We start from the raw sequence: 455,226 nt of genomic DNA on the forward strand, positions 1-455,226 counted from the left end.
CCATTGAAATAGGAGGAATTTAATCTCTTGCTTGAATACACCATATTCCCAATTCGTTTTCATGTCTTGGGTGATGGTATTCATTCCATGAAAACACTTCTGGTGAAGGTTTGTTTCAGAATGTATATGTTCTTGAAGATTGGGTGTTCTGGACTCATGGTGTTAGTGACTCACAGGTTTCAGGGAATGTGAGGACGAAGTTCCAGAATGCAGAGCTTCATGTACTTTGCAGGTCAGCTTAAAGTGGCACCTGACTTCTATAAGAAGCTAGTAGAAGGTGATCAAAATTGGTATGATGACCTTGGTCCCCAATTTCTAGCATATGTTCAACTACTTTATTCTGACCTCTCGGCCTCGGTGCAGGTGGCGGGACATAGATCCTACCCCTTTCCCATTCATAGAGGCACACTGCAGGGTTGTTGTCTGTCCCCATTGTTATTTGCCCTAGCCATAGAGCCCTTGGCCATCTGGATGCGAGAAGACCCGTTGATTCGAGGGTTTGAATGGTCACATGAGTATTCCGATAGAATTGCACTGTATGCTGATGATGTCCTGTTGTTTATGACAGACCCTTGGTTCTCCGGTCCTCGTATGCTTCAGATACTTCGGGTGTTCGAGGAGACGTCCAGCCTGGGCGGCAACCCTTCTACATCTGTGCTCTACATAGTTTGTGGTGACCAGGGCCCTAGGGCCTGGGTCGCACAGCTCACCCACGTCATGGAGGGACTTAAATATCAATCAATTAGAGGTTTATAAAGTGCGCTATTCAGCTGTGAAGGTCTCAAGGTGCTGGGGGGAGGGGCAGGTGGGGGAGCAGCTGCTGATAGTCGATATCTAGGGATCCTCATTTAATCAAGTCCTACGATACAATAGTTGCACAACATTACCCCACTTCTTCCTGCAGTTCGGGAGGAAACAAACATCTGGTCACACCTTCCCTTGTCAATATATGGCCGGTCAGCCATTTTCAAGATGGTTTCATTGCCTCGAATATTGTATCGGCTGCAGAACTTCCCTCATACTGTTCCCCGCTCTTGGTTCAGCCAAATAAAGGCCATTCTTAATAAGTTCTTATGGTCGGACGGTGCGATCCGCGTTGCATTAACCACATGCACACAGTCAACCTATTGTGGAGGCATTGCTGCTGCAGATATACACGCATACTCCTCTGCACCCCAGCTCTTAGTTATCAATGAGTGGTGGTACAGTTCACAAGTTGACCCAGCCTATGCTGTAGAATTGCTTGCCATGGAGGGTACTCCCTTACAAAAACTTTTGTATAGAAAAACCAATTTAGATACCCTCTCTCCAGCCAGCAAAACAGCCATACAACTATGGCGCTCCACGGTTAAAGCCATAGGATGGATGGGAGACCTGACACAGACGACCCCTTTGTGGCAAGGCACATACATACGCGCTGTTTCTTCACTTAAAGGCTTTCATAAATGTGTCCTTCTTGGAATCTCCACATTAGTTGACATCATGCAGGGATGCACGCTGAAATCCTTTCAACAAATCTAGTCAGAGTTTTAGTTACATAGATCACAGTTCCACAAATATCTCCAACTGCGACATGCTCTAACACCCCACATTCGTTTATTGGAAGAACTACCTGAGTTCCATCCCCTAGAGGGACGTTTGGTAATAGGAGATCAGGGAGTGCACAAGATTAGACACATTTATCAAACCCTGTTCACACACACACGAAATACACTACATAAGACCAGAGAGGCTTGGGAGATCAACATCCCTACAATTACTGATGATGACTGGGCGAGGCCCTAGCCAGCCCCCGGAATGCAGCAGTCTCCACAAGATACAGTCTCATCCAGTTTAAATATCTCCACCGTGCATACTATACCCGATTTCGTTTGTGGAAAATGAGGGTCATTCAGTCCCCTCATTGCCTCCGCTGCGGAGACGCCAAAGGCACATTCTTACACACGGTTTGGTGCTGTGTAGTGCTGCAGCCATTCTGGCGGAGGATTGCGTCCTGCCTCGGTGAGGTCTTGGCCTGGACCATTCCACACAACCCCAAGCTATTATTACTCCATAGTACAGAAGAAATTGGCGACAATCGCCATAAGCAACATTTGCTGTTCCCAGGCCTAACCCTGGCCAAAAGGGACATTGCCCAGCTGTGGAAGGCAGTGACTCCACCAAGTATTGAGAATTGGAAAAAAGCCATGCATAAATGCATGGGCGCTGAAATCGTAGGCTTCCAGGCATGGGGTTGCCTGCAAAAACATAGAAAGATTTTGTCCGGCTGGGTGTCATACAGAAGGATAGACCTACCCCGTTATTACGCCATGATCCCCCATAGATCCCCCAATATAACATACGATTCATTAATGAGCTACATACTAGTAATTGCAAGCATCTCTACATGAATATCAAACTGCAAGCGGTGGTGGGTACTTGGTGGGCCTGGTGTTCTATTTGTAGGCCAGATGTTTGACTGGCTGAATTGTTAATATTATTTCAGAATTGGTACTTTCTGCATCGATTGTCATATGTATTAGCATCAGGCCCTGACCCATTTGTACCTTTAAAATCAAATAAAATTTGTTATGAAAATTAAATTGGTATGATGTGTTCATTTCATCTAGTTCCTGAGACTAATGTTAGAGCTTTCGTGGGTGGGGCAGCTATAGTTTAGGGATGCTATCCAGTAGAACCATAATTGATTCAAGATCGTAGAACAGATCATGCCACAGATTTGAGATATACTTGAGAAATTAAGGGCTTGATTCCTTTGAGGAATTTGTTCTAGTATTGTGTGGCTTTGTACAGGAGTTTGTGAACTCAGAAGTTTTACGTTTTTTTGGGAGTCATCCAAAGACATTTGGCAATTCGATGTTGGATGGTTTGTAGTCGAACGGGTCGACATTATTAAGCCAAGTTTGGACTATAATGGGCCTGTGTTTGGGAAGATCAAGAGGAATCCTTTTTTGACAGAATTTACTCTTACATCATAGATGGACATCCAAGAATAGATTTTGTTCTGAGTTGTGGCAAAGAGGGCTGTGTTTCATGGGATTAGACTTTGTAGGTAGACATGGATGTCAGTACAGAGGTGGGAGAAGAGTTTCCAATGCACCAAGCAGTTTGATGTTAAGGTTCAAGAGAGTGGGGGAAAGGCTATATCCCGATGGAACTCATTTTAGAATATGGTAGGGGAGAGAGAGCTGAATATTTTTATTTATTTGAAGAGCTGCGTTAGATAAGAGAAGAACCACCGAGAACTTGTTCACACAGTCCTTTTTTGGATGCAGGACTCTCCTTTGTCCAGGAGGCCGAATATATCATCAACGACTAGAAGGATAATCGATTCTGTGCTGTAGGTGGCCCTTAAACCTGACTGGGATTTGTCTGTAAGGTCAATTTCAATCATGTCTTTCTTGAGTTTGGAGTCTCTAGGACTTTGGCAAGAAGGAGTAGGTTGGATATGTTTCAAATATGTTTAGGTCCTCTGGGCCAGGACCCTGTATTTTCAGAAAAGATGCCTGACCCTGTTTGGGGGGCCATAGGGAAAGCAGAAGCTACTAGGGCCTAACTGCTGTGGTTTCAGTCGTTGCCTCTGGTGTCCTGGTGTCTGTCCTACTATAGGTCTGCAACTGGGCCAAGTATACACTTTCTGCACTTGACTGTCATGGTAGCAAAGGCTTCTCAGGTAGGGAGTTTAAGTGGTAGGGACTCAGAATGCTAACTATCAAACACCAGACACAATCATTAATTATCCAGCCAGTGCTTTTCTTTTAGAAACAAGACCAAACAACCAAAACAAGCTAATACAGATAAAAATAAAATCTCACCACAAGATTGTACTCTACATGTGCTACTGGAGTTATCTACAAGGAAATCAGTGGATTTGATTAAATAGCAGGAGCAAGATCACTATGAGTGAAGAAGAACAACTTCCCTGGTATGTCAGTTTTTGTTTCCTTTACTCTCTTTAAGCAAGTCTATTGTTAAAGCATGGAATCCAAATAAGTCTGTAGTAAAGCTCATAGTCAATGTTCAGTTGAGGCAATTGTTTTACCTGAAAAGTTGGGCGCTTGTTCGTCCTATGTGTACGCATGCAGGAAGAGTCACATATGTTAGCAGACATGGTTACTGCGTGCCTCTGTCTCTTCATGCTGTGCTGGGGAAGTTGGCTCCAGTCAGCTGGGTCCTGGCACACCCAAAGGTTGGCACCCATCCTGTGGTCCCCGGTGCAGGTCCTCAGACTTAGGGCCTTATTACAACTACGGTGGTCCATAGGACCACTGTAGTTGTGGTGGTGGTCAGATAACCACTGCACTGTGGGACCATCTGCAGTATTATAACTGCAGCAGTTGTACCGCCACAACACACCGGATCAAGGATCAAGGATACCACTGGGCTGGCAGTCTTTCACTGGAAAGAATATGTGGGTGGTGCCACAGCCGGCCCCGCCGAGCATATTTTGAGTTTCCTCACCATCCTCCTTTTTATGGCAGTGAGATCACCATGAAAAGTGTGTCAGGAAACTTGCCTCTGTGCACCGGGGTGCATGCAGGGGGGAACATGGTTCACCCCCATATGTCTGCCGCCCCAGTTCTAACAAGAAAAGAAATGCACGCCATGGTGCATTTCTTTCTACACTGGAATGTGCTTCCATGGTCCCACAACGCTGCTTTTCTAAGGCTCGCATATGAGCCTTCGAAAGGCACTGCCGTGGGATCCGCCAAAGCACTGCCTGCCAGACCAGGAAGTAAGTCCTATTCTAATGGGTGGAGTGACAACTTGTTTGGCAGTCTCGCAGTGGGGCGCTGGCATGGCAGCCCGCTTTGAGAGCGCCAAACTCGTGATTAGGCCCTTAGTGTGTAGAAGGTAGAGTCAGTACAACTTTGTTGGCCTCCTCTGTTGGCGGTAAAAACACTTGTGGAGGCCAAAAGACCTTCTGGCAGATTCTGGTTAATGTCCCACAAACACCCCATTCTCTTGTTACACCTATTCCAGGCTGAGAAGCTGTACTAAGGCTTCTTTAGAGAGTCAACTCCTGTGGGAACAGACACCCTTCTGCTCCTTCTCAGTAGGTCAGAGAGGCTCCCATGTCACAGGCGGACCTACAGCTCTTTCTGCAAGATGCCAAGACTTCATATGATAGCACCTTACCGCTGGTAGACTAGCTGACAGACACCAACCATGGTTCTCAGCAGTTCTTCCAGTAGTGTTCAGAGCACTCCCTTGCTTGGCTTGAATAACGTAGAACTAGATCCAAATGGGGTAAATTGGGTACCGCCTTAGGAACTGGTCTGGAGTGGTTCCTTTTCATATTTCATGTTTTATGTATCTCCCTGTCATAACAGGTGGTGACAATGCTGGCTCTGTTCAGAAGGGCCCACTAAATGAGCAGAATAATGTGAGAAACCCCAGCACATGGTTGTTATCAGACTTCCTGAAGTAGCAGTCAGGGAGAGGCAAAAGGGACAGGCCCTGTCTAGGAATGTCCATCTTAACAATGGAGGGGCATATTCTTAAGGATCTATCGCCAAGTTATCGGCACTTTATTGCAGCCAAAGTCACGATAAATGTATCGCCCCATTCACAAGCTGGTGCCAACAGCCCATATCACCAGTTTACCTGCGATGGCAGTCACAAAAAACATTGCCACAGATGACCCCGGCATGTAATGCTAATAATATGCAGTGTAGACGTTCCCGTTCAAAAAGCCGCGACAACACCACTCCACAACGTTCTCAATGACCAGCCAGATCGGCGCTAAGATCACAAAACATGCTAAAAGGCGCGTTAGCAGCAGGATTTTAACACCTGCTCTTACCTGGTGTAAAGTCAGATGACAACCGGCACCAGACAAGGGAGCACAGCCCATAGCCACACATGAAGAACAACAGATGCCCTGGAGCAACTGATCATGCAGCCCGGAGTCCCAATAGGGCAACAACACCTACCGCCACCACCCCCAGGACCTCCTCCCCCCCAGGGCCCTACCTCGGGCACCCTCCCCCTTTGGACAAAGATATTGCACATCAACTCTACGAAATCATGAACCAAACAATTTGCCTGAAGTCGCACAATCGCAACACCTAACATACATGTGTGGTCAGAAAAAGGGAAATTATACATTAATCTCATAATATCCAAAAAATATGTTTATTACCGAATAAATCCCAAAAAACTATTCTGAAGAGTGATTGCGGGTCTTCTCAGGACATTCTGTAAGTCACAGCCTGTAAGACAGAAATCTAAATAAGAAGTCGTGAGAGAGAGAGAGAGAGAGAGGGAGGGAGAGAGGGAGAGAGAGAGAGAGAGAGTGAGAGAGGGAGCGAGAAAGAGAGGGTGAGAGGGAGAAAGAAAGAGAGAGAGATAGAGGGAGAGAGAGTGAGAGAAAGAGAGGGAGAGAGAGAAAGAGAGAGTGAGAGAGGGAGAGAGTAAGACAGGGAGAGAGAAAGAGAGAGAGAGAGAGGGAGAGAGAGAGGGAGAGAGAGAGGGGGAGAGAACCAGCGGACCCAGGCTTCACTGCTCACCTGCTGCCACCGGTGTGTCTCCAACCACTTGCCGGTATACACTGCAGTCCCCCAAGTCCCTTATCTGAAACAGTTTCCAGAGACATGAATGGCAGAGTCCATACAGTTGCACACGCCATCATCGCCTGCCCGCCCCTGCGCAACCAGGCCTCACTGCTCACCTTCCGCCACCGGCGTGTCTCCAACAGGGCACACCACGTGCCGGTGGGAGCTCCATGCCCGGGGCCCGGGACCATGGCACCCTCCACATGCACACCCGTTCAGCTCTTGAGGTGCCACTAACTCAGTGAACCGCGAGGCAACGCCATGTGGCAGGAGGCCCTCACTGCCCTCTGGCTCAGGCCTACACTGCGGTCCAGCAGGGCTCACACTAATCCTTACCAGTCCGGGCCACCAGGACGGCACATCATCGCAAGATGCACACCTGCTCAGCACTTTAGGTGCTCCTACCTCAGTGCACCGCAAGACACCGTCCCGTGGCGGTGTGCCTGTGCCTGCTGCAGTGTGTCCGGTGCCACCAAGTCTGTGCACCGCTATCCATGGACCCTTCATGATTGAGTCTCGTGGTCTGGACGCCATCATGTCACTCCCAGCACTGGACAATGTGAGGTGGCAGGGCCCTAGGCCTTCATGAATAAATGATAACCACACGGAGACACCCAATTAGAGAGTGGAAATGGCGTCCAGCACATGCACCAGACCCTTTTTATTGGCAGGGTCACATGTCCTGTGACGCCTATGCTGGATGGGTGTGGTGTGGGTGTAAACCAGCCGTGAGGGAGTGGCTGTAGCATGCTGACAACTAGCCTGTTAGCAGCAGATCCCTACAGGGAAGACCTGGGACATGTAGCGTTGTCGTCCACCCCGTGAGCGTTAGCGGAGTGGGCTGTCCCGGAGTATGCCAGTCCAGCGTAAGGGTGTGAACAATGACCCCAGGGCTCTGGGTGTGGTTCCGTCCAGGGCTGGACAAGGAAGTAACTAATGCGTGTGTCTCCGTGGTAGTGTCGGCGCCACCCGGACCGCAATCGGCAATGTGTCACTCTGTGACCCAAGTCCCACAACATGAGCAACATGGACGTAAGGGGGAATCACTGACCTTACATTCATCCATACTTTCCCACTTGAAAGATCATAGACATGACACATCTGTGTGAATATGAATGTTTATTGCACATTCAGTGGAGTGTTGCAGCTGGAGCAGTACAGGGCCATGCAAACCCCACTTTACATTGTTGGCCTGTGGAGGGCCAGCCAGAGTCCTTAAGGGAATGACAAGTACATCAGAAGAGGAGGAGTTCAGTCCGCTGTCTGATAGGTTTGTCATTGGTGACCAAACAGAATATGGCAGTCCATGTCGAGGTCCAAGGTAAGTGTCGCAGAGTGCATCGGGGGTCAGTGGAAAGTGATGATGCAGAGGGCAGAACCAAGCAGAAACAGGACGCATTGCGGAGATAAATGCTACGCGTCCTTCTGACCACGAAGGCAGATTCATCCGCATTTTTGTCCTCTGCTGTTACATGTGCCTCACATGTGGGTGGTGGTGTTCTGTCTCCAGCACTGTGTGGCAGTGACATCTCAGGGGCCGGAGATGTAGATGGGGTGGTAGCAGCAGCATGCATCAGCGCCAGGCCTTGTGGCAGCATTGCCATGAGGAGGGTCTTTAGGGCATTGAGGGACCCAGCTACCTCTCGCTGGTGTGCAGCCGTGGCAGCCGCTCTTTCCGCCTGCGTCCGCTCCATGTTCTCCATGATCCTCCGCATGTGTCCCAACTCCCAGGCGAGATCGCTGGAGGCACTCTGACTAGACAGTCATTCTTGTCGCAGAGTCAGGACTCTAGCGATGCCAGCCATGGTTTGTTCGGAGAGCATGGAGCGGACTCTGGGTGTCCATGTTGGGACTTAGACACCCACGTATGGTGTCTAGTTTGGCTGCCATGTGGTCGAACTCCACCTGCACCTGCACCTGTTCAGCCAGCTTCTCCTGTTACCCCAACACACGACGTTGAAAGGCCATGTAGTCGTCGTGAAGGTCCTGGGACGCAGCCGTGGTGGTGGGTGCTGCCTGCTGTGTGTTCTGTGCACGGGGTGGGTTCTCCTCGTAGCAGCTGGGCTGCCCTGCTCCTGGAAGTGGGCTGCGGAGGCACTCCACGAGCTGTTGGAGGGTGTCAGAGTCAAAGGCGTGGTGGTCCTCTTCGTCATCAGAGAAGAGAGGTTCGGCCTGCTCTGCAGGATGTGTTGGATTTCCCCCTGCAATGTGAAGGGGAGATGCAGTTTAACATTGTGTTCACATGTATGTTGACGTTTTGTACATGTTTACATTCAGACTGCATGACAGTGTACATTGTGACTGTTTGAGGGGAGCTGCCTATTTGATGCGGGACAGTGGACATTCCGACAACATCCCAGATGTATGTTTGTACTTGTACATTGTCAACTCACATTTCCCTGCAATGCCAAATGTGATTGGCCAGTTTCTACGCACTTGTGGCACCAGTTGTGTCCTCTGTTCTGTTGTGGACATGTTGCAGATTGTACCACATCATTGTCAATGTTGATGTGCTCTGCATGTAATGTGTGTGCCGTATTTTGGGGGAGTCGCCCCTGCAGCTCTGATTTAGCTGCCCCTTATCCCTTACATGCGTTGTGCCTCTGACTTCTGTGCTTATACAGTGCTTGGTGGGAGTTGGGGGTCTGGGGCATGGTTTGTCCGCAGATGTGCAATGCATAATTGTGCATGTGTGCCATTGTGCCCATCTCTCCCCGTCCCCCCAGTCCCTGGTCGTTACTCACCCTGTTGCTGTTGTGTCCGGTCATGTTGAGCAGTGTCCGGGCCCCCAACTCCTGCCACCGTCTCCCCACTGATGACTGTGGACACCATTTTCTCCATCTCGTCCAGCTCCTCCTGTGGCGCTGGACTCCCACCTCTAGTCTGCATTGCTGCCTTCCGGTTGTTTGCGAGTTTCTGCTTGGTTTTGACCTCTTCCATTGTCCTCTTCACCACTCCGACTGCATTCAGCTTGTCCACGATGGTCTGCCATATTCAATTTTTAGTTGCCAGTGACACAGTGGAGGTGACGAACAGTAGTTGATGGTGTTCCACCACCTCCGTTATCAGGATCCTGTTTTCCTGCGGACTGAACTGCTTCTTCCTACTCTTCTTGTTCTTGCCCTTCCCTGACCCCGAGGTCCCAGCCTGGTCCTCCGGGGGGCTTGTGGGGTTCTGGTTGTCCTCTGTACTTGCTCTGGCTACCTTCATTGTGCTTCCCTTTTGTTTGGCTTTTGTCTGTATGTTTTTTTTCTACTTTTATAGTGCATTTTCCCGCATGACGCGTGGGAATTGCAGGCCTGTGACTGGTTTTCGCTGATTTTTGTATCGCGATTGGCGTCATCAACTACTATTTTTCACATTTCTGAATCGCGTTTTTGCGGTGTCGTGTTGATTTTAACGCGTTCATTTGACGTGTTATTGTGAGACTATCGCATGGTACCGCTGTGTTGGGAATGCCACGTTAACACAGGGTTATTTTCCCACGATGTACACAGCTGCGTTAAGCTAATTTTGCGGTAGTTATCACACGTTCTTGAGAATATGCCCCAGAATCTGCTAAGTCACCTCGATTCCCCCATCCCTAACCCAATAGGCAGTGCTCAGGAAGGACTAATCATCAGTCGTCTGCTAAAAGTCTACATGAAATCTCTAAAGGCAACCCTATCTCTATCCTCTCACACTTCATTGTCTAGGGTAACACTCACCAGTCCAGAAATACAGGCAATACACTTCCACTATCTGGAGAGACTGTACCACAACCTCCATCCTGTGCCATGTTAAATCAAGAGCAACACCTGTTAGTCATGCAGGGGATATCCCTGCCCCACCTGTTTAACATGCAGGGTTTATTCCCGCCCAAACAAGGGGTGTGAACTGACCAATTTTGAGGCAGACAGGAAACGTTGTAAGGTACTCACTGATATGTTTGGTCCCACAGAGGGCTATGGAGCTACAGGTAGTTTTGAGGAGATGTGCAGACATGGATTTGTTGGACTTGGCCCCTTTCTGCAGAGTCATCCCCAGACTTTTTGCCTTCACTAATCCATTTTTGCTGAATTCGTTTTTGTTGGATTTAGGACTATGGGCACTTTAACACTACTAACCAGTGCTAAAGTGCTTGTGCTCTATACTGAAACCATGGTAGAATTGGCATATTTAATATTACTTGTAAGTCCCTAGTGAAGTGCCACTACCTGTGCCCAGGGCCTGTCAATTAAATGCTACTTGTGAGCCTGCAGCACTGATTGTGCCACCCACTTAAGTAGTACTTTAAACATTGCATAGCCTGTGTGTGCAGTTTTAAGCTGTCCTTTCAACCTAGCAAAATAAACCTTTTGCCAGGCCCAAACCTTCTTTTTTAATACATAGAAGTTACCCTTTGGGTAGGCCCTGAACAGCCGCAAAGGCAGGGTGCAGTGTATTTAGAAAGTTGAACATATACTTTTAAGTTTTACATGTCCTGGTAGTGAAAAACGCTTACATTTGTTTTTCACTACTGCAAGGCCAACCTCTCCAATAGAATAACATTGGAATTACCTTATTATATTTTATAAGTGTAATTTCCAAATAGGAATAGGTAACTCTTTCATGTTTAGTGACTCTGGAATTGCAACTTAAAATCCTAACTTATGGTTAAGTTGGATTTTAAATTTCAGTTCTGAAAATGCCACTTTTAGAACATTTTTGAACAAGAAAGGCTTGGGTCCTTACACTACCTGGCCTAGACCACTATAATATCATGTAACAATCACAGTGTCCAGATAGGCTCTTTTTGCTGAATCATTCAAACAAGACTTTGGACTTGTATTCCAGAGCCCGAGTGTTTTATTTCACTTCTTTTTCACTCCTTTATGAACCAAGATTACACATTATTCTCATGTCATCTTGTCATCTTGTCGGGCAACACTGTTTTTTTGTAAACGTCACATTTCATGGATAACAATTTCATATTTCAAAAAATATATATACATAACTACTTAAAATGCAACACAAAAAGGTGCAATACACAATAGAGAATACAGTACATAAGTGAACTTCAAAATGCAAATACTAGTAACCAGTCCTTATTTACATCTACACTTGGCAGACACTCAAAGTTTCTCATAAAGGCTTCTGCCTTTGGTCCTGCCCGTTTCTAGTGCTTAGGAAATGATAATTTCAAAGTGTGTAGTCCTTACGGGGAAAGGGGAAGATGTAGGTTATTCCCACGTGGCACACCCAATTGTCTTATCCCAAATTGGATAAGACAATTAGATGTGCCACGACAAAAGGCAGAAGCCTTCATGAGAAATGTTGAGTGTCCGCCAAGTGTAGATGTAAATAAGGACTGGTTAATTGAATTTGTATTTGTATTTTTTTGAAATAGCTAATCTGGTAGACTGCTGCTCTGAATGAACTGCTGCCCTGCTGTGCTGATCTGCTGCCTGCTGCCCTCTTTCCTGGGTGAGGAGGACTGGACCTGCATCTCTTGAACCCAAAGTGACTCCAAGGGCTAGTTGGCTGGTCTACTGATCTGAAACCTCAGGGGCACAACTGGCTTCCATCAACCTTGCACCTGCACCTGGACTCTGCCATCTGTGAGTACACCATGCCAAGTGGTGCTACCCCAGGCCTGGCTTCTTGGAAGTGGTCCTAAGGTGCTTTGCCAGCCTCTGTGGATCCAGGGGAACCTCCGCATCTCCTATGCTACACGGCGCAACCCTGCCCAGAACTGACGCATCTCTGTCCCTGCGTGGATTAAAGCTGTATTAAAGACCTGCTTTGCCGCCACAGTCCATCAGAATCAGCACTGCAAAACACATCCCCAGTGCAGGCCCTCGCATCCCGCCATCGATGGCAGCCTTGAGGACAAAGCAGGACTCCGCATTGGGGCCTTGCACCTCTTCAGAACAGACACATCGCCCTGACTACTCACCTCATCCTTGTGCCGGACTTCGCAATGCAATCACCGTCAATAGGATCCTCAACGATGACAGAGGCTCTCACATTGTATCCTTGCTGCATCTCGAACCCCTGCATCACTTCAGCTGCGCAACAAATCTTTGACATGGATCCTCGCAACTCTCTGCAAACCAGGATTTAAAGCAGTCTGTTCAGGAGGCCTAACTGTGTCCCTGTAGCTGGTCCATACTCCATCTCAGTCAACCAGAAGTTGTGAATTTGTCTCGGTCAGGAACGACAAGATATTCACTGTGGTCGCTTCACGCCTTTTGGCGCTATTTTCACTAACATCTTTAACATTGAATATCTCAGGTGCTACTAATTGGACCTTTGCCATTTTTCTCTTGTTTTATTTATAAAAAATTACTCTATTTTTCTAAACCTGTTATGAGATCCTTTTGAGTGGTGGTTTCACTTTATTGTTGTTTGAAGTGTTAAACAGATATTTACACATTGCCTCTAAGTTAAGCCTGACTGTTCTGTGCCGATCTACAAGAGTGTTGAGCACAGGTTAATTTAGGGTTGGCTTGTGCCTCACCCTGACAAGGATTGTGGTTTCTGCTAGGCCAGGGTTTCACCCCTGTCAACCAGTAACTCAAAGATTCTTGAGCGGAAGCCTCAGTACCTATGGCTGATTTGTGTGTGTCCTATTGAGCTCTTGGTACCAAGTTGACTTTACTACTCTGATTTGATAATCTTCCCTTCTGTTATTTCCCTGAGCTTTTCAGCAGTGTTGTCAGTAAGTTCAAGGGGTTCAGCTTATGAAATCACACATCCCCCTACCAATAATACATTACTTCACCCAACTGTGATCCATTGCACATGTGCTGCCAGGTAATATAACTCAAAGTCTAAGGCTGCCATGCCCCCTTCTTTCTCCAGCAGATGCAATTTTGTTAAAGCAAGATGGCACCATCCTGTACCCCCAGACAAGGTTAATCAACATTCGCCAGAACAGCCAATCCCTATTGTTACTGTGAGTGTGTGAAAATAGTATAGTAATCATGGTAAACTGAAACTTTGTGACAGTGCAACCATACAAACACTGTAAAAGCTGGCTTTTCCAAACATTTGTGCTGCTTCTCATGGCTCGGAGTGCAGATCAGGTGTTTCCCTATATTAGGTCTTATTCAGTTCTGTATATTTGGACTCCATTTTTGTATCATGGTGTCTCTTTCTCATTTCAACTCTGCTGGTTATGATAGGGCACTCAATTTCTGCACCTCACTGTCACTCTGGGAAGATTTTTGTCTTGCTCCAGTTCACTTTTAACCCCGACACTTCCCCTAACTCTCGCAGAATTTCAATTGCCCCCTCTAGGTTCTGCTTGCCTAACCTGTATACACATCAGTGTGGCAGCTGCACACAGTGAAATATGTGTTTTGCCTCCTGTCATAATACCTCTGTAAATTCCTCTAGTTCTAACTCTTACTGCCAGCAGTTCTACTACAACTGAAAAAAGTAGTGGGGATAGTGGGCATCCCTGCCTACTACTCTTGCCAATATTCTACTGCCTGCATATCATTTAGCCAGTGCCGACTATGGCTTTCGGGTGTGTGTAAAGTAAATGAGTTCATCCAAATATCCATCTCTTAGAGCTATTTGTTCCATTACTTCTTATAAAAATTCCCCAATGACTTGTGGCTACAGCGTCATGTTAAATAAGTGTTTTGGCAATTCGTCCTGGTATGCATCTTGGTCAGTGTTAGAGACATAAGCATTTATCAGTGCTATATCTTTGTCTTCAAGTGTGCCACACATAAATAAATATCACCCCTTTACAATCTTTGATTGAACTGAAAAGGAACCCCCTGGTCTGACCCAAGTCAACATTTCCATAGCAGAGGTCAAACACTGTGTGAAGTGCACCAACTTTTTATCTGCCATAACCTGCCTCCCTACAAGGGCCAAGTCAACCCCAACCACTGTTCCAATCCTGTCATGTCTCTCAGCATGTATGCCTTCCTTATCAAATGTGATATCTGCTAACTTACAACTTTTTACCAACTTACTACTGCCCAAACTGTTGAGCAACTGCTCTCTGTCCAAACTTTGGAAACCATTAACATTGCACTCATATCCCATTCTCATTTCTGGCTACCTCTGGGATAAGGTTGGGGTGCCTTGTGCCAGTGGTGTCCGCCGAACCTCAAATTTTATCACTTCTGGGCCCCAACAGCACCTTTGAAGGGTTTTGTACGTATCGCTAACCACAAGAAAGTATGGTGCCAATAAAAATATATGTGCGCAGGACCAGGAGTCGGGTCGAGTACTACCTACTACAGGTCCCGTGGGACCGTTCAAACCAGGGAGGCCATCCTTAATGGAAGAGGATGCCTCCCATACATAATAGATTCATGCTTCATCATCGGCATCCTCTTCCCACCCTGATATGATGGCGCTACCCGAGCAGACTCAACCTCCACGAAAACTTGGTGGTAGGAGGGAGTTCTTACATAAAACTACAGGACAACACCAGGATCCAGTTGAATTAAAAATACCTATGGGTTCCTCGGTTGTCAACCTTTAATCGTGCGGACCCTAAGTATACTAAAAACCGATCGAGTGATGGAAATCATAGAGTACAATGACTTAAGTCCATCTCAAACGGGTTTTGTACGTATGGCAATCACATGACAAGACCCTCTTTGTCTATGCAGGGAACCTCCTCTGTCTCTCCACATTCATATCAGTTCGTCGTCGATGCCAGGGATGTCTGTTTGCCAGAGGATATCCTATTCCGAGTTCCCTGATACTGCTGTTGCAGGAACCTGCAGTTGATGCATTTCTTGACCTTACTCGGCCTTCCCTTCCTGTGGTCCGCTTAGCATTGCTGCAGTCATGACTGCCTGGTCCTTTTCCCGTTTGAATTGAGTTTTCCATAGTCTGCTTCTTTCCCCTCGTCACCATTTCCAGGCCTCTATGCTGGAGTGAGCATTGTTTTTTTTTCTGCCCGGTGTGGAGTTCTATCCAGTACCAGCCCGCTTTCTTGATCCAATAACATCTGCCCCTCCTGCAGCCATAACTGTGCCAGATGCCATCATTTGGGTTACCAGTTGTAAAATGTAGGTCCGCCAGGAGGTTGGCACTCCTTTCCTGTCAGGATTGATACATTGGCAGGGCCCAGTTGTCCTGGAGCTCAGTGTTAAGTGGCTGCCACCATGCTTGTCGTGGTCCCTCCCCACGTGGCACCCACTATGAGCTAAACCTTTGCAACTGTCCCCTCTAAGATGAGGACCAGATGGTGAGAAACAGGATCTTAATTGGGACTTCCGATATTGACCCTACAGTGAAAGTTTGTTCCTATATCACTAGCAACTTCTGTAGATTGTGAGGGAATCTTCCTTATTGTTGGCCTATATATTCATGCATTGGTTTGGCCTCCTATATTACTTGGTGTGTTTTATGTACCTCGGCTTGGGGCTCCCGTAAAAAATAACCTGTCTGCAAAGTTTTAACACCGTGTAATGATAGTCCTCCCCTAAAGGCTCTTGGCTTTTACACATGCTTTTCACACTAAAGAAGTCTAGCCTACTGTCTTTGTCGTAACTTTGGCAATGTTAATCCGGACTTAAAAATGCACCATGTGCCAAAACGTACAGATTCTTGGCTGCTGATCTCTACAGTACACACCCTCGAGATGTGTTCAGACCTAACTGTTCTACCCGAGGAGGAAGTGTTTGTTGATCTTTGCACTTTAGAGCCACTGCAGGCCGGTAGCTGTGTTTACGTGACAACACACCGCGCGTCTTAAACGGCCACAATTCAATTAAGAAATGGGTCTCAGGGAAAAAAAACTATTCACTGAATTTTCATAAAAGGAAGGATCGAACATCTGTAACTCTGAGAGAGCTGCCAATGCGGGTAAGAATTGCAAACGCTGATTGATATCTATAACGCGCATTGCCCGTGGAGGCCAGTATAAAGTGAACGTGTGTAGGAGATTTAGAAATTTACGTAAACGCATAGCGCAGAATGGGCATTCCTCTACATGGCAGAACCACATTTAAGATACATTTCGGCGTATTTCTTTGTAAAGCTTTAGATAAACCTCACAGGTCACAGCACACCAAGGGGCTGATTTATAAAGATGAACAACTTCTGTGATGAGTCTCCCGTTTTATTTCGCGCGACAGTTTTTCCTGCCTTAAACCGAGAGATTGGCTTTTTATTGCTTTTGTATTCAGTAGCCTCCTAGGACAACACAGTCTCCAGGGGTTTGCTCGTGCTGCGGAGCCCCAGCATTTTACTGTAATACTTTTAGAAGATAGCTCTGCTGTCCTTCTGATGGACACACGCCAGGATATGAGTTGTGTCTGTTCACCACAGGCAGGAACCTTTTATGAAGTGTGGCTTCTTTTGCATTTACATTTGCATCGTCAATAGTACTTGTATTCATTTTATACTTAAAGATAATTGTATATAAAGTCCCTGTTTTAATGGACATGTTGTTGTGATATTATGCAAACACAGGAGAACATCTTCTTAGATATCCTGCTTGTAAAACTCGTCTCGCAGATGCACAATCCTCCCACTGTAAAGACCCACCCTTGGCAGCAACAGACGCTGAGATCCCCCAACGCCTTAGAAAACTCGACCAGAAAGTGTTTTACCTCATTCATGGAGAAAATATGCTAATTCCCAAAAAGTGAATGTACATTGTGTATAATCGAAGGTAATTCGCCTGCATTTATGCCCCGATGTCTAACCAAATGACGATTCGCGCCACAGTCACACTCTTTAGAACATTTTCTTTAATCTCTACTCCAGGTAAAATGAAGTTCAATTGGAGACGATCTAGTTCACTTTCCAAGTCTTTTTGGAAATACCTTAATTTGGGTCTCTCCTAATGCTTGCATTCAATGCATGTGGCATCCTGGGCTGCTGACCCCCACAGCCATTCCTCTGTTTCAGACAATTGACAGGCATGTTGCATAACGAGATTCGGTTGCCCCGGGTGAACTCCATATTTTATTACTGGTGGTTTATCAGTGACTTTATGGATAGAGCGTGTGTTGATACTGGTGTACTTATGCAGGATTGATGGTGCCTTAACTATTGTGTCACCCGAGAGGACGCCTTACAGTATTACTGCTGACCTAACAGTACAATTAATAGAACAATTGATGGACAGAATGCAGAACAATTTCGTACATTCACCCCAGTACAGAGATCTGAGCCTAAATCCTTTGTTTTTTTGCTCCCCATGCCATTTCAGTTTGACCCCAGCCATATGCAAATCAGTTTTGACTTTGCTCCCTATGGTAACAGTCCAGCCTGAATTGCCAAGGTCAGGTCCTCCACGGAGTGGAAACAAGCATCCTAGAACCGGTTTCGGGGTTTCACCCCTCATCAGTCAGGCTAGCTTTACTCCAGTGGCATGGAGAGCACAGGACCCACGACTGGGCATACCCGTCCCACTCGGAGTGACAAATGCAAAAGGAACATTTGATGGACAGAATGCAGAACAATGTCATACATTCACCCCAGTACAACGATCTGGGCCTAAATCCATCGTTTTTTTGCAAGCCACGCCATTGCAGTTTAAACCCAGCCATATGCAAATCAGTCTTGACCCTGCTCCCTATGAGAACAATCCAACCCGAACTGCCAGGCCAGGTCCTCCCTGGACTGGAAACAAGCATCCTGGGACTGGTTTTGGGGGTAACACCAAAAGCATGGCAGACCTGGTCTAGAAAAACAAACAATAGCCCTTGCATAGAGCAATAAGACTCATTGAATGTCAAGGCCATAGTACTGTCGCTTTGGGGATTACTTGCGATAAAACAAGAAATTAATACAGTGCATGTGAAACAAACATGGCTCCTGCTCAGCATTCATCTCTGCCTTTAGTACATTAACCTCACTGGCAGGAGCACTGAAGGCACATGCAAGGCAGACGGGTATCTGTAAATGAGGTATGCAGAACTCCACCCATGGCGCATAGGCTAGAGGCTCCACTGACCTGACCAGCTGGCAGGCTGTCCAACAGGCTGTCCACCACACTTGAAATGGGCCCATTAGTCATTAGAAAGATGTATTCTTGCTGTCGGTCTTAATACATAATGAATACATAACTAGTACATGTGCAGGACATTGTCATAACCGAAATATATGTGTTACCTTCTCCATGCCTATTTGGGTTATGAGATTTGATTTCACAGTGTATGTTGAAAATGTGGCTAACAGTGTCAGTCAAAGTCAAAGTACTTTTATTTCGATAAATGAATATCATAAAAAGACATAGGAACAATACAATACAAATTCATAAAGAAACATTATTTCATTAAGACGACTCAATCATTAAAAATGTTAAAAAAGAGGTCAGTCAAAATAAAACCATCTATTTACATTCACCTAAAAATTTCATTTATATACAACAATCCCCCAAGACACGAGATCCTGCTAACAATATTAGTGATGTCACCATTATAAATTGATATTTGTCTGATTATTGGGTAACTTACTTTTCTTGATCCTAACAGCCCCGACCAGGAAGCTAGCTACAGGGTACATAATCCTAGGTGTCTGTAAAAGCTGTAAAAACATGATTGCAGGTTTAACTTGAATAAACCCTGCCTCCCTTAAAATGGGAAGCAAATATTTCTTTCTCGGCGCTGTGTAATGGTCACAGAACATCAAAAAATGCGTAGTGTCCTGTATCGAAAAATTATCACATTTACACGGGCTAGCGTTTTCTGGGATACACCAGGTTGGAAAATGTCCGAGTATTAGATGGATCATGTTAAACCTGAAACGGGTTAAAAGGAACCGGTGAAAAGGTAGGTTTACTGTAATTAAATAGGGTTCGGTACCTATGTGAGTACTCAAAATAATGCTACTCCGAACCGAGGGTTTCTCCAATTCAACTCTTTCCCTTTCTGAGCTTAATAACTCGCCCATCATCCCCTTAATAAGACCAATATCTTTAGCAGTAATCCGTTCCGGAGAAGAAAAAAGTTCCAATCTCCCTAACTTAACAAAACAATTTTTAATGTAAGCTAGCCACGGTATATTTATAGCTCTATCCAACTGCAAACAGTCTTTTAAAATGATGTGGTTGAGGGGAATTTCTTGATTCAGCCAGGTTTTTAACCAGGCCACCACCGGAGCTACTCTAATCAGGTCTAATCAGGTCTGTGATGTAACCTATTCCAAGTTCTGTATGGACAATATATGTGGGAGAGGACTGCGGTACAGAGAGTACCGATCTCAAAAATTTATTTTCAGTAATCTGTATACTCTCAGAGTTGCAATTGCCCCATATAGCACTTCCATATGTGGCAACATCAAGACCCTGCTCCCTATGAGAACAATCCAACCCGAACTGCCAGGCCAGGTCCTCCCTGGACTGGAAACAAGCATCCTGGGACTGGTTTTGGGGGTAACACCAAAAGCATGGCAGACCTGGTCTAGAAAAACAAACAATAGCCCTTGCATACAGCAATAAGACTCATTGAATGTCAAGGCCATAGTACTGTCGCTTTGGGGATTACTTGCGATAAAACAAGAAATTAATACAGTGCATGTGAAACAAACATGGCTCCTGCTCAGCATTCATCTCTGCCTTTAGTACATTAACCTCACTGGCAGGAGCACTGAAGGCACATGCAAGGCAGACGGGTGTCTCTAAATGAGGTATGCAGAACTCCACCCATGGCGCATAGGCTAGAGGCTCCACTGACCTGACCAGCTGGCAGGCTGTCCAACAGGCTGTCCACCACTCTTGAAATGGGCCCATTAGTCATTAGAAAGATGTATTCTTGCTGTCGGTCTTAATACATAATGAATACATAACTAGTACATGTGCAGGACATTGTCATAACCGAAATATATGTGTTACCTTCTCCATGCCTATTTGGGTTATGAGATTTGATTTCACAGTGTATGTTGAAAATGTGGCTAACAGTGTTCCCATTAGTTTTCCAAACCCACACATAGTTCATAATAAGCAATTCTTTCATGACATGCAATTTAGTTTTCCGATTTCTTCTTACTGTGTTTAAGAAGCTTTATTAAAATGAATTAAAGGCAAGGTACAATATCAAAATAGAAGATTAGAGAAAAAACTACAAAAAGGAAAAATAGCAATTATATATGAAAAAACACACAATGAAAAAACTTTATACTGTAGGTGTCAATACAGAGATAGACAAATGAGTACCATATTACAATAGCATTTTTGGGATTTTATATAAAATAAGGAAGGAAAAAGGAGAGAAAGAGATAGAAATAAAGAGTGAGAGAGGGAGAAGAGGAAGATATTGAGGATCAGCAAACTTATCAGTTACTCTAATAAAATCTATCTGACAAGCACCAGAATGAAGATTTGAAACACAATATATCAACAATAAATATATACATTACAAGAACAGTTAAAACAAAATTTCATGGTGGTTGAAAGATAAAATTACAGTCCTTAGTATGTGCTGCAGATGATGAAAGGTAATTAGTGAGTGGAGACCAAAAGGCTTCTTTTCGAATTAATTGGCGAAGTGTTGACAGAAGCACTATCAAGCCTGTGGTGATAACATATGAGATTCCACCAAGCAGAAAAGGAAACTTTGGAGGAGTCCTTCCAATTAGATGTAATTACTTGAAAAGCAATGGCAATTAACAAATCAAAAAATAAACTCAACTTACGAGCACCCAACCAGTGTATGGAGTTACTACCCAAAAATATAGAATATACGTCAAAGGGGAAGTTTGTGTCGCAAATGTCAGATATTGATTTTCAAACATTAGTCCAAAAGGTGAAAATATTTGGACAAAGGAAGAATGAATGCATATATGAGCCAAGAGAGTTTCTGCAAGACCAACAATTAGGAGATAGGTCAGAACCAAATTTGGAGACAGATATGGGGGTAAGGAATAGTCTTCGATAGAAATAATACAGAGTTTGTGTAATACTAGCATTAGCAGAAGTATGATGCAGTCTCTCCCAGATGCAATGCCATGTAAGTGTAGAAAAAATACTTTGACGGTCCCTTTCCCATGGAAGTTAAATTTTACACTTGGGACGGGTGGGAGGAGAGAAATGTAGGTGCTTATATATTTGGGAAGCTCGGACAGACATGGAGGTAGGCAACGGCACACACGGGGGATCCAGAGAGGAAGAGGGAGCTACATGGATGAGAGAAAACTGCTGATCTAGAATCATTCTTAGGGATTCAAATTTAAGGCGGGAGGTAGCAGGTAAACCAAACTTAGATTGAAATTCAAAACCAGAGAAACATTGCATATTCTGCATGAGGTGTTTGACTTGTAAAATTCCCTTAGCGACCCAATCCTTCCACAAAATAGTCCGATTAGAGATCTCAATGGACCTATTGTGCCATAAAGAAGAGTCCAGGAATATTTGGAGAGGAGATAAAAAAATTTTTACGAACCGGGTAAAAAGTCGATATAAGCTGCGAAATAGTGGGAAGGCTAAATGATCGAGGAGAACGAGAAAAATTGTCTAGTGAGGAAAAAGGAATTGGATGAATGGCGGACTCTTCCAATTTTTACCAAACCGAAACAGGGGGATCGTCTATGGAGGAAAAATATGGCAGAGCTTGACGAATTAAAAAAGAAGCGAAAGTTTGGAAAATTAACTCCTCCCCTATCCTTAGGAGCAGACAAAGCAGATAAAGATATGCGAGCCTTCCGATTGTTCCAAAGAAATTTACTCAGAATGCCGTTAAGAGATTTAAAAAATGTCAATGGGAGATGAACTGATGAAATAGACAGATAGAAGTTAATAACTGGAAGCATCATCATTTTGGATGTGTCTAACCTGCCCCACCAAGACAAGAATAAAGGAGACCATTTTTCTGCCATGCTAGAGACCTTTAATATAACATCATCTATATTAAGCTGAACAGTTCTAGCAATTGAAGAGGAATATTTGATTCCCAAACATGTAATATAATTGGTGTTCCATTTAAATTCAGTCCCATCAAACATACTTCGTAAACAATACTTGTTAAGTGGAAGGACCTCGGATTTAGAGAAATTTAACTTATATCCAGACTAGCTAGCATATGACAATAAAAGATCAGTGAAGGCAGGTAGAGAAGTGGCGGGATCGGATAAATATATTAAAATATCATCTGCGTAGGCCGTGAACTTGATTTCCAATGATTTAAGAGTAAATCCTCAAACAGTAGGGGAATGTCTAAGGGAGTGGAGAAAAGGTTCAAGAGAAGGAATACAAAGCAAAGGTGAAAGTGGACAGCCTTGGCGGGTGCCTCTCTGAAGAGTAAAGTAAGGTGATTGAAAACAAAGACTGACGTAGTGGGAGATGAATATAACAGATTAATAAGGGATATGATACCAGGGTCAAAACCATGCCATTTGAGTGCACGCATGATAAAAAGCCAATGAATACGGTCAAAAGCCTTCTCCGCGTCCAGAGTAATCATCGCAACAGGGGAGAAGCACTAAGAGGCAAGGTGAATAATATCTAAAAAAATTATGTTATTATCCTCTAGCATTCTGCCTTTGACAGAGCCTGTCTGCTCATAACCAATCAAGTCAGGAATAACTTTATTAATATGGATAGCCAGAACCTTCGCAAAGATCTTGCAATCTAAATTAATTAAAGCAATAGGGCCATAATTAGCACAAGAAGAAGGGTCCTTGTCCTTTTTAGGAATAAGGTAGATCATGGCTTCAAAAAAAGAGCCACATGCCTCTTTACGCAAAATGAAATTTTGGAATAAAGATAGAAAATGAGGAAGGAGAAGTGGAGAGTAGCAAGAGTAAAACTCGGCCGTGAATCCAGGGGGATTTCTCTTTAGGCAGTAGAGCTAGAGCTGCTTTAATTTCAGAAAGAGACAAGTCTTTGTCTAATATAGAGCAATCAGGAGCAGGAGAAGAGCGAGGGGGTAAAGCTTCAAAAAAGAATCCAGGGCCTCTTCGGAGGGAGAAGATTCAGGGGTGTACAAATTCTTACAAAAATCTGTTAAACAATTTAATATATCCTTGTCTAGCAAGTGGTTGACACCTTGATCATCAATGATGTTAGTTATTTTGGAACTATGAGATTTCACCTTCAGGTAGTTCGCAAGCATTTTGCCAGCCCTATTTCGGCCACCATAAAATTTGAATTGACTTTAAGTAGACCCCAGAAGCCTCCTCTGTCAATTTTTTATTAAAACACAGTTTGGCTCGAATTAGTTTTTTAAGTTAATCCTCAGTGTTAGAGGAGAAATAAGCATGTTCCAATTGCTTAATAGAGGCTAACAAGGAAGCTGAATCTAATGCTTTGTTTCTTTTTTGCTGCAACAAAATCAATAATGAAACCTCTGGCAGCAGCCATGAAGGCTTCCCAAACAATGTGAAAAGAGATATCCGGGGTAATGTTCCTAGGAAAGAAGTCCAGCAAAATTCCATGAAACACTCCAAGAAGCTGGGATCTTTAAGTAGGAAATAGTTAAAACACCATCTGCGAGGTTTAGATGATTCAGAAGGAAGGTCAAGATTAATGAGGACAGGGGCATGATCAGAAATGAGAATGGACCCAATTTCTGCATTAATTAGGTTAGGAAGAAGTGGGGGACTTAAAAAGATGTAGTCAATTCTTGATGAGGAGTTATGAGTAGGGGAGAAGAAAGTGAATTCTAAGGCATCTGGTTGAAATATCCTGCTAGCATCTACCAATCCCCTCGATTGAATCGTGTGTAGGAATGTTTTTTGCATTTTATTGGGAATATACCTAGCAGTAGATTTTCTGTCCGTGAAAGGATCCATGACCTGATTACAGTTCACAGCCACTAATAAGTTAGCATCAGATCAGGAACGAAGTGTGTGGGACATGGATTGCCAAAATTGGGAATCAACACCAGTAGGGCCATATATGTTAAGAAGAGAGATAGGGGAACCATTTATGGTGAGATGCAAAAGAAGCCATCTACCATCAGCATCCCTCTCCTCCCCCCCTTAGAATGAGAGAAAGGGACCTATGAAATAAAGTCACGACTCCATTCCTCCTATCCCTAGCTGGGCAACAGTATACCTGGCCTATCAATTGCTTTTTGAGAGAGTTGATATCAGTTTCGTTAAGGTGAGTCTCTTGAAGCATTGCAATCTTACAGTTTAGCCTAGATAAATGTGTAAGTACTCTCTGCTTCTTAATATGATTACGTAGACCCTTCACAGTGCATGAAACTATACAAACATTATCCGTCATATGAGCAAGAGAAGAGCATTAAATGTAACAAATACATTATAAAACATTGGTAAGTATTAATAAAATGAATGAAAGCATGCAATAACTGATACAATAATAGATAAAGTGATTTGCAAGAAGCTAAATAATGTAAGCCAATAGGAAAGAAGATTACAAATTAGTGCTGTGTCAGATAAACAAGAAAAATGAAAATATCCCAAAATGCTGACAGAGATGAGAAAACTCAGATAAGGGAAAACAAAAGGAGGAAAAAGAGAGAAGAAGAGGTAAAGAAAAGAAAAGAAAGAAGAAAGAGTAAAAGATACCCAAAGAGAAGTTGACAAAGAGTCGAGAGACTTCAGTAAAAAAAAATGAAAGGCCTAATCAAAGGAAAAGAAATGACATGTGGAGGTGGGGAGCAGCAAGAGGAGATGGACGACGAGGTCCGCTAAGGCATCCAGCGCAACTAGGACCATAACATGGATAATAAAGAAAACACGGAGCAAGGAGCTAAATAAGAAATAGCACAGGCGGGGAGGGGACAATGACAAAACACTGGAAAAACTGATGAAGAAACAGGGAAAGCAATCCAGTGACTGAACCAGAGTATCCGTGGAGAGACTGACACTTACCAAACATCATGAGAATCGCAAACAGGAGGAACAGGATGGGAAGGAATGAGGAAAGGAAACATCAGGAAAGATGCTTGGTTCGGGGAGGGAGATATCTGTAAGAAACACATAAACATTGGTAAGACTTAGCAACCATAGAAAGTGAACTCATTCCAGCAACCTGCAAGAGAAACAACAAGACTGTAACAACAACAAAAAGAGGGTAACAAACACCGTCAGAACATTAGAGTAAACAAAGAGAATCATAAATAATTAATACAGATGATTCTTCAGGAGCCACCAAAGTCCATCTCATCACCTTTATGCCGGGAGCTAAACTGACGCAGATCCTCAGGGCGATCAAAGGAGAAAGAATGCTCCTCATAAGTAACCTTGAAAAAGCAGGGACGCATCAGGCCATATCTAGCATTCATAGATCGGAAAGCAGGGCGAAGAGACAAGAACTCCGTACTGGGGGCAGCAGTTGCCCGTGCCACATCTTGAGAGAATAAGACTTTTTGAGCCCGGACCACAGCATCTGCTTTCTGAGCTTAGCAGCTGAGAGGACCATTAAGAGTTCAGTATATTCTAGGAATAAAACAATTATTCCCCTAGGACGGGCAGCTGTTGAGGTGGAGGATTGACCCCTGGAGCTTGGGCCATTGCTGTGTGCACATTGCAAATTAAGGGTGGTGCCATCTTTGAGACCAACAATTTTAGGAATGTGTGTGTTCTCAGAAAAGCGAGAATATCCGTACCCTCCTCACCCTCAAGAATTCCATAAATTCTAAGATTATTTCTCCCGTTACGATTCTCCAAGTCCTCTGTCTGCGTTTTAAGAAGAGCGATTTCCTTGGACATAGCTGCAACTTGAGGAATTACATCCTGAGTGTCACTGATTCTCTGCTCCACCTCAGACATCCAAGCCTCTAAATTGGACCATTTCTCCTCTAATCTTTGAATAGTAGCATTAGTGTCAATCACAAAAGGCTTGATGAGCTTAAGCTCTTCCATGAGATCCTCCATAGTGATGGGTAGAGGAGATTTGGTAAGAGAGTTGGGGTCCTTCTTGTGTCATTTGGAAGAAGCAACAATATTTGAATCTTTTCGGGTAGACGACATACTCGCTGAAATGCCTCTCAAAGCAATGGGGGAGGAAAACTCCATAATACAAAAAAAAAAGAAAAAAAAAAGGATGCTGTCCAGGGGCAGCCCAGGAGCACAGAAGATGAAGTAGAGGACTTCTCGCAAGATCCAGCGCCAATAGATAGTATACGACACGTCAGAAGAGCACCCACTGAGTAACGCCAAACAGAGAAGCAACCACCACCTGACTGAAGGCATGCCAACTCAGTTAGAGGACCTCTAAGAAGGAAAAACCTGCGTGATAATGAGCCGACCAGCTAATAATCCAAGGCCAAGAACCTTCCATATACAATCGCGAAGAGCATAACACAGGTCACAGATGGCCTCTATCAGGAAATAACTGGCGGAGACTGTTGGAAAAAATAGCTGGCAGAGACTGTTGGAATAAATAATGGAAACCATATTTAAGCAGCTGCAAAATCTTCAGTGGCAATATATTCCCCAGACACAAATATTTCCTCACCAAGATGAATGTGGAGTGTATTTAGAAGCTTTTAGGAAGTGCAGTATGCCATCCCCTCCACAGGAATCCGTCAACCTCTCCAGCCTCTCCAGCATAAGACCTCACTCCAACATCCAGCATCCATCAGGAAAGGAGAGCAGCGTTGCAAAAAACAGCATTGAAGCCCCCACACCGCTCCAACTGCGACACATAATAAAGCGGCAGCAGCCCGCTGCACACAAAATGGCGGGCACTACCGGCACTGCTGACAGGAGCGGGTCGCAGAGGAAAACAGGCGAAAGGCAGCAAAAAATGAAAAAACAGAAAAAGCTACCTGTGTCCCGCGCCCGCTCCGCTAAGGCATTCGGTTCTTAGCCCTCGAGGCTCGGCATGTTGGCTCCGTAACGAAAAAAGGTCCGCTCGCGGCACGAAGCCTCAGCCGGTCGCGGCCATCTTGTGGCTGCTCAAGCCATGCCCCCCGATTTCTTCTTACTGAACCTCTATTCTTGCTATATAGTCTTTTGCCAAAATCCATTTTCTGCTTTCAGATAGGCTGTGACTTTGAAATTAGTGTACATAAATTGTAACACTGGAATCTTAAACAAGGCTTGAATTGTTGTATCATACATTTTGTTAAAAAAGCTAATCACTCATTAAATGAGTCAAATTTCAGTTGTTTCGGATTGAAAAGACAAGGTAAATGCTCACAGCAATCATTTTGATGAATTAAATTGGTCAAAAATCTACATAGTTTAGTTTAAACAAAATGCATTAGAAGTGATTCCTGGTAAATCCATCACAACTATGTAATGATTCCAGACGTTTTCAGTCATTATAAATAATTTTTTGTACTGGAAATTGTACCTGAATTAATTTATTTTGGAAATCTTCAGTGACTTCTTCACTCACCATATACCAACATTTTTAAATGTAGAATATTGCCAGGAATACATGAAAGAAAACTAAATTTCAGTTTGCTGTGAGCATTCACACAAACATTTATCCGATAAGGGGATCTGTTTCACCTGCTCACATTGTTGCAGGGATTCTGCTCAAGAACAGAACTATGCTTGGGACCATAGAACATCAGAATGTAGGGACTGAGCTCCATATCACCTCAGCATCCATAATCCTGAGTCCGACTAGCTATAGTGCCTCACTTGCCCTCCTAACCGTACCAGAAAAACAATTGAATTGGCACCCCAGAAAACAACACTCTCGACCCACTCAGGGATCGTGGTAACAGGACACACCCTTTCGCTCTCTCACATGTACTTGTCCACAAAAAGATAAACAGGAGACACGAAGGAAGTTTAGAATATTAATTGAAACTATCATGAGCTGAAATGTAGTATTCATGCCACAAATAACATACAAATGCATACTAAAAATACTGGTAGCATGGTTAATAAACCGTATACCATGAAAAGCCATGTCATTATATAGGACAAAGTAACCAAGTTTGACCTTGTCTGTGGTGTTCAGACCAAATCCCAGGAAAGAACAGAGCGAAAAAACATATGCAGGTTCCGTGTGAAAGCCTGCACTTTTATATGGTAAAGTGTGCAAAGAAAATGAGGACTATAACGCGCACAGTTAGTCTGACATAGGGAAAACTACAGTTGGCAATGCGGGAAATACATGACAACATAGCATGCCAAGTATGACACTTCCTAACTGAATTTTGTTCAAAGTGATTGTAAGAGAACTGTATGGGCAGTATCCGAACTAAGTCATCTAAAGACAAATATATTGTGCTCTAAATATGTGATCACCAAAAGACTCATTCTGCCAAAGTCAATTCACATTCATAAGGTTTTTGAATACGACCCTGATTGGGTTTTATTATGTTCCCTGCAGACTGGGACCCATTGGGTAAATCTCCCTAAGCCCAAAAGTAAACAATATATATGGTACCCTTTGCTGAGAAAATGTGAACTTTCAGATGACTTTCACTGTTTTCTCCAATGAGTTAGGCTCTTTTACGCAGGGAGTGTTATGAGTCAGACAAAACCTTTCAGAGAATTTCTCCTCTGCAGGGGTTTTATAGGTGAAACCCCATCCTTGTTCCAGGAGAGAGATAACTCACACAATGAGTGGGTATTTATTATGCATAATTATTTGCAAAGTAAATGTATCAGAATAATGATAATTATTATAAATATCTCAGCAGTCATAACTTAAGTCAGAGCCAACACTAGAAAAGTGCCAAACATATTTCATCACACATTCCTACTTTGTTAGTTTAAACTTTGCTTCATTTTAATAGGCACTATCAGCCATACTGTTGCCTGTATTGTCTAGCTATCTGTCATAACCTTTAATATGGCCTGCACTGAGTTGCCACTATCCCTGCAAGATCACTAGGGGTCCAATGAAACATTGTAGTCATGCACAACACTGTGTAGTCACGGACAGTAGGATCATCTGCCCACATACTTCACCACCACTCAGTTTTGGCCCACCTCCACTAGGTTACCTACCTTAAGAACCTCTGGAACCTGTTTGGTGGCCATTTTGAATCCGAAACCTTCTAGAACCTTCCAGGGGGCCATTTTGAATTCGGAGCATATGAAAGCCTATGAAAGGCATGTCCGCCTGACACGCCCTGCCCGTCAATTGGTAACTCAGCACCAGCAGAAGAAAGCCCCTGTTCGGTTGTCAGACTTACCTGCACAATCCTGTCCAGCTTCCTGGAACAAATCCAGTCTTGATTGTCCAGTCTTCCCAGTTGACAGCATACCAGCATCCATGGTCTTCACTGATTCTGGCACTGCGAAACCTGCAAAAGAATAGACTTAAATCTCTCTTAACTTTTTAAGTACGGGTGTCAGCAAATGGCCGACACTCGCCCTACCTCCCCAGTGCAGGTGCCGGCCATTGGCGGACACTGGGGATGTAAATAAAGGCCCCTGTGGTGCGCGGCAGAGCTTCCTGAGCAGTCTGATTTTTTTTTTTTACTGCAATGATGATTGGCTCACAGGGCACGCTGACGTATTCGCAGTGAAAGTGAAAGTAAAATGAGCCGATAGACTTGTTTTACTTTCACTGAATCAGCAGGGTGATATCTCAACTCCGAGCACTGATTCTAACTGGAGAGGTATCATTGAAGAGGGGAGAATCTTCCCTTTCCAATGGTACCTCTGCGCAATGGATCCTTGCTTAGGGATCATCAGAGGAGAGCAATACCCAAGCAGGGATCCACCCATGACACACCAGGGATGGGGGAGCGGCCTTAGGGCAACGGCTTGTGCTTGCCCTTGATTACTTTTTATTTAAGCCTTTTTACATTCCCTGGGGGGCAGATGGGGGCAATGACAACCGATCTACCGCCTTGGGGGGCAGAAAGTCTACTAGACTCCAGGGAATATTAATTTTATAGGCTTTTAGGGGTGGGAGCTGCCCAATGAGGGCATAGCTATGCCCCCACCCCTTCAAGAAATAGGAAACAGTTTTTTTGCAACCCCCCCCCCCCCGGGGCAGATGGGGCAAAAACCCTGATCTGCTCCCTAGGGGGGGGGGGGGGGTCCGAAAACTCATTAGACATCAGGGATTATTGAAACCATAGGTTTGTGGGGGTGGTGGCTACCCAGCATGGGCATGGCCATGCCCCCACCCCAAATAAATTGGGAAACAGTCTTTCTGGCCCCCTAGGGGAGATGATGGGGTAATTATCCCTTGATCTGCTCCCCCTGGGGTGGGGCAGAAAACCCACTAGACAGCAAGGAATAAAAATAAAAATATATGGGGTGGGGCTGTCCACATTGACATGGCCATGTCCCCACCCTAACTAAATGGGGCAACAGTCTTACTGCTCCCTTGGAGAGACAGATTTGGATAATTGTCCCTGATCTGCTTCCCAGGAAGTAGAAATCCCACTAGAAGCCAGGGATTTCATTTTTAAATGTAGGGGTTGCCCAGCATAGGTATTGCTATGCCCCCAACCCAAGTAAATGGGCCAATAGTCTTTTTGTCCCCCTGGAGGGCAGATGGGGGTAATTACCCCTGATCTGCCCCCGTGGTGGGAGAAAGCCAACTAGACTACATGGAAAGGTTTTCTAATTTTAATATAGGGGTGGTGGCCATGCCCCCACACCAACTAAATGAAGCAGCGGTCTTTCTGACCCCCTGGTAGGGAGATTGGGGTAATTACCCTAATCTGCCCCCTGGGGGAATTTAAAAAAATGATATATAGGGGTGGGGGCTGCCCACATGGGCATGGCTATAACCCCACCCAAATAAATGGTACATCAGTCTCTATGACCCACTGGAGCACATTGTAGTAATTACCCCAATCTGCCACCCTAGGGGGCAGAAAGCCCACTAGATGCAAGCAAGTGTTACTAAATAAAACATATAGAGGTGAGGCTGTCCTGCATGGGCCTGACCATGCTCACCCAAGTAAATGGTACAACAGTCTTTCTGCCCCCCTCCCTCCCAGGGAGGGCAGATGGGGAAATTACCCCAGATCTGCCTCGGGGTTGGGCGGGAGAATGTCCATTGTATGGCAGTTATATATACTTTTATAAAATAATGGGGTGGGTCTTTCCCATTCTAACATCAAGCCTCACCCTCACTCCTAGAGCCTCAGCTCATCTCCCAGGGTCTCAACACCTGCAGACTGGGGCTCCGGCAGGCAGCCTCTTGGTGCTACTGACTGATTATCTCATTGGGATGGCTTGGCCCGTCACATCTGCTAGAGGATCCAAGCTCCCCTGATAGAGGCGATTTGTTCATGCTGTGGGTTTGTCAATTTCCTCTGGGCCTCAGGGCCTCAGGGCCTTTTCTCCTCCAAAGTGGGCCTCCGAGTACCCTGTCTGCCGACTGCTCTCCCTAAGTGAATACTAATCTTGTCTGGTTGCTTCCTGGCCTGTTCACTATGGAGAGCACCTTATCTTCTTTCAGTGACTGGGACTCTTCATGCTGCTACTGGTTGGCTCTCTCCAGCACCATAGTCTCACTTTGGGCAGGGGGTCTGTCCCGTTCTCAACCAGCACGGCCCTCCCCGCCAGTGGCCAACTTGCTACAATTCACCTACCACCTTAAATCAGAGGTCGCCTTTGCAAGTTCTAAGCCTGCTGCCAGTGTTTTCCCCATAAGTAGAGGGCATCCCCCCTTGTCCCTGAATCAGGCTTTTGAGCTGGCTGCACTGGGCATCAGGATGCCTTAGGATTGCTAATATGGCCCGGCGGAGAGCTCACAGCACCATTCTGTCATCTTAATCAAGCCCCTGGATGGTGTACTTTTCAGGTGATCATTTAAACCTCTTAAAAATTATTTGAAAAAGTTATGGCAATGGCATAGCCCTTGCCGACGGCTTTGGATACTGTAAAAGAATGAGTACAGGTGCTTACAGCTCTGCTCAGAAGCCCACAGCCGGTACAGCTGCATAGTCTTGAATTCACCTCAGACCTCTTTAATTCAGTAATGAGAACAAAAAATTGATAAGGGCACTATCCGTGTTGAGCGTTGTGGTTGGCTGTGGCGTGCTGCTGGGGTATCACTCTCTTTTCTAGATTGTCAGAATTCAAATATGGCAAGCGTCTTCTGAAGTAGGGGACGTCCCCCTGCGCACAGCAAAAACCCCTAAAGTGTTTAAGAAGTTCGATGATCAGTACACGGTGATTTGAAAAAATAGTCGCAGACTATGTTTGGATGGTTAATTTGCTGATATTTAGTTGATCATATCACAAAAAATTCATCCATGAATATTCAAGGTATCAATCTATTAGTTATAGTGAACTTTGCCCAATGCATTTCGGTCCTATCAAGACCTTCATCAGGGGACATATCTACAAGAAAAGTTTAAAGCAAAGATCCAGGAAGTAACCAAAAACATAACAGTTTGTGTCAGTGTTGGTATCATAATGACAAATCATAAAAAAGCAACTCATCAAATCCGATGTAACAGTAATACACATCCTGAAGGGAAGGAACTGGTGGTGTGGCTCACCAAGATAGAAAAGCAATAAAGGAAGTGCAATGTATCCTTGAAGAAATATCGAGGCAGAATGGCAAACCAGCATAAAACCAGTAGCGTGCAGAAAAATAGACGAGTGATAGCTATCTCGTGAAGAGTAGTGAAACGTGGCCATACAAGAAAGAAAAAAGTGTTTTAGCCAATAGAAAGCAACTAATGTTTAATAAAGTTTCCTCGTGCAAATGAGAACAAAGGTGGTAAAATTGCCGCAAATCAGGAAATGCGAAGGTTAAAAAACGTGTTGCAGCCGGTAGAAAACAACTCGTGCTCAATGTGGTATCCTCACAAATAAAAACTGAGGTGGTAAAGTTACCGTGAATCAAAGATAAACCCACGAAAAAAAGCGTTCACCGCGTGCAATGAGTTAACAACGATAAAGTGAACGATAACCAGGTGACCGGGTAGAGGATTAAACAAATATACTAAACGGTACAACTTACAATGGACAGCGTGTCACCAAGGTTAGCCCGAGTTCCCCATGTTTAGCAATTGGAGACGCGAAGAGTTTTGCGGTTATTTGAGCATAGCGTGATAAGTTAAATAGAAAGAAGGCTAGTGCTGAAAACAGTGGGCGCCATGTTAGAATGTCTTCAGTGTAATGGAATATTAAAGAAGGATAAAAGGTTACAATGACGATGAAAATAAACAATACAAGGAGTCTGAAAAGATAGGAATTATGAGAAAGCGAGGAGACACGAAAAGTTAGTATAAAAACACAGTATTGAAATATAAGGTTGAGAATAGTGATTGAGAAGTTTAAAATGTAACAATAACACAGTCAGCAAGAAATAAACAAAACTCAAAGGCCAAAAAATAAATGGAAATTTAAAATAAATAAAACAATCTCACGAAGAGGAAAAAGGTTCAGGAAATGTAAAGTATGAACAGAGATCTTTCACAAATAATACGAAAATTCCATGCGATCGTTGAGTCCATAAGGCTTCATGGAGTTCAGAAGCTTAATCCAGTGTTTTTCCCTTTGGAGAAGAAGATTGTGAACGTCTCTTCCTTCGGCTGTTTCAACGGTCTCCAGGACCATGATTTTAAGTTGGCTGACTATTATCAACCACTATTCTCATTATCTTCTATTTACAACTCTGACTCTTAATTTACTTATATTTCAATACTATGTTTTTATACTAACTTTTCGTGTATCCTTGCTTTCTCATATCCTATCTATTCAGACTCCTTGTATTGTTTATTTTCATCGTCATTGTAACCTTTTATCCATCTTTAATATTCCATTACACTGAAGACATTCTAACATGGCGCCCACTGTTTTCAGCACTAGTCTTCTTTCTATTTCACTTGTCACGCTATGCTCATATAACCCCAAAACTCTTCGCGTCTCCAATTGCCAAAAATGGGGAACTCGGGCTAACCTTGGTGACACGCTGTCCATTGTAAGTTGTACCGTTTAGTATATTTGTTTAATCCTATACCCGGTCACCTGGTTATCATTGACTTTATCGTTGTTAACTCATTGCACTCAGTGAACGCTTTTGTTTTCAACCACCGCTTTTTTTCGTGGGTTTATCTTTGATTCACGGTAACTTTACCACCTCAGTTTTTATTTGCATGAGGATACCACATTGAGCACGAGTTGTTTTCTACCGACTGCAACACGTTTTTTAACCTTCGCATTTCCTGATTTGCGGCAATTTTACCACCTTTGTTCTCATTTGCACGAGGAAACTTTATTAAACATTAGTTGCTTTCTATTGGCTAAAACACTTTTTTATGTCTTGTATGGCCACGTTTCGCTACTCTTCACGAGATAGCTATCACTCGTCTATTTTTCTGCACGCTACTGGTTTTATGCTGGTTTGCCATTCTGGCTCGATTTTTCTTTAAGGATACATTGCACTTTCTTTATTGCTTTCCTATCTTGGTGAGCCACACCACCAGTTCCTTCCCTTCAGGATGTGTATTACTGTTACATCGGATTTGATGAGTTGCTTTTTTATGCTTTGTCATTATGATACCAACACTGAAACAAACTGTTATGTTTTTGGTTACTTCCTGATTCTTTGCTGGGGTGGGGCAGAAAACCCACTAGACAGCAAGGAATAAAAATAAAAATATATGGGGTGGGGCTGTCCACATTGACATGGCCATGTCCCCACCCTAACTAAATGGGGCAACAGTCTTACTGCTCCCTTGGAGAGACAGATTTGGATAATTGTCCCTGATCTGCTTCCCAGGAAGCAGAAATCCCACTAGAAGCCAGGGATTTCATTTTTAAATGTAGGGGTTGCCCAGCATAGGTATTGCTATGCCCCCAACCCAAGTAAATGGGCCAATAGTCTTTTTGTCCCCCTGGAGGGCAGATGGGGGTAATTACCCCTGATCTGCCCCCGTGGTGGGAGAAAGCCAACTAGACTACATGGAAAGGTTTTCTAATTTTAATATAGGGGTGGTGGCCATGCCCCCACACCAACTAAATGAAGCAGCGGTCTTTCTGACCCCCTGGTAGGGAGATTGGGGTAATTACCCTAATCTGCCCCCTGGGGGAATTAAAAAAAATGATATATAGGGGTGGGGGCTGCCCACATGGGCATGGCTATAACCCCACCCAAATAAATGGTACATCAGTCTCTATGACCCACTGGAGCACATTGTAGTAATTACCCCAATCTGCCACCCTGGGGGGCAGAAAGCCCACTAGATGCAAGCGAGTGTTACTAAATAAAACATATAGAGGTGAGGCTGCCCTGCATGGGCCTGACCATGCTCACCCAAGTAAATGGTACAACAGTCTTTCTGCCCCCCTCCCTCCCAGGGAGGGCAGATGGGGAAATTACCCCAGATCTGCCTCGGGGTTGGGCGGGAGAATGTCCATTGTATGGCAGTTATATATACTTTTATAAAATAATGGGGTGGGTCTTTCCCATTCTAACATCAAGCCTCACCCTCACTCCTAGAGCCTCAGCTCATCTCCCAGGGTCTCAACACCTGCAGACTGGGGCTCCGGCAGGCAGCCTCTTGGTGCTACTGACTGATTATCTCATTGGGATGGCTTGGCCCGTCACATCTGCTAGAGGATCCAAGCTCCCCTGATAGAGGCGATTTGTTCATGCTGTGGGTTTGTCAATTTCCTCTGGGCCTCAGGGCCTCAGGGCCTTTTCTCCTCCAAAGTGGGCCTCCGAGTACCCTGTCTGCCGACTGCTCTCCCTAAGTGAATACTAATCTTGTCTGGTTGCTTCCTGGCCTGTTCACTATGGAGAGCACCTTATCTTCTTTCAGTGACTGGGACTCTTCATGCTGCTACTGGTTGGCTCTCTCCAGCACCATAGTCTCACTTTGGGCAGGGGGTCTGTCCCGTTCTCAACCAGCACGGCCCTCCCCGCCAGTGGCCAACTTGCTACAATTCACCTACCACCTTAAATCAGAGGTCGCCTCTGCAAGTTCTAAGCCTGCTGCCAGTGTTTTCCCCATAAGTAGAGGGCATCCCCCCTTGTCCCTGAATCAGGCTTTTGAGCTGGCTGCACTGGGCATCAGGATGCCTTAGGATTGCTAATATGGCCCGGCGGAGAGCTCACAGCACCATTCTGTCATCTTAATCAAGCCCCTGGATGGTGTACTTTTCAGGTGATCATTTAAACCTCTTAAAAATTATTTGAAAACGTTATGGCAATGGCATAGCCCTTGCCGACGGCTTTGGATACTGTAAAAGAATGAGTACAGGTGCTTACAGCTCTGCTCAGAAGCCCACAGCCGGTACAGCTGCATAGTCTTGAATTCACATCAGACCTCTTTAATTCAGTAATGAGAACAAAAAATTGATAAGGGCACTATCCGTGTTGAGCGTTGTGGTTGGCTGTGGCGTGCTGTTGTTTTCTACCGACTGCAACACGTTTTTTAACCTTCGCATTTCCTGATTTGCGGCAATTTTACCACCTTTGTTCTCATTTGCACGAGGAAACTTTATTAAACATTAGTTGCTTTCTATTGGCTAAAACACTTTTTTATTTCTTGTATGGCCACGTTTCGCTACTCTTCACGAGATAGCTATCACTCGTCTATTTTTCTGCACGCTACTGGTTTTATGCTGGTTTGCCATTCTGGCTCGATTTTTCTTTAAGGATACATTGCACTTTCTTTATTGCTTTCCTATCTTGGTGAGCCACACCACCAGTTCCTTCCCTTCAGGATGTGTATTACTGTTACATCGGATTTGATGAGTTGCTTTTTTATGCTTTGTCATTATGATACCAACACTGAAACAAACTTATGTTTTTGGTTACTTCCTGATTCTTTGCTTTAAACTTTTCTTGTAGATATGCCCCTGATGAAGGTCTTGATAGGACCGAAATGCATTGGGCAAGGTTCACTATAACTAATGGATTGAGACCTTGAATATTCATGGATTAATCTTTTGTGATATGATTAACTAAATATCAGCAAATTAACCATCCAAACATAGTCTCCGACTATTTTTTCAAATAACCGTGTACTGATCATCGAACTTCTTAAACCCTTTAGGGGTTTTTGCTTTGCGCAGGGGGACGTCCCCTACTTCAGGAGACGCTTGCCATATTTGAACTCTTTAATTCAGTACCAGGCACTTCCTGCCTATCTCACTCTTGCAGGCTCCTGCTTTCTCCATCTTCCTCTGTCAATCCGCTTTGTTTGTTTACCCCTCTTTGGCTCTCAGTAAATGTCTCACGCAGAAAAATAAGTACTGGTCCTTAAAAACGAATGCCAGTGGCCTGCACCAACAAGCACCAGCTCATATTAAGCACTTAGGTTACCATTGAATCCAAAGAATTAAAAAAAATAGGATTCCATAAGACCCAGATGTACGACGTACGACATAAAAACCTGACCTAAGAACCCAGTGTTGAATGGTGCATTGAATAGTTTCTTTGGAACCACTTAGATAATGAATTCAGATAGAAAACTTTCTTAAAAAAAGGACCTTCCATGAAAACAGTTTTTAAAATGAATTACCTGCACCTTAAAGCACTGTTGGGGCTGGATCACGAAACATTTTTGACTGGCGCTATTTGATATCCTCAGTGGTAAGTTAAGGTACTGTTTGCTTCAAACACCTTTTATCACTTTATTTGATAAGAGGATTCTGGAGGTGGTAAGGTGTGACAATAATGTTGTGGTGGTGACATGTTCTCTTGTTTTTTTGAGCTGTTCTGTTTATATGCTGCAATTTTGCAATGTGTTTTGCTGTGTTATACTGTGGTTGTTGTCTTCCGTTCTGTTTAGACTGCTTTTGTGATGTGCCATCTTACGTTTTAATTGTGTCGTTAAGTTGTTTTTTCAATGTTGTTGTGCTCTGTTCAGATGTTTACTTAAGCTACATCAACAAATGTCCCTATATATTTCAAACCCAAAAGCAACACATGCTTTGAAAGTTGGTGTGGCAAGCAATCATTTACCTCTCTTCAAAAACTTATGACACTAGTAAGCCCAATACTGTGGCAAAGACTGGTACTTAACTAAACCCTCCTAATGCTCACTTGCTGTAACATGGACCAAGGTCAGCAACAGCATTAAAAAACCTAGCTCTGTAAGAGTTATAATCTTTGCAGTTTCTGTATAGTATAAGATGGTTAATAATCGCTTCATCAAATGTTTGGAAGGTAACACTAAGGGGATGATTATGATATGGCCTGTAAAGGCTCCGACCTGAGGACGGAACTTTTAGGGCCGCATCGTAATGGGCCGGTCGGTTTCTTTTCTGACCTCCTCATTATGATGGAGGCAGTCAAAAAAAAAAAAAGCCGGTCATTCCGGCTGGCTTCAGACGGGCTCGGAGAACCCGTCCGCCAGTCGGAATCCGGCCTGTAATCTCAAGGACGGCTCTTTCCGCCCTTGAGATTACAATCACGCTTTCCAACATGGTTTCCATGCTGAGCTGTCCAACATGGAAACCATGTCAGAAAGTGTGTTTGAGGGCCCCCAGCAGGGCCCCCATTGGTGCACGGCCTCTGGTTGGAGGCCGAGGGTGCACCTATGGTGCCCCCCTGTTGATCCCTGCACCTTGTGGCAGGCACCTTGAGGTGCCAGCCATGGGGTGCAGGGATGAACCGCATCTCCCATTTCACTATGGGAGCAATCATTACGGCCGGGTTATGGCCGTGATGCATGCTCCCATAGTGAAATATGGGAATGCGACCGAACAGTGTTTGGTTGCATCCTAATGAGGCGGTCAGTACCGACGACCGGGTATCGGTCAGTCCCTTGACCAAGTCGGTGTCGGGCAGAAGTGATTATGCCAGACATCATAATGAGCCCCTGAGTAGGGGGCTACATACAATGCCCTCATATGGACAGGTACTATTTATTCCAGCTGATGTTTGAATGAACAATGAACATTACCCAGTACCTTGTGCTGCATCCTTTTCTTATTACAGTGTCAGTTTTAATGATATATTGGCAGCTTAAATCAGATAGCTGACTGTTAATTTTAGCTTTTCTATTTTTTTCCATTGCAGATGTTTTCAAAGTATACCAAAAACAGCAACATAAAACCATGAAAATACAAGATAAAATAACAATCCTGAGATATTTGTTTAATCTCTTAAACGGAGTATTTCTGGTAAGCAATTCCACAACCTGTTCTTGAGTCAAAGCTTTAAAAGAGGTAATGTAATGATACTGCCCTTGTTTACTTCTTGTAGCTGCTGGGTCTCATACTTCTTGGATGTAGCCTGTGGATTTTATATGATCAGAATAACTTTTTCACTGCTTTGGGTAAGTATATGCTTGACCTCATATGTTTATTTCAACTATTGGATTAAAAATGGAGGTAATACAAGGAGGCAATCGGTGGATAGTGGTGTAAAGTTAGCCCACAGGGTACTCACTGTGGATTAATACTCACAAATGGAGGAAAATCTAGATATTAAGAAAAGTAAAATGGTACTGTGCCACATGACCTCGAAGAAGAACATATTCCACTTGAGTAAGATGTGACACTCCTCTGGAGTTAAGAGCACTTGCGTGGTGTTTCGATAATAAAGATGGGAACCCAGTTATCACATGGAAGCTCCCTGTTTATTTCTCAGACACTCTTTATGAACATTTCGTAAGAAGCATCAAACTGCCTTCCTCTCTTCTTAGCTATGGACATTTCATATAAGCACATGTGGAGCACATCAGTACATCTGTGGCAGAATATCCCTCCAATGCGAGTTGAAAATGTACCCTTGGGAGTCTTATTAAAGGTACACTTTAATGGACAAGAAATACAGGAGTATGTAAATACTCAAACAATGAAAATATGAATCTGTTTTTATACGTTAGGGTTTTCCTTGTTAGGTAAAAATGCAATTTAAGTGCAGAGAATTTGTACATATACATTAGCCAATACTTGATTCTTTTCCTTTCCTTAAAACGGATCACGACTTTAGCAGGTGATATCTGTCTGTGAGTAATAGAACAGTCAGAAACATAAAGGAGACAAACCATATGTATTCACATCATATTTTAGTAATGTCTGGATACATTCAGCCTGATGATTATGACCAATGTGAGTGGGCATCGAAGTCCTGATCCATAACTGAGTGACTTCTTAAGAGATCATGCAAACATTCTCTGATGATTGCATATTAGTTAGTAGAATACCTTAGAATCATGCTGGCACCATTCAGAAGTGCAACGAGGTATATATTGAAAGCACAATCAATTGTGTCATCAGCTAAAAAACAAAATGTGTTTATTTTGCATACTAAAAAAAGAATAGTGATCAATCTCCCCTACTGGATTCATACAGAGTGTCAATTAAAAAATAGAAAATAAAAAGTAATACATGATAGTACTTTAGGAAAAAGCTGAATAGAAATATCTTTGTTAGGTAGAGTCCTCAAATATTTTCATAGGCACCAAATAGATAAATAATAAATAGCATGACATTTGCAACATATTGTAAGGAGAACAAATATCACATGATTTGAGGGTAAGTTAATATACGTTAAACGGCGGAAGGCTTGGACAGTGTAGTGAAGGTAATAGAGAGATAAGGTCTATATGGTTCTGCATTTTAGTAAAAATCTTTCTAATGATTAACATTGTCTGGACAGTAGTTTTCTCTAAGGAGGGGTAAGAAAAGGTAGGAGCAAATGATTTATGGGTTGGTCACTTAGAGAAGTACCAATGTGAAAACTATTGGAGATTACAATTGACTTTCCTTTATAAGAATACTCTGTGTAATAAGCTTTTTTAGCTTCTGTGGAACCTTGAATATCGGTACAATGGCGCATCTTAAGCTCTAGGTAAAAATAAAGCCTCCCCCTTGTTTAAGTGATGTAGACTGCTATGAAGTCCACATAGCAAAATGTTCAGCTGTAAGGTAGAAATAGGGGTGCAGTATTAAAAATTTGAAGCTAAAATATGCGCACAAGGTTGTGTAAGTAATTGATGTGGTCCAATAAATGACAGAAGATGTTAAGTGCCAGGTTAGACAGGTAATACAAGTGATAATATCTATAAATGTAAACTTCTTTAAATTAATTGTTATAATGTATATTTAAAGTGTATCATCAATCATAAAAAATTGTGTGTTAAGAATACCGGAGAATGGAGTACAAATTCAAAGTGTTGAAACCAATATCCACCCAAGTTTACATTACTAGTGTGTATAGATATTATTACAGGAGAAACCCAAGTACAAAAAGGAAGCAGTGTCTGAAAGCTGAGTCGTAACTCGTTAAGTTAACCTTAAAACATTAATTAACCCAAAAATGGAAGCTCCAAGAGTACATGCCTGTTCTTAACCACTGTAGGATGGTACCGTTGCATCATTCTAGTTTCAGTGCCTCAAAGGCATAGTTAGTTTGAACTAAGTAGCAAATGCCATTTAACTCTAGCATGTAAACCTGGAACTTGATGTTGTGTCAATGTGTATTCATAGTGATAGTAGCTTCCAATTTGACATGAGTAGTGGACAATATCTCCTTATGAAGAACTTACTTGGAACAATTCTTAAAGATAGTCTGCATTTTGATTAAAGTAAAAAAAGTTGAGACATTCTGTAACATGTTTATCTCTGTATGGTAGAAAACATTATTTATTGCCTACTAGTAAGGTAAGTGCAGTGTGGGGTATCCATTCAGTAAACATGCTAGCAAGTTCATGAGCTCATGATGGTCGCGTAGTTTCTTAGTTTGCATGCAAATCACAAAGTTTTTGTAATGCTTTTTCTTTTAGTCTGCTGATATATATTGAAACTCATGAGTGGAGATGTGACCTTCTGTCTAGAACAACTAGCTCTGGAACAGGGAGGGCTAGGTTTGAATCCTGGCCTTGGCTAAACATTCTGTGATTCTGGGCAAGTAATGTATCGTCCTTTGCATGAAAAAGAAAAACAAATATTTAAAATAGTATGAGTTTCTATATAAAGTACTTGAACGCCCTTGTGCCAGGTTTGCACTATATAAAAATGCAATAAAAGAAATTCAGTCAGTGGGATGACCCATGTCCTCAGCCTGGACTTACCTGATTCCACACACACTCTATACAGCGAAATTTAAGTTTTCTATAGCCTCCAGTTGGGTCTTGTTTCACATTTAGTAGGGTGTGTAGTCTTACCGTAATGGCCGTGTCCCCATCATGATATTGTGCACAACGCTTAGCTAGGGTTTATCAGGTGTCAGCTTCTCAATCCTTTTAACTTAGGGGACTGATTCTAATTCTCACATTAATGAGCTACCAGCCACAAAGTAAAAACATATGTTAGTAACTTAAAAAACAGATAACGTAGTCCCTGATATAAAATCCCTAGTAGTGGTGAACATGAATTTTTTGCACTTGTCAATTGTAAATATTCAGGAACTACATTGGGTACATTTGTGAAATCATGGTTTGCTCTCTGTTAACCATTTTGTAAGTAGGAAACATTACATTCCTATTTGTACGTTCTTATGTTTTCTTAATGAGAAATGTACTGATGGTTGAATCTTTAGCTAGCAGATTCCCTTGTTTAGTCAATATCCTACCAATTCTCCGGATTTCACTTGGCGAATAAACTGACAGGTTTTAAAAAAATACATTTTTGAGTCAATGCTGTGATTCTGTTTTATTTTTTTGTCACCACATCAGTTTAGGAAAATAACCAATCTGTATCTTAACCAACCAAGATCAAAATGACAACAATCCAACATACATACGCAAAGCTATCACTTTTTTAAGGTTTCAGCAAGTTTGTCCATAGAACTCCATTTGTGCCTTGATTTTAGCACAAAGTACCTTTGATGCGGCAGAATCCAAGATGAAAAACAGCTGCAGAAGAGGAAAGCGTCGGAAAACACAAGCGATACGGCAATTCTTGAGTCCCAAGGGAATGGAGGCGTCAGTTCTGCTGCACACAGGAGAAGTGTAGCTTCGATTCCTTACTGCGAGGATAAGCGATGTGTCGAATTCGGAACACGCAGCCTCACCTCCTTACGGCATCACTTGAGATTTGGTGCTCTGGTGCGATATGTGAAAAATCAAGGTGCGCTCGGTCAATGTGGTGACGAAACAGGCGCTGCGTCGATTTTCACAATTGTGGACAGGTTGTTAAATGGTAGCGGCAGTTTCAGTCGATAACCCTTCAAGTATTGCCCGGCGGTAATCGCCTCTCATACCATTCGATAATTTACCAATGAAAGAGGCAGGCGCCGGAGACTGGAAGGCAGGAAACAAAGTTTTTATTCCGTCGGAGCAGAACACATCAGATCAGACAGCAAGGTATCGTCACGAGATGCTCTAACTGTATCTCTGAGGCCTGGCCTCTTATACACAGGTTTATGACTTTATTGCAGGTTTATCATACATGGCACATTCTTGAGATTGTCTTGGAACATGAAAGAACATCCTCGGAATCCCCACTTCGAGCTCGTTCCCACACATATCTACAGTGGAAGTTCCCACCCCATCCACAGTAGGAGATGGCTATCACACAGCTGGACATTCCGCCAATTCCCGGGGGTGTGTGCGACCGGCCGGGTCTTAGGGGGTAGGGGCTTTGATCTACTGTAATCCCTTTGATGTGGGGTGTTTCCCTTACAGTAGGGGCAATAAACTGCATCCGCAGGGCTAGGTGATGGCCTGGGATCGATTCGGACAATGGGGCGCAGAGGAAGGGGGTTATCAAAAGAGATGCATGACCATGTATGGGATGTCGGTCAGGCGTGGGATGTGGTTCCATGGCAGGGTCGCGCAGAAGGAGAGGGTTTATGGCCCGTGTATGAGAGAGCGGGGGTGGCCGGCGCGCGGGGGATGCTTGCAGCGCCAGGGGAACGCGCTGGCGATCGACAATGAGCAGGGGAGAGAGTGGGGTGCCTAAAAATGGCGGCCGTGCGTTCGCTGTGCGTGGCGCTGGGGAGAGGCAAGATGGCGCAGATAATGTTCAGTTACAAGCTAAATTTCCACAGTCCTCCCTTTTAACATATCTCGCCAGCTTGTCTAGTTCGGATCTATCCCCATAATACTACGAACTTCCACCTCATAAAGAGCTTTCATTCGCTCTGCTTCAAAGTTCAAAGTCTTAGGGCAGATGCAGTTCATAAAAAGCGAACATAAAGGTGGCAGACACTGAATCCCCAAGCAACATCCACATAGTATCACAATCGGTATTAGGATAAATGAAAATAGCCTCCATCCCCAACTTTTAATAGTGTCCCAAAACCATCTTCCAAGGGACCATCCTTCTTGCTCCTGATGAACCTCTGCGGAAAGTCTGTGGAGGTATTCAATTGCTTTGTAGACTGAGGGTGAGTTATCCGGTATGTAGGTACAACAGCTGGACCCAATGATGCGGCATGCTCCTCCACGATCAGCCAGAACCACATCTAGAACGAGGCGGTTCTGAAGAGCCACCAGGCGGACGGCCTGAAGCTCGGCAGTGTTGTTGGCGAGGATGCCAGCCGTAATGTTCATCGCCGTCTCGACTGCCTGGGTTAAGTGGCGGATGGCACGGCTGTTTGCCATTGGGCCCCAGAGTGGAACAAGTCCCTTTACTGCATCCATGAACTGTGCCCCGGTGGAGTCGGCTTGTACAAGGTCTTTGGCACGTTTCTGTCGGTGATGGTTTGCTGGAGCCACATATGTCGGTGGAAGGACAAAAGCGATGTAGCAGGTGCCTCCCCAACCTTTCGGGAGCCAGGTGTAGGCCTTAGTACCACAGATGAAGTACATATTCGGGGAGGCAACAAAGGAGGGTGGGTCGACTGAGTCCAATGTTTGGGTGATGAGGCAGGAGCTGTGGCCCACCAGCTGCGCCCCCAGGCCTTCGAGGCACACAAATCCAGTGATGTTGATGACGGATAGGGCCACTGTCAGGGTGGCGGACGTTCGTTTCCGGAGGTAAGAGAAGGTAGGTCTGGCTGGGTTGTTGAACACTTGCATTTCAACTCGTTCTTTGGCAGGGATGTCCATGTGAAAGGAAGTGTTTGATCTCAGAGGGCAGAAGTTTTTCCAGTTTTGTTCAGCCAGAACCCATGGTAGAAGTGTGACACAGTTTTGCCGGAAGTGGCATTGTCCTTGTAGCTTTCCTGCAGGAGGATTAGCCAGGCGAGGCAGGAACCATGGACAGAAAAAGGTGAAGGGATGAAAGGGATTGAGTGTCCAGTGGCATGTGGTAGCAATCCACAGATCCAGCAGTTAGTGGCGTTGGCGGCAAGATTGTGTTGGTGGAGCAACTGCACAAAAGAGTTATTCCAGAACTCCTTACGTCTTTCTCGGAGTTGGGGTGAAAGTGAGATCAAATGGTGTTCTTTCATGGTGATAGGTTGAACGGTGGTCAGCAATGTCTTATGAGCGGGTGTGCTCTCCTCCATGATCCAGAAGGTGACCATGAGGAGAAGGCAAAAGAGAAGGGTAATGAAAAGTGTAATAGTCTTTGAGCTGTGCATTCTGTCAGTCTTTGGGTTTTTGTAGTGGATCTTCGGACGTCCGGTTGCTTCCATCATCTTCATATCGGGCGCTTCCATCACCTTCAAGGAACTCGGTAGCGGGCAGAACCACAGACTTTGTTTAGTTTCTCTCCTGGTGGCCTTTGAGGTGGCTAGGCTACCGCTCTGAGATTTCCACTTAGTTTGTGGTCTGCTTAGCCGAAGTTCTCTCCTTTCGTCGCAAGTTATACCCTTCCTTGGATGGCACGGTGGGATCGGGATATTTCACTAACTCAAGTGTTTCTGTATCTGGGCAGTGGCGCAGGGATGGTCGGTCCTTGTCCAGAAGTTCTTCTTGGGCGGTGATGTTGTCCGTGGTCGTCAGGGTCGGTGATACCTTCTTGCAGTGGTGTGCATGCAGCCAATTACGTTTCCCCTCCACTCGAAGAGCTGTTCGGGTGGTGATCAGGACTTGCAGGGGGCCTGTCCACCGGGGCTCCAGACTCTTGGTGCGCTGGAAGTTACGCACTAAGACGAAGTCACCGGGTTGGATGTCGTGTCCGGGGCCCCTGGAAACATCGGGAATGGCGTGCAGCACCTGCTGATGGATAACAGACAACGTTTTAGTTAGGTTATACAAATAGTCAGACATGAGGACGTCCGGGACGTCGTGGATGGATGTTGGCTTTGGCGCAGTCCAAAGGTTCATGGGCCGCCCGAAAACGACCTCGTAGGGTGTCAAGTGGTGTTTAGTGGGGGTGGAACGCATTGATAGCAATGCTAGCGGGAGGGCGTCTGGCCATTTCAGTCCTGTAGTTGCGACTATTTTTGCTATCTTAAGCTTCAATGTGGCATTATGTCGCTCAACCAAGCCTGCAGACTGGGGATGGAAGACCGCATGGAACTTCTGTTTTACACCCAGCCCCTTTAAGATGAGTTGGATAACCTCGGCTACATAGTGGGGGCCGTTGTCGCTCCACAAAATTCGACAAAGGCCGTATCGGGGGAAGAATTCTTTCAGTAGTACTTTTGCGGTAGTCATAGCGGTGTTGTCGTGGGTTGGATAGGCTTCCACCCACTTGCTGAAGGCACACACAACGACAAGTACGTACTTCAAACCTTGGCGCCTTTCTAACTGGATGTAGTCCATTTGCAGGACTTCAAAGGGGTGATTGGGGACCCCAAACCCTCCCCGGGGTACAGCAGTTCCTTTCCCAGGGTTGTGTTGGAGGCATACCAGGCATTGTTGGACCAGACGTTTGGCTGAGTCTGGGATTTTGTCGTTGTGCCAGACTTTGGAGATGAGTTCGATCATGGGAGCAGACCCTATGTGTGCGGGGGAGTGTGCCATGGTCAGCATGGGGATCAAGTATGAGTCGGGTAGCAACCATTTGTTCGAGTCTTTAGTTCGCCAGCAACCGTCATCGTCCTTCAATCCCACCCGGGCCCATTCAGTTAATTCGTGTGGTGTGCTGGCTAGTTGGATATCCCTAATCGTTTCCCTAGCATCCTTCCATTTCTCAGTTTGTGACCTGGCCACGTACATATGGGTCGTGGACCTATTCTCGGCTGTGGTTCGGGCAGTAATGTCAGCTAGTGCATTTCCCTGTCCTATAATGTCTGTCACCTTCTTGTGTGCCTGGCATTTGATCACAGCCAGCCGTGTGGGGAGGAGGACTGCTTCGGTCAGGGCAGAGACTAGATCTCCATGCAGGATGGGTGTGCCATGGGAAGTCAAGAATCCCCTCTCTTTCCATAAGAGCCCAAAGTGGTGAACTACCCCGAAGGCATACTGACTCTCTGTGTAAATGTTTGCGGTCGTCCCTGCTGCCAGGATGCAGGCTCGTGTGAGAGCAATTAGTTCCGCCGCCTGTGCGGATCGCTGCGTGATGCGGGCTGTCTCAACAACTGTTCGGGCTGTGGTGACTGCATAGGCAGCTGAGGTGGTGCCATCGGGGAGCTTGATGCATGAGCCATCCACCCACAGTTCTCCGTCAGGGTCCGGGAAGGCAGTGTCCCGGAGGTCAACCCTACTCTTGGTCTGTTCGTCGGTGAGGGTCACGCAGTCATGTATAGGGGACGCATTGGGGTCAGCGTCAGGGAGAGGTAGTAGAGTAGCTGGATTCAGAGTGGTGCATCGTTTCAATGTGATGTGGGGTGCGAGTAAAGTCAGTTCGTAACCAGTCAGTCGTGCGCTAGTCAGGTGTTGAGTCTTGGTTTGGTTCAGGAGGGTGTCAACCGCATGGGGTACCAATACTTTGAGGGGGTTCGAGAGCACGATCCCCTCACTTTGTCGGATGGAGACAGCAGCGGCGGCTACTGCTCGAAGGCAGGCGGGCAAAGCTCTGGCTACGGGGTCAAGAGTGGCAGAGAAGTAGGCACAAGGGCGTTGTTTAGGGCCTATGGACTGGGTTAGGACAGACAGTGCACATCCCTCCCTTTCGTGGGTGTAGAGGGAGAAAGGTTTAGTGTAGTCTGGGGTTCCTAGGACTGGGGCCGAGCAGAGGGCTTCTCGTAATTCTTTGAAGGAGGATTGGCATTCGGTTGTCCAGGGGAGGGGGAAGGGGACATCTTTAGCCAGCAGGGAAAGCAGAGGTTTTACGATGAGACTGAAGTTTGGCAACCATTGTCGACAAAAGGAGGTGAGGCCTACTAGGGACCGCACTTGTTTCTGAGTTTTGGGAACAGGGGTTTCTAGGATGGTCTGAATTCGGTCAGGGGTAAGTTTTCTCCCGTCTTTGGATAGTAGGTGGCCTAGATACGTTACTTGGGGTTGGCAGAATTGCAATTTCTTCCTGGAGACCTTGTGACCGTTCTCCGTGAGGAAGTGGAGGAGGTGAATCGTGGCTGTGACGGCAAGTGAAGTGGTGTCGGCCGCCAAAAGAATGTCATCGACGTACTGTATTAACACCACTCCATCGGGTAGTTGGACTGCATCTAGTTGCCTCTTGAGGGCTTGGCTATAAATGCTGGGACTCTCAGTGTAGCCTTGGGGTGCCCTACAGAATCTGTACGAACGGGCTTTTAAAGTGAAGCCGAACAGGTAGCGGCTGTCTGGGTGGATGGGGATGGAAAAGAATGCGTTCTTGAGATCAATAACGGTAAAGGTGGTGGCAGTGGATGGAATCAGGGTGAGGATGGTGGTGATGTCTGAGACCACGGGGTACTGAGGTATGACTACTTTGTTAACTTCTCGTAAGTCAACAATAAAGCGGTATGCTTTCTCATCTCCCTCGCCTTGCTTCTTTACAATGGGTAGGATAGGGCTGTTGCAAACATTACTGATTACTTCTTCTACCACTCCTGCATCGACTAGGGACTCGATGATTTCCACCAATGCCTTCTCGCCTTCGGGCGATATCCGATACTGTGGAAGCTTTGGGAGCACTGCGTCCGGTCGGACGGTTATGTGTACTGGGTCGATCACCATGCGCCCTACATCTGAGTCGGTTTTAGCCCATAGATGTGAAGGTAATGTGTCGAGTAGGGATAGGTCAGCATCGGTTATAGAGAGCATACGCCGTGTGTGACAGGGTCTGAACAGATCTGGGTTATCGTGCAGGATGACTCGAACTCCGTCTGGGGAGCATCTGATGGTAGCTCGAAAATGTTTTAGCAAATCAAGTCCCATAATAGCATCGGGGGTGTTGGAGGAGAGCAGAAAGGTCGTGTCAGTGGCGTTATCTTCTACGTCAAAGGAGATTGGTGCTGATAAGGGGTTAGTGGAGGGCGTTCCATCGAAGCCTATTGAGGTTACGTGTGAGCCAGACAAGGGTGCCCTAGGAATCAGTCGTTTAGATAACGCACTACGTGTCGCCCCAGTATCTACCAGGAATGGAGATTTTGTGCCCAAGACCTTAGCGGTGACGTAAGGACCTTGCTGGTCAACACGGAGTTCGACTGGATCCCTCCCTTGCCCCTGGCGGTCCTATGCGAAGTCATGGGTGCTTTCGTAGTCGGACTGCTGACACTGGTTTTGCCGGGGGCGATCAAAGGTGTTTGGTCTGCCTGGCCTGTCGTTGATGGCGTCGTTCGTGTACCCTCGTCCCTGTCCTCTATTTCTGGGGTCATATGCTGTGTCTTTGGGGTCCCTATTTTTGTTCAATTCCAGAAGGACCGGGCACTGGGATTTCCAGTGCCCGAACCCTCTACAGAACGCACATTGGTTCCCATCTAAGTCTCTCCGTCCGTTGTAGGGTGCCTAGGGGGTAGCTTTCTAGGGGCGGTTGGTTGGTAATTCCCTTTCGGTGGTTCCCTTCCTATAGTCACCCCTTGCAACTGTGCTATCATTACCCTCTCCTTCAGTTCCTTTTTCTTCCTCTCTGACGCCCTATCGTTCTCATTCTTTTGGTTTTCGTAGTATTGGGCCATCTGGAGGATAGCTGCGGGTTTGGAGGCTGCCCAACTACTCTCGCTGGTCTGTAGCTTCTGGGAGACTTCTTGTGACAGACCCTTCACGTAATTCTGGACAAAGAGGTGATGTCCGGTTGCAGTAGTCATGTCCTGGCCACTATAATCGGAAAACACAGTCTCGAATCGGGAGAAGTATTCAGACACATCCTCCTGGGGTTTCTGGCGACAAGCCGTCACTATCGACCAGTCTACCTTTCTTTCTGGGATTAGAGTCTTCAACTTCTGTACAATCTTGTCTGGGAGCTCCAATATGGCTTTCGGGGGTTTCTGTCCCGGTTCTCGCTGTTTATCTATGGTATCGAGTTGTACCCAGGTATATCCAAACGGCTCAGCATGGTCAACTTTCCGGATTTGTTTCCACACATCAGCCGGCAGACATAGCCCGAAGAACAAGTCGATATCTGCTAAAGTCATTATTGTTGAACCTAAGGCTGTACCCAGTTCGGTGTAGAAGGCAGTCGGGTTCTTTCTTAAGTCGGGTAGAGTTTTTCTAAAGGTCAAAATATCTTGTCGGTCCCATGGCTGGTAGACCCAATTATATACAACCCTTCCCTTCGCATCTTGGTGGTTGATGTCGTCATGTGTTCCCTGACCTCGTGGGGGGACCCAGTAGGGGGCGGCCTCTTTGATGGGCATCATGGTATCAGTCCTTCCTTCCTGGGGCTTAGTCGCTATGGGGGTTTCTGCTTTGGTGGTCTGCCTGTGTTCTCTAAGGTGTCGATAGACCTCGAGTGTACGAGTGAAGAGGTTCGTTACATCGCCCTCTCCTTCTTCCCCAATGTCTACCTTCCTATATAGGGCCGCTAAGCCTTCGGGACCTTTATCGTGGTACCTATCCTCATATGTATTCAGAGTGTGATAACAAAGTCGTACGACAAAGTGTCGTCTGCGGCTGTCGGCATACGAGTTATACACGTCTGTTATATACTCCTCACTTTCCTTTCGCTCCACCAGTGTCCCTACTATCTTGTCGATTCCTGCTCGTTCATCCTTTGTTAGTCGATTCATTCTGGTGGAATCTTTCTTTCTCATCTCAGGGTCATCCAACGTTATTGCCGACGTTGTGTTCAGTACAAGAGGCTCGGCCGGCGCGGAGGCCGTGAGGACCGAGGCCCCTGTACTGCTTTCGCTCGTGTTTGGGGGTTGTGGGTGTTGCACTACCGATTGGGAGGGTGCATATGGAGGGGGCATGTAAATGATCGGGGGACCTAATAGTAATTCGTCATTCGTTCGTTGCTTAGAGGACAACTCAGGGTAGAGCATAGAGGGGGTCCTAACAGCGTACTGGCCTGATGTTTCGGGCTCCTGTCTTAGTTTAGTTTCCCTTCTCTCCTTTATGTCTTCTTCTAACTTTCTAGCGGCAAGGTGAGCTGCCTTTCGTAATTCCTTTTCTGCTTTTACTTCTTCCCTCTTTTTCCGTTGTGTTGCTTCTTTGCGCCACATGCCGATACTGTCAAGCATAGTAGGCGTCGTCTTATTGCTACGCAGAGCTATTTCTAGCACTTCTATCTTATGGTCGTCGAAGGATCCCATCAGTGGCCACTGACTCTCGGGGTCCTTCCTTGTATATTTATGCCATAGCTTGCTATAAGCTACGGCGACTAGTCCATATTTAGTGAACATGTCCTTATTAGGGGTGCCTTCCAGAGGAGCCGGATGGTTCACCTCTAATAAGCGGTCCGGGCAGAACCAACTACCAATCAGTGGGGAGAAGATAGGCATGACGGGTTTCAACTGTGACAAAAGTCAGCACTACCTATCTTTTCACTGCTTGCAAAGACTAGACAGAATATCTCTATTCCTCGTTATTTGTAAGCAGAGAATACCTCCAAAGAACCAATATCGAACAACTAGTGTTCGGACAATCAATCAATCAATCAATGGGGAGATAAAGATAGGCACGACGGGTTACAACTGGGACAAAAGTCTGCGTTACCTACCCTTCACTATTTGCAAAGACTAGACAGAATATTTCTATTCTACGTTATTTGCAAACAAAGAATATCTCAAAGAGCACTATTCTTCAAAACAATCAATGTTCGGACAATCAATCAGTGGGGAGATAAAGATAGGCACGGCGGGTTACAACGGGGACAAAAGTCTGCGTTACCTACCCTTCACTATCTGCAAAGGGAGAGAGAGAGAGTATTTCTACTCCTCCCCGTTTGTAGACAGCGAATATCTCAAAGAGAACAATCAATGAGCAATACTAGTATTTCAAACAATCAATCAATTATTTCGCAATTTGTCGTGCTTCACGACCTTACCCGGACCGCGTGGACAGTTTCTCGTCTTCCGCCTCCAGCGCCCGATCGTCCTCTACTCTCCGTATTTGCCGCGGCACTCCTGATGGTTCCCAGTCAGGACCGTAGATCACTCGAGAGAGGTCTGCTCGGAACCAGTGAAGTTCGGATGATCGGCTGCCAGACGAGGGTCTATCGGGCAGGAGCTCTCCCGATCGTTGCAGTCGTTCACTCTGTCGTCAGGACCTCTCCCACTGGATCCACGTGTCGCTGATGGGCCCCACGCTTGGGACGCCAATTGTTAAATGGTAGCGGCAATTTCAGTCGATAACCCTTCAAGTATTGCCCGGCGGTAATCGCCTCTCATACCATTCGATAATTTACCAATGAAAGAGGCAGGCGCCGGAGACTGGAAGGCAGGAAACAAAGTTTTTATTCCGTCGGAGCAGAACACATCAGATCAGACAGCAAGGTATCGTCACGAGATGCTCTAACTGTATCTCTGAGGCCTGGCCTCTTATACACAGGTTTATGACTTTATTGCAGGTTTATCATACATGGCACATTCTTGAGATTGTCTTGGAACATGAAAGAACATCCTCGGAATCCCCACTTCGAGCTCGTTCCCACACATATCTACAGTGGAAGTTCCCACCCCATCCACAATAGGAGATGACTATCACACAGCTGGACATTCCGCCAATTCCCGGGGTGTGTGCGACCGGCCGGGTCTTAGGGGGTAGGGGCTTTGATCTACTGTAATCCCTTTGATGTGGGGTGTTTCCCTTACAGTAGGGGCAATAAACTGCATCCGCAGGGCTAGGTGATGGCCTGGGATCGATTCGGACAATGGGGCGCAGAGGAAGGGGGTTATCAAAAGAGATGCATGACCATGTATGGGATGTCGGTCAGGCGTGGGATGTGGTTCCATGGCAGGGTCGCGCAGAAGGAGAGGGTTTATGGCCCGTGTATGAGAGAGCGGGGGTGGCCGGCGCGCGGGGGATGCTTGCAGCGCCAGGGGAACGCGCTGGCGATCGACAATGAGCAGGGGAGAGAGTGGGGTGCCTAAAAATGGCGGCCGTGCGTTCGCTGTGCGTGGCGCTGGGGAGAGGCAAGATGGCGCAGATAATGTTCAGTTACAAGCTAAATTTCCACAAGGTGATGCACTGATTAATTCAGCTGCACAGCACGGCCTATCTTGAAGTCAGAGTGGGGGTCTCAGAGACACAATGCTTTGGGATTTGGGCTGAGGCGATCTTGGAGCTGCGCAATGGGCGCTGCATCGATTCATCGGTGGCAATGATGCATTGGTTTTTCAACCACACAGGAAGTTTGCAGTGGAAAAAACAGGTGCTGAACTGCGATGCTTGGAATTTCAGTACGTGAAGCAGCAAAACCACCTCCAAGGGCCCAGAACTGGAATTGTCACCACTTAGCAGGTAAGAAATCCCAGCAGAGGAATTCAGGGGAGCTGCAGATGAAGTCGTTGATGGCCCTGAGACTTCCAACAGGAAGCAAGTACACACAAGCCCTTGGAGAACCTTGATAAACAGGATAAGAAAGTACAATCCAGTCCTTCATTTGCCCAAGACAGAAGCAGCAAGCAGCTGGTCAGCACAACACATCAACATGCACAGTGGCAGTTCTCCTCCAGTAGCTTTTCCAGCTCTTCTTCTTGGCAGAATATCCTCTTGATCCAGAAGTGCTCTAAAAATAGTGGTGTTACAGGTCCAATACTTAAACCCCTTCCCCCCTTTGAAGTAAGCATACTTCAACTGATAGTCTTTGTAGTCCACAGATCCTGCCATGCCCTGAACTGGCTCCAGACACAACAAGGGGAGGGTGGGGGTTGAGACAGCATTTTGAGAGGACAGGCACAGCCCTATTCAGGTGTCAGTGACAACTCCTCCTACCACTCTAGCTGAGGAAGGCCCATCCGCCTGGTGATGGGCAGTCAGGACATGCAGGGCACACCTCAGCTCCCTTTGTGTTACTGTCTAGAGTAAATGCACGAACAGCCCAATTATCTGTCTAAACCAGACGTGGATTCCATAGGCAGGCAGAGGCACAGGGTGGTAAAGCAAGAAAATGTCCACGTTCTAAAAGTGTCATTTTCAAACCACCTTTACAGAAAGATGTGCCTTTAAATCCTGAGTTCAAGGAACCCAAATAATCTCCTGAAATTGTAATTGTATTTATATAGCGCTTATTACCCCTGAGGAGGCATTGAAACACTTTTCGGTGGGAGGCACTCTACTCTGGAACCCAAAGGTGGATTAGTGGGAGTTTAGTAGAGGGAAATATAAATTGATATTGGGAGCGGTGGATGTGTTAGAAAGACAGAATGGGGAGTAATTTAAAAGAAGCACTCTTTTCTGTATTTATCCACATTTAAAGATAAATGCAGTCAGAAAACACATTGTTTTTTTACTGTATCTATCTGTAAAAATCCGTAAAAACGGAAAACAGGGAGCCTTAGTCATAAAGAGGGGGCTGGGTAAATCAAACTAAGCTCAAAGAGAGAGCATACCTGTAAGGAATGCTAGGAGTACCTACCCCCACATCCTTTGTCCCCAGTCAGATGCAGGCTTAGGGCAGGAATTTGCAGAGGTCAGGGGGAGGAGAGCTAATGGAAATGAGCCACACTCTGGGTTGGTTTAGACAGCTCTTACTCATCTGGAGAGAAATCAGCCATGTTGGATTTTGGAAGTGCAGTGCTTTGTGGGATAAGAAGATGCCATACTCTGGAGGTGGTTGTCATGCTTTTGGGTGGCACTCAGCATCTCATTGGACAGAGGTGCCCCCATCCTTGTCGCCTCATAACACTGAATAAATATGTGGGAGCTTCATAGTCTCTCAGATCTGCTGCCTGAAACTACAAGAAGAAGGACTGCCCAGCTGAATTTGCACCTAAGGCCTGCACTCTGACTGACTGCCCGATGTACAATCTGGTGCTACAGCTTTGGGGACTGTACCTTGCTTCAAGAAGCATTAAGGGGGGGACTCCCTGCAAGCTACAGGTTAACAGAGCCACCTGCATCATCTCCACTAAGAGTCCCCATTCTAGAGTGCATCAAGTGGACTTTCTAGGTGCATCGTGGGAATTATAGACCAGACATCCCAGTGACCATCTAGGATATTTCAGAAAGTTGGATTGGTGTTTTGGACACTTGGGACTAAAAGGATACCTTCAGGAAGCACCTCCTGAAGTTTTGAGGCCTTTGGAGAACTTTTGAGAAAAAGCTCCAGGAGGTGACCAACCTGATGTTGCGAGTCAAGGCGCCTTCCTTCAATCATGACCCAGCCAGGATTTCAGGTTCATCCCACTGAAAGTTCTGGTGATCCAGACTTCCAGGATTTCATCGGGACCTCGCAGAAAGTCAAACCGGTGAACCCTCACTGAATCCGGCCTGCTGTGGAGGGTCGATCGACGTCAGAAGAAAAAGCTCCAGCAAAGTTTCTAAGTGTGAAGGTAACATTTTTGCCGGGCCTCCCGCTTAGTGTATCCAACCAGGGCACCATTGTGGTTGGCCTCAAACTTTCACGTTGACTTTCATGTTGAACTGGTCAAGCGCAACCAGATGTCCCAGACTGGTGCTTTATGTCTTTAAGCACTATAGCGTGGTTAATCTTTAAAAATTCAGATCTCCGGTTCCATACATTGGATTTCTAAAGATACAAATATTTCGTATTTTTATAAATTGGTTTGGGATTTGTTGTGTGTTATGTCTCACTTATTTGATTTATTAGTGTTTTTACATTCTTTACATACCCATCTCCTAAGTTAGGCCTGATTCTTTGTTGTCAGCTACCAAGGGTTGGAAAGGGACTAATTTACTAAGACCGTTACTGGACCTTTGCTAGACCTTATACTGGTGATGGTGTCTTTGAAAAAGGCACCGCAATGGGAACGTCACACAAGGTTCCTGCATGGCATGATTAAGTCCATGCTGTGCAGGAACTGGTGTTCGTCCAGTGTGCATCCACATGGCATGAGGGCCTGCTTTGTTTTCTCTCCACCTATGGTTTTTGTGGCTGTGGAACCGTAATATGCTTGGCAGGGCCACTGTGGTCCCACCAACCATATTACGACCTCAGGACCGCTTTGCCACCTCTAGGGAACAGCGGTTCTATGGCTGCGTTTGCTGTATCAAGGCGGGCCAACCACTCAAATCATAATGGGGTGATCGGACCGCCAGTGTGGCAGTGGCTGGTCCGTCACCACTGTGCCACCACGAGTCTGGCGATTCTCAGACCGCCAGACTTGTAAGTGGGCCCTAAGTGAGTACGGTCCAGAATTATGCCACACTTTACTGAAGCTTGAGGAATATGGCAGAACAGGTTTTGGAAATGGTTCTTGAGTTCAGTATTTGTGGCTCCTTTGAATGCAAACATTGTAGCAGCCGCACCGTTTTTCATCATCATTTTTGTCCAGCATCGACTTATGTTTCTGTTCAAGCATTGTGGCAAGCCCAGATTGTATTGGCCTGTTTGTCTGAACTTGCTACAACATGATCTAGATGCACCACCACTTCTTGCAACAACTTCACAAAAAAATTGATAAAAGGACAATGAAAATTTGTGCAGAAGTAATGGAGTTTTCTGTGACTTTGGTGTGCCGAACTTCCTATTTGACCTAAATTCCCATCCATATAAGTTCCTTGTGAATGGTGCCTAAAAGACAGCTTTGACATGGAAGGTTACATGTCATATGTATTATCTACACTACCTACTATATGACCAAAGTATATGTCTGCCAGGACACCAATATGCTCTGGATGGGATGTGTGTAAGTGCACTGCAGTAACGCACGGCAACGAAAAGTACGTATGACATGTAGGAACAGCCTCTTTTTATATATTCGAAAGTCACCCACACTGTATGACCCACCTAGACAGTCTGACTCCAATCATAGGTGGAGGGAGAATCAGTTTGGACCCTCTCAGGTGGGAGGAAATCTCATCTAAATACAGGAGTGTTCAAGAAGTTGAGGACAGGCCTGCTGTTTGGTTGAAGAATAGTTCTGCCTTTTGAAACTGGAAATCCTGCATAATTTTACAAAAAGACAAAGAGCTAGTTTTGCAAAAGGAGGTGGGAGCTGTGAGAAAATAGATAGAATTGGGTGGCAGAATTAAATCAATCACTGTTGATTGCCCAGGATAAATCTTGCCCTTTACCCATCCCCTCTTCACAATATTCATGCACCTGGGCAGACTTCACCTGAAGAACACAGTCCTGCTGTAAGAAAGAAGAATCCTAACTCCTACTGGAAGAAAATAACTCACTCAGGTCTCCAGGAATCTTGACTTCTGCTTGCACCCAAGGACTGGAACTGCTCACTAAGGGCAAGGTAGTTGGCTTCCTGTTTGCTCGCTTGAGAAAAACAAAAAGTAGAATGATTCCTAACTCTAACAGCACCTAGCCTACAACAGAAGATTTGACCCTGTAGGACTCTCTGGATGGAGAGAGACATTTACTACTCTAACCGTACTGGACCTTTTACGATTAGACAGTTTACAGCACTCCCATTTACCAAAGAGGCGCAGGGCCCGATTCACAAAACTAACTTAAGACAAAATCCTAAACTTACTACCATTTTGGAATTCACAGAAGGCACTTACTCATTTTGGTATTCACAGAAGGCACTTACTCATTTCGGTATTCACAGAAGTTAGGAGTCCTAACTTTAGGACTCCTAAATGCCTTCTGTGAATACCGAAAGCCTTAAAATTAGGATTTTTTTCAGTTTAGTAGTAGTATAGTTAGGACTCCTAACTTTAGGACTCTTAAATGCCTTCTGTGAATACCGAAAGTCTTAAAATTAGGATTTTTTTCAATTTAGTAGTAGTAAAGTTAGGACTCCTAACTTTAGGACTCCTAAATGCCTTCTGTGAATACCGAAAGCCTTACAATTAGGATTTTTCTCAGTTTAGGAGTAGTAAAGTTAGGACTCCTAACTTTAGGACTCCTAAACTGAGAAAAATCCTGACTTTAAGGCTTTCGGTATTCACAGAAGGTATTTAGGAGTCCTAAAGTTAGGACTCCTAACTTCTGTGAATACCAAAATGAGTAAGTGCCTTCTGTGAATACCAAAATGAGTAAGTGCCTTCTGTGAATACCAAAATGGTAGTAAGTTTAGGATTTTGTCTTAAGTTAGTTCTGTGAATCGGGCCCAATGATCCTCTGACGAATCGCTATCCGCTGATAGGAGGGGTGGAAATTAGGGTAATCAAACACCACGTTAGCTGTTAAATGAGGACCATTAATTGACTGCCAACTCACGAATTAGAGATCAAATTTAGTTACACGACTCTTAAAACCATGCTGTAGAAATAAAGGATAGCAACAGAAAAACCCAACCTCCTAAAGAAGTTAAGTCAAGGTTGGATTATGATAAACAAATGCTTTTCAACAGCAACACAAAGCAAAAAAAATAACACATGATCTGTCTGAGCTGGATGATTCACCCTACAACAAAATAAGTCATAATGAAACAACACTGTTTGAATGGAAGAACCCATAGGACTCAATAACAGACTCAGACAAATATTTGATTTATTTGCTTATTGTATTAAAGATTCAAAGTTCATTGTCACTAGTAAATTCTTGAGAAGTTCTGTTAAGAATAGCACAGCTTGTCTAACAATGCCAAATATTTAAGCAGGCTTTCTCAGATGGTTCTAATCAGAATCAACTACAGAGTTACAGAGTCATACCACCATTAAGGCAGAAGGATAGTTCGCTGTCTAACAGCGCAAGTCCAATGGTAGATGGAAAAAGTGTTCAAACTTAAAATCCATTAAGGGTGAGTCCATTAGCATAAACAAATAAATAAAAGAATGAAAAATAGAAATGGTTCAGCGAATAAGGTTCCTCAACCAGGCAGTCCAAAGGCAAACGATAGTTCAAATATCGATCAGCATAGCATTCAGGTTTCAAGTAGAAAAATCAGAATGGTGTCGCCCCTCCTTTGGGGTTTCTTCTTTTATAAAGTCTCTAACGATTTCCAGTGATGTGGCATCACACCATCATCGAAAGACCATTGTATGGTCGGAATCACATACTGTCACATGAAAAACTTGAACATTGAGATGCTTTCCCATGGTATTCATGAGAGATTCAGAAGTTTACATAGGCTTAACATTGGTCGAAAAGAGATACAAAGCTGCTTTTAATAGCGACAGCTGAAATCTTGTTCCCACAGGAATATTTCACGGTGAAAGTTGAAGAAACATTCAGAAATGTCAGGGTGTACACATGTACAGGACAAATGTAGCAACATTTCACTAGTAAAAAAAATAACCATTGTATTAAGTCAGGGGAAAGGGCAGCATTAAAAAAACATTTCCTAAAGGCCTTTAACTTAGCAACACACGTTTTAATGAATATAAATTCTAAACCAATGTCACATATAGTGAAATTAGATCAGTCATTAATACGTAAAAATAGCTAAAGTTAGAAATCCCCTACTACCACAAATTTTCACAATATTCATAGAAGTGCATATTTTTCTAAACTCATATTGCAAAAATCGTTTTTATATTTTTATACACTTTAGAAGCTCTACTATTATTATGTAAAGTTTCAAGCAATTATCTATTTTCTACACGATTTTACACCAACTTTTCTAACTGGTGCATTCTGACAGATACCATCAAAACCCTAGGCCTCTTCAGTTAATATAAAAATTCCATCAATACACGTTAATAAGCAACATGTGCATTAGAAATCCATTAGTATAACTTGTTTATATGTATTAGCATTGTCTTATTTCTTTATAATATTTTATTTATATAGTTTTATAAAGCACAAACATGACCATCACTGGTATCAGAACACTGTACAATGGGAAAATAGCAGAGGATATACACACTGTAATAAATATACGTGATACAACAGTAAAAAGGTAGGGTGACACATGGGGAGTAAAGGGATAAAATCAGGAATGCTTAGATTCACAGTGGTAAAGGTAAGAGGTATGGCATCAGTGGGGCAGAAAGCTGTTCAGTGGAAGCCTTTTTTACTTCTTATTTGAAGGTGGGTATGGAAGGGCTGGTCCATGTCTCCAGAGTAAGAGAGTTCCACATTTTTGGGGTTATTCCAGAGAAGGCTCTCTTGTGTGTGTTTTTTTTTTATAGAATTTTTGTGGTTTTAACAGCAGAGGGATTGTGCTTTGAGATCTATTCCCACCAGATAGAATCAGTTTCTGGGCCAGGTAGCAAGGAGTGTTGTGCTGGATGGCTTTATGTGTCATGCAAGCGAATTTCATAGGAATTGTTGCTTCATAAGGATGCCATTTTATAGAGTGTAGGACGGGGGTGATGTGATCGCTTGTTTTTTCGTGCCAGTGATGAGCCGGGCAGCAGCATGCAGGGTGGCCCTAAGTGGTGCTAGTTTTGTTTTTGGTAGGCCCACCAGCGTAGCATTCCCATAGTCAAGTCTGGATATTACAAGTGCGTGAACCGTTGTTTTGAGATCTGCAATGGGAAGAAAGGTTTTAAGTTTCTTTAATACTTGGAGATGGTGGCAGAGCTGATATGGTTCTGCATGGAACGTTTGTTGTCAAATATAATTCTGAGAGTTTTTAATGAATCGATGACACGTGGGGTATGGTTCAAGGCTGTAAGCTGTGGGAGCCCGTCTTTGATGATTGAGGTGGGATTGGGTGAAGAAATTAAGAGAAATTCGGTTTTGAGTGCGTTGAGTGTAAAGTGGTTATGAGTCAGCCATTGATGTGCTTTCATTAATGTGTTATTGAGGGTGCTGCTGTCTTTGGGAGTGGTAATTTTCATATAAAGTTGCGTATCATCAGCATACACTTTATAGGAGATGTTCTAGAGATTGACGATTTCAGTCAGCGGTTCCATATACAGATTGAATAGGGTGGGGTAAAGCGATGAACCTTGGGGTACGCCAGTCGTGACTGGCATCTGGTCAGATGGGGAGTGGTTCATTAGGACTCTCTGATCTATTTTGTAGGAGTGGGGTGAACCATTTTAACACAGCACCTGAGAGACTCATCCTGAGTTGCAAGTTTTCTTCATTTCGCATTTTAAAGCATGCTTATATGGTGCTTCTACTACACTTGACTCCTCTTCATGTGTCACTGTGTCTAACGTGTGCGAATTGTACCCTCAGCTTTTCATTTCCTTAATTTGTGAATGTGTCATTCTCTATGATTTTTATAAATCATGCTGCTTAACCTGTTTTAATAGTATTTTTGCTCTTTAAATATTTTTCCATCTTTCTAAGTTGATTTGGGGATTTTATTGTATTGTTTTATTTACTTTAACACCCACTTCTCTAGGGATTACCTTCTGCTTGTCTCATAGCTGCAAGATGTTGAGGAGAGATTATGACTTTACCAGATTGTGTTTATTAAGTTGGTAGGTGTCTCTCGCACTTGCAAATTACTAATAGAAGGGATGTAGTGTTGTGTATGTGCAACACATTGGAAGGTGGGACATTCTTACAGTGGCCCATTTGTAGTTTTTCGTTATGATCTCTTCCTGTGGTTAAATAAAAGGCTCTGCCCCTCGTGCCAGCCACTTGGCTTAAGGAGACCAGACTGGTAACCAGTCTAACTGCGATCATTACTCGCACTGCGCCATCCACCCTACCAAGAACACAGCAGCCATCTTAACTTATAGCACTCAGTTTCTCTCAACCATGTTTTTCACTATGGGGAATTATCTTAAACTATGTACTGTACAGATGCATTTAAAACTAAATATTTGAACAACGATTTTGAATAGACAAAATAAATACTATGCATATTACATTATATAAAAAAAGCAGAACTATAACAATGACGTTAATAAAGAAAAATGTAATAGTGAAAAAGACAACGTTGAAAACTTAGATACCTAATGGTGTAATAGATACAACAGTGTAACAGTGTTGTGGCAGGAAAATAAATATTTTTCTCAGAAAACGGAAAGCCGATGAGAATGTTAAAAATAATCGTGTGCCAGTATATGAGCTAATGCAAAAACAATCAGATCCATATTTAACGAATTAACTAGTTACTCTATTATTGTTTGTTTGCTACAGTATCCATAGATGCAGAAGACTCGTTGACCATTGGTGTCGCCTATGGTCTGCTCGGTGTTGGAGCTGCTGTTTCTATCATTTCTCTTTTGGGCTTTCTGGGGTCACTGAGAGAAGTAAGATGTTTACTAATCCTGGTAAGTAGAGACTTTAAAGTCGCTCATGTTCTTGATCAGTGCTGGTAAATTTACAAGCTGAATTTATGAGCCTGATATTGCTGCCTCCCTTACTTCAAAGCTCACAGTAATAACATAAAGATAACTTGAATGGAGCATGCAACAATATTAGCAACATTGGATATCCTGTTTTATTGCCAAATGGAAAAGAAAGTTTAGTCATGGAGTCTGTGTAGGAGAGATCTGTTGATTCCGGCATATAGGGCGTTGCTGTAGTCCAGTCTGCTGGTTATGAGCGCGTGGGTGACGGTCTTTCTGCAGTCGGGGGATCCATTTGAAGGTCTTGCGGAGGATGCGCAGGCAGTTGCAGCTAGTGGAAGCGATGGCGTTGACCTGGCGGTTCATAAGTGGTTCACCAAGATTTTATTGTATCTCTTCTGAATATGTATGTTGACCCCCTGAGGCAATTACTTTGAGTTCATCAGCTATGATTTCCTGTCAATTCTGATAACACACAAACCACAGGAGTCTCAAGACAACAGGCTAAACTTTCCATTTTATCAAATGAGCTACTGGGTCTAAAATATTGAAAATGTAAGAGTAATCAAAACCCTAAACGCATCAAAGGTGAGATCTTGGCTCTTGGTCTCAGCTACCGATGTAATTAGTATTACCATTGTTCTATTTGTTACTTGATTAAAAAAAAAAAAAGAATCTGAGAACTTGGATAACTGCTATCTTAAGCTGAATGGTGATTGCCTGTATGACAGCTCCTGGACAGTCAATCATACTGATAAAGGGTGCTGTAGCATTTTCTGGGCCCCAATACTAAAATGGATGGGAATTTCAAGCATGAATTAACCACTGTCTTGGATATCCGATGGACCTTGCTGGATGCAGAGAGAGGTTGGATGTAAGGGTCTCAGCAGTCATCCAATGAGGACCAGGAATTGGACAACTAAATTACAAAGTTGAGATCATGCTCATATAGATTACTTTCAAGACGATGCTATAAAGGTAAAGAATTATCAATGGAAGCCTAAAACTCCTGGAGAAATGTAGGTGAGCCAAAATTATACATACCAAGGTGCCGATTACGATCCTGTAAAAAAAATCCCCGTACGACTCGTATCCGGTCTTTTTACCGTACGAATCGTACAAGTGCCGTACAAACTGCCAACTACGATTCGCGTGGGAAAAAGACCATACGAATCGCATTGGGAATTATTCCCCACACGTCCTCGGGTCGGAAAATGTGTCCGACACATCCTCTGACGATTTACCGTACAAATGTGAAAAGTGAAGTCCGACCGCGCTAGTACGATCCATCCCGTGCGTCCAATGTTACAACCGGATGGAAAAAACACCGTCCGCACCGAACTCCCATAGCAACCATGGAGACATGTGCCCGCATACGCGCCCAACACTCCCCCCAGCCCTCCTATGTACGAGTCGAATCCCCACCCGTGTATGTACACCCGTGTATGTACGAGACGCACCCCCACCCGTGAATGTACACCCGTGTATGTACACCCGTGTATGTACACCCGTGTATGTACGAGACGTACCCCCACCCGTGTATGTACACCCTCGTACGTACGGCCCGTACCCCCACCCGCGTATGTATGGAGTATACACCCACCCCAACCGTGTATGTACGGACCGTACCCCCACCCCAACCATGAATGTATGACCCGTACCCTCACCCGCGTATGTATGGAGCGTACCCCCACCACAACTGTGTATGTACGACCCGTACCCCCACCCCAACCGTGTATGTACGACCCGTACCCTCACCCGCATATGTATGGAGCGTACCCCCACCCCAACCGTGTATGTATGGACCGTACCCCCACCCCAACCGTGTATGTACGACCCGTACCCTCACCCGCGTATGTATGGAGCATACCCCCACCCCAACCGTGTATGTACGACCCGTACCCTCACCCGCGTATGTATGGAGCGTACCCCCACCCCAACCGTGTATGTACGACCCGTACCCCCACCCCAACCGTGTATGTACGACCCGTACCCTCACCCGTCATGTATGGAGCGTACCCCCACCCCAACTGTGTATGTACAGACCGTACCCCCACCCCAACCGTGTATGTACGACCCGTACCCTCACCCGCGTATGTATGGAGCGTACCCCCACCACAACAGTGTATGTACGGACCGTACCCTCACCCGCGTATGTATGGAGCGTACCCCCACCCCAACCGTGTATGTACGGACCGTACCCCCACCCCAACCGTGTATGTACGACCCGTACCCTCACCCGCGTATGTATGGAGCGTACCCCCACCCCAACCGTGTATGTACGACCCGTACCCTCACCCGCGTATGTATGGAGCGTACCCCCACCCCAACCGTGTATGTACGACCCGTACCCTCACCCGCGTATGTATGGAGCGTACCCCCACCACAACAGTGTATGTATGGACCGTACCCTCACCCGCGTATGTATGGAGCGTACCCCCACCCCAACCGTGTATGTACGGACCGTACCCCCACCCCAACCGTGTATGTACGACCCGTACCCTCACCCGCGTATGTATGGAGCGTACCCCCACCCCAACTGTGTATGTACAGACCGTACCCCCACCCCAACCGTGTATGTACGACCCGTACCCTCACCCGCGTATGTATGGAGCGTACCCCCACCCCAACCGTGTATGTACGGACCGTACCCCCACCCCAACCGTGTATGTACGACCCGTACCCTCAACCGCGTATGTATGGAGCGTACCCCCACCCCAACATTCTAAGTACGGAGCGCACCCCAGGCCCCAACACCAGCACCTTCACCCAACATCGCGCATGTACGAGTCGTACCAAGCCAGACACAAGGACAGCACTGTACAACAAAATTGCCGAAGTACACACCGTACACACGCTAAAAACGCACGTACACAACCAGGACAAAGCACAACAACACAAGAATACACTATTCGAATGGCACAAAGCCACAAAACATGTCCAACAAGCACAAATACAACACATTCACTGACCTGCAACTGCCAAAATCCCAAACAGAGGCCCAAAACACAACCACTCCTTATAACACACCCACCCAAAGTTCAAACACAGCAACACCCACCAATGGACCAATACAAAGGGCCCACACACACAAACCATGAGCCTTTGCAACAGACTCACTGCTACCAGACCCCACAGACAACCTACAGCACCATACTTGAACCTTTACTACACCTTACACTTGCACACCTTCACACACACCCCCTCATCACATTCACACACACCTGCACAACCACATCCACACACCCACAACCATCCACACCCACACCCCCCACAACCATCCACACCCACACCCCTCACCATGCCCACTAACAAGAATCCAAATTTCACTAGCCAAGAGTTGGAGGTCCTTGTCGACGAAATCCTCAGAGTCGAGCCACACCTCTTTGGAACATTGGTCAGACAGACCAGCATTTCCGAAAAAACAGCCATGTGGCAGAGGATTGTCGATGCTGTCAATGCTGTTGCGTCCACCAGAAGGACCAGGCATGAATGCCAAGCCAGGTGGTACGATCTGCGGAGGAGGGTCCGAGCCAAAATGACGACGACCACAACCAGGCCAACATCGCCGGAGGAGGGCCGCCCCGCAGACCCGAACAATACCATCCCTGGGAGGAGAGGGTGATGGCCATACTGCCGGTGGTGGCAGTGGACGGATTAGAAGGACTCCGAGACCCGGGTGAGTACACAAACAACTCACTTCACATGGAGGGAACGTCATCCACAACCAAACTCACAATCAGTCACGCAACCACCCCAAGCTCAACCACACTCCATGAACACGCACATGCCACTCGCGCCACCATGCCCCATGCACCCAGCTGGACAAGGCCAAGTCACAGGCCACAGAAAACACCAACACAAGACACGGTAAGCCGGATGGCGGGAGTGTGGGCCCCAAAAATCACATAGTGCAACTCAGAAGCAGACAACAATCCCCTCTGCCCATATGGCCTAGGTCACAGCCAGACAAACAGTGTGTCCCCACACAGGAAAGACTTGCCAGCAAATGGCGCACGCCTTGCATTAAGACATGGGGGTGAAGGCACCTTTTTGCACATGACAGCAGCTAATGAACAGCCAACACTGTGAAAGAGTGGCAGCACACACCACCACAGCAGCAGCGCAGACACAGATACTACACCCAATGGGTGCCTGGAGATCAGAAACAAACTCACATCAACAAGCCAAGGGCCATTCAAAGATCTGCTAAAAGTGTGTGCCTAGGAAGCTGGGCTGAGGTGACAGAGGGTGACACACAGAGGGAGGGAGAGGGGGAGAGAGAGGGAGGGAGACACAGGGAGACGGACAGAGGGAGGAGGCTGACACAGGGAGGGAGGGAGAGGGGGACAGAGAGGGAGTGAGAAAGGGACACACAGGGAGACCAATTCAGCCATGTGGGGTGTGGGAATCTTTTCGTCAGGAGGTGGACTGCGTGCATGTAGACAAGGGTGGCCAGTGCCTCAATCCCCCTCTCTTCTCCATGGCCAAACACAGGGCCATGTCTCAACCTGTGCACGAGCACAACGCCAGCTACCTGCATTATATAAGTGTGTGGAACAACTCCATGTGCCCACGTACAGTGCAACACGGAAGGCGCCAATGCATGGCTCGCCACACCTGCTCACTCCACTGCTGACTGCAGTCACAATTGACAAAGCAAGTAAGACTGTGCCACACATAGGTAAAGTCTCAAAAGCTGTGGCCAAGGGACATACCCATGCACAAGTGCACTGTGAATGGAATGCAAGACATATCCAAATTCCCAGAGGAAATGTGCCAACTTTGAAACAAATGAAACATGGATGTTGCATTGCACAAAAATAACATTGTCTCTCTCACACACAGGTCAACGCCGTGGATCACCCCCCAACACTGGGGGGGGAAGACACACAGGACCCGGCTCTGCGTGATGCCGATCCCACCGGCAGCGACGACTCTCACCACTCTGTGGACGACCCCGACCAACCTGGCCCCTCTGGTGTCCAACCACCTGCAGCACCTGCGTCAGGTACAACTGGGCCAACCACCACCCCCACTCCTGCCACATCCCAGGAGACACCCAGGATCCCTGCCCCACCACCACAATGCAGCCAGGCTCACCAGGAGGGACACGGTGTACCGGGCACCCAGGAGGAGGCAGGCGACAACGCTAATGCCACCCCTCAGGGGTCCCGGAGACCCGATGTGCCCACAAGGGCAGGCCAGGTGCAAGTGGGCAGGGGTGGTGGGAGTGGAGGACGGCGGAGGCGCGAGCCTGACCAGTTGGCTGCGGAACCGGTATATGCCCATGTCAGAAACATCCTGGACACATACCGGCAGGACACCACGGGCATGGCCCAGGTTGTGTCCATCCTCGAGGAGATCAAGACCCAGCAGGCCCAGCAACATGCGGAGCAACATGCCTGTCTACTGCGACACCAAGGGCGGATGGAGGACAGACAGGCTGAGCTCGTGACGGTGTTCAGCGGAATTCACAGTACACTCCGTCGGATGGCCGACAACATGGGCAACCCTCCCTGTGCCGCCAGGCGTAGAACATCACCACCCACAGGGAGGGATCAGGAGGAGGAGGAGACATCCGACGGAGCATCCCAAACATCGTCACGGCCTGCTTCTGAGGGTTCCCGCAGGAGGGCGGGTCGTCCACGGAAAAGACCGTGAGGGTCGGCGCAACAGCACCATCTCCCAGGACACCTGGCCTGGCACCTGGCCCACTGGACCAACAGCAGCACATCAGCAAAAGACATCCTCTGCCACATGGACTTGCTGGTCACTGTCTGACCAATGTTGACAAAGACTGTGGCATGGACTCTGAGGATTTCCAATGGCAAGGACACCAACTCCCCTAGTGAACTTTGGATTCCACACACCCGGAAAGCCCCTCATGTCATACCCCCCCCCGTACCCCAACAAAAATAAACACGATAAAGAGATGATGCCTACATTTTGCATTATTACCTTACATGTGTCTTGTTAAGTCTAACCATGCCTGAGTTCTCATATGACTCCAACCATCCACACCCTGGGGCCTGAGTCTGGCACAGGACACACATGGGTCACAATGTATTAGGCAAGACACACATGGAGCACCATACACACCCGTGATGGGCCCAACCAGCTGAGGGGGTGGCCGCACAACCGTGCCGACAGACATATTGAGTACAGCGACAGCCATGCGCAGAGGTCAGGGATCGTGTGGAGTGTCCTGGGGGGCACCCAGGTACGTGTGGACAGGTGGCAGAACCATGTCCTGCAAGCTTGAGTCAGGTGGATGCAGAGAATGGTGGCCTGGCCAACGTTGGATGCATGGGGATGGCACATGTCACAATACCCACACAGTCATGGACATCATGCACAATACACAGTCTAATCCCACACAAACAGCTTGCATCTTGCTACTCGACACATAGACACATAGCCGCTATCACGGAAAACCATGCCAGACATGCTGTATGCACCGTGGCAACACCCCAGCATTGACTGAGAATAGGCACCTTGGAGGCATAGGGACACCTTTATTAGTCATGTATTCGGGAATGCAGAGGCAACTCGGAGTACACATAAACAGGTCATGTGGAGTAACATGTGGGTCCAACACTGGAACCCCCTTCTGCTGCACAAATGCGTGATAGCCATGGAACAGGCACATAAGTGTCGGGTAACAGCTAAACCCCCCCTGTTGCTCACGGAGAGGCTGCCATACACCATTGATCCTCTGATGTGGAAGTCCCACACCATGTCAAGCCAATGCAAACCGTATGTGTCCGAGGGCAGTGTTACACACATTGATGCCATCATCACAATCCACTATCCCATCACAGATGACTGTCAACAAGTCTGACCATCTATTCAGGTGTACCCAGCTACATATCATGTGTACCATGGTGATGCGACATGTCTGCAGAGGAACCAAACATCGACTGGGGCAGTGTGCACACATCAGAAACAACACCCACACCCAATACACCCCTGATGCATCCCTTACCCTAAGGAGACTTCCAAACTCGTCCGTGCGTGTAACGCTGAGTCAGCACACGATGACGTGTCCATGAGGAATAGCAGTGCCACAACAATGCAACCAGCAGACGGCATGCGCAAGTACCTGGGGATGAGAGACACACAAGAAGTCAGCCACATAAAGCACAGCCACTTGCATGTGCATGTACTCGACACATGTAAGGATGACAACATGCTAGGTCACAATTATGACTGGGGAAATACACTCTTCACTGGCACCATCACTCGAGTGACACATCCACACACACCTCTGACTCACGTGGCATACATACAGATGGACACACACATCGCAACACATGCAACACGGGGACCAATGCGTGCACACACAGACACTGGTACTCACCACTAAGCAAAGAAGTCGCGTATGAGCCGACTCCGGATGTCCTCTTGAGGAACCACATCCTCCACATCACTAGCCCCATTGCCAAGCCCTTCGTCCTCCACGGGTGGATGGTCCTGATCATCTTGATCCAGCTTTCTCAACTGCCATGTTGTGCAGCATGCAGCAGACCATGAAGATTTTGCAGACCTTCGCCGGGGCATATGAGAGGGCGCCGCCGGTCTTGTGGAGGCACTGGAATCGGCTCTTCAGGAGGCCAAATGTCCTCTCTGCACAGCAGAAGTCAGTTTGAATTAATCTACTTTGTTGCAATGTGGTTCTGGAGTTGACATCATGCTCAAGAAAAAAACACAATCAGAACCCACTGACTGTGCTAGGTTTGAAGAGATTGGAGGAAACATAGGATGCAAATGTGAGTGACCAATCACTCTGTAGTCCTGTGCATGAAACAGGCCAGCAAGGCAGATATAAGGCAGCCAGGTCCCAGGAGGGAACACTTGCCTGCACATCTTTGGATTCTACGACCCAGCTGCTGCTACTGATTCCCTGGAACCATGTCAAGGTCTGTGGAGAGGTCACAGCCTTTCACCCTGGAGGAGAACCTGGCATTGCTGGATGTGATCCTCCCACAGTACCCCCTGCTGTATGGGCGACCAGGGTATCAGGTGAGTGCAGAGTCTACTAGCACAGACTGAGTCCCTTGTTTGTGACTGTGACTTCTGGCATTGTGTCCAGGTGTGACACACATGCTATGTACTGTAGGGGGGGTCCCAGGGGGGGGGGGAATGCCTGATGTCTCCCAGCCAGAGCATGCTGTGGTGCATGTCTGCCGTCCTCACTTGCATTGTGTTTACTGTGACAATCACTGCATGGTGCATGCCACATTCTGCCTGTCTTGTCCTCCTGGGAATGTAGCCTCTACAGTCCTCATGTGATTATGTGGTCAGCCCAGTGTGACAGGTGACTGTACCCACAGATGTGTGTTAGTTCTGTGTACCTGTGCTGAGAGTGTCCACATGATGTGTTCGTACCCTGGACATCGGTGTGTGTGTAAGTCCCCTGTCATGTGGGTGGGTGCATATGTGGAGTGTGGCACCCGGGCTGCATGAGGGATGGATATACCCTGCCCATGTGATGTGAGCAGGGAGCAGTGCTGTGTGTCTGACGTGCAGAGCCAGCCCCACACCTGTGAGCCCCCCCCCGTCTAGTGGCACATGTGCAGAGTGAGGTTTGTCGCTGCATTTGGCAATGGCAGGTGAATGTCCTGTGCCTGTGTGTGTCTGTGTACTCTGCTGAGGTAGCATCAGTGGCCTGTGGCATGTGACTGCTTAGAGGTGCTGCACATTATCCTGGTGTAGCTTGTGATGCACAGTGTGAGCCTGGATCATTGATTGTGTCGTTGCCCTCATTCCACCTGTGTACTTTCAATGGCACGTACTGCTTTTGCCCTTCCCCAGAGGATCATGTCTCTATGACAAAGGTGCAATGCGTTGGATGCATACTATGCCTTGGTGTAAACAGCAAATTTGTTCTAATATGTGTCTCTGTGACATGTGCCAGGTGTATTGATGTAGTGTCACTTGTTCTTCCTCACAGGTAGGCACCTCTGCCAAAAAGCAGATCTGGATGAACGCCGTCAGTGCCGTGAGGAGGACGGACGGTCGCAAGCGGCGCCTGGCCCAGGTGAGGAAACGCTGGCAGGATATCCGGTGCTAAACGCGGAGGATCGCACGGGTACTGCTGGGGGACTCACCTGAGACCCATAAGAACCGCGGGCGCCGCCGTCTGACCCACATCCACAAGCGTGTGCTGGCGGTGGTATTTCCAGACTTGGTCAGGCACTTACAGGAGAAGCAGCAGCAGGAAGGGGGTAGGTACATGTGTGTTTGTTGTGTGTCACCAGCATTTGTAAGTGCACAGTTGCATGGATACACTGCCAGGGTTTAAAGGTGCTGTGCAGATCCTGTTACCCACAGTATAGCGGTGCTCTCCTGCCTCCCTTCCCCTCCTTGCAATGTGTTCCCTGGTCTGTGTGTAGTCACTCCTTCACAAGGTTATTTAGGCTGGCACTTTCTCCACGTGAACTATGCCTGTAGCATCATGTGTGGGGGTAGTGTGTAACAGGTTTTGGGACCTTGCCTGTGCCCTGTCCAGTTCAGTACTTGTGGGTTCCATGTCAGTTGGCACTGATGCTGAGTCCAGACATGGGAGTTAGTCTCTCAAGTGTCATGCCTTACAGCACGCATGTCCTATGTTGTGGCCTGTGACATGATGTGCATGAGTGTGCGATACGCATAGTGCAGGGATGGTGGCGTGTGTTGCAGTCATTCCCATTTAGGACCATGGAGTTGTGTGGCCACTACTGTCCCCTGGGGCATATTTTCATAGGTGTCATGTGTGTCATCACAAAATGTGGACACTCTCAGTGTCTACAGCATAGGTTGTGCTCTGTGCCATTGTCCCCTGGCACCATGTATATTGACGTAATATGTAGTACAAGTGTCCACTGTACAGCCTGACCTGATTTTCCTTGTTCATACTCACGGTGGCCAGTGCCTGTGTGTCTTGTTACAATCATCTGATGATGACCATTTGTACATGATTATTTGGACAGGCGCACCTTGGGTATTTGGTGTCCAATCTTGCATTTATGCAGCCCATGTGTATTTCACCCAGACTAAGAGATGTAAGTGCTTCCTGTGTCTCAACAAATTGTCTCATGTAGGGGGTGGTTGGTGCGGGCAAAGCCTACATGTCAAAATCTGATGTCTCCTTGCTAGGTCTGGCCAGTGTGTGATGTTTGTCTGGACATACACTCAAGGTGCAGTGAGCCAGTAATGGTGGGCATGTTTTCAGTATTACCTATGTGCCTCAAGTTCATGGATATGGTCCCTGCTCATCCCTATTTTCGGCAACGCTGTGTGGTGCAGATGCAGTGCTGGATTGTCCCCAGGGCCTGGCTCCTCTGTCAAACTCCGTTTCATGTCATTTGCTATTGTGTCATGCTCTCCATGGTTTTTCAGTGGCATGGTGGGTCAACCAACTGTGTGTTGCATGCCCTACATCTGTACCTTGTTTTGTAGATGTTACTGATCTTTCTTTTCAGGCTATGCACTGTAACCTATGTAGATTGGACTCATGTGACATATGTATACAGGTGTATGATTAATTGCTGTCTCTTCACCTTGCCCACAGCATCGTCGGGGGACACGGAGGTAGACATGAGCACAGACGGAGCGGAGGGACCGAGCACCAGTGCCAGCGTTGACATCGTGGCTGGCACATCGAGTGGAACTGAGGCGGAGGAGAGTGAGGTCGAGGACCTGTCCACAGGCACGACAGAATATGAAGCTGACGGGTCCGAGGATGATCTCTCCGAGTGGGCAGAGGCTGCACCAGCAGCTGACAGCGGCACAACATCTCTCCCCGCCCCCTCCATTGCCATCAGCCGCCTCCCACTTGCTTGTGTCCCTTCCCAGCGTGCCCGGTCACCACATGTCTCCTTCCTGCCAGGCACCGCACCCCCTGCCCCTGTTTCCACTGCTGCCGCCAATGCCGAGTCTGTGGACATCCAGCGGCAGTTGCAGGTTGGTCAGGCTGCGATGCTTAATGTCCTCCATGGCCACAGCCAAGTGCTGAACAACATGGAGGCATACTTGGAGGGCATTTTCTCATCGCAGGCTGACCAACGCAACTTGCTGAGGTCCATTGACTCGACACTGACTGCAGCAGTGGGTCTCCTGCAGCGCTACGTCCAACCCCCTACCCCTGACCCATCCACACTTCCCACTCCCATGCTTGTCCCACGTACACCCAGAAGTCAGCATGCACCCACCACAACAGACACAGGCACCAGACCAGCAGGGAAGGTCATACGCACACCTCCTGGCACGCACACACAGGGTGAAGTAGGCACACCCACTGGGTCGGGGGGCAAACGTAAGACACGCAGCCAGAGTGGGAGTCCGCATTCCACCAAATCCACTCCCTCCAAATCCCCTCCCCTCAGCTCTCCTGGCCACATATCCGGCAAAGACTCCTTCATGGCCGCTCTGTCCCTGAGCCCCACTGTGACACCACCCCGCAAGCGGTCAAGGGAATCCCCGGTCAGGGTGGTTGAGTCCCCCCCCCCTGTCCACACCCTCCCCCAGTGGCGCTGCGACCCATCCCTCCGCACCCCCCCCTCCTTGGGGCCTGTGGTTCCTTCGGGTGCAGGGGAGTCGCTGGAGGACCTTGCTAAGGTGTGCAGCGCCATCCTGGCCTCCGCCTTTGGCCCTGCCCCACCCCCTGTGGTGGAGTCCTCCATCCCTGCACCCACGACGCCTACCCTTCGCCCTCATGTCCCTGCGGTGCCTGGTCCTTCCCCCCCACATGATGCCCTCCCCGCTCTGGAAGACGAAGGAGTCTGACTGTGCAGGCAAGCTAGGGGACACGCGTCCCACTGTGTCCCCCAACTGTATTTGAACTTTGGATTGCCCTATGGGCATTGTACATTTTGAACTTTCAAGGGACAAACAGATTTTCGGATGCTGAATAAAGCAATTTATTTTTCCTTAGTACACTACTGTCTGTCTGGTATTGCTGTTGGTGGACCTGCCCCATTATTTTGGGTGGTGATTATGTGTTGGGTGTGTGGGAATTGTAGTCTTGTGCTGGTCATAGGGTGGATCCTGGTATCTGTGTGCCATCACAAGCTGTTGGCTACATAACTTTGTTCATGTAAGCAGTTACTGCATGGTGACATTGTCCCAAGGTGTGTTCCTTCCTATGTGTAACCTGACATCTTCCCTGCAGGGTCTTTCCAATATGTGGTGCTGAGCTGTGTCTACATTGGGTGTGTGTGTGACGGACTCGTTAGACTTGGGCCATGCATGCTGAGCGATGTCTCCACCTGCATCATTCGTGGCGTCCTTGGTGGTCACTGTACTTGTGTATGTAGACTGTTGTCATGACTTCATGTGTACATGTTTTCTTTTTGGCGCTATGCATGTGTATACTCCCAGCCTCGCACACATGTGGTACATGTACTGCAGGATCTTTGTGCACCTGACTGACATTTGTGGGCATTGGATCTGTGGGTACTCCACCCTTTTCTTTGCAGGGGCACTGCTGTGAGTGTTAGGCACCCACCCCTCCTGTGTCTGGGCACTGCTGGGAGGACTCTGCACACACCCCTCCTGTGTCTGGGCACTGCTGGGAGGACTCTGCACACACCCCGTCTGTGTCTGGGCACTGCTGGGAGGACTCTGCACACACCCCTCTTATGACTGGGCACTGCTGGGAGGACTCTGCACCCACCCCGCCTGTGTCTGGGCACTGCTGGGAGGACTCTGCACACACCCTTCTTATGACTGGGCACTGCTGGGAGGACTCTGCACCCACCCCTCCTGTGTCTGGGCACTGCTGGGAGGACTCTGCACACACCCCTCCTGTGACTGGGCACTGCTGGGAGTGTTAGGCACCCACCCCTCCTGTGACTGGGCACTGCTGGGAGTGTTAGGCACCCACCCCTCCTGTGTCTGGGCACTGCTGGGAGGACTCTGCACACACCCCTCTTATGACTGGGCACTGCTGGGAGGACTCTGCACCCACCCCTCCTGTGTCTGGGCACTGCTGGGAGGACTCTGCACACACCCCTCCTGTGTCTGGGCACTGCTGGGAGGACTCTGCACACACCCCTCTCATGACTGGGCACTGCTGGGAGGACTCTGCACCCACCCCTCCTGTGTCTGGGTACTGCTGGGAGGACTCTGCACACACCCCTCCTGTGACTGGGCACTGCTGGGAGGACTCTGCACACACCCCTCCTGCGTCTGGGCACTGCTGGGAGGACTCTGCACACACCCCTCCTGTGACTGGGCACTGCTGGGAGGACTCTGCACCCAGCCCTCCTGTGTCTGGGCACTGCTGGGAGGACTCTGCACACACCCCTCCTGTGACTGGGCACTGCTGGGAGTGTTAGGCACCCACCCCTCCTGTGACTGGGCACTGCTGGGAGTGTTAGGCACCCACCCCTCCTGTGTCTGGGCACTGCTGGGAGGACTCTGCACACACCCCTCTTATGACTGGGCACTGCTGGGAGGACTCTGCACCCACCCCTCCTGTGTCTGCGCACTGCTAGGAGGACTCTGCACACACCCCTCCTGTGTCTGGGCACTGCTGGGAGGACTCTGCACACACCCCTCTTATGACTGGGCACTGCTGGGAGGACTCTGCACCCACCCCGCCTGTGTCTGGGCACTGCTGGGAGGACTCTGCACACACCCCTCCTGCGTCTGGGCACTGCTGGGAGGACTCTGCACACACCCCTCCTGTGACTGGGCACTGCTGGGAGGACTCTGCACCCACCCCTCCTGTGTCTGGGCACTGCTGGGAGGACTCTGCACACACCCCTCCTGTGACTGGGCACTGCTGGGAGTGTTAGGCACCCACCCCTCCTGTGTCTGGGCACTGCTGGGAGGACTCTACACACACCACTCCTGCGTCTGGGCACTGCTGGGAGGACTCTGCACACACCCCTCCTGTGACTGGGCACTGCTGGGAGTGTTAGGCACCAACCCCTCCTGTGTCTGGGCACTGCTGGGAGGACTCTGCACACACCCCTCCTGTGACTGGGCACTGCTGGGAGGACTCTGCACACACCCCTCCTGTGACTGGGCACTGCTGGGAGGACTCTGCACCCACCCCTCCTGTGTCTGGGCACTGCTGGGAGGACTCTGCACACACCCCTCCTGTGACTGGGCACTGCTGGGAGTGTTAGGCACCCACCCCTCCTGTGACTGGGCACTGCTGGGAGTGTTAGGCACCCACCCCTCCTGTGTCTGGGCACTGCTGGGAGGACTCTGCACACACCCCTCCTGTGTCTGTGCACTGCTGGGAGGACTCGGCACCCAACCCTCCTATATCAGGATATGTACGCTTGGAACATACACGGGTGTGGGTTCGCTCCATGCATACGAGGTGGGGGTACGGTCCGTACGTACACTGTTGGCATGGGGGGTACGCTCCATGCATACGCGGGTGAGGGTACGGGTCGTACATACATGGTTGGGGTGGAGGTACGCTCCATGCATACACGGGTGAGGGTACGGGTCGTACTTACACTGTTGGGGAGGGGGGTACGCTCCATACGTACGCGGGTGAGGGTACGGGTCGTACTTACACTGTTGGGGTGGGGGGTACGCTCCATACGTACGCGGGTGAGGGTACGGGTCGTACTTACACTGTTGGGGTGGGGGGTACGCTCCATACGTATGCGGGTGGGGGTACGGGTCATACTTACACTGTTGGGGTGGGGGGTACGCTCCATACGTACGCGGGTGGGTGTACGGGTCGTACTTACACTGTTGGGGTGGGGGGTACGCTCCATACGTACGCGGGTGGGGGTATGGGTCGTACTTACACTGTTGGGGTGGGGGGTACGCTCCATACGTACGTGGGTGGGGGTACGGGTCGTACTTACACTGTTGGGGTGGGGGGTACGCTCCATACGTATGCGGGTGGGGGTACGGGTCGTACTTACACTGTTGGGGTGGGGGGTACGCTCCATACGTACGTGGGTGAGGGTCCGGGTCGTACTTACACTGTTGGGGTGGGGGGTACGCTCCATACATACGCGGGTGAGGGTACGGGTCGTACTTACACTGTTGGGGTGGGGGGTACGCTCCATGCATACGGGGGTGGGGGTACGGTCCGTACATATCCGTACCCACGCTATGGAATGCTTGTGCGGGCCGTACCCAGGCCTTTGCCACGTGGGTACAGCCGTCCCGCCATTGTTGGGGTGACGTAGGTGTGGGCGTGGTACGACTCGTACCCACGCTCTTAAGGCGTGGGTACGGGACGTTCCTGTATTGTTGTGTTGCCGGTTCGCGTCGTCAAGCACTTCCGTTGTGGCGGACGCTGGCTTTGCTGGACACGCCCCCACCCCCTCGTAGTGACCAGGGCCTGGGGGTCAGGTATGTCCAGGGCATGTGTGCTGTGTGACTTTGGTGGGGGTTTTGTGGCCTGCCCCTGCTCCTGCCCCCCCCCTTTCCCCCCTCCCTTTGTTGTTCTGACCTTCTGCGGCGTCTCCGTCGTAACCTGTAGAGAAGGTCGACTGCTATGAGGGCCGGGAAGACACGTAGGTTCGGGTCCATGTCTGTCCGTCGCGTGCAGGTACTCCTTGTTCGCGTTGTCCTTATTTCCCGGCAGTTTTTGGCTGCCGGAAAATATTCTCCGTGCGGGATGACGTCGGTGCGAATCGTACTTCCTGGTTCGTGAATGGCAGGCTGCGTGCGTCCCGACGTCACGTCGGCGCTTTCCCGGATCACATTTGTATGTTTATTTTTGTCGGTCGGGGTTTTGTACGATTCGTACGGAAATAGTATTTCCGTGCGCATCGTACTTCCATGTTTGTATATTGTTACGACCGGGTACGCGTCGGACGGAGAATATGCTCCGTCCGACGGCTCGTACCCGGTTTTTACAGGATCGTGATCGGCACCCAAGTGTTCAGTTAAAGCTATACAGAATAATAACATTAGAATTTGATGCTCTGCGATCTCTCTAATATGATCTCCCCTAGTCATTAGTAAACCCAAACGTGAAATGCACACTCACCTATATAAGGATAACTCATGACAACTGAGTCAGAATAATAAATTTAGGATAGTTTATCAAAATGTAGAAAGGCAAGTGCATCAATAGTCCGCATAGGGTAATAAGACAAATAAAGAAAGGTCAAAATAAGTAGCAACAGCTCAAGAGTTCAGGAAAAGAAAAATTGTGCCCGTTCGAGTAGTCCCTGAAGGAAGAGACCACAGCACATAAAGCCTATGCGTCATTGCGGTAAAAAAGCCAGATTAATCCACATCAGGCAAGATCATTTGCCAGGAAAGTTTTGCAATTCTACGTTCATAGTTCGTGATCAGCAGGCAAAGTAGAGCAGCAAATCGTCTGTCACCATCACCATTGCCATAAAATGTTCTAGAGAGTGAGCCGATGAGCCATCAAATCAGACAATGTTATATTCTTAATGTTTCCAGGGGTGACAGCTCCTGGAGTCACCTCATCTGGTCAGACCACTCAGTCGATTGGTCAGTTCATATGGAGTGTGTTTCCGGCCACATAAAGAAGACACAAAATGCAGAGAAGTAGGTGGAACAATTACACAGTACTTAAGCCAACCAGGATTTGAAACGTTAAAACAATACTCCTTTAGCTAGAGCAGAGGAGAAAGTTCAAGAGGACAGTTTCCAGACAGATGTCCTGAGATGGTAAGATTATTGTAGCAAAATCTTCCCTTCAATACAAGTAAACTCAGTAAGGGAAAACACTGTTGCACATAATTTGTTATATTGGAGAAACTTCTCATAGACAGTGAGCTTAGCAAGTCAGAAAACTGTGAATGTATTCAGGCCCTTATTAAGTTAGGCTAATATACTTAATTCATTAAGGAATATGAAGATGTCTTGTTTTCAGTATAACTCCTGATGCACCTAGGAACGTATAGTGGGATTACAAATAATATGTGTCAATATAGGATACTTATAAATCTTTGTATTCACCAACATGCAAATAGATTACAAATCCTATCATTTTAAATTTATTTTGGACATAATATATTGTTATATAGGTGAAGTACTTTTCTTTTGTCATTTTTGGTGGACACGGCTACACACAAAGAAGTAGATTATAGTAAAATGTACTATCATAATCAGAATCAATCATACCATTTGATAACTCTCATTAGTTATTCTCTCATACAAATGATGTTCAGAAATTATTAAAGGTAAAATTCATAACGTGAGAGTTCATCAATTGCACATTTTTTTTATCACGTTAATAAAATATAGTTTTTTTACGCTAGTGAATCACAACCTATGTTACTTATATGAATGATACCATCTATACTACTCATTTTCTGCATGTTTTTACAATGCAGTACCTAAAATTCTTTGTTTTTATTATGTTTTCTGCAATGTGCATTTAATACACGTTTATTAATTGTTCTCTCAAAAAGTGTCATGTTCGATTTTTCTTGTCATTAATGGTCAATATGATTTTCCTCTCCAACAAGGGCCTGTCAATTGATTTGGAACACTTTCAAACAGTACTCTGTGACCTGTAATTTTAGACCATAAGTATCTAGTGTTATGCGTGATGCATCAAGTAATACTTTTATTTTCTTGCAGCAATCATGTTCCTTCCTTGTGTAATGGGTCAATAAAGAATTAGAACTGGCTTTGCATACTCTTGTGATCACCATCCTTGTTTTGAAATTGGTTCTGCTTCTTGCAAGGATATTAACTATAGTCATCTGTTGGGGAAAAACATGTTCTACAGCATTCTTTAGTGGTCTTGGACATTTATAGTCTTTGCTGGGAGCCAATTCCAATGCAGTGCTCTTTGGACAATGAAGGGGTTCCTTGCATGTGTCACTTATTGAAGAGCGAGTTAGTAAGTAGAGGTGGCAGCACATGGATGCTTTTGGATTGTCTAATACATTGTTTTCAATTCCCACAGATATGTGACAGGGTATCAAATCCCAAGTTATGTCTGGGGAAGATAGCTCTATGAAGCCAATTGAAAGATGTCAGAAATTATGCTGTGTCATATCTAACTACATTGCTTGGAAAATATAATACACCACCTAGTCACATGTTATAAAGGCTTAGAAATATGACCTTGCAAAAAAAATATTTTGTAGGAATCCTAGTCACACATATGCATGCTAATAGAGGGATCCCCATCTTGTATACAATGTCCGGTATTTCTCCCTTATGACCAGAGAGGTACAATGTTGCACATATAGTGGAGTTACTCTGTCATTCAACTATTTTGCATTATCAAAGATGCATAATGAGAGACAAGAATGCTTTCTGAAATTGAAAGGCACATGTTTCATTTACTAGCCATTTACCAAAAAGCATTCAGAGAGAGCTAGCAACTAAGTTATATTGGTTAAAAACTTGAAAAAGTACATACTTGAAAAAACAACATTCTCCATTCCTGATCAATATTTTCCCCTGGTTAATAAAGCAACACCCTACGTAATTTATTCATTCATTTTCAGCTTTATTTCGGCCACTTGGGCCATAAAAGAATAAAACAGATAAACATACAATATAAAAGACGTATTATACACCACATGTTAAAATGCATCATTTAGAATTAGCAGCATGGCAACATTAGGAAAGTCCATTCTCAATTTTTAGATTTTGCGTAACGATTGCGGCTGATCCACATAGCTGTTAGGAATTTCGCAACAGCAAATACTATGGGTGCTGATAAGTCAGTTTTTAAAATTCTGTAAGCTGGAATGTAGTGCTTAAAACCCAAATTTTTTAGAAGTGGAAGGAGCCAATATCTTCGTGGTCTGTGGTAGGCTCGACAAAAGAAGATTATATGCAGGTCAGACTCTGATGGGTGGCCACATGCTGGGCATTGAGTTGCTGAGTTGGATGACCAGCTGACAGTGTGGGCTCCAAGAGGCAAAGTACCGTAGCGCCATTGCAGGTAAAGTTTCCTGGTTAGTGTTGGTTGGATGTCATCTAGGACTGATTCCCGGGTATATGTATCTTTGAATCCCAGGAACTGTTCAGTTAGGGACCCAGCCCTGGCCTTCATGGATAGAACACGTAAATTGTGCTCATAGTAGGCCAGAGAGATAGTTTTACGGGAAGTCCTTTGGCATGTATTAGCTGGGTCAGTCCACAAATCGGGTCTTCCTATTGACTCACAGGAATGTTTAATATGTACAAGCCATGGTACTTGATCAGTTCTTATAAGGCGCAGAATGTCTTGTAGTTCCATTCTATAATTCTCAAGCTCTGGGGTGCGCCATAATTTATGCCAGAAGATTAGTGGTTTGAGGCCTAGTTCCACCGCAATGGGTCTTAAGCCCATATCTAATCTTAAAGGTAGTAAGGGGGTACTTGATGGTAAGGCTGTCAGCTGCCTCAAAAAATTATTCTCGACAACCTGTAATTTCTGGATGGGTATATGTCCCCAAATTTCACCCCCATATAATCCAGCCGCCCTGGCCTGGGTTTTATAGATATGAAGACGTGGGCCTAGTGGTTTATAGTTCAGCCCACTCAACATCCTAGAGATAGCACCCGTCATCTGGGTTAACTTCAGATTCACTTTTGTCTGATGTAAATCCCACTTCATTAGTGGATTAAAAATGACCCCCAAGTATTCAAAGGTATATACCCTCTCAAGAATGGAAGTCCCTATCCGTGGGCTGGGTCGGGTAGAGGCGGGCGGGTTGAAGATCATATATTTTGTTTTTGTGGTATTGATCTCCAGACCATGCGACTTGCAAAAGTCGACAAAACCATCGAGGACCCTTTGTATACCCATAGGCGATTTGGAGAGCAACAGGGTATCATCGGCAAACATAATTGCCGGTACCCTGTTGCCCGCCAACCTAGGGGCATCGATGTTACTAATCCCATTAAGATGATTGAAGATCCCATTGACAAAGAGGCAAAAAAGGGTGGGTGCAAGCACACAACCCTGTCTAACCCCCCTGTCAACGGGAAAAGGTTCTGAAAGGGTACCTCCTCTGCCGCATCTTACCCTTGCATAGTTACCCCGATGTAGTTTTTTCAGGATGAAAAGTAGATCAGCGGGAACCCCTGAAGCTGTCAAGACTGCCCAAAGTTTGTCCCTGGGGACTAAATCAAATGCCGCCCGCAGGTCGACGAATATCGTATATAAACTGCCCCCCTCAATTGTTACTGATTTCCAGTAAAGAAGGTTCAAACGGAAGATCTGGTCCACCGTTGAAACCCCCCTTCTGAACCCTGCTTGAAAGGGACTCAAGATGTTGTTGTCGTCAATCCGGACCTGGAGTCGGTTCAGGATTAGTCTACCAAAGATCTTTTGTGGGACATCTATGAGACTTATGGGTCTATAGTTGGCTGGGAGCAGAGGAGAGCCCTTTTTGAAAACAGGAACAATCTCTGCGCCCAGCCAAGTAGCAGGGATCTCCATGCCACGGAGAATGTGATTAAATAATAAAACTAAGTATGGAGTCCAGACATCCGGCTCCTGCTTGAAGAGGTCACCTGGGATACCATCCAGCCCGGGGGCCTTGCCTGAAGCTAGTCCGGCTATGGCCACCCTAACCTCCTTGATTGTAAACAGGGGGATTTCTTTGGGATCCTCAGACCATGGGAGGTAGAAGGCAACCTGTTCCCCATCTGGTAGTTGGTACAGCAATTTAAAATGATCTGACCATGCACTAGGTGAGATGTTCGGCTCCAGTGCTGGGGCCAGTTCCAGTGAACCAGTATTCACTGTTCGCCAGAATGTGCGTGAATCCCCCCTGGCCAGAGATACAGAGAGGGATTCCCATTTCTGGTGTTCCCATTCTTTTTTTGCATTACAGATTAAGATTTTATAAGCGGATCTCTTGGCTCTAATTATCTCGCTTCCCAGACCCGCCTTAATAGAGGTCAGGAGGCTTGATTTGGCATTGCGACAGGTCTTATTATACCAAATTGGACCAGCAACGCATCCATTTGGCCTCTTTAGTGTGCGGGTGAGTATTGCGGATACTGTCTCAGAGAGGATTCTATGGCACTGCCCTACTTGTTTTTGATTACTCTGAATTATATCATAGGCCGTAAGTGCCTGAGCCTTTTCAAGTATAGGGACAACCCTTAAGTAGAGCATAGGTATCTTCTCTGGGTTAGAGATGAATCTCTCCCACTTTACTCTACGTCTGTTTTGTGTCAGGCCGAGGCCGGGATCCAGGGATTCCCTCGATCTCAATCTAGAATCTAAGCCAGGATGGGCAAGTTCCAGTTTCAACGCATTGTGGTCACTGTCTTCCCTAGGCAGTACCCAGAAGTCAATGATGCATGACCACATTGGTAGGGGAGCCAGTATATAATCCAGTCTTGACTCCCTGCCCTTGCTATTAAAAGTAAAGCTAGCTGGGTTATCTGAGGTTGTCCTACCATTGCATGCCCGCAGACCATATTTCATGGTTAGAGCGGTGATTTGTGTAGCAAGAGGGGTCCAACCTCTGGGGGCTGTTGCTTGCATGGGAGGTATGGACCACTCCATGTCCTCTTCCACGGCTAGATCCAGCAGTAGTCCCGGAAGGGGCTCGTAGTGGGAATTAAGATCTCCTCCTATCAGGAAAAAAGTGCCCTGCGGGATATCATCTAAGACTCCTGCGAGCTCCTCTATCGTATTTGAAGTCTGGGAGATCTTAGTTGGTCTGGAGTATACATTAATCAACAGAAGGCTATTTGTATTCGGCCAATCAAGCCGGACCACAATGATGTTCGGCGAATTTTGTGGGTATACAACAGCCTTACATCCCAGGTCAGTGGCTACCCAGGTAGCCAGTCCTCCTGAGGGGCGTCCAATGCCAGCCCATGTTGCCTGCGCAGAGAATGAAGCGAAACCTATTTGAGTAAGATGTTCTCTCGCCCAGGTTTCTTGAAAGAGGCAGATATCTTGGGCCTGGATAAGTGCACTCCATTCTGGGCAGTTGACTTTGTTAGCCAAACCTGCCACATTCCAGGACAGGATCTTGAGGAAGGGACGGTTGGATATTTCCGTTGCAATAGTTGCAGAGGCATCATTCTCCCTCATATCCTGCCTTGTGGGCTCAGGAGCCCGTGACTTCACCACTTGGAGTGCAGATTCCTCGTGTGGGCTAGGCGTTGGGAAGGGGAAACCCGAATTTTTTTCCCTTGACTTGGTGTACTCCAATTGTTATGGTATTTTCAGAAGGAGTAGTTAACCTGGTCAATGTGTTAGTAGAGTCATTGAGCCCTGATGTTACCGCCCCTAGTGACTTTGTTGGTCAATCGACCATGTCGAGGCTGCTAAATCTGTTGTAGGTGGATAAGCAGTCGAAACGTGGGGGCTTGAGATGTGGAATTGCTCTAAATGCTCTAGGGGCCTGATTTCTAGTCCTTCTGGACACTAGTTCCCAACAATCTTCTCCCCATTCGGGATTGGCAGTTGGATAAAAAAAGGAAAGGGGGAGGGGGTAAATCTGTGATCCTTGGGGCTGGTAGGGCCAACTACATATGTGCGAGACAGTAAGGGGGTCTCTAAAATTGATCAGAGCACAATCTCCCTTGATTGACTTCCTGGTATTTCCTATCCAGGGGATTCGCCTTACCATCAAGATCTCACTGTATATTCCTTCTGGCAGCGGCCTATTTATAGAGAGCCAGTGAATTACCTTGTTCTTCAAGGCATCCGCTGGCTCTCTGGTAGAGGGATTTAGTTTGGGGATGCCAGCTAGAATTACAGTGTAAGGCATTGCTTCTGGCGGTAAATCAATGGTTCTATAATTTTGGTCAATGCCGTTGGTGCTCGTAGAGGGTATGACTGTCTTCAGTTGGTCACTTGAGCCATAGACTTTTGTTATGGGGATATGGTTCGGGGGAACTACAGGGGTGATGGTAAGCTGCTGCGATTGTATGGGGTGTGAGGTCGAACTGCCCGCCTCCCCTCGAATCTCAGGTGTAGGAGTATTGGTGGTAAATAGAGATTTATTGCGTGGGATCTGATTGAGTAAATCAGAGCCCTCGTCTACACAAGTGAGATCCTTCTGGCGCTGCACTAAGGCTTTTTCTATCTTTACTAGACAGCTTAAGATGGGGTTGAGTAAGTCCCTCAAAAGTGTGCCAATGTTCAATAATGTAAGGCCCTCTTCTCCTAGAGCATCAGTTGTAATTAGTTTATTTTTGGGCTGTGTGCTGGTGAATGAGAGGCCTTGTTTTTGAGATCTCATCGTGGCTTTTTTGGCTATACTAGCTGTATTGTTGTCACGAGAAGGAGTACGTTTAATATTCTTAGTTTTGACTCCTCTTGCACTTTGTGCCCCTTTTTTTGTCTTAGGAATTGCTCCTTCCCTCTCATGTACGGTAATTGGTTCGTGCTGAACTGTGGAAGTTGGGATTAATTCTTTGTCAGGGAAACTAGGTTCAGTGATAGTGGGTAATGTAGACAAAGTGGGTAGAGGAAGGGGTAATAGGCTAGATTCAGAGTTAGTAGAGAAGTCGTGGATGGTTAATGAGTCATTTGGAGTACCAAGTAGCGAATGTTCAGATATGTTGTACACTTTTCCGTTTACCCCCCCCTCTTCCAACGTTGTGCCCCTAACTAGAGGGGCCGGAGATGTTGCATGTTGTATGGGACCCAGGGAGGATCTTCTAGCCCATTCTATCTCTTGGGAAATTCGCCTTTCTAATATAGAAATTTCATCTATGAGGAGAGATCCCGCTTTCACAAAGTATGTGTCCAATATACCTGAGGGGGCCCCCGTGGCCAGCGAGGTTTTGCTCCTGGTTGTCCTTGGCGACATCCTCAGCCTCCCAAGTGTACGAGACGTATCAGTAGAAATCAGCACTAGATGGTAGTCCTTCCCCTTCCTCGTCCGTCCTCGAACGGCCTCAAACGGCCCGCTCTTTGCCCGGTCTTCGCCCCGGGCTACGACCCGCGCGCGTCCCGCTAGCGCGTTTGGGCGGGGCTTTGTTGTTATAGAGTACGGGGACAGGAGTAGGGGGAGGAGTCGGGAAGAGGACCAGGTGCAGCTGATGAATGCTGCGCTCAGCACCCTGGTCCTCGCAGTCCCGAGTGCTGGGTAATCCGATTTCAGGCAGCAAAGTCTCTCCTTGTCAAAGCACAGCGTGGCGGCCTTCTCAGCGTAACAACAGGTGAAGAATAGGAGCCCAAGGGTTCTGTGCGTGAATCCAAGCCTGCGAGCAATTTATTCACTCTTAGAAATAGTAATTGGGATTTTGTCAAATTCACTAGATTCTGACTTTGGCTTTTAGTTTCAAAGATGTATTTAATGTGGTATCCAGCATATAACCTCAATACTTCTGTTACAATATGTATAACCTGCTCTGTCCTCGCATATGTTACTATGTCTTTCACTACATTTAGGTTCACCAACTTGAGTTCTGTTGTGTTCCTACACGTTATTGTGTATGTTTTCGTTTAATTAAGTATATTTTTAGATAAATACATTAGGTTTGGCCCCCATTGTCTAAAGATTTAGGGCCAGATGTATGACCGTTTTTTGCGGTTGCAAACGGGAAATCGTCCCGCTTGCGACTGCAAAATTGGTGTGCTCCATGTACAAACACTATTTTGTGGGTCAGTAACCTATTACCGACTCAGAAAATAGGGTTTGCGACTTGCTATTGGGAAGGGACATGCCAAGGGTGTCCCTTCCTAATAGCGACTCACACTTCAATGTATTTATTGGTTTGCAACCGCAATTGCAGTCGCAAACAATTCACAGTTTGCCACCTACTTCAAGTACTCACAAACAGAAAGGAGTCCCCAGGTGGCCCCTTCTCCTTTGTGAAAGGATGCGAAAATATTTTTTAAGAGCGGGCAGTGGTCCCAGGGACCACTGCTTGCTCTTAAAAAATGAAACAGAAACGTTACATTTTTCTTTTTCAAAGGCATCCCATTTTCCTTTAAGGAAAATGGGCTGCATTTAAAAAAACTAAAAAAAAACTGCTTTATTTAAAAAGCAGTCACAGACATGGTGGTCTGCTGACCCCAGCAGGCCATCATCCCTGGGAGTGCTATCCATTCCTAATGGGGTCTCAAATTGCACCTGCCTCATGAATATTATAAAGTTAAGTAACAATGGGGCAATAAGATAATGTCCCAGTGGAAAGCAATTTAAGAAAGATAGATGTGTACAAGAGTTAATCCATTGTATCTGAACAAAGTCAAGCACCTCTATACAATATAACAACCAAACGAGTGTGATTTTATTTCATCACAACATTGAAGTTAATCAGTTTACATACAGTAGAATACAATTCATAAGTGGGTATTTCTCGAGCAAAAAAAAGGTGCACAGAAAAGTGAGGTAGTAAGTGCATGGGAGGGATTGTGATGAAAGACAGTAGTGCGCATATATATACATCAATAAATTGATAAACAACTATCCAGACAGTTTCCTGCCAAATGCATTAAATGACAAATCATAACATAATTACAGATATAAATTCTCTGTTATATATGTCTGACAATACAAACAAAGGAGAAATGTCGACGTTTCGACCCCTAAACGAAACGACCAATTTTGCGCATTGTGAACGGGGTCTTCATCAGGACCAAGGTGAAAGTAGGGGAGTGGGCACCTAAGGACAATAGGATGAGGTTACTTGGGTGGTGCGTAGAGGTAAAGAAATTCATCAAAAGATCAAAAATATATATAAATTACCAGTAAAAACACCTATATCGCTTCTGGCTGTGGATATAAAAACGGGGCTGTGTACGCTCCTGTAAAAGAAAGAGAGGAGACAAGAACACTAGGACCTCTGTTCCTAAGGTAACTGTGGAGTCATGTTTATGAAAATGTTTTGAATCTGCAGAGAGATTCGAAAGACAAACTTACTCAGATATCTTCAACGATGTTCGTGTTGAACAGGAAGTTAAGGCCCAGGTTGCTCAGTAACCTGTGGCTGAAGAAGGTGATCCATTGTGTCACAATTTGAATTTGTGCACCAGCTTCAAATTTGGTTCAAAAAGTCGAAACAAATGGACAACGTGCCATGGGAAAGTGCGTTGGGCATGCTACTAGAGTATTCAGGATGCCAAACGGTGACCTTGCTATTAGTATGATTAAACACAAGGTGCACTAATTAACCCATCTCCATGGTGCTTGGGATGATCCATGCATTATGCATTGCGGCATAATAAGACATCGCCAGTCGGGGATGCGCTTATTACCAAAATTCGTGGGCAAACAGTCAAAAGAAAAAGCACATCGTGCTATGTATTGTTGTACAACACCATTCAGAAATAGACCTTTATCTAATGCAAGCGTTAAAAAGAAAACCTTTGGTGAAACTAGCCAAGAAACCTCTGCAGCGTTAGACAAAAGTAAAACTTGCAGAGCCCTACGTGTGAAAAGGAACAGTCTGCGCTAAACCAATGCCTGGGGGGGTGCTTGTGCATTTGAGCTAGAAAAGGCTTCATTTCGCTAAAGGGCAGCTTGCGCATGGCAGCCACCAGTCACAACGGACCTCTGTCATTTGCGTGCGCTTAAGGGAAACATTATTTACGTCTTGCCCATACTGTGCAGAGTGTCAGATACATGGAAAATTTTATGAAACATGCCATGTGTACAAAAGGAAAGAAAGCGCTTAATAAATACAGGCCCAAGGGAAATGCCTGCACGTTTAAACTGAAAAGGGCCTCATTACGTTATCGCAATGTATTTTCCAAAATGGGCCACTTAGCTGAAAACTTCATACTTTATAGTGGGACCTCGCTGGGGCAGAGAGGCAGAACATACCTGGGGGCTGCTGGCAGGATCGATGAACAGCTAACTCATCTGTCCTGTCAGCTGCATGGTTTAAATATCCATTAAGGACGTGCACGTTTAAGCACATTCAGTCATGACTGGCCGTTTTACGACCTTAATTCATTTGGGGCACTTTTAAGAGAGAAAGGGAAGACATCCTTCTTCATGAAAAGGGACATGACTGTCTATAATTTTGAGGCACACATTATTGGGAAAATTCAACTTTATCACAGGGAATGTTAGACACAGAAAAACGCATTAAAAGGAAAATGTATTCTTGGTGTTAAAAAAGGCATGCCTGCAGTTGGAAGTTTATAGGTTAGAAATCATCTCTGTCTGCAGAGTGCAGCGCACAGTATTGGGTGGAAGAATGGTATTTTTGTAATTAGTTTATTAGTATACTACAACTTTGCAGACCTAGAGAGCAGTTTAAACAAAATACATTAAAGTTAATTTAACTCATGGAGGCATCAGTAACAGCAGTTGGAAGTTTTCAGGTTAGAAATTATCTCAGTCTGCAGAGCACATTATTGGATGTAAGAATGGTATTCTTGTAAATAGTTTGTTCATGTACTAAAACTTTACGAACCCAAAAAGCAGTTCAAACAGAATACATTGAGGTCAATTCTATTCGTGGACGCCTAGATGCCGTTTTTTTTTGGTAGACATCAGTTGGAGTACTTTTGAGCGTCCTATGTATAAATATGATGGACCAGCATATGGCGGCCATACAAACTGACAGTCCATCTCAGCCAAAATGGCGCACATTCTTAGAGAAATACCACACCCTTTTGGTTAATAAATCAATTTGAATTCAGAAAACACACAATTCCTCACCCTTTGTGTTAATAAATCAATGTGGATCAGGAAAATACCATTGTGGCAACGTTTCATATTAGTCAGTGTCTGTGAATTTAAAAGATGTCACCCAGAAGCATCCAAGCAGGATAATAGTATGTTCCTATAGTATGTCTGACTCAAGAGGACTCACGAGGACGCTCAAATGTACTCCAACTGATGTCTACCCAAAAAAAAAAAAAAAACGGCATCTTGGCGTCCATTCGGTAAATGTTTAATGTGCTAACTTGGCAAAATATTTTGTTCAGCAAGAACAAACTCACAAAGTTCTTTTAGAACAAAATATCTTTGGACCCGGAATGCGGGGTACTTCCCCCAGCTCTAGGGGGCTATTGTATGATTTCCATACCCTAGACAGCCATTTCTTGCATGGTCCAAGTAGGTAAAACAAGTGGCATCAACCCATGGTGAGAAAGTCAGGGTGAGTGTCACTGTGACCTGATGGCCCAGTGGCAGTCAGGCTGTCAATTCAAAGTATTACGCCGGTGTCAACTGAGCGCTTCTCTGGCTATACATAGAGCAGGGGAAGTGTGAATTTGGTGGGGTGCGACTAAAACCGGAAGTCAGAGGACAGCTGCTTGTACTATGAGCTATTACTGGGGACTTGACTCCCACAAAAAGTTGTAATCTGCATCCACAGGTTTCTGACCTTGCCTGGATGCCGATTGCAGATGTATGACTTGTTGTTTTCGCAAATGCTTTCAAGGCTACATCTAGGAACCTGTCAGTTTCGATAAGAATGCCTGAAAAACTGTTGTGAATTCCGTTTTCTTATGTCAAAATGTATACCTACAAATTTTTCATGAGAATGTCGTTAGAACCATCACTTAGGATCATACAAACTTAATTCTGGGAAAAAGGGTTTTTATTTCAATGGAGATAACGCCTTCCACCACATCCACTCCAATATTGAGGGTTTAGGCGATTAGCCTTGCACTGCTTAGATTGGAAAAATATGTGCTCTTCCCCTTGGTAGGAGTAAATAACTAAACTTTCCTAGGGTTAGAAGTGGTCAGAGAGGAGGTTGCCAAAGGCCACAAATGCGTACAGCCATACCCACCCTGTAACTCCCTTACTCTACCCCAGCTCATAGATTTACTCACACACATTCTCCCCATTGAAAAAAGCCAAAAGCAACTTTTTTGAATTATAAACGCCGATTTGCACTCATAAAAAAGGCTATCTGTCTGATTATCACATACAAATAGCTTTGAGGAATGACCCTAAAACTTTTATGAAAAACACATTAATGCACCCTGAGTGGCATATTTATCAAAGGTTTTGTATCGCCCTTAGGCCATGCAAAGGGACGCAGAGTGACACAAAACCTAGAATCGGATGTACCAAGCCATGCAAGGCCATCTTGCGTGACCCTGTATGGCTTGTTTACTTGCGTTACTTTGTTCTAAGGAAGAGTTCAATGGGTGGAGCGGGGGTGTTCCTACGAATTGGCCCATGGATTTTGGCACATTCTCAGATTTACCATGAGTGATAGACCTGGGAATGCATCAAAATGCAAGCCCTTCCCAGGGGAGGTGTAACAAAGAGAAATATGTTTGTTACTCCCCTTTTTTTGTTTTCTGTGCATGCTGCACTTATTGAACATGGCAATGGGAATTTGTTTTTTAGCAAACGACGAATATATTGTCATCGAATTTCTCATAGCTTTGGTATCAATTTGAACTGAATGTGTCTCATAGTAAACCCCATTCAGTCCAACCATTCAAAAATCATTAATAGGGACACATTGTTTCCAACATTGTGCATGTGTGTTTCTCTTTGTTGAAGATTTACCAAGAATGTAGCACATTTACCAAGAGATTCTTGGTCAATTCATCACTGCTCTGGCTAAACGGTGTCTAAACTTAAACTCACGCCATAGTTATATAGATGGAACAGTTATGCAAAGTAATGTGAGCATGAATTATTTAATTATAGTGCTTGCAAATTCTTTCTCAAGTGTCCTTAAGACTGAGTCATTCTAAGTTAAAATACCCAATATTCTCGAGTTTACTTTGTGATTTGTTTTGAGGTACATTAATATGAACTGTCATCGAAAGAGTAGAAAGATAACTAGTCACAGAAGATTTAAGGGAAAGCGGTCATCATAGTGTTTAGCCAGGGTCTTTGTCACAGGACTACACATATATATATATATGATAGTGTAATGTGCATTTTTTATTCTAAGTATTCCATTGTTAAAGAATAAATGTACCACACACTTTGTCCTTTTAGGATAGGATAGGATGAGGATTTATAAAGCGTACTAATACACATAGGTGCCAAGGTGCTGGGCGGTTGAGAAGAGAAAGGAGGATGCAGAGCTGCTGACTATATTGAGAAAAGCCAAGTCTTCAGAAGCTTTTTAACACCGGGAGTGATTCCGCATGGGAGATAGAGGAGGGCAGGGTATTCCAGAGCTTTGTGGCTACCACAGAGAAGGAGCATCCGCCCCATCTGGCCTTGCGGAATTTAAGAGAGATCAGTTTTCTCTGGGAGGAAGATCTCAGAGTCCTCCCAGGCATGTACCATTGAAATATAGTTTTCAGCTTCTGTGAGCCTTTGTTATGCAAGGCCTTGTAAACCGAACACAGGACTTTGAAAGAAATTTGCTTCCTAATAGGGAGCCAATGCAGGGTACGAAGACCCTCCTTTGCTGACTACCGTTTAGGGATATTAAGGATCAGTCTGGCAGCCACGTTTTGGACAACCTGAAGCCTGTTCAGGGAGGCCGTGCTGAGAGTTTTTAGAATATAGGAGCAGGTGCTAACAGTGCGGCTGACCTGAGACTCGAAGGTCAGGCCCACATCAAAAATGACCCCCAGGTTTTTGACTGTACTAGCCGGAACAGGGAGGGGACCGCAATCTGCTGGCCACCAGGTGTTCAACCAGATTGAGGTCTGTGGACCAAAAACTAGGACCTCCGTTTTCTCCACATTGATCTTAAGGAGTTTTTCTGCAACCTTCTGATAGTGCTGGCCATGCACTGGTTACATTTTCCTGCTACCGACTGCAGATCATTGGAGATAGAAACAATGATCTGCGTGTTGTCTGCATAGGAGATCACCTGGAACCGAAAGGCTCTTACCAGCTTGGCCAGCGGGGTCACATACACATTAAAGAGGGTAGGGCTAAGAGATGATCCCTGAGGAATGCCACAGGGTAGGCTGAAGGCCTTAGATCTGAAACCCCCGCAGCTAACGATATTTGTTCTCTCTGTCAGGAAGGAGTGGAGGAGCTGCAGGGCCTTACCCGATATTCCCACCTCTTGTAGGCGTTGGACCATCCAAGTAGAGGAAACGGTGTCAAAAGCAGCCGACAAATCGAGCATAATCAGCACTACTGAGCCACCCTGGTCGACCTGCATGCGGATGTGATCAGTGGCAGCAATAAGGGCGGGAACGGTGCTGTGGTCAGCACGTAAACCATTTTGAGACTGATCTAAGATCTCATGAGAATCAAAATAGTTCATCAACTCAGTGTTGATAATTTTCTCTAGGATTTTTGCGGGGGCAGGAATCTTCGGTTAAGACTATACTCAATTTCAAAAAGCGAATTAAAAGGCTTGTTGCCTCTAGAGCAAAGCAGAAACTGCTTGACAAAGGACATCAAAAAAGCTCTCAGGCCGGTTGTGTGATGGGTGAACTAAAAAAAAAATTCTGCATGGCACCATCTATATTTAAAAAAAACTGGTATGTTAAGTGGAAGAGAATGTTTACAGTGCATTAAGCTTTATTACTAAGGGGTGTATGGTGTCCACGTAGTAGTGATGCCACCATGAAATTCAGCCATTCTCGACTAAGACAAGTGTGCTATTGTGGTCTGGGGGTCATGTATCACCAAGAGCACCATATTGAGTTATCTTCATGAAGCTTGTTCTTCATAAATCTAAGCTTTGAATGCTATATTATGGCTAACATATAAAATGCCATTATTTATTGTGTTATCTTTTGGGCACTGTGGAACATCAGGCTAGACTTTCTGTGTGCTTAGAAGCATGAAGCGGAGATGTATGTACAGTTTTTTTCATATGCCTCACCAACATAAGTAGATAGTCATGAGATTGCAAAAAGATACAGAAGCAAAACCTGTTCCCTAACATTGCGTTTGATACATTAATCACAATTAAATTACTTAAAGAAAAAAGGCAACAATCAAGTGATCAATAATTTGCCTTACGTTTCTAGATCACCTCCATTCTATTTGTTAGTCCAAATTAGACTGCCTGGGAGCCATGGAAACGCAATTCATGGTGTTGGTATTTTGGGGGACAGAAACCATGGAGTATAAATGGCCTTAGCCACGTTTTCATGTGAGCCGAGGATTCGACAAAAACACTTAATCGACTGACTCTAATAGAGACATTTAAGAGGAATGTCACAACGATGTGAAATACAAAGACAGAACAACTCTTTAACTGCCTTGACAGGGCACAGTAGTAAATTGTCTTGACAGAGAAGCCCAGGGAAACTTACACATCACACATTGCTGTTCCAACAGTGAGGTCACCTCCACCCTGGTAGGTGCTGCAGAGCTATAAAACCTCTTCAGTCCACAGTGAGAGCAACTTCTAGTGCATGCTGAGGGTACGTTCTGATATGTATGAAGCACATCAGTCAACTCTAATTATACGTATATTGTCAATGTAAATATATATGGAGTTTTTTTTAACATATTTTGTATTCATTTTCTATACAGTACATCTTATACATATTCCCGTATACATATCTGTGAGTCTTCAATAAACATCAGTGCTGTGCAGTAATAGATATAAATCCCACTTCTTAGTGCGCTAAATGTAAAAATCTAATATGCAGTTTCAATAATTAAACGCTCGTAATGCAATACAAGTCAGTGACGTCCAATGTGCATTAGATCTGTTCACATATCCAACTATAGTTAACAATAAAACTACACACCCTGTTTTGCTCGTCAGAAAATCTTAACATAACATTCCGGAGACCCCCACCCTTCCCCCTAGACTCAGTTACAAGTACATGTGCTTGTAGTGGTCAACAGTCCCACATTTGCCGTTTAGCAGCAGTGACACAGCCTTAGCCGATAAATCCTACAATCAGTTTTAATTGTACAACACCCCGTACTGTCCAACAGTGCCATATATCCATGATATCCGATGGGTCCCGCTATTCAACTTACAGGGCTAAACCTCTGTCGCAATGAATTCTTCTAACTTCTCATTCCAGTCCAGTGATATAGGTAAATAGATATGGAGTTAAAAGGAATAATAAATCTATTCCTCCCTATATAATACACCTTTATCACAAGTACATCTGAATTAGGGATAGTAGATCTATACTTTCCTATATATTCTTACCCGAACAGTACAGCGGTATCTGAGACTCTAGAATCAATATTATTGCACATCAATAAACAGGTTTCTCATATTTTGCTTCAGCACCATTCGTGAAGGTGATGAATGCTTTTGTAACATTGCCTACAGGAGGTTTATAGCTCGGCAATGTGGACAAAGCAGCTTTCTCTCACCATCATTTCCGTCCCCATCACAGTCATAGCTGCTATTGGATACTGTAGTGTCCTGGAAGTGGACACTAGGACCTGGGGATGGGTGATGGCCAGGGAGGTCATCGGGGACCACATCCGGTCGGGGGGCGTGGACACACACACACGGGCACAACGAGGGCAGTGGGACAACAGGAAGGTCAGCGGACACGCGAGCTGTATCACCAAGTAAATATTAAAGAAGTATGAAACTTACCGGTGTCGTGATCCTTTATTGTGGGGAGACACGACAACTGGCCGACGAAGGCGGGATCGGCGTCGCGGCGACTGACGGAGCCCACCCGGTCGAGACGAGTGATTCGGAGCCAGGAGCCCACCCTGGTCTGGAGTGCCGGCTGTAAAACATCGATGCCACCCGGTCGCGAGTCGCGACGACGAACTCGGAGCCAGGAACCCACCCTGGTCTGGAGTGCCAGCGGAGAGATGAATAGATGCGGGAGCCCACCCAGGCGCTAAGAAACTGAAGTAAGCGGAGCGCGCGAGGCGGTTGAAGAAGCTGAGGGAGATAAAAATCTCATGCGCGTGAGTTAGACGAACTCTCGTGAGAAGAGGTGGCCATCTTGAAGTCAGGCAAAACGCGCCAATAGGCTTTCAAGATAGACAGCGGCCATTTTTAAGTCAGGCAATAGTGAAAAAGCCTGAAAAACGAAGAAAAGAAAAGGAAAAAAGAGGAAAAAAGGGCAAAGAAGGTACAATAAATGAAAAATAACAAAGAGAAGCACATAAAATGAATTTGAAGACAAAAAACAGAAAAAACCAAAGAAATAAATAAATAAATAAAAAGAAAAGCGATGAGTGACGAAGATTCAAAGAGCACACAAGCTGTGTTCCGCAGTCCGCTACCATTCAGCACATCGGAACCTCAAGCAGGCATCAGATGGGAGAGATGGATAAGGAAACTGGAATGCTACATGCGCGCAACAGATGTCGTAGAAAGCAAACAGCTAGATCTGCTTATAAACCTTGCGGGGGACGAAATAGAAGACCTGCTCCTCCCATTCCCGAGTGACAGAACGACAGACAACAAAGGCGCAAAAGCATGCCTCACAGAGAAATTTGACCCCCAACGCAATATCGACTTCGAGAGGTACACGTTCAACATGGCGTGCCAACAAACAGAAGAAAGCATGGATGATTTTGCGACAAGACTGCGGAAATTGGTAACGTATTGCAAATTCAAAAAGTTCGACAACGAAGAAGCAATACGTCTACGCCTCATCGAAGGGTGTCAGTCGGTAGACTTCAGAGCACGCATTCTAAAGGAACCGACAACACGAGAAAATATTGACGATGGCTCGCACAGAAGCACGGGCCACGGAACATGCCAAGCAAATACAGATAGGTAAAGAGAAAGGAATAGCAATGGCGCATCGTGTCACGGAAAAATTCAAAAGAAATGACAACAAGGAGCAGCCACCTACAAGAAAAACTAACAACACGTGCTACAGGTGTGGCCTTGAGTTTCCGCACATCGGTACTTGCCCAGCCATGGGCCAGAAATGCAGAAAATGCAATAGAGACAACCATTTTGCAAGTACGTGCATGAGCAGGCAGTTCAGGAGTGAGAAGGGAAGAACAGCCAGACCAAGGATGACAAGCACAAGACACGCCTGACACATGGAGACGGCGGAGAGAGGATCGTCCGAGGAGTCAGATGGAATGACAGCGTCAGGGAGAGAAGAGAGGCTATACCTCATGTCCGACGCGCCCAAAGAAGGAAGACAACAAGAACACATCCAGCTGGTGGAAAAACAGCAAATAAAAAAGACAGCCACAGTAGACATTGAGGTCGGACGCCATAGAGCGAAATTCGTGCTCAACAGTGGAGCAACATGCAACATAATTTGCATGTCAGAATACATGAAAATGGAAACAAAGCCAACACTGTCGCCATCGACTGTAGATGTGTTCACGTGGGGATCAAAGAAACCGGACGAAAACATGGGAAAATTCACCGAGACTCTCACATATAAAAATATGGCATACAAAGAAGACATACACGTGCTGAAAGAGGACATTCCAGAACCGCGCTTGCTGAGCAATGTCACAGCACAGGTCATGGGGCTACTGGCCATGACGTATCACGTGATGGGAAAAGGAAACATACTACAAGATTATCAAGGAATACTTAAAGGTCTGGGAAAACTAAAAGGCAAGCAAATCACGCTACACATAAATGAAGCAGTCAGACCTGTGGCACAGCACCACAGGAGAGTGCAAATTCATCTACAGCCGCAAGTGGAGGAAGAGATAAACAACCTACTACAGCAAGATATCATAGAGCCTGCAGACGGTCCGACGCTGTGGGTGTCACCGATAGTGGCGGTTCCGAAAAAGAACACCTCCAAAATACGGATTTGTGTGGACATGAGAATACCGAACAGCGCCATCTCGAGAGAACGTCACCCAGGGCCACATCTGAACGACATGATAAGCCGTCTGACAGGGGCGTGCAGGTTCTCAGAGCTAGACCAGTGCAAAGGCTATCACCAACTAGAACTGGATCCCCAGTCAAGATACATAACAACTTTCTCCACATACCTAGGACTGTTCAGGTACAAAAGACTAAGTTTTGGTATCTCGTCAGCGGCTGAAATATTCCAAGAAACAATAAGACAGGTGATACGGCCAGTACACAACAATTTTAACTACAGCGATGACATCTTAGTATTCGGGAAGTCTGACGAAGAACATGATGGTGCCTTAAGGCAAGTGTGCAAACAGCTCGAGCAGGCAGGGCTGACACTGAACGGAGAAAAGTGCGAAATTGGGAGAAAAGAACTTGTATTCTTCGGACACATATTTTCAAAAAAAGGGATGAGGCCAGATCCCAGCAAAGTAGAGACACTACAAAACACAAAGCCACCGACAGATGTAGCAGAAATAAGATCATTCCTGGGCCTGGCAACCTACTGTGCCCGATACATACAAGACTTTGCCACGGTGAGCACACCGCTAAGAGAACTAACAAACCAAGGACAGACGTTCATCTGGTCTCAACAATGCAATGAAGCGTTCGCGGAAATCAGGAATGCAGTGATGACGGTGGAGCACCTCGCATACTTCGACCCTCTGCTCTGCACCGAACTGACGGTTGATGCAAGCCCAGTAGGGCTAGGAGCGATACTAGCACAACACCTGCCAGGAAAAGAGTCACCAAGAAAAATTGTTGCCTACGCTAGCAAAAGCCTGACAGACATCGAGAAGGCGTACTCACAGCCAGAGAAAGAAAGCTTAGCGGTGGTATGGGCATGTGAGCACTACCACATGTTCGTGTGCGGGAAGCAGTTTACCATCATTACGGACCACCAAGCATTGGTAACAATATATGGCAACCCAGCGGCAAAGATGCCGCCAAGGATTGAGCGCTGGGGCATCAGACTAATGGACTACGATTTCACAATTGTCCACAATCCAGGGAAAGAACATAATCCGGCAGACTACATGTCGAGACATCCACTACCACATGCCGAGGAAAAGGCCTCAGTGGCAGAGGAATACCTAAACTTCGTGCTCAAACAAAATACACCGGCACCAATAACATTAGCAGAGATAGAGAGAGGAACTGAGGAAGATGCCACTCTCCAAGTGGCCAGAGAAACAATGAGACAACAAAGGTGGAGACATGTCAACAACAACTGCACGTGGAAAGGAGGAGTAAACAAAGAAGAGATTCTGGCACTGCAGAAGATAAGTGGGGAACTGTCAGAGACAAATAATGGAATAATAATGCGAGGCACCAGGATAGTGATGCCAAGTTCACTACGGCGCCAAGTAGTTAGTATCGCACATGAATCGCACAGGGGCATCGTCGCAACAAAGAAGCTGCTGAGAGAGAAGGTGTGGTTCCCTGGACTAGATCGTCTAGTAGAAAACACGATTGCAGCCTGCCACCTCTGTCAAACAACAGGCCAGCCAGCAAGACAAGAGCCTCTGCACATGTCAGAGCTGCCAAGGGCTGTATGGACGACATTAGCAGCTGACTTCTTTGGACCGCTAGACACAGGAACTTACTTACTGGTGATAATGGACGAGTACTCCAGGTTCCCAATTGTGATGCCAGTATCATCAACGTCAGCAGCAGCTACTCTGCCAATAATAGACAAGATATTTGCGGCGTGGGGCTCACCAGAAACGTTGAAGACAGACAATGGTCCTCCATTCGCAGGAGACGAATTCCGCAAGTTCATGGCCTACCTTGGAATACAGCACAGGAAGATAACGCCACTGTGGCCACAGGCAAATGGCATGGTCGAACGGTTCATGAGAAATATAAAGAAGGCAGTTCAGAGAGCGAAGCTGTCACAGATATCGTTGGGCCAAGCGCTATGCCAAATGCTGAGAGACTACAGAAACACGTCACATGGGTCCACAGGAAAATGCCCAGCGGAGCTGGTACTGGGGAGGAGAAGCAGCATGAGGCTGCCGCAAGTAGAAGGACAGACAGCATCAGTGCACGAGAACATAGCAGACAAAGACAAGGAGGCAAAGAGAAAAATGAAGGAATATGCGGACAGCAAACGACACGCCACCAGGTCGCAACTACAAGAAGTAGACACTGTAGTAGTGCGACAGAAACAGCAATGGAAATCTGACAGCATGTTCACCCAAGAACCATTGACGATAACAAAGAAAAAGGGAACAATGATTACAGCAGAATCGGAGAACAAACGAATAACGAGAAACAGTTCATACTTCAAAGGTCTAAAGGAAGAACTGGACGAAGAGCAAGCATCAGGCACCGAAGAGACGAAGAAACTGGAGCGCTATGGAATGGGTCCAGCAGGCAACACAGGGCCAAAAGAAGAGACAGAACTGGAGACAAGGCCGAGAAGAGACATAACGAGACCAAAGAGACTGATAGAAGAAATGTGATACATCTCTATGGGTACCATTCCATGGGTCACATCTGTACATATCACTTTACATTACGAATAACTATAGCTCGTCAAAGTGGCGCATGTCTGAGAGTTGGCTAGTATTTGTCATCACATTTTTGTGACAAAGGGGGGAGATGTAGTGTCCTGGAAGTGGACACTAGGACCTGGGGATGGGCGATGGCTAGGGAGGTCATCGGGGACCACATCCGGTCGGCGGGCGTGGACACACACACACACACGGACACAACGAGGGCAGTGGGACAACAGGAAGGTCAGTGGACACGTGAGCTGTATCACCAAGTAAATAATAAAGAAGTACGAAACTTACCGGTGTCGTGATCCTTTATTGTGGGGAGACACGACAGATACAAAGGCCAAGGTTTACTAATATTTCACACAAGGTAGCACGGCATTCACACCTGCTGCACTGCTTAACATGATGGGGAAGCACATTACAGGCACCTTTCTACTTTGCCTTCTGCTGATGACACCCCCTGCTCTTGTGCTGAAGCAAGGCTACCTTGTGTGATGCAAAGTCTCGCACCATGGTGCAGGGGCAAGTGTGTGTAGTTTTACATGAGGTATACTCTTCCAGTATAAATTCCCAAGAGAAGCCAAACTCATAAGACTCCCATGCTGTGGATGTGTGCTGTGCACTACAGCACACACCCAATGTGTCTGCTTTTTTGAGAATTGCATACATTTGCCCTTGTTCATGCCTGCTTCAAGTATAAATTGGTTTTTGATCCAAATGCTGGTCTGGCTACCATAGAAGTTAGGGCATCGTGTCAAATCCTATGGGTGTTTACCTGTTCCACTCGAGTAACACCCTCTGGAGGTCAAGTGGCTCTAAGTGGAACAAAGCGTAGGTTGACCTTTGGAAAGTGCAGATTTCCAGCGTAAAACAAAACATCTTTAACAGTGAATAGCTTCTACCACTTTGCATTGCAAGAGTGATGGTGAAAAGCATTCGTAAATTTCGGCCCTAAACAGACTAAAGTTATTCAGAGCACAAAACAATAAACATTTGGATGTATACGAAAAGTATTCAGTTCTATTGATGTGACAATATTATCAGTGTCTTCTAAGTGTTTGTGTTTGCAATATCTGGTGATGTAATCAATTTAATTGGGTAAAATGTCTCTCTTTCCCTTGTAGTATATGTCCTTGCTAATTCTAATTTGTGTGGCTCAAATAGCTGTCCAGTTGGTACTATTTACACAACAAGGAGAGGTATGTGTACATTTCATATAATGTCAAACTATTATTATGCAGTTCATGTATGCACATAAATAACATTTTAAATGACCAACTGCTAAAAAAACAGAAAAATCCTTATTTCGTTCTGTCATGCATTTTTGTTACTTGCATCGTATTTCATCCTCAGCCCAAGTTATGTGTCGCTTGATCTAAGGTTGTTGGAGGTGCCGCAACATCTCCAGCCTCAGAGAAATTGAGATCAGTCATTGCTGGTTTAAATTGTATTGTGTACCATCATTAAATATTAATATCCCTTCTTTGAAAATGATTCCAGCCCTGATGCCCAGTTTCGACGAAATCCTTCCCGAAGATCCTTCTGTTATAAAATAAAACATATAAAAAAATCCTTAAAATACTATTTAATGAGGTATGGGCAACTGGTATGTCCGGGATATTGGTCTACTCTAGACAATGTTTTACCTTTAGCACATTAATTCACTCTGTACCGTTAAGAATAACTCTGACTCTTCTGCAAAGCTTTGGAATGTTTAAATAATATTACAAGTTCCATGAATTAAATTGAATACATTTGATAATTAACAATGTATGTTTTATTTATACAAAAATGTGAACATCTGATCCTGCTATTTCTTCCGTGATTATTGAACATATTTTGACATGGCAGACAGATGTGACTGAAATGTAATATTCTATTTTGCAAAAGGAAGTATTTCTACTATTTTAATTTCGCAATGAATGGGAAGAGTGGGTGGGGCACTAAGTGAAAAAAAATGTGGTCCAATTTCTTTTTATCCGGCCTGTCCGCTAGTTTCATTCCACGTAATATACTTCTTACCCCTTACAATACAGATGATACTCAAGATTTGTATAGCTCTACAGAGAGTATATCAGTCCATCTTTAAGATGGAGGGTGATTTAACAAAATAGGATAGGAGCAGAGTTGAGATGGGACGGGCTGCTGCTGAGTAGGACGGTGCCACCTTGCAGTGGGACAGGAACACTGTGGCCATGATAATGCTACTCGTAGAGACCTCTGCTGTGGCTGTCCTAACCCTGGTCATAGGGCCTCCATTTGAGGTTCCCAGTCACTTGTCCCTGTGATCACTGTGGCAATCCTAGTCCTTCGGCTGGCCCATTCTTGCAGGCCGTTGGCACCAGTTCCCAGTTGCAGCTCACTATCCTCTCGTTTCCCCCTTGTTGCCATAGGTCAGACATCTACCAATGTCATGTTTAGTGTTCTGCGAGATGACAAATTCTCCTGCGTCACAAAGAAGTGGATGCCAGCATGGACATGGTTCAGTATTTAAATAGTGTCTCTGAGTTCCTGAGCCAGAAGGACCTCAATATTCAGGCTTTACTTTAGCACTGGTGTTTTTTACAGCTCCACTTCACTGCTGGCATTTCTTCTTTGTAGTGACTGCATGTTGAAGATTCTGGACCTTATAAAATAAAATGAAAAATGTATGAAGAATATTGGCTCAACACAAAGGTACTGCGTAATGCACATAGAGTAGCACTTCCAATCATATCTGCGGCTTGCTGTCTATGTCCCCTAACTTATTCTACTTTGTGTCTTCATTCAACAGATACACACACCTTTGAGGTATGCTTCACGCTGTAAGCGTATCATCAAATACTTTTACATGCACTGCATTATCTGTAGAACTGGTTATATGCACACCTTTTGGAAATACTGTGCATTGTAAGCATGTCATCACAGTTTCATTATCTATGGTGAGGTGCACACCAATCTGCCCTAAATCTACTTCACTTAGTAGAGTTATGGCTGTTGTCATATGTTTATGGGATTGGGTGCACCTCATCAAATGCTCTCTGTTTCTCTAAATGTACTTTCTCAATACATGCTTGTGTGAAACAGTTGATCAATATTAGGGTAAATGTGAGAATTCTATTGTGTTTCTATTCTTATTCAATGAAATAAAAAATGTCCCCTGACGTTTCTTATATAATAGCAGCTGCTGGCATATTCCAACCTCCTCTATTCTTAAATTAATGTGGGGAACCGATGCTTTCTTGGTGGTTTGCTCCCTCCCCCTTCTGCTGTGCTGGGCAGAAGGGGTGGTTATTCAGGTAATGACAGCTGCGCTGACTCCTGAGGAGACCGTGGAGATACCAGCTTCTCTGGCACTGTCAATGGCGAACAAAGCTCATCAAACTTTACCTTGACCAGTATATTTCCTCTTTACAACAATCTAACAGCACCTCTCTAAAATCTTAGTACTGACTAATCCCATGTATGATTTCCCAAATCATCTCTCACTGGGAATCCATTGGATTATTTTGAGTGGGATTATTAGGAGTCCTTCCTTTAAAGGCAAGCTGATTTGTGCTCCTAACATTTAGGAATGTTTTTTATGTGGACTTTTTTTTTTAGAAATATTTACTATGATACTCCAATTCTACTGTTTGGTGCCAATTTCCTAACTAACTATCTTAATTTGAGACTTTCTTTGCTTACGAGCAAACGCAAGTAAGCTACATTTTTGTGGTTTCTAAACACACCAACGCTGCTTTGTCACTACTGGGGTCCCACCTCCTTTCATCTCTCATTAACAGGGATGCTACCCAGTGGTGCATTTGTACCATAATGAGTGGCGAGCCCAAAACACTGCTCAACAGTCCGGCCAGCACTATTAAATGTCAGTGCTCTGAATAGCAAGGCTGGGTTGTCCCGAATTCACCTCACGCCTCTTTAATTCACTGCCAGACACTCCATTCCCCTTTATCTCACTCTTGCAGGTTCCTGCTTTCTCCCTTTGTGACGTTTTTTCAGTCTTTCTCCTCCTCCAGCTTTCTGCTTTGTTTGTTTGTCTCTCTCTCTTGACATTGCGGAAGAATAAATGATGGTCCCCAAAAAGAGTGCAGGTTTGTCAACCCCTCTGCGGTCAAAAAGTTGGCTTTTCAGTGGTGCAGTTGCAAAGTAATTACTTTTCAATGTTTCCCACTCTTTCGTATTCCTCCCAGTTCCCTTTTTTATCTGTGAAACAGACAAACACTTGTCTTATTTCCTGTGATGTGAATTACAGACGTGATCGTCTACATAACCTATTCAAAACAGGCATGTCACGTCAGTAAGATGTTGCTAAACATTATGATGTTTCACTGTCTTGGGCTGTTTCTGGCGGTTTTTAATTGCCAGGAAATTATGTGTACAGTTCTCAAGCACAAGGTCTGATTGCATTTATCTTCAGAACTAATCTTGTTAAGAGCTTTTTTATATGATTAGCTCTAGTTGCTTTTGTATCCTTGCCAATAATTGCAACATGACAGAGGGCCTGCAAATGAACGAGTATTGTAAGCCACTTCAAAGAAAGCTACTCAACTCTGCCACATTTGGGACTCTATTATTCGAAAAGCAGAATTCCCCAATACAGAGAATCCATGCCGAGCAAACATAGCACGTTGTCTCTGTTGTTTTCTTAATAAAAGGAAAGAACCACTTCTCACCAAAGAGACTAAGGTTTGAAACATGTCCAGTCCTGACTTTCACTTTGAAAATTATTGCACATTTTACAGTATTATAACATTCGAAATCAAGCAACGATGTCTATTCTGATGGATGCTAATATCGGGATGCTTGCGTCAACAGATTCTCAAAATACTAAATGAAAAATTTGATGAAGTTATTGCACATTATGGCAACAGAAGTTTCCTGCATCAGGAGCATGAATGGGAACTCTTGAATACTATACAGAAAAGTGTAAGTATGATTTGTTGTCTATAAACATACACATTAACATGCATTTTGCAACAAACAGGCACCTAAAAGCTCAGTAAATGAAATTGAGCTCAACCACTTGCATTGAAAAATGTAGTTTGAGCGAGGCCTGCGGGCTGCTATAATTGTCACTTGTTTCGAATTAGCAAAGCATTGTCTGTTAGTAAGTTTGTCTTATTGTGGTTTTAGGTGTGACTTAACCCTGATTTAAGTGGAGTAAGGCCTTTCTCTCTGGGGTACTTGCTTTGAGATTGTTTTAAGTCTGACAGCGTGGCATCACTCCACAGGCTTGGCTAAAGACTAGAATGATGCCTGGTGCTGCTTGGAAATCAGGCCCTCCTTTCAATTTCAGTGCTGCCATTGAAATGCTTGTAAGGAGGTATTCACAGCATGATGAGTTACTGCAAGTGGGAGTAGTGGTAAGTGTGGGACACATAATGGAATTCCAGAGGGATTAGGGGGTGGGATGGGAGGTGACTGTAGACTATGGAGCAAAAGACGAAGAACAAATTGGAGAATAGGCTGGAAAGGAACGTCCAATGTAAGCCGGCACTGGGCACAGTAGAGAATACAATGTATTGAAGCGAACTGGGACTGATCTGTCAGCCCACTTGATCGGGGCGGGGGAGGCACAAGGATGTACCCGGTATTCCAATAAAGGTACCTTTTACTTTATTTATGCACTATAGCCTTCTGGGAAAAACTAACCTACAAAGGGATATGGATGGAAAGTGTGGTACAACGATGCAACAAAACACAGCAAACAAAACTACATTTATGAATCAATGACCGTTAAAGGCTATACCAAATAAATGTGAAATCGAAAATACACATACACCATACTGCAAGGGTGCCTGCGTTGCAGGGGAATATTGTTTGTGTGCAGGGAGGTGTCCCTTCCTGCACATAAACAATCTGAAATGCAGTTTTGTAACTTCTGTGTGTGCAGATTAATGCAGCACACATAGAAGTTACAAAACACCATTTTCTTTAATGATTGTTTATGTGCAGGAAGGGACACCTTCCTGTACATAAACAATCAATGGCCATTTGTCGTTTCTATGTTTGCTGGACAACGCAGCACAAATGGAAACAGCAAAAACGAGGAGAAATCAAAAATGTCTCCTCGTTGCGCCATGTTAAGTTCAGGTCTTAATTCTGGCATGGTCCCATATTTATGCCACCCTTGTAAATATGGGGCAGCATAAAAATCAATGGGTGTTGCGGTGGAACACCTGCCACAACACACATTGCCCGCCCCTTTCACGCTAAGCATAGCGTGAAAGGGTGCCTTATGTACAAAGTAGCGTTAAATCACGTTAAGTGGTGTTACATCCTGCTTTTCCTCTTTCTCTGTCCTTCTTTAGTGTTTGTTCTAAGATGCTCAGCCTTTATCTATGACATCATTTAGAGTTCCTTTGTGTATGTTTGATTCTATGGTCAGTTATATCTGAGGCTGAGCAGCAGGACAGCTGCTCCCGGTGGGGCCTTGACTGGGGCCTTTACTGAATTACATTCTTGCTTGTATCCTGTACATTAATTCTTGATTACTAAGAATAAACTTACATCTGGAAGCAGCAACCAAGGAATCACCATCATTATTTTTATGAAATGTTACAAGTGGCTTTACGGTGCCTTGTAAATAAGGCAAAGTCTCTCTCGTCACCACAACGTCAGAGAAAGTAATGTTGTGGTGGCGATAGGGGCTTGTAAATATGCCCCACAGTGTCTTCAGTCCTCCTAATGGCAAACAAAATGAATTCTTTCAAGTGGACAGCAGTCTCCTCTGTCAAGGATCTTTCAGATTCAAAGCACCTCAAGCCTGAGAAGGCAGGTTCCACAATCAGCAAAGACTCTGCTGAAGCTCAGAGTCCTTCTTAGGTCTGATACAATATCTTCCATGAAGAAGATGGAGGCCCAAGTCAAAAAATGCTGTTTCCTTGGTAAGGAAAGCAGGTATTCACATTCTCTTTTCTTAAGTGAGGCACATGAGTCCATCATGGGGTTATGCAGAGAACAGTCTGTAGTAACATTATTGAGCAGCCCGTCAACCTTTCCTTAAATGCTTCCAAAGTTTCCCACTTCATCGTATACCAGAGTGGCGTGAAACTTGGCCTAAATTCAGGTAACACTTGTCCTGTTCAACCCTAGATGGCAGAATTGTTTACTGAACAACACCTCTCCCTGGAGGGCAAACCCACCCCCACTGGACTTTCAAAAAATATCTTCCTGGCTGCTACTGGTTTAGAACTAAAAGTGGTTAGGCTGCGGTAAATGCTTCTTAGACTCATGTACGCAAAGAGAACTGCTACAGACATCACTGCTGATTGGGATAAGGATAATGAACGCTACAGCCACAAAGCATAGCATATATATCTGGCCAGTCAGGGATGCCAGGACAGTCCCATTTTTAATAAGGGGAGAAATGACTGACATTTTGAATGGGTTCTAGGGCCTGAGGCTTGTTCATCAGGCATAAACCCTCAACAAAGTTCAAAAAGAGCTGGAGAATTCCACGCTCTTTGACTTCAAACAGCAAGCTAGCAAGGCTCAAAAACACAAGGACTGCAGTGGAACCAGGAATAAGTCAAGGAGCTGGGGCGCTAGTTTTGATATCTAATATTGTTTCTAACAAGGTTTCAAGAGAAGTTAAAATAACTCTCTTAGTTTTCTTTAGACAGGAGTCAGACTACCTCCTTTCATTAGGCTTTAAGAAAGCTAAGTAGACGTAGGTTGGCAATAAATATGGAAACACTCCAACCATCTTTGCGAAAATCCTTAGCCTAAAGTATAGCAATCATAAACTATCCTTAAGTTGTGGCACATCAACTCTTCCATAAAAGATTCCGAAAAGACCAGCCATGGAAAAATCACTTTAGCTGCATGCAGTGATTTCAAGAAAAAGCATGTGACTTTTTCTAGGTGCGAGAGCTCTGTTTGTTTTTATGATCTTCTCCCATCTGCTTCATAGACCTCCCAACTGGTTTATCTGCTTCATAGAGCTAACAGCTGGTGAATCAGAGGTAAGGCAACAGCCTCCAGCGCATGTGAAGCCAGTATGAGGTTCTGGTTCCCAACTAACACGTTGGAGTAATTTACAGCTTTGAATACGTTTACTACTTTTTGGTTATTCACAAAATCCGAGTGTAAATTTATTCCAAAAGTGTAATCTACACACACATTTTCTGACTATCCAAAAAGTAGAAAACCTACTTAAAAGTGTAAGTTTCTCAAAAGTGTATTTTACCTTAGTGAATTAGGCCCATAGTTTCGTTCAGTAAAAATGATCTAATAGTTGGATAATTAAAGTGTAATATCTCATCCTGGGCAGGGGTGGGTAAGAAAAGCCTGTGAGAGCTTCCTAGGATTGTCCATTAACATATGGTTCCCTACACTGGTCAAACTCAGTAGCTATATATATTGTAGCTGAGTGAATTAACTAGATACATTTATGTGATCTGTTTATCCTTCGGGAGCGAGATAATCAGTAAGCAAGATTTCATCACAATAATTTCAGAATTAGACGTTTCATAGAAAGTAACATATGTCTCTGTCACCAAGGATATACTCAGATGCATTTATCAAGAAGTGCATGAGATGTGATGGACTTCAGAAGGCAAACACAGCTGAAAGAGGTTTCATCTTCATTGCATGAGTAGCACAGACTAGCAGGGGCCGTGAGCCCCTGTCTCAGAGACACTAATAATAGATGAATTTTTAGCTGAATTGTTATCTACATATTTGTAGTGTTTATAAGACACACTCCTTTTACCATCGTGGGCCATGTTCGGTTTTAGGTTAAATGTTTTTGGGATTTTCAGAAGGAGCGTGGTCACAATATAGGCCTTAATCAACCAATCAATCAATCAGGATTTGTAAAGCGTGGCTACTTACCTGTGAGGTTCTCAAGGCGCTGGGGGGCAGGGTTGCTGCTGATCCATTTGTGCGTTGGGGTTCAGTCGCCCTCAGGTCAACAATAAAGTACAGTAGTATCAAACGTTTGGGGTTCACCCAAGGCTTACAATTAGTTAGAATGATCACTTGATCTATTTATTGCTCTTGTGGTTACCTTTCTTTGCCATCAAGTTTGGGTGTGGTTCTGTAGAGTGCCTCTACAAAAGAAAGACTTGATGATCTGCTTTTCCAGTGTAGTGTAACAGAGGATTTGTAGGTCTCTTCCCCCTATGGCCCTGATTACAAGTTGCTTGGTACCAGTGGGGTGCTAGGTCTGCACCCTTAAAATCTGGCATTATGTGGTAACACGCCACCCTTGAATTGGGAATATCCATGTAGACCTGAATTTACGGGATAGAATTCTGAAAGGTATTACTTTTTTCATGGGGCTTGTTGTTCACATTTAACAGCTGCTGTGAGCAGGTGGTAAATGTGAGCAGAATGGCTACTGTGAGTGGAAGAGGGGAGATGGTGGCGAGAGTGGAGAAGGGTAAGAGGGATTGTAGTCTGGCAGAGTGAGCATGACATGCTCCCCCTATGCCATGGCTGAGGTGGCAGGAAAATGGGTCTAGGCTGCAATGCAGGCCGTGCCCTCAGCAATTTTACCAGCTGGATGTTTTGGATGTATGATTGGGTTTGTCGATGGCCCACTTATAATTGAGCAGAGAGGAATTCCATTTGGGATTGTGCTATGACCAGCTCATTAATCGGGGTGAGTTTACTTAAAATGAGAACCACCTGAAGAGTGAATATGAAATGCCTAATTTGAGTTTAGGAGGCAGAGGGTCTTCATAGGTTTCATACAGGAAACACACTGTGCTAAAGTGAAGCAATTGTTGGTATTGTGGTGGCGGGATTGGACAGCTCTATTGGGCCGCTCCTTCTGTTAATAAATCAAGCATTATTAATGACATTTCTGCTGTCAATGTAATATTATCTCACAGTGTGTCATTTGTTCTTAGGAATTTCTGTTTTGTTTCTTAATTCTTTTTTTGCTAGGTCTCAAAGTTTAAGAAATGTTTTAAATAAATAAATAAACATTTGTTTAGGATCATGTTGATAATGTAGTTGTCTTCATGATTTATTACTTGCAATATACAAAGAGGGAGCTTTGGATCAGTCTCCTTCAATGAAAGACTTATTGGTAGCAAATTCTTTCATCAATTGGCTTCACACAAAGTCGCTCACATTCATGCCACCTGCCGTTTGATGTATCATTCGCTGTGGAGTGTTTACGTTGGAAGGAATGAGGGCCCTCTCAACCATCACACATCCATCACACATTTTGTTACATTCAATTCAGTATGTCATATAGGCATTGTACGCGGACACCAAACTTTTTATTTACTGCAGCAGGCATTTATTTAATGTTTTGCTAAGGACTAAGGCATGAGCCTGATCCTAACATAGCCTCCTTTTTTGTATTCTTTTTTATTTTCCAAAAGACAAACATCAACACAGTCCAGACACAATGTTCATAAGCAGTACAGGAAACATTAGCACCCCTTACTCCACTGCACATAGAGTCTTACATATAGGATCCCATCTCTAATGTTTCCCTCCCTTGCAACATGTTCCACATCAATTACAGATTCAAAGTCTATCCAGCATGGCAGTCCAGGGCTGCCAGATCGGGCCCATTCCTGGAACACATTTCTCCTGGCCACCATGAGACCCACTCTACAGAATATCTTTAGACACCTTTGCATTGCTTCTTCACCCAAGATATCAAGAATCACTACTTTTTCTGCGAGAGGATGGATCTGTAAGCCTGTTGTATCTGTGAGGCACTGTCCTACTGCTAACCAGTAAGGCTGTATGACTGGACAGGCCTAGAGCGTGTGAACAAATGTGCCCTTTAGGTCACAATTTTGCTGATATTGAAGACTTGTGGCGCAGCCAATCCTTGCCAATAGCAACCACGTTAGGTATGCCCTATGAGGGATCTTCAGTTGCACCAGTCGGACACCAGTGCGTATGCCCACTTCTCTAGGTGCAGCCATTGCTTCTCCCCATTCCCCTTCCTCAAAAGGGCCTAGGTCTGCCTCCCATTTCCCCTTGAGATCCACCTTGGGGTCTTTAGTAGATGAGAAATGTAGCTTTTTCTAGGATTGCTTCAGAGAGCAGTCTATCCTCCAAGAGGGTTGCATCTGCCAGGTGGGCATCCTTCGGGACATTCGTCACCAGGGCATCGTTCAAATGCAGGTGCCTAAAAGCTTCAGACCCTTCCAGCTGGAATTCCTCCCAAAGATCCTCTGGAGTGTTGTGTCCATCCTACCCCATGCATCTCCCAGCTTGCTGATGCCAATTCCCATTTCCTGAATCCCTGTCGTTCGCCTATCTTGCATAACAGGTTACTATCCCACAGAGGCATTTCCTTTGTGTTGCTCGAATATGAAATACCTTGATAAAACAAGAGACAAGAGGTGTTTGGCAAAACAGTAACAGTTCATTTAATTAAACAATGCAGCCGGGAGCACAGTCAGAGGCATAGGGTCTGAGGACTGGCTAACACAGACTTTTATACAGTTCATTGAATGTAATAAAATGTTTCCGGCGATCCTTTTTTGGTAAGGAATGTGTACACCTGTCTTTGGAGCCATTAAATATGGATGAGGAATCCAGTGGGCCTCGACCTTGCGTGGACACAGTGCAACAGTGGGTAACGTGTCTTGATGTCCAGCATGGGGAGCTTGTGATCACTGCGTGTACTGTGCGAGCTGTGTCTTGATTGGTAAAGTGTTTCTAACTTCATGTGGCATCTGACTTTATGGTGTTTTGGGTACACATGCATCCCTCCGGCCATGTGTGCTTTATTGGGGCCTATCTCCCTGGACCATTGTGGTGTTACTGCATCTATCTGTGGGGTCGATGGATCATTGTGGTGTCACTGCATCTATCTGTGGGATCAATCTGGGATTTCCGGTTCGGGCATTTGCATGCTGGCTTCGTGCTACCTCACCTGTGGTCTGTCAATAAGTAACCTTAGGCCTGGGTCTCAAGGCCTGCCTAACCACATATTTCTGAGTCAGGGTTGATGTGGAGTTCACAGCGGGTAAATTTATCAAAAGAGAAGTGATTTCACTTTTACCACAAGAATATATAGTTATTCATATTGGCATTGACTTCCTCCATATTAACACTTGTTATGGTCCCTCCCATTTCAAATGCCTCAGTCTTCTCCCCATTATCTCACTAGTTCAGACTCTAACATGGTCTCCTTAATACTTTTTGCTTATCACATTGCAGAGCCTTCTGGGGGGGCAGGCCATCCCAATATGATAAGCTAAAAGCAATTTGCAGGTGTGTGTATTAGATGTACACATGTTAATTGACAGGCAAGTGATCAGAACCATCAATACCACACCCCCACCAATATCAATACAACACAATCTTCAGTACCACACCATCAACTCAAACAATGCGACCACTGCCGATATTACGAACAATACTACAACACCACCATCAATACAATTAATACCATCAACGCCACAATACAATCACCACCACCAGCCCCACACCATTTCCACTACCAATTCCAAGAACACACTGCAATACCAATGCAATCATCTATGACACCACCACAACTAATACCACCAAAACACCTCTCGAATACCGATGACACAAATAATTGTGGCAATTACCAAGGATATAGAGCCATCTCTGTCAATTTTTTAAAAAATTGCATGCAGGCGGTAGCCACCTCGATGGGTAATAATTAACAAATACTCTATTGAGACAAAATGGAGGTCTTAATCTTTGGTAACCAACCATCCATTTGAAACAACCCCTGGTGCCTGGAAATGTTAGGCATACTACCCACTCCAACAGACTACCAAAAACAATTGGAAGTTTTGGTAGACACAACTCTGTTGTTTGACATTCGGGTCAATCACACGGTACCAACCTGTTTTTGGATCATCTTAGGAAGGTGTTTCTTTTTATTCTTCTGCAGACATGGAAGCAAATGGCTCTACCCTTGACTTCTTCAAGGCTGGACTGTTGCAATGCACTCTGCCTTGAGATTCATAATTCTGCATTAGCCCAGCTACAGCTGGTACAGAATGCGCTGCAAGACTGACAGTACACATCCCCAAATATCAATCAGTCTCGGCAGGGATTTCCAAACTTCATTGACTACCAGTGAACAAGCACATCTTTTTCAAAGCCCTATGCATTGTTCATAGGGCTGTACAAAGCACTTGGCCTAGAGGAATTAGAACCAGGTTCCAGTGGTAAATTCTCTCTAGACAGCTCCGGTCTCCTAGCAATAATCTTGTGGTGGTTCCAACAATCCGGAAGACTACCTGGGGAGGCAGAGCCATCTCGGTGGCCACAACAAAAGTCTGGAACTCCCTCCCATGCTCTATCGATAGCTTTCAGGTCTATGATACATTTAGAAAAGTTATGAAAACCTGGCTTTTCAACCTTTAACTGAATGCAGGTACTCTCTTTGATCTGAGAACCTCTCTTTCTGCTGACCCCATCTCTTTCTGCTGACTCTACCTTCTTTAGCCCCTTGATGCCTCTGGGTATTTGCTGCACTCCTATAAATCTTTGTGATTTCATTTCATTACACCACCGCCCTTTACCACCAAAGCAATAACACCAAATCCACCACCAATTCCATCCATACCACCACCTCACTAATACTGAAACTAATGCCACCACCACCAATACTACCAAGACAAATACCACCACCACCACCAATACCACTGCCACAGTAACAATACCGCACCATCACTGATACTCCATCAATACCACCAATACCAATAACACCACCACCAAACCACCATCACCACCAATACCTTGCCAGTACCAAACACTGCCAATACCACCAACACATCACCAACATCATGACAACGATTAATACCACTACTGCAAATACATCACCACCAATGCCAACAGCACCACAAATATCTCATTACCACCACCAATGTGATCACCACAGTACTACCACCAATACCACATCACCTCGACCACAATGCACCACTAGTACCACATCACCTACACAACTAATATCACCACCACCACCAGTACCACCATCAGCAATACCAATACCAAAACTACCACCAATACCTCCACCACCACCACCAATACCACACCATCACCACCAATACCACACCACTACTGCCACTGTTACCACCACCACTAAAAAGCATTGGAAAAGCAAATAGGTCTAGCTTTAACTTTGTTTTTTCATGCCTGTATTTGTATTGCTGCAATTATTAATAATCTGATGGCAGGACCACCTGTCTCATCAGAATCTTTCAATTATGACCAGGACCAAAGATATATACAGGATTAACACTGACCTGATTACGTTTGCATATTGATCCTTGATATGAGAGATTACTTTAATTAAGTAGGAAACACAGAACTAGATGATATAGTGTTGCCATTCCCCCTTTCTACTAACGTCTGAAATCTTTATGGAGCTGAATGTGGATTCAGGCATTTTAGAAACCAGGGGATAAGGGACTGAGGGCATCCACACTTTCTACTCCACCACACAAAACCCATCTTCTCAAGAAAAGATATGATCTTCATCTGTTGACAGTGTTCATGTCTTAGCAGGCTTTGGGTGATTGCACTCTACATATAGTTGGATTGTTGGGGTATTTTTGCAAGTTTGTTGGCCTGCTCCTCAACGTTTAGAAAACCATGACAGTACAATGACAGAACACTGCTTGTGTATTGCCTGCAAATATGATATCAGCCCACATTTTAACAAAGCTTATCCAAGTGGGAGGGCCTACTTTTTATAATAAGTTGTGGAAATACACTAAGCTGATTGAATACTGGTCACAGGTACCAGGGAAAGTGGATGAGATAATCAATATAAAGATTGAATGAACACTGTAGAAATGTGTACTCTGTGTCTCCCATTTGAGATAGCCACGTATGTCTGCACAAGCACATAGACAAGCACCAAGCAGAGGTTGTGCCTCCCATACCTGGTAGGGCCTGCTCTCCCTTATAAAACTGCTGGTGCTTTGAGCGAGCACTTTGCAGTTGAGGAACAGTAGGTGAGCCTGGAGACCATGGATCCATAGCAGTCAAGTTTTCTTCATACATTTGTGCGGCATATTTGTTTCTTTACTTCATGTGCAACACTTTGGGATGATTACAATTGGTCCATTAAATTGTGATCCCTGTGCAAACACCTGTTTGCACAGGTATCACAATTACAAGTAGTGCACATTTTATTGCACTTGGTAATTACCAGATTGTTATTCAAGTGTGATCACCCCTGACACCAGTGGCTGTAGATCATTTCACTGTGACTTGGGGACTGACACAATGGTTCCGGCTTGCCACTCAGACTGAGAGTAGCATGTAAATTCATCTTCAGTGTGTACAGTACCAATGGCTCAATGTTTATGTGTGGTAGGAGGTTGCTGATACTGACTCAAGGGATATAACTACAGGATTAGTCAGATAGCATTCAAAGCCGATGTCCTCACATAACCCACCGGCTCCACCTCTTTGAGAACATGAAAAAAGTGCATGCTAAATTTTTGCTAAACCATGAGCTGGTCTTTCTGTCCTTTCTCACTTTTTCCCCAGCTCAGAAGGTATTGAGCATTTTATTAGTGAAGGTCACTTGTAAGGGATAGGCACATTTGTCTTTATTTTCAATTTTTTGGCTTCTGAGAAAAGGCTGATTGAATAAGATGATGTCTTAGGTGTTTTTGTTTTGGGCAGTTTTTGGGTGGGTCCACTGCCATTTAAATGGAGGGTCTTCATATCTGATCAGGACCCTTGGGAGAACCCTTGATCGTGCCTTTTTGTCCCACCTCATTTTTCACAGCTGTGTCAGGAGCGGGCTGTGTGGCGGTTGACTAGACTAACACCAGCTGTCATCCTAATTTTCTTTTCCTAAAGCAATTTGTTTCTATTCCTTGTGAGGGCCATTGCTGTGGCCCTTCCATGGATTGGTAGCCTTTTTTTCATTGTTATTATGACTGCATCCTAAAAGTCTTTACTTCACTGGAGTGATGTGTTAGTTGATTTTGTTGCAGTGATGTGTCAGCTCTTCCACAGTTATTTAAATGGGGACGCTGTATGGCTGCATGAAGCTGGCATGTTTAAGTTACAGACTGAATGCATCGCCATTCATCTGAGTCAGAGATATGTCAATACAGACCATGATGCTGTCGCAGAGAGGGCTTTAGGACCAGATGATAATATTTTTTCTGCTTAACCAGCTGCCTTCTACATCTCCATAAGGGTGATCCATCTTTTCTTTAAATGAATATTTTCTGGCTCTGGACTGTCTAGGGATTTCTGGCAATGGAGATAGTTATTTTGGCCTCTTGTTAAGGTGTTAAGCACCATTGAATTACTGTTCCGTCCAAAACCATTGCTGTGACAATTTTAATAAAAAATATCAAAACAGACTTGCTGTTCATCTGGGAAACATTGATCTTTGAGGCTGCCAATCCTCTGTCACCATAGAGCAGGTAAACTTTGGTGCAGGTTGGGAGTAATTAGGTTGAGCTTTCAAAACTTCTTGTATATACTTTAGTATATAATTACTTACTTTTTTGTGGGCTTAAAAGCCCGCCTCCTCTTTTCATTTGTTTGTTTCAGTGTCCTTTAAAAATCTTTCCTTCTTAGTAGTCAAGCCTTCTTCTTTGTCCCTCCTTTTGGTGGCTGGTTTCCTCCTAAAGAGCAGGGAATAATTACTGTATTTTTACACTTTGCTGGTTTATCTGTTCTTGAGGGACTATTTTTTATTTATTTCCTGCTTGTGTTACATTGTGGGTGCATGCTAAGCTTCAGCGCTGTTTTATTATTGCATGTTCCTCCCCACTCCCTCCTTCACCTGTTCATGCTGCATGGTGGAGCTTTGGTTGTGAGCTTTTATTTTGTGGTAAACAGTGTCTTTCGCTGCTGGTTTTCTTCACACTCTGCTCGTTATCTAGTGCGCACTGAATCAATCAATCAATCAATCATGGTATTTGTAAATCGCGCTACTTACCAGTGAGGGTCTCAAGGCGCTGAGAGGGGTGGGGGGGGGGGTGGGGGGGGGAGTTGCGCTACTGCTCAAAGAGCCAGGTCTTGAGGAGTCTTCTGAAGGCGAGTAGGTCTTCGGTCTGCCATAGCTGGGTAGGTAGGGTGTTCCAGGTCTTTGCGGTGAGGTAGAAGAAGGATCTGCCGCCGGAGGTTGTTCGTTGGATGCGGGGGACAGCGGCGAGTGCGAGGCTGGCAGAGCGGAGCTGGCGGGTGTGGAAGCTGAGTTCTCTGTTCAGGTAGGCTGGTCCGGTGTCGGACCAGGAGGTAAGGCGGTTGGCGTTGTTGGTGTTCGGAGGAGGGGTGGAGTCTGGCGTGGTCGGGTCGGTCGTGGTGTTGAAACTGTCGTGGATGTCAGCGATCTTGCGGTGGAAGAAGATGGCCAGTGAATCGCACAGTTCCTGTGAGGGTGGGATGTCGTTGGTGTTGGCGCTGGGGTTGGATAGTTCTTTAACGATGCGGAAGAGCTCTTTGCTGTCGTGTGCGTTGTTATCCAGGCGGTCTTTGAAGGAGGACCTCTTAGCTGATCTGATGAGGTGGTGGTGTCTGCGGGTGGCGTCCTTGTGGGCTGCGTGGTTGTCCAGTGTACGTTTGTGGAGCCATTTCTTCTCGAGTTTCCGGCATGCACGCTTGGAGGCCGGGAGCTCGTTGGTGAACTAGGTGGCTCTCTTGCTGGCGTGGCTGTTGGAGGGTTTCTTCAGTGGGCCGAGGGTGTTGGCACAGTCGTCGATCCACTGTCTGAGGTTGTGGGCTGCGGCGTCTGGGTTGGTGGCGTCGGTGGGTGGGTTCTGGGAGAGGGTGGTGAGCAGCTGGTCTTCGGTGACTTTGCTCCAGCAGCGGCGAGGCAGCTGTTGGGTGCGGTGGTGCGTGGTTGGTTTTTTGAAGGTGAAGTGAATGCAGCGGTGGTCGGTCCAGTGGGGTTCGGTGGTGTGGTTGAAGGTGACGTGGGTGCTTGTGGAGAAGACGGCGTCCAGCGTGTGGCCGCCGGCGTGGGTTGGGTGCAGTGACGAGTTGTCTGAGGCCGAGGTTGGCTAGGTTGCCGATCAGCGTGGTGGAGTTGACGTCGTTGTTGTTCTCGAGGTGGAAGTTCAGGTACCCGAGGAGGATGTAGTCCGTGGAGGCGAGTGCGTGGGTGCTGGCGAGGTCGGCGATGGAGTCGCTGAACTGAGCCCGGTGTCTGGGGGGTCTGTAGACGAGCGTTCCTCTGAGGGTGGTGTTGGGGTCGGTGTGGATCCGGAAGTGCAGGTGTTCGGCGGCGTTGAGGGTGTCATCTGTGTGGGTGGTGACCTTGACGGTGGACTTGTGGACGATGGCAATTCCTCCTCCGATGCCGTTGGCGCGGTCCCTGCGGGAGATCTTGTAGCCGTCTGGGATGGCAATGGCGATGTCTGGAGTAGCGGAGTCGTTCCACCACGTTTCGGTCAGGAAGGCTATGTCCGGGGCAGTGGCGTCGAGCAGGTCCCAGAGCTCGATGGCGTGTGTTGTGTGCGGAGCTGGTGTTCAGGAGTATGCAGCGGAGGTGGTTGGGTCTGGTCCTTGATGGTTTGGTGGTTCTGTCGCAGGTGAAGCTGCAGCTGCAGCAGGAAAAGGGTCCGTGGGTGCGTTTCAGGGCAGCCTGGTTGCAGCGTTGGTCTCGGCCGGTGTTGAAAGCGTGGAGGGAGTCGGCGTCGTAGCTGAGGCTGGGTATGGTGCGGTGGGGTGCGCGGGGTCCAGGGGTTCTGGCACGGGGCGCGGTCCAGGTGCGGACGGGCGCAGACGGGCTTGACCCGGCACGCCAGCGGTGCGGCCGCGCAGCGTCCTGCATTAAGAAGGGGTGGAGGGAGGGAGGAGCAGCTGGGAGGCGGGTGGTGGGAAGCGAATGGGAGAGGAGGGGGCGGGGCCGCAAGGGACGCAGAGGCAGGAAAGGAATGCGGGGAGCACAGCAGAAGAAAACAGGCAACAAATACACTACAAATATCGGAGACAGGCAGCAGATCAGACCGAATACTTACCGCCCACCACTGGGCCACCAGGGATGAGGCGCAGGCGGGAGTCTGCGAGTGGAGTAGGGCCTCGAACTCCCAGCAGCAGCGAGGGGCAGCAGCAGAGGACACAGCACCAACAGGGAACGCTGGGGCGGTGGGGGGAGCGTCCTGGCCTGAGTACAGGTTTGCTACTGTTGACGTCAGGTTTGGCTTGGAATTAAGAGTAATTTGCATTAGTTGTTGCGGCTTTCACATTTCCTCATCAGCCGTAGCTGGAAATGACTCGGTGTGGTGCTTTGATCGGAGCTGCTGCGAGCAGGGTGCTCTGCTGCTCAGCGAGTCTTTATTTTTTAACACTACAACAAACAAGTGATGGACGGAATGCTGACAATGCAGACATTCTCCCCCAGTCAAGAGATCTGGGTTAAATCCATCGTTCTTTTGCCCACTACGCCACCCCAGTTTAGACATGGCCATATGCTAATCAGTCTTGACCCTGTGCCTCATGGGAACAGTCCAGCCCGAACTGCCAAGCCATGTCTTCCCTGGACCGGAATCAAGCATCCTAGGACCGGTTTCTGGCTATCAGCCGTCATCAGCCAGGATAGCTTGACTCCAGTGGCGTAGTGAGCACGGGTCCCACGTCTGGGAATACCCATCCCACTTAGGGCGAAAAGCGTTACAACAAACAAATGATGGACGGAATGCTGACAATGCAGACATTCTCCCCCAGTCAAGAGATCTGGGTTAAATCCATTGTTCTTTTGCCCACTACGTTACCCCAGTTTAGACTTGGCCATATGCAAATCAGTCTTGACCCTGTGCCTCATGGGAACAGTCCAGCCCGAACTGCCAAGCCATGTCTTCCCTGGACCGAAATCAAGCATCCTAGGACCGGTTTCTGGCTATCAGCCGTCATCAGCCAGGATAGCTTGACTCCAGTGGCGTAGTGAGCACGGGTCCCACGTCTGGGAATACCAATCCCACTTAGGGCGAAAAGCGTTACAACAAACAAATGATGGACGGAATGCTGACAATGCAGACATTCTCCCCCAGTCAAGAGATCTGGGTTAAATCCATTGTTCTTTTGCCCACTACGCCACCCCAGTTTAGACATGGCCATATGTAAATCAGTCTTGACCCTGTGCCTCATGGGAACAGTCCAGCCCGAACTGCCAAGCCATGTCTTCCCTGGACCGGAATCAAGCATCCTAGGACCGGTTTCTGGCTATCAGCCGTCATCAGCCAGGATAGCTTGACTCCAGTGGCGTAGTGAGCACGGGTCCCACGTCTGGGAATACCCATCCCACTTAGGGCGAAAAGCGTTACAACAAACAAGTGATGGACGGAATGCTGACAATGCAGACATTCTCCCCCAGTCAAGAGATCTGGGTTAAATCCATCGTTCTTTTGCCCACTACGCCACCCCAGTTTAGACACGGCCATATGCAAATCAGTCTTGACCCTGTGCCTCATGGGAACAGTCCAGCCCGAACTGCCAAGCCATGTCTTCCCTGGACCGGAATCAAGCATCCTAGGACCGGTTTCTGGCTATCAGCCGTCATCAGCCAGGATAGCTTGACTCCAGTGGCGTAGTGAGCACGGGTCCCACGTCTGGGAATACCCATCCCACTTAGGGCGAAAAGCGTTACAACAAACAAGTGATGGACGGAATGCTGACAATGCAGACATTCTCCCCCAGTCAAGAGATCTGGGTTAAATCCATTGTTCTTTTGCCCACTACGCCACCCCAGTTTAGACACGGCCATATGCAAATCAGTCTTGACCCTGTGCCTCATGGGAACAGTCCAGCCCGAACTGCCAAGCCATGTCTTCCCTGGACCGGAATCAAGCATCCTAGGACCGGTTTCTGGCTATCAGCCGTCATCAGCCAGGATAGCTTGACTCCAGTGGCGTAGTGAGCACGGGTCCCACGTCTGGGAATACCCATCCCACTTAGGGCGAAAAGCGTTACAACAAACAAGTGATGGACGGAATGCTGACAATGCAGACATTCTCCCCCAGTCAAGAGATCTGGGTTAAATCCATCGTTCTTTTGCCCACCCAGTGGCGGTGCTCAGGCACAGTGTGGTGCCCAATGGCTGGATTCTGAGGTGAGGGACATCTGGGTGTTGTCACGGCGCCTCACCGGGAGACATATAAACACGTGCCTATGGAACACTCTCTTGCTGGCGCAGCCCCAGCCATGTAGTGGCCGGTAGGGCCGAGATAGAGCGTCATACAGGCTCCGTGTTTGCTGGCGCAGCCCAAACATTGCAGTGGCCGGTTGGGCCGAACACGTGTGTATGGTCAGCGAGTTGGTGGCACTCTACAGCTTTCCCCGTCTGGTTCAGGTGGCTCATCAGCCAGTGGGCAGTGTGTGGGGAGCCCTGCTTGAGGCATGCTTTGGCGTACTGAGGATCCTGCACATAAGATGTCAACCATTCCCACGATTGAACCCTTTGTGGTGGAGGGGCCCCCGTCTGCTCAGGACCCCAAGTGGAAGGAGTCACCTGCTCATATTCTTTAAGGCCATGAAGGTTCACAAGGATCAAAAGAGGGCTTTGCTCCTCAATTTGGGAGGAAAGGACATTAATTGGATCACCAAGACCCTGGCATAGGCCACTTCCAAAATGCACCACACCCTCATCAATGCTCTTACAGGGTACTTCGAGCCAATGGCAAACCAAGACTACAAGTGCTTCATTTTTCGCCAGGCGAGCCAACTGCCCGAGGAGTCATTGGACATGTTCCATGCCCGACTAAAGAACCTGGCTAGCACGTGTGGATTTCGAGACGAAACGGAGGAGATTAGAGGACAAATAATTCAGGGCTGTGCGTCAGCGAAGCTCCGTGAATGGATCCTGGAGAATTCTGGGAATTCACTGACCGATATATTGACGCTGGGGCAACCAAGGAGTTGTCCAAAGCCCGAGCCGCTCATATGGAGGCGGCATCGCAGACGCCTGTAAAGGTGGAACCGGTCCACGCGGTGGTAACCAGGCCAGCCACCAGTTACAGCAAGAAAGAACAGATGAATGCCCCACCACGGAATGTTCACAGTTGCGGCTACTGCGGCGGAGGACCACATGGGGCAGCGGAAGGGCAAACAATGTGCCAGCTGTGGAAAATTCAATCATCTGTCGGTCGAAGAGGTACGGGAAGCCAAAGCCGGTGGTCAACATGATCCCGGAAGGGAGCGAGGAGACAAGCGACATGGATGACGATGAGGGAGAGGAACAGATGGTACACACTGTACACATGATTGGAACGGCAACTCGAAAAGCACGACGACTTACTCAGTGCGGCATAAAGGTGGGCAGCAGGATAGCACGGCCTTCGTGGATACCGGTGCCACCATCAACATCATGTTGGCAGCGGTGTACAGCACGATGAAACCAGCCCCCTCCCTGAGCCCCACGACGAACTCTGTATTTACATACGGGCAGGACAGGCCTTTGAAGATGAAAGGAAAGTTCAAGACGGTGATTACCCATGGTTATGCCATGAACGGGACGTTCACACACCTCTAAAAAATGCCTGGCAAATCAATACTTAATATGGGGAAAAGAATTTAAACGAACGCGGCCCGATAGTTAGTGAAAGCCATCTCGGGGAATCCTTACCTCTGTATCTCAAAAGTGCTTCTCGGATTCGAAAGAGCGCGCCGCCTCTCCGCCTGGCTGTGTAATCGATTGTTATCAATTTGTTTTAAGAACATGTGGCATTGAAATGCATGCCCATCAATTTGATTGTGATATTTATTAAGAAGTTTCTGTCACTTACCTCACTACCTCACTCAAGTCACCATCCCCCTTCTCCCCACACCTAGTTGGGCACTTCAACTATGGTTTCTAATGATCATTGTAAAATGTCTGTTTAAAAAACGTATCATGTGTTGAGTGTGATTAAATAACACTCTAGCACCTATTTAATTCTCTTTTTATTCATTGTTTTGATTTAATTTCATTGTGCAGCTGAAGTAATTCCAAAAATAGAGAAAATGGTGGCAACGCATGACATCTTTCAAGAGTTGAAGACTGACAATGGACCCCCGTTCCAGGGAAAGGAACTGGCTGCATATCTGACGTCCCTAGGCATCAAGCACCGGAGAGTCACTCCCCGTTGGCCGCAAGCCAATGGAGAGGTGGAAAGATTTATGCGAACTCTGAATAAAGTGATATAAATAGCCCATGAATGTCACCAATTTGTGGAGCTTGCCATTTTCATGTTCCTAAGGAGCTATCGACAAACCCCTCAAACCACCACAGGGGTTGCCTCTGGACATTTGTCGATGGGCCGGGTAGTCACTGATTCGATCCTGCATCACTCCACATGGCGCTCGCAAGGTCCGAATTATCAGCAAGTGGATGCTCGCCGGCAGCATATCCATGCCTAGGTCAGTCGACGTCGGGAAGCTCAGCCAGCATGATTGAAAGTAGGTGACACTGTCTTGCTGAGGAATCGTTTGACAAGCAGCAAGTAACCTTTAATCAGTCAAGAAATTGGAGTAACTTTTATTGACAAATGCAGAACAGGATTGCTTTCCTTCCAGCCTTAAAGAATTATCTTGAATAAGGGATTACACTTTGCATTTCTAGTCAGCCTGAGACCTGCTACCTATCAAGTTTTTACACTGGTGCACCCTGTTTAATAACACTGAAGGGCAGATTTTCAGTCGAGGTCCAGTTTTTACTGTTCATTAGTGGATTTGAGTTTGGAAGAACGCATATTAAAATACAAGTAAATATCCCATCATAGTCCACAACACACAAAACCATTCTACATATTTACACTCAATAACGCACAATCCCACTCCAAATAATTCCAGTGCACTCAATACCACATAACTACTATCCACATAATACCACTGCTCACTATGCCACGTAATCCACTCCACAAATCCACTCCAACCCACACAATTCCACAACTAAAACTTTCAATCCAACCCACATAATTCCACTACAGACCACATACATTCACTCCATAATATATAGGTAAAAGGCATTGCCATTTATAATGCCAATTGCTCTAACTCAAACAAATGCGAGACCTATTGCATTTCCAATACTTGTTTTCTAATGCGCCTAAACTGCAAATTAATTCCTGGCTGGAACAATGATACTCTTGACTTTCTTGCCTGTCACTTCCAAATATCTCATGACTGTACGTTTAATGTAATTTATCACCCATCAGAAGGTCAGCCAGTATCAGCCACGTTATTTTTTGCTTTCCAATGTCTAAGTTTGTAGATTGCTTCAATATTCATGCTGACAATCAAGATGATACTGTGGCTGTTAATTTCATACAAACTGGGAAAATTCTGACCTTCATTAATTAGTGACCCAGTGTACTTACCAGGCTCACATCATCCTGGACCTCGTTCCAGTGCAAGCAGAGTTTACAACAATTCGGGTTAGATTGATGCTCCGGTAGACAGACCACCACTTGTGATGTAAAGCACCTGAGTAATAAAATCAGATGCTGGTGGAGGCTCAAACTTAGTGCCTTCTCTGAGGATATATCCTTGAAATCCAAATATTTGTCAAAATGTAAACATATCCATGCAAGGCAGCAAGGTGTCAGATAATAAGACTGCAGAAACAGCTGTTTTTTGGGGGGAATCTAATAACCAAGATGCTGCATACTTGCCAGGAGAAACTTTGCTGGCATAAATTATATCCAAACACTGTTGCGGTGATTTGTACGATTTTACTGAATAGATACGAGAAAGTGCTATTCAGTGACAGTGCAGACTGTTAATGTGTTTGCATGAAAGTGGCGAAAGTCGCTTTCAGTTCTAATTACTTTTCTCAACCATCAAAAATCAGGCTCCCTCATTATAGGCATTTTGTGGCACTCTTTCTCCGCAAAATGTTTTTATGTATATATATATATATATATATATTATCTACTGGCGGTCGCCAGTAGATAGTTATAGTTAGGACCGTGTTTCCATAGGAAATCCGCAACATTCTATTTGGAATAACTTTGGCGCCGATTGACGAATCCTCGCGAAATTTTCAAAATAGGTGGGGCGCTCCGCTCCGCTCCTTCCCTGAAAGTCTCGGGGGGATTTGTCAAGCGAGGGCTGAGAAAAAGGGGGGGTCCCAAAACGCATTTTCCCCATGCATTTTTCCATAGGACCTTTAGTCCAAGCTACAGCCCGAACGGCTGAACAGAATTACTTGAAATTTGGCAGAGAGGTAGTCCTCAGTTCAGGGATGTGCCTTTTGCAGGTCTGGTGTAAATCTGTTCATTAGTTCCCGAGAAAATTGCAGTTAAAAGCATATATATATCTATAAGCGCGCACCATGCGCGTACGGTAAGCATACCGTACGCGCACGGTGACGTGCGCGACGAGCGCAATTCTGATTGGTTGTTAGATGTCAGTAAACATTCGAATCTGTCGAAATCAGGAAGTGTCGGCCGCCATTTTGTCTCTCGCAGTCTGAGGCAATGAAAAACAAAGGGGGAAAACGTGAGAAGGGGGCAGGATGGACAGGTCCTGACCCCCTAGCCTCGCACCGTACGTGCACGGCACGAACAACACATCGTGGGCGCTTGGTGCGCGAAGCGCGCGCACGGTGCGTGAAGCGCACCGGGCGCGTACGGTATGCGCACAGTGAAAAAACTAAAAAAAAATACATAACTTAGCATTTAAAAAACCGTACAAATTCACTGAAAAAACCATAGGTTTCACACACGTTATAGTTAGGAATTAGCATTTAAAAAACCTTGCAAATTCACTTAAAAAACCATAGGTTTCACACATGTTATAGTTAGCTGGACATTTCACGCGTGAAAAACCCTTGAAATTCCCACGTGATAGTTAGTGCAGGCAACTATAACTCACGCGACCGCAATCCTCTGCTGATGACGTCAGATATTACATCACTGATGACATATGTGTCTTTCTGAAAAAAAAATATTTGTAATATATGTATAGCTAAAAATTAATGGAAGAAGACATGGGTAAGTAAGTGTCTAAATACAGTGATGTAATATCTGACGTCATCAGCAGAGGATTGCGGTCGCGTGAGTTATAGTTGCCTGCACTAACTATAACGTGGGAATTTCAATGGTTTTCCACGAGTGAAATGTCCAGCTAACTATAACATGTGTGAAACCTATGGTTTTTTAAGTGAATATATATATATATATATATATATATATATATATATATATATATATATATATATATATATATATATATATATATATATATATATATCCTACACATCAAAACCCCTTCCGAACAGCTGGCACCCATGGAAAGTGGCGTACACGCCTCCAATTACAAAATTACAAAGTTACGTACGCTCTCAGGCTTCAAGACAACACTTCCAAGTATAAATGCAACCAGGCTTATTCCACAACACGTTTAACCTGCATCCGCAGCCTTGTTCACCTGAATACAGTGCAACAAAAACAAACGATCACCTTTATGCGTCGGACATCACGTCATCGGCACCAACATAGAGATAGAGATAGGACATTGTTCATAATGTTTGGCGGCCATGTTGTAGTTTCAAGTTACAATCACGTTGCAGTATATAGCAAAGTATTGAGATAAATCATATATAAATGTTCCCGTGATACTGGTGCAAGCCAAACAAAGTATAGCGAATTCCACTGTATTATAATATTCACAGCATAGAAATATTGGTACCTGCAAGAACGCTTTCAGATAGCGGATTGTAAAACAATCTAAGTATTGTCTAAAGTGCTATAATAAATGAAATACAAATAACATTGATGTGTACGTACGTGATCGTACTAAATCATTTCCATGTTGCAATGAAAGAAAAGCACCTTGTCAATACATATTCATTTGCTCATTTGGACAAAATTGACCAACCCGAATGACTATATCTTTGTCCTCAGCTAATGACCTTAAAATCTGTCTTTGTTTGTACGACAAATAATTGTTGGTTTTATTCTTATTGTGTGGTTTATGTCTTAGGTCAATGAGGGCCTTGGTGACATTATCATGAAAGGTGTCTATACCGTCATGAGGTAAAGTGGGTAGAAATGTTGAAGGTGGTCTAAAAGCCGTGGGTGCTGCAGTCATATATAATACCCATTTCATCCAATATCTCTGATTTCTTCGTCACCTGGGTAATCGTATCGATGTCATTATGGAGTTCAAGCATGGTAGTGAGTGTATCTATATCCCCTATTGCAAGGTCATTCCTTAGCTCCTCTCGTTCTACTGTATTTGTTTCTACTCTAGACCGTTGTCGTCGCAATATGTGCCATTTTTTCAATTTCAATTTTCTCACATATTTAAAAAGGTCTATCCTAGTTTCCACATAGTTGAATCTAGATGAGGGACAAAATGATAATCCTAAGCATAGCGTTTATTTCTCCACATCACTCAGTTGTCTCTTAGATAGAGTAATAATAGTCTTATTAACCATAGTCCGATCCATTAATATGTCTTTTTGGAGCGCGTCTTGTTGCTTCCCATGCAGCCTCTTCCTCTGCCTCTTCTGCCACTGTTGTCGAACTCGCTGGCGTCTATTTCTCCGTCCCCTCGACCTCTGCCTCGGCCCCGTCCTCTCTGACCCCTCGACCTTGATGTTTCTGTGTCTCTCGTTGTTTGTCGTGTTTGACGCATTGTCCTGTACTTGTCTAAAAAAGTTATCGCACGAGTACTTCGTTCTTCCCCTGAGGTTTCCCCTTTTGATACATCAGACTCAGTTTCACTGACTGTAGATGCCTCCGATATGTCTCCTTCAGTGGTATTGACCATCTCTGTTGTCAAAGTTTCTTTTTCTTTATATAGATGATCATATTTCTGACTGAAAGTTAATATTCTTCCACTTTCATAGTCGGCGTAATCTCTATTAAGTTTCCTTTGTTTTAGACCTTTTATGTCCGCCTCATGCTTAAACAGTCTCTCCTTCATGCTCACTGTAGCCTTATTGTAAGTCTCAATCCCCATAGTTTTCAAAAGATCTTCTTGTAGATCCTTAATGTCTTGTAATAGAATCTCGCGGTCACTCCAGGCATAAGTGATAAGTATCTCCAACATACGTCTGGAGATACGTCTGGAGCTAAGTGCAGAGTTCAGGGACCATTCAGGGACCATTGCTCCAGCATTTTGGGATTTGGTTTCTCATACGAGAGAGTGATGAAAATTCTCAAACCTCTTGGGGCCATCACTTGATCAACATAGTTCTGTAATGTGATGGCCTCCCACCATTTAGATATCTCTGCCGCTCTTTTTTCCGCCTCCTCCTCCATCGTGCACCTCCCTAGTCGTACATATCTGTTTGGAAAGTGTGCTCGTTGCCCCCCTTATAACTAATATAGGGTTCCCTCTGCCATGTATTGGAGTGTAAATACTATAAATAATATCCTTACAACACAAAGTTCCGTACAAGCGCTGGCGTTCTTTAGGCACTTATGTGTATATCGAGGCGATCTGACAAGGTATTCTAAATATATTCATAAGTTCTCAAAGGTTATTAGTTATAATCTTGATGAGCCTTCGCCCCAGAAAAATGTGTGCATTAGAAACTGTTAGCTATTTTTAACCCTTTTTAATCTTGTTTAATTTGGTTTCTTTTGCAGGAGGGAAGTAAGGTACCTATTCACTATACGGGTTGCCTAACCTTTTCTTCGACATCACTTTATTATCACTGAGACACTTTTGGGCACTTGTGTACACGGACTAATGATAATGGCACAAAAAATAGAGAATAATAAGATGGGATTGACTTTTCTGTCTATTGAAGACTTTATCTGTGGGTGAGATGACTGTTACCTCATCTTTTGGAATGACACTCGAATTGTGTTGTATTACTGAGTGATTAGACATCCTCAACTGTGCACTAGGCCAAATATTGTCCAATCTTAGCATGTCTAATATTAGAGTACTATCATGAAGAAGATAATCCGCAAATACACTGTACCTACAGCATTTTGGTTGTGTTGTTCGGGCAACTCTGCACTATACATGATTAGAGCGAATATGTAAGGGAATAAGCACATTGCCATTTATTCACTTTCCTCTATCATGCTTTAATTGCAGCGCTTTGGTAGATATGCACTGTGCATTTTATCATAATAAGGCTCGAACCTTCAACCACATCCTGAATGACACAAGCATGTTTGGGTTGGTGAATTTTGTCCAAATGAGCAAATGAATATGAATTGACAAGGTGCTTTTCTTTCATTGCAACATGGAAATGATTTAGTACGATCACATGCGTACACATCAATGTTATTTGTATTTCATTTATTATAGCACTTTAGACAATATTTAGATTGCTTTACAATCCGCGATCTGAAAGCGTTCTTGCAGGTACCAATATTTCTACACTGTGAATATTATAATACAGTGGGATTTGCTATACTTTGTTTGGCTTGCACCAGTATCACGGGGACATTTATATATGATTTATCTCAATACTTTGCTATATACTGCAACGTGATTGCAACTTGAAACTACAACATGGCCGCCAAACATAATGAACAATGTCCTATCTCTATCTCTATGTTGGTGCCGATGACGTGATGTCCGACGCATAAAGGTGATCGTTTGTTTTTGTTGCACTGTATTCACGTGAACAAGGCTGCGGATGCAGTTGAAACGCGTTGTGGAATCAACCTGGTTGCATTTATACTTGGAAGTGTTGTCTTGAAGCCTGAGAGCGTACGTAACTTTGGAATTTTGCAATATATATATATATATATATATTACCTACTGGCAGTCGCCAGTAGGTAGTATAGTTAGGACATATTTTCCATAGGAAATCCGCAACATTCTATTTGGAATAACGTTGGCGCCGATTGACAAATCTTCGTGAAATTTTCCAAGCTTTTGGCCAGCTCCGGTCTGCTCCTATCCTGAAAATTTCACGGTGATTCGTGTAGCGAGGGCCGAGAAAAAAGGGGAGGGTCCCAAAACGCGTTTTCCCCATGCATTTTCCCATAGGACCTGTTGACGCAGCTACAGCCCGAACTGCTGAACGGAAGTACACCAAATTTGGCAAAGAGGTAGTCCTCAGTTCAGACTCGTGCCTTTTGCTTAAATGGTGTAAATCCGTTCAGTAGTTCCTGAGAAAATTAGAGTTAAAAAGATAGATATATCTGGGCGGAGCCTAACCACATATCTCATCGTGAGATCTGATTGGCTGTCAGTACTTCATCCAAGAAGTGTTGGCAGCCATCTTGGGACCAATATACATGATAGCACCTCATTAAAAGCATTGCAGTTAATAGAAGGTTTTAAGAGTTTAGTTACATTATAAATCATTTGTTGATGGTACCATACTCATTTTAGGAATTGTGGTGTGTTCTAAGGTGATTTTACCATGTGAAAAAGCCTTCTTCTGTGATATCATGAATCATGTTTGAGAGAAAACTATTTTCTCATGCTTTTCCCACAGAGGGTTGGAAGGTGATCTATAAGCTAAACTGAAAGCATATTTTCTATAAATTCACATTATCTTTCTCAATCATGTGAGAATGAAGTCTGACATTCTCAGTAAAACATGTACATCCAACAAAGGCAGAGACTGTCAGTTGATTCCGTTGTGTTCTACTGCAGCTTCCCAGAGTGTTCTACAGAACAACTAGAGCGCTAACAGTCCTACTTATGACAAACGTATTGCACACCTGAAGCCATCTTGATTGGAATGTGGTAACTCTTAAAACATTTAATTTAAAAAGGAACAACATTGAGGGGGTTCATTTTGCCATAGAAAGTATGATTAGTGCTGCAGAAAGAAAAACGAGGGCACATTTTGAGTGACTTCTCAAATCCTCTTCTATTTCATTAAAAAATTCTGACATGCAGACTGAAACATGCACTTTCAATAACAGCAGCAGACTTCCCTGGTGAGCAGTAGCTTTACTACAGTGATTTAATAAGCAACTAGAGTGCTAACATTATGATTTTATGGCAAATGTGTGACACATCTGAATGCCTTCTTGATGGAACCAAAGTAAAAAACTGAAAGTATTTCCTACCGAGGAGACTGCAGTAAATGAGGAAATTAGGAAACTTCATAACAAATAAATCTCCCAAGATGGCCACCAGAGACAAAAGAGCCCAAATGTAGCCCAAATATCACCCAGATGTAGCCCAAGTACAGCCCAATGACAGAATGTCCCAGAGTGTTCTTAAGAACAACTAGAGCGCTTACTGTCTTACTTATGACAAAAGTATGGCACACCTGAACCCATCTTGATTGGAATAAACTGGTAACACTTAAAACATTTAATTTAAAAAGGAACATAATGAGGGGGTTCATTTTGCCATAGAAATTATGATAATTGCTGAAGAAAGAAAAATTAGGGCACATTTTGAGTGACTTCTCAAATCCTCTTCTATTTCATTAAAAAATTCTGATATGCAGACTGAAACATGCACTTTTAATACCAGCAGCAGACTTCCGTGGTGAGCATTAGCTTTACTACAGTGATCTAATGAGCAACTAGAGTGCTAACATTCAGAATTTATGGCAAATGTGTGACATATCTGAGTACCTTCTTGATGGAATCAAAGTAAAAAACTGAAAGCATTTCCTACTGAGAAGACTGCAGTAAATGAGGAAATTAGGAAACTTCATAACAAATAAATCTCCCAAGATGGCCACCAGAGACAAAAGAGCCCAAATGCAGCACAAATATCACCCAGATGTAGCCCACATGTAGCTCAATGACAGAAGTGTGCAAAACACTTATTTTTTGTGTATTTGCAGTTTTATATAGTGCAGACTTGTCAGGTATTGGAGTGCTTTACATGAGCATTGGTTACATCACACAAGATCAAATTCATTTTGGTTGTAGACATGGGGAGATTAAGTGATTTGACCAGAATCACAGAATGTTGAGCTGAAGCAGAAACTCCAACCTGGTTCCCCAGTTGCAAAGTCTGCAGCTCTGGAAGTAACACCACACCCTCTCCCCTAGGTGCAACATTTAATCAAGTGGTCAACTGGATAAAAAAACATAAAGATTACAAATAATTTAAAAGTTCTTTGTCGCTATTTGAAAACTCAGAAAATATGTCCTCATTTTAGTTTTTTAGAGCACTAACCATAATTTTGATGCAAATAAGACCCTCTCATATATGTAATTTCTAAAGGAAATGCTCTCGGTATTACAGTTTTGATTACATCAAGATGACGTCAGGCGTTCCACACTTTTGTAATAAATATAGAATGTTAGCAATCTAGTTGTTCATTGGGATACTGTTGAGAGGCAGAGGCCAGGGGCACGGACTCTGAAAATTGAAGGCAGGTAGGAGAGTGCAGAGGCAACAATTTGACCACACTGGGCAGGCAGGAAGGGCAGTGACAGCACAACAGACTATGGAGGGCAGTGGAAAGGGGGGCAGGGGCAACAAACCAACAATACAGGACTGGCAAGAGAGGCTGTGGCAATATAATAGACCATTGTGGGCAGAAGGAAGAGGCAGTGGTAGTACAACCATACATCCCAACAGACCCGTTTCAGACAGGAAACGTCCAATGTTTTTAAGCTCAAATGGGCTTTATTTGATTTGTCTCCTGTCTACAATCTCCTCTTTTTCAATGTAACTCAAACGGGAATATCAATATACCCCAGTTTTTTTTCAAAATCTCCCTCTTACCAAGCTCAAAATGTTCACAAGTATGGTACATTGGATCATGGTAGGCAGGAGGAATTGGGGTAGGGACATGGACTCGGATAACAGAGGACAGGAGGGACATGGAGAGGTGCACCAAACTGACCCTACAGGGCAGGCATCAGGGTTTGCAGCAGCACAATACACCACACAGAGCATGCGGGATGGGAGTGCAGCACAACAATCCATAGAAAGCAAAAGGAAGGGGACAGGACCATGCACATGGACAACAGAGAACAGAGGGGAAAGAGGCAATGGTAGCTAGCAGGAGAGAAAGCTGCAGCATAACAGACCATAAAGGGCAGGAGGGACGGATCAGGGGCATTACAATGGAACAGACAAGCCAGGAGGGAGGGAACAGGGGTCCGCACATGGAAACAGAGGGCTGGTGGCAAGGGGGCAGGGCAGGAGCAGCAAGATGACCATGGAGGTCAGGCAGGATGGGCACTAGAAACAAGACACACCATGGAGAGCAATAGTGAGACTATGATGGCATACACACAGACCATGGAGGGAAGGTGGGAGGGGGTCAGGGACAGCTAGCTGACCACACAGGGAAGGTGGGAGGGGCCATGGCAGCACAGAAGACCATGCATGGCAAGCGGGAGGGTTAGTGGCAGCACAATGGCTATGATGGGCAAGAAGGAGGGTGCAGTGGCATGCACAAAGGACCATGGAGGATAGAAGGGAGGGTCAGGACCTGGGCACAGACAAGAGAGTTCAGGGGAAGGGGCCTCACAACAGACCATGCGGGGCAGGCAGGAGGAGCAGTTTCAGCACAACAGACCAGGGAGGGCAGAAGGGTGTGGCAGTAAAATGGACCATGGAGGACAGGAGGAAGGGGATAGGGGCATGGCATGTGGACAAGCAGGGTGGAGGTGGCAGGGACAGGTTACAGTCATCTGACAATGCTAGGCAGGTGGGAGGGGAGTGGAAGCTCAACAGAACACTCAGAGTAGATAGGAGTGGCAGGTCCATGGAACATAGTGGGCAAAAAGGATGGAGCAGGGGCATGCACAAAGACATCGGAGGGCAGGGGGAAGGAGAATAGGGGCAGCAAGCTAAGCACAGAGGCTAAGCAGGAGGTCAATAATGGGCCATAGAATTGGGCAATGGAGGGCAGAAGGAGGGGACTGGTACATCATGCTAAATGGAGGGGCAATGGCAGCACATCAGACCATGCATGGCAGGAGGGAGGAGGCTAGTCCATGGATTCAGACAACAGAGGATAGGGAGGAGGTGGATGGGGCAGCAAGCTAACAGTTCAGAGAAGGTGGGTATTAGGAACTTTATTGTTTTTAAAATGTGTGTCTGTGCGAACTACTTAAAATATGAACAAGTATGCAGCATAATCTCACTTTTATTCAGGAAGAAGAGGACGTTTGTGACTGTGATTCCGGGCTCACTTGGCAGAAACACCCCCTGACCCTCCACCCCCATCGCAAAATGTAAGGCCCGTGAAAAGGGTAGGTGGACGCAGTGTTATATAGAACATAGTCCTGAGAGCATGATTGAAACTGAAAACTAGATATAGTATATGGTATAAACTATGCACCAAAAAGTGTGATATAAGATGAACCGGGGCGTGAAATATAATATGCAATACATTGAGCGCAATGACAGATTCATTGGAGAGCGCGAGATAGCACAGGCACTAGCGCGTGCTATGCGATATGCGCCTTGGAGTGTAATATGCACAGGGCAGTGTTGTGTAACCTAACTAGTCTCTAAAGTTGTAATATAAAATATGTGCTGGGAAGTGTAAAGTTGCATATGCGCTGTGACAAAGATATGGATCCCAGATTGTAATATGTATGGCATAGCGCTGTGCATTATAACATAGGCATTGAGGAAGGCACGTTAGATGGGGCAATATAACCTGTGCGAAGGCAAGCGTGGCATGACATATTTACGGGGTGGTGTTACAGTGCACATGGGCTAGAGAGTGTCATAGCATACGCACTAGCTGGTGGAATACAACACAGAGGTGTGTGGCACTCGGCGGGCACTGGTGGGTGTAACACAGCATTGGGCTCAGCCAGGAGCACGCTGTGACTCTCAAGTGAGGTTCGTCTCCTTTCCAGAGAGTAAAATAGAAAGTATTACACATCCGCCGGTGGATGTGTGTTTTATTTACTGTGAGGGGGGTTTCTTGCAAACTTTTGGTCGAGTTTTTGTTGAATCCCCTTTGAATGGCTTGGTGTGCGTGTGTATTAAATGTGCCCGTCAATATCTACCCATGTTTGTATAAATAAACGACAAGGGTGTCTATTTGGAGAGTACCCACCGGCGGGGGCGCCGAGATTAGGCACGGTAGGGCGTCAGACACGTCAGAGCTTCACTAGCGGTGTAAATACATTCCACGTGGATTCATTGTATGCATAGTCGCCTTTTAATGAATATCACACAAATCGTCATGGTGATAGGTACATACGGTTTGTCCAGCATGTCCTAGGTGTTTCTATAAATATATATATTTTTAAAAATAATAAAAAACAAAGGCTGGCCCCGGGGGATGGGGTCCCCGGGGCCATAAGTGGCCTAAGATGGGGGCAACGCAGCCCCCCTCCTAAAGAATTTAAACAAAAAAAAGGCCATGACCCGGGGGTTGGGGTCCCCAGGACCGATTAAGGCCTTGGGAGGGCCACATTTATTTTTTTCAACAAAATAAATTAGGGTGAAGGCCCTGGGGCATGGGGTCCCCAGGGCCAATAAATTAGAAATAGAAGGGGGGCCACACAGCCCTCCTTCTTAAAAAAATAAAAAAAATAAAAGACCGGCATCGCGCCGGAGGCCACGCCCCCTTCTTGCAGCACTCTGCAAACGCTCCCCCTGGCCAGTTAAAAGTTGGGGAATTAATTCCCCTTCAATACTGAGGGTCCCTGAGGGCCAACTAGCCCAACAGGTATCTCCAGTATGCGCCAGGGAGCTGCGTTGCAGACAGGTGTTCTGAGGCCACGCCCCTTTTTACACCTCTATGCAACGCAGCTCTGTGGCGCTTACTGGAGGTACCTAGTGGGCTAGTTGACTCTCAACTTAGAACGACCAGAGGGCGCGTTTACACAGTGGTGAAGGGAGGGGACGGGGCCTGAGGTGACGTGTGCAAACACGCCCTGTGGCGCGTTTTAAGTTGGGGAAATAATTCCCTTTCAATCCCGAGGGACCCTGGGGGCCAACTAGCCCACCAGGTGCTTCCAGTAAGCGCCACTGCTCTGCGTTGCAGAGAGGTGGTGCAGGCCGTGCCCTTTTTTACACCTCTCTGCAATGGTGCTTACTGGATGTACCTAGTGGGCTATTTTGCCCCTAGGGACCCTCAGAATCCAAGGGGACTTAATCTCCCAACTTAAAAAACAGCAACAGGGCGTGTTTACACAGTGGGGAAGGGAGGGGACGGGGCCTGAGGTGACGTGTGCAAACACGCCCTGTAGCGCGTTTTAAGTTGGGGAAATAATTCCCCTTAAATCCTGAGGGACCCTGGGGGCCAACTAGCCCACCAGGTGCTTCCAGTAAGCGCCACTGCGCTGCGTTGCAGAGAGGTGGTCTAAGCCATGCCCCTTTTTACATCTCTCTGCAACGCAGCTCTGTGGCACTTACTGGAGGTACCTAGTGGTCTAGTTGGACCCTAGGGACCCTCAGGATTCAAGGGGACTTAATCTCCCAACTTAAAACGGCCACAGGGCGTGTTTACACAGTGGGGAAGGGAGGGGACGGGGCCTGAGGTGAGGTGTGCAAACACGCCCTGTGGCGCGTTTTAAGAGGTAGTTTCAATCCCCTGCCCTATTATATACTAGGGGCTTACAGAGGAGGTCATGCTAATCACAGGGGGACCCCAATGCATAGTGTTCCCTAGTGTATGTAGGTGTTTTCACTGTATTCTGAGTGTCTTTTAACATAGCACTGGCTCTAGGACTGGTTAGTCAGACTCAGTTACCACCAGTATCTGTCTGAAAAAGTTGAGGGTACAGGATGATTTTGCAACAAGGCTTCTTTCTGCTCTTCTGTTTGTTCTTTCTGCACGTTATCCTTCTTCCTGCACTTTTCTTCGTCTTTGAGGACTTCTGTTGCTTCTTTCTGCATTGCTTTTTTTTCTTTCTGTGCGTTTTTTCTTCTTTCTTCACATGTCCTATCTCTGTAGGCATAGATAGAAATTAGCATTTAAAAAACCTCTGAAATTCACTGAAAAAACCATAGGTTTCAGGCACGTTATAGTTAGGAATTAGCATTTCAAAAACCTTAGAAATTCACTGAAAAAAACCATAGGTTTCAGGGGCATTATAGTTAGCTGGACTTTTCACTCGTACAAAACCATGGAAATTCCCACGTTATAGTTAGTTCAGCTAACTATAACTCGCGCGCCCGCAATGCACTGCTGATGACGTCACATATTACATCACTCATGACATGGTCAGTGACATCACTCATGACATCACTGATGACATCTCAAATGACATCACTGATGATATCACTGATGACATCATCCTTGTGATAGAGTGGCAGACCTCCTCTCCCCGTAATATAACCTTTGATACACACATTCAAAAATAGAAACTAAAATGTTCAAAACAATGGACATACCAATACCAGTTACAACAACCTATTTAGTAATTCTAAGCAGCAGAACTTACCTTGTGTGGGCCACGCCGATAATTACACTGCCGCCACTGCCAGGAGTCACAAGGGGGCCAACACCGACTACAGCAGCAGCAGCGTATTCAATCTACCGCGTCGCCGCCCCGGGACTCAAACTCCCGGCAGCCCCAGCGGCGGCGCGTTGAGCTGACTCGCTGAGAGCGCCAGGTGGCGCCTACAAACATCGGGGAGGCCGGCGGAGCTGCGGGAAAGCAGCAGAACTTACCTTGTGTGGGCCACGCCGATAATTACACTGCCGCCACTGCCAGGAGTCACAAGGGGGCCAACACCGACTACAGCAGCAGCAGCGTATTCAATCTACCGCGTCGCCGCCCCGGGACTCAAACTCCCGGCAGCCCCAGTGGCGGCGCGTCGAGCTGACGCGCTGAGAGCGCCAGGTGGCGCCTACAAACATCGGGGAAGCCCGCTTCGCGGGACGCGCGCGGGACGTGCCGGACGAAGCCCGGGCAAAGGGCGGGCCGTCTGTGGCCGTCCGGGGCTGACCGCGGCTGGGCTGGGCCACCTCCCTTGATTTTCATCACAGGTATTCTGTTTATCCCTATATAAGGGGTACTTTGGATACATTGAACGTACGGTGGTTGTTAAGAATGGGGAAATCCACACGGATGGCCACTCGTTCAACTGTCAAATCTAAAGCCCCACCTAAGACCCCTCTTCCAAGTTTGACAGCAATAGATAGGATGCGGCAAAAAACAATTGGGGTAGTCGCTAATGCTATTGAGAGCACCGAGAGGCGGCTATCACTACCCCCTAGTCTTATTTTGCTAACGCAACAATATCAGGACACTGAGGATCATTCTAACACCGCGCTGAGTATGCCATTATCACAAGAATCCATCCTAATGGCCTCTTATGCGGACTTTCCGGTTAAGGACTCGAACTGTGTAATAATTTCGCAAACTACACCTCCTGATGATTTCATGACTCGGGAAAACAGGCTGTCTCTTACCCCCAGACTAGGATTAAGTGAGGGACAACCTAATATAAACAATGTGCCTGATCACAGGGAGGAGTTAATTATTTGTGAAAACAAAGATATAAACACTGTGGGTTCAATACATGGTGCTATCTCCCCACAGGGGATACAAGGGAGCAGTTTAAAAGCAAATGCTGTGCAGAATGCACGCAAGAAAGGGAAACCAAAAGGCAAAAATAAGAAAATTGTACCAATACCCCTACAAGAAAATGGGGAGAAAAGAAAGTCAATGAGTAGTATTGAATCCCTTAACCAAGATGATAAGTCCACCACACAAGAAGGAATTACATTGACTGATTTGGTAGACTTCATGATAAAAATTGAGCAGGTAATGAAGTCTTTGATATTGCCAGTAGTAGGAAGATTAAAAACCCTTGTTGAAAAAATTGAGGGCTTAGAAAAACAAGGGGCAGGTAGTTTAGAAACATTGGAACATCTTAGTACACTAATTAGACCTATAGTTGTAACTAACACCAATAAAACAGATAATGCTGTTATTAATGTTTCGCATTCATTAGAACCTGCAATTTTACCTGGAAGGTGCGAGAAGGATGATGCACCCCTTATCCTACCTAAGAGGGCAAATATGTTAAATGAAATGGATCCTGGTGGTAAAAGAATTGAAAAAGAGAAAGGTAGGGGACTTGAGGAGAAGGAGGGAATGGCAGATTCAAAAGTCTATAATCGAAATAAGGATATAAACGATTATGACAAGGATAAAAGAATATATATTGACCTCCCTCCACAGTCAATTCCCTATACCGTAGTGTTGACAGGGGTACCAGAGTTGACCAATGGAAAGGCAGAAAACTATCAGGAACTCAAGAATAAGGTAATACATTGGTTGAATTATAATAGGCCACAGCCTGAACAAACACGTGTGGAAATTCTAAATGTCAGGAGAGTACACTGGATTGGACAGAGGCACAAAGACATTCAAGGAGATTGTGTTATCGTGAACTTGAGAGACAGAAGAGCAGTGAGTTTTATTTGTCATTGGGAACCTAACTATAATACAGGCAGAATTCAAACTGTAGACCTAACCTATTTTTATCCATTAATGGATTCAAGGAGAGATAATACCTGGTATCATGGGGAACATAGGTCCAGACATAGAGGTAATGTTAGCCCAAATTTCAATATCCCTTTAGCAAATAGATTTCAGATCTTGCAGGGGCTAGAAGACATTGACTGACTCAAGGGAGACAATAGACCCACTGATTTGAATACTAGTGAAAGTAGCGAGTTAAAGGACCAAGGGCCTCGGAATACCATCACCGAATTAGAGATAGCTAAGGTGGTCCTTATTTGCAAGAGCCCACAAATTGAGGTACTTTGTGGTGGGGAAGCATCTCTTAATAGTAACAATGATTCAGTGGATGATCAATTTAGTGGGGAGGTTTGGTCCTTTTTGAGTTGGAATATTGCAGGTCTGAGATCTAAATTGGGTAATGAAAATTGGGAAAAACTGGTAGGTAATTCTGATGTTATTAGCCTCCAGGAAACATGGACAACGGAACCTATACACATTAATGGTTTTAAAACATATTTTTCCCTAGCAGTAAGCTCAACTCATGGCAGGGCTAAAGGAGGTTTGTGTACTTACGTTTCAAATCTGTTAGTAGGAATTAAAACTGAGTTAGTTTTTAATAATGTGTATTATCACATTATAAGGATCACAGCTAATAAGGGGTTTTCCATAGTTTTGATTAACTTTTATGATAACATCCAAGGAGAAGACCGAATGGATGTCTTCAGATTATTAGGTAGTAATATCACCTCAGTAATTGGGAGGAGGACTGAGGACACCTGCATTATTTGGGTAGGAGATTTTAACTGTCAATTATGCAGGAGTGCAGAGAGTGGGTTATGTGGGGTAAAATTAGATAGAGATATTGGCTTTAGTCATTTTGAACATCCTGGACGAGGGGATTATCTAAATGAATTAATATTTGAAAATGATTTGGACTTTGTAAATAGGCTGATCAGTCCAGAAATCCCCTTCTTACCAACGTTCAATGGCAGAGGGGCAAATACAACTATCGATTATGCCCTAATGACTTCTAGACATAGGGATATGATTCGGAATTATAGAATTCTGGATTGCCCGCTTAGCGATCATTTTCCTCTAAGTTTCGATATGACTATGAGACCTAAGAAACATGGTGGTAGGGTCAAATCTAAAGTGATAATAGATAATATCACTATGGCCCGTAAAAATGGTTATGCTTTAAAGTGGACAAAAATTTGCCCCGTTGACTTCCAGGAGAAACTAATAAAAAGTATGTTGCCCCAATTTTATGTATGTACAGATGAGAATGCCAACGATTCCGATTTCATTAATTATTTTTTATTGATTATTGCCCAAACAAGGAAGTTATTGTGGGTTGGTACTAATGGTGGGAATACAAGGCAGAAGAGGTGGTTTGATTCAGAATGCACTAAGGCATATAGAAGTCTAAAGCATGTTATACATGCTACGGAGAAAGATACTGAGTTAATTAGGAATTGTAGGAATGTCTATAAGCAGACCCTTAAAAACAGGACAAATGCTTTAAAGTTGGAAGCATGGGATGCTTTATGTGACGCCTCGCTAAGTAAAGACTCTGCCTTATTCTGGAAAGTTGTTAATGCCCCTTTTTTAAATTTTAGTCACACAGACCCACTAGATGTGGCAATTACTGAGAGTGAGTGGGCTGAATATTTTGCCAAGCTGTATTCCATTGTACAGGATAATATGGAAAGTACTAATGATAACACCCAAATGAGAGACTGTACACAGAGTAGTAGCCCACTTGAACCTGAAATAACAATAACAGAGGTGCAGAAATGTATTGATGCATGTCAGGCGGGGAAAGCACCTGGTCCTGATGGAGTTCCTGTCGATTTATTTAAAAACAACAGGGAACTATGGGCTCCAATTCTCACACGTTTGTTTAACGCCACTCTGAAAAAAGGCCTCCTTCCATCGTGGTGTGAATCCCTGATAGTCCCAATTTTTAAAAAGGGTGACCGTGAAAACTGTAAGTGTTACCGCCCAATATCACTCCTGGATTCTACTATTAAAATTCTAGGAAGGATAATTTTAAATAGATTACATGTATGGGCTGATGAAGCTAATATCTTAAGTGACCTACAGTATGGCTTTAGGAAAGGTCTCGGAACAATTGAACAGTGTTTGAATTTGCATATTTTAACTGAAAAATACACCAAAGTTAAAGAGGGACGAATGTTTTTAACCTTTGTGGATCTTACTACTGCATTCGACTCTGTAACACATTGTAAACTTTGGGAAGTTATGAGTAGACTGGGTGTGGATAAACAGATTATTAACTTCCTGAGAGATCTCTATGCAGGAGCATCGGCCAGAGTAAGATACGGAAAAAATGGCGAATGCACTAGATCCTTTGCAATCAAAAGGGGTGTACGACAGGGCTGTGTCCTGGCGCCGTTCCTTTTTACACTCTATATCAACAATGTGGAAAAGACATTGATAACTGAGTGCAGGGACGTGCCAATGGTAGGGAATAGATCAATCCCTATTTTGCTATATGCAGATGACGCGGTCCTGATGGCTAGAACACCGCAGGCCATGCAAAGAGTAGTTACATCCTTTTCTGATTTTATGAATCAGCCTGATCTAAGTATAAATTGTTCTAAGACATTCACCATGCACTGTGGGCCGGGTGCACAGAGGAAGAAAAAAGCAATTTATATTGGAACTACCCCAGTAGAGGATATCTTAACATTTCCCTACTTAGGGGTCTTAATTGATAGTTCTGGGCTATGGAACAATACAATTAAGACAAGGAAATTGTTGTACTGTAAATCTATCATGGCTTTAAAATATTTTAGTCGAAAAATAGGGAGGAAACCAATTAAGGAAATGTTGACTGTCTACAAAGCGACTTGTGTAGCCATTGTCACTTATGGGGCAGGCCTATGGGGATATGCAAATGCCAGCACTTTACAAGTGGTTGAAAATTATTTTATGAAATATCTCCTAGGGGTCCCACAGAGTGTTTCGACATATGTTTGCCATGTAGAACTTGGGGAGCCATACTTAGAAGATATAATAAAAACTGCACCAGTTCTACTATGGCATAGAATATGGACTGCAGATGAATCTGGTTTAAATCGTAAGATCATGGAAAATGCGATGGGTCTAGAGAAGTGTGGAAAAATTAGATGGCTGAATTATATTAATAATTTTCTCACGCTACTAGGGCTGGGGAATTATTATACAGACCCGCCCACTCTTTGTAATATATCTAGGAAATGTTTAAAAGATAGATGCATGACCTATTTGCATGAGACCAGAACTAGAATAGAGTTCAAGAAAACTACGGTGGTGAGCAAATTGTAATCTGCAATTACTTACAGCCATATTTAAAGCTACTAATGAGTGACTATGAAAGGTTTTTATTAACACGTTTTAGATTTAATTTATTATTCAGATCACTCAGCTTTCCAGTTGTTCCTTTGCTAAAAATTATGGAAATTAATCGATGTCGCCCTGCTTTTTTAGCTGTACAGAAATTGGATAATATTTTAACAGTCGTATTTATTTCCACATTCCTCAAAAATGTTTTTAAATTACGGAAAACAATTGAGATCTGAACTTACTCGGTTTTTCCTATGTACGGTCCCAATAATTGTTATTTTTAAATATGTGTAATTTTGTGTCTGTACTTTTATGGTTATTTTGTTTCAATAACCGAATAAAGATCAACTTGACTTGACTTGACTTGACTAGTAATTCTAAGATCCACATACACATCCACTCATTCACCAACAGTCCTATACAGTCACTCATACATGTACTCACTCATCATATGTACTCATACACCTATACATCCTGTTACACAACGCCACTCATCCATAGAGTTACTCACACACATAGTCACTCATGCTAATAAAGAATCAAAAATCCATTTACTTGCATATACAGTTATACACACACCACCACACTTACTTCTACAGAAACTTACACATACTTAGTATTTTAAACAATCACTTATAGAAACACATACTTATTCATACAGGAACTCTTTCAATCTCTCACTCTCACATATACTCACTTATATACACCAATAGTCACATATACTAGTTTAAAACATATGTAGTTACTCATAAAGACACTATTGAGACAGTCATTCACTCACTAACACACCCATGCACACACTCATCCACCCATACAGTCCTGCACACATACTGTCTTCAACACATACAAACAGTGAGTCACTCATTCATGCACCTATGCACTACGTAATACCCCCCACCGAACCATACAGACACTCAGACACTCAAACTGATACTCAAAAAACCAACTACTAACCTATATAGACACTCATGTAGCTACTCACCAACCCATGCAGCCACTTATTCACAAAGTGAGAGACTGATACAGATATTTATATATTTAAACATTACTCACTAAGCCATGTATTCACTAAGATACACTTAATCAGTCACTTATACAATCAATTTTTCAAAAACAAATCATCCATTTAGACACTTATATACCCATTTATTCTTCCATCGACCTTGAGAAATACATATATAAAACATATGTAATTTTCAGAAAAACACACATTCACTGGATGATGTCATCAGTGATGTCATCAGTGATGTCATTTGAGATGTCATCAGTGATGTCATGAGTGATGTCACTGACCATGTCATGAGTGATGTAATATGTGACATCATCAGCAGTGCATTGCGGGCGCGCGAGTTATAGTTAGCTGAACTAACTATAACGGGGGAATTTCCATGGTTTTGTACGAGTGAAAAGTCCAGCTAACTATAACGCCCCTGAAACCTATGGTTTTTTCAGTGAATTTCTAAGGTTTTTTAAATGCTAATTCCTAACTATAACGTGCCTGAAACCTATGTTTTTTTCAGTGAATATATATATATATATGAATCTCTGTTTCCTGTTGTCTCTAGACCAAGTTGTGTTTGTTAGGTGAGGTCCATTAAGAGTGAAACATGTGTCAGGAGAAGCTTTATTTTATTTCAGGTTGGCTTGGATATATTTAACCAATCCAACCCAAAGCTGTAAGATTGTGGTTGGAGTGCTTTTGCCATTTTTTTACCTCAGTGTGGACAACACTTGTAATCCTGTGCTTAAGATTTAGAAAACGTGTTGTCATTTTTCTAGCTCTAGGTTATTCTTTGCTTAAAAGTTCTTTGAAACTCACATACATTGACAGGTGGCGTTCAGTTTACTAGTTTCAACTACACAACCCGCTGTAATTTTGGTGTTCTTATTTCCTAGTTGAGATGCTGTGGGAATTACAATGCCTCAGACTGGAAGAAGAATCAAATTAAAGATCCAGACCAACTACCATGCTCATGTTTGAACTCAACTAGTGAAGGCTGGTTCTGTGACACTCCCGATTATGGAATCCATCCTAAGGTAAGAATTCTTCTACTAAAGTATCCCTGACAGTCAGAACATGAACGAGCTACAAAAGAGGTAATTAATAAAGAATCTCCAGATGCAATTGAGGACTAAAAGCATCAGGTGAGAAGAAGGTGTAGTTTGTTCCTATCACTCCCACTTTAGTTAAGACTTGGCGAGACTTGTCTAGCCAGGAGTGATACTGTGATGTCCTGCATTATGGTGTTCTGGAATGTGGGGATGGTTGCTAGGTGGTAGGCTGGAATAGAGTATTTGTCAGTTGGTCTGAGCTTGATGATGGATGGGGTCTCTGAAGTTGTGTTACTCAAATAAACCTTCTTGGACCTCCACCGTATGATGTACTGTGTTTCCTGGAGGGGCACACTTCTACAGATACTACAGATACCTACTCAAATTTAAAGCTATTTCAAGTTGTAAAGCAAATCATCAATTGGATTCCTTCTGTAATGTAAAGCAGCAGGGTTGTGTAGTTTCTATTAATCCATAGGATCTACGCATTGTGTGGACAAGAGAAACTAGGGGCTTGGTGCCAAGACTTATTCCAGACACTCCCGCACGATATGTTTGTCTATAGACCAGCTAGCTCACAGTGCCACCGCAAGTCCCCCTAACCTATCGGGGAGCGAATGGTTTCTGACAACCACTGAACATGACAACCCTGACCCCTCAGGGATCGTTGAAACAGTAAAGAACCTTTTGCTCAGGAATGTATGACGTTACAACGCATACATTTACAATGCATGCCTTTACAACGCAGTTTTTACATCGCAACATCCTTTACGATGCATTCTTTTACATCGCATGCCACTACATCGCATTGTTAGAAAATACCTTCACAACGCATTCCATTACATCGCATTATACCTTTACAACGCATACCGTTACATTGCATTTAAGGTAAATGTTGGATAGTGTAGGGGTAAAAATTACTATTCTAACTCCAGTGGGTGCAACAGTAGGGTAAGTGTTGGATAGTGTAGGGGTAAAAATTACTATTCTACCTCCAGTGGGTGCATCAGTAGGGTAAGTGTTGGATAGTGTAGGGGTAAAAATTACTATTCTAACTCCATTGGGTGCAACAGTAGGGTAAGTGTTGGATACTGTAGGGGTACTATGCATTGTAATGGTATGCGTTGTAATGACATGCAATGTAATGCCTGCGTTGTAGTAACATGCGTTGTAATGACATGCGTTGTAGTGACATGCAATGTAATGGCTGCTTTGTAGTGACATGCGTTGTAAAGGCTGTTGTGATGTAATGACTGCGTTGTAAATGTAGTGCGATGTAATGACTGCGTTGTAAAGCTTGTTTCCCTTGCTCAGTCACTCGTGTTTACTTATTCTCAGAGAAGTATACAGAGAATATATAGTGGGACGTTTTCAATATATTTATTAAACCAACGTTATTCTTGTATTTAATACATGTCCTGCAATGATTAATAGACAGAAGCAGATACAAGTGATTACAAGCACCAAAAGCGTGAATAGTAGATATAGTTCTACCATGTTGCTAAAACAATGTATATATGCTGGCATATAAAACAAGGAAGTAATCAAAAGTACTCCTACTACACGAAACCTACTCTTAGTGTACCTAAAGTGTGTGTAGGTGTAGAGCCAACCCCATTAACTGGTGGGAGAGAATGAAGGACCCCGTCTTGGCCACAAACTAGACACCCCTCATGAGATGTCATACCGCTGCATGGTGAATTCTCAGCATGCACGGACCTCTGGTGTAAGCTGGAGTGCCTCCTCTGCTAATCTATTGGGATGTTCATCTTTTATAAAAGAAAGCAGCCTTCCAATGTGCCTATAGATTAGGGAAGTTATGGATATATAGATAGCCCTGTTGTCTCGTGGATGAAAACAGAGATAATATTTGTACATAATACGAAAAGAGAACTTGTACAAGATGTTCAGGGCATTGTGATAATGTTGTGCGAAGCTAGATGTGTAAATAAGTTCAGTTTCAGGGAAACTAATCCAACATTGTCGCGCACGCAAATATGTGCAAAAGGTTACTGCTGAAAAAAATAGGACACTGCAAGAAATAAGCTGCTTCGCTACATGGACCTAACTCGGGAATACAACACCTGCTCCTCATATTAAGGGTCGATACATAAAAGCTATCTAAATAGCCAGCAGAACATTTAAATATGTTAAAAACTACTCTTTAAAACATTTAAAAGCTATCTAGAATCATTCTAAAAAGTCTGCAAGACATGATAATATGTAAGCTAAAAAAGCCTTAAAGCTGATATAAAATCATCTAAGTGCAAGCTTCCCATAAATATTAGTCATGAAAAGCCTTATAGGTTAATATACTTGATCAAAATCCCAAGCACTCAGAAAGCCATGGTGCCTAGAAGAAAGGAAAAACAAAAATTGTTTGGTTTGTTTTGTTTCAAAACAGGTCAAATTGTTCCCACACAGAAAAGCCAAATTGTTTTATGTGTTCCGAGTGGTAGATGCAACATTGCTTTTGCCCACAACCGCAGACAACAATCCCAGAGGCGCACCTCAAAGCAGGTTTATAGAGCAAAGGTGATTCCATCCAATTCCCACAGCAGCCACTGAGGGAGGTGATGTTGCCCATAAGTGATCTGCAGAGCTTCTGTTCACATCACTAGGACCTGAAACATCCTAGTGTGGCTCTAAGAATGCATTCATCATCAATGGAATATCCTGGGGACAACAATAGGCATGGGCCTTTAATGGGTTCATCAGTATTTCAATGTCCGGTGGCGCAAATAATTCTGATTTGAGACATATACCCATGACGCATTTGTGGCTGCAAAGCAGACAGCGGAAGACAGGTTGAATGCAATCAAGCCAGACAGGCCTGAAGGATAAGAACCAATGTTCGTTCAGTTCTTGAAGCCTTGTGTACTGAAGCAGTATACCATGTGCTCATGGCAATGCAGCACCAGCAGAGCTGTCCCATTCCAAGTTGAACTGGAACGTCCATTGCGGAGTAGAACATTTAAAATCAGAATTCCTGCCGCACATAGAAGGACAAACGGGAGCCCTTCAAAAACGCTTCCCAACACAAAGTGTATTAAAGAGGGTAAAACTCTGAAAATCTTCTGATAGGTACCAACCAAACCAGAGCTGATACATTTAAAAATGTGCACTATTCACTTTGCATCAGACATGTTAAAGATACGGTTGACCAGTTCCCCAAAATGCAGCAGGAAGTTAGTGTGGAGTAGTGTCTGTATCTCAGACGAGGAACTTGCAAACTGAAATTTCTGTACTTGTCGATTGTACAGTTGTAGTTGTTTCACCAGGCAGAAGTATCATTTCATTGTTGTTTACAGCTTCTCTTTGGAAAATACAGTCTTCAGTCGTTATTACAGTTTCCATCTGAACTTTCTTTACCGTAGCGAGAGGAGTGCGGCAGCTACCCAGGAGCCCATGTGGCCTACTGTTGAGAATCAGCCACATAGTGTGGTTTGATCAGATCAATTGAGGCAAACGTTTTGTCTTGGCGACCTGCAAGGGACTGAAAAAATACAGTTCTGGTACCACCAAATGCCAGGACAGGTACAGGCTGTGTAGGGTGGCCCAAATATATTTTTTTCTCCACTATCTTTTCTCTGACCAGGTCCCCAATCTTCGAGACCCAGGCAGGGCTTGCCTGAACCTTCACTTTTCCAGTGGTGGTTCATTTTACTTGGAAGTTGCTTTATAAGGCCCAGAATTCATTGAGATCCTCTAAAACAGCCAAACGTTCATTGATGTAAAATGGTGTTTCAGCTGCCCCTGTGCTGCCACTATCAAGGTCTGGTACCCACATTCTCACACCAAACAGGAGTTCATAAGGTGTATGACCCCAAAGGGATTTTTTTGGCATGTTGTTAAGTGCCCTCTCGACCCCATATAGGTGATTGACCCACCTGCCACCCTAGCCTACTACCCTATGTGTTAAGGATTGCTTTAAGTCATGGTTCTTTCTCTCAATGACCCGATTTCCCTTGGGATGGTAGGGGTAGGAATACCGAAAGGGCACACCCAAACTTCTCATGGCTTCTTTGTAAGCCCGAATGCTAAACACCGGACCCTGGTTGTTATAAAGTTTGCAAATTGCGTATGTCCTGATAAAGACTTGGGGAGAGGATGTAGCCTTACGGCTAGGGAAGTCTACTTCGGAGCTGGGGAACTTGGTTCGAGTCTCGGCAACGACGCTCAACATCCTGTGATTCAGGGCAAATCACTTAATCTCCCCGTGCCTAACAAAAATGGATGTGTCCATCTGTAACGAAACTGGTGCTCATGTAAAGCACTCTAATACCCGATTTCTCGGGTCTAGTTTGCACTATATAAAACTCTAAAAAAAGAAATAAAAAAAAGACTTGCAAATCCTATTTAACAGTTTGAGTGTCAGCTGAGCGCTGTGACCAAACCCACAGTAATCTGAAGCATGAATCCACTGCCACCAAGATGTACTTGTAAGCCCCATCTGATTGTAAGGGGCTGCAGTGGTCCAAATGAAAATAAGCCAAAAGCTTGTCTGAGATCAGTAGAGGTATCTGTAATGGACGTGCTACGGTGGAGCATTTCTTCTGCTGGCAGATGTTTCATTTAAAGACAAAGTCTTTGTTCTGTTTGGTAAGACCAATATCAATGATTCAGTAATGAAACTGTAGCAGTAATCCCTGTGTGAGCGGAACCCAGACCCTCATGTGCTGCTAGATTCAGTCCTAATCTGTGATCGATATTTGGTATAACTCATCCCCCCTCCTGGAATTTGAGCGTACGGAATATTTGTGCATCTAACTTGTAGGAGTACTTGAGTGGAAAGTCATTTGGCTGGGCTGTTCCATTGCACGTGGCATTAACTGCCATCATAGTTGCTCAGTCTATCCTCGTACTTGAGCAAGTTTTTGCAGCAATGGCAGCAGTACGAACTGTTGCCTTGGCAGCTTCACCCATCCTTGAATTTCCTTCAACGTGAACGCCAACACGTTGATGACTTAATGTATGAATAACATGAGCCCGTGGCAGGCCTTCTTTCAGCTTTGCCGCCTGTTCCAAAGCATCTTGTGCTTTACTGTGCAACCTTTGGAGTCCCTGAATCCATTCTGTCCCCAATAATGTAAATATCCATTATAGGACTGGACACAGTAAAATGAATCACACACAATTAGTGTGGGGAATTCACCATCTGTATTTTTGTGCCAGTAGCAGAGCCTTTAGTAACCCCAGCTGTGCCGTACAGTCCCCTAGGGACTGTGTGTGTGTTTTTCCAGGACAGAACTTTCCGTCATGCATGCACCCTTTTACAATTGCTATGCCACCAAATATTGCTGTTTCATTCCTTAGGCTGGGTGGGCAGAACCATCAGTATAAATGATGCATTCATATCGATCCAAAGGCATATTTTCATTTGGCAGAGGATATTCTTGTTCGTACTTCAGAAATGCTTGTGTTTGTAATGTAGAGTCAAACCTGTAATCTACATCTATTACAGTGAGAGAATAAGCCCATTGAATCCATTGTGGATGTAATGCTTTAGCATTTGGAATTTTTGCTTTTGTAACGGTCTCTAGGGTCGGTACTGGGGTCATGACAATTATGCGTTTCCCTTGCACTAGTGCTCTCTCTCTCCCACCACAGCAGTCTGTACTGCTGTGAGTATCTACTCAGTTGGTGCAAAACGCATTTTACCGTTCGTGTACAAATGTGATTTGTATGCACTAAGGAATGCATTGCCTTCATTGAAAGTGATATGTGTTCCCAGCTGGTCCTGCGACTACGCGTATCACAACGCGGATCACTAGGTTAGTTGTGTTAACTTATGTGTCTAAATGTTTAGAAGTTATCATGTCAGCTTGTACGGAACACAGAATATCTGTATGCTTCTGTGTCCAATGATGCACTGAAAAATCAGGTCTGATTAAGCTGTAGAAAGGTTTTACCCGTTATGCGTAAACCAAAATATATGTCCTGCCAAAATTCAAAAATCCCAAAATGGATTCTAGTCTTTTCAGAGTCATTGGAGGCTGGCGCAGTGCACATTTTTCCTTCACTTGACAACTCGTACCCTAGAAATAGGACACTGAGGTGAGCAATTTAATTTTTTTTTTAATTGAATTTGTAACCCAGGTGAGCAAACCCAAGGATTATGTGGTTCACTCTAGCCAAGTGTTCCATTAATTCATCATCCATCAGATAGTCATTAATACAAGACAATGCCTCCTCATAAAATTTTTGAAGTAACTCTGTTTTCCCTGGCTGACAACAACCCGGGCTATTCTTATACTCCTGGGGTAATCAACAAAATTGGCCTTGAGAACCTAGAGCTGATAATGCTGTCAAATACCTGCTACACTGCTCTATATTTTGGTAGAAAAATCCATTTGAGATGTCTGGTGTTGTCCTATATTTTTTCCATGTGATGTTATTCATCAGTGCGGCACTATGTGCATTTTGTACTGCAAATGTACGTGTGGATGTGTTTAAATGTCTGTAATCTTAGACTAGACTTTATAAATTATCGGTTTTTATTACCAGAAACAAGATATTATTCATAAGTGAGGTGCATTTCTCAATCACATCCTGGTATTCAAGTTGACTTCGGATCTCCCTTACTTGTTTCATTGTTTCATGCTTTATTGGGTATTGTCTCTGTGGTTGAGGTATTTGTTTCAATGGGATTTTGTGATGAAGTGAGACATCATCCCTCCTATCATGATTGGGGTATAGTGCAGGAGCTAGTGCTAACGTCCACTTGTGTGTATGAATTTTTAACTGATTCATGGAATGATGTCGGAGAAGGCAGGTAAAATAAATTCTTCCTCTATTGGGCGATCCACTACAAAATCAGGTGCCCAATCTTTTTTCGGCCAAAATAATGTGGTAATCATATGTCAAGTTCTCCCAAAAGAGACCCTTTACTTGCCTGGGTATGTCCTCCTCCATTTGGAGCATTAATTCATATAAACAATGTGGGACACTTACCCTTGTATCATGTGTTTCCACCGTGAGATGCTCAATCAGCGCTACTGCTGCCAGAAAATCCATCAGGTTCCAGCGAGCTATCGTGACTTTTGCCACGCTGTCTAACATCATCACTGTCCATTCCCTGTTCAGAAGCAGACTCCTCAGTAGCCTGGGCATTTTGAACTTTAATCTCCGCTACCTTCTTCTTTTTAAATTGTGGTTTACATGTCTTTTTTTATCTTCCTGTTTAATGATATAGTCCGAAGTGCAATGTTTCTCCAGTTTCAGCTTGACTCGCTCTTCTGATCTGTGTTCTGTCTCTCTCTGAATGTTTTTCGGATGACTCCTGAAAGGAACGATAGGAACGTGTATCAGTATCCTGATACCTGTCAGGCTTCCTAATATTGTGACGGTTTCTCAAAATTGTATTTTCTCTCTGTGTGTTCCTGTGGAGGAGACCCACCCCGTGATTGTGTTTTGTTTTGTTTATTGTTTTGTTTATTATCCCACTTCTTCTCTGAAGAATCAGGTGCTTGCCTAGAGTTATCCTTTTCAGAATTGCTCTTAACTATTGGTCTCCAAGGTCTGTCTCTCAGATTATCTATACAGCATATGTTTCTTCAATAATCTTAGGCAATTCTCGCTCCTGCTATGCAGGAGTGAATTCCTTCAGGCGTTGAAATATAGTGTACCAAGTCTCACATTTTCTGTGGTATGGGGTAGGACGCCTTTAAACTAATTAATATGCTCTTGGTAAGTTAATGAGACTATTATATCCACATATGGGAAATATTCCTCGGTTGGTTCAGCTTCAATGAAAGTGTGAATCAAATGTGTACATGCATCAACAGGTGGGAATTTAACCCATGAGAAAAATACCTCTGTTCTGAATGCTTTGTCTGCCTTAACCATGTAGGTCTCCGAAATTGGAATCAACATCAAGATTCTATCAGGCTGCACTGCCTTTGTACACCTTTGGTTTGAATCCAATGAATCAATTTCTTATACTTTTTCCATCACTTTTATCTTAATTTAACCGTTCATTTTTATTCATTTACTCTTGCTTTGTGTTCAATTCATTTTATTTAAACAAAGGTATCTTACAGAAACTCAGGAGTCAGGAGTGGGTTCCACAAACCGTGACATTTATTATGACAACCTAATGCATTTTGGGAAGTTAATTCCCTTCTTCAGGGGAATCTATAATATACAAAAATAAAAATGATATAACTAACATCGTCAACTTTCATGAATCACTTCATTTTGTTAAAAAAATAGCAATATTTATCAATTATAAACCAGCTGCATAATTTCAACACATTTTACACAATGCTTTAATCGTGTTTAGAACCTACTGACATTCTGATATTATTCACATGCCTTCATTTCTGCACATTATTTCCCATTCAGTTCACAAGCTGAAAAATTCCACCCGTTGCGGGAAAGGCCATTTTGTAAAGGGTCCAGGGAAGACATGGCTTGACAGTTCGGGCTGTACTGTTCCCATGAGGCACAGGGTCAAGACTTATTTACATATGGCTTTGTCTGAACTGGGGTGGCAAAGTGAGCTAAAGAATGATGATGGATTCAACCCAGATCTGTGACTGGGGGTGAGTGTTTGAAAAGTTCCAGCACTCCGTCCATCATCTCCTTGTGTTTGCTCAATAATCGAAAATACTCCTACAATGCGAACACTACTCTAAGTATACCTAGGGTGTGTGTAGTTGTAGAGCCAAGAATCCTCCCAAGGGACAATCCAAGCTCATTACCTGGTGGGAGAGAATGAAGGACTCCGTCTTGGTCATGAACTGGACACCCATCACAAGATGTCAGACCATTGCGTGGTGAATTCTCAGCATGCACGGACCTCTGGTGGCAGCTGTCCTCTGCTATTCTATCGGGATGCTCATCTTTTATAATAGAAATCAACCTTGCGATTGGTGTATAGATTAGGGATGTTCTGGATTTGTAGATAGCCCTATCGCCCCGTGGATGAAGAAAGAGATGACATTTGTACATAATCCGAAAAGAGGCAAAGTAGATGATGTTCAGGGCATTGCAATAATGTTGTGCGAAGCTAGATATGTAAACAAGTTTAGTTTCCGAGGAAACTAATCCAACATTATTGCACATGCAAGTGTATGCAAACGGTTACTGCTGTAAAAATAGGACAATGCAAGAAATAAGCTGCTCCACTACATGGGTCTAACTCGGGAATATAACAGCAGCCCATACTGATGGTATAATGAAGCTGAATATTACTTCTTTAGTTGCTCCGCTAGGTTGTGTTTATGTATGATCATAACTGTCAACATTTCAAGCCAACAAATACTTAGGTGTTGGTCTGGGTCTGCCTACAGCAAGGGTAATGCAGCAACATGTATTATAGTGAAAAATTACCCATATTTGTGATACACTAAATGATGTAACAGAAAAAGCAATTTTCTGACAAACACTGTATTCATTTGAGCAGTATAGACAGAACACAAGTTGCAAAGCTGTGGTTGGTCGCTTCATATTAGGTTTCTTTATTTACTGTAGATAAGGGGATCAAGCCTTAGCTCAGAATAATATGTTGTCCCAAATTGATATTTCTTACGATCAGTTATTTATACAACAGCCTCTCTGTAGGAGCACTTGATGAATGTGATATTTTGGTGAGAACCCATAGCTTATACATTCTTTATAAACCTGAATTGTTAGAGTGACTGCCTAATTCATAATATGTTTTTCAGAATAACAAATGATATTTTGTGGTATGGGACTCTTGAATATATGGTGATATGGCAGGTATACATATTATGGCATTTCTTAAAACAACAGTGAACATTTTCAGAGTTCATGGATAAGTTTTAGAACCATGGCATTTTTAATGTCTTGCTGCATATTTCAACAGGGCTGCGGCAGTGAAATTGGAAAATGGTTCTTCAGTAACATTGTTGTTATAAATGGAATTGGACTTTGCACTATTGTAATACAGGTACAGCATAATATTTAATTTGATTACTATTTTGTGATTGAAGTTACCTGTATGTATACCCTTCATGTGAATATAAAGGAATATGCTATTTATAAATAACTATTCAGTATTTAAAATTAATTGAATTTGCTCTATGGTCTCAAAGATATACCATATTTTGACCTGTGATGTTTTTCTGAATATGTATTCATTTAAAATATGTCCCACAGCGGGTATGATATGACCTGTTTCAAATTTAGTGGGATTCAACATTAAACGTCTGTGAGACCACAGCAATGAGCCCTAACTCATTCCCATCCACCACCACTTAATAGACACCTTCACAAACATTCCTATCCTACAAACCATTGGCATGAATGCGGTTGTGAAAAAAGCTCATGATTGTCATAAATTAGATTATTAAATTGGGAGGAGGCTCTTAGGCCAAAATAGTTCTAGGGAAATATATGCTCAATCCCCAGTAGATATGCTTTAAGCAGTAGGCAGTCCCTAGAAAAACGTGTGCCATGTTCAAGCAGAGTGAACAATTTTAGTGTAAACAACATAACCCAAAAGAATTATGAAACTAACTTAGAATAATAGAGGATAATGTAATGCAAAAAAATGCAAGAACTGGGTAAGAGGAGCCTTAGATATGATTTAAAAAAAAAAAAAAGTTTTAAGACTAAAAACACTTGGAAAAAGTAAAGAACTATTGCAAAGCAAGAGTTTGCAATATACCAGGACCTAGGTGCGATTTCAGGACATCTGCAATGGAAAGAAGGTCAGAAAAACTAAGGGGGTTGTGCCAGTCAAAGTTTTTTTACCGTAAGACGTAATTTATCCAATGGAACTCAAAGTCCTAGAGTGATGCCAGTTGCACGGTGAAGGCCAGTGAGTGTCCCTCGAAGTCCGATGCGTTGTCATCATGCTTCCACTGAAGCTATTAGTTTTGATGCCAAAAGCTATGATCAGGACGAAATTGCATTTCATAGCCACCAATGTCACTATGTACTTGGGATGGATGTGCCACCTTTACCCAAGTCAAGATTTTGTCTTTGGATTTAGTCATCTTTTTGGCTCTGACAATCCTCCAGAAGGGGGAGATTGGGCTCCACAAGGCTTGGATATATTTAGAGTGGGATCCTATAGAACCACCTTGTACCAAGATGGAAAGATTACTAAGTTCCACAATTCTCCAAGTGCTAGAAAAAGTCTTTCTGGTCACAGCCACAAGCCCCTGAGCCCTCAGGGCAGGCTTCTAGGCACCAGGTCTCTCTTCAGCCTTTGGTCTTGTTTGTTCTCGGAACAGGCAAACAGGAAGCTTACCAGTTAACCTTGTAGAACAGTTCCAGTGCCTGGGTGCCAGCAGGACTCCAGAGTGTTTACATCCTCTACTTCCAGCAAAAACCAGGAGTCTTTTTTCTTCCAGAAGGACATCCACCTTCAGGCGTAGCCTTACCAGGTCCAGGAATATTCTGAACAGGTGGTGGCGAGGTGCCACTCTGTTCCTGTGCACTAGAAACTGATTGAAGAGCTTTCCCTGCACAATTTTGACTACTTTCTCCCCTTTGCTCACCTCATTTTGAAGCGCTTCCTCCTTTCTTTACTGTAAAAATTCACAGTCGCCATAAACTCAGAATGGGTGAAACTTTCTTCCCTTTTTAGGAGCTACTGGTAGGCCCTTAGCAACTTTTCTGTTTAGATGAGCTCTCCTGCAACCTGACAGGGTCAGCACTGTTTCTCCTTCTTGCTGTGATTAGCGCTAAAGTGTCCAGGTGGGCTATGGGGATACAGGGGACTATATCCTGTCAGCTCCATCTGGAATCAGCAAGTCAAAAGAAGAAGTGCTAGGCTATCCTTTGTTTTGCTAGCTATTCTTTACCCATGTAGTCTCTGCTCAGTGGTCAGGTGTCGAAAACCTGTCTGCCTTTCTCAGTCCAGAGGTCGGGCTAGCGTCCTCTGATAGGTGAGTCATCAAGACCTACAATGAATGTGTATTGGCCTCTTGAGTTGTGATGAATGGAACAACTGGCGTTAAGCTAGTTTTAAGTTGACTTGGGCAGAACAAAGTACATTTTTATACAGTTACCTTTCCACTAGTTATTTAAAAAAAAATCAGATTTGACCGTTACATCAGATTTTGTAAATTAAATGTAAAATAATGTTTAATTGTTTTTCTTGCATTTCCCAAGCAGTGAAATAGAAAATATATACTAATCACACCTAGGCCTTGCTTATGGAAAATGTAGCTGAGCTTACTTAGATGAAATAGATTGTTAGGCCTTCAGTCGCCTAATCAAATATGCAGTGCAAAACATTTTTGTTTATATATTAGGTACCCTGCCTAGTGGGCTTACAAGGAACACTTTAAGAGTGACTTAATAATATATGAAAATAGGTTTTCTTTCAAAGCCAAGGCTCTTTTTCCTGTCAGCTGTTCCTGCAGTATGTTCAATCTACAACCCAACCAGAGTACAGTGGGGCTCCTGGCAGCCGTTTATGTTTTCATGTATCACTGCAGCCCACTAGTAACATTCATCTTACGTGCAATTGATGCATTTTCTGCACCATATACTATGGCCTTAAAGGCAAGCTGAATAGATCAATCCCCTCATAGGGCCAGAGCATACACAGTGGGGCACTGAATAGCAGTGTTTAGAGCACAGATACAAATTAAGGGTGTTCAAAATGTGTGTCATTTCCTTTCACATAATTATCCAAAATGTTGGCAATATAACACAAAATTATGCAAAATGCAAATCTGTCATTTTGTGCTATATTTTACTGAAAAATCTGTCCACATGCCAATTTTTGACACAGGGATGCATTATGTGCAAAACAAATTGTGCAAAAAACACGAAATCACGGCGAACAACAGCAACTCACATTCTGTTGTTCCCTTTGCATTTGTGGTAGCTTTTTACCATGAATGGCGTGTTCACAGCAAATTGTTACTGCAAATTTGCATAATCACACACAATAGCTTATTGATGTCATTTCATGAATTTCGCATAATTAAAATAACACAAAAGTCCAAAAATTATGAGAACTATGCCTGTCTAATTTAAAGTTCACTCCCTGGCATAAACGTAATACCTGCCAAATAGAGGCTCTAGAAAAAGGTGAAAAATCAGGGGTGACTAGGCAGAAAAGGCAGATTTCCTCCAATTTGCTACAAAATTATATTTCGAAACCTGCTGGTATGTTCTTCTCCATGTCTGTAGCCCAGAGAAAGGAGATTACATGTTTACACCTTACGCCTCACTAGCAAAGTTTGCTAAAATGTTCTTGTTTATTCATATTAAGCCCATGATGCTTGGTAATTTGTATATTTTGTATTTGCCATCCCCTTGTTCTATTTCTTTGCAGCAGTCATCGCATTTATCATCTTTATATGCTTCATATCTTTATTTTCCCCTCACAAATCTAACACTCAATTTCTTGTAAGATGGTTGTCTATTTCACCTGCGTGCTTTATTATGATTGCCTTTTGGGATGATTTGCACTAAAGACTACTTAATCGAAGTATGCTGGATTAAAACTTGATCTTGAGGAGTTAAGGCTGATTTAACAAATATTTCAATTCATTTCTATGTTAGCCTTCCACTGGCACTTCTTGTCTGCCTAGACAGAACATATGTTCACAAAACCCAGGTGATGCATAAAACCCTAGTTACGAATTTAACCCTTATTGTCAAAATTCAACATTTTCATCCTTAATTGTGACTACATTTTAGCTAGAAAATTGAATCATAACATAAGTATTCACGAACCAATAAATTATTGAATAACTAACAGACTCAATAATTATTATTTTTCAAATGAATTCCAATAAACCCCGGACGAACGTAAGCTTCCCTCCTCTCTCTCACAGCGCTACCTGCACCGACAATAACTTTGTGCATGTGCCAGCAGAAACGAAGTATCACCCTAGTGTTGCAGACTTACAATGCCACACGAGAAGCATTGGGTGGTTGCTTTTCCTGGTGTCATGGGATTGGCATAGGGTGTCTGTATTCCAAAAGCTTCCTACAAGCGGGTCTCTGATGCTGGCTTCCCATGGGGGATAATGCTCTGTACTGAGGATATAGGAGTTTGTGAAATGTTTCTAGGATATGCCTTGCATGTATTGCCATCTCCTAATACTTTTCTAACTGCTGGGGTGGCGAAAGTGTGTTGGCATAGCAGTTCCAGTGATCGTGGCTAGTGGAGTGCACGGTGAGAGCCAAAAAGGCTTGATAAGTGCCTCTATGAGCGACTGTGGAATTTGGGGCTGACTTGTGGAGAGCGAGGGATGAGTAGGATGTTTTTCAGGGAGACCAGAATAAGGGACAAAGCAGAAGGAGGGTGTGGGTGCCACTGTTGCTGATCGCAGTCACTGCACAAGCTGTAAGCGACCAGCAGCTTTCTGAGAACTGAGGAGGGTCAGTGTGTAGATAGAAGCTCGACCAAAAGAAAAGAACAATAAGGAAAAGGTTAACATCGTTAACATAAACTGACAGCAGTATCAAGAAGCAATGGCAGAGCCAGCAGGTCTTGCCTGTGGGACCAACTGGTGTTATTTCATCCCAGATGGCCCGATGTGTGTAACGTTGGGTGCTTCTTAAGCTTAATGAAAATACATTTAAAGATGTCCTTGTGAATGTGCATGCACAGTAGCCATCTTGGATTAGTTTTACAAAGCTTAAGTAAGCTTTCAAAAAAAGGGTAACATGGACGCGTTTTATGCGTAGAACCCTATAAGATTAAAGCTCTACCCCGGGGAAGTCAATCTCCTGCCTCTTCGCCTTGATGCAGTCCAGAACTGAAACAACACTGGAAACCCACCATGTTTTATAAGTCTTTTGAGTCTCACTACAGCTGATGGCTTGGTAGACTATGTGATCTTCCGTTAATTCAAGTCTTATATCTTCAACATTGTGCATCTTCCCTCTTTGCTGCCCAAAGAAGGCTGAAGTAGCTATTGAACTGCAGTAAGAACAATGTAAGAGAAAGCACTAAAATAGAGGCAGTTGTGTTGTCCAGAAATGATTAACTTAGTGCTCACTTCTTGAACGAAAAGTGGCACAATCAGTTCACTACAGCTACTACAGCTTCGATGTCCAATATGCTTCAAGGAAGCCTAATGGGGAACTCTAAATGTTATTTTTAAATGTAAAAGGTTGTTCAGTCTTCCATCCCTTCAGGCTATCTGTCCCGTTTTCAAATGAAATAAAATATAAAGTTCCCTAGATGGAGTTCACAGTGCTTGGTCCCTCAACCCAATCGCTGCCCATGTTTTGTCTCATTACCATTAAGTTGCTTCACCCCCTACAGTATCATGCCTTTCATGGTGGCCACTGAGATAAACCTTTGACAGTAATGTGAGCGTCCCTAAGATGCTGCAGTGTCGGCTCGCAGAGAAGCACCGCCTCACTGCTTTGCAGCAGTGAAACAAAGGAAAAATAAAACAATAATAACCAAAGGTTATTAGTATATGATTTTTTCCTGCTGCAGCAGCTTTGTGGGTGGGCGGGGAGGCTCTGATGACATAGGAGCAGGCGGAGGAGCGGTGGCACAGTGTAAGCGCGCATGACTATTTGGCCGGCGAAACAGTCATGTGCACTTTGCATGTTCTCCACCCAGGCTGTAACACAGCCTGGGTGGAGAACATGACCAAGCTCCCAGTGCCGAACCACAGCGCTCAGACCAATCACAATGCTGGATTATTGGCTTAGGTGAGTCTGGGTGCTTCCTCTTCCATTCCGGCCGAGATGATGGAGGGACGACGGAGGAGAGACGTTACGCAGAGGTACATTTCTTACCCCCTCCCACCCCCACCCCTACTTCACCACCCCCGATCCGTGCCAGCCGCCACTGGGTACTGTACCTGTGCTGCGTGTGTCAGGGAAACTGCACTGTCACTGCTTTTGCTATGTGTAAAGAAATTGTGTCCAACTGCTGTCTATGATGTACTTGTTGCTTGTAGTGCAGGATAGTTGTAATGACTCCACCTGTGGTGTACCTGCACTTGGTGAGAGACTTTGCACTGCTGCTGCATCTTTTGTTACTGTACTATTTGAGGAAAGCTTGTACTGCTGCTACACATTCCTCTCTATCTACCCTAAAACACAAAAGCCTGCCCAGACTCTGTTCATGCTCTCAAACATCTGTGTGGGAGTGATGCATGCACTGCTGATATTTGTGTCGGGAGATTGGCTGTATGGACATGTGCAATAAGATCTGCTTGGTATGCAGGATTGTGTGTTTGTGTGTAATTGCTTGGTACTTGATGTTGTTAGTAGCATTGCGATAAGGGACTCTAGGGCATAACTGAGGACTGCTGTCTGTGAGATGCTTTGTCAAACTCTGTTAAATGCCAGGTGATATATTTGAGGGAAGAATACACTGCTTGCACGTCGATTGGTTGTAAGTCATTACATCACCGATAAGTACATCAGACAGGAGTTCATTTACATTACAACTTTTAAGATAAGTTTATTATTTGCATTGCTTCTTTTGTATGTGTGTATATATACACACAAACGCACACGTGCACACACACACACATGCACACACACACGCACAAACACACACACATATATATATATATTTGACGAAACTTCGAAACCTGGCCTGGCAATCACACCAAGACAACCCAGGCACGGACATTAGCGCGCTCAGCAAAACATTGAGGACCGCATTATATATTATCTACTTGCGGTCGCCAGTAGATAGTTATAGTTAGAACCTAGTTTCCATAGGAAAAGCATTTTTTGATTTGCTTATAACTTTGGCGTTGTTTATTCGAATCTTTACGGAATTTCCAAAAAGTTCCTCTTTTTAGGTTAGCTCCTATCCTGAAAGTTTGGGGGTGATTCGTGAAGGGGGGGGGGCTGAGAAAAAAGGGGGGTCCCAAAACATGTATTCTCAATGCAATTTCCATAGGAAACTTTAGACAAGGCTACAGGTCAAATTGCTGAACGGAATTACGGCAAATTTGGCAGGGAGAAAGGTCTTGGTCCAGAAAGCACGCTTTTGTTTAAATGGTGTAAATCCGTTCAGTAGTTTTAGAGAAATATCAACATTTACAGATATCGATATTTGAGAATTCTGACATCTGAGGCGTTACGAGCACGAGCGTGTGGCTCATTGGCTGCAAACTGTTGAAACTAGGAAGTGTTGGCAGCCATTTTGTGACTGAGTTGAAAGGCGTAGGGTGGAAAAAAAGAGAATAATTGTATAAGAGGGTATAGTAGGAACACTGTGGTCTTAGTTTAAGCAGTCTGTACGGTGCAGAGGCAGGGAGTTTGAATTTTGCGTTGGCCGTGGAAATTACGTCCGCAGAACAACGGTGCGCAGTATTGCGGCAAGGTTGCGTAGGCTCTGGAACTCCCGTAGGGAAAAGAATGCTCTGTATTGCGGCAAGCAGTGTGTAGGGTGCACACACAGGTAGTATGAATGTGCGGTATTGCGGCAATGTTCAGTAGGCTGTGTAACGGTGCACACACAGGCAATGTTCCCTCTAATTATTGCTCTTGGTGTGCGGCAGCACAGAGCCTGTGTGCATTCTTTTCTGAGCTGTGTGCAAAAATGAAACTCAACAGGAGCAACAATGTGAATTTGAATAAGCGTGCTACACTTAAGGTTGATTGGGAGCAACCTCTGCTTCATTTTTTAAAGAAATGAATGGTCTGCAAGGTAAATATTTAACTATTATTTATCTTGCAAAAAGAGACAGTTTTTACAGAAAAGTGTAGGTCAGGTGATAGTTTCTGAAAATATTCCAGTATTTCATGATCTGCCAGCACACCCAGAAGATTTATTTTTCTGAGACAGAAAATTTCTTTATGTACATTGTCATTTATTTGTAGAGTCAAACACACAAAACTAGTCTTGGGTTGCTTATTGTCCAGTTCAGAGAGGACCAGACTTGGCAGTTTGGGCTGGACTGTTCATATTGGAACAGTGTCAAGACTGATTTGCATTTGGTTCGGTCTAGGCATTGTGGGGAAAAAAATGAGTTGGAATGCCATATTGCAAGCATCCTCCCATCACCTTTTGTGTGTTTGATGGGATGTCCTAAGTGGCCCAGGGTATTTCCAGATGTGGGTTCCTTGCTCACTGTGCCAAAGGAATCAAGTTACACCAGACTGTAGAGCAGCAATCAGGAGAAACCTGTCTTGGGTTGCTTGTGTACCGGTTCAGGGAGGACATTGCTTGGCAGTTCGGGCTGGACTATTCCTATTGGAGCAGGGTCAAGACTGACTTGCATATGGCTGGGTCTAGTCTGAGGTGGAATGATGGGGAAAAGGAATGATTGGTTGGAATGCTACCCTGAGCGCTTGCCAGTGGTCAGACTTATTGCATGCATCTTCCCATTGGCTTTTGTGTGTTTGATTTATTTGTAGAGTGCCAGATGCTGCTCAGGTGCATGGTAGACGTTTTTAGTAGCACACGATTAACCACTCTAATCTGAGACATGAAGCCATGTCTTATAGCTAGAGAAATTGCAATCCATGATATATGCCATGACATGAAATGTAATGGTTATCTAATGTACCATGACAGAAAAAGTCCATCAGAATTCATGTGGCAGGAGAAAACATCCATCAGTATTACCATGCCATAGAATAAGTCAATCAGAATTTCTTTGCACTTCAAAGTTATTTTACCCCAAGAACAGTGCAGAGAAACAACAAGCTGTCAGCAGACTTATGTGTAAATATCTAACATAATAGGCTATGAATATCTAATCGAAATATGCAAATCAGAAAAAATGTGTCAACAAGCTATTGCCACATGATTCCAACACTTCAGTTACTTCTTTACCAAACAAGTCTCTGTGGGCAGCCCTCTCAAGCATGAAAACTTAGCCATAGCCACATATGTGTCCATGTTATTGCCACAGTTCAAAATCTGGATTCTCCTGTTATATTGTTGAGAGCCACCTGTTCTCTTACGCTCTCGCAGATATGTTTTCTCTCACTCAATCAAACTAACGCTTTCACTCATTTTATATCTCTGTTACTTGCTTTCTAACTTACAACAAACACTCTTACCAGTGGCAGCTGGTAGGGATCGGGGGTGGCGGGCAGGAGGTGGGGGTGGGGGTGGGGGCAGAAGGAGGAAGGGGAATGTAAAAAAAACCATCAAAAAAACACTTACCTGTGTCTCTCTTCCATCAGACTTGGGCCGAACAGCAACCAGGAAGCACGCCCAGGCTCCCCTGATCAATCACAAAGCTAACGCTGCAATGCAGCATTGTGATTGGTCTGAGCGCTGGGGTTTGCCACTCAGCCAGGGAATGGGGGCCTGGGCATGTTCTCCATGCAGGCAGTAATGCAGCCTGTGAGGAGAACATGCAAAGTGGGCATGAATGGCCCGAGAGAGGGCCGCCAATCATTCATGCGCACTTGGGGTGGGCAAACAACTCCTCCCCTGCCCTGCTCTGAGAGCAAAGCAGCCCCGCCCACCCGCAAAGCAGCTGGAAACAATAAAATGATAATAACAACTAGTTATCATCATTTTATATTTCTTTTCGTCACACTGCTTTAAAGCAGTGGGGCGACGCTTCTCCGCCTTAGCAGAGGAGCTGTCACTGACTCTTACTCTTTCATACTTGCTTTTGCTGTTTTACTAACTGGTTCACTCGGGCACTGAATATAATTGGGCCGCTAATTTTATTTCAGGATTAAAATTCCACTTATACCACTTATACCTAAATTTGTATTATCCTTCAAGAGGTTTTCAATCTGGATTTTCACTAGGTAAATCCTAGCAGAAATTAGGGGTTAAATAGAGTAAAATACCTATTTATGTATCATGGAGTGCATAAAAACGTGAAATTTGCATGTAATGTATGGATTCCTTAGTCAGAGGTCTGCAACTAAGAAGTGGGTGCAAGTTATGCATCTGCTAATTCCCACATTCTGTGCAAAATGTTGCTAGTGGGTATGCAATTTCAGGCCCTTGCTCTGCTTCACTTCGTATCTTGTTATTTCATCCCATTTTTAGGTCGCGCTTTAGCAGCAGCATGCTAGCGGTGCTCGCTCTGCAAGGCATGCAGTGGTAGAGTATGGAAAACAAGTTTCCCTCACTCTCCGCCCATATTTTTCATTGGCTTCTGTCTTTGTCCTTCGTAAATTCTGTCTTCTGATTGATTATGAGGCTTGTTAGTCCTGCCTTATTATTCCATGTCGTCATTTGTACCCTCCCATGTCTATTGGCCCCTTTACTTGGAGTGTTACACTGTACGGTACGTGTTATTTATAAGCACTACTTTCTTCCCACTCCCCCGCCCACAGACCCACTGTCCATGCCTTCTCACCCCCCTGCCCCGGCCATGCCCGCACTCCTGTTTGCAATGCAATAGGTCTCGCGTAAATGCGAATTGTATTGCATTGCAAATGCTTATTGGCTTAGATATAACTCTGTTATACTTTCAACCCAAAACACTTGCAATCACACATATTTAATGAGTCATTTGCCTTCCTAACAACTAAGGAGATACATTAACATTTTAGTACAACTCTGTAGTCTAGGCCACTGCCCAGTTTTCAAAACTTATTAAAAACGTAAACTCACTCCGCATAAAAACACATTAGGTTCCGGTGTGAGATGGAAAGTCATCTCCTTGACGGTCCAGCATTGCAATGCGAGTGGCACGTCTGTGTGCTATAAGAGTGCTAGTTAACAATAATAAATAACTAAAATCCTCTCCTTCTTCAATACAAAAAAATAGACAGAGGGTGGGGCACTGGTAAAATATGTACACATTGTTTTTTGCGGCACTGAAAACCGCACCATAACTTTCAAACCTATATTTCAATTTGCTAAATACAGTTTCCAGATGAAGAACTGATATTAGCTGAACATGGTTTAAAATCACATTTGGTCAAATAAGTGAATGGTTTTATTTTTTTATACTGTGAACTAGGCCTAATGGCTATAAAATTGCTTTGCGCAGACAAGAAAAATGTGAGTCTGAACATAAAGACAAGAAAGAGAAAACATGAAGAGGAACAGCAATATTTAAAACATAGTGCACGTGGAAAATCAGCTTTCGAGAGAAGAAAGGGAAAAGGTGTATGCACTATTTTCAAAATGGTTAGACTAAACATTAGATTGTGGTGCATTTAATCAGGGTTTCTTCCCCCAGATAGACAGTCACAGTTATGCACACATTCCTTACATTAACTTAAATTATCAATGCAAAGCCCAGTCCTGCCATGTGTGACAGAAATCAGCTTCTCTCACTTGAAGTAAGAGCTTTCACTTAGCTTTGCTTTTGTTTTCTTTTCTCGTCTTCATTTGCCATTTACAGGGTGCTTCTGTTGCTCATCAGGAAGGTTCTTTGCACTGCACGCTCGCTCAGGCTCCCTGCGCGGAGGTTAATGAAAGAATGCGTGGCTGCCCAGGCGCGCACCTTGCAGGGAACTGTGCACACAGTCAGTGTGACTGTGAGGTATTGCGGCAATGTTCAGTAGGCTATGTAACGGTGCACACACAGGTAGTGTGAATGTGCGGTATTGCGGCAATGTTTAGTAGGCTGTGTAAATCATATTGGGAAAATAACAATGGGCCGTATTGCAGCTTTCCTTTAATATAATGCGCAGTAATGTTTACTTATAATGCGGTGTTCACTTTTATCACGGACAGTGTCACTTTCTTAAACGTGTTCTGTCCCTGTGCGTGGAACAAAATTAAAGTTTTTAATTGGCTGAAGAGTTCCAACAACGAGCTCAGTGTTCATTGGCTGCGGACCATTGAAAGTAGAAGTGTTGCCAGCCATTTCCTCCCCGTCCACAGAGTAGCAGGGACATCTGATTGGCTGACGTGTTCCAAGCAGGACCTTCCCAAGCTTAATGTTCATTGGCTGCAAACCATTGAAAGTAGAAGTGTTGCCAGCCATTTTCCCCCCTTACGCGGAGTAGCAGGGACATCTGATTGGCTGACGTGTTCCAAGCAGGACCTTCCCAAGCTTAATGTTCATTGGCTGCGAACCATTGAAAGTAGAAGTGTTGCCATCCATTTCCTCCCCGTCCACGGAGTAGCAGGGACATCTGATTGGCTGACGTGTTCCAAGCAGGACCTTCCCAAGCTTAATGTTCATTGGCTGTAAACCATGGAAAATATAAGTGTTGCCAGCCATTCCCTCTCCCACCACGGAGCATCAGGGACATCTGATTGGGTAACGTGTTCCAAGCAGGACCTTCCCAAGCTTAATGTTCATTGGCTGTAAACCATCTGAAGTAGAAGTGTTGGCAGCGATTCCCTCCCCCTCTGCGGAACACCATGGACATTTTTATTGGCTACAATGTTCCGCGTACAAGTTTGCTCATTATTGGCTGAAAACGGTTCAGTATTGTGAACCATTTTGTGACGCACTTCAATGGAGTACGGGAAAACAAAGTAGTAGCGGGCAGGGTAGGAACACTATTAACTTTATATATTTTAAGGGCCATTTATATAATTGGCGTGGGGTGTACAAATCACGGCAGCAAAATAACAGAGTGTGTTGCGGTCTTCTTTTTATTGAGTTTGCAGGTGGGGTACTTCCCAGGAGCACTATATACTTATAGGGTCATATGTAGGTAGCTAAATACCGGTCGGTAACAGCCGAAATTCGGTCGAAAAATATCTCGTTACCGACCGGTATTTAGGCATTTGAGATGTAGGAGGCATGATTTAAGGATTCGGTAATTTACCGAATCGGTAATGGATCGGTAAAATACCGAATTGGTAAAATACAGATTCGGTAAATTACCGAATCCTTAAATCATATGTAGGGAGCACTCAAGTGAGTGTTTTATTGTATTCAGGATTCGGTATTTACCACCAAATACAGGTTGGTGATAAATATCGAATACCTTTCAAAAATCTATTTTTTTCTGTTTTGACAGTGCCATGTGGCAGACATACATGCCCTTAGGGCATGTATGTGCGCCACATGTGCACACATGCACGATTCAGGGGTGCAACAGGGTGTCAATGTGACACCCTGCCACCCTTGAATATGCTCCCCCTATTACCGATTCGGTATTTACCGAATCGGTAATGGTGAATGGCTTCCCATTGACTCCTATGGGCCTCCAGGCCCATAGGAATCAATGGGAAGGTATGCCTCATTACCGATTCGGTAAATACCGAATCAGTAATACCGAATCTTTCCGAATCGGTAAAATTTACCGATTTTTTACCTACATACTATTTACCGATTCTTAAATACTGAATCGGTAAAATTCGGTATTTATGAATCGGTAAATAGTATGTTACCTACATATGGCCCCTAATGAGGTGTTTACTTTTCTTTTTTTTTTTTTTTTTTTTTTGAAACCGTTTATTACAAAATTTAAAAAATATACAAAGATGGGCCTACAACCTTCAGGCCGGCCGCTAGCAAGCAAGAGGAGCATGTGATACAAACAATAGCACGCATGCCGGGGCAAAGGGAAATGCACAGGAGTTAGAAGCGGTAGTAGCCACACCATTCGGACCCCACATAACGGTTTCATTTTCATATAAATAACAACAAAAAACAAGTCCACAAGGCAACCCACAATCGGAAACAGCAGCATGTGCTCCCCTAGAGGGGGGACCCTACCAATCCATGGGAGTATCAAGGGGGGGAAAAGGTCAAGACGGGGATTAGGTGGACTCAGTGCCCGGAACCGGGGAGATAAGCTGGCTAAGGGGACGGGGCCGGTGACGGATCGGGCAATAACGGCGGAGTACAGATTCCCCCACGGTAGGCGTTCCAGGGGCCCCATACGTTCACCCATGTCCCAGGCTTACCTCTCGCAACATACACCACCTTTTCCCGAAACATGCACCAATCCATGTTATCCTTCCATGCCGAGACAGTCGGCGACCTCTGGGAACCCCACAATTGAGCAATGTCGCGTTTGGCCACCATATATCCCAGAGTCACCCACCGCGTCTGCGGCACCGAGTAGTCGGTGGGCTCCCACACATTCAGAAGGCATCTCCTCGCTTCGGGCAGCAGCGACACACGCGTTACCACCCGCAGGACCTCATGCACACCACGCCAGAATCGCTCCACCTCCGGGCATTCCCACAAAATATGGAGAAAGGTCCCCAAAGAACCACACCCACGCTTACACAGCCCGTCCACAGCATAGCCCATACGCAGTAGCCTTGGCCCCATAACATAGACCCTATGGAGTATCTTGAGCTGGACGAAGCGAAGGCGGGCCGGTATGGCCACCTCTTTCGGGGAGGCCACCGCAGATACCCAGTCCTCATCATCCAGCTCCAATCCATCGGCCACCCATGCCTCACGAAGGTTGATCAGCAGTCCCGAGCGGTCATTGATAAGTTTTTTATAGATTAATGAAATCGTGCTGTCCGGTACATGTCCATCTAGCACCCTATCCTCCAGAGGGGAATACTCCGGGATGGAGGCAACGTCCGGGAATACGGAGCATAGCGCATGACGGATCTGCATATACCGAAAGTACTCCCTGTCCTGCAACTGGAATTCTGTCTGTAGCATCTCGAACGTTTTAAATCCCCCCCTCGTCCAGAGATCACCCACCCCGCTGATGCCTATCATGTCCCACTTCTCAAAGCCCTTCGAGGTCCACAGGGAGCCCAAATGCTCAGATGCGTATAGTGGCGACGCCCGGGTCAAACGATCTTTCCACCCCATCGCCACATTAGCCGCGTGCCACACTCGTACCATGACACGCGTGGGGCCCGTCAGACGTGCGTCAAGCGAGCTGGAGTAAAGCGCTCTGTTATAATCACCACCCGGCAGTAACATCTTATCCATTTCAAAGGCCGGGTTTAGAGCGGGCCCGTACAGGCCGTGATTAATTGCAGCCAGCTGGGAGGCCCAATAATACCGTTTGATATCCGGGAGGGCAATCCCCCCGTCATACTACTGGAGCGTCAGCTTCGCCAGGGCGATACGCGGTCTACCCTCCCAGAACAGTCGGCGCTGCAAACTCTCCACCTCGCGAAAGTAGCGCGCCGGGACGACGTCCATTGTGTTCTGCAGAGCGTACAGGAAACGCGGCAGCGACATCATCTTAAACAATGCCGCCCGGCCGAGCGGCGAGAGCGGCAAGCGCCTCCAACGTGCGACATCCTCCTTCAGGCGCTGGAGGGGGGGAAGCAAGTTCTGACTATATCGGGCCTCCGCGTCCAGGGTAATGAAGACACCCAGGTATCGAAATCCCCGCGGGGCGATCTGGATAGGACAGCCCCGCGGAAGGATAGGATCCTCCCCAGAGAGAACATAGACGCACGATTTAGCCCAGTTGATGACAAGGCCGGAGTTAAGACCAAATGAATGCAATACATCAACCAGTACTATCAGTGATTTACGTGGGGAAGCCAGATATAGAAGAATATCGTCAGCGTATAGAGATACGCGGTCCTCATACTCGGGGGTCCAGCGGAGACCACGAATAGAAGGTTCCCACCGCAGCCACTCCGCCAGGGGCTCCAAGGCGAGCGCGAAAAGGAGCGGCGATAACGGGCAGCCTGCCGCGTGCCCCTGCCCAGCTCGAACGGAGCCGACACTCTACCGTTCACAACCACCTGCGCCAGCGGGCCAGAGTACAACAATTTTACCCAACTGATGAATCCTGGGCCAAACCCAAACTTTGCGAGCGTCGCCCAAATATAAGGCCATTCAAGTGTGTCAAACGCCATAGTGGCGTCCAGGGACGCCAAAATGGCCGGCTCCCGTATGAACGGGACACGTGCGAGCACCCCATGCAAACGCCGCAGGTTAAGCGCCGTGTTGCGATGAGGGATAAAGCCGGACTGATCCTGGTGAATCAAGTCACACACTACGCCGACCAGCCGATTGGCCAACACCTTGGCGAGGATTTTGGGCTCCGCATTCAATAGCGAAATAGGCCGGTAGGATGTGACCCGGTCCCGTGGCCTCCCCTCCTTATGGATAACCACAATAGTAGCTAAACGCTGGTCTAGCGGGAGGGAACCCGCCGAGTGGGCCGCGAGGAACATAGCACGGAGATGCGGCGCCAGCGTATCCGGTCGCAGTTTATACAACTCGATGGGAAGACCATTAGGATCCATGGCCTTGCCAGAAGCGACCGAACGTATGGCGAGGGCAATTTCCTCGGAAGTTGGAGCGGCGTCCAACGACACTCTGTCCTCCTCCGAAAGGGAAGGCAGCGCGATATCCCTGAGCAGGGCATGGGAATCCTCTTCAGAGCGGGAGGACACCGGGGAATACACCCCACGGAAATAGTCTGCAAAGCAGGAGACAATTTCTTCTGGGTCAGTGACACACACACCATTCTGTTTCTCAATCAACGGGACAACTCGACTCGCTCTCTCCTTTTTGTCCAGCCACGCAATCAATTTACCAGCCTTATCACCCACATCATACAGTCTCCCCTGTTGCTCTCTACTGAGGCCCCTGGCCGCCTCCGTGACGAGGGCCTTATAGGCCGCTTGCTTGAGTCGGAGAACATGTAATTTGTCATCCGTCACCCCACATTCTAGATCACCCTCCAACTCGGTTATCTCAGCTTCAACACGGGTCACCTCCTCCCGCTCGCGCCTCCGGGAATGGGAAATAAGGGACAAGGCCTCTCCCCGGAGTACCGTCTTGAACGCCTCCCACAGTGAGACAGCCGATGACACAGACCCCACATTCTCGTCAAAGTAGCGCTTAAGGGATTTAACCAGCTCTGCGCGAATGGTGGGGTCACGCAGGTACCAGGGATTAATCGGGACCACCCTACCCTCTCCCCTCGGAAGAATATCAAAGTGCAACAAGAGCGGGGAGTGGTCCGAAATACCCCGTGCCAAATGGCGCACCTCCCCTATCCTCCCCACATGCGCCGCCGGAACCAGGACATAATCTAGTCGTGAGAGACTACCATGAGCCCCTGAATGGAAGGTGTACTGTAGCTGCGTGGGATGTTTCAGACGCCAACAATCCACCAGCCCCAAGGTATCCAAGAGGCCAGACAACCACGCCTGGGCACGGGGGAGATCCCTAGGGGGGTGACGATCCACAGTTCCGGAAACCACAGCATTAAAATCCCCCCCACCACTAGAATCCCTTCCGGAAGGCCAAGGAGGAGGCGCCCCAGATCCGCAAAGGTGGTCGTCTGCAGCCCCGGCGGGACATAAACAGACACAAAAACGACCACTCTGCCCTCCATTCTACCCACCAAAACCGTGTAACGTCCCCTGTCGTCATGGAGCACCTCATCAATCTCCAACGGGAGTGAGTTCTTAACCATAATACCCACACCCCTTGAACCAGACGTGAAGCCCGAATGGGCCACAAGGCGGTAGCCCCGTCGATTCATAGCACAAAAGGAGTTGCCAATGAGGTGTGTCTCCGGCAGAAAAACTATATCGGGCGAAATTCGCTTCAAGAACTGCAGGACCACACCTTGTTTTATCCTGTCCCCCAATCCATTAACATTCCAGGACAACAGACTCAGTCCCCTACCCCCCATCATAAACAGAAGCCATCACTCGTCCCCCAGAGAGCACTTTAGAAGTAACACACCGATACTTTTGCCTTGTGGTATAAACGAACAACACCCCACCCCAACCCACCCACCCCAACAAAACTCCCCCCTCCCTGCACCCCTGCATGAGCCCAGACAGCCCCCCCAACTTGCAGTGTGCCTGTCGCCCCTATATAATGAAACTAGCTAGACCCCCTAGAGGAGGAAAGAGTACCCCTTCTAGACCCCACACAACCTCCAAGGGAGGGGAAAGAACAAAGACAGAAGCTTGGTCGAAAGTGGCATCATAGTCGTCCAGAGTGAGGCCCAATATCAACCCCTCAGGCCCGATCCAGTGGGCCGTCTCCTCCCGCCGCCCCCCCCCACCATCTCGATCACTACCCCCAGACAGAGTGTCCAGCCAGTCTCCGGCCGCTTCGGGACGATCAAAAAAGTGCGTGCGACCATCCACCTCTACCCGCAGCTTGGCCGGGAAGAGCATGGCGTATTTTAAGTTCATGTCCCGGAGCCGGCGCTTGACACCCAGGAAACTCAGTCTCTGCTTCTGGACCGCTTGGGTAAAATCGGGATAAAAGTTCACCTCCATATTTTCCAGCTTAAGCGGCCCTTGCAGTCTGGAGGCTTGCAAGATCGCGTCCCTGTCCCGAAAGTTAAAAATCCGGGCAATGAGAGGCCGCGGAGGGGCTCCGACCTTCGGCCTTCCCCCGGGAACTCTGTGGGCCCTCTCCACGGCAAAGAATTTACTCAGTCCCCGAAGCTGGAGATGGGTAGCGATCAGGTCCTCTACAAAAAGATCCGCCGCCGCCTCCTCCCGTCCCTCGGGTACTCCGATGATGCGGATGTTATTCCTCCAGGCCCGACTCTCGGAATCCTCCAGGCGCCGATCCATAAGCGCACTCGCCTGACGAAGTCGGAGCACCTCCGTTTGGAGGGCCGCCACCTCAGTCGTAAGGCCTGACGTGGTTCGGGACAAAGAATCAACCCGGTCGTTGGTTTTGGAGAGATCAGCCCTCACCAGGCCGACATCCACGAGGACCGCGTCAATCTTATGCGCCAAGGTGTCGAACCGCTGGCCCACCGAGGCCTTCATCTCAGCAATGGCGCCCATGACGTCTTGCAGAGTCAGATCCGTGGGCCAATCCGGGGCATCAGGGGGGCCCTCAGAGGACTTGTGCGGGCCGCCGGGAGATCCCCTCTGGAGGGTATAGCGGTCCATGACGTTGGCCTGATGTACGGCGCCACGCCGGGTCGACTTGGTCTTCGACCGATCCCCGTCTTGTTTCGTGGCCATCGTCACGGGTCACACACCCGCACCAGCTACGCTGTAGAGGGCAGGCGACCAAGGCCACGAGCTCCGGGGGGCCACCCCAGGTCGGCGGGGTGGGTCGCAGCCGGCAGGCAGGCAGGGTCTCCCAGCGAGGCCACACCAACACAAAGAGCTCCGCGATCTCACTTGCAGAGACGGCAAGGGGGTGCGAAAGTGAAAGCGAAAGTGCGGGGTACGTGACTCGCCAGGCCCATCCCGCTGTTGTTGTTCACTTTGCCACTGGGTCACCCCCTAGCGCAAATCCGGGGTCCGGTAAGAAGTAGTCCGCAAACTTCAATCGGTGCTCACTCCGGTACCCGAAGTCCGATTCGAGAACGGGGAACGGGTACCACCTCAGCTCAGGCTCACCGACACAGTCCCCTCAACCGAGGCAGGATGAAGACAGGAGAAACGTAGGAGGTTGCGGAGGTCCTCGGGAGCCTCGCACCTACGCGGCCATCTTGGTTGCGCGCTAGGCTCCTCCCCCCCGGTGTTGACTTTTCTGACGGGGAGTTGTGGTTGTGCAGCAAAAATTTCAGTCTAGGTTTGAAACAGTTTTTATTAATCAATTACAAATATACTTTCTTCGGAAACTGAAGCTGTATATATCAAAGGGGTGACAAATAAAAACGCAATTCATTAAATATCCCTTAAGCGTTGCCCCACCCTCCCTTTTTTTTCTGCTATAGTTTATAAAAGTGTTGCCCCATATTCTTGATAATATAAGAGGGCATGAGTTACTTTTAGATAAAGATGAAAAGAAGTGCTACAAAAAACACTTCCGCACTACATCATCTCAGGTCGAACAATAACAAGTAAAAACAGGATAGAGGAATCATACATAGAAAATACACTGCACAGGAAATCTTGTCGCTAAAATGCGCCGCAACATGCCCATCAATAGATCTGCAGATAGAAGGTAAGCAATGTCCTTGCTGCCCTCTTAAATTCGATTTCACCACAGTAAATAACACAAATAAAATTGCCAAAAATAACAATATAGAGAATACTAAAAAGTGTATTATCAAGGCAGGGCTAATAAACGCCAGATCAATGATAAAACACAACACCCACATCGCCTATTTGATCGAAAACCAAGAAGTCGATGTTTTGTTTGTAACGGAAACATGGGCGGATGAAGCATCCGACGCCGACCTCTCATTAGCAATACCCGAAAAATACTCATTTTATAGAGTTGATAGAAAAATGAAACGGGGAGGAGGGTTAGCGATTATAGCTAAGGAAAGCCTCAGGATTAAGAGCTCAGAAAAAGGTAGCCACCCTGACTGCGAAATCATGACATTTCAAATTATGGCTACAAACAAGTATACCTTCAATGGGCTACTAATATATAGACCACCAAATGCCAAAAAACCGCTCATTGAACTATTAAGTCCCTTCCTTGAATCTTGTGTAATGAACCAGGACTATACAATATTGGGAGACTTCAATTTGCATTTGGAGAAAACCACAGACCCCAGAATCAACACCTTTAAACAGGCAATGGCTAACTTTGATCTAGAACAAAAAGTCCATTCAGATACACATGTAGCTGGACATACACTTGATGGTATTTTTACATCCTGCCAAAAATTTAAAAAGGTTGAAGTCCACACGATCGCATGGTCAGATCATAAATTAGTATCCTTTCAGCTAGAGACTATAGAGGACTTGGGAAATCCAACTAAAAATCCCAAGAAAGTCACTTATCCTGATTGGTCAAAAATAGACCCGCAAGTAGTAATAGAGGCAATGAACTCCTCATTTCCAATGCTAGAAAGTGACAGCAATATAGCATGCACGCAATTCAATAACTGGCTAAAAACAGCCACCCAGAGTTCCGTACCACAGAAACGAGTGTCTTTCAAAAGGAAGTCACCTTCACAGCCCTGGTATTCGGAAGTTTTAAAAACACAAAAACAGACCTGCAGAAGAGCAGAGAAAAAGTGGAGATCGCAATATGACTCCAAATTAAAGGTAGACTATAAAAATGAACTGGCCACATATAAAAATATGATAATCGCAGAAAAAAGCAAATTCTTTGTACACAAAATAAATGAATCCAAGAATTCGAGCAAAGATTTGTTTGCAGTAGTCAAAAAACTTGCCAAAATCGAAAATAATAATCTAGAAGATATCTCATCCGACTTCTGCAATACTTTAGGCCATTTCTTCGTAAATAAAGTGTCCTCAGTATATGAACTATTTAAAAACAATCAGATAGACCATATAACCCAAAACCCCACAAACAACTCGAAACTAGACTATCAACCCAGCGGCACCCTATCTTTTTACTGGTCCTTACCTACAGTGGAACAAATTATTAAGGAAATAACGACAACTAATTCAGGCAGTCCTTCAGACCCATGTCCACCGAAGATATGGCAAATATTTTCAAAACAAATAGGACCAGTACTTCACAAATTGTTTGAAGTAATTCTGAATACTAGCATATTTCCAAATGACTGGAAAACTATCTCAATCAAGCCATTACTGAAAAAACCTCATCTGGACAGTGAAGTCCACAGCAATTATAGACCCATAGCTAGGATTCCTTTCGCCGCAAAAGTGCTGGAGAAACTGCTGAACAAACAATTCTCAAGGTACTTACTGGACAACGATTGGCTCGACCACTCTCAATTCGGTTTCCGTGAAGGACATGGAACAGAAACAGCCCTCCTCACGGCCACTGAGGAACTTAGAAGTATACTAGACAAGGGGGAAAAGGCCGCCTTGGTGTTATTGGATCTCTCGGCGGCCTTCGACACGGTTAGCCACGAGATACTAATAAAACGCATTAGAGAAGTCGGAGCTAGCGACCACGCGTGCAGTCTCATCTTATCCTACCTCATGGACAGAAAATTCACAGTTGAATTAGGAGAAGCAAAGTCAGACTCCTTTAAAGTACCATGCGGTGTCCCACAGGGCTCATCATTGAGCCAAACACTTTTTAATTTATATGTGGCCCCCCTTGCTGAAGTAATAAGAGAAAATGGCTTTACACCAATATCCTATGCCGACGATACACAGATTGTCATCTCCATAGGCAAAGACAATAAAGTAACAGCCAAAAAATTCCAATTATGCATGCTAAAAGTTAGTCAATGGATGCAACAAAATTGCCTCAAACTCAACGGAGAAAAGATTGAGGTATTAATTCTGGGAGGCAATGCTGATATCTGGTCCCCAGAGTGGTGGTCTCCTGAACTGGGAACCAGACCAGAACCCTCAGAGAAAGCCAAAAACTTGGGATTCATGATAGATACCAAATTAACTTATGAAGCCCAAGTAAATAAACTAGCCTCGTCTTTCTGGCTGATATTAAAAATGATAAGAAAAATACTCCCATATCTACCTCAAGACACACGTAGAACGGTAGTGACAGCCCTTGCACTGTCTCGACTGGACTACGGTAACGCATTATATGCGGGAGCCAGAATAAAAATTATAGAAAAAATGCAGCGACTCCAGAATGCAGCGGCACGACTGATACTGGAAATTCCAAAGTTCCAGCCTATTAGCCACAAACTAGGTTCACTCCATTGGCTACCTGTGGCCAAAAGAATCAAGTTTAAATCACTGTGCTTAACCTACAAGGCACTGCAGGGCAAAGGCCCCCACTTCCTGAAAACACACCTGAAACACTACCAACCTTCAAGGCTTCTTAGATCTAGTCAAAAGAAACTGATAGCAATACCCAAGTTTATACGATCAAACTGGGGAGGAAGAAGTTTCTTCGTCCACACAGCACGGACATGGAACTTATTACCGTTTGATGTAAAAAACAGCCCAACTCTGGAGATATTTAGAAAGAAAATCAAGACTTGGCTTTTCACCGCATAAAATACACTAATGCCAGACCTGCACCGGAACCGGACAATTCCTAGCGCCAAGACACCCATGGGTATTCGTGCGCTTTATAAATAGACAAATCAAATCAATCAAATCAAATCAAATCAGTTAAACACAAATAACTTTATAATACCTACAAATGTACGCTTAATCATTATTAAAAATTTCTATTCTGTAGAATTCGGGAAATTTCTGTCGTACTGCTTAGATGTCGCTCACTGCTCGCTAACAAATGAAATGTCCAGAGCTTCTTTCCTACTGGACTTCGAAATCTTTCATCTTCGCGCCGATGGGTCATAAACTCCTCTGAGATTTATGATCAATCGTTCACATTTTGCTGTTCCGTTGCTAAAAAAAAACTCATAATGTTTTGAATTAACCATTGCACTTTGTTATTTTTTTCACACGTGGTGTTTTATGTTCTAGGTTTGTTTGATCCATCTTTGTCCTAAACTGACCTCATAGTAAAATAATATTGCCGGCATAACCCAGTGTACACAGTCTTACCCCATGAACAGAGAAGGATTTAAGTTTGTTTGAAAAACCTGAAAAGTCTTCTGTCTGTGAGCAGTGTAAGAACTACATTTTGCTTTATGGAATTCTACTTTCCAAGTTCTCCAAGGGCTTGTGTGTGCTTGCCTTCTGTTGGAAGTCTCAGGGCCATCAAAGACTTCATCTTCAGCTCCCCTGAACTCATCTGCTGGGCGATCTGACCTGCCAAGTGGTGCCAGCCCCAGTTCTGGGCCCAAGAGCTGAAAATCTTCACATTACCCTTCAGTGCCGTTTTTTCCGCCGCCAGCTTGCCGTGCAGTTTAAAAACCAATGCATTCTGCAGTGCGGCTGAAAAATTGATGGCGCGCCTGTTTGCGGTTGGAAGAACCACCTCAGCCTGAGTCTCTAGGACCGTGTCGCAGGCGTCCGAGACCCCCGCTCCAACTTCGACAAAGGCCCTGCTGTGCAGCTGACGGATTCCATGCATCACCTGCCCATGGCCACTGCATTGACCCAACATATCTGAATTTTCAACACATCGCCCCATAGTAAGGAACCTCTTTCTGAATTCAACTCATCGCTTCTCCTCACAGTAAGGAATCGATGCAACACTTCTTCAGCATGCTGCAGAACTGACACCTCTATTCCCCTGGGACTCTAGAAGCGACACAGTGTTGTGTTTTCTGACGCTTCCCTCCTTTGCGGCTGTTTTTCGTCTTGGATTTTGATGCATCAAAGGTACTTTGAGCTACATTCAACACATCCATAGAGTTCTATAGACTGAATTGCTTAAACGTTTAAAAAGAGATATCTTGAATTGTGTATGTTGGATGTTTGTCATTTTGGTCTTGTTTTGTTTAGATGAAGATCAGTTATTTTTCTAAACTGGTATAGTGTCCATTTGTAGTGTTTTCACTGTGTTATTGTGTGTTTTATGTACAAATGCTTTACACGTTGCCTCTGAGATCAGTCTGACTGCTTATGTAAACCTGCCAAGTGCGTGCGCATGGGCTATCTTGGGTATGTAACTCCCTTACCCTGACTAGAAGGAAGGGCCCCTACTTGGACAGGGTGCATACCACTGCCAACTACAGACCCCCATTTCTAACAGTATTGTAAAACAAATATATTTTTCTTTGAAAAGTATACATTATGTAGATAATCTGGAGTTGCTTTTAGTAAAGTTTTAAATTTTAAAACATTTTTTTTTAAACTTGATATTCTCTAGGATGGCAAGAGGGTGCAAGACAAATAAAAGAGAGCAAAAGAGGCACACTGAGCAAGCATGGGGTTATGAATGTGAAGAAATTACTGAGACTGATGTTTATAGAGGATGAGAAAAGCAACGTTTTTTTACATTAGATTTCTCTAAATTCATAGACAGTAAATATTATGATTTAAAGGGCTGTTACCTTGATAAATTAAATGTTTTACGTAACATTTTATCAAAGGGCTTGTCTAGGCAAACATGGCGATGTTACAACTTCTCTACGTAACCTCCAAAACTAGAGTCAATAAGACTAACACTTATTCATCTCATTTGGCCTCATTGAGGACTAAAGAGGTAGGAACGTATTACCCCTCTCTCTCTCTCTCTCACTTTCAGCCAATGTTGCTGGAGAGAATGTAGATGTGAACAATATAATGAAGAGGCAGGGGAAACTCACTGTATAATCATAAAACATGAATTTACACTTGCAAAATGATGTACTCATAAGTGATATTACACTAGTATGGCAAATGTGCTCAGAGGGCTGGGTGGGTGTTCGTGGGTGTATATACTTATAAACATATTTAAATAACCATAAACTTGCACATTTGTGGATATTTCAAGTCTGGATTTCAATAATTGAAAACTGTTACTAAAGAACTACTTATGGAGACTTTAAACAATGTAAGTATGTGTGGATATGTGTGTGTGTGTGTGTGTGTGTGGAGATGATGTGTGTGTATGTATGCATTTGGTATTTCTACAGTGTGAACCTTACCAAAAGGCAGCAGAGCTCTTTACTGGGTCAATGTCAAGCATAAGTCAATGAATGATATACGAGGTAGCTGGGTTAATGCATTGTCATTTAATGTTCCTCAAAGAGATGAGTCTTCAACTCTTTACTAAATTGAAGCAGCATTAAGGCAGCTCTGATGCACAGGGATGTGTGTTTCAGATCTGGGGCCCATAGATGGAAAAGGAATGCAGTCTTGTTTTTCCTTTTACACTTCTGATGGTATCTTGACTGCGAGTTTGACAAAAATCATCAATGATGGTGAGCTACTCTTCAAGATAAGTGGAGGTGTTGGTTGTGATGGCTGTCTAAATGATGACACTAATTTTGAAGATGGTGCAGGCCAGCAATGGGAGCCAATGGAGTTTCAGCAGGATGGGGTGATATTTCTTCTGGCCCTGGATGAGATGTGCTGTTGTATGTAAGATGCCCTTAATGGGTACCGGTGTGGAGTCTGGGAGGCCATGGAGCAGAGCAATACCACCATTCAGGTGCAAGAGTATGAGAGCGTCACTTCTGTTCTAAAGTCGCTTTCAGGAAGAAATGGTTTTACCTTCTTTGGAAGAGACACCTGATAAAAGGCCGGCTTTGTTTTTCTGACAATATGTTTCTTGGGGTGAGGTTGGTCTTCCAGGTGAATTCAAGTGACTTGACATTCAGTGAAAGTTGAGGTTCCAAGCTTTTCAGGTTTTTGTCATCAAGCCAGATGTGTACTGTTTTATGTTTGCAGTAAAGCCACTTAATTAAGCAAATAATACATTGGAACACTTCTTGGTCCACAAATGACACAGCTGCCATACTCCTTAAAGCAAAGCTTATACTGAAAATAAAGAATTAGTGGCCAAATGTACAAAGTGGTCTAACATTCGCAAACCCTCCGATTTGGCAAATCAGAGAGTTTGTGAATGCTAAGACCCATTTTCCTATGTACTAAATCCATAGTCGCATGCTTTCTAGGTGACTAGGTTCCTAGTCACCAGCAAAGTGGACTATATGAACACCCTCTACACCGGGATTACCAAGCAACTCACTAGAAGACTACAAACAATCCAGAACTCAGCAGCCAGTCATCTCCTCAACCTTTCACACAGAACTCACATCACACCACAACTCATAGAGCTTCACTGTTTCTCGATACACAAACGTGTTCATTTCAAACCCCTCACACACATTCAGGGCACTACACAATTTAGGCCCCAACAACCTGAATACTTGTATATCATTCCATCAACTAGCCAGACACCTCCGCTCTGTAGGACTCCTCCTCGCACACATCCCTTACAAACACAGAGCCAGATTGGGAGGATGGGTGCTCTCTTACAAAATCCCCAAACCTCCCACTCCAAATCAGAGCCTTCTCCACTCTTAATGAATTCCACAAGACTGGACATTGTGGTGGGCAATTTTTGATTTTTTAAAGTTGAATTTGTAGCCATGTGAGCAAATGCCAGAACTAAGCAATCTACTCTTGTCAAGTGTGTAAAAAGGTCATCTTCTGTTAAATATATGTCGTCCACATATGACAATGCCTGGTCATCAAATTATTGTAAAAGTTCTGTAACCAGGGCTAAAAACAACACAGGGTTGTTCTAATACCCCTGAGGCAAACAACAGAACTGTTTTTGTGAACCAACAGCAGTGAAGCTTGTCCCATATCTGCTTTCAAGTGCTATATTTTGGCAGAAAAATCCATCAAGATATTTATTATTGTTTTTTTTTTTTTACGCTCTATTGGCCAGATGTACGACCCATTTTTGCATTCGCAAACGGGTTAGCGACCCGTTTGTGCATGCAAAAATTAATAGGGCAACGTACAAACCCTGTTTAGCAAGACATAATTTATTTGCGAATCGATAAATAGGATTTGCGACTCGCAATTGGGAAGGGGGCATTACAAGGGCGTCCCTACCTAATTGCTACTCGCTACCCTATATAAGAATGTTTTGCAAACTCAATTGCAGTCGCAAAACACTTGCAATTTACTGCCCTCTTCAAGAGGGTGGCAATGCACTCGCAAATGGGAAGGGGACCCCAAGGGACCCCTTCCTCTTTGCAAATGAAGGGAAAATATTTTTTAGGGGCAGCCAGTGATCCCTGGGACCACTACCTGCCCTTTAAAAATGAAACGAAAACTTTTCATTCTTTTTTTAAAAAATGCATCCCGTTTTCCTTCAAGGAAAATGGGCTGCATTTTTTTTTTAAAAACCTGCTTTATTGAAAACAGTCCCAGACATGGAGGTCTGCTGAGCCCAGCAGGCCGCCAAACCTGGGAGGGCCAGCCATTCCTAATGAGGTCGCAAATTGCGAGTGCCTCATAAATATTGATGAGGCATGCAATTTGCGACCCCATTGAGAATCGCAAACAGTGTCTCTGACACTGTTGTACATGGCATTTAGTGACTCGCAAATTGCAGCTCGCAATTGAGCGCAATTTGCGAGTCGCTAATTGCCCCGGTCGTACATCTGGCCCCAACTTCTTCATTAGTGCTGTGTTGTGCGCATATTGCACTGCGAAAGTACAAGTAGCTGTGTTTAGGTGTCTGTCATCTAATACTGGACTTTTTGAATGATCTGGTTTCATTACTGGAAACAAAGGATTATTCATAGGAGAGGTAACAACTTTCCATTAAATCTTGGTATGCAACTTGTATGAGAATTTCAAACGTATTTGTTAGCCTAATTTTTTATGGGGTATCCTCTTTAATGTTGTGGGGTTGACTTAACTGGTATTACTTGATAAGGGAAACTGTCATCCCACCCCACAAGGCTAAATTATAATGCAGGAGCCAGCACTACCATCCACTCCTTGGCGTATGAATGTATTAACTGATTCTGGCACGAGGTCAGAAAAAGCAGGTAAAATTACCGTCCCTCCCCCTGGGCAATCCATAACAAATTCAGGTGGCCAGTCTTTTTTGGCCAAGGGAATGTCGTAGCTGAATGACAAAGTCTCCCAAAAGAGAAAATTAATTTATCTTGGTACATTCCTCTCCAATTGGAATTGCATCTCTTATAAACGATGTGGGACGCTCACCCTAGTATCCAGTGTTTCCACATGGATATAGTCACTCAACGCTACTGCCACCAGATAATCCATCAGGTTCCTGTCAACTATCGTGACTTCTGCTGCACTGTCCAGCATGCTCAGAGCCCATTATCCACTCAGAAGCAGTGTCCTCAATATCAGTGGCATGCCTGACTTTCAGTCCTGCTTCCCTCTTCTTTTTAAATTGAGGTTTTGACAATTTAGGTTTGTTTTCCAATTTTAATATGTAGTCACATGAGGTAGTTAGCCCTATCCCTGACTAACATGCCAAACACACATTATTATTGACAAACTAGAAACATAAGGTAATTTTGAACTATCACAGAAAATCTTTTTCAAACAAGGGTGTGCGCTACATAGAATAATTATAGAGCATATACTGTCACAGTTCAATGAGAAGGGTCTAGAGCAGGGGTGTCCAACCTTTTCTGAAACAAGAGCTACTTATGTTCAATGAAAATCATTTGGGGCTACTAATACTAGCGATATACATTTGAGTACCCCTTCCACGAGTGTAAGCAGTGATCACATTGGTGCATTAGGCAGGAATTCCAGCAGTAATGTAAAAAAGGCTTTGACAATTTGAACTGAAATATGACATGGGTAGTACATACAAATCATAGCTGCAATCCCCCTGGCACAAAGGTATAAATACGAGTAATAAATATCCCCAACTCAAATAATAGCTTTAAGCACATTTTGAAAATGCAACTATTTTTCTACAGTCATCAGCTTATGAGTTGTGAAAAAACACACATTTTTCTATTGAATACATGCTTTTTAATTTTGGTATACATATAATAATTCAACCAAGCAAAAGCTTTAATAGTCGTAGACTGAGTTGCACAAGGAGAGCTACTCACAGGTATCTGGAGAGCTACTAGTAGCTCACACGCTACATGTTGGAGACACCAGGTCTGGAGCACCCTTTAACCTTCATCAGTATGAGGTTACTTCCCAGGTAACAGAGGTGGAGAGCTATTGAGAGCGAGGCTTTTGATGTAGTCTGGGTACTGAAGAAGCTGAGACTATACCTGTTTGGCACCTACTTCTGGGTTTAGACAAACCACAGATCTCTCAAATGGCTCCTGCCAAAATAGGGTGAGAATCCCAAACTGTTGAGGTAGTCCAACTCCCTACAGGTAATGGACTTTACGGTGTAACACTGCCCTGGCTCAGACCACTCCAATGCCGATGGTCTGTCCAGGTTCTTCCTCCTCCAAGAGATTGGGTATCTCTACACCTATTTAGCTGGGGGGGGGGGGGGAGGGGCACATGTTATACTCTCAGCCTTAGAGTGGTCTTCCCCTAAGCTGTTTGCTGAATTTATTTTTGTTGGCCATAGGACTCGATGCACTTTACCACTGCTAAGCAGTGCTAAAGTGCTTTTGCTCACTCCCTAAAACATGGTTATATTGGCTTACATCTGATTGGCACATTTAACTTACTTATAAGTCTCTTGTAAAGTGGTCCATCATACACCCAGAAATGGTTAATTAAATGCTACTAGTGAGCCTGCAGCACCTATTGAGCAACACATGTGAGTAACCCCTTAAGAAATGTCTCAGGCATGCCATTCCATCCTGTGTGCAGTTTTAAACTGACATTTGACCTGCCAAAATAAACCCCTTGCCAGGACAAAAGCTCCCTTTTTAACACATATAAGTCGCCGCTAAAGTAGGCCCTAAACAGCCCATAGGGCAGGGTGTAGTGTATTTGAAAATGGGACATGTGATATTAAGTTTTACATGTCCTGGTAGTGAAAAACTCACAAATTCGTTTTTTCACTACTATGAGGCCTGCCTCCCCTATAGGATAACATTGGGTTACCTTATTACATTTAATAGGTGATAACCTTTGTTTGGGAGCAGGTAGGAATATTTGGTGATGGACTTGTAATTTAAAATCCTCTTTAAATGGAAAATCTGATTTTAAGTTACAATTCAGAAAATTGCACTTTTAGCAAGTAGGCATTTTCTTGTCCTAACCATTTGGTGTCTGCAGCCTGATTCTCGTGGGTCACATGACTAGGTGTAGGTGCAGTAGGCCGTTGCACATTCCTCCCAGACAGCAACACTATAGAGAGACTGGGTGTTGGTAGGATGGCCATCCTGGCAGGATGAGGGGACGGAGATGTGCACAGCCCCACTTGCACTTCAAAGACACTGCCTCAGCTCACAAAGAACTTCAAATTAGCATGTTGGACTTGCAGACAGCCTGGAACCACTGCGGTGGGGGGCAGGAAATTCAGGACAATTCTGTGGGGGAGGGGGGGCTGCAAACTTCCACTTCAAATCTGGCTCCATGCTGCACCAAGAGGACTGCCCTGCTTCCTGAAGCCTTCCTTGTGCCCTCAGAGAACTGCCCTGCTCCTTGAGACCTACTTTTCTGCTTGAGCCCTGGACTTTCAAAGTGCATCCAAGTGCTAGATGGCTTGCTTTCTGATTAGAGCCTGAGGAACAGAGAAGGTTCCAACCCTCTTGAACCCACACCTGGACCCAGCATGAATGAGTCCTGATCCTCCAAGCTGTGCTCCTCAGATCTTGGACCCTTGGGAATGTTGTTAAAAGTGCCCAAAAATTGGGACTTGGAAAATAAGAGGAGATCTGTTTACCGATCCATCCAAGGTGGATCACAAGTCAGCCTGACTTTGCTATAGCTCCCACTACATTCTTCTCCACAGCAGCAAATAATGTTCAGCGACTCCTGTTCAGATGTGTATCCAGCTTTGTCAGACCTTTATCTGCTACAGCCTGCAGCTTCGTCCTGCTGGAGATTTACTACTTCCAAAAAAGAGACTATGTCCAAAGGTAGAAACTTTCACCATAACTTCATCCAGGGGCTCCCCACAGATGATGCCTTCTCCTCGGTCACCACTGGCTGCCTTGCCCCACTCAACTTTACCTTCACAGACATTTTATTTGAAGGTAAGTGGAGACTGGGCCTAATCCCCTTTGTGTATCTAAATCTCCCTCCATCATGGTCAGCCATAACTGTAGACTTTGCATAATTCTTGTGCGACTAGATGCCTACGATTGGCACTTTGATCTTTCAGGCACTATTTTGTACTTTAAACTTCAAAAATTAATACATCTGTTTCTACTGATTAGATTCTTGTCATTTTTAGGTCAAATAATTTATGAAAATGTACTTTATTTTTCTAAATTGGTGTGGAATTATTCTTGTGTTATGTTTTTATGTTATTCCTGTTTAAGTGCTGAATACATTGTTTACACATTGCCTCTAAGTCAAGCCTGACTGGATTTGTGGCAAGCTTCCGGAGGGTCAATTAAGCGCGAGTTTGGGGAAGAACTTTCTGAGTGACCTGCCCAGTGTGCTGCTGATAGATATTGCCGTTCTCCCTCCCGCTGCCGCAACCGGACATCCAGCGGCCGTCGCGCGGAGGGAGACTACATCCCCCAGCCTGCCCTGGTTTCCCGTGACGCTTTTCCCGCGCCCGGTGGCGAGATTAAAGCCCGCACAGCACGGTGGAGCGGGTGGAGCGCGCGGGTCGCGCCGGGCGAAGCCCGGGCAAAGGGCGGGCCGCCTGTGGCCGTCCGGGGCCGGTCAAGGCCGGGCTGGGCAACATCTCTTGGCTCACGCTATCGGGTCAGTACTGCTCTTACCTGAGTGACTTTCACTGGACTATAATAATTGCTGTACATCCTGTGAGTTAGCTATTTACCCTGCCTATCGCACATTAGTGGTACCCATGAATGCTATAGAGATTATTTATTTTGTTGATGATAATATCTAGCTCACTTCTTGATAGTGTTAGATCCATCATCATATTGTATTGTATTCATAGTGTGCTCTAACTAAGAAAATGATGAAACGGGGTAAGAAAGCTAAAACTAAAACTCCAGTCACACGGTCACACACCAAATTATTGACTATAGAACTCCAACCTTTACCCACTTTGACTGCCATAGATAAAATGCTACAGCAGACTATTGGTGTTGTGGCAAGCGCCATTGAGAACACAGAGAGACGGCTCTCTATTACACCATCTTTATGTATCCCAGCGCAGGAAAGAGATACTTCACTCACTATGACCGAAGCGTTGGAGGTCAGCTCATGCATGACATCATCCTATATAGACCTGCCCTGTAGTCAGTTGCCTGCAGAAAATATCAAAGATCCTTATAGTAGAACCACTACTTTGACTCCTCCCGTTGTTGTAGAGAAAAAGTTGGATGCACGTAAACCTTGTCCCAGAAATAAGAAAATAAATACCTCAACTAAGTCGAGTAAAAATACCCATGCAAACCATGACTTGGTGACCCCATTTAATAATTTACCCGAACTTACGCCAGGGATACCTTGTTGGGTTGCTAACATGGTTTCGGACTTACAAACGTCCTTAGAGAGGATAATAATCACACATCTCAAGCCCCTGGTGTCAAAACTCGATAAACTCATCTCGGTGGTGAATACTAGAGGCGGAGGTAAAACTGAGGTGGCTAACCCCCAAAGAAGTACGGGGTCCCTCGCTATGGAAGCTCAATCATGTAATGCCCCCTGTAATTTAATAGCTGGAAGTAATAATTTCCCAACACAGAATGCTGATATGGGATTAATTGCAGACACCCAAAGATTAACTTCCACTTCACTCCAAGCCCTACCTAGCACTGGCTCCCAGAGTAAGAGCAGCCAACCTACAGTATATTTGCTAAGTGCAGCCAATAAAGTTGCAACTAAGAGGAAGGAAGGCGGCCAGGGGCCTAAAACCAATACACCTACGAAAAGTAACATGATGCTAAGAACTAGCTCCCACCAGTTGCCAACAATAAACTTACCCCCCGAAGCCCAACCATTTGTCGTTGCACTTGTGGGTGTACCACCCCTAAGCGAGGGGAAAAGAGAAAGGGAGGATGAGCTGAAAAATAAGTGTATTCAATGGCTCACGGTAAATAGACCCTTACCCGGAAATAACTCAGGTGAAATCCTTTTGGCTAGAAGAGTGGGTTGGATCGGGAGGAATCCAAAGACTGTAGCTGGGGATGTGATAATTCTTAATTTTAGGGATGTTACTGCCGTGCAACATATATGTAGCACCGATACTTATAGGCAAAACACCCAAATATCTACAGTACACCTTTCATATTTTTATCCTACTCCTAGCCTGGAACCATACCGGCCTAGAGTTAGGCCTGCAAATAGGGGGCACAACCCTTTATCTTATACCCCGGAAAATAGAGGGCTATATAGGGAAAGTAGGCATATTCGCCCTCTCTTCTTCCCGTTACAACCACACTGGAACAGATTCAGTGTATTGGAGGAGGTAGATTGACTCAGTACAGATGAAAAGCCAAACCAGCATACCAATAACGAGGCCCCTAGTTGGGCAAGGACCTTAGAGGGGGAAATACCATCAATAGACCTTATAGGCAATTTACCATCCGACCAGATACCTAAGGGAAGGGCAAGTAACGTAGTTACTTGGGCCACTGAGGGCTCTGATGATTCGAAACAATGCTGCATAAAACTGGTCTCATGGAACATAGCCGGCCTAAAAAATAAACTGTCTACCCCAGAGTGGGCAGCATTTATGGCAAAATTTGATATCTGCCTAATGCAAGAGACCTGGGCACTGGAAAATAGTGCCAGCCCGACCTTTGCCACTTATGACATCTTGGCATCATCCATAGGCAAAGGCCGTCCTTCTGGTGGACTATCAATATGGATAGCCACGCACTTGGGAATCCAGGCCATACAAATACCAACAAAATCCCTGGATCTCCAGTGTGTTCTATTAAAACCTCCAAGTAATCCCCCAGTGGCATTAATAAATGTTTACTCGAGACCAATTAAAAACGGCAAAGAATCTACTGTAATCAGTGATCTGGCCTCATTCATTGCAGGGCTTGACCCTTCTATTGCTATAGTTATTGGTGGGGACTTTAACTGCCAGTTTGAACCGCTGGGTGAAGTTGAACTGGGTGACCAGGACGAAGTAGATGAGCTATGGCACATCCCAGCTCCTGATACTGTCCCTGTAAGAGCCTGGACACCTTTGGCGTTACAAATAAAATCCTTTTCCCTTGCAATGTCCCTTCGGGCATGCAATGGGAGAATGGATTCTGACTGCCCAGCAATTGGAACATTCAATCGGACTAACAGGCTGTCCATCATTGATTATGTAATGGTAGAGGTTAAAAACTGGGACAAACTGGAGGACTTTAGAATAGAGAAAAGACAGGACAGTGACCACAATGCACTGATCCTAACTTTGAAGCCAGGGTCTTTCGGGCTAAAAAACAGCGAGACCAAATTAACTTTGGCAACGCCCCCCCTCGTGTTAACTAATAATAGAAGGAGGGTGAAATGGCCCCACCTGGCAAAGTCACCTTTACAGCTCGCAAATATCTATCAAATAGTGATACCCTTTATAGCCCAGATGGCTGATGGAAATGGGTATGCACAAGTATTGGACACACACAAACAGTAAGTCACGGCACTGGGCGATGTTTTCCACCCTGTAACTAGAGCCAAGAGGCACGTACCGAAAAATTACCCCTGGTATAACAGCGCCTGTAGGAAATTAAAAAAGGACCTCCTAATAGCAATTAAGCTAAAAAATAAACTGAACACTAGAGCTCTTAGGAAGGCATATAAGGAGAAATTATACAGGTGCAGGATGGAATGGGAAGAGGAGATATGGGAAAAACTGAGGGAAGCTCTAATGCTAAAGGACGCTAAACTTTTCTGGGCACTAGTGAATTGCACCAAGAGAGATAGCGGGGAATCCTTTTTGCCAAACATTGCTCCCTCAGTGTGGGAAGCACATTTTGCCACACTGTATAGTTCTTCCCCGGAGGCAACTCTGGTGCAGCCAGATGGGGATAGGGCAATCAAACTAGATGGCCGTCTCCGTACTACACTGGACCTGGAACCCCTGTGTGAGTCCAGAATACGGGGTTCTATGGACCGTGGGGACCAGATAGACCACCCAGGAACCAGGGTTCGGCTGGCTTCCGAAAGTGTTGATAGGATCACAATTAAGGAAGTAGAGTATGCTATCGCCAGGCAGCCCCCCAATAAAGCACCTGGTTTAGATAAAGTGCCAGGCGATCTCTTTCGCTCCCAACCCAAAATCAGGGCACCTTACCTAGCTGTACTGTTTAATGCAGTTTTGCTGGGAACTAATATCCCAGACACCTGGGCCGGGGCCGAAATTGTTCCTATTTTTAAAAAAGGTTGCCCCTTAGCTCCCTCAAACTATAGGCCGATAAGCCTTCTGGATACTACACAGAAACTTATGGGCCGGATCATTCTGGACAGAATACTAGGGTGGGCAGAAGAGAATAAAATAATAACTACCCTCCAGGCTGGGTTTAGAGCTGGGATTTCGACTCTGGACCAGCTCTTTAGGCTACAGGTCCTGTTTTGGAAGACTGTAAGCTTGGAGGGCGGTAGCCTATACCTGGTTTTCGTAGATTTACGGGCCGCTTTCGACCTTGTGCCCAGGGAAAACCTATGGAGGGTTCTGGGAGATTTAAAGCTCCCGCCATATCTACTTGAAGTTCTGAAGTGTTTCCACAAAGGGAACTACGCCCAGGTACGCTGCGGGAAGAACGGAGAACTATCGGGCTGCTTCCCAGTCACCAGAGGAGTACGCCAGGGTTGCGCCCTGGCTCCCACGCTTTTCAGCCTCTACATAAATGGCTTGGTGGGCGAGCTAGATGCCGTCAAAAATAGTGATGTCCCTCGGTTGTCATCTGGACGGGTGCCTGCTTTGATGTTCGCGGATGACACCTTACTGCTGTCGCGAACATCCACAGGCATCCAGAGGGTACTGGACTGTTTTGTAACATTCTGCGCTTCAAGGGGACTCGAGATCAACTTAGAGAAGACGAAGTATATGATCTTCGGCCCCCCGAAGCGCACCCATCCCTGTCCACTTTTGAATGGCATCCCGCTTGAAAGGGTCAGAACTTTTGTATATCTGGGTGTTACCCTGACCGAAGATTTCAGCTGGGGCCCCCAGGTAGTCAAATCTGCCCTGAGGCTCGCACAGTTAACGGGTGGTATTAACAAGTTCCATAGGAAAACACAATTTAAACCAGTCTTCCCAGGTCTTGAAATGTATAGGGCTCATGCTAGACCTGCCGCTATATACGGCGCATAACTTTGGGGTCATACTCGCGTATCGACCCTCTCTAAGGTCGAACATACATTTACTAGAAACCTGCTAGGGCTTCCCCAGAGTACGCCGCTCACACCTTTGAGACTAGACCTAGATCTAGAGCCTATCTCCGAACTTTTATCGAGCCGACCTCTCCTGTATTGGAGAAGGTTATGGACAGTGCCCGAGCTCGAGGATTATAGAGCTGAATTCTCAGCAATTTGGGACCAACTGAAGAGTAAAAATATACCTTGGCTATCCCACATCAAAGCTGTAGTATATCAGATAGGCCTGCCCCAACTATGGGAGACCCCTGGGGAAAGTTGCATAGCGGTCCAGAGAACGGAATTGTTAGCCCTACTTAGACAGCACAACCTAGCTCTGTTATATCGCTCACAGCCCATGGGCAGGCTGACTACAGAATTTTTACAAGTAAAACTGGCACCCAGCAGGGAGGAGTTTTTAGATTTGATTCAGCCCCCTATGGCAAAAAAGTTATATATCCAACTAAGGTACGGCTGCCTCCCAATCGGGGAACTGACCTGTAAATGGGCGGGGAGAGGTGAGGGGGTTTGCCCTGGTTGCAATGAAGCTAAAGAAGACTTAGCCCATATTTTATTTTTTTGCCCTGCCTATAAGGAAATACGTAGATCTTGGCTTGTGCCTTTGTGCAGAAATCTGGGTCTAAAACAATGCACACAAGCCTGTAGGATTTTACGTTATGATACTTCTCCCCCTATTGTCTTCTCTGTTTCGCTTTTTCTATATGGTATAGAAGGAGGTCTGCCCTGATTAATTAACTAAATATCTGATTGTTTTTAATAATGACGTGCCAAAATTGTTCATCATCTTATCTTTGATAACTCCTGTTTAATAACTTTTTACCTTGTGTCCACAATTATTTATGTTTTATTTCGTATGTATATATTTTATCTGTGCTTTTATGGTCACCGACCGAAATAAAGCTATCAAAGTTAAAAAAGTTAAAAGTTAATTAAGCACAGGTTAATTTAGTGTTCATCCTGACAAGGCTTGTGGCTGTTGCGTGTCTGGAGTTTCACCCTATTCAACCAACAACCCATTTCCCCACAAATACCTTAACATAATCTGCAGGTTGTGTGCAAGCCATTAGGAACTAAGTTATGACAAAAATAAAGGTGTATGCAAGTTAGAAATTGTTAGTGGGAGAGATCAGCAATTCATACTTGCATTTCTGTGTTGGCTGTGTGCATTCCTTGAGGAATTGTACAAGGAGAATGCTAATGCAGACACTTTAATTCCAAGTCAGAAAGTTTTTTCTATAACACACTCAAAGGACAACAAATTTGATGTTTTGTGATATACAAGGTTGTTGATCCGGAGACTGAGACTATAAAGACCCTTGTTTGCACTTGGGAAAAATAGCTGAAATGCAACTCACACCACAGAGAAATTTCAGCTTTTCATTCAAATTGTATCAAGCCTTGTTGTAAAGTGACCCTAAGGCTAGGCTCTGTGAAACAGGATGCAATTTGTGGTACCAGCCTGATGCAAACGTTCCCTGCACTCTCCAAGTGTGAAACCAGCTGGCCTGGGGAAGGTTCAATGGAGGAAAAGCAGCCCCTTGTTTACTTTAGTGTGAAAGGGGAATCTATAATGAGACAGAGAGATTGAAATCAGCGCTGTTTGCCGGCTAAAACTGCCGTGCGCTGGAACTGGCTGCTGGTTGTGCGAAAAGGAATATTACACTGGTTCAAGTTCAAATATCTTTATTCGAATGTAATACAATACATCCATAAAAGTACATTTTAAGACATACAGACATAACATATTCCTTTCATATAAAAAGAAACCATCCATTTCATCAATGAGACGCAAGATAATGTGCAAGAGTTTTGTAAAACCAGGATAACACATAAAATACATCAAGTTAAAAATATAAATAATTATTCAAAGTTAAAAAGGGATAAAAATACAACGATAGTAGCAGCATAATTAACCTTCCATACTTTTCCTGAAGGTGATAGCAAGTTTCAAAAAGCTACATATAAACAGAGTATAGTCACAATTCAGGAGTTGGAGGTAATAAAGTGCTGGTTTGATTTGAGTAAATTGTAAATCCTTTAAACAAGGCTTCAAGTACAACTTCCGAGGTACTAGATAATAAGGACAAACAAATAAAAAGTGTGCCAAATCTTGCGGAGACTTCCCGTCGCAGCCGCAAGCAGGTAACACTTGACCTCGGTGGGCTCCTTTTGGTGTTGCCAACAGGAGATGAAATAAATCAAAACGGAACCTTATCAAGAGATAGCGTTCATACCCTGACATAGGCCAGGATAGGTATGGTTCCATTTGAGAACATGTCTTAAGTAGGGCGTGCTTCCTTACACTATCTTTCGTCAACTCGCCCTCCTCCCGGGCAAGATACCTAGTAGACATGAATGTCTTTTTCACAAAAATTACATCAGCTTTGGTTATAAAATTTGGGGATGAGAACAAATCCGGCCGTCCCATTTCAGTGAGGCGGTCGTTAATGTACTTCAGCCACGGAACCTTAAACCTACTGTCCCAGGTTAGAGCTTCTTCTAGTATAGCATGAGTGAGAGGTATATCATCATTTAGCCAGGAGTTCAACCAACATAACAGGGGATTTGCTGCTATTCTGTCACTCAGGAATGGTACCCCTAATTCCTCGTGTACCGAGAAATTTCCGGTGCCCCTAGGCAGCCTCAATACCTTCTTTAAAAAGTTATTTTCTGTAACCTCCAGGGCTCGTGTCTGGCAGTAGCCCCATATCTCACTGCCATAGCAGGCGATGGCGACACTTTTGGCTTGATATAGTTTGAGCAAGGCGGCCACCGGACTGTTGCCCATTTTTCTAGCAAAGCCAAGTATTGCTGCATTGACACGTATTACTTCGCCCTTTTTTTTAGCAGTAGCTGGGCCCCACTCTAGTTGGTCGTCGAGAAGGACCCCGAGGTATGAGAAGGTTTTGGAATTTGGAATTCTTTCCCCATTTGTATGAAAAGAGTTGGGTTTACGTGACCCCTGGCCTATTTTCATAGTGTAGGACTTTGAATTATTGATACTTAAGCCTCTGGACTCCATAAATTCATAAAAAGAATTTAGAAGTTTCTGAAGACCAATTGCGGTCCTTGAAATAAGGACAGCGTCATCCGCATAGAGTAAGACTGGGATACCTTTTTTGCCTACATAGGGGTAATCTGCACCTGTTCTCAACAAACAGTCCTCCAGCTCATTTATGTACAAATTGAAGAGAAATGGTGCTAAAATACATCCTTGACGGACGCCCCTATTAATTCTGATGTCCCCTGTCACCTTCAGGTCTTGTGAGTAACGGACGTTGGCTCTTGTATCTGAGTGCAAATCGATCAGGACATAAACTAAGTTCTGATCAATGCCCATTTTTAACATAATGTCCCATAATTTACCTCTGTCCACACAGTCAAATGCGGACGATAGGTCCATAAAGGCCATGTGTATGGTTCCCTGGCGGGCTAGAGTGTATTTGCTTGTAATTAAATACAGGTTCAGACACTGGGTCACTGTTGAGTGGCCTGGTCTGAAGCCGTATTGTATTGAAGATAGAATATTTTTCTCTTTTGCCCATGTTGTAAGTCTGTTCAAAAGCACACCCCCTACCACTTTTGCTACAGAGTTAATTAAGGATATTGGTCTGTAGCATGTCGGGCTGCCGCGATCACCCTTTTTAAACACGGGGACGATAGTTGATTGTCCCCAGGATTTTGGGCACCCAGATATTACAGCTGCATTTATTACATTTGTAAGGATAGGAGCCCATAACTGAATACTGGATTTAAAAAGATCCGGAGGGAGGCCATCCGGACCAGGTGCCTTATTGCTAGTTAAACCTTGGATTGCCTTTTCTACTTCGTTGATTGAGAAACAGGGAGGCTTCTCCTCTAGAATTAAAAATTCATGATCTGAAAGTTGATCATGACTTTTAAAAATTGCACTAAAATGGGACACCCAATCTGCCTCTGGGATATTTGTGCCTATTGCAGTATCACTTGGGTTGTCAAACAAAGGTTTGTTGACAATCTCCCAAAATTTGCTGCTATTTCCCAGGACAGCTGGGTCAAGCAGGGACTCCCAAGTACTGGCCTTAATTTCCTTTTTCCGCTTGTCTAATGTTTTTTTATAGGTATAGCGGAGGATCCTGATTTCGCCTAGATCTCTAGGTTCGTTTTTTAACGCCATCCTTAAATTTCTGTTTGCAACAGAGCATGCATGATCAAACCATTTAGGGTGACTATCAACTTGCCCATTTGCTGGAACCAGTAACATAGAGCTTACTGTTAACGCTACGCCTTCAAAAGTGACTAAAGTTTGCTTTGGAGACATAGAAGTTGAGGCACAGATCGCTAATTCCTCACCACATAACTTATTAATATCATTATAAAAGTTTTCTTGATTTACCCTATGCCATTTCAAACGACGTTTACCATTTGTACATTGTAGAATTCCCCTGTCTTTACATTGTTTACGTAATTCAAATATACCACCATTCAAATTGATAGAAATGGGGTTGTGATCACTGTAAATAATCATGTGAATAGTAAAGCAGGAGATCTGGTTTACAAGGTCAGCAGATAATAATATATGGTCAATAAAAGACCCATAACGTGACCCTTTAAACGTCGGGACATCAAAAACTTTGGATTCTGGCACCAAAGACATGGCTGCAAACAAATTATATTCATTGAGTAAATCATTAAGAAGGGAACCGCGTCTAGTATGATCAAAGTGAAAACCATCCATGTTGTTACACCCAAGGGATCCCATTGGGGTATCTCTTGGGTTACCGCACGGATGTGCATTAAAGTCACCTACAATCAATACTTTACAAGGTAATATGTCTGTTCCTTCTTTCAACATTTCATTCAATAATAGTATGTTACATTCCCCTTGACTAGATGTGGCGTTATAAAAATTGACTAAAGTCAGAGCATTTTTGCCTCTCTTCAGTATAAGCACTTGAAGGTTACTATTTACATATTGGTGAATGGTTATATCACAGGACAGGGCCAAGTTTATAAAAATGGCCAGGCCCCCTTTTGCTCTGCCACTAGTAGAGGGGGATGCTGGCCTAAGGAAGCTTTGATACCCTTCGATGAAGGCAGTATTTTCTTCTAACCATGTTTCTTGGAGACATATAATCGCATATTTTTTAACAAAAGCAAGCCATGCTGGGTCGCATATCTTGTCTGCCAAGCCTGCAATGTTCCAGGAAACTAAACTCATTTTACAACCATCATCATTCTCTGTGTTCATGGGAGCCTCAGTACTAGTAAGTTCTGATAACAGGTTTTGTTGTTCATTGACAGTAAATCCCAAAGTTTCTACTGCAGAGGATTTTAATTCTACATTAGATAGGTCAACGTTAAATGCGTCAGACTGATGATGCAGTATATTAGGATATTCACAATCAAGGGATACAGGCCTGGATAACAAACAATCTATATCTGGTTCTACAAAAATTATGTTGTCTAATTCTTTATTTGGATGACAAATGGAAGCATCGCAATTAAAATCACTTAATGGGGAATCAGCAAGCGTAGGCATTGCTGCTGCAGCATACAGTCAATCAACCCCTTCTAGACCATTTTGCTCGTAAAAAACATCAAACCTATTTGTGGTTGGGACATTATAATATGTGTTAGAAGGTATTGGTTGGAAATGATTTTGATAGCAATATGGGTCATCTGGGGTCTTCCGTCTTTCATGATAAGCAACTGGATAGTTAACATTTCTGGGTCCCCCAAATATATCATTTCTATGCTGTCTGTAATGTCCTGTGTTGTAAGAATACTTCATCGGTATTTCTCCATTAAAATGTGAGTTGTAGGTGACATACTTATCTTTTTCCTCAATGATAGGGTGTGTAGGCAACTTATTGATGCCATAATCACTTGTGGGATAGAAATAGCTTAAATCTTTAGTGCGGATCAAACTATTGATCGTGTCATCTTTCCAGCCAATAATGTGTTTTACTGCTCGATTATCAGCAAAAGTAACGAGAATGCAGTCCCCCTCGGTAGATTTAAATCTATGGCCCACCCAATCGACCCTCCTGACATTTAAGATTTTGCCACTGATGTGTCTGGGGAGCGGTCTATGCGTGGTTAACCAATGACTTACTTTATTTTTCAAGTCCCCATATCTCTCCGCCTTATCCTTTTCTAATTGCGGGACACCTATCATTACTATGGTGTGTAGTTGGGATTCCGGAGGGAGATGAATATGAATGGGTTTTTTGTTTTGTGGGGGTTGCATGAGGTTTCGTGTTGGTCGTATATTTGTGGCTGGGGGTACCGCTGGTGGAGTCCTAATGGGCATAGCTCGATCGGCAGATGATACTTGGGATAAATCTTCTGCGGCCCATTCGCTCTCGTCATTATCAGCTATGGAGTATGCCAGCATGGAAGTTACACTCGACAACACTAATGGTTCTTTTTGTGTTCTTATGTGTTGTGGTTTGTCGTTCTGAGCATTAGATCCCGTAGGGGTAATGATTGCCGTATTGCAACAAACGGTTTCTGAATTGTCAGTCTGTATAAAGGTAAGAGGGGATTTGGGGTTTGCGATCTGGACATTATCTCGATATTTCACGAGTTTGGCTAACATTAACTCTATATTAGTGATTTTCTCATTTATAGGCTGGAGAAGAAGTCTAACCAGCCGTTCTAGATCTGTCAAGTGAGATGTATCGGTTAAACTCACCCTTTCAGTCTGAGTTGTCTCATCTATATGAGGTTTTTTAGTTTTTGGCTGATTTTCTTTGGCTATTGGTAAATCTTGTTTGGTAGATGTTGTAGCCATGTTAGATGTACTCATTATTGGTTTAGCCAGTTTAAAATTAAGCCATACATCTTTGGCTGAGGATTTATGGTTGCCCAGAGGTTTATAAATCTTCCTCGTAATAGACTTAATTTTTTTTTCTCCCATTACGTCCTTTCTTCTTTTTGGGAGAAGGAGACTTATCTGTCACTGTTATACTAGTCAGGGGGGAACTTTCAGCAAGTACCTCTCCTGGGGAGTTTTTTGACATATTTCCTGGTTGTACTAGACACGGGCTAGCGCTAGCCCCGCCATTAATAGTGGACGAAGGACTTCTTTCATTACTATTTAGAATGATCAGACCTGAGGGTGTTTCATTTCTACAACCTTTACCACTCGGTAACCCCGAGAAGGATTGCAACAAGAGCGAATCGTCCACATTTATAGTTGACTCCACAGTGTTATTATGCTCAGTGGTGTGCATTGACAGATTTGGGAAACACATATTCGGAGTCAAGGAGAGACGTCTCTCCGTATTTTGAATCGCATCAGCTACTACACTGATCGTTTTCTGCAGCATAAGGTCAATAGCTGTTAAGGATGGCAAGGGTGTAGAGGGGGTGAGATTTTTTCTAGTGGATGATCTTGTAGCCACCGGAGTCTTTCTGGCTTTCGTCATTTTTTGCAGACTATCCCTCTATATTACAACACAGCTGAATATTACACTTAACCTATGCTCGTATCAGTGCAAGGTAACATATAGCACACGGATGAGATACAGAAATCACCTCACAACTTTGTCCTGGGTGGCAAGATGAATGCAATGGGGGTGGCCCGTCCCGTCCCCCTCAGTCCCCTGAGGGCCACAGAGGGCCCGCCCTTTGCCCGGGCTTAGCCCGGCGTGTCCCGCGCACGTCCCGCGACGCGGGGGAAGACCTCTCAATTTTAAACGCCTCCTGGCGCGAAAAGGGATCCCCCGATGACGGCTTCCTGCCGCAAAGGTTCACGGGTAATGTAGTTCCTCCCTCCCTCACTGCGGCCGCGCTGTTGGTGGAGGACGCGGCAGCGGGGAGAGACCTTCGGCAGGATCGGCAGAAGTATCAGCCAGGTAGGGTTCCTCAAATTAATGTCAGCCAAGCGCCCACTCCACCGGGGAAGACCTCTCAATTTTAAACGCCTCCTGGCGCGAAAAGGGATCCCCCGATGACGGCTTCCTGCCGCAAAGGTTCACGGGTAATGTAGTTCCTCCCTCCCTCACTGCGGCCGCGCTGTTGGTGGAGGACGCGGCAGCGGGGAGAGACCTTCGGCAGGATCGGCAGAAGTATCAGCCAGGTAGGGTTCCTCAAATTAATGTCAGCCAATATTACACTGTTTCCGGTCTTAAGGGACAACGGGGATACAGTTGATTAGCCCTGTATGTCAGACAGATCTATAGACAATCATTTTTAACAGACCCGTTAGGAAATGTGATCTATCGAGTCTGTGAGCAAATTCTAATTTGTCCCAGTCATACACTGCCACAGAGCTCATAAGCTACGGTGGTGTGGAGACAACATCTGAGGGGTGTAACACAAAAGTAGCCATCCAAAACAAAACGGTTAGTAAGTGGGAGCAAGCGGAGCGCACCAGTACACGCACTGCGATTCAAACTTTCAGTATTTAGCATTTGATAGGACAGCAAAATCACTGGTTGCCAAGATCAATTCATTAGTGGGTTTTTAGTTGAGAGGTGTTTGTGATGGCAGCATCAGAAGTCAAACACAGTCGTTCCTTCTTGAGTGGGGCCTTTGCAGTACAAGAGCCCAGTGCAGAAACACCGAGGCACTGATGCACAGCAAGTTGTACGCAAACGGTATTTCTTACAACACTTAAAAAGAAACGTTCTTCGGAGAATTCTCCTGCAACAAAAGCAACAGATGATGTCACATTATTGTACAGTTCCTCTATGGAAGTAAAACCCATTCTTCATTCATTTCATGTACATTACCACAGCACAGTCATTCAAGTCTTTTCGTGCATATTCCAGTCGCAGACACATAACTATATATTTGTTTCCAAATGTAGAATTTTTCATTCAACTGTGTGAAAAGTTGGCCTGGTATATGCTGTCCACTAGTTATAGTGGGCACCCTGTACCAGTCCAAACAACCCCTTATTGGTTATAGGTTAAAGACAACCTTTATTGAAAGCTATCGTAGTGGTAGCTATGGAGAGCAGCCTTCAGGCTAAGTCTTGAAGGAATATAAAGCAGCTTGTTTTACCAGTCTATAATCTCTTGAATGGCTAAATGAAAGACAACCACACCAGGTATGTATATAAAATATATGTTTTTATTTCTAACCACACCCTCCTAGTCTCTTTATGAGACTAGAGGTCAAAACATATAAGTTACACTTCAAATATGACAGTAAAATAGCACAAATACACGTCAGGCCCTAGGGGCGAGCCAAACCATATACTAACATAGGGGACCCACGCGGGCCGTGTGCAGTGTGAGAACACAGCCGTGAGCTCCCGTTAGCTTTTATGGGGAAAGTCGCGGTTAGATTTTTAAAGATTAGAGACACTTAGAAATGAGTCCAGCCCAAACCCTTTGGGACTTAGGAAGTTCTAGGGTCAACACCCACGGGAGCACCGGAGTACTCATGTTACCTCCCCCAGGGAAGCAGGGTGCATAGGTGTCAAATGGTGTAGGGTCGCGTCGTCGATTTCAATGGGAGCTGGCAAAGAAGTGCTGCTGCCGGGAAGATGCGAAGTGTCCGAAAAGATCAAAGCCTGGTTCGAAGTCGAGAAGAACCTGAAAGCAGACGGGACAGAGTCTGGGTCACTTGCCAGTGACCAGGAAGGCGATAGGCGGATGCCCACCAATGTAGGGCATTTTCAGGTGAAGGAGGTGAAGCTTGACTCTTCAGCCAAGAGGACCAGGAGGTGTCAAGGACAACCAGGAGCTGGATTCAAGCTGTCCCACGAAAGATGTCGAGTGCTGCAGCATCGGTGCCTGGATAACAATAAGCCTTGGCAACAGCAACCCATGCTGAAAGGAGAAAGAAGGTCTGAGGGACTCACCACTTGGTTGGGAGTCAAGGCACATTTGGAGCAACCAGGGAAGCCCAAGGAAATTTAAAGTTACCCCCACAGGGACCCACCAGTCGACGGACCAGGGATCGCCAAGGGACCTCGAGAAGAAACACAAAATGGTGGCCCACGGGTCACTCGGGGTGACTAAGCCGACAACCTTCGGTGGATTTTCTCCTCGAGGTGGGGGCTACAAGTAACCCCAAGCATGACTTCAAGAGATGTCGAGAAGTCAATGCACTTGCAAAAGTTCACGGTGACCAGGAGTTCCAGTTCCACGCTGCTCACGAGGGCTGCGGGTCTCAGCTTTGCTGGAGACTCGGGTCTGCCTCTGAGATGTCTGGAAATCCTCTTCCTGGGCTACAAATACTTCGGAGTCCGGCGGTAGCTTTGGAGAGGCAGACCGGCAAAATGCTTCGTTGGTGTCTGCCAAGCAGGGGAGTCGTTCCTTGACCCCAAGGGAGATTTTTTCAGTCCTCTAGTCTTTAGTAGAACGTCGAAGTTCCAGGATTCAGCTTCAGAGTTTCGTCCAGGGATATCTAAAGTTCTGGTTACAGAGGTTCCTTACTTATACCTAAGAAAGGGGTTGGACTAACTCCGGGGACCCACCTATGGGAGGGTTTGGAAAGAGGGGTGGCTGCACCCATTTTCTTTTGTCCAGTTTTGCACCAGAGCAGGGGCTGGAAGCCCCTGAACCGGTTTGAGCTGGACTATGCACAGGGACACCAAATGTGCCCCCAGTGCAGGGTTTCAAAGCACTCTGAGAGTGCTCCCACCCAGCCCCAATACACATAAGCCTGTCTGGGAGGTGGTTACACCTCCCTGTGACAGGAAACATATTGTCCAGGCCTCCCCTGCCAGGGTTTCGGTCAGCAGCAGGAGGCCAGACCCGTGTCTGTGGCTGCAGCATCCATTTTGTGATGTCAGGGCTCTATTAGATTTCTACCGGGTATACAAGTCCTGCTATGTCTCTCCCTCTAGAAGGGTGGGATCATATCCTCACATCAAGAACTGATGTGGGGATATGATTCCACGACATATTTCCGTGCAGCCAGTCCAAAGTTAGCATTAACCATTTTAGAAATAATTCACTTAAGAGTATATGGTCAGGCTGCACCACTGACAACCCCGGAGAAGAGATTCCGAAGGCTACAGAGTTGCTCAGCTCATGCCTGGGCACCCTCTCACATATAACAAAGCACCCTGCCTTCAGGATTGATAAGGCCTGCCATACGGGTGACTGAAAGGTTACTATGTGCAGTGATAGGTGAGGTATAGTGAACCTATACCTTAGTAAGGGCTGCATGCACCACCTTACCCAGGCTGCAGTAGCAGACCTGTGGTGTCATTTTGCATGGCTTTCCAGGGGTGGCACAATACATGCTTCAACCCCTGGTAGGCCTGGGTACATAGTATACCATATACTAGGGACTCACAGGGGTACCCCAGAATCCAATCTGGAGTGTACCTAATGTACATGGAATCAATTTATTAGAGAAAGCAGATAGGCTGGGGACCTGAATAACAGGTTCCCAGCCTAACTAAGTCAAAAACCATCAAAACACCAGGAAAAAAGTGGGGGCAACCACGTAGTCAGATTCCACCTTCCTACATAACCCCCCCCAAACGAAAGGAGATAAGGCTAACCTTGGACAGATGAGCCTTTATTGACTAAGTGGCCCTATAAGGAAGTAACTGCACTAGCATGGTTACCCCCTTCCTTATGGTCCACTCAGCTATCCCTCACCCTAAGGGTATGAGAGGGTCTCCACCATGGGGAATTACTACCTGTGGCGTGTTTTGGTAAAGTAAAAGGCTGGTGCGGTGTCTGAGTAGGGAAGTGAGGCACTAATAAAGTTGGTCTCAGCTTCCTCAGATCACTGGTCACCATGTATGCCTCTCTTTCCATGACTGAGTTGCACTTTGCTCTAAGGGTCAACCTTTGGCTTCCTGCAGCTGGGGGTTGGATCCCTTTGGGTGGAACCCTGGAGGGACAGCGCAGGTTTGGGACCTTTTGGTCCCAGGTTTGCCCTTGCCCAACAGAGTCCTTCTGGGGAAGGTCCTAACACAAAGGTATGGGAGATCCTTCAGTGTGTTGAGGAATTGTCACCTGGCTAGGGCTACTAGACTGGGTGCCCCTAATCTGCTGATGGGGATGGTTCCTCTGGACAGGGGGCCCTGTGGGGTCCACTGACCTCCCTGACCTCTGCAGCCCTTGGCTGACGGTGGCAGGGTAGAGAGGGGCAGGTTACCTGCTCCAGACTGGGTACCACCTTGGAAGGGTTCCCTGCCATCAGAGGTGTTGCCAGGACAGTCCTGACTACCTCTGGGGCAGTTCCTTCACTAGGGGTAGGATCAGTTCCCTGAGGAGGCTGACCCTTACCTAAAGTCTGGCGGAATGAAGACTTTTCTTCAACCCTTTTGCTGTCTTGTGGAGGAGAGTGGGCCATTCTTTCAGGCTCCATCACTCCAAAATTTCCCTGGGGTTGGGCTGTGGCCACCACAGCCCCACCAACTTTCTCAGGGAGGTCTAACATTCTTAAGTGGGCCTGTATCTCAGCTTCAGCCTTGGCTGAAATTTCCAGATCATTGCCCAACAAACAATCTACAGGCAAGTTTTGGGACACGGCCACTCTCTTTGGGCCAGTGACCCCTCCCCAGCTGAGATTGACTATGGCCATGGGATGATCTGTCCTGATACCATCTATGTTGGCCACCTGGTACATAACCTCAGGTAAAAACTGTTGAGGGGGACTAGTTTCCCTGTCACCATGGTGACACTAGCCCCTGTGTCCCTGAATGCCAAAGCTTTTTGACCATTGATCAAGGGCTCCTGTCTGTATTTGTCCAAAGGGTTGGGACCCATGGTAAAAGTGGCAAATCCTATACCACCATCACAGACTGAGGAGGCTTGTCAGAGGGACCTGTCTAAACTAGGGCCCACCTCTGTTATCCATGAGAATGCACCTAACTTTTTCGGTGCAATACTACCTCCTGGGGGATTACTTCTAGTAGTACCAGAAGTGGTAGTATCAGTTGGAGGAACATTTTCTTTATTGACAATCCTGGGGCAACTGGGATCAGTTTTCCAGTGGCCAAGCTTTTTACAAACATGGCAATATGGTTTCTTTTCAGGGGAGGAAGGAGTTTGGGACCCACCCCCAGGGGAGGACTTTTGGGGCCCTGTAGGGGACTTATCTTTAGATTTATCCCCACCTTTCTCTTGAGACTTGGTAGAATCTTTATTCCGGTCACCACCCTGATCTTTTGGCCTTACCCTGGTTCTAACCCATTTGTCTGCCTTCTTTCCCAATTCTTGGGAAGAGGTCAGATCAGAGTCCACCAGGTACTGGTGTAAAAGCTGGTTTTGACAATTATTAAGGATCTGCTCCCTCATAATCAAATTGTACAATCCTTGAAAGTCATGCACTTTGCTGCCATGTATCCAACCTTCCAGAGCCTTAGTAGCACAATCTACAAAGTCAACCCAGTCTTGAGTCTGAGCCTTTTGGGTGTCTCTGAACTTCAACCTATACTGTTCGGTGGTTAGGCCAAACCCATCAATCAGAGCACTCTTCAAGACTTTGTAATTGTCAGCATCCTCTTCTCTGACAGTGAGGAGCTTGTCTCTACCTTTGTCTGCAAAGGAGAGCCACAAGATTGCTGCCCCCTGCTCCTGGGGGACCCTTTGAACTTTACAGGCCCTTTCCACTGCAGTTATCCACTTGTGGATGTCATTCCCACTCTGGTAGGGAGGGACAATCTTATTCAGGTTTCTATGGTCATAAGACCTCTCCCTATCTCTAGGGATGTTGCTGCCACGATGGGACTCTAGGCCCAACTTTTTTCTAGCTCTGTAGAGCTCTAGGGCCTCCTTATCTAGGGTCGACCTGCTTCCTTCTGATTTCAAGCTGAGCTTCCTCATACTTAAGCAGTCTCTCCCTCCTCTCCTTAGAGGTTTCCCTCCTATGAGAAGAGATAGAGGTCCCTATAGATGAACCAGAATGGTTAGACTCCACTGATGGAGATCTAGACCTTCTAGGCCCACCACCAACTCTTCCTGGAGGGACAAAGAGGGGCCAGTGTGGCCCTCCCCCTCATCTTCCACGGGAGCTGGATTTTCCAGGTCAAGATCATTGTCATCTTCCTGGTCAGCATTATAGGTCAGGTCATGGGGAATTTCACCCCTAGGCCCTTCCTCATGTGCTGTCCCACCCACTCTGCCTACCCCTTCAGACCCTATAGGTCTTCTGAGATCATCCAGCCTGAGTACCTCTATGAGATGCTGGGTGGTTGGACTTTTGCCTGTCCCAAGTTTCCTAGTTGTGCATAATGCTCTCAGTTCCATGAATGGGAGGGTATAATACTTGGAAATTAGAAGCCCATTGGCTTCTGGCAGGGACCCACTGGTTCCTGGCCTTGAAGACATTACTAGTGAGGTGTGGTGTATTGCACTACCTAGTCTAGTGTGACCTACTAAACTCTCTTGAGTTGTAGAAAGGGTGTGCTAAGCCCTTAACACACAACTCTAAGTTCAGTACAACTTACTGTATTCTAAAGCTTGTATTATATGTACCTAGGGTACCTTTAGTGGTTTTCAGTTAGTCACTAAATTAAGATTATCTGGTAAAACAATAGCAAGCTAGAATCCCACACGCTGCACACCAATGTGAGAAGTTGGCCTGGTATATGCTGTACACTAGTTATAGTGAGCACCCTGTACCAGTCCAAACAACTCCTTATTGGTTATAGGTTAAAGACAACCTTTATTGAAAGCTATCCTAGTGGTAGCTATGGAGAGCAGCCTTCAGGCTAAGTCATGAAGGAATGTAAAGCCGCTTGTTTTACCAGTCTATAATCTCTTGAATGGCTAAATGAAAGACAACCACACCAGACTAGAGGTCGAAACACATAAGTTACACTTCAAAAATGACAGTAATATAGCACAAATACACGTCAGGCCCTAGGGGCAAGCCAAACCATATACTAAAATAGTGGTATAAGAACCACAACTTAACTAGACACAAAGTCTAGAGCCTGTAGAATCGCTGGGACCCCAAGGAACCACCCAAGGTAGTGACGCAGGAGACCCACCGGGGCCGTGTGCTGTGTGATAACTGTGATAACACAACCGCGACCTCTTGTTAGCTTCTATGGGGAAAGTCGCAGTTAAATTTTTAAAGATAAGGGACACTTAGAAACGAGTCAGGACCAAACCCTTTGGGACTTAGGAAGTTCTAGGGTCAACACCCACGGGAGCACCAGAGTACTTGTGTTACTTCACCCAGGGAAGCCGGGTGCATAGGTGTCAAATGGTGTTGGGTTGCGTCATCGATTTCAATGGGAGCTGGCGAGGAGTGCTGCTGCCGAGAAGATGCGAAGTGTCTGAAAAGATCCAAGCCTGGATCGAGGTTTAGAAGAACCTGAAAGCAGAGGGGACAGAGTCTGGGTCACTTGCCAGTGACCAGGGAGGCGATAGGCGGATGCCCACCGATGTCGGGTGATTTCAGGTGAAGGAGGTGAAGCTTGTCTCTTCAGCCACGAGGACCAGGTGGTGTCGAGGACAATCAGGAGCTGGATTCGAGCTGTCCCACAAAGGATGTCGAGTGCTGCAGCGTCGGTGCCCAGATTGGACACAACAAGCCTTGGCAATAGCAACCCATGCAGAAAGGAGAAAGATGCTTCGGTACAGACCAGCAAGGTCTGAGGGACTCACCACTTGGTTGGGAGTCAGGGCACATCTGGAGCAACCAGGAAAGCCCAAGGAAATTCAAAGTTACCCCCTCAGGGACCTACCAGTCGATGGACCAGGGATCGCAGAGGGACCTTAAGAAGAAACACAAAATGGCGGCCCACGGGTCACTCGGGGTGACTAGGCTGACAATCTTCAGTGGATTCTCTGCTCGAGGTGGGTTTTAAAAGTAAGCCCAAGCACGACTTCAAGAGACATTGAGAAGTCAATGCACTTGCAAAAGTGCACGATGACCAGGAGTTCTGGTTCCACGCTACTCACGAGGGCTGCGGGTCTCAGCTTTGTTGGGGGTTCGGGTCGGCCTCTGGGATGTCTGGAAATCCTCTTCCTGGGCTGCAAATACTTCGGAGTCTGGCGGGAGCTTCGGAGATGCAGACTGGCAAAATGCTTTGTTGGTGCCTGCCAAGCAGGGGGGTCACTCCTTGACCCCAAGGGAGATTTCTTCAGTCCTCTAGTCTTTAGTAGAGCGTCAAAGTTCCAGGATTCAGCTTCAGAGATTCGTCAAGGGATATCTAAAGTTGTGGTTACAGAGGTTCCTTACTTATACCTAAGGAAGGGGTTGGACTAACTCTGGGGACCCACCTATGGGAGGGTTAGGAAAGAGGGGTGGCTACACCCTTTTCCTTTGTCCAGTTTTGTGCCAGAGCAGGGGCTGGAAGCCCCTGAACCGGTTTGAGCTGGACTATGCACAGGGACACCAAATGTTCCCCCAGTGCAGGACTTCAAAGCACTCTGAGAGTGCTCCCACCCAGCCCAATACACATTAGCCTGTCTGGGAGGTGGTTACACCTCCCTGTGACAGGAAACCTATTGTCCAGGCCTCCTGTGCCGGAGGTTCGGTCAGCAGCAGGAGGCCAGACCCGTGTCTGTGGCTGCAGCATCCATTTTGTGATACCGGGGCTCTATTAGATTTCTACCGGGTATACCAGTACTGCCATGTCTCTCGCTCTAGAAGGGTGGGATCATATCCTCACATCAAGAACTGATGTGGGGGTATGATTCCAAGGTATTTGACACCAAACACGACATGTTTCCGTGCAGCTAGTCCAAAGTTAGCATTAGCCGTTTTAGATATAATGCACTTAAGAGTATATGGTCAGGCTGCACCACTGATAATCCCGGAGAAGAGATTCTGAAGCTGCAGTGGGGCTCAGCTCATGCCTGGGCACTCTCTCACATATAACCAAGCACCCTGCCTTCAGGATTGATAAGGCCTGCCATAGGGGTGACTGATAGGTTATTATGTGCAGTGATAGTCGAGGTATAGTGAACCTATACCTCAGTAAGGGGTACATGCACCACCTTACCCAGGCTGCAGTAGCAGACCTGTGGTGTCATTTTGCATGGCTTTCCAGGGGTGGCACAATACATGCTTCAGCCCCTGGTAGGCCTCTGGGTTACCTATGCCCTGGGTACATAGTATACCATATACTAGGGACTCACAGGGGTACCCCAGAATCCAATCTGGAGTGTACCTAACGTACATGGACTCAATTTATTAGAGAAAGCAGATAGGCTGGGGACTTGAATAGCAGGTTCCCAGCCAAATTAAGTCAAAAACCATCAAAACACCAGGAAAAAAGTGGGGGCAACCATGTAGTCAGATTCCACCTTCCTACAAAGTGCATCAAGGTGCAAATGCTAGTTAAAAATGTGAAATGTGTTTGTTGTAACAAGACTCACTCATGAGGAAAAGAAGAAACAGACAAGAGGCCTTTACAATAGGTATTATTTTTTTAGGTCTGGCGTTAGCCAAGACCGTTTGATTTTGCTAAAATTATATATATGTATATTATTAAACCACACAACGCAACATTGCTCTACTTAGGAGGCCCCAGGCCCTGACAGGCCGGCTTCAAATTGGTGGGCTCAGACCTTCCCACCTTCATATCCAGCAAAACTCCTCCAACAAAGAAGGACCTTGAAGCCAAATTCCAGGGAATCCAGGCACTTTATTAAACAAAATTTCATTTCGCATCTGGCATTATTATCAGTCTCAACGCATTTCAGCTTTACTTCCAAGCCTTGTTCACAGGAAAATAAAAGTTCATGCTACTGTAAAGGACCATGTGTTTTAAAGGCTCCTTAATTAGACGTTCTGCTGAGTCTAAGGGCCCCATTAGGATGGCGGGCGGACTTTCATCCGTCCGCCACCCTAGCGCTGCTGGGACCATCTGCCAGCGGTGCAGCGGTCCCGCCCCACTGATGAGGATGTGATTGCCACCCTGGCGGAAGCATTTCGCATCTTTTACATTGCGGCGGGTGCTGCTGTAGGCAGCACCCGCCGCAATGCCAAAGAGTCATGTTGTGCATTGCCATGCACAACGTGGCAGGCACCGAGTGGTGCCTTCCCACCTTGTGCTTGACAATGGAGGGGGGTACCATGGGTACTCCCCCAGTGCACAGCCGACCCCCTTCACCCCGGGGGCGCGCAATGGGCCCCCAAATTTAGTCTCCGCCTGCTTTTTGAGGAAGAGAATCCGCCGCAAAAAGGCAGGCGGAGAGGCCCAAGGTAATCACTACGGCGGTGCCTGCACGGCACCGCCGCAATGATTGCCTGTTTCGGGTTCCACAAGGCGGGTGTAAAAGGACCGCCTTGTGGAACCGTGGCGGTCAGTCTTTCCGACTGCCGCGGAACAATAGTGATTCCCACCGCCATCCTAAAATGGCGGGGGTTAAATCACCTCTTGATGGCGTGCGGATCATAATCACCCCCTTTGTGTCATTTACCAGCGATTGGGCAGAGAACAGTAATCAGCCCTTTTCAAATATTCTGCAGCAGTGCAAATCCCTCCGTGCAAATGCTGCTATTCAATATCAATTCTTTTGTGGCAGTTCCATGATCAAAAAATAAATGCAGTTAAACAGATTGCAAGCATGCCACAGCATAAGGTTAAAAAGTGTACCTTCCTTCATGAAGAATACGTGAATCTGACACATTTCTGTTCACTTCCCTTGCTCGTCTCCTTCTTGAGTGGGGCCTTTGCAGCACAAGAGTCCAGTGCAGAAAGTCACCAGAGGCACTGATGCACAGCAGGTTGTATACAAACGGTATTTCTTACAACACTTAAAAAGAAACGTTCTTCAGAGAATTCTCCTGCAACAATTGTGAATTGTAGTTGCTCTGGAAGCAATGTATGATGCCACATTGTTGTACAGTTCCTCTACTGAAGAATAACACATACTTCATACATTTCATGTGCATTACCACAGCCCACTCATTCAAGTCTTTTCGTGCATATTCCAGTCGCAGACACATAACTATTGTTTCTAAATGTAGAATTTGTCATTCAACTGTATCAAGGTGTGAATGCTAGATTAGAACGCGAAATGTGTTTGTTGTAACAAGACTCACTCATGAGGAAAAGAAGAAACAGACAAGAGGCCATTACAATAGGTATCATTTTTTTAGGTCTGGCGTTAGCCAAGAACTTTTGATTTTGCTAAAATTATATATATTGTATATACCTTACTTATACTTGAAGGGCTTTCAACCACCCCTCTTCATCTATTGGTCTGTTGTTGTCACTCCCATTTTTCTTCCACCCACAAACGCATGGGCTATGGGTCAGCCTACTTCATCCTGCATTGTGAGTTACTGCATTTTACTCTTTCACAAGGAGCACATCTGCACACAAGGTAGTTTCCTTTAGTGCCTGTGTTTTTACCTTATAATCACTTTATTGTTACTTTTGTGTTTAGAGTCTGAAGTGAATTTGAGACCTGTTTACCACTGAGTACAAGCTACATTCCACACTTTATCAGTTCCTGTCTGCTGCCAATGCTGTTGTAAATTCTTTTTGAAGTGTTCTTTGTTTATGCACCAGCTGGTATTTCACAGTTTAACAGATTGCCTCAATTTGAAACTGTTCACTATTAAGCTATTCTTTTTTAGGTCGAGCATCCGAGACCTCTTGTATATACTTTAGTATATACTTCTCTTGGGCTTAAAGCCACTCCCAGTGCTTTTCATTGTTGGTTTCTATGTCCTTTAAAAATCTAAGCTTGCTAGTGGTCAGTACTGCCTCTTTGTCCTTCCTTTTGCTCTAGTTCCTCCCACAGAGCAGGGACTGATTACGGTATCTTTACGCTTTGGTTCTTTTTTAGTTCTTTGAGGGACTATTTTCTTCTTTCTTTCCTGCTCATTTTACACTGTGGGTGCTTTTTCAGCTTCAGGCTTGTAGCTGCATGCATTTTATTGCACCATTTGTGCCCCCCAACTCCTCCCATGTCCCTGGTATTCTTCAGCATTCATCTAGGTGTTGTTCTTCTCACCCTGTGGTTCCTCGAACATCTGCTCCCCTATTAAACCCTAACAAAAGAAAGCTCCCAGGCTCGGCTTGTTTTCTTTCAGGCCAGCCCAGGCTGTTTTTGGAAGCGAGTGCTCTGTGTTTTCACTATTGCGAAAACAGGGCTTTAAATCTTATCTTGTAGCTCCCTGAAACTAGCAGAGGAGCCCGGCTGCCTCCTTCTGTTTCCAGCAGAGCATGCTTCCAAGAAGGCAGAAGAGCACCTCTCCTTGCCTCTTCCTACCTTCTCTTTTGAGGAAACTTGCAGGCACGCCGTGTTGGGGTGCAGGCGTTTTAATAACCACAAAATAATTGGGAGGCTGGGGATTTTTTGTTTACGAAATGCATGAGTGCATGTTTTACAATTGTCTCCTTTGTATGCTTGATACCCTGCTCTGTGTCGCTCAGTGCATCCCACGCTCCACAATACTGTTTCCCTTGTGTGCTGCTGGTCCGGCCCCCACGCCTGTACTTTGCATCCTGGATAATGTGGCAGACAAGGGAGCCCACCAAGGCAGCTACAGCTCTAGGGCTGTCCCCTGACTTTGCCTTCACTTCCAGACACAGGCGGAAGTGTATCTTTACATCGTCTGCCCCCTGCTTTATGTCCTAACAGTACTCCAACCCCACCCCTCTTCCCTCGACTGCCCGCGGCCCCATGCCCAGAACAGGATTACCTTTATGCTGCCAGCGTCTGCTATTCTAAGGTATGTATAAATTATGATTCCGAACAGTCATTTAAGACTAAGCAGCATTTCCTTCTCTCAAAAAATGCTCCTGTAATTGTGTGTTTGTTTTCATTCATTTACTATGCACATAATAAAGACGTGTTGTACTGGAACTGTGCTCAAACTTTGTTTAAGGACATGCAGTGGTTAGAGGGCAGTTTAATTTACAAACATCAGCTAACATTCACAGAAGTGTCAGGGAAGGAACACAGTGTGACATTAATAAAACACATATAAGTCCTAACTCATGAAGACTACAGACATGTAGGGATTAAAATGCTATTTTTTCAATTCAGTTGGGTCTGCATTTCCATCTTGCTATTGGCCCTCTGATCTACGGCACAAGCGGGCTAATATTTGTAAAAGAGCCTCAAAAGCCAAGAATTTCGGGTTTCAAGGCACAGATGGCCTTAAAACCTGAGGGTGGGGGGGGGGGGGAGGCCGGGTCTGCTGCAGATGTCATGGCTGGATCAGCATTTAGAGTACAGCTTTCCAAACTTTTCATGTTGGTGACACACCTTTTTGTGAACTTTTTTTCAGGGACACGGTAATGCAAGCGAGCGCAGCGAGCGAGCCAGAACCACCTAAGGGAGGTTCGGGGTGTTCTCTTCCCCCAAGAAATTTTTGAAAAAGTAGTGGGTAAATGGTTCATTTCCAAGCAAATTTGAGAAAGCAGGAAGGTTAATAAAGCAATTGTTAATCTGGTCTAACAAAGCCAGCGACTGGCAAAACTGAGTGTAAGCAAGGTTAGGTTTGTGCATGAAACAAGAATATAATCATGCACACATTGACACATGCCCCAGTGATTTACGGCACAAAAAGGGCAGGTGCACAACCTGTCAACTCTTTCAACCATGCACAAAGTCCACCTGCTGCCTTGCTGAATATGACTTATGCAAAAATCCGTTCAGGAAGGGGAACACACTCACACACACAACCCCACACACACACAACCCCACACACACAACCCCCCCACACACACAACCCCACACACACACACAACACCACACACACACACAGACCCACGCACACACACAACTCCACAACCCCACACACCCCCACACACACACCCACTTTCAGGGGAAAAAATCAATATAACTGAGAGACACTCAAAAGCAGTCCATAAAACCTTTGGGACTACCCACCTCAACAAGGAACAAGGCCTGTTGTGCACAGTTTGACCATCATCAAGGTTAACAGCTACTTACGAGGAAAGACAGAACCCTACTTTTAGCATTCAAAACTTCAGCCATCCAAACATGGGCTAGTGATGGCAAAACGTGCATCTTTACTCTTTACCAGTGCTACAGGATTGTTGGGCCTGTTTGGAATTGGATTAAAAAACCTGGGGGCAAATCGTTTGCTCCACATTTGTGAATCAGGACACAATAGGTCTGCTGTTTATCAGTTTCATTTGCCTTTTTGGGCCACTCCTAAATTCCAAGTTCAAATATGCTGATTGCTTGTTCGCCTCCCCCGTTCACTAAACTCGATCAGCTTTCGTCCAGTTTGAACACATGTAGATGTGAAAAGTGTAAGTTTGGAAAAGTGCCCATTTTGGTCCTGCCCGATTTGGGCATTTTTTATTATTTCAAATCCATTAGAGAACAAGCTAGAACTAGCTGTTGGTGTGATCTTGGGCGAACCATTTAGGTCTCAGTGCCTCCGTCGTCCTATTAGCCGAAGTTATCAGTGCTGAGAAACAAGCTAAGAATAGGCGCTACGTAAAACACAGGTCGTTACTTTTACATGCAACTCTTGGCCTTCAGGTGCCAAGGCGCCCCACACACCCACTTTGTTTCGTGGCTGTAATATACTGAAATGAGAGCCAGGTGTCACGTCGAAGGTACCCACTGGGGCTGTCTCTGCGAGGGGCAAGGCTTTCCTACATCCTCTGCTTCCAAGCTCCATCTAAGGTACACAATGTTCCATATTTATTATATATTCAGGTGTAGGCCCCAGTGGGGGTGATGGGTGGGAAGGATTTGTATCGCATGAGTTTCATCGGGAGGCAAGAGCAGAGCTGGAAATCTATACTGTTTGTATAGCATATACAGCTTAAACTCGGCGGAGGGAGTTTAAAATACAGAGATTTAGCGGTTTAAAAGTGCCCCAAAATGGTCTACGCCTCACTACTTACCAACCAAGTGCCTGGGATGGTGGGGTAGAGGCGGCTCCGATATCACTGTGTCCCAGCAAGGCCGCGCGCTCAGGGCCGTGAGCAGCGGCGTAGCACTCCCGGAGGGGGAGGGTCAATACTCACTGGAGTTCCTGTCCACGAGGCTCCGCTCTGCAGCTGCCCTGCCTTCCGCCTTGCACGTTGCGTGCACGTCGTGATCACTGAGTGAGGGGGCGCGAGTCGCATTCCCCTAATATCGGCCGGCCGGCAGACGTCATTGCGTCGCATCGCGCGACACACCTACGTGTGGGTCGTGACACAGTAACGTGTCGCGCCACACAGTTTGGAAAGCTGTGATTTAGAGGGTACATCTTTTTCTTGGTCGTGCACAGTCAGCTCACTGGACAGTGTGGTTCAGTGGTGACAAACAAGAGTTTCTGCATATAAAATATTGCCAGGAAACATTGTTCAGGTTTATTTGAAGGCCCACCAGATTACAAGAGGTTAGCATTTTCTTTAATAGCCCAGCATAAAACAAGTTCATGCAGATCACTTCTCGACCCCCTATTAAAAAGTACTGAAACGGTTGCAAGCTTTAATATTATTAATATTTACAGCACTCCTCCCGCATATTTCAAAATGCTATGCAATAGTTATGTCTTAATAAATGTATAATAATATTCAGCATTACAAATCTGGCAGGAATTGGAAGCTGTACTACAAAAAGATTTTTTTTATTTAAATCACACTGTTTTATTCCACGGCTTTAAATGGGAGTGATTTTAACTTTTGTTTTTTAAATGCACCTGAGTGTTGGATTTTATATTGTACCACCAGATTTTAGGATTTTAATGAATGTGATTTTAATTGGTTTTATTTATACTTTGTGATGAATTGAGTTTAATGGCTATTTTCCGTGTGTGAAAGGCGATTTTGTTTACAGTAAAGCTGAAAGTACTTTACAATAAATCTAAATCAGAACTTTGAGAGCCAGAGGAGTATGTATACTGAGCACCACCTCCACAAAAGCACACCACCACCTCAGCACCAGCACAGGATCAGCACAGCACCACTTCAGCATCAGTGCAGTACCACGTCAGCATCAGCAAAGCACCACCTGAGCAGCACCACCTCAGCATCAGCTCAACACCATCTCAGCATCAGCACAGCACCACCTCCTCATCAGTGCAGCACCACCTCCTCATCAGAGCAGCACCAACTGAGCATCAGTGAAGCACCACATCAGCACTAGTGCAGCACCACCTCAACGTCAGCACAGCACCATCTCAGCATCAGCACTGCACGATCTCAGCATCAGCACAGCCCCAACTCCGCATCAGTGCACCAACACCAGCGCAGCCCCACCTCAGCACCAGCGCAACCTCACCTCAGCAGCAATTCAGCACCAACACAGCACCACTTCAGCATCAGTGCAGCACCAGCTCAGATTTCAGCACAACATCACTTCTGCACAGCATGTAGTGATTACACTTTGGGAGACAACAAGGCAGGCACACGCACACCATAAATCCTTTCTTGTATGCTAAGACACCGGTGTAAATGGAGCAGGAGCCCGCTGCACTACCTTTCCTAGCAGGCAGTGGGACACCACAGAAATAAACGTAATTGGTAGCACGGCCCCTATTTAAGCACCTCCTCTTCCTGGACATAGTGCTTGACAATCTTGGACCTGGGTGCCGTCGTAGGCGGAAGGTATTTCCCCGCTGGATTCTTTGCCTGGGAATCTTCCTCGTCTCTCCTGCTTTCCGAGGATTTCTGCTCAGCACGAACACGGCGGATGCTGTACTTTGACCCGTCTCCTTTGCCCGGCCTCCCGTTATGGGGAGAAGTCAGGTAACATTCTGAGAGGAGCGCCGGAGCGCTTCCCTCCCAATCCGCGACTTTGTTTTACTTTTCTTCGCAGTGCGCTGTGTTTTTCAACAGCAAATACCGCTCGGCACATTTCCGCGGTCAAGGAACCGCATTGTGTGCTGGGTGTTACGTTTATCGCTCCATTGCCAGCTGATTTGCATTTCCGCGATAACGAATTGCTGTGGCTGACTTTCCTTTTGGTTCTTGCTGTGGATTTAACAGCACATTATCTGTAAGTAACTGTGGAGCATTTGGCTGTGATTATCGAACAGCAAATAGAGGCTCTCCACAGACTTGATGTTTTGGATGTTGTTCTTATTTTATTTTGTTTGCACTGAAGCTCGTAAGAACCGGGTTGTATCCCAGTATATCCTCATATGTGGTGGACCTACAGGAGAATTAATATATCCACATATATTTACCAAGTAAGTCGCTGCAGGTCTCCTGGTAAGTGTGTGAATTATTTAATATTCGAGTGAGCCTGTATGTGTTTGATCTGTGGTGCTTCTTATACCTGTTTGTTCTCTCTTCACTCTGTAGTCTTAAAACCAAGAAGGGTGCCATTCTGAATCCTAGACCAGACCAGGGAGAAAACGTGCGATATCTGCAGCACAGTTTGTTATTTTATCCCTTTCCGTTTTCCCCGGGGTGCTTCCTCCCGCAGGATTGTTTCTATTACTCTGTTGGGGATTGCGTTCAGGGGAATAGGGAGACTCCTCAACTAGCCATCGTCCCCGCTGCGAAAAGGTTAGTGGCGTTGTTCGTTTTCTTGTGCTACAGACAACCTGACAGCACCAACTCAGCGTCACTCAGCACCACCTGAGCACCAGTGCAGACCTACCACCTCAGCATGACTCAGCACCAACTCAGCATAGCTCAGCACCACCTAAGCATCAATTAGCACCACCTCAGCATCCCTTAGCACCACCTCATCATCACTTGAAGACCACCACAGCACCACTTCTGCATCAGCACAGCATCATCTCAACATCAGCACAACACCACCTCCTCATCAGTGCACCAATACCCGTGCAGCACCACTTCAACATCAGCACAGGACCATCTCAGCAACAGCACAGCACCACCTCTGTATCAATGCACCACCACCAGCACACCCTCAACTCAGCACCAGCGCAGCCCCATCTTTGCACCAGCGCATCCCTACCTCAGCAAAAATTCAGCTCTAACGCAGCACCACTTCAACATCAGCTCAGCACCACCTCAGCAACAGTGCAGCATCACCTCAGCACAGCACCAACTCAGCATGGTGCAGCACCACCTGAGCACCAGCTCAGTATCACCATCTCAGCATGACTCAGCACCACCTCAGTATCACTCAACACCACCTCAGTATGGTTCAGCACCACCTCAGTATCGCTCAGCACCACCTCGTTGTCACTCAGCATAACCCTTGGGCATCACCTCCACACAGCACACCACCACCTCAGCATCACTTAAGTATCATTCAGCATCGCCTCTGCACCAGCACACCACGACCTCGCACCACCTGAGCATCACTCACCCACTCACCACCATCTCAGTCTGCACCTTCATCAGCTGCTCATGTTGAAATTCAGGTACTATTTTCCAACCTCCACCCTCCTGTTATTTATGTCCCCCGCTAAAAAACTATATCAAACAAGCATTAGAACAGGCAGGAAGAAGTTGCCACTATTGCACGGACGAAAAAACGAGAAGACATTTTTTATGTTCATTTTTTTCTTAGGGTTGTTCAGTTGTACATAATGCCTTCTTGGTTATATATATGGTAACAAAAATGTTTATAACACTTTTTTATTGTAACTTTTCAACACGTTTCACAGCAGCCACACTGCTCTACAACATTGCTTAAAGACATTGGAAAAGCCATTTGCTCTGACTAAACACTTATAAGGTCCCAAATGGCGAGACCTATTGGCTATGCCAATGCTTGTTTACCATGCATGCAGTACACAAACCAAAAGCTTCACTATTGTACCAGTGAACTCATAATTGACAATTCTTGCAAACACGTTTATTCTGGACTCAATTTCACCAATGGTTGTTAATAAACTTTGCTCAAGAAGAATATCAGGCTTTATTATCTTTAATTTGCACAATTGTAAAACTTTTTCAATTATTTCCTTTTTTCGTCTTTCTTTATTACTTTCTGTATTGCTTTTGTTCTCTTATGCCGTCTTTCCATCCTTCTTTTCTTTCCATTTTTCTTTCTTTCTTTCTTGCTTTGTTTCCTTATTTCCTTCTTTCTTTACTTATTTCCTTTTCTCCTTTCTTTACATCTTTCCTTCTTTCTTTGCATCTTTCCTTCTTTCCTGACTTTCTTTTTTCTTTCATTTTTCATATATATATATATATATATATATATATATATATATATATATATATATATATATATATATATATATATTCACTTAAAAAACCATAGGTTTCACACTTGTTATAGTTAGGTGGATATTTCACTCGTAAAAAACCAATGAAATTCCCCCGTTATAGTTACTTCAGATAACTATAACTCGCGCGCCCGCAATCCTCTGCTCATGACGTCACATATTACATCACTCATGACATGGTCAGTGGAATCACTCTTGACATCACTGATGACATCATTCTTGTGATAGAGTGGCGGTCGCGCGAGTTATTGTTATCTGAAGTAACTATAACAGGGGAATTTCATTGGTTTTTTACGAGTGAAATATCCACCTAACTATAACATGTGTGAAACCTATGGCTTTTTAAGTGAATTTGCAAGGTTTTTTAAATGCTAATTCCTAACTATAACGTGTGTGAAACCTATGGTTTTTTCAGTGAATTTGTATGGTTTTTTAAATGCTAAGTTATGTATGTATTTTTTTTTTAATATATTTATTTTTCAATAAACTACGTATTAAAAATGTTATTTTATTTTTTTATGGTTTTTCAACGTGCGCGCACGAAGCGCGCACGGTGCGCGCACCCCCGCGATTTAAAAAAAAAATATAAATGTTTTTTTCTTCCTTCGGGGTCCTTCAGGGACCCCCTGACAAAGGCTAGGGGGTCAGGAACTCTCTACCCTGCCCGCTTTTCACGTTCGCCACCTTCCTTTTCCACTCTCGCACTGAAAACAAACAAAGTGGCGGACGACACTTCCTGATTTCGACCGATTCGAACGTTGACTGACATGTAACAACCAATCAGAATTACGCTCGCGCACGTTAGGGTGTGCGCACGGTGCATGCACAGTGCGCGCACGGTGCACGGCTATAGATATGTATGTGCTTTTAAATGCAATTTTCTCTGGAAATACTGAACAGATTGACTCCATATATGTAAAAGGCACTTCCCTGACCTGAGCACTACCTCTCTGCCAAATTTCAAGTAATTCTGTTCAGCCGTTCGGGCTGTACCTTCGACTAAAGGTCCTATGGGAAAATGCATGGGGAAAACGTGTTTTGGGACCCCCCTTTTTTCTCGGCCCCTGCTTGACGAATCCCCCCGAGATTTTCAGGGTAGGAGCTGAGCGGAGCGCCCCATTAGTTTTGAAAATTTCGCGAAGATTCGTCAACCGGCGCCAAAGTTATTCAAAATAGAATTTTGAGATTTCCTATGTGGAAATATGGATTTTTCTGGTCAGTTATGTCCCCTATCTTGGACCCCAACGGTTCCATGTGCATGTTACAAGTACATGTATGTTTCCTCCAGTTCCAGTTATGAAGACGCAAATACATGTGCGTCCACCGTCAACATGTCCTCTGTCAGATCCGCCATGAATAGGCCGGATATTCCATTCCTAAATATGAAAGGCCACCGGCTTTATATGGTTCACTTATGCCATTTTACAGTCCAGGCAAGTAGGCCCTGATTCTGTCATCAAACTCCTCTTGCCTTCTGCCTCTGAAAGCTCCAGTCTGAGCCTGCATCTGTGACCATGAACTTTGTCTCATTCTCTGCGCGGCTCACGAAGCCTGACATCAGCCTATTCTCTGCCAAGAACTGTATTTCACCTTCGAATTATCTGCTTCCCCCTCAGCCGATGCATTCCTGCCTAGTAGTTTAAGTAAACATTCTTCCAGCTACCGAGCAAAAGGCCCGGCTTCTCTGTCTTTATGCAAGTAATTCATAGTCCTGTTACTATGGAAGATTCCTGCCCTCGCATTTAGTGTAGACACTTAGACGCTTGTACACGCACGCACAGTCAGTATAGAATAGATTCTGTCCGAGAGTCCTTCTTTGTGGATAACATAGTTCTTTAAACATAGGATGTTAGATATGATTTGGGATTAGGTTGACTTGACCCCCCAGACTTCTTGTCTCCACATGTAGAGCTAAATGTCAAGTCCCCTTCACCCCCTAGTTGCACGTCAATCACACGTCATACTGCTGCGCGCGCATCTATGCCAAGTATTATCTTATAGATCCACCTATATGTGACATCATAACCAATTATGTTCCTTTTTAGTCCTTATTACACCCATTTTCGGTTACGCAGATAAATCGTCATTTTCCTTATCAATTGTTACGCCTACTGCATTCGCTTCATTGTAATGTATGTACTATAAAAGTCATTTCTTGTCAATAATGTATGTACTTCACTTCCTGAACCTCCGTGGTGATGGAACTTGGAGCAACCGATTATAATCGTTCATTGGAATAAAGCCCATTCCGAACCTCTAATACCACGGATTCTGCCTCTCATTTTACTGAGCTGTTTTATTATGTTTCCGTATCAAATTAAGTCCAGGTAAAGGAAAATTATTTACCACATGAATGGCGCCCGAATAGGGACACTTTCTCATCTCACGCGCCGGCGGTGAGTTGCAGGCCCGGTCTCCTGCCACAGCTGGACGGACAATAACGCGTACCAGCAGGATTTCCTGTATCTCCCTCCGGTCAAGCGGGGGTGACTGAGACTGCGATCAACACCCAGACGAGGCGGTGAGAAGTGCGAAGTATCCCGACCAGAGCCTAGCTGAGAGAGCAAGATCCGAGGTATACAGAGACCCACCAGTTCGAAGTCAAGTCCAGTTTCCGACGAGTCGAGTCGAGTCCAGTCCGGTCCAAGTCCAGTTTCCGAGGCCTTCCGTTTCCGAAGCTACCCGGTGAGTACCATTACTGGGGAGGCATTTCTGACGTGCACATAGGTTGTGCCGGTCAAGACGGGTTTGGGTACACAAATCCGGTCTGCACTGTTTTAGCAGTGTATCTGTACTGTTTAGCAGTATATCAAGTATTCCGAAGTATCTAGTTATTGTCAAGAATTATGCTTGGTGATTAGTTATGCAGACGATCATCATTGTTGGTTATTTCAAAGGTTAAAAAAAAAAAATGTTCAAATGTTTAATGTTTAATGTGTTAAACGTCCTGCATATTGTGGTATGAATGGTTGTTCATTATTGTGCTTTTGTATTAAGTGTGTTCAAGATTAAGTATCAGAACAGTTCTCAATATGCCGTTTTTTTCGAAACTAAGACAGATCACTACTAGAAAAGGGGTTCTCGAAGAAGCCGTCCCTATTCCTCCTAGGGATACTCCAGGGCACTTCATGTATCACAAACATGGCTTAGACGCTATATTATTTCTTGATTTATGGGTAGACTACACCAAGGGATTACCAGAAAGTCAGAGGTGGCCCACAGCGGGAACCTGGGATGCAGAGTGCATCATGAAAGTCGAGGAAGAGTTATGGAAAAGGAAGGTCAGACAGTCACAGAAAGACGCCGTTGAGTTATGGCGTAAAGAATCTCATAGACGCACAGAAAAAGCACGTAGACAGGAAGAAAAGAATAAAGAGAGTTCAAATAAAGTTCGAGAAAATCTATTAATTGAGGAAGGTATCCGAGTGAAATCAGAACAAGTAGACAGACAAAGAAATGCCCTTATGAATGGTATGTATCCCCTTCTGGCCGAAGGATTACCTAAGGCTACTCCAGAAATACCGAAAGACTTGCCACCCCCATTGTTCCCAATAAAGGTACATCCTAAGGGGCATCCTAGAACCGCAGAAGATGTTTTTCTTTCCTCATATTTAGATGACGCAGCTCCCGAGTATGCTAATTCCGCCCCGCATAGACCGCATACCAGGGAGATCCAACGCCAAGATCCAGTACCCGTATCCCTACAGCAACAAATCGAGTCACAAGTTCCGGCAAGCACATCTGTTTCTACATCTGTTCCTACAGCTACTTCTATAGCTGTGTCCACACCTGTAGTTGCTGTGTCACGTTCAACGAATCCTTTCACACCCGACACCCCAGATGGGGCCATGGGAGGTGCTACCAATATTTTTTCTACGCCACCCAGAATGAATAAACTTACTTTTCAAGAGTCAGCACATTCACGTACACCCAAACTCATAAGTGCCCGTACGCTTAAGGAACTTCTTGTAGATTGCAGATATGACCCTGTGCCCGGCAAAGAGGACGAAATGACCCTAGCATCATTACGTATCAGACGAGCCGCAGTGTATTTAGGGAAGTTACCAGGAATGACTGCGCATCTACATAAAATATATCATTTTGTCCAAACAGGGCGAGATCCAGAATGTATTAACAGAGCTATGGAATACCAGAAAGTAGAGATACAGGGGGAACTGTTACGTTTCCTCATAAATTGTGTGATCAGAAATCAAGACCGACCGGGGGTAGACCCGGAAGCAATGCAAATTCTTACCAGATGGAGCCAGAATATATCAGAAGGTAGACATGATAAACAAAATTGTATAATAGCCATGTGCCGAAAGATCCGTAAAGAAATAGAACGCCTACACGAAGAGAGATTAGAGGTAGACGAGTTCGAACAAAGCGAGGAAGAAGGGTCAGGACTGCCCGTGGGACAGTCGGACACCATAGCCTATGTAGGAAGAGGAAGATCTTGTAATAGTAATAGATGTCTTACTGACTCGATACGTCCGATATGTCCAGATAATAACAGGAATTTCCAAATACCTATAATTAATATAAGGTCTAACGAGCATTCGTTCCAAACCGCCGACAAACTACTCCGAGAACGAAGGGGTTATCATTTTCTCGATTCTATGGATGAACAAGATTTAGCCAGGGCAGCTGTCCATTGGGTGGACAGTCCCGGAAAATATAGTGATGATACAGTAGTACGCACATTTTTGAATCTCACCCCAGATGAACAGAGGTTAGCTGGGATTTATATGATTCAACAACTCATTATACTATATCGGAGTCAGCGTTCGGACCCTGGTCCCTTACCTGACATATTGACTGAATTGCTTATGAATAGATGGAGAGGTTCAGGTACTAAATTAATTAAAGAAATTCTAGAATCAAGAAAGCAGTATATTCTTTTTGTATGTTCAGACCATGTCTCATTGCCCATCAAGGAAAGAACCACGTATCACATGGATAGACAGAATCCCTTACGAGAAGTGCACCCAATAAAGGGCGAGGACAACGAGTTTAAGCGCGTATTTGTATATACGCCCATATCAAAAATAGAATTGTTACAAATGAAGAAAGTGGTACCCAGTCATGACAAAGATCCAGCGGGTTTTCATCGAGAAATTAAAGACATGTTACTCATGGGAGAGTATACCTATCCCGACATTATGACAATATTAAAGGTATTGATGCCTGCTGGCATTTACGAGAAACTCAAGGAAAAAGAGTGGGAGGTAGGAGACCAAAAGATAGAATGGTCAGTGTTAGAAGCGGAAGAAAAGGCCCGAACTGCAGGAGCAGGGCTTGGGGATAGAACTAAAGCACTACCAGGTTTATTAGTACAGGTACTGCCACGTTTATTAACTACGAAAAAGGAAGATTGGGGTACAATTTCAGCCTGTAAACAGAAGCAAGATGAAGACACTAGTGATTACTATGCCCGATTTGAAAAATGTTTTGGTATAAATAGTGGCCTAAAAGCAAGTAGCGAATCATACCCGCATCTGTTCGTAACAAAATTAGTAGAAAATGCCCTGCCCCAAGTAAAGAATAGAGTATTAAAATTCGAGAGTACGTGGCAAGGTAACACCCCATCACAAATGTTACAAATGTTACAGTACCATCACAATAGGATTAGAGAGGAACAAGAACATGAACACAGACGCATGAAAGACACGAAAATGAAAATGCTAGTTTCCCAGACAGTTCCAGCTGAAGGACATAAAAAGGGTATGACACATTCCGATTCAGCAGGACCTGTAAAAGGGACATGCAATTATTGTAAAAAGCCAGGTCATTACGTACACGACTGTCCAGTTTTAAAACATAATATCGCCATAGGTAAAACACAAGAAAGATCACGGCCACTCAGACAAGATCAGAATGAACAAGGAGCTCTGCAGCATGCCCAGGCCATGCCAGCCGCACAACAGCCAATACAGTTTGTGCCAGCTGCACCACCGTTGCCTGTTGCTGCCACACAGACAACAACACGACAAATGTATCAGACCGCACAGTATGAATATCCTGAGTATCAGCGTTACGCATGAACTAGCCTAGAGAGGGAAGTTGACTTACCCCTTATCGAGATACCTGTAGATCAAGAAGGACCTTATGTACATAGTGAATTATTAGGCCAAGATAGAAAATTTTTACTCGATACAGGGGCAAGTCGAACAACTATAAAACGTAGTGAAGTTCCAGGGGCACCCCTCTCAGGCTCTCAGAATATTTCCCTTGGTTTTTCAGGAAAACCTATTGTTAATGAAGTGTCACAACCTCTGCCACTTACGATAGGACCTCTGACCCGAACTACAGATTTATTGCTTACTAAATCATGTCCAGAAAACTTGCTAGGAATAAAAACATTAAAAGCTCTAGGAGCTATAATATGTTGTTCTCCGGAAGGAGTAAGATTGTTTTTACGTGATTTTAAAGGTCACTATGTGTCTAGAGACATGGATCCCCGACTGCAGACTTTACCTACACGTCTATGGGCACAAGGCCCTACTGATGTTGGTTGCATGAATATTACACCATATCGAGTCACATTAAAGGCAGGAGTGGTGCTACCACGAATGCGACAATACAGGTTACCACCAGATGCTGTAGTGGCTTTACTACAAATCATTGACAAGCTCATTACCCAAGGAGTAGTTGTAGAAACAGACTCCAATGTATGTAATTCACCGATAATTCCGATTCTTAAACGAACAGATCCAAAGGCCCCGCCAGTATATCGATTGGTTATTGATCTGCGCGAATTAAACAAGTGCATTGTGCCACAATTCCCTGTGGTCCCAGATATCTCGTCATTACTGACAGCCATTGATTCCGAAGCAACATTCTTTACTGTAATTGATCTCAAGAATGCTTTTTTCAGCGTCCCAATAGATCCGGAGAGCCAATATTTGTTCGGATTTAGTTTAAATGGACGTAGCTTTAAATTCTCACGCGCACCTCAAGGATTTACAGAAAGCCCCAGCATCTATAGCCAAGCACTGAAACGAGAACTAGATAGTATCCACATGCCAGTTAACACTGCTCTGCTTCAATACGTCGATGATCTGCTGATCACCGCAAGAAGCGAACCGGAATGTGAAAAAGCATCACTGACAGTTTTACAATTTCTAGCCGAAAAGGGGCACAAGGTGTCCCCTTCTAAGCTGCAATTCTGTGTCCAGCGAGTTGTTTATCTTGGACACTCGCTGTCCAAGGAGGGAAGGCAGCTTACACCCGACCGCATTCAGTTAATAGCTAACATGCCAATACCCAAGACACAAAAGGAGGTGCGGGCTTTCATAGGCCTCACTTCATATTGCAGGCAGTGGATCCCTCAGTATGCATTTCTAGCAAAACCACTCATTCAGTTGACAACACAGGAGGCAGCCACATCGACTGTTCTCCCTTGGACTCAGGAACATACACAAGCTTTTGAAAGCCTAAAGAAAGCTTTATGTCAAGCACCTGTCTTAGCAACACCATGTTACAGAAAACAGTTTACACTCTTTGTTACAGAACGCGAAGGTACTGCTTTGTCAGTACTCACACAGGAACAAGCAGGAGCACACAAACCATGTGCTTATTTTTCTAGTACATTAGATCCCGTAGCTCAGGCTTTGCCTGCATGCCTAAAATCAGTAGCAGCGACAGCTTTAGCAATCAGACAAAGCGACGCCATAGTGTTAGGACATCCATTGACAGTTCAAGTACCACATGCAGTAGAGGTTCTTGTAAATAGAACGCAAACACAACACTTGACTATAGCGCGACTTACAGGGTACGAACTTACATTGTTTCAGCCACATATAGAAATCAGACGCTGTAACACATTGAATCCTGCCACACTTTTGCCAGTAACCGGAACAGACCCACTAGCTCATGACTGTATTGAAGTTATTACTATAACGACAAAACCCAGACAAGACTTAACCGATGTCCCATTGTCAGATCCAGACCTGACATTGTATGTAGATGGTTCATGTATGAGAACAAGTACAGGAGAGTTAGTGGCCGCTTACGCAGTCACAACAGATACTGAAGTCATTGAAACTAATCGTATAAATACTTTGTCAGCTCAAGCCGCAGAGCTCATCGCTCTGACACAAGCCTGTATTCAAGCCACGAATAAAAAAGTCAACATATACACTGATTCACGTTATGCATTCGGAGTTGTACATGACTTCGGCGTGCTGTGGCGAGAGAGAGGTTATTTAACTTCCCACGGTGCCCACATTCAGCACGGACCCCTCATTCATGCCTTATTAGATGCAATACATCTACCCACTGCAATATCAATTATGAAATGTAAGGCTCATACGAAGGTTACTGATATCATTTCCCAAGGCAATGATCTAGCCGACAGAACAGCTAAACAGACTGCTCAAACTCAAACATCCGACATGACAAAGACAATAGTCCCGACACCGACACAGTGTATGACAGTTAAAGATCCTACTCTTGACGTAATTGACATACAGACACATGCTACACCAGACGAAATAAAGAAATGGACTGAATTAGGAGGGATCCAAACGGACCAAGGATGGATGATGAAGGAAAAGTCTGTATGGTTCCTTCCTGATTCAATGGTCCAAGTTATAATTAACACTATACATAGTCCAGCACATCTAGGAGAAAAAGCTATGCTAGACAGCATTCAACACATTTGGTTCAATAAACATTTACGAGCAGCAGCCAAACAAAAAGTCCGTACCTGTATGATCTGTTGCCAGTTCAACCCAGGAAAAAGCGTTCCCGTAGAACAGGGTGGATTTCATCCTCCTGATCACCCTTTTGAAGTGCTCCAGATGGATTATATCCAGATGGAACGATGTCGAGGATTCAAATATGTTCTCGTAGTTGTCTGCGCTCTGTCCCGCTGGACGGAGGCATACCCGGTTTCAGATTACACTGCCCCGACTACTGCCAAACAGTTGGTTCGAGAATTCTTCCCACGATACGGTTTACCACGTGTTGTTTACTCAGATAACGGCCAGCCGTTCTCATCCGAATTAATGAAACATGTTTCACTTCTGTTAGGATATCAGTGGAAATTCCACTGTGTCCGACACCCCGAGGCAGCAGGTCTCGTAGAAAGACATAATCAGATACTAAAAATCAGATTGTCCAAAATATGCAGAGAGAAAGGTGTTGACTGGATAGTAGCGTTACCAGTTGCACTCTTTTACATGAGAATGGTAGCACACTCTCGAACAGGGCTATCCCCGTATGAGGTGATCTTCGGCAGACCACCAAATATGTGGGGGACGCCTATACCACGCAAAATAACTGATGTTGACTGTAATATGCTGACAGATTACTTGGCTTCCTTGATGTCTGCACTACAATCTTGTCGTTCACAGGTAGCTGCAGCCTTTCCCGACAACACTGAGGTGAAACCCCATGACGTAGTTCCGGGTGATCTCGTATTTGTGAGAAATTTCGACCGAAAGACTCAGCTGGAGCCCAGGTGGAAGACACCCAAGTTGGTTCTGCTCACCACAAGGACAGCCGTGAAGATCGAGGGCCGCAAGGGCTGGATTCATTCAAGTCATATCAAGAAATTTCATGGACTATCCTCGGATATAGACATTGTGCCCTGCACTCCCTCACAGACTGATTCAAAACTTCCTTTGGTTGAAACGACTAAAACCGAACTCTATAAAGTAAAATTGAGGCCTAGAACGTCAGACAATTTGATTGTTTAAGTCCTCTCCAAGGTGAAGCGGTTGAATTTGTCTCTGACATGTATCCTCTAGACCTGAATCATGGACAGTCGCGAAAAATGATGAAACGACAGGCGTATTGTAAATCACTGCGTAGCCACTGTATAGTGACATTAATAATCTTGTTTTCCTTAAGTCTTTTAATAGTTACTGCAAGTATATTGTTGCACATATATTACCCTATTGCCAGAAACGTTTGCAATGTTACCGCAGAACATTCTTTTAGTGACCTACCGCCGCATGAATTGTCTTATAGACTTGCGCTGCGCAATAACACTTTCATTAGTATGTTACATCATTCCCATCAGACTAGTAATGCCACCAATTGTTGGGTGTGTGGTCGGCTCCCTCCCTATCAGAATTATGAAGGAGTCCTGCCTTTCTTTCCACACCCATTTACACATAATGGCTCCTGTGGAGCATGGTTTAGTTTAATCAATTCCATAGACTCAGACACAGCAGTTTACCAAGATCAGTGGGTATGGGGAAACCTGAACCTAGTTTTACTCAAGGTCTGCTACCCTGACAAGGAGGGTCGCCCCAAAAGAACAGGAACTGATCTAGAAAATGAAGTATATGGATTAGGTAATTTTACACCTAATCTCATGATTCTAAATGTCGTATCCGAAGTTGAACTAGTCTTACCCACCATGTCAGTATTCCCAGCGAAGGGTGAATTGTGTGTAAGAAAGGTTGGTTCCATACATATGGGCCATAGTAAATGCACTACTACAGTAGAATTCAGTGATCAAGGCAAATCTTCGTTTAGAGCTTATCGCCACTCCTACTTTATATGTGGTCAGACTGCATATATGCGTCTACCTCTAGATTGGGATGGTACCTGCTACATTGCATTCCTTTTGCCACCTGTTTTCCTAGCTCCTCCTGATTATTACAGAAATATTCATTTAGTGCACAACAGAGAGCGGAGAGATCTCCCAATTGTCGATTACACTGAAACAGCATGGGAAAAATACACAGATTTCAATAAAGGTTTCTTTCCCTATATAGGTACAGTTACCAATAGTAAGCTGATACGTAGATTAACCAGAACCCTTGAAGCAGTAGTGAACGAAATTATTTCCTCCTTAGGCAATTTAACAGAAGAGCAGTCTGCTATGCGGATTGTTGTGCTTCAAAATAGTCTTGTCCTTGACGTTATCCTGGCCGATAGGGGCGGAGCTTGTAGGGTCATCAAATCAAGCTGTTGCATTTTTCATACCAGAAAATTCGCCATCTGTATATAAAGCCATAACTCGCCTTCATAAGATTGTAAGCCAGATACACCAGAATCCAGGCACCTGGACTTGGTCAGGTTGGGTTTGGAGTGTGATATCAGCCTGGGGATGGAGAGTCCTATCCTTCCTAGGTATTGGCCTTCTCATACTATTCAGTTGCTGTCTATGTCTACAATGTGGACCAGCGATCTGTGGCCTGTGTGCCACATCGTGTATTCCACCACCAAGATCTCATTCGTCACGGAAGAAGAAAGAAGAACAAATGATGCTATATGAACAGATCAATGGATTAATGAAGATTGATATCTCTTAACGGGCAAGTAGGGGACAAGGAGGGAATGTGGAAATATGGATTTTTCTGGTCAGTTATGTCCCCTATCTTGGACCCCAACGGTTCCATGTGCATGTTACAAGTACATGTATGTTTCCTCCAGTTCCAGTTATGAAGACGCAAATACATGTGCGTCCACCGTCAACATGTCCTCTGTCAGATCCGCCATGAATAGGCCGGATATTCCATTCCTAAATATGAAAGGCCACCGGCTTTATATGGTTCACTTATGCCATTTTACAGTCCAGGCAAGTAGGCCCTGATTCTGTCATCAAATTCCTCTTGCCTTCTGCCTCTGAAAGCTCCAGTCTGAGCCTGCATCTGTGACCATGAACTTTGTCTCATTCTCTGCGCGGCTCACGAAGCCTGACATCAGCCTATTCTCTGCCAAGAACTGTATTTCACCTTCGAATTATCTGCTTCCCCCTCAGCCGATGCATTCCTGCCTAGTAGTTTAAGTAAACATTCTTCCAGCTACCGAGCAAAAGGCCCGGCTTCTCTGTCTTTATGCAAGTAATTCATAGTCCTGTTACTATGGAAGATTCCTGCCCTCGCATTTAGTGTAGACACTTAGACGCTTGTACACGCACGCACAGTCAGTATAGAATAGATTCTGTCCGAGAGTCCTTCTTTGTGGATAACATAGTTCTTTAAACATAGGATGTTAGATATGATTTGGGATTAGGTTGACTTGACCCCCCAGACTTCTTGTCTCCACATGTAGAGCTAAATGTCAAGTCCCCTTCACCCCCTAGTTGCACGTCAATCACACGTCATACTGCTGCGCGCGCATCTATGCCAAGTATTATCTTATAGATCCACCTATATGTGACATCATAACCAATTATGTTCCTTTTTAGTCCTTATTACACCCATTTTCGGTTACGCAGATAAATCGTCATTTTCCTTATCAATTGTTACGCCTACTGCATTCGCTTCATTGTAATGTATGTACTATAAAAGTCATTTCTTGTCAATAATGTATGTACTTCACTTCCTGAACCTCCGTGGTGATGGTACTTGGAGCAACCGATTATAATCGTTCATTGGAATAAAGCCCATTCCGAACCTCTAATACCACGGATTCTGCCTCTCATTTTACTGAGCTGTTTTATTATGTTTCCGTATCAAATTAAGTCCAGGTAAAGGAAAATTATTTACCACACCTATGGAAACACGGTCCTAACTATAACTATCTACTGGCGACTACCAGTAGATTATATATATATATATATATATATATTTCGAAACAGTCGATTCCTGGCCAAGATAAGAATCCACACGAGCCCACTCGATCATTTAAACAGCTTTATTCCTCAAAGGGCAGAAGAGGACGACGCGTTTCGACCACGTCCGTGGTCTTGGTCACATGACCATAGTCTCCATTTGCACCAGTTAAAAAGGGTAAGTGCACTTTTTTAATACATAGACATAGCAAAAATAAACAATTGGTAGTTTGTTTGTACATAATGCAACAAATTGTATAATTGAAAATTTGCAAAATTACAATTCCAGAGAAGTACAGAAAATAAACTGACAATACAATTCTTTTCATTGTTAGTTCGTGACAGTAACCAGTTGGTGAATATGCAAAGGTGTAGTTTTGCATATGTTAACATGCCATGGAGGACTAGTGCCTATTGGTAAACTATGTGACCAAATTAGTGTGGTTTCTAAATAATATAAAAGAGATTTTTTCTTTCTCACAAAATAAGACGAAAAAATGTGATGAAGGGTCTAGTGCCCTTTAACATCTATCCAAATGTTGACTTGGAGTAGGGAGGACTCCGGTGCTCGTAATTCTATCACTGATGTGAGATACAGGAGAATTCATAGTGATGTTCCTGAATAGGATCAAAGAGACAAATTAGATTAATGACATAGTTTAACACAACCATTATTCAAGGACATAGCTGTATTTCACTTTCACTGGTTACATGTGATTTTCTAAATCCTGTACATTCAATAAAATATAATCAGAAAAAAGGAAAGCGCATTTTTGTTTTTGTTTTGTTTTTTATATAAACAGGGGGAGAGGGATATGGGCAGGGCGTGAGTAGCCCACCAAGGTCTTTATGTTTCAGTATCAAATGGTGTCTCATTAAAGGTGGGAATAAAGTTCCTCGTCCTGATTCAGGCCATCCGGAAATTTGGTGCCTGCTAGGAGGATGAAACGTGATTCAAGTTTGCGTAAAGAGGCAATACGGTTCCCTCCTCTAGTGTTGGGTTTGACTGTATCCAATCCAAAATATTTGGCTTTGGTCCAGTCGGCCCCATGTTCCTTCGAGAAGTGTCTTGCCGTGCTGTAAGTTTGGTCGCAATTCGTAATTGCTCGCCAGTGTTCTAGGATACGTTTTTTAATCGGGAAGGTAGTTGATCCGATATACCATAGCTGGCAAGGACATACTATTGCATACACCACAAAGTCAGTATTGCATGTAATGAGTTTCGGAATTTTACAGAGTGTTTTTGTTCTTTTAAGTGTGACTTCTGATACATTGTTGCTGTTTCTACACGCCTTACAATTCCCACATTTTCGGAAACCCTTCATTTGCTGGAGCCAGCTTGTTTCTTTCGTTTGTAAATGGCTATGTACCAGCATGTCTTTGAGAGAGGGACTTCTCATGAATGTAATTGATGGGGTGGCCCCTATTTCATTTCTCAAGATTGGGTCCTGTTTAAGGATGTCCCATCTGTTTTTTAGGATACTTCGCATCTGATTGGATTGACTGCAATATTTGGTTATGAATCTTACTGTTTTTTTGGGAGTGGTCTGATTTAGTTACAGTCTGTTTGGTTTTGTTGAGATTTTCATCCCTTGATTGACTATCCACTCTTTTTTCAGCCTGCAGTATCGCTTTTCTGGGGTACCCTCTTTCCTTGAATCTCATTTTCATTTCCTGCTTCGTGTTTTCATACATTGGGTTGGTACTGCAATTACGCTTAGCTCTTAGAAATTCACTATAGGGGATTCCCCACCTGAAACTCGGTGGGTGTGCACTGGCAGCATGCAGGATTGAATTTCCTGCTGTTCTTTTCCTAAAAAGATTGGTGCTAATTCTGCCGTTATCATTACTGAGTTTCAGATCAAGGAAATCGACACATTCTTGACTATAGTGTCTAGTGAATTTGAGATTGACATCATTCCGATTAAGACAATTGATAAACAGATTGAGTTCAGCCTCTGTTCCTTCCCATACAAAAAAGATGTCATCAATGTATCTGAGCCATTTTGATACACATAGAGTCCAATGTTCAGTTTGTTCATTCCAGAGCACCTGCTTCTCCCACCAGCCTACCATGAGATTGGCATAGCTGGGAGCGAAGCAGGTGCCCATGGAAGTGCCTTGTAGTTGTTTATAAAATTCTTTCTCAAACATGAAAACATTCTCCTTTAGACAGATATTAATCATGTCCAAAAGCATGAGTGTGTGTTCCAGAAGTTCTATTCTACGTTTCTTGAGAAAGAATTTGCAGGCTTTCACACCGTCATCATGTCTGATGCTGGTGTATAATGCCTCCACGTCCAGACAAACCATCCAATGGTTTGTTCCTAATTTAACATCCTTGATTTTCAGTAGAAAATCTGTGGTGTCTCTGAGATAGGATGAGAGATCTTTGACAAAGGGAAAAAGGAAGTGATCCACATATGTGCTAGTATTTTCAAGCAGACTGTTTTTTGATGAGACAATAGGTCTCCCTGGAGGTTCGATCATGTCTTTATGTACCTTCGGAAGAAGGTAAAGTGTCGGGATTGTGGGAGTATTATTTGTAAGGAATTGTTTCTCGTCCCATGAAAGTAGGCCTTTATCATGCCAAGTTTGAAGTTTGTCATGATAAGTTCTTTTTAGGTCACTAGTGTATTTCCTATCTACTTTACAATAGCATGTAGGGTTATTCAACTGGCGTAATGCCTCTTTGGTATACATCACTCTTGTCATAATGACAACATTACCTCCCTTGTCGGAGGGTTTGATCACTATTTCCTGATCTTTTTGTAAACTGTTGACCACCCCCCACTGGTTCTTAGTCAGATTATTGCTCTGTGTATTTTTCTTTTCGAGAAGATCAAGGAAATCTTGTGCCACTAGGTCACTAAAGACATCTATGTTATCTTTGGCCAGTGTTGGAATATACTTAGATTTGGCTTTAAATGCTGTACTAGTGGTCTCTCTGGTATCTAAGTCGAGGGTAGTAATAATCTGGGATATCTGGGAGCACTCAAGGGGGTCAACCATCCTATCAGTACCCACCGAAGATTCTGATTCCCCAAGGGTGGTTATGGTATGTAATGTGGGTATGTCACCAATCGATAAACACCCATTGTCAGTAGTTGGTACTCTTAATGTTGGTTCGGTCTTTTTGTTAGCATGCATTTTACATAATTTCAACTTCCTTTCAAATTTATATAAGTCAACTCGTGCCTGTGCATAATCAAAACGCATCTCTGGACAAAAGGATAAGCCTAATTCTAATACATTGATTTCATCTTTGTTAAGTACTTTTTTTGTCAAATTAATTACCGTCATTTTTTATGTATTGTCCTCCATTATAGTGTTGATGTCTTCTGGCCTCTTGTTCCCATTCCAGTGAAGGTTTTTTAAATGCTAATTCCTAACTATAACGTGTGTGAAACCTATGGTTTTTTCAGTGAATTTGTATGGTTTTTTAAATGCTAAGTTATGTATGTATTTTTTTTTTATATATTTATTTTTCAATAAACTACGTATTAAAAATTTTATTTTATTTTTTTATGGTTTTTCAACGTGCGCGCACCCCCGCGATTTAAAAAAAAAATGTAAATGTTTTTTTCTTCCTTCGGGGTCCTTCAGGGACCCCCTGACAAAGGCTAGGGGGTCAGGAACTCTCTACCCTGCCCCCTTTTCACGTTCGCCACCTTCCTTTTCCACTCTTGCACTGAAAACAAACAAAGTGGCGGCCGACACTTCCTGATTTCGACCGATTCGAACGTTGACTGACATGTAACAACCAATCAGAATTACGCTCGCGCAGGTTAGGGTGTGCGCACGGTGCACGCACAGTGCGCGCACGGTGCACGGCTATAGATATGTATGTGCTTTTAAATGCAATTTTCTCTGGAAATACTGAACAGATTGACTCCATATATGTAAAAGGCACTTCCCTGACCTGAGGACTACCTCTCTGCCAAATTTCAAGTAATTCTGTTCAGCCGTTCGGGCTGTACCTTCGACTAAAGGTCCTATGGGAAAATGCATGGGGAAAACGCGTTTTGGGACCTCCCTTTTTTCTCGGCCCCCGCTTGACGAATCCCCCCGAGATTTTCAGGGTAGGAGCTGAGCGGAGCGCCCCATTAGTTTTGAAAAGTTCGCGAAGATTCGTCAACCGGCGCCAAAGTTATTCAAAATAGAATTTTGAGATTTCCTATGGAAACACGGTCCTAACTATAACTATCTACTGGCGACTACCAGTAGATTATATATATATATATATATATATATATATATATATATATATATATATATATATATATATATCTCCTCTCTTATCTCTATATTTATCTGAAATTCTTTCTTTTTTCTTTTTTGATCTATCTTTTTCTTTAATTTTTTCCATCTTCCTTTCTTTCTTTCCATCTTTCCTTCCTTTATTGTTTCTTTCTTTTTTCTTTCCATCTTTCCTTCTTATTTCCATACTTCTGCTTTCTTTCTCTCTCTCTTGCTTTCTTTCCTTTTTTGTTCCTTCTTACATGCTTTTTCTCTTATTTCCTACTTTCTTTCTCTCATTCTTTCTTACCACCTTTTCTCCTTTCTTTCCATCTTTCTTTCCCTTTTCTTTAATTCTTTCATATTTCCTTCTTTTTTACTTTCTATCTTTTTTCTTTCTTTCTTATTTTTTCTTTCCTTGTTTCTCTTCTTTCTTTCTTTTGTTCCATGTTTCTTGCCTTCTTTCCCTCTTTTTTCCTTTTGTATTTCTTATTTGCTTCTTTCATTCTTTCTTTTCTTCTTTCCTGTTTTCATTCTCTCATTCTTTCTTTCCATCTTTCCTTCCATTTTTGCTTCTTTCCTTTTTTCTTTCTGTTTATATATCTCCTTCCTTAATATAAGTGTGTTCTTTCCTTCTTTCAATCTTTCCTTACTTTCTTGTTTCTTTCATTCCTTTTTTCTTTCCATCTTTCCTTCCTTATTTCTTTCGATGTTTTGCCTTCTTTGCCACTTCCTTTTTTGTGTTCTTTCCTTCATTTGTTCCTTCTTTCATGCTTTCTTTTTTACCTACTTTCTTTCATTCTTCCTTTCCTTTCTCTATCTTTTTCCTTTCTTCTTTCTTATGATATTTCCTTCTTTGTTTCCATCTTCCCTGCTTTCTATCCACCTCTTGTGCTTTCCTTCCTTCTTTTTCTACCTTTCCACCTTCTTTCTTTCTTTATATTTTCATTCCTTCTCTCTTTTCATGTTTCTTGCCTTCGTTCCCTCCTTCTTTCTTGCTTTCTATCATTCTTTTGTTCCTTTTTTCCTACTTTCATGCTCTTTCTTTCTTTTTTTTCTTTTTTTTTTCTTTCTTTCTTCCTTCCTTCCTCAAAGGCAAGTGATTGGCAAAGAATGGCAGAATCATTTACTTTTTAGGTTTGTGTTAGCCGAGACCTTTTGATTTTTACTAAAATTAGGTGTATGACTTAGTTGCTTATAGTGGTTTTCAGCCACACATCATTCATTTGACTGTGGTTGTGTCAGTCACATTTTTCTCCAACCAACTCAACATCAAGGAGCAACGTGTCAACTCACTTCAGCCATTGACTGACTTCACTATGACACCATGAATTATGGCATGCTGCTCTTTCACAATAAGTATATCCACAAAGTAGTTTCCTTCAGTGCCAGGTAGTATGGTCATGTGTGCTTTTTTGAGACCCAATTTTTTTTTTGCCTTTAGTCAATATTTGTTTTTAGATTTACAAACACCCAGAAGCTTCCCCAACAATAAAGGTTTGCAAAAACCATGACAAAATAAAAAAAAAACTGTCGCCAGATGGCCCCTAGAAGAATACAAATTTCTCTTGGGGCGGTAGCAGAGTATCCTGGTGGACAGATATCTCAGCCCAGTGTGATTCAGTGCTCTGTGCATTAAGAGTAAGTTTTCGAACAGGAAGCGCTTATTCACAGGGAGCCAATGCAGATCCCTCAGAAGTGGAGAGACATGAGCTAGCCTTGGTAGTCACATTTTGAACTATTTGCAATTTCAATAGGTACTGTGGGAGACCTGTGTACAGAGAAGTTCCATAATCCAACCTGGGAATAACCAAGGCCAAAACCTCTGTTTTCCTCAAGGGGACAGAGAGGAAATGCTGGACTTTTTTTGCAGTGCGCGGAAGACCAAAACACATGCCCACAACTATGTATTTTTGATTATGAAAGGTCAGGTGCCTATCGACCTTGACTCCCAATTTTTTTTTCAGCTTCGATGTGCAAGTTGGGAAGAGAAGCCCCCTCTCACCAATGGATTTACAGGGTTAGGTTAAAATGATGTCCGAAGCTAAGAACCTATGTCTTTTCCGTGTTGCACTTGAGTTGGTTGTAATTCATCCATTGGAATATAGCAGGCAGACAGGGTGTTGGAAAGTGGATTATTAGTAATGATAGGCAGCGATTTACCAATAGTAAGAAGGCCACAAACACAATAAAATGGTAAGTTAAGGTCTCAATAAATGATTCCCTTGCTCAACCCATGGTAGCTGGCAACGAGCAGGCAGGATTAACTTTGGAGACAGGTTCGCAAAGCATTTAAAAAACACCATTACATTAAATAAGTAAGACTCAACACACAATAAAATTCCAACTCTGATTTATAAAATTAGAGTAGACTTTTATGAACAAATAGACACCAAAGCAACAAACATCCAAAGTAGGGAACCAGAGATATGATTTTTTCCAAGAATAAGCACGTTCTTGTGCTTAAAAACATATAGCACCACTTTGGGACATCTGGTCGAGCTTTACTATGAGTAAGCCAAAGTTTGAGGCTGACCGCTATGGAGCCCTGGTCGGATGCACTAAGCTGGAAACCTCAGTCAATATTTTTTTTTATTTTTTTTATTTATGACTTTTCACAATGCATCACAATACACATTGACAATAATGTACTATAAGAGCGATGCAGACAATGAAAGGCTAGCAAGAAGGGCTAACATCCTCAAACATCATAACAACAAAAAGGAAAGAGGCCGTATTAAGTACGCATAGCAAGGTAGATTCCATAGGTTGTCACATATATACAATGTCAATACAACATATTCAAATACAACATTAGCAGTTATATAGCTGCTGTATCAGAGGCATCATCTACAGCAATGGAGTGCAAATAAATTAATAGGAGTTCCCACATATCAGTTGGTCGAGAAGTCACCGGCAGCTCTTCAGCATGCAACACCAGATTCTCCCTGCAATATGCCAGGTCTTTAAGCCATTGTGCCTCCGAGGGCTTACGCTTGCTATCCCATACCATCGCCACTCGTCGTTTCGCAATGAGCAGTGCTACTCTAGCTAGTCTACCTATAGCACCTTTTAAAAAGGGGAGTAGGCCCAACAAGCATACCTGGGGTGAACAGACCAGGGTGACACCAACGATTCTAGATGATGTGGTGATAACCGCAGTCCAGTATGTCTGCAACATGTCACATGACCAGGCTAGATGCCAAAAATCCGCCCCGGAAGTACCGCAGCGGGTGCACCTATCTGATTCTCCCAGCCCATATCTAAAAAGCCGCTGCGGTGTGTGATAAAGCTGGTGAAGAAATTTGAAGTGTATAAAACGAAGGTTCCCGCTAGATGTGAGGGCCCCAGTAAGAGTACCGCAATGTTCCCAATCTTCGCTAGAGAGTGGTGGGTCTAAGTTCTCGTTCCACTTATTTAGACTCTTGTTCTCAGGAAATGTTCTATCCGCACTGGCGGCCCGATAGAGTTTAGTGACAAGTTTGTGCCTGGTTGGGCTAATTAGCAATGCCTGTAAAGCCATTAATGCTGGAGGTTCCATGGGGAATGTGGGAAAATGGACCCGTGCTGCCCCTCTCAATCTATGCAACGTAAAAGTAAACAACAGAGTTTTATTTTGTATATAACCTCAGTCAATATTTTACCTTCACACCTTGACTTTTTTCTGGAGCTTTTTCCTTCGACGTCGGGCAAGGCACTTCGTCAGGCCGGATTCGGTGCGGGTACACTGGCTTGACTTTCTGCCAGGCCTCGGTCAAATCTTGTAAGTCTTGAGCTCTGAAGCTTTCAGTAGGGCGAACCTTGAATCTATGCCAGGTCGCGGTTGTAGGTAGCTGGCTAGACTCTCAACGTCGGGTCGGTCACCTTATGGAAATTTTTCCAAAAGTTGCTTCAAAATTCTCCAAACTTCTGGAACTTTTTCCTGAAGTTTCCCTTGAGGGTTCAAAGTGTCCACAACACAAATACAAGGGTCTGGAATCTCCTAGATGGTCCTTGGGATGTCTGGGCTACAATTCTCACAATGCATCTGGCCAAATCCTTAAAGGTCCACTGGACGCACTCCAGGATGGGGACTCTTGGTGGAGATGAGGTGGACTCTGTTAACCTGTAGCTTGGACGGAGTCCACTTTCAAAGTCAGTCAAAGTCCTTCTGGTCCTGAGTCTCACAGTGTGCAGCAGGTGCATTCCTGGTGAGTGCAGTCCTCTTGGTGTAGGCCAGGGAGTCAGCAGGGCAGTCCTTCTTCTTATTTCTTCAGGCAGCAGATCTGAGGAGCTATGCAACACTTCCATATTTATCCAGTGTTTTTGGGGATGCAGGGTGTCACCCAGATGAATGGCCACTTCCCCTAAAGTGTGACATATTCACACCATTCTCTCAAAATCCAACTATCCCTATTGTCTACTAGGGACTTACACAGTCTTTCAGTACCAATTGTAATTAGAACTAATTAAATGTACTTTTTAAACAGAGCACAGGCCCTGAGTCTGGTTAGAAGAGCCCAGAGTACAGTCAGATTCAGAAAAACTGAATCTCGTGGTCAAAATGGGGCAAAAAGTTGGGGGACACTGCAAACAGGTTGTGATTTCTAACACAGGGTTTAATGGCATCATTGGCTATTACTTCGCCATTCTTTATAGAAAAGACCAGCTGTGTGCCATCAGAGTAGGAGATTATTTTAGCACTAAAAGAGTCGACCAGTGCTGCAAGAGGGGTCATATAGATGTTTAATATTGTAGATGAAAAGGGGGTAAAACAGACTTCCTGTCTCCTATCTTCCAAAAACGATTTTATCCACTTGCTTGCAGTGCCTCTAATGCCTATATCATGTAGTTGAATGAGCAGCCTGGAATGGGGGACCGTGTCAAAATCTGCTGATAGGTCTAAAAGTACCAGGACTGCCTTTTCTCCAGCATCCAGAGTGTTTCTGATCAGTTCAGAGACTTACAAGAGAGCAGTCTCTGTGCTGAACTTTGGCCTGAAACCGGACTAGCTGGAGTGTAATAGCTCATTTTATTCAATGTAATCAGACAACTGCCAATTAACAAACTTTTCCAATAGTTTGGACAGCGCTGGCAGCAGGGACTGCAATTGCCTAGGACATAGGGGCCCACATTGGGTTTCTTAAGGAAGGATATAATTTTGGCATGTGCACAGCAGGAAGGAACTGTGGCGACTTAATTAACAGACTATTCATCACTGGGTTAATTACATCCACTCCAGAGCTAAGAGACTAGAGGGTGGGATCTGAGGAGGAGCCTGACATTAGGCTTAAAATGGCAGCTCTGGTGTATACCAAAGAGATCAAATTTAAGGAAGATCGAGAGCAGGACACAATATTTCGGCTCGGAACTGAAAATGAGAGCCTACTCCCAAAATCCCTGTTATGTTTAAGCTGTTTGGATAGCCTGGATTTTATTATAAAAAGAATGAGGCCAGTTCTTCGCACCACTTGGCTGAAGGATCCTTACCTCTATGACAGACAACCCGAATGTTGATCTTTTTACAATTTTAAAAATGTGTCTAGATTTGTTTTCTCCATGTCCAATCCTGCCCTCATAGAATTCCCTTTTACTGGAATTGACCAGGGGCTGATATTTCTTAAGGGCCTGTTTGTACTTTGCTCTGTCCTCAATGCTATAATTTTTACACCAGGTTCTTTCTGCCATTTTGCATAGTTTTTCTCTTGTTTCAAGGTATTGTTGAACCAAAGTTGTGTAATCTTATTTCTTCTTGGCATGCGTCTGGATAGGGGAGCCAACTTTTCCACAGCGGTGGGAATCCAATCATTGACCTCCTAAGCAACTGACTCAATTGACTCCGGAATATTTGGCACATATGAGGAAGTAAGCCAATTAAAATGAATCAGATGACAATCTGTGATAGTGGAAGCGGGTCTCACAAGCCCAAACCTTTATTGGAGAGTACTAAATTGATTGTATATGACCACCCTCATGAGTGGCTTTGGAGACAAATTCGGAGAGGTCCAATGGGGACATATTGTCATTTTGAGTGATTATTTCTTTATCAGAAGAGCAGTGCCAATGAATGTTGAAATTGCCCAAAAGATGCAATGGGTAAAAATCATAAGTAAACAAGAGACTGCCTCGTTGAGGGAGTAGCTACATTAGCTGGAGAATCCTAAGCAGAAGATATGTCTTTCAATTTCAAATGTTTTACTATTTTTTCTATGTCTGGAGTCCTGGTTTATCTGCCCCTAGGCTACTCCAGCACCTATGTCAAATCTCTCAAAGAGACCATTGGCTCACTCTGCATACATTATTTGAATTTAATCATTCTTTGGGAACTTTCATGCAAATGACGCTTTCAGTTCATAAACGGAAGCTTTATTTGGTTCAAATTTGGCACTTAATCTTGTTCAAAAGGTCTGTATTCGACTCATCGGGTGGCCATATCATTGGGTTCGTTTTTTTCTAATGGTCCCACACTTCCAGTTCTTACTCCTCAACTGCTCTTTTGGTCAGATCACAATCTCATTCCTATGAAAATCTCTATAGTCAAAATGAACTGCCTTCAAGAGCTGCAACTCTTGTACTTATACATTCAATCCAAACTTGGCATATATGAGCTAGAATCTACACTTAAATGATGACATCCGTCTCTTGTGGGCAATATATATAATGACTATTCCAAAACAACAACTGTCAGTCAACTACCATGGACCTTATTCCTCAACCTAGGTCTAAAAATTCCCTTAGACAGAAAGTTACAGGTCCCTGGTTCTCAAAGTTTCCCAAAAGCCCTAAAAAGTTCTTGTAAAGTTTTGGAAAGAAGTATTTGTGTCAATTACGACCCTGCCACAAAAATCTTGTACAATTATAAAAAATACCAACTTTCTATTTCTGGACTCATGCCAGATGTGTATCTCTTCTCCACAAACTATGTGCGATGATATGCCAAGCTTTTTACAAGATAAAATTACTAAGATCTATCAGTACTTATCATCTGACCTTGATTCCTCATGTTTTTCTTCCAAGGCATGCCCATTGGCCAGTACTTCACTTTCAGAATTTAAGGCTATTTCTTTACCTGACTCTGATGCAGCTATTCTCATGTGTAAATGAAGAATGTAGATTCTTTCCCCATGCCTAAGCTGAAACAGGCAAATAATATGATCAATTGATTACTCAGTGCTGGATGCTTGACTGGGTTTGACCCTTACTAAAAAACTTCAACTGATCCAGCTTCTCTAACAAACTGTAGGCTAATCTTTGTTTCCAGTAGCTACTAATTATGGAAAACTGATCAATGGCCAACTCTCTGGTTATTTAGAATGCCATTCTCTGTTACATGTTTCTCAACTGGGTTTTTGCCTGAAACATAGTACATAAATGGCATTGTTGCAGCTTTGGAGCACATTAAACTTTCACTGGACCAAGGTAGCTCAATTGCCCTTGTGTTCCTTTATCTGTCAGCAACTTCACTATAGCATCTCACACAGTATTGCTGCACAGACTCAAGAAGCTGGTTGTCTGTGCCCTAGCACTCAATTGGTTACACTCCTATCTTTCTAATTGTTTACAGATTTTCTGTCTTTCCCATTTCTCTTCCTCTATGACCAGTTTTATACGGGGATCCATAGGGCTCTTCATTGAGCCCTACCCTTTTCAATGTTTATATTCCTCACCTGGCTGAGTTGGTCCAGCCCTTTGGATTTAACATTATCTCTTGCAAATATAATACCAGGTAATCTTCTCACTTGCAGACAATATTACTAAAGCCCAAGATTCTTATAAAGCTGGTCTTTGTGCATTCTCAAGTGATTGAAGAACAGCTGCCTTAAGCTGAACTCTAACCAGAGATCCTCATTTTTGGTTCCACTAACTCTCCTCCGTCTCATGCCTGGTGGCCTTCTGAATTGGACCTGCTGCCCTCACTCTCCTTGGTGGTTAGACATGTAAAAGTTAAATTTGTAACTAATCTATCATTCCTCAAATCTCTGCTGTTTCAGCTTTGTGCTCCAAGCTTATGCATGCACTCAAAAAAATTCAAGACATCCTTGCTGTTGAGACATGCAAAACCATTCTCTATGCATTTGCCACCGCATATTGGACTATGACAATTCTCTGTACCTAGGTCTTCTCAAAGGTTATACTCATCATTTACAAATAGACCAAAACAGTCCAAAATGTAGCAGCTATTTTAATTAATAATGTGAACCGCAGACAGTCCATCTCCAACCAGCTAACCTCTCCTCATTATCTGCCAGTGCAAAAAAGATTTAATTTCAAAGCACTCCTGATTGCACATGGAGCTTGGACGTGCCTTACTCCATGACTGGATCCACTGAAACTGTCCTTCTCTCTCTCTTAGATCAACTACCGGAAAACTTATTGCAGTTTCAAAATTTGCCCGGGTTAGAAAGGGAGGTAATTGGTTCACATTACATGCTGTAAAACTATGGAATAACTTGCCACTACAATTGCATCAGCAGTTATCCGAGTTCAGCTTTCACAATAAACTGAAAACATGGCTTTTTTCGTAGCATTGAGGGCCACATTGATCAAACTTTCCTGAAGCCACCTTGTTGCGCTGCATGAAAGGGAAGGAATGTGCTGTATTTATCATTATAGAGCGCATACCTGTCCTTTCTTGCATTTGTGAGCAAACTGCTGCCTAGTTCCGGGGTGCAAGGGTCACCTTCCAGCTCAAAAAAAATCCTCAGAGTGTTTTACATTTTCCTTCTTCTATCACACATAGAAAGAGAAAAAGAAGAGGAGAAATAAAGATATTTCTCCTTGTTATGCCTGACCTGGGGAAGCACAGCATTTTGCCGCATTCCCAAGTCTACCAGTAATGGTAAATCGAGGAATGTGGCAAAATCCATGGATGGATGCATGAGAATACTCACGCTCCACCCATGGAGAGTCTCCTTGGGGCAGAGTACAACAATGCAGCGATGTGCACTGCGTTACTCTAGATTTATCAAGCCACGCAGCGCCACACAAGGTATCATGCTTTTCAATGTCATAACATGCTTAACAAAGTAACCCCTAGCAATAGGTGGTTATGGGCCAAATGGTTAAGGTAATAATCAATGATATATTTAGTTATCAAAGTTATGCTTGCTCCAATCTATAAAAGAAATGAAACAATGTAGACTACAGCCAAATAAACTATCTCAGATAAAATGAGCTAGAGGAGTGGCTGAAACAAAAAAAACTGTGTTTAGGCAATATCTGTCAGGATTGGAATCTTGAACTAATAAGAACCTTGAAGATTGTTCCTTCCCATGACTTTCACACACACACACACACACACACACGCACACACGCACACACACACACACACACACACACACACACACACAATCACACACGCACGCACACACAAACACATCCATTCACAACACTCATTCCTACACCACTGAATGCCCTGCACATCTTAGTGTTGAAAGATGCTTTTAACAAACAAAATGGACAATGAGAGGGTGGTATTGAGCGCTGATGGTGGAACTAAAGCCTCACCTTGTACATTCTACACTGCATTACGTAATGAAGTCAGAAACATTGGACCTTTAAAACTTTAATAGTTACATGTTTCCTTTTCATTAACTGATTTTTAAAGGTATTGTCTACAGATTATGGCTTTTTGTAAATGATGCTCATAGTGGTCATGTTGCAACACATGAGGACATGGTCAAAGTTGGTGCACATAATAATATTTTTTTTCTTCTCCAGTTTGTATATTACATTGTTATATAAAGGTCTTTCTTCCTAAAGCAAACCTCCTTTTGTCTTTCCAGATTTTCGAGTTCACACTGGCTGTAACCCTGTTCAGAAATTTTGGAAAGAAGGCCAAAGTTGTTCAAGGCACTTAATGATTTTTTAAATTAAGTATTTTTTATCAATGTTTGTAGTCCAAATCATAAAATTTAAACCATATTAGTAGTGTTGGGTGGGCATGGAGCAGTAATGACACAGGGTTCATGGTCTGTCACTTTGTGTTGTCGTCGCATCTATGCTTAGATAAGCCAAGATCTTTTGATTTTACTGAAATTATAATTGTAATATACCAATGTATACAAGCTTTCAGACAACCTTTTTCATCCTTTGGTCTGTTAAGGCGCCATTTCAATATTGTCTTCCACCCACTATACAATACAATGTGGGGCAAGGGGCCGGTCCACTTCAGCCATCGTCTAACTTCACTGTGACAGGTGCCATTCTGCCTTTTCATAAAGGGCACATCTACACACAGAGTACATTCTTCATGGCCTGGGAATTCAATAGTGAAGTGTGGTTTTTGAGATCAAAACAATATTTTTGCTTTTATCCAATATTTTTTTGAGATTGACTAGAGCCTGGCAGCTTCCACAAAAATAAAAAATTTAAAAACCTTCACAAAACAAAACAAGTACTCACAAACCGAAAGGGCATGGAGCCAACACCAGTCCTATTGCCTTTGCAAAGGCTTATTTTACTAATTTAACCAGACTTGAATTGTTCGTATGTAGAACAATATTACAAAAGAGAGTGTTGTCTAATGTTAACTGATAATTATAAAGCAGATAACAACACATTTGGACCATCTGGCAAGTTCCTTTCTTTGTTTCATAGGCCAGTTAATTTCATATTTGATAATAGTCACCCTAGAATCAACTATAGGAAAACTAAACTGTTAGAAGTGAACTTGAAATTTCCAAGGTTAGAATTGACTAGCATGCCTTTCATGTCAGCCAGCCATTAACGCGATTCAGATTTGCTAAGGTCTCCTAGGATATCATATACACTAACCAAAGTGATACAAAAATTATGTTGGAAATTTCTGCGGAATTCAAGTCTTGATGTATAGATTATAAAGATACTACTCATCTTGTTTAGCCAGTATGCATTCTTACCTTGAACCTTGGAGATTTTACAGGCCTGTAAAGGAGCATCCCAAAGCTGACCTAAACAATAATAAAAAAGGTAATTCTTACATATTTCAGCCACGGGATATCATCTGCACCTGCGCTACGTAATATCTCCAACAACCCTGCCCGGCAATCTGCCAACTCGGGGGTAGACCAGACTCACTTCCAGTATATTTTTTTCATATCCAATTTTAATGGGAGCAATGGGATGCTGATAGGAAGGCCAATTAACTCTTGCATAAAACGATTTTCCACCAGACCTAGGATAGACACATCCCTATGTCCCCAAAGCTCCGCTCCATAAAGGGCTGAGGCGAGTGCTTGAAGATTATAGATTTGAAGAGCAGTAGAAATGGGGCAAAAATGTGAGCCCTTATGTAATTTGCCCCCTGATGTTTGCTCTAACCTGAGCCTACTCCTTATGATATGGGGTTGCCAATTAAAATGTTCAGTAAGGGTGACCCCCAAGTACTCAAAAGTACCATCATGTTCCAAGTGAGACCCTCATAGGGTGGGGTTGAGGAGTGAAGTTTTACAGGGGTTGAGAACCATGTATTTGGTTTTGGCAACATTAATATCTAATCTTCTAAGGCTACAAAAGGTGTCAAAACTATTCAAGATACTTTGGAGCCCCATGAGGGATTTTGAGATGAGGAGTGTGTCATCTGCAAACATCAGGGTCGGAGTCCTGATGTTTCCAAGAGTTGGAGCATCAGATCCACCATAATCTACAAAAGTTGCTAAATCATTAATGCAAAGCGAGAAAAGGGTTGTCACAAGGACAGCCCACCCTCTTGACAGGGAAAGGCTCGGTCAAGGCTTCCATCTGACCACATCTTACTTGGGTGAAGTTACCTTTGTGCATTCACTTAATTATATTAGTTAAGTAGTGCGGCATTCCCAAATCATGAAAAAACTGCCATAAATTAGTGCAGGAAATCAAATCAAATGCTGATCTGAAATCAACAAACACCACATATAACGATCTCTGCCTCAATTAAGACATATTTCCAATGAAGAAGTTGGAACTGAAGGACTTGGTCTAAAGTACTTGTTTGCAATCATTGATTCTTACAAGCAACCTCCTCCACAGACATATTTACCAACATTATTTAGATCTTTCTATGAAAATAAGCTACTTCATCTGCGATTTGGTTTATGTCAAACATTGGAATACATCCCTAAATGGCAACTGAAACCACAGATTACCAAGTGTAGACTATGCCATTTACATGAAGAAAGCCTGTCTCACATTTTATCGATCTGTCCCATTCTACTAACTGAAAGTAAGATAATACTGAAAGGAATCTTCAATCTGCATGGCATTAGAACATGTCGGCATTCCTTACTTTTTAGTCTGAAAGTTGAAACCCCACAAATAACAACAGCCTTCATAAAATTCTTTCTCAAAGCGGATCAGTTACTGTCAGCAAAAGGTCTGATGATCACCAGGTAGTTTGTCAACCATTTAACTTGATGTTTGCATTTTTAGATGTATCTCAGTAATTGAACGGTACAATGCTATTTGTAACAATATTGTTTAGAACTGACGACGGGCAAAGGTAACTTTAGGCGGTTTTGCTCAAACACGTTTGCACTTTCACCAGATGAGTCTTAACCCAAAATTCTCATGCACTATAAGAGAATCTCAATGCACATGTCTGAATTATGATATAGGAAAAGGAGGTGCACTGCGCCACTTTTAACAAATCGATAACTTTGCTAACTTTAGGTGATTTTGCACGAACATGTCTGCACTTTAACCAGCAAAAAGGTAGGAAAAAAACATCACTATACACAAATCGACGATTCTGCTAACTGGAGGTGATTTTAAATGGACATATCAGCACTATATCCTAGAAATAAAGCGTAAAAAGGATGGGCTCTGTGTCCCTTTAAACATGCCCAAAACTCTATAGATTTATCTGTCACACTGTGAGTTGTTGAGGGGCACTAGACAAAGAAAACCTGCGTTAGAAGATTTTAGTCTGTATTTAATACAACTGTATTTCTATAAGAATTCAGTTTTAATTTTGGTGGAACCATTACTACACCTATCTACACTTCTAAAATTAAAGAAATAAGGACACGTTTGTGCTCACGCTGATATCTGTATTTATATGTGATACAAAAAAGAGTTTCTAGACTGCACTCGTAATTTCTCTATGCTTAAAAAATATAATCAAGTTAATCGCTTGTGTGCTGCCTTGTGATGGAGCCTGCTCATGTCCATATACATGTTATTTATGAAAGGTGCACAAACTCTAGGCACTCAACACAGTGCGCACCACTGTGAACCTCTAGGGTTCCTGCCTAACTTAATTAGCTCAAAAATGTTCAGTACACTGGAAACATTATTTTAAATTATTTATCTAGATATATTTAATCTTCATTTTCAACAGTTTCAGCATTACAATTCAAACATATTTTCATGCTTAATGTTGCTCTCTTGAGCCTAGAACAATGTTACATCACATTGTAAAATGGTATTGTTTCAGCTGTGCTTGTGAGATGATTCCCTTGATTCCCAATGCATTTCGGGTTGAGGACCCTTCGTCAGGGGAACTGTAAGAATGAAAATAATGTACACTCATATCGACATCCCAGGAACAGTTTATCCATAGTACATGTCTCTGTATGCATCACATCTCCCATGTGGACTTATCTACACCTTTTGTTTGGGAGATGTGTTTTTTTAAAATTATACCTTTCAATGTCAGAAAGAAATCTTTTCTCAATATCTAGCGAATCTTCAATTTTTAACATTTTACTGGTCATGCTGTATAATATGTTATGGTTTTTATTAACTGAAATAAATATACTTTGACAATGACTTTGACTTATCCGCTCTCTAAACCCTGCCTGCAGGGGAGAGAGAATCGGTGTAGCTGGGCACAATCAATGAAACATACAGGCCTGTAATTTGCCAGGAGGTCCTAAACCCCCTTCTTAAAAATAGAAATAATCTCAGCCCCAGCCCATGTAGGAGGGGTAGGAGCTCCTCTCATTTTAGCACTAAAAATAAGGGAAAGTAAGGTCCATACACCCCAGGCCTCCCCAAAAAGAGATCGCTTGGGTCCTTGTCCAATCCCGGAGCCTTGTGAGGGACAATCTTACTGATTGCCAATAAAACGTCCTTGGTACTAATAACTTGATAATCAGGAGGGTCACTCATAACAACATATGGAATTGCCTCAGTGCTAGTCTCTATAGTAGCACTGCTATCCGTATGAGAGAATCAATGTCAGGGGATACACTGGGTTCATAAGGAGAATACAAATTGGAAAAGCGCGCAAACCAAGCATCCATCGGGATATGATTTTCAATTGGGGGCGACCCTCCGAACTACCAGTGGCAACTGTATTCTAAAATGAACGAGAGTCGCCTCTTTTTACGGATACCAGCAAGGATTCTCACTTTTTAGTTTCCCAATCTCTCGTTGCCTCTCTGATACTAGCTTTGTATACCTTTCGAGCCTCCTGAACCTGTAATCGATCTTGCTGCTTGATGCTAATCTAGCTGTTCTACTCAGCTGGTTATAATAGTAGGGGGTTTCTGCCTCTTGCCCAAGCAACAAGATTCTACATAAAAGAAGTCCCGAAGATTGCAAAACAGTTGCAAATGGACATTAATGAGTGTTGCCCAGTCACCCAGCACATGCTGGGACTGTTCTAATATTAGCAAAATGTAATCTATTCCTCCGACAACACAGCTATATATGCTCATCATCAAGAATCTTTATTTAGACCTATATGGCCATAAAAGCACAGATAAAAATACAATACATTTCATTCATTTGAATAAAAACAATTGTTGCTCTATGTAAACACAGAATTACGCAGAAAGAGCATGTGCATTACAGTAGTGTTACATGAAGCACTTGGCAATCCCGCATGACAGCCTCAGGGGCCCAAAAATTAACCAGTCGATATAGGATTCAATTAATTGTGTGTGCAATAGAAGAGCAGCATAAAGGCCTTTACAGTTTTCCAAAACTAGGGTTCATGGTGCTTACATAGCGGCCCTCACTTATTAGCGTTCAAAAGTATATACAAATAGAATAATATAAAAACAACGAATGCAACACATTATAATTAAAAATGCTCATTTAAAAATCATAAAACGCTTTCATTCATGTTAAAAGAAGACCTAGGCCCAGTTTATAAACTATATAGTAACAGACCTGCAACACCTATAGGCTCATCTTTAGGATGGCTCTACGTACACACCACATAGAGAATAAAAAATGTGATATTGAAAACACTATATGCATGTGGGTGTCATATTTCAATATCCTAAAAACCTCAGAGCAGTGGCTGGTTCCCATATTTCTACAAAGCTGTAAAAGCCATCGATGTCTTGCCTTCTTATATCCTTGCCAGAAAAATAGTACATGATATTCTGTCTCCGCTGCATTGCTACAGGCCGGACAACCCAAATTGAATGAACTTGCCCATTTATTTGTAAAAGCACGCAACAGGAGCAAACATAACTTCTTGGCAAGGACCGGCTGGATGTCATACAGGGCAGGCTCTAGTCTGTACTGATCTTTTACTTCTGCGAACCCTATAGTCAGGGAACCAGACGTAAACCTCCCCTGTATCTGGGCAAGTTTATGCTCCCTCTAGCTCCCTATCAGGTCCTTCCTTGATGTTGTGGAGCATATTTCTTCTGCATTATTCCACAAATTACCCCTACCCATGGCCACAAGAGTGTTCTTAATAAAAGCCAGCCATGGTAGTTTACCCGCACCCTGTAGATTCTGTACTTCACTCAGCTTTTCCATGTATGCAGCCAATTCCGGGTGCTCCACAGACGTCGCAAGAATAGAAGAGGTCTAAGAGCGGCTTCGTCTGCGATTGGTCAGATGCCAAGGTCCATGCGAAGCGGTGTGAGGGGAGAGCTTGGGGGAAGACCCACTAATTGCCTAGCAAAAGAGTTCTCAATTCTCGATATAGAGCCAGATGAACAGTGATCCCAGATTTCAGCTTCATACAGGGGGGCACCCCTGGCTTGGGCTTTATAAATTTCCACCTCAGGGCTAGCAAATTTGTGGGTACAGCTCCTATATACCTTTGTCAGTCACCCGTTGTCTGGGCCAGCTTTAAACTTGCTTTTTTAGTTTGCGCTCCCCAGTCCATTTTTCCGGTGAGCGTGATACCAAGGTATTAAAAAAACGGACACCCTCTCCAGAGGTTTCCCATCTAGGTGGGGAATTGGGCGGGTACTATTACTTGCATTATATACCATGTATTTGGTTTTCTGTAGGTTAATCTCCAGCCCCCTATTTTTACAAAAAACATAAAAATTGTCTAAGGCCCTTTGAATTCCCATGGGTGACTTTGAGAGCAGGAGGGTGTCATCTGCGAACATCATGGCAGGTATTTTACGGTTCGCCAGCTCAGGGGCATCAATATCCTTCCCTGCAATCAATGACTCAACTAAACCATTCATAAAAAGGCAAACAAGCCTTTGCAATGCAATAGGTCTCGCATTTACGCGAGTTTGAGCTAATGCCATTGTAAATGACAATGCCTTCTATTTATGTTTTAAAAACAAAAATAAAAGGCATTGTTATTTGCAATGTCAATAGCTCAAACTCGCGTAAATGCGAGACCTATTGCATTGCAAATGCTTGTTTAAAGCATGTGAGGCCGGATCCTCAGACAGTAGCTTGATCACCTACTCCATGGGGCGGAGGCAGGCGCTGTGCATCTGTTGATTGGTGTCAGCGAACCGAAAGTGCATCCAGGCAGAAATAAACAAGGAGATACAGGCAATAAGCAGCTTGTTCGGCAATGCTCGTGCCCGAGCCAATAATCCATCACTGCACAAAGTAAAACAACAGATCGCCTACAGCGCAAGCGCTGTTTAGGCTCAACCTAAAAAGGGTCGGGCCAGGACGTAGTCTTGGCGTACGCCTCTTTCTACAGGTATAGGGCCGTGACTTCACCTTTTTTTGCCATACCTAAATTGGGCAAATTGCCCTCATGTAATCATTTCAGATGGCGGCAAAGGTATGCTGGAACCCCCATATCCAATAAAATTGCCCACAATTTGTCCCTCGGTACCAGGTCGAATGCAGATTTTAGGTCCACAAATATTAAATAGAGACTGCCACCCTCTATACACACTGATTTTCAATGTAGTAATTGTAATCTAAATATTTGGTCTATTGAAGACATCTTCGCTCTGAAACTGGGTTGGAAGGGACTAAAAACATTGTGCTCCTCCATCCAGCTCTGGAGTCGCCCCAGCAGTCTGTGGGCCAATATTTTTTGTCTTACGTTGATAAGGCTGATAGGTTGATAGTTAACAGAGAGGAGTGGAGATCCCTTGTTATAGATTCGAATAATTTAGGCTCCCGCCCAGGTGGTGGGAATCGACATTCCCGGCAGGATAGCATTAAACAAAGACCACAGGTAGGGGGCCCAAATAGTAGGTTCACTACAGAAGAGGTCCATGGGAATCTTATCTAACCCTGTAGCCTTGGATGGTGCTACCCTGCTCAATGCATCATAGGGGCATCAAGGCTATATATACTACTGTAGTATCCTCAGGTCATGTTAATATGTTCCCTTTCACCCTGTACCTAGCTGCTCAGCCAGTGTGAGTGTTCCGCGTAGAATGTTAGTGTGAGTGGAATGCTTGGGTGCCTGTGTGTGTGTGTGAGACAGTTGGGAAGATGGGCTGAGCAGCTAGGAGGCTGCTCCTGGTGGGGCTTGTTCTAGCTTGCTGTAACTTCTACTTATGGACTCAACTGGGTTTATGGACTGTTTTCATCTTGTGTACATTTCTGTGTATAGTTGTTTTCATTTTAGTTTGGGTCCTTTTATTTTTCAGTGTAAAAGGGAGAGGATGTATATTATGCTCAGGTCATGTTAATATGTTCCCTTTCACCCTGTACCAAGCTGCTCAGCCAGTGTGAGTGTTCCGCGTAGAATGTTAGTGTGAGTGGAATGTTTGGGTGCCTCTGTGTGTGTGAGACAGTTGGGAAGATGGGCTGAGCAGCTAGGAGGCTGCTCCTGGTGGGGCTTGTTCTAGCTTGCTGTAACTTCTACTTAGGGACTCAATAAACTACATAAAATCATCTCGGCTAAGTCTACTTCATCACCTGAACACGTGGGGCCAGCCCACTACAACTACCAATTAACTCTTCAGACAAAGAGATGATACTCCATTTAACCCTACTGCTATTGGTGGATAGGGTCAACCATCTATCAAATGGTTCCTCATGGTCGGGTTGAACTATGGACATTATCGATTTCAGCTCTAGCGATAAAGGATTGTGCCCGCTATCAGTGCAAGATAATACTGTCATGTCTGTAAGAGCAGGCCACAGCCATACATGCAGGAGGAAATAGTCCAAAAGACTAGGGGCCAGATGTAGGTGGCTAAATACCGGTCGGTAACGGTGAAATTCGGTAAATTTCAGCGTTACCGACCAGTATTTAGCCATGCACGATGTAGGAATTACCAAATGCCATCGGTAATAAGGAATCGGTAAAAATAAGGGAAACCAGTTACCGATTCCTTATTTACCGATTTGCAGACAAAAATACCGAATCGGAAAATAAGGAATCGGTAAAAAATCGCAAATGCCATGTACCAAAGATCGGTAATACCGAATTTGCTGAAAATCGGTATTTAAGAATTGGTAAATAGCACTGACTCAAAGCAGGTGGTAATCAGGTGCACTGCATATAAACAGCCCTAAAATGCAACAGTGTGAACACAATGACGGCCCTCTACGTGATAGCAAGGCGTCTACACTTGCGAGCAGCAGGACTGAGGACCTGGAGACGGGAGGAGTGCGTGTACAGAGTGAGCATTACACTGTTCCAACTGACTGAGGCTGAGATCCATGAGAGGTACAGGCTACACCCAAACACCATCCTGGGCCTGATACGGGACCTGCACCCACTCCTGGAGCACCAGACACCAAGGGCGCACGCAATACCCATTCATGTACAGGTACTCTGTTGCCTGCACCTCCTGGCATCTGGCAGTTACCAAGGAGTAATAACTGTGGCAGGTGGAGTCTCACAGAGTTGCCTGTCGCGTTTTCTCAAGAAATTCCTGGACGCCATGTTGCAAAGGATGCCACACTACATCAAATTCCCCAGCACACAGGCAGAACTGCTGAAGACCAAGTTGGACTTTTATCAGAAGGCCCAGTTCCCACACGTCATTGGTTGCATTGACGGGACACATATACCACTCTGCCCCCCTGCTGCGACTGAGTACATTTACCGCAATCGCAAATCCGCACATTTGATTAATGTCCAGGTCATATGCGATGTGTCATACATTATCACGGACATAGTTGCAAAATTTCCAGGGAGCAACCATGATTCACACATATTCGGGAACAGTGGGATCTATACCCGTCTCCTTGCAGGGGAATTTGGAGAAGGCTACCTGCTAGGTTAGTACATGTGACACCCCCTCAAGTAATCACCTGTTGCTGCGATTGTAGACTGTGAATTACTTACTTACTTCTCACACACAGGTGACAGTGCCTATGCGGTGAGCTCTTTCATCCTGACTCCGTACCTGCACCCATACACCCCAAGTGAAAGGCGATACAATGTTGCACATAGATCGCAATATGGTTGAGTGAACATTTGGACTCCTCAAAAGCCGGTTCCGCTGCCTGCACAAAAGTGGAGGTACACGGCAGTACCAGCCCCTGCTCTGCTGCAAAATCAGAGCTGTATGTGCCATGCTGCATAACCTTGCCACTAAGAGGGGAACACCTGTGGAAATGTGTGATTCTGAAGAGGAGGATGAGGATGAGGAAGGTACACAGCCACAGCACAGCACAGCAGGCGGCGCTGCTGCAGCAGATGGGAGACAGAGACGGTCAGAGATCACACAAAATGATTTCTGAGTAAGTAATGAGACAAAGCCTGTTAATGCATTTGTGTCACCGTGTTTAATAGACCTTACAGCAGGCAATTGTGCAGCACACTGTAACACCAGCTATGTGTCCAATGGGTTACGTCACCCACAACCGAAATAATGTAGAGGGCCTTGCCTATCTCCTGCGCCCCCGCACACCAGTGCTGAATTCAGCATGCTCACTGTCCTCACCAGCGCTGTGTCCTGCAGCAGACCCATGCCTCACACTGCGCCTTCTGCTCTCTGGCAAGGGGGGGAGTTACAGTGCTGCGACTGCTTGCCTCCTCACTGTCGTCTACATCCCCTGTAGCAGTGGCAGCAATTTGTTGTGTCTGCATCACCCCCACGGCACTGGTGACTGTCACCAGGCCCTGAGTAATCTCACGGCTGCACTTAGCCATTTCAAGCTGCATGGCCACAGATCTGCGACTGAGCACATGCGTTGCATTGCACAGCCTGTTCACTGACTTGGTGAAGCCTACAAGTACCTGCCTGTCTCTGCGCCTTGCAGCGCGCTCGCCATCCATCCTGACACATAACTGCCTCACTGCCTCCGACACCTCCTTCAATCCCTCTGCCACAGTATTGTTGAGGCAGTAGATGGCCTCATTCATGATGTCGACCTTCCTATTGTTAGCCACCATTTGTTGCCCTCATTCTCTTCCCCTGCAGGCGCTGCACATTGAGCATCTGCCCCTCCAGTCCAGAGAAGACACTGGATCCATCAGCATCAGGACTCTGTTCCCTCTGTCGCCGTCTACGTGCGCCTGTGGTGGTTGCTTCCACGGGGGACTTTGCCCCAGATGTCTGGGTGTCATCGCCCGGTGTGGGCTGTTGGGCTTCCTGCCTGACCTCCTCTGTGGCATCCATCTCCTGGAGTGTGGCCACTGTGTACCTCTTTGGTGGTGGTGGTGGTGGGGATGTTGGTGTACTGTCTGCAGGTGACATGGCTTCCTCTGCGATTGTGTGTTCCTCCCTGGAGGCCTCGCCAGTCTCCCCTTCTGCAGCCCGGGGCGCTGTTCCGCCTGTGGATACAGAATGTACTATTACTCACTTTTCTCACAGCATGTCTGCAAATAAATTTCACAACTGACATTCCAGCTGTTTGTCCTCCACTAACTCATCTATTGCTGTGTGTGACATGCCTATGCCTATTGGGGGCTGGCTGATTTGATACCAGTTGTTAGTGACTACATTTCCCATGATGCATTGCTGATCTTACACAAAACATGTTCTGGAGTGGGGATTTTTGCAGGGGGATTGGGGTTAGGGAGGGGAGACAGCATGCTGTGCATGCATCTTACCTTGTCTCTTGGATGCTGTTGCTGAGCTATCCACGTCCCCGATGCAGCTGACGCTCTCTGGCAGGAGGGTGGACTCTACAAGTTGGTCTAGGGCAGTTGGTGCAGGCGGAGCATCCCCCGCCTGTCTTCCCCGCTTGTTTCTGCCGGTCAGCCACCCTCTCCTTCGCATGTGCTCTCAGGTCGTACCATCGCTTTTTCAAGTCCTCAATTGCGCGATGTGTGACGCCTATAGCGTTGATCTTCTCCTGAATTGCCAGCCAGATGCTCCTTTTCTGGGACTCAGGGACGTTCAGTGATCTCTTGCCAAAGAGCTGGTCATGGTCTTTGACTACTTCCTCAATGAGGACCTCCAACTTCCCCTCATTGAACTACTGCTTCCTTTTCCTTCCGGCAGCATCTTTCCCCTTCTCCTCTGAGGCCATGGTGCAGTTGCTATGTGGTATCTGGGTGGTGGCTGTGCAGCTCCTCTGATCTTGCTCCTGCTCCCTGTCTCTCCAACAGCTACAGACTCAGTGCACCTGCATGGGTGTGGCCACTTCCTGGTTGGGAGGTCTTGTGGATGCACAGGATTGGCAGATTCAACAAGTACCGATTTTTTTAGGATGCACAGGATTGGCAGATTCAACAATTACCGATTTTTTAAATTACAGATTTGCTATTACAGATTTGCTATTACCGATTCGGTATTACCGATTCTGTTTTACCGAATCGGTAATGTGGAAGTGGTAATATTTTTTACCGATTTGTATGAAATCGGTAATTTTTTGCGATTATTACCGAATCGGTATATTTTTACGATTTTTTACCTACATCGGAAATACAGAGTCCTTAATAGCGATTCGGTAAAAATCCCTATTAAGGACTCGGTATTTCAAAATTACCTACATCTACCTGGAGCCGGTTAAATGTGTGACATTCCCCCCATCTGAGGTGTTCCTACCATTACAGGCCCTAAGGCCTAGATTTAAGGTGAAAGCATTTAACTCGACTTACCAGGGGGGACCATCTAACTACTTTAGGGATTGCCAGTTGAGGTATAGACAATACTCGGTCCTTTTCAGAAGAATGAAGCTTAAAATGTACATCCAATGGTTCAAACTGACAATTACATTCTCCACCTACTATTTTCACAAATTCGGAGGGAAGTGCAGCTATGTGTGCAGATAACAAATGAACCACACCCTACTTTGGTTTGCCACCCTTCGACCTGAAATATATATTATAAACATAAAAGATTGGAGGCCAAAAGGATACGTTCTATGGCGTCCTACATTGCTATAACCGGTGAAATTGCCACCTGAATTAAGTCCTTGATCTTCATTAGGCTGTCTTCCTATGATATCACCCCCTTAGGTAATTTAGACAATAAGTCCATCGAGCTTCCTTCTCTATCGGGGCGATGGTGGTAGTCAGAATTTGAAGTCGGTGCATGAGTTGGCATTGGTTCATCTGTTAAATGGTAGCGGCAGTGTCAGTCGACAACCTTTCAAGTATTGCCCGGCGGTAATCGCCTCTCATACCACTCGATAATTTACCAATGAAAGAGGCAGGTGCCGGAGACTGGAAGGCAGGAAACAAAGTTTTATTCCGTCGGAGCAGAACACATCAGATCAGACAGCAAGGTATCGTCACGAGGAGCTCAAACTGCATCTCTGAGGCCTGGCCTCTTATACACAGGTTTATGACTTTATTGCAGGTTTATTGTACATGGCACATTCTTGAGATTACTTTGATGTATAAAAGAACGTCTTCGGAATCCCCACTTCGAACTCGTTCCCACACATATCTACAGTGGAAGTCCCCACCCCATCTACAGTAGGAGATGGCTATCTCGCAGCTGGACATTCCGCCAATTCCCGGGGATGTGTGCAACCGGCCGGGTCTCAGGGGGTAGGGGCTTTGATCCACTGTAATCCCTTTGATGTGGGGTGTTTCCCTTACAGTAGGGGCAATAAACTGCATCCGCAGGGCTAGGTGATGGCCTGGGATCAGTTCGGACAATGGGGCGCAGAGGAAGGGGGTTATCAAAGAGAGGCATGACCATGTATGGGATGTCGGTCAGGCGTGGGATGTGGTTCCATGGCAGGGTCGCGCAGAATGAGGGGGTTTATGGCCCGTGTATGAGAGAGCGGGGGTGGCCGGCGCGCGGGGGATGCTCGCAGCGCCAGGGGAACGCGCTGGCGATCGAGAATGAGCGGGGAGAGAGTGGGGTGCCTAAAATGGCGGCCGTGCGTTCGCTGTGCGTGGCGCTGGGGAGAGGCAAGATGGCGCAGATAATGTTCAGTTACAAGCTAAATTTCCACAGTCCTCCCTTTTAACATATCTCGCCAGCTTGTCTAGTTCGGATCTATCCCCATAATACTACGAATTTCCACCTCATACAGAGCTTTCATTCGCTCTGTTTCAAAGTTCAAAGTCTTAGGGCAGATGCAGTTCATAAAAAGCGAACATAAAGGTGGCAGACACTGAATCCCCAAGCAACATCCACATAGTATCACAATCGGTATTAGGATAAATGAAAACAGCCTCCATCCCCAACTTTTAATAGTGTCCCAAAACCAACTCCCCAGTGACCATTCTTCTTGCTCTTGATGGACCTCTGCGGATAGTCTGTGGAGGTGTTCAATTGCTTTGTAGACTGAGGGTGAGTTATCCGGTACGTAGGTACAACAGCTGGACCCAATGATGCGGCATGCTCCTCCACGATCAGCCAGAACCACATCTAGAACGAGGCGGTTCTGAAGAGCCACTAGGCGGACGGCCTGGAGCTCGGCGGTGTTGTTGGCGAGGATGCCGGCCGTAATGTTCATCGCCGTTTCGACTGCCTGGGTTAAGTGGCGGATGGCACGGCTCTTTGCCATTGGACCCCAGAGTGGAACAAGACCTTTTACTGCGTCCATGAACTGCGCTCCGGCGGAGTCGGCTTGCACAATGTCTTTGGCACGTTTCTGTCGGTGATGGTTTGCTGGAGCCACATATGTCGGAGGAAGGACAAAGGCGATGTAGCAGGTGCCTCCCCAACCTTTCGGAAGCCAGGTATAGGCCTTAGTACCACAGACGAAGTACATATTCGGGGAGGCAACAAAGGAAGGAGGATCAACTGAGTCCAATGTTCGGGTGATGAGGCAGGAGCTGTGGCCCACCGGCTGCGCCCCCAGGCCTTCGAGGCATACAAATCCAGTGATGTTGACGACGGATAGGGCCACTGTCAGGGTGGCGGCCGTTCGTTTCCGGAGGTAAGAGAAGGTGGGTCTGGCTGGGTTGTTGAACACTTGCATTTCAACTCGTTCTTTGGCAGGGATGTCCATGTGAAAGGAAGTGTTTGATCTCAGAGGACAGAAGGGGGCAGAAGTTCTTCCAGTTTTGTTCAGCCAGAACCCATGGTAAAAGTGTGACATGGTTCTGCTGGAAGTGGCATTGTCCTTGTAGCTTTCCTGCAGGAGGATTAACCAAGCGAGGCAGGAGCCATGGACAGAAAAAGGTGAAGGGATGAAAGGGATAGAGTGTCCAGTGGCATGTGGTAACAATCCACAGATCCAGCAATTAGTGGCGTTGGCAGCAAGATTGTGTTGGTGGAGCAACTGCACAAAAGAGTTATTCCAGAACTCCTTACGCCTCTCTCGGAGTTGGCGTGAAAGTGAGATCAGATGGTGTTCTTTCATGGTGGTAGGTTGAACGGTGGTCAGCAATGTCTTATGAGCGGGTGTGCTCTCCTCCATGATCCAGAAGGTGACCACGAGGAGAAGGCAAAAGAGAAGGGTAATGAAAAGTGCAATAGTCTTTGAGCTGTGCATTCGGTCAGTCTTTGGGTTTTTGTAGTGGATCTTCGGACGTCCGGTTGCTTCCATCATCTTCATGTCGGGCGCTTCCATCACCTTCAAGAGACTCTGTAGCGGGCAGAACCACAGACTTTGTTTAGTTTCTCTCCTGGTGGCCTTTGAGGTGACTAGGCTACCGCTCTGAGATTTCCACTTAGCCTGTGGTCTGTTTAGCCGAAGTTCTCTCCTTTCGTCGCAAGTTATACCCTTCCTTGGATGGCACGGTGGGATCGGGATATCTTACTAACTCAAGTGTCTCTGTATCTGGGCAGCGGCTCAGGGATGGTCGGTCTTTGTCCAGAAGTTCTTCTTGGGCGGTGATGTTGTCCGTGGTTGTCAGGGTCGGTGATACCTTCTTGCAGTGGTGTGCATGCAGCCAATTGCGTTTCCCCTCCACTCGAAGAGCTGTTCGGGTGGTGATCAGGACTTGCAGGGGGCCCGTCCACCGGGGCTCCAGACTCTTGGTGCGCTGGAAGTTACGCACTAAGACGAAGTCACCGGGTTGGATGTCGTGTCCGGGGCCCCTGGAAACATCGGGAATGGCGTGCAGCACCTGCTGATGGATAACAGACAACGTTTTAGTTAGGTTATACAAATAGTCAGACATGAGGACGTCCGGGACGTCGTGGATGGATGTTGGCTTTGGAGCAGCCCAAAGGTTCATGGGCCGCCCGAAAACGACCTCGTAGGGGGTTAAGTGGTGTTTAGTGGGGGTGGAACGCATGGATAGCAATGCTAGCGGGAGAGCGTCTGGCCATCTCAGTCCTGTGGTGGCGACTATTTTTGCTATCTTAAACTTCAATGTGGCGTTGTGTCGCTCAACCAAGCCTGCAGATTGGGGATGGAAGACCGCATGGAATTTCTGTTTTACACCCAACCCTTTTAAGATGAGTTGGATAACTTCGGCTACGAAGTGGGGGCCGTTGTCGCTCCACAAAATTCGACAAAGGCCGTATCGGGGGAAGAATTCCTTCAGTAGTACTTTTGCGGTAGTCATAGCGGTTTTTGTCATGGGTTGGGTAGGCTTCCACCCACTTGCTGAAGGCACACACAACGACAAGTACGTACTTCAAACCTTGGCACCTTTCTAACTGGACATAGTCCATTTGTAGGACTTCAAAGGGGTGATTGGGGACCCCAAACCCTCTCCGGGGTACAGCAGTTCCTTTCCCAGGGTTGTGTTGGAGGCATACTAGGCATTGTTGGACCAGACGTTTGGCTGAGTCTGGGATTTTGTCGTTGTGCCAGACTTTGGAGATGAGTTCGATCATGGGGGCAGACCCTATGTGTGCGGGGGAGTGTGCCATGGTCAGCATGGGGATCAAGTATGAGTCTGGTAGCAACCATTTGTTCAAGTCTTTAGTTCGCCAGCAACCGTCATCGTCTTTCAATCCCACCCGGGCCCATTCAGTTAATTCGTGTGGTGTGCTGGCTAGTTGGATATCCCTAATCGTTTCCCTAGCATCCTTCCACTTCTCAGTTTGTGACCTGGTCACGTACATACGGGTCGTGGACCTATTCTCGGCTGTGTTTCGGGCAGTAATGTCAGCCAGTGCATTTCCCTGTCCTATAATGTCTGTCACCTTCTTGTGTGCCTGGCATTTGATCACAGCTAACCGTGTGGGGAGGAGGACTGCTTCGGTCAGGGCAGAGACTAGATCTCCATGCAGGATGGGTGTGCCATGAGAAGTCAAGAATCCCCTCTCTTTCCATAAGAGCCCAAAGTGGTGAACTACCCCGAAGGCGTACTGACTGTCTGTGTAAATGTTTGCGGTTGTCCCTGCTGCCAGGATGCAGGCTCGTGTGAGAGCAATTAGTTCCGCCGCCTGTGCGGATCGCTGTGTGATGCGGGCTGTCTCAACAACTGTTCGGGCTGTGGTGACTGCATAGGCAGCTGAGGTGGTGCCATCGGGGAGCTTGATGCATGAGCCATCCACCCACAGTTCTCCGTCAGGGTCCGGGAAGGCAGTATCCCGGAGGTCAACCCTACTCTTGGTTTGTTCGTCGGTGAGGGTCACGCAGTCATGTATAGGGGACGCATTGGGGTCAGCGTCAGGGAGAGGCAGTAGAGTAGCTGGATTCAGAGTGGTGCATCGTTTCAATGTGATGTGGGGTGCAAGCAGAGTCAGTTCGTAACCAGTCAGTCGTGCGCTAGTCAGGTGTTGAGTCTTGGTTTGGTTCAGGAGGGTGTCAACCGCATGGGGTACCAATACTGTGAGGGGGTTCGAGAGCACGATCCCCTCGCTTTGCCGGATAGAGATAGCAGCGGCGGCTACTGCTCGAAGGCAGGTGGGCAAAGCTCTGGCTACAGGGTCAAGAGTGGCAGAGAAGTAGGCACAAGGGCGTTGCTTAGGGCCTATGGACTGGGTTAGGACAGACAACGCACATCCCTCCCTTTCGTGGGTGTAGAGGGAGAAAGGTTTAGTGTAGTCTGGGGTTCCTAGGACTGGGGCCGAGCAGAGGGCGTCTCGTAATTCTTTGAAGGAGGATTGACATTCGGGTGTCCAGGGGAGGGGGAAGGGGACATCTTTAGCCAGCAGGGAAAGCAGAGGTTTTATGATAAGACTGAAACTTGGCAACCATTGTCGACAAAAGGAGGTGAGGCCTACTAGGGACCGTACTTGCTTCTGAGTCTTGGGAACAGGGGTTTCTAGGATGGTCTGAATTCGGTCAGGGGTAAGTTTTCTCCCGTCTTTGGATAGTAGGTGGCCTAGATATGTTACTTGTGGTTGGCAGAATTGCAATTTCTTCCTGGAGACCTTGTGACCGTTCTCCGCGAGGAAGCGGAGGAGGTGAATGGTGGCTGTGACGGCAAGTGGAGTGGTGTCGGCCGCCAAAAGAATGTCATCGACGTACTGTATCAACACCACTCCATCTGGTAGTTGGACTGCATCTAGTTGCCTCTTGAGGGCTTGGCTATAAATACTGGGACTCTCAGTGTAGCCTTGGGGTGCCCTGCAGAATCTGTACGAACGGGCTTTTAAAGTGAAGCCGAACAGGTAGCGGCTGTCTGGGTGGATGGGGATGGAAAAGAATGCGTTCTTGAGATCAATAACAGTAAAGGTGGTGGCAGTGGATGGAATCAGGGTGAGGATGGTGGTGATGTCTGAGACCACGGGGTACTGGGGTATGACTACTTTGTTAACCTCTCGCAAGTCAACAATGAAACGGTATGCTTTCTCATCTCCCTCGCCTTGCTTCTTTACAATGGGTAGGATAGGGCTGTTGCAAACATTACTGACTACTTCTTCTACCACTCCTGCCTCGACTAGGGACTCGATGATTTCCACCAATGCCTTCTCGCCTTCGGGCGATATCCGATACTGTGGAAGCTTTGGGAGCACTGCGTCCGGTCGGACGGTTATGTGTACCGGGTCGATCACCATGCGCCCTACATCTGAGTCGGTTTTAGCCCATAGATGTGAAGGTAATGTGTCGAGTAGGGACATGTCAGCATCGGTTATAGAGAGCATATGCCGTGTGTGACAGGGTCTGGACAGATCTGGGTTATAGTGTAGGATGACTCGAACTCCGTCTGGGGAGCATCTGATGGTAGCTCGAAAATGTTTTAGCAAATCAAGTCCCATAATAGCATCGGGGGTGTTGGAGGAGAGCAGAAAGGTCGTGTCAGTGGTGTTATCTTCTAAGTCAAAGGAGATTGGTGCTGATAAGGGGTTAGTGGAGGGCGTTCCATCGAAGCCTATTGAGGTTACATGTGAGCCAGACAAGGGTGCCCTAGGAATCAGTCGTTTAGATAACGCACTACGTGTCGCCCCAGTGTCTACCAGGAATGGAGATTTTGTGCCCAAGACCTTAGCAGTGACGTAAGGACCTTGCTGGTCAACACGGAGTTCGACTGGATCCCACCCTTGCCCCTGGCGGTCCTATGCGAAGTCATGGGTGCTTTCATAGTCGGACTGTTGACACTGGTTTTGTCGGGGGCGATCAAAGGTGTTTGGTCTGCCTGGCCTGTCGTTGATGGCGTAGTTCGTGTACCCTCGTCCCTGTCCTCTATTTCTGGGGTCATATGCTGTGTCTCTGGGGTCCCTATTTTTGTTCATTTCCAGAAGGACCGGGCACTGGGATTTCCAGTGTCCGAACCCTCTACAGAACGCACATTGATTCCCATCTAAGTCTCTCCGTCCGTTGTAGGGTGCAGGGGTATGGTCTCTAGGGGGTAGCTTTCTAGGGGCGGTTGGTTGGTAATTCCCTTTGGGGGGTTCTCTTCCTATGGTCACCCCTTGCAACTGTGATATCATTACCCTCTCCTTCAGTTCCTTTTTCTTCCTTTCTGACGCCCTATCGTTCTCATTCTTTTGGTTTTCGTAGTATTGGGCCATCTGGAGGATAGCTGCGGGTTTGGAGGCTGCCCAACTACTCTCGCTGGTCTGCAGCTTCTGGGAAACTTCTTGTGACAGACCCTTCACATAATTCTGGACAAAGAGGTGATGTCCGGTTGCAGTGGTCATGTCCTTGCCACTATAATCGGAAAACACAGTCTCGAACCGAGAGAAGTATTCAGACACATCCTCCTGGGGTTTCTGGTGACAAGCCGTCACTATCGACCAATCTACCTTTCTTTCTGGGATTAGAGTCTTCAACTTATGTACAATCTTGTCTGGGAGCTCCAATATGGCTTTCGGGGGTTTCTGTCCTGGTTCTCGCTGTTTATCTATGGTATCGAGTTGTACCCAGGTATGTCCGAACGGCTCAGCGTGGTCAACTTTCCGGATTTGTTTCCACACATCAGCCGGCAGACATAATCCGAAGAACAAGTCGATATCTGCTAAAGTCATTATTGTTGAGCCTAAGGCTGTACCTAGTTCGGTGTAGAAGGCAGTCGGGTTCTTTCTTAAGTCGGGTAGAGTTTTTCTAAAGGTCAAAATATCTTGTCGGTCCCATGGCTGGTAGACCCAATTATATACAACCCTCCCCTTCGCATCTTGGTGGTTGATGTCGTCATGTGTTCCCTGACCTCGTGGGGGGACCCAGTAGGGGGCGGCCTCTTTGATGGGCATCATGGTATCAGTCCTTCCTTCCTGGGGCTTAGCCGCTATGGGGGTTTCTGTTTTGGTTGTCTGCCTGTGTTCTTTAAGGTGTCGATAGACCTCGAGTGTACGAGTGAAGAGGTTCGTCACATCGCCCTCTCCTTCTTCCCCAATGTCTACCTTCCTATATAGGGCCGCTAAGCCTTCGGGACCTTTATCGCGGTACCTATCCTCATATGCATTCAGGGCGTGGTAACAAAGTCGTATGACAAAGTGTCGTCTGCGGCTGTCGGCATACGAGTTATACACATCCGTTATATACTCCTCACTTTCCTTTCTCTCCACCAGTGTCCCTACTATCTTGTCGATTCCTGCTCGTTCATCCTTTGTTAGTCGATTCATTCTGGTGGAATCTTTCTTTCTTATCTCAGGGTCATCCAACGTCATTGCCGACGTTGTGTTCAGTACAAGAGGCTCGGCCGGCGCGGAGGCCGTGAGGACCGAGGCCCCTGTACTGCTTTCGCTCGTGTTTGGGGGTTACGGGTGTTGCACTACCTATTGGGAGGGTGCGTATGGAGGGGGCATGTAAATGATTGGGGGACCTAATAGTAATTCGTCATTCGTTCATTGCTTAGAGGACAACTCAGGGTAGAGCATAGAGGGGGTCCTAACAGCGTACTGGCCTGAGGTTTCGGGCTCCTGTCTTAGTTTAGTTTCCCTTCTCTCCTTTATTTCTTCTTCTAACTTTCTAGCGGCAAGGTGAGCTGCCTTTCGTAATTCCTTTTCTGCCTTTACTTCTTCCCTCTTTTTCCGTTGCGTTGCTTCTTTGCGCCACATGCCGATACTGTTAAGCATAGTAGGCGTCGTCTTATTGCTACGCAGAGCCATTTCTAGCACTTCTATCTTATGGTCGTCGAAGGATCCCATCAGTGGCCACTGACTCTCGGGGTCCTTCCTTGTATATTTACGCCATAGCTTGCTATAAGCTACGGCGACTAGTCCATATTTAGTGAACATGTCCTTATTAGGGGTGCCTTCCAGTGGAGCCGGATGGTCCACCTCTAATAAGCGGTCCGGGCAGAACCAACTACCAATCAGTGGGGAGAAGATAGGCATGACGGGTTTCAATGGGGACAAAAGTCAGCACTACCTATCTTTTCACTGCTTGCAAAGACTAGACAGAATATCTCTATTCCTCGTTATTTGTAAGCAGAGAATACCTCCAAAGAACCAATATCGAACAACTAGTGTTCGGACAATCAATCAATCAATCAATGGGGAGATAAAGATAGGCACGACGGGTTACAACGGGGACAAAAGTCTGCGTTACCTACCCTTCACTATTTGCAAAGACTAGACAGAATATTTCTATTCTACGTTATTTGCAAACAGAGAATATCTCAAAGAGCACTATTCTTCAAAACAATCAATGTTCGGACAATCAATCAGTGGGGAGATAAAGATAGGCACGACGGGTTTCAACGGGGACAAAAGTCTGCGTTACCTACCCTTCACTATCTGCAAAGGGAGAGAGAGAGAGTATTTCTACTCCTCCCCGTTTGTAGACAGCGAATATCTCAAAGAGAACAATCAATGAGCAATACTAGTATTTCAAAACTTCAAACAATCAATCAATTATTTCGCAATTTGTCGTGTATCACGACCTTACCCGGACCGCGTGGACAGTTTCTCGTCTTCCGCCTCCAGCGCCCGATCGTCCTCTACTCTCCGTATTTGCCGCGGCACTCCTGATGGTTCCCAGTCAGGACCGTAGATCACTCGAGAGAGGTCTGCTCGGAACCAGTGAAGTTCGGATGATCGGCTGCCAGACGAGGGTCTATTGGGCAGGAGCTCTCCCGATCGTTGCAGTCGTTCACTCTGTCGTCAGGACCTCTCCCACTGGATCCACATGTCTCTGATGGGCCCCACGCTTGGGACGCCAATTGTTAAATGGTAGCGGCAGTGTCAGTCGACAACCTTTCAAGTATTGCCCGGCGGTAATCGCCTCTCATACCACTCGATAATTTACCAATGAAAGAGGCAGGCGCCGGAGACTGGAAGGCAGGAAACAAAGTTTTATTCCGTCGGAGCAGAACACATCAGATCAGACAGCAAGGTATCGTCACAAGGTGCTCTAACTGCATCTCTGAGGCCTGGCCTCTTATACACAGGTTTATGACTTTATTGCAGGTTTATTGTACATGGCACATTCTTGAGATTACTTTGATGTATAAAAGAACGTCTTCGGAATCCCCACTTCGAACTCGTTCCCACACATATCTACAGTGGAAGTCCCCACCCCATCTACAGTAGGAGATGGCTATCACGCAGCTGGACATTCCGCCAATTCCCGGGGCTGTGTGCAACCGGCCGGGTCTCAGGGGGTAGGGGCTTTGATCCACTGTAATCCCTTTGATGTGGGGTGTTTTTCCTTACAGTAGGGGCAATAAACTGCATCCGCAGGGCTAGGTGATGGCCTGGGATCAGTTCGGACAATGGGGCGCAGAGGAAGGGGGTTATCAAAGAGAGGCATGACCATGTATGGGATGTCGGTCAGGCGTGGGATGTGGTTCCATGGCAGGGTCGCGCAGAATGAGGGGGTTTATGGCCCGTGTATGAGAGAGCGGGGGTGGCCGGCGCGCGGGGGATGCTCGCAGCGCCAGGGGAACGCGCTGGCGATCGAGAATGAGCGGGGAGAGAGTGGGGTGCCTAAAATGGCGGCCGTGCGTTCGCTGTGCGTGGCGCTGGGGAGAGGCAAGATGGCGCAGATAATGTTCAGTTACAAGCTAAATTTCCACACATCCATCTGGGTAGAGAATAACTTTTGGCCAATTTTGGCCAAAAGTTTTGACCGTTGGAGGACTGATGTGGAACTTATGGCAGGCCTCTTTTCGGCCGCAGATAGTGTGTGGACCACAGAATCTAGTGGCCCTACAATGGGTAGATGCCAGGTGAATGGCCGGGTGGTGACGCCATGTTGATTGAACTAAGGGAGAATCTTGTCTCCATGAGGTCAATTTAATTGCTAATAATGTTTACTGCCCTCAGTAACATCCTATCAATTGATGTTGAAGTTATGGGAGGGGTTGTAAGGTCAAGAACCTCCTGCCTATTTCTTCCTCATTATATTATAAAGGACAAGTAGAAAGGGTACCAAAAATGTAAGGTGGCTGGGGGGTGGTACAAACCAGGTTACAACAGATTAAATAAACGTACCTCAAAACAGGGCCAAAGGGGGTGGCCCAGCCCAGCCTCCTCCAGGCTTTGACAGGCGCACACAGGCCCACTCTTGGTCAGGCCTTCTCCCAGACCACGCCTGGGCTTGAACCACACGCATCCTATCCTACAGGACATCTCTGATTGATTTATGGCGCTCTGGCGCGTTGGACTGCATCACTGCTGGGCCGGGAAAGCTGGGACTGTAGTCTCCTTCCCCCGTAATCACCTCCTCCTCCGCTGTGGCCAAAGTCCTGGTTGTGGACAGAATGCTCTGAGCAGAATAACACAGGAGCAAACGAGGGTCCCCAAATAGTTCAATTCTAGCAATGAAGGCAATGTTATAGAATCAGGAGATAAGGGCTGACAGTCTACCCTATCAAATGTGTGTGCGGCTTACTCTTGGAAGTTGGAAAACCAATTAATTTTTTTCTTTACTCACATAATCAAACACATGCAACCTTATTTGAGAGATAGATTGTAATTGTTATGGTTAAGATGTAATGTGTATGTTGTTATATTCTGCCTATGTATTAATGTTTCTCCTTTGTTACCTGGTTCCTAGCTGTTCAGCCACTGTCAGTGTTCTGAGTGGAATGTTGGTGTGATGGAGATGTTTGGAATCTTTGGTTGCCTGTGTGGTGAGGTGTGACAGTTAAAGATGGGCTGAGCAACAGGCAGGCTGCTCCTGGTGGGGCTGCTTTACATGGATGCTAACATGTTACTAAGACCTAATAAAGAAGTTACAAACTATGTCTGTTACATCACAACATAATTTTGGCGACGAGGAGGGCATACAGACCCATGCTTGACAGCTGGTCTTCCTGAAGATGCAGATGACATGGTCAAGAAGATTTTAATGCTGAAGGAACCCACTGAAACTACAGATGCTGACAACATAAAGTACATTTCCAGGAGGAAGTGTTCACAGAAAAGCACGAGTGTCCTCAAGAAAGCAGGAAGTTTTTCACAGAAAAGCACAAGTGTCCAAAAGAAAGCAGAGAAACTGGAGCACCACACCTTGCAGCCCCACCAGTGTCCTCAACAGAGGACAGCCCCAGCCTTGGCGTTCTGCACTTATTCACATCATCTTGACATTATACTTTCAAGGCAAGCTACATCATTTGGGTGTACACTTACTACAATAAGATTTCATAGCTACTTAAGCTCTACAAGGTACAGCTTGCCACCGTCATAGTGCCTTGAGAAAATGTCTGCAACTACGACACATCGATTTTTAGTTTTTTTATTTTAGTTTCCATTTAAAAGGGGGAGGATATGTTAAATCCTGCCTATGTTTTAATGTTTCTCCTGTGTTACCTGGTTCCTAACTGCTTAGCCAGTGTCAGTGTTCTGAGTGGAATGCTGGTGTGATGGAGATGATTGGAATATTTGGGTGCCTGTGTGATACCCCTCGGCTATGTCTTGTACAACATATGTTATAATGGTTAATATGGGCCAGTATCAACTTTAGTGGCCTGAAACAAAGTCAGGCTCTTGCAGATGTGGATAAGAGGGAAATGGTACATGAGTCAGGGATCTGACAGAGGCCCTCTGACCACAGAAGAAGACAAATTGTGCAAACTATAGAAAAACACCATATATGGCTTAAATTCCTCACAGTTGGCTTTAGAAGGATTCCCTTTTCACCTAGCTATGCAATGGTCAGTTTAAGAAGCATGCTGACATTCAAGACTTATAAAATACAAGTCAAAACCTGCATTGCAAGGGATTGCTAACTGCCATGTGACTCAGCAGGTAGCATCTTCAACCTTTGGTAGGATCCATTTTGGTTCTGATAACGAGTTTATTATTGCTGGTACATATAGCTCAGCCTTGATCTCTTTAAATTTAAAACACTAGAGATGCCCCAGGGTTACCAAAACCATGTAAAATGTATTTAGAACCAACTACTATTTGCCTTTAAAAATGAGATCCCAAGATCAACAGAACAGAACAATGTAGTATGACTAGATGAAAAGTTTACTTCTCACAGCATCCTTACATTCTTTGGCAAACATCATTCGATCCGACCAGTGGCCCCAGACTTATCCAAATGTGCATTTGAGACTTTTTTTTCAAGGAATATTTTAGAGTAGTATTTAATTTGGCAAAATCCAAACTCACAATATGTTGGGCCCCTTTGAGTTAATGTAAACTGCGTTCATTGAAAATGTCGGTTTATGAAACTCGAACTGAACTGTATTATACAAAATAAGGGTAGAAATCACTCAATTACCAAATGAATTAAGAAGTAAAGGTAAAGGTAGAAGCAAAGTAGTAAATTGTTAAGTTATGGAAACTACTCCACAAATTTATTGCTGGTCAGGATCATGCTGGTTTTGAGTGACATGCAACTCTTGTTTGTAGGAACAACATGCCTTAGATGGACTCTTGCATTTCTCCTAAGGTCACGGAATCCTAAAAAAAATATTGCTGTAGTCTGTGCCTAGATTGGTAACCTGATGAATAGAATAATCGAGCTAGGTTGTCAGAATGACTCAAAAGTGGGAGAAGCCAACAACCACTGAAAAGGTTTTGTTTACCAAGAAGTGATTTTGAAACACTTGGAATGAAATTACACATTCCCTGGTTTTGTGCAGGTATTTGGATGATTCATTTGGCAATACCTTACTATATGTAAATGTTTCATCTCTTCATTTGTGCTGAATTACTGTTGAGAGAAGTGTTCAAACTGTTGAACAGACTGTTATCTTTTGTAATAATTTTTACAATTCTCATCCAACATGTGGTACTGTTGCAGGGATTCTGCTTATGCACAGAACTATGCGCAGGAACCCAGGCCCTCAGTGAATTGCGGTGTACCAAAAACTCACCTCAGAACCCAGAACCCCTATCCGGCCAGCATCAGTGTCCCATTCGTTATCCGAGGTTTAGCTCGGCGGTCCCAATGTATAGACAACCCAGAACAAGCGACGTAGTATATTTCTCAGGAATGGTGGGAATCAGAAACACCTTTTCGTAATTATTCTCGTACCAGTCCACAACAGAATAAACAAAGACACGGGATAAGTTTAAAGAGTTTTTTTTATAAACCTCGTGTCCTAATATGCAGCAGTTTGGCTAACATTAGCAGACAAACGATTAAAATCAAAACCATCAGCATAGTTACAATACTTTAGAAAATGAAAGGAGCAATCATACTAAAATGACAGTGGCTCTAGGCCACCTTTCTTTCTCTAACACACTAATAGTATTATTAGACTAATAAAAGGTCTCTAGGCTTGAATGGGGAACCCCATACCGTATAGATCAGCTCAGAGAGTTCACATCACAGGATCAGCTATGTTCTGCTCCTAGGAACGCTCTTCTTCCGAATGTGTTGAAAAACATGTAACACTGCAATATTAAAAGCATTCGACTTTCAGGAATTTTGCAGCTGCGTGCGTGTTATGGCTAAACTAGTGGGCCGATCAACCTGAACTCAACAACATGCACCGTCTAGCGATCCAGACTGTTTCTGTTACATTGTGTACAGACCAAGGTCGCTATTCACTGTTTAAGATGTTAACAACAGACAGTTCTCATGTGAAGCAAAGTCGAGTAAGCATTTCTCAATTCTAATAACATGTGACTACAGTGTCATGTGCAAAAGCAGCAAAAGCGGCAAGATGGCTTTCTAACATCTAACGCGGTTATGCTAACTTAGCGTTGTACATAGGTAGTTAACGATCATCACTACACCCCCCCATGATCGGACCACTAACCACTAGGGGCGCACTTGCAAGAACGCAGAGTTCAAGTTCGATAGAACGGAACCAAGGGTAGAACTATAAGTCCATACGCGGGAAGTGAAAAGTTCGAAAAGAAAAAATCAAGGGAAAAAGTTAAAACGCAGTAAAAAAAAAACATTAGAAGACAAAATCGATGACGGATTGATTATGGAAAAGAAGTATGAAAAGTCAATCCATCAATGTATAGGCACAATAAGTTGCAACTGCTTCCAAGAGGAAATCATTGGAGCGTTCCGCAAAATTATCTGCCATCCAGTTGAGGACGGGGAAAGAACAGACATGTTCCTCAGCCACTGGAGCCTCCAGCACCTGACGAGGACAACCGGGGTGCACCTCAAGGTAACTGTTCGTTAAGAAGTCAATCGCCGCCGCTCCGATGTCCCAATTTCCAAGAACTCCATGCGCTGCAGTACGGGCCATAATCCCGACACCAGAACAGTCCAACTCGTGAGCCACTAAGGGGCTCATAAGCCGATCATAATCCGGATCAGGAGACACCGGGTTTGACAGACACAAATCCAGAGCCCATTGGAACGGACAATCTAGGCAATGAAAGACAGGCTGCACACAAGTAAAGTAGGCGAACCGGAAGGACAATCCATAGGCTACGCTCAGAGTCGCCAGTGGTAAAGCGCCATAGAATTCAATCATCTGGTTACGAAGATGGTGCAGCCGGGACATGTTGTCGTGCCACGCAAGTTGTGCATCCATAGCGCAAGGCACAGAGCAACAATAGTATTCCAGCTACGAGGGCGAGAAGCAAAGGGAGACCTCCGAAGACACTGGAAAAAATGGAATGAAAAAAGGCCGGGATCACTCCAAAAATAGTTTGAAAAGAGGTCACGAGGCCGGAGCCCACAATTTAAAAAAAATGAGCTATGCCACTTGTGGATGAGGCATTAAAGATAGTATTTATCAAGGTCCCAAAATGAAGAGGGAGATCAGTATTCAAAAGCGCTTGCACCTCAGTGCGCGTGTTAGCTACGTGAAGGACAAATGTTTCCCGGGACGAAGTCAAAGCGACTTCTTTTTGAGACAATAAAGCCCTTATTCTGCTCATCTTGTTGAACTCTGCTTTCAAGGTTGGAATTGAAGGCCATATGGATACATCCAGCCGGCCATGCGGGGGTGGGAAAAGGACGTTATTACAGCAAACTACCCTCTGTGATACAGTCACGATGTAGGGAATTCCCACTAACATCCCACAGCAAGCTTCATTATTTAACAGCAAATAACTACCGTTAGCAAGCAGCGTAAAAGATGGAGTAATAACTGGCACCGGAATCCCTTTCAGGACGCAAGCTAAATTAGGGGCATGCACATTACAGGCACCATGCAATTGAATGTGCCTACACACAACAGAGTGATCCGGTGCGGAAGTGCATTCTTCACCTTTCAAGTAAACCTCTTTGCCATCCCTCATACATCTGTATGTGAAAGGGAGCGACCAGACTTCATGCAGGAAGGCAGTACCCAACTGTTCGTATCTGCCTAAAGCATAATGCTTCATGCACGAACTAAACTTAAACAGGGGAAAAGGTAACGTGATCAACCCATGTACTAGCCACACGGCAGAATTCAATTCAGCAACAGAGAAAGGCAAAGGTTCTAATTTTTCAATGTGAAGCAATGAATATGTAGCATCTTTCATGGACATGAATTGCTGTTTCGCAGTCAAATTAAAGGGAAGGAATAAAGATTAAATATTCATGTAATCCCAAGGGACTTTCCCTGCCTTCAATGTTTGCAACGTCCATGCAAACTGCATAATAGAGCGCAATTGATTTTGACCATGATACAATACAGACAAATCATCCTGCACAATGTCTACCACAGACGACACAATATTATCTAAAGTATAGATTCTGTACGACAGGGTGTTAATGCTATTATCTATTACAGCCAGTACCTTTTCCATATTGGCTTGATCAATAGCACGTAATCTGGAAGCAGCCTCAATTTGTGACAACTTCCAAACCTTGTTATAAACAGCATACACCCATCGTTTGGGCCTGCCAACTGCAGGACCCTTAACAAAATCATTCAAATCTATTTTGTCATTCAATCTTGCCAAATGGAGTTTAACAGACGCTAAAGTGGAATGTTGCAGCCAAGACTGGCATAACTTTCCGACTGAGTAGGTAGTAACAGTGTGAGAAGATTCAAAACGGGGGTCCACACGGACCTGCGTATACCCCTGCTTTAAATCCAGAAACCTATTTTGACAGGAGTCCGAACTCGTCTGCCACACCAACCACCCTTCCGGATTCAATTTAGAAATATTGAAGGACGTGTTGGAAACCTGTGTCTGCAACATATCAAGGGACAGATCCGTATGATTACCCCAATTGGGATAAGCACCCAGATCCGGCCTGGAGGGAGAATTTAATTTTTTAGACGTAGCCAATCCAAAACAGGTTGTCTGAAAAATCGAGGAATTTAAAAATAACATATGATTCGGGATAAGACAGGCACGATTCAAAGCCTCTGTTCCCTGTACTTGCCATCGTTTGGAGCCCCAAACCGATTTAAGATCGACTGTAGCTTTCCACAGATCGTAACCGCCAATTGCCAACTCGTCCATAAAGGACTTGGAATACAATAATTTGGTGTGTGTCAGTCTAACTTTAGAAGCAGCCTCAGGCGCAACCTTAAAATAAAAGGATGCCGGATGGACTACACTAAAATCAGAAAAATAAGTGAATTTTTCCACTAATTTGGCAGAGCTGCCCATCCTAGGGGCGGGGCAGTGTTCCCATTGTGTAAAATGTACAAAATTTCTAAACGTATTTGCTTTGTGTAGGAAATGCGTGCCATAATGTTGATAACAAAATTGTTCATCATAATTAGCAGTATCTTAATACAAATCCTCAGCATCAAATGCAGCATAATATTTCAAATCAGAAAACAGTGCTTCTATGGCTTGAACATCCCAATCATCTGAATGAATGTTCTGCTTCACGACATCACCCATAGAAACACGAAAGACATTTGGCACATTTATCACCTCAGTCGGGCCATGAATTTGAAATTTAACAGCATCCCAAGCAATCCCATCACATACAGGCCAGGCAGTAATGTTCACAAAAGTCTGGTCCCTCTTCATAATGTGTGATGAGGAGTGGGGGGCCAAAGTTCCATTAATTAGTCGAATTGTAGACCGTTCATTCAGGTAGTGTCCATTGATAAGTCTAAAAAACACTACCACAAAGCCAATGGACATAAACAAAAAAACACATATGAGCACCAGCCAAATGTAAGTCCAAGGGGGTATTAAAAAATGTCTTTTGAACCAAGCCACAAAAATTAAAACCTTGGACGGGGCAATGGAAGTCACTGAATTAGAATCAAAAGAGTCTTGTGAGAGGGCAACTGTGGTGGATTGTAAAACAGGCAAGGAAACATCTGCAGGATAAGCATACTCAACTTCTTCAAGCACGCCACTAGGTGTTTGTGGCAACAAGGGACCAGTAACGGCATGCATCTCGATGGCAACATCAGGCACTATGTCAGAAGCTCGGGCCACAACAGAATTTCTCAGCATCGAAGGGCAGAAACCGCCGGAGTCATACTAAGAAAAATCGGCCACTCGTTGTAGTTTGACATTGTCAATCGAAATGTACCTGTTATCCTTTCGACCAGGAAGTGGAGGCAAAATGACAGTTCTTATACCCTGCACTCCAAGCACTGGAACCGGTGCACGATAAGAGGGGCCGAACTCCTTCTTGTTCTCCACCTTCTCACGGACCAGATCACCAACTCGGGGTAGCCAGCCGACTACCGGAACCTGAACTTCAGCTTCAGATGAGGAGGGTACGTGTTACTTCGCTAGACTGTTTCTGGCTTCTTGTAGAGTCTGCAATACAGCACAGCATTGATCTACGTCAAAGAGTGCGGCTGACGCCGCCATGTCTAGACCATAAAGGTCTGGAACAAACATTCGAACACCAAAGAGCATCATGTATGGGGTCCTCCCACCCAGAGACCTTCTAGGGAGATTATTAAGTGCACGTTGTACGTCATACAAGTGGGCAAGCCAGTTCCGGCCAGTACCCAAAACTCGGGCTGTCAAAGATTGCTTTAACCCCTTCAGTGCCCATGACGAGCTGGACTCGTCATGGGCCGCGGTGGCGCTGTGCCCATGACGAGTCCAGCTCGTCATAGACCCCGCCCGCTAATGCAACGGCCGGCACTGGGCGGGGAAAGGGGCGGGCACTGAAGGGGTTAAGTCATGGTTCATTCGCTCCACTACACTATTGCCCTCAGGCCGGTATGGAGAAAATTTGACTTGGACCCCCAAATTTCTCATGGCCTCTTTGATCGCCTTAGAGGCGAACGCCGGGCCCTGATCAGAATGAAAGGTACCACACGCAAAACTTCCAACAAAGACACGCAAATCCTTTATGACAGTGCGAGAATCAGCACTCCTTTGTGGCCACACCCACAGAAAAGGTGTGCACGAATCCACTGCATCCAAGATGTATTTGAAAGCAGTATCAGAGGTAAAAGGACCGCAGTGATCTAAATAAACACAACCCAATGGTTTACTAGATATGTACAACTGAGTTTGTGGTGGGCGCGCCGCAGAAGAAGGCTTAATCTGCTGGCAAATGTCACAATTAAGAACATAAGCTCTGGCCTGTTTGTACAAACCGCACCACCAGTAACGTTGTTGTAGCAAAGATACAGTAGCCGCAACGCCGGCATGCGCGGACGCCATGCCCTCGTGGGCTGCTAATATCAAAGAAGGTCTGCAGTCAATCTGTCACCAACGTCATTAATCCTCACTAATGGGACTTTATCAGGACTTAAGCGATAATGGTAACGAGCAGGGAAACCGTTCGGTGGCTTCGTGCCCTGCTCTGTAGCAGCAATAGCTGCCAAGATGTCATCATCGATCTTACTTTTGGATCTTGTAACTGCTGCTACTAAGTATGTTGCCACTGCTGTTTTTGCTGCCTCGTCAGCTAAGCTGTTGCCGACAGCATGGACACCAAGTCGTTGGTGACCAAGAGTGTGAATTACATTCACGAGAGGCAGACGGTCTTTAAGATCTGCCACTCGAACCCAAAGCAGTTTATGCTTAATAGTGCTACCTTTGGAATCATGATAGTCATTCTGAGACCAAAAATGCAGATTGTCGTTGTAAGATTGAACACAATAAAAGGAGTCACTCACGATAAGAGTAGTGACTCGGGGATCAGCAAACTCCAGTGCAAGCACTAGAGCACGAAGCTCCGCCAACTGAGCGGTACAATCACCCAATGACTGCGTGTGCACGGCATCGGACAGGAATTCACCATTTACGAAAGTACCAACTACAATTGCGCAAGCCGCTGAATAGGCGTGCTTAGATCCAGTTGCGGGTTGCGCAGACCCGTCAGTGTATATGACACAATGGTAATCCTCGAGCGGGCGCAGGGACAGAGGGGCTGGATGAACTAATTCATACTGCAAAAACTCCTGAGTCTGAAGTGCCGCATCAAAGATAAAAGTGACGTCCGGCGAGGTCAAGGAAGTGGCCCATTGTATCCACCTTGGATGCAAAGCATTAGAATTCGGTACACTCGCTTTCGTCACTGCCTCTAGGGCAGGATAGGGTGTTACCACCAACATGCGTTTCCCTTGCGACAGCACTCGTTCTTTCAGAATCACCATCTGCACCGCCGTCAGAACCTTCTCGACAGCGGAAAAATGCAGTTCAGCTGAAGTGTACAAGTGAGATTTGTAAGCAATGGGTACGGTGTCGCCCTCATTGAACGTTAAGTATGTGAAACCAACTGCGCCGGGCACGATTCGTATGACCAGGTTAGTGTGGTTATCACATGTCAGTAAGTACTTAGAAGCAAGAAGATCAGCCTGCAATAGCTGCAATATAGCTGAATGCTCAGGCAGCCAACAAGATTTGGAAAAAGTAGGTTGTACCAAGGCGTAAAGCGTCTTGATACGCTGGGCATAATCCGGGATGTAAGTTCGACCGAAATTCAGAAAACCAAGCAGGGATTGCAATTTTTTCAGTGAAGTAGGAGCACGGAGGCATGCGCACTTTTCTAGAAAGTGCGGAGCTAATCCTCGACCTTCATTGTTGAGTTCGTACCCCAAGAACAACACTGTATACTCTGCTTTATGCGACTTCGCAAAATTGAATTTGTAACCGAAGTCTGCAAACAAAACAATAATGCGATCAACGCGACGGAGATGCGGGTCCAACTCGTCATCCGTGAGATAAATGTCATCCACGTACGAGTACGCATCTGGGTCTATACCCTCTAAGAGGGAGACCACGCGAGCGGCAAATACTCCCGGGCTGTTCTTATAGCCCATTGGTAATCTTTTGAATTGTTTTTGTTTGCCACCAGAGGTGAAAGCCGTCCACTCACTACTAAGAGAGGACAGGTTGTGGCTGTAAAAGCCATTGGAAATGTAAAGTGTGGTTTTAAACCTTTTTCTCACAAGACTATCGACGAGAGACGAACTGTGGGTGTTCTGTACTGCACAGGTCCGGCAATGAGAGTTAAGGTGCCGGTAATCCAAAACTAGGCGGTACGACCCGTCAGGCTTCGTCACAGTAAATAAGGGATTATTCATAGGTGACACACATGTTTCGATTTCTCCCTGATATTCCAATTGTTCAAGGATCGATGCTACGTGAGATCTAGCTTCACGACGCATGGGGTATTGGGGTTGTGGTTGGGGCGTAGTCCGCAACGGAATCTCATGGCCGGGGGACAATTTATCCCAGCCAACTTGAGTTCGATATAACGCAGGCGCTTGCACCTGAGCCCATTCCCCGGCATACTTATCAGCTAGGACCTTAGGCACTGTGTGCGCAAAGGACGGGAGTATTACCTCCTCCCCTCTAGGAGCAGCTAAAACGAAAGCCGGGGGCCAATCTGCCTCCGCCAACAGAATATCATAGGTAGTGGTCAGATTATCCCCCCAAAAAACCTGAATTGTGCGTTGTATGTCACCTTCAATGTGCAGGACTATATTATACAGTCTATCAGGGAGAGACACTTGAGTGTCAGCAGTTCCAATATTCACAAATATATCAGTTGCTGTCGCCACCAGATATGGACGCAGTGCTTGTCGCACTACGGTAACTTCCGCCGCGCTGTCTAGCAGCGTTAGCGCCCATGTCAGGTTCTGAAGCTGCGTCCGTACCATCTGAGGCATACCTCGCTGTCAATGCAGCAACTTTTTTCTTCTGAAACGGGGGTCTTTGACGTGCAGAGTCTTCTTGCTTGCCTTTGCCGTCAGCCGGTCGGGACTGCTCACGTTGCTGAGGTACACCCCGACTTTTGCCAGCGCCTCCGCCACCGGACTGTGAAGCCGATGTTTCCTGTGAAGAACGAGGAGAACGTTGGTCAGAAACCTTAAATCCATCAGGTGACTTAATAGTAGCACGATCACGCAGATCATAAGTGCGCTCACTACTTGACTGACCTGGAGAGGCAGGATGTGACCCCTGTTTCTGTTGTTGCTTTTCCTGTTTTTTCGCCCTCCAACTTTGCTTTGGAAAATTAGGGCGGTCGTCCTTACCAGACGAGTTTGCTTTCGTCTGCTGAATCGAATCAGGATTCTTCACAGTTGGTTTAACCCCTAAGGCGCTACGACCAACTTGTCTATAGGCGTTCGCGAATTACTTCGGCTTGTCGTCCTCGTTCACCGTCTCTAATTTATTAAGCACTTGGAATTGCATAGCATCTCCTTTGAGGTTACCCATGATCATGGTAGCAACCACATCGAACACACCGACAAGCCGCATTCCCTATTCAATTGCAGCCTCCGCACCATGATTCTCTTGAACACGTTTAATCACGGAGGGCAGTACCGACAGAGACGGAGTGCCAAAGCACTTCGCATATGTCGCTGCAAAGACCTTACCCCAGTTTTCGCAATCTGCCATATCTGGGACCAAGTCTTTAGGCAAAGCAATGGTAAGGATCCTGTGCTTCTCCACAGGAGATGTGCGCGGATAAACCGCTTCTATTTGATCAAATTTCTCAGCAAGCCAATAAGGGAAATCATCCCTATTTTGGGGTCGCTTGCCCACCACCGAATTGACCATAACAGGACTAATAACCACCGGTGGTGATCTGTCGGTTGTCCCGCAACAGCAGTAACGACCACCTGCACGTTGCGCGACACGTACTGCACTAGAGCCCTATGTACTGTAATAAGGGCAGTGTGCAGTACACGCAACTGATCCACCGTTACCTGCATGTAGCGGGGATGAGGCGTAAATCCGGCCATGTGGCCCCTGGGATTGACAAAGGGCCCATTCTCGCCGGTATAACCGCATGGGGAAGGGCGCCATTAAACCAAATGTTATGCTGCCAGGCAGAAATAGGAATTTCTTGAGTCCTATACGGCGTATAGTTGGCTGGTAGCGCCGTGGCAGTATAGGTGTGAAACGTATCATCGTCATCACTCACCGCCGGCAAAGTAACCCAAGAGTAGAATAACTCAAACGGAAACAACGCATCAGCACTTACAACAAAAATCACAGCCATACCATCGTCTGGCACCCCATACTGCGCCAGATGACGTTTCAGGGGTGCCCGGCTATGAGCCGGAATATCAACCGCAATTAGGACTCTAACAGTAAATCTACAATAAATCAGTAGCACTAGGGTTCAGATTAAATAACCTTTTTAATGATCAAGCTTGAATGAACCTATTTAGTCGAAACACAGGTAGGTTAAACCGTCACTCCCGTTATCCGGAAACCAGAGTGAGGGTGCTGTGGACTAATACAAGCACTACTAAGGCGTCTCAAATCAATAGACCAAACGTTAGGTGCGCCATGTTGCAGGGATTCTGCTTATGCGCAGAACTATGTGCAGGAACCCAGGCTCTCAGTGAATTGCGGTGTACCAAAAACTCACCTCAGAACCCAGAACCCCTATCCGGCCAGCATCAGTGTCCCATTCGTTATCAGAGGTTTAGCTCGGCGGTCCCAATGTATAGACGGATGTATGATGTTACAACGCGAGTGTTTACAACGCGTGCCGTTACATCGCATTCGTTACAACGAACGGATGTAACCACGCTATGCCATTACAACGCAAGTCTTTACCTCGACTTGCACTAGATGGCGTGCTAACATTAGAAAAGTGTAATTTACTATTCCAACTCCAGTCCACTTAACAGTAGGGAAGGTGTTGGGATAGTAAACTACACTATTTCTAATGTTAGCACGCCATCTAGCGCAAGTCGATGTAAAGATTTGCGTTGTAATGGCATAGCGTGGTTACATCGCGTTCGTTGTAACGAATGCGATGTAACGGCACGCGTTGTACTAACCGCGTTGTAAAGGTTGTTCCCCGTATAGACAACCCAGAACAAGCGACTTAGTATATTTCTCAGGAATGGTGGGAATCAGAAACACCTTTTCGTAATTATTCTCGTACCAGTCCACAACAGAATAAACAAAGACATGGGATAAGTTTAAAGAGTTTATTTTATAAACCTTGTGTCCTAATATGCAGCAGTTTGGCTAACATTAGCAGACAAACGATTAAAATCAAAACCATCAGCATAGTTACAATACCATAGAAAATGAAAGGAGCAATCATACTAAAATGACAGTGGCTCTAGGCCACCTTCCTTTCTCTAACACACTAATAGTATTATTAGACTAATAAAAGGTCTCTAGGCTTGAATGGCGAACCCCATACCGTATAGATCAGCTCAGAGAGTTCACATCACAGGATCAGCTATGCTCTGCTCCTAGGAACGCTCTTCTTCCGAATGTGTTGAAAAACATGTAACACTGCAATATTAAAAGCATTCGACTTTCAGGAATTTTGCAGCTGCGTGCGTGTTATGGCTAAACTAGTGGGCCGATCAACCTGAACTCAACAACATGCACCGTCTAGCGATCCAGACTGTTTCTGTTACACTGTGTACAGACCAAGGTCGCTATTCACTGTTTAAGATGTTAACAACAGACAGTTCTCATGTGAAGCAAAGTAGAGTAAGCATTTCTCAATTCTAATAACATGTGACTACAGTGTCGTGTGCAAAAGCAGCAAAAGCGGCAAGATGGCTTTCTAACATCTAACGCGGTTATGCTAACTTAACGTTGTACATAGGTAGATAACGATCATTACTACAGTACGTAGGGCCACAATAGTTTTCATTAGACCACACAAAATCTTGACTTTGGGTAAGAGCCATTTTTTCACAAGCCTTAGTCTTGAAAAGCTTACTGAGTTCCAAATGACCTTAGTGAAGCATGTGTTGTGCGTGAGAGGATGGTGCTTAAACAGATAAAGGATTGTATTCAGGTTTAGGGAATACTGTATGTAGCTGTCATTCATGTTATAACCGGGATTCCCTAGTTGGCTGAGGTAGGTACCTTAGGCCAAGTAGGGACCCTCGCTTCCACGTCAGGGAAAGGAAGGACATCTTCTCAGACAGCCCCTGCTCACCCCCTCGGTAGCTTGGCACGAGCAGCCAGGCTTATCTTCAAGGCAAATGTGTAAAGTATTTGCAACCACGCTCTCAGTGACCCAATGATGACACCACAAAAGGACTCCACATGAGTTTAATAAAAAAATAAGTATATGTTTATATAAAAAGTTTTACGATGAGACCACACGATACAAATCCAACATATGTATATCTGTAATATTCCTCCTGACCGGTTATTAGGCCAGCTAGCCCTTGTTGGTTCTGGCGGTATTAATGAGAAATTCCAAATGATCCAATGCAGTCTTAATACAATGCTATGCAGTTCGTAATGCAAGAACCAGGCACTTTGCAATGTAAAAATAATGCAGTTCGTTATGCAACAATCAAGCAATTCGTAATGCCAAAATAATGCAATGTGTAATACAACAATCAGGTAATTTGAAATGTATCTAATGCAATGTGCAATGCAACAATCAGGCAGTTTGTTAAGCAAACAAATGCAATGCGCAATGCAACAATCCGGCAGTTCGTTATGCAGAAACACAATGCAATGCTCAAGGCAACAATCAGGCAGTTCGTAATGCAGAAAAAATGCAATGTGCAAGGCACTTCGGTACCGATCACGGTGCTTCAGACGGTCTCTCTGCCACTCGTGCTGACTCGCGGTCAGCCTCCGCCAACACATGCCCCCAACACAGATATTGTGTAAACCACAGTGCAGCTCCACACTCTGGGCCCGGTACTGTCACTCCTTAGCAAGTACAGGACGCGATACGAGCTGGAACAGAGGCTCGCGCAGCAAGAAGGGAAGAGGCCGAGAGCTTCTCTCTCCGATCCCGCCCCAGGTGGCGACACACGTTACTTAGGGTGGCACGACCTTGCTCTCCTTATCTCCTCTCACGACTTGGGCCTCCGATGCGACTTGGTTGATTCTGGGCCGATGGCGAGAACGAAGATCTCAGGCTGCAACAGGGCACACGCACACAGCGTCACTGAGATTCGCTTGAGCTTCTGGTGTGCACTGTCACAGGGCAATCCTCACGAAGGTATCAGGCTGCACGAAGCACACGCACACAGCGTCGCTGAGATTCACTTGAGTTCCGGGTGCACACGATGACAGGGCAATCCTCACAAAGGTCTCAGGCTGCACGAAGCACACGCACACAGCGTCGCTGATACTCACTTGAGTTCCGGGTGCACACGATGACAGGGCAATCCTCACAAAGGTCTCAGGCTGCACGAAGCACACGCACACAGTGTCGCTGAGACTCACTTGGACTCCTGGCGCCCAAGATCACAGGGCAATTCTTACGAGCGTCTCAGGCTGCAAAAAGCACACGCACACAGTGTCGCTGAGACACACTTGAACGTCTGGTGCCTACGATCACAGGGCAATTCTTACGAGGGTCTCAGGCTGCAAAAAGCACACGCACACAGCGTCGCTGAGACACACTTGAACTTCTGATGCGTACAGTCACAGGCCAATCTTCACGAAGGTCTCAGTCTGCACGAAGCACACGCACACAGCGTCGCTGAGACTCACTTGGACTCCGGGTGCACATGATCAAAGGACAATCCTCACGAAAGACTCAGGCTGCAAAAAGCACTCGCACAAAGCGTCGCTGAGACTTGCTTGGACTCCAGGTGCCCACGATCACACAGCACACTCACACAGCGCCGCTGAGAGACTTCTAGAAACTTTTGTGTTCCTGAGTTTCCACAACAGGGAGCCAGCTTTCCTTGGGCCCTTAGGGCTAAGGTACTTCAGGACCCAGCACAGCAAAGTCCTTTCAAGCAGGGGGACACAGCACACAGCAAAGTCTCTTTAGCCTCTCCTTGGTTAAAGCAGCAGACTGCAGGCCAGCCCCAGAACACACAGCAAGGGTCAGTCCTTTCCTTCAGTCTGTTCAGCTGTTTCTTCCTTGGCAGAGGTTCCTCTTGACCACAAAGTAGTTTCAATCATTTACAGTCTTGAACAGTTCCAATCCTGTTTAGTCTTGCTCAGTTCCATTCCAAAGTCCAGGGGTTTGAGCTCTCATAGCTATACCTCTAAATGGCTTTGAAGTCTTTGTGTTCAGAGGGGCACTGACCCCTGTCCAAACCAGTTCTGGGTGTCTCCCTGCCAGTGACACCTTCATCCTTTGATAGTGGGGGTCTGGATCCTTAATCACTCAGCAGGGGATGGAGCTATTGTTATATGGCTGCAGGCCAGGCCTCTTTACCTCCAGGGGCTACTCCTCCCCCCTACACTCCAGATGCAGGTCAGCCTGTTGCTGTCTCACCTCTTCCCCTGGGTCAAGACATTCCCCAGATCCTATCACTTTCAGATCCAGACAGTCAATCCACAATCATTGTTATGGGATACTATTGGGCAGTTATGTGGCTACAGGATAGACACATAAACCCCTTCACAACAGTCTAGAAGAAAAGACCTTTGTATGACAGACTGTTTACTCATGATAAATCCAACTAAAACGGTGATGAGGGCGTTCAGTCTCAACGGGTACCTTTGGACATATGATCACTGCCAAGCCACACTGGGTCTGGGCTACTCTGTTGAACACAGCTAAGAACCTGGGTCGGCTATTTGATATAGACTTTTAATTTCTTCTCTATGTTTGTAATGTGATTAGAATTTTCATAAGAAACCTCTAGGACATTCTCTGCATTTCCTCCACATGTGTTGTATGTGATGGCCATGATCACTGTCTTATGCCAAGTAAATTTACCTAGTCGTGCTGAACGTTTCTTTATGGATATCAGAAATAGTGCACATATGCTTCTCAATTTATATGTCACTTTGCTTCTACTATGGCAGCATTTTAGACTCTCCGCTAGTTCTCTGTGCCCACCCGCGCTTGGGCTACATACTATTCATCATTATTACCGAGGCCCATCATTACTCAGTAAACAAATCCAGAAATATAGTTTCGATTCCACAGTTCATTTATCTCTCTAGCTTCATGTTAATGTCCTAAAATTAGAAGGGCGATCAGGTGGCTACTCATTGTCTCACTTGGGTAGGTTTTGGTCTGGAATACTGCTTCCCAAAGCAGTTTCAGAAAGAGGCAGAAATCTACCCTCAGAACTCGAACACTGACTTTCAGCATGGCGTATAAAATTGATAAATGGATTGCCTAGCAAGTAGATGCCGGTAGTGGGTGTACAATGCGTTCTATAATCAGGAAAATATACAACATACCCTCCTAGTGCCAGTATGTGGAAAACAAAACGTTTTAGGTTGCTAATATCTGTCTTCTCGCAATAGCAGTCCCTAAATTGAGGAAATGTATTACAGACTGTGCTTAGATATTTGACTAATATGTATTTATTCATAGAAGAGTTTTCTGAAGTGATACATATCTTCTTTCAAATGCTTTAGAGCACTCAAGAAAGTGAAGACAAATTGTAGGAGGTCGTAGGAGTCTAGTCAGTTAGGTGAGTCTTTTATCCTCAACTTATTCTCATATTTGTTGATTGCAATCCCTGTTCTGAACTAAATCGAATTAAAGGCAAGTTTAGTGGCTCATTTTCTGGATGTCTCATGCACAGTTTGTAGATGGATTCTGATCAGTTAAAGCTGGGGTAGTCTAAAGTGTAAGGCCTTGTACACCCAAATATCTGCCTCTGTCCTGCAGGCTCTTTACCAATCACTGATTAATCCAAAGGGCTGGAAATTAGCAGGCTATATAGGTATAGTGAAATGGAAGTTGCTTGACGTGGAGAAGGCTTTTGTCTCAGTATGTTTTATGTAGGGTGCAAAAGTCATCCTAGCATTGATCAGGTGCCACCAAAGTGTTTTAAGAGCTTGATTGACTTTGTTGTGTCATTAGAAGGTTCAGGCGCAATATGGCTGTCTGGTTCCAAAGTCTTCAGAGTCTGTCAATTAGTTTTTGGGGAAACCAGCAGTGAGAAAGTGCATGATTAATTGGGGTGGATGTTAGTCCACCACAATTAAGAAAGTCACTAACCTGTTAGGTCCAATCAGAGATTTTAGTAATTTAAGCCTGAACTCCATTCCTGGTAACTGTGGCATAGAGCAGAAGACAGGGTTAACGTAGAGAAAATGTGTAGAGCAGGTACGAAAACAGATAAAAAGTTAAAAGCGCACACAATAAATATTCCACTCCTATTTATAGCAAGCAATAAGAACAAGTATTGGCATAGCCAATAGGTCTCGCCTTTGGGACCTTATAAGTGTTTAGCCATGCAACAGTTGCATAACTAAATACTTATAAGGTCCCAAAAGCGAGACCTATTGGCTATGCCAAGCAGCCGTGCGGCCGTGAAAGAAATCGCGGTCAAGAGCGTCGCCCGCGCACATGCATTGTAGCTCTAGGCTTTCCTGGTAGCACTTTTTGGAGCCATCTCAAAAAGTCTAGCCAGACCAGCGCATGCGCTGGCATAGCATTGGCATAGTCAACAGGTCTCGCCTTTGGGACCTTATGTGTTTAGCCATACCTTTTGGCTATGTTGTAGAGCATTGTGGCTGCTGTGCATCATGTTGAAAAGTTATAATAAAAAGTGGTAATCATTTTTGTTACCTTTATACAAACCAAGACGACATTATATACAACTGAACAACCTGATTAAAAAAAGATTTTAACATAAAAGTATGTGGTACTGAGTGGTATTATGTGGAGTGTATTTATGTTGCAATGAGTAGTGTAATTATGTGGTGTGTAATTATGTGGGACTGAGTGGTATAATGTGGAGTGTATTTATATTGCATTGAGTAGAGTGTAATTATATGGCGTGTAATTATGTGACACTGAGTGGTATTATGTGGAGTGTATGTTGCACTCAGTAGAATGTAATTATGTGGCGTGTAATTATGTGGTACTGAGTGGTATTTGGCGTGTATGTGGCATTGAGTGCAGTGTAATTATGTAGCATATAATTATGTGGCACTGAGTGGTATTATGTGGAGTGTATTCATGTCGCATTAAGTAGAGTAATTATGTGGCTTGTAATTATGTGGCATTGAGTGGTATTATGTGAAGTGTATTTATGTTGCATTGAGTGGTGTAATTATGTGGTGGGTAATGATGTGGTACTGAGTGGTATGCGGAGTGTATTTATGTTGCATTGAGTAGAGTGTAATTATGTGTCGTATCTTTAGAGTTGAAACAGCTCCATCGAGGGTGTCCAGGCGCTAGAAGATAAAAAATAGGTCATGATAGATGGGCCACAGCAAACAAGATGCCCAGGGCTGAGAGAATAGCCAGGTCTTTAACGGTTTCAGGATACGGATATGATACATCAAGCAATCCCAGAGCCAAACAGTATCTTCACCATAAATCGCAGGCAATCCAGGTGCCATACAGCATTCAGCTAAACACAAAGAACGATGGGAAAGCTGGCAACACCAGACTTATTGATCAAGCATTACTTGTTTGTATATCGGTGTGATGGTACACTAAATGTCAATGACCTAAACAATTTATTGCAGCTACATAACCTACTGATGGCGTCATAATTTCTGACTATAATGAAAAAAAAATGTTTACAATCAAATGTTCCCTGTGTTCATATGACATAATCCAAAATTCCTACTACATTATTGTCTGGTAATACTGTTCCAGAGTTAAAATGCATAGGACTAATTCTTAACTTACAACTAAGAAGACTGGCAGAGGGCACCAGTGTTACACCTGAGTGAGAATGAAAAGGAAGGACCTGCAATATGGATAATAAGCGACCATAATTGCACATGTGAAATCCAACTAAAAGAAAAGGTCTACATGGGGCATCAGTTGAACCACAGCAAGATCTGCATATTAAGCATTTAATCTTTAGCTCCTGTTAAGCCTCAATATTTGCCACAGCAGTGTTCATGTGCTCTGAAGTCAGGTCGAGGCTGCAACCCCAGACAATGAAGGACCCTGACAGCTTTCTGAGAGGGACGAGCAAGGCTCAGGACTGGAAAACCTCTCCTGTTTCTTGTTTACAACCACAATGCACTCAGATCAACGTCAGCTATTGTGAATAAGGTCCATAAGGAACGGGATGGGTGGCAAGGTGAGAAAATGAAGGTGAACTGCCACTCACAAAAGAAGGGCCGAGCAGAGGAAGATTAGGAGAGAGAAAGAGAATGGTAAAATAACACAGGGAAAAGGAGTGGAATAGGCCAAGGTTAGAGGAGAATGGGAAAACATAACAGAAGAGTAGAGAGAAGAGAAGTGAGGAAAAAGAGAGGACAGTTGATGGAGTGGATGAAGAGAGGCACGAATAAGCACAGGATAAATAAAGAACAAAAGGAGACAGAGGAGCGAGAGTCAGGCGCGCAACACCCATTGGACTCAAAGGGCTTCAGCCCCCCCCCCCCCGTCGTGTGTGGAAGCCCGGGATGAGACAGCTTCCCGGCGCACACACAGCCGCACCCAAGCACTTCACAGGTCTTTAAAAGACCATTTGCATGTTAATGAGGCCTCGCTGTTGTTTCACCCCTTCTAAGAGCCCCTGCAGTTCCACTCTGCCTATGGCTTAAAATATTCAGGTCACCACGAAATTTTTTCTTAGCCCCCCCCCCCCGAAATTTGGCTCTAGTTGCGCCTCTGGCGAGAGTTGAATGGAGAGCAGAAAATGTGATAAAGTGGAATGAGGGGAAAAGTCAGAAAATTAGTAGTAGACAAGAGGTAGAAAGGGCAAAAGAAGATTAAAAAAAAAGTATTAGCGGAGGATGAATGGAGCAGAAAGAAGGGAGTGAAGAACATTTGCAAAAGAATGGGGAAGGAAAATAGGCAAAAGGAGGATTACAGAGGACAGGAAACATGTGACAAAGGGGGTGTAATGGGAGTACTGAGAAGGGGACAACGGTCGGGTAATAGAGAAGAGAGGCGTGAAACCTACATTTGCCAGTGCAAGTAAAGTTAGTTCAGAGAGTGAAGATAAGCGCGAAAAGTGGTGAGTGACGTGTGGGTCTTGTTTGTGAGGTATTTACGTAAAGTAGGCATGGGGCCCTCTTGGTGAATCTGGGGAGGGAGGTGTAAGTAAGTGCTGCATATAGCTGCCCTGTTCCATGCAGAGTTTCTATCTTAGAAAAATGGCCGGTTAGTTGTCGGCACAGCAGCAGAAACCACGGAAGCTCACTGCTCGGCTTATGCCCCTTCGACATTCTTTTAACCCGGGCAGCTTTCTCGACAAGAATGTAGTTTTTTGCCTTGGAGGCAGGCTGAGGTAGTTTACGCTATAATGATTTGTTCAAGCTAGAAGCGTCTCTGTTCTCCCTGTGAATGTACATCTCAGTGCACTGCACCAAAAGCGAGCCCTAGAATATTGATGCGGTGCGAAGTCAACACTCTATAACGGAGCATAAGCCATTAATGTACGAGTTAAAAAGGGAGACGAAAAACGGGTCAATTTATGCATCTTCAGTCCGAGACTTTGACTTCTAAGGAACTGTTAGAACGTTTAGTTGTAACACAATCGGCGTCCTTTCATTTTAGTGGAACTGTTAGATCGAGGCGCCAGGCACTATGGATCAATGGGATTGTAACGTGTGAGAAGCTTTACAGTAACGCTCTAAGATACAAGCATTTGCAATGCAATAGGTCTCGCATTTACGCGAGTTTAAGACATTGGCATTGTAAATGACAATGCCTTTTATTTATGTTTTGGTTTTTGAAATATAAATAAAACGCATTGTCATTTACAATGCCAATACCTTAAACTCGTGTAAATGCGAGACCTATTGCATTGCAAATGCTTGTTTTTCATTGGATTGAGCAAGGAGCTGTTTGTTTTGACACACCACGTTAAATGATTTGTGATGCTTACCCAGAGGTCAGAAGTGCAGTAAAAAAACAAGAAGGGCTGGGCGAGAAGGGAGGGGGGAATATGAGGAGCCTGAATACAAGTGACGAAAAAAAAGAGGAGGAGAAGGAAGGAGGGAGATGCGAGCAGAGCATCAAAGGGCTGGGTGAGAAGGGAGGGAGGAATGCAAGGAGCAGAGGAGCAGCTGTGCACGTGCACGCCATCGTGCACTCAAGCTCTAGGCCAGCAAAACCATGTGGGTAGCACTTTTGAAAACCCACTTACAAAATGTCTCAAAGAGACAGCTTGCGCTATCTCAGCGAGACCTAAAAATGACACTTAAAATGACAGCAATCTAGTGAGGAGAAACAAAGATATGAATTTTTAAATAATAAGGTGGAAAAAGCACAAAGAAAAAGTAAAGTGCCAATGATAGTCAACTGATGCTCTGGACTGGGAACCAGGTGCAATTTCAGGTCACCCACAATGGAACTTAGGTCAGATACACCAAATGGATTGTTCCTGGCGAATGTATGGGGGTCAAAACGTTCAAAAAAGTTTCTAAATCCCACTGGTCTGGAGGAAGTGTTTCCAAAAGCTTCAAACTTTTCTTCTGGTGCCCTAACAACCACAGAGTACACTTCTAAGGCCCCAAGGACATTAGCGGAGGGCATTTAGAGAGTCTCTGGGTGTCAGGCTGAGACCAACAACAAAACCCTGTCTGCGCCTGTGAGAAATTGGGTTGTTGTTTGAGAGGGGTGAAATACACTGCACCATGCCTTCTGGCTGTTTAGGGCCTACCTTAGGAGTGAATTATATGTATTAACAAGCATTGGCATAGCCAATAGGTCTCGCTTTTGGAACCTTCTAAGTATTTAGTTATGCAGCACAATATCCTTGGTGCAACCCCATCAACTGTTGCGTGGCTAAACACTTATAAGGTCCCATAGGCGAGACCTATTGGCTATGCCAATGCTTGGTGTGGTTGTGTGTGTGGTTGTGTGTGGTTGTGTGTGTGTGTGTGGTTGTGTGTGTGTGGTTGTGTGTGTGTGGTTGTGTGTGTGCAGTTGTGTGTGTGTGGTTGTGTGTATGTGGTTGTGTGTGTGTGGTTGTGTGTGTGTGGTTGTGTGAGTGGTTGTGTGTGTGTGGTTGTGTGTGTGGTTGTGTGTGTGGTTGTGTGTGGGTGCGGTTGTGGGTGTGGTTGTTGGTGTGGGTGGGTGGTTGTGTGGGTGGTTGTGTGTGTGGGTGTGTGTGTGTGGTTGTGTGTGTGTGGTTGTGTGTGTGTGGTTGGGTGTTTGTGGTTGTATGTGTGGTTGTATGTGTGGTTGTGTGTGTGGTTGTGTGTGTGGTTGTGTGTGTGGTTGTGGTTGTGTGTGTGTGGTTGTGTGTGTGTCTGGTTGTGTGTGTGTCTGGTTGTATGTGTTGTGTGTGTGGTTGTGGTTGTGTGTATGGTTGTGTGTGTGGTTGTGTGTGTGGTTGTGTGTATGTGGTTGTGTGTGTGGTTGTGTGTGTGGTTGGGTGTGGTGGGGGTGTGGTTGTGGGTGTGGTTGTGGTTGTGAGGGTGTGGTTGTGGTTGTGTGTGTTTGGTTGTTTGTGTGGTTGTGTGTGTGGTTGTGGTTGTGTGTGTGGTTGTGTATGTGTGGTTGTGTGTGGTTGTGTGTGTTTGTGTGTGTGGTTGTGTGTGTGTAGTTGTGGTTGTGTGTGGTTGGGGGTGTGGTTGGGGGTGTGTGTGTGTGGTTGTGTGTGTGGTTGTGTGTGTTGTGTGGGTGTGGTTGTTGTGTGGTTGTTGTGTATGTGTGGTTGTGTGTGTGTGGTTGTGTGTGTGTGGTTGTGTGTGTGTGTGGTTGTGTGTGTGGTTGTGGTATGTGTGTGGTTGTGTGTGTGTGTGTGTGTGGTTGTGTGTGTGGTTGTGCATGTGGTTGTGGTTGTGTGTGTGGTTGTGGTTGTGTGTCGATTAACCAGTCGCAAACATGCTGTGCTTTTAAAGAGAATGTGCCAAAGGTTTCCAGCTTCCTCATCATGTCCTCATGAAAGCGCCAACACCTGCTAAACATTTGTGAGGTGTTAAGATCTTATGTCACTGCCTGTGAAGTCATGGCTTGTGATGCTACCTCCTGTGATGCCACATGCGATGTCAAGCGCCATGATGTCACTTGTATACTACCTAATTTGTTTCGTCCCACTTTTTTTGTAGCTGTGCCCTGCTTAAATGGTTTTACAACTGGTGGCTTTGTGCCAGCTGCCACATCTGGCTCTTATTGACAGGGTTGTCAAAGACACAGCTGCAAGTCCAAACTTTGCAAACATACTGTGGCAGTCAACATAGCTGAGTAGGTGAGAATGTCGGCAAAATGTGTACTCGATGCAGGAACAACAGGAAACAACGTGAGAAGATGAAGGGAAGACAGATACAGTAAACAATAACTAAAAAGAACTAGTGAAAAGATATAGAATTAATGGCAGAATTAATGTGCAAAGATACAGAAAATGATCTAATATCTCAAGTTTCATCTCCAAATTGTGCTAAGTTACAATGAGGAGTCACATAATCATATATGTATGTTCTATGCCAGTGTATTTAGGTACAGCTGGGTTAAGAGGAGTAGTCAGTTACCAAAGTGACCTTATACACCTTCTGCTCACCTGATAAGACTGCCTACTACACCATATCACTGGCGAAGCACTAGAAGACTTACCTGCATGCAACTATTCAGCCCATTGTGACCTACAAAGCATTTGTTCTGGCATTACAAACTTAAGCAAGCTTCACTATTCCTATAAAGGACACCTACTCGTTTACAGCAGCACCATATTTTGTACAACGATCATGAGCAAGAGGACCTTCCAACCAGTTGGTAATTTGTAGAAAAAATACGTGCTGGGGCTCTCGTCAGGAGGCAACTTGCACCAGCCCATTTCTCCTGTTAGCGCCGCCTAAAACAGAACCAACTGCTAACCATGAAAGTGGGGAGAGGATGTGGCGTAACAGCCAGAGCTGCAGATTTCAGAACTGGGGAACCAGGTTTGAGTCTCGCGTTGGCTGAACATCCTGTGATTCTGGGCAAATCACTTAATCGCTCTGTAAATGTGTCTTTAATTGGTGCTCATGAAAAGTGCTGTTGTTGATGATTAAGTGCCGGTATTGAGCACCGGAAACTACCGGCTCAAATTAAGCACTGCTTCCAACACAAGTGCTGTGGAGCGACCTGTAGGTTCCTTTGTGGGGCAGGGCCTCTCCCTCCACAGGTCAGAGCTAGCAGTAGGCTGTACCTCAAAGTGGGAAGGGTACGTCTAATGTTTGGAAGGTGTTCTCTAATGAGATCCTTGCAGAAAGGCTTCTCATGGGGCTTGCTGAGCGAGAACTGTAAGAATATTCCACAGGGCGATGTTACAACTGTGATGCTGTATGCAATGCACACCCAGGTCTTAATGTTCATAAAAACATTACCGAAGGGTAGAATAACAATCAAGGATAATAGACCGAGTGAGTACACAACTGCAGACGGGATCCGCACTTCAGTTTTTTGGGCAACGCATTAAAGAGGTCAAAGACTCTGAGCATGGACCTGTGCGCCCTCCTATGTACCCATGTGTGCAGGGTGCAGTGGCACCGTCCTTATGGTGCTGTGTTGGTTTTCAATACATAAGTGCACTCTCCACACAAATGAATGGACAAAGATGGCAGACGCTAGAGTATAATGTTGTCATCAGACACCAGTGGCATCTCTCGGGGTGGGGGGGCAGAGGGGGCCTGTGCCTCAGCTCTGTTTGTCTTGGCACCCCATTGTGCCCCACCACCACAGCTGCAAACTGTACCAGGAGGAGCCACAGAAAAACACAAACCGATGCTGCACCTTGTCATATACAACAACTTGTCCAGCCACCTTTCATTACAAAGCAGTGTCGTTTGCTTAAAGTCTTTAAACTCGACTTGGTATGTCTGTCCATATCCACCAATGTAATCTGTGGCCCAATGTGTGCCACCCCCCAAAATTCACTTTTAGAGGCGCCACTGCTGCGCTCAAGCAGGACATCCGCCTCGCGAAAGCCCATGATTTGTAAAGAAGAGATGCAAAACTGCGTTTCGCAAGGAGATATTTGCACGACAGATAGTTATACATTTGTGAAGCAATGAGGCCAGCATGGCTCTCTATATATCGGTGCCGTGCTGCTGCAGTTCGCTGATCACTTGAGGTGAAAGCCACTCACGTGACCACCAAGCTAACAGACCCCACGGAAAGCCATACTTATTATGTACATTACGCAAGTGCTCACACATACAGAAATAAACAAATATACTAAAAACAGGTTTAGTCACTTTGAAAGCTGTGAAGATGCTGTTTACCTTACCAGTGTACACAAACTAATGGCGGCTGGCAACCCCGAATGAAATTCACAATCCATTAGGTTTGCAAGGAAAAAATGTGTTGGGTGACACTCGCCAACCCTGATAAATATTTGAAAGGAAAGCAAAACGTTCCTCTCGAAGTGGCAGCAATCTCCGAAGGAAGTACTGACTTCAACGAGGTCTCTGGGTTTGCCATCTGCTGCCGCCAAAGGCAACCAGTCTTCAAGAGTGATCTTTGGCAAATCCTCACTATTTGGGGGCATGGCATGGAATCCAGAATGCTACGGCGTTCTAAATGAAGGAAGAAACAGAATCTCTGCTCACAAAGTTGAATCTTTTAAGATTAATGAAGACTCCAATTAAAATGCGTTTGTGGAAGATAAGAGCAAATGCAGTAACTGCTGCCTTCAGCACTTTGAGCGCGTGTGAGGCAGGGTGGCATGGGGTTTAAACTGCTCAAAGCATTCCAGGGTCCTCCTTGTGAGGGCTGATGGATAGTCAAGATATTGTGAGAATGCCAAAAGATAGCATCCAGGAGAATTGCAATTGCACAATGTTTGCATATTTTAGTCGACCCATAGAAAACTAAACAAGAGTGGACCGGCCATATGAAGCACAGGGAAAATCCCCGGTAGGATGAGGAACAAGCATCGCAGAACCGACGCTTTACTTTTAATGTGAAACCTGAAGCGCGGGTGCCGCGATTATATCAAAAGTAAAGAAATAGATGTTTTTTTCTATTTCTTTACTTTTGGTATAATCGCGGCACCCGTGCTTTACTTATAACATTAAAAGTAAATCGCGGGTGCCGCGATTATACCAAAAGTAAAGAAATAGAAAAAATATCTATTTCTTTACTTTTTCTATAATCGCGGCACCCGCGCTTTACTTTTAATGTTAAATGTAAAGCGCGGGTGCCGTGATTATAGCAAAAGTAAAGAAATAGATGTTTTTTTCTATTTCTTTACTTTTGGTATAATTGCGGCAGCCGCGCTTTACTTATAACATTAAAAGTAAAGCGCGGGTGCCGCGATTATACCAAAAGTCAGATAGAGATTGCGCGGGCGGTGGGAGGAAAGTAAGGTCTAATAGAGCAGGCAGAGATAGGCGAAGACTGCGTTACATGAAGTAAGCTCATCCAAGGGTGGGGGAGGGCAGAAGAGGTAACAAGTGATGACATGAAAGGGTACCCGTTGAGAGGCGCTTAATTACCCATGACAACAAAGGAAAGGCAGAAGGCCGCGCGTGCACGAGCACTCAAGCTTGTAGCCAGCCAGCAAATGCCTGGGTAGCACTTTCGAGATCCCCTTTACTAAAAGTCGAGCAACAGCGCATGCGCTGTTCTAGGCTCGACCTAAAAAGGAAGGTTTATTGCTGACAAAAGGTTTATTTTGTTAGGTCAAAAAGGAAACTTAAAACTGCACATCCAGGTTGCAATGGCAGACCTGACACAATTTTTAAAGGGCTACTTTAGTGTGTGGCACAATAAGAGCTGCACGCCCACTGAAAGCATTAGATTTACTACTCCTGGGTATATGGTATACCACTTTACTAGGGACCTACAAGTAAATTAAATATGCCAATTGGGTGTACGGAGTGCTTTAAATGGGCTAGTATTCACAGGTACTGAGCACTGGCATTTCTGATTGTTTTCTTTGTCAGTAACAGAACTTCTCCAGGACTGAGGAAATTATTGGTATACACTCATACATATCAGGGTTTTGGCAAAATGGTCATGTCAGCATGCACAGCATTTCTTCCCAATAGCACAAACTTTTATGACCATTTTTCAGTGAGGGCTACTGCATTATACTGGACGTCACCTTGGATGTTGCAGTGTGGTTAGAAGGAAAGGAATCCCTTCAAAGGAAGTCATTTGTAATGGCTTTCCATTAATGCCACTGCAGTTGTGAGGGTCCATGTATGTCAGAACAAAGAAAGAGGACTGGACATTTCTATCCACACCCAGCCAGGAGCACTGAAGAGGACCGTTGTTGTATATTCAGTTACTGGTTGATGGGGATGAAACCCTACTCAAGCAGCAACCACAATCTCTGTCAGGGCGAAACACAAGCAAACCTCAAATTGACTTGGTCTTAACCCTCTGGTCGCTTGGCACAAAAGCAGTCAGGCTTAACTTAAAGGTAATGTGTAAAGTGTTTTTGCAGCCCTTCAAACTGTAAGAAAGTGAAAAATCACCACACAAGAAAAACCCCACAGCAATTTAGAAAAATAGATACACATTTAATAAACTTCTTTAGTCCAAAGTGTCAAAAATCCAATCAGTAGAACCGAAGATATCCAATTCGCAAATGTTTACGTGAAAATAGTACCTAGAAGCACCAAGAGCCAACTGTGGGTAACTGGTCACGTTCAGGTTGACTGTAATGGAGCACAGGCCATATACAGGGTCCAAGTTAGGCCCGCTGGACAAGAGTACCTTAGGTTCCGGTTGAAGAGCTTTGCTAGATCCTGCATTGAGGATGCATCATGCAGCAACTGCGCCTCGGAATTGCGAGACTGTGATGTGAGGACCTGCTTCATTGTCGAGGATTTTGTTGATGAGAGACTTGTGATGCGAAGACCTGCGTCGAAGATGCGTTGTGCACAGGCAGTTCTGAAGAAGTTGCGCGGCTTGCTATGTGGAGTCCTGTGTCATCGTAGAGGATGCTATTGACGAGGGGCTTGCGATGCGAAGGCCTGCATCATGAATGAGTTGTGCAGCAGTTGTACTGAAGAGGCTGTGGGCTGTGATGCGCAGTCCTACGTTGGGGATGTGTTGCACAGCGGTGGTTCCAAAGCACTCCATCATCCATCACCAGGAGCATGGTGACTTCGGACCTCTCATTGGTGAGGGTTGAAGCGATTGACATTAAGGACACTCAAGAGGTACCAGGTCTACCAGGTACATGACCTTCCCCTTGTGTTCCTTTAACTCATTGGGCCCAGACCACCATTCAAGCAAGGGCCGGAGCTCCACTGGCTCCATCACTCACATGTTTCGGCCAGGCTGTAACTCAACCAGAGTGGCTTTCTAGTCATGCCGGCAAGAAGGTGTCCCACCTCTGCCTCATGGCCTCTGACAGGCCCATAATCAAGCCTTTGAGGTCTTGAATCTCTCAACAAGACCATTGGTCTTGTATGTTACTTCACACTCATCCCACATGGACTTCATATACGCTAACAAGAAATTTGTATCCCGGTCAGATACTACCTCCTTGACCACTTGGGCGGGTGCAGTCACTGTCCTCAGGGGATAGCCTCCCAGTACTGGCTAGTGTGGTCCACCAAGACCAAGATGAGCCTGTTGCCTGTTGCCTAGGGCAGTCTTTGGGTCCAGGGGTCCAACAATGTCGCTACCCACCCTTTCAAAGAGGTGCCAACAACAGGAAGAGGAACCAGAGAGCCATCAACTTTCCCCTTGACTTCCTTCTGGTCTGTCAGGTGGAACAGGACCTGCAGAATGTATCTGAGGGCACTCTCATCTGCGGCTAGTAAAAGTGGGGAACAAGCATGGCAAACGCAGTCATTACATCGCACTACCTTTACATAGCAGTCATTACATCGTAACATCCTTTACATCGCATGTCATTACAACGCAGCCATTACAACGCATGTCACAACAACGCATGTCATTACAATGCATGTCACTACAACGCAGGCAATACATCGCAAGTCATTACAATGCATACCATTACAACGCATAGTACCCTTACACTATCCAACACTTACCCTACTGTTGCACTCACTGGAGTTAGAATAGTAATTATTACCCCTATACTATCCAACACTTACCTTAAATGCGATGTAATGGTATGCATTGTAACGGTATGCGTTGTGAAGGTATAATGCGATGTAATGGAATGGGATGTAAAGGTAGTTTCTGAAAATGCGATGTAATGGCATGCAATGTAAAAGAATGCATTGTAAAGGATGTTGCGATTTAAAAACCACGTTGTAAAGGCATGCGTTGTAAATATATGCGTTGTAACGTCATACATTCTGTGTCCATACCTGTAGCAGTCTTTTTGTCATTTGGGAATGAGAATCCTTCCACTGAGAACTGTTTTTGGGGCCTTTAGAGAACTCCTTGTTTTTATTCTTGTCTCTCCTTCTTCCTTCTGGTGGAGACCTTGTCCTCCCTTTTGTTGATCCCCCAGGTACCCTCTTGGGGAACCTGTTGTTGAACCAGCTGTCCGCCTCCTTGGCCTGCTCCCTGGGGTAGGTGGGCTAACTATCAATTAGTTGTTGGTTATAAGAAATCGGGTTGTTGGATTGAGGAGGGTGTGAGCCCTTCTCAAGCAACAGCCACAATCGTTGCCAAGGTGAACTGCAAACAGTCACTAAATTAACCTGCGCTTAACCCTCTGGTAGCTTGGCACAAACGTAGTCAGGCTTGTGTAAAGTATTTATGCATTACACAAACAGCAATAAAATGAAAACAATACAAGAAAAATCATCTACCAATTTAGAAAAATATAGAGAAATGTAATATTCAAAATTCCACCAAAAATGACAAAAATCCAATCAGTAGAACTTTAGAAATTCAGTTTTAAACATTTAGATAAAAGTAGTACCAACAGAGGGTATCTAGTTGTTCTGGACCGGTACAAAGTCACAGGTTCAGGCCTACCGCAATAGAGGGCAGACCGGGCACAGGACCAAGTTTGGCCCACTGAGGAATGCACCATAAGACCTTCGTGCGCAGTCTGCCTGGTGTTGCTTTGCAGGACTTCTTGTTTCCTCATGCTGAATTTGGTAGAACCTACAGTTAGGCTGGTACAGCACCTTAAGCCCAATTTCAAGGGTCCAAGACCGGAGGGGCACAATTTGGAGATTGAGGTCTCACTCAGGCTGGGCCCAGGTGCAGGTTCAAGATGGTGGAAGTGTTTTTTGTCCCTGAGGCTCTGATCAGGAGGACCAGCCAACTATCCCTTGGATTCACTCTGGTATTCCTGGGTGCAAGCAGAAAAGCAGGTCTTCAGCAACAGGGCAGTCCTCTGAGGGCACAAGGGAGGCTTACGGCAGCAGGGCAGTCCTCTGAAGGGTCCTCCAACAGGTCCAGAAGTGAAATGAAGATTTGGTCTGATACCTGGCGCCCCCTTTGAAGATAAAATCTTCTTGAGTTTTCCCCACACAGAAGTGTCTGGAATTTCCTGCATCCCTGCCTTGATCCCAGGTTGTCTGGGAGCATATTTACCTAGTATGAAGCTTTTTGTGTGTGCTGATGCCGCCCCTTTGAACTGCAAGTGTGGTAGGTGAAAGCTCTGCCCCCATCGTGCCTTGGATGGCCCAAGCTGCCAACACCCATGCCTTCTATCGTGTAGCTGTCTGGGAGGAATAAACAAAGGCCAACTGCCAACCACTCTAAGTCATGTGACCCAGGAAACAGACTGAGGCACCAAATTGTTAGGACAAGGAAATTGCAACTTTCAAAAAGTGGATTTTGTTTAGAATTCTGACCTAAAATCCGACTTTAGCATTAAAGTGGGTTTAAAATTTCAATGCCTCTGAAACAAAGCATGATATTTCTACATGCTTCCAGACAAAAGTTATCACTTAATAAATGTGATAAGGTAACCAAATGATATCCTATGGGAGAGGTGGGGCTCATTGTGGGAAGAAAATAGTTTGTGAGTTTTTTACTACCAGCACATGTCAAACTTAAAAATACATGTCCAACTTTTTGATACAATGCACCCTGCCCTGTGGGCTGTTTAGGGCCAACCCTATGGGTTACCTATATGTATTAAAAAGGGAGATTTAAGTTTGGCAAAAGTTTTATTTTGCCAAGTAGAATTGGCAGTTTAAAAATACATAAAGACTGCAATGGCAGGCCTGAGACATGTTTTACAGGGCTACTTAAGTTAGTGGCTAGCACTAGTAACATTACATTTACCAGCCCTGGGTATATGGCATACCACTTTACTAGGGACTTTCAATTAAATTAAATGTTACAATCAGGTGTAAGTTAGTCTTGTTTAGAGGAGTGAACACACAGAGTGTAGCACTACTCAGCAGTGGTAAAGTGGAAGTGGACAGAGTCCTTAAAGCCAATTTAAATGAGCTCAGAAAATTTAAGGAGTAAAGGCAAAACATTTTGGGGTTGATCCTGCCGAGAGGGGCAGGTACTTTTGTGCAGCTCTGGAAAAAAAACTACTGAACATGTGCTCTCTCTACCTACCAAATTGTGCAGCCCATTGTAATCACTCACATCACTGACCTTCACACAACTATCTAGTGCCTTGCAGGAGCAATCCACATAATCTACCTAGGATTAGTGAGGCAATTTTAGAGTACCACTGAGTTTCAGCCTATAATCTCAGGAGTGAGGCCATATTTCCTGACTAGTGCTTTCTTCATGAAGGGACACTTCATCCTGTTCCCCTTTACTAGGACCAGTATTTAATCCCTCCCTTCAGAGGGAATGTGCTCCAGAGACTGGCTCCACACTCCTCCTCAGGGACCTTGTGCATCTCTAGGGAAATCTCATAAGCTTTGAATCACTTGTTGTTGTCATCCCCCACAACAAAGCTAGTCACCAGATCTTTAGGGATGTGGACCTTCCTGTCTACACTGGACACTAGATTTTCCCTACCACCTCTGCTGCTGGACTCTGAGCATTGCTTAACATTGAGGTTCAGTACTTTAAGACTCACTTCATGAGCCAAAAACTGTTTCTTCCCGTCCAATGCCAAATTGCTCAAACTCCCGCTGGCTGCAGCCCTCTAGCTCTTCATGGGGCAGGTTGTGGGAGGACACACAGCTCCCTGCCCTGGCAGGGGATCTCCTCCTCATGCTGCATTGCAGGGCCTGTGTTCAGGCCATTTTCCTCATCTTCATCGTCCTCCAAATCCACTTCACTATTCTAAGGGCCAGCCTCCTCTTGCTCCTCCAGTGTGGCCTGCATCCACCTGACCCCCTCAAAGGCTCTAAGGATATCTGGAGATCCCATATGGAAGCCTTTTTTCCCCACATTCAGCCCTCTCTCCTTGCAGAGCCTCTGCAGCTCTACCTTGCGGGAAACAACCTTTACAACGCAGTCATTACATCGCACTACCTTTACATAGCAGTCATTACATCACAACATCCTTTACATCGCATGTCATTACAATGCAGCCATTACATCGCATGTCACTACAACGCATGTCATTACAACGCATGTCACTAGAACGCAGGCATTACATCGCAAGTCATTACAATGCATACCATTACAACGCATAGTACCCTTACACTATCCAACACTTACCCTACTGTTGCACTCACTGGAGTTATAATAGTAATTGTTACCCCTACACTATCCAACACTTATCCTACTGTTGAACTCACTGGAGTTAGAATAGTAATTATTACCCCTATACTATCTAACACTTACCTTAAATGCGATATAATGGTATGCATTGTAATGGTATGCGATGTAAAGGTTTAATGCAATGTAATGGAATGCGTTGTAAAGGTAGTTTCTGAAAATGCGATGTAATGGCATGCGATGTAAAAGAATGCATTGTAAAGGATGTTGCGATGTAAAAACTGCGTTGTAAAGGCATGCATTGTAAATGTATGCTTTGTAACGTCATACATTCCTACCTTGCTGACGTTGTCAGTGTTGCTCAACTCCATATCCATAGTAGCAAAAAGTATTGGATGCAAGACTTAAATTTGGAAAAAGGAAAAAATTACCAATTCAGAAACTAAGGAGAAACTAAGGAGAATTTGAAAAAAGTTTGAATCTGATGTCAGATTTTTTCATATGGGATTTTAATGTAACCTAAACTTACTGATTCGCAGTGCACAAACACAAGTACTGGAACCCACCACTGAATACCAATGTAAAAAGTTAGGTTATTGGATGAGAGGGTAGAAGCCCCACACAAACAACAACCACAAGCCTTCCTAGGGTGAGCCACAAAAGTCACTAAATTAAGCTGTGCTTAACCCTCTGGTAGCTTGGCACAAAAGTAGTCAGGCTTAATTTAGAGGCAATTTGTAAGTATTTAAGCAGCACACAAACAGTAACAAAGAAAAAACAAAAAAAAAGAAAAATCTCAAACCAATTTAGAAAAATTGAGTACATTTCAATAATATAATAATACCAAAATGACAAAAATCCAATCAGTAGAACCGGAGATATTCAGATTTTAAGTAGAGATAGAGCCTAAAAGCACAAAGCGATGCTCACAGTCATTCTGTCATGCTTGACCAGGAAACTTCACAAATTCAGGCCAGTTGCAATGGATTGCGATTCAGATACAAGGACCAGGTTAGTCCTGCTGAAAAATGACCTTCTCAAAGTACGGCATCAAGAGTTCTGTTCGCGGTGGATGAGGCTGCGAGGAGCAGGGAGAGCGTCACGGATGGTCATTGCTGTAGCGTGAAGTGCAGACCTATTATTCCCAATCGTTGTTGGCAGTCGATGAGGAGTTGGGTTCACTTGAGCTTTGTGCTGGAGGTGGTCATGGGCGGTAGTGTCTCCATGCGAACAGGCCTATTCACGGTCACAAAGAGCCCAAAACTTTGGAATTTCACCTTTCTTCACAGGCGGAGCTCAACTGATGCCAGCCAAGGGCCCAGGACCTGGGGGAAGTACCTCCTGGGGATCAGAACTCAATCCAGAAGAGGCCACCAGAGCTCAGGCAGGTTCAGTTACAGGTATAGGCAGGTCCAGTGCAGCAGACAGCTGGGCAGTTGCAGGCAGGCCTCTAAAGCTTGTTGTGTTCCTGTTGCTCGGACAGGTCAGCCAACTTACCCTTGGAGTCACTCAGGTTAGCCTGGGATGAAGGGAGAAAATCCAGTCTTCATTTTCAGAGAGCACGGAAGTCCTCAAACAGCAGGGCAATCCTCAGGTAGCAGCAGCACAGTCCTCCGGGGTGCAAGGCAGACCTTCTTCTGTAATGTCCACAAGTCCAGGAATGAACTGAAGAGTGACTCTGGAGGGCCAATATTTATATCTGATGCCAGCATTTAAAGTGGTGGGTTTCCCAAGGCTACCTTCACATATGGTTCTGGAAAATTCTTCCCTTCCCTGTCAAGCCTCCCAGAAGTCTGGGTTTGAGAAAGGATATGTTTTAACCAATTAAAGTATTTGGATTCAATGCACACATAGTAACAGATTTGAGTGTTCTGGTGTAAGTGATAAACATCCACGGTACTTGGCACTAATATGTAGCGATATCGGTATGTATACATTTTCTCACTTACCACACAGGTTCTTATGCTAATTTCTTTTTGATTTTTGTAGAGTTTTTGTTTTAATTTGCATTAACCCATGAGAACCTGTCTAGTCTTTCCATCGATATAATTATGTGGAAAACTCCCCATTTTTTATTTTTCAGAACAGTATACGACAGGCATTAAAAAGATGGTCACCAGAGTATACTTGAGTGTTTAGGAACGTGTTGTAGTAGCACGTCTTCCGGGTCACAACATTTGATCTTTGACGTCTGGTAAGGAAACTTAAGCAAACAAGAGTGCGGCGCAATGTTTTGAAACCAGACCGCAGATTACTCAAAATACGGATACATACTATGGTGAGTGAATCTTATATGCAGTGGTCTCTAAATACGGAGGCACATATTATACATGGTGCCCCCCTTGCGTTTGGACAGGGTGTGCCACACCTTATAGAGGAGTTATCTTGGAATGCGAGGAGTAACAACCAAAATTCCCCTGTCTGGCCATGTCTTCTATACAGACCATGCCACTCTGCTTGCATTTTAATTTCCAGATATCCCAGATTTTTCGTTTGTGGGTGGATAACATTTTTTTGTCTCATTTAGCAGGTACATAATACTGTGATTGGGGTACTCTCCCCCCACACTCGATCTGAAGATATTTACTATAGATGTGCGTGTGAGATATATTTTTTACTATGTGGACAGGTTGTTCCACAATGAGACTTTCACATAGCTTATATAATTCATTCCGAGATGGAGAGTCTGGGTGGATTTCTATTTTCGGAGTGTCGGGAAATATTCACATGAAATCGGTTGGTATGTTACAACTGAGTCCAATTATAGTGTGTTATTATACATAGGTAATAAATATGAGACTTGATTAATCTTCTCAGTACTAACCTCAGGCCATTAAACGATTTGAGGAGCTAATGTGGAGTAATTTCTATGTCATCTCATATGGATGGAATATCAAGCTACCTAGTCATTATAGATACATCACTATATACAATTTTGAAGTGAGAATTTTTCTCTAAAGAAAATGCAGACTACTGATGAGAACTCTTCAGGTAGTTTGAATTGGAACTCAACGTAGTTCTCTTATGTATAGCCTGTAATGGGTATTTATATTGTTGGGATCCAAATACTTCTATATACATGTCTTTTAAGGGCCGTATTTATATAATGTGTGTACCTTGCATGTTAACAAGTGTTTTGTTCACTAATGTTTTTATGTTTGTCTTGTCCCTATGTTTTTGTGTTGTGGGAATTATATTTAGTTGTCCTCTTAGGTTTATATTTGAAGATGTGTAATTTGAGCTTATTTATGTGCTAGCCTATGTAATAGGGGGTATCTCCATGACAAGAACCTTGTTCATGGAACTCATGTTTTAGATGTCATTAATTATTTACATATTGATATGTCTCCTCAGTTATTTGTAATGAGTGTGTAGTTTGTAGGTCTTCTTTTATAATTTGTGGAGCGTTTTAAGTTTTTCTTTATGTGATTGACTTCAGCCCTGATGAAATTCCAGGTGTAAATGGAACAAATCGTGTTGGGTGGATTTTAACCCTTTCTATATCAAAGAAAAATAATAAAGGAGATACTTTGAAATTCCTAGTACAATTGGACTTTTTCAGGTGCACGTCCTATTATCTTGAGAAAAGATAAGTGTCAGGTTCCTTTGTGTGTGCTGGAGGCAAGGCCCTTTGAAATATAAGTGGGGCTGTGTAAAGCTCCACCCCAAACCCTCCCGGCTGGACCACCCATTCTGTATACACCTAATCCCCTTTGTGTCACTGTCTGGGTGGAATAAACAAACCTCAACAGCAGAGTCATTCACAGCCATGTTACCCAGGACACTGGCAGAAGGCATAAATGGTTAGGACAAGAAAATAGCAACTTTCTACAAGTGGCATTTTCAGGATTGTGACTTAAAATCTGACTTTACCATTAAAAGCAACTTTAAATTACAAATCATATGAGTGTAAACTCCATATTTCTATCTGCTCCCAATCAACGGTTATAACTTATTAAATGTAATAAGGCAATCCAGTGTTAGTCAATGGGAGAGATAGGCCTTACGGTAGTGAAAAAAATATTTTAGGAGTTTTTCCCTACAAGGACATGTACAATGGCAGCAATGGTCGGTTCCGAGTGCAATGCGCTGGTTCTGAATGTGATGCGCTGCTACTGCTCCTGCATCAGAGGATGCGTTGATTACGATGCACTGGCACAGAGTGCGATACACTGGCTCTGTTGCACGCAACAATGAGGATTTGCCAGTTCCAATCCACGCAAAGGAAAAGATGCACCGGTTCAAATGAGTATGCGTGAGTTGACTTGAAGAAGCACCTTAGGATCCACTTCCAAGGGTCCAGGACTGGGTTGGCAACACTTGGCAGGGTAGACTCCCAGATGGCAGAGTTCAGGTGCAGATGCAGGTAAGATGGAAGTCTTTTCTGTCCCTGAGACTTCCAATGAGGATGCAAGCCCTAGGAGTCATTCTGGGTTCAAGTGATGCAGGTCCAGTCTCTCTCACCCAGACAGGGGAACAGCAGGCAGCAGGGCAGCACAGCAAGGCAGGAGGCCAGGAAAGCAGCAGTCCAGCAGACTGGCAGTCATTTCATCACCACAACAGTTCTTCTTCCAGGCAGAGTCTTTACAGGTCCAGAAGTGTACTGAAGTAATAGTGTCAGAGGTCCAGTACTTATACCCAAGTGTGCCTTTGTAGTGGGGGAGACTTCAAAGAAGGCTTTGAAATGCACAGAGGTCCTCCCTTCCTGCCCTGCTCCAGACTCACTACAGGAGTTATGCAGCCCTTTGTGTATGGACAGGACACAGCATATCCAGTTGTAAGTGTGAGGCTGTGGCCAGTTTCTCCCTCCCATCTCCCAGAATGGCCCATCAAGTCACACCTAGGCTCCCTATATGTGTAGTTGTCTATAAGACATACACAAAGCCCAGCGATCACCCAACCCAGACTGAACAGAGACAGGCAACAGGCACCAAATGGTTAAAGTAAGAAAATACAGCTTTCTAAAAGTGGCACTTTCAGAAGTGCATTTTAAACTACAATATAATATAGTGATTCCACAATACTATGGGAGAGATGGGCCTTGCAGTAGTGAAAAATGACTTTGGAAGTTTTTCACTACCAAGACATGTAAAACTTAAAAGCACATGCTCTGCTTTTAAATATATTGCCCACTGCCATATTGATATTACAGGGCCTAACTAGGGGTAATTTGTATGTATAAAAAGGGAAGGTTTATGCCTGGAAAGAGGCTTATTTTGTTAGGTCGAAGTGGTAATGTACACTGGACATAAAGACTCTGCAATGGGAGGCCTGAGCCATGGTTAGAGGGATACTTAAGTGGGTGACACAATGTGTGCTGCAGGCCCACTACTAGCATTTGATTTTACAGGTCCCGGGCACAGTTAGTGCATTTACTAGGGACTTCTATGTAAATTAAATAAGCCAATTGGGAGTGAGCCAATATTTCCATGTTTAGCGGAGAGAGATCACAAGCACTTTAGCAGTGGTTAGCAGTGGCAAAGTGCACAGAGTCTTAAAGTCAGCAAAACACGTGGTTAGAAAAATGGATGGAGGCAGGCAAAATGTCTTTCCCAATAGTAATTGTTTTAAAGGAAGGGTGTATGCTCTCCCATCTCCTGTACAATGCATTGTTAAATGACTTTACCTTTGGAGTTTGAACAATGTACAACAATATATCTGTGCCATATACATAGCGCAAACCTAACTGAAAGGCAGTGGAGTACTGTGCAGTGTCGAAGGGAGGTATCTAATCAGAGAAATTCAAGGATGGAGTCGGAGAGCAAATTTAGGCTGGTATGCTGCTTACATTTACTGTTTCATGATGTATCCTTTAAAGAAGTGTGTCTTGAGCTCTTTCCTAATTAAAGAAAGGTAGGTGCTATCCTGCTGTATACAGGGATGTTGTTTTAGATTCTTTGTGCAAGGTGCCTAGGGTTTCCTTTCTTGCGCTTCTGTATAGGGGGCCAGTGCCATTTTTATAGGTTTTGAGTTTACACAGATACAACACAGTAGAGTGTTGCATGATGTTTTCCTTAAGTGCCAATAAGACTGGGCTCCTAGTTAACATTTATATAACACAAATAGTATTATCGACCATAGTAAAAAATAATAATTAGGGAGTATACTCTAAGTAAACCTGGAGTAAGCAGAGAATGTCCTTACAATTAAGTTACCATGTTCTGTCTGCTTTTGTGGTGTGAATGTCGCCAGTGATGCATTTATCACCCTGGCTATGTTGGATGATTTAAATGACTTTTACAAAAATCATGGCCAACTGGTTATGGGTTCATTAATAATGGCTTACTGTCATTACCTATCTCCCAACCAAGGTTTGTCTCAGAATCATTAGGCCCAGAACACCTTGAACAGATATTGAAACAGGGGGGTCTACGTTCATGCAGATTTAGAATCTCCATTGAAAGGCATCTATTGTTTTCACTGAGACACAAGTTGGAATGTTGGCCAGTGCTCATTTATGTAAGGTAATCTCCAGAATTCAGTCTGCTTAGTGACCCCATCCCTTTTTTGCATAGAAGACCTCGTTTTTACACTGCTTGTTTCAAGGAAGGTTTCAAGGGTATCTACAGGAATGTGAAGGCTCTTGATAAGCAAGGAAAGGTTATACATTGGAAAGGTAAAACACAAGTGAGCCTTCCTTGGATCTTTTTTGTAGTCTTAATATATTCCTAATGTAGCAGAGTTGATGAGAATTGTAAAGCTGGATGAATACACATTGTAAAGAGGTTCTTTTATAAACTAAACAATTAGGGGGTGTATTCAAAAACTGCCATTGGCAGTACGTAAAGTAGTACTACAGTAGTGCTAGTCATGTTCTACAAAATGTTATTCACAAGCCTATGGCTGGAGACTTCCGCCTCTCCTATCTTTTCTGTGAGTAGGTCTCTGACATAGGGCGTCATTATGATGTCGGGCGGACGTAGCAGTCTGGAACCAACTGACCATAGGCCGGCCGTTCCAAATGCCAGATTTGGAACGCGACCACCTTATGGGCAATTGGTGACATTAATTTTCGAATGGCAGCCTGTGCGGCAGACAGAAAAGGCCCACAAGCTGCTATAGGGAAATGGATGTTTTTAAACACCTCACTGTGCCTGCCAAATGGTGCAGGAATGTTAAGAGGGGTACAGGCCCAGTAGCGGACGGCCAGGGGGAAGGAGGCCCTGCTAGGGGCCCCCAAAAGACACTTTCCAACTGCCTTTCCATGTCGGAAAGGCCTACATGAAAAGGCTGTTGGAAAGTGCTATCATAATCCCGACAGCAGGGCCTGGCTCCGCCATCATTGGGGGATTATGGTGGCTTCCGACGCTCTGAAGGACTCATGGAGCCTGTCTGAACCACGTTGGAATCCCCTGCAAGTTCCACTCCGACCGTCATTATCCTGATACAGCAGTCGGACTGAAACCTACGATGTCGGGCGGAAAGCCTCTGACAGCTGGTCGCAGGCTTTCTGCCCGACATCGTAATGAGGCCCATAGTGGCGGAGATCTCTGCACAAATAGGTAAATGTTTCATTAATAAATGTGTGAGGGAGAATGGCAGATGTGAAATACTTACTAATAAATGGGGTATGGTTAGGGAAATTTAAGGACGGGTTTAGGAAGGGGCATGCTCATATAAACACGCACAAACACATTTCTGAAGTAATAACCCCAACTGTGTAACAAAAGGGTCAAATGCACTCCAGGCCAGCCTTGGAATAAGTCAAGAACCACACATGGCACTCACAGGTACTGCAAAATACTCCCTTAGAAAACAAATGAGGCAAGGAAAAAAATTAAAACCACATAGGAATTAATGTTAAATGAATTAAATTATTTCAACATTTAAATTATATCACATATTTAGATTGCTTAAAACTATATAATATTAATATTCTCAATTTAAAAATAAATTAAACTGTGAAACTTTTATTAATATATTAAAAATAATTAATCATATAACTTTTAACAATATTAAATAAAAAGGTTAGCAAGAATGGGATTTTTTAAAATATCGTTTAAAAATAGTATTCATAAATTGAATTAACATGGTTCAATTAGTTCAATTGGTTAATTATTCAGAATACACTTAATAAGTTAATGCTCTGTAACACTTTATTATTTTCTGAGCTCTAGTTTTTAAATTATTCTCTATAAACTATTTAAAAATCATTTACATTCATATTTTACCTTAAAATAATAGGTTTTTAAAAATAATAATTACATTTAAATATTTTTTTCTTTACTTTCCAATAGGGAGATCACTGCCACATGACCTCAGCCAGGATACTGCTCTCCCAGGCGCGTAGCTCTGCCTTAGTGCCTCTGCCTCCCGCATCGAGCCGGCTACCGCCCTGCATCGCTTTTCTGCTGCTCCTGCTCGCTTTTTGTTAATTCCTGCTTTCCTTTGCTTGGCAGTCCTTTTGGATTTATTCATCATTCCTTTGCATTATTTTTGCAGTTTTGCCTTATTGGTAATTTTTGGTAGGTTTCTCATTGCCTGTTTCTCGCCCCCCTCTTTTTCCACCACTGCTGTCCCCGTGGCCCCTCCCCCGCCGTTTCCCGCCTCTCAGGTGCGTGTCCCTCCCTCCTCCCCTATTTAATGGCGGCTGCTGCGTGCTAAAGGCAAGCCCGCCTGCGCCCGTCCGCGACCAGCACCAGGACCCCTGGTCTGTCAGCCCACCAGCGCTACAGCTCCTTGGCTCTCCATGAACTCAACACTGATAAGACCTTCAACTGCAAGCTTTACTTACCTCTCGACACCCACGGACCCTTCACCTGCAGTCACTGCCACCACTCCTTCACCTTCACCGAGACCCAGGACCCTCCACCGCCCTCCAGCAACAACTCCATCGCCCCCGAACTCCAACATATCATCAACCGCTCTTTCAAGACCGCCTCCTTCCCCGACAACTGTAACATCCCAAGATCAACCCTCTCCTGAAGAAACCTTCTGCGGACCCCACAGACCTCAAGAATTTCAGAATAATATCCCTCCTCTCCTATCCAGCCAAAGTCATGGAAAAAGCTGTCAACAGCCAACTCACGCCTACATCGAAGAGAACAACATCCTCGACTCATCCCAATCAGGATTCAGGAAGAACCACACCACCGAAACCACACTCCTTCCAGCAACAGATGACATCCGTGCCTTCCTCGACAGAGGAGAGACTGTGGCCCTCATCCTCCTCGACCTCTCCGCAGCCTTCGACACAGTCTCCCACCACAGCCTAGCCTGCAGACTCCACAAACCAGGAATCCAGAACAAGGCCCTCGACTGTATCCTCTCTTTCCTCTCCAGCAGAACGCAACAAGTCAGAATCCCCCCATTCCTCTCTGAACCGACCCGGACCACCTGCGGAGTCCCACAAGGATCCTCCATCAGCCCTGCCCTATTCAACATTTACATGGCCCCGCATGCACAAGGACTCAACATCACATCATATGCAGACGACATCCAGCTCATCCTCTCCCTATCCAATGAACACAAAACCACCAAACGCAACTTGCAAGGCGGAATGGAAGCCGTAACCAGATGGATGAAGAACAGCTGCCTCCAACTCAACTTGGACAAAACAGAGATACTCATCATGGACCCACACCCCGATGTCCGGAATGACACCTGGTGGCCCCCTACCCTCGGGGACCCCTCCACCCCCACGGACCACGCACACAACCTCTGAATGATTCTGGACTTCGAACTCAAAATGTAATGCCAGGTCAGCTCCATCACCTCCTCCGGCTACCACACCCTACGCCTTCTCCGCAAGACCTTCCAGTGGATCCCCCCGAACACAGGAAAACTGCCACACATGCCCTCATCACTAGCAGAACTCTCCCTCACAGCAGTACCTCGGATCAAGAAAAGCAGAACGGGGGGCGCTCCTTCTCCCTCCTCGCGGCCAAGGCATGGAACTCCCTCCCTCTACACCTCCAACAGACGCCATTGCTTCCCAAGTTCCTGAAGGAGCTCAGGACCTGGCTCTTCGATGGAACTCAGTGATCCTATCAGATCTGCGGACACCTCTCCCCCCGCCTCTGCCCCCCCATGCAATAAGAACCTTGACACTCACTCCGAGTGAGTAGCTAGCGCTTTACAAACCCCTGATTGATTGATTGATTGATTGTAGATCTCCCCCTATGTGTGCAAGGTTAATAGTAGTAACTGTACACTAGTATAACCAGTTATAGGAGGTTCAATCCCTTGATTTTCGGGGGTGGAACCATAGGCTTACACACAGGTGTAAAGCTGCAATCTGAAATGGTGAATAGCAAAAAAGTGTTGAGCTACAGCTAAATTGAGTAGTAAATATACAAATGTGTAAACATATTTACCTTTGTGAATGAACCCCAAAACGTCTAACCTGAAATCAAAGTAACTGCACTGAGTATCCCTGAGAAATGTGTGCAGGGAACCTCTCCCCATCACCATTGCTTAGTGCAGAAATAAATTCAGATCTGCTAACAGGCATTCAGCACTGAATCAGCCGCACTGTGTATTCAGTGAATACAGATTTTGCAGAGACGTAATGTTCGACTGGAACACGGTATGCTAGCAAAACCTAAAAATAACCAAAGGAAAATGACAAACATGTTCAACATCAACCGAATGTTCGCTGTGCTAACTTTCCCTGTAAGTCCTGCGTGAGGTACTCTCTCAATCAAGATTCGGAAAATAATCCCCCTTCAGTTCTGTGTAAGAGAGAACACGCTTACTTATCGAGGTTTATCAATGAAAGGTCACTAAAGAAGACACTTGAATATAGTAATTTTTGTTTTATCTCTTTGTAGCATGGCTAGAACATTCGGTTTGAAATGATCTATTAGGGGTTTATGTGGCATCTAAAATGCAGGCGTTTTCCCTCATTTTTTAGGACTGGCCGTATATTTCAGAAGAGGGTCGGGTAGAGATAGTGTGATATTTATTTTATTAAAATGGACAATGATGAACACAAATGACAAGACATAGAGATTCTGAAGTTGTTCCCAGGGATCTCCCATTCGGTTTTCTGAGACTGCATAGCGAGAAATATTTTCATTTAGCAGAGCCTTTAATCTTAGTCCTTTGAGTTAAACTTACTTATTCATCCTCTTAATCTGTTTGTTGGCTTTGAGTATAATAGCTGATCTACCTATAAATAACTGACGAAGCAAGATGCGCTGCTCCTTGATCTTTGGAAAGAGCTCTGTAATGAGAAATGTCATAACTAATTTTCCTGGCCTACAAATCACTTTTGTGTGGTGTAACTCAATTGAAACTGCTTAAAATAGCAACCATCAGCATGTTTGTCCACTCCTGTCAGAAACAACTCCAGCTTCTGCCCCCGCCAGTGAGAAAGGTGCTCATGCCCTTTGTGAGAACAAGTTAAATACAGACGAAGAACAGACAGCCTTAGCTTGCAGATTTGTATAAAGATCGTGTTATCAATAGCAAATCCGGACTCAGAAAGCAAAGGTTTAGATTACATCTCTGTTTATCTTTCCAAGGCCTTCTGCTCTGATGTCCTTTTTAGTATTGTTCAGAACGAATAACTGTAGACACACGGGTTACTTTCTGATTGATTCAGGGTGATTTTTGTGCAGGATGCAGCAGACGTGGTGCAGCTAATGTTCAGAATTACAATACTGCTTGCTTCAGAAATTGACAGATATTTTTTCGTTAAATAGTGTGATCCAACTCCAACTAAACTTTAGCAATAGAAGAATGTTTCACTAAATAGTCTACAATATTTTATGAGCAGTAGATTAATCGTCCCAAACAGTGGCTTAATCCCCTGAAAAAAATACAGTTGAAAGCTAGCATTGAAAAGCTATGTGAAATATTTCCAAAGTGTTTGTCTCTGAATTTTAACCGTGCCACTGGTCTCCATAAAGTCTGTTTATTTTAGTTGTTTAGAAAATACAAGAAACACAAGAAAAGAAATAAGAATTTATGAGAACATAGAGGGTTTCTATTTCTACTTCCACAAACGACTACTACAGATGGACGTCATTTCAGTAAAATGCCAGGGGTGGTGGAAGTGATGTCACACACAATGTATCCCTACATGCGGTCGCTGGAAGTCAAATACTACCTTTGAGTTTGATAACATCAAAGGAAGTGATGTCAGGTGACATTTTACCCTGGTGCAATCACAGGAATCTACGTTTGGACGGACACCTAGTAGGGTTTTGGTCAATGAAGGTAGATTTGTTGTTGTTTAAGAGTCAGATTGTGGTATTTGGCAGGGATTTCTACGACACTTGAGGGATGATCATGCACTTTCTCTGCATGCAATCTTGGGCAGTATGTATTTGTGCCTGTGGTAAAACAGTTCGGAAGAACTAGAAATAAAAGTGAAAATGTAGAGTATATTCTTTTAGAAGGATACAATATCCAAGATTGCATTGGACTTTGGTGCCCAGAAAGACCACAATTTAAATAGATTAGAGAAAGCATATTAGACAAATAAAGCTGTAGAGAGTTACTATCACTGATGGTCTGAAGCTGAAAGATTATAAACGATAAAACAATTTCAAGCATCCATACAGTGAGAATTTGTGAAATCATGTGAATCTTTGCGGTGAAATATAGAGAAACCAATGTGCTCGGATCTCGAGCTTCCAAAGCTTGGCCGACTCCAATCTATCAGCAGCACCGCACTTTGAATGTGACACCATATGGTGACCTGGGGTTGCAAGTGTCAAGGGCAGTGTCAAGGCTCCCTAAGGGAAAGCCAGGGCTAGCAAATGCTACCTCTGGTGACCCATAATTGATGTCAATGTTGCTACGCCCTCTCTGTACCACAGTTCGTTTTCTGCCTACAGACCACCCTTGCCACACAGTTATTATCCAGAGGAATACACCAACTAGCTTAGACATTCTACCTTAGAGCCCAACATGTGATGACGGTAACACGGAATGCACTGGGAAGAACATGGGTCACGATTAACCAATGGCCTTGAACAAGTTGCATGAAAGAGATGCACCAACTTTTTAAAGGTGAGATAGTAGGGCAGACCTAATCAAAGTCTTACTCAGAAGGGATGTGGCTTTCCAGTATATTATAAATGCCAATGTTGGAGAAGTTGGCTTAATTTCACTTAGTTCACATTAGCATTAAACTAAGACTACGATTGGCCAAATGTATGGAAAATTACAGTCTATAGTTTATATTACTCACTGTATCTCCGTGTCACTATATCGTAATTTATGTCTGTGTCTCCTTTCTCCTGCGTTCTGTTCCAACCTCTTCCACCCTCTCTCACTTTACTCTTTCTTGATCTCTCTCTCTCTCTTTTCTCTCACCATACCAATTTCTTTCTTGCTCTTTATACAAACTATAAAGCCATTGTGAGAAGTTGGCCTGGTATATGCTGTTCACTAGTTCTAGTGACCACCTTGTACCATGCCAAGCAACCCTTATGGTGTGGTTGTAAGTCAACCTTTTCGGACTAGCTGCCCTAGTGGTAGCGTAGGCTAAGCAGTCTTTGAGGCTAAACTCGTGATGCGTGTTAAGCAAGCTGTTTTACCAATAGTAACCCCCTTTTATACCAATGAAAGGACACCACACAGATATATATTCAAAATATATATGTATTTATTTATCAAAGTTACCCCTAGTCTCTTTATGAGCACAGGAGCACAAATCGTCAAACAAGATTATCACAGAATACACAGAAGTTGCACTTTATATGGATAGGCCCTGGTGGCCACTCAAACCATATACTAAAATAGTGGTATAAGTACCACGAACAGAAAAGGAAAAAGGCCTAAGGCCTCTAGAATCGCTGGGCCTACAAGGAGCTAACGTCAGTTAGTGACCAGGAGGTCCACGGGTGGCGTGTGCAGAGCAAATAGTCACACGCGTGCTCCCATAGGTTTCAATGGGTGCGTAAAAAGTACAAAGTTACTGCAAAAGGAATCTTCCGGATGACCTAGGAACTTAAGATTTGGAACACAGGCACTAGAGATGTAATACCACACTTGGGCACAGGTGTGCCAGCTTTACCTCACCCACAGGAAGCGGGTGCATAGGCCTCGAAGTGCGTCGGGTTTCTTCTATCTGTTCCGTGGGGCCTGTAGACAAAAGTGCTGCAGGCGGTCGGTCGGGAAGAGATGCAGTGGATCCAAGAGTGGATCGGAGATGTTGAAGACCTGTAAGCAGAGGGGACAGTGTTCACAGTCACTAGCCAGTGACCAGCGTGGCACCAGGTGGGTACCAGGCGATGTCGGGTGCAAACAGGTGATGAGGGGTAGCTTGTCTCCGCAGCCACGTGGTCCCTGAAGGTCGACGACGTCCAGGAGTCGGCTCCCGAGCTGTCCCACGCAGGCTCTCGCTGTCGGCGGTGTCGGCGACTTGATCGAAGCAAACAAGCCTTGGAAAAAGCAATTGCAGGAGGATTCGGAAATCAGCTGTTGGTTCTGACCAGCAAGGTCAGAGGGATTGCTCCTTTGGAGGGGAGCAAGGGCCAGTCTGGAGCAACCAGACCAGCGGTGTTTGTCGTAGATTTCGTCGCCAAGATGGCCACTAGCCAGCGGGCCAGCAACCGGTTAGGCGCGTCGAGTGGCAAACTGCAGAAGGGCCCCACGCAGATCGTGGAGATGCTGGAGGGCTCACCTTTGGTGCAGATGCTGCTCGAGGGTTGGGCTTCTCAGGACCCAAAGCACAACTTGGAGGGAGCCTCGGTTGTTGCACTGGTCAGCTTGTCGTAGTCGTTCCAAGATGGCTGGCTCCACGTGTCTCGGTGCCTCCACGGGTCTCCTCTTTGCAGGGACTGTGGATCGGGCGGTGAGAGGTCTGGAGGTCCAGGTCTTGTCAGTCTCTGGGCTCGGGCTCCGGCGGGAGGCGGCGGCAAAGCAGACGTCGATTCGCTGGATGGTGCTTGCGTTAGCAAGGTGGTCACTCCCTGACCACAGGGGAGATTTTCTTCAGTCTTCTGTGCAGCAGAATGTCGAAGTTCCCGTCTTCTTCTTAGTTTCAAGTTGATTCCAGGATGTCTGAAGTCTTAGGACACAGCTCCTACCTTTAAGCGGATTCTAGGGGCCGGACTACCTGCTAGGTCCCTCCCTATGGGTGGGACCAGGAAGGGGGGTGGTTACACCCCCAATCCTTTGTCCAGCTCGCCCCAGGCCCGGGACTGGTGTGCCCCAGGACCGGTTTGAACTGGCATATGCACCGAGGCTCCTTGTGAGCCACAGGCATGTCTGGTTTCTTTCAAGCCCTACCTGACCAATACACAAAATCCTGTCTGGGGTGGTGCACGCACCTCCCCTGGCAGGAAACCCTTTGTCCACACCTCCCAAGCTGGAAGGACTCCCAGCAGCAGGAGGGCAGACTTGTGTCTGTGGTGGCAGCATCCATTTTGTGGAGCTGAGGCTATGTCTGATTTTACCCGGGTTTCAGGTACTGTACATGTCGTGTCCCTCTAGAAGGGTGGAATGCTAACCCCGTCGCCAGAATTGGCGAGGGGTTAGTATTCCAATTCGTATGACACCTTACTCGACATGTTTTGATAAAGCCAAACCAAAGATAGCATTTAACCGCGAGGTTCATAATGCACTTAAGAGTATATGGTATGACGATATCTGGAAACAGTAGAAGGAAGTTGTTCCGACCACTGCAGACAGGCTCAGCTCATGCCAGAGCACCATCTCACATGGAACCAAGCACTCTGCCTTCAGGATTGTTAAGGCCTGCCATAGGAGTGACTTAGAGGTTACCAGGTGTCCCATTTAAGGTTAGGTATAGGTATACTACACCTAAGTAAGAGGTGATTACACCAACTTACCCCAGCTGAGTGATCAGCCAGTTGTGTCAGATTGTTAGGCCAAGCCTGGGGTGGCATAATACATGCTGCAGCCCCTGGCAGGCCTTGGGTACACCAATGCCCTGGGTACCTAGTGTACACTGGTACAGGGGCTGACAGGGTGATCCACTTCCAATTGGTTATGCACCTAGGGTGCATAGTTTTAATTTAGTAGAGAGAACAGCAGGCTGGGGGTCTGATTGGCAGGCCCACAGCCTCAATATGTCAAAAACCAGTGAAGCAAAAAGCAAAAATTTGGGGTGACCATAGGATAGCAGACCCTACTCTCCTACACAACCCCCCCCCCAAACGCTGGGACATTAAACTAGCCTTGACCAGTCTCGTCTTCATGTCCTAAGTGGAAGTACCTGGAGAGACCATCTGCATTCCCATGGTCAGTACCTGGCCGGTGCTCCACTGTAAAGTCCATCCCCTGTAGGGAAATGGACCACCTAAGCAGTTTGGGGTTTTCACCCTTCATCTGATTTAGCCACAAGAGGGGCTTATGGTCGGTCTGAATCTTGAAGTGAGTGCCAAACAAGTATGGCCTCAGCTTCTTCAGGGCCCACACCACAGCAAAGGCCTCCCTCTCAATAGCTGACCAATTCTTCTCTCTGGGGGTCAACCTTCTGCTAATAAAAGCAATGGGTTGGTCTTGACCATCTACATTAAGTTGTGACAGCACAGCTCCCACACCCAACTCAGAAGCATCTGTTTGGACAATAAACTCTTTGGAGTAGTCAGGACTTTTCAGGATAGGTGCAGAGCACATGGCCTCCTTCAGGTCATCAAATGCCTTTTGACAGCTTACTGTCCACTGAACCTTTTTGGGCATCTTCTTGGATGTCAGATCATTAAGAGGAGTCACAATGGACCCATAGTTCTTAACAAACTTCCTGTAATACCCAGTCAAGCCCAAGAAAGCTCGAACTTGAGTCTGGGTGGTTGGAGGGGACCAATCCTTGATGGACTGTATCTTACTCTCCAGTGGTTGAACTTGGCCCCCACCTACAAGGTGGCCCAAATACACAACCTTACTCTGCCCTATCTGGCACTTAGTAGCCTTGATAGTGAGGCCTGCCCTTTGCAGAGCCTCAAGAGCCTTCTTCAGGTGGATCAGGTGATCCTCCCAGGTGGAACTAAAGACAGCAATGTCATCAAGATATGCTGCGCAAAAGTCATCCAACCCAGTAAGGACTTGGTTCACCAGCCTTTGGAAGGTGGCAGGTGCATTCTTCAGACCAAAGGGCATCACCACAAACTGATAATGCCCACCTGGGGTTGAGAATGCTGTTTTGGCCTTAGACTCCTCAGCTAATCTGATTTGCCAATAGCCAGCTGTCAAGTCAAATGTGCTCAAAAACTTTGCAGAAGCTAGTTTGTCTATGAGCTCATCTGCCCTTGGAATAGGGTGTGCATCTGTCCTGGTGACAGCATTGAGTCCTCTGTAGTCCACACAGAACCTCATCTCTCTCTTGCCATCTTTGGTGTGAGGTTTGGGGACCAGAACCACTGGGCTAGCCCAGGGGCTCTCTGAGGGTTCAATGACACCTAATTCCAGCATTTTATGTACCTCAGCCTTTATACAGTCCCTGACGTGGTCAGGTTGTCTGTAAAGTTTGTTCTTTACAGGCAGACTGTCACCAGTGTCCACAACATGGGTACACCAGTCAGTTTGACTAGGTATCAAGGAAAACATATGTGAAAATGATTGTAGAACCTGTCTACATTCAGTCTGCTGATGGGCAGTGAGGTTGCCTCCAAGGGTCACTCCTTCAACTGAGCCATCTTCAGGGTTCTGAGACAACAGGTCTGGGAGAGGGTCACTCTCTTCCTCCTGTCCCTCATCTGTAGCCATGAGCAAGCCCATGTCTGCCCTGTCAACATACGCTTTAAGCCTGTTAACATGGAGTACCCTGTGGGGACTCCTGGGAGTTCCTAGGTCCACCAAGTAGGTGACCTCTCCCTTCTTTTCCAGGATTGTATGGGGTCCAGACCATTTGTCTTGGAGTGCTGCTGGGGCCACTGGCTCCAACACCCATACCTTCTGTCCTGGCTGATACTCAACCAAGACAGCCTTTTGGTCATGCCAAGCTTTCTGTAAGGCCTGGCTTGCCTCAAGGTTTTTAGATGCCTTCTCCATATACTCAGCCATCCTGGAGCGGAGACCAAGTACATAGTCCACTATGTCTAGCTTAGGCTTTTTGAGAGGTAACTCCCATCCTTCCTTCACCAAACACAGTGGGCCTCTCACAGGGTGCCCAAACAACAATTCAAAGGGGCTGTAGCCAACTCCTTTTTGTGGGACCTCTCTGTAAGCAAACAGAAGGCAGGGTAGAAGGATATCCCATCTTCGCCTGAGCTTTTCAGGTAATCCTTTGATCATACCCTTTAGGGTCTTGTTGAATCTCTCAACAAGCCCATTGCATTGTGGGTGATAAGGGGTGGTGAACTTGTAGTTGACACCACATTCCTTCCACATAGCTGTCAAGTATCCTGACATAAAGTTGGTACCTCTGTCAGATACTACCTCCTTAGGAAACCCCACTCTGGAGAATACTCCCAGCAGGGCCCTGGCCACAACAGGAGCTGTAGTGGTCCTAAGGGGAATTGCCTCTGGATACCTGGTGGCATGATCCACTACCACCAGTATAAATCTGTGCCCAGATGCAGTGGGAGGATCCATGGGACCCACTATGTCTATTCCCACTCTTTCAAAGGGGACCCCCACCACAGGTAGTGGTATTAGGGGGGCCTTTGTTGTGCCACCTGATTTGCCACTGGCTTGGCAGGTAACACAGGAGCGACAAAACTCCTTTGTATCTTCATTCATGTGAGGCCAGTGAAAGTGAGGGACAAGCCTGTCCCAAGTCTTGTTCTGGCCTAAGTGTCCTGCTAAAGGAATATCATGGGCCAAGGTAAGAAGGAAGCCCCTAAATTGCAGAGGTATGACCAACCTCCTGGTTGCACCAGGCTTGGGGTCTCTAGCCTCTGAATAAAGGAGCCCTTCATCCCAATACACTTTATGGGTACCTTGAGCATTCCCAGCAGCCTCAGCAGCAGTCAGCTGTCTGAGGGGTTCAAGAGAGGGACAGGATAACTGAGCCTGCCTCAAGTCAGCCCTTGAAGGTCCCCCTGTCCCCAGAAACTCAACCTGATCAGGTTCAAGCTCTTCAGGGACAGTTCCTTCAGGGTCCTCTAGATCAGCTTCCTGGGAAGGCTGATCATCACTCTGAGGCAGGGGGGAAGGCACAGCCTTGACCCTCCTGTTCTTCTTCTTGGTAGGTACTTGGTCCATTGTTCCAGGATCCAAGACCTGAGGTTCAGTGAGGCACTTTTTGGCCTGTGACCTGGTCACAGCAAGGACATGTGATGATATACCTAACATCTCTGCATGAGTCCTGTACTCCACTTCTGACCATAGAGAACTCTCTAGGTCATTGCCCAACAAACATTCTACTGGGAGGTCTGCACTAACCACAACCCTTTTGAGGCCAGTTACCCCTCCCCATGAGAAGTTAACAACTGCCACACTATGTGAAGTAGTGGCATTGCTGGCATTGGTCACCAGGTAGTTCTCACCTGGTATGTACTGTCCAGGGTCCACAAAGCCTGGTGTCACCATAGTGACACTGGCACATGTGTCCCTGTAGGCTTGAGCCACTTTGTCATTAATTAAAGGAGTCTGTCTGTACTTGCCCAGGTTACTGGGGCTCACAGTCAGGGACAAATCAATGTCCCCATCACAGATCAAGACTGCCTGTGTCAGGGTTCTGTCTAAGTCAGAATCTCCTTCAGTTCCCATAGTGATTCCCACTACACCCTTTGTCTGGGGACCAACACTGCTAACAGTAGTACTGGGAGCAGGTGCCTTAGGGGCAACAGTGTTGGGGGCTCCACCCTTTTTGCAATCACTAGTCCAGTGAGTTGTATTTTTACAATGATTGCACCAGGGTTTCTTTTGACCTTCTTTCTTCTTTTTGGACTGTTGGGACCCACCCTCCTTAGCAGTAGTTTGGGGCCCTGTTGAAGACTTCTGGTCTTTAGGTTTCTGATCTCCACCCTTTTGGTCTGTTTTCTTCTGATCACCCCCTTGGCCCTGGTTCTGGTTCTTTTGCTTAACCCTGGTTCTGACCCATTTGTCTGCCTTCTTTCCCAATTCTTGGGGAGAGGTCAGATCAGAGTCAACCAAGTGTTGATGCAGTTGCTGGTTTTGACAGTTATTTAAAATCTGTTCTCTCATCATCAAATTATACAATCCTGTAAAATCAGATACCTTACTTCCCAGCAACCAACCCTCCAAAGCCTTAGTGGCACATTCAATGTATTCAGACCAGTCCTGAGTCTGTGTCTTTTGGGTGTCTCTGAACATTAACCTGTACTGTTCAGTGGTTAAGCCTAACCCATCTACCAGAACACTCTTCAGGACTCTGTAGTTTCTGACATCCTCTTCTCTAACAGTGAGGAGTCTGTCTCTGCCTCTTCCTTCAAAGGAGAGCCAGAGGATTGCTGCCCACTGATCTTCAGGAACCTGCTGTACCTTGCAGGCTCTCTCAAGAGCAGTTATCCACTTGTGGATGTCATCCCCACTTTTGTAGGGGGGCACAACCTTAGACAGGTTTCTATTGTCGAAAACCCTATCTTTGTCCCTAGGGACAATGCTGCCACCAGTGGGTATAGACCCACTCTCTTTATGCTGTCTAGCCTTGCTAAGTTTCTCTTCCATCAGGGCTACTTCTAGCTCCTGCTTCCTGATCCTCAGCTGGGCCTCTTGCATCTTGGCCTCATGTTCCCTCCTCTGAGGGGTGGTCATCCTTCTCCTGGAGTGACCTTGAGAGCCTCTAGAGCCATGGGAAGCATTGGAGTCACCTGAGCGATTCCTTTGCCTTCCCAGCCCTGTGTTAAGTCCACTGGGGAGATCCAGTGGGTTGAACCCACTGTCAGTCCCCAATAGCCTTGGTTTAGCTGGGCCAAGTATAACACTTGGCACTGGGCTAGTTCTCCCTTCATCCTCACTACTGTCAGTATCCTTCTCACTCTCATCCTCTGTGGTAGGCATCCCATCTAAGGGGTGACTATTGGGAAGGGGTACTTCAGTGGCATCTTTAGAAGGGGGGCCTCCTGTTCCTGTCCCTAAGGGGGCTAACTGGGAAGCTTTCTTGAGTGCTCTCTGATTCTCATCATTCTGTAAGAGCTCTCTGAGCTCAGCAGAGTTTGGGTTCTTGGGCTGTTTAAGGCCTCTAAGAGTTGCCAAATGCCTGAGCTCATTCTGATTAAGGGTAGCAAAGCTGGATGGTGCCCTCTGGGGGTCACTCTCAACAGAGATGGGTACAGTGGACCCCTCTGCCCCGGCCATTGCTCTTAAGTGTGGGTGGATGTGTTGCAATCTACCTACACTTGGGTTTACCTACTAAACCTATCTAGTAGTTGTAGTCAGGGTGTGCTACTCCCTTTGCTCTACAACAACTAAGTTCAGTAGAACTTAAGTATATCTAATCTTGTTTTATATGTACCTACAGGTACCTATGTGATCTTTCAATTGGTAACCAAGAGATTACAATGGTAAAACACAGCAAGCTCAAATCCAACCGCTGCTCACCAATGTGAGAAGTTGGCCTGGTATATGCTGTTCACTAGTTCTAGTGACCACCTTGTACCATGCCAAGCAACCCTTATGGTGTGGTTGTAAGTCAACCTTTTCGGACTAGCTGCCCTAGTGGTAGCGTAGGCTAAGCAGTCTTTGAGGCTAAACTCGTGATGCGTGTTAAGCAAGCTGTTTTACCAATAGTAACCCCCTTTTATACCAATGAAAGGACACCACACAGATATATATTCAAAATATATATGTATTTATTTATCAAAGTTACCCCTAGTCTCTTTATGAGCACAGGAGCACAAATCGTCAAACAAGATTATCACAGAATACACAGAAGTTGCACTTTATATGGATAGGCCCTGGTGGCCACTCAAACCATATACTAAAATAGTGGTATAAGTACCACGAACAGAAAAGGAAAAAGGCCTAAGGCCTCTAGAATCGCTGGGCCTACAAGGAGCTAACGTCAGTTAGTGACCAGGAGGTCCACGGGTGGCGTGTGCAGAGCAAATAGTCACACGCGTGCTCCCATAGGTTTCAATGGGTGCGTAAAAAGTACAAAGTTACTGCAAAAGGAATCTTCCGGATGACCTAGGAACTTAAGATTTGGAACACAGGCACTAGAGATGTAATACCACACTTGGGCACAGGTGTGCCAGCTTTACCTCACCCACAGGAAGCGGGTGCATAGGCCTCGAAGTGCGTCGGGTTTCTTCTATCTGTTCCGTGGGGCCTGTAGACAAAAGTGCTGCAGGCGGTCGGTCGGGAAGAGATGCAGTGGATCCAAGAGTGGATCGGAGATGTTGAAGACCTGTAAGCAGAGGGGACAGTGTTCACAGTCACTAGCCAGTGACCAGCGTGGCACCAGGTGGGTACCAGGCGATGTCGGGTGCAAACAGGTGATGAGGGGTAGCTTGTCTCCGCAGCCACGTGGTCCCTGAAGGTTGACGACGTCCAGGAGTCGGCTCCCGAGCTGTCCCACGCAGGCTCTCGCTGTCGGCGGTGTCGGCGACTTGATCGAAGCAAACAAGCCTTGGCAAAAGCAATTGCAGGAGGATTCGGAAATCAGCTGTTGGTTCTGACCAGCAAGGTCAGAGGGATTGCTCCTTTGGAGGGGAGCAAGGGCCAGTCTGGAGCAACCAGACCAGCGGTGTTTGTCGTAGATTTCGTCGCCAAGATGGCCACTAGCCAGCGGGCCAGCAACCGGTTAGGCGCGTCGAGTGGCAAACTGCAGAAGGGCCCCACGCAGATCGTGGAGATGCTGGAGGGCTCACCTTTGGTGCAGATGCTGCTCGAGGGTTGGGCTTCTCAGGACCCAAAGCACAACTTGGAGGGAGCCTCGGTTGTTGCACTGGTCAGCTTGTCGTAGTCGTTCCAAGATGGCTGGCTCCACGTGTCTCGGTGCCTCCACGGGTCTCCTCTTTGCAGGGACTGTGGATCGGGCGGTGAGAGGTCTGGAGGTCCAGGTCTTGTCAGTCTCTGGGCTCGGGCTCCGGCGGGAGGCGGCGGCAAAGCAGACGTCGATTCGCTGGATGGTGCTTGCGTTAGCAAGGTGGTCACTCCCTGACCACAGGGGAGATTTTCTTCAGTCTTCTGTGCAGCAGAATGTCGAAGTTCCCGTCTTCTTCTTAGTTTCAAGTTGATTCCAGGATGTCTGAAGTCTTAGGACACAGCTCCTACCTTTAAGCGGATTCTAGGGGCCGGACTACCTGCTAGGTCCCTCCCTATGGGTGGGACCAGGAAGGGGGGTGGTTACACCCCCAATCCTTTGTCCAGCTCGCCCCAGGCCCGGGACTGGTGTGCCCCAGGACCGGTTTGAACTGGCATATGCACCGAGGCTCCTTGTGAGCCACAGGCATGTCTGGTTTCTTTCAAGCCCTACCTGACCAATACACAAAATCCTGTCTGGGGTGGTGCACGCACCTCCCCTGGCAGGAAACCCTTTGTCCACACCTCCCAAGCTGGAAGGACTCCCAGCAGCAGGAGGGCAGACTTGTGTCTGTGGTGGCAGCATCCATTTTGTGGAGCTGAGGCTATGTCTGATTTTACCCGGGTTTCAGGTACTGTACATGTCGTGTCCCTCTAGAAGGGTGGAATGCTAACCCCGTCGCCAGAATTGGCGAGGGGTTAGTATTCCAATTCGTATGACACCTTACTCGACATGTTTTGATAAAGCCAAACCAAAGATAGCATTTAACCGCGAGGTTCATAATGCACTTAAGAGTATATGGTATGACGATATCTGGAAACAGTAGAAGGAAGTTGTTCCGACCACTGCAGACAGGCTCAGCTCATGCCAGAGCACCATCTCACATGGAACCAAGCACTCTGCCTTCAGGATTGTTAAGGCCTGCCATAGGAGTGACTTAGAGGTTACCAGGTGTCCCATTTAAGGTTAGGTATAGGTATACTACACCTAAGTAAGAGGTGATTACACCAACTTACCCCAGCTGAGTGATCAGCCAGTTGTGTCAGATTGTTAGGCCAAGCCTGGGGTGGCATAATACATGCTGCAGCCCCTGGCAGGCCTTGGGTACACCAATGCCCTGGGTACCTAGTGTACACTGGTACAGGGGCTGACAGGGTGATCCACTTCCAATTGGTTATGCACCTAGGGTGCATAGTTTTAATTTAGTAGAGAGAACAGCAGGCTGGGGGTCTGATTGGCAGGCCCACAGCCTCAATATGTCAAAAACCAGTGAAGCAAAAAGCAAAAATTTGGGGTGACCATAGGATAGCAGACCCTACTCTCCTACAGCCATTCATTCCTGTGCTGGCTATTATGCTAGCTACAGCAACCGTTGTGTACTTAAAATAGGTCGTGAACATAGGCTTCGCATTTATGTCAACTTTCTTTGCACAGTTTTCAAATCTAAGGCTTTATCTCTTCCCCTGGGGTTAAGAGTCCTTCTCTTACTTTGCTTCACTCCAATTCGAATGTGACTTCTATTATTAGATGAGGAATGCCTCCTAAATTAGCGTGACTTCCCTTCAGAATAGGAGCAATTCACGTGCCTAGGATTTTATTTTAATATTTATAAAGTCCAACTCGAATGAAGTCCAGGCAAGTCAACAGAAGGGGAGGTTTTCAGGACCTTCCAGAAGTATGCTTTCCCTGATCAGCAGTGGGTCTGGGGTCCTTTCTGGTATTATTGTCCCAGGAAGAGATCTGGGGTATTGTCCGGGCACGCGTTGTGTTCATGCCAGGATGCTCTTGTTTTCAAGAAGCTTTGTTCGCCAGGCATTATCATTTAAAATTGATTCTTTCCTTCAAAGTGAGTCGAGGTAAATCCCTTTGAGTCTGCAAACACGATTACAAGCCCTCAGTTGGAGAATGACCCAGCCTTCGAAATTGTGCAGACAATGCAGGTTGGCCAATGCGTGAACTGGCCGTCCCAGAAAAAGACAAAGGCCCTTCACTTGGCACAGGACTTCAAAAGCCATAAAAAGGCCTTGAAGGTGCATAACCAACCACTTACCAACAACGTGAGGACAATTCTGCATCATGCACGTCTTTACTACGGTGAATGTACCCTTGGTAACATTTTGTAAGTGTGACCAACCACATCACAGGCAAGTGAACAAGAGTACAGACGCGTACATAGCACATGACATGAAGCTGAGTTGCCTGTGGTCACTTTCAAGCTAGGAGAATGATACAGTTTTTATGTGTGTAATGCGAGTTTTTCTTTTTTTATATATAAACCAGTTGTGGGAAGATTGGGGCGCTGTGGCACAGAGTGATAAAATAATTTTCCCAACAACACATATTTTACGGGCATTAGATGCTCAATTTACACACAGCCCACACGTTTCATAAATTAAGTACACAGAAGAGTGCAACGCTCCCAGGGAATTGTCACCAATACCCCTCCATAAAAGTCTCAATTTTAGTATGCAGGCTGCGAGTCTTAGATGAACTCATTTGATGCCCAAGTAAGCTCTAAAACAATGCACTATATTTGTGACTGCTGTATAAAACAATACAAAAAAATAAGATGTAACTCAGTCAAAATCCATCCGAAAATCAACCGCTAACTTATTTGTTTTTAGGCGATAAAGAGCTAAACCATCCTACAGGGACCTTCAAAGTTCTCTTTTCTATCTTGATGACCTCATCCATAAGCACTCGCAAAGGCACCAGTCCAAAAGGAAAGTATTTGGTAGAAAAGTTCCAATCCAAAATTTAAATATTTGGTGGATTGTGCTAGAAGTCAAGTTATGGCATGTGGACTGGTGAAATATTCGACTGGATTATATAATGTGGTACAGTGAAATGCACGTAGCACAGTGTAATGCAATATGGTCCAGTATGTTTGGAGAACAACTTTGCACGTGGATAATTATACGGAGCGTTATGAGGAATTTTGTTGAGTGGTACCATGCTTGGTGGGGTGAGATGTGTCTCGTGTATTGGTTCAGGGTATGATGGGATTTGTTTTAAGCAAACGTGTCCCCTTTAAGTTACTTTAGAGTGCTGATTGATCTCAAGGGCTATGAGTGGAAGTTAGCGTTTAATCAGGTAAGAAGAATAGCCCAGCATGATGTTCATCGACCAAAATCTCTATAGTGCTCAGTTCATCTAAATGCAAGTTGAAAGAGTCAAATTTTCAAGTGTTTCCTGAGCCGCATGTTGTTCAAATCAGATTTTATATCAGGATTCAGGGTATTTCAGTCTCCGCTGCTGCTCACACAGTGATGTGCTACCATGTTTTCTTGGATTGAAGGTTTATTGCTTGACTCGGTGGGCAAACATTGTGTAGGTTTCTGGAAGGGATGTAATGAGGTGTCTGTTTCAGGAGGTAAGGAGGGCATTTGCCATATTATACATTTTGGACAGTACATTGGTTTTTACAATTAATCCTGGTATCTACTGGAAGCCAATGGATTGCACAGAGGGTGAGTTTGATGTGGTTCTGCTTGCGAAGTTTGATACATTCTAACAGCTACGCTTTATAGTCTGAGAATGAGGCTTTTTAGGTGACTAAAATACATGATACTATACTAGTCTCAAGGCATGCCAGAAGTAGGTCTCTGGTCAGCTCGACTACTTGGTCAAAATGGGAAAAAAAAGTTTTTCCTGAGAAGAGAAATGCTACCTGTTGACTCACTTTGTCACTTGCAAGACAAATATTAGATCATATTTGAAAAGAGACCACAGCTCCTTATATTTCTGAGGTGGGTGGTGGGCCCAGGTCCTGGGGCTACTTAAAGGGTAATACATCAGGTTTGAATTCTCCAAGCTTCATTTTTAGTAATGGATCAGTTGTGGTACCGCTCATGCACAAGAAGCTCTAAATCATTCAGTGAAACACAAGGTCCAAGCATGAGGTCATGTTCGTTGGGTTCTCAGGACCATTTTCCATATCAAATTGGAGCTGAGTTTCAACAGCATACATTTAAAAGTTTTTACAGAAGTAGAAGGGAAGGCAGAACATTGACAATCCGTGAGAAATGCCCCATCCATTGGTTTTGCAACTGATATGTGTGAGAAATTAGTTGAGGAAGGTGAGAACCCTCCTTAAATATAAACACAATCCTTTGTCAGGGTGTACCACAAAAGTCACTAAACAAACCTGTGCTTAACCCTCTAGTAGCTTGGCACAAAAGAAGTAAAGCTTAAGTTTAGAAGCAATGTGTAAAGTATGTATGCAGTACTGAAAACAGATATAAAATACCCAACACAAGAGGAAACCAAAGAGAAACAAAGAGTACATTTTAATTAACAAATTACACCAACATTATACACACTCTATTCAGTAGAACTAGAGTTATGAATTTTTAAAGTGTAAGTATTAAAATAACACCAACATCATAAAGCGCCAACTGAGAGTATCTGGTCTTGCTGGAACGAGACAAAATCACACGTCAGGCCTACATAAAAGGAGCACAGGTCGGATAGAGGACCAGGTTCATCTTGCTGGAAGTGTTACCTTCAGACTTCAATGCAAGCATTGTGCGGCTCGACTCTGCGGGGTCAGCGTTGCCCTGCATCGGATCCAGTGAAAACTTTGGTGAGGAGCTGTTCGGGGTGGCTCTGTGGGGGTTCTGCGTCCTTCGGCATCACAGTGTGTCAAATCTGGTGAAGCCTTCGGTGACAGGCTGTGTGACTGCTTTGAACAGCTTTGGCTGTGATGGATCTGCTGAGGCTTTTAGTCGTGAGCTGCGTGGCTCTGTGGGACACTGCATCACTGTGTGTCACATCCGGCGAAACCTTCAGTTAGGCAGGGAGAAGTGCAGTCTGATTCCAGCTAAGGCAAGGTCCAGGATCTTGAGGGCAACACTTAAGATCAGGACTCACCGACACAGAGGCCAACAGAGGGGACCAGGCCAGGTCCAGTTGTGTCTTGTTTGGTGGGAATCAGAAAAGGCCTCTAGAAGCTTGTTGTGTTCCTGTAGCCCAAACAGGATGTCAGCCAACTGATCCTTGCTGTCAAGTCAGGAGTCCTGGGTTCCATCCATACAAGCAGGTCCAGTTTTCTTTCAGGATTCTCAGACAGCAGGGCAGTCCTTCTTCTGATCATCACAGGTCCAGGAGTGTTCTGATTTCAGGTTTTACAGATGCCATTTTTTTGCCCAATGACTGCCTGTGGGTGGGGGACACCCTTGTCTTACTTTAAAACTGGTTGTGATCAGTTCTTCCCTTTCCCATGAATTTAGCTCCAGCGTGGCTAGTGATAAAAAGGGGCGTACTAGCTGCAGCTGCGAGTGACAGGGTAGGCTTCTTCTCTAGTTAGGAAGGGCTAGGTACAACCCCCAGGCTGCCCTTTGAGGTTCAGTGAGAACGGGGGCACAGCTCATCCCCATCCAGCCTGTCACACCTTCCTACACCCAGGTCTGTGGTCCACAGCCTGGGAGCAATACACTTCACATCACAAGGGAGCCATTTATAGTCAGGTGACCCTGGATACTGGCAAAAAGGCACATTTTCTAAAAGTGGCATTTTCAAGCTAGTAATTTAAAATCTGACTTGACCATTAGCTTGGATTTAAAATACGGACTTGTAGACTTGTGGTAACTGCATGCTTCTCTGGTGAGGATATACAACTGAGCTGTTGTATGGTAAAGTTCCTGAGTATAGTCGAAAAAAGGCTAAAGACTATAGACACAGTGAAAGGACTCAGCGATCATCAGATTGAACAACCGGAAACAACAGAAGAATAAACACTAATCATTGAATAGCAGCGGATCAGCAATGTTCTAAAGATTTCATAGGCTTAGTAACTGATTGCTTCCATAAGGCGTACCATAATTGATAGCTCTTAGAATTGATTAAATCTGTACTTGAATTCCATAATAACACATTTGGATACAGTTATTTCTATTTATGTTTGCAGCAGTTTTGCACAGAACCGTGGAATTTGCGCAAACAATAACTTCAACCGACTGGGCATGGCGGTCGGTCAGAGCACAGTATTTTATCCTTTAACACCACAATGCAAAGGTAGAGATTGATCCTCAGCACAGGGGGTTCAAAATACCTCTTGTAGATAACTAAAAACACCTCTTCTTAGTTACTGTTTTAATATGTAATGTTTACAGGTTAACAAGTGTTATTGAATCATCTCCTATTATACTATCACTAACCTGTAATGTATATCTTAGTATGTGCACCATTGCAAATATTTTAACTACTCAAGCAAATAAAGCTATCTATCTATCTCCATAAGACAATATGAACATTCTAGGGTTGATTAAGTAAACTATCTATCTACGCCATTTCCCTCAACCAATTTAGTGCTTGGTCCACTTTCTACTGCACTTATAATATCTATTTTAAAGCATCTAAGGTGTCAGACAATGTAAAAATAGGCCCCTTGATAAAAAAAATAAGTTTAGAAAAATTAACTACAAAATTGTTAGGACACCATTATTGTTTGATCACTGCATTTGGCGATTTCTCATAGCAAAGGAGCTGAATTTCACACATATGCACTGGTGACCTTGTCTCTGCTTATATTGAAAATCACTGGCCGAGTAGCACACACTCGTTGAAAACTACAATTCAGGCAACAAAACATCCAAGTGATTCATGAGCTACCGCTGTTGAGAGGAAGCCATCCTACTTCACATTAACAGGCATGCATGCAGTATGTTAAAGATTATTTTGGTGCCTGTAAGAAATTGGAGTGTTGGCTGACTGGCGTGTAAGCCCTGGTCAAGCATCAACCACAATCCTACTCTGTGTATGGCACAAGAAAACCTCAAATTAACCTGTACTCACCCCCTTGGTAGCTTGGCACAGAGCATTCAGGCTTAACTCAGAGTCAATGTGTAAAGTATCTGTGCAACACCTCAAAAAGTAAACCAGTGATAACCCACCGCAAAAGGAGCCCACTATGGATTTAGAAAATAGATTAATTTTTAATGAATAACACAAGACCAAAATGACAAAAGTCTGAATAGTTGAACCAGAGAAATTGAATTTTAAAGGTTTTTAGTGAAAATAGCACCAAAAAGCACAAAGCACCAACTAGGGATATCTGGTCGCACTGGACCGTGACAAAGTCACAATTTCAGGCCGACCATGATGGAGCGAGGCCCAGCTACAGGGACTGAGTTAGGCCCACTGAAAAAAGTACCTTAAATTCTGGTTGTGGATTATTGCGTGGAATTGTGTTGAAGATGTGCCACAAATGTGAATTGAGGTGTCAGTTCCGAGATGTGGCGAGACTGCAGTGCAAGCTCCTATGGAGTCATCATTGAAGATCCTGTTGGCAGGGCTTGTGATGCAAAGTTTGGTGTTGGGGATGCGGCACACAGCGGGCAATGCATTGGTTCTGAGGATCTGCAAGGCTGCGATGCGGAGTCCGTCATCGAGCTTGCCGTTGGTGAGAGATGCATCTCCTCGGTTGAGCTATGAATGCGTCATACCATTGGGCGGATGCGTCAGTTCCAAGGATTGCGGAGGTGAGACGGATACAATCCACACACCAGCAGTGATGCAGCAATTCTGCTCAGGGATGCGCAGTTCAGCCGAGGAGATGCATCGGTTCTGGTTGGGGATGCATCGTGAAGCATAGTAGATAGGTTGGTTCTGCTGGTATGCTCCTTAGGCCCATTTCCAAGGGTCCAGGACTGGGGTGGCACAACTTGGCAGGGTAGACTCACAGATGACAGAGTCCAGGTGCAGGTGAAAAGTTGTTTGAAGCCTGATATGTCCCTGAGGCTTCAAATCAGGAGGCCAGCCAACTAAACCTTGGAGTCACTCTGGGTTCAAGAGATGGAGGACCAATCCTTCTTACCCAGGCAAGAGGGCGGCAGTTAACAGGTCAGCACAGCAGGGCAGCAGTTCCTTCTGAGCAGCATTCCAGCAGAGTGGGTGTCCTTCAGCAGCACAGCAGTCCTCCTTCCTGGCAGAGTATTCACAGGTCCAGAAGTCTACTGAAGTGATGGTGTCTGAGGTCCTTCTTTGATACACAGTTGTGCCTTTGAAGGGGGAAGAATCTTCCAGAGGCATGCCTTTTAAGTGCGCAGATGCCCTGCTTTTCCTGCCCTGGCTCCAGACTAACTACAGGGGGTAAGCACCACTTTGTGTAAGGACAGGACATAGCCTATTCAGACGTAACTAAGGAATTCCTTCCATCAATTGTTCTTTTTGTATTTGCCACTCTGAGTGGGAAGGGTATGCCCAGATGTGGGTCCCATGTTCACCATGAAACTGGAGTCAAGCTAGCCTGGCTGTAGAGGGGTGATGCCCTAAAACCAGTCCCAGGATGCTTTTTTCCAGTCCAGGGAGACAGTTCGGGCTAGACTGTTTCCATGGGAATCAGAGTCAAGAATGATTTACATATGGCTGGGTCTAAACTGGAATGGCATGATGTGCAAAAAAACAATGAATTTAGGCCCAGATCTCTATAATGGGGGGTGAATGTTTGACTTTGTTTCAGCCTTCTGTCCATCAATTTTTCTTTTTGCATTTGTCTCCCTAAGTGGGAAGGGTATGCCAGATGTGGGTCATGTGCTCACCATGCCACTAGAGCCAAGCTAGCTTGGCTGGGAAAAGGTGCTACCCTGAAACTAGTCCCATGATGCTTTTTTCCAGTCCAGGGATGCAGTTCGGGCTAGACTGTTCCCATGGGAAGCAGAGTCAAGATTGATTTGTACATGGCTGGGTCTAAACTGGAATGGCATGGTGTGCAAAAAAAACAAACGATTTAGGCCCAGATCTCCGTACTGGGGATGAATGTTTGACATTGGTTCTGCATTCTGTCCATCAATTGTTCATTTTGCACTTGTCACCCCAAGTGGGAAGGGTATGCCAGGTGTGGGCCCTGTGCTCACCATGGCGCTGTAATCAAGCTAGCCTGGCGGAAGAGTGTTTATACCCTTATACCGGTCCCAGGATGCTTTTCTCTGGTCCACGAACGACCTGGCCTGGCAGTTTGGGCTGTACTGTTCCCACGGGGAGCAGGGTCAAGACTGATTTGCATATGGCTATGTCTAAACTTCAATGGCATGGTGTGCAACAAAATGATGGATTTAGGCCCAGATCTCTGTACTGGGGGTGAATTCTTGACATTGTTTCAGCGTTCCGTCCATCAATTGTTCTTTTTGCATTTGACACCCTAATTGGGAAGGGTATGCCCAGACATGAGTCCAGTGCTCACCATGACACTGGAGTCAAGCTAGTCTGGCTGAAGAGGGGTGATACACTGAAACCGGTCCCAGGATGCTTGTTTCCAGTCCAGGGAGGACCTGGCCTGGCAGTTCTGGCTGTACTGTTCTCAGGGGAAGCAGGGTCATGGCTGATTTGCATATGGCTATGTCTAAACTTCATTGGCATGGTGTGCAACAAAATGATGGATTTAGGCCCAGATCTCTGTACTGGGGGTGAATGCTTGACATTGGTTAAGCATTCTGTCCATCAGTTGTTATTTTTGCATTTGTTGCCCTCAGTGGAAAGGGTAGGTCCAAACGTGGGACTTGTGCTCACCATGCCGCTGGAATCAAGCTAGCCTGGATGAAGAGGAGCGTTACCCCGAAACCAGGCCCAGGATGCTTGTTTCCAGTCCAGGGATGACCTGGCCTGGCAGTTCAGCTGGTTTGATCCCATGGGGAGCAGGGCCAAGACTAATTTGCATATGGCTGGGTCTAAACTGGAATGGCATTGTGTGCAAAAAACTATGGATTTAGGGCCAGGTCTCTGTTCTGGGGGGAAATATTTGACATTGTTCCAGCATTCCGGCCATCAATTGTTCTTTTTGCATTTGTTGGGAAGGGTGGCCCCCAGATGTGGGTCCCATACTCACCATGCCACTGGAGTCAAGCTAGCCTGGCCATCAATTGCTCTTTTTGTAACTGAGACTGGGTCCAGCTCTTCCCTGTCATCCTGCCAGTGATGCCCCACGCTAATGATGATGTCCAGTAGCCGGGATATAGTTTAAGTAGGTTTATTTAGTCTTAGTTGCAGGTAGCTAAGATCATGTAGAGGAGCCCCTCCAGGAGCAGCTTGCCTACTGCTCAGCCCATACTCCAACTGTCACACTTCACCCCACAGGCACCCAAACATTCCATTCACGTCATTACTACATCAAAATTCCACGCAGCACATTCACAATGGCTGAGCAGCTAGGAAGAAAGCAACAGGATAAATACATAAATAGGATACTACAACCACTCAGTCACACATAATCTCTCATTGTGTGTGGCTGTTTAGGAGGAATACATAAAGCCCAACTGCCAATTACACACAGTCATGTGTCCAGAGAGAGGCTGCAAGCACCAAATGGCTAAGGTAAGAACATACCACTTTTCTAAAAGTGGTATTTTCCAAATTGCAAATTAAAATCTGATGCGCCATAAGTTAGGATTTTAAATTATGATTCCAGAGATATCAAACTTGAAGGGGGTCCGTTTCCATTTAGAAATGACACTTATAAAATGTAATAAGGCACCTCCAATGTTATCCTATAGGAAAGATAGGCCTTGCAGTAAAGAAAACCGAATGTAAGCATTTTTCACTACCAGCACATCTAAAACCTAAAAGTTCATGTCCTGCTTTTGAAATACATTACACGTTGCCCTCTGGGCTGTCCAGGGCATGCCCTAGGGTCGACTTATTTGTATTAAAAAGAAAGGATTGGGCCTAGAAAAATGTTTATTTTGCCAGGTCGAAATGGCAGTTTAAACTACACACACAGTCTCTACAATGGCAGGCCTGAGACCTGTTTAAAGGGCTACTTAAAGTGGGTGGAACAATCAGTGCTGCACACCAACTAGTAGGATTTAATTTACCAGCCCTATATATAAATAGTGCCACTTTTCTAGGCACTTACATGTAAATTAAATATGCCAATTGGGAATAAACCAATGCTACCATGTTTTGAGGAGAGTACTTTAGGACTGGTTAGCAGTGGTAAAGGGCACAGAGTCCTGTGGTCAGCAAAAGCAAGGTCAGTAAAAATGAAAGAGGTCTAACATGTGCCCCCCCTCCAGCTTAAAGTGGGGAGAATTACCCAACCTCTTTGGAGTTTTCATCATTAAGGCAGAAGAACCTGGATAGACCATCAGCACTAGCGTAGTCTGACCCGGGATAGGTTCCTCCATAAAGTCCATTCCCTGAATTGAGATGGACCATCTCAACGGTTTGGGACTATCACCCTTCATTTGCATGAGCCACCTGAGGGGTTTGTGGTCTGTTCGAACCCGGAAGTGAATCCTAAACAGGTATGGTCTAATCCTCTTCAGTGCCCAGACCACAACAAAGGCCTACCTCTCAATCACACTCCACATTTGTTCCAGTGGAAGTAACATCCCACTAATGAAAGTGACAAGCCGTGCTCTACAAGAACCTCTGATTTATTGACTGGTTGGTGTAGACCCTCCGTAATTAACTGTGTTAAGACAGCTCCAATTCCATGCTCTGAAGCATCTGTCTGCACTATGAACTCTTTAGAGAAGTCAGGAGCCTTGAGGGCCAGTGCTGTACACATGGCCTCCTTGAGGGTGTCAGAGGCTTTCTGGCAAGTCTCTGTCCAGATACCCTGTCTGGGCTGTTTCTTAGAAGCCAGCTCTGTTAATGAGGCAACAATGGTGCCATATCCCTTAACAAACCTCTTATAGTATACTGTGAGTTTCAGGAAGTACCTCACTTCAGTCTGTGTTTTAGGAGGTTTCTAGGACAGGATAGTTTCAATTGTGGCCTGTAAGGGCTGCACCATGTCCCCACACTCTATGTGGCCTAGATAATCCATGGAATCCTGCCCTATCTGGCACCTACTGGCCTTGATAGTCAGGCCATCGCTGCAGGGCCTGAATCACCTCCTGGAGGTGGTACAGGTGTTCCTCCCGGCTGGAGCTGTAGACAGCTATATTGTCCGGGTAGGTGGCACAGAATGCATCCTTCCCAGCAAGGACCCTGTTGACCAACCTCTGAAAGGTGGCAGGGGCATTCTTCAAACCAAAGGGCATCACCCTAATCTGAAAGTGGCCCTCTGGGGTTGAGAATGCGGACCTCTCTTTTGCACCCTCAGAGAGATCTGCCAGTACCTTGCTGTTAAATCAAAAGTACAGTTGAACTTGGCAGTGCCCAGTCTCTCTATGAGCTCATCAGCTATTGGGATGGAATGTGCATAATTTTTGTGATGGAACTGAGACACCGGTATTCCACACAGAACATAAGGTCTGAAGTGGCACTCTGTGGGGTATCCTTGGGTGTTACAGGGCTGGACCAGGGACTGTTGAAGGGCTCAATCACCCCTAATGCACGCATCTTAGAGACCCCTCCTTGATACTGGCCCTCGCCTTATCTGACAACCTGTACATTTTGTTCTTAACAGGTGGACAGTCTCCAGTATGTACGTCATAGACAGAGAAGCAAACTGCCCCAGTAACTGGTGACAGTCACTCTGCTGTTTTGGGGTAAGTGACGGGGAGAGGTTGACTCCCTTCACTGACCCATCATGTTCCTGGGCAGACAGGAGGTCGTGGGAGGCTTGCTCTCCTCATTCTACTCCCTCCTTTGCCACCAAGTGCATGCTCATTTTGGACTTTTCAAAGTGGGATAAGAGGCGGTTCATGTGGAGCACCCTTAAGGGATTTGTAGATGTCATGCGATCCACCAAGTAGGTGAACTCCCTCTTTTGTTTCTTCACCTCATGTGGGCCTCTCCTGTGATCCACAAGCTTCATAACCCACACCGTCTGCCCAGGTTGAAACTCTACAAGAGTGGCCTTCTGATCAAACCAGAGTTTCATAACCTCTTGACTGACTGCAAGATTGCGTTCGCCTTTTTCCAGAAGCGGTGCATCTGGTTGCAGATGGCCAGCATGTAGCGGACCACATTCTGAGGAGGGTACTTCATCCCTCTCTGCCTTCCTGTCCACAATCTATGGGGACGGGCCAGGGGATGAAACACTGCTTCATTTTCTGGCAGGGGGATCCAATAAGGAGATGAAGACTGCATTCCAGGGCTGTTGTCCTGGTCAAATGTCAAATGTCAAATGTCAAAGATTTTTGTAAAGCGCACAAATCACCAAAGGTCTCAGGGCGCTAGCAACCAAGACAAAGAAACCGGGGAGTGACAGAAAATGCTCATGTATCTACATTTTTTGAGAAAAAAGCCAGGTCTTCAGCTTTCTACGAAAGAGTAGATGGTCCGTTATAGAAAGCAGATCCAGTGGAAGTTTATTCCATAGCAAAGGAGCTAAGTATGAAAAGGATCGACCACCATTACAGGCTGTCCGAATACGAGGTTGGACAAGAAAAGGTCTAGAGCTGGACCGCAAAAAGCGTCCTGGAACATACCATTGAAGTTTTTTCCCCAGATATAGTGGACCAGTGCCATGCATTATCTTATGCGTGAGACTTAAGATTTTAAAACGCCCTCTTTGGCGAATCGAAAGCCAGTGCAAGGTTTTTAGGGTGGGGGCAGAGGGAGTGCGAGAGGGGAGATTCAGAACAAGTCTGGCGGCCGTATTCTGGAGGATTTGAAGTTTGGAGATTAAATCCTGGTTGAGTGCAGTGAACAGGGCATTACCATAGTCCAGGCGACTAATAATAAGACCCTGGACCAAAGGTTTCCTTGCTTCTATGGATAGCCATTTAAAGATCTTACGTAGCATACGCATAATCCCAAAACACGTCCCAAGCACTTGGTTTATATGGGTCTTCAAGGACAGAGAGTTATCAATTGTGATGCCCAGATTGCGGACTGCTAGCTTGGGCGAGGGACAGGTGCCCAGCTCTGATGGCCACCAGGCACAGGTCCAGAGCTGTTCGGCTTTCCCAAATAGAATAACCTCCGTCTTCCCACCGTTCAATTGGAGCCTATTTAGATTCATCCAGTCATTGATCCGGATCAAGCAGTTCTTAAAACGAGTTTGAACGTCAGACTGGTCAGGGTCACAGGTCACTAGCAGCTGGGTATCATCGGCATATGATAGTGTGTCAAAACCATAAGACCTGATGATATCGGCTAGAGGTGTTAGATAAACGTTAAACAGCATGGGGCTGAGAATAGAGCCCTGCGGGACCCCGACTGTTACTGGGTATGAGCAGGAAACGATCCCGTCCATAGAAACCGTAGTGAAACGGTCTGCCAGATAACTCTCAAACCAGTCCAAGGCCCTCCCTCTGACACCAATCTCCCACAGACGATGTTTGAGAATACTGTGGGAGATGGTGTCGAATGCTGCAGATAGATCCAAAAGGACCAGAATTGCAGATTCTCGACGGTCCAAGGCTAGCCTGATATTGTCCACTACTTCAATGACTGCGGTCTCCATGCTATGGGCCGCACGGAAGCCGGATTGGGAGGGATCGAGGAGCTTATGGGTTTCCAGATGGGCCGTGAGACATTTATTGACTAAAAACTCCAATACCTTCCCAAAATAGGGAAGCAAAGAGATAGGGCGGTAATTTGCATGCACGCTTGGGTCAGCTAAGGGTTTTTTAAGGATAGGCTTAACCTGTGCTAGTTTCCACCTTCGCGGGAACGTGGCTTGGTTAAATGACAGATTAAAAGCAGTGGTTAGGATATCCACAAATAGTGGTAAAATTTTAGCACAGGAGCGGGGGGGAAGGGATCGGCTGGGGAGCCAGACTTAATCCTTCCTAAACTTTCGCTGACTTCAGTTTTTGTTATAGGGTCAAACACGTGGTCTTGATCCTTATCCTCCATATCATCCTCATCCTCCATATCATCCTCATCATCTTGTTTCTCTGTGGCTGCAATCAACTGGTTGACTTCTGTCCAGGCCCTCTGAGCTTTCTGCAGCTCCAAACTTTTGGTACCCTTCTCCATTCTTAGTCCCCTTTTCTGTAGCTTTTCAGATTGGCCAGCTCAAACTCCATTGCTGCAGGTATGGGCTCAGACAGTCTATTAGTGGAATGAGGGTAGATTTGGAAAAACCAAAAGAAGCCAATCATGGAGAATTAAAAAACAAATTGGTCTTAAATTATTTATGTGGGGTGGTAGTGTAACACAAAATTACTGTGTGGCACTGCACAAACACAAGTCCAATCCCACCACTGCCACCGGTGTAACAAAAGTGAATGTTGGTTGACTGGGATGTAAGCCCTGGTCAAGAAGCAACCACAATCCTGTTCAGGGTAAGACACAACCAAACCCCAAATTAACCTGTGCTCACCTACTTGTTAGCTTGGCACAGAACAGTCAGCCTTAACTCAGAGGCAGTGTGTAAAGTATTTGTTCAGCTCTTGAAACACTAAAAACACACAACAAAACAGCAGCTTACAATATATTCAGAAATATTGGGTAATATTTAATAAATAAAACAAGACTAAAACAACAAAAATCCAATTAGTAGAACTGGAGATATTGAATTTCAAATATTTTTGGCTGCCTGAACAGAGTACCTTAAATCCTGGTTTCGGAGTATTGTGTGGATTCGCGTTGAAAATGCACCGTACAGCCAAAGCGATCCGTCGGTTCTGAGATGCAGCGAGGCTGCTGTGCGAGGCCCTCTGGCATCGTCATCGAGGATCCTAGTGACAGGGCTTGTTATGTGGAGTCTAGCATTAGGGATGCGGCACGCTGCCGGCGATGCATTGGTTCTGAGGAGTTGCAAGGCTCCAATGCAGAGTCCAACGCTGTCATCGAAACTGCCCTCCAAGAGATATGCAAGCACCTGGGCTGTTGATGTGCCTTGCCGTCAGGGCAATGCGTCAGTCATGAGGACTGCAGAGGTGATGCGGGTCTTTACGACAGATCCAATCCTTGCAGAAGCAACGATGCATGGATTCTGATCAGGGAGACATCACTCAGCAGAGGAGATGCATTGGTTCTTCTCGGAGATGTGTCACTCAGCAGAGAAGATGTGTCCCACTTCCAAGGGTCCAGGACTGAGGTAGCACCACCTGACAGGGTAGACTCACATATGGCAGGCACAAGATTGCTGGAAGCCTGTTATGTCCCAGAAGCTTCAGATCAGGAGGCCAGCCTACTAGTCCTTGGAGACACTCTGGGTTCAAGAGGTGCAGGTCCAGTCCTTCTCACCCAAGCAAGAGGGCAGTAGGCATCTAGCTAGCACAGCAGGGCAGCAGTTGCCTCAGAGCAGCAGAGTGGCAGTCTTTCAGCAGCTCCTTCCAGACAGACAATATACAGGCCCAGAAGTGTAATGAAGTGTTCTGAAGTGGTGGTGTCTGAGGTCCTTCTTTTACACACAGTTGTGCCTTTAAAGTGGGGAAAAGCTTCTGAAGTAGTTATGAAATAATCCAAGTAGTGTCTTGAAGAAGTTGCAGAGAAGTTTATTGGAGCACCCACCTTCTGAAGATCAGCAGTTTAACTGAAGATGAGCTGATCTTCAGAACATGGAACAAATACAGATATTCAAGGATATACAAAAGCAGCGCAAGGATGCATGGAACAGAGGGTTCCATAAAAGAATACATAAATAAACATTCTAAAAGACATTCTTATCCTAATAACAATCTATTCTACTACCACATATCCTCTTTCCTTACAAAATACATGAAAGAAGAATTAATGATAAGAAATTATTTAAATAATACGAAATCTTCACATTTCTAGAGGAAGAAGCATTGTTATCAACATGTACCTGCGATGACAAAGTTGAAGAAGAAACAAGATTAATCACATCAACAGGTCCTATTCCTTTTTCCATAACAACTAAATCACTAGAAAAATCTGAATCAGAGGAACATGGATATGTTTTAGAAATAGATGCATTAACTTTAGCATCTTTTGAAATATTCCACCAAGAACCATTTTCTAAAAGAACAGATGTCTTACCAACTTTAAGAATAATAAAAACATCTGAGAATTTTGATTGACCTTTTTTTAACAAAAACAGGTAATTTGATTTTAACTTTATCACCTACTTGTAAAGCAGAATGCACTGAAGGAGCCAATTTATTTGAGGCATTACAGTTTTGTTTAGCTAGTTTGTGAATTGTGTCCATCGGTAGATTGGATTCACGAGATTTGGTCCATGAAAGAGAAAGTTCTTGTCGTGGTTTCCTACCTTTTAACAAAACAAAAGGTGAAAACGTAGTAGTACAATGTGGGGTACATAAAAATGACCAAACCAAATCCGCTACATGAGCTTTGACATCAATACGAGCTTTGATGGCCAATTGAATTCCTTCAACTAAGGTCTTGTTAAACCTCTCCACAAGACCATTCATGTTAGGAGAATACAGAGCAGTTTTAATATGTTTTATATTGGCATTTATAAGAAAAGAACTAAACACATGTGAGGTAAATTGTGGATCATTATCAGAAACCACAGTTGAAGGTAAACCTTCTTTTATGAAAATTTCTTTGAGAAATTTAACAACAGATAAAGAATCTGTTTGGGTGACCCATTTATATTACACCCATTTAGAAAAATAATCAATGGCTACAATAATATACCATTTTTGCGAAGAAATTCCTTCATAAGGACCCAGAATGTCAATTGCAATTTTGTGCCATGGGGTGTCAGGAACTTCAATTTTTCCTACATCAGAATGGTGTGGTTTCAAAACTTTGTCAGAATCAGCACAGAGAGCACAGTTTTTAACAAAATTAATAATACAATTGTCCATATATGGCCACCATATCTCTAACTTTTTTAATAGTGCTGGATTGACCTAAATGACCTAAACGAGCAATAGACATGATTTTTTGTCTAATAGTTTTTGGAGGAACAGAACAATCACCTTTTAAAATCAAATGTTCATTAATCAAGAGATCATCTCTAACTTTCCAAAAAACATCAATTTCTTTTGAAAGATTTCTCTCAAGTGGCCACCCTTCAACAATATATTTATGTACCAAAATATGATCCTCATCTAAATCCATTGCTTTTGACCATTCCTCTTTTGAAATGAGCTGAGACATAGAAAGTACCATGTCATCAACAGATGCAACTACACATTCCTCAAAACATTCATGTTGATTGGGAACATGAGAATCTGGTAACAATCTAGATAAACAATCAGCTCTCAAGTTCTGAGAACCTGGGATGTAAATAAGCTCAAAATTGTACTCATAGAGTTTAGCAAGAATGCGAACTAACCTGGCTGAGGCTTTCCCAACACCATTGTTAGGTAATAGAGAAATTAAAGGTTTATGATCAGTTTTGATTTTGAAAGATTTGCCCCACAAATAAGTTTTAAAGTGTTCCACAGCCCAAGAGCAACCTAAAGCTTCCCTTTCAATAGTAGAATACTTAGACTCAGCAAGTGACAATGGTCTTGAAGCGAAAGCAAGGTAACTTCATTATTCGCTTTAATTTGACTTAATACAGCTCCAAGTCCAGCAGCGCTTGCATCAACAGTAATAATGTTTGGTGCAGTTGGAGAAAAGGGAGATAAAGGATTACAACCAATGATAGCAGATTTGATGGCACTAACAGCTTGGGAATGCTCATTAGTCCATAAAAATGTGCATCCTTTTTTGAGCAATAATCTTAGTGGTAAAACTATGTCAGAAAATTTAGGAACAAATCTAGAATAGTATTCGCATAATCCTAAAAAGGATTTAAGTTGATCTTTTTTTGAGGATTAAACATGTTTTTAATTGACAGGAGATCTTTTTTGGGAAAAATACCATTGCCATTAATCATGCGACCTAAATACTCAACTTCAGGAGAAAAAAACTTGCACTTGTCATACCTTTATCTTCCAACACAGATAAGACTTTGTCTAGTATTTCCTGATGCTTTTCTACAGAGTCAGAAAAGATTAAAATATCATCTTGAAACGCAACTACGCCATCAGTATCTCCAAACAAACAGTTCATTAATCTTTGAAACACTGAGGCGGCAGATGAAAGCCCAAAAGGCATTCTAATATATCTAAAGGTACCATCAGGTGTGATAAAGGTGGTAATATCTCTATAGTCCTCAGTTAGCTCCACCTGATGGTATGCAGATTTAAGATCTATAGTACAAAAAATGTTTGCACCATCTAATTTAGCTAACAAATCCTGTACCTTAGGAAGAGGATGACATTCCAGGACAATTTGTTTATTGACCGACCTCAAATCCATGCACATCCTAAGTTCCCCATTCCGTTTTTTAACTAAAACTAAGGGAGAAATCTATTCTGAAGCATTGACAGGTTCAATTACCCCATCAGCACACAATTTTTTGATCATGTCAGACAATTCATTCCTAACAGATAAAGGAACATTTCTTAACTTGTGCTTTGAAGGGGTAGCGTTGTTTTTTAATACAATTCTGTGAGAAAATCCCTTAACTTTTCCCAACTCCTTTTTAAAAACATTTTTGTGTCTATCAAGAACTTTTTTCACAAATATCATCATTGTTTAACACTTTGTAAATCCTCAACAAAACAAACTTGTGTTTTTTTTTACTGGGGATACACATAACATACAACTCGAGCTGACCAGAGGTTTTAATCATTGGGTCATTGTCCTGTCCCTACACTCAACCATATGTGCATCATCCAGAAGATCCCAAAACTGTCCCTTCTCTGAACTTTCCCTGTAAACATTTACTCTCTGGTCCAACGCTCTAAAATATCTAACAGAGCTCCACCAAGCATTCCAAGTGGGAGGAGTCGTCTGGCGCCACAGTTTACAGATCTCCCTCCTGGCCAGCAAAATCAGGTAAAAGACCAATCTTTGTTGAGGCCCTATCGAGTCCAGAACTCCCCCCAATACTGGAGTAAAACCAAATAATATAAGAGATGGGCTTACCTCTATATTGCAACCCAAGGCTCCGGAAATAGTCTTACCCACATCTATCCAGAATTCTTGTATCCTGGAACAGGATGCACATACGTGGATGTCATCATGTCTAGAGATACTTGCCATAAGGTTTCCAGCTCTTCACTCGGCAAGTCGCTCTCCCAGGTTCTATATGGTTGATCCATCTTCTTATCTGTAGCTGCCAGGAGATGGTTATACCATTGTGCCACTTCTTTTTTCTTGGAACTGGATCCTGTAGCTCACATTCCATATTGTTATCATTCATGATTGGCCAGCGTTGACCCTTACACCAGAAAGAGAGCTGGTAAAACTTAAACCTGGACAGGGTGCAGTTGGTAATGTGGTTCCAATATTCCCAGGGATGACATTTATCACCCAGTACAAGATCTCTCCAATGTACAACCCCTGCCTCTTTTAATGGATAAGCAAGGGAGTCCAAAAGAGACTCAGGTGTACCAGGAGAATCCCAAACTGGCGCCCAGTCGCTGTAATAAGATAGTCCCAAGCAGTTTTGGCAGTCCGACCAGAGCCTAGCCGCCGAATGCAGAGTCTTTAAGTGTATTTTTTTTTTTAAAAAATTGGAGAGCCAAATTTGTACATAAAACCCAACTCCTCTTCCCCTACTAACATAGCTTTAAACATGCAGCCTATCAGTGAACTGTCAGGGGAGAGCAGTAGCATTCTACAAATCTTTAGTTGGTAAGCCCAACAGTACAACTGGAAATCTGGGAGAGACACCCCCCCCCTCGCTGGAGTTTGCACCTAAGTTTTTTCCAAGATAACCGGATCGCTTTATTTGCCCAGATGAAGGAAGATATCCTGCTCTGAATTTTGAGGATGTCAGATTTAGCAAACTCTAACGGAATGTTGTTAAAAAGGTAAGTGTATTTTGGGAGTAGACACATCTTGATCAAATTAACTCGACCGTACAATGATAATGGAATACTCTGCCATCTTTTAAGTAGGATATCAACCTCCTTTGAGACTCTGTCTAGATTAGCCTTGGGGATTTTGGCAGGGTCTTGAGTTATTATAACTCCTAAATATCTACGTTCTTTAGCAAAATTCCCCTTCTGATCAGACATGTTCCAGGCCATGATCTCAGTTTTCTCATTATTTATCTCATAACCTGACAGGTTTCCAAAAGTTTGGGCTTCGACCTCAAGCTCTGGAAGTGTAGTGCTAACATTAGGTGATAAAAGGATCAAATCATCAGCATACAATGCTAACTTTCGTGTCTCAAAAGGAACAATCTTCTTGTTTAACCTTATGCTCTGAGCTAACGGCTCTATATATAAATCAAATAAAATAGGGGAGAGGGGACAGCCCTGCCTAGTTCCACGCCTTATCTTTACTGCAGGGGAGAGAGTTCCATTAACCAGAATCTGAGCCCGTGGGGATTTATATATTTCTTTCAACACTATACTGAATCTGTCGGGGAAGCCAAAGACCTTCAACACCCTATCCAAAAAGTGCCAATTCACCCGGTCGAAGGCCTTGGCTGCATCAACAGTGGTAATTGAGAGAGGGAGACCCTGTGTCGAGGCAAGGTCGATCGACCCTATAAGAGTCTGTGTTAAATCTGACATCTGATGGCCTGGCAAGAAACCCTTTTGATCCTGATGGATTATCGGCCCAACAACTTTACTAAGCCGTCCGTTTAGGATTCCAGCAAAAACTTTATAGTCCACATTTAGCAAAGAAATTGGTCGATATGACTGGCACTGAATTGTTTTCTTCCCTGGCTTTAAAATCAGTGCAATGACTACATCGCTCCAGGAATCAGGCAGAGGGGAAATACCGTCTAGAATACTATTGAACAATTCCAACCAGACCGGAATAATCTCCTCTCTCAAAATCATATAGACCTCAATCGGAATCGCATCGGAGCCTGCTGCTTTCCCCTTCCTCCCAGCATCTAAGTTAGTTAGGATCTCTGGTCCTGTTATTTCTGACGTAAGAATTCCATGACTACCCACAGCTAATGTAGGGAGGTATTTGTCTCTAAGCCACCCATCAATATGATCTTCTGCCACCTGAAGACGATCCTCGTAGAGTTCCTGAAAAAATTGTGTAAAAGCTCGTTCTATACTACCCTTAACCTCCAAGATTTGAGAATCCATTTTAATTTTAGTGATATAATTGTTGGCTCTATCAACCCTGCCTTTCATTGCAAGGAGTTTACCACAATTTTCCCCCTGTTCGAAATCACTCATTTTACTTTTTTTTTTTTTTTTTTTGAAAACCTTTATTGGACACCAACAGATAGTACACAGCTTTTCGCCTACATCCTGAATGAAACAGGCCGGCAGCGTCAATGCAGTGTCATGAGCAAGAAACACTAGCTGGCAAGTATCAACCGATCAACACAGCGTGACGCCTACAACCCTTAAGGGCCGGCCGCGAAACAATGCAACAAAAGCTGTTGAAGTGTGCATTAGTGAGCAGTCGCACCAACAATATATAATCAGACAAAGAGTCTTTGAAGTTTCTTTTAACTTTTTTAACCAACTGGAAACTACATCACTATCAGTTCTCTCCCAGGATGTGTCCACCATACTCAGTATGTGGCATAAGGGACCGTTCAGCGTAGAGCTGCGGTGCAATGTATCTCACTGCGGAGTGCAGCCAGAGCCCGGAGGGATGTCGCACCACACCGTACTGACCTATCCAGTGACCTGGGAGGATATGGTTATGACCCAATCATATAAAACAACTTGGTGCTACTTCCTATGCTGCCATGCAGCGTGTGCCATCGTAGAGCGGGGACCACTCTACCCAAGATCCAGGGGAACTGCGGACCCGCTGCCCACCCCGCCCATGTAGCCGGCGTGCGGTGTGCGAGTACATCAGAAAACGTGTAACAGGCCTGGGCGTACTAAAAAACACCATGTACGGTATGTGTGGAAAGCAAAAGAGTAAGGGAGATGAGGAAATCAATCAGCCGAGGGTGCCAGTGGGGGTAGGTGCAGGACAGTGCGTGGTGGACGGGCTATCCCTATCTGAGTCCCTGTGTCGGTCCCTCCCTGATTCGTCCGGGTTCTGAGCCCGTAGGAGATATGTAGTGAGGGGCCCCCATAGGTCTTTGGGACGGGACTTGTGAGGCAAGAGATCAGCATAACTGTGAAGTTGTTCCTGCCAAGTGGCCATCGTAGCCAGCCAGATCTTGAATTTGGGCGCTCGCCCTCGCCCCCAACTGCACGCCACATGGCGCTTAGCCAACAAGAGTCCCAGCGCAAAAAAATTCCGATGTGCCTTTACTGCAGGGTTGGAGTGGCCCAGCAGGGCAATCTTAGGGCAGGGTGCAGTACTGACCCCAATCATTTCAGAGAGGGCCTTGAACACTGCCACCCAGTAAGTAGCCACGGCCCGGCATGACCATGCCAGGTGCATGAAATCTGCGCCCGCTTTCCTGCATCTCAGACAGCGATCGTTGTCCCGGAGGCCGAAGCGGTACAATTTGGCTGGGGTAAAGTAAAGGCGATGTAAAAATTTAAAATGAACCAGTCGAAGGCGAGCATTACCTGTCACCGCATTAGTATGAGAACAACTTTCCTCCCACTGGTCGTCCGGCAGTGGAGCTCCCAGATCCCTGCCCCAGTCAGCCCGCTCTCTAAGAGAGGGGGGGGGGTCGGAACCGCTTGCGCATGTTTATATAACATAGATACCACATGTGTCGGGGTGGTCGCCTGAAGCAGAGCATGTAGAGGCGCCATGGTATCAGGCTCATCCGGAAAGTTAGGCGTAATAGCCTTGATATTTTGCCGAAGCCGAGTGTAAAGGAATGTATCCATTACCGAAGGAGCAGTTTCTCCAAAAAAGTGTGCCGCCGTGCGAAAGCCTCCCTGGTGATAGAGGTCGCCCCACGTGTGTATCGCGAGCCGCGCAAGCAGTTTACGTCCAAGTTCCTCGCGGGCAACACTCAGTCTGGGGTCATGTGCCAGGACCATACGAGGGGAATACAGGAATTTAACTTCCATATAGTCCACCATGCGTCTCCAGGCCCGCACAGTGCAATCCACCGTGGTGGGATCCCGATCCCCCACCCGAGCCTCCGTGTAAAGGTATCCGGAAGGTTGCTCAGGCCTCATGTATCAATCCTCCACTGCCAGGTGTGCCATAAAGGGGGGGGGGGGTGGAACCAGTAGACAGCAAAGTGGCCCTGGGCGCAATCATAGTATCGCTGAAAGTTAGGTACATCAAACCCGCCCTGGTGATAGGGCAACATAAGTGTCCGCAGCCCAATCCTGGCCTGCTTCCCACCCCAGATAAGTCGAGACAACTGGGAGTTGAGGGTCCGGAAAAAGTATGCCCCTGGGCTATATGGTATATTGGTAAAAAGGTATAACAATTTGGGAAGGACCACCATCTTAATCAGGGAGATGCGACCTGCCATTGACAGCGGGAGATGGATCCACTGGGTGACTTTATCCGAGAGTTTGCCTATAACAGTCCCGTAATTAGCTCTAATAAGGGCCTCCCGATTCCTGGTCACCCTGACCCCCAGGTATGTTATCTCTTCCGCCTCCCACACCAAGGGGTAATCTAGAGGGAACTGCTCGGTTTTGTCAGTCAAGGGGAACAAGGCTGATTTTGTCCAGTTTATTTGTATCCCCGCTATAGCCCCGAATTTAGTTATCTCGCGCAAGAGGGGTTTCAGGTTTTCTTGCGGTTTGTGGACGTAAAGAGTCATGTCATCCGCGTATAACGCAATAAGTAGTTGGCGCTCGGGATAGATAAGAGATCGGTGTTTGTGATGTTGTCGGAGTTTGGCCGCCAGGGGTTCTATGGCGATCGCGAATAAAACTGGGGAGAGAGGACACCCCTGCCGGGTACCTCTGTGGATAACAAATGGTGCAGAGCGGGCCCCATTGAGCAGGACCGCAGCTTGAGGTTGGCGGTACAACAACCGGATCCAGTCCAGGAAGTTGAAGGGCATGCCCATCCGCTCCAGCAAGGCCAAAAGGTAATCCCACTCGAGGGAGTCAAACGCCTTAGTGGCGTCAAGAAAAACCGCAGCAGCCTCACACCTAGGATCAATATCCTGTATCACCGCCTGCAGCGTGCGCAGATTGTGGGAAGTCGCCCGATTCGGGACAAACCCGGCCTGATCCGGGAGAACGAGACGCTCCAGCAGGAGGTTAAGGCGCGTAGCTAATACCTTCGCCAGTATTTTAACATCTGTATTCAGCAAAGAGAGGGGCCTGTACGAGTCACAGTGCTCTGGCGGTTTACCCGGTTTCAACAGAGAGGTGATGAGGGCTTTGCGCATCGTAACCGGCAAGGTACCTTCCTCAAGGGCGGAGTAGTACACTTGCTTCAGTATAGGGGCAAGGACATGGATGAAGGCTTTGTAAAAGTCTATCGGTAACCCGTCCGATCCCGGCGCTTTGCCCGACTTCATGGACATTATCGCATCTTTTATTTCATCAAGTTCTAGTTCATGATGCAGGAATTTCTGCTGGGATGGGCCCAACCAGGCAATTGCAGTGTCATCGAGGTACTCATGTAACGTAAGCGGTGTCGTCCTGTGGGAGGTGTACAGTTTGGTGTAGTGATCAGTGAGGACTCGGAGTTGGTCCGCGAGATCCCACCGCGGGACGCCGTGTTCGTCTAGCAGGGAGACCACGTAATTTCGGTACCTAGGGGACCGAACCGCGGAGGCCAATGCCCTACCGGGTCTGTCACCTTCGCCATACACCCGCGCGACAAAAGGTTTCCCTAGGAACTTGCATTCCCCAGCTGCAGCTTCAGTGTATTCATTAAGTTTCTCTCGAAGCTGTGCCGCGACCGCATGACCCCGCGCGTTCTGTGCCATCTCGCGCTCCAACTGCCGCAGCTCGGCTTCCCGCTTACGCACCTCGCCGCGCAGACACTTGAGGACTCCTCCCCCTTTAGCTATGCACCACCCTCTCACGGTAACTTTGAATGCTTCCCATACCGTAGTGAGGCTGGAAACTGAGTCAATATTACGCTCAAAGAAGTCTGTTATGTCGTCCTCTAATTCCGCCTTAAAGACTGAGTCTGTAAGGTGCGCAGGATTGAGGCGCCAGCTCAAGTACGGGGACACATCAAGGGGTATGCGTAGTGACAGTAGAACGGGTGAGTGGTCCGAGAATGTGCGAGCCAAATGGAGCCCCTTAACCAGCCGACACAAATACGTAGTCAATGCGCGCCCAAGTGGAATGTACAGCAGAGTAGTGAGTGCCCTGCCTGAGTGTGGGGTGGAAGTGCCTCCATGCATCAACCAGTTGATGTTCGTCCACTACGTTTAACAACGTGCGTTGGGTGTGTGTGTAGTGTGACGGCTGTGGGTGCGACCTGTCCAGCACGGGTTTGAGCACGGTATTGAAATCGCCCCCTAGTATGACATGGGATATACCCAGGGTTTGTATTTTGCCCCACATTGTAAGAAACGCGGATGGGTCGTCCGTATTGGGGCCGTAGTAGCAAGCAAACAATATTGCGTGTGAGTGCAGTTTCCCCCAGATCATGCAGTATCTGCCACCAGATTCCACCTCGGTTCCCGCAGGTATAAAACCCACCCCACGCCGCACCAAAATGGTCACTCCCTTAGCATAATTTGAGTAGGATGAAAACACCTTGCAGGCCGCCCAACGTGATGCGAATGAGGGGGTCCCTCCCGGCATTAAGTGCGTCTCCTGAAGCATGGCAATAGACTCTCCCTGCCTGTCCAAGTACCCCAGGATCTGTCTCTTCTTTCTCGGGTTATTTAAACCCCGTACGTTCCAGGATACCAGCTGAAATTGCAACGCTGGTCGTGCATCCGCTACATCCCCCATTTACCTGGACACAAAAAAATTTGCCATGTATTCATGGCACATAGGTTCACATAGCACTCAGTGTAACCACTATAACAAACCCCCCAAATAACCCCCCGACCCCCCAGTTCCGTACGCCCGTCCCTGGTGAGATAGTGGAGCCAGAATGGAGTCGGACTATACGCCCACCCACACCGGCAACCCCAACTAGCCGGGTACACAAAACCCTCCCTTCCCCTCCCCCCCATCCATACCAACCCTACCAACAAAAGGAGTAGAACAACTACCCCCGCCCCACTGAGGGGGGGGTGCATTGGGGCTCGCCCATCGGGGGACAATGTCTAGGGGCGCCCAACCTGCCAACCACCTCCCTACTTGCACCCACAAGAACCCAGACCTATGCCTGACTTCTCACTGTGGGTCGGAGGTGGGTGACCGAGCACAATGTATAACAGTGACCAGTTCGAGCGTTAGCAGTAGAAGAAGGGTACCTCACCGGGATATACGTTGTCTTGGTCGGGCAAGTTCAGCAGCGGCGTAAGCAAGAGTCTGGGATGCCCCCACAAGCGTGCTCAGTCCTGTTGCTCCATCGGTGAGGGTGATCTAGAGCACCGCAGCTCAGCGCTTTCTCTAGCTAGGTCTCTCCTATGTTGCTTGAGGAAGTCTTCCACGTGCTGCGGTTGTTGAAAAAAAAGTTGTTTACCTTGGTGAGTGATTTTCAATTTCGCAGGGTAGAGCATGGCGTAAGGAATCTCCTGAGCTTGTAAGTTCTTTTTTACCCCTGCAAATTTCCGTCGGGCCTCCTGAACGGATGCAGTGAAACCGGGGAAGAAGGACAGCGTCGTATTGCAGTATCTCACTGTGCCAGTCTCCCGTGCGCGTCGTAGCACTGCATCCCGATCCCTATAGTTAAGGAATCGCGCAATGATGGGCCGCGGCTGGGCCCCAGGGGGAGGACGGGCAGCTAGGGATCTGTGTGCTCTTTCCACGATGAAGTGTGGGGAGAAGGAGTCTTTCCCAAATATCTCAATCACAAGGTTCTCGACGAAGACCTCCATTTTCTCAGTGTTGGTGGACTCCGCAAGGCCAAGGATGCGGATGTTATTGCGACGAGACCTCGCTTCTAGGTCCTCATTCTTTTCCGCAATTATTTTGAGAAGCCTGTCCATTTGGGTCACCTGTTTGCCTGTAGAAGCGGCACCGTCCTCCAGGGCAGAGATCCTGTCCTCAGTCTCCTTAATACGAGCATCGTGTCGCTCCAGTTTAGCCACCACGCTGTCCAATCGGGTATTGATGGTATCAATCTTGGAGTCAATGGTCGACAGGCTCTGCTTCATGCCCAGCAACAGGGATTTCCATTCATCGTCAGGTGGCCCGGCGGCGGGAGGCTCGCCTCCCGCACCCGGCGCCGTCGTGGGGTTTCTCTTGGCCTCGAACGGCAATCTGGACTGTCGCGCGTCGCTGCGGCCCATGACGCGGCCAGAAGGGCACTCCCCACACCGACCGCAAAGCAGACCACAGGGACAAGACAGGCGCAGAAATGAAGAAGGGACTCCCCACCGATACCTCCCTGCAGCAGTCAAACAGGAGATGGAGCCTGGCGCCTATCCGAATGGCGGGTAGAGGTAGGCCGGTTCGCTCAGGCCTAGGTAGGGTCCAGCCTAGTCCAGCCGCAGCAACGCAAGGATGGACAATCCGACGTGGTGCCAATAGTTGCTCCTAGTAGCGCGGAGGCGAGTGACACAAGTGGGACCCGGACCAGCACGCCGGAAAGGCCAATATCTGGACCCACCTCACATCCGGCAGGCCACGCAGCCCTGGAGTCGCGTAGCGAGCCTCCTCCGTCCGGGATCCCCAGGTGGCCACACACCACGACGTCACTGAATGCAAGGAGAGAGGTAGTCCGCACTGGGCGCTGTCAATAGGGACGGAGGGATAGAGGCCGAGTCCAATAGGTCCAGCAGGGTCTCAGCCACGTACCACAGTATCAGTGCCAGGGGGGTCGGTCCGGATGCGGTATCAGTAGCCGTCCCGGGCAGCATGCAGCGGAGGCCCCCAGGCAGTGCCCGCGTGACCAACAGCGGCTGCACAGATCACGGTCACCAATTTCTGACGTGGTAGGCCGCCCCGCCCGGGTGTCGTGTAGGGAAAGGTGCCTCCACGCACACAGCAGGCCGCAGGAGGTCCACGGCCCCCTCCCCGGAGAGTAGGGCGGTCGGTGGTGAAGATGGGCAGCGCGGCCAGGCAGCACCCCCACAAGGCTGACACCGCAGCAGGCAGGGTCGGCCCCTGTCCCCAGTCCCAACCGGCGTCCTCTCAGCCCGAGCCCGGGACAGCAGCCCAATCCGCCGGACAGTGAGCGACCGGGGACCCCCGTATAAACTCCCTCCTCGAGGCCGCTCACCACGTCAAGCTGCCGACGATATCTTCGCTGAGGCGGCAGTCGAGCCCTCTCCGGCGGTTCAGCGCTCCTCGTGGGGCGACGCTCCGGCCGTGCCGTGCAGGCCCCAAAGCCTCGGATTTTCCTAGCGGGCGCACGCCGCCGGACCGCAGGCCCCAGCCCGGCACCGCTCTCCGCCCGGAGGAGTCGCAGCAGATATCTCGGCCCTCCGACTGGCGATTGCTACAATCTTGATACCGCTAGGATCAGCAGGCACTCATGGGTCCAGCGATGAGGGTTATGGGCAGGATAGCGCGGTCAGGATGCCATACAGGATGTTGAAAGTGCCCGGTCTGGCGGGAGCCTCACTACAGTGCGGCCATCTTGGTTTGGCGCCACCTAGCGCCCCCACTCATTTTACTTATCTCCCACTTTTGACGTAGGATTTCCTCAGACCTGAGTTTAAACTTCAGCTGTAGTTCTTCAACTTTCTTGAATAAATTTGTATTATCTGCTCCAGAAGAACCACTGGCTTTTAAGTCTGTCTCTGCCCCGATAGTTCGACTTCCAAGTCAGCTAGTTCTTTTTTCTCAGCCCTATACCAGCCCACTACCGCTCCTTTTGATATCCCTCTCAGCCAGGCCTTGAAAGTGTCCCATACCACGTGTATACTAGTCGACCCCAAATTCTCCTGGAAAAACCGAGTAGATTCTAACTTTAAGAAGCCTGGCGTTGAGGGCTGTAAGAGAAATCTTCTATTTAAGGTCCACCTTGTCAAAATTACCTCCGTAGGGAGTTCCAATTTCAAGATGATAGCGCCTTGGTCAGATAGATGAATGGGCAGGTATTCTATTGTGCGAATTTTGTCCTTATCAGAATGCTCCATAAACATATAATCTATTCTTGAATAGTGGTAATTCTTCTTGCTATAGTAGGAGTATTCTCTCCTGTCACCCATTTTTGTCCGCCATACGTCAGTAAGGTTAAGATTTTTCAGCATGGCCAGAAGATAGGCTTTAACCTGCGGCAATGCTACCTGATTTCTGAGGGTGGACCTGTCAAGTTTATTGTTCAGAAGTACATTAAAATCTCCACCCAAGATCAAAGCTGAATCGAAATCTGCTAGTTCAATACATAGGTTATTCAGGGGGGTAATATCATCATCATTGGGCCCATAATAACTGACTATTGTGTATTTAATCCCCCGGCATTTGATTGATACTATGATCCAACGCCCTCCGTTATCCACTTGAAACTTAATTACTTCTACTCCTGAATTATTTTTAATTATTACAGCAACCCCTTTAGAAGAGCATTGCTGGTCTGTCGCGATGATCTTATCGACCCATCATAGTTTTCCACATAATGTCAAACATTCTGATTGTAAAAGATGTGTCTCCTGTAACAATAAAATACTAGCTGTACTGTTTGTTAAATATTGCAAAATCAGGCGCTGTCTCCCTTTCACCCTCAACCCATTCACATTCCAAGTTAATAGATCAAGATGGTATTTCCCTCCCCCTATGGGTCTATCCTCCATCGCTGTCTTGTCTCCCCACTCTACAACAGCTACAAAAGCTAATAGAGGCTATTAAGTCACTTGAGATTGATGTTACACTTTTTTTCAATTTTTTCCCAATGCTCCCCACCAGTAAACGGGAATATTATTAAAACCCACCACCAGCCCCCAACCCCTCCTCCCCCCTGTGGGAACCCTCCCTGACTACTCATTGACAATAAATATTGCCTATTCGGGTCGGGACCCTCCAGCCTCTAAAACTCGAAACATGAAAAACCTAAAATAGTAAAGGTGTATAGTGCAAGTGCCAGTGTAGAACCCCCTTATATTAGATTAACTAGTTTTAGTCTGTGTCAAAAAAGTATCCACTTCCTCTGGAAATCTGAAATTATACGTTTTGTTAGCCCATACAACTTTTAAGAAGGCCGGGAATCGCAATTGTACCTGGGCTCCCAAATCCCTCAATGCATCCATTCTCTTGCCTAATTTCCATCTATCCTCTGTGGCCCGGGAGATGTCAGACCGGATCCTAAAAGTGGCATCGTGGACCTGAATGGACTTCAGTTTTAGATCAGCCCCTAGTAATTGCTCCTTTAACAGGTAAGATTGAAAATAGATTCGAATTTTCCTGTGCTTTTTTCGGTCTGGATTCAACTTAAATGGGTCTCTGTGTATTCTCTGGATCTCGGACTCCCAAATATTAGGTGTAGCAATTTGTGGAAAGGCTTCACTCAGAAGATTAATGACAAAGGCCTTTAAATGATCTCCTTCTAGACCTTCCTTTAAATCTAAAACTCTGATATTATTCCGTCTCGAGATATTTTCTAACCTCTCCAACCCCTCTGTTAAGTCCTGCTCTTTATCCCTCAATCTATGTACCTCATTAAAGTTATCTCTGACTTCTAAACCCAATTCCTCCACTCTGCTCTCTAGCATCTCAGTCCTGTTAGTCAGTGCTGTAAGATTTTCCTCTAAACTGGTGCAGGTATCTTGGATCCTCTTTTGGTTCGATTCCGAAGTCGAAAATCGTACTCCGATCTCAATAGACAATTGCTTTAACATCCCGTGTAATGAGTCCATACTTTGAGCTTCAGAAGTCGGAGAGGTTGGTGATGCGCCATCTGGGTCGTCCAGTTCGATCTGGCTACCCCCATCCCCCAAAGAGACCAAAGGGGGCTCACGTAACAGACAATACCGATTAGAAACAGGAATTACAGCCAATAGACTCTGGCTCTCAGCTGCCGATAGAGTCATCGCTAAATTTGTCCCAGCCTAAGATTTAGACTTCCCAATAACCTGAGTATTAGGCGTAAAATATGACCGAAGAGAAGGGATGACTTTAACTGGATGCAGGTTGTTTTTCTTCCTACTCGTCACAGGAGTGGGTTTCCCAGTCTCTCCTACTCTACTAGGCAGTTTATTTTGCTTAAGATTCGCTATTGTCGCTACTGCTTGGCCAGCTTGGCCGTGCTGTTCAGCAGCGAGTCCCACATTTAAGAGTGTACGTGATCTCAGTTTATATCTCTTTCCAAGGGGCACCTCCAACTTCTTTAATTTGGCCAGACCATTCTCAGTAGACCGGGTCTCTTTATTTTCAGAGAGGCTAGATGGCTCCATAAGATGGAGATCAATCTCATTCCCTGTCTCCTTTGCCTTAACTGACCTCTCTGGTTGAGAGGCGCGGAGCAGTCTCGTGGCTTCTGAGTTTTCTAGATATTCTGTTCTCCAGGTGGCACTTAAATCACCCACCAGATCAAACTGTGAGTAACAGGGACCCCTTTGTCTCAATATAAGGGGCGGAAAGGGGCTAACACTATACTGCCAATCACACTGGCCCAAACAAGCTGGTGTTCAGCCAGCGCCCCTGCCGCCCTAGAAAAAAGCAGTTCACCAAACATTCAAGAATAATTAGGAGGTAACAATGTAAATCCAAAAAGAAGGAAAACAACACCAAAAGCAGAGTCTCCTCTCGGATCCCACCATGTATTGGTAGAGCACGGGGGGCAAAAGGGGGCAAAGGGAGTATAAGCTGAGCAAAAGCAGAGCCGCAGAGCCACAGAGGCAGTACCAGTGTCAGTATAGAACAATATAAGGATATGCCACCAGTAAACCACAAAAAAAAAGACACTCCACAAAGGAAATGGAGCGAGATAACAAAGTCTTAATCACGCTCTAGTCCAGTACAGATTCTGCGCCTCTACTCTCCCCACCGTCAAATACCCTCCAACCCTAGCCCAGAGCCTCCACTTTACCCGCTCACCAATCGTTCGCCAACCGCTCGTTTCGCTTGGTCTTTGACTTCGTCTTGAAGGGAGACCAAGAACGGAGCCCCAGAACCACCGCCAAGGGAAGGAAGGAAGGAGCCAAAGAAGGAGCAAAAGCGGAGTAGAATCCAGAGAAAGTCCACCGCCGCCTCCGAAACGCACAGCCGGCGTAGAGCCAACAGAGCAACGGGAGGCTCCACCCCCACTCTGTATCCGGGTCTCCACGCTGCTCCGTCAGCGCTGGTCAGCCCGTAATGGGAGGAGCGGGGGCCGCAAACCCGAGAAGAGTAAACATCCGATAGCCAGCCCTTTTGGAAAAAAAACCAGGGGTTCAAAATCAAAAATTGTCTTGTGAAAGCTAGACTACCGACACATTATACGACACATTATGCGAACAGCAGTCACAACAGTTGAGGCCGGAGGAGACGCGACCCGCGACCTGCTCTCTAGCTGACCGCCATGTTCCCCAATCCTGACGGGTCCAAACTTGTGTTTTTGCATTGGGGCGCAATGTAATATTACATTTTCCTTGATGTTTCCATCCTAATACCTGCAACCCATCAACAGCAACATAAACCTTACCACATATGGTTTTTTGTTTGAAAGTAATGTCAGAAATGAAATAACCTAACATTTCAATTTCTTTGCCCCCAAAACCGTACACACGAATATCATTGGGTTCTAAAGTCTTATTTTCAAATGACTTATAAAAGAAAGAATCAGAAATAATTGTATAGGGAGAACCCGAATCTGCCATAACTTCTATTTCTTTACCCTCAACAGAAATGATACACATGGGAGGAACGTAAGGTTCAGCGTCAATGTCATCATCATTGTAAGAAACTTGACCTAACTTATGAGTTTCTGTTATAGAGAGAATTTTGTTCTCAAAAGCAGGCTCAGAGGGCACCTCTTCTTCAACATCTATATCAGATAAAATAGCCACTCTCCTGTTAGATTGGCAATATGTTCCAAAATTACCTATTTTTTTACATTTAAAACACTCTTTACCTCTATCTGGACAATGTCTGAATTGAAATGAATGTGAATTTGAACCACAACGATTACAGAACAGCTTTCCAGAATTAGGATATTGTTTAACTGGATTTTGTGGTGTAGGGGTAGTAGTTTTAAAAGATTTGTTTTTAAAATTAGTAGGTTTAGCATTCAAGTCTTTTAAATTAACAGCTGCAACACCTGTAGAAATGTTATCAACATTTATAGTGTTAAAAGAAATAATAGAACGTTCAACACTTTTCGCAATCTGAATAGTTTCTTGTAAAGAAGGATTGCGTTGCCTTAAAAGTTGCTCTTGAATCTTCTTATTAGAGCAACGAATAATCAATTGATCTCGAATATATTTATCTACTTGATCTCCAAAATCACATTCAGCTGCTAGTACTCTTAGACATTCAACATACGTATCAACAGGTTCATTAAGTAATTGATGTCTGGTATAAAAGTTGTATCTCTCCATAACAATGTGAGGTTGTTCAGTGAACCTCTTTTTAAGCCTCTCTATTGCTTCAGAAAAACAATCATAATCACCACTCTCCATTCCTGCTGGAGTAGGAGATGGTGGTAAATGTTCAAACACATCCTCAGCATGACCCCCCAAAGTATTTAAAAGTAATGCTTTTTTTCTTTTAGCACTAAAACATTCACCATTAATGGCTAATAAATAGTTATCAAATTGCTTGTGCCATTTTTCCCATTTCATGCTAGGTTGATTGGGACCTGAATAAAAAGGAGGTGGAGGATTGCCACAAACAGTGCTTATGGTAAAGTAAGCTTAAACAAATAAAACAATAATATTCAAAATATCACCGTAAATATTCAATAATAATAATAAATTCTACCGAAACGCAGTAAAAGAGCCATCCAAATATATAACATTGCTTGTCAGCGTCCCAAACAGAAGATCGTCGTAAGTTACCAAGGTAACCAAAATATTAAAAACAAAATGGCCACCATTAGCGTAAGCACGCTGACTAAAAGCGTGATGATGTTGAAGGAAGTAATGAGGTGTGCGCGTCACCGAAACACGCAAGGATGAAAGGATCTGACGCTCTTCTTCAAAGTTCGGCACTCTGCTTGAACACTCGAAGCGATGTTGGAAGGACGAATGCAGCGGAGTTCGAACAGGTAAGAGTTCGAAGATCAGCGGTCAGTTCCGTTGAAAATTTCAAAGGTAAATAGCGGGGTTGTTTGAACGCGGAAGCACCTTCACCAAAGACAAGACGTGAAAATAAAATAGCGCGGCTGGCTGCACGCACGTATATCTTCACAAGAAAACGACAGTCTCTTTGCGAAAATCGCACAAAAAAATGGAGAAGTAAATCTCTCCAAATATTGTCCTTAATTCCGAACAGAACAATGAGTGTCAAAAGACCACAGCGCGGCGGAATGCACACGCGTAGACACTCGCAAATGTCACAAGAATAGCTGTAAACATTATTGAGCTCTCGCCCCAAATCCAAGTATTTCAAAAATACTATATACGAAGAGTACACTGAGGGGCAGTAAGAGTAAAAGACAGCAAACGAACACTTGCCCAACGAAGAGGAAATCCTTTTTGCTCGATAATCCACATTGTGCCAACAACAGCTGGGAGGCAGAAGGATATATAGGTGAAGCAAAATTCCTCTAAAATCGTATATGCTCTCTGTGTGGATGCTGCAGGCAAGGTTCAAGCTCCAAGGTTTTAAAAAAAAATCCCAAAGCGTCGCCAATATGAAGTAGTTATGAAATAATCCAAGTAGAGTCTTGAAGAAGTTGCAGAGAAGTTTATTGGAGCATCCACCTTCTGAAGATCAGCAGTGTAACTGAAGATGAGCTGATCTTCAGAACATGGAACAAATACAGATATTCAAGGATACACAAAAGCAGCGCATGGATGCATGGAACAGAGGGTTCCATAAAAGAATACATAAATAAACATTCTAAAGGACATTCTTATCCTAATCACAATCTATTCTACTACCACAGCTTCTAGGGGCATGCCTCTGAAGTGCACAGATGCCCTACCTTCCCTGCCCTGGCTCCATACTAACTACAGGGGGTACGCAGCCTGCTGTGTGGAGACCAAAAACAGCCTATTCAAGTGTAAGTGAAGTTGGGCCCAACTCCTCACTTTTATCCTGCCAGTGACCGTCTGCTCTTCTAGTCTTCTTCTGGGCACAGGCTCCCAGACTGCACTGTGGCCAATCCTGAAGCTGCTTGACAGCAGTGTCAGGCTTGGCCTGAGCGCTGTTAATTTGCTCTCCCAGGACGACTGGGAGCCTGTTCCTGCTCTCTCTAGCACCAGCAATGCAGCTGGGTCTGGAGAGAGCTTCAGTGTGCATAGCAGTTTGGCCGGCCTGAGACGGCCGGCCAAACCACCATGCGCATGTAACTGTGCCCACCACTCCCCTACCAGCAGTGTCATCCCCCTGGACCCGCCCCCAAGGCTCATCAGAATCCTTGGGGCAGGTCCAGAGGGATTAAAATAAAACAGGTTTAAAACCTGTTTTATTATCATTTTATTTGAGGGTGTTGGCAGGCGCTTGCTTTTTTAGCGGCCCATCAACAATTCCATGTCCGATACATGCAGGCTTCTGGGTAGCGTCGTGGAACAATCTATAATACTGCTTAGTCCCCATTCTTGGGAATTGTGTTGAAGGATGTATATCTAATTTGTGTCCTGACCAGCAGTAGCTTGTGTACCTTATCAAGGCAGAGGACACATAGCTTAGCATCTATGCCTTTCAAGGATTCCGGTTGCTCCTACTGCCCTCTCGGTAGCTTCATGAAATCACTAGGTAATCTTAGATGTAAACCTTCAGAGTAACCTTGGCATGAAGTGACCAACACTGCCACCGTAATACCACATGAATGTTAACAGAGGTATGGAAGGATCTAATTTAGTGTAACTAGCTGGAGCCAGAACCCGCAACAGCTCTCAATCCACTGTTATGCAGAGGTTTCTGACAGCTGGACCTGACATGTACGAGATGCCCATTGTCGCTGATCACAATGCCCGCCAGCCATTTACCCGGAGACGTTCCACAAGCAGCTTCCTCAGTTTTTTAGGGATTCGCTTTTGTACAGTTTGCGTTCATATATTTTTCTGTGCGCTGCGACAAGAGACAAGTAAAATGAGGGCTTATAGTGTCAGTAAAACCCACCGTGTGGATCTTCTCATTGGTTGTGTTTAATCATCTTCCTTCTATGCCACGATCCCAAAGCTATGGGTCATCCTTAATAGTGGCTAAATGTTAATGTCACACAGAAGGAATGACAGACAGGGCTCATCTCCAGGACACTCCTCTGGTAACCTTCTGTACTGAGGGTGTTAAAGGGGGCGCACACACTACATGCATGCTGTCCTAGAGGAATGCCACAATCCAAGTAAGGGAATCTTTGTAGCAGAAAAGAGTGTAGGACAGGAGCTGACATCAGGCCGAGATGGTCATCTGTATGGATGCAGTCCCAAATCGTCGTCAGATTTTCTTCTCGCACTTGGCCTAAAGTGGGGCTGCTTCCTTTGTAAGGTGCTGTTTTTGTTTAACTGTTGTTTGCTATTTATTTCCAGTCAGTGTAATTGCAATGTGTACACTTTCAAATACTTTGCGGATGAATTCACGATGGACCCTATGACATGTGCCTGCCCTTTCTTTAAGTAGGGAGGATAAGGAGGTACGGTTCATGTGGACAATAAAACCCTGCAGAGTATTATTTCTTTTTTATAATAAATAAAGCAAAATATGTCTGATGCTGGTTCACTTGTTCTTAGTACAAATTCACCTCAAATAACCGCGCTGGGATTAATTCCAGTTAAACGTTGCTTTCCCTTAACTTCAGCTTCAAGCCATCTTGTACTCACAGATAGGACATTTCTAATCCTGAACATTTTGTTCATACGAAGTTTACATCACGTTTACTAAACCTGTCATCAAGAATCTGTTCGTAGGTTGAATGCGAGTTCCAATTAAATGAATTGAGTATTTCGATATGAGAGGAGAGTCACTTTGGCGCTCATTTATTTAAATGCTCTGTTAGTTTTAAGTTTATGTTTCAAAGAATTAATTTAACACTTTAATAAGATTACATTTCTGACGTAGTGACCTGTTTATAGCACGAGAATGTTGACGTTTCCTTGGGACTCTCTTCAAAGGTGAATACGCACTGTGGCATTGCTGTGAGATGCCTTCAATGTACAGACCCTTTGTCATTAATCTCAGGTTGCATCACACGCTTTTTTTCTTTGAACTCTGTTTCAGCCTTTCATGGGCTCATCTAGACGCGGGAGCGCGACCACAGATTAGCTCAAGAGCAAATACGTTTTTATTAATTTCGGTAGACAGGGGCAACGTAAACGGCTTTTTGGAATTGTTGTATAAGGTGGGGTAAATAAAGGGACTGGCCTGTGGGGGGTATTTTGTCATGCTCCTCTAACTTAACGAATAGATGGCAAAAGTCATAATGACAGAGAAGAAAGGTCTGCAGGCATTATACTGTATGGAATTGACATTTGTATAACACGCTGCTGCCACTGGTGGGCCTTTGTGGCACTGGTGCTTCTTGTCACAATCAGGTACAAGCCGGGGGTATCACTAAAGATTGCCTTGCTAACCGGGCTGGTCTATCAGGAAGTCTTATTTGATGTTGTGCCCGCGCTTGCATGCTCAAGTACCTTGTCTGGTTTGGGACACCCATAGCTTAACTTGAGGGGGAGCCTTGATCATTTGATGGAAACTGGAGCATGTATGCGTGGTTGGACCAGTGCATGGTTGCACTACGTTTCACGTGAAAGGCATTGGTGTTTTGCATGAAGTCCTGAGAGAAGGTCTGAGTTTGCCTATGAAATATGGAGATGAACGTATTTGGGTTTGCTTACAGACAAGCTAATATTGACGTCTGTATAAGTAATGTACTGCAGTGTTGGACTTGTCCAAGCCAGTGCCAGAGGTTCTTTTGTCCAATCTGGTGTGAGTCAGAGCTCGAGCTGCGCTATTAATGTGCAAACTGGAAATATTATGCATAGTATTCTCATCTGTTTTCATGCCATTCACTGGTACTGGTGTACATGGGCTTGCCTTTGGGTAGAGAGAGGTATGATGTTCTAGCACAGGTGTGCAAGGTCTTAGTTTTCGAATGTATTTTAATTATTTGTGGTTTTACATAGTGCAGATATATCCCAGCGAGCATCAGAGAACGTTGCATAATGAAATGGAAACCTACGAATGAAGTCTATAAGGAGATAAACTCACCGGGGTAGCGGGGATGTTGCGGAACAAAATAGAACCAGACAGAAAATGGTTGAGCCAATGCATTATGCTAAAAAAGAAGAATTCCAAAGTTCCAAGAAGACCAGATTCAATATCAGATTTGTAGTTTCTGCGCCAGATTGTTATAGAGTCAATATGTAAGATTTTGTGCACAGGCCGAGTTATAGTTGCTCGTGGACTGTATTGGTTGCCATTGAAGTGTTATGATAACAGGGATGATGTGGCCAAAACATTTGCTCTCTGTGAATAGTCATACACAGTGACGTAAAGCAACAGTTAAAAATGCTTGAAGTTTGCTGGTGAGTACTGGGCTTTCCTGACCTGCATAAAATTAAGGGCACATCAACTGCTCCGAGATCTTGTTCCTGGATGTATGATTCTATCCCTCATAAGAGCCTTAACTGGAGTTGCACTTTTCTGGTAATGTAATTTAGGTGAGTGTGGCAGTTGAGAGTGTAGTCAAGAATCTACCAAGGTATATAAACTGAGGTGGCATGGTATGCAAAATAATTATGGACTGGGATGTGGCCATGAAAAATTATCAGTGGCTGAGATTAATTTCAGCATTCCAGACATTTGTATACTTCAGTGCGACACCCATAGTGGGAGAGGTATTCCCATATGTGGGTCCATTGCACTTTGTGCCACTGGAACCAAGCTATATCCCACTGATAGCCCTAAAATGGGCAAAAAAGGGCCTTGGCTCATTTATGTTCTGGTTCAGGAAGAACCTGGTCAAGCAGTTCGGTCTGGACTGTTCATATTGGAGCAGGGTCAAGATTGATTCGGATATGGTTGGGTCCAAAATACAGCATGGTATGGTGTGCAAAATAAAGATTGACTGGGATGCGGACCTGAGTAATTACCAGTGGTTGAGATTAATTCAAGCATTCAAATCATCATTTTTTTAGATACTTCGATGCCACGCTCTTACCTGACTGATAAACCCTAGCAAGGGTGAAACCGGTCTTGGGTTGCTTGTGTCCGGGTTCAGTTAGGTCCTGACCTTGCAGTTTGGGCTATCTATTCCAGCAGTTTCAAGACTGATTTCCTTATGGCTGGTTCCAAACAGAGGTGGCACTTTGTGCAAAATAATCATGGACTAGGATGCGTCCCCGAATAATTACCAGTGGCTAAGGTTAATTCAAGCATTCTATCCATCACTTTTTTAATACTTCAGTGAGAGGCTGTAAGTGGGACAGGTATGCCCAGAATGGGTCCTGAAGAAGACCCGCAGACTGAGGTCCTCACCCACCCCTGAGCCCCAAGTCGGGTCAAAACGACGACGCCCACCTATACCCTACCTGGACCACGAGTTCCTTTTCAAAAACGTGCCACACAAGAATTCAATTGTGTACTGTACAATGAAATGAATGATATCTAATTGAAATTTAAAGTATATGTGGCCAGGTTGCAATAAGACTGAGATTGTATGATCAGTCTAGAAAAAACTGTCAATTGTCCCTCTATCACTACTCTTGAAATTTCTATTCACCCTTTCATCACCAGAGCACCCTCTGTTTTTGCACGTTCCTAGAATGTAACCTGCTCCTTGTACCCTTAACTGTCCAGTAAACAGGATATTATTATTTCGAAATATGATGGAATTAAAAAACCTCTTTTGAAAAATATTTTTCTTGGTTGTTGCACCTGTAGCAAAGTGAATGTATTAATACAGTGAGCCGAAAAGCGTTGAGGCTCTAAAAGCTTTTACAAATAACGATTGTAGGATTATGTTTCAATCATCTGTGATTTAGGTTTAGGACCACTGGTTTTCATACCATATTGAACCCAGGTCCACGACTGTTTTTTGGGTAACCCCATTTTGATAATGGACTGTTCCCATAGGCTGGGTCCAAACTGAGGTGGCGCACTGTGCAAAATAACGACGGGCTCGAAATCAGCCCTGACTACTTACTGGTGGCTGAGATTAATTCATGCATTCCATCCATCCTTTTTTTTGTATACTTTAGTCAAGAATGTAGCCATACATTTATTGCATACCATGATGGCTGGGTTGCAGCTCAGTATTTTAACTATTGTTCACCCGAGGGGAGTAAGATAAATATAAGTAACACAGGCATGGATGTTCTCAATAGTCCCTGCTAAGTGTAAGCTATCATAAGATAAATATATACTTTCAGGTATAACTGTGTATCTTTAGCATATTGGTGATGTCATATGCTAGAGCTATGGAGTATAGCCAGCCCCTAGAGGTTCAAGCAATAGATTTAAAAAGGAAATGGGACAAACATGGGGAATTAATTGCAAAAAGGGCTCTGTATTAGAGAGAGAATCATCTATTTTTATCTGACTTGAGTGATTGGGTACATAAACGAGGAACCAATTTAGTACCATTCTGTTGATGCCCATGTGATCCTCAAGTGAGAATTTGTGATTAACTGGGTTGAAGGCCAACAAAAAATGTACAAGATTTAACTGACAGACCAACGGGCAAAGTATAATATATTTCTTGCTGCAAGGCTGTGTCAGTAATAAAGCCCCATCTTAATCCTGATAGTAAGTCACCAGGAGCTTGTTTCAAATTGGTAAACTCTTTTAGATGTGTATCAATGCAACTCTCCAATGAATTGGCATTAAAAGGTAGCCCAGAGAAAAGGAGGAGAGTTGTGATTATTTTTTCAAGAGATGAGGTTTTTCCAGCCATGAGACAATCACAGACCTCATCCTGAGCTAGTGAGAGGTTTATCAGATTCACACAATAAGGAGCAATATTGTTTGTCATATCCTTTGCCAGATAAATGATTTGAAGGGTCAGGTAAGCAATAAAGTTGATCACTTTAGTCTGAGAAATCTCATTAAAAGTCATACAACTGAAAGGGTTTTTACTAGATGTAGGTCATTGATGGTTCTTTGATAGAATTCAAGGGTATGATGGTGTTACTCAGCTATTTTAGCAATGGAAAATGTTCTTGTATTTGCTAATAGTGTCATGAAAATGAGGGAAGGATGACAATTAGTTGCCTCTTAAACAATGCAAGGTTTTTGGTTGTTCTTTGGCTAGGCCTGTGTGGGCTTTTATATAAGCGGTCTTGGCTTTGCATACTTTTTTATGAGTTTGCATATTTTGTAATTGTAGTTCAAACTGATCATATTTCGTGTCCAAGATGGTATGGCATGAGTGCAAGTGGCTATACATGAGAACATTAATGGTCACTGCACACGTGTAAGAAATTGGAGTTCTAGTTGAGGGCTATGAACCCACCCTAACCAGGATAATCACAGCCCTTGTCAGGGTGAATCAGAAAAGTTACTAACTAAATCTATGCTTAACCCTCTGGTAGCTTAGCACAAGGCAGTTAGGCTTAACTTTGAGGCAATGTATAAAGTATCTATGAATATGCACACAAAACAAGAAAAATCTTTGTAATGTAATAAATAAAATTACACAATAATTTCAAAAAATAGAACCGGAGATATGAATTTTTTAAGTTTGTATCAAAAATGTTACCAAACAGATTGAAGCCCCAAATGGGGTTATGTGGTCATGCTAGACTGGGTCAAAGTCAAAAGTTAAGCCCAACCTCGATGGAGCGCAGGTCGGATGCAAGGACCAGGTTCATCCCGGTGGAGAGTTAACCCTCTGACTTAGCAACTATAATGGATGAAAAGTGGTCACCAATGAGTCATCAGTAAAGCAAGCTGAATCCGAAGAAAGGCTTGACGACGATGGGTTGCTGATGAGCGGGGTCCTGGTGCAGTCATCAACGATGGCAAAAAAGCTCCAGGTGGTCATAGTCCGTATTCCATTTCCAAGAAGGCCTTGATGTCGACCGGATGCTGCTCATTGTTGGTCCTGATGAAGTCATCTACGTTCAGATTCAGAAACTTTTCTGGAAGCCAGATCTCCTTCAGTAGGGCAAACAAGCAAGCTGAGTCAGACAATTCATCATCAATGACTGAAGCTTCATCAGTAATTCCAGTCTCAGTCAGTTTTCCAGACAGAATGCTAACAAAAAACTTTCTAAGACCCACTTCTTGAAGTTTTGGTAAAGTCCAGCACCTGGGGAGACAGGCTAAAGATTTGTATGCGTTCATGTTTTGTGCATTATTAATATATCAACAAAGGGGGATCAGGTAGGGCTTTTGTTTAGGTCCAGCATACTTGCCCAAAGTTTATCATAGAACAAATGGGTATGCAGTTCCTAGGTAAAACACCCAAAGGGCAAGTGCAGAGAAATAAGGGGTGCACTGATTCACTAGGGAGCAGATTGTACTCCAAAGAGAGTGAATCAGCGAGAAGGGGGAGATTCCTCTTTTCGGAACTAAGGCCCTCACACACCCAGCCAGCTATGTGTCATGCTTCATCATCGGGACTGCTCCTCGTCGGGTCGGCGCTACAATACCCGACGGGCACCCAATGATGGGGCTCTTTGGCAGAGATCTTTTGAATCCCCCCTTTCACTGATTCACTCTCCTTGGAGTATAATCTGCTCCCTAGTATATCAGCGCACCTCTTATTTCTCTGTACTCGCCCTTTGGGTGTTTTACCTAGGAACTGCATACCCTTTTGTTTTGTGCATTATTAATAACATGCAAAACCACATTAATCTCAGCCACTGATTGTATAAGGTGGCTATTGGATGAAGGACAAGGGGTGGCGCAGATACTTTTGGATCTATCAACAGCATTTGATACCATCTCACCTGTGCTGCTGCTGGATAGACTTCAAGGTCTTGTCATCTCTCATCAAGCCTTAGCCCTCTTGTCCTCCTTCCTTAGGTAAAGATCCCAAAAGGTGAAGTTACAGCACTTCTACTCAGAGGCCTTTTCCCTTCCTTGTGGAGTGCCGCAGCGCTCATCTTTGAGCCCTACGTTTTTAAATCTTTATGTGGCCCCCCTAGCAGCAATAATCCAGTCATTCGGAATGGAGGTAGTGTCGTATGTTGCTGACACTCAAATCATGGTGTCAATCCCCAAGAATCCATGCCCGATAGCAGAGAACGTCTCACGTTGCATGGCCAAAGTGGCAGAATGGATGTTATATAACTTTTTAAAACTCAACAGAGAAAAGACGGAAGTTATGATTTTTGGTCCAGGGGCACCCAGCTAGAATAGTAGCTGCTGGCCAGACTCTTTAGGAACCTGTCCTACTCCGGGGGAAAAGGCTAAGAACCTTGGAGTGCTATTGGACACTGAACTTAACTTTAATGCCCTTGTGAGTCGCACAATAGCAACATGCACCTGAATTATAAGGATGCTTAAAAAGATTTTCCAACTCATTCAGCTGTCTGCTCGTAAGCAGGTCGCGCTCACCTTGCTAATGTCCAGACTGGATTATTGCAACCCACTGTACCTGGACTTGAATAAGAACACGCAGCACAGATCTAGGTGGTACAGAATGCACTGGCCAGACTTGTTCTGAACATTCCCGGGGGCAGTCGTCCGCAAAGGGATTGGAGACGCTTCATTGGCTCACAATTAGCAAGTGCAGCAGCTTTAAATCTCTGTGCATGAAAAATAAGGCTCTTCATCTCCCATATCCAACAAGATTAAAATCCATGTTTTGTTGGTACACCCAAGGCAGACACCTTCTTTCATCGCTTCAACTTCAGCTCACAGTGCCGAGAACCAAAAGGAAGAAATGGGGCAACAGAGCATTTTCTGCGGCCACAAGCAAACTCTGGAACACCCTTTCACAAAACATTAGGGCCATCCCTCAGCTCCTTGTAGATATTTTCTGCATCTGGATATCTAGTGGACTTATTCCGGACGGTGGTCTATAGCGCTTGATGCCTTTGGGAAACTGCTGCGCTTTACAACTTCTAAATCAACTCAATCAATGTATTTTCAAACTTGATTATACATGTATACACTGATATAGTACTGTTGGTTTTGAAACAAATTCACTATGATTTGTTAAAGTGCATTTTTCTGATCTTTGTTAGGTAAAGTGGCCATCTTGTCAAAATTGAAAGTCAACAGCTCTAAGTCTCCTAGTAGAGAAGGATAAACATAGAAAAGCACGGCTATTTGCATGTTTTTCAGACCTCAAGTCTGATTTTGATTGGGTTCCTCGTGGATGCCTCTGGTCAATATTGGATGAATGGGGCATTCCAGGAAGTCTGTTGAGGGCAATCGTAGTGTTATATACAGAAACCTGGGGGCAAGCCAAAGTAGGCAATAGCAGTAGAGTTACGTCCATAATAGCAACGATGAATGGCCTCAAACAAGGATGCGTCTTGGCACCAAGTCTGCTCAACTTATATGTTCAACTTATATCTTGCAGATCTGGTAGGAGCCCTCCCACAAGACGATAGACACCCACCAATCCTGGCTTCAGAAACACTAGGTTGCCTGGAGTATGCAGATTATATCGTACTACTGAGTCAAACACTAATAGACGTTTAATGCAGCATGATCGCCCTAAACAAATGCATGGACGAGCAAGGGCTAGAGCTAAACCCGAACAAAACTAAAGTGGTGCGGTTGGTGGATTCTAAATGTAATGTATTCACCTGGTTTTTAGATGGAAAGCAAGTCGAGGTAGCTACTACATATAAATAGCTAGGAGTCAATTTGGAACATTGAATGACTTTTAAACATCATCTAAGCGCTTTTCGGGCTAAAGCACCATTGTTAATCTATGGGTTCAAACTATTAAAGAAGAAATTGAACTGTCCATCATTAAGCCCTCTTCTTACTGCAGTATCCGCACAACTAATGCCAATGGTGACCAATAGCACAGGAATTATGTGGGGTCGTGAAATAGTCACTTTTAATAAGATCCAAACTAAAGTATACAAAACTGTGTTTAATATGCCAAAATCAGCATCACTAGCCCAGTTACGATTACAGTTTGGCTTAAAAAACTAAAACCTTTCAAAGCAAGAGTGCCTTTATCAAACTATGCTGGAGACTGCACGCCTCAGAGAGGGGATCAATCAATAATTTATGTTGTGGGAAATTGAGGAGAAACAACACAGCAATGTGAAAGGTTCTTGGGGAAAACACTCTAGCCAGGCTATTATTGAATTAGGTATGTAAGATGCCTGGGCTAGCAGTATGGGAAAAATAGCATTTAACCAAGTAACCAACACCTCAATTGGGATCCTCTCCCATTTAATAGACAAAAATGCCCTCGCAATCAGACGGCATGACTGGGCTGTGATTAACTCATATACCAACTAAAGACCCCAGGAATATCTCGCAGCACACTTCTTTCAGGTCTTAAAGCATCAATTCATTTTATTTCGCTTCGGGATCAGTAAAACTCCAAAGATTTAATTCCAGATTGGAAAAATCAGCGTCAAAATCTAAAATGCTAGCTTCATGGATCCAAGCAAAGACATAAACACACATTTTCTGCCTCTGTCTGGTGCCCCTGTCTCAAAGGAAAAAACTGTTGAACTTACACTGGTCAACTTGCAAATCCTCTCTTGTAGGCAAGCAGTAATTACTTGGTTAAGTGGTAACTTGCATGGGGGTAACATTTCTAAAACTGATCCTAAATGAAGTGGACAAGCGAACAAGCGAGGACTGCTTAATATAGAAGCATCTTATCAGCATATACTTCCATGGGCAGGCAAGTCACAGGAGCTACCAACAACACAAGGAACTGGCACCTTATTTCTGCTTTAAGAAAGCCAACTAGGCAAAAAAGCTTGGCTATCTTTAAGAACATGGTTTTGCACAAATTATTATCATCTTCCCTGGGAACAAACCATGGCCTGGCTAATTTTGAAGGATAAGTAACTTCATAAAAAATTTGCACTTTATAATTAGCTGCTAGGGGGGGAAATGAAGCAACAAAGATGGCCTACTCAAAAGATTAAGGTTAGGCACAATGCATCTGCATTTTGACCAGCGACAGGTACAAGTTTGATTTAACAATTTGTGGGCAGGAGGAAAATAGAGAATTAAGAACTGACAACTTTCTAGAACATTGATTTGCACAAGGCACCTGGACTTTATCTATGAATTGAGCAAGGACAGGCACAATATTTTCCCATCCACGTCCCTGGTCTGGCTACTTGCACTTTATTTTTATATTATTCATTGATTACAGGTCGAATTGCACAATAACAAAGGTTCACTGTGCAATAGCAGAAATCCTTAGCAGAGGTTAAAATAAGTTTTTTTTTAGCATTGTATTATTGTATCTCAAATGATTGAATCAGATTTGGTTTTACATTTTTTACAGAGATGGTATTCAATGGTTCTAATTAATTATGCAAATAAACTTGTCCTGACTTGGAAGTCATCCCTGTCACTCATCTCTTCCCCTTCTGCCCACGTCTCTCCTCGCAAGGTCTGTGGCACAATGTCAAGCTCAGACAAATTTGTTTATTTCCACTGTCATTGTTTATGCGGCTCTCAATGAACTTTCAAAGGCTCAGTCACAAACTGTAACTATAGTCACTGTGGCCTATTCATTTATATAAGACTTGGTTATTCATGTATGTAATTTGTTCTAGCATCTCCTCACAACATTGCCATTGAAGAGGCTGAATAATTATTCATGTAGTGGAATAGTATTCAGTTGTTAAGGCACTATGACATTTATTTTCATGGGCTCTGATTTGGCTGATGAAATGATACTTTTGCTCACACCACAGTGATTCTACAGTTCTGCTAAATTGCAGAATTAATGTATAAAAGACTTGATTTTAGGGGTGGACCAGAAGACTTTAATGTTCTATGATGAATGCTATCTGTTACTCTGCAGATTTTGCTTCCCACCTTCTGATTTTACAGTTCTCTGTATTATACTATTTACTGTGAGCCTTTAGGGCATTGGCTTTACACTGTTTTACTTTGAAATATGTAATGATACTCTTTATCTTTCTATTGATCTAGAACTCTACTATTGAGTGGGTCAATTTACTAAATGGATTGCATTTCTGATTTCTGATGCATTGGAAAGTGCCTTAACATGGTGACACATTGCCAAGAGATTTAGCATAGTCTTTGATTCAATAAAGTTGGCATTCTGAATTGTGGGGTGTCTGAATTACAGGGATCCCGGCGCCTTCAGCAGGGTCCAGGGCAGGGCCAGTTGTAAATGGTCAGTTTGGCAGCTGCAGGGAGAGAGGCCTCTGGAAGCTTGTTGTATCCATGTAGCTCAAACAGGAGGTCAGCCAACTGATCCTTGGAGTTAGTTCTGGGGAACTGGGTGCAGGGCAAGCAGCTCCAGCCTTCCTTCAGATTTCAGACAGCAGGGCAGTCTGACTTCTGATCTTCACAGGTCTAGGAGTGTCCTGAGGAGAGGGCTTTAGGATTCACTTGTAATCCCTGTGCCAGCCTGTGAGTGAAGGGCAAGCATTTGTCCACCACCTAAACCAGTTCTGGTCAGGTCCTCTAACCCTACTGTGTTTAGTGTCAGCCTGACTAGAGAGATCTGTAGAAGTAGAATTAACTCAAAAGTCCCACAATATCATAGAGCTCATAATGGTTCTGAATGAATACATTTCACAGAAGAATCTTTAAATCACTGAAAGATGGCCTGGAAATGACATGTTTCCATTCTATCTTTAATATCCTCTCTAGTTATGGTTAAAAGAAGATGCTAAAATTGGATGACCAGAGAACATCTGTTAATAAGGTACTATTTATAATAATCACAAATGCAAATTGCTTGATTATTGCAGGTAGTTGCAACAATGTCAACATATGTTGTTATCTGAAGTGGTTCAATGGCTTTTGAACCTGAGATAATAAATCTCAATACAGTTTTGTACTAATAATAATTTATATCCTAAAAATATGCCGGTTTCATTTGACAAATACTTGCAGTTCCTTCACGCACTAACGCCATACCTTAAACACCTAATGGCCCTCCCCGAATTCAGCCCACTAGAAGGGAAACTCCTTATGGGAGATCTAGAGGAGCATAAAATTTCCAAAATATATCAGACACTACACCACAGCGCCCTAACACTGGAGACACTCAGAGAGACCTGGCAGTCAGTCATAGGTCCCATCGATAATGATGATTGGAGGGAGGCCCTAGAGTCCCCCCGAGGAGCCGCAATCTCATCACGTTTGCACCTGATTCAGCTCAAATACTTACACTGAACATACTACACATGCCTCAGGCTCCGGAAGGAAGGACTGAATGCTTTCCCAGAATGTCTAAGATGCGGTGGTGCACAAGCCACCTTCCTACACACAATGTGGACTTGCTCCACTCTAGATTGATTTTGGAAAGGAGTATTCACATGCTTGGCCGAGGTGCTGGGCTGGAACCTCCCTAGAACACCACGGCTCACATTACTGCACAACTCAGAAGACATAGGCGGGAACATCTGCTATTCCTAGGGCTTACTCTTGCTAAACGGGACATTGCCCGAACCTGGAAAGTAGAATCCACACCCCTTCTGGGTGTTTGGAAAACCTTTCTATGAGGCTAGAGAAGCCAGTGTTTCAGGCTAGGGGCTGCCCCCAAAAACACAGAAGCATATGGAAGTATTGGGCTGACTACCAAGGCATTATTCTAGCCCCATCGCCATCATTGAATACAACACTAGACTCAGAGGTGCGATCAAATGGCCAAAACGCAGAACGTGTGTAACACCAATGAGAGGTATTATTGCTTGGGAATGTGGCGAAGGGACATGGACAAGTTTCTTTTGGTCTTTTTGCTGTTTGTTTTATTGTTTAGTCCACAAAATAATATGTTGAAAAATCAAGCCAATTCCGGCAATTACACTTGTACTGGTACACCATGACCCATGGGGCACAATATTGGCAAAACTCAATAAAACATGTTCTTAAAATATTTATATTTTTTTAATGCTGGTTTCCAATTCAGATTGGATTAAAATCGCATATCCAACCCTTACAAATCTACTTTACATTCACACATTTTTCTTGGCCACTTTCTTAAACATTTTCTATAGTTGTACAGTACTTATATATCTGCTAGTACTGTTCCATCATGTCTGGTTGTGTCAAGGGTGTATCCGGAAAATTAAAAGAGCCCCCACTTTGAAGTAAAGTACTAATGCCACCATTCAAGTGAGCCAAACTCTCCCTAGATCAGTTTCCTTGTCTCTTCCATCTATGCATCTATCCATTAATTCTTTCACCTTTCCATTCATCTGCTGATATCCACTATTTCACCTTTCACCTTTTCATTCTGTCATTCATCATTCTTTCATCCATCATTTAATCTTTCATCATTCATTCCCCATTCAGTCCATGCGCTGTCACCCATACAGTCTGATATTCATCCATCCACTCTGTCGTCCATCAATCCATCGTCTCTGCCATCATCCACTTTGCGATCCGTGCATCCACTCTGTGAATTATCCATCCCTCCACTCTGTGATCCAACCATCCACTCTGCAATCCATCCATCTAGATACTCGTTCATTCATCCATTTCTACACTAAGCCATCCATCAATCTATTCTGCCATTCATCCACCCATCCATCCACTCTGCCATCTGTGCACTCTGCTATCCATCCATCACCTCTGACATTCATCTATTAATCCATCAACTCTGCCATCCATCAATTTACTCTACCATCCACCCATCCATCCATCATCTGTCCATCCATCAATCCACCCATCCATCCATTCAACATCCATCCATCCATCCATTCTGCCATCTGTCCACCCATCCACTCTACCATCCACCCATCTATTCACTCATCCACTCTTCCATCCATCTATCACCTATCCATCCACTCTGCCACCCATCAATCCACTCTGTCATCCATTCACTCATCTTTTCATCCACTCATCAATTCCTTTACTCTTCCATCCAGTCACTTGTCTATCCAGCTATGCCTTCACTCCCATCAGCCATCTATCCATTTACTCTGCCATTCTTTCACCTGTCCATCCACTATCCATTCGTCCCTTTACTCTGCCATTGTTGTACCTGTCCCTCCACCTGTACATCTACCCTTTTACTCTGCCATGTTTTCACCTGTCCATTTACCTATCCATTCACTCACTCATCCATCCATACATCCCTTTACTTTGCCATCCTTTTACTAGTGGCGTAGCAATAGCTCCAACAGGCCCTGTGGTGCGTTGGGCTCCCGAGCTCCAGGGGGCCCCTCCAGCGCTGTGCACTGGCAACAGCTGACAGCTCCAGACTGGGTCCAGAGCAAGGGGCCCCCCTCTATGTACTTTTTAGGGGCGCCTCTTCAAGCTTCGTTACATCACTAGATTTCACCTGTTCATCTAGCTATAATTCATTCATCCTTTCACCCACATACTAATTCATCCACCCAGTCATTCATCCCACTGCAAATTGCTAAAGGAGGGAGGGTTCACTACGCTTGTCTGTTACCAATCTCTCCACCTCCACTGTGCCAATGCTTCAATTTGTGCTCTGCCAATATCTAGCATTCCAATATTCCTATATGTTTGGTCAGTATGTTTTACTATCTCTGGTTGTACTTTGCCGATGTTGCTGGTTCTGCTTCCCTGTATTGATTTAACAAGTCCTCATGATTGTACTATATCACTATTTCATATGCTTTTCTATACATGTATTGCATGTTGTTTCGCATTTGTACCTATGTTAATGTTAATGTTAATGTTAAAAGTACTTATAAAGCGCAAACAATCATCCTGGGTAGGATATCACGGCGCTATAGGAGCAGTGATGAAATGAAAGGTAAGTAACAAGATCATTATTTTAGTCAAGCTTGGGGAAGAGAAATGTTTTCAGTTGCTTCCTGAAGGACAGGTAGCTGTCTACCAATCTAAGATTCACAGGCAGCTCGTTCCAACTGGTTGCCGCCAGATGGGAGAAGGCTCACCCTCCCATCCTTGCAGTTTTCACACGTGTGATTCTTGCTCTAGCTGTGGTTTGGGAGCGTAGATTCCTAGATGGGACATAAATTTGATTTTGTTTTTTAGAATACAAGGGCCTATATTGTGCAGTGTTCTATGCGTTATGCACAGTAGCTTAAAGATAGCTCTTTGTCTCATTGGCAGCCAGTGCAGTTCTCTCATACAGCTCTTGGCTGGGTCGTATTTTCTTTTGTTGCAGATTGCCTTGGCTGCAGCGTTTTGTACGACCTGTAGTTTGGAAAAGAGATAGTCAGCCATTCCTACAAACAAGGAGTTTCCATAGTCCAGCCTACTCATTAGCAGAGACTGGACCAACATCTTTTTACAGTCAGTAGGAATCCATGGAAAGACTCTTCTGAGCATTTTCAGAAGTGCAAAGCCTTTACCACAGATTATTGATACGTGGGTTTTCATACTTAAAGTGTTGTCTAGTGTCACCCCTAGATTCTTAGCCGTCAGTGTCGGGCTTGGGGGGGTGCCTAATGTTGTGGGCCACCAGCTGCTGTCCCATAGTTTTGTATGTCTGCCAAACAACAGTATTTCGGATTTGTCTGCATTTAGCTTAAGACAGTGACTATACATCCAATTGGCTAGTTCCTTAAGGCAGTTTAGTAATCTATCTTTTGGGCTATCCTCCTCGTCCAGTGTGATCATCAATTGGGTGTCGTCTGCATGGGAACATATATCGACACCCCATTTTCGTCCTATTTTGGCCAATGAAGAGACAAACACATTGAACAGAGTTGGGCTTAATGATGCCCCCTGTGGGACCCCATACTTGATGTTCCGGGGAGGGGATGAGAAGTCACCCATCCGTACTGATTGTGTCCTATCTTGCATGAAAGACTGTAGCCACCCTAGGGCATTTTCCCGGATTCCTTTTGCTGCAAGAATTTCCAGTAACCGATTGTGTGGTACGGTATCAAATGCCGCCGAGAGGTCCAATAATATCAGGGCGACTGTTTTCCCCTGATCCACCTGGGTTCTGATTGTTATTCATCACTGCTAAGAGTGTTGTCTCCGTACTGTTGTTGGTCCGGAACCCTGTTTGAGATATATCCAGTAGATCATTGGCTTCCAAGAAGTTGGACAACTGCCTGTTGACTAGTTTTTCTAATACCTTAGATAAGTAGGGTAACTGTGATATAGGCCGATAGTTTGCCGGGTTGTTAACATCAGAACCCGCTTTTTTTATTGGAGGGGTGACTATGGCGTTTTTCCAGATTTTTGGAAATTCAGCGGAGTTTAGAGAAAGGTTAAATGCTTTTGTTACGGCCGGACATATTATCGGAGTTAATTGCGAAAAAATGTGGTGTGGACATGGATCTGATGAGGAGCCTGATTTTACCTCTAACATAACTTTACTCACCTCCTCCTCTGAGAAGGGGCCGAACCTAGGACTGTTAGCCCGAATTGTGGATGGTACATGAGGTTCTGTATGTTTCTGTTCGATATTGGAAAAAGAGGCATATATTGTGTCTATTTTCTCACAGAAATATTCATTTATTTTGTTGCAGTTTTCTTGCGAAGGAGTGAGGTCAATTGAAAGACTCGTAGGGCCACATAGTTCTTTAACTATTTTAAATAGTTCTTTTGAAGAGTTTTTATTTTCTGTTATTCTACGTGAGAAATATTCTTTCTTCGCCTTCCTGGTGGCTTTATTGTAAAGTGTAAGTTCTTTTTTGTATGTGGCTCTAGTTTCTTGGGTTTTGTTGAGTCTCCATTTATGTTCATATAATGTGCATTTCCTTTTCATTAACTTTAGTTCTGATCCGTACCATTTCTCTGATATAGTGGATCTATTTTTGTGTTTAGAGTGTGAAACTGAACAGTGTTCCAGTGCACTCCTGATGTTATTCTGGAGTAGTTCTATTTCATCGTTCGTGTTAGTAGTTCTTGTATTTAAGTGTGTAAAATGTTGCTGGAATTTTTCTACCGAAAATCTTTTCCAGCTCCTTGTTGTTACTGATGCCAAGGCCGGTGATTTAAGGTGTTTTAAAAATTGGTTGATGGAAAATACAATCAAAAAGTGGTCTGTCCATGTCATTGGTTTTATCTCATTGATGTCAATGGTTCCTATATTAGAGAACATCAAATCTAATGTGTGTCCTGCTATGTGTGTAGGCTGATCAATTCTCTGAGTCAGTTGTAGGATTTCCATATCCTCTAATAGCTGTTTAGTAAGGGCATTGTTGCCATTGTCGTGGTGTATGTTGAAATCCCCTATCAGCAGGATATTTTTATTTTTGAGACAGACTGGCATGATTTGTGCAAGAAGCTGGACACTAAAATCCATCGTACTGCCTGGGGGGTTATAAATTATCACTCCTCCTAATAGAATATTAGTATTTATAGACACTGAGAAGGCCATAGCTTCGTGGCTGTTGGCCTGTGTGATCACCTCTTGTCTGCAAGAGAGGGAGTCCTTAAATAGCAGAGCTACCCCTCCGCCTCTTTTCTTCACTCGATTTAAATGAAGTATTTTATAGTCAGTTGGAAGGGCTATTGCAATATCGGGGGTGCTATGATAGTCAAGCCAGGTCTCTGTTATAAAGGCTAAATCGGGTTTGAGATCAGTCAAAATGTCCCATATCTCCGTAGCATGTTTGGGTAGGGATCTGGCGTTGAGATAGATGCACTTGAGGGCAATATTTGGGGTACTTATTGGAGTGGGATCCTGCCAGCTGACACTCTCCCATCTGCAGTTATTGCAGCAGAAAGGGCCCATGGTGTTTAATGGTCCCATTCGTGCACATAGTGCTGGTTTGCCTGCCTTTATACTATTGAGACTCCTAAGCTCATCACTAGAGTAGTGAGTACGGCAGCTCGTTTTTCCTGGGATGTCGCTACTCATTTGGGTAGGGATGTGGCCCCTGGTCCCGGCCGGTCGCGGACGGGCGCAGACGGGCGCAGACGGGCTTGCCTTTGGCGCGCCTTTGGCGCGTCCGCTGCGCGTTGCGCTTGGCATCTGATTTTCACTATCTTTGCCAGCAGTTGATTGGAGGATTGGACCGGAAGTGCCGGCCCCTTCCTGTTGCACGGGAATCCCTCCACACAATCCGAAGAATCGGTGGTGGACCGGGGATTGTGTGCGTCTAAGGCGGTGAGTATGCGGCGCAAATATATGTTTTTTTTTAAATACAGAGCAGATCGGTGCACTTTTAAAAAGAATATGCCATTTAAAACAGTAGGTAAATTGTATACCAACGTAGTTAGGAACCCTTTGCCAGGTGCTCCTTAAAGTCAGGTTATACAATAGCACGAAGGGACCCTTTACCAGGCGCTCCCCTCGCGTAATACAGTCACTCTCGCTCTCACCTTTCAGCATTCAGCATGTCATCTGCGCGTTGCGCTGGGCATCTGGCTTTCACTATCTTTGCCAGCAGCTGATTGGAGGATTGGACCGGAAGTGCCGGCCCCTTCCTGTTGCACGGGAATCCCTCCACACAATCCGAAGAATCGGTGGTGGACCGGGGATTGTGTGCGTCTAAGGCGGTGAGTATGCGGCGCAAATATATGTTTTTTTAAAAATACAGAGTAGATCGGTGCACTTTTAAAAAGAATATGCCATTTAAAACAGTAGGTAAATTGTATACCAACGTAGTTAGGAACCCTTTGCCAGGCGCTCCTTAAAGTCAGGTTATACAATAGCACGAAGGGGCCCTTTACCAGGCGCTCCCCTAGCGTAATACAGTCACTCTCGCTCTCACCTTTCAGCATTCAGCATGTCAGCTGCGCGTTGCGCTGGGCATCTGGCTTTCACTATCTTTGCCAGCAGCTGATTGGAGGATTGGACCGGAAGTGCCGGCCCCTTCCTGTTGCACGGGAATCCCTCCACACAATCCGAAGAATCGGTGGTGGACCGGGGATTGTGTGCGTCTAAGGCGGTGAGTATGCGGCGCAAATATATGTTTTTTTAAAAATACAGAGTAGATCGGTGCACTTTTAAAAAGAATATGCCATTTAAAACAGTAGGTAAATTGTATACCAACGTAGTTAGGAACCCTTTGCCAGGCGCTCCTTAAAGTCAGGTTATACAATAGCATGAAGGGGCCCTTTACCAGGCGCTCCCCTAGCGTAATACAGTCACTCTCGCTCTCACCTTTCAGCATTCAGCATGTCAGCTGCGCGTTGCGCTGGGCATCTGGCTTTCACTATCTTTGCCAGCAGCTGATTGGAGGATTGGACCGGAAGTGCCGGCCCCTTCCTGTTGCACGGGAATCCCTCCACACAATCCAAAGAATCGGTGGTGGACCGGGGATTGTGTGCGTCTAAGGCGGTGAGTATGCGGCGCAAATATATGTTTTTTTAAAAATACAGAGTAGATCGGTGCACTTTTAAAAAGAATATGCCATTTAAAACAGTAGGTAAATTGTATACCAACGTAGTTAGGAACCCTTTGCCAGGCGCTCCTTAAAGTCAGGTTATACAATAGCATGAAGGGGCCCTTTACCAGGCGCTCCCCTAGCGTAATACAGTCACTCTCGCTCTCACCTTTCAGCATTCAGCATATCCCATCTTACTCCTAGTCTCGCCTTTTTGTGCAGACTTGAGAGTAGAGACTCCAATGGGGAAGTCTCTATCTTATTTGGTTTTTATAACCGAAACCTGGGCTACGTACGCCTCTGGTCCTGACCTTGTAGATGCTATCCCCACTGGGTACACCCTTGCTAGAGTGAACAGGTTAGGTCGGTGGTGTGGGGGTGTGGGCATTCTTTATAGAGAAACCTTGATCTGCCGCACTCAGGCTCTGTCCACTCCTCCTGATCTCTACCAGGCTTTTTATTTCTCAATTGACCTACAACCCACTGAAAGCTTCTCTGGCATCTTATGTTGCAGGCAACCAGGCTCTAGGGTATCCTTTAATCAGGATTTTAGTAGGTTGCTAGAACCCTACTGTGAAAGATGAAAACCTCACTTTCTTGGGGGATTTAAATTTTCACTTAGATAATATTCTATGTAACGATACCCAAAGTCTTTTGGAAACCTTGAGTTGCTGTGGTTTCTCACAGCTGGTCAGAAAGCCGGGCATATACTTGACGGTGTCTTCTCCAATGACACTCGGGTCAGGGTGGGGGATCCTATCCCCCTAGCTTGGTCTGACCATTTTGCCATCCCTTTTGATTTACACTACATGGCATCAACGATGGCTCTTCCTGGCAGCAGGACTTCGGAAGAAAGGAGGAACTTTTGCCTCATTAGTAAGGAGTCACTTTCTGATCTCCTTAATAAACTTGAGCTCACTAAGCTTCACGATGCGAATTTGGCAGCTGCGGAGTTATCACATCAATTATCAGCAGCAATGGACACCCTCGCACCTCTTAGTAAGCACTACTCAGCAAGGAAAAAACCCTCTGCTCCCTGGTTTAAGGAGAGACTCAGAAAGTTGAGGCAAGGCTGTCGTAAACAGGAGAGGCTCTAGGGCATAGACCTAGAACCGTCAAGTAGGGAATTGCACAAACAGGGTCTAAAATAGTATAAAATAGCTATCATGGAGGAGAAGAGATTATACTTTTCCAAGACTACTGATTCTATGAAATCCTGTAGGGATCTTTTCAAGGTAATAAACTCTCTTACCTCTCCCCATGTCACTGACCCCTCAGAATTTTCCCAGGAGCACTGCGATAATGTATCTGAATTTTTTCATACAAAGATCTCAGACATTTAGTCCCTGCTTGAAGCATCCAACTCCATCGCGGGGTCGTCTGTTCGGCCCACTCTCCTCTCTAATGAAGCCTCACTCACTGAGGCATCTCCCAGTCTTCTTACTTTTCCTTGCATGTCCCCTGAGTTGACTGATCGGCTTTTAGAACAGGTCAAATCGGGCTCCCCACTGGATCCCTGTCCCCTCAAGGTGCTAAAAATTGGCCGTGAAATCATCATTCCCCAATTCTTGAATGTTGCCATCTTAGAGGGGCAATATCCCACTCAGTAGAAGACGGCTGTAGTGAAGCCACTTTTGAAGAAACCTTCTTTGGATCCTGGTGAACTAAAGAATTATCGGCCAATCTCCCTGCTCCCTTTTCCAGCTAAGATCCTGGAAACCTACCTAAACTCTCAACTCAGCACCTACTTAAAAGAGCACCACCTACTTGATGGTTCTCAACATGGGTTTAGAAACCACCATAGTACGGAAACAGCATTAATGGCTGTATTTAACAATATCCAGACTCAAGTGGACGCAGGGCACACCACCCTGCTTGTTCGACTTGACCTTACCACAGCCTTTGAAACCCTGTCTCCTCATAGGCTAATTGATTGCCTTAGAGAGATAGGTATCGGGGGCTCGGCCTTGGGGCTTCTTGCTTCCTTTCTTAGTGAGCGGGTACAGACGGTGAAGCTTGGTTAATTCTACTCAGACCCCAAACCCCTGTTGTGTGGTGTTGCTCAGGGCTCATCCCTGAGCCCAATTCTTTTTAATATTTATGCCGCTCCTCTTGCTAAGATTCTGAAATCCTTTGGGTTAGAGGTGCTGTCCTATGCGGACGACACCCAAATAATGGTGTCTATTTCGCACAGTATAAGCGATTTGGCCCTGAACTTTAGGAACTCTATGCAGGCAGTCTCCTCCTAGATGGTGGAAAACTTTTTGAAATTAAATGGAGAAAAGATAGAGGTCTTGATTTTTGGGAGTAAACAGGAGATGTGGTCCAGTGATTGGTGGCCGGATGTGCTTGGTGTTTGTCCCTGCCCGGTCTCCCATGGAAAAAACCTTGGGGTTATGGTGGACAATTCTCTGTCACCAAGCCTTCAGGTTAGCAGGACAGTCTCCACTTGTTTTGGGATCCTTAGGATCCTAAGAAAAATCTCCCATTTCCTCTCCTTCGACGCACGTAAGCAGGTCGTTATTGCTTGGTAATGTCCAGATTGGACTATTGTAATGCCCTCTATCTGGGCATTAACAAATGTCTAGTGCGACATCTGCAGATGGTGCAGAATGCTGCAGCCAGGCTGGTGATGAATTTACCAAATATCATTCAGTCACAGCCTCTATTAAGTTGCTGCACTGGCTGCCCATGGAGCGTAGGATCCACTTCAAGACTTTGTGCATGACTCACGATGTCTACTACCGTTCAGGCCCCGAGGCGATTAAGGCTATTGTCCATCGCTATGTTCCTAGCAGGCGGCTCCGGTCTGCAGATAAGAATCTGCTAACAGTACCGAGATTCAAGAAAGTTCAATGGGGAGGTAGAGCTTTTTCCACTGCTGCTGCTAAATTGTGGAATTCCCTCCCAGAAGAGCTCTCAAGTCCGGCGTCTCATTCTCTTTTCCGTAAAGCCTTCAAGACCTGGCTTTTCTTACACCCCTCGGTATAAGCATGTTTTTCTGTCTGCACCCTTATGCTCTGCCTTAAGCGCCTTGACACCCTTGGGCTAAGTTTGCGCTTTACAAGTCCAATATTCATTCATTATTTGCATATTTGGATTAGGACTGTAGTGATCGTTGAGGAGCGTAAACTAAGGCATCTATGCAATGCTGTCTCTGTTTCACTGTGAGTATAAATCATGAAAGTTAGCCAGGACACGATTTTTGTAGCTGTCAGTGCTCATCTCTTCAAGAATGACCTACATCTTGCACCTCACAAGATTTTTTCTTTTTGTGGTTTTCGATAATCTTCTTCCATATTAGTGAGATAAGATACTGAGGGCAGATGTACGACTCACCAATTTGCAGCTTGCAAATTGGGATGTATAACAGTGTCTCAGACACTTTTAGCGATACCTAATTGGGTCGCAAATTGCATACCTCATGAATATTAATGAGGCTGTCACAATTTACGACCAAATTAGGAATGGCTAGCACTCCCAGGGATGGTGACCTGCTGGAGTCTGTAGACTACCGTATCTGGGACTGCTTTTAAATAAAGCAGCCTTTTTTAAATTTTATTTAAATGTAGCCTGTTTTCCTTAAAAGAAAACGGGATGCATTTAAAAAAAGAAAAATGAAACTTTTCTGTTTCATTTTTAGGTCGAGCTTAGCGTTGCAGCGCAAACGCTACTCGCTTTGCGAGGCATTCAGTATTCAGTATGGCGTGGAAGCTCTGTGGAAGCTCCGCCCACTCTCTGCTTTTCTCTTCAATGCTGCCTTCTGATTGGGTGTAGGCTTGTTAGTCCCTCCTTATGACAGCCATATGTCATTTGTGTCCTTACATGGCTACTGGCCCCTTTACTTCAACACTAATTTTTTCCCGTGGCCCCCCGCAGTCCGTGCCTTCTTGCCGCACCCCCCTCCCACAGTCCGTGCCTTCTCGCCTGCCCCACCTCCCTGTTCGTGCCTTCCGCACTCCTGGTTTGCAATGCAATAGGTCTTGCATAAATGCGAGTCCCATTGCATTGCTAATGCTTTTTTTTGCTGTGCTTATTTACATTATCTCCCCTGCACAGCAAGCAAAATCACTGTCCCCCTGGCTGCTCGCATTTCAAGAGTCTCTGGTTTACGCCTCGTTCTTTTGTTTATTACTTTTATTTATCTCACGAGGCTTGGAATACATCAGACTCCAAGTCTCGCTTTCACACCTGAGCTCTGCCTCTGAAAAGCAGTAGGTCTTGCGGTCATGAATTTATGTTCTTTCAGCTGCATGACAGCAGAGTGCTTTTCACACAGCCAAACTCCAAGCTGTTGTTTGGGCCATGAATTGTATGTGACTTGATTATCTGCTCTGTTGTCCGTGTCAAAATGAAGTAATGAATGCATTGTTTAATGAAGGATTGTGCTTAATAGTGTCATTTATACATTCCTAAGTATAGCCTCGGACGAGGGTGAAAAAAGGATCAAAATATGAAAACAAAAAAAAAACTAAATAAAGCAAGGGAGAATGGTCGCAAAGTGGCCAAATTAGATTTATTCACAATCACGCACATTAGCACCACTTTACAGACTTTGCTAGAGCGCCACTTTACCGACTTTGCCAGTGAAGTGCTACTTTCATTTTCTCGTAATTCTTTGAACAACATGTATTTCCACAGGTAAGGAAGTGCACCACTCCTGGAGGTACTACAATACCTGGTTGATGCATAGAATGGAAAACGTTTGATGTGATCTTTATCAGCTGTTTTCCTGATTTTAATTTGTAATATGTGGTCTTTTTAAACCATACTGCTTACGTTTTGTGCGTTAATGTGCTGCATCGCTAAATACTTGATGCCACCTGCCCTCCGTTTTCCATGTGCAGAACCCTATAGCCTCCCTCCTGGCTTGTCTGTTCCATTGTTATGCCCCTGATCCCTCCCTCCTGCCCTTTATGGTCAGTTATGCTGCAGCTTTCTCTCCTGTGTGTCCATTATGGTCAGCTTGCTACCATTGCCTCTTTCCTCTCTGTTCTCTGTTGTCCATGTGCATGGTCCTGTCCCCTCCCTATTGCTTTCCATGGATTGTTGTGCTGCACTGCCATCCCGCATGCCCTGTGTGGTGTATTGTGCTGCTGCAAACTCCGATGCCTGCCCAGTAAGGTCAGTTTGGTGCACCTGTCCATGTCCATCCTGTCCTCTGTTATCCGTGTCCATGTCCTTATCCCAATTCCTCCTGCCTTCCATGATCCAATGTACAATGTACAATACTTGCTCACATTTTGAACTTGGTAAGAGGGAAATTTTGAAAACAAACTGGGAAATTGATTTTACCCATTGACTTACATTGAAAAAGAGGAGATTGTAAACAGGAGACAGATAAAATATAACCCTGGGCGTGTACTACGCTCCGCTCGCGCAGCTTGCGTAGTCTCGGTAACTTCACGGTTCGCGTAGAACGCGTAGTTACCGAATACTACACAATCTGCAATGTAGCATAGCTGTTTTTATTCTACGCGTGCCCAATATGCGCTCTGGTGCGCGAGGTAACGACTTACCATGATTCTGCGTTTGCCGACTCGATTTTCTTTCCATTCGCGTGCGCCACGAGATTTGGAATCCGGCCGCACGATCCCGCAAGAGTGTGCGAACGCGAACACGTCATTCGGACGCTCGATCTGACTTCCGGCGGCAGTGTTGGTAAGATCGCGATCCTGAACACGCAGAAACTACAATCTGGCAAAGAATATCTCTTGAGCATCATAAAACCTTCTCGAAAATGATAATTTTGCTCAAAAAAACTCCTCAGATTGTGAATTGGCTGTATTTATTTGTGCAAGGAGTCCCTTTTCTTTTTTTACTTTTTATTTCACGAAGAAGGAAGTGCCCCTTAGTCTCCAACTTCCTGTTCCTGTCCAGCAGGCTCCTCTCAATGCTTTGTCCATGTGCTGTTCATTTTCATTTGGATTTGGAGCTGGAAGGATCACTTTTTGTGTCTGTCTGCTGCATGATATCATGGGATTGGATTTGAGGACTTTTGGATTTGAGATTTCCCAAGTAAGTTGGAGAATTGGTGTACTTGTTTGTTTGATTGGGGCTTGTTTGTACCTATATTTTTGGGGGATTTTCATCGTTTTTAAAATGTATTGTTGTGGGTGGCCTGTAGTTTCAGTAGGGGCCTAGTTGTTTTTCTTTGAAATTTCAGCCAGTAGGCCCGAGGTACCCATGGGTGCATGTTTCTGTGCTGTCTGTTGAATTTTATTTTAAACAATATGTAGGGCATGGATGGATGGTATTGGATTGAATTGCTAAATGTGGTTGGGGTGTATTTCACTTTTTGGGTGTGTGTGAATAAATAAATACCTTTGTTTGATGTGTGTGTGTGTGTGTGTGCTTGCTGTGTAATTTTCCAACCTTTCGTAGCCCTGTTGATTTTCGTTTTTGCATTTTTGTATTAAAGCTGTGTTGTTTAGCAGGCCTCCTTTGTCTGGTCATATAGGCCTGCTTGAGTTCATTGTTTTCCATGGCCTGTTGTGACTGTGTGTGACCATGTGGCTTGGGGACATTTCGTGGTGGTAGTTTAGTAGTGTGCTGCTTTTTCCATAAAGGCCTGCATGTCTTTTCTTTGTTCCCCTTGGCTTATGCTTGTTGTTGTTGTGGCCTGGCCATGTGGGTGGCGGCCATTTTGTGAAGGCAGGCAGTGTGCTTTTGCCATTGGCTTGCATTGTCTCTCTTCCATTTATTTTTGTTGTGGGTGGTTAGCGGCCATTTTGTGGAGCCATCCAGGCTGTGTGCACAGCTTTTGCCATAGGCCTGCATTCATTGTCTGTCTTCACTTTCTTGTTATTGTGGGTGGCCTGGCCATGTGGGTGGCAGCCATTTTGTGGAGTTAGGCAGTGTGCTTGCTTTTGCCATAGGCTTCAGTTCCAAGCTTGTGGCCTAGTCTGCCAGTAGGCCCAGAGGTAGTCATCATGGGTGCATAAAAACTGTTTCTGTGTTGTCTGTTGAATTTGGATGGCATTGGATTGAATTGAAAAATTTGTTTTTTGGGGTGGAATTTCAGTTTTTTGGTGTGTGTTAAATAAATAGGCCTTTCCAGCGAGTAGGTAACCCTAGGCAACTCTGCACTGCGTGACAACGCGGACTTACACTTTTTGTCTTCTTCGCGCGCTCAATATGCGTGTTTGTGCACTCGATACCGACTTTTTGTAAAGATCGCGATGCGGAACACGCAGAATTTGCAATCTGGCGAAGAATATCTCTCAAGCAGCATATAACCTTCTCGAAAATGATGATTTTGTTCATTTTGCTAAAAAAAACTCTTCAGGTTGTCATTTGGCTGTAGTTTTTTGAGCAAGGAGTCATTTTTCTTTTTTTACAGTTTTTTTAAAAGAGGAAGGAAGTTTCCCAGAGTCTCTAACTTCCTGGTCCTGTCCTTTGTCTTCACTTTCTTGTTACTGTGGGTCGCCTGACCATGTGGGTGGTGGCCATTTTGTGAAGGCAGGCAGTTTGCTTTTGCCATAGGCTTACATTGTCTGTCTTCCATTTCTTTTTGTTGTGGGTGGCTAGCGGCCATTTGGTGGAGCCATCCAGGCAGTGTGCTTTTGCCATAGGCCTGCATTCATTGTCTGTCTTCACTTTCTTGTTATTGTGGGTGGCCTGGCCGTGTGGGTGGCGGCCATTTTGTGGAGTAAGGCAGTGTGCTTTTGCCATAGGCTTGCATTGTCTGTCTTCCATTTCTTTTTGTTGTGGGTGGCTACTGGCTAGCGGCCATTTTGTGGAGCCATCCAGGCTGTGTGCACTGCTATTGCCATAGGCCTGCATTCATTGTCTGACTTCACTTTCTTGTTATTGTGGGTGGCCTGGCCATGTGGGTGGCGGCCATTTAGTGGAGTAAGGCAGTGTGCTTTTGCCATAGGCTTGCATTGTCTGTCTTCCATTCCTTTTTGTTGTGGGTGGCTACTGGCTAGCAGCCATTTTGTGGAGCCATCCATGCTGTGTGCACTGCTTTTGCCATAGGCTTGCATTCATTGTCTGTCTTCACTTTCTTGTTATTGTGGGTGGCCTGGCCATATGGGTGGCGGCCATTTTGTGTAGTTAGGCAGTGTGCTTGCTTTTAGTTTTCAAAAACAAGATTATGCAGTTCCTCAATGACAGAGTTCAAGAGTCAGGGAGACCGGAACCAACTATACCCCAGCAGGTGTTAAGAGTTGGAGATCCATGTATTGGATTGTAATGCCCTCACACACCCTTTCAGGTGTCATGCTTCATCATCTGGGCTGCTCCTCGTTGGGTCGGCGGTACAATATCCAACGGGCTCCCTGTAGTAGGGGCACTTTATCGGAGATCTTTATCCAATAGCCGTATGGTGAAGTACGGGTGTGGGCCAGAACTGTGTAGATGTAAGGAGGTGCTTAAAATAGGGTTCAGAGTTCCAAGAAAGCCAAACTTTATTCTGGGGGTCTCCTACCCTAAGTAAAAACAAACAACAAGGCTCTCACTCAAGCTTAATGTCTCGGGTTAGAGTGTCCTTATTGAACAGTGCAGGTCAACATGTTTCTCGCTCTAAGTGTATTCTGCTTGCGATTCTTCAGGACCGGAAAGGTGAGACTATCTACACTTAAAAATGGTGACATCGAATTATCCTAACATCAACCAAATGTCTACTTATTAGTATACCTGTTTAGACCTGGATCTACCTGTATAGGGAGACTAAATTGTGGCATCATTCAGGCTGATATGGTACATAACACAAACAGGTATAGTCTTTTGGTGACCCTGACTTCTTATCATTACTGGTGAGCGGTGAAAACAGTTAAAACAGTGACAAGTGGTGAGTGCCCACAGTGAGCTAATGTGAATTATTGCCCTTGTGGCACTTCAGTAATGCAGCAGAGATACACAGATGTGGTTTCACCCAATTCTGCACACTAACCAGGCATCAACAGTACCCGGTAGGTCCCGCATACGGCTTTGCTCATATGTGTAACTGACTAGAAGGAGTGAAATGCAAACGAAAGCAAGTGGCTCCGACATCACTTAATGTTTGTAGAAATATGTACTCATGGTTGATGTCCATTTACATAGTTTAAGTGCTCATTCACAATTATACATGGGCTACTTCTGGTGGTGGTAATCCTTGCCCTTTGACGTGCGCATTTAACATTGTTTAAGTGCTCATTCACAATTATACATGGGCTACTTCTGGTGGTAGTAATCCTTGCCTTTTGACACTATTTGGCTAGCTGTGTGTATTGCAGCCCAACGATCGGAATAATTCAAAGTATTGCATGTCTATGTAGCGCTTGACTAGCTCCTCTCTGCGTGTAGTGATGCGTTATACTACTCATGACAACCGCCTCAGAGAATGATGCGCCCCCAGGTTTGGTAGATTATTAGAGTACCGCTGGTTGCCTACCTTTGTGGATGTGGTGGCAGTGGGCGGTGCGGTGTAAGATAGATTTTACAGGGGACATTGTTGCTCGAAAAATGTGCGTCCCCGCTGTTAAAGTGCTTCACGAGCCCTTAGATTGGGGAGACGCGCAGGTAGTTTTATGAGAACAAGTTATTACGGGACAATGATGAGGTTACTTGTTCAGCGGCAGATGGTTTTTTAAAAACAAGTTATTACGGGACAGTGATGAGGTTACTTGTTCTACGGCAGGTGGTTCTCCCTTCCGGCTTTACAAATGCATTGCGCCCCAATTAAACCAAGCTGGTGGAAGCTAGCAGTCTTGTATACCACCCTAAGTTCTTCTGTGGCAGTAAAGAGTAGGTTCGCTATGCGGTAAACATGTCCGGGGCAGCGCTCCCCCGTGGTGTGTGAATCAGCCGCGTTCCATCAAATGCTGGGTTAATTAAGTGTACCACGCGCCATTTAAGCAGAGGAAGCGCGCACGTTGTTGTTGCTCTACTGACTATGGGTTGCTCTTAAGTTAACTAACTCTCCGGCAGCCTTTGCGGGACAAGTCCTCCCCCAGTCAGAGTTAATAGCACAGCGTGCCAGCTCAAAGTACTCACGGTTCTGCGCATTGCGCATCGGCCACGACCTACCTACTCCTACCGGGTCCGGGAGGTGAGGAAGTCAGTGGCTTCACTGATTTTATCCTGCTGTTCGTCATGTGACGGGGGAGGGCCTACATGGCATGGTGGTTTTTTGTCCAATCAGTGCAGGGCCTCGTATTTGGCTGCCATCTTGGAGTGGTGTGCAAGCCTAGTATGTTCAAAGTGTCCTGGGAGGATCTTATGTGAATATGGTGTAGGCGGCCACAGTGAATACAGAAAGTGATGTATTAAAGTCCTATTCACAATTTTCATCTTTTTTTTTAATTTTTCAATTTTTTAATGTCTTGCAAATCTCTGCATTTGAATTGGCCTCTTCCAGTCTAACATGTCAGCCATTTTAGAGTAGTGTGGTGGCCTCATTCGAACCACGATTTGTCATGGTGGTTATTATTTCATAATCTGCTCCCCAGAGTCTCCAACTTCTTGGCCCTGTCCTATGTCTTCACTTTCTTGTTATTGTGGTTGGCCTGACCAGGTGGGTGGCGGCCATTTTGTGAAGCCAGGCATTTTGCTTTTGCCATAGGCCTGCATTGTCTGTCTTGTCTTGTTGTTGTGGGTGGCCTGGCCATGTGGTGGCAGCCATTTTGTGGGACCAGTCACTGTGCTTTTGCCATAGGCCTCAAAGCTTGTGGCCTAGTCTTCCAGTAGGCCCAGTGGTACTCATGAATCATCATGGGTGCATGAAACAACTGTTTTTGTGTTGTCTGTTGAATTTAAACATCATTAAGGGCATGGATGGCATTGGATTGAATTGCAAAATTTTTTGTTTGGGGGGGTTCACTTTTTGGGGGTGTGTTAGGCCTTTTCAGCCAGTAGGCCCAGAGGTACTCATAGGTGCATGAAACAACTGTTTCTGTGGTGTCTGTTGAATTTAATTTAGGGCATCGATGGCATTGGATTGAATTGTAAAATGTTTTTTTGGAGGGGGGTTCACTTTTTGGGTGTGTGTTAGGCCTTTTCAGCCAGTAGGTCCAGAGGTACTCATAGGTGCATGAAACAACTGTTTCTGTGGTGTCTGTTGAATTTAATTTAGGGCATGGATGGAATTGTATTGTATTGTAAAATGTGGTTTTTTTTCTTGGGTATATTTCACTTTTTGGGTGTGTTAAATAAATGCCTTTTTTGCATGTGTATGTGTTGTTGTTGTGGTTGTTGTGTAACTTTCCAACCTGTTTTTATCCATGTGGATTTTCGTTTAAAGCTGTGTTGTTTATCAGGCATCCTTTGTCTGGCCATATAGGCCTGCTTGAGTTCATTGTTTGCCGTGTGCCTGTGAGTGACCATGTGGCTGGGGGCCATTTTGTGGTGGTAGTTAGTAATGTGCTGTTTTTGCCACATAGGCCTGTGTGTCTTTCCATTGTTCCTCTTGTCTTACTGCTTCCAAATCCATCCCCATTGCCAGCTGCAGCTCCCTGATGGTGCATCCATCCCACGTGATGCACATATTTAGGCCAAACAGGCTCCACTACATTTTTGTTTTTGTTCTTTGCTATTCCTATTCTTCCTGAGTGTACACAGTACGCCAGGAAAGCCCTGGCCTTGTTGTCAAAGTCTCGTAAATGGCTACACTGTTGTTGTTCACTGAGTTACTAAAATTTAATAATTGTGACCACCACACACTAAGAAGTTATATATTATATTAGTTTGATTGTACTATCTTTTGACTGATGTTCTTCTGGCTTTTTGTTTTGGGTGCACAAAAGACTGAGGAGGAGGTGTGTCATCATCGCCCGTTGTGCTGCCAGACAGATGTCCTGCTGCTGTACACGACATGACGTGTGAGTGACCTGACCAGACATCTCTGCAACTTATGGAACTGAGTGCTGCTGACATCTGAAGAAGATGGCCCCAAAGAAATCAGGTACCAGGTCCTCCAGTACCAAGAAAGTTGCTATTGAGAAGAATGAATAGAAGCAGGAAGTGACACTTAAGTGTGGTGTGCCGCCCAAAACCTTTTTTGGGAAACAAAAAATGACGCCTGCAGCAGCGGTGTCCGGGGGGCAAGCTGGGGGCAGCACCTCCGCATCAGTGGGCCCAACCCACCAACCCAGGCCCAAGCACATGAGTGTGGAAGAGGTAGCCAGCCTAATGGTGGAAACCAGTGATGCTGAGCCTAAGCGAAACTTATCGCCATCTCAAAGTAGTACCCAATCAACGCAGGAGGAAACACAGCAGATAAGTGGTCAACAACAACAGCCGCAACCACCGCCCGCATTAGTAGTTGTTGTTCCTCCCGAAGTAGGGGCAGTTCAGGAAATTGAGCCTCATGCAGAGGAAGAAGAAGAGGAAGCCACTCATTCAGAAGATCCATTGTCTTCCAAATCCCCAGCAAGGAAAAGGAGGGTAAGTCCATCAAGTTCTTCGCCAAGCCCCCCTTTTGATGATCTAGATGCCACTTGGAAGCCACAAACTGAGTCTGAGAGGGAGACACGTCCCAAAACCAGGCTAGGGAAAAGGAAGGTTCCAGAAAGCCTTACACTTATGGAGGTTGATGTAGAACAGCAGGATGATGATGATGAGCCAGTCATCCCGAACATCACTCCCGGCCCTGAGGAGATGGAGACCAACATTATTACCCTATCCAAAATCGCTGCGAGGGATGTAGCACGCATACCTCCAACACAGGTAACACCACCACGACCTACAGCTTCCATATTTGCATTAGCAAAGGCCCGGCAGCGACCTACATCCAGCACAACCACCACCTCAGTAGAAGTAGGTAGTGGTACAGCACAGAGTCAAATTCAACGCACACCCTCCAGTTCATCCGGCATTGGAAGTGGGACCTCCAGCAGAAGGCAAAAGTTAAGCTCCCCAGTTTGGGACTTCTTTACGGTTAGCGAAAAGGAGGAGGACATTGCTATATGCTCCATTTGTAATACCTCTGTTAGTCGGGGTAAGCTTGGTACAAACTATGGTACCGGAGGCCAAATAACCCATCTGAAAAAACACCACTTGATCAACTGGGAGGATCACCTTCGCGGCATAAAAACTGCAACCATTGGTGTTGGTGGGGATAAATGAGTAGAAGAAGAAGATCCAATCACGGTGGGAGAGGAAGGACAAAGAGACATTCTCTCTGGTAGTGATACACAAAGTAGCCCTGTCCCCAGCAGTGCAATGTTATCGTCACCCACATCTTCAGCAACATCTCAGTCGCACAAGAGTAAGAGTCAGCCTGAGACAGCAAGGAGTACTGCAATGAAAAAAAGTGCGTTGTTGAGCCTACGAGAAAGGAAAACCATGCAGCCTACCATTATCAGCATGTTAAGGGGGGGGGCAGTACAAACGCAGCCACCCAATAGCACGTTTGTACAATGCAAAGCTGGCTAAAATGTTAGAACTGGACCTTCTCCCTTTTTCTTTTGTTGAAGGGGTGGGTTTTCTGGAATTTGTGACAGCCATCTGCCCAAAATGGCAGGTTCCCAGCCGCTACTATTTTGCCAGAGTTGCTGTTCCAGCACTACATCAAGACAAGCTGGAATTGCTTGGTAAAGCCTTGAAGCAGATTGCTGTTCATAGTATCCACCTGACAACAGACATGTGGACCAGTTGCCAAGCCACTGAATACATGTGCATCACTGCTTATGAAGCCATGATCCCACCCCAAGTACTGTATGGGGCAGAAGTCCTCTTTCTAAGTGGTAAAGGAGAGTGGGATCGGGAGGAGGGTAAGGCCCTAAAAATGCTATTGTCCCTACCAAGTTCTGCAATAGTCCAGGCAATTAGGATGGAGTTAGGAACAATAGCATGGAATAGCCAGGTTCAAATGTCCTTGATAAGATTCTGGAAACGCCAGAAACCAGGGGGAGTGCAGAAAATCTCACACTGGTGTAGCGAAGAGATCCAGCATAGTAACTTAAATTGGGCAAAAGAAGCTAGAAGGAAAATCCAGGTAATAATAAGGAGTTTAAATGTGAGTACTATACAGCACTCCCTGGACGTAGAATTCACAAAGACGTATCTCAAGTACCAAGGCATGGAGCAGTCAAGGAATAATGATTTAGAGTACCTGAGGAAGAAAAAATCGGTCCAATATATAATAAACTCCTGGGTAAATGCTGCATGGTATCCATACCTTGAAACTCTGCCAAACCATGGGCTTAGGTGTGAAATCCTAAGGATAAGAATTGGCATTAACCCATGGTTAATGGAGGGAAGAATAAAGTCAGAGATGTTACACTCAGATGGAACATGCAAATGCGGCCTTGGGACCAAATCTGGAATCCAGCATATACTGCTGGATTGCCTTACAGTATTAGAACTGCGAAAATTGTTTTTACGCCCAGTATTTTTAAAATATGGAATAAGGTCACGAGCCCAAGCCATTGTGTTACTGACAGAAATGATAAGTCTTGACATTGCTATAGCACTAGGAAGCTACATAAAAGGCATACAGCGTTTTGTATGGGATAAACTTAAGCAAGGGTAGAAATTTAATCTATGCTCAAAAACCCTTACCCCAAGTATATAAACAATAAAGCTTAAATACTAGTTATAGATTCATTGGTTTTAATCAACTGCTGCTAAAGAGAAAGCATGTGGAAAATGAATCCCCCTAAATGAGAGTATCAATGATACCGCCGACTAACAACTTTTAAGGTTATTTTGATTATTTAACTGTGTATTTAATAATGAAAATATGGATGCTACCAGGAAAGAAGGTAGTCACCGGCCCCTTCTTAACAAAGCATTAAGCTAAATTAGTTCTAAGGAATCAGGTGGTTTTATTTGTTTATGTGATCCTTTTATTGTATGGTTTTATTGCTTATGAGATTTTACATGTGTTTAAAGATTATGGTGTTAATGAAATGTATTGTTGTTGTATGATATGATCACTTTTATGGCATTAAGTTGTCAAATAAAGTATTCTTGACCGACCACTGCACACTGGATCTCTTTTGTGGGGGTTAGAGAACAGATATCTGCTAGTGTTGACGCTGCTGAGATTTTTCATGCCACTCGCAAACATGCAACTGTAGCCATGTTTACCATGGAGAAATCTCATACTGCTGCAAACATTTTGGATGAGTTTAACAGCAAAGGACTTTGAGTGGCTGTGCCCAAGAGGGCTTAACATTGGTTTTGTTGCCACGGACAATGGCAGTAATGTAGTTAGGGCCATGAAAGATGGTGGCTATTTCAGGGTCCCGTGTTTGGCACACTGCATTAACATTGTTGTTCAAGACTTTCTGAAAAATGAAATAATACAGCAACTTACTGGCCACCTGCAGAAGAATATGCACAAATTTCAGCCATTCTTTTAAAGCCCGGAAGAAGCTGAGGGTCATTCAACGTGAGCATAAAATGCCAGTCAAAGCACTCATCCAGGAGGTGCCAACATGTTGGAACTCAACTTATTACATGCTTGATCGTCTGTTTGAGCAGTACATACCACTCAATGCTTATGTCATGCAAAGATTAGGGGATCCTACTGTGGGAGGCATGACCATTGAGATGGGCCAATGGGACCTCGTTAAATGCCTGACAGACTATGCTACTTCCTTTGGAGGTCTACACACATGAAGTCAGCAGGGAGGACTGTACTATGGGCCAAACTATCCCATTGTTGCACATGGTAGAGCACCAGCTAAAGGAGGTGTCTGAAATGTACGCAGGTGTGGATGACAAACAAGACGCACAGTATTTGGCGGACTCCTTAGCCGTTCGCTCTTCTGAAAATACAAGGATTCAAAATAACATTGTGTCACATCCACATTACATTACTGCCACAATTATGGATCCACGGTACAAAGTATTTCTGAACAGTAAGGCAGTAATTCCTTTTTCAGAAGTGGATATTGCCAAGTACAAAACTTTGATAGCTGAGCAAGCCATTGACTTTGAAAACGAACAGCTGGTAATTAGAGGCCACCCGCCCCAGGCCAGAACAAGTACTACAGGGCAGATTCCAGAGTCAAGTTCTACTTCAGAGCCTGAGGGCAGTGCATTTACCTCCCAGCAGTCACCAACACCAACACTACCAATAACATCAACAACAGCAAGAACAGGATCATCCACACTACAATCGGCAACTGATTGGCTTCTACGGCAGGGGTATGGTAAGTCCAGTGCTGATGCAAAGGCAAAAGAGGGCGAGCACATTGGAGCACCCCTGAGCATTGAGCGGACGGTCAAGGCCTATCTGGATGACCCAACAGAGGTCTTCATGGATCGAAACCCATTGGTGTATTGGTATGGGAAAAGAAGCCAATGGACAGTGCTCAGCAGGCTGGCGATAAAGTATCTGGCTTCCCCTGTCGCAAGTGTCTCTTCTGAGAGTGTTTTCAGTGCTGCTGGTACCATTGTGACTTTGAAAAGGACCAGTCTCTCACCCAAAAACGCGGAGAGGTTAACCATGATCAAAATGAATCAGCACTTTATACCACCGGAGTACAAAAAACATGAATCACAGCAGGAAGAGAAGAGCGACTTCGATGACGTAAGTAGTGGGTTACATGACCTACGTCTGTCTGACCCACCAGAGTTTGAGGATGAGCTCCTCTTCCCTGACAACTAGGCTTTCAAATTGTTACTTTCTACCGTCCTTTATTTGTGTGTGTATCTGCCTTTTTCTGGTTCAAATCAAATCACAACAAATCTATCACCACTGTCTTCTCTTTTTATTTCCCTATTGGAGTTGCACATCTGTACATTTAACTGTACACTCCCCAGAGTCCTGCTCCATCTTCCTGATTCGCCCTAAATACATTTCCATCAAGCCAGACATTGTATGGAGAATAGTACAAGTAATGTTGCTTCTAACAGTCCCTCCATAAAAAGTGAAACGTGACTATAGCTATCCTCCATTTTGTTTCCGAGCCGAAACTCATCACTGTCCAAAGGCTACCGCCTCTGCAGGCATCCACAACTCTTCACTGTCAGAACTTGGGCAGGCATCCAAAAGTAAACTCATCACTGTCAGAAGGCTACAGCCTCGGCAGGCATCCAAAGCTCATCACTGTCTGGACAGAAGGTATTTGGTAGAGAAAGACTCTTCGAAGAAACTTCCTGACATTTCTGCAAACTCAATTGACCAATGACCGCTGCCCAGGCCATGGCCCATCACAGCGCTGACCATGTGAACCAACTTCAACTGTGACAAAGTGCCACAGATGAATAAGAAGAAAACCGAAACAGCGGCTAACAACACTCAAAATAAATGGGGAGTAATGAGGCGACTGTCTCGTTAAAAAACAAAACATACACCTGTCAGAACTAGGCATCTGATCTGACACCCAAAGAGAAGAGCAAGACAGGTAATGATGGCATGCATTGGATGCTTGCTGACTCTGAGCGATTGCTGTTGTTTGTTGTGTTGATGTTGTGCATGAAGTCAAACTCTACTAGTTATTCTACAAAGTAAAAGTGACTCAAGTGACAGTCAATGTTTCCCTTCTTGTTGTTTAATAACCAAATTGTACTCCTACTACTACTGCAGGTGCAGGCCAATATCCGTTGCAATTTTTTAATATGGAATATGGACTTAATCGGAGTCACTACAGACTGAGTTGGAGTTGGACAGCACAACACGTACCACACCATGATGATGACCATACTATCTTTGCACGCAGTCAGTCAGTTGGATCGGAGATGATTGATGGAATAACTGCGTTTCATGAAGTGGCATAAAAGGTAAACACAACAATTCAACAAGAACTACAGCAGACCTAGGCTACATGTTCATGTAGTGGTGGAGTCGAGTGTAGTAGCATGACTGACAGCGGCGCATTGATTTAGTCACTTGATTTGGAAAATGCTAGGTTGCTGTATATGCCTTTTGTCTGGCTCTGTCAAAATTTAAGGTAAATGGAGGTTGGGTCACGGCCCGGTGCCGTGGGCCTGTTCTGTCCTGACTCCTGTCCTGTTGTTGTTGTAGCTTAATGCTGTAAACAGAGTAGACACGATGTATCCAAGCCGCCTCAGTCTGAAAGTGTTCTCTCTTGTCTTCTTGCACTCCACCATAATTGATGCTTTTTTAAATTAATTTTATTTTTCAATAACCCTTAGTTTTTCCATCTACACTTACAGGCCGGCCTTTATCTTGTGCTATACTGGGAGAAACAACTCACACTTACCTTACCAATCCACATCAGGCAGGCAGTGGCACCCAAGATTGATGTGCGGAGTGTCCATGGAAGGGAGGACCAAGAGGAATGATGAGATGCAACTCTACAATTGGACCAGGATAATACAGTAACTTTAGTATCATTCATCATTCCTCTTTTAATTAATTTTATTCCTTTTTTCCCTTTAATCATTACGACTGTGTGTTGTGTTGTTGTTTGTTTGCTAATTGATCCCAGCAACTATTTTTTAAATTTCTTTGCTAGCTTTAAAAGTAAGCCCGGTACAACATGTAATTTGGGTCTCTCTGAGGGCATACAGGCAAGGCAAATTGCATATTAATATACTGCTGCCCTGTACTGTCTAATTGTGTAGTAGGAGTTAATAAGTAAACTCATTAACCATCAAGTTATCTTCATCATCATGCATGCATTTCCTTTTTCTCCCTTTATAGATTTATTGGATAAGATCATGGTCGTCTTCCAAGATTGTGTTTTGCTTTTGTTGTGTCCATGTGTACTGTTTTTCTTTGTCAAACCTTTCCCCAAACCGCCCTTCCCCTCTATTAATCAAACCCTCTTCCCCCGGGCTGTGTGATTTATATTGAGGTGTGATGTGACTACATTAAATGTATACCAAAAATTGATCACACGCTTGCTGGGGCAGATGTGGTGAAAGCAACACTAATTCAATTTCAAGGCAGGGCGAGGATCTTCTTCTGCTTTCCCACCCATGCTCAGTCTATGTGCAAGCCAAGTTTTTTTCCAAAGGGACCCACCTAATACATCATAATTAATTGCCGGAATTGATTGGATTCATCATCAACATCCTACCACACAGCAGTGAAAGTTACAAATTACGATAGTGTTAAGTGACTCACTCGACACAACTACAGTTTGTAACTTCTTGTACTAGGCTGTCCCCGCCACCATTATGTTTTATTTTACTTTAGCAGTTGCAATATTATTTGTTTGGCAGTCTTCTTCTGTACTGTACTTTACTTTGTTCTACTACTTCTCCCACAGTCTCTCTCAGGCAAGTGACTGTCTCTTTTTTTTTTGTGCAAATGCTACTGCCAGTGTCCACTACTACCACCACAACCATGGCATCTTCTCCATTCTCTTGGGAAACCATGCAGGCATCGCTGTGCCGAACTTAATCATCATCAATCACAGGTAAGATAAGCTTGGTGGGAGGTATAATGGACTAGGAGGAGAGAATGACAGTACTAGTAGGACAAATAACTCAGTGAGGGGTACCGCATCTATCTGTTTGTGTATTACAAAATCGACAGATATTTTAAATCAAACACTGTCTGCGGCCCTGCAGCAGCAAGGAAACCATGTGACATAAATTCGTAAAACAGTAACCCCCCACAAAACATTAACATCGTATGTTTAAGTATAAATATAATTTATTACCCTACCAAAAATAAACTATCCCACTGTGACCTGACCCACCCTTCTCCCTAACCCCAACCAATGTCCAAAACAAAAAAGTCCAGATAATGTCCATAAACCCCAAGGCCCAAATCCCACCCACCAACAAAAATAATTAAAAAGGGGCAATCCAACGTGGTCCTAAATTCGGCGGTCTTTGAGGTGTTTATCCACAAGGATCTTGACCCGCTCCTCTAGGGGCTCCTCTAGGCGTGCCATCCAGAGGAGCATCTGGTGGCAAAATGCCCTGCAGTTGTATCCATGGTGGGGGGCAGCAGTGCTAGATGTTATAGAAGTGCTGCACGGGAGGCTGCCTGACCGCGGTGCTGTACCACTGGAGGCGGGGCCTGCCTGGGGCCCGGGGCATTGGAGGAGGCTGCAGCTGCAGCCGCCTACTCCTCCGCCTGAGCCACAAGCCGCCGGTACTCTTCACAGATGGCCTCCAGTTTCCAGGCGCTGGGCCCTGGCTGCCAACTCCTTCCGTGTTGGTCTTTCTTGGGAAAGAGTATCTGTATCAAGAAAGAAAAAGAATATTGTAACCAATACTCTTAGCAAAACAGTAACACAAAATTAATTCAACCCATAGTGGCACAGTAGCACTAGCAAGCACAGTACATAACATTTGTGGTAAGTACCTATCCTCCCACTTCCTCGGCCTCTAACATTTGTGGGAGTTTCAGGCATTATACTAGCACTAAGGACTCCAGTACACAGTACACCGGTCGGCTTCTTCTTATCTCTACATAACCTTGTTGTAGCCGGCATGCCAGCTTAGTCAGCTAAGCTTGCACCAAAGACAAAAATACGAGTCATGACGCAGACTCACGTTAGTTTTATTTACTACTACTGTCTGCAGGTGTGGAAGCTCGTATTTTTCTATTAAGGGTGGCACTGGCCATATTCTCTCTGTTACATGAGGGCAACTGCTCAATTTCACTTTCATCCTGCCCAGGGTACTACAGTGCGCACAATGAAATTTGTTGTATTTATTGTTATGTTTACTTACCTGTATTTGGCCATAATCCATAGTTTACTTCCCCCATCCCTGCCCCTCCCCCTCCCCACATCACCGCCCGGCAGCACTCCTACCACCGACCGCTACTGCATAAGGTACTTTGTTTTGATTGATTATGTAACCAACAGATAGGCCACCCGTTTGCAGGCTGGCTGACACAGTCGAAAATAAATTAACATAGGTAGGGAGTGGTCCTCGAAGTTGGAGGAAGGCGCTTGATAACTAAACTATACACAATATATATATATGATGTGCTTGCAAACTACTGTGAGTCAACTGTATTCTGATAATACAAGTTATTATATTCCCCTCGGCTTTGCTACTCTGGCACAGTTTCTTTTACGTTCTCTTCAAACTAAGACTCTGCATCCAGTGACAGTCTCCACCTAAGCTGTCTATGATGAATACATCCAGGCATCCATCCATTCAAAGTAAATGTCTATCATTCTTCTTAATCTCTCAACAAACCTTAGTTTGTTTCACCAACAACCACCCATGCGTCCACTCCTTCCTTGCTTGCCTTGGCTTTGAGTTTGACCCAAACACCTCTGATGATTCTTGCTATCCAGTATCCACCCATACTGTTTCACCCACCCAGGCAGGCATCTTCTTTCACCTTCCACCCATCCTTCAACAACCCATGCATCTGATTCCTATCAGCCACCTATGCATGCTGCTTCCAATGTATCCTTCTCTGCTAGTCGTATTACAGGTCACCCGTCCTTCCTCCTTCCACCCTTCTTTCCCTTTTTGTTCAACACATTCATCAAGATCATCTGATCTAACTTTTAGTCTTCTCCATAAACCTTTCACAGCTGAGTTGGAGTCAGATAGAAGAGGCCATTGGTTACTCAACTCACGCTGCTAATGCTATTACTAAGTAAAGGGTGTCTTCTTCAACCGTTGTCTAATGTTCACTACAACTTCATACTTACTAAGTCTCAACAGTGCAGTGAGTGTACAGTACACCCTTCCTGCTAGTGTTCACCCCCTGTAGTAGCTCCTACATGTGCCACTGCCGCATCTCCTGCCCCCTCCGGAATGGATGCATCGCCATCGCCGCTGGCCCCGGCGGCACTGGTGGTCGGTAGTACGCCTAGAAAAAACATTACACATTTTTAGATGCCTGCACACCTCTCCCTATTTATTAATTTTCACTAGCAAGATTGAAAAAAAAGTTAATACATACATATACAACATACATCACTAGTCCAAATCTGGTACTAGAGTAGAGTCAGTAGAGACTAGTAGTGTTATGGTCCCTAGGGTCATTATAGTCTACTCTACTCTTTGCAAAGTTAGCCTGAGACATGCAACCATTTTAGCTTCATGTCTTTTGCGCATGTTACCTGGCAGTTTGTTGTGCAGTAGACGCCTTTGAGCCCACAAGAGCTCATACAGCTACTGTCTGAGCGTTGCGTTACAAGAGGTCGAAAAACAAGCCACTTTGTTAAGGAGTTCGGTTAGTCCGTATTGCTTAGCCATAACATGTACATGTTACATTTTTTGGCATGACTGAGAAATGCTTGCATTATACTATCTAACGCGCACCATTTTTCTCATAACAGGCGGAAGATTCCCTTCTACGAACCAGAGATTTGCAGAGCTTATGATGCATGTAACCAGTACTTCTACGTTCTATGGTGAGGGGTCTCCCAGAATTCGCACAGATTTTTTGTCTTCTAGTTATTCTATCATGCACTTGTAACAGTGTTTATTGTTTTAATTTATCTTATGCATTTTGCTATTGGAGCTGGCTGTAGTACACTGAATTTTATAGAACAACGTACAGAGCTTGTTAGTTGAAAATAAACCTTTTGAAATTACACATAGACTCTGTGGTATTTGGTGTGGTGGTGGACTTACATGAGTGAGCAAAAGGGTGTTATGTTCTGGGTTGTGTAATCATAGGGACCTAATGAGTCACTATAGCTAGTCGGTCAGGGGATTGTGGGTTCTGACTGAGGTGTGAGGAAGGTCCAACCTCCCATCACCAACATCCTGTTTTCTTGAGCATAGTTCTGTATCTGGCTGTGCAGAATCCCCACAACAGTAGTAGTATGTACTATATCCTATCAAAAATAGTCAAATATCTGGTTGGGCATTTTGTTAGTGGGAATTGTCAAAAAAATTCATACATGAGATGGAGGACACATGCACATGCATACATTTGTGCATACACCAAATTGTTGGTTGGTTGCGTGATGTTCTTCTACTAACTGACACTGCTAAGCCTACCACTCACTAAACAAACTACAAAAGGTTCTACTAAGGACTGGGGTAAGCAGCACCCAGTGACAGAGGATGCAGTACGCAGACCGCTAAAAAATTATCAACTAATACTAACTAAACCTAGTATCAATACATCCACCACTATTTGACAGGAGGACAAAGGAAGGACTAGAGAGTCTCTCTAGCAATAGCATTTCCTAACTTAAGTTCTCTAAAGTAAAGTCTTGCATAATAATCAGCCAAAGCGAGTGCAAAGTTGCAAACAAGTAAGAGTAGCGCCGAGCAACTGTGTCCTACAATCACAGGAGATTTTGAAACGTAATTTACCTGCAATGTAAGCAGCAGTATTCTTGTTATTCGTAAAATATTACACACAATACTTATACTACTACATATTAGCTACTCACCAAGCCCTACGACCTCGACACCTAGCAGGTCCAACAGGTCCTGCTCCCCGTCCAGGATGTCTGACCACTGGTGGGCCAGCTGGTTATGGGTGCGCCGGACCCCTGAGCAGCGAAACACTGCCCGGCGCACCTTCGCCCACTGGTGGTGACGCTCCTGGGTAGGGTACCCGGAGCCTGGCCTGCCGCCTGCTGCCAAGGTCAAGGGGAGGTGACGTGGCACACAAAAAACAAGGGCTGCCACCTCCGCCTCGCAAAAAAGCTTCCGGGCCTGCACTCCTGCAGGGCGCAGTCTGCCACAAGGCAGGCGGCTTTTGAGCGCATCCGCCTTGCCCTTGGAGCCGCTAGTGCTGCTGCTACCCTTCGCCATGGTTCTGGGGTGTGTGGGAGGTGGAAAAGAAAAGTCAGAAGGAAAAAATAAAGGGGAAGAAGTAGGAGCTTAAAGAAAGAAGTAATATAAAACAGTAGAAAAGTAAAAAAAACAAAGTAAAAGTAGAAATAAAATGCAAAATATAGACTTAGGGACAGAGAGAGATAGATAATAAATAAAAAAAATCTGAAAAGCAGTGTAAAAAACTAAGGATTGCAAAGATTGAGGGAGGATAGAAAAGCAGGCCCAGAACCATAGCATAGAGTGAAAAACAAGATGGCCGCGCCCATCGTGACCACGTGGGTAAGTTCTGGTGATAATTTCCCCCGAGCACGCAAAAAGCGTCGTAAATAAGTAAAAAGCGTTCCCGAACATGAAATGCGCATCGCGAGCACGCTATACGCAACCTGAAACAGGATATAAGGCATCGCAAATGGGTGGGACAATTGAAAAACAAGATGGACGTGCCCATAGGCAACCGCATGGGCAAGTTCGCGAGGTACTATCCCCCGAGCACGTAAACAGCATCCCGAACACGCACAACGCATTCCCAAACAAGAAAAACTCATCATGAACGGGCGTGACAAGCAGCTACGCGTAGCTACACGTAGCTCGCGTAGCATGGTAACAACTTTGCGTAGCTATGCGTAGCGCGACTACGCGAACTACACCCAGGGTTAATAAAATAAAGCCCATTTGGGCTTAAAAACATTGGGCATTTCCTGGCTGAATCAGGTCTGTTGGCACGTATGGTTGTACTACCATTGCCTCTTCCTTCTGCCCACAATGGTCTATTATATTGCCACAGCCTCTCTTGCCTGTCCTGCATTGTTGGTTTGTTTTCCTTGCCCCCCTTTCCATTGCCCTCCATAGTCTGTTGTGCTGCCACTGCCCTTCCTGCCTGCCCAGTGTGGTCAAATTGTTGCATCTGCATCCTTCTACCTGCCTTCAATTTTTTGAGTCCGTGCCTCTGACCTCTGCCTCTCAACAGTATCCTAATGAACAACTAGATTGCTAACATTCTATATTTATTACAAAAGTGTGGCACGTCTGACGTCACCTTGATGTAATCAAAACTGTAATACCTAAATCATTGCCTTTAGAAATTATAGAAATGAGAGGGTCTTATTTGCATCCAAATTATAGTTAGTGCTCTAAAAAATTTAAATGAGAACATATTTTCTGAGTCCTCATATAGCAACAAAGCACTTTGAAATTATTTGTTATCTTTATGTTTTTTATCCAGTTGACCATTTGATTAAATGTTGCACTTAGGGGAGAGGATGTGGTGTTACTTTCAGAGCTGGAGACTTTGCAACTGGGGATCAAGGTTGGAGTTTCTGCTCCAGCTTGACATTCTGTGATTCTGGTCAAATCACTTAATCTCCCCATGCCTACAACCAAAATAAATTTGTCCTTGTGTCATGTAACCAATGCTCATGTAAAGCACTCTAATACCTGACCAGTCTGTACTATATAAAACTGCTAAAAAAAACAAAAAATAAAAAGGGTTTTCCACATTTCTGTCATTGGGCTATATGTGGTTGACATTTGGGTGATATTTGTGCTACATTTGGACCCCTTTTTCTCTGGTGGCCATCTTGGGAGACTTCAATTTAATTCAATGAACTTGATTCGATCTGATTTAGAAACATAGATCATAAAAGTGTACATAAAAACAGTAAATCTTTTTTCTTAATACAATACAATGAGAATTAATTAAAACCAGTAGGTAAAAACGGGTGTTACAAAGCCCGGCTCAGAGCAACCTCAGTTTAACAGAATAACAGAATAGTAAAGTTCAATGTTTCGCAAGATCAATCTCAAGTACTTTGTGCAAAATATGCAATAAGGGGTCCAAGTAAGATGCAACTCTACAATACCTGACCAGTCTGCACTATAGAAAAACTGCACAAAAAAAGGTGTTTTGCACACTTCTGTCATTGAGCTATAAGTGGGCTACATCTGGGTGATATTTGTGCTACATTTGGGCTCTTTTTTCTCTGGTGGCTATGTTGGGAGACTTATTTGTTATGAACTTTCCTAATTTCTTCATTTACTGCAATCTCCTCAGTAGGAAATGCTTTCAGTTTTTTACTTTGATTCCATCATCATTTACTATAAATTCAGAATGTTAGCACTCTAGTTGCTCCTTAGATCACTGTAATAAAGCTACTGCACACCAGGGAGTTAACTGGAAGTCTGCTGCTGGTATTGAAAGTGCATGTTTCAGTCTGCATGTCAGAATTTTTAAATGAAATAGAAGAGGAGTTGAGAAGTTACTCAAAATGTGCCCTAATTTTTAATCGTAATTTCTATGGCAAAATGAACCCCCTCATTTTGTTCCTGTTTAAATTAAATGTTTTAAGTGTTACCAATTTATTCCAATCAAGATGGCTTCAGGTGTGCCATACTTTTGTCATAAGTAGGACTGTTAGCGCTCTAGTTGTTCTTTAGAACACTCTGAGAAGGTGCAGTAGAACACAAAGGAATCAACTGTCAGTCTCTGCCCTTATTGGATGTATATGTTTTAAAGAGAATGTCAGACTTTATTCTCACATGACTGATAAAGATGATGTGAATTTACAGAAAATATGCTCTCATTTTAGCTTCTGGGGCACCTTCCAAACCTCTATGGAAAAAGCATGAGAAAATAGTTTTCTCTCAAAATGATTCATGATATCCCAGCAGAAGGATTTATCACAGGGTAAAATCACCTTAGAACACACCACACACACCACCTAAAATTATTAGGATGGTGCTGATGGAGCAGGGATTAAAACAAAAGAAACCCGCTTATATTGAATACCCCCCGTAACACATACTAATGTTAAGTAGATAGTATACTAATGTGCACCTATACATCACATGAAGGTAAACCGCTTTGCAAAATGCATGAAATTAATCTTAACAAAACGTAAATAAATGAAAATGTAATAATATGGAGAGCAGAATGTGTGGTGAATGGCTTGCACTGTTAATTGTGCGCAGAGGGCCATATTCACAAGGACCCATCTCCAATTTATCCCCACATTAACGCACCAAAAGTGGAGATAGAGTTAACACCCCATTCACAATCCGGTGCAAACTGCAGACATCGCCAGTATTCACGCGATAACTGCCCCAAAATTTAACACCACGGTGGACACCACCAACTAACACTAATGAGATGCAGAGTAGGCGTTCCCATGCAAAAACACACAAAAAAACCACAACTCCACTTTCACAACGAACTGCCAGATCCATGATGCGAGTCAAAACCACACGATAAGCCGCGTTAGCCGCAGGTATTTAACACCTGCCTCAAGCAGGTGTAAAGACGGACGACTCCCTGCAGTAGGCAATGGAACCCCGCACACAGCCACAGTCGAAGAACAAACAATGCCATGGAGCTACTCATCATGCAGCTAGGAGCCCCAACAGGTCCACAACACCCACCGCCACCACCCCCAGGACCTCCACCACCCCCTGGACCCGGAACCACCTCCTCGGACCACCACAGAGGCAGCGCACAGTAAGACAGCGGACCTACCGAAAACACACCACTCTCACTGACCTAACTCCCGCAGAAGTCATTGCCCACTACAGGCTCAAAAGGGCAACCATGCTCCGCATCCTGACCAACATCGCCCACAGGCTGATGGTCCCAACACAGCGGAGAACCAACATCCCTCTGCAGACCAAGCTTCTGGCTGTGCTGCACCTGTTGGCCTCTGGTACCTTCCAACCAACAACTGCCAGAGTCGGAGGGGTCTCACAGCCAGCCCTAACAAAGTTCATCTCACCTGTCCTGGATGCCATCCTCAGCTTCATACACCAGTACCTTCACTTCCCCAACACTGCGCAGGAACAAGCAAGGCTTCTACGCCATAGCCAGATTCCTGGCCGTGTTGGGGGAAATCGACTGCACACATGTCCCACTTGTGCACCCTGTGGATACTGCACACCACTAACGCAACAGAAAGCATCAGCATGCCATCAATGTCCAGGCAATAGTTGATCACCGGGGACTCTTCACCAATGTCGTCGCCAACTACCCAGGTAGTGTGGATGATTCCTTCATCTTCCAACAGTCCATCATCAACCAGTGCTTCCAGGATGTCACATATGGAACGGGACTGCTCGTTGGTAAGTGCCAAATCAACACATCACACACCCCAAAGCCACCAACACACAATGCACAGGGAATGCACATGTGACCAATCCACATACAACATGTCAAACTACACGACCACCTACCAGACACGACAACACCACTCCATGGTCATCCTGGGCTACCCCTGCACCTAATACAGACATTACATGGCACCACAGCCACACAACAGCTGAACGTGTGGAGATGTGGAATGCAGCCATGTGCGAGGAAGCATGTGACCCGTGAATGGGAATATACACAACGAGAAGTGAGGGTTGGATGTGCAGGACAGACATGGCTATGCAAACCACAGACATGTCCATGCAGACCACAACTGCCGGTGACTGGAGAGTAGTGAGCAGAGGAAGCAGCAATGTCACCCCAGGCCACGGAACAGATAGAGAAAGTGTCGCAAGCTGCGTCGTCCCCTGTGTGCGTGAGCATAGTGGGTTGGCCCTGAGTACGCCAGGGCTGCGCCGGGGTGTGGTGACAAACTCTGTTGCGCAGGGCTTGGCCCACTCCTGGGAAGGCCAACGTCACTGAAAGTGCGGCGCCGCACGGCCTGCAACGAGGTCGACGCCGTGAGCAGCGGGGCCTGCAACCCTGTGCGCCTGCTGCACCCCAGGACGCTGATACACAGACCAGGCCTGCCTGCCCCAGCACACCAAGGCCGCACTGCTCAGCTGCTGACACCGTCATGTCGAAGAGGGCCCAACACGTGCCACTGCAAGCTCCAGGCCCCAGTCACGCGAGCTCAGCAGCCTCTGCAGTCCATCGCTGCCCCCCCCCGACGCTGGCCCACATCACTCCTTACTTATTGACATGCTCCACCGGCGTCCTCTTCGGACCAGTAGGTCCCACATGTGGAACAGTGTCCTGAGTCCTGAATGGCAGTGACCCCAAGTCCATGGCAGTGGCCACAGCACCAGACTCCCTTCGATCAGTGTGGCATAATTCCATTAAGCAGGCCTTCGACACGTGATGCCACTAACCATGTGCGCCATGAGTGTCCGTCATCTGCCGGCAGAACATCGTTGGTATCTGAGCCTGTGGCATGAGGGTTTTCTTCAGCAACGGGCAGGTACAGACTTGGTGTCGGGCCTAGGTCTGTGGCATTCGTATGCGCCATGTTGCCTCTGCATCATGCCCTGGGGTTAGGCCCCCCATTCTCCCCCGTGATACTCCATGGAAGGCACATATGACACATACGAGACCCTGCTATGCCCTCATGACCCTACCCCAGTCTCCTGCAGGTCAGCGTCCCGTGGCGGTGGACCCGTGTCGGCCGCTGTGCATCTGGGGCCACTAGCCCTGTGCGACTCGAGTCATTCCCCCATGTTGTACTGACATTGCATTTCTGAGTGCCTGATGACTGTTGGAGTTGTTGCCAGCACCAGCTACTCCCTGAGGGCTGGCTTACACTCACCCCACACACAGCCAGCACAGGCGTCACTGTATTAGTGCGCCTGCCATCACATCCTGCCAAACCAAGTATTGACTTTTTTCTCCCTGCACTGTCACAGGTGATCAAGGATATGCACTGTGCCCTTGGATGATGACACCCCTCCGAGACCCGGACATACCCGCCCAGAGGCAGTACAATGCAGTCCACCTACGCCTTAGGTGCATCGTTGAATGCACATTTCGCGTGTTGAAGTAATGTTTCAGGTGCCTGGACGGCAATGTCCCATGGATCCCAGTTCTAGAGGTACCGGACGACGATGGTGAGGATGGGGCAGGTGGCCCACATCCCACTGCAGCTGCAGCAGGAATGGCCCATAGGAACTCCATCATTGACACTTACTTCTAATGAGCACGTCACATTGTGGCCGTCCATGGCAATCATGGGCCAATTGAGGATGTCCAATAGTGCTGCTTGTGGGATTGAAACATATTTGCAGGTTACAGGTTGTACTTGTACATTGTCATGTTACATATTCCTGCGGTTTCAGATGTGATTTGCTATGGTGTGCACATTTGCGAAACCTGCAGTGTCCTGTGTTCTGTTGTAGAGGGCGTGCTGTCTGTACCGGGATGTTGTCAATGTCGAGGTGCACTTCTGCTGCACGGTGGGCGAGTTGCTCCTGCGGCTCTGATTTGTCTGCCACTGGTCTCTTTCATGCGGTGTGCCTGTCGGTTCTGTTCTCCCACGGTGCTTGGATGTTGTGGTGTACATGTTGTCCTCTGCACTCGGTCAGGGTGCATCCGTGGTACTCCGCTGTTGATGGTTTTTTTCGTGGCATTTTCCTTATGCTGTTCTTGTGCTTTTTCCCACCATTACGCATGTGTATTGCTGCCCTTGCGCTGGTTATCACAGTTTTTTTTCATGCTTTGGCCCATCGCAGGTTTTTTGGTGTTGTGGTTTGTATTTTTATCTCCATCGAGCTGGTTGTGTCGCGGACATTGTCTGAGGTTCCGGCAGACTATCGCATGGTACCACCTTGTTGTGAATTCCACGTTGACACGGGGTTATTTTACCGCGAAAGGCTGCAATGTATAAAGTTGCGTTAACATTCATTGTTGATGTTTAGCACACGTTCTTGTGAATATACCCCATAGTGTGTTAAAAGGCATGACGTGTGATGCTTAAGAAGTGCTAATTAACGTTCTGGGTTGAATCCATCATCATTCTTTAGCTCATTTTGCCACCCCAGTTAAGACACAGCTATATGCAAATCAGTCTTGGCCAAGCAAGAGACCCACATCTGGGCATACCCTGCCAACTTAGGGCGAACAAAGCAAACACAAAGAGATGACGGACGGAGCGCTGAAACTTTTCAGACACTCACCCCCAGTCACAGATCTGGGTTGAATCCATCATCGTTCTTTAGCTCACTTCGCCACCCCACTTCAGACACAGCTATATGCAAATCAGTCTTGGCCCTGTGCCTCATGGGAAAATTCCAACCCGAACTGCCAAGCCATGTCTTCCCTGGACTGGAAACAAGCATCCTGGGACCTTTTTCAGGGTAATACCCCTCTTCAGCCAGGTTAGCTTGAATCCATTGGCAAAATGAGCAAGGGACCCATGTCTGGGCATACCCTGCCAACTTAGGGTGAACAAAGCAAATACAAGGAGATGATGGATGGAGCGCTGAAACTTTTCAGACACTCACCCCCTGTCACATATAGCTGGGTCTAAACTGAGGTGGTGAAGTGATCTACAGAACGATGATGGATTCAACCGAGATCTGTGACTGGGTGTGAGTGTCTGAAAAGTTTCAGCACTTCACCCACCCAATAGGTCCTTACAGCTCCCTCACACACATCCACTCATACCAACAAACCTTTCAAAAAATGACCCCCTCTATAATTCTTTGAGCCCCTGACATAATTCTTTGAGGTGCCTGATCTACAACAGCTTGAGGTATGTGACAAGCCCCTTTATTAGGTGGAGCATGCGTACAATAGTTTATTGGCGGCACGATGCACTGGAAAACAAAATATGCATATACTATTTAAATAATGTTATGCATTGAAAAACTGTATTTTCCAGATAAGAAAAAGCCTTATGTTTCATTTTTATTTATAATTTTGTGAAATAATAAATGTAAGTGTTGTTTATAACCACATGGTTTGAATTATCCTTTTCACATGCACAATGAAAACGGTATTAAGGTTTGAGTGCTAGGTCCAAAATATGCAATTTTGAAAAATATTTAACATTATAGGTTAGTCTATGCTCACTAAATAAAAATGAATTCTCATAGCATGCCAAAGAACAAACACGAAGAGATAAAAATAAAAAGTTGATTTAAAGGCATGCTAAGGAGACAACCTAAAAGGTAAAAGCATTTTTGCATAACAATTTGCTGTATGCTGAATTTCAACATATGTTAATGTAACGGGTAACATCCTCATAAAACGGGTAACATCCTCATACAAGCTTCCGAATACCACTTCACCATCTTTGAACACCATTTCAGCACCCTGTCTCACCAACTATACAAAACTATTCCTAAATCTCCAGCCACGGAGCCACATGACGCCCTCTTGTTCTCCCCCTCCCCTCTGACCCCAATCTCCCCTCCCAGACATCTCAACTTCTAATGCTGTCTTCCAAACCCCGACATCCAAATACTCACTCTCTCTAACTACCCTCCCTCCCCCTGACATCTCAACTACACACCCCGTTTCCCAAATTCACACGCTCTCTAATGACCAATCCCCTACAACCCCTAATGCTACCTATAACCCCTCTCCTACCTCCCGCCCCCCTCCTGGGACCCCCTACTGTACTCCCCCCGGCCCCAACATCTACCTCTCTTAACTCATTATCTCCCTCTCTGAAATACACTCCACCCCCAAACCTCGATGTGGTTCTCTCCACACTCCACACGCCCTCTTATCGTCTCAAACCACTTCTCCTGATGCCATGAATCTCCCGTCCCCCACCACATTCCTCCCCTTGTCCGACAGACGGAGCACTCCTCATACCCCCCTCCTGGCCTCACATGCCCGCCGCACAACAGACCTCCCTCTGGAGTAAACACAGAACATTCCATATCCCCTTCCCCTCTCCAACTGTGTTCCCCCATCCTAATTACCCAGACACTACTCAACATAGAACATAATCTCTCTACCTTAATGACCAAATTCACACAACTTAGAGAGGATTTCAACTCCCTCAGCTACATGACCCTCCTCAGTCATTCAAATTCCCCTGACTCTGGCTTACAAAACACCACTAAATACAAACATTGGAGAACTACATTTCTCTGCTGCCGTACTCAAAGGCCTCTCTGCACTATGAGCTATCTCTCCCCTTCCGACCTTTTTGACCTATGAAACTCTTACCTTCCTAATTCTTCAATTAGTGATCCTCCCCTCCCCCACTCCAACATCTCCGTTATTCTGAGGACTAGCAGAATCCCCTCCTCTCCAGTCTCCCCCTGACCCCCACCTCAACTCACCACCATCCACTCCTGCCCCCCAAAGACAACTCTAAACCCCTCGCCTGCATGCTTGTGAACTGTTGATCAGCTGTCCGATACTCAACTGAAATTTCTGAAACCATCCTAAGTGAAACTATTGACAGCGCCTTCCTCACGGAAACCTGGCTCAATGACCACTCAATCAGCATACTCAACCTACTCTCCCCCCCCCCCCCCGGTTGCTCTATCATCAGAAAAGACAGACCCGACAGAAAAGGGGGTGGTTTAGCTATAATCTGCAAAAATGAACTTCAGCTCTCCCTTGTTAAAAGCCCAGACCACTCTACCTTTGAATACCTTGGAGCCGAACTAAAGGTACAGGGTTCTTACCCAATTCGACTACATAATATGTACCACCCTCCTGGAGATCCTCTTCCCTTGGCTGAGGAACTATCCAACCTCCTGACACAATCCTCACTATCCAACTCAAAACTTCTCTTCCTTGGAGATTTTAACCTCCACTGGAACGATTCCGAGGATCCCACAATCAACCTCCTCACTAATCTTCTTGAGATTAGTGACATCAAACCACTGTACCATTCCCCAACTCACACCAAAGGGGCACTTTTTTGACACCATCATTACCAACAATGACTTGGCTTTCCTTTCCAACATCATCCCCATTGACTGGTCTGACTACCACCTCATACTATTCACCATCACTACCACGGTCCCACCCCCCCCACTAAAAAATAAAACCCACAAAATTGACCAGAAATGTAAATCTTATCCCCCCTGATGAACTGGAATCTAAACTCCAAGATCAACTTCTTCTCACTCCCCTCAACCAAAATGCAAACAAGCTGACCGAACACTACAATAACACTGTCATTGATGTCTTAGACCAAATTGCCCCACCTAAACTAAAAAGTGAAAGAAATAGACCCATCCAAATGGTGGCACAACTCAGACCTCAACAATGAAAGACGCTCGCCAAGACTGACGGAAAGAGCATGGAGACAGCACCCCTCTCCCTCACATCTCGCACTCCTCAGATCAGCTAGATCTACTTACAAGAAAGACATTTGCAATGAAAAGGCATTCTTCTTCCGTACACAACTTGATCGTGCCAAAAATAGACCCAGAGAACTGTTCAACATTGTTCGTAACCAAACATCCCCTGCCCCCCCAAGCAGACTGCCTCTGCTGCTAGATGTGAAGAAATTGCTAATTTCTTCTCGGAAAAAATCGCCAAAATAGATCAATCCTTCCTGTTAACTCATATCCCTCCCAACTCCCAACTTTCTACTGATGCTACTTCAAAAGCTCATTCCTTATTAACTCTACACCCTGACTCCTCCTCGCACTTACCCGTTACTACACCACTTGTAATCAACCACTTTAACTCAAAGCTAAAAAACAATGCCTCCTGGCACAATTTCCACCCTGTTAATGAGCTAGAAGTTTTTAACATCATTGCTAAACTAAAACTGCCTTCTCACACTAAAGACCACCTCCCTTCTAACCTTGTCCAAGATCTAAAGCACATCATTACCCCATTCTGGAATACAATCATCAACTCCTCCCTTGCCACGGGGTGTGTCCCTATCTCACTCCAACTTGGACAAATCACTCCCACTATTAAAAATCCCAGTGCCGACCCTAATGACCTTAACTACCTCCGCCCTATCTCTAACCTCCCTTTTCTTTCCAAAGCCCTAGAAAAATGTGCCCTTCTCCAATTGGACAAACACATCGACACTTTCAACCCTTCTGGGCTCCTTGCAATCCAGCTTCGGAAAAGGCTGCAGTACGGAAACTGCCATGCTAAACATAGTTGATGACATCCACCACTCACTTGATAATTGCGAGACCTGCCTATTTATCCTCCTTGATCTCTCCGCTGCGTCCTATACAGTTAACCACGCCAACCTTCTTAATGCGCTTAAAGATTGCTTTGGCCTCAGTGGTACTGTCCTTAAATGGTTTGCCTCCTACCTCCAACACTAAACACAACAAATTAAAATCTACGACTACCTATCAAACCCCGCACCTGTTTCCCTAGGTGTCGCCCAGGGATCTATTCTCTCTCCCTCTCTCTTCAACCTGTTCATGGAACCACTCACCCTCATTCTAAAACAAGCTGAAATCAGCTACCACCTCTCTGCCGATGACACCCAACTTTACTATAAAATTAAATCCCACTCAGATGTCCTGCACCTCAATAACACCCTAACTAAGATCCAATCCTGATTTCACTCCAATCATCTTAAACTCAAGCCTTAAAAAACTGAAATAATTCTCTTCTCTCTGAAAAACAACCCTCTCCCCATCCCCTCTGACCTCAATGCCCTCAACTGCTCGCTCTCCTTATCCAACTCAGTAAAATCTCTTGGTATCACCATTGACAATAGCCTAACTCTCAATGTCCACATTAAACATTCGGCTAAAGGAGCACTCTTTACTCTCCGTCATCTCAAGAAAATTAAACCCTTTATTCCAGCTGATGACTTTAAATTGGTTGTCCAATCACTGATCCGGTTGAGAATTGACTACGGCAATGCTATCCTCACCGGAATCCCCAAGGTCCACCTAGCACCACTCAAATCTGTACTCAACATAGCGGCCAGGCTCATCACCGACTGCAAACATTTTGACCACATCTCCCCTGCCCTTAAAACCCTTAAATGGCTTCCCGTTGAAGGCAGATCCTCCTACAAAACGGGATGCATTACGCATAAAGACCTTCACCAAAATACCCAGCTGTACCGCTCAAATAAACTCAACAAGGCGGGCTGCTCACGACTGATGAGAAGCACCAACGCTCTCCTCCTCGTCCCACCTCTGTTAAAAAAGAAAACCACACAATCTCACTCCTTCTCTGGAAATGCCTCAAACACCTGGAATGCCCTCCGCAAAGACCTGCGATGTAATCCTTCCTACGTCAGCTTTAAAAAAGACCTAACACTGCACCTTCTCAACAAATATTGGGGTCCATAACCCTTGCCTCGGACCCTCAACCCCACTTCTACCATTCGGGTCCCCCTCTACTTTCCTACTGTCTCCCACCTCTCCCTCCTTCCTTCTATATTCCACTGGCTCTATTCGCTCCCTTACCCACTTGTTCCCCGCCGCTCCATCACCCATTCTTTCCCATCCCCTCTCTCCATCCATAATTACTCCCTTACTCTTTCTGTTTCCCAACCCCTATTCACGCCTAACTACTTACCACCTGTAGTCCTTTATGCTTCCTCCATCTCATATTACAGTAAAAAATGTGACCGCCTATATCCATGTTAAATATGTAGATAGCTCTTTTTTTGCCTATCTGTTAACTTGATCTGTTTCAATTCAAGTTGTTCTTTTTTTTTTAACCTGTCAGAATTCTATGCTATTGAACAATTGTCTTATGCCTCTACTATCTTCATACTCATGTAAAGCGCTCTGATACCCCCTGGTCTAGCCAGCGTTATATAAAACCTTTAAAAAAAAAGAAGTATGGTATGGAAAGATCAGGAAACCTATATGACTGGAATGTTCTATTCAAATATTTAGTACAATTAACCACACATGTAAGTCAAGGTGTCCTACACTGATGTGAAAAGGATGTATTATAGCGCAAACACTACTAAACATTTTTTGTTTGGGGTGTACTTCTGTCATATTGATGGAGCCATAAATTGCCAATTAATTTAATTGTACAAAAAAAGGATATTGAGCCATGTTTAAAGAAAAAGCACATTGGTCTAAAGGCTATTGCCAATAATTTTTAAGCAAACAAAGGCTACAATAAAGTATGTTAAATAACAAGCATTTAAAAAAAAATAATAATAACGAGTGAACTTTAAGAAGAGGGAACCATAATTGTAATTGAAGTTGTGTGACCATGTTATTCTGGGTAAAAAACACTCTTACCTTTTAAAATGGGGACAAGGCATGTTTAAAACCAATAAAACATACATGCAATTCTGTTGATGAAGTAGGCGTTCATCATTAATATCAAGTGGCAGGTAAACAAAGCCTTACATCATCAAATTCATAATGAATGATCGATTTGGTATGTTAGGGGTGCACTAATATCACCTTTAATCGTTTGAAGACCGCTAGGTCTGGTATGGATGGTTAACCTCCATGGATACATCAGTGAAAAGCAAAGATGCAATTGGGCTGGCAGAATTGTGGCTTTAATGCCTCTGTTAGCCACTTTCAGCCTAATACAACTGAGAGCGATGTAGACTGAGAAGGATTGACAGTTTCATCCATCATACCACCCACATTTAAACAGGGAGACAGTCACGACGGCGGATGGGTACACCAACAAATTTTAACAGTCCCTATGCATCGCCCCTAGCAGTGGCTGAGAGGCGCGTTTGAAGGATGGTGGAGGAAGGGGGCATGGCCTCCGGCCACCTCTCAGCAATCCCACGGTGTGGGGTTTACTTGAAATAATAGGAGGTCTTTTTGGCCCCTAAGTATCCTAAGTAGCCAAGATGACTTAATCCCCCAACCAGGAGCGCAACAGGAGGTGTGTTTGCAGAGGAGTGGAGAAAGGGGGCGGAGCCTCCAGCGAGTTGCCAGCCTTTTTTGGGGGGAAGGGGGGCTGGGTGGCCCCCCTTCCCTTGACCATTCTGAGCCCCGGGGACCCAATCCCCCGGGACCTGACCCTTTAAAAAAAGAAAAAAAAATGGGAGGAGGCTCACGTGGCCCACCTCCAAGGCCGATTTCAGCCTCGGGAGCCCGGCCTTTATCTTTTTTCATTTTTTTTTAATTCAAAGAGTGGAACCACCCATAAATGCAATCCTTCAGCTACCTCTGATGCTGGCAACATGAACTCACCTAGTCTCATGGTTTTATAAGGCTCTAAATGGGCTGGGTAAGAAACCTTTGGACACCCTTCGGGCTTGCTGGGTGGCTCACTTGGGTTGGGAAATGAAAGATACTGAATAGGGAAGGGTGCTTGTATACCCACAGAAAGTGTCTTGCCACATGCACCTTAAATACATAAAATACAATTATACTCACAGGGCTTACCTTACCCCCACATAGGATTAAGACGATTTACAGCAGGGAGTCTAGAGGTTGCCCTTGCTACACAATACTGGATGCTGACTTTGGACTTTGGTTCTCGAGTGAGGTAATTTTGAGGCTCAATAAGACTCTGTCTAGGTCACTCGATAACACACCTGCACTCTGTTTATTGGGCATCTTCCATAGGCTGGGCCCAAAGAAGGTGGGGCCCAGATTCGTGGACTTGGCCATGGCCATGGTCAAGTGACAAGTGGCCATGGCTTGGAAATTGCGAAGGGTACCTAATGTGGAAACTTGAGTGACTGATGTTACGTTTTGGGGCATTAGCAGAGGTAAGGGCGCAGAAGGAAGGAAACAAGGGGTGTCCAAAACAGACCTATTGCACACCTTTGGAGGGAAGTGGTAAATGAATGTGAGTTCCCTGGGACTACAGTTGACTTGGCGGTGGTCTGGAGTGAGCGGCAAACTGTAGGGACAAGTCCTGCCCGTGACCATGAGCTGGAGTCTGATAGGGACAAGGGTGCTCAGACCCTGGAGTTGTAGGCAAGGTTTGTCATGGGATGAATGGTGTTCCAGGGGGGCTGCTCTGGACCTGATGTGCCTAAATGTTTCCTCCCCCACTCTCGAGGGCTTTGACCCTCTTCACTTTTCTGCAACTGATATTGCTCACACACTTTATGACGAGACTTGGGCATGCATGGACACAGTTATAGTTCCAAGTTAGTATGTTTTGTATTATTATCTTATGGCATCTAGACCTCCTGAAAGTGCAACCATAACCCCAACTCCTGTGGGAGATGGTTTGCTCCTGTTTACACTGTGAGTCCTATAGCAAGGGCTATTAAATGAAAACCAGGATACTGATTCAGTGTTAATATCATGCTGTATTTCTGTAATTGTTGAAATGCCAATTTCTGGGCCACCCCTCCAACATTCATCCATGGGTAAGCGTAAATATTTGGGCAGTCAAGACCAAGGGGGTTTAAACGCTAAAATCCCCAGAAAGACTCCATCTATAATTTCTTATTTAACTTCGGCTGTGGGAGCTTTGAATAAAGAGATAGCCAATGTCGAAAAAGAGCTGGGACTGGGTACAAGTCAAATTCCAGAAAAAGGGGTTGTGGCAGTTGACCATCTGAAACATATTCCTGTACCACTGGAACCGATGGTGCTGATTAGTGCCCCAAAACCAAGGAGTGAAGCCCAGAACCAGGAGACTGCAGTGATTGGGGGTGTTTCTTCTGAAGCTCCTACTTTGGACGAGGAAGGAATTCCAAGGAACGTAAAAGGGGGGCCTGCGGAGGGTAAAGGTATTAATAGAAAAGCCAGTAAGCGGTATAAAGGCGCAAAGAAAATCACTCCCAAGGTGTCGTCTAAGGTGGATGAAAACATCCAATTGACATTGCGGAATTTGATAGAGGACATTTTTAGTGCTCGGTTAGAATCTATATTAACTGGTATTGCTAAAGATGTTATTGACACCCTGAACTCCTGTGTTGCGGACCTTAAGAAAAAATGTGAGAGGTTGGACTCTTTCTTGAGGGATATAAAGTATACCCCGCAAGTCATTTCGAACACAGGTCTGTTACCTACTCCACCTATAGAGAGCAGGTCCAATTCCCAGGGAAAGACTTAGGCATTCAATCATTACAGCTCTCCGGGGGGGTAAAATCTAATTCCGCTGTTAGAACAGCGACCAATTCAGGTCCCGGCACAGTAGGGGGGAAATCCTCCCAAGGAGACACGAGTTTAGCCAATTTGCCATCTAATGGCTCGTCTCTGACAATCAATGAGAATTGTGCCCCTCAAGAGAGAAATATAAGTCATATTGGCTGTAGAATTAATCTTTCACCAGAAGCCACCCATTTGGTTGGGGTCCTTGTAGGGGTTCCCCGGCTCAGTGTCCCAGATAGTGAATCAATGGTGGCCTTGTTACGTAAGACAAAACATTGGTGTGACCATTATTGTTCTGGCCAACCCTAGATTTCTGCCCACATTATAATGGCTAGACGGGTGGCCTGGGTGGGTAATGGCTCCAAATATGTACCAGGCGATTGTATTATAGTCTATTTTAACAAACGGGACATAGTCAACAGGCTGTTTTGGGACGCAACCGCGCCATATGGGGCGATATTAGGGCGTTACCATTAGTTTTTTTCTACCCCCCAGTAAGTACACCACGAGTCCGTGAAGGAGTAAGGGTGGCTGAACCGAGAAGTTTTCATCAGCCCTCGAAGTGCCCTCCCTGCAGTAAAAGTCCTGAATTACGCACTGACATAATTAGTGGGGGGGAATAATACCTTTAAATTTGGTATCTCAGCTGCCCAGGCCTGATGAGGGAGGCTTACCTCTTTCAAATAGATGTTTGCCACTAACACAGTTGGATGGGAATGATTGACTGGTGGGGAAGAAGGATTGTATTTCTGCTCCGTGCCCTGATAGCTCTGGCACTGGTGACACAGGAGCAGTAATTCCCCCTAACTGTAGTATTATCAGCTGGAATATTGTGGGCCTTAGATCGAAAAGAGATGACCCGATCTGGCTGGAATTTATTAAATCATATGATATAATAGCGCTCCAGGAAACATGGGTTACGGGGGACAACTTCTGGCTGGATGGGTTTAAATCTTACTTTCAACCTGCTCGTCCTGCCTTGGCAGATAGAGCTATAGGTGACTTAGTGCTTCTTCTTTCCCTTAAATTAAAGGGTTCTTTTAAAAGGTTAGAGGTAGACTATTCTAATTGCTTGATAGTAGAACTAAGTTACCCCAATAACCCCAAGCTATTACGATTTTAGGAATCAACATCTGTGTTTCTTGAATTTGTTTTTAGAAGAATATAGGTTGAAGCAATCCACTTCCTATTATATATTACTCATGGGCGATTTTAATATACACTTGTGTGGTTTGAATTGTTTTATCGATGATGATTTAGGGCATAGTCATTCGGTGAGTCCTCATTTCGAACACTCACCTCAGGGGGAGGCTCTAGGGGCTCTTTTGGCTGAGGCTGACCTCTTCGAACCCGTTTTTTTTAATCAATCTGATCGGTGCTCCACGTTTAAATCTAAGAGTAGAGACACTATCATTGATTATATATTTCTGTCTCCCCTGTTGCTAGATAAAGTAGTATTTTATAATGCCAGGCCATCTCCTTTCAGTGACCACAACCCTGTTATATTAGTATTGGACAATGGTTGTGGCATTATGGATGTGGGAGTAAAAAAACAGGGAGTTAACTGTATGGTAACGTGTGACCAGGGGAGGAGGCTTAAGTGGTCTAAAGTGACGCCCAAATCCTTTTTCAAGCACTTATGTTTAAAGGCCAAAGGGAACCTTGCAATATGCGCAAACTCTTCAAACCCCAAGGTTGTGGTTCTCATTGCCTTTGATGGTTTATGTAGACAGATTGCAGCGGATCTGACCATTACTACCAAACCCAGAGGAACCCATGGAGAAAGGTGGTTTGATGAAAAGTGTTCACGAGCTCACCGTTCCCTAGTTTTAGCTTTGAAAAGCACACCCCGAGATAGGGTATTGATAGCAAGTTTACGGAAGCAGTACAAGACAGCAGTTTACACGCAGAAACCAGAGATTAAGTCGGAGGACTGGAATGCTCTTTTATCGGTAGAGGTTTTAAAGGACAGCTCTAAATTTTGGGCTATCGTTATTACCCCCTTTTTCTTCGGTTTGGAGAACGATATCCAGGAAAGTAATATCACAGAGACGCAGTGGTTGTCCCATTTTGAGGCAATCTATGGCTCCAACGAGATATTGCATTCCACCTCCAGCCCATTACCTAGGCAGGAAGTAGCCCCATTTGTCTTCAACGTGGTGGATATCGAGAGAGCAATAAAGGAGACCTCCAGCAATAAAGCTCCAGGTCTCGACGGTGTCCCTACAGATCTATATAAATGTGACCCTAAATTCTGGGTGAAAATATTAGTAAATGTTTTGAATGCATCTGGAACGCAAGGGTTTCCCGTATCCTGGTGCCATTCAATTATCATCCCAGTTTTTAAAAAAGGCCAGAGAGGGGACCCATATCACTGATTGACTCGGCGGTAAAAATAATAGGCAAGGTGGTCTTAGCTAAAGTTACAGATTGGGCTACTGACAATAAGGTTTTATCCAACCTACAGTATGGATTTAGGCACGGTAGAAGTACCATGGACCAGTGTCTTAATCTACACTTATTAATAAATAAATACACAATGGCCACAGAAGGTTCCCTGCAGTTGGCTTTTATGGATTTATCCTCAGCGTTCGACCTGGTTAACAGGTCGAAGCTGTGGAGTATTCTGTTGGAAATGGGGATTGAGTCGTGTTTAGTTTATTTCTTGGCTGACCTTCATCGGGACCTTTTAGCATCAGTTAGGATTTCCCAGGATGGCAAATGTACTAGTTCTTTTAAATCAGAAAGAGGCGTTCATCAAGGGTGTATATTGGTGCCTTTGCTTTTTACACTCTACATTAATGCCCTGGACAAATCTTTAGCGGGGGCGAGCCCGGATATCCCGCGTGTAGGAAATTGCCTAATTCCGGTTCTCCAATCGCGGATGACGCTGTACTTTTAGCTCATACTGTGGTAGGTCTCCAGAGGCTATTGGATGCCTTTGGAGCCTACATGCAGTCCCTGGACCTGGTTGTGAACACTGGGAAGTCTCACATTATGACAACTGGCAAAAGAAATAGAAAAGCTAAATCCTTTTACTGTAATGGGGTGGAAGTGACTAGGGTGACCTCCTTTACTTATTTAGGGGAACTATTTGATGATAGAGGCTCATGGGTCCACAAAGATAAAATTTTAAAAAATGCAGTCACTAGATCCACGACAGCTCTACTAGGGTTTGCCCAGCGCCTGGGGGCGAGGCCGGTAGGGGCCATTCTCAAGATATACAGATCAAAATGTTTGGCTATTGTGACCTATGGCTCATCCATATGGGGATTTAAACAGCAGCCGGGGTTGCAGACAGCTGAAAATAAATTTCTACGCAGCCTCCTGTCTGTACCCCAATCAACCCCAACTTTCACCATTCACCAGGAATTGGGGCAGGGTTATGTCACGGACATTTTGAGCACAGCCCCGTTATTGTGTTGGCTCAAAATTTGGCTGAATCCGGAACTGACCCTGAACCACCAGATACTGCGGGATTGCGTTATGCTGGATAAAGCCAGCAAAATCAAGTGGTTGTCATATATCAAGAATACGCTTTTTAAATTAGGGCGGCAGGAATTATTTGAAACCCCGGAAAGGATCAGTAAGGAAGATGTGAAGTGGGTCAAAATGAATTTTATGAATATGTTGATGATGGAACGGGAAGAACAGGAGCTACAGAAACCTTTAGCTAGGGCTCATTTTCTGACTAAAACTACTTTGTTAATTGAACCCTACCTGAAAATTGTGACTAAGCCTTTCCATCGTTGGCTCCTGCCAGGTTCCGTTTTAATCTGATTCACTTCTCATTGGGTGACCTCCCGGGTTGGTTTAAACCTGAGGATTCAGATCCAAGCCAATGTGATAATTATTCTGCACAAGACACTTTACATTTATGATGTTCTGCGATTTTTATAATGATATCCGTAGGAAGTTTTTAATCCCTATATTGTCTTGAAAGGGCTTCTTACAAGTTAGACCTGTGTTACTTTATCTCCAAATGCTGTGTAACCCCTGGGATATTTTTAACATTGCTTGTTTTCTTGTTGCTGCTGTATGAATCAATAAAAAAAGATGCTCTAGGATAAACAGTGTATACATTTTATAGTTAATATTCTATGGAATTTTTTAAAACCTTGAGATACTTGGTTCTTCTGAAACAGATATAAGCTATCGTTTTATATATATCGCTTAAATGTTTTTATTGGAATGTGTTTTTTTGTATATTGTACATGGTACTTTTATGATTTAATTAATCAAATAAAGTGGATTGATGATGATGATGAGGAAATGCCAATAGAAAAAGTGTTAATAATCACTAGGCAAGCTAGCAGTGTATACATGGTTTGCATATCAGGACCTTCCCGCCCATAGAAAATATACCCCCTTCCCCAACACTCACCCCCCCATGACCTGTGTCACGCTGTCCAAGAACACTATTACTGTCAGTTTACTCTTAGTTTCTCAGTTCCTGCACAGCCCATAGATGTGCGCACATCTTCCTAACCCCTACACTGTTCTGGTACAGAATATGTCTAAACAGCCCCATCGACTAACCTGCCTTCAGGTTGTGGGGGACCCCTCTTGAGTATCCAAATCAAGGTTACACAAACAGTCCGAATGCGCCCCATCAATCATATCAGGCCCCTTTTTTCACTTCTCAAAGAAGGACTTCACTCTCAAACACTGCCCATTAAAACAGTTCTTCCCTTTATTTAGCTATTCTGGGACCTCTGTTGGCCTTCCAATGCATTGTGATTTCTCATTTCACAAGAATCAGAGCTAGGTCCATCAATCTATAGGTGATTTTACATTTGGTTGGGCACGGGGATCCCCCCAGCAAGCAGGACATAGGTGAGTAGGGCAATTAACACAGTCCATCACCTCTTCCCACAACCCGGAAAGGGAGGGGCAAGCCCACACCATATGAAATATTTCAGTTCCATGTTACTTTGGGGCTTGTCGCTTCAGCTGTCTGATAGAAACTATTAAGTTTAGCAGGGGTGAGGTAAGCTCTGTGCAAAAAAAACCTATTAAACTAAACCTGGCATTTCTAGACACTGTGGGATTGTATTCAAGAATTTCTTCAATCCATGTCTGGGATTTGGATCTCAAAATTCACCCTCCCATTTCTCCCGTAGGTCTACTAGTGGGGTGATAATATCTTTTCTCAGGGCTCGATAGTGGCATGCAACCGCCTTAATTTAGCCAGTAGTAGTACAGAGCAGCTGGGACCACTTGTGGGTAGAGAGTTCAGTGGCTCCGGACCTCCAATGTTTCCTAACCATTTTAATCACTGCTCGGTGCAATAAGAATTGTCCTCTTGGGAGCCCAAACTCTAGGGATAAGTCTTCAAACAGAAGGCCCTCTCCATTTCTAAAAGGCAGGTTAGTCAATGGGGCTGTTTGGACATATTTTTTATCCGATCAGTGTAGGGGTTAGGAAGAAGTGTGCACATCTATGGGCTGCGCAGGAACTGAGAAACTGAGAGTAAACTGACAGTAATAGTTTTCTTGGACATCATGGCACAGGTCATAGAGCAGTGGTGGTTTGAGAAGGTGGTATACTTTCTATAGGCTAGAAGGTCCTGATATGCCTTCAATGGTGTCATTTGGGATGTCATCAGTAATGTCATAAATGATGTCATAGAATATGTCATGAGTGATGTCTTATGTGAGGTCATAGCAAAAAACAACAGGGTTATACCCAATTGACCCTAAATATACCTGGGTATGGGACGTAATATTATACAGAAAAACAATGGTATACAGGAATTGATACACAATTTATTTTTGAAAAGAGCCCATATTAATTACCCTTTCTCTAGTTAATCAATCTCACAGAAAATATATCAAAGCATTTTTAGCCATCTACATGAATCATGACGTCTAATCAGGCGAGAAATAACAAAGCATCTATACAAAAATATATACTAAATTCCAAAGAGGAAACATGAAACCCAACACCTTGTAACATACGTTAACCCCACAAGTACAATTCACTAGTGTCCTCCCACTTATTCAGGGCGGACCACTCGGAGGTAGTCAAGACAGTAAACTGGAAATCTATCCATTAATGTAGACCCTCTCAGAATACAGTTGCGTTGTGTGCAATCAAAAGTTCATATTTGCGGCTCCTCCATCAAGAAAATGTGTCTACGCACATGCGTTTCGGCCTTAATCTTTGCTTGGCCTCCTCAGGACAGGGTTAATACATGACTGTGCCCACACTACAAAAAAATATATATTTACAATAATTACAATAAAAACCGCATAAATGGTATTGCCAAGACACTACATGCCTCCCGAGTTGGTGAGGGTGATGGTAGTAGCCCGCACAATCCCTAGAGAGTCAGGTTCTACACAAAAGAATCACCAAAAGTGCAGTAAATAGTGACAAAAAGTGCCCAAAGTTAAGGGGCAGTTCTAACAAAATACTACCTACTGGAGACATACCCGTGGTGTGTTAAGAAGTCTAAATCCCAAGGATCGGCCGAAATGAGCTAGCTTAAGGACTTAGGTGCGCAACAACGGCCGGGGCTCTAATCAATCAATCCTCGTAAAGTAACAGAAGAAAGTGCACGCCTCTACTATATTCACGTGTAAAACTCACTGGTAGAAGGAGCCCATATACTTACACATCCGTGTAAGCTCATCCTGACACTTAGAAATATGAAGTGGCTTAAATCAAAAGGCCTCCGCGACAAAATCGAGGCACCTAGGAGGAAAGTGAATGAGCACCTTAACATATTAAATTATTAAAACCTCCATGGAGATAACAATCTTGCCAAACAGCTTCCCTAACACCCAACTATATTGTGCGCCAGTGCTGTACCTTAGGCCCAGAAAACGGGCTCCTGTATCACGAGCGCTCTCCTTATATCCCCGTCTGCCTTAGTCCCAAATCTAAGGAAAGAAAACATTTAATAAATCTCACGTTCTCACTCAAACAAAACTCTCCCTCCATGAGGTCTGTCGATACTGACGTCTCGCCTCCCTAGGGGATAACGGGACCGTGACTTCAACACGCGCATCCCCGTAAAGCAGGAACTTACTTTTAAAGAACAATGGTCCTGCACCAAGCTAGAACCCACCGCCAACGCCGTCCGTCGTGCATGATGTCTAACAGGGTGCTGCTATCTATACATCCGACGCTCGGCGAGCCGAGTAAAAATAAAGAGAGGACTATTCTGATGGAAAGTTAAACAACCGGAGGCCAAAAAGGTGGCCATCTTGTAACGGTGTAAACTGGGCCAACCCAGCCGGTTCCCACTAAATCAAGTAGGGGCGGTAAAGGTGACAGGGGTGGAGAGGAGGGAAACGAAAAAGGGCAAAGGAGAGCCAATACATATAAATAGTGCCAACGGATTGAACCTAATCGAACGGGCAACACCAGTGCTCAAACCACCCAATAGGGGGGCAACAGTGGCCTAGCAATACCATACCTTATAAAAGGACACTCTATACATATTTTACATAAATACATACATAATCTACAACATTGTAGTAGCATTAATTCAAGAGAAACATAGAATCCTAACATAGTTAAACAACCCTGAATCAGACCTCCCCCTTCAGCTTCGTATGTTCTGTACTGTCATCTTCCTCAAATCAAGGCCCAGATCTCGTCTCGGTCATTCAACCCATGGGTCGCTGTGTGGTATCGTTCTATCATACGTGCCTCGAGGCGGTTCAGGTTCTTTTGCAGAGTCATTTTGTTGACTCCTTTTGCCACTACTAACACTGTCCAGTACAATTCGTCTTCTCTGTGGTTCATATCGATAAAATGTTGAACCATAGGCGCCCCTACGATACCGCAGCGTATCCGAGATTTGTGCTGCAAGATCCTCATCTTGATTGCTTGGGTCGTCTGCCCAATATATGTTTTCCTACATGGGCACGTGGCTGAGTACACTACGTTTTTGGTATTACAGTTCGAGAAACTTAACTGGGAGTGTACCATATTGTTTATCTCGACGGACTTAGAGTCTTTAGTTTGCTGGCACACCCCGCACCCATTGCATCGATAGTGTCCAACGAGTGCTGGCAAACCTAGCATGCTACATACATCTCTTTGACTGGCTGCCGGGCGGGTTGTTTTCACCAGAAAATTTCTCAGATTTTTTCCTCTCCGAAACGCAAATAATGGTTTCGGAATGTTTAGATGTTCCACTAATCTAAGATTTTTCAGAATGATCTGTTTGACCTTATTCGCCTTAGGATTGAATGTCAAAACACAGACCAATTGTTCTGTTTCTATTCTGCTTTTAGGGGTAAGTAGCGACTGTCTTGGGGTGTACCAAGCCCACTTAAGGGCTGCCCTGACAAGTTTCCTGGGGTATCCTCTGGAAGTGAGTTTTTCCTGGAGGGTATTGGCATTCCTGAAATAGTCAGTTTTGTCAGTGCAATTACGCCTTACCCTCAAAAACTGCCCGTAGGGCAAGTTATCCTTGAGCTTGCGCGGGTGTCCAGAAGAATATTCCAATAGCGTATTTCTGTCGGTGGGTTTGATATACAGATCCACCTCCAGTTTGCCTTCCTTATCAATGATCCAAACATGTAAGAAATTGATCCGTTCGTTGCTTGACACCATAGTAAATTTTAAATCAGTTGTACGGGCATTGAGCCATGTGTGAAATTGTTCCAACTGTTCCTGCGACCCCTTCCATATCATAAACACGTCATCAATGAAGCGGACCCATCCAAGGGTATGATCCCTGAAGGGGGCCGCAGCATGGAAGACGTGTCTATTTTCAAATTGGTCCATTACCAGATTGGCAATTTCTGGTGCAAAACAACAACCCATCCCTACACCTTTAATCTGTAAAAATAGGTCCTTTTTAAAATTGAAGAAATTATTTTTCAGACAAATTTGGGCTAGGGAAAGTAGGATCTCAGTGGGCACAGAATGAGGTCTAGGTCTTTGGTCAAATGTCAGTCGCATGACCATAAGGGCTTCGTCCTGGGGTATATTAGTATATAGGCTCTCAATGTCGAAGGAGACCAGCAATTGCTGGGCTCCATCGAACATTGAGTACTCTATCTTGGAAATGAAATCCATAGTGTCCCTAATATAAGCTTTCGTCATAGGGACAAATGGTTTTAGGAAGACATCGATGTATTTAGCCAATGGCTCCAGAATGGATCCACACGATGCAATGATGGGTCTCCCCGGAGGTTGGGTGCTGTTCTTATGTATTTTAGGTAATACGTATATGTTGGGTACCTTCTGCTCTGTAAAATTCAGGTATTCGTATTCCTTCTTGCAGAGATATCCAGCATCCATCGCCTCAGTAGTTAGGTGTAATACTTGGGCTTTTAGCCGGGCTGTGGGATTCTCTGTAATAAGCCGGTAATGCTCCTTATTACCCAGTTGTCGCATGATTTCTGCATCATATTGATCAATATCCCATAAAACTATCCCCCCTCCCTTGTCGGCTGGTTTAATAACCGTAAGGGGATTCTGGGACAGGTCTTTGAGTGCTAACTGTTCCTGTTTGGAGAAATTAGATTTGAATGTAATCTTTTTGGTATTAAGTAGATCTACTTCCCGTAGAATTTGGTCTTCAAATACCAAAACTTCCTCAGGTAGGGTGTATAGATAGCAGCACCCTGTTAGACATCATGCACGATGGACGGCGTTGGCGGTGGGTTCTAGCTTGGTGCAGGACCATTGTTCTTTAAAAGTAAGTTCCTGCTTTACGGGGATGCGCGTGTTGAAGTCACGGTCCCGTTATCCCCTAGGGAGGCGAGACGTCAGTATCGACAGACCTCATGGAGGGAGAGTTTTGTTTGAGTGAGAACGTGAGATTTATTAAATGTTTTCTTTCCTTAGATTTGGGACTAAGGCAGACGGGGATATAAGGAGAGCGCTCGTGATACAGGAGCCCGTTTTCTGGGCCTAAGGTACAGCACTGGCGCACAATATAGTTGGGTGTTAGGGAAGCTGTTTGGCAAGATTGTTATCTCCATGGAGGTTTTAATAATTTAATATGTTAAGGTGCTCATTCACTTTCCTCCTAGGTGCCTCGATTTTGTCGCGGAGGCCTTTTGATTTAAGCCACTTCATATTTCTAAGTGTCAGGATGAGCTTACACGGATGTGTAAGTATATGGGCTCCTTCTACCAGTGAGTTTTACACGTGAATATAGTAGAGGCGTGCACTTTCTTCTGTTACTTTACGAGGTTTGATTGATTAGAGCTTGGCCGTTGTTGCGCACCTAAGTCCTTAAGCTAGCTCATTTCGGCCGATCCTTGGGATTTAGACTTCTTAACACACCACGGGTATGTCTCCAGTAGGTAGTATTTTGTTAGAACTGCTCCTTAACTTTGGGCACTTTTTGTCACTATTTACTGCACTTTTGGTGATTCTTTTGTGTAGAACCTGACTCTCTAGGGATTGTGCGGGCTACTACCATCACCCTCACCAACTCTGGAGGCATGTAGTGTCTTGGCAATACCATTTATGCGGTTTTTATTGTAATTATTGTAAATATATATTTTTTTGTAGTGTGGGCACAGTCATGTATTAACCCTGTCCTGAGGAGGCCAAGCAAAGATTAAGGCCGAAACGCATGTGCGTAGACACATTTTCTTGATGGAGGAGCCGCAAATATGAACTTTTGATTGCACACAACGCAACAGTATTCTGAGAGGGTCTACATTGATGGATAGATTTCCAGTTTACTGTCTTGACTACCTCCGAGTGGTCCGCCCTGAATAAGTGGGAGGACACTAGTGAATTGTACTTGTGGGGTTAACGTATGTTACAAGGTGTTGGGTTTCATGTTTCCTCTTTGGAATTTAGTATATATTTTTGTATAGATGCTTTGTTATTTCTCGCCTGATTAGACGTCACGATTCATGTAGATGGCTAAAAATGCTTTGATATATTTTCTGTGAGATTGATTAACTAGAGAAAGGGTAATTAATTTGTGCTCTTTTCAAAAATAAATTGTGTATCAATTCCTGTATACCATTGTTTTTCTGTATAATATTATGTGAGGTCATAAGCAGGGCATGGCAGGGGCACAAATTATATTTCGCTTTTCTAACTATAACTGGTGCATTTCTGTGTTTTTTTGTAAAAAACGTTAATGTTATCACTGACAAATTCATGTAACTATAACGTTACTTTACCCTTGGGTTTTTTCAGTGAATTTCTATGTTTTTTTTATTGTAAAGTAATATTTAATTACCCTACATATAGCCAACCCCTTCATCAGAGTCCTGCTGGGGGTTGTCCAGTTCTGTGGCTAACCCCCCTCCCCCTCAGGCTGCCAACCCCACACTGCACACAGCCTTTGACATTGCACAGCAGAGGGTTGGCAACAGGGCCTGGCCTGCATTCCGCCCTATGGCCAATCCACCCGGAGTGTGCACTGTTGCATACTGCTAACGTGGAAGGGGTGGGGCCAAATGGGCCGAGCTTGTAGGTGATTTGACACCTTTGCATACTCAGTCACAATTAAAAGGGACAACTGTATTGTCAACCATGATTGTATTTCAGATGTGATTAGGGATGTTTTAAATGTAGTCAATGAATATGTCATGTGTGATTTAATATGCAAGGGTAAAAGCAGCGCATGGCAAGGGCGCAAGTTGTAGTTACTTTAGGATACTTGTTATAGTTACTTGAGATATCTATAGCTGGTGAATTTCAGTGGCTTTGATAGTTTCAAATGGTAGGTTTTAAGTGACATTATCACCTAACTATAACATGCCTGTAACCTTTGTTTTTTTCTGTGAATTTCTAAGGTTTTTTTTGTGAAAAGTTAGATATTCTTAAAATTCCTAACTATAATGTCACTTTAACCTTTTTTTTTCCAGTGAATTTCTAGTTTTTTTTTAACGTAAAGTAAGATGTTCATCGTAATGCTCTGGGGGGGAGCTGGACACAGGGTCTGGTCTGGCATTGTCCAAAGCGCTACCCTCGTTCAAGCTAGCTTCCCCTGTCCCCCTGCTCTTTGCCCTCCATTGTCTAAGTCCATACCCCTGCCCCCTCATCACGCCTTGCATGGCCATTTTCTGCCACTGTCCTTCCCCTCTTCCTTGCACAGTTAGTTTGCTGCCCCTACCCACCTCCACCCTGCCCTCTGTTGTCCAAAGTCCACGCACCTGCCCCCACTCGCCTGCCCTTCATGGTCCGATGTACTGCCCGCCAGTTAACATGATTTCCCTGCCCACTTGTCCTCCCTGCTGTTGCCCGAGTCTATGCCACTATTATTGCCCTCCTGCTTAGCTTGGTGCACCTACCCTCCTCTACCTGCCCTCCGATCTCTGTGTGCATGCCCCTGTTGCACCCCTTTTGCCCACTATGTCACATGGACATGCCACTGCTCTTCCTGTCTACTGTCAATGTTGTTTTGAGCTACCACTGCCCCTTCCGCCAGCTCAGCATGGTCAGTTGGCTGTCTCTTGTCCCTGCCCCCTCCACCCTGCCTTCCATTGTCCGAGTTCCATGCCCCTATACCCTCCTTCCTGTTCTCCATCGTCCATTCTGCTGCCAATCCTTCCTACCCTCCGGGCTCTGTTGTGCTGCAACTGCTCCTCCTGCCCACTCTCAGTGGTCTGTTCTGAAGCCCCTGCCCTCTCTTGTTTGCGCCCAGCCGCTACTACTCCTTTCTGCCTTGCACAGTCATTTGTGTCTGCCTCTGCCCCCTCCCTCTTGCCCACCATGGCTGTTGAGCTGCCACTAACCCTCCCGCCTGCCGTGCATGTTTTTTTGTGCTGCCACTCCCCCTCCCATCTGCTCAGTGTGATCAGTTTTCTGCCTAGACCCCCTTCCGCCTTCCCTCCATTGTCTGTGTGCATGCCATTATAGTCTCCCTGTTGCCTTCCATTGTGTGGGGTGCTTCCAGGGCCCATCTCACCTGCCCAATCAGCATACAAACTTTGATGGATGGAATGCTTGAATTAATCTCAGCCACTTGTATTAACTCTGGCCGCATCCCAATCCATTGTTAGTTTGTACACAATGCCACCTCAGTTTGTCCCAGCTATAGGCAAATCAGTCTTAACCCTGCTCGAATTGGAAAAATCGAACCCGAACTGCCAAGCCAGGTCCTTCCTGAAAGGTAACAGAAGCAACCCAAGACTGGTTTCGCCCTCTTTAAGGGCTCATCAGCCAGGTACAGCTTGGTTCCAGTGAGACAGTGTGCATAGGACCGACGTCTGGGCATATCCATCCCAATTAGGATGACACAAAAAGTATAAAGAAAGTGATGGAAGGAATGCTTGAAATATTCCCAGCCACTGGTAATCACTCTGGCTGCATCCAAATCCATTGGTATTTCGTACACCATGCCACCTCAGTTTGGACCCAGCTATATGCACATCAGTTTTAACCCTGCTCCAATTGGAACAACTGAGCCAGAACTGACAAGCCATGTCCTCCCTGAACAGTAACACCAGCAACCCAGGACTGGTTTTGCCTGAGATATGTGCTCATCAGTTGGTACAGCTTCGTTACAGTGACACAGTGTGCACAGGACCCATGTCTGGGCATGCTTGTCCCACTTAGGGTGGCACAATGAGTATACGAAACAGTGATTTATGGAATGCTTGAATTATTCCCAGCCACTGGTAATCACTCGGGGTGCATTCAAATCTATCGTTTTGCACACTATGCAACCTCATTTTGGACCCAGCTATATGCAAATCCTTTTTGATCCTGCTCCAATAGGAACAGTCCAGCCTGAATTGGCAAGCCAGAACCTTCCTGAACCAGAACACAAACAATGCAGGACCAGCTTCAAAATATTACCAGCCACTAGTATTCACTCTGGCCGCATCCAAATCCATTGCTATTTTGCACACCATGCCACCTCAGTTTGAACCCAGCTATATGCACAACAGTTTTACCCCTGCTCTGATTGAAACAGTTGAGCCAGAACTGACAAGCCAGGTCCACCCTGAACTGTAACACAAGCAAACCAGGACCAGTTTTGCCTTAGTTATGGGCTCATCAGCAGGTTACAGCTTGGTTCCAGTGACACTGTGTGCACAGGACCCATGCCCTGCATAGTGAGCTTGCTGTTCCTGCCCTGCCCCCTTGCACCCTGCCCTCTGTTTTCCATGTGTGGGCACCTCCCTCCTACCTTCCTTGGTCTGTTGGCATGCCCCTGACCCTTCACTCTTGCCCTTAATGGTCTGTTATGCTGCAACTGCCCCTTTTGTGTGTCCGGTATGGTCAGTTAGCTACCCTTGTCTCTTTCCACTCTGCTCTCTGTTGTCCATGTGCATGACCCTGCACCCTCCCAATTGATTTCCATGGCCCTTTGTGCTGCACTGCCCTCCTGCTTGCCCTGTGTGGTGTATTGTGCTGCTGCAACCCCCTGGCACCTGCCCTGTAAGGTCAGTTTAGAGCATCTGCCCACCTACCTCCTGCCCTCTATTGTGCAAATCCATTGCCTGACCCCATTCCTCCTACCCTCTGTTGTCCAATGTAACATACATGCAAGCATTTTGAACATGGTAGGATGGAGATTTTGAAAACAAACATCTTCTCCATTGCCTTACATTGAAAAAGAGATTTTCAATGGCGGGCAAGAGGAGGGAGATTGCTAAAGTAATGCCCTTTTGGGCTTAAACTGTTCAAGCAAAAAAGGCTTGGGTCTGTTATGCTATCTAGACTGGACCACTGTAGTAATATATAACATACAAGATGTCCAGGTAGAACATTAATGACATGTGAATGAGTGAACGAGACATTAGACGACAATTCCAAGTTCCGTGTGATTTATTTCCCTTTTCTTTTAGCTTTTTTGTAAACGAGATTATGCCAATATTTTCATGTCATATGTCGGGCAACACTTTGTTTTAATGAACATTTTCGTATAGTGTTCACTTACACAGAAATCACACATAAACCAATTGTGATACAACAGAGTGAAACATAATAAATGTATAAAATATTCCAATTGTAATATATAATGCAATACAAGCGACCAGTCCTTTCTTCAAATTACACTAGGCGGACAATGAAACGTTCATTAACAAAGGCTTCTGCCTGCTGTCCTGCCTGTGTCAAACGCTATGGGATAACACATTTTGAAGGGTGTTGTCTGTGCGGGGAAAGAAAAAATGTATAATATTCCCTTGCGGCACAAACTGTGGGCTTAAAAGCATCTGGAGTCTCCTGCCTGAATCGGGCATGTTCGCATGTATGGTTACTACTGCCTCTCCCTTCTGCTCTCAATGGTCTGCTGTATTGAAACAGCCTCTTGTGCCTGTTCTGCATGGTTGGTTTGTGGCACCTTCTCCACTTTCCCCTGCCCCCATGGTCTGTTGTGCTGCCACTGTCCCTCCCGCCTGCCCAGTGTAGCCAACATGCTGCCTCTGCATCCTCCTCCCTGACTTCAATTGTCCAAGTTCATGCCCCTGACCTCTGCCACCCCACAGTATTCTAAAGAACGACTAGTAGTGTGGCATGCCTGATGTCAAAATCAAAACTGTAATACATAAAGCATTTCCTTTCAAAATTATAAAAATGATGGTTAGTGCTCTAAAAAACTAAAATTAGGACACATTTTCTGAGTTCTCAAATGTCTAAGGCTTTTCAAATTATATTTCCTAACTATAACATCCCTGTAACCTTTGTTTTTTAAGTGAATTTCTATGTTTTTTAACTAGTAGTTCCCTTTGCAGAGTGGTGGCAAAAAGTGGCGGGCCACCGACCAGCTCTCGGGAATCCTGCTATGTTGGACTTACTAAAGGTAACAGGAGGGCTTCTGGGCCCCCAAGAACCCTCAACATCCAAGAGAACTTCACCCCCTATCAGCAGTGCTTCAGGAGGCACGTCTGCTGAGGGGTGGAGAAAGGGGTCGTGGCCTCCAAAGACCTCTCTTCAATTCTGCTGTGTGGGACTTACCGGAGGTAAAAGGAGGGCTTGCTGGCCCTCAGGACACTCTGCAGCCAAGGGGGCTTCATTCCCAAAACTTTCTGCACCACACAGCGTGTTTGCAGAGTGGTGCAGAAAGGTTGTGTGGTTTCCGAAGTCCTCTCAGCAATCATGTTGTGTGTGACTTACTGGAGGTAACAGGAGGTCTTGTTGGCCCTCAAGGACCCTCAGCATCCAAGGGGTCCCCCAACCAGCAGTTGTCCAGGAGGCGCTTTTGCTGAGTGGTGAAAATGGGGGCATGGCCTCCTAAGACCTCTCAGCAATCCCGCTGTTTGGGACTTACTGGAGGTAACAGGAGGGCTTGTTGGGACCCAAGGACCCTCAGCATCCAAGGGGACTGCAACCCCAAACTAGTAGTGCGCCAGTAGGCATGTTTGCAGAGTGGTGGTTTAAGGGGGTGGGGCCTCCTTCGACTTGCCGGTCCTTATTTATATATATATATTTTTTTTTTTATTTACTAGGGAAGGGGCACCGCATGGCCAGTTTTGGCCCCGGGGTCACCATCCCCGAGGACAGATCTTATTTGAATGGGGAGGGGGGTGGTGCGGCCCCCCTCCTGAGGTTGATTTCAGTCCTGGGGACCGCATCACCCGGCCTCAAGCCATTTTTTGGGGTATCTTTTTGAAAATGAAACGGGGGCGCGTGGCCCCTCTCCTGAGTCGATATCAGCCCAGGGACACAACCCTGGGGCCCAGCCTATTTACACCCCGTGACAAAGAATGAGGCGGCCCTGGGGGATGGTGGTCCCCAAGGCCAAATATGGCTCCAGGAGGAGGGCCAAGTGGCCTCCCTCCTTTCTTGATCAAGGGCCTGCCTTGGGGAGGTGGTGGTCCTTGGGGCTGAGAACAGCCTGGGAGGGAGGCCACAAAGACCCCTTCCCATTTAAAAGAAGTATTTCTGGCCCCAGGGAGGTTGTGTCCCCAGGGAGGTACATAAGTGCCCCCATTACAAAATAAACAGCTACGGAGCATGGGGGTTCCATGAGGCCCTCCTTATTTCTTTCAAATTAGCCCCATGGAGGTGGCGATCTCCAGGGCTGCAGGAGAGTCCTTATGGGCCTCCCCAACACTCATTTTAAAAATTGCCCCGGGGTGGTGCGGCTCCCACAGAACTTAAAAGTAATACCCCAGGGAGGTGATGGTGGTTTTAATAAAATGGGGGCCTCATGTCCCCCGTATTTGGCCCACCCGGGGTCTTCTTAAAACAGACATGCAGGAGACCGCACTGCTTTTTTTTTTACTCGGATCCGTGAGTTCACCCATGAATTTGCAGCAAAATTGAATTAAAAAAAAAATAATTTTAACGCCCTACGGGGTCCCTGGGGAAACACCCCACCATATCTGGTGGGTCAGGGTATTCCAACCCAGCACCCTTTTCTTTATTTTTTTAATGTTTTGTGGGACTTGGCTTGAAGGTGGCTGCCAAGACTTCCTGGTTGAAGTATTGGCAGCTAATCAAATTTCAGTAGGATCTGCGAGTCTACTGCAAGGATCCAAAATACCAGATATCTATATATTTTTTTTTACTTAATTAGCTCCAAAACTACTGAACGAATTTACACCAGATTGCAAAAAGCACGATTTCTGGACCAACCTCTAGCTTTCTGCCAAATTTAGTATAATCCGTTCAGCGGTTCGGGCTGTAGTAGTGTTCAAAATCCCAATGGGTAAATGCCTAGGGGAAAATGTGTTTTGGGACTTCCCTTTTTTTCTCTGCCCCCATTTGATGGATCACCCCAAAACTTTCAACACAACAGCTGAACCTACCAAAGAAAAAGTTTTGAAAATGTTGTGATGATTTGTAAAGGGGCAACAAAGTTTTTGGCAAAACATAAAATGCTTTTATCAATAGGCAGTTATAGTTGTATATAGTTAGTGGGCAGCAGAGCTAACTATAACTTGTGCCCGGGAAACAGCTATCACATCGCATGTGTTATAACGCATGCGATTACAACGCGGCTGTTACAACAACCGCGTTATTGCATCGAAGTACCATTACAACGCAAGTCCTCTAGGGGGCACTTTAAACTAAGGAATAGTATGATTTACTATTCCTACACCTTCCCTACTGTTGCACACACTGGAGTTGGAATAGTAAGTTATACTATTCCTAAGTCCAGCGCACGCCCTAGAGCAAGTCGGTGTAACGACTTGCGTTGTAATGGTACTGCAATGTAACAACGCGGTCGTTGTAATGACCGCGTTGTAATTACATGCGTTGTAAATGCATGCAATGTAACCATCTATATTCCTTGTGCCCCCACCATGCACAGCTCTTGACCTCACATATTACATCCCTCATGACATGTTCCATGACATCATGTATAACTTAACTGGTGACATCTTAAATGGCATCATTGATGACATCATTGTTGAGGTTTTGTCCATCAATATTTTTACTAGGACTGTATAATAGTATGATATTCAAATCTGGATATTGTAGTACCATGCTAGGTTAGCAAAGGAATAACATCACCATTATTTATTGGTAATATTTACATGCTGTTGGCCTAATTACCTGGGAGCTTTCATCCATCAAGGAGTTGTATTTATGCTAACCATTGTAACAATGCTAGGTATCATAGACTCAAGTCGGTTTGTAAGCAGGAACACCAATTGATCTAATTTTGAGTGACTGTTTTAGTCAATGCATAAATCTGATACTAATGGAGGGAAATAGTTCTGTGATTGTGAACAAAGAAATATTTATGTGCAGGAAAATTAAGCTTTTGATTGGGAATGCATCTTAAAAGATTAATGTGATAATTTAAATGAAATAAATACCTGTGCTTGCTTCTGCCAGCAGCCGGGCGAGAATGGAATGATAATTATGTTCACAATCCACATCCATAGTGTAGCTGTGAAAGCAAAGTGTACACTATGTGACCTATTTCCTATTGACATATTAAATACATCTTGTATTATCCTGTAATCTGGCATTGTAGAGGGTGACTGGACAGTTCAGGATTAACCTAGAAACCTGTGTAGCCCCTGATGCTTATGAAAGTGGAATATATTTGTAATAGGAAAATCACGATTTCAAAGATAAAGGTTATCGCTTAGGCTCTACCTAGGGAGAGGGCCTGTGTCACGAAAAATACTATGCTTTCAAAACATTTATATGATTTGTGAAGATTCAATTTAACAACATATCCAGGTACGTACATTGTTCTGTAAAATAGTCAGCTTGAAAAACGTACACATACATAGCGGATAGACAGTCTTTAAGTAAGGAGTCACAGCTGTCAGACTGTCTAGGGAAAAAGTTAATAATTTCTTCACAGACCTATTTAATGGCATTTTGAACCCATTTAATAATAAAAGGCAAAAGGAACTTGAAAAAGTGGTTTGGAGTGAAAGTTTGGCTTACATTTAACAGTTTTGTCTCATAGACACATGACAAGCTGTCTAAATTTATTTGGGTACCAAGCAGTGACATAGCGAGATTGTTATGGAACTGTACCGGTTATAGCTCTACTGGCATTTTCAATATGGTGCCTTGTCTCGCCTGATGCCTGACCAACTCTTTTGCTTTCCTATCATCCTTTCTGAATAATTATTGTCTCTCGTGGTATACCAATAGCTAAATCAGAATATTTAGCTGTAAAACCCGAGGAATAAGGTCAGTAAGAATCCTGTCAGTGAAAGAAAGCTCTGCTACATGACCGAAACAGAGTCTGTAAAGTGTATATGTTCTGAAGTATACATTTTAAATGTTTACAATTTGTCATCCAAGTGTCATTACCATTATTAGCACTTTATGGAGTGCCAAAATATGACCAGTCAATTAGAATCTGTAAAGTACTTGCACTAGTTACTACTGACTGCCGGAATTCCAAGGTCAGTAAGCGTGTGAAACAGGGACACAGTACAAACTGTGACACTCTGTATGTTAGACTTATCAGCCTTATGGTGGTCTTTCCCCAAACATTTTGTGTTACTCCTCCATTTTTGCTGATCTCATTATTGTTGGCCTTAGGACTCTATGCACTTGACCACTGCTAACCAGTGCTAAAGTGTGTATACTCACTCTCTAAAACATGATAAAATTTGCTTGCACCCAATTGGCTCATTTAATTTCCTTGTAAGTCCCTAATAAAGTGGTACTACATGTACCTAGGACCTTTAAGTTAAATTTGACTAGTGGGCCTGAAGCACGTATTGCCACTCCCACTTAAGTAGCGTTTAACCATGGCCCAGCCCTGCCATTGCAGACTGTGTGTGCAGTTTAAACTGCCATTTTGACCTGACAAAATAAACCGTTTGCCAGGCTTAAACGTTACTTTTTTTAATACACATAGTTCCCCACTAGGGTAGGCCCTAACTGCCCATAGGGCAGAGTGCAGTGTATTTAAAAAGTTAGACGTGTACTTTTAAGTTTTACATGTCATCGTAGTAAAAAACACTTATATTTGTTTTTCACTACTGCAAGGCATAGTCCTCCCATAGGATTACATTGGGTTACCTTATAACATTTACCAAATGATAAATTTTGCTTTGGAGCAGGTAGGAATATCGTGTTTGGTGTCTAAAGAATTGGAATGTAAAACCCTCTTTAATGGTAAAGTCAGATTTTAAGTCACAATCCTGAAAATGCCACTTTTAGAAAGTTGCCATTTTTGTCCCAAAGTTTTGGTTTCTGGGTCACTGACTAGGGTTAGTTGGCAGTTGGTCTTTGGGTATTGCTACCAGACAGTGAAACAAATGGGGAATATGTGTTGAAAAGATGGGCCATCTTGGACTTGATAGAGGGGGATGTGCTGTCACTTACCACACTTGTACATCACAAAGCCTCTGCTTGAGCACACTCACAAAGGGTTTGACACTAGTCTTTGTGCCCTCAGACAAGTAGGGCCAGAGCAGGGATGTAGGTAATTCCAAACACCTCTGGGGGGTGGAAACCTTCAGGACTATCTCCTACTTCAAAACTGGGACCAAGTATAAATATGGACTCTCAGACCCAACTCTTCAGTATCCCTCTGGACCTATTGAAAACTCAGAAGGACTGCTGTGCTCCTCTGCTGCACGAAGGACTGCTACTCTGTTGCCTTGCTACTCTGTCACCCTGCTGCCTCCTGCCCTGCTGCCAGAGTGAGACGGATTAGACCTGCATCGTGAACCCAGGACTACACAAGTGACTCCAAGGGCTACCTGGCTGACCTTCTGATCAGAGTCTCAGGGACAGGAAAAGCTCCAACCACCTTGAATCCAGCACCTGGACTATGTCTGCTGTGAGTCTTGCCACCTAAGTGGTGTAACCTCAGTCCTGGACCTTTGGAAGTGGGCCTGAAGATGGTCTGCTAGCCCAGCTGTGGTCAAGTGGGAAGGACCGATCCAGCACGACACATCTCCTCTCAGCCTCATAGGATATGCTGCGAGACGCATCCCAGATGCGAGACCGTGCATCGCAGACCCTCAGAACTAATGCTGCACAACGCTTCCTCACCACCAGACTTCGTATTACAGGTCCCTCGTTGACAGCATCCTAAATGAAGATGCAGGACATTGCCTTGCATCCCTAAACACTTCGGAACTGCCACTGTGCGACGTTTCCTCGAAGTCAGACTTCACATCGCAAGACCCTAGTCTACGCTATCCTCGAGGACAATGCAGTACCTTACATGGAAGCCCTGCAGCTTAATTAGAACTGAAGCTGTGCGATGGATCCTCGGACGGGATATCGCAATGCTCCACAACCAGGATTTAAGGTACTTTGTTCAGCAGGTCTAACTTGGTCTCTGTATCCAGTCTTCGCTTCATCGTGAACTTGTGACTGATGATAACCACAGTTGGCGCTGTGTGCTTCTAGGCACAATTTTCACAAATATTTTTGCATATCTCTGGTTCTACTGATTGGATTTTTGTTGTTTTTGTGTCAAAAAAATTATTAAAATTAACTCTATTTTTCTAACTCAAAGTGAGATCTTTTATGTGTTTTGTTTTCACTTTATTACCATTTGAAGTGCTGTGTTAGACCTGCCATCCTTAGGGTGGCTTTTCCCCAGACTTTTTCCCTTTTGCCTCTACTTCTTACTGATTCTTTTTGTTAGCCTTAGGACTCTGAGCACGTTACCACTGATGACCAGTGCTAAAGGTGTGGTGATGTGACTGATACATAAGAACATCATGATGTCATGTAGAATGTTTAATGGTTCTGCTCGAGGGTTCTCTAGAGAGCAGTTGGGGTCTGTGTAAGAGCTGTGCTGGCTGGGATGGCTCTCTGTACTTCTTAATAAATACTTTACTTCAAAAGTGTTCAAGAACTCTCGGCATGTGATTTTCCCTTAAACATGATGACATTGGTGTATACCTGATTGGCCTATTTGTTGTACTGGGCCTGTACTTCAAATACTACTACTACACTGCATCACTAATTGTGCCACCCACAGAAGTAGCCTTTCAGCCCTGTCACAGCCCTGCCACTGCAGTGCCTGTGTGTGCAGTTTACAGTCACCTCGACTTAACATTTAAAACTATTTGCCAAGCCTTAAACTCCCCTTTTATTACATATAAGTCACCCTTAAGGCAGGCCCTAAGTAAGAGTGCCATGTAAGTAAAAGGAAGAGCATGTACTTGTATGTTTTGCATACCCTGGTAGTGACAAGAAGCCTATTTCTATTTTCACTACTGTGGGGCCTACCCCTCCCAAAGGCCAGCATTGGGAAATCCTTAATACACTTTTAAGCTGTAATTCCTTTCAGAGAGGAGTAGCTTTTTCATGTTTCATGTGTTTGGAATGGTAATGATATATCCTCCTTGCAGGTGAAGTTTGATTTAACATTACTGTTTTAGAAATGGCACTTTTAGAAAGTGGACATTTCTCTGTACTTACTGCTCTTTGTGCCTGACAGCCTGTCTCCAATACATGTCTGTGTTGAGTGAAAGCTACACTTTGTGCATTCCCCCTAGACAGCAACACAAAACAGGAAGGTGAGGCTCATCTGCATTCTGAGTGATCATCTGCAGTCACCTGCATTCTGATGGGTCTCTTCCAGGGCAGGGAGGAATGAGAGGGGCTGACACTTTCACTTCAATAGGTAGTGTCCTGTCCACACACAAAGCACTGATTTACCTCCCCCAGGTAGCCTGGCAGAGAGGACTGGGATGAAAGGGATTCTTGTACACTCTCAACAGTTGCTTTGAAGTCAACCCATACCTCAAAGGCACTTTTGGGTATAAGTACTGGGTCTTTGACCCCCTGAAATCAGACACTTCTGGATATTGAATCGAACCTCTGTCAGTCGGACTGTTGTGCTACTTAAATGACTCAACTGAACTGCTTTTCTGGAAGGACTGCCTTTCTGCATGTTGCCCTTCTGCCTGCTGCTCCCTGACTCTGATAAAGGAAAGCTGGACTCTGCCTTCCATCCAAGGGCTTTCTGGCTTGCCTCCTGTTTTCTAAAGTCTCAGGTACACAAAAGACTTCCTGCAATTTTGCTGGTGCTGCTTGACTCTGCCTTCTGTGAGTCCTACCCTTGACTGAAGTGCTCCTTCCAAGTTCTTAGCTTCAGAAATGGGTTCTGAAGCTGTTTTCTACAAAACCGACGCATCGTCACCGCTGCACCGATTGAAACCAATGCATCGGCCTTCAACGTAGAGGCTGTTAGACAACAGCGGTTCACATCCTGCACCGCCCGACAACGATGCATTGCCTTTATTTCAGTGAAGTTAGATGATGCTGCTGCAACCCAACTGCGTGGAGAAGATTGACGCATCCATCCAAGGTAGTTTCTCAACGGGCCCTGCATGGGTTCTATAGCCGGCCTGCCCTCCATTGCGGTCGGCCTGAACTTTGGATTTGCACTGGACCCTCGTGACTTCAAGTAATCTTTGACCGTTAGTGACTTCTAAACACTATTTTTGAATTTAATCTTTAACAATTAATATCTCAACTTTTACTGATTGTATTTTTGACAGTTTGGTCTTATTTTGCTCAGATAAATATTCTCTAGTTTTCTAAACCTGTGTGGAAGCTTATTGCGGTGTATTCATTGAGTGAAAGAGAGTGTGTGTGTGTGTGTCTGCGTGTTGCACGAATACTTTACACATTGCCTCTTTAGATAAGCCTCACTGCTCTGTGCCAAGCAACTAGAGAGTGAGCACAGGTTATCTTTTAGTGTGTTTCTAGCTTAGCCTGACTAGAGTGGTGGTTCCTGCCTGGCCTGGGTGCATACCTCAGCCAACCAGGAATCTCATTTCTAACATGCTGTATAAACACTTTACACAGCTTCTAAATTAAGCCTGACTGTTTAGTGCCATGCTATCAGAGGGTTATGGACAGGTTACTTTGGGGTTGCTTGTGACTTCGCCCAGACATAAATTGTGGTTGCTCCTATAATAGGGTTTCACCCCTCTCAACCAGAAACCTAATTTCCTACACTGTCTCATTGGGAGATTAGGAGAAAGGTTTATTAAGCCATATTTTGCATATGTTGTGAGGTATTAACAGCTGTTAATTACCCTTTTCCTTATAAAGAGCTCTTCCCCTGAGTTCGGGCCCATTAATGTGGGACGAATAATTGAAACTCTGAACAGTGGTCACTATGGCTTAGATATTAGCATCACCATTATTATCATTATTAAACAGATATATTTTTGTTTGTTAGAAACAATAGAATATACAACACATAAATCTTGGGCACTTGGGCATCATAACTCACACATGATTTAAAACAATTAATAAATCAACAATATACAAGAGATACATTGTTGCTGCTGGTGATTTTTGCTGGAAGCAGGGCACATTAACTTCTGCTCTCACATTCCATGGCGGCAGGAGGCGCCACCTGCGATGCTCGCCCGTAAAAGGTGCTATTCGCGCGTGTGGCGCGAGATACATGGTCGCTGCTGGTGATTTTTGCAGGAAAGCGAGGGGAACTTTAACTACCATAGTCATGGGCGTCAGAGAAGCACATTCTCTCCAGCAGCGTTGGACACACGAAGGACGCACCCAGGCCGTCACCAGACGAAGAACCGGCCAAGGACTGGTCCGTCTGTGGCCCGTCAGAGGCCGGAGGAGGACGGGCTGGGCCTCCATCAAGCAACATGGGTGCACGAAAAGCCGTATCGGCTATCACTGCCTCCGCAGAACAGCTCTGGTAAGAAGAGCCACTCTTTCCATCTAGTCAATATGTTTTTTGTTTCACTCAGTCTGGTGGGAGGGGGCTTGGGGAGGTAGTGAGGGGTGTGGGAGTTGGAAGTGTATCACTACCGAAATTGTACAAACAGAGCACCTTATTAGCAGTGTGATTGATTCATGCACCGGGGTGTATAATACAGTTTCTGTACCATTTGCTGTCTCTCAAGATAATCAGACTTAACAGAAAACAATTTTACTGGTGGAAGTGGAGGTACACATGGGGGAGGAGGCATTGTGAAATATCGATCTTACATAGCTTCAATTTCTTTTGCGACAAAAACAAACAAAATGAGGACTCAAGAGAGCTGCCCGCCCCTCCGGTGAATCCAGCCCATACTGTTCATTTGCTTTCCTGAACAATCGCGTTGGACGCAATTAAGGTGAGAGGTGCTTCCAGAATCCATGCGTCACCCACGGAAGGTTCAGGCGACTATCTTCTAATTAAATTCTAGAACTCAGTTTTGCTTGTCGGGGTTGTTTTGCTAATGCAGACCGTGGGAGCTTATCAAGAACCAGGATTAATGTTGCGCCTCCCGGTTATTTCTACAAAACACCCCCGCAGAAGGGACCTGAGCACATCGCGCTAAAGACTATGGGATGTGTGCTGGTCACTTCCAGTATGTCTGTTCTTTGGCGTCTCTGGAAATGAATGACTGACTTTCTTATTTGAACACTACTAGTCATTGCGATGTATTTGTGGATGCACCTGGTGATGTTTGAGGGATTAACCGAAAACAGGATTTGTTATCATCGTTTGGCGCTATTTTGGCGCCAACAACTGCACCGGATTCTTTTGCAGGTGTCCGAAAAGTATTTTTTCCGGAACAAGGCAGATATTTGCATAAAGGTAGTGAACAATGAGTTGATAAGCTTTATTAAGACTAATTACATGATTTTATTTCATGTCACTGATACGGTTTATTCAGATGGCCACTCCACTTTTACAATTCCATCTCCTCCATCTCCAGCTAGAAGGGCCAGGGATGGTCTGAATATCCTGGCCTCACTGACACCGAGTTGTAGCTTTAAAGTTTTATTTACACAATATCTAGACTCTCGCATTAATCTTTAAAAATGTGGAAATGGTACGCCCCGAAAATGTTGTAATTATTATTTTATTCCCCGGGACATTTTAAGGATTTTGTGGCCTTAGGCCAAATGTATTTTGGCGGCCCCTGTTCAGAATACCTTTGGAATGTATACTCCAGTTTCAGCTCCTTAGTTTGACCTCTTTGGCCAAGTCACTGACCGGGTCTTTGTTCCACCCTTCTTTTAACCAAAAGGTTCACATTTTCATAAATCATTCATTTTATTAGTATTTTGTTTCCACAGAGTGGCAAACTTTCAGGCGGGTAACCCCTTCATTCCTTAAATTCCGTGCTCCCCCGTGCTCTCCCGATCGCCACTGCATTTCAGGTCGGGGAGGCCTTTCCTTATGGGGAAAGTGTAATTAAATCCGAAGAAGACAAAAAAAACTGTTAAATATCTTGTATGTGGTACATTTCAGCAATAATTTCCAATAGTAAGTTTAGAGTAGCACATAACAAATTAAATAATCAAAATCCACGCTTTATAGCAAAAGCATATGCTTATTTCTTGAATATCAGCATTATTTCTAATCCTCAATTTAAATACATCCAACACATATCAATATGCACTTAAATCAAGTACTATCCTACAGCCTACGGTATGTGTCCATAAAGGTTGCCTAATATTCCAAAGGTAGTATGAATATATGCTCATTTTCATATTGGTAACTATCTAATACTGATGTTCAAAAAGTAGTATGAGTATATGCTCGTTTTCATATTGGGAACTATCTAATATTGATTAAGAGTGGAGACTCCTCGCAGTACCTGAAGTAGTGCTTAAGAGAATGCATTTAGTTTTCTACACGTGCATATGGTGTTTGACTTTGGATTAACTATGAGCGGAGGGTGATACCCACGAGCACAGTAACCAGTGGAATTTTGATTAACTATTTATAAATTGGAGTACTTTGATGAGTGAGCAGGTTTTCTTCTAATTGTGAGTGCTTTATCTGCCCACTTTGCCAGTGCCTTAAAACGTCTCTCTTTATCCCTACTGAGTGTTAAAATTCAAATTTAATTAAGCTAACAAAAAGACACTGATCTCTAATAATTATTTGTCTGGTAAGGATGTTTTACAATCTTAGCTGGGGATTTTAATATTACATTGGAAACCAGGGGTATTGTGAACCCCTACCCTCCTCCACCTGCTTTAGCAACTTCAGGGGTTCTTTATGGGCCTCTCCTGTCTGCAACTCAACAGACGAAAGCTGATAAATGCTGCTATAAATGAATACTGCTTCAATAGAAGAGTACCCATTAAAGATAATGGGGTAACCCAGTAACCCTCAGAACCTGGGCGTTTTAACGGAACAAAAAATAATGGTTCTGTTGGGAATCACATAAGCTTAGTTAAATGTGTACTCAATACATATAATCAATATTTCAATAATCGTTCAGTAAGTAACCTAACAGCACACACATAAGCCAAAGCAAGAGATTCTGAAATTCAATTCGTTTTTACTCTGTTGTATGTATCAAAATATTCAGCAAAATATATACAGGACTAACCAACAGTAAGGCACATAGAACGTGAGACAATTAGTGACTGAACGTGCTTGGTGACATAGAATTGACCATGAATTCACATATAACATATATATACAATAATAGACACAATTATACAAGGAAAGTCCAAAATCAAGAGCATAATCCACAACAGGATATAATTTTCCTAATTCTAATTGTTGGATTGCGTAGACAAGTTGGACGAGCAACGTCGACATTTCGACCCTGGGAAGTAGTGCCGGATTATATGCATCTAGAGCGGGTCTTCATCAGGACAGAAAGTAGGGATGGCAGCCTGGTATCAAAGTATTACAGGATTTGAATTCCTGGTATCGCGTCATTAGATGTTGAGTGTCAGACGGACATAGACGTCTCTCCAGAGAATACAAATACGTGGCAATCGCTATGACGGCACCACCCGCTTCCCATGTGAACGAATAACTGTCAAGAATAGATGATCTATTAAGGTGTCGGCTGACATCTCTTTAAACGCGATACCAGGAATTCAAATCTTGTAATACTTTGATACCAGGCTGCCATCCCTACTTTCTGTCCTGATGAAGACTCGCTCGCTCTAGATGCATATAATCCGGCACTACTTCCCAGGGTCGAAACTTCGACGTTGCTCGTCCAACTTGTCTTCGCAATCCCACAATTAGAATTAGGAAAATTATATCCTGTTGTGGATTATGCTCTTGATTTTCGACTTTCTTTGTATAATTGTGTCTATTATTGTATATATATGTTATATGTGAATTCATGGTCAATTCTATGTAACCAAGCACGTTCAGTCACTAATTGTCTCACGTTCTATGTGCCTTACTGTTCGTTAGTCCTGTATATATTTTGCTGAATATTTTGATACATACAACAGAGTAAAAACGAATTGAATTTCAGAATCTCTTGCTTTGGCTTATGTGTGTGCTGTTTGGTTACTTACTGAACGATTATTGAAATATTGATTATATGTATTGAGTACACATTTAACTAAGCTTATGTGATTCTCAATAGAAGAGTAAGCAGTAGCAAGGAAGAATAAAGATGTCTAAATAAAAGAGGGAAAGATGGAAGGAATATTGAGTGTAAGGAAGGGTGAAATGATGTATGGATGAATAAGTGAGTAGATGGATGAGTTGATTAGATAGGTGGATGGACAGGTGAAAGGATGGCAGAGTAAAGGGATGCATGGATAAGTGAGTGAATGGATAGGTGAATGGAATGAAAGGATGGCTGAGTAAAGTGATGGATGGATATATGGATGGACGGGTGAAAGGATGGCAGAGTAAAGAGATGGATGAGTGGGTAAAAAGTCAAATGGATGGACAGCAGAGTGGATGGATGAATGGGGATGGCAGAGTGGATGAATGTATGATGGGTGGATGTCAGAATGGTTAGAAGGAGTGAGAGAGGATGGATGGCAGAGTGGATGGATGGATGCAATGATGGATGGCAAAGTGGATGGATGGCAGAGGGGATGGATGGATGGATTTTGTGGATGGCTGGATGAGAGGATGAATGAATGGATAGCAGGGTGGATAGATGGAAGGATGGTTGGCCGAGTGGGAGGGTGGATGGCAGAGTAGATGGATGGATGGACAGACAAGCGGATGGATGGATGGCAGAGTGGATTAAAAACGGATCGATTGAATGATGGATGAAATAATTAATAGATGTCATAATGTAAAAGTGAAATAGTGGTTTACCGCAAGTGGATGGAAGGGTGAAAGAATGAATCGATAGATGTCTGGATGGAGAAACAAGATAGCTCTTCAATGGAGGGTTAGCCTCATTTGCTTGGTGTCATCAGAGGTTAATTTCAAAGGGGGGTGGCTATTATAATTCCCTTGTTACTCTCCTGGGCACCATCAACGTAAAACCTGATTTAAACTCATTCTGGTGGGATACGTATAAGTATGGCACACTTGAGCTTAAGCTTATCATGAGCGGCTCAAGTGGATTTGTTAAGTAAAAATAATTTATGTAATTCTCATGAAGCATTGTATTGGGTGATTATCACATGCTACGTTTTACAGCTGGGGCAGTCAGAGTATTCAGAATATCATTCTTTACATATTTGTCTAAAGTAATCTTAGGGAACGTTTTCTGAACTGCGCTATCGTTTTCAGCTCATTTAGCAAACATAATCCATTAACCTTTGTGTTACTAGGCTTTCATTTTAGTTTTCAACAATCATGCACCTTATACTTTGATGGAACGGCTAAGAATAATGGACAGAGTCTGAACTGGGATTTAAGTTTTGGTTCCATGTATATTTAAAAAAATCCTCTAAGATCTTCAAGGAATACTAAATCTTTGGTATACAATATTAATATTCCCATTCTTCAGAAGGTGTCTGCTTTCTCTTAGCTTGGTGTCATTTTTTATTGTCCTGGTCGCTGGATCCACCTGTTGCACTCTAGAAGGGTTAGATTTATACAGTCGCAAGGCAGTGTTTTTAGATTAGCTAAACCGTTGGGCCATATTTTTGGGATTTATAAATGAACTGTATTTCTACTGTTTGCTATAGTGTGGGCATTTGGCGTTATGGGGAAACACACTAAAGAGGATAACAGAACAAACACAAAGGCAAGACCCATAAATAAAAGGAGGCAAAGCAAAAGGGAAATAGGGGGAACTAACAAGGTAAACTTAGGGATCTGTGAGGGAAAAAAAATCAATAAACCCAAGAAACAGATACAATTGCAAACTGGTATATATACAGCGAACCAATGCAACTAGCGACACATTGCCAGGCAAAGATAAACATAAAGATTGAGCTTCTTAATGATCCATTATCCCATACCGACCCACACATGCCCACCTCATTGACCTCGCTGACAACCTTGCTTACTTATCCCGCAAAGAATGACCTCAAAAACAATGCCTCCTGGGTCACCTTCAACCTCTACAGCGAAGAAAATATCCTAAAAACACTCACAACTCTGAATCCCACCAATCACTTTATTGACCCTCTCCCAGCAACCCACCTAAAAGACATCATCCCAATGTTAGTGCCTCTATGGACTAGGATCATAAACACTTCCCTTCTCCAAGGAGCCATCCCAGATATCCTCAAAACTGGACAGGTTTCCCCCATCCTGAAGAAACCTTCGGCGGACCTGTCTGACTTGAATAACTATCGCCCAATATCCAACATCCCTACCCTGGCCAAACTATTAGAAAAATGTGTTCACAAGCAGCTTAACATCCACATAGTCATAGACCATTTCAACTTGCTCGATCAATTCCAATTTGGTTTTCGGACAGGGCACAGTACCGAATCAGCCATGATCCACATTATAGATGACGCATTTACAAATATTGGACGAAAACAAAGCTTGTTTGCTAATCCTGCTCGACCTATTTTCAGCCTTTGATATCGTCAAACACGAAAACCTACTAGAAACTATGAAACATTGAATGGGACTATCTGGTACAGTTCTAAATTGCTTCACTTCCTTCCTCCAAAACAGAACACAAAGAATCAAGATCATCCAATCTTTATCCAAGCCCACCCCTGTCACTTTAGGAGTACCCCAGGGTTCTTCCCTCTCTCCAACACTTTTCAATTCGTTTATGGAACCACTCACCGAGCTTCTCAACTCCTCAAATGTCTAATATCACATGTGCGCAGACGACACACAACTCTACATTAAGGTCCACTCACTTGAAGACATCAAGTCCCTTAACTCAATGCTACAGAAAACACAGACATGGCTCGCCAAAAACCACTTAAAGCTAAACACCCTCAAAACAGAATTCCTCCTAATCGCCCCCCCCTCAGCCAAACAACCATCGTCCGCGAGTGGATGAAGCACCTAACTGCACTTGACGGCCAACCCCGAATTATAGACTCTGTAAAATCATTAGGAATAACTTTGGATAATAAGCTTAATATGCAAAATCACATTAGCGCAGCAACGAAAGGAGCACATTTTCAGATGAATACCCGAGGGTCCCGTGCTCACTACGCCACTGGAGTCAAGCTATCCTGGCTGATGAGGGCTGAAAGCCCGAAACCGGTCCTAGGATGCTTGTTTCCAGTGAGGACTTGGCCTGGCAGTTCGGGATGGGCTGTTGCCATTGGGCGCAAGGTCAAGACTGATTTGCATATGGCTGGGTCCAAACTGGAATGGCACGGTGAGCAAAATAACAATGGATTAAACCCAGATATGTGACTGGGGGTGAATGTTTGACAATGTTCAACATTCCGTCATCTTTTTGTGTTGAATTATCATAATGACACAGAAATACAAAGTTTGTCTTATAATGCAAGACAGAAACTCCTACCAACAGCACAGAATATGAGATTCAAGCAGTGCACAAACTTCGTTCAAAAATGCGATAAGACAAATGCATTCTAATGACATGAGCACAACAGGGACACACGTGTACTCACACACAGCCTCTTTTACGGTGTTTAAGCATGCTTTATTTTGGAAAATAAGCATTTATCTCGAGCACTAGTGGTCAGCGCCCTGAGACCCATGTGTCATGGGAGCAGACATGGAGCACACTTGTGGCAGCAGAAGTCAGAAGCCAGTGAGCTGTAAGGTGCAACACTCCGTCTCCTCTGGTATGGTAAAGTCTACAGCTCACGTGCACATTCACTGCTCATGAAACCATGACATATATCTGGGGTTGTGTGGATGACAAAGAGGATGTCTTGTGGGCTATGGCTAGTTAAGGGAAATAGTTTTTATAACACCCCATAGTTCCAACGATACAAGTGGCAATCCACCGGTGCTTTAGTTTTGCGTTGACAACACCATAGATGCTATGCAACGAGTTTAAAGGTGCTTGTAGACGGGTGGTCGGTGCGTGCTGAACACGGCACCCTCGCTTCTACTAAAGGTGTAATGGTGCTGTTTTGATGTCATACATATCTACTGATCTTGGCACGCAAGGAAATACATTGAAAAACACATGCATACACCTTTGAGCTCAGGAATAAGCCACATGGCAAGGCTTTTCGCACTTGAAGTAAAGTTGAAGAAATTAACGGTGCAAGTTTCCTGGACAGAGCCCCTAGCGCCTATCTGGTTCTCATCTCCCGGCGCCGACTGTGGTGTGCCCGCTGCTCCTCGGCCCTTGGTGGTCTTCTCATGAGCTCTCTGTGCACCTGTGCTCTGGTTTGAGGCGCTGAGGGTATCACTCCGAAGACTCAGTGAGCAGTGCACTTCTGCTGGGTTGGGGTTGAAACCTATGGGTAATGCAGTGCTGGAAAACATAGCTACCTACCCTTACCCGTTACCACAGCACCCCCTTCAGCCTCAGGAGACTCAGCGCTCCCTGCTCTCCCCTCCAGCTGGCCGCCGGTCACGGCTTAGGTTTCTGGGCTTCGCTGCGAGTCCAGGGAGCTGTCAACCCTGGGAGGAGGGGCCCCGCTGACTCCCGGATCGGGTTCCCGTGACTGACAGCGTCTCCACAGCAACCCCACCACCGCTTCCCGCCCACCCCGGGGCTATGTGTCGTACCAATTAGCATGCGTCCGGGCCCTTTTCATGGCCGCTTACAATAATATTATGAAAATGCTGCCGGGGCAGCCTGAGAGAGCGAGCTGACTGTGGCACTCTATCACCGTCAGCCCCACGCTGCCGAGAAGCTTCAAGTTAAAGGGTGGGGGTGCACTCCCAGCGCCGCTGGAAAGCCGAGACAATAGACACCCAAAGTCAAGTACCTGCGCAAGAACTTCACAAAAGTTTTCGCATTTTCCTGGTGAGATGCCAATGCTTGTATTCACTGCCCACCACTCTTATTTGTCCCTCTGTATGAGGTACAAGATGGCTGGTAACACTTCCTGGTTTGAGGTGTTGGCAGCCAATTAGAGCCAAGCTTGTGCTCGGAGGGTTAGGCTCCGCCCAGATATCAAAACTTTTTATTTGTTGAATACCTCAGGAACTACTGAATGGATTTACACCATTTAACAAAAAGGTCTTTGTCTGAACCAAGGGCTACCTATTTACCAAATTTGGTGTAATTCCGTTCAGCAGTTCGAGCTGTAGCAATGTCTAAAATTTCCTATGGAAAATAACATGGGGAAAACACGTTTTGGGACCCCCCTTTTTTCTCGGCCCCTGCTTGGCAAATCACCCCGAAACTTTCAGGATAGGAGCTGACCGGAGCGGGCCATAAGTTTTGAAAATTTCGCGAAGATTCGTCAACCGGCGCCAAAGTTATTGGGAAAACAAAAAACGCTTTTCCTATGTAAACTAGGTCCTAACTATAACTATCTACTGGTGACCGCCAGTAGATTTTATATATATATATATATATATATATATATATATATATATATATATATATATATATATGTGTGTACATTAGAAGTGGATAAACAAGACACGTCAATCCTAATGACAGCCATTCTATTCTTCCTCTGATGGTAACAGTTTCTATTAATGTACGTGTGCGCTAGATACTCAGAAAGCACCCCCCCACCCCAGCCTTTACTGGTGGGGGGTTTACAGTTCTTCAGTGGAGAGGGACACTGGAGGGTATCAGTTGCTGCCATCTTTGTTAATAATAATAATAATAAATGTTGCTGTTAATGTTATTGTAATTGTTATTAATATTCTTGTGAAAAGTTATTATTAATGGTGTTTTCATGGTTTTGTCATTCATATTTTTATACATCTCATCGTTGCTCAGACTATTCCAGCCGTATAAAGAGAGGGTTGATGGGCTGGTGGCGGTGGGAGAAAGAATGGACTACCGGTGAGAGCTGGGCGGGTACTGGGGGGAGACACGAGCAGAGGAGGAGAGGGAAGACTGTTGAAGATTTGGGACCACCGGGCGGGTGATGGGAGCGGACTCCTGCAGTCCAGCACCCAGGTGGGGCAGAGGGGGGGGTGGAGCGAAGATCCAGAGGAGGAGGGGCCACTGTGGAAGTCAAGGGACACTGGCGCTAGAGAAGGGGTAGACAAGTTTGAAAACAAGGAGGAAGAGTGAAAAAGAGTAAGAGGGAGAAGAATAGGAAGAGAAAGAAAGCAAGATAAGAGATGAGAAGGGGGAGAGGGAACCGAGTGAGAAGAGAATGTCAGAGGAAAGGAAGACAGGTGAAGAAGTGCTGGAGGAGTGGAGACGAGAGTCATTTATGAAAGAGAGATGGGGCAGAAAGCTGAACAAATGGGGATGGAGCGAGGTATGGGGGTGACCTGAAATGAGGGGCGGGGCCAGCCCAGAAAAGAGAGTGTGCCAGCAATAGGAGAGCTAGGAGAGAGTGTGAGATGTTGCGAAGAGGAGGCGGGGAGGGAGGGATGGAGGGAACCACTGAGGAGATGCAGAGAGAGGGTGGGCTGCAGGTGGTTCATGTTGCACCGGCTCCTCGCATTCTTCCAGCCCGGGGTAAGGGCAGGCGGTGGGAGTGGGGGTGTAGTACGGAAAAAGTTAGGAGAATTGGGTGGATGGTAGACTGTGGGGAGGAGAGTGAGAGTGGAATAGAAGGTGGAGAAAGAGGGCAGAGGGAGGAGTCAAGATAAGGGAAGGTATGGGAAGGGTGAGGCTGCGCAAGAAGGTGTGGAGAGATCTAGAGGTGATGATATGAGCGAGAGAGAGAGAGTGGGAAGAGAGATACAGATAGAAAGAGTGAAATATAGATGGTGAGAGACAGATAGAGAGAAAGGGCGAAATACTGAGAGGGAGGACGAGTGACAAAGAGAGAGAGACGGAAACAAAGAGAAAGAGAATGAGAGAAAGAGAGAGAGTGCGAAACACTGAGAGAGAGGGGAGAGATAGAGCGACATATAGAGAGAGGAAAACCAAGAGAAAGACTAGGAGAGAGAGAAAGAGAGACAGAGAAAGAGAGAGTGGGCGAAAGAGTGACATGGAGAAATAAAGAGCGCAAGGG

At 44.9% G+C, this 455,226-nt stretch overlaps 3 protein-coding genes across 3 annotated transcripts in view; all 3 read left to right on the forward strand.

The window, feature by feature from the left end:
- The first annotated feature begins 16,100 nt into the window (after positions 1-16,100).
- On the forward strand, positions 16,101-248,743 carry TSPAN19 (tetraspanin 19). The gene is made up of 9 exons (XM_085652962.1): positions 16,101-16,364; positions 39,289-39,392; positions 39,475-39,547; positions 62,376-62,509; positions 101,628-101,702; positions 105,301-105,411; positions 144,900-145,040; positions 154,888-154,971; positions 244,801-248,743. The coding sequence occupies exons 2-9, from the start codon at positions 39,327-39,329 to the stop codon at positions 244,873-244,875; spliced, it is 759 nt and encodes a 252-aa protein (XP_085509088.1). The 5' UTR covers positions 16,101-16,364; positions 39,289-39,326; the 3' UTR covers positions 244,876-248,743.
- A 110,398-nt stretch (positions 248,744-359,141) lies between these two features.
- SLC6A15 (solute carrier family 6 member 15) overlaps positions 359,142-455,226 on the forward strand; it is a 543,862-nt gene continuing 447,777 nt past the window's right edge. Inside the window, exon 1 of the mRNA XM_085652964.1 lies at positions 359,142-359,270. The gene's annotated coding sequence lies outside the window, so the exon portion shown is untranslated. The remainder of the gene's footprint in view (positions 359,271-455,226) is intronic.
- LOC146855272 (uncharacterized) lies at positions 398,013-402,869 on the forward strand. The gene is made up of 4 exons (XM_085652967.1): positions 398,013-398,157; positions 398,554-398,718; positions 399,669-399,764; positions 402,612-402,869. Exons 1-4 carry the CDS (start codon positions 398,141-398,143, stop codon positions 402,688-402,690), a joined length of 357 nt encoding a protein of 118 aa, XP_085509093.1. The 5' UTR covers positions 398,013-398,140; the 3' UTR covers positions 402,691-402,869.

This window comes from Triturus cristatus, chromosome 4_1 (genome assembly GCF_964204655.1).
Source record: "Triturus cristatus chromosome 4_1, aTriCri1.1, whole genome shotgun sequence".
Lineage (NCBI taxonomy): Eukaryota > Metazoa > Chordata > Amphibia > Caudata > Salamandridae > Triturus > Triturus cristatus.

What these genes read in the sequence shown, in the direction of transcription:
- LOC146855272 (XM_085652967.1), top strand. An exon ending in AATTGGACCAGGATAATACA is followed by an intron (nt 398,719 to 399,668) that starts GTAACTTTAGTA and finishes TGCTACTGCCAG; the next exon opens with TGTCCACTACTACCACCACA. An exon ending in TTAATCATCATCAATCACAG is followed by an intron (nt 399,765 to 402,611) that starts GTAAGATAAGCT and finishes TTCTCATAACAG; the next exon opens with GCGGAAGATTCCCTTCTACG.
- TSPAN19 (XM_085652962.1), top strand. Translation starts at nt 39,327, where the DNA reads ATGAAAATACAAGATAAAATAACAATCCTGAGATATTTGTTTAATCTC. An exon ending in TAACTTTTTCACTGCTTTGG is followed by an intron (nt 39,548 to 62,375) that starts GTAAGTATATGC and finishes TGTTTGCTACAG; the next exon opens with TATCCATAGATGCAGAAGAC. An exon ending in ATTATGGAATCCATCCTAAG is followed by an intron (nt 145,041 to 154,887) that starts GTAAGAATTCTT and finishes ATATTTCAACAG; the next exon opens with GGCTGCGGCAGTGAAATTGG.